This window comes from Gopherus flavomarginatus, chromosome 2 (genome assembly GCF_025201925.1).
Source record: "Gopherus flavomarginatus isolate rGopFla2 chromosome 2, rGopFla2.mat.asm, whole genome shotgun sequence".
In the NCBI taxonomy this organism is placed as follows: domain Eukaryota; kingdom Metazoa; phylum Chordata; order Testudines; family Testudinidae; genus Gopherus; species Gopherus flavomarginatus.
In genome coordinates, this window is record NC_066618.1 from 252335639 (window position 1) to 252912354 (window position 576716).

Below are 576716 nucleotides of genomic sequence, written 5' to 3' on the forward strand. Positions count from 1 at the left end.
AATATGGACTGATGTAAATAATTCATTGATGTAGATAGCTGTACTGAGAATTATTTTTTGCATACAGTTTCCCAGTTGTCCCTGATCATGTGTCACTTTTATTATTTGAAACACACATTAGATGATGTGATGCAGTGATGGCAATACAATTTTTTAAAATAAAATAAAAACCTTTATTTTTAAATATTTGTTGGAAAGATACAATATTAACCATTGCTAGACAGGCCACCTGCCGTTAGCACACTACTGACATCAAAACCTTAAAAAAAATCCCCCAGAACAAAGTGCATGTACATGTGCAAAAAGTGAAACCATTTACAAGATAGAACCCCCCGACTGTTATGAGTCCCCTGGCCCCATTCCCCTTGTCCTTCCTTCCATGTTTGCCACCCACTTGGGGCCAGGGAAGGGGAGTGCAGGTGTCCAGAGGGGAAGAGTGCAGCCTGGAGGACTTCATGGGGGCACATTTGCCCTGAGCAGCCACTGATGGGACCTGGTTGCATGGGCCATGCAGTCATGGAGTTGTCCAAGCTGTTCCTGGCCTGCTGGACAGGGTATTGCACAAAGGATGCTGGCCACAGGACAGACGCAGCAGGAACCTGCAGTCTTGAGGACATTAGAGATAGCATCTGCCCAAACAGTTCTTTCTGCTAAGCTTTCTCATCCTCCCTTAGCCACCGTTCCTGTTCCAGGAACTGCAAAACAAATGTCTGCTCCAACTCTGTGCTCCAACTGTGAAGCCAGCCTGAGCCTTTCCTGTTGCCTCTCAGCATGTTTTTCCTCTTGCCAAAAGTCCCTCTGTCTTACGTACTGGACCTGGTTGTTGGTCTTGTCCAGAACTTCAATCATAAATTCAACATGGAAACGCTTCCTCTTGGAATGATCCAGGAAGGTATGGTGTGGGCAAGCTGAGGAGGTATTGTAGCCAGTCGAGGTTGATGGGCCTGGAATAGGACAAGACAGAGTGAATTATTGTCTCAAGTTGCTCAGTGCAGGAGCACAGAAAATAAAATCTGTTTTGAAATTTCAAAGACTTAAAATGTTACTTTTTAATACTGAACTACAATATATAGAAAGGGGGATGCCTCAGACCACAGACTCCCTGGACACAGCCTGGTTATTGCAGTGAAAGAGGTGCAGAGAACATGTTAAGTTAAAAAAAATTATAACTGCTTTTTTCCCTAACAATTGCAGACCACGTGGGCTTTGGGGGGAGGTCAGTGGCCGAGACATGCTACATAAACCTTCTCTGATGTTTCAGGCATTCCACATTTTGGAGGACATAATGAATTTTGTGGTGTCTGATTGGCAGAGAGGCGTTATTCCAAGCTGCCAGTAGGAAACCAGCTGTGCATGCCCTTGAAGTATTTAAGCGGATGGTGACCAAACAGCACATTTACACATGGAGTGTGCTGGTCAGCTATTGAGATGGACCTGAAAAATATGCCCTTTCCCAAAATATGACTACCTATCTGGAGTTCCTGCTAAGGGAAAGTTTGCAGCTGTCATCACCCAAAAATTTTTAAAATAATTGGAGATATACCTATCTCCTAGAACTGGAAGGGACCTTGAAAGATCATCAAGTCCAGCCCCCTGCCTTCACTAGCAGGACCAAGTACTGATTTTTTCCCCAGATCCCTAAGTGGCCCCCTCAAGGATTGAACTTACAACCCAACCCTGTGTTTAGCAGGCTAATGCTCAAACCACTGAGCTATCCCTCCCTAGCCTCAGGATTGGGTCACAATTCATGAAGGAATCAACAAGATGTTGTGCTAACATCCACATGGGTTAGTGCCTCCCCACAGCTTCCAATACAGCCTGTTATGACTGCATGCAGACACACAGAAATCCACTACCATCCCTCTTCCCCCACCCATGGTCCCCCCCCCACCATTCCCCAGCATATTTCTGGACTGAATTCAAAACCTGTCATATTTGGGATGCATGATGTCATCACCCACGGACTGTATGCATTGCATTTAACAGAAATGGACTACATTTGAAAAACCTTTTCTAGCCAACTCCACCACAATTCACTGTTTTCATTTGGCTCGTTACACAGTTGAGTTGGTATGGAGTGGTGTATGTAGAGGGAAGGCACAGTAAGGTTCTTATTTTTAACAAACTGGAATGTTGTAGCAAAAAATGTGCACCTTCCCAGGAAAAAAATTCTTTAAAATCCTTCTTTTACTGTTTGTGTTTCCCAGTCTCCATTTTGGTTGGGGTGAGGGAATACCAAAGCACTAGCATGCCATCCAGATGCATGCTGCTACCCAGGGTTTGTAATAACTTTTGCATTGGTTCATAGAATGCATTCCTATGTTAATAAACATAAAAATGGAGCCAGAAACTTACCAGGCTCTGGGGTGCTTCTGTCTCTTCCATTTCTCCTGCAAGTTCCTTGCCAGCTTCTTCCTTATTTGCTGGTATGCATAGTCATTCTTGATACTCTTACTGAAATTAACTGTTTTGCTGGTTAGGCACTGGAGATTAACCAAAATCTGGCTGTACGCCCATGACCCTTAGGCAGGGCTCTTTGTAAAGGACTATTTCTGATTGGTGGCCATTGCAAATGCAGAAGGTTCTCTGAAAGTGTGTTTATAGCTCAGCAATCAGAATAAAATTGAAGGGTTAAATGCCAAGCTGCTGTGCTAAGATCGGGAGGGTTGCTCTGTTTCCTGGAGGTTGATTGACTGGCGACTTGTGGGATAAAGAGGACAAAAAACACTGGCCCATGGGATTGTGGGATAGTGAAGATGGCCTCCCAGGCTCTAAGTCTGGCATGGCTGCGTGCACATGGCAAAACAATACCGCTTGAACCCTGGGTCCTAGCTGGACTCAGGCTTGGATCCTCCACTCATGTAGGATTTTGCAACCTTGGGTCTGAGCCCAAGTCTAAGAGATTTATGTGTAGACAGATGGGGGGTTAAGGCTTGAGCCTGAGTCTGAGACAGGGCTTTCACTGCAGTGTAGACATAGCCCCATTGTTCTTAAAGCCATCATAGCTGGCTCTATGCAAGTCCCCAACATCAAGAGTAGGAGAAGAATATTTCAAGGAGTTGGGGTCAGAATGCTGCTTCTATAATAGCCCAGAGGGAGGGGTGGTATAAACTGGTGCTATTGAGAGGAATCCTTAGGGCAGCTCTAATGTGCTCCAGGGGCTGTTTCCTATCTCTCATCTGCACTGAGCTCTACTCTGGCCTGTGAGGATTTAGCCCTGAGGGTGTTTTCACTAGGAAAAAAAGTGTGTTCATGGTAAGTAACATGAGATAAAAACCTAGTGAAGACAAAGTAGTTTGTTGTTTTCACACCTGTTAGCAGGTTGAAGTAAAGACTGTGGGGGAATCCTAGGGTTTACCTTGACTTGATAACTCATGTTAAAATTGCACTGTCCTGTCTTCACTAGGATTTTACTTTGTGTTAGTTACCGCATATTAGCCAACATGAAGTAAAACCAGATCTTTTTTTCCTAAGGAAGATAAGGCCATAGCATGGTAGTTATAGTTGCTTCCATATATATAGCAGGAGGCCCAGTACATTTTTATTCAGTGGGAAGATAAAGTTGAAATGTCAGCTGAAACTCTTCAGAAATCTATTCAACTGAGGAAATAAATTATCTGATATTTAAATATGCTGGACACTCACATCCATTGAAATCAATAGCTTCAGCAAGAGCTGTGACTGCTCAGTACCTTTAAAAATCAGCTCAAAAGATGCTTAAATCTCTAAACTGGGATATTTTGACCTTGGAGAACTTAAAAGGCATTTCTTGATCCTCCATATTTTAATGTAATTCCATTATGGAAATGTTTCAGAGATTAAGTAAAACCTAAGGACTCTGAAAATCAAGCAGCCATGGTTCTTTTATAAAATTTACTTATAAAGTAGAAACCATTAAAACTGATCAAACACATTAAAACTGAGGTCAGCCTATGTTTTAGATGTATGAAAGCTTCCTCAATATATTGGTATTTTGTCAGCAGTTCACTGAAATAGGATGAAAAAGTTGTTGTAAAAGAATTGTCCTCACTTCAAAGATAAGATTTAATGTCATTCTAAGATGTTTAATATATTTCAAAACATCTGGAATAAATTCAAAGATGTTTTTGGGTGAACCTCCAAAGGTGAAAATTTGGGCAGCGGTTCGGATAAATATGCAGGTATTCAGGATGTTTATTTTAACTTCTTATGTGCAACTGGGCAATGCAGACATCTTTAGCCCTTTGCATGATGTGCAGCAGGCATGCCATCTCCCATGCAGCTAGGGCCTGCTCCAGCTCCCTTTGACTGCAGTGAGACTTGGAGTGGATCCGTCATCAGTTCATAAGGATGATGCAGGACAACTTCTTCAGCATCATCTGGGAGGGCTAGCATTGTGTATATTTGTGTAAGTCAGTGGTCTGAATGAGCTTTTTCCTGCCATCTATTGGAAAAGTGGGGAAAAAGACCTCAGGAGCAGAACGTATTTGTTTAGACACAGTTATTTGTCAAGGTGATCAAGAGACATAGGTGCTCTGCCAAAGCCATTTTCTTATTGCATGACTATAGCAGAACTTTACTTAATATGGCCTAATTGAGGGGCCACTCTAATGTGAACCTCAGTCACTAGGACCAGCTCTACACTACACAGTTAGGTTGACTCAAGGCAGCTTACATCCACCTATCTGTGGATGTGACTTCACCTAAATTTGGCTCCCACCGACATAAGTGACCTGCTATGCTGATTTAATAACACCACCTCCCTGAGAGAAATAGTCATGGTCGGTGTAGTTAGGAGTGTAGACACTGTTATTTATGTTGACCTCCAGCAGCCAGCCCACAATGCCCCAAACTGACTGCTCTGGTCACCATTGTGAACTCTGCTGCCCAAGGGTCAGGTAGACAGGAAGCCCCCACCCCCTTTAAAGCTTCACAAATTTTTAAAATTCCTTTTCCTGGTTGCCTGGCTTGGTGAGCACATCTAGCAGCTCTCCATTATTGAGTATAACTGCTCTTCTGATCATTCCAGCTACACACTTGAGACATGGTTCTGCTTGGAGAAGGCAGGAGATACTGAGTCTCCTGAGCCTGTGGGGAGAAGAGGCTGTGCAGGCACGGTTCCGAATCAGCTGTAGAAATCTGGACATCTAGGAGCAGATTGCTCGGGGCATGCAGGAGGATGACTACCACAGGGACTAGCAGCAGTGCTGCATGAAATCCAAGGAGCTGTGGCAGGTATACCAGAAAGCAAGGGAGTCCAATAATCAATCTAGTGCCAAGAAGAAGACCTGCAACTTTTACAAAGAGCTGCATGCCATCCTTGGCAGACACACTCCCCCCCGAGCACTGTGGATACTTCCAAGGAGCTTCTCAGACAACAAATGGATGCTGCGGACTCTGGTGGACCTGCAGGTTCAACAATCCTTTGCTCACCTCCATCTGCAGCCCATAGACAACGCAATACTGGGATCTCTTCATACCCCCCTCACCATTCTATGTGTCACCAGCAGCTGCTGCATGGCCCTTACCACCTGGGAGGACATTAAAGACAATCACAGTTTCACATGCCCTGACCTGTGAAAGCCACAGCTGATGTATGTGTAGCTGAAATGGAAATTACTCTTCTTTCCCCTTTATAAGTTCTGTTGTCTTAATTTATTAAGTTTTATATATATATATATATAAAATTTGCCAGCACTATTATGATGGGTCCTGCACTTTCTCCTCCTGTGGAGGTTCAAGGCACTGTTTCTCACCTCTGAACTGGGGTATCAACTGTCCCACTAATGTCCCAGAAAAGTGGAGTGGAGAGGGAGGGACCTGGGCCCACCCTCTACTCCAGGTCTCATCCCAGGGCCCTAGGGATAGCGGTGAATGACTTGAACTAGCAATTCCTTCCCCTGGGCTACTTCCCTCTCCGGCCCTTCAGTTTGTGGGGCTTCCTGCCCTCTCTCTGCTTGGGGCAAGTTTCTCCCAACCCCTTGTGTTTGTAGAATCCCTTTGCTCTGCACAAGCCAGGTTTCCCTTTACTTAGGGTCTTGGTCTTCTGGCCCATCACAGCACTTCTCCAGACAGCTCTCTGCTCCAACACCAAACCACTCTGCTTCAACTCCTACAACTGTTTGATTGAAGCAGGGGGGGTTTATCAGGTGACTGGCTTCAGGTGCTCTAATTGGATTAATTGGTTTCAGGTGCTCTAGTTAATCTGTAGCAACCTCCCTTCCCTCTAGAAGGAATAAGGCTCTCATGATCCTGGGGCTTACATATCTCCCATCGATCACTCTCCTGCTGCCCTCTAGCCATGCTATATCACAATATATATATATATATATATATATATTTTCAATTACCTGGTTCATGTTACAGAATAAAATTCTATTTTTTGGAACAAAATTCATCTTTATTAGTTCACAACAAATGCTGGCTGATGGTGAGTAGGTCTGACAGTGACCAATTTTCTGTTACTGCACTATGTCACAGAACCAATAACGTCATTCAGAAACAATATGAATAGCAGCACTGACAACATTATATTCCTACATACACAGCACTCACTACAAGTTTCATACTGAGCTACAGAAGAGCAAGGCCAGCTGGAGCATGCCAGAGCAATGCACATACTCTGGCTCACTATTAAAATGGTCTTTCAAAGCCTTCCTGAGCCATATAGTTCCATGCTGAGCTCTTCTTATAGCCCTTATAACTGGCTGTTCAAATTCAGCAGATAGCCGCTCCACCTCCACCCCTGAAGAAACGTTTCCCCCTTTGCTTCACAGATATTATGCAGGGACACAGAAGGCAGTTATAAGCATTGGGATATTTATCTCACTGAGGACCAATCTTGTAAATGAACAATGCCAGCGACCTTTCAAACAACCAAAGGCACATTCAACTGTTATACTGCACCTGCTGAGCCTATGTTGCAGTGCTTCTTGGTGCTGTCAAGGTGGCTGGTGTACAGCTTCATGAGCCAGCGGACCAAGGGGTAGGCTGGGTTGCCCAAGATCACTATTAGCATTTCAACATTCCCAATGGTAATCTTCTGGTCAGGGAAGTAAGTCTTTGATTGCAACTTTGTGTTCTTAAAGATATGAGCATCATGCACCTTCCCTGACCAGCCCACACTGATGTCGGTAAAGCATCCCTGATGATTCACCAGTGCTTGCATGACCATAGAAAAGTAACCCTTTCTGTTGATGTACTCGTGGAAAGGTGATCTAGTGCTAAAATAGGGATGTGCACCCCATCAATCACCCCACCACAGTTCAGGAACCCCATAGCTGCAAAACCATCCACTATGTCCTGCATATTTCCCAGAGTCACAGTCCTGTGTAGCAGGAAGTGATTAATGGCTCTGCATACTTGCATGACAATGGCCCCTGTGGTGGATTTTCCAACTCCAAACTGATTCCTGACTGACTGGTAGCAATCTGGTGTTGCAAGTTTCCCCAGTGCAATCACCACTTGCTTCTCAACTGTCACTGCAGTTCTCATTTTGGCGTCCCTGTGCTAGAGGGCTGGGGCAAGTTCAGCACACAAATCCATGAGTGTGGCCTTGCACATCTGAAAGTCCTGCAGTTACTGCTCATCATCTCAAACCTGCGTTACCATGTGACCCCCTCCAGTCAGTGATTGTTTCTTGGGCCAGAAGTGGTGCTCCACCATCTGCAGCTGCTCCATGGACGCCAACAACAACCTTGGATTGCTTCTTTTTATGTCTCACAGTAATCTAGCCTCCAAGGAATTGTTATGCTCCCTGCAGCTCCTCTTGCAACTCTGCAAATACTGCAGGATTGCTTGCAATGCTCGTGGCAATAGTGCAGAGCTGTGCAGGCTCCATGCTTCTGTCAGAGAGGGTGGACAGGAGGAGGGACTGTATGGGTTTGTGGGTTTTGAAAAGAAGGCACAAAAATAATGGCATGCAGATGAAATTATGAGCTGGACAACGCTGCATTATGGGAGGTTAATCCCATGCTCCCAGACTCATTTCGACCCCATCACGCATTGCAAGAACTTCCCAAAAAACTCTGAGCTAGATCATGGCAAGTTGCACAGTGGGATAGCTACCCATGGTGCACTGAACTGATGTAACTTAGGTCAGCATCATTTTGTAGTGTAGACATGGTCCAAGTGTGAGGTAGTGAAGTAAATCCAAATAAACATCAGATGGGGTGGGGACAGGTGTTCTTACTTAGTGGAGAGAACTTTGTTTAAAGAGTCCTAGCTGCCATTTGATCCTCCCTCTCTAGTATTTAAAGGCAAAACTAATTAGACTTAATTGAATGTCCTTGTCTCTTCTCATTGATCACCAGTATATTAGTCTAGGGACTGAGCCTTAGACCTGGTGTGGAGACAATAGTCCAGTGAAAGATCATACAGCGGAATGGTGGCAATGAGGTTCCCAACTACCCAGTGAAATCGCTAGAGGTGAACTCACTAAAAACCAGGCTAGGTGGTGGAACTTCAGAACATGGCATCGCGGCTAAAGGCAGTATAGTGAGGGATACAGCAGCAGCATCCAAGCACCTCCTACCCAGAAAATCCTAGAGATGTGATTGTGGGGCACTGTAAGACCCAGCTGGACCCAACCGGACTAAGGACACAGCAGAGCGGCAGAGATGGCAGCAACAGTGGTGGGCAGTGGCAGAGATAGCAGTAACAGCAGTGAGTAGCAGCAGAAGCATCACTCGCCCACCTCGTCCTGGGAGCTGCAGGTGAACCCACCTGAATGCATCCCTGGACTCTGTCACTTTGCTGACCTCAGACAACAAACTGTGAGTGGTGTGCAGTGGAGGCATGATAAAGGGACATCCATCCATAGGGTGTGCACTCCACAGGGTGGGAAACTGAGGTAAAGGTAAAACTGAGCCTAAGCTTCTGTGGGGGAAGCTGTTTTACTTATTGTTTGCATACGTCTGAGTTATTGTTGTGGTGTTTTTCAAAATTAATGCTGTGTTCCCTCTCCCCTTCATACAAGTTTTCTTTTTGTTATACACAGACTCAGTGCTTGGGAATGTATTGCACTGTATGGGTGCCCAGGGGAAGTATTTAGTTTTTTTCCAGATTTCTGGAACTGGTTTTGTAGTTTTTAGACGAGTCCCTGGATACTGAAGTTGACCCTTGTTGCTGCTCACACCATCTGGCAGAAGGGTTACGTTGTCAAATTAAAAAACACCTTTAATGACACAATTTTTCACTTCTCCTGGTCTTCTAATGCATTGCAAATTGCAGCAATCCAGTGGATGGGGTGCTGGAACTATTTGTATGGTGGGGGAGCTGAGAGCCATTTAACCAATCTGTGAATCTGGTATATAATGGAAACTACTTCTAGCCAGGGGATGTGGCAGCACCCCCAGCACCCCTAGTTCTAGCACCTATGCCAGTGGACAGCATAAAACAAGTTGATTTGTTTTACAAACATCATTGCACTTTTAGTTGTTTCCACGGTAGCAATGAACTCTTCCATTGTTTTCCTACCACCTTTATGTTAATGGATTACATTTTATTGATTTGTGAACTCTATATTTTTCAGTTGGAGCTTTTCTCCATTCCTTTCCTACCCTTCTGCCTGCATCTGCAGCCACTGTCACCTTTTCCTCGACACTGTAATAACCTTAGTCCCAGATCTGGACCTTAGCGTCCAAAATATGGGGGTTAGCATGAAAACCTCCAAGCTTAGCTACCAGCTTGGACCTGGTACTTGCTGCCACCACCCAAAAAATTAGAGTGTTTTGGGGCACTCTGGTCCCTCTGAAAAACCTTCCCTGGGGACCCCAAGACCCAAATCCCTTGAGTCTCACAACACAGGGAAATAATCCTTTTTCCCTTCCCCCCTCCAGGTGCTCCTGGAGAGATACACAGACACAAGCTCTGTGAAACTACACAGAGAGACTCCCCCTCTCTGTTCCCAATCCTGGAAACAAAAAGTACTTTCCTATTCCCCCAGAGGGAATGCAAAATTAGGCTAGCAATCCAACACACAGATCTCCCCGATTTCTTCCTCCCACCAATTCCCTGGTGAGTACAGACTCAATTTCCCTGAAGTAAAGAAAAACTCCAACAGGTCTTAAAAGAAAGCTTTATATAAAAAGAAAGAAAAATACATACAAATGTTCTCTCTGTATTTAGATGATACAACACAGGGTCAATTGCTTAAAAGAATATTGAATAAACAGCCTTATTCAAAAAGAATACAAATCAAAGCACTCCAGCACTTATATTCATGCAAATACCAAAGAAAAGAAACCATAGAACTTACTATCTGATCTCTTTGTCCTTACACTTAGAAACAGAAAATTAGAAAGTAGAGCTACTTCTCCAAAGCTCAGAGAGAGCAGGCAGGCAGACAAAAGACAAAAGACTCAGACACTCAATTCCCTCCACCCAAAGTTGAAAAAATCCGGTTTCCTGATTGGTCCTCTGGTCAGGTGCTTCAGGTGAAAGAGACATTAACCCTTAGCTATCTGTTTATGACACGCCCCCCAAATTGCAGACAGTGGGGAAGCTCACTGGCGGCGATTTCCTTCTAGAACTTGAAAATAAACAGATTAATACAACACATACACCTTTACCTATACTCCTAAGTATATAACTAACAGACTTCTACATTTTAAGAACACTTTTTAACTACTGAATTCTGGGAAACTCTCACGGGAGAGTGCATCAGCTACTTTGTTAGAAGCTCCTGTGATGTGTTGAATTTCAAAATCAAAATCTTGGAGAGCTAAACTCCAACGAAGAAGTTTCTTGTTGTTCCCCTTGGCAGTATGAAGCCACTTTAGTGCAGCATGGTCAGTTTGTAGTTGGAACCGCCGTCCCCAAACATATGGGCGTAGCTTTTCCAGGGCGTACACAATGGCATAGCATTCCTTTTCACTGACTGACCAGTGACTTTCCCTCTCAGACAGTTTCTTGCTGAGAAACACGACAGGATGGAAGTTGTGATCCGTTGCTTCCTGCATGAGCACCGCTCCTATACCACGCTCAGATGCATCTGTGGTTACTAGGAATGGCTTGTCAAAATCCGGGGCCCTGAGCACAGGGTCAGACATGAGCATCGCCTTAAGCTGGGTAAAGGCCTTTTGACACTCATCAGTCCACTTAACGGCATTTGGCTGGGTCTTTTTGGTCAGGTCGGTCAATGGGGCAGCGATTTGGCTGTAGTGTGGTACAAATCGCCTGTAGTATCCGGCCAAGCCTAAGAAGGATTGGACCTGCTTTTTTGACTTTGGGACAGGCCACTTTTGGATAGCATCCACCTTGGCCTGTAGGGGGTTTATGGTTCCTCGACCCACCTGGTGCCCCAGGTAAGTCACTCTGTTTTGGCCTATTTGACACTTTTTGGCCTTAACAGTTAGTCCGGCCTGCCTGATGCGCTCAAAGACCTTTTCCAGGTGTAGTAGGTGTTTGGGCCAGGAGTCTGAAAAAATGGCCACATCATCGAGGTAGGCAACTGCAAATTCTCCCAGTCCAGCTAGTAGACCATCTACCAGCCTCTGGAAGGTGGCGGGTGCATTTCGAAGGCCGAAAGGAAGGACATTGAATTCATACACCCCCGCATGGGTGACGAATGCTGACCTCTCCTTGGCAGGTTCATCTAGCGGTACTTGCCAGTACCCCTTGGTTAAGTCTATTGTAGAGATGAACTGGGCACGTCCCAACTTTTCCAATAGCTCATCGGTACGTGGCATTGGATAGTTGTCCGGATGAGTTACCGCATTTAGCTTACGGTAGTCCACGCAAAAGCGTATTTCCCCATCTGGTTTGGGTACCAGAACCACTGGAGATGCCCATGCACTGGTAGATGAGCGGATTATACCCATCTGTAGCATGTTCTGGATCTCCCGTTCTATAGCAGCTTGGGCATGAGGAGACACTCGGTAGGGTGGGGTTCTGATTGGGTGAGCATTACCTGTATCAATGGAGTGGTATGCCCGTTCAGTCCGTCCTGGGGTAGCTGAGAACAATGGGGCGAAGCTAGTGCACAGCTCCTTGATTTGTTGCCGCTGCAGACGTTCCAGGGTGGTTGAGAGGTTCACCTCTTCCACGCCACCGTCTTTTTTCCCGTCGTAGTAGACACCGTCAGGCCACTCAGCATCATCTCCCTGGACTGTAAACTGACAAACCTGTAAATCTCTGGAATAGAAAGGCTTGAGAGAATTAACATGGTACACTTTAGGCTTTAGTGAGGAATTGGGAAATGCTATGAGGTAGTTTACAGCTCCCAGGCGCTCTTGGACCGTGAATGGCCCTTCCCATGATGCTTCCATCTTATGGGCCTGTTGCGCCTTCAAGACCATAACCTGGTCTCCTACCTTGAAGGACTGATCTCTGGCATGTCTGTCATACCAGGCCTTTTGCTCTTCTTGAGCATCCTTTAGGTTCTCTTTAGCAAGGGCTAAAGAGTGTCGGAGGGTGCTTTGTAGGTTGCTTACAAAGTCCAGAATGTTAGTTCCTGGAGAAGGCGTAAACCCCTCCCATTGCTGCTTCACCAACTGTAATGGCCCCTTAACCTCGTGACCATACACCAGTTCAAATGGTGAAAACCCTAAACTGGGATGTGGTACAGCCCTGTAGGCAAACAGCAACTGCTGCAACACTAGGTCCCAATTATTGGAGAATTCGTTGATGAATTTTCGTATCATGGCCCCCAAAGTTCCATTGAACCTTTCCACCAGGCCATTGGTTTGATGGTGGTATGGGGTGGCAACCAAGTGATTCACCCCATGAGTTTCCCACAGTTTTTCCATGGTCCCTGCCAGGAAATTAGACCCTGAATCTGTAAGGATGTCAGAGGGCCAACCTACCCTGGCAAAGATGTCTGTTAGGGCCAGGCACACAGTGTTAGCCCTGGTGTTGCCTAGAGCGACTGCTTCTGGCCATCGGGTAGCAAAGTCCACTAAAGTCAGTACGTACTGCTTTCCTCTGGGCGTCTTTTTTGGGAAAGGGCCCAGAATATCCACAGCTACTCGCTGAAATGGGACCTCAATTATGGGGAGTGGCTGGAGAGGGGCCTTGACCTGGTCTTGAGGCTTTCCCACTCTTTGGCATACCTCACAAGACCGGACATACTTGGCAACGTCCTTGCCCATCCCCTCCCAGTGGAAGGACTTCCCCAACCGGTCCTTGGTTCTGTTCACCCCAGCATGGCCACTGGGATGATCATGGGCTAAGCTTAAGAGCTTCCCCCGGTACTTAGTTGGAACCACCAACTGTTTTTGCGGCTGCCATTCTTCCCGGTGTCCACCAGAAAGAATTTCCTTGTATAAAAGTCCTTGGTCTATAACAAACCGGGATCGATTAGAAGAGCTGAGAGGCGGTGGGGTGCTCCGTGCCGCCGCCCAAGCTTTCTGAAGGCTGTCATCCGCTTCCTGCTCAGCCTGGAACTGTTCCCTTGAGGCTGGGGTCACCAGTTCTTCCTCAGACTGTGGACTTGGGCTTGGTCTCTCTGGAAGCGATGTAGGTGATGGGGTTGTTTCCGTTGCTGGTGAACCGCTCTCCGCTGGTGCACCTGAGGGTATTTCAGGCTCTGGCTGAGCCTTTTGGGTATGGCTGTCTGTTGCTTCTGCCAGTTTTGGCTCGCTGGCACCCTCTGGCGTTGAGTTTGAAGATGTAGTTGCACTTGCTGGTGCTGGTTGCTGTTCCAGTTCCGGGCCTGGGACTGGAGGTGCTGTGGCTGTTTCAGTGGTAGGCATGGAATCCGGGTCCACTACCTCTGTCTGGGTCTCTGGTAACACAGACGGGGCCTCTGTGGACGGCTCAGGAACAGGAATGGGTCTGGAAGCTTGCCTGGTTTGGCTACGTGTAACCATTCCCACTCTCTTGGCCCGCCTCACCTGGTTGGCCAAGTCTTCCCCCAGTAGCATGGGGATAGGATAATTGTCATAGACTGCAAAAGTCCACATTCCTGACCAGCCTTTGTACTGGACAGGCAGTTGAGCTGTAGGCAAGTCTACAGCTTGTGACATGAAGGGGTAAATTGTAACTTTGGCCTTTGGGTTGATGAATTTGGGGTCAACGAAGGATTGGTGGATAGCTGACACTTGTGCCCCCGTGTCTCTCCACGCAGTAACCTTCTTTCCGCCCACTCTCAAATTTTCCCTTCGCTCCAAGGGTATTTGAGAGGCATCCGGGCCTGGGAATCTTTGGTGTGATGGTGGTGTAATGAATTGCACTCGCATGGTGTTCTTGGGACAGTTGGCCTTGATATGTCCCAGTTCATTACACTTAAAGCATCTTCCATCTGATGGGTCACTGGGCCGAGGTGAGTTACTGGAGACTGGTGAGGTTGAAGGGTAGGGTATCTGTGGCTTTACTTGGGTGGTATGTGGGGTCTTTGGCTGTCCTCGGTTGTAGGGTTTATGGTCTGTGTGCCCCCTGGGGTAATCGTTCCCCTTGACAGTAGCTTTCTTGCTTTCTGCCAGTTCCATCCATTTGGCTTCAATCTCCCCCGCCTCAACGATATCTTTGGGATTTCCATCTTGTATGTACCGTGTGATGTCTTCAGGAACACCATCCAAGAACTGCTCCATTAGTATGAGGAGGTTCAGTTCTTCCAAGGTTTGAATGTTGTTTCCTGTTATCCAGGCCTCATAGTTTTTTGCAATGTAGTAGGCGTGTTTGGGAAATGACACCTCGGGTTTCCACTTTTGGGTTCTGAAGCGCCGACGGGCATGATCTGGGGTTATCCCCATTCGGTATCTGGCCTTGGTTTGAAAAAGTTTATAGTCATTCATTTGCAGCTTAGGCATTTCAGCTGCCACCTCTGCTAAAGGTCCACTGAGCTGTGACCTCAATTCTACCATGTACTGGTCTTCGGGGATGTTGTACCCAAGACAGGCTCTTTCAAAATTTTCCAAGAAGGCCTCGGTGTCATCCCCTGCCTTGTAGGTGGGAAATTTCCTGTGCTGTGGAGCAATAATTGGCGCCGGGTTGTTAGGGTTGGCTGGAGTCTGTTGCTTAGCCTTTTCTAATTCCATGGCCTGTTGGTGGGCTTCCCTCTGGAGTTCTATTTGTCTTCTGTGGGCTGCCTCTTCTTCTGCTTGCTTCCTTCTATGGGCCACCTCTTCTTCTTCTTGCTTCCTTCTGTGGGCCAACTCTTCTTCTGCTTGCTTCCTTCGGTGGGCCACCTCTTCTTCTTCTATTTTTCTTTTGTGTGCTGCCTCTTTGATTTGTTCTTCTCTTTCTTTCATCTCCATTTGTCGCCTGTGTTCAGCTTCTTTGAATTGCTCTTCGGCCTTAATTTTTGCCTTAGAAGTCATGGTTCCTGTTTTCTTGTGTTGGGGTGCCCTCCGGTGTTTATCTTCTGAACTGCAGGTTCTGTTGCCTCCTGAAGTCTGCCTAGCAACAGTGCTTTTTTCCTTTTCTCTCTCTAGCTAATGTTCAATGAAAGGAAACCAGAAAAACCACTTTATTTGCATGCATATAAGTGCTGGTACTTGCCTCCTAATGGGAGGGCTATTGCATGACAAAAGACCCTCAACAGTCCCTTAATGGCTTCTCGCTTAACATGCAAGCCACAAACTGCCAGAGAGAGCAGAAAAAAAAATTTCTCTCTGGTTCCCTTTAAAAACCAAACTGTTTCTCTCTGCTAAAAAGCCCTTAGCAGAGAAAAGAAAAATATAATATTCCTACTGGCTTCTGGATTCTGTCTAGATCCTCCCACCACTGCCACTCATGACATAACCTTAGTCCCAGATCTGGACCTTAGCATCCAAAATATGGGGGTTAGCATGAAAACCTCCAAGCTTAGCTACCAGCTTGGACCTGGTACTTGCTGCCACCACCCAAAAAATTAGAGTGTTTTGGGGCACTCTGGTCCCTCTGAAAAACCTTCCCTGGGGACCCCAAGACCCAAATCCCTTGAGTCTCACAACACAGGGAAATAATCCTTTTTCCCTTCCCCCCTCCAGGTGCTCCTGGAGAGATACACAGACACAAGCTCTGTGAAACTACACAGAGAGACTCCCCCTCTCTGTTCCCAATCCTGGAAACAAAAAGTACTTTCCTATTCCCCCAGAGGGAATGCAAAATTAGGCTAGCAATCCAACACACAGATCTCCCCGATTTCTTCCTCCCACCAATTCCCTGGTGAGTACAGACTCAATTTCCCTGAAGTAAAGAAAAACTCCAACAGGTCTTAAAAGAAAGCTTTATATAAAAAGAAAGAAAAATACATACAAATGTTCTCTCTGTATTTAGATGATACAACACAGGGTCAATTGCTTAAAAGAATATTGAATAAACAGCCTTATTCAAAAAGAATACAAATCAAAGCACTCCAGCACTTATATTCATGCAAATACCAAAGAAAAGAAACCATAGAACTTACTATCTGATCTCTTTGTCCTTACACTTAGAAACAGAAAATTAGAAAGTAGAGCTACTTCTCCAAAGCTCAGAGAGAGCAGGCAGGCAGACAAAAGACAAAAGACTCAGACACTCAATTCCCTCCACCCAAAGTTGAAAAAATCCGGTTTCCTGATTGGTCCTCTGGTCAGGTGCTTCAGGTGAAAGAGACATTAACCCTTAGCTATCTGTTTATGACAGACACTTTGACCAGCACATTGGTTTCTAGCACAGGATGTCACAGCAATACAAGGCAGCAGCAGGGAGAGTCAGCAGGAGCAAGAAACTCATTTTGTAGATGACCATATTTCATAGGAGGTAATTGATATACCTGGGTTAGAAAATCTAAGTGGAAATGAAAATCACCTGGCTGGAGAAGTACTATTTAGCGACAGCAGTAAAGACAGATTTCCTTTTATTAATGTAACTGCTTATTATATGATACCTAAAGTGAATCCTCTGAGGTATATACATCAGTTTTCCAAAGGCAGCTATATAAACCAATATTTGATATGGAATTTCTTGTTGTTCAAAATATTGTTATGGTAGGAATCACCAGGTGGCACTGTTACACATAGTCTTCCAGTGCTTTTTCTCAGTATGTGAGGAATTTTTTCACTCTTCGAAAATTGCTTGTGTTGTCGACCGTTTTTGGTTACACATGTCTCTGGGTAGAGGGAACAAAAGTAGCTGTCCACCACTTTTACACCTCCCTGTTGCTGGGACCAGCTAAGGGCTCATTCAGCCTCCAGATCAACTTCGGACAGCCTTGAGGTTGCACCCAACTGCATTAATCTGTAAAGGGTTGTTCTGGCAGCTGAGGATAGTAGGAGAACTGCAGTATCCTGGCCATGTCCCTTTTTACTAACTGTTCTACTGACATGCCCCTTCTCCATGGGCCAAGAATGAGAGGTAGTTGGCTACGTTGGATCTATGTCACTGGAGGATTCTTCTTTACAAGGGGAAGCTTCAGTGGGGTATGTAAGACAGCTTTAGGTCTGCTTTGCACCACCATAACAGTGCAAAGCAAATTTAACTGCTGTTTGGGTTTCCAACCTTGGAGGGCAGTGGACAGATAGAGGGGGAAGAGGGAAGGGTTGTTCTATCAGTCTAAAATATGTGAGAGGCTCTTGAATACTCCAGTGATGTGAACCATATGTAAGCGGGGGAATGGTCCCGCTATTGTGGGGAACTTTCCTGGCTTCTGCACTAACCCGGTGAAGCGGGTTGGCGAAAGGATCTGAGTCCTCGCTCCCACTTCCTTTACCCAGAGGCCTCCCTGCCCTTGAGGACTCCCTTTCCACTCTTCTGTCTGGCAGAGTCCTCGTAACCCCAACAAGGTTGGGCCCAGGATTCCTGGGGAGCTCAACCCCCAACCCTGCTGTGGTCACCCAGGACAGGGGCTAGGGTGTCCCCACTCTGGGGTACTCTCTTTGCACTGCGCACCTCCCTGACTCACTGATCACATCATACAATTTAAAGCAAATATAAGTTATTTAATTAACTATTAATTTTAAAAAAGAATAAGGAAAAATGGGAAAGGTTAAAGGAAAACACATCACCCCGCTCTGTGGCAGGGACCATCACAAACAGTGTCTCTGGACATCAGGACACTTCACAGTCTGTTCCTTGTAGGTCCCAGGTCTCCTTCTCAGGCCCTGGCTGTGCTGCAGGGATGCTGCAGGTCAGATAGTTGCTCTGGTGGTGGCCACACTCTCTCAGGCTCTGGGTGGCAGGACCCTTCTCCCCAGTGTCACCCCTGCTCTGTCAGGGTTATGATCCCCCTCCAAGTCTGGCCTGCATGGCTCTTGGCTGAGACGTCTCCCTGTGCTGGGCCCACTGCCCAGGGTCCCCCTCGCTCTCCCCAGCTGCTCACGGCACCCAGCTCCGGACTGCTCCAGCCCCAGCTCCACACTGCCTCAGCACGGCTGCTGCTGCTGCTCTGCCTTCAGCTCCCTGGGCTGCTTCTCTGGCCTCCCTGGCTCCAGTTGCTACAGCTCTGCTCCCAGGGCAGGTCTGCTCTGCAGGCTGCTTCTGTGACTCTCTCTCAGCTCTCACCTGCTTCCTGGGCTGCTTGTCTGGCCCCTCTGGCTCTGGTTGCTGTAGCTTTGCTCCCAGGGCAGGTCTGCTCTCTCTGGGCTGTGCTCTGGCTTTTTGGGCTGCAGCTCTGCTCCCAGCAGCTTAGCTTGGGCCCCTACTTTCCCCTTAGCTCGGCCCCATTCTGTCTGACCCGGCAATTCCAGCTCACACGGAGGATGGGACCCACCCTGGCCTTCTGTCTTTTTGATTAGCCTGCCCGCCCAGTCAATCAGGCTGACCTGGAGCATTGGCCTCTCGCCATTGTTCCTGGGGACTGTCAGTCTCAGGATCCCGATTTGCCATTGATCCCTCCCCTTTTAGTGCTGGGAGCTAGCAACCAAACACCCCCACTGAATGTTAGTAAGGGGATAACAGTCCCATTACACATATAAGAAAAAGAAATAGAATGAAAACAAAGCCTGAAATATCAAACTCCTTTCAGGGAGGGGAAGTAATGTGGGAGAAGTGAGGGGTTTAGAAGGAAAAAACAATCATAGGTGTCATGCTTTTTGATAAAATATGTGGTTTTAGCAAAATTAGTTGCCATAATGAATCACAGAACACTGTAATTAAGAGAGGAAAGGGCTGAGTGAAGGAAGGTGATTCCAAGAGGACCACTGCCCGAAGGCCCCTTCTTGAGGGAAGGGAGGCCAAATTCTGATGCACTCTTAGAGGACATTCACCTCTATTTCTTATTAAGCTCAGTTCATTTGTGTGAATCTCCCTTGCTTTTTGTTCATGGACCACCCTGGAGGGGGAGAGACTTTAAGGTGACCTGGCCAAGCCACAGGAAGAGGCAGGGCACTGCAGAAGCAGAGCAGCCATTAGCAGGAACACCTAGCGGGGAGAGAACGGCTACGCCATGCCTGGCCACAAGGAGGCTCGAGTAGTGAGTCAATCCCTTCACAGAGGCATATATATTGCTGAACTTTGTCCTTACAAGACACAAAACTGATCACAGTGCCTAAGGAAGAGTAAGGTATGGATGTGAAAACCCTTCAAAAACAAAACCATTTGATAAAATGGACACACAATGTTAAGAGCATCTGGAGTTTGTATCAGTCACCCCTCCAGGTTAAGTCTGCTATGTTTTCTGTTTCCTAGAAACCCTAGAACAGGAATCCTGAGTGAACTGAACATTTATTGTGTATTTTGTAATCTTGCCACAATTTCTTCCATCACGTATCCCTGGGTTTGCCCTATCCATCTGCAGTGCAATTAAATGATTTTCTTCTTTTAGCCAGTATATCATGATAGATTTTCTGACTTCTGCACAAAGGATTTTAAACACATTTCCTTCTTGTTTTTACATTCTTCTGCTGTGTCTGCAAGTTTATAATAAATGGGCTTTATCTCAAATTGTATGTCAAAGGTTCCTCCGGTTTGCTTATGAGTCATAGGCCAGAATGAGTGTATTTTAGGTCACTCCCAATAAACATATGTGTGATTTTTCTCACTAGTTCACAATCTTTCCAACAGCAATTCAAGTTTCCTTTGGTGTTTGTGTGGGGTTTTGTCATGGGTGTATACCTTAGTGGAACCTTGTCACCCTTTGGCAAAAGTTTTCTCTCCCAGATGGCGATGATGCTATTCTGTATCTGTTTTCTGTTATATATTCCATACTTGTTGAGTGATTGATTTTTTTCCCCTCAGTCCTACTTTCCATTTCATTTTTATTGCCTCCTCCTCTCTACTGTCATCTCCTAATAAAATGGCATATGTTGGATTTGCTGTGGTTAGTACATAAGGAAGAGGCTGCTTGTGGAGAGTTGGCAATCTGGAGAGGGTGCATGACCTGCATGGGGCTATGCTTTAAAATCAACTTGTAAAATCAAGCTAGTGCAAATTGCAGTTGTCTCTCTTATTGCCACAAATATATGACACTAGGGCTTTTTTAGTTTAGACTGGCTGCCTGTTGGTTTCGGGATGGAGTTTAAAGTGTTAATCTTGATCTATAATATCCTAAGTGGTTTGGCATCTGCCTGTTTGAGAGACTGCATGGGATCTGTGCACTGATGACTGGAGTTTGTGGTTGAGGTGCTTTTCCCTTCCTCCTTCCTTACAGACTTTGGAGAGGCTGCTGGGTTTATTTTTGCTTATACTCCTATGTTTGCCCTTTTAGTATATGGCAAAACCCCCTACTGGCCTGAATAGGCTCTTTAAAAATATGGATCACATAAATATACACAAATAAATAAACAATAGTGGAACTCACATATAACAGCCAGCAGGAACAATAGACCATGTTCAGGATCAGAGTCCCATGCTAAGCTCAATCTCCTCTTTGAAAGAACTATATCCAAGAATATGAACTTGTCAGACACTACAGTAATAATATTTTCTGATTTGGATTTGCTACCTCCTCAGCATTTTAGGGCTATTTGGCTAGCGTATTTTAAATGTGATCTATTGAAAAGCTAATTCCTCATTTTGAGATCACCACAACATTCATTTTTATATAACAAACTGTAATTGCAAATTGTATTGATTTTCAAGTTGGGTCGTTCCTTGAATCATTGTAAGTGTGAAAGCTCTCTCATATCTTCTGGGGAAAAAATTGGCTCAGTAAATGATGTTGAATAGACCTGCAAGACTCAACAGGCAGGAGGTTCAGAGCAGAGCAGTTCTGAACCTCCAACATGTCCTCTGTTGAGCTTCTCTGCACCTCAGTGCTAGTCTCTTCCCCATGAAAGCAGCCACAGAGGAGCCTCTGCTGCTTCTCTCCTGGCCTCTGTGGAAGGATTCCTGGCCCTCCAGCTGAGTGCTGAGCTCTAGGATTTGCCTCTAAGCAGATGCACTTATTCTTTAAGCAGTTATCCCTGACCCTGACTTTTGTGCAACATTATATAGTTATCTACAGAATGGTTAGGCTTGCCACTTTGCACTGGTGTAAATGACTACACCTGGGCAAGGTAGTGGAAAATCAGGCCCACATTTATGTATATGTGTATACACATTGCTTGTTATTTGATTGTCTACACACTTGTCTGCCTGTTTTTCTTTATCTTACACTGTGTGCGATGTCTTGTCTGTTCAGTGAGTCAGATTATAATCACTCTTAAGTATTTTAATACTTCCTGTCATTATAAAAAATATGTAGAAACCTGCTATATACTTGGAAAAAAGGTCTAGGGCGAACGAAGTAGAGAAATAATGTCCTGATTGTGTTTATGTATTTAATAGCTATGAAGTAATCTGGCTCAGACATTTGTTTTTATTAAAATCTCTAACAAAACAGATCAGAAAACATATCGCCTATACGTACTACTGCTGCCTGAGAAAATCTACACATGCCACTGTCTGTAGTAGATACTTTGAACCTTGTTTTGGACTGAGCTTTACAAATGCACCCCATGTATCTGAAAATAAAATTCTGGATCTTGCCATAGGGGTAAACTATACTTTTGAGAAGCACTGCCATCGCATTTTATGTGCAAATAATTTGTAGTCTTCTACACAGTATGTTGAGCATCTAGTCTAAATTACCAATTTTCAGAAGGACATGACAACACATAGCTGTAAAACTACTCATAAAACGTTATAACATGGTTGAGGAAGCTTTTTTTATGACTGAGAAATTTATTTCTCAGTATCAGTAGAATATCAGTAAAGCGGTATATTCATGGGCCCTGTTTGGTTCATCTTGTGCTGCAGGAAAGCTGCCAAAACAGGTTAGTTGGGGATTCCCCATAGCCATGACTGGGGATCTTGACAGTCAGACATCCCTTTCCTTATCTCTAAGAGTCCAGAAACCTCTTGCTCTCTTCAGTGTGCCTGACAGGTCTCAAAAAGTTGTTATTAGTGAGGAATCAACACTGAATTTGGATGTTTCTAGTGGGGATCTGCAGGGCTCATTACTAGGGCCGACACTAGTCAACATTTTCATCAGTGATCTGGAAGTAAATATAAAACCACTGCTGATGACATTTGCAGACGGCACAAAGATTGGCAGAGTGGTAAATAAAAATGAGGACAGAGCGGTCATGCAGAGTGATCGGGATCATTTGATAAGCTGAGCCCATTCACACAAAATGTGTTTTAATACAGCCAAAAGCATCTCTCCTATAAGTACATTAGAGATTATGAGGTGCTCAGATATTAAGGCAATGGAGGCCATATAAGATAGATAGATATAGAAAACATAGTTGTGGCATAATCAAATTGTCCATTTCCTGCTGTGCAATGCTAAGAATGGCCCGAAGCTCTAGAGATAAAGCATAAAATGGTTTAGCTTTTATTACCAAAATCTTAATAGCCTGAGACTTTACAAATGCAAAGGCAAGTTTCCTTCAGAATTTCCAACATATAGACACATTTCATTTTCCAGCCTTGGAAACAAATTGGTGACATTTTAGATCCTGTGCCATTACAGAAGAACCTTAACTCAACTATTCTTCTCATTTGAGCTTTTGAAACATATTTATTGTTCATTTTTCCCCACTGCTATCATCTCTCCCTCTCCTTTTTTGTGGAACAGTATTTGAAATGTAGAAATGGTGATATCTGTCAATGATAGAAAAGGACAGGGACTTTTCTTGTACAGTACATGCACTCTGAAGTGATGACTGCATTCTCACCTTTTCTCTTGACAAGGGATGATAGAATTTTTATTTACATTGTATTCTGAAACTTATTTCATGCTTCACCAGACATTTTGAATTTAGATTGATGTTACTTTCATTCTACTATCCACTTTCTTAGTGATATAACTAATGTAAACATGATGATTAATAACATAATTAATAGAGAGTTAGTTGTTCTGATTATGTACATAATCAACACTATAAAAGCAACTCATGAGTACACTAAGTTTCATGAGGTACCATGCAAACTGAACCATCCATCACAATTTATGGTTACACTTTATTTTGGAACATTTATACAAGTAATACAGAGAGATGCTGTTGTCGGCATTAATCAAGTGATCTTGAAATAAAGTGCACAGATAGTTATCTTCCAGCCCTGTTTGTGTTTTCTTCATCAAGCGAGACAGCTAGGGAGGTGACAGATGTGACGTAAGCCATTGCCTACATGGAGTTATCCAGTGCCATTGAAATAAAAGTACAATTCTAGATAATGTCAAACTCCTAACTAACTATCTGAGTTGCATGAAATTCCTTCTGTTAAATTCAAAGATTTGCCACAGCAGTTTCTTTGAGAATCCTCTTAATCATTTAATCACAACAGGCTGTGAATCCTCTAATCTTCTTTAGAAAACTCTCTAAGGGGAAGTTAAGCTCAATACCGAGCACACAGAACTCAGGCACCAGATTAAAATGTGAATAAGACTTTATTTTAATTACTAATTTTGCAGCATGAATCATGTGAGAGAAAGTCGAAAGAACATATAAAGTATCAATTAACTATTTTTTTTAAAAAAACTTCCTTTAATGTCAGTGCAAAGAAGTTTAATTGCATTGAATATTTACTCTGATCTCATTTTAAATAAAGACTTAATCATTAAAAAAACTAATTACCAAAGAACAAGTACACCATCTTACGAGAAGCAGCAAGTTACAGGATTATCTCACTTAACTTATTCATACATCTGGTACTGTTGTGTCATGGGGGCTTTCCTATTCGTGAGTGATTAAGTCTGCTCTGTCTGAGGGAATCTTCAACTTACCTCAGGAATTATTAAAGAACAGGGCCTGAAACAGCTGAAACACTTATACTAATAAATTACTGTGTGTATAAGTAAATGGTTATGAGTACAGAATTTCCAGGAAATTGTATTCTCACCAGATTATAATTAGAATGTATGGTTCAGAGCCGGATAGAGTTGACTAGTATAGGAAGACTAATTCTTCTTTTGAATGTACATTTATCATTTTCTATTAACGTTCAGTTTGTGAATGATGTTCTTGATGAGGCGCCTCATTACTAATGATGCTTCTGCAGTGCAGGCTTCATGTTCTTTCTCGATGCTGCCCATGCTATTGATAACAGAGCTGAGGTAGGTGAAATATCAGACAAATTTGAGAGGGTGATCACCCACTCACATGCTAGAAGCCACTACATGTTCCAAATTGTCAACCAGAATAAATTTGTTTTTACCCCAATTAATTTTCAGGACAATTTTGGTTGCTGAGCTTTTGAGGGCTTTAAAAGCTGCAACAAGTTAGTTCATTAAGTTGATAACTAGCGCTATGTCATTGGCAAAATTGATGTCTTACTATTAAGGCGTATGCCTAAAATGCATTTACTTAGTGTCAAACACGTAGTCTATGATGGCATTGAAGAGCTCAGGGGTGGCAACACATTCTTGTTGAACACCTGACCTACTTCAGAAGAAGGTATTTTTTTCCATTTACAATAACGCAGCTTGAGGATCATCATATAAGAGATGGAACACCCTACAGAGCTTGTCAAGGAGGCCTGCAAGTTTCAAGATCAACCAAAGAGATTCACTGGCACCTGTGTCAAATGCAGTCTTGATATCCATGAATGCAAAGTGAACGGGGTGTGTGAATTCTCATGCCTTCTCAATAAAGATGACACAATGTGAAGATTTACTTTGCCATGGAATGGCTGAGAGTGTGGCCAGCTTGTTGTGGTCTTCTCTTTCTCTTTAAGATATCATTGGCGTGGGCCAACAAGACAGATGCCAAAACTTTCCCTGGGATAGATAAGTAATGCTGTGAGAGTTACAATAGTCTTGTTTGCTGCCTTTATGTTTCCAAAGTGGTTCTGGCTGCATTTTCTTAAGCTGGGAGAGAGAGGCATTGAGATAAAGGGGCCAGGTGGGAAGAGGGTTGGAACCTGGAATAGGGGGTCAGGCCTGGGTTTCCCTTCCCACTGCCCCCAAGCCACCAGCAAAGCGGTGTAAACCCTGAGAAGGGGGACAATGCTTGTTTGGAAGCCCAAGTGAAGGGCTGAATTTAAAGGGCCCAGAGCCTGGGGCTGAAGATCCTGGTGAGGGCAGATAAAGTTTTTTTGGACTCTTTGCTACCCCAGAAGGGGTTCGTTTTGATTGTCTGACCCAGCTGGAGGGCCAAACTACTGAAGACTCACCAAATGAGGTTGATAAACTACAGAGGGACTCCAGAAGCAGGAAAAGGACTGCAGTATGAGAAACAGCAGCATGAGGCTCTCAAGAGATGAATGCACCTTATTACGGCATCTGTGAGAAGTCTGGTGTAAGTGACTTTCCCAGCATCACACAGTAACTCTGTGGCAGAGGCAGAGAGATTCCAGGGCAGCATTCAACTGCCTAAACCCCTGCCATGTTCACCATGCACATTCCAAGTTCCACAACAAATGTGGTTGGAGTGCTAAAGACAACAGCCTCATTCATTACAGAGCCTTGATTCATCCCTAGAACAGATGCAGGCTTGGCACTGAATGAGGCAGTTCTCCCTGACCTCCTAGTCTCTCTGTTCCAGTGTCTCCCCATATCCCCAGCTCCTCTTTCCTAACTCCTCATCTCAGTTCCCTCCCCCAGTCTCCTCAGCCCAGCCTTTCCCATCTCTCTTCCTTCCATCCTGATTTTTTATCCCAGTCCCCAACCTGGTTCTTCATCCGTCTCCCTTTTCACATTCTAGTCAGATAGCTTCCTCCTTCTCCTCCTCACTGCCTGAGTGCCAGCATGGGGAGCACTGGAGAGGCAGTTTGCCTCCTCTCAGTTCCTGTGTTTGTTCCCATAGCATCCCTGGCTGCCAGGAAGGAACAACGGGAGGGAAAGTTCTGCTCAGGCCCTGCAGCCCTGGGCTACTACGTGCTTGGCGCAGGTGGAATCTTCAGAGTTTAGCTGCCAAATGCTAGCAACTTTCTTTATTTAAGCATATGTGAACTGAGATTTTTCAGAGGCTCATAACTTGGCCAGATTTGGGCAAGTTTTCATAAGGCTAGCCAAAGGCACTCATACACCCCGACACAAAGGCCACCCCGTCAAATTCCAAGTCCCTGCTAAAAAGTATAGAGGAACTAGATCTTCTCAACAAAATAATGAAAAGAATCTTAAAACCAATGTGGGCAAAACAATGCTGTTTTTTTTTTGTTAACTTTTTTCTGAGAAATGGCTCAAATGTTTTGCTGAAATTTTCCAAAATAATTCAGCCTGAGGTAGACAGCTGGCATAGAAACTTTCAGCCCAAATGGCTAAAGTTTGAAGCTGTAAGTATCTGAAAATAATATCCTATAATGAAAAGTGTCAGGTAATGTTAACTATAGGTGTGCTATATGCATTACTTATAATGGAATCATCAGTTTGCATTTAACTAATTTAAAATGAGCATTGTAAATAGATGTTTCTTGAGATTTAGCAAGAGTGTTGCATTGTATGAACTGAGTGACCTACATATTTTTGACATAACATCACTAACAAGGTTAAATCTTTTTGTTGGCGATTTTTTAAAACAAATAACCTGACAGATAAATAGAAGAATTGAATATTTTGGGCAAAGTTCATAATTCTTGTTTCACTAATGGTATCTTTCTTAGTTTTACTGTCCTTTATGTTGGTATCATGCAAAACGTTATATCAGTGACAGACTTTATACAGAATACTTATAATTAAAGAAGTAAATCAGCACCACAGTATGAGGAACTATAGGACTCCAGCTCTCTTACAAAGTCTAAAATAAGAATTATTAACCACTTATTTACCTAGATTATGTTTATGACTAAATCTTAGCATACAACAATACCAAGAAGTTAAAAAAGAATACAGCCTTTCACAGACTGTACAATTAAATGTTTGTGCTTTTACTGCATTTAGAGTCTTCACTGAAAATCTCTCTGTGTTACTCTTTTAATTGTAAGCTTGCCACCACCTTGTCCTGCAGGGTGAAATCCATTAAATAACATAGACTACTGCTTCCTGCAATACCAATGGGATTTTAAGGCTCTAGGTCTGTATGTCTCAGTTCTGACCCTTGTAGTTTAATCCATTTTGGAACAGATGGTGCATCAGTATTTTTCTATTTAATTTACAGCTACACAGTTTATCCACTGCAATAAATCATCTTTAGCAACTGAAAGTGACAGTCCCTGAAAGGTCTATGCAGGGAGAATATAAGTGATAAGAAAGATGTTTGGAATTTTTCCTTCCTCCTACATAAATGAAAAACATTGAACAGGAGCTGAAAACATATGCGAGGGCTTTCCTTTGTCTATGGCTGGATTACATCTTCTATGCTGTATCACTATCTCTCACTGAGCTGCTGGAGTGGGACCATTTCAACATGGTCTGGGCTTTCCATCTGCTCTGGAGCATTGCTACTTGGTAAGCCCTGCATTGGGATATATTAGGAATGCTGGAGGCAAGGGCTCCAGGCTCCATTTTGGCTTCTCATCAGATACCGTGAAGTAAATACAGTAGTATCTTTAGTTGTGCTGAGTTCTTATAGGTTCTTATACCACATCAGCACTATAGTGCAGATATCACACAAGTGCCTCCCAAAGCTAACAATAAACACAGTGACTAATATTGGTTAAGTCAGCTTTTCTCTCATGTTTAGATTTTTAATTATTTTTTAAAATACAATCTGCTGCTGCTGCTACTGTGTTGGGAAGGTGGGAAAGCCCCCTTGGTTACATAACACAGCAACCGCTCACTGTTGTTTATTGGATAAGACAGAGGAGAGAGAGGAAAGGTTTTGTGGAGGAGGCACACTATGTTTCTCTTCCAGCTTGAGCAATAGTTACAGCTGGGAGCCAAGGCTTTAAAAAACCATACTGAAGGGGCCACAGAGCATAGAAGACTAAAATTGCTACAGCAATTTAAATACTGAGGAGACTATGGATATAGGGGTGGGAAGCAGGGTTCTCTCTTCCTTTGGATTCAACAGGAACGGGAAGAAACACAAGGCCAATCTTCTATATTTTTATTTTTGGTTTTGTTTTTTAAACAAACATTGGAGGGGTGGGGAGAAGGTTTGGGCGTGGGATGTTCAACATAGCCAGGGAAAGGTGAAGCTGGGTGAAAACACAATTTTTCAATCTTTAAAGTTGCGTCTTACATTCTGATCAAGACACAAATAAGTTCAATATTCACATGAAAATTTGGAGCTAAACCCGCCTTTTCAGGTGTATTCATCAGAGCTGAATTACGAACTCAGTTATATCAAAAAATCATTAGTTCCTGATACCTCAACTTTTATATCCAGAATCAGCAACCCCAAGTTATCACAAATCATGAGTCAAGTCCCAAAAGCTCATGATCGCTTCAAAAATATGAGACTTTAAAATATAATATACTTTGGGTGCTTCTTGCCTGCTGTGTTTTTGAGATTGTTTAGTGCAGTCAGATCATATTTTACAGCCCTTTTTTTCTGCAACCACAAGGGCTAGATCCTTTCTTTAAAAAGAAAAAAAGCTAAGATTCCCTCCTAATCACCTAACATCAGGATCTAGACTAAAATGACCAAGTCATTACACCTAGACCACGGAACAGTTATCAGATGTTAATGACTTTCAGTTGATTTGCTCAATCAGTTAAAGATGAGGGTGCCAATCTCATTACCAACCACTTGAGACCTCAAATCCCCCATAATTAAGTAAACATGTTTTCATAAAGTCTATGTACCTAGGTAATACTAAATATGTATTAGTAGCTGAGAAGCTATCATATGATTGGGTTCAATCTATAAATCATGTACTGATTACATCTGCAAGTCTACATTTCAGCAATTGGCTATCAGTGTTTGGTGTTCTTTTCTGTCTCCTTTTTACTACTGAGTTGTCATTTTCAGCTCAGAGAGCCAGATCCACAAAAGAGTTAAGCATTCCAGTATCTAACTTTCAGGTGCCTATCAACTGAGTGGAAGCCTAGGTTAGGCACATAGAGTCCCCCTATACAATGCATGGAGAGACACAGGCACTCAAGAATGGGAACCACAAAATCTAGTATGCTAGGCGGGGAGCCTCCTAAGATAGCCAACAGCAGATGCTGGGGAGAGAAGAGTCCCAAATCCTATTCCCCTTTGGTAGTTGAAGAAAGAGACCTCCCTTACAACCTTTAGATTCCTGCTCCTCATCAGGCAGAATGTAAGTGCGTAACTACTGGACTAAAGGTTATAAGGGAGTCCTTCTCTCCAGGCCGTTCTGTGTGGAGGACCCTGCAAATGAGCTGGGTGGAGCACTGCCTATCTTCACCTAGTTTGAGGATTGTGCTAGGGCTTGGGCATGAGATAGAGGCAGCAGTGCTCATGCCCAGAGGCAGAATTTATGTACTTGGAGATCTTTAACAGTGAAAATGTAGGCATCAGGTGAATTTACGCACCTCCAGGATTAGGCAGCTGCTGAGCAGGGATTTTGAGGATCTCACTGGTGCCTAAACTTTGGATTTAGGTATCTAAAGTCCTATTGTGGACCTAGGTCTTAGTGATTGTGGAGGACAAAAATCAAATTCTCTCAGGAGGAAGCAATGGAATAAGGGAAACTCCTCTTGATAAGTTCCACATCCCTGTAAACTATACTCAGGTGAGTTGCAAAAAATAAACACATTTTCTTCCTGGTAAGCAATCCACATAACTTCTCAATCATGCAACTGACCAGTTAACTGATTTGAGAAAATCAAAGGGCTCATCTACACCAGAAACTTGCAGTGGCTTAATTTAAATCTGTTTAAAACTCCTTTTAGTTAAAGTGGGGCAAAGTTGCATGTAGATACTTTTACTTTGTAAACACATTTTTTAGCTTTAGTTGGTAAAGAATAGACTTCAGCTGAATCAATATAAAGCAAGCCACCCTTAAACTGAAATAAGTGTCTACACAGGGTGGTGCATCTATTTGGCTAAACTGAATTAGAACAACACATCTTTAGTTGAACCTGTGCAAGTTTGCATGTAGACCATGCTATCACCACTTCTGACATGTACTGATTATTAAAACTATCTCACTGACAGTTTGTTATGGGGGGGAGGGGATGTTCTAGCAGATTACTTGATTAAGTAGTATTTGAGTTAAAATTTTTCTGCATAACTCTGGACAAGTCATGTAACTTTGTGCCTCAGTTTCCCCATATGTATAATGAGACATTAGTAAAGTGCTGTCTGAATTTAAATGTTAAATATAGTCCTTGGAGAAATTGCTAGGACTACATCTCAGGGCTTTCTGGCTTTGGTTCTCTGCCAAATCCTCTAGATTATGTAGTTTTTAAGGGCTCTTGATATTCAATCTTTTTTCAAAATTCATTCTAACAGCTGTATCAAAAGCAACTTTTAATGCTTTGGAGTGTTTCAATGTGAATAATTTTCAGTCCCTGAAACTTCTCAGACAGATTCTTGAGAGGGTGAGAACATGAAAAATAAGTGTCAAATTTTGTGCGAGTTTTTGCATAAATATTTTCCTGATTTTTTTTCCCTTTTCCCCTCCTCTCCCAGCTGTAATCACATCCTTAATCAGATTTAAATAACCAAAGCCACACACACTTATTCAGTGTAACAGATTTTAAAAAAGCCCATTAAACTGTCATGACATGCTCATGTACTTCTTTTCCATTGATTTCTGCATAGTAGGGTTTCTGTGAACAAACCATGTTTTCTCTTTTAGACAGCCTCCATAACCTATTACAATAATTCATTATAGACAAAATCCACTATTGCCAACATACGTAAAGACATCAGTCGCTTTGATCAAAAAGTTGTGAAACTAACTGGAGTTGGGCTAAGGAGTGGTGAGACTTGCATTTGTAAAACCAGTTCTGTTGGGTTTTGGTTTGGCAAGCCAGTAATAACATGGAAACTGGTTCCAAACTATCTAAACCATCAAGGTTCTGGTTATGTCACATCTTGCATTAGAAAAATCAAGGCCCCTGTCCTGCAAGCTGCTCTGCATGGTCAGATCCTCCACCTGCATGGTGTCCCACTGGTGTCAATGGGGCTGCACATGAGCTAAGGGATCTGCCAGCATGGAATAGCTTGCAGGATTTGAGCCCAAGGTTTTTATAAAATGTTACTAGACAGATTTTGATTTTTGAAAAACCTGAATCATGGAAGGTGTGTTTAAAATTGCATTTCATTTTATCTGAAGAGTCTAGATTCAGGGGATGAGCTACCTGATGAGCTCATGTCCCTCTCTAGACATAAATGAACAATAGTAGGAAGCTACTAAAGAGAGCTTCTAAAGTTTTGTTTACACGTGTCTCTTTCATTCACCTGTCATGTACAGTCCAGCATGTAGATTGTGAGCTCTCTGGGGCAGGGACTATCTTATTTGTGTGTGTAGCACTTATGCCAATGACCCTTGACTGGAGTTTCTAAGGGCTCCTATTACACAAACAATAAACCTATAACAACTTATTATGCAAGAAAGTTGAGAAAGGAAATACACTAAGACTTTATCTAGGGTCTCCTTGCATTCTGCTCATACCCCTCCATTTCAGGGACTCCCTGCATCAACTCTCCCAACCCACTCCCTCAGGCCAGCGGCTCTGTGTGTCCTCTGTGACCTGCTCCCTTACAGTTCTCTCCACTGTGCCAGAGGCATATGTGGCCTTCCATTCCCCAATTTCCTCCATGCCAGTAGATTTGTTTTACCCCATTTTTAGAGCCTTACAAATCTGGGGATACTTGCTTTATATCTCTGGATGTCTGCGGATTGGATGTGGATGCAACTTTGGATTCGTGCAGGGCTCTACCCCCTTTCTCAGACCTGCGTGCCTCCCTCCTCCCATACCAGGATCCTGCATTTTCTCCTGCCCATGGCACATCTCTTTGCTCCCTCATTCCCCCTGCCCCCAGGTCCCTGTATGTCCTTCCCTCTTTCTGGGTCTTCCTTCTTCCCTCCTGAGGCCCTGCTTTCTCCTCCTCACCTCCACTCCAGGTCCCTGCTTCCATGCCCACCCATCCCAGTTTCCCTCTTAGATCCCAGCTTTTTCTTCCCCACCACCCCCAGGCTCCTGCTTTTTCTCTACTGCCAACTCTAGTCTCTACCCACACTCTTGCCCCCAACTCGGGGAAGCCCTTCCCCCCAGGTCCCCACTTTCCCCCTCTAGAAGCCTGAAGGGTTGCCCCCCTGTCTAGATTTTCTCAGAATCATCTATTTTTTCTAAGTTGGGCTCTCAGGAAATTACTAAGTCTCCCCAGGACACTAAAAGTCCTGGTTTTGGTAAATCCATTCCCATGCCCTCTGCCTGCTTCTCCCTCCAGGTTTCCCTTCCATACAAGGGGCTTCCCATGGTATGATCCCCTGCAGGCAGCACCCCACATGCTCTACTCTGAGGCAGGCTGTGCTTCCTCTGGCCCCCAGGGCACAAACTTTTGGGACCAAACCAAGAGTGGCCCCTTGTACAGAGGGGAAATCCCGAGGGAAAGGCAGGCTGAGGGCAAGGAAATGGGAGATACCAAACCCAGGACTTTTAATACCTTGGGAAGACTTAGTGATTTCCTGGGACACCAACTTAAAAAAAGTCCTGAAAAACCTGGACAGGTGGAAAAGGGCTTCTCCTTCGGCCTGGCTCAGTGTGTGGGGGGCTGTGGGGCCCATCGATGGCTTCATGAGGGAAAGCTGGGCCAGGTATGTGGGGCCCATAGGGGTGCTGGAACAATTTTAATAGCGGGCGTGCTGATGATGGAAACCATCTATTTGATGTTTGTTATTACAACTTCAAGCCAGAGAGTGTGGCAGCTGCCCCAGTTCCAGCACCACAGGGGGCCCATTGATGTTTTAGTGCTCTCTCCTCATGCTCCTTGGTGTGTCACCATTTTAAATGTTAGAAGGATGTGGAAGGAGTGAGTGGCACCAAGCCCCACCCTCTCATGGAGGCCCAGACAGTCCTTCCTCATGCCCTGGTTTTCTGTATCTCGGATTTTCTGGTGTTCCAATTTACACCAGTATCAGCAGTGTTGTGCCCATTGGTCCCTAGATCAGTCACTAAAATCTTGGCATAGATCAGATGCAGCATTCCAAAGTTAATGCATTACAAACAAAAATATCACTGAGTGTTAGACCTTGTTTTGCTCGGCCAGTTATAAGTTTTCTGCGGTGGTTGTGGTTTTTATAAATCATTTTAAGGTCCTTGTCACACATTGAAAAAGACAAGTTCTAAATTCAAGTTTAAAATTGCTAAAACCAAAATGCAACATTTTTACATAGAAAATATGAAAAGGAGCAAAGATTAGATGCAAACTTTGCTGTGTGTGTATGTAATATTTGGCAATTTGGTTTTATTACGTACGTAGTGTATATTCCATTTTAAAACTTCTCAGTGTGTCTATATACAGTAATCTTTAAATATTATTACAGCTGCAATTGTCTTGTTATTCCAAGACTTAACTGTCTTCTATTAGACTGCTGATAAGATTCGGAATGCTAGACTGTTCTCCCTGTCCCTGCTGTGAAGAGACTGCATATACTTAGCCCCTAAAAAGAGATTGCCATATCTCAGCAAAAAGTTATTCCTAGAAACAACCCATTGTTTTGTTATAGGTGGGGTGAGAAACACTGTATTAATAGACAAGCCAGACTGGTTCTGAATCCTTATCTGAATCATTAGGAAACAGACATTAAAAGTTTCAGTCACTGAGTCATCATTCAGCTACACAGTCATTCAAGTGTCTCTCTCCTTCTCAGGTATAATGCTTAGATGTTACTAAGGAAGCTATGTCTGCCTACTAAGGAAGCTATGTCTGCCTACTCTTTATTAATGTCCATCACAATTTATTTTTTTATATTTCAAAATCAGAGTGCTGACATGCATAGCCCCAAAATGGGTCATTTCTCTTGCTAATAGACAATCAGCATCCATGGAAATATCCAGGGGTGAATACTGTCACTGCTAGGAGCTAAGTGACTCATCCAACAGGATAATAAATTGATTTGTTCTTTCAGAAGAGATTCACAAAAAAGACAGGAAGTGCTGCATCATGAGTTAAAAGCTAATTTAATATAGATGAATTGGAAGATGTATACACTCATGACCCAATCCTGTAAATACTTACACTTGTGAGTAGTTCTGCTGGCTTCAGTGGGATTATGCCCATGATTTATGTCGCTCCTGTGTGTGTTTGCAGGACTGAGCCCTTAGACTGCAAGCTACTAGGGGAAAAAAATCTTCTGTGTCCCCCTCCCCAATTTTCATATAGTGTTGAATACACTGTCAGCGCTCTAACAATTTTAAAAAAAGCTAAACCATCTCTAATGCAGGCATTTATTGATACGTTATAACCATAACAGTGCAGCTTTTGTGATAGTGGATTGTCTGGGGTCATGTGTGCATCAGCCTTTACAAACACAACATGTAGCATCTGATTCATAATATGTCCATTCAGGACATTCCAACATGCATACTCATGACTTCTAATCCTCCAGAAGAGCAATCATCCCCTTATTATGCTTTGACTCTTAGTGGATAATAAATAGATATTCTATGAAAAACAAAATATAGCGGGTAAAACAGGGCATATATACAGGAGTTAAGAAAAATCTACTTCACAGGCTGACTTTTCTCTCTTGTTAATTAAGCAGCATATGCTTTTATTGTTTCACAAGCATATTGCAATTATGTTAACCATGGTTACACAACTCAAAATGGAGCAGTAAGCCCATAATAACATACAAAGCAATGGCACAATGAAGGCATTTTAGCTGGGTTTTCATTGTTGACCTGCTGATTCACATTTAAATTGTCAAGCTACTTATAAGATTTCCAGTCATTCTACTGGGAGTATTTGTGTCAAATATATTTTTTCTAGAGGAGTGTGCATTACCGTTTTGCTCATTTATTCCTGGTCATTGTCCTAAGAGCTCTCTTGGTGAAAAACAGGAAATAGTTAATCTTCTCTATAAATAGCAGGTCAGGGAATGGCTGTTTCTTTGTATTCTGGATAGTTATGAAGTGTGATGAGTAAATGTAAGCAGGAGAAATTTTCACCCAGCTCTGAGAGCATATGCATAATGGTTATAGTTCAAGCATACTCCTTTTCCAAGATTTGCATTTATTTTTAACTTAAAAATGGCAACAAAACATAAGTTGAAGCCTGAACTTTCTCCAAAGCTTGGTTGTTCCTAGAGGGGAAAACTCTATCCCTGCCCCTGTTTCTCTCTTCTCAGACAAGCACATCCCAACCCTTTATATGCTGTCTGGAATCAATGTCTATCTGTGAACATGATTCAGGAAAAAAACCCACCTTTACATCTCTATACAGGGTTCAAGCACCTGACATAAACAAATGATAAATGAGGAAAAGAGATGTGCATTTGGATTTCCAGACAAGTTATGTTACTGAAATGGGGTAATTCACTGGGGTTTTGTTAGCTGCTGAATCAGAATTCAAGCAGAGGTACTAAAGCAGGGGTTCTCAAACTGGGGGTCGGGACCCTTCCAGGGGTCATGAGGTTATTACATGGGGGGTGGGGTCACGAGCTGTCAACCTCCACACCAAACCCCACTTTGCCTCCAGCATTTATAATTGTGTTAAATATATAAAATGTGTTTTTAATTTATAAGGAGAAAATTGCTTTTATCAGTGCTTGAATTGAGGGTGAAGTGGGTGGGAATAGCTAGATTAGCATACTGAGTGCAGGTGCAGTTATCAAAAGTGCATGATACTGAGAAATTTCATTTGTGGTGGCGTGCTGATGGTTGTCATAGAATTACATGAGATAACAGTAATATATTCAGGTTCTTGTATTATGTCATTACCATGGTATCTGAGAGCCTAATAGAGAATTGTAATATAATAGGCTTGGAATGATTAGATTTTAACAGTAAACGTCAATTTCACTCTACACACACAAACCAACAAAAAATTTCCATTTATATTTGGAATTTACAGAGCAAAATTGCTGTTTGAAAGCTTAGTTTGATTTAAGATTATTTACTTTGTCAACATCACATTTTAAAATATACAAATCCATGTTATAAAGCCTTAATTCTTTTATATCTAAATGTCTACTGTCATTAAATAAATGACTGACCCCCCACATAGTTTCCCACAACTGTGAAATATAAATAAAAATAGGGAAAAAAAGCTTTAAAACCATACTTTTGTGCAATTGTGACAATTGAAATGGATAAAAATAAAAAATGCTTATAGAAACATCCAATCTATCAAAATTAAAATTAAAAATTAAATTCTGCCAAGCCTAAATAAAGGACACAGCAGTGCAAAGTTATTACCAGATGTCAAGAAGAAAAATCAATGATCTTTTATAGTAATTACTTACTTAGCATCATCATCTTTCCCACTGTTGGGCTTTTGACTCTGTTCCTGTATTATCCCAGTTGGTTCTGCTGGCTTTTCAGTCTTTAGGGAGACAAGTGACTTCGCTGGAGCTGTGTCTGCATCTGAAACAGACAGTAACATTTAAAGCACTATTTTAGAACAGCTAATGAAAAAGGGCATCTTAGATGCTATTGCTGCTTTTATGGACAACTCCACAAGTTACATATTTGGGAGCCTCAGTTTTCTGAAGAACTTCCTGCATAGATTTGATTGAATACCATTTACACCAAAAAGGATGGTGATGAGAGTATCCCGTGGAAGAGATGTATAATTGGGGTTTATCAGTATAGATTTGTTGGCTGCTATCAAAACAACAATGATCAGTTCAAACAACGAGGACTCATGCAGTGTTATAGGATGGTTGTGTATATATGACCATCAGATCATATAGCTTGAAAAATCCAGGATGGTAAAACAAAGAGAAGATTCCATGTGACTTCTTTGCTTTTGTATGGTTCACATTAGGGAAAATTCATATGAAAGCATTTTGTTCTTAATTTAATCTTCTCTGGCCTTAGTCTGCACAACAGACCTGCCTGTCTCCGAAATGTCACCTAAAAATGTATATATGTAGAGCTTTTTGGCTTGTAAAGAAAAACGGAATTTACAATTTGCTTAGTTTTAAACACAAATTGGAGCTAAAATTTGCTTTTATGTATGCATATTCTAAGTCCCCCTGACCTTTATCCTATGTCATTCCTTTCTCTAATTAGTCTTAGTTGATATTCTAATTTTCATACTGAAAAATCATCTGCCAATGGGCACAATCCCAACCTTAATAAATACTGTAACTGTAATATGACAGGGAAAAAGCCTGGCAGCTAGATCATAACAAATCTGGAGCCCTTCTTGTTTATATACTGTAGTTCAATTTTAAGATGCAAGGGAATTGAGAAAAAAAGTCAATCCACACATAACCTTTGAAAAATAAGATTAATTTTATGATTAATGTTAATCTCTGTGTACAAGAGTTGGTGTTCATCAGTATGGCTTTGCAGAGGTGCACAGTCATTCACTGCCTTGAACTGTTCAGTTGCCAAGTCACAAAGCCATTGTTTGCTATAGTATTTGAAAAGAAGCCCTAACCTAGGAAAGCAGGCCAGTTTGGTGACTCTAAAAACACAAACTGAACTAGATCACAATGTGACATAACTGGTCAGCAAACCTCATCTCAACAGGAGAGGAGACTGGGATACCACAGCTGTACACAGGGCAGCTTACTTTAATAGATACTTTTAAAACCTACATTCACAATTTAACAAGCAGGGAGAAAAACAATGCATGAATTCTAAACAAGATCAAAGAAGTTACTCTCTGAGCTGCTACCTATGGGTTCTCTTAGGCCCAGCTCCATAAAGGGATTTAGGTGTCTCAGTCTGTTTTATATACCACTGTGATCCACAACCCCCACACTCAGCTGCTGCCTCAGCCTGCAGACATCTAAATTCACTTGACACCTAAACTTTTGCTGTAAAAGCTCTGTAGGCACCTCAGTTTTTGGATCAGGGCATTCATGCATGCATGCTGCTGCCCCATTCTTGGCATCCAAATGCCTAAACCTCAGCGTGATCCCAAACCAGGGGAATAGAGGTGTTCCTCTGCCTTTCGTGTCTGCAGGGCCTGATCAGTAGGCATAGTCAGAGGCTGCCTAACTCCACACATAATCCCTGGAGAAGGGGATGACTCCCTTTATAATCGAATGGTTATTGCACTCACCCAGGCTCTGGAAGATCCTAGTTCAGTTCCTACTGGTATTTCCTACCTCTCAGGTAAGTCCCCTAACCTCTGGGGTAGTCTGATATAGGAATCTCTCAGTGTCTCTTGTTGAAGCTGTTCCTCTTCAATTGAGCCAGAGAGTGAGAATCAGTCTGTAATCTACTGGTTAGGACACTGATTAGAGAACTGGGAAACCCCTCTTCAAATTTCTTCTCCTCAGGCAGAGTGAAGAACTGAAGCGAGATCTCATGCATTCTGGGTAAGTCCACTAACCTGTGGGCTAAAGGCAGGTCCTCCTCCCTGTGGCTGTTTTGTGTGGAGTTAGGCTGGCACCTAACTTCTCACAAGAAATAATTTAGTCACCTAAACTTTTCCTCTCCAGGAGAAAGTTCCTGGCTGTGAATTACAAGCTGAAACAGGCACCTCCCTGCAGTCTGAATTTAGGAGCTGAACTCTGTGAACCCTCCTTTCTGCAGCGGTTAGCTCAGGCAGCACCCTACCTAGCATGTTTGCTTTTGTGGATGTTTTTAAGGGCCAGATTTTTAACGGTATTTAGGCACCTAGTGGAATTTTCAGAAGCACCTAGATGCCTACAACTCATTAATTTCAATGGGTGTTAGGTGCCTAGATGCCTTTGAAAATCCTACCAGGTGTCTAAATAATTTTTTAAAAATCTGGCCCTAGATGCCTATTTCTCCTCATGCATTGTATAGGGAGCTTAGGTGTCTAACTCAGGCTTTGTGGATCCCATTAGTGTTTCAGTGATTTTTCGAGGCACCTAAACATCCCTTTGTGATCTAGGCCTCAGTTTCAGGTCTTCCTGTGAATGCTGAAGAAGTGGCGGGCCAGGGAACTGAAGTGTATCTTCCCACCGGCAAAGGCACAACTTACATGCAACAAAGCTCACAAAAAGTAAGAAACAAATTGGAATAAGTCAAAGCTATCTAACTGAAATTCGTAGATTCCAAGGCCAGAAGGAACCATTGTGATCATCTAATCTTACCTCCTGTATAATACAGGTTATAGAACTTTCCCAAAATAATTCCCAGAGGAGATCTTTTAAAAAACATCCAATCAGGATTTAAAATTTGTCAGTGATGGAGAATCCACCATGACCCTTTGTAAATTGTTCCAAAGGTTAGTTACTGTCACTGTTAAAAACTTACACCTGTTTTCCAGTCTGAATTTCCCTTTCAGCAGACATCTAAATTCACTTGACACCTAAACTTTTGCTGTAAAAGCTCTGTAGGCACCTCAGTTTTTGGATCAGGGCATTCATGCATGCATGTTGCTGCCCCATTCTTGGCATCCAAATGCCTAAACCTCAGCGTGATCCCAAACCAGGGGAATAGAGGTGTTCCTCTGCCTTTCGTGTCTGCAGGGCCTGATCAGTAGGCATAGTCAGAGGCTGCCTAACTCCACACATAATCCCTGGAGAAGGGGATGACTCCCTTTATAATCCAACAGTTATTGCATTCACCCAGGCTCTGGAAGATCCTAGTTCAGTTCCTACTGGTATTTCCTACCTCTCAGGTAAGTCCCCTAACCACTGGGGTAGTCTGATTGGAATAAGTCAAAGTTATGTAACTGAAATTCATAGATTCCAAGGCCAGAAGGAACCATTGTGATCATCTAAGCTTACCTCCTGTATAATACAGGTTATAGAACTTTCCCAAAATAATTCCCAGAGGAGATCTTTTAAAAAACATCCAATCAGGATTTAAAATTTGTCAGTGATGGAGAATCCACCATGACACTTTGTAAATTGTTCCAAAGGTTAGTTACTGTCACTGTTAAAAACTTACACCTGTTTTCCAGTCTGAATTTCCCTTTCAGCCATTGGATTGTTATATCTTTCTCTGCTAGATTGGAGAGCCAGTTATTAAATATTCGTTCCCCAAGAAGGTAATAATAGACTATAACTAAGTCAACCCTTAGCATTCTCTTTGTTAAGCTAGATAGATATAGTGATTGAGCTCTTTGAATCTAAGGCAGGTTTTCTAACCCTTTAATAATTCTTGTGGCTCTTCCCTGAACCCTCTTCAACTTCTCAACATCCTTCTTAAACTGTGGGCACCAGAACTGGACACAGTGTTCTAGCAGCAGTTAGCCAGTTGTTAATCTCTTTAATGTGAGCATATTCTTGTGGGAACATGACAAACTCCATCGCCAGACTTCTATCACTGTGAGGTTCAAATTTCGGAGAATTTTTCAAAAATAAAACCCATCATACAAAATTTCTTCTGAACGTATTAAATACAATCCAAAGGATGTTTGTTTATTTTTATCATGGAGCTCACATGACTTCTGGGGACAACTCCCATTCATGCTAATGATACATATATTAAAATAGACCCAGCTACATAGCTGCTAGGGACTTTTCTGTCCAAGTTTAATTTAATTTAATGGAAAATATTTAATTTGTCAAAAAGAAAATTGACATTTCCCACAGAAATTTCCCTTAAAAAATCAAAACTCTGAACACTGTAGCCAGTTAACAAAATTCTGAAATTTTGATGAATACTTCCCATTCCCCCACTTTCACCTAAACTTTTTGTGTGAGGGGAAGGGGTGGGTAGGTTGAGCCGTGGGGAAATGGACATTTCCAAAACAACTCTACTCAATAGTTTTGGTTTAGTCTCCTAAAACGAAAAGAAAAACTGTTTGTATGGATTAATGTTTAGAATTTTTGCCTCTGGACATGAGCCCAAGTATTTCCAGAACAAGTGAACTTATGACATTAGGTTATAATGTCTATACTGTACTCCAGTTCAAGGGTTGTGTCTTGCACTATTAAAGGTGCTGTCGTTGGGACAATCTGTTAAACTAAGGTTCTTTCTGCTCATGTTTTGCGGAAATTCCAGACAGATACTAATAATCTCATGATACTTCTTGCAAGGAGGTAGAAATAACCCTTGTAACATAGTCACTATTCCTCCTTCCAATAAAACTTAACAAAACCAGCTGACTGATAAGCTATATGTTCATGCCTTTCCCAGCCCCTGGTGCTCAAGGCAGGCCAGGACTGAGTGCATTAGACTCTCTGTATTCCCGGTTCTCTTTTGGTAGAGTTGCTAGGTGTCCACTTTTTGACCGGGACGCTTGGTCGAAAAGGGACCCTGGCAGCTCTGGTCAGCACCGCTGACTGGACCATTAAAAGTCTGGTTGGCGTGGGACTGGCAGGCTCCCTACCTGGCTCCGTGCAGCTCCCTGGAGGTGGCAACATGTCCCTTAGCTCCTAGATGGAGGGATGGCCACGGGGTCTGACCAACTGTTGCAGGAACCAGCTAGAACAGCCAAAAGAACTCCCCACATAAGTGCAGCATGACAAGCTTCTTTGATATTACCCTGCTTCTCTTTCATACACTTTTCTAAAACATATTTTATTTTATTTTACATTTCACTGCTTTGGAAAGCAAACGAATGTCTACTTTGTCAGCCTTTCCCTTCCCTTTGATATATATATATTTTGGTCACCTTTGCAATATTGCCAGACACCAGCATTCAAAAACCATGTCTTAAAAATCATGAGTTTTTTAAAATGGTGCATTATAGATTCTTTTTATTTGCTTTCTGTTTTATGAGCCTTCAGGATTCATACTTTCCAGTTTTTTTTCCCTCTGCAACCAAAGGGGCTAAAAATGTAGGGTTTTTTTAAATGAAAGCTAAAATCTCACATAATGACATGTCTCCAGGAGCTGGGGCTTAAATAGAAGCACAAAATATTTGAGACTAGTCATAAAATTAAAAATTGGCAACACTTTGTCTTTAGTTTAAACTTTTCAGGTAAAGACTATTGTTACGTCTGCCTGGTACGTAGCACTCTAGGGCCCTGTTCCCGTTTAGCGCTCCTAGGCACTATCATAATACTATCAATAATAAGTCCCATTCTTGGGGTTCTGCTGCCACTGTTCTCAGTGGTGGTTTCAGACATAGGCAAACTCTTTAGGCGCTACGTTGTAAGAGGCATCATTGCTATCACAACCTCTTTTCTTAGGTATTCACTCCTGAATACAAACAATGGCTGGCAAATGGGGAGTGCTTCATCAAATGGTACTGCCCCTGAGTGGGGCATAGTTGTCTCACTTGAAGGCCTGGTCCCAGGCAATGGGAACAGGTTGAGTAGGAGCTTGTGTCCCTGGTCCTAAAAATCTTTGCACTAACTGGGTGCTCTGAGGGTAGCAGGAGGAGGGGGAAGAGTGAGGGCTGGGCCAGGCAGGCCAGCTGACCATGAATATTATCATGCTTATTTCATCCTCAGAGCACAGGGGGAGGTAGAAACAGCTGGAATTTGAGTTATAAGCAGGAAAAAAGGTCCAGATTCGCAAAGGTGCTGAGGTGTGGCGCCTTTCAGCCTTTCAGTCCCTATCCCTTAGGCACCAGCTGCCTAATGGAATCCTCAGCCCAAAGCTAGGTGCTCAGGTTCCCTATACCATGCATGGGGAGAGTTAGGTGCCCAAGCAAAGGATCCTTGGAAGTCAGCAAGTTGAGCAGCGGGCGGCCTAAGATAGCCAGGAATGAAATGCTGAGGGGCGAGATGAGGGGTTTAGGTGCTAAGCAGCTGACCTGGTATGCCTGGATTATGAGTAAGAGATAGACACTGCCTCCCTCCCACCCTGACCCCACTCAGGATTCTCAGCCATGAACCTTCTTGTGGAGTTAGGCACCTAAGCCAAATCAGCCACTCAGATAGCCTATGTCCTAGCAGCTGAAACAGGCTCATGCTCAGTACCTCTCTCCTGTTCACCTAATGTTTCCCTGTGCCCCAGGCTGTATTTTGTGCTGGTGTGGTGCTGCCCCCTCCGCCTGCTCCCAGTCCTCCTGCCACAGGATCTGATGGGTACATAAGAATGGCCATACTGGGTCAGACTAATGGTCCATCTAGTCCGTATCCTGGCTTCCAACTGTGGTCAATGCCTGATGCTTCAGAGGGAATGAACAGAACAGGCAATCATTGAGTGATTCCCTGTCATCCACTCCCAGCTTCTGGCAAACAGAGGCTAGGGACAGACAGAGTGCAGGGTTGCATCCCTGACCATCTTGGTAAAGAGCCATTGATGCACCTATCCTGATGGGTATCAGGTGTTAGGGTGTTCAGAACATGGGTACGGGATTGAGCCTAGCTGGAGAGATAAGCGTTCTGCTGCCTGGATTTGAGAATCTCACTTCAGGGAGTCTGAGGCTTGAGTTCAGCCTCATTAGCAGTAGGACAGCATCAAAGCTTAGGTGGTTGTGCAAATGCTGACTGGCAGAAGCTTAGGCACTTGCCGTGATAGGCAGCAGCTGGATCTGAAAATGTCAGTGATGCCTACAAAGGTGGGTAGAGGGAGACAGGCATGTGAATGCCTTTGAGGGTCTGGGCCAAAGCATCTGGATTTTTTTTAAACAGGCAAAAAATGCTTTTCTCTACCTTTGCAATCAGATAACTAAGGAATGGCTGGGTTTTTTTGTTTTTGTTTTGCTACTTTCCAAAAAACTCCAACAACTAGGCTGTAAGCTCTTCAGAGTAGGGACTGTCTTCCTATATGTTTGTACAGCACCTAGCACAGTGAGACCTCAATCCTGACTGAAGGCCTTTGGGCACCACTGCAACACAAATAATAAATAGTAATTCCGAGAAACTTCAGCCTGACAGGTAATGTTTTATGTGACTAAAAGCAGGGCGTTAGAATGAAAGTCAGATTGGGCCAGTTAGGCATGTCCCTGGGATGGATGGATTCTATTTCAAGAAGCACAGTGCCTCTTGGAGATACCCAGTGCTCAGAAGGACTCATACCCTGGAATGGTGCAACCTCTGCCCCCTATATGCCCAGCCAGTTCCACTGCACAGTGCAGGCAAGATTGGAGGTAAGACGTTCCTTGTCCTTTCTCCCACCCTTTGGAATGGTGTGTTCCTAGGGATGTGTGGACCCTCATAGGATCAACTCTGCTTAATTTACAACTATTCCTGGTCCTTGTGTGAAAGAACACAGCTGCACAGTTTAGACTCATATTGTCATAATGCGACATTTCATTTTGACTCAGCTGTATATTACATTTTACTGCCTAATTCTAATATGTCAGCCTGCCTGCTTATATTTTTTTCTTTGGTGGGGGAAAAAAGCTGCATCACAAAAAACAAGTACAGTAGGTGTTCCATGTTCATTAAATGTACAAAAATATGTTTTACCATCAGACTGCTACAGATTTTTTTTTAAATGAGCATTTTTAATCAACTTTGTTCTTATGCTTACAAAAGCACGTCACCCGCAAGGACATCTTACTAAATATACTAAACTCATGCAGTCTGCAAGTACCAAATTTCAAAACTTTATTACTAACATTAATGTTGGCAGTTTTTACTTAGGAACATTTGTTTTCTTCCAAATCTTCAGTATAAGAAATCTAATTGGACTGAACTGTCTTTCAACAATTGAGGGAAACATAGAAGAAAATGCGTAAGAGGGGAAAAGCCCCATATAAAATAAGATGCAAAGATATTTTGAATAGTTACTTCTTTGTTCAGTAAAACATAATTTTAATGGTTGCCTGGAAAACTAGTGTAGATTTATACCTGATAGTAAAGGATAAATCTGTTTTTAGTTCCTAGAAAGATTAAAATGTTGGCCAACTTAATGGTAATACTTTAAAAGCACAGTTTGAAGTGGAAACTAAATTGCATTGAGGTCAGAGCCTAGCTGCAGGAGGCTGAGTGTCAGCAGCTTGGGCAAACAGCTTTCTAAACAGCAATGTTTCCTTTAAACTATAGTTCAGAACACTCAAAGCCAGAGAATTTTTAGCATTCCCACTTTGTGCTAACTGCAGCGTATTTTGCCTAAATAAGATTTTAAAAATCTTGCCTTGGTATATGACATATAGAGCAGGTTCATAGCAGAGAGGGAGGAAGCATGATCTTGTGGTTAGGTACTAGAGTGGGACTCAGGAGATCTGAGCTCAATTTCCTTCTTTCCTATGGACTTCCTGTCTGAGCTGAGGCAAGTCACTTAATTGCTTTGTGTCTCAGTTTACATACCTCACTTGGGTCATGTGAGGATAAATCCATAAATTATTGGTAGATGTTTAGATAATACGGGGGTCATAAAACTGTCTAGATATTCTTATAAGTTTGAGGAAGAGGGAGCTAGCTATTAGAAACATTCTGAAACAGTCCTTTCTGGGCATGGTAACCTACACACTTGTATGACTTCCCTGGAGGGGAACTTTGATTCTATGAATGTTTGAACAAATAACCTAGGCAAAGAAGGCAAGTGGAGAAATTAATGTCGCTGAAGTGGAACAATCAGCAAATCAGACAGTCTTAAATGAAGATACAAATTCAATCCACATCCTTAGCAGCTATCACTGCTCAGAACAATGTTCCAATTAAAAATCAAGCCTGGTTCCACAATGTACACATACAAAAAGGGAAGGTTTCTTTTCTTAGCATTTAGCTTGCCACTGAGGTGAAAAAGAAGAGAGAAATTAAACAACATTTCATAGCAGCAGGAGTGAAGGCAAGTAGATTAAACATAGTCAAGCTCCAGGTAATCTTTAATGGCAAAACATACATTTTATGGGACCAGAAGGCTGCATTTTAACTGCTAGAAAAATTCAGTGAGGAGTGTAAAGGAAAAGAGGATCAGGAATTAGAATGATATTTAAAAGGCTCTGAGACCTTCTTCGCTGAGTTGTATCACATTAGCACTAAAATACTAAACTTGCTAAGTATTCATTAGAACATCATCCATATTTTTTAAACTCCTGGACTTTGATATTCTTTGGGGATACGTTTTTTGGATGTGCCCACATGAATTCGGAGGAGCTAAGTCCATTGTCAAAAGTGTCTAAGTCACATCAGAGCCAAGTCCTATTGGATGTTAATGGATCTTAAGCTCTTAGGTGATTTAGGAACATAAGTCCCATTTTCAAAAGCATCTAAATCAGTGAGGTGCTTTAAATTTTTTTTCCTGGGATTTGTGAGCAGAAAGTGTGACTAAAATAAAGGTAAATCCTTTCTGTTCTTCCTTTTCCTTTCTTCTTCAGGGAAGTGTAAGTGTTTTGTGAAAAGCAAGATTCTCTTTAGAAACTAATCACTTGTTGCTTGGAAAACATCAAATTACTGTGGTGGCAGTAAGGTACACAGATAGGAGAATGGACCTTGATTTTGGAAAAACAAGTGGAAGAGTCAAGGATGGTGTGCAAAGCAGGGAAGAGGGGAATGAGCATAGCTGAGAAACCACAGACCTAGATAGACTGGTTGGAAGGGTGGGGAGAAGGAGATGGAGTGATGTTGGAGACAAGGTGATGGTCAGAGACCGGGAACTCAGCAATATAAAGATCAGAAGGGGAGCAGTTCTCAGTGAAGAAAAGATTAAGTGAGTGGTCACTTCGGTGAATGTGAGAATTGATCCAAGGCTGAAGCACAAGTAAGGAGGCAAAGGCTGAAGGCAAAGGCTAATGGGTAGGTGGAATGTCATCATGGAAGTTGAGGTCACCAAAGATGAAGGTGGAAGATTGTGATGAATGGAATATGGAGCATCATGAGTGAAAATCAAAGACTCGTAGACTTTAAGGTCAGAAGGAACCATTATGATCATCTAGTCTGACCTCCTGTACAATGCAGGCCACAGAATCTCACCCACCCACTCCTGTAACAAACCCCTAACCTATGTCTGAGCTATTGAAGTCCTCAAATTGTGGTTTGAAGACCTCAAGCTGCAGAGAATCCTCCATCAAGTGACCTGAGCCCCATGCTGCAGAAGAAGGCGAAAAACCTCCAGGGCCTCTGCCAATCTGTCCTGGAGGAAAATTCCTTCCCGACCTCAAATATGGCGATCAGTTAAACCCTGAGCATGTGGGCAAGACTCACCAGCCAGCACCCAGGAAAGAATTCCCTGTAGTAACTCGGATCCCACCCCATCTAACATCTCATCACAGACCACTGGGCATACTTACCTGCTATTAATCAAAGATCAGTTGCCAAATTAATTGCCAAAATTAGGCTATCAAGCTTAGTATTAAAGCCAGCTATGTCTTTTGCCTCCACTACTCCCCTTGAAAAGCTGTTCCAGAATTTCACTCCTCTAATGGTTAGAAACTTTCGTCTAATTTCAAGTCTAAACTTCCTAATGTCCAGTTTATATCCATTTGTTCTTGTGTCCACATTGGTACTAAGCTTAAATAATTCCTCTCCCTCCCTAATATTTATCCCTCTGATATATTTATAAAGAGCAATCATATCCCCCCATAACCTTATTTTGGTTAGGCTAAACAAACCAAGCTCTTTGAGTAGAAGAAAGTGGAGAGGGCAGAATCAGGTGGATTGTGGATAACAGCATGGGACGGGGAGAAGACAGGAACTGGATGGAGTGTAGTTCAAAAATGGAGAAGTGAGGAGGGGCTGGAAAGAGAGGGAAAGGAGAAGCCCAATGCCCCCACAATATTCCTTTAGGATATTTGGGGTAGGCATGTGTAAGAGGTACACAATGAGCGACAGCTGGGAAGACAGCATTAGAGATAGGGATCCAGGTTTTAGTGAGTGCCAGGAGATGGAAGAAGCAAGAGACGATGATATTGGGTTTATCAAAGGTAGATGACTAATCTCATTTTTTTTTAATAAGAACTGTTGTTTTTAGACAGAGGAAACGCAGTACATCTAATCATTCTGGACTTCAGTAAAGCATTTAACACCATACCACATGGGAAATTATAAATTAAACTGGAGACGATGGGGATTAGTAAAAGAATTGTAAGGTAGGTAAGGAACTAGCTAACGGGGAGATGGCATCAATTGTTGCTGGGAGGAGAATTATCAGGTTGGATGTTGAAGTGGATTTCCTTATGGATTGAATCTTATTTAAAAATTTAATGACCTTGGCACAAAATGCAGAGTGTATTAATGAAATTTGCTGATGACATGAAGTTTTATTAATGGAGGCATCGTCAATACAGAGAAGAACTGGAATATTACACAGAAGATGTGCATGACCAACAGGAGTGGAGTTATAGAAATGTGTAAGGTCATCACATGTAACAAAAATTTCCCCCCATAAGTATGGGGCTCATCAGCAGGAAACAAAAGGAGGAGAAAGAACACATGCATTAGTTGATCACAGGAATTCTGTAAGCCACCAAAGTAATGCATCCATAAAAGAACCTCACTTAGAAGAGCATGGGTATCAGGTGAGATATCTGGGAAGGTATTTCCAGTAGAGATATGGAAGTAGTAATGCCACTGTACAGGGTTGTGGTAAGATCTCACTGTGTAATTGTGAAAGTGTTCTTGTGTTTTAAGACCTGAAGAGTGTAAGTAGTGACTAAAAAAGGACAAATGCAATAAGGTATTCAAATGTTTAACAAATGGGGTAAGGGGGGTGCCAAGGACGCTTCTCACCTGGGGTGCTATTTAGTTTAGGGCCAGCCCTGTTCCTAGCCATCAGAGGAGTGAGATTCTGGAACAGCCTGTCAATAGGAATAGTGGAGGCAAACAACTTAACTAGTTTTAATATGGCAACTACATTTATTAATGGGATTATATGATGGGGTAGCCTACAATAGCAGGGGACTGGACTTGATGACCCATAATGGACTGATAAGGTCCCTTCCAGTCTGAAGAAGTCGTGGATGGAGGCAATGTTTTAAGATATAGAATGGATATTCCAATAGGAGGAGAAGGAGGGAAGGTCAGAGCTTGGGAATGGGTATGAGGTGAAAGGGGAGGAAGGGTCAGCAGGATTAAGGTGTTGAAGGAGAAGAGTAGAGATGGAGGTAGGAACAGGGCTGGGGCGGAGGTCACTGGAAGAAGAGAGGGAGAAGGTGAGTGAGAGGCATACAAATTTGTAGATAGTTTTGTGGGAGAAATGGAGAAGAAGTGTGGGAGGAGGGAAGAAACTGAAACAGAATCTGAGTGGAGAGAATGACTAGCGGGTAGAGACTAGTCATCAATTATGCTGTGAAACAATCAAAGGTGCTATTGAATAATAGTTCAAAGAACCAGTGAAGCAGTAGTATGGTCAGTCAGTTATGGCAGGCAGTAAATATGCAAAGCAACAGCAATATGAATCAATAATGCAGAGAATCTGCAATTAGGTGACTCGGAATCAGTTAAGCAGATAAACAGATGTAAGGAATCAGTTAAGGAATGAATCAGTTATGGAGCAGATGAGTTACGCAGAGAATTAATTACAAAACGAGTCAAACAGGAAGAGAATTGGTTATGGATCAAAAATACAGAGAATTAATTACAGATCAAGTGAGTTATATAGAAGGTAATCAAAGGGATTAGGGTATGGTAATGGATAGTCAGTGAGGAAGCTGAATATACCAGGTGTTCTTGAGTGAGTGAGTAGCCAACTACTAATGAAAAAGGTTATAAATATGTATCCTGCTGAGTACTCAGCTGTGCTGCAATACTGCACTGTACCAGAAGGCAGGGAGGAGATGGTGGCTGGTCCTGGCTGCAGGCAGATGTGCCAATAGATGCAGGAGAGGTCCAGGTGAGTTGCCTGCAGCCATGCTGAGTCTCCAGAGCTCAGTCAAATTTGTGTACAAATCAGAAATCTCAGATACAGTTTTCTCTGCTTAACCTTTAACTTTTAGATCTGTTGAGCAGCGTGTACCCTGGCCCTATCATGGTGCTCATAACTCCCCATGAGTATCTAAATATTCAGTACAGACAAGTGTAAAATGCTAAGCATCTATCCTGTCATTACATGCTTCCCACAGACTTTCTACTCTGTCCAACAGCTGTTCCCAGTGACTATGGACCTATCCCAAATCCTGTTAGAATTAATAGGAGCCTTTCCATTGACTTCAGTGGGGATTGGATCAGGTCTAATAGCAGTTTACTACTTACAACTAATGGAGCTACTCCTTTACCTTATGTGGTAGGGGCATATGCTTGTGGTACTGAATTGCTCAGGTTTTCTATTTATGTACAGTTATGAGTTCATGACACACACAAAATCCCTATTTGCTGTACATATCAGGGATTGCACAACTAGACTACCTGTCTGGGGTAAAAATATGCATTTGCAAAACTAAAACATGGCTTGAGGCAGGCTGAAAATTTGTCCTTAAGCATCCTCCAGAACATTATTGGGGGCGGGGTAGGGAAGCAGCTGAATGTCAACACATTGGATGAAGATCTAGTTGCACTGCTGAGCTATGGCAACATGGATAGAACGCTTTTTATGTTGTAGTTCCCTTCTATGCTATCCCTTTATTTATTTTTGACAGGGAAATGGTAGCTCAGTACTGTAATGAATAGGGTCTTGCATAAATTAATCTGCAAATATAAGATCAGTTTTTGGATGGCAAAAGAGGCATTTGCCTGGATCAATATTTCATTTTTTCATGGGATAGCATCTGTGATTTAATGTTACTAAAGAGCCACATAACATGTTAGATTTTGTTTTTCAATTGTTTACTGCCACAGTCAATGTATGTCAGATTTTGTTTATTAATTCATGGCTTAGTTCTACAGCTATTTCAGAGCAGAATGGGAGCATGGAATGACTTGATTATTTTTTCCTTCAAATTAAAAAAAAAATCCATGAAAAGGAAGGAATTAGTAACAGTGTTTAAAATGACACAAAATGCAAATAGGGATTGTGCATCGTTCCATATTCTGTTCCTCCAGTGCTCCTCAATCCTTTCTGGCTTTATGCACCTACATTCCAGTCCTGGACATCTTTTGAATACAGTCTGCCAATAATACCAGACTGTGAGGTGGGTCTGTGATATGGATAAATATCCACAATGCACACCACTAACTTGATCTTTGTGTGTGCTCAACACATGATCTGAATTGTGCCATTAGCTTAGTTTTTAAATGAAACATGACCGTAAGTACATTTAAGGGATATGCAGAACTCCTTCTCAAGTTGAGAAACACAAATGCTTTAAAATGAAGCTACATTGTGCATAAAAGGAATGAGGCTGAAGCCAAGGAGAGAGATCTGGAGTGATGAGGTATATGTGAATCTTCACTGGGGAGGTGTTTATTAAATCCATATGAATAGCAGAGATCATCTAAAGATGGGGCATAAAGGAAGAAAAGGAGGGGGCTAGGAACACAAGGGGATTGGAGTGGAAGAATAGCTGCCAAAATCTTAAAGGCCAGGGAGATAAAAGGAAAGGAAAGAGAGGACAGTGTCAGTAAAGAATAGAATTTTGTAATGGATTGTTACCAGTTTGAGTCAATGGCAACTGAAGAGGCTTAACCCCTCACAGGAGGAGATCAGCACCTTGCAGTACTGGGCACTGTATGGGGAAAACACTCAATTTTTCAAAGGACCTTTGATACTCAAATGCACATTGTCTGCTGCTCTATACTATCTGAATGTTGTTCAGGTACAGTTCTGGTTCTGGTAAATGGAATGTTACTGACCTTGTTGCTTTGGTTCTGGTTGTGCAGTATTAGCAGTCTCGCCTTTCTGTGGCTCATTTTTGTTTTTATTTTCACCCTTAAGGAAGCAAACAGAAGAATTTAAGATGTATTTAAGGAAAAAATATGGTTCAGGCATAAAAAAATGTGAAAATTCATCACTTAACTGCATTTGTCTCTTTCAACAATCTTTACTCCTATAACATTTCTTTTCACTGTTGATGTTTGCATGATGTATGGGTATATATATGTATCACACACAGCCCCCCCATAGTAGAATGTATATTATATGCATACTTGAAGGTATATATTATATATAGAGAGAATGATCAAGTGGTTATGGCCCTACTATAGGACTAGGAAGACCCAGGTCCACTTCAGTACTCTGCTAGAGACTTCTTAGCTGAACTAGAGCAAGTCACTTAGAGTATGTCTGCACTAGAATTGTCAGCGAGAGGAGATGTGTTCTAATCAATCTAACATAATTAATATAGATGTAGTGGGAGTGGGACTAGCCACCCAAGTACAATCCTATCTGAAACTACAGGTGTGTACTTGGGGCTGCTTGTGCAGCTGCAATTCTATTTATAGCATAATAGCTCAATCAGAAATTACACCTTCCAGCTCTAGCGTAGACATGGCCACAATCTGTCTGTATCTCAGTTTCCCATCTGCAAAATGGGGATACTAGTACTTCCCTACTTCACGGAGGTGTTGTGAGGATAAATACATTAAAGACTGTGAGACACTCAGATATTTTGGTGACAGGGACCATATGAAATAGATTGTATCCTGGGATAAATATATTTAACACTGAAGTGTTTGTCCAAGGACAGTTATTATTCAGTTAACAGGAAGTATCTTCATTAACTATGTTGGGCTATTCTCCTGCAGTAGGGAAAGTTGGTGGCTGCCCAATGTTTCCTGCCCTGATCCATTTTTTTAAATATGAATCATTTAAGTTTCCTTGCAAGACATCACAAATGCTTACCACCCCAGGCACAAAGCTGACTTGTTTGCTATTTATCACAGTGATTGATGATGGAAAAAATTACTGATATTTTACTTGACCATCAAAAAATGCTCAATTTGGATGAGCAAGAGAGGAAAACTTAAACTGGCTCTAGGTAAGGACTCGGGCTTTTTTTTGGGAGGAGGGAGGCAAGAGGGGGGAGCAAAAAACTAGGCATCACAGGGCATATGAGAATGAAAAGGTTTGGTTTGGTTTGGTTTTGAAAAAGTTAACAACTTTTTACATTAATTTTGGGTTTGTTTTGAGTTTTCGATGAAAGGCTGGATTGGTTCTTATTTTACTCTGAGTGTTCGTTCTTCCCTAACTTTGATCGCAGGATCTTTGTATTCTGAGAGTTTGTTTCTGAGACCTTCGGAAAAAAACAAACATGAACAATTGCAATTCTAGAGAATCTGTGCATTCTCAGGGTAGTGTGGGTGTATAGCAGAACCTGGGAATATTTTGTTTGCTTCTCAGTTGCCAAGTTAAGCTATACAGTCTTTTGCCGTACAGATTGTTTATTCTGTTTCAGGCTTTTGCTCATGTGAGCCCCAAATACAGTCATGTTAGTTAATACTTGTGAAATGCTCTGAAGATGTAAAATATTACAGAACTATTATTCCCACATTCTATCTTCTTTTACTTTTTACATGGTTTTCCTTTATAGAATTTGCATGAACAGTATGCTTTGGTCTTTGATTCATCTATCAGCTTGCAACCTGGATCACTCAATGCATCTTTCCAGGTGGAGTTGGAGGTCCAGGTTGTGAATAGTACTAGGCAAAAGTGTGGACACATTGGAAAATACTTGGCCTGTGTGTAGGACTGGTTGTGTGTATAGAGTAATTTTGGGTCATTGGTGATAAGGGCTGTGTCACAGGGTGACACCAGCCCTTTAAGAGGCAGTGGGGTCCAAGTCACCTGTGACTCATCATCTGCTTCCTAGTTAGGCTTAAAAGAGGGCACATGGGCCTGAGAGGAGACGGAGATCTGGAGAGTTAGTTGACTGGGAGCACAGACTGAAGGAACAAAGACAATGGCAGTTGAGAGCTGCTAGGGAGAGACAGTCTGTAGAGAGCAGAGAACTTAGCCGGCCCACCCTGGCAAGAGGGAGGAATTGAGAGCTGATGGAGGGGCTGGCCTGCTGACCTTCCAGGGCTAGGGAGCCAGTGAAGGATAGCTGAAAAGGGCAAGCCTAGGAGGCCAACAGAGGGGCGAGCTTGCTGACCTTCCTAAGCTAGTGAGTCCACGTAGGGTGGCTGAAAAGGGCAGAGTCTGTGTACTGTGTTTTGAGCAGAAGAGTCATGAGACTGGGTACCCTCAGCTAGGTGGCTTGGCAAGCGGAGGATCCCTGGAACAAGGGCAGGAAGGAATTGCCAATTGAGTGCTGGTGGTCTTGTGGGTGGGTGACCTGGAAGTGATATCTCTGGACAGAGGAACTGAAGACTTCTCTACCTTTATTTGTATAGAGTATTGTGTGTGTAAATGAATAAACTATTCTCAGAGATGGGCCTTTGTATTGAACAGTGAAAGAGACTATGCTCTTTTTATGGCTGGACCCTGAGGAAACTGAGGCAGATGCACATAGTGTGTCTTGTTGAACGAGGGTGCTCCAGGTGGGTCCTCTTTACGAGAGGCCATTTAAGTGTGTAGCTAGAAAAAAATTATTTATACTAAGAACAGATGTGCCAGTTGTAATATGCCAGATTATGAGGAAATGAGCTGGTCACACTCAGTTTCTTATATGAAAAGTGATATAATTTATGTGAGTAAACGGAAGAGCAGAAAGTAAAACAAAAAACACACGGGCAATGCTCAAACTCACACATTTGCTATATACACACCTTCATTTTCTGCAGGTAGTTCTAAGTGTAGAAAGGCAGTAACTGGGTGCTTTCCTTCTTAGTACTCACTCTTAGTATGCATAGACTAGTTCTCTCACCACCAACATTTTACAATTTCTCATTACTTTTTAAAAAAAATAACTCCCTCTTTATTTGGTGTGGACTCTGGAATTTTCCCTCTAGCTCCTCCTTCTATCAACCCCAGAGCAGGGTAAGGCTGCCTGCTCTGTCTTTAGAGAAATAAGCCTGACCTGTATTGCTAGAAACAATCAAAGTCTTCCTGCAGTGGAAACCTTTCTCCAGGTAAGTTTCAGTCAGAAGAAACTTTCTAGACCTATTTATAAGAAATCTAGTGGCTACCAATACAGAAACAGACAAATGAAGGCACAAGACAAGCAACCTTGTTTGTCCAGTCTCCAGGTCAGTTAAAAGTACAGTAGCATCGCTCCTGAAAGCAAAATCAGCTCGGGGTGGGAGGACACAAAAAACAAATTCTAGAAGGCCAAACAATCCCTCGGGCAAATCTCAGTATAAAACACAAGACATTATTATCCACAGCTGCTGGTAATACATATAACTCGGCATGACCACTATCCCAGCAGGATATAAAATAATTGAGTTATCAGGATAATAATAGTGATGGATGCACCTCTACATTTTTATATAAAATTCCTAAAGTGTATTGCCTATCCAAATAGTATATGAATTGGTATGTATCACTCCGGGTCTCTATTCCTACCAGTTAAGCAGTTCCTGTGAGATCAGAGGGTGGACTATCTAAGAGACTTTGCAATATGTGATACACTCTACAATTTAGGTTCTATAGGGCCTTTTGTAACTGAACAGTAGAAAATCAGTGGATCAAAGTGGAGAGCTTATGTATTGTGGTACTGGTGGCACATTTGTTGCCAAAAGAGGACTTCCAGAGAGGTGGACTATTATCTTACCCCAAGAGGAAACCAAATGCCAGAATAGAGGAGCAGGCTGCCTCATCAATCCAGAAGATGAGACAAGATACTTGAGGGCTGAGGGCGGGGGGCGTCTAAGGCAGCTGGGCTGCAGAATATCCTGTGTACCAAATCAGAGTGTCACAGAATTCAGGTTTCTTGTCTCACAATTTATATCCAGGTTAAGTGGTATACGCAGGGCCTTGACTATGCTGTGTCTTGCCACTTTTGATCAAACACATCCCATTTGGGGGATATTTGAGCACAAGTGCAGAATGTATGCAGAGCTCTCTGAATGTGTATTTTTAGCATGTTATATCAGTTAGGGCCCAGGCCTGTTGTGCATCCCTGAAACAGAAAATTATTCCACTTCTTAACACGGTTGTGTTGATTGGAGGTAAGATAAAATACAGGTTGGGCTGATCAAAATTTGCCACTTTCCCCGATGGATACAATTTCAAGAACTTTAAATAAATGAACCTCATTTTCCAGATATCCTTCCGTCTTTGAACATTCCAGTTAATGTCCATTTTAGTCAAAATTATGAAGTTGTTAGGAGGCCTGCAGGTGCGTCCCCTATAGCAGTGCTACCAGAGGAGATGTCATAGGGATGGTTAACACTGGCAGAGGTGATGCTAACTGATTGGGGGCCGTAAACAAGAATATTTCCCCCCAAACACACACTAAAGAAGTGAATAGGGAACCCCCCATGAGCTGCTCAGGGCCCTAAGCAATTGATTAATCCGCTTATGCCTAGTGCTGGCTCTCAACACTGGCCAGGTTGTGACCTTGGAGGTGACACTGCACATCCTAGAGTGATAAATATTATTGTGGTTTGCCAGTGTTTGGTATACTTGGGCAGACATTTTTATTTGTGGGAGAAAATGAGTTCCCTGAATAGGATTCTTGATGTTAAACAGTCATTTAATTAACATAATAAAGGAAGAATTTCCTTTGCTCCCAAAGCAGCAATTAAGATTAAAGGCACTGGACTGATTGTAAACCATTTGTTTTGCTTTGGTTACCAATATCCTAATGACTTGCCCTGTGAAATTGAGTTATGGCAGGTTACAGCAAATTCTGGTTACTAAAAATCCTAATTTAAAAAAGCCAACTAAATGAATGCTTTTTGGCCTTACATAGCCTTGAGTTTTTAAATTTTCCATTAATGTACAGTGCACAAGTGAGTTAATACTTTAAACCAATATTTATTTTCTATAGATTTCAACTGAAACTATTTTTGTAAGACATAGCCAAATGATATATGAAGACTGTTACTAAGTTACTTTGTCTTTCCAAGAGCTTATATGGCCCAGTAATCATTCAGGATAGGCCCCTTTGTAAAGCAACTAACCCAGTGTGAGTGACAGTATGAAGAAAATATAAGGAAAACAAGGAGCAACCCAAAAGGCAGCTGTCATTTAGCACAGATGAGGCTATTCAATACAGTAAGCTTCTGGGAAAATCTAAGTTTTGGTTATTGCTACATCTAATTAAATCAGTGATTTCCAAGCACAAACATAATATTAATGGATCTGGGTAAGATTAAATACTCTACCTGCCCTGTGGGTCGTGGCTGTTGGGGTGATGGGTTAGGAGGGGCCTCTTCTTCCTTGAACTTCTCCTCCTCTGGTTTTTGCTTCACTTTGGTGAATCTTGCTTTCAGTTTATTAAACATCTTGCCCATGAGACTGTTTTGAAACCTCTGCTGCTCTTTTACTGTCAATAGGGACAGCCCATAGCTTTTCTTGCCATTACTGTTCAAGCCAATTAGACATTTAATCAGGGTTTAGTTCTGGTTAATGCCTTGAAGCAACTCCCTACGTGGACAGGCTGTTCCAGTGACTGCTTTTCTTGCCATTATTACTTTTGTTTTATATCCTAGAATAAGTGATGTCTAGCTTAATCGTTAAAAATTATGCAGAGACTTCAAGTTTCTACATAAATGTATATTTGGAGGAATAGTGCCTGTCTTCTGGCTGGGGCAAAGCAATGTCCTATGTTTTATATTACACCCAGAGTATTTAACATTAATTTATAATTTTGCATTTACAGTCAAAGTTCAGTCATAAAGGCATTTAGAGTCTAACTGGGAAATGAAAAAGGTTAATTGGCCAATCATCCTAGTGCTGCACCTTCTACACAGTGGATTACATGAGTTCTCCAGGATTAATTCCCTCTGCAATCCTGATGCATTCATCTAACAAGTGACATTAAACAGTGTAAGGTGTCCTTTGAACTCAGTGCTAATTTTTAGCAAGTTTATGCCTTTCAGCTAAAGAGAGCTGCATATTTCAGATTAATAAAGAAAGGTAAAAATATTTCCAAATGAAATCCCAACCAATACTATTTTATAGAAAAGCCTTTGGTGATAATTTTGAACAGATCAAGATTTTTGAGACAGTACTACCAATTTTAATAGATGGTGATTTTTAAATTGATGTTTGGACCTAATAGATTTTAAAAGAAAATTATATCCATATTATGAATTTTATAGCATGACTTAAAAACTCTATAAAAAGGATACCATTCTCTAAAAAATTAAATAGTTCCAGCAATTTCCATATAACCATATTAGACATCTTTAGAACCTCATTGGTTTAGTCCCTATTAAATTCTTCAGGAAGTTTCCATAAAGGAAATATATATATTTAAAATACTAGATCAAATATTGAAAAAGTAAATTTTATATAGATGAACACCCTTGTAAAGTATTTTGGGCATGAACCATCTCCTACTATATGTTTCTACAGTGCCTAGTATAATGGGCCATGATCATGGTTGGGGCCTCTAGATGTTACCATAATACAAATAATAGTAATGTTCATCAATCAATATACAGGCTTTGATCCTGCAGTGAGCCCCATTTGGTCAGGGCTCTGTGCCCATGTGGAGTTCCATCAGTCATATGTGCTCAGAAGTCCATTTATGTGACTCTCATTGTGAGATGGGAGCCATGGTTCTCAGATTTTCAATGAAGCTGAAATTTAGAAGTGCCCTCATTATTAACATGCATTTTCTGGTTTAACAAGTCAGATGGCTTTCCCTCTCCCTTACTCTAACTAAATCAAATAATTCTATCAGAGGCTTTAGACCACATTAACAATTAAATTAGAAATATATAAACCATTTTCACTGGATTAATTATACAATCTGGATTATAGTTTTAGCTTTTGCATCTCAGATTCTGGCCACATACATTTTCTTCTATTTGTCTAATAATGAGATATTTTAAGGAGGAAAAATCAATTGAAGAAGGCTATTTGTTCTTTTATTGGATTAAATTGGGGTTTGTTCAAGTCTTAATGGATTGCTACATGAGAATTACACCTGAAGACTGAACCTCTTGCAGAACTCCTGGTGCCTCATTATGAAATTGAAGTCCTCTTATTATTATTTTTTTGAACCTTTATAAAGGTCTGTTTTGATTGTTTTTCTTGTAGGTTTTTACCATCTGTAATATAATACAATTAAAATGTGTTAAATTCATTAAAGGGGGAAATAGGCACTCTGAAGCATTTCTGCAGACTTACATGCTTTTCTTTTTCACAAGTTTCAGTAAGTAGCAGTGCTTTAGCTCTTTCTGATTATAATATTTGTGCTGCTTTTAATTTATAATTAAAATGCACGCGAAAGGAATGTAATAGATACTATGAGGAAAATGCCTTTGAGAACCTGTTAGTAACTATTGACATCTGTGAATAATGAATGTTATATTGCTTTAGGCTGTGACTAGTGGAATAAATGTTTGGAAAAAAACCTCTATATGTTACCATTTCATAAACAGTAATCAGGTCATCATGAACCTGATACACTGGTACAAATGGGGCTACTTGTTCACCTCCTGCTCTTACCTATTGCTGACTCTGGATAGGTGATTAGCTTGCTCCAATATTTGGTTATTTTTATCATCTGTTGAACACACTAAAGGCACTTCAGCTAATTGAACATCATGATCTGCTGCTAAGTAAGAAGATTAATGGTGTGGCAGGCAAGGCAGATAAGCTAATTGGATACAGACTCTTAGCTATGTTGGCTTTCACCGATATTTACTATATGTTGTATTTATAGTCAAATCTAAAGGATTTAGGGATTTCTGAGCTGCCTTGTGCTTTCTTTTGATATAGGCGGAGTACATCCTAATGTATAATAATGTATCATCTGCAGTTACAAAGATTATTTCAAGAGCTGACAGCTTTACAATATATACTTTAACTCCTTGAGAAATGCCACAAGATACCCCTTCATTTATTTCAAAGAACACTTTTTTTCCTTCTATTGAAACTTTAGTTCCTTTACTATTTAAGTGAGTGGCATAGTTTCAGGGTTTCCATATTTTTGTAACCTTTTTGTAGAAGTATTACAACCTCAAAGCAGATTTTAAACTGCATGATCACACATGTAATAGTATGAATATAATTAAGTTCCAGAATTTGTGAAAGGGATTAATCTTTATATGAGGTATTCTTGGATCTTAAACAGGAAGCCCAATTAAAAATCTCTCAGAATACCAATTTGGCTAAATTTTGTGGCTGAGATTGTGTGCACATACATGTATTTAAATCCTAGCCATCATTAAATCTAACTTTGAATCCCCTGTGTTCCTTAATATAATTGTATACCGTGATGTGGCATTGACATGTTTTAATATAGGTTACAGAATTAATCCATTATGGCTAACAAACAAATCCCAAATTGTTTAATAGTTAAATTAAGGGGACTTAGAGATTAGAAACTAGAGTTAATGATGACCAAATGTTTATAATGGATAAATATTGTCTGATTTTTTTTCATTATTGCAAGTAATAATGTACCTAAAATCATCTCTTGGCTATGTTAGAAATGAGGAGAGACTTATCTGCTATACATTGGATCAAATTTCTATAGCTTTTACCTACTACAAGCATGACAATATATATTTCACTCCCATATAATAATTTTTCTCTTTTTGGTAAAGTTAAATGAAGTGCAATAAAACTTGTACAAATGCACATGGATGTTGAGAATGGAAAAAGAGGGAGTTTGAAGCAGGGATGTTACAACTAAGTTTTCCTCAAAGCAACATGTTTCTGTATTTTTTTTTAATGTACACACAGGCCAAAATACATGTCTTTAGACTAGACTAGGTGACTTATTAATAAAATATCTGTGAAAGAGAAACCATTGACTCACTAAATCAGTGTCTGAACTGAACACAAAATGGCAACCACTTTCAAACTCCTAAAAATTTTAAGTTGCAGTATGCAGGAAACAAAAGGGTAAATTACAGTGCTACATACATCACATTTGTCCTTCACATTTTACTAACTGTGATTGTAGATATGACTAGATTGGTGTAGGATGCTCGGTTTGGTTTTGTCAGGCCTGGCACTTACCTCACTATATGTGTGAGAATGTGAATAAGTCAACACTTTTTCCAAAAGGCATAATGTTCTGGGATTCCTTGGTCAGCTAAAATATATATGGCTGCAATAGTCAGTAGCTTGAGATCAATGGGAAATGTGTGGTACACTTGGGACCAGGTGCAATGACTGCATGGCTATCAGTATATTTAATGGACAAATCTGTGAGAATGCTGTTGCTTTGAATTTCAATAGAGGCTTTGAATTCCAATAGAGGCTTTGTCAATCTGTCTTGTTTGTGAATGTAGGTATATATCTATAGATAACTTTCCCAGTTTTTTTCTGTTTTCCATCAAACCAGATGTAGATTGTGTGGCAATGATCACACCCTGCATTTCCCCTCTATTCTGGTCTTCCCAGCATGCAAAACTGAACTTGAAAATCCATTACTTCTTAAGCATGCAACTTGAGTTTATACAACTTCTCTGTGGTGCAAGGATTTTACTAGATAAAGCAGCACAGCTTTCTTCAGAAGCCTATCACAATGAAACAAATTCTAAATGGAGTTTCTACTAAGTCTCTCTCTCTAGTTTTTCTTGAACACATTTTTAATTTGACAGTTGCTCCTAGTTTAAGAATACGTTAGTATTTTCTGTTGAAATTAATCTCCCTATCCAATTCACTCACCCTTGTTTTCATCCTCAACTGATAGTAATTCACAGGTGGAGTCACTGTTTCTCAGCTACAGTAAAGTGGGTATTGATTTTAGGAAATACCTGACTGATAGATCCCCCATCGTTGCAATGACCAGCCATGTGCAGACCCAGATCCACAAAATGCCTTAGGCACCGAACTCCCTACTTTAGGCACCACTGAGATCATCGAAACTCCTGCTCATCTGCCACCTAACACTGGAGGGGCCTCTAAACCATGGTATCTACATTTTGCTCTAAAAGTCACCTAGGCACCTACATTTCTGCCCCTGGAAAATGTTTCAGTCTGGGCACCTATCTCAAAACAGATGAAACTAGGTGTTGCCCCACCTATCTTGCCTGGAGGGCCAAATCTGGCAAGTGTCCTCATAGCATGCCTAACTCTACACAAAAAAAGTGGGGAGGGAAGGACTTCCTTATATGCTATTGCTTCTATCATTCTCATGAGATGTGGGAGATCCCCGTTCAATTCTCCCCTCTGTCTGATGAGGAGAAAGGTTTTTCCTACCTTTCAGGTGAGTGGCTTAACGACTAGACTAGAGAGTCATTCTCATGTTGTTGGTGGCCCGATGCATATTTCATTATTTATAGACAGTAGGACAGTTTCAACAGGAGACATTAAGAGACCCATCTGTCAGAATGTTCAGGGCATGGATCTCAGCCATGGGAAGCCTCTGTTCCAATCCTTGCTCTATATCAGGCAGAGAGGGGGAATTGAACTGGGGTTTCCTACATCTCAAGTCAGGGCCCTAACCATGGGGCTAAAGTTTATGAGGAAGGCTAGTGCCACCTCCCTTCCATCAGCTGTTTTTTGCAGAGTTAGGCATGCACTGTATACCTTCTTGCAGGAAATGTCCTAGTCACCTGACTCCAAGAGAGGGGTCCTGGCTCTGGATCACAAATGCATATAGGCACCTCTCTCCAGCCTGGAGTTAAGCACCTGAATCCCTGAGAGGGGCAAGGCTTACAATACACCATCTCCTTGGCATCTGCTCTTGGTTAGCTTAGGAGGCTCCCTGCCTAGCATGTTGGGCATTTGTGGATCCCATTCTTAGGAGCCTCCCTCCCCTGATGCATTGTGTACAAAGCCTAGGCACCAAACTCAGGGTTTCTGGATTCCACTGGGTTACTAGGCACCTAAAGTTGGACGTTGCAATGTCTAAGTCCTTTTGTGGATTTGGGCGGTGTTCCCTATATACTATTAATCAGTGACAAAGAATATACATACTGAATTCAGACATGATAGGGATAAGTATGCAGGATTTGGAAACTGAATGTGTCAGTCCATAGTTTAGGAAGTTATAATAACTCGTATAAGTATTCATTTGACTAAGTAGACACTGCATATTGATACTAGCATTTGGGACCCACAGGTCAGATGGCTGGCCACGGACCCTCTGGTCTGAAGGCTCTAAACAAGTAAAGGAGAATTTCAGCTTTTCTTTTTTAAGAAAGGAGGTTTCTAGACTTTTTCATTGCAAAGACAGCATTACGGTAAGCTAATGGAAACAATTGCTACAGTTGACAGGAACAAGCAGATGGGAATTATTTCTGCAGCAATAGATTGGAGTAGGGTGTGGGCTAAAATTCATTCCTTCTCTTCCATGTATTTTTTCCTGTAAAATCATTTCTCGGAACCTCTCCCAAATTCTTACGCTGGCCCCCTGCATGATGGTCTGATCACGGTGGGTAGGAATTAGTTGCATTAGGGATGTAGTGGGAGAAGCAACAGAACCTTGCTCCCAGGCCTGCCAATTGCTAAGGCTGACACTGCTTATTGATATTGGCATATTTTAAAGACCAGAATATAAGAAATATGAATCAGAGAGGTGGAGATCATTGAGGAAAAACAAAGAAGGGAAACCTGCCTTGCTGCTCTCTATTGGTCTGCAGGGTCAATGGAAGAGATCAATGACTGCTCTAAGTTAAGACAGTCAGAGTAAGGGGCAGGGAGACTTAGCCTCTCCACCTCACCACCATCAGTTCACTTTTACAACACTGGATAGCTTTGTGGCTCTTTATTATTATCCTTTATGGTCATAATTGTTCAATACCCAGGGCCTTTCGCCTCTGACACTGGCAGAGGTGACTCAGGTCAAATGATCAGAAGTCCCTCAACTTGAGTGGTACATGTACAAGGAGCCTCTCCCTCTTTGAGTGCCTTGTGTACCATTTACAAACTGCAGTCTCTGTACTCAAGATGATGAAGGAACTGCTGCCCCTCCTACAAGTGAGGCTTCTGCCCCACCACAAAGAGGAGGACATGAGACTTGGGGGAGCAGTCTGTACCAGGCAGTGTCCTCTCTGTACACTGGACTGTAAGGGAGAATTGTCCCACCTGAGCTCCCACTGGAATCAGTCTCACCTCAGATCATGGGCTAGCAGGCACACATTGGCACTGACAACATCTGGGTAGGGTAACAATATCTATTTCCAATGTGCCAGATTGTGTCAGGCATTGAACAATTTCAAGTTAAAGAATGCATGACTCCAGATCTTCCTAGCATAAGATACTTGGATAGTTAGGTGATACCATCCATTTATTTCTCCAGTTCTAACACATCAGCATGTACGAGACATAGGAACACATTCTATGTCTTATACTGTAGGCGGGAGAACTGCCCTCACACAGTCTGCTCATTCTAATGCTGTCAATACAGTCCCTTCTGTTGCACTAAAAGCCAGTACAGGCATGTGCTTTTTCAGGAAAATATGTAGGCCAAGTCATTGGAGCTTTGCAAAATGTTCAAGCCAAGCTGCTCATGAATTCAGAATGGCCTGTGTTTTAAATCTGACCTGTGTCAGCAGTCTTCAACCTAGGCTCTTAAAAGCCTGGTGAATGTGGACTGAGGTTGTTAACTCATCAGGGAATATGGCAACCCCGCCCCATGTTCCCCACTCCTGGAACTGTCTGATGAAGATAAATCAGGTGACAAGAGGGGACGGCTAGAGGGGTAGAAATAGATTTCCTGTAGGAAAGTCCTCTTAGACACTTAAGTCTGTAAACTTGAACTTCAAAGTGAACCTCCATGAGGTGATTTGACTTCCAACCTGTGTCAACCAAATTGACAAATTCAGTATGTGAACTCCTTCACAAATGGCTTGCACTGCTCTGATAGGCATGCACAGTTGAGAACAAATTGTCTTGGTGAAAATATTCTTCCCAGGATGCCGCTGGGATCAGTGAGATCTTTTCTGAAACACATACTGAAAGAATAGACTGCGTCATGTAAACCTGGCCAAGTGGCTAAGGATTTGTGGCAAAAACAAAATAATTTTTTTTCCTTTGTAAAATGGCAGTACCCCAACATTATGCTCCTTCCTCTGTATCCTTTTTAGAATATGAATATTTTTGTTACAAACTTTGATCCTAGCATTAGGCACAATCTTAGTAAATTCTCTGAAGTTGCATATCTGATCTATAACCATCTTAGGCCAATGTGACCTATGCAGCTGCATAAAACTCTGCTTTTCCTGAGGCCCCAGGCCACATTTCATCTGGAGTGCAATCACCATCTCCTTTCTGCAGTGCTATGTGATCCCAGCACCAGCAAATCATGAGAAATATTAAATTTCCTAATTACCCATTCCTGCTTCCTGAAAGGAGGGTTGTAGTTCCACTGCATCTCCTTGTTGTCTTATTCATTTAGGGAAGTCACCGGAACCCATGCAGTCTCCCAAACTGGTAGGGAGGAAATAGCATCAATGTGAGAAGGCTACAAGATGCAATTAGAGGGTTTATTCTACATAAATGACAGAAAGCAAGGGAGAGAGTAGATGGGTGGGGTGGAAATGGAACTTCTTTGTAAGTGAGGAGGAGAGAGGGGTCAGAACCCGTGCAAAGTTTGGAGAAGTTCAGATCTGGACCTATAGTAAGAGACTCTGGGCCCGCTAATATGAAGAGTGGAGCTGGTCAAAAGAGAAAAACATTTTTTTTCAGAAATTTTAAAAGTTTTGTTTCTGTACAAAAGTTTTCAACTCAAAACTTCATTTTGATGTGGGAATTCCCCACTCCTGCTCTCATCCACTGGAAAAAGGGGACGGAGGAAACAAAAATGTGGGCAAGTTAGAAAGGAAAAATACCTTTTTTTAAAAAAAAATATTTTTTCCATTTGGAAAAATAAGTGGAGGAGGAAGGAGTAGAAAAGGAATATAGCAAAGAATATTTTTTAGATACCTTACTTTTGGTTTGAATTTGTTCAGAAATAGGAAATGTGCAATAACATTTTGATTTCTTGAAGAGTTTTTCAACTTTTTACTTTTGGTCAAAACATTTTGACCATCCTAATTTGAATAATGAAGGAACCCTCACAACACATGGCAGGCAGTTGTGGTGAGAAGAGCTGTAGATAAATTGTTCATGGTGCCTGGTCTTCTGGGATCTCTTTTGTAAGCAAGTTATTATAAAAAAAAGTAAGAGAGACATGATAGTGTAGTTAGGGCTTTTCATGCCAATAGCTTTAAAACACATTTATCTGAGGGAATAGGAAATGAGAAAATAGATTGTAAGCTGAAACTCTTCTGGAAAACTGAAATGCATTGTGTTATCAAAAGAATGAAAGTGCTAAGATGTCGGTAATGTATTCCTCCCAACCTGTCACATTTTCTGTGTCCCTCTGCCTCCTGCCGTGACTCTGAGCCTGATGTTCTGTTAACATAAATATTTAAAGCATGTTGCGAACAGAAATAATCTCAGCTAGTAAACAAACAGCAAAACCTAAGAGCAAAGAGCTTTCTCAGCTAAAATAAGGGATGATTTAGAAAGAGAAAATTCTTTAACTGCTCAGAGTCAGTGTGGTACAGTAGATACAGCCTTGCACTGGGAATCAGGTGACCTTGGCTCTATTCCTGACTCTGTTGCTGAACCTCTGTGTTACTGTTTTTCCCTCCCACCATTTGTTGGTCTTATCTAATTAGAGCGTAAGCACTTTAGGGCAGGGACTTGCTCTCATGCCTTTGCTTAACACAATGGGGCCCTAATTTCAGTTAAGGCAGTGAGGCACTATGGTGTAATATGAATAACTCAACTATTATGAGGAAAATTTAATTTCTTACCGTACTACAAGGAGTTTTATCCAATTACATGCTACACACTGAAGAGTAAGGTTTTATTTTTAACCAGAACTATAATTCTTGAGGAGTGGTTGAGGAATGGCTATTGACTAGAATTCACATGTTTCTTTACTATATAAGGTGAAACTGAAGACTTTAATATGAATCCATCCTGTCAAAGGCTGTCACTCTAGCACTACTTATTATGCTTTTTAGTCTCTGATTCCATTCCACTCAGAGCAGCAATGATTAAGGGCCACATCTTCTCTCCTATCCAAAGAGTAAAGTACATCAGATACACCTAGGGTAAAATTCTCTCTCTGTTGAAGTCAATGGAAGTTTTGCCATGGACTTCAATAAGGTCTTGTTTTCACCACTCCTCTTGGTGAGTTGCTGCTTCATTCTTGCCTAGGCTCAAAGTGATCATGAATCCATGAGCAAATCTGGTTCCATCCTTTCCTTCTCTCTGGCCTTACTCTTCCTTTGACTGAATGATCACACATTGTTTCTGCTAATATGTGCACTCAACCTTAAGAGAAGGGAGGCCTGTGTGAGAGGTAGAAGATGTACATAAAAGTTAATATTTCAAGGAGCATCATTAACACCCACATATACTTCTGCTGGAAAAACAGCTAGGTTGTTAGGGAATCAAGTCTCATGGAATGGCTGTCCTCAGTGCTGCCCCAGGACCCCCCAACCATTTTGTATTCACATGAAGGGGCTTCAGTGGGGGCACGAGATGCTGTGAAGTCTTCATTTCCCCTTAATTACTTTGATTTTCAAGCCATCACAAGCAAATATGGGCCAAATGGTTCCTTTCCACTTGCAAATTTAATTGAAGCAAGTTGTACTTTACTTCAAAATAAGTCTATGAAAATTCCTCCCAAAGTACTAAACTCCAATTCAGGCTAACCTAACTCTACTCCTAAAATCCATTGTCTAGTGGAACGCCATTAATTTCAATCACATTTTCTAAGTCACCCTACAAATTAAATAATATAAAAAGATTTTTTTTACCACAGCTCTTTGTCCTCGTCAAGTACTACATTTCCCACTACACCCACTGAGAACAATCATGGTTGAAGATGCTAAGGACCATGCCCAGTGTGTGATATCAGAACAGGGAGTGATATCAGAACAATGTCAATGTGATGTCTAATATGGTAGGGCCTGCTCAGCTGAGACTGACTTCATCAAACATGAACAAAACACACCCAAGCCATATTTAATAGGATTACATAGCTCTGACAATAGTTTTATTTGAAGTTGTAGAAGAACACATTCTAAGAGGTAGATTATCCTAGCTATATATCGAGCAACTCCTCTTACTGCCAAATGGAAGATACAGTGGTCACTAGTGAAAAGCCAGCAGTTACCCACAGTTATCATACAGCAAGGTCCCAGTGCTACAAAGGGTATGTAAATGATTAACTGTAATCAGGCGAGTTATATTACAGAAAAAACAGTTTTAGTCTATTCTAAGGTGCTCCGATAACATGGTACGGAGTGTAGTATACACGCTTAGGTACAGTCTAACAACAGGAAAGAAGTATGGTAGCACAAATACCACTGAATGGTAACTGATAAAATTCCATTGTAATGGCAACCAGAGTACAGTCCTTGCGTCTCTAGAGAAAAGACTATTCAACTGTTTCAAATAGTCTGATTAAAATATCCCCCCCACCCATAAGACCTTTTAGAAAAGAATTTGCAAGTTTCCCAGTTTAAAGTGATTTCTGAAACAATGAAAGTTTTAGCAATGTAGGAGAAAAGACTTCTTTAGTATTTTAAAAACTCAGCGAGGGCTGTTAAAGCTGGAAAGAAGCTATTTTTCTTCTATTGCAGTCTTGACTTGGCTTGGTTATGGCTCTAAATGCTACATAATTGCCTTTAATGCTTGTGATAAAATGTGATTTTTTTTTCATAAACTCATTAATCAGGAGCATTACTAAGTTCCTGATTAAGCAGTTTATGAACAAATTTAAGTATTTATCAAGGAAGAGAAAAGATTTACATACCATTTAACATTATGGTTGTTCCAGGGTTTTAAAAACTACAGATAAGCCATTTTCCTTCAGATGCAATCCTGGAAAATTCATTCTTCATTCATGAAGATCCTGTTCTTTCTCTCACCCAGCTCCTAGCGTATAGCCCATTAAACCTGAGCCACTGTGAAAGCAAAAGCAGGAAGGGGGATATTTTCAAAGCCTTGTTGGGGCTTTGCATGACTTCCATTAATGCCAGTAGGCTAAAACTGTTCTACTATTTGATGAGAACTAAGGGCTTTGGCTCTGTGTACATTGAATTTACAACCAAGCTGGAGTACGGTATCCAGGACCCTTGGCTGGAGCCCCTCTGGTACTGTGGCAGGCCCCTCTTGGTGGTAACAGGAATCATTCACACAAAAGCTCCCTTCTGGGTTGGTAGCGGTCCTGCCATTGATTCCAGAAGGGTTGGCACCTTGCTTCTTTCTGGCTCACTGGGCCAGTCTTCAGGAAGGGAATCTTATCCTGCTGGGATCCCTCTCCTTCCCAGCCCATCACCCTCCTGTCTTTGGATTGTCTAGAGTCTAGTATGGAAGGATGAAGACCTCAGCTTCAGGTCATTGGTTACATCTCCCTAATTCCCAGCCCTGGCTACAGACTGCTGTAACTTGCACCAGCTGGTTGTAGTACACCCATGACTGTATGCCAGCTGGGGACAGCTGAACAGCAATGTGTTCTGGATACTCCTCTCTATCTCTGACCTATACCTTGTGCCAGAGATTGTGGGGAAAAAGGCACAGAAGCCAGCAATGCCAGCTCTATCTCCACTGGAGATTTATCTACTGTGCCAGGAGAATCCCCAGGAGGGAACTTGTGCCTGAGGAACTTGACACAGCAGGTGGAAAGAGACTCCTGAGCAACAATGAGTCAAGCCCTGATTCAAGCTGGGGCTATTCCTACTTCTGCATCATCATCAATAATAAAAGTACTTATGGCATCTTAGAGACTAACACATTTATTTCATCATAAGCTTTCATGGGCTACAGCTCACTTCTTCAGATGCATAGAATGGAACACACAGACAGAAGATATTTTTACATACAGAGAACATACATATGTATAAATATCTTCTGTCTATGTGTTCCATTCTATGCATCTGAAGAAGTGAGCTGTAGCCCATGAAAGCTTATGATGACATAAATTTGTTAGTCTCTAAGGTGCCACAAGTATTCCTGTTCTTTTTGCGGATACAGACTAACACAGCTGCTACTCTGAAACCAATAATAAAAATATTATGGTACAAACTCTGCCCTCATTGAGACTTGGGTGGCCCCATTGTCTTCAGTGACTTGCACAGGTTTAAGTAGGGTGACCAGATAGCAAGTGTGAACAATCAGGACAGAGATGGGGGGAATGGGGGAAGAAATAGGCACCCATATAAGAGAGAGCCCAAATATTAGGACTGTCCCTATAGAATCAGGACATCTGGTCAACCTAGTCATGTAGTTATCAAATAATCCAGTTGATGATGTACAAGAAGGAATGGACTCCATTTCACTGTGTCTCAGCTGCGCTATTCTGAAGGCCTAATGGGAGTAAAATGGTATAAACATATATTCTTGTTAAAGTGAGAAGATATGTCCCTGAATACACAGATGGAGCAAATCTGTTTAGTAAAATAGTGCCATTTCTCCATAGTTACTTTTAACACTTAAACTACAAATAATAACCTACTGTTTGTAAATAAAATGGATGAGTCACACTGAGCACACAAGCATTCTCATAAAAGATTTTTCTCGAAAGGTTTATTTTGTAGGCTAGGTAGACTGAAGCAGGAGAGTTTGTTGTACTGAATCTCAAGGCAAATACAAGACTAAGTGTAGCCTTTAGGATATAGGCTGTTCTCAGTGGTACCAGATGACAGAACAAGGAGTAATAGTCTCAAGTTGCAGTGTGGGAGGTTTAGGCTGGATATTAGAAAAAACTTTTTCACTAGGAGGGTGTGAAGCACTGGAATGGGTTACCTAGGGAGGTGGTGGAATCTCCTTCATTAGAGGTTTTTAAAGTCAGGCTCGACAAAGCCCTGGCTGGGATGATTTAGTTGGGGATTGGTCCTGCTTTGAGCAGGGGGTTGAACTAGATGATCTCCTGAGGTCCCTTCCAACTCTAATATTCTAAGAGAGACACAGAAGTTTGTGCATCCCCATCAGATTTAATAGTTTATGCAAACGGCAAACAGCTTTAGAACTATTTGCCTCACTGCCTGCAGAATCTGCCAAGAAGCCAGATGCCACTGATAGAACAATGCAATAACCTCAACAGCCTGACATGTTTGTCCTCTGATAAATGGCAAGATTCAAATCATTACACACTTTCCTGCAAACTCTCTGGGTCCTATTAATGGTATTTTAATCCTGCTGTGTATTTTATTTGCACTCCTTTGTATGGTGATTTAGTTTTGTCACACATCTGTCCACCAAATTTAAGAAGAATAGTTTGAGAAAGGATTTTTCTTGAGAATAAACAGTTCTCGGTGTGCTGCATAGTGAAACCATGGAATAACTTTTGGAACCCAATGAATTTTGTACCCGTGTGGTTTTGGAAGTCAGAGAAATTCTTTAAATAAGAAATTGTTTGGCTCTATGCTATGACAGAAATACCCCGGGGAGATATTTTGGCTTGAGAGATTTTTATATTTTTGAAATGAAAGCATGAGGAATGCAAATCACTATTTTCTGACTACTCCATTTGCCTTTAGGAGGAGATATAGCTCTTTAGGATCCCAATGCTGAAATAACTTTTGTAATTTACAGGTATTCTTTCTCTTTTGTTGTGCTGACAATGCCACTGTTCTGTGTGCAACATATTGTAGAAAATGATGTTTTGAATGGTAATAGTTAAAGAGCTGCTATATCATCTCATGGAAAAGTATGAAAAACATTTTTGTCTTGGAAGAAAATAAAGCTTATACTGTCTGTCATATTTTCTCACCTGAAGTCATTATCTTCCATTTTTGACTACATAATCACTTCCATGGCAATGAATCACAATGCCATGAGCAAATGAAATCTCAAGAAAAAAAGATTCCTTGTAGATGCAAATATTCTTAGTCATAAAGACCAAGGCAAGAGAATTAAAGGATATTATATTCCATGTAAATAAAATAGATTATATATTAATGGATTCAACAAGATATCCATGAAGTGTCATTATTTCTAGCAGATGTATCTATCCATCTCAGGTGCTGATAGTACTTTAGATATACCTTTTACCAAAGTAACTGAGCACCTCACAATCTTTATATTTATTCCCATGACATCCCTGTAAGGGAGGGAATTACTGTTATTCCCTTTTACGGAGCAGAACTGAGACACAAAGAAGCTAAGGTCACACAGCCTGTGGTGTAGCAGGGAATTAAACACAGGTATCTCAAGTCTTAGGCTTGTGCTCTAGCTACGAGAGTAAATTTCCTCTCTAAAATTGTAGATTAGATTATCTATGCATCAGAGCATAGGACACCAGGGCAGATACTGCAATATCCATGGATTTCAAAAGTTTCCATACCTATTGCATACCCAATGGGAGGTGGTGGGTGGTGGTGTGAAGTGCATGGCCACAGACCCATTAACCATGTCCTTGAAACCCATTACATGTTGTGGACTGTGACACTGTGGAGCACTGCTCTATAGTGCAGAATACCCCTTCCAGTCTTTGTGGCCTTTTTCCCTCTTGTATACAACCACAGTGATATTGCTGTTGATGGGACTTGTATATCTGTGCAAAAGAAATTCAGAGTGCAAGACTGGCACTTAGTATTTTTTCCCATTAGTTCTACTTTTCCTTGGGAAAGGAGGGGCAACTAGCAATAAGGACTTGAAGCAAGTTATGAGTTAATTACACTAACCAGTCATTCAAGGACAGCAATAGATTCATAGAGTTTAAGGCCAGAAGGGACAATTACATCATCTAGTCTGACCTTGTATATACCACAGGACCTTATACCCAGTTATCTCTGTGTTGAGCTCAACAACTGGTGTCAGACTGCAGCATATCTTCCAGAAAGGCAAACAGTCTCAATCTGAAGACATCAAGAGATGGAGAATCTGCCACTTTCTTTGGTAGTTTGTTCCTAGGGCTAATTTCCTCAATGTTAAAACTCTGTGCCTTATTTCTGATTTGAATTTGTCTGGCTTCAGTTCCCAGTCATTGGTTCTTGTTATGCCTTTCCCTGCTAGTTTAAGGAGTCCTTTAGTAATTGGTATCCACTCTCTCAGAAGGCACTTACACGCTCATCAAGTCCCCTCTCACCCCTCCTTTTGATAAACTAATCAGATTGAGCTCTTTAGCTCGCTCTCTCACTAGAAGGCATTTTCTGTAGCCCTTGAATCACTTTTGTGGCTCTTCTGCACCCTCTCCAATCTTTCAACATCCTTTTTAAAAAATGGACACCAGAAGAGAGGCAGTATTCTAGTATCAGTCTCAGTAATGCCATATACAAGGTAAAATCACCTCCTTACTCCTATTCCTACTCACTACTCCCCTCCTTACACATCCAAGGATCACATTACCTCTGTTTGCCCCACCATCACATTGGGAGCTTATGTTCAGTTACTTGTCTACTGTCACACCTACATCCCTTGGGATAAGAGGGAAGGTCCTCTCATGGATCTGTAACTGGTTAAAAGATAGGAAACAAAGGGTAGGACTAAATGGACAGTTTTCAGAATGGAGAGAGGTAAATAGTGTTGTCCCCCAATGGTCTGTACTGGGACCAGTCCTATCCAACGTATTCATAAATGATCTGGAAAATGTGGTAAACAGTGAGGTGGCAAAATTTGCAAATGGTACAAAACTACTCAAGATAGTTAAGTCCCAGGCAGACTGCAAAAGAGCTACAAAAGGATCTCTCAAAACTGAGGGACTGGGCAACAAAATGGTAGATGAAATTCATTGTTGATAAATGCAAAGTAGTGCACATTGGAAAACATAATCCCAACTATACATATAAAATAACGGGGTCTAAATTAGCTGTTATCACTCAAGAAAGATCTTGGAGTCATTGTGGATAGTTCCCTGAAAACATCTATCAATGTGCAGTGGCAGTCAAAAAAGCAAACAGAATGTTGGGCATCATTAAGAAAGGGATATATAATAAGAGAAAATATCATATTGCCTCTATATAAATCCATGGTACACCCGCATCTTGAATACTGCATGCAGATTTGGTCACCCCATCTAAAAAAAAAAGATATATTGGTCTTGGAAAAGGTTCAGAAAAGGGTAAACAAAAATGATTCAGGGTATGGAACGACTTCTGTATGAGGAGAGATTAATAAGACTGGGATTTTTCAGCTTGGAAAAGAGACGATTAAGGAGGGATATGATAGAGGTCTTTAAAATCATGACTGGTGTGGAGAAAGTAAATAAGGAAGTGTTATTTATTCCTCATAACACAAGAACTAGGGATCACCAAATGAAATTAATAGGCAGCAGATTTGAAAAACAAAAGGAAGTATTTCTTCACACAATGCACAGTCAACATGTGAAACTCTTTGCCAGAGAATGTTGTGAAGGCCAAGACTATAATAGGGTTCAAAAAAAGAACTAGATAAGTTCATGGAAAATAGGTCCATCAGTGCCTATTAGCCAGGATGGGAAGGGATGGTGTCCCTAGCCTCTGTTTGCCAGAAGCTGGGATTTGATGATGACTTGTTCTGTTCATTTCCTCTGGGGCACCTGGCATTAGCCACTGTTGGAAGACAGGATACTGGGCTAGAAGGCCATTCTTAGGTTCTTATGTTCAAAGTCAGTGCTTTCAAAGTCCCCCATTCTGTAGGTATAGCCTACATTCCTTGTTCCTAGTAGGGCCGGCTCTAGGTTTTTTGCCGTCCCAAGCAAAAAAATTTTGGAAGCCCCCCGTCCCAGCCCTGGGTTCCACCCTGCACCCCCTGCTGTCCCAGCCCTGGGTTCTCCCCCCCAACACCCCCTTGCGGCCCCAGCTCTGGGCTCACTTCTTCCTCCCCACCATTGCCGCCCCCCCACCTCCTGCCGCCCCAGCCCTGGGCTTCTCCCCCCCGGCACCCTCCTTCCGCCTCAGCCCTGGGTCACTGGTAACTTGCTCCCAGGGCAGGTCATTCAGCAGGAATTTTAGATGTGCACAGAACACAGACAGGATTGGGTCCCATATGGTTACAGAACTGCAGTACAGTGGAACAATTTTCGGCTTGTGTGACTGGAGGATATCTGGATGCATATTGTAAGACTGTCCTACATAAATGAGGAAAAGTTGAGGTGCCTTTATTATTTTTTTTCCACTCTTTTTTCTATAGGGAATTTGCCAATGCAATATTACTGTCTTCCAAACAAACAAAGGCCTTTGAAAATAGCAATTCCAGTGCTAATAACCACTGGGAGGCATTTCTTGCTCAATTTTATCCTACTTTTTCTACAGCAAGTTACGGTGGATCAGTATATTTGATTCAGGAGAAATGAAGTGACAGCTGCCCAAACTGAGCTTGAGCACTCCTGAGGTGTTCAAATCTGGAAGGCAGGTGCTGGGGCGTGGGGAGGGAGGCTGTGGGGAGGACGGCAGCATGTATGCAGCAGCATGTCTGGCACTGCACAGAGCCAGACACGCTGGTCTGAGTGGCATGGTAAGGGGGCTCAGGGCCTGGAGAAGAGGAAGGAGGTTTCAGGGGGCAGTCAAGGGACAGGGAGTGCGGGGGGGTGGATGGGGCAGAAGTTTGGGGGGGCAGTCGGGTAGGGAGAAGGGGGCTTAGATGGATCAGGGGTTCGGGGGGGAGTCAGGGGAGAGGCAGTGGTTGGATAGGCATGGGAGTCCCAGGGGTTTGTCAGGGGACAGGTAGGGGATGGGTCTTGGGGGAGGTCTCAGGAGGGGGCAGTTAAGGAGAAGGGAGGGTTAGATAGGGGGTGTGGTCCCAAGGGGAAATTAGGAGCAGGGGTCCCAGGAGGGGGCAATCAGGGGACAAGGACCAGCAGTGCTTAAATAGGGGGTGGAGTCCTGGGGGGCAGTTAGGGGCAGGGGTCCCAGGAGGGAGTGATCAGAGGACAGGGAGCAGGGGGAGTTGGATGGGTTGGGGTTTCTTTGGGGGCAGTCGGAGGCAGTGGATGGTGGCAGGGTGGGGTTTAAATGCTGGGCCAAGCCCTGCCGCCGGAGCTGCTGGCGGGATTTAAAGGGCTCCGTCGGGCTTTCCGCCATGTCAGGGAGCCCAGTGGAGCCCTTTAAGTGCCCCCCCCAGCCCCACCACTGGAGCAGCAGGCGGGATTTAAAGGGCTCCGCGGTGGGGAGCCCGGAGAAGCCCTTTAAATCCTGCCCGCAGCTTTGGCAGCTGGGCTGGGGCTGGCATTTAAAGGGCTCCACTGGGCTCCCTGCCATGGCAGGAAGCCCGGCAGAGCCCTTTAAATCCTGCCAGCAGCTCCGGGGCCAGCATTTAAAGGATCTGGAGCTCCACGGTGGCTGGAACCTTGGGCCCTTTAGTTCACCACAGGGGCTACCAGCCACCTCTGCAGCTGGGAGCCCCCTGGGTGATTTAAAGGCCCTGGGACTCCCAGCCACAGCTGGTGCCCCAGGACCTTTAAATCTTGAGGCCATGCCCCCCCGCTTGAGGCCACGCCCCCCACTCCGGCCATACGCGTAAAGTTGAAATCGCGCATGTTAAATGCACTTAAGTTGCGAGAGACCTGTACATCTAAGCAGTTACCTTTATCACCCAAACTTGTAATCTGCTCAACAAATGAAATCAGGTTTGACAAGTCCTATTTTCCATAAAATTCATGTGCTCTCAACAACGAACACAATTACTAGATAAGCCACATATAGAGAGTATAGGGACTAGAAGTCTTTTTCTTCATATCCCAAAATACAAGTATGACTTGAGCTAAAGAAGATCATCTCCTTTATTTGGTGGAAGCAATTATGTCGTTTCTGTGGGACAGGCATTAGAGGGCACTGCACGTGTCATTGCTTCCTAATATCAAAGACTGATGTAGCTGGTAATGCACTAAATGAAGGTACTAAGTTCTAACATGCTGGAAAACCATGAGATGCTGAACCCTGGAGTCCAATTCAGGATGCATATAATCCAAGACATGCTGTGCTCTTTGAGATGCACCAATATTTTTTTAGTGCCAGCAATATGCTTGTAAAGTAGACAGATTTAAAGTTGGTCCCTGTTATGTTTCACAGCATCCATACAGAGAAGTGAAATAAATATACAATATTCTTACTGGAAAGCTGCAACGTAACACTACTTTATTGGTTAGAATTCAGAATGATAACCCACAAGAACCTATAAATAAATAATAACTGGAGATATACCAATCTCCTAGAACTGGAAGGGACCTTGAAAGGTCATCAAGTCCAGCCCTCTACCTTCACTAGCAGGACCAATTTTTGCCCCAGATCCCTAGGTGGCCCCCTCAGGGATTGAACTCATAACCCTGGATTTAATAGGCCAATGCTCAAACCACTAAGCTATCCCTCCCCCTTAAACAGCAGGTTGCTCCCTAAAACAGAGGCACAGTTCACTCCACTTTACTTTATTCTGTTTGGCTGCGGAACTGACTAATCACACATTTCCCTACAGAGTCCCCTGACTGCAAGCAGGACCAGGAAAAATTCATAGAATCTAAGGTGATGGTTAACACTCTTAACACAATTTTCAGTACATCACCGTCCCACGGTCATGTAGAGTTTACAATCTAAAAGGTAGGCACAGAAAAGACAGGACACACCAGTAAATCCAGAAGTGTGTGTTTGTGTAAGTGTACATTTAGTCAGGTGTTTGGTTATACAATCACAATTGGAGAAGAAGTGGGGATTTAATTAGGGACTCGAATCAGATGGTTCTGGTTTGGTGAACTGGGATAGGCTGGGTATTCCATGCATAGTGAAACCATAGAAACATGAGTGAGACGAGGAAATAAACAAGGCATTGAGAATGGCATCACTGGTGGAATAAAGAGGTTGATTGTGGAGACAACAGAAGACTGAAGTTCAATGTGTTGGTGGGGAAGCATTGCAAAGAGATTTAAAGGCAAAACTGTGACGTTAAAACTGTATTGTATAGCATAGGAGTGTGAATGCAGTGGAATTTTTCATTTCCATTCAACAAGGTGACACGTTTCTGAAGTATCTGCACCAGGGGACTTTGCAGCCCTCTGCATGGCTAGGTGTTAGCATAAATAGTCAGGCATGGTCCATGGCCACAGACTTACTGGATCCATATGATCCAAACTTCCCCTGAGGAAAGAACAGCAGCATGTCTCCATCTTTCTCTCCATACCTAGCAGTACCTGGTCACAGGCATATTATAGAAGCATCTTGTTACAGCTGAGAATTGCTCCTCCAATCCTGCTGTGTTTGTGTTCCAGAGCAGTTTCAAGTCAACGACATCCCTTACTTGGGCTTTGCTTTTTTATTCAATATATTGATTTGGGGGCACGATATACTTTGTAAATACTATGCAATCCACAGCATCTGTGAAACCACTATACCTGGAGCCCAACTCCTTTCACATAGCTAACTCCATTCTCTGCAGTTCCTCTGCCGTCTTTCTTCATGGGGAAAAGCATGCATATTTAAGGGATTTTTTAAAATGCCCAGTAATCCCATAGGAGCTGTGAATCAGGAACCATACTGTCCCTGTGACCAGAGTCTGCATTCTTTATACTCCAATGGGCGCCTAATTCTCAGTCCCCTGATGATGATAATTTGCAAGAGAATTCTTCATACAATTTTATTCATATAAAATAAACAGGAGCTAGAAGACCCGCATCTGTATTCCTTTGCATAGATTTGAAGACTATTCATTAATCAAGGCACACAATTTTCAAGACGAATAAACTGCCAATAACCAGAGGAAAAAAATCACTGCATCTTTTAAAGAAAACTAGTGGAGCAGTTACCAAGCTATAAACAAAAAGACTAAAATATAACAGGTTTCTAACCAAAGCATATTTCAAAAATACTAAATCCAATTTTCAGCCAGCCAATCTATCATTCAAATTGTTTATAGGAAAAGAATCAAGTCCTGGTCTTGAAGAGCATGCAAGGTGAGTGATTTCAAAGAATAAATCCCAAAAGATTCATATCTCTGCAACGTTCAGTTCCTATTTCCACTACTCATTGGCTCTGGAACATTTTCAATACCCCTTCATTTATAAGAAGTTCATAAGAGATTAATGGATGTTTTCACTAGTGAAACCCATTTATGGATGGGTCAATTCTTATCCTCGATTCTTACACAGGATCATAGAAGTTAAGATAGAAAAGAGTTACCTGATCATTGTCTATCCTTGTCAAATCCTTTATTTATTCTTAAGGCCACCGCCCCATAAATAAGCCTTTTATTTGGCATTTCATTAGATACGCCACATATAGCATTAGTTAATATTTGTGTTGTGCTTTGTACCTGCAAAGCACTATAGATGTAAAGTGATAAGTCTTCTATGCCTAATTTAATATCTTTTTAAATATTAAAATCTGGATGGTGAAATATCCCTGCTCTGTTTCACACTGAACAGAGTTTCCACTAAGAAAACTCTCTAAAGTGGGTTGTGATTATAAAGTGTGTATATGACTTCCATACAGGAAGTTTGGGCTCTTTCATACAGTGTGGCAGAAATTTTCAGAGATGCACATCGTAACGTGCTTGCTCTTTTTTGCTTGTGTCTGTCTGAAGCATGCAGACATCTTGATGCACGTGAACAAGATGGGGTTGCACAAGCTGCTATAGGTATGAGTTCTTCACTAAACAGGGAGAAGCCTGTGGATTCTGGGAGAGAGTCGTTGAAGAAAACAGAGCTGCCTCCTCAGCGTGCTGCCCCACTGCCTCACAATCCCATGTGAGTGGGGAGATCAGTGCCAGCTGTGCTCTGCTAGATTTCTCCCCCATATCTGTAGTGCAGACAGTCAGAAGCATCTGGGCTGTCTAGGGACATGAGGGTTCAGGACAAAAGGCCTCTGTGAAATTGCCCCTTGCTTCAGCAGATCCACTGAATAGATCTTCTCTTTTAGGGGAATGGAAAAAATATTACAGAGATCTCTACCTGTAGGTTTATATAACTAGTGATTAATAGATAAAGAGCCAGTAGATGACAATCAAGAATATGTTCCTGGGTTTTGCTGGACCAATAAAATTTGTGCATTGCTAATGGCTGCCTCTGGCTGCCATTTACATCAGCTCTTAACAGAGCACAGCATTTAAGGACAGGAGAATGGGGCCTTCAGTTTTTACTCAGCCTTTTATGCAAAACACCCATTAGCCAGGAGTAAGTAAGGACCTTAGGAAAATATTGTCAGCATAGCACAGTGTTCAGGGTGTGTAGTTTGAAATGAAGGTGAATGTTGGGGTAGAAGAGGAGCAGGCCCACCAACAGCAGTTCTTGGCCCCAGGGCAATACGATCAGTGGGCCCCCTAGAAAGGGATGGCTGAGGTTTACGACACTACTTTTTCTCCTGTTGATAGCACATTAGAACTCACTATGTGTAAGTTGTGGCATTGCTTGATCTAGTTAACTTTTTCTTCCAGTTACAGCACCAGTATTAAATTGTGAGCCTAAATGGAAGATGTAGAATTTGTTATTTTGAATTATATATTTAAATTAAATAAACACATTATGGAATGAAATATATAAAACCCATTTAAAGAAGCACAAAGAAAGAAAACACCTAAAGTATCAAGTAGGCTAATTAAACGCCTAATCATGATTCATGTGTAATCTAAAGACAAGGAAGAAATTGATATACAAGATGTAACTGAATATGACCAACAAAGTTAAAATATACAATACAGTACTTGCACTGCTGGTGCTGTGGGACATCAACACCCAGAGCAACGAGGAGATGGCAGGCATGGTGAGCTACATCTACTGGAAGAGATGGCCGGGGGGGTGAAGGCAGAGGGAAATCCTGTGCCTCGTTCCCTGACTGAGAGGTGGAGGCAGCGCCTCATCCTGCGCTCGTGATAGCGGCTCATCAGCCACTGCTAGCAGCAGCACAGGGGGACTAGCCCTGGCTTCCTCTGAGCAAACCTAAGGCAGCTCAATTGGCTGGCTGAACTTGCTAGCTTGTGTTTGGTAAGGAGCTGCAACCCTGAGGGAAGGAAATCTGGTAGTGCAGGGGGAGCTTGTTACTCTGTAGAGTCTTCGTGTCCTCAGCCCTGCAGCTGGAAAGCCAGCACTGCAGGCACAGCGGCTCCCAGGCAGCTAGAAAAAAACAGCTCCGCAGTTCCCAGGCTACTGTTGCTGATGCTCTGCCAGACTGCCAGACCAGCAGGGTGCAGCAGTGCCTGGCAAACTATTACTGTCGCAATGAGGGATGGTGCTCTGTATAGAGCAGCAGTAGGAGGAAACTGGATTCATTTTCTAAATCTCAATTTTTATTAAAAATATATATTTATCCCATCTGCCCAGGCCCTTTTAACTCACCGGGACTCTAGGCAATTGCCTGAAGAGGAGTAAACACCCATTACAATTATTTAGGGTGTATTCTCACCTGGACAATGTTATTTTAAACTATTTGACTGTTGCTGCAAATGCTTTTTATGCACTCTAGGAGTAAAAACCATCTCTGTCAGGTCTGATTCAACAGTACCATAAAGGGGCTGAAATCCTTAAGAAACAGGGAAATTATCCCTGTTGTCTTGTCAGTTTGGTGGCAAAAGACCCCAATGAACCCTTTTCATCGTATAATTGAATTGATCAGGAAATTATCATAGAATCATAGAAGATTAGGTTTGGAAGAGACCTCAGGAGGTCATCTAGTTCAACTCCCTGCTCAAAGCAGGACCAACCTCAATTAAATCATCCCAGCCAGGGCTTTGTCAAGCCATTTCCGAAAAACCTCAAAGGATGGAGATTCCACCACCTCTCTCAGTAACCCATTCCAATGCTTCACCACCTCCCTAGTGAAATAGTGTTTCCTAATATCCAACCTAAACTTCCTCCACTGCAACTTGAGACTATTGCTCCTCGTTCAGTCATCTGCCACCACTGAAAACAGCCTAGCTCCATCCTCTTTGGAACCCCGCTTCAGGTAGTTGAAGGCTGCTATCAAATCCCCCCTCACTCTTCTCCTCTACAGACTAAATAAGGCTAGTTCCCTCAGCCTCTCCTCATAAGTCATGTGCCCCAGCCCCTTAATCATTTCCACTGCCCTCCGCTGGACTCTCTCCAATTTGTCCACATCCTTTCTGTAGAGGGGGGCCCAAAACTGGATGCAATACTCCAGGTGTGGTCTCACCAGTGCTGAATAGAGGAGAATAATCACTTCCCTCGATCGGCTGGCAATGCTCCTCTAATGCAGCCCAATGTGCCATTAGTCTTCTTGGCAACAAGGGCACACTGACTCATATCCAGCTTCTTGTTCACTGTAATCCCAAGGTCCTTTTCTGCAGAACAGCTGCTTAGCCAGTTGGCCCCCAGTCTGTAGCAGTGCATGGGATTCTTCTGTCTTATGTGCAGGACTCTGCACTTGGTTCTTGTTGAACCTCACCATATTTCTTTTGGCCCAATCCTCCAATTTGTCTAGGTCACTTTGGACCCTATCCCTACCCTCTAGTGCAGGGGTCGGCAACCTTTCAGAAGTGGTGTACTGAGTCTTCATTTATTCACTCTAATTTAAGGTTTCGCGTGCCAGTAATACATTTTAATGTTTTTAGAAGGTCTCTTTCTATAAGTCTATAATACATAACTAAACTATTGTTATATGTAAAGTAAATAAGGTTTTTTAAATGTTTAAGAAGCTTCATTTAAAAATAAATTAAAATGCAGTCCCCCTGGATCAGTGGCCAGGACCTAGGCAGTGTGAGTGCCACTGAAAATCAGCTCGCGTGCTGCCTTCGGCACACGTGCCACAGGTTGCCTACCTCTGCTCTAGTGTATCTACCTCTACACCCAGCTTAGTGTCATCTGCGAGCTTGCTGAGGGTGCAATCTATCCCATCATCCAAATCATTAATGGGAACTGGGGTAAAAATCTGGGGATTGGTCCTGCTTTGAGCAGGGGGTTGGACTAGATGACCTTCTGAGGTTCCTTCCAATCCTAATATTCTATGATTCTATGATTCTATGTTGAACAAAACCAGCCCTAGAACTGACCCAGGGGGCACTCCACTTCATACCGGCTGTCAACTAGACATGGAGTCATTGATCACTGTCCACTGAGCCTTACAACCTAGCCAGCTTTGTTTCCACTTTATAGTCCATTAAGCCAATCATACTTCTTTAACTTGCTGGCAAGAATACTGTGGAAGACCGTATCAAAAGCTTTGCTGAAGTCAAGGTATATCATGTCCACCACTTTTCTCATATCCACAGAGCCAGTTATCTCATCATAGAAGGCAATCAGGTTGGTCAGGCATTACTTGCCCTTGAATCCATGTTGACTGTTCCTGATCACCTGACTCTCCTCCAAGTGCTTCAAAATGGATTCCTTGAGGACCTGCTCTATGATTTTTCCAGGGTTTGAGGTGAAGCTGACCAGTCTGTAGTTCCCTAGATTCTCCTCCTCCTCTTTTTTAAAGATGGGCACTATATTTGCCTTTTTCCAATTGTTCGGGACCTTCCCCAGTCACCAGGAGTTTTCAAAGATAATGGCCAATGGCTCTGCAGTCATATCAGCCAACTGCCTCAGCACCCTTGGATGCATTGCATCTGGCCCCTGGACTTGTGAATGGCCAGCTTTTCTAACTAGTCCTTAACCTGTTCTTTCACCACTGAGGGCTACTCATCTCCTCCTCATATTGTGCTGCTCAGTTCAGCAGTCTGGGATCTGACATTATCTGTGAAGACAGAGGCAAGAAAAGTATTGAGTACTTCAGCTTTTTCTACATCTGTCAGTAGGTTGCCTTGCCCATTCAGTAAGGGTAAATACATACATTTCTGTAATGCATATGGTACAGCTGACAGTCAGAGACCTGAAACTAGATTACATGGACAATTGGTTTATTCTGGTAACACCCTTTGTTCCCCAAGTTTACAATTTCTGGATACTTTTTCCCCCAGTAAGGAACAATAGTGTTTTCTCTGCCAAAGGCTTCACTCACTGTGAAATTAAATAATAGTCCCACATTCACTTATTTAAAGATAAAGGCTCCAGCCCTTTCATCCATGACCCTCACTAATTTCTTGGAAAGACATTTCTCATTCTGCTTATCACAGGTTCAGTGATAGTCAATGTAGGCACAAAGAAGTCCAAGTTTAAACACACACACAAAAATCAAATTGAAATGAAGAGTATCCACACACCTCAGCTGACTTGTCCTAAGAGAGCAAATCTGTGAATTATTGGTGCTTCTTCCAGGACTTTATGCTCTCCATGGTTACAATAAATTCCAAATTGTTCATAGTCCAAATAAATAAGATAATATTCATTGTGCAGTATTCCTATCATTCTACTTTATTTTAAGGTCAAAGATGCAAGGAGTGGTGCATTAACATTTAGATTGCAGCATGCAGAACTAGAAGAAAAGAGGATCTTGGAACCTTAGGCACCAGACAGACAAATATCCTATGATTGGATTCATAGAATATTCTTGTTCAGGGGTCCTGTTGTTTGGTAGTGATTCAGACCGTGAAATACGAGTATGATTCAATCTGTGTATTAGGTTACCCCTACCTAGACAAAACCAACAATTTTACCTATTTTTACGCAACTGATGGCCAGCAGTATCCCCCAACTCTTGAGATTTTTATTAATAAATATAGTAGATTGCCAGCATCTGCATACAGTATTATTGTTGCATTGCAAATCGTGGCTTATTTCAAACTTTTGATTACTTTCTTGGGAGAGAGAAATAATTCTTTGAGGGCCTCATCCAAAACTCATTGACTTTCTATTAAAGTCACTGGGTTCTGGATCAGATCCGGGTCTCCAAAGCTCAAAATCGCACTCTAGCCACCTACAAAATCAAATTTCAACAATTTGCTTTTACTTGGAAGCCAGAAAGATAGCTGAGTGAGGCTAACAAGTGCATCTAACTTGTACCATATCCCCAATGCTCCAGTTCATTTTTCATTAATATAATTTGAATAATCCTCTCCAGTTGTTTTGCAACTTTGCCTTGATTGTCTTCTGTAATAGCTATTATAGCCCTAAAGAATTTATGCTGAGCATTAAGAGATCTCAAGCCAGGAAAAAGCAGGTTTTGGTCTGTGCTCATTTGGTTTCCCTAGAAGTAGGCTCAGAAAGCAGGAAAATGAAAGAAATTAGTAAAATTGGAGTAAGTAAAAAAATTCACTCTCAATCTACATAAACCACATAATTTTGATGGACATACTTTATGACTTTTTCTTCAGGAACCTGTTTTTCTTTTAAAAGAGACAAGAGCCAATAGTTTGTCTCAAGACACCTACTTTAATTTTTTTTAAATAATTTGCTGTGGATTAAAAGAACGCCAGTCCATAAATATTCAGGACCTGTTCCTCGTTTTCATACGGGGTCGATATGGAGTAACTCAACTGAAGTAAATGAGGTTACACCAGTGTAAATGGGGGATAAGTGAGAGGAGAATCAGCCTCTCTAGAGATGATATAATTTTACCTAAGGCAAATAGATATAATTATCTCAGTTTCTACAAGATTTCCCTCTGATATTCCCTCTTCTGGGAATACAATGAATACTGCAAATACTGAGGTTAGCTGACTGCAGATGTTAAGTTATTTCCAACAGTTAGGAGGTTTGAATATCTAATTTCCAAAAGATACATGGACAATAAAAGTAATTCATACAGAAGTATTCAACAGGTGACAGGAATCCTTGGCTAGAAGGTTTTGTCTAAATGCGAAGTAAGAGTTTCTTCAAACATTAGGTATTAAGCCCTCACAATACTCCTGCGAGGAAACAGGTAAACATTGCTATCCTCTGGTGTAGGGCCCTAGTGAAGTCATTTCCCGATGCCCTCTCACCTAAGGTCAATGAAAATACTCTCACGATGGATTGCATCCATAATGCTTTGCCCACCATTCTCCAGAAATTAGGGAATATTTGATTATAAATATAATTAGGAAGTTTTTTCATTGCTGTTCTTAAAACTTCACTTTAATTTTATAAAGTTAAAACAAGAGCTACAAAGTCCCATAAAACAACTGACTAAACAAACCAATTAATTAACCACAAATGGAAAATATAATAAACCAATATAAATAACACCTGACAAACACAGAAATGCCTACTCAGATAATAAGTAACATTCTTGGAGAGAAAGATATTCAAATTTGATTTCTACTGTATTTCAGTACAAACAAATCCAGAAAAGTTGGCTGTAATGGGGCAGGACTCACCACCACAGGGCCTCCTGTTGGCCATGCTAGGAATTAGCTCAGGGGTTGCCAGTGTACCCTCCTCAGGTGGTGTCTCACCCATTGTCTCATTTGTCTCCACCTCCAAGAGCCTCATTGTGTCCCCCTTCCAGGGGACTGACAGTCCTTAGTCCAACCACTTGCCTCACTGGCAAACTGCAGTCCCAATTCTAGCCATTCATTTCAGTGGCAAACTGCAGTCCATGAACTGGCCACTCCACTCAGTGGCAAGCAGGGGTGGGGGAAACCTAGGCCCACCTGCTACTCTAGGTCCCAACTCAGGGACCTTATAGCTGGCAGCCACGTACTGTCCCTCCTCCAACTCTGCCGTCTCCTGCCCTGGGCCTCTTCCCTACAGCCCTAGCACCTTCTCTGCCCTTGTATCAGGGCCTCAGTCTGGCAGCCATCAGCCTGGAGCTTACCTCCTACTTTGCTGACTCTTCCCAATACTGCGCTATCCATGTGCTATCTCTCTCAACCATCCTACAGGGCAGCCAGACCTCCTCCCTTGACCTCCAGGGAGAGAGCTTCTGTTCTGCTTAGCAGCCCCTTCTTATATGGGCCAGCCTGGCCCTGATTCACTGTTCCAGTAAAGCTTCTCCAGATTGGCTGGCATTACAAGTCTTTTCCTCATTGGCTGCCTCTCGGACAGCCTCCCCAGGGTGACTAACCGCATACCTACCAGTGAGGAGCAACCGCCTTATCACAGTTGCCAAATCTGGCTATGTAAATCCCAATGATCGCATAAATGTTCATCTAATGTATTGAAAAATAAGAGAGAAAACAGGAAGAGTTTTCATCCTAATACTGAGGACCAGCACAAGACCTATGCACCACTTATATTATAATTGCACTGCATTTTGTGGGTTTAAAAGAAACTTAATTGGTGCATAGTCTTTGTGTTGGCCATCTGCACAGGGTTGGGTTAGATTTTAACATATGTGCTCCTGCTCTTGCATCTACTGACGTCAGTGATGATACACCCAGTGACTGCAGTAGGAGCTGCAGCCGGACAACAGTTCTCCCAAAATGAGTCATTCCCAGCCCTGAGCAGAATGCCTAGGAAATTGCTGTGCTGGTCATGCAAGGGTATTTATCCATCCTTCCGTGTGTGTGTGTGTGTGTGTGTGTGTTTCTTAATTCTGCCTCTGGGATCTTTGATAGATTTTTTTTTAATAAAAAAAATAAAGTTGGACCCAAATTAAAACCTAAGATCCAGACACTCCTGAACTCTGCAGAAGTTTAGATCTAGGTCTGAATTTTTCATTTCAGCCTCATCTTTTAAAAAATCTTAACAAGTAACCCAGGGATTGAAACAGTATGTGTAGCAGACCAAGACAAAGCTTTCTACTAAAAGTCTGAATGCACATAGGTCTCCACGGGTTCAGCTTTTGCTGCAGCACTGCTAGATATAATTGTGAATACAAATCCACAATAGGACACCAGCAGGTAAGGAAACTGCATTTAAGCAGTATTTTTTTAACAGAGTATGAACCCAAGAAAACCTTACAGCCTGATTTACTGTCTATGCTTTACTTTCTCTCTTTAATGTGTCAGAAAATAAAACAGTGGAAAAATGAAATGCAGAGAGGGTTATGAATGGAGAAGATAAAAGAAGCTATCAAATGTAGGTTTTGAGATTAAATAAATGTTTCATCAACAAGGAAAGATGAACAGTATGTGCAAATCATTTGAGTTGGGATTTCCCTGACCTTGCACAAAGTTTCAGTGAAAATGTGTTCAGAGATGACATTATGAATTGGTTTCAGTTTGTGAAAGGGTGGCTTGTACCTTTAAGGCCCAGGAGACCTGGGGCTGGCTAGCCCATTTCAATTAGCTGCTCCCTGCCACACATGAGCATGGAGAGAGGCTTAAAAGGCAGAAAAGATAAATGCCCCTTGTAGAGGGCTGGCTCAGAGAGAGCCCCAGGGGAGGCTCTGTATTGGAAAGCCTGAGGGAAAACAGGTGTTGCTGGTAGGTCTCTTTTGGCAAGGGCTTTGGCCTTGAGAATTGAGCTTGGTGAGAGGATTAGGGTTTGCCTGGGACTATTGTGGTCCCCTGGAGCTAAGCGGGAGTGAAGAGGATTTTTCACAGAACTTAGTTAGAGGCCTATATAGAGCCCCAGGAGTCAAGAAGAGGAAGGAATGTGGTGTGCCCTGCTACCTGTAAGGAAGAAACATTATAGCTTTGACTGTAAAGCCTGTAGATATGGATGCAAGGGATGGGACTAAAGGTGACTTAGCTGGAGGGCTAAGCACTGAGGAGGTCGAGAAGGCATTGGTAGCTGGGTGAAGTTGGAGAAGCCCAAAGGGAAATTGAGGCAAAGCTGCCTTAAAGCCTCACCCACTATGCTGTGTGGGGATGCTCTGTGACAGTGAGTGTTGGAAAGCACAGTTTGTAAGAGAGTTAATATATTTACATTTATAAACAAGTAAATACAATATGATGTAAGTAAAGCCTTGGTCCTGCTCCCATTAAAGTCAATGGCAAAATTCCTATCAACTCCTATGGTGCAGCCTCAAGGCCCCACACTAGGAATCCTTCCCCAAGCCTGTGGAGCTGCAGTGAAGTTGCTTCCTGCAGCCTTAGCACATGGAAATAGCTACTACATCCCTCTGTATACTCTAAGTCTATAAGGAGGAAGGAAGAAGTGGCCAGTGGGTTCACTGGTTTGCACCTCTGTCCTTAAAATTCCCACGAGCAGCAGCATGAAAGGAGTGACAGCGGAGCACAGGATGGGAATTGCTTGTGTGTTTGTCCAGCATCCTATCTCTCCTGAATCGTGAAATAGTTCTGCTGCCTTCACAGCTAAGAGATTTGTTTCTCAGGGACACAAGTAATTTTTTAATTCCCATACAAAATCTACACTAGGACAGCATTCAGGTTCAGAGTATGTATGAATAACTGGGTGTAAAATGCACTGCAAGGATGCTGTAATTAGGCACAAACCATTACAAAGCCAGGACATTAAGAGCCAAGGTCAAATTTAAAAATTCAAATATGCTATGGTATGGAAATGCTCAGTTAGGTCACCCAGATGACCTTAACACTGACTATGTAGTGAACCCATGAGGGGAAAATATTAAAAAAAATTGATTATGTCTTTAAAAATCAGTTTAGGTTACTATGGATCCACAAAGACTAAAGTGCCTTCTTCATAATTGTATGTTTTTTGCATAATATCTCTACAGGAAAGTGTTCAGTTTTCTACAGGAGAAACTTTTAGTTAATATAATGGGGGGAAATTACCATAAATCCTATAAAATATGTATTTGCATGTAGCCTGTGCACAAGATTTTAGTGAGTTTTAACTGTGAGCAGTTTGAAGAGTCTGTGATGGGACAGAGTTAAGGTGGCCCTGGCTGTTTATTTCTATACCCATTTTAGCTTATCCTTAACTGCTAATTTTCTAGTTTGTGACTAATTACAGTCTAAATTACTGATATATAGACTCATCCATAACTCCATCATACTGTGCATTTTGTGTGTGTAAAATATATGTAATCTTTGTGCAGTGAGGTGGCTTTCCCTGTGGGCTTGAGACCCTGGGGCTAAGCCAACCCTGATTCCAGGATGGGCCCCACTGGAGAGTAATCAGGTGATTCCTGTATAAAAGGAGACTGCAGCTAGGTCTGTGGAGGCAGCAAGGAGTAAGAAGGCTCCTGCAGGCTCCCAAGTCAGCAGGGAAAAGCTCAGAGCAGGAAAGGAAAAGAGTGAGGAAGAAAAGCTTTCCAGGCAGGGAGGCCTGGGAGAGACCCTGAATAACCAAGGAAGTGGCTGGGGATATGTCTACACAAGGGATAAAAAAACCCTGTGTCTGACCCAGGTCAGGCTTGGGCTTACGCTGCAGGGCTATGCATAAACATTTGGGTTTGGGCTGGAGCCTGAGCTCTGAGGCCCTCCACCCTCATAGGGTCCCAGAGCTCAGGCTCCAGCCCAAGTCTGAACATCTACACAGCAATTTTTCAGTCCCAGCGCCTGAGCCAGCTGACCTCGGCCAGCTGTGGGTTTTTTATTCCCATCTAGACATACCCAGAGGGGAACTTGAAAATAGAGGTAGGAAGAGGCCCAGGGAAAACTGCAGCACAGATAAAGGAGCAAATCTGGCTGTTTGGTAGAGGGCGCTAGGCTGGAAACCAGAGTAGAGGGTGGGACTGTTCCCCTATCAGCCCAGGGAAGGCAGCGTACAAGCCCATTGTAAGAGCTGTTGAGCCCAGCAAGGGGGCAGCAGGCTGACTTGAAGACTGGCAGTGAGGAAGAGCCTAGAGAAGACGGAAGAATTTTTGTTGGGGACAACTGGGATACTGGAAGGAGTGGACTAAAGACAGTGGCCTGGCTGGAGGGATGAGTTACCAGGCAGAGAAACCACCACAGTACTGGCATAACCATCAGCAGGGGCTGCTAGCCCAGTGAGAGAGCTGCTATGCATGGCCACAAGAGGGAACCTAGCAGTGAGTGGCCATGGTTATACTTTGCAATGACTGGAACTTTTTCTATTAATATTAAACATTTTCCCCTTATTACCAGATTTGCCCTTTACTTTGGGGTATTCTCATCTATTCAGGGTACTTTTTGGGGGGGGAGGAATTCTGTAATTATATCAGTGTACTGCTTTGTGCCACTTGTGTTCTCATACAAAGCTCTGCTTCTCCCTTCAAGTTCCCTCCCAATGGAGCTGTCCTGCAGGACTAGGTTCCTCCAGCCCCAGAATCAGATGAACATACACACACTCATTAACAGAGCACTCCCAAGTTGACCCCTTCTATGTCCCTGAACTCAGCAGGCTGGGTCAAGCAGCATTTCTAAGGTGCCACCTTCATATGCCATGGGCACCGCAACAGAACAGAGTACGCCTGAGCAGGCTGGGTTGGGCAGCACTTTCAAGCTGCCACCATTATATGCTCTTGGACTCAGCAGGCTGGGTGAAGCAGTACTTCCAAGCTGCCACCCTCCTATGCCACAGGTTCAGCACGTCCCTATCCCCACTTTCATGTTACAATTGTTCAAGTAACCCACTTGATGAGCAAACCCCACAGGATTTTTGGGTGCTGCAGGGTTCTTTAGCTTAGGTAAGAGAAGCATTGCTGTAGTGCAAATGGGGAAGTCAAAAAACACCCATGAGGGGGAGAGAGAGAAGCAACCAGCTTAACCATGAAAGTTATTTATTGCCAGGTATTAACCATGCAAAGAGCCAAACAAACAAAACAGTTACAATACTAAATCTAGCTTTAAGTTGATTACAGAAGTCAAGCTTAGAAAACTATACCTGATCACACAAGTCAGGGTTAGAAAGCCATACCTAGAGTAGAAAAAAAAAAACAGAGAGAGAGAGAGAGTTGGGTTTTCACCACTCTATGAATCTTGAACCGGTCGGGGTTCCCAGGTGGTGGTGGTAGCTGTGGGTTCGGAGTGCTGGAGACAGGCAGAGCCTCCAGCATGATCAGTCAGGAGAAGATGAAGTCCTAAAGGAACTGATGCAGATTTGGATCCAGGCATCCAGCGGTGGTTCCAGGCACCAGCACTCCAAGTGTGTGCCTGAGGCGGCAAGCCGTGGAGGGCAGTCTGCCTGTCACTGTGAGGGCGGCAGTCAGGCTGCCTTCAGCGGCTTACCTGAGGGAGATCCTCTGGTCCCACGGATTCAGTGGCGATTCGGCAGTGGGTACACCGAATCCTCAGGACCGGGGGCCTCCCTTAGGCACGTCGCCGAAGGAAGCCTGCCTGCCGTGCTTGGGGCAGCAAAAAAGCTAGAGCTGCCCCTGCAGGCATCAGAACACTTACCTGAGTGTGAATAGGTTTTTTTTGTGTAGGAAAACAACAATGGTTCAAGGGAAAACACTAGATTTGTTTATGGGTAAACTGATGGCTCAAGGGAGTATATCCAAGTTATTTTGTTCAGGCTAGACGGTAGGAACTGATCATTCCTGGCTATGGGCAGTGTTCCTTCGAGGGTGCTCACAATGCAGTTAGGCAGCTTCAGTATTTTGGATACTGATAAACGATTTATTACTAGAATTGGTCTGATAAGTACTGAGCCGGGGGTGTGCAGGCCTGGGTTCACACATCACGCATCATGCAGTGCTTCCCTGCTTTTCTGGTCCGAGAGTTCCCTGCAGTTCTTGCCTTGGAATCACTGTTCTCCATTCTGTAGGCTAATGGAGATGCCTCCCTGTTCCATATTCAATGCAAATGAGGCTAGAGGAGTTGCCTTAATCCTGTCACCCTTGTCCGGAGGGGTTTAGGTGCGTCTCCCACTGCCTTTTCATTGCGTTTTGTAAGTCTTTCTTTTGGTCAGTTTTGGTTCAAGGAGAGACTGTGGCGAGTGGGGTGTCCTTCGTCAGGCAGGCAGGCTGGATACTGCACCCTGGTTCCCCAAGAACACAGAGCTGACAGGTATTACCCTGCCACCCTGTATCATTTGCGAAAGACAAGTGCACTTGGTAACAAAATTCCTGTGGCAATCCAGAGAGGTAAGAAGCAGAGTTTGCATGCAGAGAGATCTGTAATCAATACAGAAAACAAATTAAATGAAGGACCCTTCTGATTTTGTAGAACAGGTTCATAATTGTGACAGCAGGTACATCTAAAATTGTCTTATTATTACATTGGTAAATCATTTTTTGCCCTCTGGCAACCTCATTTCTCTTAAAATTGCTAATGTTGCAGGAGTATGCAAAATGTAATCCAAGAGTAATTAAAATTAACTTTTCAGATTTTGAAGCACTGAAGTTGAATGCTAATTAATTGTGGAATGGGTTGTGGGATTAAAAAACCTGATGGAAAAGTTAAATGTTTTCAATTTTTATATCAACTTGTGCATGATATAGCTCTGTATATATTGGGAAAAATTTTGAGAAGTGCCTAAGTAACTTAGGCCCTTATATTCCATCATCAAAAGCCAGGGTAAATGTAGCCTCTCAATTCGATGGGTGCACTTTACTAAACTGCCGAGGGGGCTATGACCACTTGCAGGATCACCCTCTGCCCTGGCACTGCAACTCTAATCCTGTCTGGTACAGAGGAGAGGCACTGGGGTGGGGTGAGCACTGAGAACAAGCCCACACCATACTCATCCCACAGTGGGAAAGGAGGCACTGCTATGTGATGAATCCAGAGTGGGCTGAGCCCCACTCCTCTGCCTGCCAACAACTCCAGGCCAGGAGAAGCATGTGTTTGCTTATTTCTGCACCTTTGGTTTCATGGTTTTTGTGGGTGCAAATTAATCCATAAACCCATGCCAAGGCCATCCCTGATCAAAGCTCTTAAACTCTATTGACTTTCAGTGGGACTGAGACTTATAAGGGCCTAAATTGCTTTTGAATATCAGACTTAGGAGCCTAAGTCTATCAGCTGCTTTTGAAAATTTTATCTGTTCTTGATAACACGGTTAGGTGTGGTAAAGCATCCCAATGTGGAAGAATTTTAAAGAAAGTCTTGAAAAATTAAACATAAAAAGTCACTTTACACTAATGAATATGGTACATCAGGATATCTCTTGCAGTAGAAGGACCCATTTGAGACCAGACTTTCCCCTATTGTTGCTGGCCAAACAAGGCTCCATGAGCTTTCTAAGACACACATTGTTGAAGGCTACTATTTATTCTGAAGAGCATAATAACCACTACCTCCAACTCTCATCTCTTCCTTCATCTTTCTACTTTTAACCAGGTTATTCACCTACTGCTCCATGATGACAAACTGACTAAATGGGGTAGGACACCTTTGTCTAGGCCACCTGACTAGATGGAGAGGGAGCAGTAGCTTCCAGAAACTCTATTCTCTTGGGTACCTCTGCAGAGTTCTCTTTTCTTTGAGAATATCTATGTGAAATTGCCCAGACAACAGGATCTCAATAAAAACAGAGATAAAATGGAGTTAAAACAAAATAAACAATTTTGCTTAACACTTAAAGTAGCTAAGGCATCCTTAGCTTAGGTACGGGGAGTGGGGGAAGAAGAGTGAGTGCACATTTTACAACCCTGGTGAGCTTCTCCTCCTGTCTGCTCATCTGGCTCGTGTACTGGACCCAAACCTTGGGTTGTGTGTGCTACTGACTTGCTGGGGCTTGGCAAAGTTAAGCCATGTTGCTCTGGTTCTCTGGGCACACACTCTGATGGTGGACCCCCTGTCCGACACTATTCTTGACAGTAAGGACCCCAGAGTCCAATTGCTTGGGCACTGAAATTAGTGCCCAAGCAACCCTCCCCTGTAGTTCTTGCATGTTCCCAGAGCCCCTCTGTTTTACACTTTAGGGTTATGTGATAGTGTAATCAAGTAACACATGGACTCTGCAAAGGAATTTCTAACCATACACTTTTCTCATAGAGAAAGCACAAGAGATATACAGACCTATAGAAAAATAGGAAACACCTGCATACAATAATCTACCTCAGTTTCCTCACCCCTTTTAAGAGTCCTTTGGATCTTAGTGTCTTAAAGTGGAGGGTAGGCTTGTTCTGTACCCCCTCTTCTGCTGCCCAGTCTTGTCTTCTGGTTCTGGTCTCGTTTGATTTGGGCACACACAGAAGCCCTCCTGCTTATGTGCGGTTTGTGTCACAAGTGCCAGTGTGAGACTTTATGCCCCAGCCATGCTGCAATCATGTATATCGCCTCCTGTGCCTCAAAAGGAGCAGTGGAGCTGATAAGACTAATTAGCCAGTCAGTAGTCCTCCATTATCCTGCTTCTTGATCACCATCATGGCAAGCCCCAAAAGGGATGTAGCCTCCTTGAAGCTTGAGTGCCACCCAGCTCAATCTCTAGCTAGGATCTTAAGAGAGTCTGGCTGGATATTGACCTACCTGGGCAAGTTCATTTAATTGTCAATGGTCCTTAATGTCTGTTCCATTTGTGAGCAGACTCCCAGCACATCCTTCGGCCCGTGCTGCTTCCTGCAGCTCCCATTGGCCTGGAGTGGCGAACTGCGGCCAGTGGAAGTCGCGATCTGCTAAATATACTGGCCCAGACCGCCAGGGGCTTTCCCTGAACAAGTGGTGGCCCGACTTTGAGAAGCACTGATCTAGACCATTCCTGACAGGTGTTTGTCTAAAAATCTGCTCTTAAAAATCTCCAAGGATGGAGATTTCACAACCTTCCTAGACAATTTATTCCAGTGCTTAACCACTCTGACAACTGGGAAGTTATTCCTAATGTTCAATCTAAACTGCCTTTGCTGCAATTTAAGCCCATTGCTTCTTGTCCTGTCCTCAGAGGTTAATCATTCCAGTACCTCTTCTTGTTTACTATGGAATGGAGAGAAGGTTCTGTATTTTTAAATTAGGCACAGGATTAGATGACTCTGTGAAATATCTAATATTAAAAAATATATGGCATTACTATGTCCCTTCAGCAGTGCCTCATTTGATTTCAGTGTGGTTTTGCCCCACATCTTTGAATGAGACAAAAAGAAACGCAGTAATGAAAATGTGTAATTCCAGCTTGCTTGCAGTGAGAATGTGGTGATAATCAGATTACACTGCTCTCCATCAGGCTGGCTAATTAATTTGCTTAGTGTCTAACTGTAACAGTTTATCCAAAATCTAAAACAAAAGAAGCAAAGTTAACCCTTCTTATCTTGAAGACACACTTACTAGTGCCACTAGAGTTAAGTGTCTGACAGCAGCTCAGTTATAAAGCTGTATTTGTATAATTAAGCAGAAAGCTTGGCAGGCATGTTTGATTTGAAGTTAAATAGAAATGAGAAATTATTATTATTTAGACCCAGTCCTGCAACTTGTTGCATATGGAAGGACTGATGAGCCTGTGTGGAGCTCACTGACTTCACTCAGGCTGTGTGTGAACAGAGGGCAGTCTGGCCATACACAGCGAGTTGCAAGGATTGGGGCTTTATTTGTTTGTGGTAGCACTCATAGGGTAATGGGCATTTTCCAGACATTGAAGAAGGGACAGTGCTGCCCTGAGGCACGATCAGTTTATGCACAGATTTAGTTGAGATTGATCCTGCTTTGAGCAGGGGTTAGACTAGATGACCTCCTGAGGTCTCTTCTAATCTTAATCTTCTGTGATTCTATAACAGGTAAATACAGGCTAAGGAAGGACAAAAAATAAAGATTTTTCTTTTATACAGGTAAATTAGTACTGGTTCAGGTGCTTTTTTCTTTTTAAAATCAGTTCCGTAGGCTGCTAATCTGTAATGTAACACAGGCTTTTATATCGTATTTTAAAAAAATATTTTAAGTGGCTGAGTCGAAAATTGGTTGTTCATCCATGGGTAGCTTTGGCCCCAAGCTACCACAGCACCTAAGCACATGCTAATTTTTTATGGACTTGCATGGGACTACTCACAATCTTACATTAAGCGTGTGCTTAAAGTGCTGGATCAGGGCCTTAGTTAGGATAATATGAAATAATCACATCTGTGGACTATATTATGCCATCAGTTTCCCAGGAGAACTCCCCCGATTCTCAAGGGCAGTTCTGCAGAAAAAATGATGGCACCTTATAGTCCCGTGTTACTGTAACAGCTCAATACCTCTGATTGTCACTGACTTTGTAATATGCATATTGGAAATTGTCTAAATACATAGTTACATGTATTCTTGTTGTTCTTCACTTTGAAGTTGTTCTTCACTTTGCTTAATTGAGAGGCAAGTTCTGACTTGTAATCAGAAACAAAGTAGTATTTATTTTTACTGAAAAGGGGAATGTCCAAGGGGAAGTAATCATACTGCCTGGCAAGACCCACTGGAGATGCTATAAATTGATATTTCCAACTCACGTTTTTAGACAAGGAAGCCGATTTGAATCTCAGCCCTTTTCTCAGACCAGACTGAATTGGAACCTTTTCCAAAGGTGATAAGCTAAGAACCACTCTGTAACTTCATAACAAGCCCTCTGACCACCTTTTCCCTTTTGATGAATCCATTACTGGGCCCAGTGGATTTCTGTTGCCTTTACTGAATCCTGGGTAATTTCTCCTTTCAAATCTCAGAATCTCTGGGTCTCCCTCATAAGTGGGCTATAATGTAGTTTGAAGCCCTGATATGAACACAAACAATGAAATATAGGCATCTTAATATAGTTAAATGAGTAGTCTGCAACTTTATTTAAAACTTGTTACCCAAATGCTGTAACCACTCCACACTGCCTGGCAGGGTTGTGCCAGTGCGGATTTGAACTGCTACAAATAGCCCCAGTGCACTATACATTTGAGGGTGAGTGTGAAGATCAGGTCCCCTCAATGTCCCATGGACCTTGACTGTAAGACCAGAGTCCTGAGCTGCTCCTCTTCTTCATGATGGGGGTAGGAGAGATGAGGGGAGACACAAGCTATGCAAAATACAGAGGCATAACCCCTCACTATGCACTGCTATGCCCAGGATCAATTCCCAGACAGCCTGCTGGATTACAGAGAACTCAAATCAGATCCTTTCTAGCCCCCCAGCTACCTGGAACCTGCCAGAAGTATGAAATTTGTAACCCAAACTCCACAGACCTGACCTCTCGGATGCCAGATAGAAGGTGAAAAATTCCACTCAGCCATTTGCCAGTTTTGACATATGGAGAAAATCCCTTGCAGACCCCTAAACTGGCAATCAGCCAAGCCCCTGCATTGCCAGGAATCCATCAACTAGGGTGGGGCTAAAATAGGAAGCTCCTCCCAATTGCTACCTCTGTTCGACTATACCTCCAACTGGCCAAGGTTTTGTGGGACTGTCCTGCTTTGACTCCCCAAGTCCCTTGTCCTGATTGAAGGGCAGTTTGCCCTGGGTCCCCTGTTTGAGAGGGCCCGCAAACTAAGTGATGGTGTGACCTAGTGCATGGGTTCTCAGTGCCACCTGTGTTTGGTTTGGCTGCTCTTCCGTCTCCATCTACAGAGGAACAGGTAGGCCAAACCTGAGTGGGGCTGCATTCCACTCTAGCCATTTGAAATGTTGGGAGCTATGGCTTGGGCAGCAAACGGTGTCAGCTTCCAAATGGGAGCCAGCCACCTGGCCCCAGCACCCTCCCCTGGCAAAGGCAGCAGCCATGGGTAGGACAGGCCCTGGAGAACAGGGCTAGCTGTAGCATGTGGCCCCACAGCATGAGGAAGGAAGGAGGAGTGGGAAGGGAGAAGAAAGAAGCCTCTTACACATACTGAAGGCAGGGATGAAGGAAAGACGAGGGGCACATGGATCACCTCCTTAGCTGCTCCCAGTTGAAATTCCCTCCCTCCTCCACACTCGGACTCCAAAGATGAGTCTACTGCACCCAGCCACATCAAAGCTGCACCCCAGCTGGTGGGGTGAACATTGCCCTGTATATTGGAAAAGTGGCTAATCATGGTATCCAAGGCTCAAAGCCAGAATAAATTAAAGGCACAATGGTTAAAGTCAATTATGTTCTATTATACCTTTAACAATCTCTTCCCCCCCCCCACTGAATGTGCTATTCCAATACATCCTATTATGTCCATAATCTGCATATTTAAAATTTTTAGCACACATTAACATGCTAGATAGGAACAGCTCAGAAAAAGAGGGTCTGTTAAGTTAAATCTGTTTTTATATGTACGAGGGGATCATCCCGTTAAAGTTGTTCATGTATAATTAGAGTTTCAATGCTCCAGTCATGCAGCTCCAGTCCAGGACTTTGAAGTTTGATATCCTGTCCGACCACTTGATTTTACAGATGAGATGCAGATAGCACATGTGGAAACACTCTAGTTGCTTCTAGGACCTGCTATAGCATGTCCATGTTTCACAGCTGTAGAAGAGAGTCCTTAACACAATTTCACAATAGACACTAATCTTGAAGTGAAGCCGAATGCCTGTCACATTCCACAAGTAATGAGGAAGTTGACTATTGGCAGAACTGGCTTTAGAGATGCTGTCATAAACAGATAGTAGGAGTTAATAGAACAAAAGTACTTTATATCTCTTTTGACTGTAAAGGGTTAACAAGTGCAGTGAGTCTGGCAGTCACCTGACCAGAGGACCAATCAGGGGACAGGATACTTTCAAATCTTGAGGGAGGGAAGTTTGTGTGTGTGCTGTTAGAGTTTGGTTGTTGTTCACTCTGGGGGCTCAGAGGGACCAGACGTGCAACCAAGTTTCTCTCCAATCTCTCTGATACAGTCTCTTATATGTCCAGAATAGTAAGTAATAGGTAAATAAGGCAAGTTAGGCTTATGTTTGTTTTCTTTATTTGCAAATGTGTATTTGGCTGGAAGGAGGTCAAATTTGTATTTTGCTGAAAGGATTTTAATTTGTACTTGTATACTTAGGCTGGGAGGGTATTCCCAGTGTCTATAGCTGAAAGACCCTGTAACATATTCCATCTTAAATTTACAAAGATAATTTTTACTGGTTTTTATTTCTTTAATTAAAAGCTTTTCTTGTTTAAAAACCTGATTTTTTTTTATTCCGGTGAGACCTCAGGAGACTGGATCTGGATCCACCAGGGAATTGGTGGGGAGAAAGGAGGGAAGGGGGAGAGAAAGGTTAATTTTCTCTCTGTGTTAGGATTACTTTCTCTCTCAGGGAGAGTTTGGGAGGGGGAGAGAGAAGGAGGGGGGAAGGTGAATTTTCCTCTCTGTTTTAAGATTCAAGGAGTTTGAATCACAGTGATCTTCCAGGGTAACCCAGGGAGGGGAAGCCTGGGAGAGGAAACGGTGAGGGAAAGGGTTTACTTTCCTTGTGTTAAGATCCAGAGGGACTGGGTCTTGGGGGACCCCGGGCAAGGTTTTGGGGGGGACCGGAGTGTACCAGGCACTGGAATTCCTGGTTGGTGGCAGCGCTACAAGTACTAAGCTGGTAATTGAGCTTAGAGGAATTCATGTTGGTACCCCATCTTTTGGATGCTAAGGTTCAGAGTGGGGAATTATACCATGACAGATGCCCTGCATGATTTCATTGTCGATCATGGCATAATTAGATAAAGTGCTGCCAGGATAGCAAAATTTTTCTGCCACACTGAGCAGTATGTCATCAATTGTGATTTTGGGGGCAGAATACATTTTTCCTGGAGCAGGCTGGCAAGGCACTTTGGTTTCCTTGGGGCTGATAAAGAGTTCAGATGTCTTTGCTGATCTAGAAAAGCAGTCGATTAGATGCTGCATGTCTTCAGCAATATGTGCTATGAGTTCACAGTCAACTGCAAAGAGCAACTCCCTGACGAGCAAGTCAATCTCTTTAGTGCAAGTACAAAGATACTGGATATTGAAGACGTTGCCATATGTGCAGAATTGTGTGTAAATCAGCCGGTTGTGGTCTTTGAAAGAATCTAGCACCAAAGAGAATGGTAAGTAGTGTAGGTGCGAAGACAAAGCCCTGCTTAATGCCATTCATGACAAAAAAATCTGTGATAAAGCACCATTTTCCAGCACTGTAGCCAGCATGCCGTTGTGGCCCAACCATCTGATGGTGATGAATTTTTACAGGCACCCAACTTTGTGCAAGATTCACTCAAGACCCTTATGACTAGTAGCATCAAAGGCCTTTGGCAAGTCTACAAATGCCATGTAGAACTTATGGTTTGGTTCCCGACACTTTTCCTGTATTTGGTGAGCAGCAAACATCATATCCACTGTTCTGCACTCTCTAATAATGGCTATTTGGAGCCATTACAGTTTTTGGTAAATAAAATCTTGTTTAAAAAAACTGTAATATTTCATGTATCAGAGGGGTAGCCGTGTTAGTCTGGATCTGTAAAAGCAGCAAAGAGTCCTGTGGCACCTTATAGACTAACAGACATTTTGGAGCATGAGCTTTCGTGGGTGAATACATCATGCATCTGACGAAGTGGGTATTCACCCATGAAAGCTCATGCTCCAAAACGTCTGTTAGTCTATAAGGTGCCACAGGACTCTTTGCTGCTTTTATAATATTTCATGTAATTACATGATATACTCTAAATTAGTCTTGACTTTAAAGCCTTTAAAATTCTTCATGGAAATATACATCTCTGTTTATAATTTATTATTTGTGTTGGGGTAATACCTAGAGGCCCCAGTCCCATTGTGCTAGGCACTGTACGAACAGAGAACAGACATCCCTGGTCTGAATAGCTTACAATGTAATTGCAAATTCTTCCAATGAATATTTTACAAATAGTCTATATAGATATTCTCAAGGGAGGTCATTATTAGAGCTGTGTGTATAAATGGGATTTCGGTTTGCTAGCTAAACTGAAGAACAAACAGTTTTTTAAAAAAATTTTCAGCAAACGAGAAAGTTGGGGAAAAAAACTTTCAGGTTGTCCAAAATGTTTTGTTTGAGTTTTTGAATTTAAAAAAATAAATTGAAGCAAAATTAGAAACAAATTACAGTAGTTTTAAATAAAAAAACCTGAAATGTTTAAAAACGTTGAAATGATTTGATTTTAATTTTTTTTATTGAAACAATTCAGTGAATTTGGCCCAAATTTGCAAAAGATTTTGCTTGACCCAAATCTGTATTTTATGGCAAAAAAGAAAAAAAGAGTTTCATCTGAAAATTCCCGCCCAGCTCTAGGCATTGTAGCTCTGAATGAACATTCACTATCTAAAAATTAAAGAAATTTAAAAATTGAGTCAAGTTGTAAGAATATAAGATTTATTATACTAGTTCACACTACTGATGTCTTCCCTCAACTTCATACATCCCTCTAGAGGGGACTGCTGAATTCTGAGTGCTTTTGCAGTCCTGGCCTTAAATGTAGGTGCTGAACAATGGAAAATCTGGCCCAAGCCTGCTAACAGCTGCAATTTTACAGAGAGCTGGTGAGTGCTTCTCTACCAGCAAGGAATTTGCATACCCCATTTTTAACTTAATCAAACACCTTATTTATTTTCAGTCAGTGTCACATGTTAGATGTTATTTTCATCAGAAGAAACTTAAAAAAACAAGCTGAAGGATTAAAAACCTCTGTCTCCTGAAAATAATAATACAGTATATTTTAACTGATTGCTTCAACAGATGGAACTGTGATGTTCAGTAGCGTAAATTACATTAACATGCTCCGAGACAGAGATGTAACATTTACTGCAGTGATTTACATTAACATGTGCCGAGACGCATTTTATTCCTTAAAAAAAGAAGCCTTTAAAAAAAAATCAGAAATAATTATATATCGTTTCATTTTTGTCTTGTTTGCTCTTCAGATGACTGTCAGTCTTACAAATGTGACATATTTTGAAAAGCAGCTACCTTGGTGAGCAGTGCAAGAATATTATTTAAACCTTACCATCTTTAGGGAATTTGATTTGTGAGACGATCAGCTATTGCTCACACAGTCAGTTACATTCTAAAGAAAAGAAATAGTCCCAATTACTGAAATAGAATGGTGGAAGATGTCTTAAATCTGCTTTAATGTAGTAGATTAACGTGGCACCATCTGGCTACACATTAACACCTGTACTGAGTTCCTGCCATTGCATTATGAGATCTTGTCTCTCCCTTTAGATAAACTGATCACAAATATATTGGAAAGAAATACACCTCTTCCTATTATGGGCTAGGCTGTGGATTCCTTTAGAGGGTTGCAGGGGGCAATGCCTACGTGGCATTTGTTTAATGTGTCCTGGAAGCAGAGTGCAGGGGGTCTGGGGAAGCACAGCCAGGAGTGGCATCTACTATACTCTTTTGAAAGAGTGCAATGCCTGCCATCCCTGGTGCAGGCATGCAGAACTATAGAGTATAAATATAGAATGGGGCCTGGCAGAGCCCATTTTGGGTGTGGAATACAGGTTGCTCAAGTACCAGCATTCTGGCTCTGCTGGGGATGATGATTTGTCTTCCGCATGGACTCAAGCTATCCATTTCCCACTTGCAAATTCTTGGAAGTGCTGTGTAGCTGCTTCTACGGAGAGAGGAAATTCTAGTAGCTAGCTTAAACTTTGGGAGACCTGCTTCAAGTCCCTATTCCACTACAGACTTCCTGTGTGACCTTGTGCAAGTCATTTAATTTCTCTGAGCCTCAGTTACCCATCTGTAAAATGGGAATAATAGCACTTTCCTGAACTGCATGAAATTTTTTATGGCAAATAGTTTATTGGATGAAAAATGCAGCGCCAGTCAACCCGAGACACATCAAGTGAAGTCACATCAAGTTTGTTGAACAGTTTTGACCAAACTGAGATATTAAAGTTTTGGTAATGTCAAAACAAAACACTTACATTTCAACATTATTGAAACTTTTCCATTTTTTGCTCTGGACTAACAAAACAGGAATAGGAAGATGAAGTGGTGACAGCCCCCTTCTTTATAACTTTTCGTCCAGAGGTTAGCACACTCAACTGAGATGTGGGAGAGCCAGGTTCAATTCTCTCCTCAGCCTCCTACAGAGACCGCATTTGAAGCTCTAACATTACAGAAGCACACCCTAGCCACTGTGCTATGGAATGGCTTACTATGAGCCTTTCTCACTATCTCTCCTGTTGAAGCTGTTCTGCTGTGTGTAAATAGGGATGTGACTTTGGGTCTCCACATGCCAGGTAAGGGCTCACTCTTTTTTCCTGGCCCAATGAATATTTATTTTCATTTATAGTTTCAGTAAACCAAAAAAATCAATTATTTGCTAGCTCTAATTTGAACATGCATCCTGCAGTGTAGTGAATACACACAATAATAATACTGGGCTAGTGCAGAGTGGGAACCAACAAGTGAACTAGATCAGGTTACAAATACAAACAAAAAGTGAAACTCACCAGTCTGTTTTCTCTGCCCAAGAGGAGTCAGATGCAAACTACAGCTCTAATTCTACAAGCTCAGGCCAAACCCATACACCCAACTGAAACCCCAATGAAATCAATCAGGTTCTGTCCAAACTCAGTGAGCATGCAGGTTACAGGACTAAAGAGCTTTTTCAATTTGGGTCGCTTCAAAATTGTGATTGTTTAACACTTTTAAAGGAGTTTCATAAAGCCTTGTGTAACCCACACATCTCCTGGGTGCAGTGTTCTGTCCCATCTAGTGGCACTGAGACCACTTAAAGAGAGAGATAAAATGGGTCTGCTTAACAAGCAGTTGGCTTTTAGCTCGTGTGATAGAGGCTCATTCACTAAGCTCCAGAGGGCTCAGAATCGATCCTACCTGCTGATGACTGGGGTCTGTCTGTGTTACACTTGCTCAATTTGTTAAGCTCTTGGGGAACTGTGAGGGTTAAGCTGACTTGATTTTATAATTATTCTGCACTTGCAGGTGAAGTCTGACAGAATGTCACAACTTACTTTCCATTTAATTTCTGCCGATTGCAAGCCTACAACCTCCTCTGAATTACCAGCCTGGAGACATTTAAATTTCACAGTCAAACTCACTTGCACATTTATTTCAACCTATTTTTTCGCCATGAAAACATTGTTATTATGACTGACGGAAATTATTTTGTGTTCATTTAAAAAAAATACTGGATAGCTGGTCTGAGAGATTTTTCCTCCTGATATAAAATATAAACCCAGACCCTGCAGGGACTTACGCCTTTGCTTAACTTTACACATGTTTAAGTCTTTGCAGAACTGGAGCAACAGTACATAATTATAAAGGGAAAATAACTTATGTACAATAAAAATTCTCATTGCACTTTGGGGGCTATTAGTGGATGGCAAAATGAGAATAAGCCTAAATCTTTCTCTTTTGATAGTCTGAAAAAGTTGAGTTCAATGTTCCACTCTATGTCTCTGATAGCAGGACTTCTTGGAAGTGGTAATCTGTGTGGGGTGTCTCAGCAGCTCATTGTCCTTTTGTAAAGCATTATATCATCTCTATAGGAAGCATCTGGGTAGTTCCACCACTCCCTCCAGCACTGAGCCTTCTTTTTAGGGGAGATCATTTAACCCATCTCCTGTAGGCCTTCTGGTCTCACAATCTTGTGAGATGGTTTCACAGAGTGATTAATATGTCCCACTGTACCAGTGAAGGGAAGCATGCCACCTAGGGTTGCCAGGTGTTCAGTTTTCGACCAGAACACCCAGTAGAAAAGGGACCCTGGTGGCTCCAGTCAGCAGCTGTTAAAAATCCAGTCAGTGGTGCAGCGAACCCAAATCAGGCTCCCTGTCTGGGCTCTGCATGGCTCCTGGAAGCAGCACAATGTCCCCTCTCCAGCTCCTAGGCATAGGAGTGGCCAGGGGGTGCACATGCTGCTCTCGCCCCAAGTGCTGGCTTTACAGCTCCTATTGGCTGGGAACTGTGGCCAATGGGATCTGCGAGGGAGGCGCCTGCCAATGGTGCAGTGTGCAGAGCCACCTGGCTGTGCCTTTGCATAGGAGAGCCAGAGGGAGGACATGCTGATGCTTCTGGGAGCTGCTTGAGATAAGTGCCACCCGGAGCTTGCACCCCTCACCCCCTTCCATGCCTCAACCTCCTGCACCAGCCCTGATCCCCCTCTGACCCTCCAAACCCCTCAATCCCAGCCCAGAGCACCCTCCTTCACCCCAAACCCCTCATCCTTGCCCCTCCCCCAGAGCCTGCACCCCCAGCCATATCCCTCACCACTACCCCTGCGTCCCAACCCCATGTCCCAGGCCTGATCCCCCTCCCGCCCTCTGAACCCCTCGATCCCAGCCCAGAGCTCCCTCTACACCTCAAACCCTTCATCCCTGGCCCCATCCGAGAGCCTGCACCCCCAGCCAGAGCCCTCATCCCCCCTGTGCCCCAGCCCTCTGCCTAAGCCCTGATCTCCCTCCTGCCCTCTGGACCCCTCTGCTCCAGCCTGGAGCCCCATACTGTATCCCAAAACCCTCATTCCCCCCGGATCATGCACCCCACAGCCTCAGCCCTCACCCCCCTGGCATAAACCAACCTCCTGAGTCATCCCAGTGAAAATGAGCAAGTGAGTGAAGGGGTGAGAGATGGAGTGAGGTGGGGGGAGGGACCTCAGAGAAGGAGTGGGACCTCAGAGGAGGGGCAGAGTAGAGGACAGAACAAGAGTGTTCAGTTTTGTCTGAATATGAAGTTGGCAACCCTAATGCCACCTGCCTGCCCCATAAAAAGAACCTGATGCTGGCAGAATGGTTGGGATGCTTGGCTGTCCTGTGACAGATGATCCACTGGAGGATCTGGGGAAAAGAGGTTACTTGGTTATACCTTGAGGAGTAAACCACTGGAGAGTGAGAAATGGGCCATTATCTCACTCCTGCAGAAGATAATACAGCAGGTACAGAGTAGCAGGAAGTCTCCTGAGGAATTTGTGTTGAGAAGCTCCAAAAAGGCTAGCTGGGGGAGTTACTAGACTGCCAAAAGAGCATATGAAGGATCAAATTGTGGCTCAGACCTAGTTTCCTCCTTGCTCCAGTGGGAGGAAGTGCACTGTGACAGATCCTTTCCTGATGCAGCTGACTTCCAGCTCCATGCTGGCTCAGCTGTGCTGCCTGGTGTGATGGTGATGGGGCTACAACTGCTCTGAACCCCGACTATCCATTCCCAACTCATATGGTCCAGAGAGGGAATTGTGGCCACACAGATGCTGGGGTCATCTCCTGCTTGCTCTTACATGCATTTGTTAATGTGTGTAAGAGAGTAAGTGGAATAAAATGCCCCCTTACTCCCTTATGCAGGCATCTGATCATGTTATGGCCCAAAATGTTTGTAGAATTTGGATGAGGTCTGGACCCCTCAATCTCAATTGCATGTACCATGAGTAAAACACTGCCCATTTGCAATGTTTGCAACAAGTCTACCAACCACAGATAGGCAACAAAATTAAAATACGAAACACTTTCACATAAATCATACTTGTTTTTATTCGAGAGGCTGTCATGTTACTCTGTCTTTCATGCCTGCTAGAGGGGGGCATGGATCAGTGTTTGCGTCGCACTCCCCATCAGTATCTGGCCTGGGCCAGGGAAGCTAATGACCCAGCCAACAGACCAAATTTGGTGATGAATCCTGGTCACATGCCACCTGAAGCACATTGTGCATATGGTAAGAAGAATGCCTGCTAGACCAGGCTGAGAGCTTCTTAATGAGGCTTTGATCCCTATTCCATTTATCATTCATTCATCCTTAAGCGGGGGCAGGGTCAGTCATGGAGAACAGGTGTTTAAACTACCAGCACCTGTTCAACCAGAGGAGCTAGTGAATGGGAACAGCAAACAGGGAAGTTTAGTTTAAAAAATTAATCACAATTAATTAATCACACTTTTAAAAAATAATAGAATACCATTTATTTAAATATTTTTGGATATTTTTTACATTTTCAAATATATTGATTTCAATTACAACACAGAATACAAAGTTTACAGTGCTCACTTTATATTTATTTTTATTACAAATATTTGCAGTGTAAAAAACAAATTAAAAAAATAGTATTTTTCAATTCACCTAATACAAATACTGTAGTGCAATGTCTTTATCATGGAAGTCAAACTTACAAATGTAGAATTATGCATGCAAAAAAAATAACAGCATTCAAAAATAAAACAATGTAAAACTTTAGAACCTACAAGTCCACTCAGTCCTACTTCTTGTTCAGCCAATTGCTCAGACAAATAAGTTTGTTTACATTTGCAGGAGATAATGCTGCCTGCTCCTTGCTTACAATATCACCTGAAAGTCTGAAGAGGAGTTCACATGGCACTCTTGTAGCAGGCATTGCAAGATATTTACATGTGAGATGCACTAAAGATTCATATATCTCTTCATGCTTCAACTACCATTTCAGAGGACATGCGTCCATGCTGATAATGGGTTCTGCTTAATAACCATCCAAAGCAATGCAAACTGATGCATGTTCATTTTCGTTATCTGAGTCAGATGCCACCAGCAGAAAGTTTGATTTTATTTTTTGGTGATTTGGGTTCTGTAGTTTCCACATCAGAGTGTTGCTCTTTTCAGACTTCAAAAAGCATGCTCTACACCTCATCCTTCTCAGATTTTGGAAAGCATTCAAATTCTTAAATCTTGGGTTGAGTGCTGTACCTAGAAATCTCACATTGGAACCTTCTGTGTGTTTTGTCAAATCAGCAGTGAAAGTGTTCTTAAAATGAACATGTGCTGGGTCATCGTCCGAAATTGCCATAACTTGAAATATATGGCAGAATCGAGTAAAACAGAGTAGGAGACATACAATTCTTCCCCAAGGAGTTCAGTCACACATTTAATTAATGCATTATTTTTTTAATGAGCATCATCAGCATGGAGACATGTCCTCTGGAATGGTGGCTGAAGCATGAAGGGGCATATGAATGTTTAGCATACCAACCACATAAATACCTTGCGATGCCAGTTACAAAAGTGCAATGTGAACACCTGTTCTCACTTTCAGGTGACCTTGTAAATAGGAAGCAGGCAGAATTATCTTCTGTAACTGTAAACAAACTTGTTTGTCTGAGCAATTGGCTGAACAAGAAGTAAGTCTGAGTGGACTTGTAGGCTATAAAGTTTTCAGGCCCGCCAACGGCAGGAGACAAAGAGGGCAATCGCCCGGAGAGGGCGCAGGGCTCCTACATGTGCACAGGGTAGTACTGGTGGTGGCAAAGGCAGCTGGGCGGGCATGTGGAAGCCCTGGCCGTGCCGGAAGAGCACACCCAGCAGTGCTGCTGGCAGCTCACTGGGCACCAGCAGCGCAGCCGACAGCAGGTCACTGAGCACCAGCCAGCGCAGGCGGAGCACTGCCCAAATGTCAGTTGGACCTCTTTAGGGGGCCCATTGACTGGTCTGCCCTGGGCAGAGCCATCCCGGCGGTATGGCGAATCAGGGAGACCACTCTGGGCCCTGTGCTTTGTGGGGCTGGTGGGATTGGCCAGCGTGGTTGGTTCCGGAAGTGACGGGTCAGTCCCGGAAGTGATGGATACATCACTTCCACCCTGGGCCCCACACCCTCCTAGGGACAGCCTTGGTCCTGGGGCCTGGAATTGCTGTCAGCGGGCCTGAAAGTTTTACATTGTTTTGTTTCTGAGTGCAGTTTTGTAACAAAAAACCCCCTACATTTATAAGTTGGACTTACATGATAAAGAGATTGCCCTACAGTATTTGTATGAGGTGAATTGAAAAATACTATTTCTTTTGTTTATCATTTTTACAGTGCAAATATTTGTATTAAAAATAATCATGTAAAGTGAACATGGTACACTTTGTATTCTGTGTTGTAATAGAAATCAATATATTTGAAAATATAGAAGAACATCCACAAATATTTAATATATTTCAATTGGTATTCTATTGTTTAACAGTGCAATTAAAACTGTGATTAATCATGATTAATTTTTTTATTGCGATTAATTTTTTAACAGGGATTAATCAAGATTCCTACTATGCACATTCTACAAAAGCCAAATTGCTAAGGAAATTTACTGCAAAACTAGTATTTTGAAGCTGATAATATTTTATGTTAAATTGTTAAAACATACATCAGAATAGTAGCTCTCACTCTTGAAGCCAATGCAAATCAAATGGGTTGAATGCTAAGGCAAGATCCGGCCATGTTATAAAAGCACTAGTCTCAGCCTCTTATTTATGGTTATGTTGAAAATGTACTTTAATGAGGCACTTAACCCATTAAGTTTTGTAAGAAAAATAGCAACATTTCCTTTTCAAACTCACATTACTGACTAAAGAAGACTATTTTTTGTGAAAGTCTCACATGATTACATAAAATAGCTTAAAAGTCATACTCATTTTTAAACGACCCATTTTATAATTTTCACTGCTTTTGTAACCTTTCTTTGGGTTCTCAGAGTTTAACATTGTTAATGCTTAAAAACTGTGAAATCACCTTGTATATAGGTATTGGTAAGCAGTATGTGGAATGTGTTGAAATCTTAACACAATAAAGAATGTGTATCTTTCACCAATCCTTTCTTTTACACTAGGGCATTTGACACCAAATGCATTTCATTATGAAGTACTGAGATTAGAATCTGTCTCTTAATCTGATTTTTCAACCTATTTCAAAATAACTTGTTTATTAATTACATTAAGCTATGTGAGTTCTTAAGTGTAATATCTCTGGAAAACTGTTGGATAAGGTTTTTTTTTTTTTGCCATATTACTATCTACTATATGTTAGAATGTGTTTTGCACCTTAGACTTTTCATAAGGTCAGAAAAAGCTAAAACTTTAGGTGAAGAGAACACATGAAATGCTTCAGTTTATTCTTAAAATAATGCTTAGACAGCTTTTTCCCATTTATTCACAGCCATTTCCATGTGTCATTCCTGATTGCTGTCTTTATTTGACACACAAAATCAGGAAAAAAACTGAGTCATAAATTTAGTTTTTCTTCCAGTCTAACACGTGTAAAAATTCACTGCCTGACAACTTTTTCTTTTCCATCATTTGTACCTATCTTCTTGTTTTCTGTTAAATTGCCACATATAGTTGAGTGGCAGAAAATTAAACAGCTTTGACAAGCAGCAGTCCCACATCTTACCTTACAAATACATGACCACGTACATTTTTCACCCTATTCTTACCCATCTTTTGCAGCTTGCCAAGAGCTCTAGCCCCTTGGGTCTGTCTAGTGATGGATGTCCAGATGGCTTATTCTCTTTCCTTATATCTTCCCAAACTCACTGTTTCGTTCCCAGACTCAGGATGACTGTATGCTGTTTTCCCTGCCTGTAGACTTCCACTCCCTGCTGATTTGTAGGCACATGGGGCTTCCATTGGTTTTGGTCACACCTTGATTGGAGACATAAGAATGGCCTACTAGGTCAGACCAAAGTCCATCTAGCCCAATATCCTGTCTTCCGACAGTGGCCAATGCCAGGTGCTTCAGAGGGAATGAACAGAACAGGTAGATACCTGTAGATCACTGCCTTCCCTTCTGTTTGGTCACAGACTTTAAAGCATAATATCAATGAGTATTCGTAATTCCTTGTATAGTGTTAATGCATGCTTTTCACAATGATATTAATCACCAGGGTGTCATCAGCTTTCATTAATAATTCTAGCTTATACCCATAACTCTTTGTACACAACTCATACATACATCACACAATAATATTAATGATCTGTGAGGTAATAGTTTTCCAAGGATATGTTATATGCCACCTTTTGGGTATATATCATGACAACAGTGTGTTAGGTGTCATGAGTATGTCAGGTCTGACAACTACAAATGGGTCTCTTTGTCACAAAAGGATATAAACAGTTTTCCATATGCTGGTGAAATGTAGAATTTGATCCAACAGAACATTCAGGCCCAGCTCTGCATTCTTTGTGTACCTAGACTGATGCCGTATTTCTGAACGACAAATGTTTTTTAACTGTAAGGGCCAGATTCTAAAGAGACTACATGGTGTAAGGCAATACTGAGTGTGAGGGATTGTGGCAGACTCTGGTCCTAAGCAAGCAACTAGGTTCTTGCTGGAAATTCAGAAATGAAGTGCTGTCAGTGTTTTAATTTTTTTACTCATTTTAAAAAAGCAGTTTATGCTCCTAGCTATCATTACATGCTTGGTATTAGCTTAGTGAAAGAAGGAAAAGAATTATGATTTCAATATTTTGGAATAGTAGTTGTTGGAAATTAATAATTATATTTATGGTTTCATATGGAAGTTATTTCAAAGGGAATAGCAAAGGCTGGGGATGTATTTCTTGGAATCTATTTCCTCATCAGTGTGTAGACAACAAACTTTTGCTCAATAGGTGTATCTATGCATCTTGCAATGAACTTCCTCCATTTGATCATGCAAATTACAGTGAAAATTGCACATATTCACACGTTATCTGGACCCATCATATTCCTCTCTTCTAATACACAGATAAGATTATATACAGAAAAATCTCAGTGAAGCCAGTGAGACTGGATTACAAGAAAATATACAACAAATATTTAATATTTGCAATATAAATCGGGGACTGATCTGTCAGTCTTTCTAACTTTTTTTAAACCCTGAAATGTATGCATTGGAGTGCACCCAAGAACCCTAAGGGAGGTGGTGATAATTTTGAATTATTTTTCTTTTTCTTCCCATCCTTAGAACTTGTTGCCATGGAGAAGAATTGTATTTGGCTGTGGTCAGTTAGTGCAATGTTTTCCAGAATGTGAGATGTGCCCTATTGGGAAGAAGTATGAAAAACTAGCATGAAGGAGTGGACAGGCTTCTTAATTTTTCTTCAGAGTCCCAGCTTTCATTTAAAAATAAAGTAAGCTTCTAGCTACTATGGTTGCAAACAAAATCTTGGAAACATGAACTGAGTATAACTTCTGCAAAGATCTCTGCCTGAATTTGCAGAGAGCCTGAAAAAACTAGTTCTGGATGTGATCTGGCTTAGTTATTTCAGTGGATGCTTCATCCAGTGATGCTGGTGATATTTGAAATGCCAACATAACCTGTTCATCCTGTAAGAAAGGAGAGGCGGTATCACGTTACAAAGATCTGCACAATTTTCTCTGAGTAATTTTAACAACAAATAGCAGGGCTGTTGGGGGCATGCTGCTGGCTTAAGAAGGGGCATATCTTTCAAAACTTTTGCTAATGCAGAATTAGTGTGTTTGTGAGCATCACAAAAGAAACAGTTTTTTAGAAGAAATTCTAATTAGGAGAAGGGGTTTCACTCACTGAGACTAGGAGGTTGTTCCATGCACAGCGGAAAACACAGAAGAAAACCCAAAACAAAAGTGAGAAGAAGTAAATGAGATTAGTAGATTCTAAGGCCAAAATGGACTATTATGATCACCTGGTTTGATCTCCTGTATAACACAGGCCACAGAACTTCTCCAAAATAATTCTTAGAGCATATCTTTTAGAAAAACATCCAATCTTGATTTAAATTGTCAGTGATGGAGAATCCACCATGACCCATGGTAAATTGTTTCCCAATCCGATAAATATGGCCTACATTCTTTGTTCCCAGATGTACATTTATATTTAGCTGTATTAAAATGAATATTGTTTTGCTTATGCCCTGATCTATTAAGTGACCCAGATTGCTGTGAATGAGTGACCTATCTTCTTCATGATTTACCAGTCCCCCCTTTTTGTGTCATCTACACATTCTATCAGTGATGATTTTAGGTTTTCTTCCAGGTTATTGATAAAAACGTTAAATAGCGTAGGGCCAAGAACCCATCCCTGTGGGTCCCCACTGAAAACAGACCGGCTTGATGATGATTCCCTGTTTACAGTTATATTTTGAGATCTATCAGTTAGCTAGTTTTAAATCCATTTAATGTGTGCCATATTAATTTTGTATTGTTCTTATTTTTTAATCAAGATGTTGTGTGGTACCAAGTCAAGAACCTTACAGATGTCTAAGGATACTATGTCAAACCCACTATTATCTTTATCAATCAAATTTATAATCTTATAAAAAAAGATATCAAGTTATTTTGATTGGATCTATTTTCCATATCCCCATGTTGATTAGCATGTATTATATTAACCACCTTTTAGTTTTTTATTAATCGAGTTTTGTATCAACTGCTCCATTATCTTGCCTAGGGACGACATCAGGTTGACAGGCCTATAATTACACAGGTCATTCCATTTACCCTTTTTACAACTTGGCACAACATTAACGTTTTTCCAGGTGAGGCTGGCTTCATTAGCAAAACACGGAAACAAGACATGACGTATATACTCTGGTGGAGTCATGCAGGAGCCTGAAGTCAACTGGCCTGATTCTGATCTCACACTGTTTTTATACTGGTGAAACTGTTGACTCCAATAGTTACTCCTTGTTTTCAGTGATGTAAGAAGGATCAGAATGAAGTTCACTTGTGTGAATAAGATTTACTCAGATGAGTAAGATTTACATGAGACTATTGTTTTATTAACAAAAGTACCTTTAAAGCTAAATGTCTTTATAATTGAGGATGCTTATTGGCTCTCTGGATCAGGCTACATAATACCATATTTTTTGACACTGCAGAGCTTGGTACTCATTTCCTTTCCCATCTCCGTTTGTGCAAGAACAGCAGAATATGTAAAGGGTTTTCATTCCCTTCTTTTGCCAAATAATATTTTAGAAGTTTTCTCCATTAGTGTTGTTTTCAGAAAAGTGTATGATTACTGCTCCTAGGGGGCTGTGTGGTGATGTGCTGAAAGGAACAACTTCAAGAATAGATATAAAAATTACATACAATGGAATGCTGATATGCCAATTACTCTGCAGAGTTTTCTGGGGGAAAATAGAGGGACCCAAGAGAGACAGCAAAGAAAATCATTTATATTTTCACAATAATATAACTGAGTTATTAGATAAGAAACAGAAGATAGCCTTTGTATACCAAAACCCCTTTAGCATTAAATTCTTCTTCCTTGCGTTCTGAACAGTATGCTATTGAAATATAGTGCAGTATTAAAATGTGTTTTATGCAGAAACCTTCACACTTTGTTCTTGCAGGGACATTTCCATTGCTTGCTTGTTAAAGAAAAAAATAGGAAATTCACAGCAATAATAGAATAGAAAAAATGCATTTAAAAGTTTATTTCCCCAGACATTGTGACAGAAAACCTACAGGTCTGTTTTACTATCTAGGCATTCTATTATTCCTGTTAGTGTCAATGAGGGTTGCACACTTGTATGGTGAGAATAGGCCCTTGTGTTCCGTGTTCTTTCCCTAGAGATTAAATTTCATATTGAACATATGTTCTATGTGCACAGCAGAGACAATGAAAAAAATCGGTGCCATCACAGTGATCTTTATTAAAATCTGGCCAGAAATAGAAGTGACTTGAATCTGTCATTCTGAAGCATCTTCCTTCTAACACTGGTTTAATGAAAAGGAATCTAAACAACCTTCCTTGTTACATTTCTTTGCTACTTTCTACATTTGAGATTTGAAATGTGTGTATTTTCCTTTACTGCTTCAGTACTCTAGGGCACTGTACTGTGTGTTTGGCTTTCTTTCTGAATTCTCTTTCATTGTAGAAATTGGAATTCATATTTGCTACAGCCTTGCTTTTGGAGGAATGTCTGCCAAGAATGCAAGCTTTTTGATCACAAGCATAGAATTGAAATAATAAATTGAAAGGCCTAATTTGTATTAAAAGTGATGTTCCTTTTCATAAATATACACATGTGGCTAAAATCTAGAAGCAATTCCAGGCAGATAGGAGAATGAACCAAAACCCAAGAAGGGCTTTGATCCCTTTTGAAGATTTAGCGAGAATGGCCATCACAACTTGGATTGTCACCCATGAACTCTTCATCATGACAGGATTTTTGACCTTGCATAGAGGCAAAATGTCAGCCTTTTTAATCTTAATAAGGAACCCTTTGAAATTCCGCTTATCCCAGCACTTCTGTTCTTTTCCTCTAAGTCTCAAATTTGAGTTTCTGGACTTTTTTCTTCAGGAAGCAATTTTCTATCCTCCCTAATAGATATATGATCAAATTCATCGGTGGTGCACCTCCACTGACTTAGCAGAGTTGCAACAGCAATAAATTTGGTCCATAAGGAAGTGCAGTGCAGGCAACCAACTAAACTATTACTCTGATGCAAGGAATATACACATACTGAAACGCAGCAAAGGGCTTCTATTCAGCAAGGCACATAAGTGCTTAAAGTGAGCATTCAAGTGCTGTGCTGAATGGGGATTGACTGCTAAACTGTGGTATTAATTTTGTATTATCTTGAATAGAAAAGATTTGTGCCAGAAGAAATGCTTTTAGCAATCTGAATAGAGATGGAAATAACATTTGCAAAAGTTAATTACCTGGTTATCAAATGATTTAGTATGATGAACAATAGCATGTATACTAGTAAGTGTTATAGGGACGTTGTCAAGTTTAAAATATCTTTACATTTAAATACCTGTCTGAAATTATTTTGCTATTATTACAGGTAACACAAAGATTACTGTAATTTCGGGGTTAAGAAAAAATGAGCTATTTCTCTGTTTGTGCATTTTATTGCACTTTCTGAATAGTCACTTCAGTGCTTCTTGATAGTCAGTTTTCCTGGTAGTTTATCTAAGTCTTTGAAATAGAAGCAGAAGTGAGAGAAATGTTTTAAAAGTAAGAAAATATGGCTGAAAAACTATAACAATTGGTGTGGGGACTTGGTAATAGGTGTAGCACCTGAAACTTCTGTAAGCTAATTTTTTGAAACTAAAGAAATGTCAAGTTCAGACTCCATGTACATTTCTTTTCTTTAATGCACCTGAAAAAAAAGGGTTATGTAGCTGTTGATCACATAAAGTATTTATTATTTAATCCATAGAGATATATTACTATATGTCTTGTATTATGCATAAATATAGTTTACATGGTGTGCTTTTTGTGAATTGCTAACATCTGATGTAAAACTAGCTTTGACAATCGGAGAGGACTATGAGCTGAGCTTCTTTGTTGCTAATACTTACAGAGCAACCCGAGCTGCACACCAGGCACTGCTGCTTGCATGTGCTGAAAATGCAGTGACCCACTCCTATCAACAGGGTGTACTTTTCCTATTCCCTTTGTGGCTATGGCTTTTTCCTGCTGCAGGGACACTGCTGTGGTCTCTTCTTCCACACTAGGGTCTCATTCTCTCTCCATTGCATGAGGCCCCCTATTGAGGTTCACTAGGTAAACTACCTGGCCACTAAAAAAGGAGATTTGGGCAGTTATGCAGGAGCTGTGGAAAGACATCAGGAGTCACCTGGGGAAACTGGAAGGCTTAACAGATTTGCATAGAATTTTCTTCCTTAATGAGAAATTGAGTCACCTGGATCAATGACTCTTCAAGCACTCTTGCTCAGTCACTCTGACCAACACACCAGTCAGAGGAGGATGCTTTTGCCAACTCTTGATTTTTATTGCAAGTCACACAATATTTAGTGGAATCATGTTTAGATGAGGGTCTCATCTTAGCATTCATTTAAAAATCTAGTAAGTTTCTAGTCCTCCTGTTGGAGAGAAAAACATTAAAACCTGGCCCTAAAACCTCAAGCCACTGGGAATAAAAAGAATCCTAAATTATTATATTTTTAAATCTCTTGATTTTCTCTTAAGCCAATCTCGTGATTTTGAATGCTTGGGTCTGGCAATACTGTAACACAACGACCCTGGGTGGGTCAGTGTCAGTCGGTATCTGTCTCTAAAATCATGAGCTTCAATTGCATGAGATAAAATATCTAGGTCTATTGAAATTAGGCTGTAGCAGGCTCCTCAATGTCTGGTAGTGGTGGAACAGTGGAACAGTTGTGCTCTAGAGGGGAACAGTGGTGCTCTGAATAATCATAGGTTGCTGGCTTGAATGTTGACAAGATAGCATGTGTCTTTATGACCTGGGAGAATCATGCTGGCTTTTTCTTTGTGACCTCACCTGAAGGAGGGGGTGAGAGGCAGGGGAGGGGGAGTTGGGATTCCAGTGAGGCTCCCTCAGAAAAGACCATGTTGCTGCCTCTTGCTGCTTCTGCTTCAGCTCCCAGCAAAGCACAAACTTGTGAGCGTGTAACTCTTTTTGCTGCTCCTGAAAAAACCTAATTGCTATAGGAGTATTGCTAAATCCCTGCTGTAATGGGACTAGTCATGGGTTTAACTTGATTTTTTTTTACAATCCAGTGGAACTAGTTTTCATGCTAAAATATTTAGATATGAATGTTTTTATTTCTTTGTCACTTATAAAATTTCTTAAGATCTAGATATTAGTGTATGAGATATTTGTATTTGTCTGCACAATACGGAGGACATTTAGGATGCTAGATAAATAATTTCCTTGAGGTTGTAAACTTTTTTCTCATTTGAAATTTTATTTTATGTTTTAAAAAAATATAGAATGTATATGAAAATAATTCAAATGTAACTATGAAGGCCCATTGGACAGGTACCACTAGCATGATATAAGGAAAATAAAAACCACCAAAACCCAATACGGTCTGGCATAGAGACTGTAAAGTATATAAGATATCACTGAAACCGCAAAGATTATAGAATGAAAATTAAACAGTCAAGGTAGCTTTTCAACATTATGACAGCCATGACTCTGGCTCTTTCTAGGAATGCAAAGAATGGAATATTTTTCTTATGAAGCTACTATTGTTTTTTTAAATTCTTTGTCTGGAGGAGGGTACTAGACAGACAGACCCTCTCCAAGCAAAACTTTCTCCTTTGTGTTATTTCTTTATATGGAATATCTTTCCTACGGTTATGCGGAGGGATAATGTTTTCTTTCTTCTAAATGAAAAATGTACATTAAGAGTGGAATTTTCAAAAGTGCTTGGGCCTTACCCTGCTTTCATCGAATCACCCAGATGGGAGTTTTCCCATTACCTTCAATGGCAGCAGAGCTGGGCGTTTCTGAGAATCCCATTAGGGGTGTCTGTTTCTTTGAAAACTGTTGCTGTTGTAGGCCAAGTGGGTGTTCAGAGTTTCTGTCATTTAAAAAAGAATAATAAATCAATTAGGTTTAAATACATTCAAGTATTTATCAGCCAGATATCAATTCTAGGGCTCCTGTCCCCAAATGTGTCCTTGTGGAGTCACTATGACAGCTCATGACATAAATGTCCTTTGGAATGGCCTTGGATTGTGGAGCACAAACTGTGATATGTTAAAATGGCTTTTCTGTCACCTCTTCACAGTGATCTTAGGTCAGAGAACTGATGCAATGAAAGAGAAGGAGAAAACAGCTTCCTTCTAGATCTGGGAAATGAGTGGAGGCTGTGTGTTTCATGCTCACTCTTTTGAAATTCTTTTGTATTCATGTTGCACTTAACTGCCTTTGGAAATTAGCCCTGTTTGCCCAGGGCCTGATCTGGATAGGGATGGAGCAGCTGCAGAGCTCCTCCACTGTTTTCCATAAGAGTGATGGGTACTCAATAGGGGTTCTGCATTTCTCAGGATGAGAATCTAACTGTGTCAAACAAACACCATGGGTGAGAAATTGGCCCTGCTGAAGTCAATGGCAAAATTCCTATTGACCCAGTGAGGCCAAGATTTCATCCTTAGGACAGCTAATCTTTTTGTGTGCTCTGAAATGATTGGCTCAATAAACTCAGAAAGGAGCAGCAATCTTCAGCTGGACAGTTATCTGGCTCATTCTTATTTGGAAACCCTATGAAAATCCCTGAACAGTAAAGAATGTGAGCTCCAAAACCGATAGTTTTCCATCTGTCACATAGACTTGCTAAGAAAGATGAAAAAATAAAACTAATTTGCTGGAATTAAAATGAATGAAGTAATAACTGTCAGTTGATTGGGCATAGAAACAGGAAATATTTCACTCTGAGAAGTAGAGAAATATTTTAACTTATTGTGTTTAAAAACGAGACTCATGCTTTAATAATATGTATATTCCTAGCTTTTAAGAAAGCTATTTTGGACCTTTTGTCTCCAGTTGAAGGGCCTATGACATTTACACCTTGAGTGAAACATGTTCCTGGCACTCATCCTATAACATTTAATTTGGCCTAATTATTTTCAGTGATGAGTCCGGGGCAGTTGAATGTGCTGCATACATCCAAAGGTTATACTAGCACTGCTTCATTAGGCACATGCTACATGCCCAAGGACCCTCACGGCAGTTAAGCATCTGTGCCAATTTAGACTTTCATGTTTTCAAAAACTTTTCTTGAAATATTTTACATTACCTTTTTTTCTCACCCTGGTCCCAGCAGCATACGGTCCTCTATAATTAAGTCCTATAGCACAGGATAACGTTATTCTGGTCACAGAATGGGGCACTTTGAATGGATGGTTACAAGTTGATTATAACACTTAAGGACTTGCAGTATTATTTTAAAAATACTTATGTCCATCCATGTGCAAAGCCCTTTTTGGTAAACTAAACATTTTGTCCAAAGGTAAAACATTATGGGCCAGAGTTGCAAATCTAGGGGACATGCAGTTGCTTTGCTGTATTTGTGTATGCTTGGACTATGCACACAGATACCAAATGTGTACACCAAGTTTATAGTTATATGTGACAGGTGGATGACTACCTGGCTACATACATGCTTTCTCAGGCTTTTGAGGAGAGCCAAGTTTGAGGCCTGGGTTTGGCTTGGACTATTTATTTGTGGTGTATGTTTGTATTGAGAAAGGAGTGAGGATGATATTCTTATTTACCTGTACGCTTTGTGACTTAAAAGTAATGCCAGGTTGCTCTGGATGTGACATATTATGTCTATTTATGTAAATAATGTATAAATATAAGATTTCTGTTCCAGAAAATGCAATATAAAATTAGTTCTATAGAATAAAGTGAACTAATAGGACTAGGGTATAAAGTATGAGTATATTGCCACAGGACTTTATAACTAGGGATGGTGGAGACAAAATGTGACTTAATTGTGTAATCAGTCATTTAAAGCATTTGTTAAAATTAAAATTATCGAAATTATGTGGATAGTAATCAGTTTTCATTATAGTTCTTTGCACATCTCAATTCTATAATTAGATGGTGGCATCTGTCATTGCTGATTAATTTGTAGACAGCTCTTTCCTCCCACCAAGAATTTGCTGTGTACCAAGTCAAACTTTTCATCATCTGGAAATGTGAAATAAAAGTGCCATTAATTTGGGGATGTCAGATTTTCATTCTGTAATTTTGGAGGGCAGGTGCTGCTGTTTAGAAAGATTGGTATATTTTTCCTAGTATTTTCTGAAGTGAAAGTCTAACAAGCTGTATGCAGTTCTGCTAGTACTGGGTAAAAAGAACTCTGGCAGTTGAAAGCTGACACTGGGATTGCAAATAGCAATCACACCTTTTTTAAAGCCTCTTGCTGCAAGGCATCTGCATGTTGGGTTCAGTAGTCCATGAAAATTTGTCCTGCCTATAGAAGTGGAAGAGCAGTCTGAAAACAACAAAAAGCTTCCATCCTAAACCAAGTAGGTTTTAAACATGCCGGCTGTCAGTGTGCCTCGGTGGGTCCTTGTATCACCACCAAAACCACTAGATGTAATGATGAGTGGTTATTTAAGACCAACTGAATCAAGCAAAAGAGTTCTTCTGATCCTAAAGGACCAGCCACTTACCCAAGTCAATATATAACTCAGATGTTACCCAATAATCACGCTGTTGCCAATCCTTTAGTATCTAATATCTAAAGGTTTATTTATAAAAAGAAAGGTGAGAGTTAAAACTGATTAAAGGAATTTAAATACATACACTAATTGCAAAATTCTTGGATCAGACTTGTAGCAGTGATAGAATAAACTGCTGGCTTGTAAGTCTCTGGTTGCTTCCAATTAATTGGAAGGTCCTCAGTCTCTTGTCCAGAGGTCTGAGCAGGAAAGAAGCAAAATGGAGATGCTTCCAGGGCCTTTTATAGCTTCTGCCATGTGGAGGGAAACCAGTTGTTTCAAACAAAGCCCTCCACACAGCTTGTGAAAAAATACAGGAAACAAGATGGAGTTTAGTGTCACATGGCCTCGTCACATGCCTTTGCATGCTTTGCTGAGTCATAGCAGGGGCCATCAACCATATTCTAGTTAGAACGTTCACATGAAAGTCCATTAAGTATAGATAGTTGTATTCCATGGTCCATTGTGCGTTAAGTGTTCTTTAATGGGCCATTCAACTTTAATAGTCCCTTCAGAATATGCTGGCTAAATACCTTGTGGATGTTATCACAGGAGCAAACATATTTGAAATATAGGTACATAGTCAATATTCATAACTTCAGGTACAAAATTGATACATGCATGCAAGTAGGATAATCATAGTAAGCAAACCATAACTTTTTCATAGACACCTTACATGACACACTTCGTACAAGATTTGTTGTGATTATATAACAGCATTGATAATAATGATCTACCTGATCATATTTTAATCATATAATGTCAGACTGAGTGAACTCCTGGCCCCATTATAGTCAACAGGAGTTTACCATTGACTTTAGTGGGGCCAGGATTTCACCTCCAGTCATTGCTGAACACCTTTTCTTAGCGGTTAGTCCTGGTAGGCCTGACACCATAAAGGAAATAAAGGCTGGCCACTTAGGCAATGAGATGGCAAAGAAACAGATTAACTGAATGTGGTGCAGGAAGGTGTAATTCTACACTTCTTTGTGCTGCAGGGTGTATTCAATGGAGGGCAGGCAGTGTTGCACTCGCCTGCCTGCCTGCTCATCTACCCTTCCTTGGGGTTTCTACTAGGGCTGTCAAGCGATTAAAACATTTAATCATGATTAATCACATTGTTAAACAATAATAGAATACAATTTATTTAAATATTTTTGGATATTTTCTACATTTTCAAATATATTGATTTCAATTACAACACAGGATACAAAGTGTACAGTGCTCACTTTATATTTTTTATTACAAATATTTGTATTGTAAAAACCAAAAGAAATAGTATTTTTCAATTCACCTAATACAAGTACTATAGTGTAATCTCTTTATCATGAAAGTTGAACTTACAAATGTAGAATTGGGAACAAAAAATAACTGCATTAAAAAATAAAACAGCGTAAAACTTTAAAGCTTACAAGTCCACTCAGTCTTACTTCTTGTTCAGCCAATTGCTAAGACAAACAAGTTTGTTTACATTTGCAGGAGATAATGCTGCCCGCTTCTTGTTTACAAAGCCACCTGACAGTGAGAACAGGTGTTTGCATGGTACTGTTGTAGCCAGCACTGCAAGATATTTACATGCCAGATTTGCTAAAATTTGTGAGTGCAGTTATGTAACAAAAAAAATCTACATTTGTAAATTGCACTTTCATGAGACAGAGATTGCACTACAGCATGAGGTGTATTGAACTGAAAAATACTATTTCTTTTGTTTATCATTTTATAGCCAAATATTTGTAATAAAAACAACAATATAAAGTGAGCAGTGTACACTTTGTATTCTGTTGATTCTAATAGAAATCAATATATTTGAAAAGGTAGAAAACATCCAAAGTATTTAATAAATTTCAATTGGTATTCTAATGCTTAACAGTGCATAAAACAGTGGTTAATCATGATTAATTTTTAAGATTGTGATTAATTTTTTGAGTTAATTGTGTGAGTTAACTGCGATTAATCGACAGCCCTCATTTCCACTCATTCTAGTTAACTTCAGACTCCACGAGGGCAGTATGGGAGTCCAGCCAATGGAGGCCGTTCAGTCAGCATGGCCCTTATATGTCCCATTTCAGGCCAAAACCCTACCCTATCTACATTCTGCAGGTCGCTCCATCCCCCATGGTACAGGATGGTTCACTGACATTGGCCCATAGGCTGAGAATCTACATTTCTACACTGTGAAGTCTGGAGCCAAAAAACACGTGTTCTTGCTGCAGGACTGTGCAGTGTGAAGCTTCTAGATGGCCCGCTCTCCTGATGAGCTGGCACTTAGCATAGAGGATAACGTTGTATCTGACTGTAACATGCAGCCTGCAAAGCATTATATAAGGATACATTAGAAAGAACTAGAAAACACTCTGTTATCAGGCCAATTATTTCAAGGAGCTCAGGTTGCATAACTATGAAAGGAAGATAGTTGTGGGGGTATATGGGGAGATTGTAAATGACTCATCCTTAGCTTATGCAGCTCAGTACTGGGATGTTTTTCTTTTGGTCCTTGCAAGCTGCAAGGTACTAAATGCCACTTGTTTATAGGCAACATTAAAATTACAGTGAGCAATTAACATGAACACACCAGGGATTTTGCCACAAACTGGTTCACGGACTCTATTAAATCTCAAATTCCTTTGCCCACATATTAATAAGTTGGCAGCTGAGATGAAGTGAACAAAGCCCACACTGGACAAGGGCAGAAAGGAGTTAATTATTTGTCCTGGCCCCACACCACGACACCTGTTACCAATATCCAACCTGGAGCAAGGCTTACTAGCTGGAAGGAGTCAAAAGGAAGAAAGCAGGCTTAAAAGCTGGGGTGCCCCATTGAAGAGATTTTTGGTTTTGAAGCATGGAGGACCTAGTGGAGGACTGAGCAACCTATACCAGGAGCAAGCCAGTGAAGGCTTGAATTAGAATTTCTGTTCATTTGCTTAATAAAGTCCAACCCCAGGAAGGGCTGCATGGTGCATGGATTGTGTCTTAAAGCAGTGTCAGAGCTGCTGTGATGCTATAATGAGTGTGCATCGCTTTAGATGTAAGACTTTCTGTAAATTTCCCTTACCGCTGTGGAACTTTGAAGATGGTATCATTAATATAGTCACTGTAAAAAGGTGTGTTGTTATCTCATGTTAGCTAACTTGGTAGCAATGAAGATAAGACAACTTGGTTTAGCAGCTCAAGTTCAAGCCTATAGCAGAAGAACCTGAGGTTGAAGTACAGTGACCAGATGTCCCGGTTTTATAGGGACAGTCCTGATTTTGGGGTCTTTTTCTTATATAGGCTCCTATTACCCCCCACCCCCTGTCCTGATTTTTCACATTTGCTGTCTGGTCACCCTAGATTGAAGTGAGCTGCTAATGTGAGCAAGAGTTGCCTAAAATACTTTTATTATTATATTTTGGGCTCTGTCTGTACATCTGCGTATCTCATAAAGTCTGGATTCATTCTAAAGATATCATCCATATGTTTTTATTTATTATTTGCAGATAAGAAGAAAACTTCTAAGACGATAAACTATGATCAGTTGGATGCATTGTGTAGCATCAGTGGGCTACAAAACAGGTAACTAACTCTAATGAATACATTTGCTTCTATTTGTAGCTTTGTTAGGAAAGGGCATTAGTAAAACAATTCTTAAAGTGTGGTTACAGTCTGAAAAGTCTGTGAAAGTTCAACCTTTTTACAGCACAGATCTGCTCCCTGTATGTGCTATAGTCTTTATTTAGTGATAAAAATAGATTTATATTCCTTTTTACTTCTTCTTTACCCCAGAGCCAGGACAGCTATGGGAGAGTGAAGTGTGTTATATTACAGCAGTAAACCACTCCAAGGTGTGCAGTGTTAGGCTATTAGTAAATGCCTTAAGTGTTTTTCAGTTATGCAGAAGGCGATCAGTAGATTGCTAATACACACCCTGGGGAAGGTATAGTGTTATAGCAAATGACATTCATTTGAAAAATTGGAGTGGAGAGGTGTGTGTTCTTGCAATATAATAAATGCTTCATATTAGAAGAACAAGAGAAATCAGGGGATTATAAACAGTTTTTCTCTACTGTTTTAAATGTATTTACTGTTCCTTGAACTCTAACTTTTCTCTTTTTAAACTTCTTTGGACTATGTTCAGGTCATACCCATGAACCCAGCTGTCCTTTCAGCAGCAATTCTTGGCCCATCAGCCACTTTCAACTTGTTTTTTAGTCAAACACAACCCCTCCTCCCACCTCTGCCTCCTCCCCCAATTTGGCAAATAGATCCATTCCTAGCTTAGGCCCCAATCCTGTAAATAATGTATGCACACATTGAACTTTAAATACTTGCGCAGTCCCATCAACTCCAATGGGATTCCTCATCAACTTAAAGTTTAAGCACAAGTGCAACTTCAGGATTGGGGCCTAAATTTGAAACACATCGATATTCCAAATTTAGCTTTTTATAGTAAGTGAATTAACAGTGGCTAGAATAGCAATCAATAAGCTTCTGCTGAAAGAAGAGCATCCATTTTATCCTCCAGCTTCCTCTTCCCTCTTCTTCCTGTCTTCACTCATCCATCTTGGATGCACAGAACTACATGCAGCATCAGGCCCTTGATTGCTAGGAATATCCCTTATACCCTTGAAAAACTATTTTTGTCTCTTAAAAGTATGTTAAATACTGTGCAACAGAAGCAAAGAGAGGACTCAGGTACCTTCTCCGATCCCATTCATAGTGTTCTGGTAAATAAGCTTTTTGAGACAGGGCCTCTCTTTATTCTGTGTTTATACAGTGCCCAGCACCATGGGGTCCTGGTCCATGACTGAGGTGTCCATGAACTACAAATACATATAAATACTGCACAACACAGTTTGACTCTGAAGATAATTTACTTTTATAAGGTTTCCCAATCTCCCACAATTACAAAAAACTTGCCATTAAAAAACCTTATTCCTGGCCATGCAAAATCTCAGCCACAATGCTGCATTAATGCAGCTTTCTCATGTATCTTAATAAAGTTCAGTTGTTTGTATGTGCAGTGAGTTGCTTCTCAGATTTTGGATGCGATAAATGTCATGCAAATCACATTTTTCTGTATGTATGCAGCCCTCCAAAACCTTAAATCAAAGATTTTGTTTTCTAATTAAAAAATAAGATTCCAGACATATTAATCAACAAGATTGCATTATGCAAATAAACTCAAGTCACCTGCACTGGGTAATGACTAGTTTATTTATTGCAGATGTTGCAATCCCACCACCTAATACTGAGCTGTTCATGGGGAGCAGCAAAAGGGAAGAGAGAAAAGGAAGGGAGGGAATGAGGGAAGTGGGGAAAGAAGGGGCAGAGCAGTTCTGAACATGTCTGTCCTGGTAAGGACTGTCAGAGGGGGAAGACAATGATAGAAAGGTAAAGGAGTAAAGGCAGGAGGATGGAGTAGTGTGAGAGCTGCAGTGACCATACGTGAGCATGTGTGCTTCCACTCCCACCCTTTCTCCCACACCATTCTCCTCAGAGAGAGATGTCTCCCGATATATAGTACACTCATCTCACTGTCCCTATGAGACACCCAGCCATCTCGCAGAACTTCCTCCTGTCAAAGTCCTGCCTCCCCTCAATGCACTTCACCTTCCTGGAGGGCAGAGACCCATGCTTCACTTGTTTCCATCCAAGGTAAGATGGATCTGAGTTTAAGCCTCCTTTTGGATTGAAATGCAGGTAAAATCCATCTTCCAAACTCTGATTTGATGAGTTTGTGTAACCCAAAATCCCTCTGTGGCCACCAGCCCAGATGATTGTACTTCTGTTTCTATTGTATTAAAGTGTATTTTCAGTCCAATATGAATCATACCTTTTAATAAACTTCTGATTTTAAGAAGGTTTTTGTGAAGACCTTTGTAAAATTAGGATTTTCTGCTAATAACTTTAAGAAAGTTTGTTGGAATCTTGGCATGAATAATAAAATAGTGATCTGGTTCCAATATTTAGAGTACGCACACATCAAGAAAATACAGTGGCTTTTAAATATTTTGTGAAGCCAGACAACTTTTTCTTGAAGGAACACCAAGGGGCAGATTCAAGATCACTATCAAAGTGAGCCTGAACAAATGGGGGATCTGTGCCTGGGCTTGCGGCCTAAGGAATCCTCTTTTTCTTCCAGTGCATAGCGCACTAGCACAACTGCACACCAGCAACTGGTACAGCCCATGGGCTGCAGTAACAGTGATTGCTCCCTCCCCTTCTCTACCTCCTCACAATGGGGATTTTCAATAGCGGTTCTGCATCATCGTGGAGCCACTGGCTCTGCTTTCCCTTTAGTCCTGGCTCTCTCCATGCCACATAGAGAGCATCCAAAGAGCACTGTTGCATGGTCAGCAACTGATGCAAATACCCTTCTGCAGCCTTCCCATAGCCTGTCCTCACCTTGTTTGGTGGAACATATAAGGGGTTAGGAAGCACGTCTGGCTCTAAGAAAGAGAAGACTGCTCAGTGTCTTATGGTGAAATCTTGGCTCAGTTTGAATCAAAGACAAAACTCCCATTGACTTCAACAGGGCCAAGATTTCACTTGAGTGTAAGTCACATTAGTGGAGATCATAACACAGAGTCTGTCCCTGCTAGTCATGTTAAAGCCAATTAATGGAAGAAGGAATTATTTCTACTTCACCATTGTGTTGCTAATAGGTTTTGTTACATGAATAGCTGGTTTTCTTCCTGAAAATAAGACCAATTATAAATTATACCCTTTACTAGAGAGGGCTACTCAGACATTTGTTTTAGGTGCTTTGTGAGTTGTTATTAATATACTATAGCCACCAGATTCCTTGTTGTTTTAATATACTATATAGTTCATCTGAAAAAAGCAGTAAGGAAAGAAAGGACTAGACATTTTAAGATCAATCAGAACAGGCAGTTTTGAACAGGATTGATGTAATGCCTCTCTTTAAAGAGTATGCAGCTTACTGCTTTGTGTTCTGACCGTGTTTCCCCCCTCAGGCAGCACACACAGGGACTGTCAGTTTAATTGGAATTTCTAGAGTCTAAGGAGCCAAGTAGCTGTTTTTCCTCAGTTCTTGTAAAAGGCAAAATGCGAAATAAAACAACATCATCATGAGAATTAGCTATTCATGGGCATTCATCCTGTTCACACTCTGAAGCTCCTATGTCAATGAGACTAGTTTTGATTATCATATCTTAGGGAAAATTGTCCTGTGCCTGTGTAGATTAAAATCACATTGGAACAGCTGCTATTGTCCAGATTCATGCAGGCTAAACTGATTGTTTGTATCAGTCTGATAGCTAACTGTTTGTTAGCATCCTTAAAAGAGAGGAGAGGCAGCTTAAGTTCTTGCAGTTACTTAGATGAGCAAGTGCTCATCCTACAGAATGTGCTTCTTTAAGGAGCTATTTTGGTGTATTACCATTTTTGAGCAGTAAACAAAATAAACAAAAACAGATTTTTTCAAAATTGCTATACCTCTTCCTTCCTTTCTAAGGATGGAGACTGGGTGGACAGAACTATGTTGAGATTTAGAAGTTTCATCTCACTTTGCTCTCAATCCTGTGAAGTGTTGAGGCACACACAGGGCATGTAGCACCAGACAACACTCTTACTCTGTAATCTGATTTGGGGATTCCACCTACTCATATAAAAAACGTAACAAAAAAGCATAGAAGTAAAGAGGAACATGTGGAAGGGCAACTGAGAAAAGAAAGCAGGATTGTAGATATGGGAATTAAAGTTGGCCCCATATTTGACAATTTAACCAAATATTTCTCTTTAATCAAGTTATTAAAAATCTGTGTTTACAACTTTGGTTACTGTAACTTGGTCATGACTGTTTGTGCTGAGGGTGGGGGAGAGAAAGTATCTTTGTGAAGCATCACAGGAGATTTCCCTCAAGTTACTCATGTTCCAGCCACTGGCTGGAGAGCACTAGATGGAGGCTTTTGGGAGAATAGCAAGGTTGCTTTTTAACAGACTCAGTCAGTGGTGGATGGGGGGCGGGAAATGGGGACATGTTACTTTCTTCCAGCCTTCTTCATTCTGAGCACCCTTTGGACTGAGAAATAAAAAGCTAGAGTCAGGAACCAAATATGATACCTCTAGGAAACAGGGCTGGCCTGGCTTTGCAGTTTTATGACTAAATCTTGCCCCTTAGCAGAAAAACAGGGATAATGGCCAAAAAGTGACATATTCACTCTCTTGTGGGCCTCCTACTGGATTTTTCAGTGACAGAGGTGCACAGTAAAGGCACATCTGCACATATGGATTTATTTTGGTACTTGGCTATCAAACTTGTAACATGCCCAACTGTGAGGCCAAATCATGCAGTCATCTCACACAGAGGAGATTGAGTATAGAACGTATAATGTGCCCTCTGGTCATAATTTTCTGTACCAGCTGAGGCAGAAAAGCTACAGTCATTGTGCAGTATTACAATTTACCCTTATATTATCAAAATATCTAGACCTTTACATCACATTTTTGCTTCAGCTGAGAAACGGAGAAAATACCCAAATGCCCTACTCAGTGGTTCTCAAATGTATTTGATCGTGCCCTCCTTCTTTGTGTCTGTAGTTGTTTACATCCCACCACCACCACACAAGTATATAAACCAATTATAAAAAAAAATCAACATGCAACTCTCACTAAATATTAGAAACAGTAAGGCATTCAAACAGAGCTATGGATCCATTTTAATAAGAGCAAAAGCAAAACTGCGATGGTGGTCAATGCTTGCAATTAAATGTGCATGCTGCCTTGTAGCAACCTGATTAACATACATATGGCAACGACTTTGTATAATGCATTATATAACCAGAAATCCGTCAAAATGCACAGTACCATCTAGAGTCAAATGCACAGTGCCATCTGAGGACCTGGTATGTCTAGAGGAATCAGCTTTGCTAGTTATTCATTGCTGTGGGTAAAATGTGTGCAGTATGTTTTTTCCCCCCTAAAGCTTCTCATCCCCCCTAACCCATACATTCCGGGCCCATTGGACATGCACACAGATGATGCATCCAGAACACTCCCATGGTCCTTCGCATGATGAATACCTCATTGTGCATTCTGTCTGGGGATGATTCTTAACATATACATGGTCACATCAGTTTCAGTTCTATGTTAATCAATATTTGCATGGTGTTAGGAGAAAATGAAATCTCCTTAGTGTAGCATTAAATTACACTTCATACCAAAATCTGCATTCTCACAATAGTGTCATATTGCTATTTGGCTTCATTGTGCCCTCTTCCTACACCTATTGTGTGGAGAGACCCTCCCCCACACAAAGCTCCTGTACACCTTCATGTCCAGCAATCTGGAGAGATCATGGTTCAGTTTACCATTGCTATATTTTTCAGTGCAAAACCAGAAGGTTGGATGGGTAACAATTATGATATACTTCCTACATATGAGATCTGCAGTCTGGATATAATGAGATGATTTCATCCCTAATGAAATTCAGTTCCAATACAGTATTTATTTCATGCAGAGCTTGCCTATTGACTTTTAGTCTTGAAGTACTTTGATGGTTTGCCAGGGGAGACTTAAAATGGTGGTGTTTAGGGAAATTATTACTTGATTAGCTTGACTAGAGAATCTTATATTTTCTTCTGTAATCGCAGCAGAACAATTAAAATAGGGCATAGATAACCTTTTATTTATGATGAAAGTTGATTGCAAAATATGATTTTGAACTTCAATTGTCTAGAGAGCAAAAAAAGCCCCAAACTCTCAAATCCACAAATTATGCCACAAACCTTAATATCGCCATACACTTGCAACAATGTCACAGGATTGTGCACCAAATTCAAGTTTGGCTTTAAATGGATGCAATCACATTGAAGTCAACATAGGTATCCCTTTACATCAGAGGTGAATTTGGACCAATGTCTTGAAAATGAGGAAGAGAATAACTTGAAAGGCAAAGGAGCTACTTTGGTTTATAAAGAACTGAGTGAATGGATAGCAGTAAATAGATATCTTAAAGCCCAGTATTTTAGAAAATCAAAAACAGTAAGGCAGAGTGAAATTTGAGCTGGAGAATCCGAGTGTGACACTGGCAGACCAGATCATGTCAGAGTATATTCAGGCCAATTCACTTGTGTATTAGTATAGATCAGAGGTTCTCAATCTGTGGCCTGAGCTCCATTCAGGTGGTCTGTGAATATTTTCCTCTAAGGTGTGTGCCTGGGTGGCTGAACACAAGAGAATGAAGGGCCACCCACCTAATCAGTGGAGCCACACAGGCATGGCTTCACTAATTAGGTGCCTGGACTCTGGAAAAGTCGCACATGTAAGGTGAGGTGGCCTTGGGGGTAATAGGAGAGAAAAGGGGGTGGGGCAAATTTAGGACATGCAGGGCTGCAGTGGCCAGAGAAGGAGGTGACTTTCCCCAGTTCGGTGGCTGCCATGGTGGGGGAAAGAGGGAGAGACAACCCTCCTTCCCAGCCCCAGCTCGGGGCCTGCTATGGTGGTGGAGATAGGGCACATCCATCGCATTAGAAAGGTAAGACTACTGATACTAAAATATGAGTTGTGTGCTTTTATTTGTAGAACAAAAAACTTTAATTATTATTAAGTTTTTTATACATTGTGCTTTTATCCAAAGCTCTTTACAATAATTAGCCAATGGTACAAACAACATTTGGAAAGATTATTAAGTGGTCTGCTGAGACCCACAGCAATTTTCAAGTGGTCTGCAAAAGAAAAAGTTTGAGAACCACTAGTATAGATCAAAGTGTTTGTTAAATGTGTAAGTGTTTTGGATGTTTAAATTTCACAAATAGGATGTCACGTGCACTGTTTTTACTTATCTGTGTCCTGTCATAATGTAATAACAAGCATTTACATTGTACGTACCCTGTAGCTAAATAACTCATCAGACATCAAAAAGCCTTGTGGAATAATAATGAGGGACTTTATCAGAAAAAAATGCTAATTACAAAGCAAATGGGCATTGTATGTGATGACCGGAGGTCAGAGACTCGAAGTGCATTCTTCACGCCCTGTCATCAAAGGAAAAGCCCATGTGGGTAAAAAGACTGTCAGCAGAAGATATAAATATGGATTCTAGGAAAGATCCTTCATCTCTGACCTGTTTGGACTCTTACAGGGAAGTCTACCAGATGCAAAGTGGAGATCCCCAGAGACAATCTGGGTACCCTGAAAAGACTTTTGGGAAACTGGCAGTTTATTACATCACTGTCATCATTTGGATTACAAACTGTGATTCACCTGTACATATTTTACCCGTTTTAACCTCTCAATAACTCATTTCCTTTTCTTACCTAATAAACCTTAAATTACTTTACTATAGAATAGCTGCCAGCATTGTCTTTGGTATAAGATCCAGAGTACCAATTGGTCTTTTGGGACTGAGAGAAACCTGATGAGGTGTGATTTTTGGTTTGAGTGACCATCATCACAAAATTCAGTTTGTCTGAGTGGCAAGATAGTCTGGAGAGTCTAAGGGGACTGTCTGTGACTCCATGGTAAGACTGTTATAGTGATCCAGGAGTTCACCTTTGTTACTGGCTTGGTATAATCTAATTATAGAACATACCACTAGTTTGGGGTGTCTGCCCTTGTTTTCTGTCAGTCTGTCCTGAGATAGGCACTCACAGCTGTGAGCCACTCCAGACAGCGTGACAGAGGGTCTGGATCATTTATTGATGGCAATAACCTTTTAAAAGCAGCAAAGAGTCCTGTGGCACCTTATAGACTAACAGACATTTTGGAGCATGAGCTTTCATAGGTGAATACCCACTTCGTTGGATGCATGCATTCACCCACGAAAGCTCATGCTCCAAAACGTCTGTTAGTCTATAAGGTGCCATAGTACTATTTGCTGCTTTTACAGATCCAGACTAACACGGTTACCCCTCTGATACTTAGTAACCTTTTAGTTCAGGACATTTCAAAAATGCATTTCTGAACAATTGCCGGCCAAGTTTCTTCAAGATAGCGCATAATTAAAGAAGGAAACTCAGTTGTGTGTATTGAGATGTTTCTGAAATTAAATGCATACCAGAAAGAATTTGCTGCCTCTTTCAATGTAAAAGGTAGAAATTTACATTTCTCTTGACTCTGAAGATAAGGTAAAGATATATAAATAAAGTAGATAAATATTGCCATGTCTAATAAACCTATGAAGTGAAATATCTTTCCAAGCTGCTTGTCATGGTCACTTCTACCACATACCTTCAAAACTAATGATGTTCTTAAACATCTAGCTGGAAATCTAGGGTCCACTGAAGTCAATGGGCAAAGTGACTTCAGTGGGGTCAGGATTTCACATAGTTCTGTATATCCAATGCTTTTTTACTGCAAAATTTATTAATTTTATGTAGAACCAGATTCTACCATCCTCACTCATGTTGAGTAGTACCTGCTATGAGAGTGCTCTGCAAAAGAAAAGTCTCTATATATGTAGGTAGATAATTGATAATGTTCCATCAGATGACAGTCAAGAATTTGCAGAATTGTTCATAGGCCTTCTGGTGTCAGTAAAAGTTGTGAATTGCAAATGGCTTCCAGAGTGCAGTACCACACTCCGTGACTAGTTCCAGTAACTTCAGTGAGACCATTCACGGAGTCATGTACTCTTCCACATGCATTAGAGAGGCAGAATGTGACTTACTAGTCACTTTGTCCAAAGCTCCTCTGGGTTAAGATTTGCTAGAGTGCTCGCCACTCATCAGCTCCCACTATTTTCAGTTGGTGCATTTTGATGCCTAAATGGGAGCTGAGCATTTTTGGCTCTTGATTCCTCAATGGCTTATTATGGCCCTTCATGAAAAGCCATTATAACATTCCCTTTTTAAATAAGTTGTCTCCATAGATTCCATGTTATAATCTATTTATTTTGATAGTTCTAAACAAGTGTGATATTATATAAACTGTAACAGTGAAGGTAGGGCTGCCCAGAGCAGTGGGGCGGGGGGACCAAGCAGAGCAATTTGCCCTGGGCCCCGCAATGAGAGTTTTTCGGGGCCCCTGGAGCAGGGTCCTTCACTCGCTCCGGGGCCCCCAGAAAACTCTCGCAAGGCCTGGGCCCCCGGAGCTTCTTCCACTCTGAGTCTTCGGTGGCAATTTGGCAGTGGGGGGTCCTTCCACTCCGGGACCCACCGCTGAAGTGCCCTGAAGACCTGCAGCAGGGGGTCCTTCCACCCCGGGACCCACCGCTGAAGTGCCAGGTCTTCGGCGGCAATTCAGTGGTGGGGGGAAGACCCCAGGCTCCCTGAATCCTCTGGGCGGCCCTGACTGAAGGCAGTGAGAAAGACCTTTTTTGTGTGAGTTTCATGGCTCACTTTGAGGATAGAATTTGATCTTGTGCTCCCTTAATGTTACAGGAACAAGAGATTAAATTCCCACTGCTGTTCCCATTGATGTCTTTGGGAATTTTTATGCAGATCCAGCTAACCAGCATGGTGCTTATCACCAGTCCCCTCTCCGTACTTAAGATAATATTTTTATCTCCTCCAGTAAAAGCAGAACTGGGTGCAAATAATACTAACATTATGTCTAAGGTTTAAAATTTCTAGAATTTGTTCTTTTTCATTTCTTTAGGAAGAATCCACACACCACTGAAGAAGCTCATCAAAAGTTTATGAAACTTTATCCCAAAATATTCTACCAAGAAAAGACTGTATTGCCAGAAATTCCTCCAACACACTCAAAGAGGTAATGGATCTCTGCTAGTTTTTGTTTTTTGTTTTGAGAGAAAGAAAAGCATACGATATTATCAGATCAAGCTTCACCACTGCATATCACAGAACAGCTGGAGAAGACAAAGATTAGTAGCTAGTGGCAAATTCATTTTCTGCATGAGCAGAAACATCTGTTCGTTGCTAAGAAGTACATTTGTCCAACCTTTCAAAAAAGTATTGGTTATACTTACCTCCCAGTTTGTTGTGTTTGTGAAAAAAGATTATCAGAGTGTGGCTGCTTTTATAATTTTTCCTGTCACTTTTGAAAAAAAGTGAGTGCCCCAGTGAGTAAATGGCTAATCATACAAGCAAATATATATATATAATTCAATGTTGAACATTTAAGTCCCCGATAGTCTTTCTTTCCTTTCCTGACTGCAAGTAGAAGCCTTGCCCAGGTACTCACCTACATCATAGCAGGGGGTAGACCTAGCTGGGGCAGCAGCAGCTGCCTGAAGTTAAGTGAGGTATTATTTTGCTACAGCTACTTCAGAGACCCTGAACCTTAAGAAACCTATGGAGGAGGAGAATACCTGTGTCCTGCAAAGGGTCTTCTGGGGGAGGGAGCAGAGAGGGAACTTCTCTTCCAAGTAAGAAGAGCAGGTAAAAAGCATCCCTGAAGATTCCTTAGCAAATATCCATGGCAGGCCCTGAGAACATGTGCCCCTTAAGAGACAACAGGGGCATTGGCAAAAAGTACCTGTATCCCCCATCCCAGCATGAGAAAAAACAGAGGTGCTCCATTGTGTCTTCCTTCTCTGGAGGGTGGAGGTTTACCCTCTGACCTTGCCCTGACTGCAACAGATGCTATGAAGGGCACAGGTATTTCTCCTCCCCAAACCCTTTATGATGGAGGGTCTTGAAGCAGGTGCAGCAGGAGCCCTTCAACTCATTTTTAGACAGCTGTTGCTGCCCTATCTGATGAAGGTGAATAGAACTGGTCAGAATCCCCCACCCAGGGAAATCTTTTTAATTTTTGTCAAAGCTTTCATACATATTTTCAGTGGATAATTTCAACTTTTCATTGAAAAACAGGTTTTTTGTTTGGTTTTTGGTAACTAAAACAAAACTGCCTTGGTTTTCTGACAGAAAAAAATGAAACGTTTTAATTATTTACAAATTCAATTTTCCATAGAAAAAATGTTGATGAAAAATTTTCAGCTATACCCTAATAGTGAGCCTACCTATGACTTCTACCTGCGATCAAGAAGAAAAAGTGACAGTTGGATGCGGTTTCTAAATATCCAAAATTCAGATAAAAATAATTAATTAATAAGAGAGAGACCAAGACTGACCAGCTATTAACTCTAATCTTCACTTTTTTCATAAGTGAAATTTTTTGGCTAAAACACTTTAAAACAATACATGTCTGTTAAGTATATCTAATACACACTGAAGCTAACACGAATGGCACACAGGAAAGTATTTCTCCATATGTTTTTAAATGTATCATGATCTAAAAATGACTGACACATCAGTGTTTCTACTAAAAGAGTCCCTGATCCTGCATTTGGAGATGCATGGTCAGACTCTTATACCCATATGGAGCCCCAGCAAAGCTAAAATAGAGCAACAATGTATTAAATCTAGCACATTGCTTGTATGTGGTATGTTGGGTTGCCCATTGTAAAGGGAAAAATTGTCTCAGTGGAGGGATTTGGAACATAATTTTATTCAAGTCTGGTTTATTTAGACCTGATGTTAAAAGAACTATTTTCAAGACATAACACTGTTTCTGAAAAGTATTTGTTGTAGATGGCTCCCTGTGACCTCAAATATTTAAACATACTTAAAGAGCAAAGTAACTTCTACAAGGATTACTCTCTGTAAATACTATTTCTTCACCAAAAGTTTCATTCTTAGTTATAAATATGCAATCTAATGTAAGTTTATGGTCTTGGTCAAATCTTTAGAATTTTAATAATTTTAGTACCTAAATTATGGAGTCTTATGTTTAGGCTGCTGTAGATAAAATTACCTTGGCAATTTCATGATAAAGGAGGGATTCTCAAACTTTTGTACCGGTGAACCCTTTCACATAGCAAGCCTCTGAGTGTGACCCCCCTTATACATTAAAAACACTTTTTTATATATTTAACACCATTATAGATGCTGGATGCAAAGCGGGGTTTGGGGTGGAGGCTGACAGCTCGCGACCCCCCATGTAATAACCTTGCGACCTCCTGAGGGGTCTTGACCCCCAGTTTGAGAACCCCTGTGATAAAGCCATATCCTGAGAGGTTAATAACTCAGCCACAAAAATTAAACCCAAATAGAAAATTTTACATTTTGCAGAAACCTTTATCTTCCAGGGCATGTAGCATGACATGAATTGCTTTGCTCCCTGCTCACATTTTTTGTAACTTATATTGTCTTATGCTTTTATAGATAGTGTTCTGAAAAATGAAGATTATCAGTATTATACAGTCATAGATGGGAAAATTACATTTCCAGGTTATTGATCAAATCGTTCTTTGATTTATAGTCTCCTAATCCTTCAAAAAGTGCTACAAATCTACCTGACTTCATATGTGAATCTCTTATTTATCTGTGAGGTGTATAAAAAACTCATGAAGCCAGCCGTCATTAGTTACACATCTGAGTAATCATTGTAATTTATCTGCACTATATTGTCTTCAGTGATATTTTTTAAGACAATGGAATGTGAATAATTTTCAGATTTTTTTGGAGGGGGGAGGAGAGCAGAGGGGAATCAGACTAGATGTGGGTAGAGAATTTGAACCCAAAGTGCTTTTATTTATTGCAGTTTCATATACTCTGTATTGATTTGTATGTGTGACTTCTGTTGACATCAGTGGGAACAACACAGGTGTATCCAAAGACAGAATTTCATCTGGTGGTTTTTGTATGCTTGCATCAGGTTCGATTGGAGAGTGCTGGGTAGGGATTAGTTCATAGTACTAGGCTAATACTGTAATTGCTAGATTAAATAAAAGACCACTGCAGTAACAACATTTAACACAGCAGCCTGGATTTTGCCTTTTTAGAATCTGTTTCTACTGTACTTCCTCATATGGCTTTGAGGAGATCTGCGATTGCCTTCTATGATTGTTTAAACCTAGACTGTAAGATCTTATCTATGTGCATCTGTACCCTGTTTATAGATAATAATTTGCTGCTGCTTATTTGAGTGATTTTTTTTTGTTGCGTATGAGTATGTTTGGTAACTAATTTTCCCTGTATTTTCTCTCTATTTTTTTAATTCCCAATTTGGATATATGTTCACCATTTTAATGTACTGTAATATTCTGACTTAATCCTGACCTCCAAGCACGTAGCTCTGTGCAGAGTGCAAAATCATTACTGTGTATGTGTGCACTAGCATAGTAGCTCGTTTGACAAGATATGCAATAATATAAGCAAAGGTTCTCAGCCCTTTAAGATCCATAACCACTTCCAGACTTGCAAAAAAAGCATAGAATCCTAAGAGTAGCATCCAGCTTTAAGGGAAAAGGCAAATTTTTAGGAGGGTGAAGGGGTGGGGAGAAAGCTGGATGGCTTAAGTGTCTATGGTTGGAGCTGCTGGAATACACTTTTTTCATAGAACTGCTGGTAGCTTTAGAATTGTGTGTTTATCTTAGGGTTTGTATTAGCACCCATCCCTATAATATAAGTGATTTCTGTGTAAGATTGAAAAAACAAAATCCCTAGTGAATGTTACCGGCTTTCCTCCCATATCTGGTGATGGGAGTCTCTTTCTGGGGTAGGAGTTTTCTTTTCCTTTCTTTTCTTTTGTGTGTGTGTGTGTGTGTATGTGAGAAAGAGAGAGGGAGAGAGGGCGAGGGTGGTTTTAAGTGTCATTCTGGTTATGATGGAAAAGCTTTTATCACAAAAAGAGCTCTTGCATTGTGACATCTACACTGCATTAAAAGACCTGTGACTGACCTGCATCGGCTGACTCAGGCTCCAGTTGCAGGGCTTTACAATTGCAGTGTAGATGTATGGGCTCGGGCTGGAAACTGGTTCTGAGATCCCGCAAGGGGATTGAATTTCAGAAGCCAGGCTCAAGCTCAAGCCTGAACTTCTACACTGCAATTTTTAGCCCTGCAACTTGAGTCAGCTGATGGGCTCGGGATTCGGTGCTGCTGGGTTTTTTTTATGGTGTAGACATACCCTAAGGGTGATCAGTCTGGATTTGTCTACTCTCTTCTGGAAGTTCATCCAAAAGCTGACCCTCCTCGATCCTTACTGCCTTACCTCTGTCTCTTGCACATTTTGTCCTGGGCTCTGTAATCTGCATTGTCATAGAACAACTGTTTTGGTGATTACTGAGTCTCCAATGTAGCTAGGACCTGGCTTTGTAAACAGGGACAAATGCTTTGAACTGCCAATTGCAGCTGTGAGATTAATAAAGGGAATGGCGTTTGTTCTTGAAATACAGTGTTTCAATAAGTAATTTCATGTTTAGAAGATCATTTTAAAAATACTTGATATTTGATATTATTAATACACTCTTTAATAAGACTTTTGCTCCTAGTTTTTCACATATTGTGGGTGCCAAGAAGTGACCTTATTTCCATGCACCTGCTACATTAATTGAGTCAAAAGGAATAATAATGCTTATATGACCCTTTTCACCTACAGATCTCAAAGTTCTTCACAATCTTTTAATGTATTTATCCTCATACCCTCCCCCCCCCAGGTAGGAAAGTGTTACCATTCCCATTTTATAGGTGGGGAACTGTGGCACAGAAAAGCAAAGCAGACTTGCCCAAATTCACACAGGAAGTCCATAGCAGAAGAGGGAATTGAACCCAGCTCGTCCATGTTCTAAGCCAGGGGACACTGGATCTACCAATTTGTTTTGGAGAGAGGAGACCTGTGTGATTGATTAACCTCTGGCAGTAACAACAGAGAAGAAAAATCTGTCAGACTGAATGCTGGTATTTCTAGCATTGTCAACAGCAGGTTGTGATGTATGCATCTGTGTAGTGTGAGAAACATCAAAGAGAAAATTACTTACCTTTAAACTCTGCTCTTTTGAAGATATCAGGCTAGATTCATGATTGCCCAGTGGCCTTTGTGCATCAGCCGCATTGGTGCATAGTGGCTATAGGATAGGCGCAAACTCCCCCTTGCATGCTAGAGAATATCACCCGTGTAGAGAGCCCATAGGCCATGTACAGAGACGCTACAGCAGCCACTGTGGCAGAACTACAGAGTTATTGAGACCACCAGGATATCTGTGCTCCTTTGAGACAAGGCACCTCATGAGAGCCAGGGTGAAATGTTTTCAGAAAAGTGACTTCAGCTCTAAAACAAACTTCTAGAAGAGGTTGGAGTAATCTAGAACCTTTGTCACCTTTGGAAGAATCTGCAAATTTTCCTCTTTGAAAGGGCTTTTGCTACTGGAACCATAAGAAGAAAAGAGAAGATGTGTATCTGAAACAGAATCTCCAGGGAAGGGAGAAGAGCAAAAGACTCATGAAGTCTGCTAGGGGCTCTGTTATGCAGATCTAATTTACCTGGGAAGCGCGTTGATGCTATGGTGGTGGGAGTTAAAGAAAACTCTAAGACAGAGAATGAGGTTCACCCCATTGGCAAATAAAAACAAATGGAAAAGACTAGACCTGCCTGGTGTGTGGAAGCACATATCAAGGTACCCAAAGCCATATAGATGCCCAGACGGTGCAGAGCCAGAACACCAGTGATGAGGTGCAGTGTGTGCAGCAAGCTCTCCTGCTGACTGCAATCATGAAGAAAGTGGCTAGAAGGTTCCATCGGTGGTAGGTAAGTTCCAGGGTGGGCCACAACCAGCAGTGAGGGTGGATGGAGACTGTCTTGCTCCCCTACCTTCTATCACTGCCTTTAGGGACCAAAGAACCTGGGGAGTTCTGCCTATTATTTGTTAAGTGTCAGAGGGGTAGCCGTGTTAGTCTGGATCTGTAAAAGCAGTAAAGAATCCTGTGGCACCTTATAGACTAACAGACCCACGAAAGCTCATGCTCCAAAACGTCTGTTAGTCTATAAGGTGCCACAGGATTCTTTACTGCTATTATTTGTTAGGGAGTGAAGCCCCAGGAGTTAAATGCCTCACAGGTGTTATTTTTAGAGATTTTTTTATCTGCATTCTTTGACAGTTTCTATGAGTTTCAGAGGTAATTCTATCAATCCCAGAGCAGCATACATATAGAGAATCTCTTTAACTGATTGAAACTGTCCAAAATGGTGGGGGAGAGGATTTTTTTAGTTTTGTCCACCATATCAGAGATTACAATCAAAGGTTAAGCTTGTAACTGGAACCAGCAAAAGCCATGAAAATTGCCATATGTCCTCCCAACAGCTTTTCCAAACTGTGTGTGACCTATATTGAGCAATATCAAACCTCTGAAGCATGAATTTAAAGAAAGAGTAGTTGCCTTAAGTCAGAATGTTCTGGGTGTTGCCAGTTAAAGTAATACAGAGTTTGTAAAGTTAATGTTTTTATGTGTTAAAATGCAATATATTAGCACATGGTAAAGAAACATAGTATTGTTGACTATTTTCACTTTCAACTCCTAGAGGGTACTCAGGCTATATTATATATTTATCAGCAATCACCTCAGTCAATATACTTTAGCAAACAGAAATCTCTTGGAGGAAAATGATTATATGACAGTATGACTTCTCTTTCATGGGAATTTATTATTTAAAATTTAATCTAGCCTAGTGTTTACAGTGACAGGAATTCTTGGCAGTCTTAGGCAGAAAGTCAATCTCTTTGCTTTCAGGGGGACATTCAATAAATTACAGAACTCAGGGTTTTTTTTCTTCTTAAAAGAAAAAAAAATTACAGATCAGCAAAGTGGCAGTTTTGTCCAACCTTCAAATGGAAGAAAAACATTTTTGCAGCAAAAGCTTTCATCTTTAAAACCTCATTTTAAAATTTATTTTGAATGGCCTATAAAAATATCCCTGTATATGCAGCGTAATTTTGCTGACAACTGAATTAAAGATGAATGCGGTCAGCTAATAAGATTATATACATATATTAACAGCAGAGTGTGAGGAATAGGGGAAGAGGCACACATACACATATGATTGAGTTTATTGCTTGATTCAGGATTGCTATTTGTCTGTTTTTTTCTGAAATTCCCTTTCCTTTTAGTTTTCTTGGAAGGGTATGTGTGCACTAAATGGAAAAGCTCTAGGAGACTACACTTTCTCCAAATAAAGTCTACTTAATCAAGCCAGACTCTTTTTCAAAGAGACTAAAGACGGAATATAGCCAATGCTCCATTAAGCTGCTCACACTGGGTGTCGGGAGGCTACCCTATTAGATCTAGAAGTAATAGTATCAAGAAGCCTTGAACTGCTTTGCAAGAGGTGAAAAGGTGCTTCAGCACTAGATAGAAAAAAAAAGAGTTTCAAACAATCCTTCAGTGTGATGCAGTTTTTTCTTAAGGATAATATGATTCTGTACAAGCACAAGGATTTGTTAAGAAATAAAGACAAGAGTATCAAGATTAATTTAGCAGACGACTCAGAGAAAGTGGATTCTGAGAACTGGGTTTTGACTCTGCAAAATTTCTTCTTGAGCTTTTGTCCCCTTTAGAATTTCAGACCCATTTACTTTCTTTCCAGTGAAAAGGGTCTCCATGAAAAAGCACCTTATGAACAGGGCTTGTTTCCTGCAATTCTGGTCCCAGGAATAGGATATTAAAGGTTGATTAATCAGAGCTGCTTTCTTCATCATGTATATAGAGTGTCAGACACATAGAAGCATGCAAGCTAGGTAGCAGTGCCAAAGGGACAAACTGTTAACTTGAGACTCATAAATTAAAGAATCATTCTTTCTGATAGTAGCATCAGAACCACTCTTACCACATACACTGGGCATCACAGCTTCCTTTTCTTATGATTATATCTCACTATAGTAGCAGTGCTAATGTAATATTGTGACATTCACAGTAGGCAAATATGCTTCCCTTTTCCATTGCAGTGTGAAAATGTTTAGAGGAATACACAGAAGTTTCCCATGGCAGATCATATATATTGAAAAATATATAAAACACAAGCTAAAGGTGATGTTTATTTGTGCTGCTGTAGTGTCTCAGGGCCCCAATCAGAGATCAGGTCCCATTAGGTGCTAGTGCAGTCCAAGCTAATATGTGTTGACTTGTCCTTTTTTGCCTTCTCTATTTCCTCATCACCTATGTATCAAATTATTTGAAATACGTTCTAGGGAAGCAGTATCCAGAAAGATGGCATTGTTTATATAGGACCACAAGGGGCAATTTTTTTTCTGTGGATTACATCATCATGGTATGTTAAGTTATTATTAATACTAAGTATCTCTCCACTTTATCTTCCTTGCCCATGTCCTTTTCTTTCCCTGTTACCAGGAGACATGTGCTCTGTCATGGAAGCAAGTGTTCATTCATTTTGAAGAAGGCCAACTTCTCTATATTGCCTGTGGATAGTAAATTATATGCATGAGTGATGCTTGGAGTGAACTCCTGGGACAATCAGGGACAACAGGGGGCAATGTCTACACTACAAACTTTGGTCAACACAAATTACATTGGCATAAAGTTGCTGCAGTTAATATACCACTCGTGTGTGCATACTTGGCTGCTTGCATTGGCACTGAGTGTACACACCAGGAGCGCTTGAGTCAATACATAGTGTGGTGCACCCAGTGTGCCACTTTTCTCTGTCTGGTGCACTGCCTTCTGGGAAATTTTTGTAATGCATTGTGAGGTAGAAACAAATCATTCAGGGATGACTGGGAGCAAAGGGCCAAGTTCCTGTCATGCAGCTTTCTCCATCCCATAGTTGTTTATATCCCATAATTTTCATGTTTTTTTTTCATCCCACAAAACTATGTGGAACTTTTTGTTGTCTACCATCACTGATAGAAGCATGGAGGCTACAGAACTCTGTGTTGTTCTCATGAACATTGCAAATACAGGGTGTATCATCCTTTTGTATTTGCAAGCCCATGGTCAGTACTGCAATCCTGGGGACATAATGATCCCTTTGAAGACAGTTTGCTAAGGAACGTAATGAAAAAAGTCAAGGTTATTGGTGGTGTTTATGGAGTAGTTGCAAATGGTGGAACACCACTTCTGGGCCTGAGAAATGAGCACTGTGGTGGGATTGCATCATAATGCAGGTTTGGGATGAGGAGCGGTGGTGCAGAACTTTAGGATGCTAAAGGTTACCTTCCTGGATCTGTGTGCCACGCTCACCCCAGTGCTCCAGAACAGGGACATCAAAAAGTGAGCTGCATTGATAGTAGAGATGCAAGTGGTGATTGCACCCGGGAAGCTTGCAATGCTGGATTGCTACCGGCCAGTGGTAAATCATTTTGGAGTTGGAAAATCCACAATTGTTATGCAAGTGTACAGAGCCATTAAAAGTCTCCCGCTGACGAAGTGGGTCTGACAAAGTGAGTATTCACCCATGAACGCTTATGCTCCAATACGCCTGTTAGTCTATAAGGCGCCACAGGACTCTTTGTTGCTCTTTACACAGGACTGTGACTCTCAGCAATGTGCAGGACATAGTGGATGAATCTGCAGCAATGGGGTTGGGAAAACGTAATGGGGCGATAGACAGCATGCACATCCCTATATTGGCATCAGCCCGTCTTGCTGTAGAGTGTATCAGTAGAAAGGGCTGCCATTCTATGGTTATGCAAACATTGGTGGATCACCAGGGTCACTTCATTAACGTCAGTGTGGTCTGGTCAGGAAAGTGCATGATGCACAGAACTTCAAGAATACAGGACTATTGAGAAAACTGTGAGCAGAGACATTCTTTCCCAGCTGGTGGATTACCATTGGCAGTATGGAAATGCCAGTAGTGATCCTGGGGGATCCAGCCTGCTTCTTGCTCCCCGAGCTCATGAAGCCATACACCAATTGCCTTGATAGCATCACAGATTCAATTACTGGCTCAACAGGTGCAGAATGACAGTTGAATATGCTTTTAATAGGTTGGAGGGATGCAGGTGGCGTTTACTCACAAAATTGGATCTCACTGTGAAAAATATACCATTTATAGCTGCCTGTTGTATCGTTCATAATATCTTTGAAGCAAAGGCAGAAAAGTGGAGGGCAAGCAGCTATCTGCTGACTTTGAACAGTCAGACACAAGAGCCATTAAAAGTGCTCAGTGCAGAGCTATGCAACTGGGAGGGGCCTTGAAAGATCAGCCACATTAATAGGGTGTGGTGAACTATGCTCTGGAGGCCCCTGAAGATTTGGAGGTTCTTAGGAATTGTGTAGTGGTTGTTGTACATTTATGAATATTACCTCGTGTGACGGGGTGGACTAGGCCCAGAGGCCCCTTGCTGGAGGCCTTAGGGTCCTGCCACACTCCTCCCAGGCAAGGCACAGTGGAGAGGTCCTCCAAGCAGGCTAGAGTGGCTGAAGGGAAAGGTAGAGGAGGTAGAGGAGTGCAGATGGTATGCCTGGCTGGCCAAAGGAACTTGCAGGATAGTGAATAGCTTAGTGCTAGTAGGGAACTGGGGAGTATGGAAGAGCTCCTGGCTGGCTGCTGGTCCTGAAATTAGAAGAGCTGTGAGATGAGGGTAAGGCATTGGTGAAGGCTGGGGCTGTGGGGAGGTGGCTCAGGGAACTGAAGGCAGTTTTGCTAAAGGGTCATGACAGTGTGTGGCTGCTATTCTTAGGGTCCTTGGGCTGGCACTTGGAGTAGTGGGTAGGTCCAGGCACTCCCCACAGGCCCTGAGGAAGGGCCTACAATTGGACAGCAGTAAGTCCCCCCAGAAGGGGACTGAGCTGCAAAGAGGCTCAGTTGGGGCTGGAACAGACCCAGAGGGTGAAACCATTGCCTTCAGGGAGAAAGCCCTGAGGGTATGGCCCAATACCAGGGCTGGAACTGTCTTAAAGACTGCAGACACTGCTGACCAGAAGGGGATGTGCATGAAAGGAGGGTGCCATGCTGTTATATGAATGTTTTTTTTAATTGAATGTATGAATTAGGTGGTGCTTGCTATATGTTTATAGTTATTCTTTGTGTTTCACTGAATATGAGTTTTGTAGTCCTATATAATTACAAGTAGTGGGTGCATTGAGTGGTGCTTGGCATTCTCCAGTATATACTGTGAAGTAATAAAGATAAATTCGTTTTCAAAAAATAAAAATGTATCATGTATCAAAAACAGCACAACAATAAGCAAATAAAAAAAGCAATACAATACACCCCCGCCCTTCTAAAATAAGTGAACAGAACTTTAAAATTAGAAAGGTAGAAAATATTCCTATCCCTTTTGGCTTAACATACACCAACTGTGGCTCTCACAGGTCAGTGTGCATGAAGCTGTGGTTGCTTTACAGTCTCCCTTCTACCTCCCCCACCCCTCTCCCCATGTGGACTGGTAGAGGTAGGGATGCAGCCCATGATGCTACGTGGAATGTTGTGGGGTTGTGACAAGCTGCTGGGGTACCCAGAGCTGTAAGGCACTGTGTACCCCGTCAGCCTCAGTATATGGGAGCTTTGCTGTAGCTGAGCTATGTGACAACTCCCTGACACACCAGCTTGTCTGCCTTACCGGGAAACTCCTCAGGGCTCTCCCAGGCCAAACCTTGCCTAGCAGGTAACAATCAATGCCAGCCCCTGAACTTAACAGAGGTGTGTGTCCGCAATATATAGCCTCTATCAATGTATATTCACGGACTATATTAAGTTTGCAGCCCTTTAAAGAGACAGAAACAACAACTTATATTGACTGGAGCTAACAATCACTTCAGTTCAATTAAAACACTGGGTTGGCTTAGATAAAAAGTAAAACTAGTTTAAGAATAGAGAGGCTTTAAGTGAGTTCAAGTATAAAGGATAAAGGCAGAAAGGGTTTCACACAAGTAAAAATATACTTTCTAATGGCTAAGACCTAACTTAACCAGTCTTTAGTGAAGAAAATATCTTGAACAATTTTCCATTTCCAGCAATGGCTGACTAGCTTTTAGTCAGGATCCCCAGGGAGTCATAAGCGTTGGTTTTCCTTGTGTCTTCAAGTGAAAGATAACTTAGGGGTGTGCTCCCCTTCTCTTTGTAGTCCAGTAACCCATTCCAATGTATTCTTCTGGAATGTATCCATGGATAAAGTTCCTTTTCCCTGCTGGATGTGGATGCCACACTGTCTGGTGTAGACTCCATCGTGTTTTCTCTGCTGATGATTTTTACAATGCAAATAATCTCTTCCTGCAACCTCTGTCACAAATGAATAACTGACTTTAGGCACACCTGGTCTGAAGGGCTGGTCTTTTTCCTTTGCTTGAAGAAAACTTCTTCAAAGAAGACATATTGGGGACTGGGGGTGGGGGTGCTGATAATAACACTTTAGTTAGGATTTCAGCACATCTGCATAATCCTTTGTGAGCTGACTGTACATATATTCCTCAAGAATATTAAAGATCAGTGAGTGACTAGTTTTCCAGTGACATTACATCAAAACTTTTAGATACAGATTATAACAATAGAGAGTTGGGGTACACTGAGTTGGTGAGACCAGCTGAAGCTCACTGCTAAGTACCTTTTGGCATAGGGATACTCTTAGGATCACAGTGGTGTAGGAAGCTGCGAAATTGGAGTTCTCCATTCACTGTAAAGGGAGGTGAACTCATGATTGTTGGATCTGTAGGTCAGTAAGAATCTGCAGCCTCTGTGATTGCTGTCTGAGAAGCCCCATTATGTTCTGGTGCATTTCCCAGGAGATCCAATACCTTCTGTCTACTCCAGGCCAGAATGTGTCTAGTGCTGGTGGGGTCAGTTGGGCAGTTGCACACAAGGGAGAGCTGCTAGGGTTTGCTTGCCAAACTAGGGAATCAGTAACAGACATTTCAGAAATATGTGGGAGGTTACAAAGAGGATCTGTGGCTTCTGGTCTCCATGACCCCTGGGCAGTGGAGTTCATAATTGTGACCAGAGTGGTCACTGGGCATTGTGGGATTGCTGCTGGCAGACTGTTAGCATTGACATAGCTCACACTGCATCTAGACTCATACTGCATCAACCTCAGTAGGTTGAGCATGGTTCAGTACTCTTAGGGGAGGTGATTCTACTGTGTGGACGTAATGGGATGCTTACAACCCAGAGACAAATTTGAGCCTAGACATATGCATAACTAGGTTCACGCAATGTGACTTATGTCGACCTAACTCTTTAGTGTAGACCAGGCCTAGGTCTTATAAAGCTGCATACACCTGAGTTGCCAGTACAGTAATAGTGTGCAGTAAAACTGTGTTCTGCACTGCAAGCTATTATTTGGCCAGCTCTGTGGCCCCAGTTTCAGCCTCCTGGAGCTGATTGCACCCTCAATTGCAGGCTGTTCTGTTGGGATACTAATCCAAAGCTGCCTCTTTTCTTCTGCTGCTGTACTTGAAGTGCAGTGAACCCAGCCTGGGGTATGGATCAAAGCCCTTTGTTCAATACACCTGACCAGCATGTCAGAAGTTTTTTTTACATAGGTTGTTACTCTTTCAGGCAGAAGGAAGAAACCCATGGTATTTTTAAATCTGGGGTCTATGTACATGGACAAAATATAATGTTCTGTGTTTTGGCAGAGAAAGAAGGAAAAGGTTTAAAGTACACAAATTAAATTATCTAGGATAGTTGTTTCTCTCTGATTCTCTGATTCTCGGGGACAGAATGCAAACAATTTAAAGTCCCAGTATGTTGTTGAGACATTACTTCTGAGTCAGCCAGTGATGGGATGGTAACAGGATCGTATGAATTACTAAACCAGTCATACTAGTTGTACAGCTAATCCCTAAAATCAGAAACACAAAGACTCACTTGCGGCATAACTTCAGTCCCATGGATTATTTATGAATTATGTTCATACCAAATAGTTCTGAATAATGTACCTGTTCTTAAAAATCTGTTCATGGACAGCTTACAGACAGAAAGGGCCAAATTCAGTTAATATATTCTTTGTTAGGAATACTCAGACACACCTGCTGACTTGTTTGATTTTTATTAGCGATAATTGCTGTTTTTGTTTAATTGCTGTGTCCTTCCCCACTGCTTTGGATTGAAGGCATAATGGTAGTGACTTTCAAAGCTGTGTAAGGGATTTAACCACACATCTTTGATTCATTTTAAACCCTTGTATATCTCAGCCAACAGAAATAAATGAAATATTAATGATTATCATTATTATCGTGGTATCACCTGGGAGCACCATTTATGGACCAGGACATTATTGTGTTAAGCATGGTAATAATAGGTGTTCTCAGGACTTGCCTGTATGGGGAAATTTACTGGAATAACTGTAGTGGTATAGTTATACTACTAATAGTGATGCAAAATAAGAGAATTTAAGAAAATTGCACCCAATTTACACCAACTCCAAATTTGGCCCCTGCTGTAGGTATTCTTTGTTCTGGAATAAGACTGCCTTTTATCTGTTTGGCTTATGTTGCTCTGGAAGTAGTGCAAGCTAAACCAGAAGGAGTGGTTGCATAGGTAGTTATAGTGGTATAATTACACTGCCGTAGTTATGCTGGTATATTTCCCCATGTAGACAAGCCCTAAGCTTCTCTGAGAGACATACATTCAGGGCGAAATTTGGTCCTGGTGTAACTTTCCTAAATTCAGTGAGTTTGCCCCAGAACTGAAGTAAGCCTATAATTTAAAAGAACAAGGTACATGTATCTGGGGCTGCTGTCATTTCCATTTGGGCTGGGTTTTTTTTTACTCCACTCTTTATTAATATGTACATCTTACTCTGTAATTTTTGCATCACTTGATGCAAATGTTATTTCAGAAATATAGGACATCATATTAAAGTGAAAAAATACCAATTATGTATATAGAATATTGTGCGAGTGGATTTGTTTCCGAAGTGACCCCAAATGTTCTAGCCCAGCTACACAGAGTTCAGACATAGCCTATAGCTAGAAAAGCTGTAGAATAAAACAAGGGGCATAAATAGTCAATAAAAAAAGAAGGGGTAGAGAGTCAACAATGAATATATTGATGCAGGATTTCACAGCAGGGCAATCACAAGAGAAAAATGAAATGGGCAAGCCTTCAAGTGTCACTCTTTCTGAGGGCTTGTTGGCATGGTGGAGTAACGCACACTACAGGGATGTGATTTCTAAAGCACACTAATGTGCTGTTAATCGGTCCATGCAGACCTTTCTGGTGTGCACTAAAATGTCTCTAGTGTGCTTTAATGCAGTGCTGTTTGAAACTACGCATTAAAGTGCACCAGCAGAGTGTGCATGGACCTATTAATGTGCAACATGATAGTGTGTTTCAGAAATCACACCACCATAGGGTGCATTACCTGACCATGTAGACAAGTCCTTAATCAGCTGATAGAAAACAGCAGGAGGTAGCGAAATAGACAATGTTGCAGGAGGTTAAATCAGATCTCCTAATTAAATCCAGACAGTTACCCTTTTGTCTCATTCATCTGCTTTATTTTTCATGCTAATTGACAGTGCCCCGGTCTTTTAATACACACTGAGCTATTCCAGAATGAATTTCTCTCTATCCCTGTACCTGAATATTTTAAATAGTCCCCCTTTGATCTATCTCTGAGTTTAATCATGAGGTCTGATTTAAACCCCCTCGCCCCCCATGTCTGTTGCTCTGATTTGCTAGTTCCCATGGGTTGGCAAAGAAACAGTGACTTTTAAATACTCCCTCTTTTTTTGAAAATTTTAATTCAATAAGAGTTGTTAATACAATAAAACTACAACTCTGGTGTTCTCGTTAGCTTTTAAGGTGTTGCTCAGAGTATTTTTAGTAATATAAAGTATGTAGTTTTAAAGTTAGATAGTGATCTAAAAATACACGAATCTGGGTAAAAAGGAGACTTCCGGGAACTATGTACTATCCTTTTGTTCTTTAGGATAATAGTAAAATGAGTTAACATATGTAAATAAGGGTCTTTTCAAGTGTATCTGTGAACCTGTGTTCCTATTGTCTATCAATTATACTTGAGAACAGAAAATGCACTCTAATGTATACATCAGTGGTTAGAATATGGGCCTCTCTCTTCCCAGTTCTAGCAAATTTTACACAATAAGCTCTTTGGGGTATGTAAAATGTGTTCTGATGTCATTTTATGCAGAGCAATTAATCTTGATTGAGCCCTTTGGCCACTGTTAGAACATAAATATTAAATAACAATAAATGGAAAGATGAAGGAGCACAAGCTCAACTTTGATTTGCATAGAGTCATAGCCAGAATCGAGATGTAAATGTAGAAAGAATAGAAATCTGAGGATTAAAACTCTTGTTTTCGAGCCTGTCATGTTTCCCAAACATGTTTTGAGTATGATACAACATATAGCCACCTGCATGTTAGAAAAGAGAGTTGTCACCAGGAAAGAGTTAATTCTAGAGTGGTCTGTATAAATACCAGGCCTGTTGATTGATTGCAATTAACTCACATGATTAACTAAAAAAAATAAATCACAATTAAAAACATTAATTGCGATTAATCAGAGCTTTAATCACACTTCTAAAGAATAGAATACCAATTGAAATGTATTAAGTATTTGTGGAGGTTTTTCTACTTTTTCAAATATATTGATTTCTATTACAACACAGCATACAAAGTGTACATTGCTCACTTTATATTTTTATTACAAATGTTTGCACTCTAAAAATGATTAAAGAAATAGTATTCATTTCACCTCATACAAGTACAGTAGTGCATTCTCTTTACAGTGAAAGTGCGACTTACAAATGTAGACTTTTTTGTTACAGAACTGTTTTCTTTTGGAGTACAATGTAAAACTTTAGAGCCTAGAAGTCATAGAATATTAGGGTTGGAAGGGACCTCAGGAGGTCATCTAGTCCAACCCCCTGCTCCAAGCAGGACCAATCCCCAGATTTTTACCCCAGTTCCCTTAATGGCCCCCTCAAGGATTGAACTCACAACCCTGGGTTTAGTAGGCCAATGCTCAAACCCCTGAGCTATCCCTCCCCCCCCATATTCAGCCAATCGCTAAGACAAACATGTTTGTTTACATTTACAGGAGATAAGAAGTGGGCAGCATTATTTACAATGTCACCTGAAAGTGAGAACAGGTGTTCGCATGGCACTTGTAGCCAGCACTGCAAAGTATTTCTATGCCAGATATACTAAACATTTATGTCCCTTCATGCCTCAGCCACCATTTCAGAGGACATGCTTCCGTGCTGATGACGCTCATTTAAAAAAATATGTTAATTAAATTTGTGACTGAACTCCTTGGGGGGAGAATTGTATGTCTCCTGCTCTGTTTTACACATATTCTGCTATATATTTCATGTTATAGCAGTCTTGGATGATGACCCAGCACATGTTGTTCTTTTTTAAGAACCTTTCACTGAAGATTTGACAAAATACAAAGAACTTACCAGTGTGAAATTTCTAAAGATACAGCACTTGACCCAAGGTTTAAGAATCTGAATTGCCTTCCAAAATCTGATCAGGACAGACTGTGGAGCATGCTTTCAGAAGAATTAAAAGAGCAACACTCTGATGTGGAAACTATAGAACCTGTACCACCAAAAAATAAAATCAACCTTTCTGCTGGTGGCATTTGACTCAGATGATGAAAATGAACACATGTCAGTTCATACTGCTTTGGATCGAGCAGAACCCATCATAAGTATGGACACGTGTCCTCTGAATGGTGGTTGAAGCCTGAAGGGTCATATGAATCTTTAGCACACCTGGCATGTAAATATCTTGCAGTGCTGGCTACAACAGTGCCATACAAATACCTGTTCTGACTTTCAGCTGATGTTGGAAAAAAGAAGTGGGCAGCATTATCTCCCGCATATGTGAACACACATGTTTCTCTAAGCAATTGGCTGAACAAGAAGTAGGACTGAGTGGACCTGTAGGCTCTAAAGTTGTACATTGTTTTGATTTTGAATGCAGTTATTTTTGTACATAATTCTACATTTGTAAATTCAACTCTTATGATAGAGATTGCACTACCATACTTGTAATGGGGGAATTGAAAAATACTACTTTTGGTTTTTACAGTGCAAACATTTGTAATAAAAAATAAAGTGAGCACTGTACACTTTGTATTGTGTTGTAATTGAAATCAATATATTTGAAAATGTAGAAAACATCCAAGATATTTAAATAATGGCATTGTTGTTTAACAGTGCAATTCATTGCAATTAACTTTTTCAATCGCTTGACAGCCCTAATAAACACTGGTTGGTAAAAAAGAATGAGGCCAGATTCTTCACTCTGGCAGCTTGTGTCATGAATTCCACCTGTGCAAAGTGGGTGTAAAATGTTTCTGCTCTGTTTTGGGAGCACTTCACACTCGGTTTGCACAGCTGTCAATGACAATACAAGGGAAAAGCAGTGGAGAATGAGGCCTATGCACCTGAACAATGCCTATGCACCTCCATATCCAAATACCATCAAATTTTGAAGCTTAGCATCCAAACTTCATGACTTTCCCCTCCGTGTACAGTGAGTTGAATCAGGGTCTGAACTTTTAAGGAAACTTGGATGCAGATCTGACTTTTGCAGCTCAGAGACATCTGTACAGCATGCATTATTAGGTGCTTACAGAGGTTTGATGTCGTAGCTGGTGACCTCCAGGATAACACAGGGCTGGACTTCCAGTTTTCCATAGGCTTTTCTCCCATAGGTCCTTGAACCAGGAAACTTAGCTAAATTTTAACAGATAAATTCATTCAAGGGCCTATGCCAGTGGTTCTCAACCTATTTGCCACTGTGGACTGCATCTAATACCTGTACCCTGAGGATGTCACATGGGCTGCAGCTCTGTGCTGATTGGGTGGCAGGTTGAGAACCACTGTTTTATGCTAACATCTACTGAGACAAACCCCCACTAGTAAAAAGGCTGTGGTGGGACAAGGCAGTCCATTCGTGGAATGCATGTGTAAGGAGCTAGTATATATACAAACTCAGTAGTGCTGGCTGGGGCCTGGTTGGGCCAGGGTAGCAAAAATATGTATTTAGGCCCCAGTCTTCCTCCCAGTAAATGAGTGTTTTAACACTGATTTAACTTTAATTACTACAGGATCAAGCCATTATTTAACACTGGAGCTAGACAGAGCAGAGACCATGGGAGCCTTGATTCCTCAGCAAGCCCATCAAGTAGGCTGCTTCAGAACCAGGGACCCTGGGAACTTCAAAGCTGTGGGAGTCCAAACTGCTGAGGAACTATGAGCTTGAGAGCCAAGACTCCAAGCTCCCAGCTCTCTATCAGTCTGCCAGGCAGGCTGGTGAGAATCTGGCTTGGCAAGCTGGCAGGAACTTGGGTTTCTCACAGAATTTTTTTGAGATCAACATGGTGCCATGGAGTAGTTAATTTTGATGAACCAGCAAATTCCAATGAGAGAATGTTTCATCAAAAATTTCCCAACCAGCTGTATTTAACACATCCCATCAGTATCTCCTATGTCAGGGTTCCTAATGACCTGCTGGCAGATTTTCAAGGTATCCTTACACACTGGAAATCAATCTTCAAAGCAAAGATTAGACTGGTGCAAGGGAGATGTAAATTTTACCTCTGTCACTTAATCTATCTCTAGAACACAAATGGAAACAGACAAGAAGCCATGCAAATAATTGCAAATATGGAAAATGTAAACCAATATATCCTCTAGCTTCAGTGGCCTGATGGGAATATTAACAAAACCGCTAATTAACACTTTCTAATAAATCAGTTAGTTTTAAATATGTAGCATAAGCTTTTTATTATGATTTTGTTAAGAGTTAATCTTAACACATTGCTGCACAGAATTCTTTCAACCCAATAAATAAGTCACTTTGTATTCTGAAGGCACAAACCTTGTGAGTTATAACTGCTTCCGCAATAGATCAAGGTTAATCTAGACAAGAGCAAAATGTGTTGGGCAATTAGATTGTCCCATTATATCTTTCATTAGATGGAGTAGTGTTCTGGCACTTATCCCAAATTGTTGTTGACTGTAATGCTGGTCAGCTGAGGAAGAAGCTGGAGGTGAAGTGATGGAAAGAAGCAGTGGTCCTTTTCCAGATGAGCTGTTCTTGTTGCCTTGTGGTGGTACTTCTCTTTTCTTACCAGTTTCTTTTTTGTAAAGAAGTATTTGGGAACACCCCTGCTCCCTGTTAGAAGCAAACACTGAAGAATATGGAAGACAGCCGTATTTTTATGACTATTATGTGTGCATCTATTATGCTGTTTGCTAAAGAACTAACATCCTGTGAGAGCTCACCTCACACCTCCTCAGGAAAGAACTACAATGACTGTAGACACCCAGCCATCTACCAAGATTTACAAGACAGTTCTCTTTGGTGACTTACCTCCAACCCATGGTATGCTCACCAGACAAGTCTGGCAAGGGAAGGAGGTCCTCGCTTGCGGTCATCGAAAACAAAGGGCCTACTTGGGTTTAAACAAACACTCCCTGAAGCTCGGGGAAGGCGGAGGTAGTGGAAGTATGCAGAGGTGGGGGTACTTTGGGTTAAATTGGTACTTGCATATATCTTAAGGAAAGCTAAATTTTAAGTGAGACCTATGCGTGTTGGCCTTCAAACTCTTCTCTCTAAATGCTATGTTCCTATGGAAAAATAAATAATACTTTGTTTTAAGAAGCTGTTCTCACTCACTTAATGTACCTACTCATCACAGTTTCTAGTTTCCTAATGGGGCAGCCTGTTTAATGTTTAGAGTATAAGACTTGGAGTAAGGGGAAGGTTATTTTTTTAGGCCTTTTTAAAAAATAAACATTTGAACTTTACAATATGTGAAATATTAGTGGTAAATTCAGGAGTCCTACATCTAGCCTAACTGAATGGGTCTCATGCAGCTTTGCTGCATAGGATCAGTATCCTTCCCCATGAGTTCCACAGACACCACTCAGGTTTCAGAGTGGCAGCTGTGTTTGTCTGTATCAGCAAAAACAAAGAGGAGTCCCTGTGGCACCTTAGAGACTAACACATTTATTTGGGCATAAGCTTTTGTGGGCTAGAACCCACTTCCTCAGCTGTAATGGGCCACTCTTACCACTTCAAAAGTTATTTTTCCTCCCTTGGTATCCTGCTGTTAATTGATTTATCTCATTAGACTGACCTCACACTTGGTAAAACAACCCCCATCCTTTCATGTATTTATACCTGCTCCTGTATTTTTCACTCCATGCATCTGAAGTGGGTTCTAGCCTGCAAAAACTTATACCCAAATAAATGTGTTAGTCTGTATGGTGCCACAAGGACTCCTCATTGTTTTTACAGACACTACTGTTGCCTATGGGCTGTAGTAGCAACCATGCCTGCTGGGGTCCCCATCCCCAAGCTTTGGCTTAAGCTATTGGATCTACATAGTTTTTTTGTTCCCTTTTCCAGTTGTGCTGGTTATTGGGTTTACTACAGCCTTAGAAGGCCACATTTCGGCTTGGTAGAGTAGAATCTGAATAAAATCTCCCAAATCTACTTATTACAGACTGATCAGACCTGTGATCAGTACCTGTCCATGGAAGGTACACGATATATCTGAGATTAACATTTGATTGTCTTTTAAGAGATTTAAAAGTAAAACTTCTGAAGTGTCTTTTGACGATGCATGTTGTATTCACTAGAAAAAGAAAGCTAGATAACATACCAGGGGTTGGCAACCTTTCAGAAGTGGTGTGTCGAATCTTCATTTACTCACTCTAATTTAAGGTTCTGCATGCCGGTAATACATTTTACTGTTTTTAGAAGGTCTCTTTCTAGAAGTCTGTAATATATAACTAAACTATTGTTGTATGTAAAGTAAATAAGGTTTTTTAAATATTTAAGAAGCTTAATTTAAAACTAAATTAAAATGCAAAGCCCCCTGGACCAGTGGCCAGGACCCAGGCAGTCTGAGTGCCTCTGAAAATCTGATTGTGTGCCACCTTTGGCACGCATGCCATAGATTGCTTACCCCTGTAACATACCATATCTGTTTTTTAGTAATGTGATTTCTACCAGTGGGGGTGGGGGTGAATCACAATGAAAATAGATGGCATTATATTGTACGTTGTATTTTCAGTGTCAGTCCTATAATGCAAATTTTTAATCTCATCAGATTAAACCCACTGATGACCATTCATACATGATTAAAACAATTAGAGTATAAAAAACCTACTCATCTAAACATTTTAGACCACCACAAAACACTACATAGCGGAGGGATGCAATCATGTCTCTGCTCTCCTAGTCAGGCAGGTTCCCCAAACGTTTGAGGGTAGCATCCCTCCCCAGGAGCAGGGACACAGCTGAGGGGGGGGGAGAGGGGAGAAGAGGGACACAGACAGGCAATGGAGAAGCAGCTGGGGCTGGGTTGGGGCTGTGTTCAGGGCTGTGGCCAGGGGCTGAAGCTCAGGGAATGGCCAGGAGTGGACTGCAGCTGAGCTGCAGTGGGGGCTGGCAGCCAGGCCCATGGCCAGGTGCAGCTCTACTCCCGACCTAACCCCTAGCCTCGGCCTGGGGCTGGGAATGGAGCCACGGCTAGTGGCTGAGGCTGGAGGGTGTTAGAATTGGAGCTGCACTGAGGCTGAGGACCGGGCCAGGCACAAGACTGGGAGCCGGGGACACAGCTGGGGATGGGAATGGAGCAGAGCTGGGGGCAGAGAGAGGTGGGTGGCACTCCCTCCCTGTCCCTCATGGGAGCTGGCCTGGGCCTCACCATGTCCCTCTGGCTGTTACTCCATGCACCCCTAGGGTGGCATGCCCCACAGTCTGCACTAAGGCATTCAACAACTTAGCATGTAAGTGTAATGTTCTAAATGGAGTGTACACTGTTGTGTTCCTATAGAACTGTATTTCCTATGTTTTAGGGTACTGTCCAGTGATTCAATGGATGGAAGTAAAGTAGACAAAACGTCTCACGATATAGGTATTTACATTAAAAAAATCAAAAATCCCAAGAAGGTGTGGCGTGAATCTCCTGAGTTCAAGGAGAAGATGAATATTCTAATAAGGATACTGAGAAAAATGTAAGTTTTATGATTAGTCTTTTTGCCTTTGTTTCAACTAGTTTAGGAACAGGACATCTTCAAAACATGGCTTTAATTATGAGAAAATATCAAATCTCTTGTTAGGATAATAAATTTGGAATAAATCTGACTTGCATTAAACTTCAGTGATCAGTGACACTGCTGTAAATAGATACTTCTCCTGTGTTTACACATTATCTGTTTAGATTGTAAGTTCTTTGGGGCCATGACCATAGTCGTACCTGTCATTAAAACAGCTAGCACACTCTCGCTATATAAATAATAATGAGGAGCTGAATATTGTTTTAGGTTTTAAGGGACTGGGGCGTAGGCAGTCTGGCCTAGTAGGCACAGCTGGGCTGGTGTCCACAAGTAAAGGATGGTCACAAGGCAGTAGTCAGTAAGCAGGGGATCAGAGTAATCTCTAGAGCCAGGATCAACAGATAAGGGTCAGGCTGGGGTCAGAGACCGCACATGAGAGGCAGTTACCAGGCTGGAATCAGGAAGCAAGGTCAGAGTCAGGCTGGGGTCAGAAGCTGGAGATCAATAAGCAAGATGAGGTCTGAAGTCACAGCAAGCCAGAGGTCAGCATGGTTACCAAGATAATTTCCTGGGGCACTCTCCATGGTTAAATAGTGAGCATGGGCCAATCAGAAGGCCAGAGGGTGCTGTTGCTCTGGATCCATTGAGTGGTAGTCCTGTGGCACCTAATCTCAACAGTGCTCCTTGGATGGAGTGCTGCATGGCCTCCTGGTGGCAATGTAGGAATGTCAGCTGTCCTGGGTTCTGCAGACCTGTGTTGTAGTCCCATGGATCCTTACCTGGGGTAGGGATGCATATTTTCTTGTAAATATGTAGTGGTTTCACTAAATGTATTGCATAGCTAGGGAAACTGAAAAATGTTAAGCTCTGATCCTGCAAAGAGTTTTTTTAATTAACATTATACATTTTGGACCTGATTATAAGGCCATTGAAATTCTTCCTGTTGAATACAGTGGGCTTTGGATCATCTCCTGTGAACAGTTCTATTGACTTAAATGAGACAACTCCTAGAGATCAAAGTTAAGCACATGAGTTAGTCTTTGTCAATTGGGGCATTAGTGATAAACTCTTCCTTTTTTCTCGACTTAATCCTGTGTTCCAATTACCAGAGGTATTAATGACATAATGGGCTAAGCAATTACCTGTCAGCTATGTAATTGGAATTACACCAAAGATGCATTTGACCCTGTAATTTCACTTGATGATATGTTAGCCAAACACCTAGTATCAGTATCGGTAGATTGTTTTATTTAAAGTTTCTGTTAATTCTAACATTTGAAACAGTTTTTCTTTTCATAAGATTTCTGCTTTAAATAACCCAATTATTCTTATTTTCGTGCTTGCTAGTCATATTGTGCTGTTAATTTCAAAATGTTAATTAAGCTGCCCTTGGAAATGTCAGAATCTGCTGCTGCCACCACCTCGGTCTGCCAATCTGTGTTTGTGCTAGTGGGGATGAGTGGGGAATGTGACATTGCTCCGTCAGTGCCTGTGCACATGTGTCTGTGCTAGGGTGACTAGACAGCAAGTGTGAAAAATTGGGATGAGGGTGGGGGGTAATAGGAGCCTATATAAGAAAAAGCCTCAAATATCATGACTGTCCCTATAAAATTGGGACATCTGGTCACCCTAGTCTGTGCTGTCAATCAGTCAGATGTTAGCACTAGAGTTACAACTTTTATGTTTCGGGGTTTGCCAAATGGTTGTTGCAGATTAGGCATAAGGTAAACACCAATGTATATTTTGATTATTTTTAAAAAAAAACCTCACCCCAATTGTCACAGCCTAACTGGTTCAAAATTATCACACCCTTGTCAGAGTCAACACCGTCTCAAGTGTGACTCATCCATCCCAGTATATCTGCCAGAAGTAAAAACTGGCTTCATTTTGTTAAATCATTTAAAATTCACACAGATGTGTTGTACATGTCAATATACGTATGTTTCAAATGAATTATTACAGAAGAACATAAGAATGGTCATCCTGTGTCAGACCCATGGTCCATCTAGCCCAGTATCCTGTCTTCCAAATCCTGCCAGATGCTTCAGAGGGAATGAACAGATCAGGTCAATTATTGAGTAATTCACCCCGTTGTCCAGTCCCAGCATCTGGCCATCAGACTGAGTGATACCCAGAGCATGCGATTGCATTCCTGACCATCTTGGGTAATAGCCACTGATGGATCTATCGTCCATGAACGTATCTAATTCTTTTTTGACTTCTGTTATACTTTTGGCCTTCACAACATCTCCTGGCAATGAGTTGCACAGGTTAACTGTGCATTGTGAGAAGTACTTCCTTCTGTTTGTTTTAAACCTGCTCCCTATTAATTTAATTGGGTGACCCCTGGTTCTTGTGTTATGTGAAGGGTTAAATAACAGTCCCTGTAGCGGGGTGGTCACCCGCTCCTGCCCTGAAGGGCTTGAAATCAGCCCTGGCAGAGGGCTGAGATAGCGAGAGGGCTGCTGCTACGAAAGCAGCAAGCCTTTGCGAATTGAGGAAACAGCCACAACTGGGAGCCACGCCCCAAACAGACCACATCCAACCCCCATAAAAAAGCTTTGAGTCAGGAGCACAGACAATTTCTCTTTGCCTTCAGAAAGAGGGGCCTGACTGTTCGGAAGCTCTGGGTGCCTAGAGTGAGGCAGGGCTGGGGAAAGGCCAGAAGGGCTGCGGAGCTCCAGGATGGCAACTCCTCAGGCTGCAGGGCCTTGTCCAAGGCCCCATAGAAGCACTGGGTTGCAAGAGAGCCAGCAGGTCCAGACCCAACCTTGCCTATGATGAGTGGCTGACACTGCAGTCTGCCCAGGGCACGGGGGCAAGTTGGTGACTGGCAGTAGCCTATGACTGAGGTGAGTTTGAGATAGGGGATGTGGGTTCCCCTGGGTGGGGAGACCCTGAAACTGCAGGGGTATTGCCAGGGGTCAGCACCTCAAACACAAGTGGCCCTGGGTCCTGGGAGGGACACGGGGGCCAGCAGCAGCCGGACACTAGCCTGCGAAGGGTGCTTCAGAGGCTGCTGGAATTCTTGGGACAACCAGCAGGAGGGGCCGCAGAGGTGAGTCATGCATCGCTACAGTCCCCTATTCATGTTCTCCATTCATGATTTTATAGACCTCTATCATACCTCCTATAGTCCTCTTTTCTTAGATGAACAGTCCTAGTCTCTTTAATCTCTCCTCATATAGAAGCTGTTCCATACTCCTTATCATTTTGTTCTTCTCTGTACCTTTTCCAATTCCAGTATATCTTTTTTTGAGATGGGCAACCAGATTTGCACACAGTAGTTAAGATGTGGGCATTCCATGGATTTATATAGAGGCAATCTGATATTTTCTGTCATATTATCTATCCCTTTCCTAATGGTTCCTAACACTCTGTTAGCTTTTTTTGACTGCTGCACATTGAGCAGATGTTTTCAGGGAACTATCCAAAATGACTCCAAGATCTCTTTCTTGAGAGGTGACAGCTAATTTAGACCTCATCATTTTGTTTAGTTAGGATTGTTTTCCCGTGTGCATGACTTTGCATTTATCAGCACTGGATTTCATCTGTCATTTTGTTATGCAATCAGCCTGTTTTGTGAGGTCCCTTTGTAACTCTTCAGTCAGCTTTGGACTGAACATTCTTGAGTAATTTTGTATCATCTGCTGTCATAAACAGATAGTTAAGGGTTAATGTCTCTTTCACCTGTAAAGGGTTAAGAAGCTCAGTAAACCTGACTGACACCTGACCAGAGGACCAATGAGGGGACAAGATACTTTCAAATCTTGGTGGAGGGAAGTGTTTGTTTGTGCTCTTTTGTTTTTGTGGTTGTTCACTCTCAGGACTGAGAGGGACGGGACATCAATCCAGGCTCTCCAAATCTTTCTGAATCAGTCTCTCATGTTTCAAACTTGTAAGTAATTAGCTAGGCAAGGCGTGTTAGTCTTATGTTTGTTTTCTCAACTTGTAAATGTTTCTTTTTGCTGGAAGGATTTTACCTCTGTTTGCTGTAACTTTGAACCTAAGGCTAAGCCGGGGGGGGGCCCTCTGGTCTATAGAAATCTGATTACCCTGTAAAGCATTTTCCATCCTGATTTTACAGAGATAATTTTTACCTTTTCTTTCTTTAATTAAAAGCTTTCTTTTTAAGAACTTGATTGATTTTTCCTTGTTTTAAGATCCAAGGGGATTGGATCTGGACTCACCAGGGACTGGTGGGGGGAAAGGAGGGGGTTGGTTAATTTCTCCTTGTTTTAAGATCCAAGGGGTTTGGATCTGGGTTCACCAGGGAATTGGTGAAGTCCCTCAAGGCAACCCAGGGAGGGGAAAATTTTGAGGGGACAGAAGGTGCCCCAGACACTGAAATTCTGGGTGGTGGCAGTGTTACCAGATCTAAGTTAGTAATTAGGCTTAGAAGTGTCCATGCAGGTCCCCACATTTGTACCCTAAAGTTCAAAGTGGGGGAAAAAAACCTTGACATCTGCTAACTTTGTCACTTCACTGTTTACCCCTTTTTCCAGATCATTTATGAATATGCTGAACAACACTATTTCCAGTGCAGATTATAGGGGGAACACTGCTATTTACCTTTCTTCACTGTGAAAATTGACCATTTATTCTTACCCTTTGTTTCCTATTTTTAACCAGTTACTAATTCATGAGGACCTTCCCTCTTACGTTATGACTGCTTACTTTGCATCAGAGCCTTTGTGAGAGACCTTGTCAAAGGCTTTCTGAAAGTCCAAGTACATTATATCCATTGGATCACCCTTGTCCAAATGTTTCTTGATGCCCTCAAAGAATTCTAATAGATTAGCGAGGCATGATTTCCCTTTACAAAAGCAATGTTAACTCTTCCCCACCAAACTGTGTTCATCTATGTGTATAATACTGTTCTTCAGTACCAGGCAAATTGGTTGAAACTATAGTGAAGTGTAGGCTTTCCAGCCTGTTATTGCCAGGATCGCCTCTGGAGCCTTTTAAAAATTTGGCATAACATTAGCTATCCTCAAGTCATTTGGTACAGAGGCTGATTTAAGTGATAGGTTACATTCCATAGTTAGTTCTGCAATTTCAAATTTGAGTTCCTTCAGAACTCTTGGGTGAATGCCATCTGGCCCTGGGGACTTATTACTGTTAAATTTATCAGTTTGTTCCAAAACCTCCTGTACTAACATCTCAACGTGGGACAGTTCCTCAGATTTGTCACCTAAAGAGAATGACTCAGGTGTGGGAATCTCCCTCATGTCCTCTGGAGTGAAGACCAATGCAAAGAATTCATTTAGCTCCTTTGCAATGGCTTTGTCTTCCTTGAGTGCTGTTTTAACATCTCAATTTGTCTAGTGCCCCCCCTTTTTGGGGGGAGGGGGAGGCTTCCTCTTTCTGATGTACTTACATTTTTTTTACAATTTTGTCTATTGCTAGTTGCTCTTCAAGTTGTTTTTTTGGCCTGCATAATTATACTTTTGCACTTCACTTGCCAGAGTTTATGTTCCTTTCTATTTTCCTCAGTATGACTTAACTTCCAGTTTTTAAAGGAAGCCTCTAACAGTCTCTTTTACTTAGTTATTTAGCCATGGTGGCATTTTTGGTCCTCTTTTTCCTTTTTGTATCCTATTGCTACAGTGTCCCCTTGATTATCATCATTCCACCAAGTTTCTGTGATGCTTGTTATATTAATATCTCATTTAATACCAGGCACTCAAGTTCACTCATCTTAGTATTGAGACTTCTTGTATTTGTATACAAGCACTTATCAAATTGTCATTTTTTAGTTGTCTGCCTTCATGTGATGTAAATGAATGGGACTCTTTTTTTTTCATTTGACTGTTTCTCTTCAGCTCCTACCTGTACTTTATCAAATTCTGTCCTCTCCTTTTTACTAGGGTGTAGAGAATCCCTGTTAATGGTTCCTCCCCTAAGTGATGTCTCTGCTGAAACCATATTCTCCTCCACAGCTGTCCGTTTCCCCCCAGCCCTTAGTCTAAAATCTCCTCAATGAGCTTTTTAATTTTACACACCAGCAATCTGGTTCTGTTTTGGTTTAGGTGGAGCCCATCCTTCTGTATAGGCTTTTCCTTTTCCCAAAATGTTCACCAGTCCCTAATAAACCTAAAACCCTCCTCTCTATACCATTGTCTCATCCATGCCTTGAGACCCTGCAGCTCTGTCTAACTGCCCTGCATATAGAACTGGGAACATTTCAGAGAATGCTACCAGAGAGATCCTGGACTTTTAATCTCTTATCTAGCAGGCTAAATTTGGCCTCTAGGACCTCTCTCCTACCTTTCCCTATGACATTGTTACATGTACCACAACCACTGGTTCCTCTCCAACACTGCATGTAAGTCTGTCTAGATGTCTTGAGATCTGCAGCCTTCGCACCCAGCAGGCAATTGACTATGCGTTTTTTCTGGTTACCACAAATTCAGCAACGTACATTTCTAATGATTGAATCCCTTATTACTATTACTTGTCTCTTCCTAATAAGAAGGGTCCTCTCTCATGCAGAGAGATCCTCGGTGTGAGATGATATCCAGACATCTGGAAGGAGGGTCCCAACTATGGGATTGTTTCCCTCCATCCCAGTTTGCTGTTTTCCTTCACGGAGACTTTCATCTCCCTCAACAGCACAGAGGCTGTCAGACTGAAGGTGAAATTGTTCTATTGTGTCCCAGAAAGTCTAATCTATGTACCTGACTCCCTCGGCACCTCCATTTCAGCCTTTTACTTTTGTAGCTTTTTTTGTGTGTGCAGAGGATGTTTGGCTAAAGTTTAGAGAATGTTTATTAGGTGTATCTGGCTCTCACTCCCTTTCTAAAGCTCCTCGGGTGATGTGAAAGCTGGCTTTTAACCCCCTCTTCTCCCTGGGTAGCCCTTCTCCCTGGCTAAGGGTTCCTAAAGGGATTAGGGATTAAAGCTCATTCAGAAGCTCTCAGCCTTGCCGAGCAGACTGCTAGGTTTAGCTCACAGCTCCACAAACAGATCACACTATTGATTACAGTCACATGACAAGCAGCAAAAAACAGACAAGAAATAAAGCAGGTAGTGAGACCAGGTTTACACTACAAACGTTTCTTGGCAAAGCTATGCTGGTCACGACTGTGTGTGCGGAGGGGAAAAACAGATTCCCCAGCTGACATAGCTATGTTGACAAAACCCACAGTGTAGATGCAGCTATGTGTCAGAAGAATACTCTTGCTGCTGGCTTTCAAGTCAGTGGCAAAACTCATTGACTTCAGTGCAAGCTGATAGTGTGAAATGTAAAGTATGAGTTAAGTTACTTTAATTTCCAGTTACAAACATCGAGCTTCTGTACATTTAGATTTATCCAGATCTCAAATGATGCTTTAATTCCAGCAATAGAAAGCAAGGGACAGTGTAAAAGAGGAACAAGAAGAGTGCCTGCGGAGGGAGGCATTCATGTTTGTAAGAGGCACATGGAGAAATCTTGGCTCCACTGAAGTCAATGGCAAAACTCTCATTGACTTCAGTGGGTCCAAGACTTTACCCATCATGTTTACTGGATGCTGAGGGGAATGCATTGGGCAGCTATGCTTACTTCAAGGTGTTGTCAAAGCAGTGGTGACCATGCTTACATCCTGCCTCTCTCAGACACATCCACCTTGGGATGATGTGCATTAGAGGCAGTATTTGCTTGATGTTTTCCTTGCTCCCTCAGAGTGCAAGAGGCTGAATTATGGTTGCATCCTGTGCAACTTTGTTGTAGAGTAAATAAGGAACTTCCTACAGCCTGCAGCCCTTTTGGTGCTCCTACACATAGGTAGTCATCATTTTTAGCCTTATATTGTTAATGGATGATTAAAATTAGGGTAATCCATTGGCTTCATATTGCAATATCTGAGTATCAATGGAAGGAATTTTTCCTGCATTATATCTGTGCTTCCAGATGATAGGATATAGAAATAGATCTTGTGATAAAGTAGAACATCTCAAGATGGAGACTGTAAAAAAATAAAATTAAATTAAAAAAGTAGCCATGAAAGAAATGCCTTTGTATTGCAAAAAAAGGCTTTGGTTTCCTCTTAATTGTTTGAATTATTTCTGAATAAATTGGTGTTACAGACTTTTCCCCTTTCTTTTTTAACGAACTCATAAACTAGCTGTGAAAATATCCAGCTTCAGCTTTCAGCACACCATGTGGCTACAAATTCTCTTGCCTTTTCCATCTGCCAGAGAGTTTGAGGCCCTCTGAAAGATGCCTGCAATATATTTTTTCTTTTACTTCCACCAACTAAAGATCCCCCCCACCCCCCCGAGAGGGTATGATGGATCTGAAGATCATTATCTTTCTATTGGACAATGATGCAAAGCTCTGACAGGGGAAGAGACTAAGGAATTACTCCCAAGTACATAAAGATTTTGCAGTTCAGATTCAGGGCCAAGTCCTTCCCAGGCCAGTGCAGCAATGAGTGAGGCATGTAGGGTGACCAATGACCCAATTTTATTGGGACAGGCCAGATATTTGGGGCTTTTTCTTACATAGGTGCCTATTACCCTCACCCCCGCCCCCACCCTCTCTCCTAATTTTTCACACTTGCTATCTGGTCACCCTAGAGGCACTGGCAGGTGCACCCTTTCGTATCAGGAATCCTGCCAGCCAAGTTAGGATTATATAGGGTGTTCTTTGGAGCAGTGTGTGGCTAGAGTGCGCTGATGACATCAGTATAAGCATTAGCCCGCTGGCTGTCTCCCCTAGCCAGCAGTTTTTAGTTGTGATGTGTGAGTGGATAAATTTGACTACCTTCAGTTTCTCCTAACAGTCTTGAATGTATGCAGAGGTGCGTATGTGGGAAAATGTGGAGAAAAGGCATCTGATGCAGGATTTAGTTCTTAAGCTGCCATATAACATACATTTTACAGAGTTTTTGAGGCTAGACCAGAGATCCTCTTCAACCTCAAAGGAAAGTTAGAGGTAGGTAAACAGTTGCCTGTTACAGAAAAGTGAAGACAGATTTTTCTCCCCTTCCCCTGCAACACCACAGCACAGATAACTCATCCAGGCAAAGTGTATAATTGTTAAGAGGCGGAGCTGCAGGATATCTCCAGTTGGTATCAAGGAGGAGTTGCCAATAATTGTTATTTCATCATGAATATTAACCAGGCGCCTTATTCAGGTGCCTAACTGTGATGTCTAAAATTGGACAACTAAATCCAAAGTATGAGAATGTTGAATCTTTGTCAATGCAACACATTCATTGTTTTGTTTGCAGGAACTCAACACAAGCTATTAAAGGTTCTGCTCATGACTGCAAAATTGGTGGTGTAGTGGGTAAGCTAACCTAAACTAAACCCCAGTTCTCCAAATAAGAAGGGGATAAACTCAGTTTACCCTCGACTACACTACTGTTTAAAGTGTTGTAAACTAATAACTCAATAAACTGGAGGCAAAACAGATTACACACCATCTGTAGTGCTAAATTTCTGGATTATTCACCGACGTTGTTTTTTAAATGATAGCTGTTAAATTGTAGTTAATATTTACATGGAACCATCTTTTAAAAAGATGTCTTATTCCATGAGTCTGACACTTTCAATATGCATCCTGTACAATTGTGCTGGTCAATTTCATAAGTTAATATAGTTATCTCAGTATATGCACAGTGAACTATGCTTCTTGTTCTTCCTTCTGTTTCACTTCAGACTAGAATAAGCAGGTTCCTGTAGCAAATATTTACCATAATCTTTTTATGGTTTAAAAAGGAAAATTCAGTGCTTTTTGTTGCCATCTTTCAGAAACTAATTCTATATTTTACACTGGGCTCTTGAGCCCTTCATCAGCAAGATACTTATGCAAATGCCTAACACTTAGCATGTGAGTAGTCCCATGGAAGTTCATGGCAATGGGATTTTCAAAAGTGGCCTAACTTGGTTCCTAAACTCCCACTGATTTCACTGGGAAACAAGTTATGTCAATGCTGAGCATTTTTGAAAATCTCTGCCTTAATATGATTTTAGGTGCCTAACTTGAGACATCAGCATTTACTTAAAAAAAATGCCCCTAAGGGTATGTCTACACTATGAAATTAGGTTGAATTTATAGAAGTCAGTTTTTTAGAAATCTTTTTTATACAGTCGATTGTGTGTTTCCCCACACAAAATGCTGTAAGTGCATTAAGTCAGTGGACTGCATCCGCAGTACTGAGGCTAGCATCGACTTCCGGAGCGTTGCACTGTGGGTATCTGTGAGTAGCTATCCCACAGTTCCTGCAGTCTCCGCTGCCCATTGGGATTCTGGGTTGAGATCCCAATGCCTGATGGGGCAAAAACAGTGCCGCAGGTGGTTCTGGGTACATATTGTCAGGCCCTGCCCTCCCTCCCTCTGTCCCTCCGTGAAAGCAACAGCAGACAATTGTTTCGCGCCTTTTTTTCTGGGTTACCTGAGCAGATGCCATACCATGGCAAGCATGGAGCCCGCTCAGCTCTCCATCACCATATGTCCCCTGAGTGCTGGCAGACATGGGACTGCATTGCTACACAGCAGCAGCTCATTGCCTTTTGGCAGCAGATAATGCATTACGTTTGGTAGCCATCGTCATATTCCTGGGTGCTTTTAGTCGACCTTGGTGAGAACGGTCAGGGGTGCCTGGGCAGACATGGGAGTGACTCAGCCAGGTCATTCCCATCTTCTGCGAAGCACCAGGAGATGACGATGGCTAGCACTCATACTGCACCATCTTCTGGCGAGCTTCCAGGAGATGATGATGGCTAGCAATCATAATGCAGCATCTTCTGTCAGGCACCCAGGAGATGATGATGGCTTGCAGTAGTACTGCACAACCTGCTGCCAGCCTAAGGTTTAAAAAATAGATGGATCAAAACAAAAAATTGACCCGATTTGTTTTGTGAAATCAATGGCCTGCTAAACCCAGGGTTTTGAGTTCAATCCTTGAAGGGGCCATTCTGAGTGACAGTTGTTTGTGTTTCTCCTTGATGCAAAGCCACCCTTTTTGTTGATTTCAATTCCCTGTAAGCCATGTCGTCAGTTGCCCTTCCCTCCGTCAGAGCAACAGCAGATAGTTGTTTCACGCAAAACCAGGCCAGGAGGCGACAGCAGCGCAGTGACAAGAGGGACATGGTCATAGACTCCTCACGAAGTACAGGCCGCGCAATGTGCCCCGGCCATGTGCACATCGTGATGATGAGCTCTGCACGAGCTCTGCAAACACCCTGGCCAACTAGGAAATGAAATTCAAAAGTTCGTGAACCTTTTCCTATCTACCTGGCCAGTGTATCTAAGTTGAGAGCGCTGTCCAGAGTGGTCACAATGGAGCACTCTGGGATAGCTCCTGGAGGCCAATACCATCAAATTGCGTCCACGCTATCCCAGATTTGACCAGGCAAGGCCAATTTCAGTGCTAATCCCCTCATCAGAGGTGGAGTAAAGAAATCGATTTAAAGAGCCCTTTCTTTGATCTGCCATATGGTGGTAGTTTTTTCCTTTTGGCTTCTGACTTCTTTTGATAAATGCACATAAGCATATCTTGTGTTTAAACTAAACACAACAAAAACTCCTGCAGTGGAACTGGCAGATAGTGGCTTTGTTTAGTTCCATTTTCCTTATCTGTCTCTATAATAGTCCTCTTGCCTTGGCTAATTATTTAAAATTAGGACTATTTCTAACGCCCACAATTCCAAACTGTCTTGGTACACTCAAGTACACAAGTTAGGGAAATACAATGTTAAAACACCTTTCCTTGGTCTCTCTAAAAAAAAAGGCCCTAATCTTGTCATGTTTCCAAGTGTTCTTATTTATTAAATCCACTAATTACACAACAGATAATTAGGACCATATAATAGCAGCATAGACCGTATATCTTAGTTCAAATTCACTTCAGAATAGCAACATAAATTGTACATCTCACTGCAAATTAGCTAATACCAGTAAAGAACTCAAACAGTGAAAAGCAGAATGTTTAAACATATGCTTCATTTACATTTTCTGGAAGGCAAAAAGTAACCATCTCCAATTTTGCTATCTGTTTGACACTTAAGCAAGGTATAGAGAAATGAGAATTGTTTTAGATTTTTTTAATATTGTAGGCCAAATTTTCAAAAGTAACTTCTAATTCTAGGTGAATTTCCAGTGAAAAATATTGTGGTTTTGATTGAGGGAGGACTGCTCCCATCCCAAGCTGCACTAAACCCACCTCTGGCATTACTCAAATCTTACCCTAATTGTCTAAAGTTGGACACTCAGAATTAGTCCAAGGCTGAAGATTTTTTCCCCAAATTACTTGAAATATATTTTTGTGAATGCTTTTTAGGGAGGAAACAGTAACATTAAAGTTGGTCACTTTTTTGCAAAAGAAAAATGGAAAACTCCCATAATGTGAAGGGCAAAATTATAGACCAGACCCAATGTCCATGTGCATCCAAATATCCCAGTGAAACTAGTGGGAATTTGAGTGGGCAAGGAATTCAGGAAACTGCCTGAAAGGAATATGGTTGACATACTACATATATACCCTGCACGTGATCCTGTGTGTGTAGCTCTTCTATGATAAAAAGGGGTTTCCCCATTTCTAAATGACAGATTTAGGACCAGGTGCTGTTTCCACTGAAGACAGTTGCCAAACTCCCATTGACTTTAATGGGGCTATGATCAGGTTCTTAATCTCTGTGTATGATTTATTTAGAACATAACCAATATGTTCATTACTAATGGGCCAAGTTTTTATATACAGGATTTCTGGCCTGAACAATAGTGTATTAGTTTCATTTTAAAACCTAGTACATTTTCAGTGCTTGGGTATTTTTAAGAGATTAGTTAATCAAATAGGTCTGTCTGGCATTATTTTACTGTCACCACTAGCCATACTTGTTCCAACACATCGTAAACCGACTTAAAATGTAAAATCCTATAAAAATAAACAATGTTTCTTGGCAAATATTGTGTTGAAACCAGAATTAATGTTTTCTGGATTATCGTAAATGCATTTGCATCAAAGATAAGAGAACCCCAACAATCAGCTTATTGTTGTTGTAAGATGACATCAATGTATGCTAGCCTCTAGGAGCCATGTTTTTTATTTACTCTCATAGTTCATCTAAATTGTGCTATCTTTCTTTATCTGATTTTAGCAAGTCTTTTTGGATTTAAGTGCTCTACATCTACAAGATTAGCTAATGAATTAATTTTGTGGAGGCAATGGGAAGATTGTCTGTATCAACATTTTTGAAAGTGTTTCTTCAGTAAATTATTGTAAAGTGCAGCCCTGGTCTATCCTGTATCTATCCTTCCAACTGTCATCTGCTAGTGACCGAAACTCATAACCTTTGCTTCTGAGACATACTAATACCATTGTTTAAGTCCTTCAGCAGCAAGTTATTTGAAAGCTTCTAATACTTGTCACTGGAGGATGCTGAAGTGAACATTTTATTAGCACTAAGGATTTCAGTTTGCTTAGAAAAATGACTCATTCTCAAACTTGTCACCTAGAATAATATAAAGCATGTTTGTAAATAAAACTTTTAAGCAATACAGGGCCAATAATTGTATTAATTAAAAGCCTGTTTAATGCCCCTCCCGGCGTGTCCATGTTCCATAGCCCTAGTCAGGTTTACCTCACTAGTAACTCCTGCATGTAATTTTTTCACCAAACCCATACATTTAGACCACTCTTTGGTTAAATTGCCAGGTCATTCTACTTCTTTCACACACTCAAAGCAGAAATCCTTTCTAGGAACACTTTTTTTTCCAGCCTCTGGTTTTCTCCTATTCCCCTGTAATCTTCCCCTTATCTCTCAGTTACTATGCATTTTCTGCCTCAATCTTAACTCATGGACACTCCTGAAGGGCGTGGGTACATACATGAGTACACTTCTCTCATGGCTCTCTACCCACCCAATCCGTGCCCCCCTGTCTACCGTGCTATTGTTAGCAGTGTAGTGTCCCACTGCTGGAGTCTTTCCCCGGAAAAGACTCTGGCAGCAGGGAAAGGCTTTGGCAGGGAATAGCTAGTGGGGTAAGACCCTGGCTGCTCCTCACTGCTGGAGCTCTTCCCTGCTACAGGGAAAGACCCTGGCAGCACCAAAAAGCCTGCAGAGCCTTTCTTCACTGCTGGAGTCTTTCCCTGTGTCTGGGAAAGGCTCTGGCAGTGGGAAAAAGTTCCAGTAACAGGGAGATGCTGAAGTCTTTCCCCTATGCCTCAGCCTTTCGTTGACATGTGTAGCTACACACCACATGTGGACATGGTATGCTCTTTACTGTGGCGTGCAGCTACATCTATACTACATGTGCCAAAAGTGATGTGTAGAGTAGACGTAGCCTTATGGGAATTGAAAGTTAGCCATCCAAATACTTTTGTAATCCACTTCAGTTTCTTCTATTTGAGTACCCTCACTGACCCCTACTAAGTTGATATTTCTTAATCAAAGCTGTTCTTCCAAGGATCAGTTCAGTTTGTCATGATTTTTCAGCCCTTTCAGTAATATTGTAACTAGCATTTGAAATGGGGGTTTAAATTCCACAATTGTGGGAGTGATGTGTATGGAAGTATCTACAATAGCCTCAGTTTTATTCCTAAGTGTCCTATTGTCACAATCCAAATATTCAAAATTTATATTTAATCCATGAAGCCACTGAGTCCTGGATCATACTAAGCTGCTGATATCTCCACAGTATTTGAAAGAGCAATGTTGGTAAATCAACAACCCATGTAACAGATGAGGTGACTAGAATACACAGAGTCCTGAATATTAGCTAGTAACATGGCTGAGATCATGGCTTCAAGACTATGAATGAAATATGAAATTGCAGAACTATTATCTGTAGTATGTAACCTATCACTAAAATCAGCTTCTGTACCAGATGACTGGAAGGTAGCTAATGTAACCCTGATTTTAAAAAAAAAGACTCCAGAGGAACTCTTGGTATTTACAGGCCAGTAACCCTAACTTAAGTCCTGGGCAAACTGGTAGAAACTATAATAAAGAACAGAATTATGAGACACATAGATCAAACAAGATGTGATGGGGAAGAGTCAATATGGCTTTTATAAAGGGAAGTCATGCCTCACCAATCTATTAGCATTCTTTGAGGGAGTCAACAAGCATGCGGATAAGGGTGATCAAGTTGATAAAGTATACTTGGATTTTTCAGAAATCCTTTGACAAGATACCTCACCATACGGTCTTAAGGAAACTAATTACCCATGGGATAAAAAGGAAGATCATCTCCTGGATCAATAACTGGTTGAAAGGTAGGAAACAAAGGGTAGGAATAAATGGCCAGTTTTCACAAAGAAGAGAGGTAAACAATGGGTTCCCCAAGAATCTGTACTGGGATCAATGCTGTTCAACAGACTCATAAGTGATCTGGAAAAAGGGGTGAACAGTGACAAAGTTTGCAGACAATATAAAATTATTCAAGATAGCTAAGTCCAAAGCAGACTGCTAGAAGTTATATAGGGAATCTCACTAAACTGGGTGACTGGGCAACAAAATGGCAGATGAAATTCATGTTGATAAGTGGAAAGTAAAGCACATGGGAAAAATAATCTCAAATATATGTATACAGTGATGGGATATAAATTAGCTGTTATCACTCAAGAAAGAGCTCTTAGTCACCAAGGTTAGTTCTCTGAAAACATCCACTCAATACACAGGAGCTGTCAAAAAATCAATAGTATGTTAGGAACTGTTAGGAAAGGGATTGAAAATATCACAATGCCACTATATAAATCCATAGTGCATCCACACCTTGAATGTGTGTCCAGTTCTGGTCAACTTCTCTCTAAAAGGATATTGTGGAACTGCAAAAGGTTCAGGAAAGAGCAACAAAGATGATCAATGGTATGGAACAGCTTCCCTACGAGGAGAGATTAAAAAGATTAGGGCTCTTCATCTTAGAAAAGAGATGACTAAAGGGGGAATGATAGAAGTTTATAAAATCATGAATGGTGAGGAAAAAGCTAATAGAGAAATGTTATTTACGTTTTTACACCATACAAAAACTAAGGGGGGAGTCACCTGATTGAATTAATAGGCAGCAAGTTTAATTCAAACAAGAGGAAGTACTGTTTCAAACAGCTTACAATTAACTTGTGGAACTCATTACCATGGAATGTTGTGATGGCCAAAAGTATAATTGGGACAAAAAATTAATTGGATAAGTTCATGGAGGATAGGTCCATCAATGACTATTAGCAAAGATGGTCAGGGATGCAACCCAATGCTTGGGGCACTCCTAATCCTTTGACTACCAGAGGCGGAGAGTGGAAAATTGCCCTGTTCTGTACACTTCCCCTGAAGCACTGGTATGGGCTACTGTTGAAGATAAGATATGGGCAAAATGGACCATGGTGTGTTCCGGTATGGCAGCTCTTATGTTCTTATGACCTTGACTTATTTCATGACATCCCAAAGACTTTTTGGTCCCATAATAATAGTAGGCTTAGATAGTGTTGAGAGAGCAGACTTCAGAAGGAGCCAAAATCCATTCATTGCATGGCACTATTCTGTAAATTAAAAATAAATGACATCCTAGCCTTCCCATATGGCCCTCTCTACTGATTCTGGATTTATTGTGTAATACAACAGGTATGACTGAGATACTCAAATGGAAAGAGATGTTTGAGACCAGGAGAAGAAATAAAAGCTTAATCAGTTTCAGATCCTTCTTCCCCTCATAACACTGACATTTTGCAGTCCATTATTCCGTAATGATAACTAAATCCTTTTGAATTGTTTTTAAATTTAATTGGCCAAGTTATTAAGCTGTGAAAATTTCCTACAAGCAATGGGACAAATGAAAGTAGTAACTCTGGCTCAAGCAGTTGAAGCCAGCTGGAGAGGAAGATTAGTGCCATTAGAATAATGGCTCCCTTGCTCTACAAAAACTGTAGCTGATCCCCTCTATGTCCCTTCTAAATACATCTGTCTGTCTAGCAAACTCAAAAACAAACTGCATGATACTATATATAAACAGGGGCAGCTCCAGGCACCAGCACACCAAGCGCGTGCCTGGGGCGGCAAGCCACGAGGGGCGCTCTGCCGGTTGCCGCAAGGGTGGCAGGCAGGTTGCCTTCGGCAGCATGCCTGTGGAGGGTCCGCTGGTCCCACAGCTTTGGCGGACCTCCCGCAGACGTGCTGCCGAATCCGCGGGACCGGGAACCTCCCTCAGGCAAGCCGCCGAAGGCAGCCTGCCTGCCGTTCTTGGGGCAACAAAATACCTAGAGCCGCCCCGTGTATAAACTGCTTTTCTCTCTCTGCATAACAGAACACATGCTATTTTGGAAGGGGATCCTCTACGGAGGGTTAGACCATAGTATAAGTAGCGTTATTATTTTTTATCTCATTGAGTTTTTTATTTTCATTTTTGTTTCATCTTTGAGGCTTCTGACAATTCTGGCAAATACTTTATAACTTCACATACTAATAATGCCAAGACATAACATGAATTGCATGCCAAACTAATCATAAAAATATTTTACAATATTTTTGTTTCTCTGATAGGCTGTTCATTTTTTGTATAAGGGTTGATGGTTCTAACTAGTCAGATCGTTCTAGACAGGGTGACTTGGAGAACTATAAATAAACTTGAGGGGAGCAATAACGTTTGATCCTTTTAGCACAGCAGCCGGCAAACAAACATACTCTGTTTACTAACATTTATTTCATTTTCTTTTTAAAGGCTGATTTGGGCCCTACCATTTTAGGTTGCCTTCCTGCATTTCCTGTATTACATTCCCTACCCTTCACATAGCACAGTGATAATTAACAGGAAAATAGGCTTCTACTGCATATGTTACAAGATGGTGTTAAAGAAAGTATTTGTGCCATATAGATAATCTAGTAGGGAAGAAAACACCAGCTCGTGAGTGTTATACTTTACTTCCTCCTTAACTGAACAAATTGCATGTATTTGAGCAAATTTATCAACAGTTTTCAGAGCTTATATACAAATCAGATATTGTATGGGCCAGATTCTCAGCTGGTGTGAATCTGAATACCTCTATTGACTTCCGTGGAACTCAGCCAATTTATACCAGCTAAGAATTAGGCCCTTTGTCTCTCTTCACAGTTCTCTACAAAATAAATATAGGTTTCTGAAGCCTAATTTTTGTATAACTATGCTAGTGTCAGGTTATAACATTTTACTATGCAAGTTTGGATCTGCAATATCTCCTCTCTCTGAAGTCTTTGAAGTATGTAGAATGAATTTGTTATTCATTGTAACAAAGGATCCATCCCTACTGCCATGGAAGTCATTGGGAGTTTTCTGCTACTTTGTAATCATGCACTAATTCACATCCCTTTTTTTAATATAACCTGTTATGTTTTTAAAATTTAGGATTAATGGTTAACATAGATGGGCTTGAATTGAAATGCCATATCTGAACATCCACCAAACCTTTGGGGTCCTAATAATTCAGATCCGAACTTTGATCTTATAAGCAGGGCCACGTGCATTCCATAGCTGGGGAATTAGGCATGGAATTCACCCTTGCTAGAAAAATATGTTCCAGAAATTAAACTTTTCTTTAAATTTCTAGCCTTCCTGGTTGTGAAGATAAACTTGGAAAAATATGAATCAACTGTCAACCAAAGCAAAGTTTGCAAATAGCCTGAAACAATAAGTCAAAGAGGTATGAATTGCCTCTATTTGCCTCATGAGTCTGTTGACTCTTAAACCAACAGATAACACAAATTTCAACCTGGTTTACTATTTCACCTCTGAACCCTTTAGCAGAAATGTCAAATTAATGTGCTTATGCCACATTGCAAACGGCCTTCCTTACCTTCCCAGGTGCCAAAAACGCCAACTGTCCCCTGTCTCACTGCCAACCTCCCCCAGCTTCTCCCGATGCCATTTATGAAGCAGTTAGACATTATTAGTACAAAACTTGAGGCCTCTCAAAGTTGAAAATGTGGGGACAACCTAAAGATAAACTGAATAAATAGTGTGTGTATGTGTGTGTGTATGACACTGACTGTATTATTGATGCTCAAGTTTAATTCCGGAAAAAGCCTATTTTCCTTAATTCATTTGAAGGTGCTACAGAATTCTTATCAGAATGCCAAAGAATCCAGAGACCTTGCTGCAGAATTTACGACATTTTGCCCCATAGTAAACAGACCAAACTGGAACCCTTGAACTTTGGGAATGTTACAAATCGGAATGTATATCTAGATCTAACATTGCTACTTGCTCCTGACTAAAGAAAAATTTGAACACATTTGCAAGGGCATAAAGAGGCAGACACGTATCTCAGTGCCTTATTTTTTATTGTAATAAGACTGTAAGCTTTGGGAGTTTCTATCAAACGAGCATGCTCATTTGATTTTTTCCAAGCAGTGGGAGCTGTAGTTTCCAGTCTCTGACTAAAAGAAATTTGGTTTTTATTTCTGACCAAGCAAAAATGTTTCTATCTTCCCAAGTATATTATCTAATTGCATGAAAAATAGCAAACATAGCAGTATTAGGTAGTTCTTGCTGTTTGAAATCGGCGTTTCATTTTACATTCTATACTCTGAAATTCTGTGATATTCAAATACCACTTTGAAATACATGAACTTTGGACATATGATGGCACTGTTGTGCCTAACCTAACTTGTATTTAGAGATCACATGGTCCTTGCCATCTGTAATTTTATTGTTCAGTGCTTGGAAAAGAACGCAACATAATACCAGAAACTAGTGTTAGCAAAATACACTTTACTTGCACACACCTGACAATGTTTTCCTTTTGTTGTTTATTGCTAGTATTTTCGAGCTTTTGCTGCCTTTTTTTCGGGTTTTTAGTTTCAAAATATCAACAGCTCAGTTGTTTCAGGCATTGCTTTTTCATTCTGCTGATCAAACACTGCATGTTACAGACATTTGCCAACAGGGTCTATTTGTTGAAAGTGTGGGATAAACTTTTATAAGGTATTTAGATTTACCTGAAACTTGTTTTAGTTGTTTACTACCAGCATAGCTTGTTCATAGAAAAGCAGGTGAGCTGATTCCAAAGCCAATATTGCCAGAAAACACTGAGCCTGGGGGTGTATGTGCACAGCTCCAGGAACCCGTTACAGTCCTTGGGTCCTTTAAAATTAGAAGCCACAGGGACGTGAATAGGTTTGTTTAAGTCTGTGACCTACAGGAAGCTAACAGTAGGGTGAGCTGACAGGAGAGATCCAGGGTCATGGCATCCCTGCTGTGAAGCGCTCCATATAAGCCAGTAGGAGCTACTAAAAGGAAAGAGAGTAGCTCTTTGTACATTTCTGGCCAGTGAATTTCTCCACTTATTTACAAGGTACAGTGACAATATGGATACAGACACTGAGGGCTCAGTCTTTGGTTCCTCCTGTAGGGCAGAGTGGAGCAGAGACCACTGCACCGGATCCCCAACTGGCATAATGTCTGCAGCCCTCTATTTCCCCTCCAGACTCCCAGGAGTGCCTTTCATTCTTTGTTTAGGTTTTTATAGAGGTATCCTAGGATCTTAGCACATCCTAAGGGTATGAACAATCATAGTATCATTTTTCTCTTCCCTTTGTCCTGTGTAAGTGCTGGTGTGTGAGCTATTGTTGGAAGGCTTCATCAACGGTGTGATTACCAAAGGGCGAAAACTGTTTCTGAAAAGATTGGGTGCAATCTTCTGACAAGGCAAAAGTGAATTTTTTATTTTTTTTACTGCCATGGTTTATGTGGTGTCCCAGTGCAAGGTGGTGAGATTCTCAAGGCTGCAGACCAGTTTAACAATATCAGGACAAGTTCCCCTCCATATTAACCCTGTCCATAGCAGCTACTTGCCTTGAGATTGTCACTCATGTCTGGGTTCAGTTTGAGACAACTGCTTTTCATCCCAGTGCTGACCCCAACCAGGCAATAACACAGCTTAGAGATGATGCTATTAAGGTTTGAGGTCAAAGAGATGGGAATCACAATAAAGCCTGCAAACTTGCTGTCACTTCCTCCTCTGTTGTCTCACCAGAAGTCCCAAAGGGGAGAGGAAGGATCCAGGAGGGCCTTGCTGGTGGAAGAACATCTACCCATAATAACCATTTGGATTCAGTCAGAAACTCCCTCCACTCACAGTTTCTTCCTCTTTCCCATCCTTCACTTCAGGAACTAATCCCAAATGTCTCATATCCTGCCCTCCCTAGTGCTCAGGACTCTTCTAATCCCCTAACCATCCTCCCCTAGTTCTCTTATCTCCATGAATGCCCACAAATCTCTTCTACCTTCCTCTCCAGTCAGCACCAGAAATTGCACCCCACAATCTCGCTCTCCTTTCTGATCGGGAACTTCTTTCTCTGTATCCCCTCAACCCCAATATTTTCTTCTCCTTCCCCTTCTTCAGCCTCCCCCAACTTCCAAATATGTCTCACTCCTTCAAATCTCTCTTTCTCTCTGACCTAAGAGTCCCTCACCTGAGTCCTGTCAATCTCTCCCTCCTCCCCTTTCACCCCAGTAGTTTGCCTGTGGTATATGCAGTAGTGCACCAGTGATTGCATGCATAATTGCTGCCACTGCAGGTGTGCATTTAGCTAGTTAGTTGACTACATAGCCAGTTTCGCCTGCAATCACCTGAACTGCACACCCAAGCACAGTAATAACATGTTCCTTTTTGTTTGTGGAACTCAAGCCTCAGTTTCTTTTACAAAATGTGGCCCTTTATCTTTTCAGTAGTTTGGAATGTCCATCTCATCATTTATTAAAGGAGCAATGCAACCTCTCAACTAGTGCAGAGGTTCACAGAGATTTTTAGTTGTTGGTATATTTCTGACTCAGTTATGAGTAGTTATTTTCTACTCTTAAGAGTCAACTGCTTTCTCTCACTGCACACCTGCTCCTTAGTTAAGCAGGTGCCTTCCTCGTGATTCTTTTTGTCATTTCTATTTTGCCCATTCTCACTCTGTGTTTGTTCAATTTCTTATGTGTACATCCTGTTCATGGACATTCCTTTATTTTCAGGCTTACATATTCATATATAACGTATGTAATGGACATGATGTACTGCATTTACTTCTCAGATATATGGGTTTTTTTAATGTTTCATCTGATTTTTCATCTCTAGTAGCTCTCTTGAGGGTGAGAGTTGAGCTTTGCTCTCTCCTTAGGTGGTATCTTTTCAATTTTTTCCTATTGATCTGAGCTATCTTTTCCAATTTGTTTCTGAACTTGATGACATTTCACTATGTGCAAAGAAAACATTTTCATCTTCATTTTCATAGCCTATATAGAGGAGCAATTTTAATTACCCAGTTGATTCAGTCCTTCCATCCTTGTACTTCACTTCAATTGACAATTCATCAAGTTATTCGTGCAATCACCTGAGCTTTGAGAGATACCCTCCATATCTGAGTAAGGACCTGATCCTGCAATCCTTACTTCAGTTAAAAAGCAAGTTGATGGTGTTGGAATAACAAAATTAGCTCAAATGACCTACAAGTGGGCTCCTTGCCCTTACCTACCTAGCTGTATCAGGTAAGAGCCCCACTGTACCATGTGTTGTTCTTTCTGCTGTAGGAAGTGCTTCCTTCCATTTGTTTTCTTTTGTTAAAGAATATTGCTACTGGGCCTGGTATTCCTGCAATACAGATAATTAATAATAACCATTATTTATGATGATGATCTAGGGATAACACTTTCAAAAATCACTAGTGATTTTTGGACGTCCAACTTGAGACATCTTAAAGGGCCCTGATTTTTTGAAAGGTCTGAGTACCTGCTCTCTGAAGATCAGGTCCCTTTAAAGTTTTTCAAATGGAGCACTCAAATATTGAGGCATTCATAATCCGTACTCACATCTGACAATCTTGGCCAATGTTTGTAGAATAGTTTCTATAGAAATATATAGATTTAATCCCCATCGCATTCTTCAGGCCTTTTCCGTAAAAGGAGCTCTCAGGTTTCCAGTCTGACTGGCAACCAGGCAAGAGTTTTCCCTAGCTTATTCTTAACCTTCTCCATTTGCACTGTTAACATCCTTACTCAATGAGATAGATAATCATTGTAGAAGTGAAGGCTGGATTTTAGATCTTATATTGGGGATCTATTCTGGCATTCCTTCAGTGGGAGTTTTGGGGCATATAAGAAATACAAAGTGTAGTTCTTTTTTTGTTTTTGGCTCACCTTTGCTCACTATGTCCAAATGATCCGACAATAAGATTTTTGAGTGGAATCATTCATCACAATCTTAGATCTTACATATTTTAAACTAGTTTTGCAAGTAAATTTTTATACTTCTAGCTTCAAACCAGTTTCTGGTGATTGTGCTCTATATTTCTAGGACTATTACGTCTGGCTATTAAGACTTCCTCCTAGAGAATATATAATAAATGTTCTAGGACAATTAGTGGTGGAGATTGCTCAATAATCTAGTTTCCAGTTATACTGGTTACTTTTTATACATTATATTTACAAATATTTCCTTAAATGTCATTTTCAACTTTTAAATTATGTGAATTAAGCAAAGATCTCATGCAGGTTGCAAATTTAAATTTCAGATATGGGTATTAGCAAGATCTTTTTTCATCATAAAACCCCAAAAGGATAAAACAAACAATGCCAGTCAGTTTTCTACATGTTGTAACTTTTGTTCCAGTAAAAGAATAAACAAGCTGTATGTTTTCAGTAAAGGCTAACCGGAGACTAAACAGTGTTAGAAAAATGGTTTAGATATTGGACAAAAGAAGTCATTGTCCATAGAGTAGTTCAGGCTTGAATAAGCAACAAGACTGATTGTAGCTAATGACAGCTGAGTAACATCTTGGTATTGTATATGACACTTGCACACAATTGTCTTTGAAGCATAATAATGTCACTGTACTAAATTAAATTCACGACACAGAGCAGATCTAGTCTGTGATTTGACAAGTTCATTGTGGTTTGGGGTTACAGTCTTTAGAGGATGACAACAAAGAAAGTATTATGAAATAAAACCTAAGTAGAATGAGCGACACTCTTAACTGTATATTAAGTAGAGCTACAGTATGGTGTTAAATCTCACTGCTTCACATGCAGTGTATGTGTAGTGGATTGGTGGTCATTCCTCCCCCTCAGGCTAGGAGGGAGGCCACTCCATCTCACTATGTCACAGCAGTCAAAGTCTGTGACCAGGGGAATTAGCACATCACCAATATATAGCTCTGGCCCTTTGGGCAGGGCCTAGCAACAATCAGTCTTTAGTTTAGCATCCTGACTAGGGCAGACAGCACATAGAGTCTGGTGCTCTGGCCCTCTGGGCAGGGCAGATCAAAGAGCAGTCTTGAGTCCAGCCTTCTGGCTAGGGAAGGCAGCAATCAACACAGTCAGGGCCCTGATCCTCTGGGCAGAACAGAGCAATAGGCAGTCTTCAGCCAAGCCCTCTGGCTGGGGCAGACAGCAGACAAATGAAGACTGGCCTATAGTGGGTAAGCTGCCATCCCGGGGTGGCATTGGAAGCAAGGGTAGGGGAACCCGGGCCGACCCTACTCCACCAGGTCCCAATCAGTGGAGGGGAATCCCGTCACTGGGGCAGCGAGGATCCAGCCGAAACAGGCTGACCCATGCTATGACAGCAAAACCGGACTAAAGTCTAGTTTCCCTGAGCTACTTCTTACCACAGTCCGGGGATAGGGCTCCGTAGTTCAAGGGTTCTCCCTCTCCTTGGGGTACTCTTCAGAGGGCAGTCCCAGCAGCTGCTCGGGGTCCTCCTCCAGGGGCAGGGATTGGTTCAGCTCCATCCCCACTCCAGGGCCAGCAAAGTAGAGGCATCTGACTCCCTTGCTAGCTCTCTCCCATCTGAGCTGGAGGCTCTGCCTCTTATGCTTCCTGTCCATCTCTCAATTTCCAGTGCGAAGGGTGGTCACAGCCTGGCTCCGCCCACCAGGTGTGGCTAGTGGGCCCTCCCTTGGAAGCTTGGAGGCAGGCCACTTTGCCTGAGTATGATATGGTACAATACTTTATTTCTGAGTGTCAGGGAAACCATGGATGTTGCCCCTTTAAGCTAACTGTGTTCAGACTCTTAAGGCACATTAATTTATCAGCCAGGAAATGAAGGTTTCCCCTCCTGTGTAGATCTCTCTGCTTTTAGTTTGTTTACATTGTTTGTTAAATATATGACTGGACATTATTTACATTAGTCTTCAGCTTTCAGACCTTTGTGTGATGTAGAACTCCCCTGTTCCAGAAATTCGCACAAATTGATTTGTTTAGTTACATAAAATCAATCAAAATATTATTCGCCCATCTTTTCAAAAAATAAACCACAGGACAAAATTTGCCTCTCAAATCTGCTTAAATAATCTCCAGAGGTTAGTGTTTTCTGAATTATGTAACTTTTCTAGAGAGAGAACAGTAATCCAGCCAAGGACAGATATGAATATATAGGTTTCAGTAGAAATCAAATTTTGGTTAAGGGAAATGAAATGTATACAAAAAAGTGTAGGTCCTTCAGCCTCTGTACTTTTCATATTTTTTAAAGGATATCACCAGAAAAATAAATCCACTGGCTTGCTTTTTAAATGTTGGAAATGCTAAAGGCTGAAATACACTTTTTTTTATTAAAAGAAAATTTAGAAATAGTGCCTTAGTAATGGCACCAGAAACTTAATTTTCTATCCACAAAATGGATAGCTCTTGTGCAGCATGCCTCCATATACATACTGGACAAGAGAGCAACGCCATCAGCAGCTAATACAAGCATCCGCCACAGCAGGACCAGAGAGCTTTGATCAAGCAGTGGCCCCCCATCCCTGTCAGGCTTACAAAAGATGAGACCTGACAATGAGCCCAAACCTTTGAGCGAGTGGCCATGGACAGCCTCTAAAACAATGTGCTGTTTTGCTGGCCCCATACCTAACTGCAGTGGTAGAAACTGCATATTGTGATTTAGACCCAATTGTGGCCCAAGGGTATGTGCAGGTCAAAGCGGCCATTCTCAAAGCCTTAGACATCTTGAAAGAGAAATGCTTCTGGCATGAGTGGTACCCTTCAGGAGCAAGGCACCACCTGGTCATCCAGAAGCTATGAGATTCGTGCTGGAGATGGCACAGACCAAAGATGAAGACTAAAGCACAGGTGGCAGAACTAGTTTTACTTGAAAAGTTCACCCAGACATTGCCCCCTGATGACTGAGTGTTACGTCATGGTCTTGAGACCATGACTGATTCCATTCATCTCATGGAAAACTATCTGATAGCAGAGGTCCCTACAATCATGCTTTGTGAGGGACCCACTGTGACCAACAGCCCAGTAAAACCAAATGAGAAAGCTGGCCATTGAAGGATATATCTTGAGGGGCTTCAGTATGCTCCCCCCTTCAGGAGATCCTAGGGCTTAAAAGGCCCATGGAACAAAAGTCTGGAGCCCTCAACCTGGGGCCCAGTTCAAGAGTCCACTGATCCACTGGATCTTGGGAAGGGAATATCTAATTAAAAAACTTCAAGTTACAGAGAATCCACTATTTACTCTACTTCAAACAAGCAAGTGACCTTTCCCCACACTGCAGAGGAAGGCAAAAACCCACCAGGTCCTCTGCCAATTTCATCTGGTGGAAAATTCCTTCTTCTCAAATATGGTGATCATTTAGAAGCTGAGCATGTGTGCAAGACCCACTAGCCAGACACCTTGGGTCCTCTCTTGCTGGTAAGCATACCCTTTGAGTGCATTGGAATAGTCCATAGCTGGTCCCCTTGAAAAGAGCACCACAGGCTAGTGGTTCATTTTAGTAGTGATGGACTATGTGACCTGGTACCCGGACGCTATACTACTATACTTTGTGAATGCCAAAATGGTTGCTGCAGAACTTATGAAGATCTTTGCCTGAGTTGGGGTACCAGCTAAAATTATAATAGACTGGGGAACAAACTTTTACCCAGATAATGAGGTAATTATATTGGTTGCTGGACATTCAAAGAGTCTTTATTTTCATTCTCTATCCCTAAACAGAGGGACTGGTGGAACAATTCAACAGAACATTAAAGATTATGCTAAGGAGCTTCATTGCTATGGATACCCAATACTGGGACTAATTGCTCCCTCCCTTCCTGTTTGCCATATGAAAGGTACTACTGTCCTCCACTGGCTTCTCGCCATTCAAGTTATTGTATGAGAGATAACAACAAGGGACTTTGGATCTCATTTTACAAATGTGGGAAGAACAGTCATTTCAAGTTGATAATGTGGTACAATACATCTTTAATCAGTGAGAGAAGCTGGAAGCTTTAGTCTCATTCGCTCAAGAGAGTCCCTTACATTTCCAGAGCACCCAAGAAGCAGCCTATAATAAAAAGGCCTGCCTTTCATGTTTCAACCCAGAGTTTGGGTTCTCTTACTATTGCCTAGTACAGAATTAAAGTTCCTAGCCAGCTGGCAAGGACAGGTATGTAGTGATACGAAATGTAAGGCTAGTGAATTATGAAATTTGACAATCAGACAAGCGAAAACTCCAGCAAATCTATGTGAATTCTTTAAAGCCATGGAAGGCCTAAGAAAGCTTGTTTTTTCAGGCCTACGGGACAGAACCCAAATTATGCCCACAGGCCACCAAAACTTTGAAGCCAAGAATGGTTAAAATCGAGAGCAACCTTCTCCAGAAAAAAGAGCCCATACCCTGCAATTGGTCACTGCTTTCTCCACAGTATTCTCTACCCAACCTGGGTGATCCCATTTAATTGCCCATAATATGCAGACCAAATCTGAATTTAGGGTCAGAGAAAACCCACAACTTCTTCCCCAGAAATTGAGGTTAAACTGTGAAGCAAGAGCTCCAATCAGTGCTAGAGCTAGGAGTAATTGAAGAGTCTTTTTAAAATTGGAGAAATCCAATAGAACTGGTCCCTAAACCCAATGTGACTACCCATTTTTGCATAAATTAAAGGAAACTCAAGATCATATCAAAATGTGATGCATACCCTATGCCACACATTACGTAATGAATTACTTGACTGACTAGTGAGATGGAGTACATTACCACTTGAATCTGATCAAGGGGTATTGGCAGAACCTCCTCACACATCAATTCAGAGAAAAAGCTGCCTTTTCTACTGCCCCTTTGGTATCTTCTGGTAATAGTGTTCAGGTTATGGGGACCTTCCAAGATCCAGTAACTGATGGACCAGGTCCTCTAGCCCACAGCAGCTATCACACCATATACCAGGACAACATAATAATTTACAGTCAAAACTAGAAAGACCATGTAGAACATGTAACTGCTGGATTATAATCCTTCAGGGCAGTGTTTCCCAAAATTGGGATGTCCCTTGTGTAGGGAAAGCCCCCAGTGGGCTGAGCCAGTTTGTTTACCTGCCCTGTCCGCAGGTTTGGCCAATCGCGGCTCCTAGTGGTTGCAGTTTGCCTCTCCAGGCCAATGGGAGCTGCTGGAAGCCGTGGCCAATATGTCCCTTGGCCTGCTCCGCTTCCAGCAGCTCCCATTGGCCTGGAGCAGTGAACTGCAGCCAGTGGGAGCCGTGATCAGCTGAACCTGTGGACGGGACAGGTAAACAAAGCGGCCTGACCCACCAGGGGCTTTCCCTACACAAGCGGCATCCTAAATTTGGGAAACAGTGCCTCAGAGGAGCCATTCTGACAGTAAACTCTACTTACTTTCACCTGGGCAATGATGAGACTATCTATCTCAGATATACTCTGTGGAAACGCATGGTGTAACCCTGGGTGAATAAGATCCAAGCCCTCCAGATGTCCCCCATACCCTGCTCAAAGGAAAAGTATGCTGTTTTTTAGGACTGGCAAGATACTACCAATGGATTATTCCTGGGTTCTTGACCATTGTGGCTCCTATTACAGATTACCCAATAAAAAGTAGCCCCAAGAAGATCTGGTGGACCAAGGCTTGTGAAGAAGCCTTTCAAACTCTTAAGGCCCATCTCAGCTGAGAACCAGTCTTCTATAGCCAAGGAACTCCTGCATCTGATTTGGGATTAGAGGCTGTTTTATCCCAGGTTCTGGAAGGCAATGAGCACTCCATCCTCTACCTTAGCCGGAAGTTGTTCCCCAGAGACTGGGTTTATTCTATAATCGAAAAAGAGGCCTTGGCAAAGAAGTGGGCTATGAATTCATTCCAACACTACCTACAGGGGAGTCACTTCACCATAGTCACTGACTATGCCTGTCTGTGTTGGCTCCATACCATGCAGGACATTAATCCACTAATTATGAGGTGGTACCTGTCCTCCAGCCCTCCTTCCACATCCAACACCAGGCTGTAAGAGCCCACTGGAATGTCAATTTCTTTTTGTGAGATGGGGGAGAGCTAGTGCGGGAAGGATATACCCCAAATGGGGTTACAAGGGGGAGGGATATGTGATGGAGCAGAGAAATTCCACACCAGCAGAAAAGGGGTTAAAGAGAGTCTATGGGCCCTGTTAGCCCCCCCTTTCTATATCTGCTGCCAGATCTGGTCGGGGAAGAAAAGGAGAGAACATGGCTTAGTTCAGGGCTGACTGGCGAAGAGCAGGATGCAGCTCTGCCTCTCTGCATGAATGGAGCTTTACTATAAGCCTGACAGCTGGGACAAGCACTAAGCCCTTGACCAAGAGAGACTGTTGAGGAGCCTGGGGAACATCCATTAGTGAGTGGACTTTACTATTTACTTTAAGGACATTGTGGGACCAATCCCTTCCAGCCTTCTATGGCTCAGAAAGGGGTGAAGGTTATAGAATTGCTCAGCAAACACAAGGGATAGAGACTTCTCCCACTTTCACCTGAGAGACCTGTGGCTGCAGCAGGATACCCAAAATATCCACAAATTGGTACTGCTCCAGGCCAGCCTTTACAGGAAGCGCTGACAATTTCCATCAACAGAGTCTTGGTTCTTCCATGCTGGTCTTTACTAACCACACAGGACACATGTTGAAAGCACAAGCTGTGGCACAAAGCAGTCTGAACCTTTAATACCCCAGTGGGTGTCTGTGGCCTAAATTAAGTCAGAGAAGATTTAGCATTTGTACCTTTCAGGAATTGCTTCAACCAAATCAGTGAAGAACCAGAGCCAGAGACTTTACAGTGTAGTGCTGTGATTCGTACAGTAGTACCAAGGCCATCTAAATTTTGTCTTGGGATTTACGTATGCGATGGATGGACTATATTCAGTCCCCTTTTGGAGTAGAAGACTACCTATTGTACTGTCAGCTTTGGTAACCTTTGAGAGCTTGTACAGTTGGGATTTTTCCCCTATGATTAATGCAGTGTAACCTGAGTGTCCAGATCTCAGTTATCCAAAGGTCATTGCTATGCTAAAATGGTCATATCCCTCGGTGTCTTATAAATACATTGAGAATTTCCTTGACATCCAAAAACTCCATTATCTGAAGTTATTTGAAATTCTTGCTCATAGTTGGATAATGATAATATCCAGGTTTTACTTTTCCTAGTTTTCTGTGGAACTTTATGGGATTTCTGCATTTGCATTCCATTTCATTTAGTCTGTGCATCATACATTTAGCAAGCAATGAATAGTTTTTGTTTGACTTACATTTTCAATTTTTTTTTTTTACCAAAAGGAAGCACTTAACCCAAAAGAAAAATGCTTGCCTTCTTAGGAAATATATTGTGCTTCTTTTGTAAACAAGGCATCTCATTGTATTTCAAAGGAACTAAAGAAACTAGAATTCAAAATAAATTTTGGCTTTGTCTGTTAAGGGGGAAAATTTCCCCCGCCCATTGTGTACACAAACTGAATTAATGGGTTTTTGCAGGGAATTAAGCCTCAATTTGCCTGCCTAACTTTAAGTATGTGAATAGTCCCATTGAAGTTAATGGGACAGGTGATTGTGCTTAAAGTTAAGCATTTGCTGAAGTACCTTTCTGGATTTGGACTTTGAGGAGGGCAGAGTTCCTTTGCACATCCAAATGCCAGGTGTAGGTGATACAGTTAGCCCTGTCCAGCTGCTGTTCCTGGTGGCAGGCAGAAGTAGCATCTGTTCCACGTCCCTCAGCCCACAAGTATCTGCAGAATTTCTATACTCTTGAAGGTGTTTTGTTGGCTTTTCAAATTTGGATGAATTTCACCCATATAGAAACAATATTTTTCTAATAACATGATGATAGTAATTTTGTGACTTAACTGATTTTTTCTGTTGATTTCATTTGCTTAATTTGGGGCTATTTTAGAATGATTTGATTGTCACATATCAAAATAGCATTTTGCTCTTTGACATGTTCACAAATTCCATATAATTAAGACTTCTAACTACTTATTTATGCAAATACAGTAATCAAAAGTAAACTTTGTTAGTCAAATTTTAGTTCAAGAATCAAATTACCATTTTAACCATCTTTTATTGCATTCAAGAATAACAGTTTTAATCATACAGTAAATTGAAATTCATAACTACTGTATTCATTAGCAAACATATTTTGTTAATGTTGGTCGATATCTTATACTTGGAAAAAATCAAAAGTAAATGTGTTTGATATTCCCTTTTAGTTGTTTCTGTCTCCTCCAAGCTTGCTAGTTCTATTCTTAGATTCAATCAAAGTAACGACTGTGCAAAAGTAGAAGTCAATATTCTTTGTCAGATGGCTGTGGTCAACCTCTCAGTGTCCTCCCCTACAATAGAGTAACCATAACACTGGTCTACAATTTTTGAGAAGTCGTCTGCTTCAGAGATAAAATGTGATATTTATTATGTATTTTGATGTGCTGAATTCAAATATGACAATTAAAACAACTGATTGGCTACTGTTTCTAAGATATTTAAGTTTTTACATTTTATTTCTATGTATATTGTGTAGATAGTAGAGTTTTAATCATAAATTGTAAACCTAGGTCTTTTCATATGTTTATGGTTGCTTTACATGATAATATTTCACCTGTCCTGTTTATGTAACACTTTAAAAATCAGCAAAAGGGTTATATAAATAAAATGTATTATGAAACAAAAGGCAAAAAACTATTATGTACATAGTTTAGTCCTATTCAGTGTCTACTCGGCGCTTCTTGGCTTGTCTCTCGTATTCATTAAATGGAGCATCTCTTGTCACTGTCCAGCAATAGTCTGCAGGCATTGATGGGCTCCATTTGCCCTGATAGCTTGCCAGGAGATTCCACTGCTGTAGTCTGGAGCCCAACAGCTCTGCCTTACTCTTGGGTAGTTCCAAATCCCTGACAAGGTCATTCAGTTCACCTTGTGTTATGAGGTGTGGTTCAGAGGAGGAGGATGGGAGAAAATGTGAGTCCTGTGACATTGATGGTTCAGGACCAGAAGTTTCATCCTCTTCCTCTTCCTCGTCTAACTCAAGTGAGAATGATTCTGATGCATCAGGAACCGGCAGTCCTTCTCCGTGGGGTACTGGATGTATAGCTGATGGAATGTTTGGATAATGCACAGTCCACTTTTTCTTCTTTGACACACCTTTCCCAACTGGAGGAAGTAGCAATTGTTGGTATGATCTGTTGTCTCTCTCCAAATCATTGGCACTGCAAAAGGCATAGATTTCATTTTCCTGTTCAACCACTGGTGAAGATTTGTTGCACAAGTGTTGCAGCATATGTGTGGGGCCCACCTCTTGTCCTGATCTCCAATTTTGCAGCCAAAATAAAGGTGATAGGCTTTCTTAACCAGAGTGGTTATACTGCGCTTTTGTGATGCAAAAGTCACTTCACCACAAACATAGCAGAAGTTATCTGCACTGTTCACACAAGTACGAGGCATCTCTGCTCACTTTGGCTAAACAGAAATGTGTCCCTTTGCAAAATCAAACACTGACAAATAAGAGAGCACAACTCTGTATGATTTCTAGAGCTGATATAGGGCAATTTGTTCAGCAGAGTGATGTAAGCTTCGTTATGATTGCATCATCCATGACTTCTAGGAATAACATGATGCAATTCATATCATGTATGATGCAATACCAGCCTCAGATTGCATCATTCATTGTTTTGCCTCAAAAGCAAGTACTGTCCAAACCCAGTCATAGATTTATTCATAGATCCAGTCAAAGGTGTATTTTAGTCATTTCTGGTTTAAATTGAGATCTCTTCCCTTTATAACTCACTTATCCTCCGCCATTCCCAAGTCAAGGGTCGTATATACTGACCCAATAGCATATCTTGAAAACTAGAGCCAATCAACAATTTTAAGCATCATTTTTGTTCTCAGTGACTCAGAATTAGTAAAGTTGGACTACATTTATTTCAGAAGCATTTTGGCTGTAGAGCAGTGAATTAAGACCAGTGCAATTGCCTCTTTCTTGGCGCAAGCTCTTGTGAGAATACAAGCAAAAGGGAACTTTGCAGACAATGTGCTTATTTACAGTGAAGGAAAAGGGTAATTTTTATTGCCCAGATCTTTGTTTTTCACATTTTTTGTTCTGTAACTTGGAAAGGGGCTGTAATTATAGTCAGAATGAAATTTATCCCTGTGGAGAGGGGAACCACAAGGCCTATGTAACATTTAAGTCCCGCTGAAGTCTTATTATGAGAGCTTAAGTGGGACATAAGTAGTGCATTGGCTTTGTTCTGGCCCTTTACACAGAGGTACATTTCATCCAGACTGTACAATTACAGCCCCTTCCCAAGTCATAGAACAGAAAAAAACAAAATAAAAAGATTCCATGGATAGCTTTTCACTGACAACTTTTTCTTTTTTTTGCCTACTCTCTAAGCACTGTGTGTCATGGTTACAGGGCGAGCTGCACTTTCAACCTGTTTAGTTCCTCAGAAGTGCATCTCTTTGGGGAAAGGTTTTCACTAGCTCTCTGGGTGGAACCACATGGTCTGATCACACTATGACTGGATTTTTGGGCTGCAGCTCTGCTGTTTCCGCACCATGTTAACCCAACAGGTTCAACTGTGTTTGGCACCTTAAAGCCCTTTTTCTCCAGGAGCCTGTGACAGCAGCTGATTAAAAAAACTCTAAAACAGCTTCTTCAAAACAAAGAATTATATCCCCAAAGGTACACAGCATGCAGAGAAAAGCATTACAACAATAAAGAACTATATGAACAAGTGTTACCTACACTGTAATTATAAGTAGTAGTTGCATCTAGGAGCCCTAGCAATGGATTAGGACCCCAATGTGCTAGGAGCTGTACAAGCACAGAACTGAATATTTCCTTGCAAGGTTTAGTAAGTTCCCTTCACTTACAGGTTGGGGGAGACTGCCTGTTTGCTGTACCTTTTGTCTCTCTTTCTTAGCATGTCTGTCAGTGCCTCCCCTCAGGGCAGCGGCTGACAGCCCACACTGCTCCAGTCTGAATTTGTCTAGCTTCAACTTCTAGCCATTGGATCATGTTATACCTTTTTCTGATAGAGTGAAGAGCCCATTAGTAAATATTTGTTTCCCATGTAGCTACTTACAGATTGTAATCAAGTAACCCCTTAATCTTCTCTTTGTGAAGCTAAATAGATTGATCTTCTTGAGTCTATCACTATAACACATGTTTTCCAATCCTTTAATTATTTTTGTGGCTCTTCTCTGAATCATCTCCATTTTATCAACATCCTTCTTGAATTGCGGGCATCAGAACTGGACACTATCTTCCAGCAGCTGTCGCACCAGTGCCAAACACTGAGGTTATTTAATCTCTCTTTTCCTACTTGAGATTTCTCTGTTTATGCATCCCAGGATTGCATTAGCTCTTTTGGCCACAACATTGCATTGGGAGTGAATATTCAGCTGATCATCCACCACAACCCCTAAATCTTTTTCAAAGTCACTGCTTCCCAGGATAGAGTCCCCCATCCTGTAAGTATGGCCTACGTTCTTTGTACATTTACAGTTAGCCATATTAAAACACATATTGTTTGCTTGTGCCAAGTATACCAAGTGATCCTCTTCGTGATTTACCAGTTCCCCATTGCTGTGTCATCTGCAAACTTTAGCAGTGATGATTTTATATTTTCTTCCAGATTATTGTTAAAAATGTTAAAACCGATCCCTGTGAGACCCCACTGGAAACAGACTTGAGTGATGACAATGCTCCATTTCCAGTTACTAACCTACCAGTTAGTCAATTTTAATGCGTTTAATCTGTGCCATGTTAATTTTATATGTTCTAGTTTTTTGCTCAAGATGTTGTGTGGTGCCAAGTCAAACATCTTACAGAAGTCTAAGTAAATTACATCAACACTGCCATCTTTATCAACCAAACTTGTAATCTCATCAAAAAAAGTTATCAAGTTAGTTTAACAGGATCCATTTTCCATAAATTCATATTGTTTTGCATGAATTACATTATTTTCCTTTAATTCTTTATTAATTGAGTCCCATCTATCAACCACTCCATTGTCTTGCCCAGGATCAGTGTCAGGCAAACCAGCCTATAATTACCTTCATCATCCTGTTTACCCCTTTTAAAAATTGGCACAAGTTGGAACAGTTTCTTCGTAGAAAAGATGTGCTTCAGAAGAAATTACAGCAATAAGATGTCCACCCCAACTCCTCCATCACATGATTTTCAGAAATAGCATTCAGACATTGTGGGAAAAGGACCGTCTTCTGTTAGTAATATGAATATTTGGAAAGGGAACAGCTCCCAAGGGTGCTACAAAGTGAAAACAGTGTGGGGTGAGTGATGATCCACTCACAAATGAGAGAGCCTTTTGGGAATCCCTTGGAGCTGTATGTTTTTATTCTCAAACCAGAATTACAAATACAAATTAAAACTTTTGTAACTATATTATACTCTCTTGAAAAAAGATACTGTGGATGGGGGCAATTTAATAATTTGCAAACAGTAAAACAAGAAAATACTCATAATGTTTTCTAAAAGCAGTAGGACTCCAGAAAGTATCCATTAGCATCTGCTAATCAGACTTACTGGTCCATTAAACAAGCTCTGTTATGCCTTTGGCTACTTACAGTATAACTGCCAAACTTTGTCAAGTGCAAGATGAAAGTGCTTGATTTTTGTGTATTTCAGTTATTGTTCAAACAAGAATACATGAAAATATATATTCCTCCAGGTAATTTCTTCTTTAGCAATAACGCATGGCACAAGATAAACCTAATAATGCATTAAGCAATATATTATTATTAACCATGTCTTATGCTTAGTTTAAAACTTTCAGAATAATGAATTATGTTGTACAAAGTTTGTGTTTGGTCTTGCAATATTTTGGAAGTCACTCCATAAAAACACAGAGACAAATTTGACAATGATTTATACTCTGACCCTATTAAAGTCAGTTGGGATTTTACAAAGAGAAAGGCCTGAAACCCCGTGTTTATTTTCGTCCGAAAAATATTATTTACACATAGTCGATCTACTTTCCATAACCAGCAGAATTGTTTAATACTTAGCTCAGGCATGCAGCCATGTCATGAAGATAACCAAATATTTAGAGCTAGATCCAGCCTTTACTTATACTGAGTAGTGCTTTACTCCACAACTAGTCTATCTAGTGTTTTGTGTGGTCTCTTCAAACTAGGCCAGATGATCTCCATTCACACAGTCATACAGCTACCTATTCAGACAAGCATCCAGAGAAAAAGAGTTATCCACATGCAATTCATTTTATTTTATCCCATAATGCAGCAATAAGCTATAGAGTGCACCTAGCAGGATGAGTGCCCAAAAGTTGGGTGCCTTCAGCCACCTTAGAAGTCCATCAATAGTCTATTAATGCACAACCTGAAGTGTTTTTTTACTATTAGAGCATGACTTCACATTTTGGAAAAAAAATATTAAAAAGAGATTAAAGGGAGGGGATCTTCTGCAAACATCCTTCCAGTGTGAAAAAGTAGTTTCTAGTGTAATGATGAGACAATAATAAGGAAAGAGTTATAAATACCTTTTTTTCTACTCTTTTGAATATTCTGCTGTTTGTTTATTTTCTTAATCCTCTTTTCCTATTCCTCTTTCCCTGTTCTTCCAGGGACTATTTAGAACCTTCTTTCTACTCCTTGAAACCCAGCTTCCCTTTCAGTAGCAGTTTGCCACCCAGCACCCAATTTTAACTCACTTTGTACTAATTGCAAATTGAAATATTGAACAATTTAGCTTGTGCAGTAGGAGTTAAAAGTAGCTTAAAGATCCAGACATTTTGGGCTAGGAGAGAGTTGAAAACTGACTATTTCTCCTTCAACTTCCCACTCCCCTCCCCCACATCTGCCTCTCATCACCCATCTCCACAGGGTGCTGCTTATTATCATAAAAATTACAAAAGACAGTTTGAAGAATTAAGAACATTTCATTTAAATAGTGTTGTCCATGCCCTGGAGTCTCTTCCATACTTTTGCTAACGAAAATATCAAAGACAATTTGTGGGAGATACGCAATATGATGCATTTGCTTGGGAGTTAAAAGATTCTTTCCGGTCTTCTGAGGGTTTGCTTTTGCCTTTCCCATGTTGCTGGGAAAGGCAAAAGCACTCAAGGAAGGAACTCAAGACTTTGAATGCACTAACAGGCTTAATGACCAAACAGGCAGTGAGTACCGCTTGCAAAATCTACAAGTGGAGGAGGAGCTTCCTCAGCCCTTCACTTATGACTGAAAAGGGGGTGCTTTCTTGTCAGAAAAAATGCTATTTGAAAGAAAGGCACTATTCTCTCAAAATGTAAGAGTAATGTGACCTCACTCACCACTTTGGTTTTTTGTGAAGGGCAATTCCTCTTCATCTACTAGGAAATGATGTGACCCTAAAACCCTTAGTTCTGACTGTAAATATTTTATTTCATCTAATCCCACCATCCCTGCACCCAAAATTTCATAGAATTGTGAGAGTTTTCATGGTGGTTCAGTTCGTGAGACAACTTGGCAGCAGGAGAGTAAAAGAAGAAAAAACAGCCCGGGGAAAGGCAGAGTGGAAGAGGTACATAGGGAGCGGAAAGGCAGGTAACAGATTTAACTGCCTTCGCAGCTTTAAAAAAAGATGGGAATACTGGTAGAGGGTGCATTTGAAATAAATATTGTTATAAGTTGTATGAAACCTTTTTATGAATGCGTTAAAACCTTGTTCAATCTGAATTGGGAATGCACCGTTCATCTAAGATAGTCGTAAGAAACACTTAAGGGGCCAGTCCTAAAACAAGGCCTAATGGAATCTTCCCAGACACTAGCACCACGTGCACAGGGAGTTCTACAGGGAGTTGTGACCAAATGTATAGTGTTAGGGTGTGTGAGAGAACAGACAGAAACTGAGAACAGACTAGAATGAAGTGAGAGCCAGAAGTTAAAAAAAAAAGAAGCCAAGCAGTAGCCTGGGAGGACAGTGTGACTCTGGGAAAAGCTAGAGACAGCTCTTGTGTCTGTTGGCTAAAGAGGCTTGGAGCCAAGCTAAGAAACTGTTCCTTTAGTGTTTTATTTCATCTGCATTTGGAGTAGCAGGAATTTTACAGTCCCTGTAAATAACCAAGAGTCCATTAAAGAAAATACCAGATGCATCAGTTACTACTTCCAACTGGAACATCCCCAGGACCCCAAAATTTGACTAGACACTCAGATTGAAAAAGGGCAACACTAGTGTTACAAGTGGGGTCCAGTTAAAAAAACAGAGATTATGAGACAGTATTCCTGTTGAACCAGGGTGGAATAAATAGTGGACGGGCTTGCAGAAATCAAAAGTGGTCCGTGTATTTAAAACAGGATCTGAATAGTTTGCAAAAGGATTTACAACAAGAGCTAAAACTGGAACTGGAGACTCTGCAAAAGGATTTAGAGAAAGACCTGAAATAGGAGCTGTAGACTTCACAAAAGGGATTAAATCTGGAGGTTTGCCAGAAAGGGCTTGGAGATGACTTGTAGGTAGAGGTGAAATCTGTGTTGCAACAACAACTGCAAAGTGTCCAGACAGATTAGGAAGCCTAGTGGAATACATCCAGGCTGGAATGGTGAAAAAGATTGATGATGTCACCAGCCATCTGACTGCTATGGACCAGAAGGTTTTCCATGAAAGAGGTGGAGTCGAAGGAAGCTTTAGTAAATCTGGAATTTCCAGTCATGAGGAGCTGCAGCAAAGAGTGATGGAGCTAAAAATTTATCTACAGAAAGAAATCAAAGGGTCATAGACCACAGTGGAAGGCAGCCACCTGGATGAGAAATTGAGCCAGCCAGAGGGCTTGAGTAAAACTGGGCATTTACAACAGTTTGCTACCTTGTTTATAATCCACAGAGGCCTAGAGGGGAGAGGTTACGCTGTTCCAGCTCAAATAATGCAAAATCTCACTCACTATCTTTGAGGGAAAAGTTCCCTGGGAAGCATATTTGGCCTCAGTTCCACAAAAGCTCAAATGAATGGAGGAGGGACAGAAGGGGGGTTACTAGCAGCCAGCTTTGGTGACCCTGCTATGATTGTGCTGCAGAAGTTAGCCCTGGAAAGAAGACTGAGTTATTTGGATCTGACCCTTGACATGTGTTTAGGAGCTAGCTATCAATCTGAGCTGGCCAAACACAGCAAAGAATTAGAAGGAGGTGGGAGGGGGAAAGAAACCCCACTTGGCAGAGGACCTGCAGAGACTTGTGTTCCTGGGATGCAGAGACACCACTGTGGCCTTCCAGGATAAACTGGCAATTGGCCAATTTACAGATGCCCAGCTGGACTTGCAGATCAACATCAGAAAAAGGAGGCCAAAGACTCTCTGGGAGGGGATGGAATTTGCCACAGAATTTTAATCTTTCTTTGCACCAGTTCACCAGAAGAGGAAGCAACCACTGGTGAAGAAGATGGAAGCTGATTGTTATGAGTCTTGTAAATACAGCCCTGTGTTTGATATGTATGATGAAACGGGATTCTAATCTTGTTAATGACCTTGTTGAACAATTAGAAAAAACTGATACATTTGGCTTGTAAAAGAAGGAAAATTGGCAATAATGTGAAAATTAAGGGAAACAGTTCAGTTAAATGCTGCTAGTGTGACAATTTTGGGCACAAAAAGGAGGATTGCTATAAATGTAAGACCGGCCAAGACAGACTTTCTCAAGTGTCTATTGAAAACCTCTCTCCCAGTTTGAGAAACAGGGGCACCAGGCTGAAGGGGCAAAGCTTGATGAAGGTCCAAGATTAAGCCCCCAGAGTTTTTGTTTAGATCTGGGCAGTTAAACAACAGTAACGGAAATTAGGCTAGTGAGTGTGCAATAAGATCCATAGAAAATCATTGACAGTGATTGATATGGGCTCAAACATAACTGTTATTAAAGCAGACATGCTAAAAAGTCTAAAGAATTGGCAGTCGAGAAGAGAGCCACCTAACTGGTCTCAAAAGGAAACAGTTATGGGAAGAGAGCACCCCTCAGAAAACTGAGTTTGAAGATTGGACCTCTGGAGTTTGAGAAAGAAGGTTGGATGGCAGAAATAGTGGATATCATTATGGCTGACAACTGTGTAATTAGCTCCAGGAAAGGTATCTTATAAGTTCCAGGTGTCAGGAAATTCCTTTTAAAGATATGGCCCAGGTGAGACAAATGGTTTGTAGGCAATTGCATTGCAGTGAATGAATTGTCCTGCCTCCAAGGGCAGAAACCATTATAACAGCTACTTGCTGTGGTAGCTTTCCAGCAAGAGGAAGATGAGGAGTAGTTGAAATCTATTTTGAGACCCAAGGTCTTGAGGAAGCAGCAAAGAATCCTGTGGCACCTTATAGACTAACAGACGTTTTGGAGCATGAGCTTTCGTGGGTGAATACCCACTTCCTCAGATGCATGTAGTGGAAATTTCCAGGGGCAGGTATATATATGTTAGCAAGCAAGCTAGAGATAACGAGGTCAGTTCAATCGGGGAGGATGAGGCCCTGTTCTAGCAGTTGAGGTGTGAAAACCAAGAGAGGAGAAACTGGTTCTGTAGTTGGCAAGCCATTCACAGTCTTTGTTCAATCCTGAGCTGATGGTGTCAAATTTGCAGATGAACTGAAGCTCAGCAGTTTCTCTTTGAAGTCTGGTCCTGAAGTTCTTTTGCTGCAGGATGGCCACCTTAAGGTCTGCTATAGTGTGGCCAGGGAGGTTGAAGTGCTGTCCTACAGGTTTTTGTATATTGCCATTCCTAATGTCTGATTTGTGTCCAGTTTGGCCGATGTACATAGCAGAGGGGCATTGCTGGCATATGATGGCATACGATGCAAATTTGACACCATCAGCTCAGGACTGCTGCTTTTACAGATCCAGACTAACACGGCTACCCCTCTGATACTTGACACCATGCAAGGTCTTGAGGGAATCTTAGCTGTTACAGATCTTATGGATCTGAAACAAGAACTGATCCCTGTTCATTTGCCGAATGTTTCTGACAAGCAGCAAATAGTAAGAGAACAATTTTGTAAGCAGGATGTGAGTTAGCATTTTTAGAGTTGAAAAAAGCCCTCTCAGGACAGCTTCTGTCTTGGCCTATCCATGTTTCAAAACCCCTTTCATGTTGTTCACAGAATCTAGTGCTTATGGTGTGGGGGACAGAATTGCAGCTTGGCTGCCCAGTCCCCATCCCCATCTGATAATGTAGCTGTGGAAGTTGAGACTGGAAAAGTTGCTATGAATGTGAGTCCTCCATTTAAATAAAATGGGCAGGGTCTGCCTCAGCCATCAAAGTCCATTGAAACAATGGGTATTCCTCAGCAGCTGATTGAAAGAGGCCTTTCCGTGATGGTGAAGTCCATTAGGGAGTGAAAAATGGCAAGGGGATTTGGGTGAGAGTAAAAACCAGTTTGGACTGGTGATGTGGAAACATCTTGACAGAAAGACAATGGGCATGTGTAAATAGTTAATCTTGTATAATTTTTAATTTGTTGAATTGATTGTTTTCTTTGGGATAGGTCATACAGGGCATCACTATTTTGGGCCTCATTGTGATGAGGAGTGAAGCAAAGATGGGGGGTGTTATGAGTTTGATTGAGTTAAAACCCTGTTCAAACTCAATTGTGAACACACTCTTCACCTAAAACAGTTGAAAGAAACACGTAAGGGGCCACACCTAAAACAAGGCCTAATAGAATCTGCCCAGAAACTAGCACTATGTGGACAGGGGGTTCCACTGGGTAGTGTGACCAGGCATGTGTGTGTGAGAGAACACACAGTAACTGAGAACAGACAAGAATGGAGTGAGAGGCAGAGGTTAAAAAAAAAGCAGGAGAGTCAAGCAGCAGGCTGTGAGCGCAATGTGACCCTCGGAAAAGCTAGAGAGAGCTTTTGTGTGTGTTGGCTAAAGGGGCTTGGGGCCAAGCTAAGAAAGTGCTGCTTTAATTTTTGGTTTCACCTGCATTTGGAGAAGCTGGACTTTGTATAGGCCAGGGAATGGCAACCTTTGGCATGTGGCTCGCCAGGTTAAGCCCCCTGGTGGGCCAGGCCAGTTTGTTTACCTGCCGTGTCTGCAGGTTCGGCTCATCATGGCTCCCACTGGCCATGGTTCACCGCTCCAGGCCAATGGGGGCTGCGGGAAGCGGCGGACAGTGCATCCCTCGGCCCGCACCGCTTCCCACAGCCCCCATTGGCCTGGATGGTGAGCCGCGTTCCAAAGGTTGCCAATCCCCGGTATAGGCATTATAAATAACAGTATTCCATCAAAGAAAATACCAGATCCATCAATTTTTGCTTCCAACTGGATCATCCCCAGGGACCAGAAATTTGACCAAATGTTCGGGTAGTAAAAGGGCAGCAATATTTTCCTTCTGTTGTTCCCTTGTTATCACACATAAACATAACATAGATGTGTATGTAATTTTTTTATTTTTGAATTATGAGCTTACATTTATGTACTATTGAGAGCTTGTGCAAAATTGAGACACTATCCAAAGTGATCAACCAAACAAACAAGCAAAATACAGCTTTGGACACTCATTGTGCCCAGCCATATAAAACTTTGGTGGCACACAAGTGTGGTCAGAGGGATAAAAGAGAGAACATGCAGTTGTTGGTCAGACGGATGTTGCATAGATGTGTTCACTAATGTTTGTGAAGCACTCTGATACTTTGGTAAATATACCTTGGAAAAACCCATGAAGAAATCAATAATTCTGTATTCAGTGCAAGGTTTGGATGGTATGCTATAAATAATTAGTCATGCCACACGTTGAATGAGGAGGATAAAATGAAATATTGAATAGCTGCTTATTAACTGAGCACCATCCATCCTTTGTACTGAATGAGGCAGGGATTCTGTGGGGAAAAAAATAAAATGTGATTGAATAATTAAAGACTATCATAATGCATATGCACAAGGGAGGCAAATTAAGGTTCCACAGGCAACCTTAATTCTGGCACTTGCTAACTGTTGAGTGCTTGACTTTGCTATATTCATAATTTTCTTGGATTGTAGTTTTGAGTGTGTGTGTGTGATGTTCATGAGGGTGTAATTCTATTTAATGTTGCCTACATGTGCATAGACAAACATGAGATATTTTGCTAAAAAAAAAAAATTAAGAATGCAGCGTTCTTCAGAAATGGCCTGAATATACTGTAAGCGAATACATGTATTTAATAAGTGTAAAAAGTTGAATTTATATGCTGGGATCAGTGTTAAGGTTGCAGCATATATTTTGATTTCCTAGTTAGACGTGTACATGAGTGTATTTATTGAAATATGGAATATAAATGAGGATGATGCCTGAAGATTGTGAAGGAACTTTGACTCATGTCTTCATCTGCTTTTAGAGTTTTCATTATTTAGAATTGGTGTCAGTAACCATAGTTCCATACTAAAAATGGATGCTGGTTTTGGTATTTATTTTATTTTATTTTATTTTATTTTGAATGTATGACTAGAGCTGGACAGAAAAAGGTTTTGCCTCCTCTGGAAAAACTTGAAATATTTGGGGGGAAAAGTCCCAATTTTCTGTTTTAGAAGAACTAAAATGGACTTTTTTGTCTTGCTCCTGGCTACTTGACTCCCCGGGCAGCTGCTTCCTTGAGCTATTGGACTCACCAGGGTGCTGGAAGCTTGGGGAATCAGGCAGTTACAGGAAGCAGGCTCCCAGGCGGTCAGAGAACCAGCTCCCTGAGCAGTTGCCTTCTTGTGCTGTCCAGCTCTCCAGGAAACAGGCAGTTCTGGTGAGGCAGCTGCCCAGGGAATCACAGCCGTGGAACATAGCTGGCAGAAACCAGCCTGCCTGCCTGGTTTCTATCAAAGCTTTCAACAAAATCAGCACATTCCTACATAATGTTTTGATTCCGTTGAATCAGCATTTTCCGACAGGAAAATGTTCGTTGGGGAATCTGGATCATCTCCTAAATAAGGTTTAGTTTAAAAAATAGTCTTTTGGGCTAAGACTATGAAAAGTTAGCGCCTGAAGTGCAATTTTACTGCTGAGTTGTGAAAAGGAGCTAGAGCAAAAATAATTTAACTAGCGCATCAGCAGAAACATCTGCAATTATTATATCCGGTGGTGTATAATGCCAGCACAGCGGAGGAAATGAGATGATCAGGGGTATGCTGGGTTATTTTTTAGTGTAAGATAGTTCTATTAAGGTAGTCGTTTGTTCACTGGCAAAAGCTAGTAAGATTACAGCAGCAAAGTGGGATTTGGACTTACATTACTGCAAAATCAATACTGTACTATAAAATCAAAATGCAGTAGATTGAGACTGGAGTAATCACTCAGTTTTTAGCCATTTCCTATAATAATCATTTTGGCTGAGGGGAGTTTTGACTATATATAAACCTACTGATATACTACTCCTGGCTGTATGAAATTAGTTTTGACATACTGTGTAGTATCACTGTAATACTGTTTGATACAGCTCAAATCTATCTTTGCTAAAAGGCTACACTTATATTCTTGTTCAACGATACAAATTACTACATTTCAGTTGTGGGTGATGTAACTGCAAGTTTAAGACCCTATACTCAATTGAATCCATGTGGGTAGAGCCTGGGGCCAATTGCCAGCCCCACTCCAGCAAGGATCTGATTGCAGGATTGGGGCCATGGATTCTAAAGTCTTTTACAAACTTTTGGGAGGAAAGGCAGTACAGAACTGCAAAATATTCATTTATCATTCTCTATTTTCACTCCTTTTATAGCTATACTTTAAAATATCAGTTCATTTGAATCACTGTCCGGAGCCAGATCATAATCTATGGAACATATTTTCTTATGTGAGATTTACCATCTAATCAGAGCACTACAATGTTGGAAATTGAGTATGCTTTCAGATAGGAAAAAAAAATCAGATTTATGGTGTTTAATATAATGAGGCTATCAGATGATCTTATTTGATTAGAGTTGGAATCTTAAACATTTCTACATCTGTTGGTCATTTGTGTATACAAAGCCTTTTATTCTGTTATGGAAAGTAGCCACCATATCGTCCTACATTGGGTTTTTTTGGCTGAATGAACCTGAAATATGTATTACTATGGGAAAAAGTTTTAAGGTTTCACTCCAAAGATATACCTAACAGGCCGCCTTATAGCTAATTATAAAGCTCCTTCTCGCAAAGATCATGACCCTATGACGGTTTTATTCTAAAGCACTATAGCTGAATGGCCTAGCTTTTCCACTGACAATAGATACGAGATGCTGTATTGGGATTATCATAATTTATAATTCGCTCACAGTAATTTCCCTGTGTAGGAAAGTGTAACTTTGCTGATTTTAGGGAGAATCTTCAAAAAAACATCTTTATGAAATACTGTTATTCTCTACAATCCAAATCTTGTGGTCTAGTAAAGTGTTCTAGAAGGCTCAGATTGTAACAAAACCTGTCTCATTCCTCTAAACTGAAGGTAAGAGAGGAGAAGCAAAATGTAGAGACTTTGAGTCGAGGGTGTTGACAATAGACATATTTTTTTCTGATTGTGCCCTTCCAGTCCTGCATATATAGTCAAAAATCTTAATGACCTATCAGTTTAAGCATGTCTGTGTTCACCTTCCTACTATACATGCCCCGTGAACATTGCACCAAGAACATTGCAGATGGACTTAGATTTAGTGGCCAGGCCCCAGTTTTTGTAGTGATCCAAGTAAGTCAGACTGGAAATTTTGTGACAACATTATTTAAATGAGAATGGAGAGTTTTATTGACTTAAATATGAAAATGAATGACACAATCAGTACAATGGTTTCTGTGCAGTGCTTAATTTGTGTTGAAAGAGGTGCTGGTACTCAAGCAATTAGGTGCCAGGGCTCAAGCAGTTTTTTTACATTCATAATGGATTCAGCAAGGGGCAGAGAGGTGCCTGGGCTATGAACTGCCAGGCCTAGAGGTGTCGGGGCTCAGCTCTGGCATAAATTAAGCACTGCTTGTGTGCTATTTATTTTGATACTAAATTTCTTTTACACTATCCCCACACTTTGTTTTCATTAGGACACACAGCCTTGTATTGACACCACCTAACTGTATTCTGCTAATTGTCAGAAGGGAAACTGGAGGTTTTAATACATGACAGAGCTTAGTTGGGGCTTTGGCGACCTAATGGCATGGGAATTAGGGTGACCAGGTGTCCAGTTTTCAATCAGAACACCTGGTCAAAAAGGGACCCTGGCGGCTCTGATCTGCACCGCCGAGCAGGCCGTGAGAAGTCCAATTGGTGGTGCTGCGGAGCTAAGGCAGGTAGCCCCTACCTATCCTGGCTCTGTGCTGCACCCCAGAAGTGGCCAGCAGGTCCAGCTCCCAGTGGGGGGGTTCATAGGGTTCCGTGCACTGCCCCAGGCACTGGCTCCACACTCCCATTGTCCGGGAACCACGGCCTATGGGAGCTGGGGGGGCAGTGCCTGCGGGTGAGAGCAGCGCGCAGAGCCATTTGCCGCGCCTCTGCCTAGGAGCCAGATCTGCTAGCTGCTTCCAGGGTGCAGCTCAGAGACAAGACAGGCAGGAAACACGCCTTAGCCCCACCACTGCCCCAACCCCAAGAACCAAGAGCCCCTGGAGGTAAGCCCGAGCCCCAACCCCTACCCCATCCCTTATCCCCCTCAAACCTGGAGCCCCCTCCTGCATGCCAAACCTGTCATCCCTGGCCCCACCCCAGAGCCTTCACTCCCCCTGCACCCCAACCCCTATCTCAGAGCCCTTTCCTACACCCTGAACCCCTCTGCCCCAGCCTAGAGTCCCCTCCTGCACCCCAAACCCCACATTCCCAGCCCCATCCCAGAGCCCGCACCCCCATATGGAGCGTTCACCCCCTCCTTCACCTGAAACTCCTACCCCAGCCCAGAGCCCCCTCCCACACCCTGAACTCCTCTGCCCCACCCCCCAGCCTGGAGCCCCCTCCTGCACCTCAAACCCCTCATCCCTGGCCCCACTGAAGAGCCCTCACCCCCAGACAGAGCCCTCACCCCCTCCCAAACTCCAACCCCCTGCCCCAGCCTGGAGCCCCCTCATGCACCCTGAATCCCTCATTTCTGGCCCCAACTCAGAGCCCACACCCCAGCCCAGTGAAAGTGAGTGAGGGTGGAGGAGAGTGAGCCATCAAGGGAGAGGGAATGTAGTGAGCGGAGGCACGGCCTTGGGGAAGGGGCGGGGCTAGGGTGTTCGGATTTGTGCGATTAGGAAGTTGGCAACCCTACATGGGATATGCATGTTAGGGGTAAGCACATTATCTAGGTGGGTGTGTTAAAAGGCTGAAAACTTGATAGGACTAGAGGAGGACGACAGACTGAGAAAAGAGGCGGTGGCAGGGGAAGCATCGGAGGAATGCTGAGGTGGCCTCCCCTCCATTTGCCCTCTGCTTGCCATTAGCAAGCTAGAGAGAGAGGGAGTTGACTGGCTCTTTATTCCCTCTCCCCGCCACCGCCCACTAATTTAAACTTTGCTTGGGGTTTTTGTATCCTCTCAGTTTAGTTGCCTCACCGTCCCTCTCTACAACTGTAATTTAGGAGCTGGATTTTTAGGAAGCTGCAGATTCAACCAATTGCCTGTTTTGGGGTCAAGTAGAAGTTTTTCCTGTTGAGACCAAATTGACAGTGGCCTGGTGGCGGGGTTGGGTTCACCTTCCTCACAGAATTCTCTAGGAGCTGCTAGGTTACATAGGAGTAGGACTTAAAAATGGCCAGTGTCCAATTCAGATAAAAGGCTAAAAGAAACATCTTCCTAAGTAAGGTATGAGAATTTGCTGGTAGATCTTGGCCCTGTGGGAAAAGGAGGGACCTGAAGTCCTCACAGACCAAGGTCCATCCTTTGGTGTCTTCAGTCATCTTCATGGGGAGAAGGAGCTCTGAGCTGTATGATAGGAGCTCTGTAACCACACACTGGACCCACGTAAATGCCTGGTACGAGGAAGACAGTGTTAAGTCAAAGTTGTGACCTGGTGCTTAAATCTATCCCCATGTCCGTCTTCATTTTCCTGCATGTCCTGATGAATGATCAGCATAAAGTGTCATCTTTAGGTTTCATAGTTAATTCCCCACTGAAGTGAATAGGATGGTTCAGATCTCTCTCTCTCAGCGCTATCTGTTTTCAGGCTGTTTGCAGACTCCAGAAACATTGTTTAGACTGGGCTTTTTCACCTCAGTTTTTCCAACATTGCAGTAGATGCGAGCATTGGTGTAGACAAGGTGACTGCAGCCTCTCGTGTCTTAAGCACAATGTATTATAGACCAGCTCTGAGCAGGTAGCTGAGAAGGTTCTTAAAACTATGGCTGCCACCTTGAAACACTGTCTGCGCTAGGACTTCCATAATTTCCACCACTAGCGGAGCTGAGTTGGTGATAGCAGCACTCTAAGACATTGGGCAAAATAGTGTAGACAACCAAAGGAAGGCAACAACAAGGTATCAGTTTCCATTTGGGTCGCATTGTTGATGGGTTTTTGCAGCCATGTGGCCTAGAAACAATATTTTTTAAAGTCAAAGGTTAGATTCTGGGACACAATTCTGGAACAAGAGTGGGGGATTCTATGGCAGATTGCAGAAGATGCTGGGGCTCCCTTGTCACATGTAGAGGTACCTCTCTGTATATTAGCTATCTGTATCTTTTGAGAGTTGTTTCCTCTAACCGACCAGTAAAAGCTATTCACCTGGAAGTCACATACAATTTCATAAGTGTCATGCAAAGTATAAATTGGATATCCAGAAACAGATGTTCCACCACAGAAAGCTGTGAGCATGTAGAAACGGGATTATCATGTTAACTGTTTTGCAACCACTCTTCTAGAAATACATGCAAGCTGTAACAATCAAGCATCAGAATCTTGCATAATAAATTACAGCAGAATTTTCTCTTTAAATTGTGAGCCTGATCTGTGCAGTGATGCAAAAGAGTAAGAGGTTGAAGGCACCCCTGTTACTGCCTTCTGCCAGATGCCAGGATCATGGATAGCGGCACAGGGAGGAGAGCACACTCTGCAGGGCTACTCTTTCACTCCACAAAAATGGGCAGGTAGTGGCCAGAGCCTGGGCTCCACTGCCAATGTTTCCACTAGCTTAGCTATGTTAGTGTTCAAGGGAAAGTACGTTAAAACAGGTATAGCCATGGCAGAAAGAGATCTAGGGGTCATAGTGGACCACAAGCTTAATATGAGTCAACAGTGTGATACTGTTGCAAAAAAAGCAAACATGATTCTGGGATGTATTAACAGGTGTGTTGTAAACAAGACACGAGAAGTCATTCTTCCGCTTTACTCTGCGCTGGTTAGGCCTCAACTGGAGTATTGTGTCCAGTTCTGGGCACCGCATTTCAAGAAAGATGTGGAGAAATTGGAGAGGGTCCAGAGAAGAGCAACAAGAATGATTAAAGGTCTTGAGAACATGACCTATGAAGGAAGGCTGAAGGAATTGGGTTTGTTTAGTTTGGAAAAGAGAAGACTGAGAGGGGACATGATAGCAGTTTTCAGGTATCTAAAAGGGTGTCATCAGGAGGAGGGAGAAAACTTGTTCACCTTAGCCTCCAATGATAGAACAAGAAGCAATGGGCTTAAACTGCAGCAGGGGAGATTTAGATTGGACATTAGGAAAAAGTTCCTAACTGTCAGGGTGGTTAAACACTGGAATAGATTGCCTAGGGAAGTTGTGGAATCTCCATCTCTGGAGATATTTAAGAGTAGGTTAGATAAATGTCTATTAGGGATGGTCTATACAGTATTTGGTCCTGCCATGAGGGCAGGGGACTGGACTCGATGACCTCTCGAGGTCCCTTCCAGTCCTAGAGTCTATGATTCTATGATTAGGAATTTTCCCCTGAAGAGCGGAGGGAAATCCAGAGACAAACTGTGACTCTGAGTCACAATCTGCCTTCCAGCCTGTTCCAGGGCTGGAGCAACAGCGGGTTATCCCTTGCATTGAGATCAGGGCAAATCCACAGCTGAGCCTTGTGTGTTTTAGTTGTTAATCATTGATTGCAGTACTCTTCTAAATGCTTGCTCAGATGTAGTGGCTTTTGTATTTAAGGGTGGAGTTTGGGGGGATTAGTGGGAGATGTTTATGAGTGAATATTGGTGGATTTTAGTGCTTCTATCTCTTGTACACAGCACGCAACACTGTGGTATCTGAGCACCTAAAAGAGTGAAGTATCAGAGAGGTAACTGTGTTAGTCTGGATCTGTAAAAGCAGCAGAGAGTCCTTGTATTGGAGCATGAGCTTTTCGACGAAGTGGGTATTAAATCCACTTCATGCATCCGACAAAGTGTGTATTCACCCACGAAAACTTGTGCTCCAATACGTCTGTTAGTCTATAAGGTGCCACAGAACTCTTTGCTGCTTTTAAAACAGGGCCGCCGGGGGGGGGGTAAGTGGGGCAATTTGCCCCAGGCTCTGGGCTCCGCAGGGACCCCCACGAGAGTTTTTCAGGGCCCCTGGAGTGGGGTCCTTCACTCACTCCAGGGGCCCCGGAAAACTGTCATGGGGCCGGGCCCCCTGGGGCTTCTTCCGCTCCGGGTCTTCGGTGTCAATTCTGTGGTGGGGGTCCTTCTGAGGGATCCTCGCTGCCGAATTTCCCCCGAAGACCCGGCACTTCAGCGGTGGGTCCCGCTTCGGCTGTAATTCGGCGGCGGGGGGGGGTCCCGCCGCAGGTCTTTGGGGCACTTCAGCTGTGGTCCCGGAGAGGAAGGAGCCCCTGCCGCTGAATTACCACCAAAGCGGAGGCCCCCCACCGCCGAAGACCCAGGCCCCCTGAATCCTCTGGGCGACCCTGTTCTAAAAGAGTGAAGGATCAAATGTGATCTGGTCAGTGTTCAGCTTAGCTACAAAGACCCACTTGGACACTCCTACTTAGACCTGTAACTTACTTTCTGTGGAAGACTGGTTCTCCTCAGTGGAGGTTGTCAGTTGTATGGAAATGTGTTCTGTTTTTTTGTTTTAATGGCACTAAGCTCCTTTCTCCTGTAATAACTAAAGTCAGCTGAATCAAGCCCTTCTGGAAGGCTGATGAGTTAATGCATGCCACCACCCTTATACACAAATATGCGTTTGCCAGAAAGCTAGTACATTTAAAGCTTACATAATAGACGGTTAAAATAAATGCTATTTTAAGTATAATTCTGACAAACGATACCTAGAAAGTATATTGTAAAGAGGTGTCTTTACTAGCTTATGAATACAGGAACATGATTAATCTTTTGTCACCATTTGCTCAGCCCATAGTAGGACCAGCCTGTTTTTATTTGATTTTCACTTGATCAACCTTTGTATCCAAATAAAGGAATTGTGAAATTGACCCTTAGTATTTCTGTTGCATAAACATCCAGGTTTTGTACATTTAAAAGATCATGTAACTCGGCCTGAATATTGGCAAAAGGAGTATCAATGATTACTACATTATAAGTTAGTCAGCGGACCTCACCACCCCACATGCAACTTGATGGTATAATTAGAATATGAAATGAGGCATAAACTCTAGAGTATTAAAAGATAAAAATGTAATACAACGCAAAACAGAAAAGCAAAAATATTAAGAAATCTTTTCAGAAATGACTTATTCATGTTTTTTCTATCCATTTACATATGGAAAAGATAATTCTTAGGAAACATGACTGCTCAGGTAAGAGACCTTTTCTCCCCTCATTTCAAAAGTGGGATCATTCCTTCAAGTTTAGCGATGTGCCATACCAGTAATAATGATGTAAATAAAATCATTTTATACTTCATTTTACACTGATGTTGCAAAATAAGGGAGCCTGAGAACTTTGGAGGATCCAGTATTGTGCAACCTAAACATCCAAAAATCATGAGATTCTCTAAAAAATTATGAGATTAAAAATGAGGGAGATATTTTTATTTGTCTCGAGGGTGCACTCAGGTCAGATTTTGCAAGTTTTGCACTGTAGCCATAAGGGCTAGAAGCTTAGGGATAGTGTGTGTGTGTTTTAAAAGCCAACTGAGATTCCTGTGTAATCATTTGTCTCCATAAAATGGGGGGTTAAGTAAAACATCAAATACGATGAAGCTCATGTCGGCAACATGGGTATCTTGGCTGTTAATTCTATATACTAACGTAACCATGTATATAGGTATGTTTGTGTATGGGCTGATCCTACTTCTATTGAAATGAATGAGGTAGGATCAAGCTAATTGCCATGATAATGAAGTCATGGCTCTGACATAAGACTGAAACATTAGAATTAAAGTTCAGCGTAGTCTGTGAAATGCAGACGCAATATATGGTTCTTCATACTAAGTCTTTGATTAGGGTGGCCAGTTTAGCTTTTCTTCTCTGGACATTGAGGCTTTTCCATAGGGAAGACCTGGCTTGATCCAGTGCCCACTGAAATCAATGGAAGTCTTTCTGTTGAGTTTAATGGTCTTCAGATAACATCTAATGTGAATGTCCAGGTGAAGAAATGATAGCAGAACCAAGATGCCAGATTAATAAAGTTCACTATTTTTCACTGCATATGAACATTTAAAAATGTCAATACTGTTCTTGATACAAGCTTTTCAGAAGAATAGGGAATGCTACAAATTTCACCTATTGTCTTTAAAACCTTTTAGATGCTATTCAAGCAGGATATGTTGCTTTCTATGCGATTAACTAGACAGAGGATGAATGGTTTGAATTGGCAGGAAAACAGTCTGGCAAGAATGTTCTCCCTCTGCCCTCCAAAGATAAAAGACAGATGATATGTCCCCATTGTGTCTAGTTTTCACTCATTTCCAGGAATAAGAGTCTAAAGGTCACAATTTCCTACCTAAGGTATTACAAAGTTATTTAGTGATTTTCATATTTTAAATTAAGTTTGCTTATCTTCAAAGCAGACAGGAAAGGCATGGCTTCCTATTGCTCAAATAACTGTAAGAGAATTACTTGCTTACATAAGTGCCATTAGGCTTGTACACCACCTATTTATTCCCTTTGAGCCCTTTTCACCCTGGGTGCCCAGCATACATAGCCATAGTGCTACTAAACAGCACTGTCTTATCTCAGTTGTTCTCTTAATAAATATAATAATGGTAGGAGATACACCTATCTCCTAGAACTGGAAGGTACCTTGAAAGGTCATGGAGTCTGGCCTCTTGCCTTCACTAGCAGGAGCAAATGCTGATTTTGCCCCAGATCCCCAAGTGGCCTTCTCAAGGACTGAGCTCACAACCTTGGATTTAGCAGACCAATGCTCAAGCCACTGAGCTATCCTTCCCCCACCCCCTTATCTCCTGATTCATGTTCTTGATTTTATTTTCCTGCTATTTCATCTTCAGTCATAGGTGAGCCAGAAATTACAAAATTATGTCCGCAATTCTAATCAAGTAATTAAGTTTTCAGTAGTGAATAAGAGTCAGGTGCACCATTATAGTCTCTGAAAGTCAGGTAAAATCTTAGGAATTCTAATAATTTCTGAAAGAGAAATAAGTGCAGATGTTCCATTTATTATCTTCAAGTCAATGAGAAAAGAGATCTGAATCAAGTTTTGAAAGGCTGTTTGCAAATGACTTGCTGAGAAGCATCTTCTAATGCAGTGTGGTGCTTTTGTAGTGTTGCGTACTCTAAACATGTTTAAAAGAAAAAAGTCTGATTCTTAGGATTCAATAGATGGCACTGGAACATATTTACAAACGCAGAAATTTTCTGCAGAAAGTAAATACTCTTTTTCTCCTCTCAAAACAATTTTTAGTTGAAGCCTCTACTTTTTATTCAAAAACATTTTTGGCAGAAAATCTTCAACCAGCCCTAACAACAATATAGCAGCCATAGGCCAAATATAGGAATGCCTCCCTCTTGGCCCTTCAGCTTCTATATTAGACTGCAGAATCCCTGAGAAATGTAGAGTACAGAAACCAAATATATTGTGTTGAACTAGACCCAAAATAGTGAGTTTCTAGTTTTTGCAATTTAGTCCCAGTACTATCCCTTATACATTTTTGACAGTGTGAGGTTTGTCAATTTCTTTTTATATATTGACCTGTAACTCTACTTAGCTGCATACTCAGGTATCGAAAATTGAAATCTATAGTGCTTCCAGACATTAATGTTTGAGAGTATGCCAAAGTACTGTGGGGTGAAGAGTGTATGTTAAAGTTGACAGAAGTAAGGAGACATGGAAGTGTCCTTTACAGAAGAGACTTCCTTTGCAGACATATGTTTGCCTAAGATTAAGGCTTTTTAGAATATACCAGCAAACTACTGGAGGGTGATTAATTGGATTATCAGATAGTAGAGGATGTGCTTTGTTGACGTTTTGTTTTTCTCCAGATAAAAAATACAAAGTAACTTTGAGGATAGGAAGCACTGATGTAGGCACCAAAGCTTATATTTGTTTAAGAAAGGAATGTTAAATGGGATTCAATGAACGACTCATGTAGATCCCTAGTGTTACTGGAAGCATTTTCTTTAGTAATTTATTGTTGTGGACACAGCAGCAAAATGAGGACAGACATATGCATGGAATTAAGCAGTAGGCCATAAATTTTATTCAACTTTAACAAAGGGAGTGGGTGCTACCCACCCATCACCCATACTCTCCTATACCTGGCAATTAATTGGTTCCAGTGTGGGGGTTACAGGCTCTTTACCATATAACCCATAACAAGGGTTAGGCTTTCTTCAGTCTACTCAGGACTCAGTTCTCTTTGAGTCCTAGCACCCTTCCCCGCTACCCTCTGCCCACCACAAAGGGGAAGAGAGTGCAGAAGGGTGGGGAATTTGGTCCACAAAGGCCACAAGGTCAGACCTTGTCCTGCAAAGGCAACAAAGTCTCACTCTATCACATGAGCCCAAGGCCCATCATCAAAATTCAAAGTCTTTTATCTCTGGGAACTGTTCACTTTATTCTCTTAATCGCACTGGAAACTGGCCACAAGTTGTGATGAATAAACAACTCCACCCCAATATTTCAGTTAGGTACTAAGAATGTTCCTATGTACCCCACTGTGGGTTGAAGGTGCTGTGAGGAAGGCAAAAAACTCTTCCAATTGGCCTCTGGGAGACAAAATTCCTTCCTGACCCCCTAAACAGGTGATTGATTAGACCTACAGTATCTGTTAGGCTGGGTTCCCATTCCTAGTTCAGGTAGGTAGGGTGGGCTGCTGGAACAAAGGCAAAAGAGGCTCCACATGGCCCCTTCACTGGGTTAAATCTGGGAGCTGGGGAATTCTGTCCAATCAACACTCCTCTGTCCCCAGCTGGCCAATGTATGAGAGTCTCCTAGGGGGAGGAGCTGTCCGTATTCTCTTGGTGAGTGTCTCTCTCCCTTGCTGCTGGGACTATCCCTCTTTCACTGTCTGCCCCATCAAGTTCCTCCACCCATTGATGAGGGTGGGTGGCATGTCTCCTACTCTCATACTTACTTCAGTCCATGGAGTTTAGATTGTAACCAAGCATAATAAATTAAACCTGAAACATAACCATGTTTTTATGAATCAGGTTTTGCATTTTGACTTAAGTATTTTGGCTAATGTTTAGGTTTTTTTAAACATAAACTTACTGGACAGTAGGGGCTGAATTTATCTCTGCCCCAGAGCAGAATTCCATTTGGGGGTGGGGGAAGGTTGCTTTGTACCCTCTCAGTCCTGAGACTTCTGTCTGGCTCCAGGCAATCAGGAGGGCTGCTGTCATAAACAGATAGTTAAGGGTTAATGTCTCTCTTATCTGTAAAGGGTTAACAAACAGTGAACCGGACACCTGACCAGAGGGCCAATCAGGAAACAAGTTTCTTTCAAATCTTGGTGGAGGGAAGCCTTTGTTTGTGTTTTTTGGGTTTTGCTTTGTTCTCTCTGTGTCCTGGAAGGGACTAGACGTGCAACCAGGTTTCTTGCCAATCTCCCTGCTACAGTCTCTTATATATTCAGAATAGTGAGTATTTAGTAAGAAAGGCGGTTATAGTCTTTTGATTGTTTTCTGTATTTGCAAATGTGTAGTTTGCTGGAAGTATTTTAAATTGTATTTTTGCTGGGGGGGAGGCTTCTTTCTAGTGTCTATAAGCTGACAGACCCTGTAACTTTTACCATCTAAATTGCAGAGATAACTTTTACTTTTTTTCTTTCTTTTTATTAAAAGTTTTGCTTTTAAGACCTGTCTGATTTTTCCCCTTGTTGAGGCTCAAGGGAATTGAGTCTGTACTTAACAGGGAAGGGGAAGGGAGGGGAGAAGGGTGGAATCCCTTTGGTTTAGATTCACGGAGCGTGAATCTGTCTATCTCTCCGGAGCCCTGGGGGGGGACACCTGGAGGGGAAGAGAAGGGAGGGGAAGTCTGAGAGAGGCAACAGTGAGGAAAGGGATTTACTTTCCTTGTGTTAAGATCCAGGGGGTCTGGGTCTTGGGGGGTCCCCAGGGAAGGTACTGGAATTCCTGATTGGTGGCAGCTTATCAGATCTAAACAGGTAATTAAGCTTAGAGGAATTCATGCTGGTACCCCAACTTTTGGACTCTAAGGTTCAGATTGGGGAGAGATACTATTACTATGACAGCTGGTCTCACTTGCGTGCCTGACAGTAGCTGGAAAATAGCCGTGTTTCAAACCAACTGCAGGCATAATCCAGAATGCCACATACCTGCCCCTGACATAGTCCTGTGTTCGGGATATTCCTGGGGGTGAGGCAGATGCAACTCTATACCAGGACCCTAGATTCTCTGGGTCACTGAGGAAAAACAGAAAAACAGAAAATCCACATTCACTGAAATACACACTTAAAAATTTTGTAATTGCTGCATGACGAAGAGGAAGAAATTGGGGAGAGTAATCTCTCTAGAGGTCACATAGTCTAGAAGGGGTGGGAGAGAACAGAGGTGGGATACCAAAACTTCTGAGTTATGTTGCCCAAGAGTTAAAGCACATTTCCTCCTGCTATGCTAAAAGTAGAGGAAGGGGTCCCTCTTGGCTAATGTGGTGAGAACTCACTATTCCACTTCTACCTACTTTAAACACTGCTCATTCCCATTTCTGCTACTGTCTAGCTTTAGTAATATTTTGCATTTATAAAGCACTTTCCAAATATTTATTTTTCTTGGTCTCACAACATGCCAGTGAAGTAGGTAAATTGCCTCAATGTTATAGCTGGGCACACTGACGATGCTTATGTGTTGTGTCATGCACAAGGTCACAGAGCAAGTCAGGCAGTGTTTCCTCACTAAGCTATATCCTCTCTCAGAGCCTCAGTGTTTCCATCTGTAAGAGTGTAGCAATTTTGTTTTCAGTGGGTGGAAAATTAATCAGGAATTGAAATATCTGCAGTCCAGATAGGTAAATTGTTGGCCAAGGTGAGAATAAAAATCAAGTGTTCTGGATTCCCATCTTTATGCTCATTCCTCTAGGGAACATGGGCTCAGTAGATGCGTTTAGTTTAATTTGATCAAATATTGCTTGCATATACTGTATACCAGTGTACATCAATTGAAGATCTGTCCCCAAGCCTCTTGAAAGATACATAGTGGTTTTTGAGTTATATTATCCGGAATGACTTCTGGTTCTCTCTGCTTCCCTCTGCCCTTCTGTTTAAAAATTGATGTTTTGTACAATGTTTTTTATCAATAACATTAAGATATTCTGCGGTTGTATATTGATCTGTTCTGAAAGGATTGGAAGGTCCTTAGTAGCGTAAGTTTTTCATGTTAATTTCCATATTTATGTTTAATTTTCTCTTCTCCTCCTGTTCCCAATACCTTTCTTTTTCACCTCTGCCATTTTCCTTGTTTGTTGGAAGTTTTAGCACTCTTCATAACATATCAATAGAATATATATTGATATACATTCTGATTTCTGCTTGTATGGCTTTTCTGGGCAGAACCTATGAGACAGTCAGGTTTCCGCTTATATTCTCTGGTTCTGAAGTGGGTGTTTTGAGATAAGTAGTAGCAATTCTTTCATCTTCATGCATTATTTGCTAAGTAGAACTATCAATAAACTCTGCTATATATAGTACTACACAAGGTAGGACTCTGAGTTTACACTCATTTCTAGGATCTAGTCTATCTTTTGATGGCACCTATCACCTTGATGTTCTGTGGCAGCAGAATTATGATGAAGTACCAGAGAATACAACAAAGTGGTTTTGTTTCTCACGGGATCTCTCTAAGCGGAGATGTGTGAATTTACGTTTGGTTGATACATGTGGTGGTGGTGCTGCTGTTTATAGATGTCATTCCTGGGGAAAATTTTCAAAAGGGTGTGAACTTCTGAACCTAAACACAGTCAGATTTTTCCTTAATCAGATGTCTTCAGGCCTGGATTCCCACAGCTATCCATACTACTGCATGAAGAGCCATATGCCCTCAGTACCTGAAGATCTAAACCTGATTCTCTCCAACTGCATTGCCACAGTATAGCATAGCTGTTTTGCAGAGTCCTGTGGGGTGAACTGGTCTCCGAGGGTATGTCTACACTGCACTAAACGACCTATGGCATGGCCATGGCTGGCCTGCGTCAGCTGACTTGAGCTTGCAGAGCTTTGGCTACAGGGCTAAAAATTGTAGTATAGATGTTCCCACTTGGGCTGGAATCTGGGATCTGAGATCTTCCCCCTTGCAAGGGTTCCAGAGCCTGGGTTCCAGAGCCCAGGCTCCAGCCCAAGCCCAAAGTCTACACTTTGACTGTTAGCCCCACAGCCCAGCCTGTTGACCCATGCTCTGAGACCCAGTGCCTTTTTTTTTTTAATTTCAGTCTAGACTTACAGTGGGGTAGCTGGGTTCCACCCCATTAATATTTTGGTGTATTAAGAACAGGGATTAGAGTTCTGTTCTAAACAAAATGACAAGCTGGTGAGGTTGGTGAAGCATTAGTGTGATATACAGATGTAGGCCTGTGTTGCATTTGGTGCATAGTGCTGCATCTTTTTACAAACTTCATCCTTTTTGTAGCATTTGGGTTCAGCTCCAGGTTGAAAGGATTGGGAATGGTTTAATCTGGAGGGGACAGAGGGATCACAGCAGGGCCGTCCTTAGGATTTATGGTGCCCTACTCAGTATTATTAAACTGGTGCCCCTATGCCCAGCTTGCTCTTAGCAAAACAAACATAAGCTGGAAACATATTGGAAAACTTGCCACATGCACTTTATTAAATACAGTTTAAACAAATTAAGTGCACTATAATGCTGATGGACACTACTTGCACTAAAGAAGTAGCACTATAGAAAAAATTCTGATTTATTGACAGAATGATGCAGAAAGTCACAGTTCCCCACAGAGACCCGACCCCCATACCCTCTCCCTCACTCAGAATGTGCCATTCTGGAGCATTTGGCTCTGTGAATATGGCCTTTGCCTTCTGCTTAGTAAGGAGACTGCAGTGCACGCTGGGTGTGCGGGAGTCGACCTGCTCTTACCTGCTGTCCCAGTCATAGGTGCGGACTCCGTGGGTGGGTGCTCTGGGCTGGAGCATCCACAGGGAAAATTTAGTGGGTGCAGAGCACTCACCTGTGCCAAGCTCCCCCACTCTGCCTGCCTCCTCCCGTGCCTCTCGCGCTCCAGCAGTCCGCTCCTTTCCTTCCCTCCAAGTGCTTCCAGAGTGTCATGAACAGCTGATTCATGGCATTCAAGCTCTGAGAGATAGGAGGAGGAGCAGGGATGGGGTGTGCTCGGGGGAGGAGGCAGGGGTGGAACAGGGGCAGGAAGAGGCGGGATTGGGGTTTGGAGAAAGGGGTGGAGCGGGTCCTGGAGCAAACTGGGATACATCGAGCACCTCATGGCAAGATGAGAAGTTGGCACTTATGGTCTTGATGGTGCCCCAAATTTGCGGGTGCCCTATGCAGCTCCATATGCTGCATATGCCTAAGGATGGCCCTGGATCACAGTAGCTAGGTCATTGTCTGAGAAGAGGTGGCAACAGTTTTATGGACAATTGAAAATGCAAAACTATACAGTGGATGCAAAACTAACCCAAATCAAACTTTTCCACTCTCATGAGTGACAGCATTTTACATGCACTTGATTCAGGTTTTAACGACCACACGAAGTATGAGGCCTTGGGCTCACGCTACTAACAAAGTACTTTTTAAGAGTCTAAATGCTTGATTTCAGTTTGCTTTTTCACAGCCAATATATTAGTAGTGGCTTAACGTAGTATTCTGTCATGAAATTTCCACTTTACAAAACCTATGTCAGTGTTAGCAGGGTTTCTTTGACCTACTGAAAGAGTCCCATTACAATGTTCTTCCTGTTCTCATTTATTCTTGCCCCAGAGATTTTAAAATAGCAACGCCTCATCAAACTTGGAGAGACTGGCTGGTTTTAAAGTTTGACAAATCAAGACACATATCTTGTTGGGCATATGCCTTTTCATGGCAACGAGTGATAGTCAATTACTATTTAAGCTCCATACATTTTCAGGCTTAACCGTCAAGTGAAACAATAATCTCATGGAGACTGGATTCATGTGCGGATTGAATCCAATTTGGAATATTTGTCACATCCCTGCCTCCAAGACAACATTTTCAAAAAGTATATGTCACTTGCATACTGGAGAGAGGAGAGGCCTGCAAATGAGATTTGTCTATAGATTTTTTTTTCAGACTCTAATGTTCTCTCTTCAGAGAGCATTAGTTTCTCTTAAATGAGTACCTGATGGGCATTTATTTAAATTACAAAGCTGCGAGGGCCCTTACTGATAACAGTGCAGTATTCACCCACAACCTGTGGAGAGTAGGACATTCTTGGAAAGATGATAATGAAACTGGAAGGATCTTTTTCTAAAACCATTCTGAATTTATAAGTAATGGGCAGCTGTCTTTGATAGCTCTTTTATAGTTGGATGCAGATGGGTGCAAACCAGCCACAAAAGGAATCTAATTTTGCTTATCATTAAAGATGATTTTAACAGACAACTTCTGGGTAAAATAGAGCCTTGTTCCTTTGTCTCTGTAGAATCTGCTCTGAATATATTCAGTTAATGAACTGATTAAGTTCTTAATTCCTTTTTTTTCTCAGAAGTTTTTTTCATTATCTCAGAAACTTTCAAGCCTAAAACAAAGACAATCTCTCTCTCTCGCTCTCACTCACGCACACACCTCACCCCATATCTATATGTATATCAGGCAAATACAAATGTGAACTCAATGGGTTGCCAAAAAATATTTTAAATAGTGTTATTCTACTTCGTTATTAAGTAGTATGGAAAACACTGGGTTGTTCTGAGTGTAGTGAGAGAATACAAGACAGTAGATGTGAAATGTGTAATATTTTCACGAACTGGAAGTAATCTCACCAGCGGTTTATGATAGGTCATCCCATTGTGAGATAACAGTGTTCAGCTTGGTGCCATAACATTGGAAGAACTTTCAATAGGACACATCTAAGGTTTGCTTGCGCACTATTGGATCTTGAGTGAGTTGAAGGCTGGAAGGTATGCTGAAAGTTGTTTGACTGTCCAATAGTGTTTTTTTCCTTACAGCATGTTCTGTTGGATCGTATTTTAGCCTCTGTCCAATAATTTTCTTGCATCCTGTAAATGTTATACTTGTCTGTATTTTTGTTCATGATGAATAAGCTTATTTTCATCATTTTTCCCTTCCCTTTTGTCAGGTGTTGAATAGCCTAAGAAAGAGCAATTAAATATTGAGGGAATAAGTGAACCCCTGAAACATGCTAACAGATCATAGCAGGATAAAGGAGACAAATCGTAGCCCTGAGATCAGACACATGGAAAATAAAGATTAGTTTAGTGGCAGCATATTCAAATGTTCATTTTCAATCTAATAGTGAAATTCTACATTCCATTGTTATGGTTTGCTTTTGGCCCAGCAAGTGCCAGCAAAGGTACTATACGCTGTGTACAGTTATCGGTAATATTATTTGACTTGTTTGATTTACATTTTGGAAACATTGAAAAACGTTTAAGAGTTTGGGGTGGGGGAAAGGTCTGGGCCAGGGGTCGGCAACCTCTGGCGCCCGGCTTGCTAGGGTAAGCACCCTGGCGGGCCGGGCCAGTTTGCTTACCTGCCGCGTCGGCAGGTTCGGCTGCCGTGGCTCCAACGGTTCAACTGCTAGAAGAGGGTCTCATTCTGCCTGATTGAACTAACCTCATTACCTCTAGTCTGATTCTTGCTTGCATATATATACCTGCCCCTGGAAATTTTCACTACATGCATCCGATGAAGTGGGTATTGACCCATAAAAGCTCATGCTCCAATACATCTGTTAGTCTATAAGGTGACACAGGACTCTGCTGTTTTTATTTTGTTCATATGCATATTTATTTCAGATTTTGTATTGAAAGCTCAAGGCTAAGATTTTTATTCATGGTTTTTGGGAAAAAAATGTTCTTCCCCCTTCAAAATATGGGGAAAATATGTCATTAGGGGATAATTAATCTAAATGTGATTTTTTTCAATAACTCAAGAGTAATTTGCCATGATTCACTATTACAATGCTAAATAATGTAATGAGATTGAAAATGCATTTAAGTGCAAGTTAGAAATGAAAACAAAAGAATCTCTAAGCTGTCAAATGAACTAATATCTCTTTAGTTAATATAGTGTCTGTAATTTCCAAACTGGTGAATTCCTGTGTGTTGGATGTCCGCTTCTGAGGAAAGTAAGCAATTACTAGTGGTATTGTCAGAGAAAAGCAATAGTGCTTTGCTAATTTCCCCGTACTGCTCTGTTGTATTATGCTTTTATAATACCACAAATATCCGCTTGGGGCTAGAATGAGACCTCCACATTTATTGTCAATTAAGACATTTGAACCCAGGTTTCAGCTGGTAAAAGAATGATCCATTAACTCCATAGCTTTCAAAAATGATGCATCACCTACCAGATCTCTCACAATTCAAAATTTCAAAGCATTTTTTTAAAAAGTTTATTCAATGACAGTTCTCCTCAAGTGTTAAAGAAGAAGTGTTTCCCTTTTTAAATGTTCCTCCACACGTCTCTCTTTTGGAACCATATTAACAATTGAAAGCAAACCTTGTTGCCCAAGGTTATGCACCTTGACTCTTTGCTATAGCACAGGGAGAGACATTTTTAGTCCTCAGTTCCTGTTTTTGCTACTTGATGTGGATTCACTCTCCAGAGTTAATATTTCTTTGCATGCCTCCCAGTGGGAGTTAGGGTTAGTAACTGTGAGTTGGCATTGTGGTGTGTCACGGGGTTCATTCATCAGAGCTGTGCCTTCTGCTGGCCTTTTTGGGGTTAGCTCTCTCAGCTGGTGTGCCCTCCCCTGGTGCATCTCCCACTGCCTTCTCTGCCTGCAGACTCACCTCAATCCAGGAACCACAGTCTCCTGTTCATGACTCAGACCTCCAACCATGTCACTATCTATGTTTTCACCCCTTCCAGGATGGGCAGAGTAACTATCTCAGTCTAACTTCTGCCACTTCCCCAGTGGTGAGTGGAGCGGACCTGGGCTCACTCACTTCTCTGGGTTCCAGCCTAAGGACCCTGTGGATAGCAGCTTCCTGCTGCACCTAATATTCCTCTCGCTGCTGCGATGTCTCCCTGGACCACTTCCCCAGGGCCCCAGCACCTTCTTTGCACTTCCCCAGGGCTTGCAACTACTCAGTCCTGGCAGCCAGCCAGGAGCTCCTCTTCCTCCTTTGGTCTTTGCCAGCAGTTGCTCTGTCCAAGGTGCCACAGGTCTCTCAGCCTGTTAGAGAGACAATGCTTACTCCTTGAGCTCCCAGCACCAACTGACCTTGCTCTGCCCCGCAGCTCCTTTGTATGTGAACCCACTGAACCCTGACTGGATTCCTAAACCTCCCTCTGTTTAGCTGCTTCCTGTGCAGCCTCCCTAAGGCTCTAATAATCCCTTCCCTGCCAGTGTGGTGGCTTGAGAATTTTGAAAAATGTTAGTAAAGAAAAAAGTTTCTCAGCTGTGCCTGAATTTTTAACCCCAGATATTGAGGGTTTTTTTGTGAGAGCTACTCAGGGATCAGCATTCAATATGGCTGTTGTATTTGAAACTGGGCTGTTTTAATTGAGGATGTGGACTTTGTTGCCTCCTTATCCTTTAAATGAGAGACAGGTGCCCTAAACTCCTTCTGCTGAAAAGTGTTTTAACACTGTTGCCTTTTGTAATCAGTGCGAGCTCCTTTTGTGAGTTCCAGTTTGGACTTTGCGTGCAATTGTTATAACAGGGTTGCTTGAGATGGTAAGGGGCAGGGCTCTACAGCCGGCTCATTTCAGCTTTTATGTCTTCTGTTCCTAAAGTACACGCTTCAGGGTTTCAGTTGCCCACTAGCAGTGGTGAGGAAAGGATTCTCCCCAGTGTATTCTGGGAGAGCTTTGTTTTATCTCCTTCCCTTGGCGCATCGGGGATGTCCATTGCTGGAGATGGGACATTGGATGAATTGGCCAGGGTGTGAGGTAGCACCGAGCTTTCTGTCTCTCAGATGCTTGCCTGGTTGGTTCTTGCTCACATGCTCAGTGTCTAATTGATTGCCACATATGCAGGGGTGTCTCCAGGCACCAGCACACCAAGCATGTGCCTGGGGCGGCAAGCCACGGGGGGCGCTCTGCCGGTCGCCGCAAGGGTGGCAGGCAGGTTGCCTTTGGCGGCATGCCTGCGGAGGGTCCACTGGTCCCGCAGCTTCGGCAGACCTCCCCCAGGCGTGCCGCCGAATCCGCGGGACCAGGGACCTCCCGCAGGCAAGCCGTCAAAGGCAGCCTGCCTGCCGTGCTTGGGGCGGCAAAATACCTAGAGCCACCCCTGCACATATGGGGTTAGGAAGAAATTTCCCCCCAAGTGAGATTTGCAGTGACCTTGAATTTTTTTTTCCTTTCTCTGCAGTGTGTGGGTGCTGGTCACTTGCCAGGATTATCTGGGTACATTTAATTTAGTCACTTCCCTGCCATTGCAGGGGCCTTGAGGACTGGTGCACCTCAGCCTCTCCTGCTCTCTGCCTGTGGCACATAATAATCTAGTCTCCTGTGGGCTGTAAAACTTTGGTCTCATTTCAATTTGTTGGGTTTAGTATGAGAGTGCTGGGTGGTGTTGGTGGCCTGTGATTCATGGGAGATCAGGCTAGATAATCTAGTGGTTTCTTCTGACCTTCAATATTATGACTCTATGACTTTTGTAAGTTGCTCTACCTGGGTTTGGTTGCAATGGCTACAAAAAAGGGTGGAGCTTGGACAGCATGAAGAGTATGCCTCATCAGCCACAAAGGTTGATGCAAACATATCACATGTGATTTGTAAACTCAGACCTAGATTAACCAATATGCATTCAATCCACTTGTACAGGGCCCTCATCCCAAGGGGGCCCCCAGCCACCAGATATGGGGTATTGGCTTCATGACAGGCCAGACCTGAGTGATTCTGTGACCCTGCACAGAATTGCAATGTATCTCCCTCAAATTTGGCCTAGCTGCCCCCTGCATGATGGAGGGGTGACCAGGCCAAATTTGGGTGAGTGGCATTGCAACCTGACTCATGAGGTTGCAGCACTACTCAGATTTGGCCTGGCTGCCCCTCCATCATGACGGAGTTGTGGTGGAGGCAGTCAGGCCAAATTTCAGTGAAGGAGTGTGTTTGTGTGTGTGTGTGTGTGTGTGTTTGTGTGTATGTGTGTTTTGGGGGACAGTTGTCACAACCCAATGGCTCCCTCCCTTTAAACTGGTACAAAAAGCACAAAAAACAAAGTCCCTAAACAAAATGTCTCCCCCACCCAAAACCTAGGACTTAAAAACACTCCAAAAAGCTAAAGCAAGTAAAAAATCAACAGTGGACCCTAAACATCCCATGCACGGGACAAGAACTCCCATCTACCCTTTCCCCTCTTCTTCTTACGTTACACCCGGGCTTGGCCAGCCTCATGTTGTGCGTGTGTGAGTATGAAAGTGGGTAAGGGCTTGGGGCACTAACGCTTTCTTCCTTCCTCTAAGCAGCACTTTTTGCTGTTATTTTATTATTTCATTAATAAAGTTTTAAAATTTAGTTACTTGGTGTGCTTCCTCCATCTCCTCCCCTAAAAATCCTGTGGCCTCAGCCTGATCACCTGATGCCCTGGGCAGACTGGTAACATAAATCTGTCACACAATTTCCGTATTGCACAGAACCTCAAAATTCTTTAATCTGGCACTGTGTGAATTCCACTGGTTCTCCATTCACTTCAGACCAGACTTCAAAGTCCTGGTCCTAATGTACAAGGCACTATAGGTGAGATTTCAAATATTCAGCATCCAGCATCAGTGTCAGATATGCAAAAGTGCTCAATTCCTACTGAGACAACAAAATAAGTGGTTAGATTCTCAGAAGAACTCACCAGGTTGAGCTCTTGAAGGACTGACCATAAGTGTTAAAACAGAAGCTGCGGGGTGCTGAGCATTTCTGAAAATCTGGCCCTTATTTAGGTGCCTATAGAGTAGCTGACCTCTTTTGAAAATCTGCCTCACGTTGTGAGTGCTGAGCACATAGAAATCTGGCCCTGAACTATTTAGACGATTTTCTTTACATGGACTGAAACTTAGGATAGCCACTACCATAGCTTCTGTATTATCCAATTTCTAAATTTTTCAGCCCCCCCCACTCCCAACAATTTTTCATTTGATCCTAAAACCAAAAAATAATTCGAAAAAATAAATTGAAAAATCCATTATCATCTGTTCAACAGATTTGTATCCTTGGAAAGGTGCTCCCACTCTGAGCTACGAAAGGAAATGTTTGTTCCTATAAATCACTGCCTGTAGCATAATGTTATATAATCAAACTCCTCCTCACTGCAATTGAAACCCTTTCTGCCTTGAGTATTAACATACCTATATATATATATATTATTTAGCTGACAGTTTAATTCTAAAACTGTACAAACAAAATGGAAAGTGCCCCCACAGTTTGCCATTAAAATCTGCAAATGAATGATCACAACCTGAGATCAACCCCTAGTCCTAATTCTATGTAAGATCATTCTTATTCTAGGTAAAAATGTGCATTTGAAAATGGCATATGTATCAACATTCCTCCACACATGTCTGCATATTTATTCTTGCCCTAATTTTGCAGTTTTGATATGCTTATCTGGAAAGCACAGTTTTAAATATTTAGCTGTGATAGATCTGCTAAGCAAGGGACCACATCATTCCCTGCTTTACAGCACATCCTCTTCTTTCTGGCCAGGTAGGGGGAAAGGTCCTGAATTAGGAAGGGTGTGGCTCTGTGGTGAAGTGGTGGCCGTATGGCTACCCAGTAGCTGACTTCCCAGGAACTATGCATGGAACAGGCTGTGACTGCCGGACTTTACAGTTGGGCACAGGTCTCTATGTGACTTATAGGTGAGCAGCAGTGGCTGGGCAAGTATCCACTGAGAATCATAGAATATCAGGGTTGGAAGGGACCACAGAAGATCTAATCCAACCCCCTGCTCAAAGCAGGACTAATCCCCAGCCAGATTTTTGCACCAGATCCCCTAAATGGCCCCCTTAAGGACTGAACTCACAAACTTGGATTTGGTAGACCCATGCTCAAACCACTGAGCTATCCCTCCTAACTGAGCTTGGCCTGGAAACCTGCAAGCCTCTTTTTGCTTGGTGCTCTGGAGAGGGCCTCACATGCACTAGTCTCGAAGAGCCTTGACTCTTGATTAGACTGCCCCAGGGGCCCAAACAGGAACCACTATAAGCCTCTGTACCTATGCTATTTGCAACCTTCCTTCTCCTGCCAGCCCTAGTAAAATGTCTGTTCACTTAGCCATGTGTCTACATAGTTATTGGGATCCATAAAGGCTGGCACCTACAAGGCCTAGCTGCTGAAACTCCTTTAGTCTCTACCTTCAGGTTGTGGTACGCTGCCATGCTAATGACACCCTAGGGGTTTGGTGTATTGAGCAGCCACAATAATTACACATGATACAGGTTATATACTGGTTGTCATTCTCTGCATTCAGCTCCCACTGATGGCGATGAGGAATTCACTTTGTTCTCTCCAATAAACCAGATCATTGCTGGACATTGGGCAGGTAATGACAATAAAAGCAATGGCAGAAGAGGAAAACGTTTGAAATAGCTGATCAAAAACATGGATAAATTTGGCCCCAGTCATACAAGTTGTTGTGCATGAACAGACCCCTGTGCATGGGCAACGCTTCATTGAAGTCAATGGGGCTCTGGGCATGTGCAGGGATCCATGGGCACACAACAACTCGCAGGGTCAGGGTTTTCACTTTTAGAGAACAATAGGCTTACTTAATATTTAGTTATTCTAAAAAATGCTTTGAAAGCAATGGCCAAAAGAGAAAGAAACACTTTTATCAATTGCTAAACAGTACAGGGAAAATAAAAACATGCATAAAAATGTTGAACTAATAATTAAAAGAAATTACCAGAGTGTACCAGAGAAGCCACACAATCTAAAAATGCTGCCCAGGACAAATTAAAAACAATCATTGACTGGCTGAAAGCAGATAGAGTTTATTAACTACATTTCTATGCTAGGAGATAATCTGACTACACTCCTACTTACACTCTCTCTTCAGGAGCTAGTAGTCAGCTACTACATAAAGTACAATGTTGTAAAATTTCATCATCCGTTGCCTTTTTCCAAACCCCTCCTGGACAATAACTTCAAAATGAATTGAATTTAAATTGCTTTCTAACTGATCTAGTTAGAGTGGCTCACTCAGGTTTCCCTGCACCCGCCAGCGTTAAAAGAGCCTGATGTCCCTTTTAACAAGGGACGGACTGTCATAGTCTGTGTCTCTTGCTACCTCTTAGTGTGAATGAGGTTCAACTAAGGCTAGGTCTACACTAGGAATTTATGTCACTATAACTACGTCACTCACGGGTGTGGAAAATCCACACCCCTTCAGGGGCATTGGAACAATTTGTATATTTGTATATATAAATCCAGGGGGCGTGGTAGCATTCCCAGCATCCCTAGTCCCAGCACCTATGCACCCCTGGGTGATGTAGTTATACAACCAAACTTCCAGTGTAGACAGAGCTATGGTGATGGGAGGGCTTCTCCCATCCACATAGCTACTGCCTCTTGGGGAGGTGGAATACCTTCGCTGGTGGAAAAAGCCCTCTTGTCATTATAGGTAGCATTTTCACTGAAGATCTACAGCAGCAGAACTATATCGGTGCAGATGTGCCGCTGGAGCATTTTAAGTGTAGACAAGCCCTAAATGATACTGGATCTCAGTCAGGCTTGCTGACAACTAATGCTAAATCATGTGAATAAAGTGAAGCCAATCCTTGGTTTAGGATCTTATCCATTAAACATGTTTTCTAGGTCTGGTCTTTCACAAATAAGGGATGAAACTGGAGAAAGAATTTAGTTAGAACTATTTAAAAATTTGTGAGGCATGATTAGAGAAGAAACATGATTTTAGAAGAAATAGCAGCATGCCTAAAATCTGTCCTTTGTGTTAAAGTAAAGTCAAACAATTTATAGTTATTGAAAGCTCTCCTAATAATGATTGGAAGAAATAGACATTAACCAGAATGGAAGATCAATATAAAGAAAATCCTCTGAAGAACAGAGTCCAAAACCCAGGTTTAATTGTTTACGATGTAAACTATAGAAAAATTGGCATAGATTTTGAGGCTTTCCTATAGTGATGGAAATCACAAAAGAGACAATGTGTTGATGTCTAATAAGGATAATAAACTCTTAGTTCAGTGGTTCCTAAAGTGTGGTACATGTATTAAAATAAGAACCTGTGATAACTACACTGGTTAAAATTACAAAGCTGATGTGCCATGTACTTCTGAGTTTTATATGTATGGTATACTAGGTCTCAAATTCTGAGCACCTGTTACCTGATTATAAATCTATAATACTAAAAAGATTTTAAGTATTATTTGAAAAACACCACATTTCACAGGTGGTAGGGGGTGAGTGTTGTTCTCACTCTGAGAATAGTTTAACTGCAGGACAACCCATCTGGGGTAGGAGGAATCCTATATATACACCTTGGGATCCCAAATCTAAAGTGTAGACTGCAGGAAGAGGCTAGCTAGTCATGTGTTGCCAGTGTAGTCCAGTGGTTAGTACACTGCGAGAGTCTTGAAATCTGGGTTCTTTTTCCAGATCTACCACTAAAATCTGCTTTGTGATCTTGGGAAAAATCACTTAACTTTTCAGTGCCTCTTTTCCCATCTATAAATGACCTTTGTTAAGAGCTCTGAGATTTACAGAAAAAAGTACTACTTAAGTGTTATCTATGGCTGTTATAAGGCAATTTTCCTGTCCTAATCAGAGGGAGGTGGAAAAAGAGAGACTAGTGTGGGGAGTGTTAGGAGCTTTTAGTTTAGATTATGGATCAATGGGATATCAAATATCTAAGATCAATCGGGTTTTTTTAAGTAAAAATAGATCAACATGATACAGAAAGGGTTAATACCTTACCCAAGCTATTTATAATTTCATATATTTGTATACAGTAGTTGTTTACGTCTTTCTACAGTTCCTGATTAACTGCACATTTAGTATCATCCAGTCACCAGCAAATGCCAACCTTGCAATGAGCAGTCTAGACAACTAATATTAAGTCCTGGGTTCTATTATGCTGTTAATACACTCTATGTTTCCAGCTTGACATACCCACAAATGATCATGGTAGTTTGGCTTGTTTAACAACAAAACTCATCATGGTTGTGTGGTTAGCTGCATAACACTTCTTAAACAATCATTTCATATTATCCTTTGTGGCTGGTTACATACTAGCATTATCCAATCATACATCAGTGTCACATAGGTGATTAACATTTCCTATACACCTGCAAGATGAATCATGTTCCCTCATATGTTTTCATTCTATATGCAATACAAAGCTTATTTGTGAGGAATTTTTCATTATTTCTATGCCAAGCTTCATGTTAATATCTCAGTTCCTCCAAACATGTCTACCTATTTATTCCTTTCTTGTGGTTTGGGTTACAGTTTCATAACTTGTTCCTAATGTAGCAGAACCTGTCACATTTACATCACAAACTACCTTATGTGGCATATCCTCCATAAGCTCAAAGCCAAATGTACCTTTTAGTTCCCTTAACATAACCGTGAGGGATGTTGGGAGCACTAAACCTGCATGGCAACAGAAGAAAAAGAGATGCAGGGAATGGTGGAAAAAATGGGGTAAGAAACCAAGAATCTGCATTGTCTCTCAAGGGTTGGGACCAAAAAGAATTCTATCTGTAGATTGAGATTTTTCAAAGCCATCTATCACATTTTGATGTCCAATTCCTATTGATTTTAGTGGGAATTAGGTATCCAAATTTCTTACATAGCTTTGAAATTCTTAGCTACTGAATGTCAGAGAAGTAGCCGTGTTAGTCTGTATCCACAAAAACAATGAGGAGTCAGGTGGCACCTTAAAGACTAACAGATTTATTTGGGCATAAGCTTCATAAGATTTCAACAAACCCACATCTGCATGCATCTGAAGAAGTGAGTTTTTTACCCATGAAAGCTTATGCCCAAATAAATCTGTTAGTCTTTAAGGTGCCACCAGTTTCCTCGTTGTTAGCTACTGTAATGCGTGGCTATACTGTACAAATCAGCACTGGTTTCTGCTCCTTGCGCACTGCAACTCCCTATTCTGGAACCCATCTGTGATGTTAACTCTGGTTGATACTCTGGAATGTTTGCCCCCATGGTAAGCAGGAATTCTGGCACGGAATGCATCTTTTTGGTTGACCAAGTCTGTCGGGGGCTGAAAGGTGCCTTGGTTAGAGGTGGCTTCCCCAGGCTCATACAAGTTGATCTAGAATGTACCTTGCAAAAAGACTGGTTGCTCAGACACATGGGCTGAATAGCTGGATGTAAAGGAGAAATAGAGTATAGATTTGCTATGAGAAGGCTATGGAGAATGGTACCAAGATCAAAATGTCAAGAAAACGTATTTTGCCTCTGGTTTATGCTGCAACTGAACTTCGGAGTTTGCAGTTATTTCTAATTGCTGTAAGCTTTTGTTGAAATAGTAGGCAGTTCCTCAGTGCAAAGTCACTGGAAAACTGGCTGATCCAGCTCCCTGGAAATTCTCCCAGGGCAAATTCTCAAGTGGTTCAGAACTATTGTAGCTATCTCTTTCCTCTTCCCAGGGCCCCTCGCACCCCCTATGATATTGAGTGTGGCCAGACAAAGGGCATACGGCCAAAGCACAACTGCATTCTTAAAATCCCTAGTTGCTGGAATGACGACATGAGCAGCAGCTAGACATAATTTAGAGCAGCCTCAGGGTTGTTTTAAGTTATCTGAGGAGCCAGACTGTCCCCTGGCTATCCCCACAGCTCTTTGTCTCTCTGTCTGTCTCTCTCTCTCACATGTACACATATGTATCTCAGCCACTGCCGAAGATATAACTCATACTATTAGTACATTACAGAGGCATTCTGAACAATATTCATCTACTAGCTTTTGCTGTGATTGCAGGTTACTTCAGTATGCAATACCTGGGCTGCCAGTGGGAAAACACACAGGCTCATTAATATAACATAAAAATAACCAGTACAAAACTTCAGTGAGAATTCTCCTTTAGAATTTGATCCAAAGTCCACTGAAATCAATGGGAATCTTTCCATTGACCTCAGCGGGCTTTGGATTGGACACAGTTTTCCTATAGGACCAATTTTTTGCCATGTATGTATACATGTTGTCAAGATTGATTCCCCACTCTGGCACTTTGAGTGCAGAAAGGTGGGGATTCGCAAGGATTCTAAAAATTAATACTGGCCACGCCAGGCTTGTATTAAACTCCCAAGGTTACAGCTTTTCTCTGACCTTGGATGGGTAGATTATGCCACCACCCAAGTACAAAAACCACTTTGAGAACCTAGGAAGGCGCACTTGGAAATTCCTTCTCTTGGGGTACCCTTAAGCCCTCACCACCCACGGGGAAGAGCTGAGAAAGAAAACCAAGGAAATCAGCTGTTGCCACCAGCTAATTAAACAACATGTGCACAAACGCCTTATGACACAAAATCCAATCCTCTTCTTAAAAAGAAAGAAAATTGTGGTATCTCATGCGGAGCGAAGAAAATTCACACAGTCAACACAGCTGCAAACAAGTCAGGAATCTCCTTTATTCTTTTCTACTACCCCCTTATATAGTTAAGTCTGGTTACATAAGAACCAATCATGCAGGCTAACATCATACATGCTAGCAATCTAATTGGACAAAAAGAAAAATCACGCGCTTACCATGCCTCTAATCACCCGATTGGCCAACCGCAACGACGCCATCCCCAACCACACAAAGAACGATCTACAGCCTCTTCCCCTCTCTTCTCCCGAACCAATCGCTCTGTGTGAGACACAGAAAACAAGCGGATCCGAGGCGCGAGCTGCAGCCCGGACCGGCCCCCCCAGCGCCCCCCGCCACAGCCACAGGGCTCCGGCCGAGGAGGCAACGGGCACTCATTCGTGGCAGCTGCCGCCCACCTCTGCCTGCGGAGCGCCCCGCGCAGAGACCCACACATACCTGAGACCAGAGTGGGAGCGGCGCTGAGCCCGGCCACCTGGGTTCCCTGCGCTGCCTGGCCGGGGCCCCAGCAGCGCCCGGTGCCCGAGTGTATGAGAGGGAGCGAGGAGCGGGGGCCGCGGCCCGAGCCACTCGCCTCCTCTCCCGGACGGCGGCAGCAGAGAGACTGGCCCGGGGGGAAGCAAGGGGGCAGCGAGGAGGCGGCAGCTCCACGCGAAGAGCCCGGACACAACCCCGGTCCAGCGCCGCACCCCATCCACCTAGATCAGTGTAGGGAGGATAAGTCCCCACAGAAAATACATTTAAAACTCAGGCTATTGCTAGATTTAAAAAACCCTCTTACAAAAAATTAGCATCAAGAATAACCTTCTTAAGGTCCATCTTAAAGGTTACAAGCAAAGCAAAAGCATTGTTGTCATAACCTATTCCCAGATTTGGACTTTAGCGTCCAAAATATGGGGGTTAGCATGAAAACCTCCAAGCTTAGTTAACAGCTTGGACCTGGTAAAGCTGCCACCACCCAAAAAATTACAGTGTTTTGGGGCACTCTGGTCCCCCCAAAAACCTTCTCTGGGGACCCCAAGACCCAAATTCCTTGAGTCTCACAACAAAGGGGAATAAACCATTTCCCTTCCCTTCTCCTTTCCAGGTGCTCCCTCCCTGGGTTCCTGGAGAGATACACAGAAGCAAGCTCCGTGAATCTAAACAGAGGGATGCCACCCTCCCTGTTTCCAGTCCTGGAAACACAAGTACTTCCCTCTTCACCCAGAGGGAATGCAAAGTCAGGCTAGTAAATCTAACACACACAGATTTCCCCCTGACTTCTTCCTCCCACCAATTCCCTGGTGAGCTACAGACTCAATTCCCTGGAGTTTCCCACCAAAGAAAAACTCCAACAGGTCTTAAAAGAAAGCTTTATATAAAAAGAAAGAAAAAATACATAAAAATGGTCTCTCTGTATTAAGGTGACAAATACAGGGTCAATTGCTTAAAAGAAATATGAATAAACAGCCTTATCCACAAAGAATACAATTTAACACATTCCAGCAACTACACACATGTAAATACAAAAAAACCCCAAACCTATCTTTGTACTTACAACTTGGAAACAGAAGATTAGAAAAGCAGGAGACAGAAATCCTCTCATAGCTGAGAGAGAGTACAGGCAGAAGACAAAGGACTCAGACACAAACTTCCCTCCACCCAGATTTGAAAAAGTCTTGTTTCCTGATTGGTCCTCTGGTCAGGTGTTTCAGGTTACTCCTTTCCAGGTGAAAGAGACATTAACCCTTAGCTATCTGTTTATGACAATTGTAACTTGTCCTTTAAATTGGCTTCAGTACCCAATGACTGGAAGTTAGCTAATGTAACACCAATATTTAAAAAGGGCTCTAGAGGTGATCCCGGCAATTACAGACTGGTAAGTCGAACGTCGGTACCGGGCAAATTAGTCAAAACAATAGTTAAGAATAAAATTGTCAGACACATAGAAAAACATAAACTGTTGAGCAATAGTCAACATGGTTTCTGTAAAGGGAAGTCATGTCTTACTAATCTATTAGAGTTCTTTGAAGGGGTCAACAAACATGTGGACAAGGGGGATCTAGTCGACATAGTATATTTAGATTTCCAGAAAGCCTTTGACAAGGTCCCTAACCAAAGGCTGTTACATAAATTAAGCTGTCATGGGATAAAAGGGAAGGTCCTTTCATGGATTGAGAACTGGTTAAAAGATAGGGAACAAAGGGTAGGAATTAATGGTAAATTCTCAGAATGGAGAGGAGTAACTAGTGGTGTTCCCCAAGGGTCAGTCCTAGGACCAATCCTATTCAATTTATTCATAAATGATCTAGAGAAAGGGGTAAACAGTGAGGTGGCAAAGTTTGCAGATGATACTAAACTGCTCAAGATGGTTAAGACCAAAGCAGACTTGAAGAACCTCAAAAAGATCTCACAAAACTAAGTTATTGGGCAACAAAATGGCAAATGAAATTTAATGTGGATAAATGTAAAGTAATGCACACTGGAAAAAATAACCCCAACTATACATACAATATGATAGAGGCTAATTTAGCTACAACGAGTCAGGAAAAAGATCTTAGAGTCATCATGGACAGTTCTCTGAAGATGTCCACGCAGTATGCAGAGGCGGTCAAAAAAGCAAACAGGATGTTAGGAATCATTAAAAAGGGGATAGAGAATAAGACTGAGAATATATTATTGCCCTTATATAAATCCATGGTATGCCCACATCTCAAATACTGTGTACAGATGTGGTCTCCTTACCTCAAAAAAGATATACTGGCACTAGAAAAGATTCAGAAAAGGGCAACTAAAATGATTAGGGGTTTGGAGAGGGTCCCATATGAGAAAAGATTAGAGAGGCTAGGACTCTTCAGCATGGAAAAGAGGAGACTAAGGGAGGGTATGATAGAGGTATATAAAATCATGAGCGACGTGGAGAAAGTGGATAAGAAAAAGTTATTTACTTATTCCCATAATACAAGAACTAGGGGTCATCAAATGAAATTAATAGGCAGCAGGTTTAAAACAAATAAAAGGAAGTTCTTCACGCAGCGCACAGTCAGCATGTGGAACTTCTTACCTGAGGAGGTTGTGAAGGCTAGGACTATAACAGCATTTAAAAGAGAACTGGATAAATTCATGGTGGTTAAGTCCATAAATGGCTATTAGCCAGGATGGGTAAGGAATAGTGTCCCTAGCCTCTTTTTGTCAGAGGATGGAGATGGATGGCAGGAGAGAGATCACTTGATCATTGCCTGTTAGGTTCACTCCCTCTGGCATTGGCCACTGTCGGTAGACAGATACTGAGCTAGATGGACCTTTGGTCTGACCCGGTACGGCCGTTCTTATGTTCTTATGTTCTTATTGGGGGTTAGCACAGACGGATCCACAAGCCATAAAGAAATAAAAGAAATAAACCTAATTGTGTCTTCCTAGACATTTCCTGATCTACTTACATATTTGGGGTTTTAAATGAGTAGTTTCTAGGTATGATTTCATGATATTTCATACTTGGTCCAATGCTTTTTACAGCATCACTGCTCTGTCCCCTTATCTCTGGAGAACAATACAGACAAAGGGGATGCTTTTTCCCAATTTTAAAAAGTTCTAGCCTTTCCATTGGCTCTTTTGGTCAGGTGCCCACACCCTTCCTTTTACCTATGCAGGGAGACTTTTTAACCCTTTACAGGTAAAGCAATTAGTGAACAGCTATTAAGAGAGACTTTACAGCTATCTGACTGGCTGGGTCCATAAAGGGAGCTACTCCCCTCCCTTTTTCATTTATCACATATGTATATCTCCTTTCGAAGCCAGTGGCAGTGGTGTGCACATATTATCTGAGGTGAGACTTTGGTCTTTCTTTTCTTTTCTTTTCTTTTCTTTTCTTTTCTTTTCTTTTCTTTTCCCATTTAGCTTCTAGCTGGTTGCCCTTTTTTATTTTTCTCCTGCTAAATTGCTTAATGCAGATCATTTCTCCCTTTGAAACGGGATCATATTGCCGCTATCCCCAAGCGCACCATTCCACTCTGTAGCTGTCAAAAGATGGCCTTAAAGTTAATGTCTCAGGCACAGCAGGATCCAAAAATGTTGCTAACAGTAATTTTCTGTCTTAATTCCAAGCCATGTTGGAAGATATTGTCTGATATTATCTAGTGCAATTTGAGAGATTGATTTATGGGGTGAGCAGGTCACATCATGCCTCGGTAATCAAGAGTAGCTAATCCTTAGTGAGATTTAATTGACCATATAAGGTAGGATTAGAGTATTTTTTTCTAGGTACTGGAAAAAACAATGGAATTATCTATTGCATGAATACAGGTCCTCTGACAGGATGATGAAGCCAGAGAGAATACTGCTTTAAAGTTTATTCCTACATATATACTGATGGATGGAATCAAAGTCTATAAATTGACCTCAAACAATTACATTGATAAAATGAAACTTTCTGAGCTGAAAAATACTTTTATATAGCTACTGAAGCTGGTCCTATTTACCATGGTCTAGATTGTGACTGGACTACATGCCTATGCAGGGAGGCAAGAAGAATTCCCCGAAGCCCCAAATCTTGTGTCCAGATGCATAACAATGTCTGCTTGCCCCTCTTCACCCACACACACCAGAGCAGAGCATGGAGTCTTGGTTTTGCTTGACCAGTGTAGGCTAGCTGCAAATTATGGTGATGACTGGTGCGTGTTGCCTTCCTGCTTGTGGTGATGGTGCACTGCAGTTACAACCTGTTCTTTCTCTATGAGCAACAGACAGAAACAGGGAAGGAAGGTGATCTCTGAGTTACACAGCGACACAGGGTTACTCTTAGGTGGTCTAGTTTGCACACCACTCGTTGCCTAAAATCACAATCTAGCATGAAGAAATACATGGTAAAGTACAGTAAAAACCATGTACTTAGATTACTTAAGAAAGATCTAGTTTAGATTTTTCCTCCTTATGTATGTTAATGTCAATGAGAATTGCACATGCATAAGGAAAGAAGAATATACACTGCTTAGTCCTCAGGTCTTTTCTTTTCGTGCTCCCTGAAATCTATGGTATAGTCTCTGGATCAAATCTTGAGAGGTGCTAAGCACCTAAAATGCCTCTTGAAGTCAATGGAAGTCACAGATACCCAGTATCTTTTGGTACTTGATCTTAAATGATAGTTTCTGCCAATTCAGGTAATGTGATATATGGAAAAAATGAGAATGAATGACTTGTTTATTGTATAGACCACATCTCATATGGTGTCTATTAATAGTCAAAAATTATCTGTCCGTACATATAGAGAAACCTAAAAATTTCCTTGCATTAGATGTTTGCTGTATTTCCTAAGGCATTCATGGTCTTGATTTAAAGTCTCTCTTTTGGCTCCCTTATACTATATTATGGACAGCCAAATGATGTCATCATCATGGTCATATACTTTTTGAATTACAGTTGGCATATTGCAGCTCTGCACAACTTTATTATTAAAGCTTTTTGTCTATTAAATGGTACACGTGTAACTCAAAATGCATTTTCTGTCCCAATCAGATACATACATATTTTAATCTTTATTATACATTTTTCTCATGTGCCAGGATTTGAGTGGATTAAAATTCCAACATACTGTATTGATTTTTTTTACTTTGCTACTGCCCTGTACATTAAGTTTGCATGTATTTTCATGGAGTATGTACAAAACAGTTATAGTCTCCCTTTCACACTCCTAAGGTAAATAAAACTGCTGTTTCCCACATTACTAAGGGCTAGATACTTGCCCCCTTACTTCATCAGAAGGGAGGTACAACTCAGCATGAGGATCAAGGAGATTAGAACCTGGGTTTGCAATGTCTGAAGTAGATGATGTTCCCACAGCTCTCTCAGGAAGCTATGCAAGCTTAGCTCAAAGGAGCACTGTGGAGATTAAGCACTGCTGGTGGTACCATTCAAAGGGGTCAGAGTGACAGCACCCTGCAGCCTGCTGATTGGCCCACACTTACTATTTAACCCAGGAAGGTGCCTCAGGACATTGTCTGGGCAACTATGCAGGTTTCTGGTTTGCTGCACTGCCTCACTTCAGACTGCATAGCTACCCCTGATCCTCTGTCTCTGATTGCAGACTGACCTTGATTGCTGCTTCCTGATGCTAGCCTGATAGCTACACCTGATCCTTGGTCTCCAGTCCTATCCTGACTGATTTCTGCTCTTGCTGCCCTCTCTGGCTCCCTGATTTTACCCTATAACCTCATCTTGTCCCTGTTTTTCATTAATTGTCTCCTGACCTAATTTGAGCCCTGGGCTCAGTGGCTCTTCCCAGGAGCAGAGCCATGGTTTTTGCTGCCCTAGGAGAGAGTGAAAGACCCGCCGCCGAATTTCCGCCGAAGACTCGGAGCGGAAGGACCCCCCCTACCGAATTTTCGCCGAGGGTGGCAAAATGCTGCCTCCTAAATCCTGCTGCCCTAGACATTCAAGGGGCATTTTAGGGTCACCTAGTGGAAGCACCGGCCCTGGCTCTTCCCGTTAGGCTGGGAGAGGGGCCTTTACATGTAGGCAGGCTTGTGCCCAGCCACCCGCCAGGAACTCAATAGGTACTCTGATCCCTGCTTGCCAATCATCACCTCCTGCAGTAACCACTAGGCAAGACTGTCTATGTCCTGGTTACAGAAAGGAAGGCAAAATCTGTTCATAAAACAACCTATTCAATGTCTATTGGACAGCAGAGCAGGTGGCATTGCATGGGTCTTTATAGGTCCAGATTCTGTCCCCTTGCTCATCCTTATTATTTCCAGATCCACAGAAGAAACTTTAGATCTGTTAGACTATCCATTTTTTGATAATTAGCCCATTGAGGAGGAGACTGTATCATCTCTGTGCCTATACAACACCTCACAGGTTGTGGGTGCTACCAAAATACAAATGACAAATAATAACCAACCGGCAAATGCAACTGTGTTCCCTATAGTATATTTTCTAGTGATTTGTCCAGCTGGCTGTTATGTATGGTGTTTCCAATAATATAATTTAGGAGACTACCAGGAGGCAGTGTGGCCAAGTGGGACTCAGGAGACCTGAGTTCTAATCTCAGCTATGCCAATGGCCTACTGGTATGTGGGTACTTCATTTCCACATCTGTAAAATGGAGATGGTCACTTTTGTGCAGCACTCTGAGATCTCCTAAGAAACTGCTATGTAAGAACTAGGTATTATTATTACAGCTGCTAGTTCTCTCTGCTGGAAGCTTTTTCTGGTTATTAAGTCTAAATTTTCCCTTTTTAAATTTCATCCCATTTCTAATTACCCATTAAACACAGTATATAATTCCTATCTCTCTGTATTGTCAGCCTTCAAATATTTGTAGCTCTGCACTCAGATGCTATAAAGAGGAGACCACATAAATAGATCTTGTCCCCCTTAGTCATATAACAAAGCTATATGTGTATTTCTTCTTCAGTCTATTCTCATAAATCAATTTATTCAATCCCTGGTCACTCTTTTTTTGCTCCTCTCTGAACCTCCCTCCAATTTCTCTGTGCATTTTTAAGACTATATTTAAGGTGTGATTGCACAAGAGCAGCATTTCTCAAACTTTTTGGTACCAGGGATTGGCTTGCTCCCTTCCTAAACTATGTCAGGGAGATCTCAGGGATCAGCGCCGATCCATGGACCAGTCATTGAGAAACATTGCAGTTTATAAATTGGGACTATTCTCTTCTGATCTGTGGTGTGTGGACTTTGCGGAGGATGTTTCTAGCCATTTCACATTGCAAATTCATGTCTAAATTGATAATATCAATGCTAGAGTTCATTCAGCACTATTTATCATTTATGAGGACTACTCATGCAGGGCTCTTACTGTGTATAAATATCACACACCCCGATCAGCATGACCTAGATAACTTTGTGTAGTGGTGAAGCATAGGACTGGAAGTCAGAGATACATAAGTGCTATTCCTTGATCATCTTCAGATTTGCCAAGTGTGCTTGAGCAAGTCACCTCATCTCTCTGTTCCTCCATTTCTCTAGCTCATGTGGGCATTGCAGTTTAATGCATTAATCTAATGCATTGAGTCTACAGTAGATTTAAGTACTGTGTAAGTGTTGAAGTTCATTTTCCTTACCAGATGCAGATTTAAAAAAAAGTCTTTTTAAAGCATGGGAGAAAATATATGTGGATGATGATAGATGTTGTCATAAAATGTGTACATTGTGATGGATCATTGGAGAGACATGCTGTTTGAGATGTTTTACGTACTTCAATGATTAGCAGTACCTACCTGCACTGAGCTTCAATAACCAAAGATTTTTTTTTAAATTGTCAAATATGGTTATTAAAAAAGTGGGAAGTCTGGTAACTTGTTTGATGACCTAATGTAACCCATACATGGCTCTGTTTTATTCTACTGCTCAGGAGTTATGTGACTTTCTCTGATTTCTCCTTCTAGATATCATATGCACTTAATAATGCAGAAACCTTTTTCCCTGCTCCATTACGGCCTCTGATGTTCATATCAATTATGTTAGAGATCTAAGCCATTATCCAAATCAATAACATGTTATTTAATCATGTTTCTTCTGCTTGTACATTCTGTTTTTCATTGCCAGACTCTAGTGCCTGTTCAATAGAAGATGAACATTTCTTTTAAGGAAATTGTTCTGGTTTTGTTTTACAGTGTAACTTTACGTGGGGGTTGGGCTATTGCCATCGCTTACCAATTAGCAAATCTAGGGGTCCCCAGTAGTCCCTAGGCTAGTTCTAATACTCAGAGAAAACCAAGATCCACTGTTGACACACACTAGAGATATTCTGAGGTATGTACAAGTAAAGTGGCCAATGATTCCTTGAAAGCCACCTACTTCGCATTGTGGCATCTCATGTGAGCTGCTTGTTTAGTCAGCTAAAGACTGCAGAATGACACAGCAGCCTTCAACTGAAGTTTCTCTTCTCTGCGGAACTCAGTTTGGCTTTGGGCAGTGTCAAGGTTCCTTCCCCACTCTGAATTTTGGATCTTAAAACAAGAAGAAATTAACCATCCCCCCTCCTTTCTCCCACCAACTCCTGGTGGATCCAGATCCAAACCCCTGGGATCTAAAAACAAGGAAAAATCAATCAGGTATTAAGACAAAGGCTTTTAATTAAAGAAAAGCAAGGTAAAAGAAAACCCTCTGGGAGAGATTAGCATGTCAGCTACTCTCACAGACAACAGATTTAAAACACAGAGGATGTTCCCCTGGGCACAAATTTGGTTACACAAAAAAATACCCAAATACCCAATTTGATTCTACCTCTAATTGCATAAGACAGGTTACAAAGAAATAAACATAAACCTATTTATTCCTTTCTAAAACTTACTACTCTGATAAGAGGCTAGTTCCTTGATCTTTTTCACTCCAGCTGAAACTGAAACTCTCGAACAAAGGAAAAACTTCTCTCCTTCCTTTTGAAACATCTTGTTCCCCCATTGGTTCTTCAGGTCAGGTGTTAGCTAGGCTAGGTGAACTTTTTAACCCTTTACAGGTAAAAGAGGCATTAACCCTTAACCATCTCTTTATGACAGGCAGGGAGATCAGAGTTGCCAGAGAAGAAGGGGGCAGGGAAATAAGAACAGACAGAAAAGGGAAGCGATAGAGAGAAAATGGACAGATGAAAGGACGAACAGCAGCCACTGTGTCAGGACATGATACAAGAGGCGGAGGGGGATGCCCATTTGCCAATCCAAACCAGGAAGAGGCACCAACAGTTGCTAGTTGCATCACTTAGTGCGCTATATGAAGGTGCTCAGATGACATGTTGATTGAGTGCAATATAAAAATGTGAACAGAGCAGAAAAGCTTGGGAACCACTGTTTGATTGTTAGCCATACCTTTTTACAAGCTTCAGAATATTTACCCTGCTGATTTTTGCTCATGACCATTTGGGAAAGGTTGATTTTTTTAATGACACTGCAACAAACATGGCTGTGTTAAAGTTTGTTCAGGAGGAAAAATACTTCCTCTCAGAATGGCACCTCATCAACATTCATATAGGTTTTTTCAATATTTGCATGTCTTTTTATTTCTATTTTGCCCTGAGTATAGTGTTTATGAAAGGTCTAGCTTTATTTTATCATATATATATTTCCAAGACATCTGTCAGTGTAGTATCTACCTGTAAGCGCCAATCAGGCCCCAGACTGGCAATGATGAAGAATGAAGGCTTCTGTTTGTATCTTGAAAAGGAGTGGCATAAGTAGTGGCAGTTCTTGCTTCCCCATGCTGCCCTGCCAAGTGTCTTAGCTATATTCTGAAAGGACCCACTCAAGAGAGGGAGAGAGTGGGTCAGCCTGTGTGCCCTCTTCATCCTTTCCCCTCAGCTGCAACTGCCAAAGTAAGCACCAATTTTACTGCTTTTGTGGCCACTTGTTTACAAAGATCTGGAAGGAGACCTCTTTTATTTCACATAAGACACTAAATATGCCCTCTGTTGATAACAGTACTGATCTGGGCTGGATTTGACCCATTGCAGTTTCCTGAAGGACAATTCTAAAAATTGGAATTCTTCTCTGGTAAAATAGCAGATTGATGTGGACACATATATGATAATATGGTGAATTTACTTAAAACATTTACATAACTGGGGTAACCAGTTCAAACTCCCCAGTAGGGTTATTATTTTTATTATTTGCATTACTGTAGGCAATGCCTAGGAGTTCAAGGGTTGTCCCATTGTAGATGTGAGTGGGCCTGAGGGACTGTATATCTGCGGGTGAGTGTGAAGGTCTCCTCTAGGTCCTCAGGACTGCCAAAGAGCCTTGGCAAGAAGCCAGAGTCCCAGCCTGCTCCCCTCCTCCACACCGGAAGCAGGAGAGAGAAGATGAGAGGAGCCACAAGGTGCACTTGACATTAAGTCACACCCTGTCCTCATGTGCTGTCATGCCTAGGCAACCCAGTGGGTCACAGGGACCTCATTCAGACACTGTGTAACCCTCAATTGCACACCAAAGTTGAGACAGTTGTAATTTAAACCCAAGAACATCCTGGATGCAAGATGAAAATGAAAAATCTCACAAAGCAGCTTGCTAATTTTGACATGTGGGAAAACCCCAAATTGGTATTCAAACAAGCCCTCAGCATCACCAGAACAATAGCAATCAGGTTAAGGGAGAGAAAGGTGGGGCTGAAACGGCTACGCTGCCATCATGGCTATGCTGCCTAGACCCCTAACTGTATTAACCCTTTTGATGCTCCTCACCCCATCAAATTGCAACCAATCACCCAGGCCCAGCACCATCTCTGCTGCCCAATGGCAGTTGCAAAGGGTGGGACAGGCCCTGGAGTCCTGGCACAGATGCAGCATATGACGCTCCTACCTTTTCTATGCCCTGAGCATGAGGAAGGAAGGAGGAAGGGAAAGAAAAAGTAGCAGCCCTCACATACCTGAAGCAAAGAGGAGGAGAAGAAGGAAAAAAGAGAGGTCCACCTGGAACACTGCCTCAGCTTGCCCAGTTGAGATCTCTTTCGCCTCTCCCCTCCAAAAATCTCTCCATTGCTCCCAGCCCCAGACAAACAAGCTGCCATAAATATTTTGGTTCAGGAAGGTGTAATGTACCTAATTAATCGGAAGAAGTTGTGTTCTGTTAAACAGGTGCTTCACTTTAAATGAAACCACAGCCTTTGTGTTATCTGAAAAACGGGGATAATAATACTTCCCTCCATCCATAAGGATGCTGTGAGGATAAATTCATTAATAAAGGACTCAGATACTGTGGTAATGAGTTCCATATAAGTTCCTAGATAAAATGTTTGTAAAGTGCTGTGGGATTTTCTTGTGAAAGGTGCCATAGAAGTTCTAAAATGATTAAAGTTTTAAGGAAGAACAAATTTTCCATCTAAAACTCTTGTCAGCCTAAGAAAGTAGCCAGGCTTCTTTGTGACATCAGAACTGTTTGCTGTGGAGATGTTTATGGTGTCCGAAGTAAAGGATTTGCAGCTTCTGGCAGGGAATAAATTTAGTGGCAAGAACTGCTGAACTCTTCAGAAACCAATATCTTAGCTTCATGAATTGTCCTTAGCAATAAAATCAAGGAAAGAAAATAAACTGAAAATATGGTCCTTCAGCATAATTGTCTCAATGGTTCCCATAAGGCACGAGGAGCTCTGAGGTAGTTTGGCTGTCTCATAACTTTCAAATAGGACATTTGTTTTCTGTGGGCCGTATTGTGCCATCCATGTTTAAGCAGAACTCCCCACTGATTTCAAAGAGGACTTCTGTTTAACAGCTGCTGGCAGGCTTTGGATCTATATTAAGTGAATTTGAGACAACTTCCATATAAATCTTGATTGATTTATTAAAACTATTGATTTGATGATTTGCAACAAAAAGATGCATGAGACTCACATTCAGGCTGATTGTTGTGTTCACTGGCAGACTAGTTAAATAACTAACTGAGAAAAGATTGCTGCATGTTTCAGTCAGCGTGGGTGATCATGAGGGGCCAAGGGGACTAGGCTCTACCAATAATGCCACAGGTCTGTAATGTAGCTGATGTGCTCCAGGATGCAGAGCCACCTTCTGCCACTAGGACTCCTGGAGGTGTTGAGGCTCCTTCAGCTCCTAGAAGCTACAGGACATCTGGCTTTCAGCTGGGACTTTTGGCACTGCAGATGGCTGAGGGAGGAGGCACAGAGCAGGGAATATAGGCTTTGGTTCGGTGTCCATAGAGTCAGCATATAGGACTCTCTGTACCTGTTCTCTGCAGAATCCAGGCTATGGAGTCTCTGCAGCACAAGGAGGAGGCACAGAGCATGGATTGTGGGTGTTTCAGGTCATATGTGCATACTCTCTACTGGCTCTGCTCCTGCTTTTCCAAAGCAAGTGACAGTAGGGTTTGTGAGCTGGAATAAAAGGGGTGCTTCTGAGCCTGCAGGTGGATGACAGGCTGTGGTCGGAGCTTGGGGATAGGCTTTCTGAGCTTGGAGAGTTATCTGTGTGGTGGTGGTTCTAGACCTGAATGCTGAATAAAAGATGATTAAGAGCTGAGGCAGTGTTTTTTCACTGTAGAGAGGTTAAGTAATAAAAGAAGTTCTCTCTAAGAAGGAGTTGGGATGTTCTGGGCTGGGACTGGGGACTGGTGCGCTGGCACTAGAGCTGCTTGAAAAATTGCATCCAAGAGTTTTAAAAGACCTGGCTGAGGAATTCACTGGAACATTAATATTGATTTTTAATAAGTCGTAGAGCACTGGGGAAATTCCAGAAGACTGAAAGAAAGTTAATGTTGTGCAATTTAAAAAAGGATATATTGGATGACCGGGTAAATATGTGCCTGTCAGCCTGACATTGTTCCTAGGCAAGATAATGAAGTGGCTGACATGGACTGCAATTAATAATGAACTAAAGGAGGGTAATGTAATTGATGCAAATTAACTTTGGTTTATAGAAAATAGATCCTGTCAAACTAACTTGATTTTTTTAATGAGATTACAAGTTTGGTTGATGTCACATGCTTATACTCCTGTAAGGCATTTGAATTGGTACTGCTCAACATTTTGATTAAAAAACTAGGACAACATAAAATTAACATGGCACACATTAAGTGGATTAAAAACTGGCTAGCATATAGGTCTCAAAATGGATCTGTAAATGGGAAATCATCATTGAGTGGGTCTGTAGAGATAGTGTAGGACCAATAAACCTATTTAACATCTTTATCAATGTCCAGTTCTGGTGCCCACAACTCAAAAAAGATGTTACTAAATTGGAGAGGATTCAGAGAAGAGGCACAAAAACAATTAAAAGATTAGAAAACCTGCCTTATAGTGTTAGACTGAAGGAGCTCAATCTATTAAGGGGTGACTTGATTACAGTGTATAAGTACCTACATGAGGAACAAATATTTAATAATGCTCTTCAATCTAGCAGAGAAACATATAACACAATCCAACAGCTGGAAATTGAACTAGCCAAATTCAGACTGGAAATAAAAAATTAAATTTTTAACAGTGAGGGTAATTAATCATTGCAGCAATTTACCAATGGTCACGGTGGATTCTCCATCACTGCCAATGTTTAAATTAAGATTGGATATGTTTTCAAAAGATATGCTCTAGGAATTATTTTGGGGGAAGTTCTATGGCCTGTGCTCTTCAGGTCAGACTAGATAATTACAGTGGTCCCTTCTGGCCTTAAAACTTATAAATCTAGAAGAAAGAGGAAAAGTCACAAATTATTTTCCACATATTTTTCCTAATTTCAATAAATGTTTATTTGGCTGACAGGATGAGTGCAGGGATGGAATTAAGTCAATGGGTAAATGAAATTGCACATGAAACTGAGTGTGTTGGGGTGGAGAGATAGCAGGGAAAGATAAATAGGGAGAAGGGGAGAATACTCTTTTCTTCCATGCTGCCCTTTCCTGTCAAGTGTCCCAGTTTCTCATTCTGTAAAGAGGAAGGCATGGGAGAGCGCAAAGAGCACTACTTCTTCACACTTCTGCATTAACCATTTGCTGTCAAAATGCTTCCCTATGGCTCCCAGTGATCCACCTTTTCATTTTGAAAGTATGGGTCACTTACTGGGGGTCTCAATGGCAATGCAGATCGTTGCCTGCACCATCACATCTTATTTTAGGCCTTGACCTTCATTGACTTCAGGAGAGTTTATTTTTTAAAAAATGTATAATGGAGATCTTCTGGTTAATATTTCAGCCATTTTTTCTTAAAACAAGTTCTAACATGTATTGGACATCCCACCAATCTTAACTAAAGGACTGAGAAACATCTGGTTTTTATTTTACTGATTACTGATTTTACTACATTACTAATTTTACAGAAACCCATGGCTGGACATTTTAATGATCATGCACCCATTTGCTAGCTTCTCATGCAAGTATCTCTGTACCTACTTCCAGTCTGCCCCCTGTACATGATATACCCAATTAAGCTAATCAGCAAGACCTGTATCTTGACCAAATTCATATTGCTCCTGAAGACTCATGTGTGTTGCAACATATGTGGCATAAATAGCTGATATATACTGATGAGTTTGAGGACTTGTGGGGAATGGTATATCCTAGTTGGAGAAGGGAAAAGCACACAATACATTTCTGATATTTCTGAGTCATGCAGAACTGTAAAAGAAGGATCAAACTTGAAATTTCTAATATTACTAAGCGACAAAACGAACAGTACCACACTCAACTTTTTAAACTATTGCTGAGGGCCTGAAAGTAAATTAAAACCAGACAGATCCTTTCTTCCTAGCCCCATTTTTGCAGGTCACTTTTTAAAAACAACATTTAACATGATCAAATGAATTAGAAGGGTAAGAGTCAGAGATAGTAGAGGCAGTACGGCAGACTTTTTAAAACAAAATTATAAAGCTTTAGAATGAATAAAATTGGCAAGCTGTGATATTAGTGACTAACTTTGAGTGGTTTGAGTATTAGCCTGCTAAACCCAGGGTTGTGAGTTCAATCCTTGAGGGGGTCATTTAGGGATCTGGGGCAAAAATCTGTCTGAGACTTGGTCCTGGTTTAAGCAGGGGTTGGGCTAGATGACTTCAGAGGTCCCTTCCAACCCTGATATTCTATGACCTTTCAGCAAGTTTGGAAAGGCCTACCTTTCCTTTTCTGATGAAGAACCCTCAGTCTAAAGTCAACAGCTTCTACGTGCTTTTTGATATAATACTTCTAAAGCAAGTTTGGAGTCCCATCATCAGACTAGGTATTTGAACTCACCAACAATCTCAAATGAAACTTTATCAAGCAGGAACAGCCTTTAAAAGTTACATAATGCTACCAATCTTCCAAGACAAGTCATAAAAAACTTGTCTTCTGTGCTAAACTCAGTGAGACAAGGAAAAATATAAGGGCCAACGAAGGAACACTATTTCTGGTAACAAAGAAAGTTAGTGCTCCAACCAGTGTAAATTAAATAATTTCAGTAGAATTTTGTAGCAAGAAAAGTGGAGGTCAACTTTCATTAGAAAGTTTGCAGCCACATGGATCTACCAGGCTTTTTTATTAAATCATTTCTTTATAATTATACACAAGAGTGATGTTAAAAACATATGAAAAGACCCATTTGAGCTCTAAGGGTTATAAAAGAAAAAGAGGAATATTTTATATGCCAAAAACATTAACGTTAACCTAGACTCTTCCATGCATAAGGTCAGGTGGAAACCAGGTATGACAGGATATCAGCTTCATTGCAGTATCTTTGTAAATTGTTCCTAATTCAATTTATACTTAAAATAATACTACCTCTGCTTCTCTTCATTGCAATAATGTCTTTTTGTAAGCACTGTATAATGAAACATAGACATTTTAAAGCAAATATATTGTCATGCAGTGATAACTATGGTATTCCATAAAATGGTGGGAGATTATTATCTGGATTTTTTGTCTACTTAGTATACGTTCTTGAAACACTTTTTTAAAACAAAACCATCAGATGTAGAGATGCATGTTAAAATTATTTCAGTTGGGATTTTCAAATAGGTCTAAGGAATTACAGCCAGCTCTCAATGGAACAATGAAAATCACAGTCTTCATACTCTGGAATTATGGAGGAAAGATTGGAGTCTGTCAGAAATGTGGCCATGGTCCCGCAGATAAATGGAGAAATGGTCTGAGGTAAACAGGATGAAGTTTAACAAAGACAAATGCAAAGTGCTCCACTTAGGAAGGAAAAATCAGTTTTACACATACAAAATGGGAAGAGACTGTCTAGGAAGGAGTATGGCAGAAAGAGATCTAGGGGTTATAGTTGATCACACGCTAAATATGAGTCAACAGTGTGATGCTGTTGCAAAAAAAAGCAAATGTGATTCTGGGATGCATTAACAAGTGTGTTGTGAGCAAGACACGAGAAGTCATTCTTCTGCTGTACTCTGCGCTGGTTGGGCCTCAACTGGAGTACTGAGTGCAGTTCTGGGCACCACATTGGAGAAGGTCCAGAGATGAGCAACAAGAATGATTCAAGGTCTTGAGAACATGACCTATGAAGGAAAGCTGAAATAATCGAATTTGTTTAGTTTGGAAAAGAGAAGACTGAGAGGGGACATGATAGCAGTTTTCAGGTATCTAAAAGGGTGTCATAAGGAGGAGGGAGAAAACTTGTTCACCTTAACCTGGAAGGATAGAACAAGAAGTAATAGGCTTAAACTGCAGCAAGGGAGGTTTAGGATGGACATTAGGAAAAAGTTCCTAACTGTCAGGGTGGTTAAACACTGGAATAAATTGCCTAGGGAGACTGTGGAATCTCCATCTCTGGAGATATTTAAGAGTAGGTTAGATAAATGTCTATCAGGGATGGTCTAGACAGTATTTGGTCCTGCCATGAGGGCAGGGGACTGGACTTGATGACCTCTCAAGGTCCCTTCCAATCTTAGAATCTATAAGGCACTGGCCTGGGTTCTAGTCCTGTCTGTGCCTTTGACCTGCCTTATGAATTTTAGAAACTCACTTCACCTTGATGTGCCTCTGTTTTTCCTCTCACCCTTCGTCTGTCTTATCTATTTAAATTATAAGCAATTTGGGGGTGGCAGTGGGTCTCTTAGGATGTATTTGTACAATGGCATCTTGATCTCAGTTGGGATCTCTGTGCACTATTGTAATATAAATAATAATAACACAGGGCCAGAATTGTAAGGAAAACATTCTAAATAAACACACACCTCTGGAAAGTACTGGAGATTGACTGAGGGCATCTGTGTTGGCATGCTGATGCTATGCCTTATAGACTATCCTGTACCCATAAGTGGCTCAAAACCCAACACTGTAGCTAGGCAGTTGCCATGGCCAGCATGCCCTTTCACTGAAGACTCCCACGAATGCTTTGTGATCTGTCAGAATTGTACAAGGCTTCCCATACAGGTATTGATGGATTTTTTTGATTCCAAAAATAATAGGTAGACATTCTTTCTCTAAATGATAGCTCTATTCAGCTTTATGACCTGGAGACATAACCTACTGGCTGTTGTCCAACAACCCTCATGTTCTGTGACAAAATTGCCCCTACCCAATATGATGAAGTGTCACATGGCAGAATTAATTCTTTGCCCAGGTCAAAATGAACAAGGAGTTCTAAGGATTTCAGTAGCTTTTTAGAATCTGGAAAGTTCTCTCTTGTCTCTTTCCTCAATACCAGCAGGTCTCCTTCCTCATTAGTTGATGCAAGGGTTCTGTAAGCACTGCAACATTTGGGAGAAATCTGTGATAAATAAATAAATGTACCTCAGTACGCTCAAAAATCAGTTTTGTTCTAAGGGACGGGGGCCTGTTCAATTGCTGTGACCTTATCTGCCATAGGGTAAATCCCTGTGTATCCCACAGAATATGTATGCCATAGGGTAAATCCTCCCTTGTCTGTCCTGTTTCCTGAGAACACCACTTGTGGTCTCACTAAAAAGCATTTACTTTGTTCTAAGTGAAGTCTCACTGCCTCCAATCTTTGAAGGCCCTTCTCCAGTATTGACAGATGTTCAGCATCACTTCTGTCTGTGGTGGTGAGGATGTCATCAATCCTTGATACAACACGTGAGATATCTTTCAGCACATTTTTCTTGAGTCACTGGAAAATTCCAGCTGATGATGATATTCCGTATGGTATAAGCCCTTGTGTGAGTTTATAATGGTACATTACTTACAGTCCTCCCCCAGCCTCATCTGCTGATATGCCTGCAACATATCCATCTTACTAAATGTTGACACCCCACCACACCTAACACTGCATCTGTGGAATAGGGAAGTCTCTAACTTGGAGATCTGCTTCGCCATGACTTTATAATCCCCACAGAGGGAGATAGTTTTCTCTGGTTAACCATGGGCACTATAAGTGTGGCCCATTCAGAAAAGTGCCCTGATGAAATGATGCCATCCTTTTCCAGCCTGCCTAACTTATTTTCAGTCTCTTCTCTGAGGGCATAAGGAACTACTTTAACATATTTTGCTTTTATTAAATTATATTATATTAAAGTCTTGCTTTAAAGTATTTTGTCTTGACCCCATCCTGGATAGAAATCCTAGCCGTAACAAACCCTCCAAGGGCTCTCATGCTTCTTTAAAACTGGCTCGGTGATCATCCAAGACTTCCTGGAATGCTGGTGCCTTGCTAGGGTCTAATTTGAAAATTTCCTCCTAGTTCAGTTTTTAGTTCTTGTAACTATCTCTGTCTAGTAGATTTTGCCTTTGTACCTGGACAAATCTGGTAACTTTTCCTTTTGGCTTTTAAATTTTACAGGCACAAGCACAGACCCTACCACTTGGACAGATTCTCTAATGTAGGTATGGAGGGACACTCCTCTGAGCTCAGTTCTGCTTTTGCCCTCCTGAGATGTATATTCACTGATCACAGTAGCTGAAGTCTGGTTTCTGTTTCCCTTTGCACTGAATGGTTGTTTAACTGTATCATTACCTTCATAAGGTCCCACTTTCTTCCCTTTTAGACAGCACGTGGTGTTTACTTCATCCTATGTGTCTTCCTCCCCCTCAAGGTAAAAAAAAATCCTGCTTTTCCTTTGGTCCTTTCGGGTCTATCCTCATAGGCTGATAGTCACCTTTGCATTTTTCTGGCTGTGTCCAATCTTTAAGCATTTATGGCACTGGGCTGTTTTAAATTTCCAACTAATTCAAAATGAGCTCCTCCAAGTGGAAACACCCCTCAGGAGCTTGAGTCTCTTTCTGCTTGTTTTGCATTTTGTTTATTGAGTCTGTTTGATTTGCTCTGCATTCTATGTGCATCTCTTTTTTAAAGCTTTTCACTGCTGCTTCCATTTCTGTTGCTAATACTGGTTTGGGCCAGATTAAGTTCCGCTCTGCCAGCAATTCTTTTTGAATTCTCTCATTATTACTAGTACAACAAATAAATCTGTCTTGCAGCATCTCCTCTAAAGGGACCACTCAGTGCACAAGAAACACTCTTTACTTAGAGTGTGGCAGGCTCAGAGCATGTTACTTTATTCAAATATACATAGAGTGGGGGAAAACATTAACTAATAGAGGAAATAATAAAGGGGAGGGGGGGGAGCATGGCTCCAACCCATAATACTCTGAGTAACCCAGTTAACCTGTTGATGACCACCTGACTCATTTTTTCCGTGTTCAACAATAACAATGAAAATAGGGAAATGTTTTTTGTTTTTTTTCAAAGGCGACACAAAGGTACATACAGAACAAACAAGCTGGACATTTTTTTTACAGCTGCACAATTGCTGAGCATTCTGAAAAACGAAAAAAATCCATACTTTCCTCCCATTTTGGCAAGATTTCCAAAAGGGCCTGATCTGCGGAGGGTGGGTGCCCAGTTCTTTCCGAAAATAAGGCCCCTTTCAGATGGCACTCCCAATTGCTAACGAATTAAAAATCTTGGCCTTCGTCATTGCAATTTCATAGCATTCTTTAATTGTCCATGCAAAATACAGTATTAGTATATTGCATTCTGGGGGAAATTTTCAAAGGACAATTAGGTGCCCTACTTCCATGGAAAGTCAGTGGGAGCTGGGATCTTCACACCAATTTTTGCCTTTGGAAATCTCCCACTTTGTGTTTAGGTAGCAAGACACTGTAGGATGTGAAGCAGGGTTATATTAAGTTACACCTTGTCTGTTATTAGGCATAAGGAGACATTAAATCACTCATTGTTTGCAGACTGTCTTATAATTCAATTCGTCATAAATCACACAAAGCATTTTTATAACCCTATTAAAGTTTCCCAGTGGAAAATTTCTTCAACTGTTGCAGAGGATTCAGCAGAAATACAAAATGGACTTAGCAACTCTTTTCAGGAGGAAATACTGGTTGTTAATTTTTATTAGTTTTATATCATTTTTCAAGCAATGACTAACTTGCAAGATTTGGGGGGCAGGGAAGACCTTTAATGATTGAAAGGCTGCTGTAGATATCATGATATAATTCCACGTTCTTACAATACTTTGCGACACTGGGCATGATGTTCACCATTTGATGGATGCCTGGCAGTTTTCTAACACTGGAGCATAGGGTGCTTGATACAGTGTTTTCCAACTGGATTTATTTACTGTTAAAGAGAAAATGACCTGGAGGTCTTGTTGTGCTCCTCAAGTGGATGAAATGAAGTCCGGGGGAAAGGTAGAATGAGGGTGGCTCATTGTGACATTTATATAAATATGGAGGCAAGGAAGAGAAGAGGGAGGTAATTGATTTTATGACTCTCACTGTGGAATCACTGAGTTGGGGTTCATGCCTGCATCCCTTACTCATGTATGTAGTCCACAGAGTTTCTCACAGAACAGGAGAATGGTAATCCACCACTAAGAGAAACTAGTATATTCTCTTCCTTGTCTCAGGAAACAGTACTTGCGGCTTGTCTGCATGTGGGCTTTTTGTAGTTGTGTAGTTGCACTGATGAGCCTGCTTGTCATAAACAGATAGTTAAGGGTTAATGTCTCTTTTACCTGTAAAGGGTTAACAAACAGGGAACCAAACACATGACCAGGGGACCAATCAGGAGACAAGATACTTTCAAATCTCGGTGGAGGGAAGCCTTTGTTTGTGTTTTTTGGGTTTTGTTTTGTTCTCTCTGGGTCCTGGAAGGGACTGGATGTGCAACCAGGTTTCTTGCCAATCTCCCTGCTACAGTCTCTTATATATTCAGAATAGTGAGTAATTTAGTAAGAAAGGTGGTTATAGTCTTTTGATTGTTTCTGTATTTGCAAATGTGTAGTTTGCTGGAAGTATTTTAATTGTATCTTGCTGGGGGGGAGGCTTCTTTCTAGTTTCTATAAGCTGACAGACCCTGTAACTTTTTACCATCTAAATTGCAGAGATAAACTTTTACCTTTTTTTTCCTTTCTTTTTATTAAAAGTTTTGCTTTTAAGACCTGTCTGATTTTTCCCCCTTGTTGAGGCTCAATGGAATTGAGTCTGTACTTAACAGGGAGGGAGGGGAGAAGGGGGAATCCCTTTGTTTTTGATTCACGGAGCTTGAATCTGTTTTGCCTCTGGGTGAGGGAGAAAGGGGAGGGGGGGGAAGGGACATCCCTCCCTGTTTTAAGATTCAAGGAGTGTGAATCACGGTAATCTTCCAGGATAACCCAGGAAGGAAAATCCTAGGAAAGGCAACGGTGAGGAAAGGGGTTTACTTTCCTTGTGTTAAGATCCAGGGGGTCTGGGTCTTGGGGGTCCCCAGGGAAGGTTTTGGGGGGACTAGAGTGTATCAGGCACTAAAATTCCTAATTGGTGGCAGCTTATCAGATCTAAGCTGGTAATTAAGCTTAGGGGAATTCATACTAGTACCCATATTTTGGACGCTAAGGTTCAGAATTGGGAATTATATTATGACACTGCTCCAGGGCATCTACAAGGGTATGTCTATATGGTAGTCGCAGAGTGCAATTACACTTGAGTAGACATACCTGAGCTAGCTTGGTTTCCTGAAGCAGTCAAGCCACAGCAGTGCAAGCTTCAGTATGGACTAGCTCCACAAATAATTTCCCAGGATACTGGATGGATTTATTCATTCTTCACTGAAGCTCATGTTGCTATGGCTTCACTGCTCTGGAAATAAGCTAATCACACCCTGTGATTACAGTATCAATATACCCCAGGTGTAGATGTGCTGTACCAGCATAAAAAGCGATCTGCACCCTAGCCACTGTTGCAGTGTCCACACTAGGGGTTTGCACCGAAGCAGCACGGGTGCATTCATCTCCAGTGTAGACAAAGCCCTTATTCAAAGTCTAGCAAGTGGTTACTTTTATTTCCATGACTTTGTAAATGTATTTTTGGCAACTAGCATTTCATTAATAAATGCTAAATTGGTATTTTATTTTTGGAGTGTTTTATAGCATCTGCCAGAGAAATGTAGCCCTTATAGAAAATAAATGCATAGACTGCACAAGTGGTTAAACTAAAGTGCTAAATAAACATATAGAAGTTACTGTTAGTCCAGAATGAACCTTAAAACGTTCTGAAGCCCATTCAGCATTATCCAAAGCTTGTTGGTTTGATAGTTTGGTTGGAAATCTTACAAGGGCAAACTGTTGGGATTTCCAGTCTTTCCTGGTTTTGACTGGGTCTGAAATACTGTGAGAATAACCTTTCTTCTCAAATGCTGCGTTTTTGTTTTTGGCCAGAGCCAGAAGGGCAGAGGCAGAATTTTAAAATAAAATAACAACTGTCAGACAAACTCTTTTGAATAATAGTAAAGGTGTTGGTTCACTGTGAGCTCAGAGTTGTAAAGGTACAGGTCAGTTCCTGTTTTCAGGGTCAGCTTGCCTGTCTCTGCAATGGTTTATTTAAATCAAGCAACATACCATTGTAAAAATGCACTTGGAGTCTTGTGCTTACAAGCGCTAGAGAATTTAGATTAAAAAGGCTCAGACCATTCCCTACAACTGAAAAACCTCTGAGTGGAGCCGGTGGGAGCAAGATACTGCCACAGGGGACTCCCCCACTTCATCTCTTGTGGGAGGGTCAGGTTTGGTTCCCTGTGGGAAAGGCCACAGGGCTCACCCTTAAATCTGGTGGCTGTGAGGGCTGTCTGCTCAGAACCTGGTGCTTCTGCATTGACTCTGGCTCCTAGCAAGGCCTTGCTAGTTCCCAGAAATTGGGGCTCTGTTTGTGCTGTGCTTATACAAACTCCTTCAGACTTGGCTGTCCCCTGAAATCTCCAAGGAAGACTATGCAGAAAGAACACAGCTCCAGGCTGCATTATCTGTTCTGATGAATATTCTCAGGGCTTAATGCAGGACAACACACTTCCCCTCCGTGTCACCATCTCAGCAAACACCAGGAACTTCACTGAGAAGCCTCGGCAGGGGCAGAAAGGTAGTGCCACGGAGAGACACCTTTCTGAATAGTAAGTGAGGAGTTGTGCATGAAAAGGGGATCAAGGAGGCATAATTTCGTAATTTAGAGTCTCATTCTGGGCTTAATTCTGATCTCAGTTACTCCAGTGTAAGTCCAGAGTTATTTAATAAAGTCAATAAGGGCAGGTCTACACTACCACATAATTCAATCCAATTTATATCACTCAGAGGTGTGAAAATGACACCCTCTGAGCTACACAAGTTACAGTGACCTAAGCATTGTCCACATCGGCGCTCTGTCTGTGAGAGATGTTCTCCTGCTGACATAGCTTCTGCCTCTCACAGAGGTGGAGTAATTATGCTGATGGGAGAGCGCTCTTGTGTCGGCACAGTGCGTCTTCACCAGATGTAATGCAGCTCTGCCAATCTAGCTCTTCTAGTGTAGATCCGCCCTAAATTACTTGTTACATTGGTGCAACTCAGTTTGGAACCTGTCCTATGGACTTTTACTAATACAATACCAAGTTTCACACACTGATCCATCTGTGCAACTCCTGTGGGAGTTGATGACGTGAAAACTGGACAGGCAAAACTGATGTGTTTGTATCAGCAGGTATGATTCACAGCAGTAGATTGCAATGTTGTATCTGATTCAAAGGATGGTATTTAAATATACCTGTCTTTTCTGAGGAGCCCCTCCTGCACAGTCCTGATATCAATGTGAGTTACACACAGAGTGAAATTCAGTGCTGTCTTCAGGGCCCGGGGCCGGGGCTAAGCACCACTAAAGCCATTGACATGGGGTTTAAATGGGACTGATGTGTGTACAAGAGCTATGATCAGAAGTGAATTTCACCAATAGAGAGTATAAAATGATTGGATCTTCTGTACTGTCCAGTTTGATGGGTTGTGGTATTGTAAGCAAACAGACCTTTCTCCCTATGTTCTGGAACTGCTGAATTTCTACAGTCTTTTTGTAAATAATTTGTCACTTTCCATTTTTTTTTAATTTATAGAATACATCATGTTTCACTTTGGCTCTTTCCCTTAGTTTTCCAAATCATTCCTTGTTTGTCATATTGATATAGATCTTTCTTTCCTTAACTCCTAGGGGCTTGTCTGCATGGCAAGTTATTGCATAGCAAGCCAGAGTGTGAATCTTCAGGGCACTGGCTCGCTGTGTAGTAACATCCCATATGGACACTGCTACACTGTGTCATAACATCCCATATACTACACTGCTACCATATGGGTACTGAAATCCCAGCGTGTGGCTTGCAGGGCTGGCTTCAGGCACCAGCATTCCAAGCTGGTGCTTGGGGCAGCATTCTGCAAGGGGCGGCAGTCCCTGTTTTGCAGCTAAGCAGCGCGCCGAATTGCCACCCCAGGCAGCTGAGGCAGTCTGTGTGCCCCTAGGGCTGCAGGCGCATTTCAGCAGCAATTCAGCAGCAGCTTCTATGTTTAGATGTCCGGGGAGGCTTCAGCTAAACATAGAAGTTGCCGCCGAATTGCTGCCGCCGTGGAAATGCACCTGCTGCCGTAAGGGTGCAGGGACTGCCCCCGCCGCCAGCTGCGGCAATTCGGCGCGCTGCTTGGGGCGGCGAAAACTGTAGAGCCGGCCCTGGTGGCTTGATGTACTGCACTGCCAAGAAGTAGTATGTCAAGGTGCACTGCAGGACTTCCAGTATGCTGTAGAAGAGTCAGGGGCAGCTCTAGCTTTTTTGCTGCCCCAAGCATGGCAGGAAGGCTGCCTTTGGTGGCTTGCCTGCAGGAGGTCCCTGGTCTTGTGAATTCGGTCGCTGAATCCACAGGACCTCCTGCAGGCAGCCTGACAGCCACTCTCATAGGAACCAGCTGGGCGCCCCCCATTGCTTGCCACTGAGAACAGTGGTTCTCAAACTATGGCCACTGCTTAAATAATAATAATAATAGAGATATACCTATCTCCTAGAACTGAAACGGACCCTGAAGGGTCATTGAGTCCAGCCTCCTGGTTTCATTAGAAGGACCAAGTACTGATTTTGCCCTAGATCCTTAAGTGTCTCCCTCAAGGATTGAGCTCATAACCCTAAGTTTAGCAGGCCAGTGCTCAAACCACTGAGCTATCCTTCCTCTTGTCTTGCTTGTTTAGGGAAAGCCACTAGTGGGTCAGGCCCATTTGTTTACCTGCTGCATCCACAGGTTCCACCGATTGTGGCTCCCACTGGCCACAGTTCGCCACTCCAGGCCAATGGAGACTGCAGGAAGTGTCATGGGCTGAGGGACATGCTGGCTGCCACTTCCCGCTGCCCCCATTGGGCTGGAGCGGCGAACCACGGCCAGTGGGAGCTGTGATGGGCCGAACCTGCGGACACGGCAGGTAAACAAACAGGTCCGGCCCGCCAGGGGCTTTACCTGAACAAGCGGCAGACTGGCTTTGAGGACCACTGCTGTAGAAGAGTCCACACTGGACATTACTGTGTCAAGCTGGTGAAATGTGGAGTCTCACTTTGGCTTGCCACATAGTAATTTGTCACGAAAACAGGCCTTAAGAGATATACATGTCCCCATGCAGGTATCTAACAGTTAGTGTATGAATCAACTGCCTCAGAACATTTCCTGTGACACTCTATTCTGTCCTTACTCTCTTCAATTTGTTTTTGCAATTTATACCTTTCTATTCAGGGAGATAAAAATCGCACACCAATTTTTCACGTATTTGAGATGACAAGGTTTTTTATTCTTCCTTAAATGCTATGGAGAAGTTCTCCAAATTTGAAGAGCGATTTTCACATGCAGATTTTTGGCTCCATGAACATGGGCGGCGAGTATTGCAGGCCAGGGGAGGCTAAGCCTCCACTAACTCAGACCTTTGGCCTCACCCTCGCTCTGCCCCAAGGCCATGCCCTCGCTCCCCCTCTCTCCTGAAGCTGGCAGGGGCTCTGCTCCAACCATCAGCCAGCGGTTGAGGTGGCCCAGTGCTCAAGTGGGCGGCTGCAGGCTCAGGGCAGCTGGGGCAGGTGGGCCAGAGCTTCTCTGGCTGTGAGGTTGCTCAGGTCTCCATTGGCCATGGGGCACGGGAGCTTGGGACTCTGGTGGGTGGAGGGTGGGGTCTTGGGCAGAAGAGGCAGGGCTGGGGACTAGCATCCCCGAAGGGGGGGTTCACCCATGTCCATGCAAATTTTCTTGCACTAAAACCTGTTAAGACTCTGTCGCACATTTTCTGGTTGACCTCTGAATAATGCCAGGGCCCAATCCCTTGCCTTCTTACCAATCAGATGTTTTAGAAATCTTTTGAAGAACTGAATAAATTTCACTCAAAGATTTTTCTACTTGTTTACAAACAAATGTTTTGATTTTACAGAATCATGACTGGATTAATAATCTGATTGTTTTTTAAATATCAGAACTTTAGGGAGATGTGGTGGTGGTCTTGTAGGCATGTAAATTATTATATTTCTGTTTTTGAAAGTGAGATACATAAATCAGCCATAAAAATGATGAACAATTTAAGGATCTGCAAAGGTCTAGATTGATTTTAAACTTCCAGTTAAAATATACCAGTTTTATACTACTTTCCACATTTTCTTACTGTCATTGTCATAAGAGAAGACTGTTACTGAGTAATGTTATCGGACTTTATGTGTAAATTACTATAGTGGAAGACTGTACTTCCAAAGTGCCTTCTTTTAAAAATTGTTTTGGTGAATTTAATGCTTATTAAGCTGAACAAATCAAAGCACAAGCTTGATGCAGGCAGATTCTGTGTAAGTTTTCCCCCACGTCACAGCCTTTTTGTTATACAGGATGTAAACAACAAATGTGGATTTTTTTCTTTAAGAAAAACCTGAATCAGACACAACTTCAAAAAATGACAACTTACATAATGGTAAGGAGACTGTATTCCTCTAAAATTTCAGCACAATTGTCTCCTTTAAGGCTTTTACCCTGACAATATCCCCAGAGAAAGTAGTAGTGCTAAACAATGTCCTGTAAATAAAACACTTGATAGAAGTGAGAGAATTGTATGAACTTGGTGTCCACAACTTTTGTCAAAAGAATGGTGTCTCACAACATTAATGTCTGTTCTAGTCTATAAAATATAGTGGTGTGGCATTCCACTTTCACCTTTTCACATTTTATATTTGACTGGTTAGCAATTTAATTCCACTTCTTCTTGTTGATGGCTCCACTAATTCGAGGGAAAAGGTGTAGTTGCTAGTCAAAAGTTAAAATGCTGAAAGGTTAAGGCAGTAATGCACATTGCTATATTTCATGGAAGAGAAAATTACTTACCTTTAAGTGTTGTTCAGTGAAGAAATGCAGCAGTCATTTCAAAATGGTTTTCCTGGTTACCTAGTGACCTGAGGTCTCAGTGTCAGATGAAACAAAACACTGGGCAGATTTTCTAAAGGCTTTTGTTTTCCATGCTTAACCCAAAAGACATTATTAAGTCTAGTCTGTGAAAGACAGACTTGTCAGGATGCACAGGATGGTGCAAGGGAAATAATGGAGTTGAGCCAATGGTAAAGAGGGAAAGGAATGTAGTATGAGTATTCAACCCCATGTTATTTATTTATTAATCCTTATAACATCTAAGTTTTAATTTTTCCAGGTACAGCGTGGATATAGAGAGGGGAGTACAGTGGAAGAATACATTTCCTTTCACAGGGAGATAGAGGTTCAGTGTGCTGGAGTGTGCTCCCCAAACTCATCCTGAAGGGGTTAACATGGGCTAGATGAGCCAATTAATCTATCAGGCTGCAAACTGGGGGACAGTTAGGCAGAGAGGAAAGCCTTATTTAAAGGATGATCTCTTATTTAGAAATAGGCAAGGCTTCTATATAATCAGGGAGTTGGTAGCAGAGAGGTTGCCATCACTCTCCTTGAGACATGGGAGAGAAAGGGATTTGGACTTTAAGAGGAAGGGTTTGTCTAGCAGACCCAGGAGATAGGAGTTTAACTAGAAGTGTAGAGAATGCAAACCTGGGACAAGCAAGGTAGGAAGTAGTCCAGTGGAATGGCAGGGAGGTTCATGGTAGTACCAACCTTAGCTGCTGGAGACAAGGCCCCTGGGCTGCAACCCACTGGGAGGCCAGGCCTGGGTTTCCCTACCATCCGCTGAATGAGTGGCACTATCTGGACAGTGAAATTAAGATTGTCCAGAACCATTCATTCAGCCAGGGCAGAGGACTTAAGGACTGTCTATGACAGTGTGGAAGACTCTGATAGTGCCCAGAAGGGGAGGACTATTGTGACTTGGCTGAAGGGCTAAGCCATGAAGACAAGGCACATCACCTTCTGAAGAGCAAGAGGGAGGGCTGCAGAATGGGAGAGTGAGATGATGGGCTAAGGAACCGTGAGAAGAGGGAATCAAGTCAGCAGAGCAAACCGGTGGTAGTAGAGGTCTGCGTGGCATTCAGACATTCTGACCTCTCCCTGCATTCTCTTGCAGCTCACTTGGCCCATTCTCTTATGTGGGTGCTAAGTCTGCTGGGAGAGGAGGAAGGAATGGCAGCAGCAGTGGCCTGGGATCATCCTGGAGTCAGAAAATGCTGTCAGACAACAGATTATACGCTATCCCCAACAAGTGATCTCTGATCTTTTGGAGGCAATCTTGTGAGCCCAGGACATTGTTTGTTTGGAAGATGGTCTTGTGTTTCCATTTCCTTCCCCTCTATTCCCTCAGTAAAATCCTCTCACCAGCTATCTGACACACTGGGGCAAAGAGTCAGATTCTGCCTCATTGTGGTACAACAGGATTTAGATACTTTTTACTGGCTCCAGGTGCTTCTGGTCCTTTGTAATGTAAAGTGCCTTTGTTCATGTCTGAATAATGGTGACATCATAGCAGAATTTTTGGATGCATTCTCAACCCATCACTAATTTTGCATACTCAGCAGCTGGCTTCCTATTGATCCACCGCACATCATCTGTCTATCTTCTCATTGGTTGTCCCCTACCATGATGACCTGCCAGCATTCCTCCCATGATAACTTTCTCAAGGTTATTTCTATCTCTATATCTGATGTGACCAAAGTACCTAAGTTTGTGCCTGCTGGTTTCCGACAACAGAGTCCACTTCTCTCCAATAATATTTCTAACATCATCTTTTCAGTCCAGGAGATATGTAAGAGTCTTCACCAGCACCACATCTCAAAAACTTCAATTTTCCTCCTGTCAGCAGCATTAGTTTCCCAAGATTCACATCCATAAGTCACTATGACAAAAATTAATCTTGTCACCAGTTGAAATGTCATACATTTCAAGATACCACAGTTTGTCCACACTTTAAGGGAGGACAGGGCTGAACGACGATTCCTAGTCATCTTCCAATTTCTTTGGAGCAGCCTCCTTTGTTGGATATTTATGATCCCAGATAATTAAATTTGTCTACTGCCTCTAAAGCTTGATCATTGATTGTGATGTTCAGTTCCATCCTGTTGCATTTTATTTTTGCCACATTCAAGGATAGCTCATATTCCTCACTAACTGTTTCATTGAATGGATGGTTACAGCAAAGATCATCATATCAGCTGAGATCAGTTAAAAGGTGTCCACAAATGAAATCCCAGCTCCTTCCACTTATCAAAACCTTCCAGTTGTTATCTCATAATAAATTCTGAGTACATGTTGAAAAAAACTTGGAGACAGAATCCACCCTTGTCTCATACCATGCCCAGTGGAAAACCACTCCCTGTTGCTCGTTGCTGTTTGCACTGTGATCTGTTGTTGACTGTAGAGACTTGTGATGGGTTCAGTGAGATGCTTTGGAATTCCCATGTCTGCCAGTATCCTCCAAAGATGGCCATGTTGGATTGTATCAAATGCTTTGGAGTAGACAATGAAAACATAATCAGTGGGTAATTATACTCCCAGCATTTTTGAACGATATTCACAATTTGATCACATGTGCCTCTTCCCTCTCTGAAACCAGCTTGTTGTGGTGGTAGTTTTGCTTCTGTCATTCACTTCTGTCATTCATGATCTTGAATTATGTACAGCAGCAATTTACTTGCATGCAAGATCAGGGAAATGATATAATAGTTACTGCACTATTATTTCCACTTTCTTTGTCCAGCCAATTTCTAGTCATCCACACACTGCTGTACGTTTTCCACACTATATCAATAATGAGGTCACCAAACACTTAGCATTCTGCTGGTACATTATCTACTTCTGGGACATGGACTTGAGGCTATAAATTGGTGAATGTGACATCATTCATCCCCTTGCCTCTTTCCTGCTCCACATCTCTGGATTATCTTTTCTAACAAAGAAGAGCTTTGAAAAATGGACTGAGAATCCAATATTTGGGATGAACCAGAGAGACTTACAAATTGGAAGTTTTAACATCACTGCTGTTGTCCTGATCTACAGCTCTGAAATAAATTGTAATGTATATGATTCATTTTAACCTCTTAATAACTCGCTTCCCTTTTTTATGTTAATAAACCTTTAGTGTTTAGTTACTAAAGGATTGGCTACCAGCACGGTTTTGGGGTAAGATCTGAAGTATATTTTCACCTCAAACCCATTCTGGAGAGAAATCATGTAATTTTTTTTTATTCTGATCCTTCAGAAATTAGCATTCTAGTGCTATTACCCCCTCAGTGTTCAGTGGGTTGTTCTGAACTCCCTGATGTCACATGAGAATGGGGATTACGGAAATCCTTTGTTATAGTATAAAGTATAAATCCTAGAGATTGTGTAAATCTAGTACATGAAACTCCATGATGTGTGATTAAAGGGTATGTGGTTCTGTGTTAGGATCTTATTGGATTTGGGGTGGGCATACAAAAAGCTATGTAATGTTAGTGGTAGATTTAATCCTTTTGGTGCAGAGAGTATAGGCACATATAATGGAAAAATCAGCTGTTCTGTGCAGAGAATAGGAGAGGAATAGGTGAGAGTTCTGAGAAGTTAACTTTCTGAGCTACATCAGTGCAGCCTGCCATGTGTCAGCTGGCAGGACTGACCCACAGACAGACTTTATTACCACAATCTGGAGAAGGCACATGGCTCTTTATTTTATCCTCTGGTTAGTAGTGACCCCTTCCTTTTGCAGCCTATGCAGTGCCAAACCACCCGTCTGAGAGCAGAACTGGAGCATATCATTTTATTTGTCTCACTCCAGTGGTTGTTTATTCAAATTGGAATCTAAGAGGCTAGTATTGACTTTCAAAGTAGGCTCTGTTAGTGCCAGCTGTAATCCTTGCTGGTGCCCAATCCTTCAGTTTGTATACTGTAAGTACCAGTTTAGCTTGTGGCCTGCAGTGACATGCTGTGGAAGTGGATGTGCATATTTTACGTGTGCCTTATAATTGTACAGCTCTTTGGTGTTATCATTTAGGACAGGACTTATCATTTTGGAATGACAAAACGTGTATCTGGTAGCCAGGAACTGTACAAATAATTCCTGTATGCAGTGTTGCTATAGCCATATTGGTCCTAGGATACAAGAGAGACAAGGTGGGTGAGGTAATATCTTTTATTGGACCAATTTCTGTTGGTGAGTGAGACAAGCTTTTGAGTTTACACAGAGCTGAAGAAGAGTGGGGTTCCAAGCTGCAAAATTTAGATCCAGATATGTTCATGCTCAACGTTTAGAGGTGTTAATATCTGGGGGATTTAGTTTAGGTCTCTCTCTAATTTGTATTCTTTACTTGTTTAAATCTCTGACAGAGAGTCCTGTTTCCAGCCCTACATTAGTTAGTGGTCATTTCAATTTAACCAGTAATCCTTATCTATGTTAATATGTTTGACAACCTGTCCATTTCTAGTGACATCTTTTAAGAACCTGGGGCAAATGGTCAGAGCAGCAGCACCATTATGGTTATTTTAACATGCAATAGATATTGGGAAATCTGCAGAACTGTTGTTTAATTTTTTTAAAATTAGTAAAGATTGAAAGGAAAACTGAGAGAACACAGGACTACAGCAGTGGTGAGATTACAGGGAGAGTCTGGGAACTACATACAGAAAGCAAAGAAACCACATACCAAAATAACACTGCATGCAAAGAGGTTGAAGCAGTGGCAGACATCACATGCAAGATCACAAAGGGTCTGTAGACAGTCATATTTTGATACTTGCCACATTGAATAGCAGTACAATAGTTGGCCCCAGGGAGTGAGAGGTCAGAGGTTCAAAATAACAGTAGTAACAATACCAATGAAACCACCAGGACTGGTGAGACAAAATATTCTCATGCCACAGCAGAAGGTAAAGGAGGCAGTAAAACAGAGCCCAGCTCACTGGAGGGAGAAAAACGAGAATTTGAGTGCTGGTAGCATAACGTGTCGCAAAAGTGGTAAAGATATGAAACACATATGTTGATTATTATATATGAGATGTGAAACCTGAATCTTTCACAGCTTGATTGAGATTATTTCCAGACGTGTCTCTAACTTCTGTGATTCCACGAATCTGAGCCCCATCCAGGCATTAAATAAAAGCCTGAGAAATGCAGGTGAAACCAATCTATCCATGTACAAACTGAAAAAAAACTTCCTGCTAAGCAGATCTCAACCTTTTACATGCTAGAAGGGCTAGTAGAGTGGCAGTAAGAGAAACGAAAACTCAGTCATCCTGGTGCTGGTGCAGAATTGGAGTAGACTATGGGAAGGCCTGGGGCTGGTTTTGTTCAGCGTCTTTATTAATGATCTGGATGATGGGATTAACTGCACCCTCAGCAAGTTTGCAGATGACACTAAGCTGGGGGGAGAGGTAGATATGATAGAGGGTAGGGATAGGGTCCAGAGTGACCTAGAGAAATTGGAGGTTTGGGCCAAAAGAAATCTGATGAGGTTCAGCAAGGACAAGTGCAGAGTCCTGCACTAAGAAAGGAAGAATCCCATGCACAGCTATAGGCTGGGGACAGACTGTCTAAGCTTCAGTTCTGCAGAAAATAACCTGGGGATTACAGTGGACGAGAAGCTGGATATTAGTCAACAGTGTGCCCTTGATGCCAAGAAGGCTAATGGCATATTGGGCTGTATTAGTAGGAGCATTGCCAGCAGATTGAGAGAAGTAATTATTGCATCCAGTTTTGTTCCCCCCACTACAGAAGAGATGTGGACAAATTGGAGAGAGTCCAGCAAAGGGCAACATGGGGGCTGGGGCACATGACTTTCAAGGAGCGGCTGAGGGAACTGGGTTACTTAGTCTGCAGAAGAGAAGAGTGAAGGGAGATTCATAGCAGTCTTCAGTTATCTGAAGGGGGTCTTCAAAGAGGATGGAGCTTGGCTGTTCTCAGTGGTGGCAGATGACAGAACAAGAAGCAATGGTCTCAAGTTGCAGTGGGAGAGGTCTAGGTTGGATATTAGGAAACACTATTTCACTAGGAGGTGCTGAAGCACTGGAATGGGTTACCTAGGGAGGTGGTGGAATCTCCATCCTTAGAGGTTCTTCAGGCCCGGCTTGACAAAGCTCTGGCTGGGATGATTTAGTTGGTGTTGGTCCTGCTTTGAGCAGGGGGTTGGACTAGATGACCTCCTGGAGGTCTCTTCCAACCCTAATATTCTATAATTCTATGATTCTAAGGACATACAACCCCAGAGAAGTCTGGTTGGTGAGCAGTGGTTATAGCGGTTGGCCCACCAGAAAAGTTAGAAGGTAGCTCCCTAATCTGATTGTTAGATGATTATGTAAATAATAATAAAAATTAGCCATGGGAAAAGACCTCTTTGCTTTCTAGTTTTAGAGACACTCCCTTCCCCTCCGCCCCCAAAAAGAGACACATCTTATCTGTAATAACTGTTATCAAGCCTTTAAAGTGTTTTCCTTTCACTGCAGCTGTCAGAGTTGCTGCTAATTGACAAGCAAGTCTAAATATAGAATGATTGACATTCTTGAAGGTAAACATGAAGACTTATTATTCAGAAGATGCTGTCTAGAGATGATGACATAACATCTGACGCCGATAGGTGGTGTGTGCTATCCATTAATGACCTGCCACAAATATTACTAAAAACAAGGAATCATCTCAACAGGAACATGAATGTAACTGTTGCACTATATAAAAGCTTTGACTTTCTTCGCAGCGAGCTGACTGGCATGACTTTGTTTTATTGCCAAACTTAGTATGAGCAAACAGATGGAATAAATGAATTGGGGAGAAGGGGAAGGGAGGAGAATTTGTGAGAGAATGAGAGGGCGGAAAGCAGGTTTTAATATATTTAATAAAGCTGTCAGTATGTATAATTTTTGAAGTACTCAGTTTATCTGTGGTAAACAACTCTTGCCACCTGTTGTATACCTCCCTTAAGCCTTTAACTTTGATCATTTTATATTATTTGAGGACTAAAGAAAATTACCTGCTTAAATACATGCAAAGCATCAATTAACAAAAAAACCCACCAAACCCTCTAAAGACAACACATGAGCAAATGCACATTGAGATTGGGGCTTGATCAGTTGTTACCACCTTGAAAGTATTCTTTTACTTTGCTTTTTGCGAACACAGCTGTGAGGCACTGACAATGTCCTGCACTTGATTTTAGTGTGAAGGTCTCATGTCAGCACAACCATGTTTGTAAAGTCAGTTTTGATCCTTAATGATGTTTCTTTTTTATACAAACTAAAACAAAATATATCTCACCTCTGCAGCAAATACTACGTGACCATGGGCAAATGATAAGTGATTTAATCACTCTGTGCCTCTGTTCCTCATTTATAAAATGGGGATACTACTACTATGTCTCTCTCGCCTTCAGATCAGGAACTGTCTCTTCATATATATAATATGTATATAATACACACGTGCACACACAGAGACAGTGCCTAGCACAATGGGATGCCCATCACAGTTTGTGCTTCTAGGCATTTTTATAATACAAATGATATTGTACTGAGACCAGCATTTTGGATCTTGAGATGGATTCCTCGTTCCCTGTGATGGCGGCAGTTGGATGCATTGTGGTGGCAGCATATTAAGAGTATGTCTACACAGCAAAAGAAGTGCATGGGTAAGTCAACTCGAGCTAGTTTGAATCCTGCCAGTGCAGGTAACAATAGCAGTGAAGATTGTGCAGCACAGGCTAGTGAGCCACGTATATCCCCAAGGTCTGTGCTGCCCTGTCTTCACTGCTGTTGTTACCCATGCTAGCTGGATTTAAGCTAGCTCAGGCAGGCTAACCTCTGTGTAGAAATACCCTTAGGCCTTGTTTACACTCCAGGGAAAAGTCAGTCTGAGCTACACAATTTGAGTTACGTGAATAGTGTAACTCAAGTTGACATAGCTTAGATCTACTTATTGTGGGACCCACACTATGTGACCATCGACTCCCCTTACGCTTCTCAAACCAGTGGAGTACAGGAGTCGACAGAAGAGCAATCTGCGGTCGATTTAGTGGGTCTTCACTAGATCCGCTAAATTAACTGCCAATGCATCAGTCACCACACATTGATTCCCCGGTAAGTGTAGACGAACCCTTAGTCTCTGGCGGAAGGGACTGCCTAGTACAGCTGCATGCTGACAGCAGGAACAGCGGTGATGAGACATAGCACTCCCCAGGTGGAAGAAGCTTTGCTGTGACATGGCTTCAGTGAGGATGGCCTGGGAGAAGCAAAGACGGGGGAGAATGATTATTTATTACTTATATTATGATGGTGCCTCAGGGCCCCAGTCTGAGATTGTGACCCAGATATGTTAGGCACTGTACACACAGGGAATAAGAGATGGTCCTAGTCCTGAAGACCTTACAATTTAAACAACAAAACAGGCAATGGATTGGAGGAAGGGATATAACGTATCATCAGAGTGAACAAAGGGATGGTCAGCAAACAGCATGTTAGTAGCGTGAATTTATTTTTTTATTTGTGTTTTAAAATGTTTTGGGTGAATTTTTGAGTTATGAGCTAGAAGAGACAAAGGGAAGTAGCGGAGTCACTGAAAGATGAGGTGTCACAAGCTATCTGGCCTTTTATGGGCTTAACCACCCACACCTGAGCTAGATTAGCTACTCAACCCCCTGAAGATGGTCCTGATTAGCTGGGTGATTTCTGTAAAGGGACAGAGAAAACTGTTTGAGGGGGGAGCCATAAGGAGCAAGTTAGGCTTCTGTGGAAGGCTGTGAAGGAAGGTCTGGAAGGATTCCAGGAAAGGAGCCAGAGTCAGGATTCTTTTCCAGAGCTAGAAACTAAAAGTTAGCCTGTCATAGTATCTTTCCCCAATCTGAACCTTAGAGTCCAAAAGTTGGGGTACTAGCATGAATTCCTCTAAGCTTAATTACCTGCTTAGATCTGATAAGCTGCCACCAATCAGGAATTCCAGTGCCTGATACACTCTGGTCCCCCAAAAACCTTCCCTGGGGACCCCAAGACCCAAATTCCTTGAGTCTTACAACACAGGGGAATAAACCATTTCCCTCCCCTTCTCCTCCCCTCCAGGTGTTCCCTCCTTGGGCTCCTGGAGAGATATACAGATTCAAGCTCCGTGAATCTAAAACAAAGGGATTCCACCCTTCTCCCTCCCTGTTAAGTACAGACTCAATTCCCTTGAGCATCAACAAGGGGAAAAAATCAGACAGGTCTTAAAAGCAAAACTTTTAATAAAAGAAAAAAAGAATAAAGAAAATCACTGTAAATTCAAGATGGAATATTACAGGGTCTGTCAGCTTCTAGAAACTGGAGAAAAAGCCTCCTCCAGCAGAAATTCAATTTAAAATACTTCCAGCCAAATACACACTTGCAAATACAGAAAACAATCAAAAGACTATAACCGCCTTTCTTACTAAAATACTCACTATTCTGAATATATAAGAGACTGTAGCAGGGAGATTGGCAAGAAACCTGGTTGCACGTCTAGTTCCTTCCAGGACCCAGAGAGAACAAAGCCAAACCCCAAAAACACAAACAAAGGCTTCCCTCCACCGAGATTTGAAAGTATCTTGTCTCCTGATTGATCCCCTGGTCAGGTGTTTGGTTCCCTGTTTGTTAACCTTTACAGGTAAAAGAGACATTAACCCTTAACTATCTGTTTATGACATAGCCCAGAAGGATTTAGACTGCGAGGAAACTCCAGGGAAAGAGCCTGTGGGTCAGAGCCAGAGACCCTGAAAAGTGACCTAGGAGGGGGCTGGGAACTGAGCCTGAAGGGTGGGCTGAAGAAAAGCCCACATGCGGCAGAAGAACCTTTTATTTTGGGATTTTGGTTGGACTTTTGTATGAATAGTGAATTTTCCTACCTTGCTTATTCACTCCATCTTCCAAATTGTTATTAAATACGTTTGACAATATTGACAATATTGATCCCTGGATCACCCCCGTACTCTTTTCCCATCCTGAGAGTCCCTATTATTAAGAAATCAGTGGTGCTTCTCATGAAGCAAAGAACTTCTCAGTGTAAGAGTATCAGAATCTAGCCCTTATTTACTTCCATTGTTTTCTTATTTCATATCTCTAATCTGAACCATGACAGGACTTTACAGTACTACTCAACCTGTCGTTATCTAGTTTCCTCAATAGCCTTGTACGAGCTTTAAAAATGTGTGAATGACCACCAATTCTGCAAGTTTTGCTTTATCCATTATAATGTTAACTCTTAAGTTACCCATCCATTAGGGACAGGGCTAAGGCCCCAGTTTGTTTCATGTAGGCCAGACACTAAACAGTTGTCATATGATGACTGTTTTAGGTCACTCACTACTAGTATAGGTGGTATTTGGACCACTCAGTTAAAAGTGCAAGGCGGCTGATTACTAGGCCCTCTGAGTTATCCACTCTCTTGCACTATAGTATTGCCATATTTGCAAGAACAGTGTGCTTTGTTAACATGAATAATTGCCTGATTGCTAGCCAGGACAGGATCTATGTATGGATAAGCATATTCCTTAGATATGGAACACTGAACAATAGCTGAAGGCTGATTATGGGCTACTCTTGGCTTTTCCTGTTATAACAATATCTGGAAATAAATGCAGAATTCCTCACAAAACACATCAAGTTACAGTAAGCTTAATTTAAGAATTAGGCCCTAGGCGAGCAACTACTGTACTGATCAAAAGAATAGTTTGGTTAAATTGCCATTTTGTTACCCACGTGTCTCCAAATATTTAATGCAATCTCCCCAAGATTATTTTGTTAGGTTACTTATAATGGCATTGTGAGCTTGCTAGTAATCATATTATTGTTTAAATTCAGTCTGTTACATACAGTCAAATCTGTTGCCGAACCAAAGCCAAGGTAAGCTTGTTTTTTATTCCAGTTATTACTGAGGCAGTCTGTGTCCCAGCTGTGTGTAGTCCAAAACTACAATTATGCATGTCTTTCCTTTTTCCGTATCCTGTTATTAACTCATTCAGTGCTTAATGGCTGAACCGGCATACAGTAGTCCAGCTGCATAAATGATGGAAATGTGCAGTAGACTACATTTTTTAAAAGATGCACCTGAGCTGTTCATGCAAGCTGTGCATGACATGTATCAGTACCTACAATACTGGCAGGTGATGCTTTGGTGCACAAAACTGATTTGCATCTAAATGAGAGAGCAAAGGCAAGTGAACAAGGCTGGAACTATGCCACCTATTTAAGCATGCTAGAGCACTTTCAGCATAGTGGGCCAGATTTTCATCCCTGATTAAGGCTGCTTGAATTTAGCTGTGTACAGCAGCTAACTAAAGACACAGCGTCTTAAAGATGTAACCGTATTTCCCCTGACAGAAGAGTCCTTGGGTAGCACAAGAACCATCATAGCATAGGGGATCCTCTGGTTCCACACCAGCGAGCAAAATTTACAGCAGGTCTTAGTCTTCTCTAAATTATGCCAAGGCCAAAATGGACTTTGCTGATCCTGGGGTGGGGAGCAGAAAGGTTGCTTAAAATCATGTTTCCTCCTGCTTTCCTCAGCTGCACCAAATCCAAGCTTGATACTGGATCAAAAGTAGTGCTGTATTCTCAGTAGTGTGGCAGGGTGCCGTCCCATAGTATGCTCCCTCATGGCACAGTGTGGTTCTGCAGGCAACCTGCCCTTGGTTCCCTCCAGGTTCTCCCAGTAACTTTATTCACAGCACCAAGTGCTTAAAATAACACTCTCCTTCCTGGGACCAAATTTATTAATTTTTTCTAAAATACAGTCTCCTTTGGCCCTCCGGGACCAAACTATTCCCTCTTGGGACTTTCAATTCACCCCTCAAAGCTTTGAGTTCCCAGTTTCTCTGAGCCAGAAGCTCTGCCAGTCCCTCTGCAGCTCCTGGCCTCTCTGGAGAGTCTATCCCACTGGTTTGCTCCTGCTTTGGGCCCTTAACTCACAACTTCTTGATCCCTTTGCTAAGGGATTCAGCAGCCCTCTTTCATGGGGCTGTGCTGTGCTGTGCTGTGATTCAGGCAGGCTTCCCCAGATCACCAGTCCCCCCCTCTGGTTCTAGTTCCTATCCCAAGGAGCCTCTCTTCTGATTCAGTGCTCCCCTGCAGTTCTCCTCTCCGGGCTGTTTGCCCTCTTTCTTCTCCAAGTCACCCACAATTGGGTTTTATCATATTCAGAAGGTAGCTACCTGATTAACACCTGGGCAGCCCCATTCCCCAGCTAGTCTGCTGCTGTTTTGATCACCTCTTCCACAACAGGGGATAGCTGTCCCGGGACCCATTACCTCGCTTGTGATAATTAGGCCTACATATCTACTCTAATTGTGATCTCAATATAAAAAAGTATGTGAAAGTTCATAAGATGTCACAATAACCTATAATAGCAACTACTGATGGAAAAGGTACTCAAGGCAGACAGAGTGAATTAGTCCAAACACAAGGCCTACTGATATAACTCAAGGACTGTGTTAAGATCGTGCTTGGGTAAACAGGGAAAGTGTGGGACAAGAAATCAGCGAATCAGAATTGGTGTGTCAAAAACTAGGCTTAATTGGTGGACAAAATACAGGATGGACTGTTGCGCCCTTTTGGAGTCCTTTTTAAAAAAGAGACTCTGAGGAAAAAACTGGCTACTGGAGCAGGCTTCACCATCATGGCTGCCACCCCCAGAGCCTTTGTCATCCTGATCCTGAGAGATATCCTGACTAGAGCAGTCAGAGAGAAGGACCCAGATGACATGGTCACTACTACTGACTCAATGTGAATCTCAAACACCACCTTGGATGAAATGAGATCAGACTTTTAACAACAGCTCCACCCCATCTCACTTAATGTTTCTTTCATTTCCCCAAAAGGACAGTTTTTACCATCTTTGATACCTAAGAGATGTCAGACAAGGGTGGTTTTTCTTCTAAAAACTCTCTTCAGCTAAAGGGGAAGGGAACACCTGATGCTTTTAAAATCGAAGCCCTATTAAATACTTTGCATTTCAAATGCTGTAACTGTTTTCCTTGTCTTTATCTTTAATAAAAGGTTAAAAGGATTTTAATGGTGTGGTTGCCATGGTTTTAAGCAGACTCAGATCTCTGTATACCAAACCCCAGACCTTGTTTAACACTGTTTAATGTTGGACAGTGACTGGGTTATGTTAGCACCTTTGACCCATTTATTCTATATAAATTAGTACAACACCCCTTCAAGTGGACAAGTCACCTTCTCACATATAAACAATACATTTTCACCTTTTAAGAACTATAAATTATTGAAAAGACGTCTTTGTAATTCTTTGCTTTCTCTTTCCTACAGATCAGCTTCTTACAATGATCATGCTTTTTGCAGCTGCTGTAGAGAAGCTGAGGTTGCAAAACAATTTCTGTTAAAACCCCATTGACTTTCCCTACTCTAGGCTTTGTGAAAAATTTACCTTTCAGGCTGCAATTTTCCACGCTTGGTGTCTACTTAAGGAAGAATTAGTTTGGAATGCTTGAACAAAATCCCTTAAGCCACTTTAAAGTGACAAGAAGGAAAAAAATATAATAGTCCCACTTCAAAACAATTCTGACCATCTTTTTTCTATATGGATAATTTTACATATTACTAAAAATGGCTAAACTTTAAAACATACTAAATTTTAAAAACTCCATGGATAATATTATAAGCAATTGAAATAATATTTCTGAACATGTTCTATGGCATCTGATATGATTTTCAACTGAACAAATACCTTGGCTCCCACTTGTGACATCACAATGCTACTTTTAATTCTCCAGATGCCTAGCAGGCACTGTGGATACCCCTGGGACAACATGCATTAGGGGTAGGTGTGTCAAACTCATTCTGTGCAGAGGATAGAATTATATTTTTAGTTACTTTGAGTTACAAAGTTTGAGTAGCATACTGTTCCTTATCCACTGATAGTGGGCTCCTTATGTGTACAATTACTCAATCTCCATTCATTGCTGCATATTTCAAGAAGGGTTGTGGGAAGCAGCGACTGCAGGGACATGCTGGTCGCCACTTCCCACAGCTCCTGTTGGCCAGTGACAGAGAACTGCAGCCACTGGGAGCTGCACAGGGTGGTGCCTGCGGACGGTCAATGTCCACAAAATGTCTTGTGGCCCGCAATCAGATTACCCTGATGAGCTGCAGGTTGCTCACCACTGCTCTAGGGGGGCCTAACCAAGGGACTGCAACTGTAATGGCTAGCAGATCCCTCTAACACCGCTTCCCAGCATACTTGGAGTCAGGGGCGGAACAGAATGGACTAGAAACTTCGGATTAGGCCAATAGAGAGACTTCTGCATAGGTTGACAGGGACAAGCAGTTTTATGGGCCAATAATGAGCCAGGGCTGCTCGCCCCCTCAGTGGGAGGGGACAGCCTGACTCACAAACAAAGGAACTAGGTTTAGATTCAGGAATTTTTGAGTGTTGATGAGAGAGAAGCAGAACAGCTCAAGAACTCTCTGATTAACTCCCCCTCCCCCAAACGGAGTCTTTGAACTTCTGTGGGACTGAGCACAAGGATCAGACAGTTCCAGCCCTGCAGAGACCAGTGTCGAGAGTATCAGAAGTCTGACCTGGCACTGGCTACCAAGAGCACGCCAGAACTCCAGACCAGGGAGCCAAGAGAAGTATCTGTCCCACGAAGAGGCAAAGACACCGTAAGAAGACACTTTTCATTAAGCTGGCCACCATTCACAACAATGAAGCACTCGTCTCTGGACTCATCCTCAACATACCATCTGCCTGGGAAAGTGCCAGAGAGGGAGCTGGGGTTGGGATAAACACTGAGTGTTCAGAGGCGGCAGATTTGCTGAGTGGTTAATGTTCAATATTTATTTATTAACCCTAACCCTTTCTTTCCCCAGTGTCTATTTTCTTGCTTTCGATAAAGCTCCCCTTTGGTATATTGTTGTTTCTGAGTGCATCATTTCTTTGTTTTTTGTGAACTGGGTTTTATGCTCCTTGCCAGCAGGGGTAGCATTATTCATTTTCCCAAGGGACAGGACCACTTGTGTCCCAGGGACAATGGGTGGAGGCACCAGGCACCACAAAAAAGAATGTAGAACCCATCCCATGTGGGACAGGGGAGAAGCCACTGCAAGGAGCAAGCATCAGGGAGGAAGTGAGCTGCAAATACGAGCGCAAAGTTGGATTGACTTTATAATCTGTTTTGGCTGAGCAAATAGTTTATAGCTACAGGTATGAGAAGGTATAGATAATATTTGCATCAAGTTAAAAGGGATTTGAAGAATTCTCTTCCATATTTTAAATTAACTAACGCTTTGATCTGAGCATCACTGAACATAAACCTTTCACTTGCTTCTATTTACCTTTAGGTCACAATACAAAAACTATCTTTTTAAAAAGAGAAAAAGTATAACGAGCAGTTGGGAGCAACAGAGTAAACTAGAGTACAGATAGGAGGGGAAGTGTTTATTAATGAGCAAGGGGATATTAATTGGTGAGCATAAAACCACTCTATTTTAATTTCTGTTTCCTAGATTTAAGATTAGTAATGAAATATTGAACAAGTCCATAAATTGGTTCAATATCTGGAAGCATGAAATTTAATACCTGTGAGATTAAATATTCCCCTTCCTCTGTAAAGTGTGCTTTCTCACAGTAGAGATTTAACTGTTCACTTTTGAGGCCTGATCCAAAGCTCTTAAAATTCAGTGGAAAAACTGAGTCATTTCAGTATGCTTTGAATCAAGCCCTTGATTCCTTTTTCTGCAGCGCACTCTTTTCCCCCACCAAAAGGCTGATCTTCCTTTTGAACATAATTAAATAGGCACAATAGTGTTCCACTTTACATAGTGTACATTATTTAACTTTCTCAGTCTGAATATTTAAAACTAAACATTACTTTTATTTGGTTCATTTATTGTAAGAGGAACTATCTATAGGGGAGAAGTTTGGCACACAGCAAGATGGGAAGAAATGTTCAGTTTCACAGTGCTGAGTATCAGTGTGTAAAATTTCTTTAACTGAGAGCATTACAAAAGCTAAACCCAACAGAGCCAATAATGAATGGGATTACTGCTAAGTCAGTACTGTAGTAATGATACATGATTTATACTTCTGTGATGGAACTACTTTTAATACCCTGTGACTTTCAGATACTTTCATTACTGCACTAAGTAAATAAGCTGTAATTCTTATGTAGCCTCCTGAATTTATACAGGAAGTTAATTAATGTTATGTTTGTAAAATGAATAATTATTGCACATATGTTTCTGACAAGATCTCAAAATGTTATATGGTGACATAATATTCTTATGGCCCAAGGCCATAAATTTACAATGTAGAGCATCAGAGGGTAGCCGTGTTAGTCTGGATCTGTAAAAGCAGCAAAGAATCCTGTGGCACCTTATAGACTAACAGAAATCTACAACCCATCCTGGACAATGATCCCACACTTTCACAGGCCTTGGGTGGCAGGCCAATCCTTGCCCACAGACAACCTGCCAACCTGAAACATATTCTCACCAGTAACTGCACACCACACCATAATAACTCTAGCTCAGGAACCAATCCATGCAACAAACCTCGATGCCAGCTCTGCCCACATATCTACACCAGCGACACCATCACAGGACCTAACCAGATCAGCCACACCATCACTGGTTCATTCACCTGCACATCCACCAATGTAATATACGCCATCATATGCCAGCAATGCCCCTCTGCTATGTACATCGGCCAAACTGGACAGTCTCTACGGAAAAGGATAAATGGACACAAATCAGACATTAGGAATGGCAATATACAAAAACCTGTAGGAGAGCACTTCAACCTCCCTGGCCACACTATAGCAGACCTTAAGGTGGCCATCCTGCAGCAAAAAAACTTCAGGACCAGACTTCAAAGAGAAACTGCTGAGCTTCAGTTCATCTGCAAATTTGACACCATCAGCTCAGGATTGAACAAAGACTGTGAATGGCTTGCCAATTACAGAACCAGTTTCTCCTCTCTTGGTTTTCACACCTCAACTGCTAGAACAGGGCCTCATCCTCCCTGATTGAACTGACCTCGTTATCTCTAGCTTGCTTGCTAGCACACATATATATACCTGCCCCTGGATATTTCCATTACATGCATCTGAGGAAGTGGGTATTCACCCACGAAAGCTCATGCTCCAAAACCTCTGTTAGTCTATAAGGTGCCACAGGATTCTTTGCTGCTAATGTAGAGCATCTCAGTTAAGTAGTAGTTGAAATGGAATTGGTTATGCCTAATGTAAAGAAAAGTGTGATGAACTGGAAAACAGTATTGTGTTCACTATAGTTAAATCAATGCTAGCTAAGGCACAGTGGACCTCTGTAGCAGAAGTGATGTCTAATATTCAAACGTATCTGCAAACAAAACAATAAATGATTTTGACTAGATAGCAAATTATATAGATCGAATCTCCCAAATGCATTACATCCTGATGTATATTAATAAATTATTTTGCAGCCCCATTCTAAGATCTGTCAAAGAACATAACACAGTGTATGAGATGATGAAGCTCATTCCTGACATCAGGGCTCAGCTTTCTGATGAAGAACTGAAGGAACTCAGCATGTGTACCATCAAGGAATACTGGGCAAAAGGAAGCACAGGTAGCAATGGATCTGTCATGATGATTTTCTTATCTGGTTATAAAATACAAATAGATTGCTCTTCCAGGTGCTGAAACATATATTCTGTATCTTTGCATATATCGCAATCTGTTAGGGATATGCTTCTGGGATGAGACACATTCTTGTCGTTCAAAAAGACTGTGAAGGTGTTGTCAAGGGTAGATTAGTTATGCTTTGAGAGGAAAATAAATTTCCACATTAAAAAATTCTGGGAAAAGGTAGGTTTTATTTTTTTTCATTTTTAGAGTGAATTTTAGGCACGTTTAAAAGTTCTAGTCATACTAGAAACCTACAAGGGTGTTTGTTGTATCCTTCTGCAAGAAATCTGCTTCTAGCAGGACCTGCAGATTCTGAACAGTACTCAGTAACTACAAATCAGAAATACTAGCCAAAATTTTAAACAGAGATTAGTGATATTAGGTGCCTTAATTTTTGGATGCCCAACCTGACCCCTTTCTAATCCTGCCCTATATTAGGGAGCTGTTTGTACTCCTATAACTATATTGTAGTGAGAAATGTCATTCCTACTAATGATTCTCTCCAATCCTTGAGAAGTAGAAATTCAGAAAGACATATTGTAATTTATATAATGGGAGATATAATATAAAAGCCTTGCAGATTAGACTTTTAAAAGTTCATGAAGTTTTTCTTTTCGAAAACTTCTAATAGCTTCTTCCAAATTAGACCAACCTTGTGTTATAGCCATGTCATCAAGGCATGCTGTTTTGTATTGTACATCATCAGAATACCATTGCTTTGATGTATAACATTAAGTGCCATTGCTTTTATGATGGATATAACCAAGCGCCATTGCTGTGGTGATGGATAATACAAAGTGCCGTTGCTCTTATGATATATTCTAGTGAGGGGACAGTCTTGCTGTAAAATACATTCTGAAAGCAAATCACTCTGAGTTATCTATCGTCAGAGCAATGATGCTTAATGTTGTATAGCCTTATTGTGGCATTAGTCTGATAATACATAAAATAAAGTATGATCTCTTGGTTTGTACTCATTCCACGAAACAAGAGTGGGAGGAGAAAGTTTAATTTAAAAGAAAAATTGAGAGGTCCCTTTTGGGAGTGAGTAGAGGTGTGAAAATTAGAAGTAATTGGCTAATAAATACGTTTGTTTAGCAGTCCTAAAATAAAGTAGCGATATATATATATATATATATATATATATATATATATATATATATAAAGCATACTGTCTTTGGCTAGGTTAACTCTTTTGGCACATGTGTTCATCAGACTACACACTGTACCAAAAAAAAAAAAAAAAAAGAGAGAGAGAACAGTTAAAACTCATATCCTCCTGTAAAACTGTCTGGTATATCAGAGGTTAGCAATAGGATTATATCAGTACAGGTCTAAGAGTAGGCCTCGTTTGATCCAACGGATCCATTTATTCTTAATCATTGCATTCCAATCATCATTCCAGTCTTCCTTTAAATGTTTGAAACAATATATCTAAAGTGAATATGGAAATCAAAGCACGGAACTCAGAACCAAGCAGCTTACATTACAGCATTGCTGTGTAATTAACAGGCAGATTGAACTAGAATGTGAGCAGGCAGGAACTACATTTGCATAATGAAGTAGAGATAATAAATAGGACAAATTTAAAGTCAAAGCTAGTGACTCAAATGATAGTCATGAAAATTGGCATCTTGATTCACTATATACATTTGAAAGAATCAAGGACTCCACTGTGAATTACTGTACATATCTTGGTCACTGGGACATTCATGTTACTTTAGATTGGGTGCTCTATTGATTTTGCAACAGTTAATTCAAAATCACAATGTGGTGTAAAATGGTGGCTAAAATTGCTTATCACCAAGCTGTGTATGAGATAAAAGCTAATCTTAATGACTCAGCCTGTCACATACTGCCTTAAAGACAAAGCTGCTTTGCATCAATTGTGCAATCTTTTCCAGTTCTTTGAACATGGCTAAGCAACATTTTCAATCTAATTCAGTGCTATGACCCAAAAATAAACACTAAAATGATTTTATACTAAGTAAAACAGACTCGATACAATTAATACATGCCAGACATGTTTTTAATCTCAGAAGATTATCTTTCAGAGAACAGTTCAGGAAAACCATGCTTTTTTCTTACACAGTCTAACAAATTCTATAACAAGGGATTCTACACTAATTTGCTTTCCCGGTATCTCTTTGGAAGTACTAAAGGTGTAACATTTTTTGATTTCTATCAGAGAACTTTGACATATATCAAGGGACCTGTCCTGCATACATTAAATCAATGAAACATTTCCCGTTGGCATCAGTGGGTGCTGTATAAAGCCCAAAAGGCTTGCTAACTTTCTAAGGGTTCACAACTATTGTGTTTTAATTGACTATTTTATTATACTTTTTTGTAATATCTCATCTTCTGTTCTGCATTAACCATACATATAAAAATATAGCAGTTGTGAGGTTATATGCCACTTATATGGGCAAAAGAAAATAATGACCCCTAAAAGATTACCTTTTATTTTAACATTTGGTAATTCTATGTATTTAAAGGAATATAGATATTGTTTTTCTAATCTGAGTGTGTGCTTTGCACATACAAGAAGAGAGATCTCTCAATGGCTTTTTCACCAAAGGGTTTGCTGTTGTTACTTTGTGATTAAGGTTTACCTTGGTTTCAGTGGGACTACTTGTGGAGTTAGGCTCTGATCCTGGATAGACTCATGCATATACATGACTTTAAGCAGGTGAGTAGTCCCAGTGAGTTCAACATAAAGGTGGCAGAATCTGGCCTTATATTTGCAGATACAAAATTAAGAGGTGTTAGAGGCACTAATCAAGAGAAGAAGTAATAGAAAAGGTCTTTGAGAATTTAGAAATGTATAACAAAATAAGGTTTGGCACTAGAAAATAGCATATTAGCACCTCTCGTCAAAAATACTCCAAAACAAAGATATTCATACAGGACGGAGACACTGGAAAAGCAGTAATGCCAAAAGAGACTTATGAGGTGGTAGTGGTCAATTAATTGAACATGAGCTTGCAGCAGGATATAGTAATACAATTTTGGACTGTTAATTCAGTCACTTCATGTCTCAGGATAGGGTGTTGCCTTTCAGGCATTACCTAAAATACTGCATAGAAATGTGGGCATCTTAATGTCACAGAGAGGCTTATAAATGAAAGGGAATTTGGAGAAAAACAACAGAAATGATTATGAGTTTGTGGGATTGACTTATGAGGAAAGATTAAATGAACTGAATCATCTAAAAATATTTTAAGAATGTCAACACCAAAGAGGGTGAAAAATTGTGATGCATGGGGGTTGAATTAGTGTGATGGATGGAACTGAATAAAGGGTATTTAGGACTGATTGAAATACACATTTCTTGACAATGAGTGCTGGTGGGACTAATCTACTTTACAGCTACAACTATGATGACCTATCCAAAGAGGCACAGTCAGCTTAATTGGTTACAAGTAACACAGCGTGGTTTGTGTTTACACAGCAGCTTTTCTGCCATCAGTCATATTTTCTCTCTGAACTTAGCAAATTGGTTATCTGTGTTTTAGTGAGTGCCTTCTGGGACATGCTGCTCAGCTATTCCATAGAGTGTTGACAGTGGCTAAGGACTATGGGAATTTTTAAAGAGCACTGTGCTCCAACACAGACCCAGGATCTGAACCATGTGCCCAAAAGCTGCAGACCTAACTGAACGCAACTTACAGAAGTGTTCCTGTTTTTAACACACAGATGCCCAACTCCCTGTGGGGTCCAAACCCCAAATAAATCTGTTTTACCCTGTATAAAGTTTATACAGGGTAAACTCATGAATTGTTCACCCTCTATTATACTGATAGAGAGGTGTGCACAGCTGTTTGCCCCCCGCCCCCGGGTATTAATACATATTCTGGGTTAATAAGTAAAAAGTGATTTTATTAAATACAGAAAGTAGGATGTAAGTGGTTCCAAGTAGCAGCAGACAGAACAAAGTGAATTACCAAGTAAAGTAAAATAGAACACCCAAGTCTATGTCTAAGAAAACTGAATACAGATAATACCTCACCAGTTCTAATAAGCTTCCTTTTACAGACTAGTCTCCTTCTAGTCTGGATCCAGCAATCACTCACACCTCCTGTGGTTACTGTCCTTTGTTCCAGTCTCTTTCAGATATCCTTGGGGGTGAAGAGGCTATCTTGCTAGCCCTCTGTTCCATTTTAGATTTTCAAATTCTTGTTGAAAAAACTAAAAGTCCTCTGTCTCATGGGTCATAGTGCCCATTTTCAGCCAGACGGGTCTTTCTGTTTCTTTATGTTACTGCATCCTTCAACTTCTGTAATTTGGTGCTTGACCTGGTCAAAATGTAGAGTAACAGCTCTCTGAGGTTAGATACAGAGGCATTTTTTTTTCATTTGCATTTCCATGAGGAGGACAGACTACAAGGCAAGAAAAGCTTTTTCCTCTGGTGGGACAACTTTGTGGTTCTCTGAACTGGCAGCAAGTGGCAGGGTCATCTGTGGCTGACTTAGCTCCCTCTTTACTTTCTTGCCCCACAAAACTACTCAGATGAGAGCTGCTCCACCTGTGGATAAGAGTAAGCAAAGTTCATGATGCAAGAAAATTAAACTAAAGAATTACAGCTTGTACAAGAAGAGGCAGGTGGGAAAGGAACACTACTGTCTCAACCCAACAGGGACACTATTGGTGTTTCTCTACCAACTATGATTAATGGGGACCTAACCTACTCTTTTCTGCATTGGCTGATAAAGCCGTTCACAAACTATGGTGCTGGCAAACAATGCTTCATCTTCTGCTTCAGTGGTCCCAAAATGATTGTTATGTGTGCTTTTGGGGGTACAGAAGTAGAAATGGAGAAGCCTAGAAGTGAAATGGCACAACCTAAATGCCTGTGAAACCTTAAAGTCATTGCAGCTTTTTGTGTACTCCATAACATCTATGAACATCTTCATTTAGTCCTTCAAACTGGTACACAGGCATTTAAAATAAGTATTTAGACATCCAGCTGCTGATAGGAATCCCCAAATGTGAGAACTGGGTGTCTACCATAGCTTTATGCTTTGACTCAACTGGAGTCCTTTAACTTACCTTGGACTAAATTGAGATTGTTTAGTTGTTTAAAGTATCATTTGTACCTGGACTTACAAAAGTCTGATAGGTGCATTTTCTAAATTTACAAATTATAATAAATTACATTTAAAATACTTTTGATTTAATATTTTTGTGTAAAGTGTTAAATATTCTAAATATTTGAGCCCCAAAGTTTTTGCTCTTAGATTGCATTAAGAGAGACTGCTTGTCAGTGCAATGAAACACTTAGTTTATAACCTCAATAAAAACAAGCATTAAACATAATCAGATTAAAATTATATATCTGTGCAATGATTCTCAGCATTATGATGCAGAGCTGCTACCTGACTTAAATAAGAATGTCAGTCCTTAAATAAGAAGTAGCCCTATTGCTTGATTAGAATGTCCTACTGTCTAGGATGCTGTGACTATCTGTCAAAAACAGAGGGACCAGTTATTCTTTGATAGCTGTGAAATAGCAGTGGCACAGTACAATACTGTGTAGGTTTCTTGACTTTTCCCTCATAGACCCCTCTATGCACTTCACTTCTTTTTGTTTGATTTTTTTTATTTGGTTTGTTTTTTAAATGAGAGAATATTAGTTCTTTTGTAAACCACACACAGGTTATGGATATTCCTAGTGTAGATATTTTTCTAAATTTGAAGTATTTTTCTTTGTATGTTTTTGTAAGTAATGTCTAGGAACTTTATTATTATTGCAAACAACACAAAGATCATGTTAAAATGAAGGGAGCCCAGTACATGTGTTAAACAATCTATAATAGACTGAGATATGAAAGTCTTGTTTTGTTTTTAATTTCAGTTGTTGGAAATCAAGGTTTCTATGCCATATTGAAAGGCTCTGCTAAGCCTCAAGCAAGGTGTTACAAAAGAATGCTTGGAGAAGACTTTGATTCATCATGTGTAGCAATGCCAACTCCTAGTCAAGCTACTATGTTTGGTTTTTCAGGCCGAACAATGGTAAGCTATGATAGAGATACTCTATTGAAATAATGAACAGTATAGAGAAACCTAATTAGGATGTTTATATTGATTCAAGAAGGAATTTTGTCAGTTCTACAGGTACATAAAATAGCTCCTCCCCTTTGTGATCCTTTGATGCACTCTGCTCAACTTACCTTTAAGCTCTTTTCTTTGGGGCTAGGAGTGGTCTTTTTAATTGTCTATAAAGTGCCATGAATTTTATATAAGTGAATATTATGTAACACTATAATTATATATGTAGATATACACATACAAAGAGAGAGTTCAGCACAGCCTTAAATACATAAACATCACATATATAAATTCTCATTTACCTAAATTTATCTGAATCAGTTTCATGTCCTTATCTGTTTCAAATAACAGCGTGCTTTCAGACAAGCAAGCTTCAGATCTCTAAAGACTGCTGGTCAGCTTTCCCAAAGCAGATAAATCCAGCAGAACACAGTAAGACAAGGGCTCTTTGACTACTGTACTCTGCTGAGCCTATTGGACCCAGGGAAGCTGGCTGGATAATGTATATTCACAGAAAATCTTAGTCTCTTATAAGTTTCAGTGCATCAAGACTCTCTAAAGAAAGGTGTGTGCCCTGAACCTCATAAACGCCTAAGGGTTTCAGCACAGCAAATTTTCCCTATGTGTAAAAAAGCCCCAAACACAACAAAAAACCCCTTGCCCTACAAAAATAAAGCAAAACATACACACCTGCATTTAAACCCATAGACTTACTCTTTGCCTTGAGGAAGCCAGACAGTACTCTGTTGGATCCTGAAGCATAGATTGCAAAGTCTGTGGAGCAGTAAACCCCTGGTTGTCCAGATGTTGAGTACCCAAAGGAATAGGCTGTCCCCTTAGCTCATTGGATAAACAAGGTTGCGCCATACATAGGATGGTACACAGACACGCGCTAGCAAATATACACTTATAAACACTTCTGGAATTAATTCAGAAGTTACTGAGAGTACCAATATTATCCAATATTTTGAAAGATCTTTTTCTATTGAAGATAGGTCACTAATTTCCAATCGCTGACCGATGATTTCTGTTTTATAAATAGTCATTTCTTTGCCATCAGCAAAGCACACAAAACTCATTTATTTTACTTTGTTGCTTATAATGTCATGGTGAATAGACAAATCTCCAAGAATAAAGCAATTAGGGTTCAGTGGTGGATCTAAGACTACAGTTGTGTTATTCCAGATGATGCAATTTCTGTCAAACTATTTAAACTTAAGACATTCCCAAGCAGGAGAGTTCCTTAGTATAACAATGGCATCATGTATCGCTAGCTGCAACATCAGAGTATTTTTGACAAGGGCTCCAGTATACTATCTATTACGTACAAAAAATACCAGATAATAAAATTTTTTAGGTTTGAAAATCAAACCCTTGAAGTTATAAAGTGCCAGATTTTAGTTTGCCTGTGCAAACCTTAATTCTGCCTTGTTGTTCATAACCATTCTGAGACCATCTTTAATTACATGATCACACAATATTTTTTTCCATAGGACACCTGCCTCATTTAGTGCATAGAATCTTTTATCATGGAAAATATTAGGCAAGTTGTCTGTTGCCCCCCTTTATAATAATCCAATTTAGTTTGTGTTAAATAAACTGAGTGCATCACACCTTTAAGTAGGGAGGGGAGGAGAATTTGGCTGGCTGGCCAAATAACGGGATGCTTTATGGCTGGGGGTGGGGTGGAGAAGAGGAAAACTGCTGCAAAACATGATAAGGGACCAGTGTGGTAAAGCTGACTCATCCCTTGGAAGGATGGAAGGATTTAAAAGGCGCTGCCCTCTGCATGAAGCCCCCTTTTTGCACAGAGCAGGCTGAGGCATCATCTACCTTCCCTCCCCTTTAGTTGTTAAAATAATAGGCTTGGTCAAGTCCTGCTGTGGGCAGTCCGCTAGCTGCCTCTTTTTAGGAGAGGCTGGGAAAGAATTTTTCCCTCACCACCTAATTGGCCTAGATGGAGTTGGGTTTTTTGCCTTCTCCACAATGGGTTCAGGAAGGACTTTCATGCATGGCAAGGTAGGCTGTATGTTGCAACTCATTATATAAGTGTGAGGCAGCTGTCTGGTGAAGGTACTCAATAGGAAAGGTATACAGTGACCAGATAAATGGCTTGGAAAAGGACTTAACAAGAGGTGTTCATTAAAGGAATGAAACAGGGTGGGGTTAGGGATCCTATGATAGGTGCAGTAGGGAGCCAACCCCTGTTTCTCATAGCCTACCTTCACCCTCCAATGTGGGGGTAGATGAGAATGTCCCAGCAATACATTGGCTGGGGGGGACCTGGATGGAAAAGCAGGGGGAGCTGGTGGAAGCCCTCCAGTTAATTATGGAATGAAGATGGGGTTACCTACACTGATAGGTAGTCCCATACATCTAATAAAAAAGTTGTGGCCTGATTAATACCACATCAAATGTCTCCTGTCCTTCTTTCAGTATAGTTGGACAATGAATATTTACGTGAGTGGCAGAATTTTTGATGTTTGAACATATCTTATTCTATACATCAGGTGATATTCACAACTCAGTTTCAGATGGTTCTGTGCTCTGTCAAAGTGGCCATGTCATAGAATCATAAAATATTAGGGTTGGAAGAGACCTCAGGAGGTCATCTAGTCCAATCCCCTGCTCAAAGCAGGACCTCCACCAACTAAATCATCCTCAGCCTCTCCTCATAAGTGATGCCTCAGCCCCCTAAACATTTTAATTGCCCTCCACTGGACACCAATTTGTCCACATCCTTTCTGTAGTGTGGGGACCAAAACTGGACATAATACTCTAGGTGTGGCCTCACTAGTGCCTAATAGAGGTGCATAATCACTTCTCTTAATAGGGAAGTGATTATTAGGTGGTCATTAGTTGCTAAGGGCATCATTTTCAGAGGTATTGAGCACTGACACATCAGTTTAAGTCATTGAAAGCTGTGGGTGCTCAGCATGTTTGAGGCCCCAGCTATACATGCACAGTGTATTGGCAGGTGCTCCATTTGAAGAATTTGTATTGAAGATTTTTTTGAGACAGCTGACAATTCAAGCAATTCATTTTGATTACAGGTTGTAGCTGGTAAATGTATCTCTTTTTGTATGTCTTGTGGCATAGTCTTTCTTTTTCTTTAAAATATAATTTTGAGATAAGATGTTTTTCTATTTGTTTCTCAAAGTAACAAAATTGTTTAATCTTCCACATCATACACTGAGGAGAACATTTTCAAAAGTGCTTTAAGAACTTAGATGTCTAAGTCCCATTGATTTTCAAGGAGATTTAGGGGCTTTTGAAATTTTTACCCTAAATTTCTGCACAATTCCCCTTTTAATGAATTATTTGTTACTCCAAATTATATAAACCATGCAATTACATGTGAAAGTTTAACCTCTCTTTTCTACCTATTTCCCAAAAAGGAGCTAACTGGTTTAGAGCAAATTTGTCTTATAAAATGTTCTTCCCAAGTGACCAGTTGACAAGATTACCTACCAGTTGTTCAGTACGCTTGTATGTGAGTTACTACAATGAGGTATTTAAATGTTCAAATCTAGAGGTTTGGTTAAGAAAAAGGTGATAGAGCTTTTAATACAGCAGCATTTGGTATTGCTATAATTTTAGGCATGACCATGGAAGGTAAACGGAGTTAATCCTACTGCAGTTATACTGTCAATGTTGTGGGAATAATGTGAAAATTATTTCTGAGAAAATTGGAATCTCCTGTCCTTCTTGCTGTATAGGTTGAATCATTCAGATTGGCACTTAGAGGTTTGGGGAAGTTATTTGATTTTTTGTGGATGGTCTTGTCACTTACAAACTACAAGAAGTTTACATCAGCCTGCTGTGATTGAGGCGGTTAGGTTTACCTTTCAAGTATTTTAAGTATATTGTCTCTCATATTGCTTGTCTCATCAAAACAAACAATGAATAAATTACAAATGCCTTCAGGATCTAGAGCTGATGCTTTGCAAAAAGGGGTCATTCAGAATTCCTTATGCCATCCCACTAGAATAAAACAACTGACCTTGAGCAGAATGGCAGGGAGGCAAGATCAATTCTCCCTTATTCTGTCCGCTCTAAATTGAATCTTTCTGACAGATTGCCACAGGTGTGCCAACTATTTACTCAGAATATTAGGAAAAGACCCCTTTAATGTGTTTGGTGACAGTCCTGGCCTTTGTGTCACTGTAGGTAAAGTATCATGCCACTCACCCAATCCAACAATTGTACTTTGTTAATTATTTAAATGAGAATCATTGCTTATCCTTTAGGCAGTGCATTTTATGCATGGACCCTCAGGATTGTCACTGTTTACTAACAAGAAACTTCATTTGGCTATTGTCAAGTGGATCAGAAACGTATATAATGTCCCAATATAAATCTGAAACAAGTGTGACGTGGACCATGGAGAATGTGATAGCTTCCCACTGATTATGATAGGCGTGTTTGTTCTCAGTCTGTTTTGTCACAGGTCTTTCCATTTCAGTGTATTTTCTCTCAGAGTAACTTATCAAGAAGAAAGAAATATTTAGCACCCTACTCATTAGTATGGCCATTTGACTTCTGAGTAAAGGAACTGTTGCTGTCAGGAGTTTATGAACAACAGGAGAGAGACCATTTGTTCTAAAGTTCCCTTATTCATAAGCTAGACTCCCAGATTTATGGCTCACAAAACCAACATATTTATGTATAAAAATGGTTTGATTGTCAAGCCTCTATTAAATAAAACCATTGCTTCTGGTAACTACTTTGCTGAACTAATTTTAGAGCACTAGTTTCAATGTGTAGTGCAACGGACTTTATCTAGTATGTGCTTTCCTTGCTACAGATTCAGGGCCGGATTAACTTTTTGTGGGCCTGGCGCCAAACATCTTTGTGGGCCCCCATGAAGGCAATGGAACATGGCGGGGGGAGGTCAGTCCCTGGAGTGAGGAGCAATGGAGCATTGCATGGCAGGGGCGTCCTCGCTCTGCCCAATGCGAGGGCACTATTTACAAACCGGCAGTTGCCAGTTGCATAGTGCCTGCCCAGTCCTGTACTGCCAGCATACCCCTTCCCCTCAGGGGTAGGCCCATGCCACACCATACAGCCCTCCCCCCCACCGCCCAACACTCCCTATGGGCAGAGGCCCCCCAGACCCACTATCCTAGCACTCCCTCCGACCCACCCACAAATGCACAGTGCCCTGCACAACACCACCCCTGCCCACAGCCCCACCACAACTGCCCAGCACCCCCCACACAGAACCCCCACACCCTAGTGCCCCAACACACATAGATCCTCCCTGCCCCTTCACATACCAGCACCCCCCCATACTGCCACAGACCCATTCCCCTAACCCCTGCCTCCAGCCTTGCTTACCGGCCATGCTGGGAGGTGACTGTGTCTGCCAGGATGAGCTAGCAGGTCAGCCAGGTCTGGTCCCAGGGCCGGGAATCACTCCATCCCCTAGGGAGTGGCGCGATTAGCCAGGCCAGGACCTGCCCCGGCCAGGGTCCCTCAAGATGCACTTGCCTGGAGGGCCCCAGTCAAGCCCTCCACACTGTCTTCCCCCACAAACACACACACCTGGCTGAGATTGGCCAGGCTTCTGCACCAGTCCAAGGCGGCTCAGCTTCGGGGAGACAGGTGGGTCCCCACAGGTGGTGGAAAGCAGAGACTCCTCAGAGCTGGAGGGTGCACTGGGGTCTGGACAGGGGACTGAGAGGAGCAGTGGGATAAGGGCAGGGGGAAGAGAGGAGCCTTCGGCCAGCTGGCACGCAGGCCAAGAGGAGCAAGTGGTGGGCAGGGGGAGCCAGCAGGGTCTCGGGGCACAGTGCAAGCAGAACAGGCCCTTCTGAGTATGGGCCCAGCTCCGTGAAGCCACTGGAGTTACTGTAAACCTGTCACTGTGAGATTTATGTTTGCAAGATGCATCCTTTTAAAGTAGGACATCATAAATTTATGAAAGTTATAAAGAAGCTTATCTCCTCTTAGAAACCTTCTGATATACACTTAATGCCTGTCTGTGCTTTTCAAGGTACTAACTGATTTTCTCTGTCAGTCAGCTTCAAAAATGTTGGAGATGGCTGTCATGGAAGATTGTTTTTCTTAGCTGTAACTTAAGCATCCAGCTACAGTTTGTTATGCAGTATATTAAATCACAGATGAGATATTCTTTCCCAACTTTTAATGCATATCAACTGATGCTACAAAACATGGCCCTAATGCTTAACAAAGATATTAAAACATTTGATGATAATTTTTGCCTTTATATGCCATCATATGCCAGCAATGCCCCTCTGCTATGTACATCGGCCAAACTGGATAGTCTCTACGGAAAAGGATAAATGGGCACAAATCAGATATTAGGAATGGCAATATACAAAAACTTGTAGGAGAACACTTCAACCTCCCTGGCCACACAATAACAGATATTAAGGTGGCCATCCTGCAGCAAAAAAACTTCAGGACCAGACTTCAAAGAGAAACTGCTGAGCTTCAGTTCATCTGTAAATTTGGCACATCAGCTCAGGATTAAACAAAGACTGTGAATGGCTTGCCAACTACAAAACCAGTTTCTCCTCCCTTGGTTTTCACACCTCAACTGCTAGAACAGGGCTTCATCCTCCCTGATTGAACTAACCTCGTTATCTCTAGCTTGCTTCTTGCTTGCATATATATACCTGCCCCTGGAAATTTCCACTACATGCATCCGACGAAGTGGGTATTCACCCACGAAAGCTCATGCTCCAAAATATCTGTTAGTCTGTAACGTGCCACAGGATTCTTTGTTGTTTTTGCCTCTATAGCACCTTTCACCATAGCAGGGCTGGCTCCAGGTTTCTTGCTGCCTCAAGCAAAAAAAAAAAAAGAAAAGGGAGGGGGCAGAGTGCCTCCGCCAAAGCAAAGACAACAAAAAACGGAATTCTGCCACTGATGGGGAAAAAAACACAACAAAAACCTGGAGTGTCGCCCCCAAAGGGCCAGAGTGCTGCCCCTTGAAAAGTGCAGCCCTAGCACATGCTTGGAGTGCTGGTGGCTAGAGCCGGCCCCGCACCATAGGAATGTGAAGCCTTTTCATGTTTTAATGAAATTAGTCTCACAACATTCTTGTGAGGTATGTATTCCCTCCATTTTACAGATTGAGAAATGGAGACACACATAGGTTCTGGTCCAAAGTAGACTCTAGTTTTGATTATACTGAATTTTGGGTGTCCAAACTTAGGGTATGGCTACACTGGAGCTGGAAGGTGTGAATTCTAGCTCAAAGAGATATATCCACTCTAATTGCGATCGAGTTAACATACTAAAAATAGAAGCATAACTGTGGTGCCATGATTGGTGGGAGGGGTTAGTGACTTCATGTACTTACCTATAGTCTCAGATAAGATTGTACTGGGGCTCCTTGCACCACTGTGACTAGACTTCTATTTTTAGCACACTAGCTAAATCAGAGGTACCACAGGTACGTCTCCTCAAGCTGGAGTTTACACCTCCCAGCTCCAATGGAGAAGTACATGAAACATGGGTGGCCCAACTTTCAGAGAGGGGGATGGGCTCCTGACCAAACTCTCATGTCAGGACTCCCTCCCCCAGAGTCCAATGGCTGTTTCCTTTGTCTTCTCAGGTGCAAAGAATGAGATGGATGAGAGAGGGGTAGGAAGTCTCGAGGTGTTTGCCACTACTTTTTATAGCTTTAGTCCCTCTTTGAAAAACGCATTTTCAGTTGAGAACTGAGACAGGGTTTGGTGGGGGAAGGAGACCTCATGCTGTTTGCTAAAACAGATCTCTTTGTCCCTGCCCCCCTTTCTTGCTAAGAATGGCCACTTGATAGGTGATGGCCCATCAGCTTTATTGATACCTGGCTGGGACATCAGCTTGCCCTTTGTCTTTGAGAAACTGGTTTAGCCATTCCCCAGATTTATATGGGAAATCCACTCCAGTCATGAATCATATATGGGTATGTCTACATCTACAATTTTGCAGCACTGGTTGTTACAGCTGTATTAGTACAGCTGTATAGGGCCAGCGCTGCAGAGTGGCCACACTTACAGCAACCAGCGCTGCAAGTGGTGTTAGATGTGGCCACACTGCAGCGCTGTTGGGCGGCTTGCAGGGGGGTTCGGGGAACGCGAGAGCAAACCGCGGGGAAGGAGACCTGCTTGCAGGGGGGTTCGGGGAACACGAGAGCAAACCGCGTGGAAGCAGGTCTCCTTCCCCGCGGTGTGCTCTCGTGTTCCCCGAACCCCCCCCGCAAGCAGGTCTCCTTCCCCGCGGTTTGCTCTCGCGTTCCCCGAACCCCCCTGCAAGCAGGTCTCCTTCCCCGCTGTTTGCTCTCGCGTTCCCCGAACCCCCCCGCAAGCAGGTCTCCTTCCCCGCGGTTTGCTCTCGCGTTCCCCGAACCCCCCCGCAAGCAGGTCTCCTTCCCCGCGGTTTGCTCTCGCGTTCCCCGAACCCCCCTGCAAGCAGGTCTCCTTCCCCGCGGTTTGCTCTCGCGTTCCCCGAACCCCCCTGCAAGCAGGTCTCCTTCCCCGCGGTTTGCTCTCGCGTTCCCCGAACCCCCCTGCAAGCAGGTCTCCTTCCCTGCGGTTTGCTCCGGTGTTCCCCGAACCCACCCGCAAGCAGGTCTCCTTCCCCGCGGTTTGCTCTCGCGTTCCCCGAACCCGCCTGCAAGCAGGTCTCCTTCCCCGCGGTTTGCTCTCGTGTTCCCCGAACCCCCCTGCAAACCGCGGGGAAGGGATCTCAGGAGCTCATCTAGTTCAATCCCCTGCTTAAAGCAGGACCAATCCCCAACTGAATCATCCCAGCCAGGGCTTTCAGCTTAGGTTCATAACTTTACACATAATGTTGCTACCTGCATTTTACCATGATATTATTAATGTGCAGGTTACAGGTTTTCAAATGATACTTTGCAAGGCTTGCCTTGTATAAAGATTATTATAATAGTGTGCAGGGTGTAAATACAGGTTTGCATTCCATCACCCCTACCCCAGCGCACCCCACACAGAGGCCAAGAAGCATAGTGATTCCTAGTTCCTTTTGTTTGGACTTTTTATTCCCATCCTACCATGTGCTCTGAGCTACAAACTCAGCTGATGGGAGTCCACCTGCATGACTCATCTTCTTGGGGAGGAGAGCAGAACAACAACAAGAGTCTTTCATTTTTTTGCTGACCATTTCTCAGCCCAGATGTAGGGAGTTCCCAGTTGTAAGATCCACCCACATCCTGTATCATGGGGCTTCTCCTTGGGAAGGAGTGTAATGATTTCTGTGGAAGAATTTCTCTTCATGCTAATTAATGTCCCTCTCCTGTATGGCCTTTCATACAGTCACAATAAAACTGCTTAAATATTACACTGTAATATGGGACACAGATAAGTAAGATTAATTCATGCAGTAACTCATAAGCATTCAATAGCGTCTAAACACTAACCACTTTCTTATCATTCTAATGTCTATTTTATCAATATTAACCCACAAGTAAGCCAGACAGATTCCAGCTGTGTACCTGTTAGTGTCGGTTTGAGACATGGGAACCTTGGCATGAGCTGGTGCCCGGTCTGCTAGTGTCACAGAGGCATCCTTCATATAGAAGGTTTCAGGTAGAGTATCTTTAATACCCAGTATATTTAGAAATGTTAATTCCTCTATCCTCTAATGTGGATAAATGTAAAGTAATGCACATTGGAAAAAATAACCCCACCTATACATACAGTATGATGGGGGCTAATTTAGCTACAACTAATCAGGAAAAAGATCTTAGTGTCCTCATGGACAGTTCTCTGAAGAGGTCCACGCAGTGTGCAGAGGCGGTCAAAAAAGCAAACAGGATGTTGGGAATCATTAAAAAGGGGATAGAGAATAAGACTGAGAATATATTATTGCCCTTATATAAATCCATGGTACGCCCACATCTTGAATACTGTGTACAGATGTGGTCTCCTTACCTCAAAAAAGATATACTGGCACTAGAAAAGGTTCAGAAAAGGGCAACTAAAATGATTAGGGGTTTGGAGAGGGTCCCATATGAGGAAAGATTAAAGAAGCTAGGACTCTTCAGCTTGGAAAAGAGGAGACTAAGGGGGGATATGATAGAGGTATGTAAAATCATGAGTGATGTGGAGAAAGTGGATAAGGAAAAGTTATTTACTTATTCCCATAATACAAGAACTAGAGGTCATCACATGAAATTAATAGGCAGCAGGTTTAAAACAAATAAAAGGAAGTTCTTCACACAGCGCAGTCAACTTGTGGAACTTCTTACCTGAGGAGGTTGTCAAGGCTAGGACTATAACAGCATTTAAAAGAGAACTGGATAAATTCATGGTGGTTGAGTCCATAAATGGCTATTAGCCAGGATGGGTAAGGAATGGTGTTCCTAGCCTCTGTTTGTCAGAGGGTGGAGATGGATGGCAGGAGAGAGATCACTTGATCATTGCCTGTTAGGTTCACTCCCTCTGGGGCACCTGGCATTGGCCACTGTCGGTAGACAGATACTGGGCTAGATGGACCCTTGGTCTGACCCGGTACGGCTGTTCTTATGTTCTTATGTTCTATGCATTTCTAAGGGGTGTCGGATCTGTGAGAAGAATGAAATATCCTGCAGATATTTAAAACGATGCAAAAGAAATTTCTTGAGTTTTGCTCAAAAGCAAAACTGGGCCAAGCCAGTGAGTTCATTGTTAATTTATTTATATTACAATAGCACTCGAGACCACAAATTAGTTTGGGGTCATATTGTGCTAGGTGCTGTACAAACACAGGGTGAGGCAGCCCCTACCCTGATCAACTTACAATCTATATAGATGAGACAGACAAAAGGTGGGAAGAAGGATGAATTGTTATATCCAATTCTGAGAACTGAGGCAGAGAAAGAATGCATGATTTGCCCAAATACTCAATAGCAGAGCCTGGATTTGAACCTTGATCTTGTGAGGTGCAGTCTAGTACCTTAACCACAAGATCATCCCTCCTCTCTTATGAATTTTTCATGTTTTCTATTTACAATAAAGAAACATAAATCCCTCTGCAGCACGGATGGTGAGAAAGGCTTTGCAAGCTAAACCTGACCCAGGTTTGCATGGTGAAACTTTCAGTGAAACTTTCAGTGAAGCCTGGGCTGAGTTTTAGAATCGTTACGAATTAAAAAAAAAGATATTTGGTTTTATTATTCAAGGTTTTGCATAGTTTTACTCTCTATAGTTATAGCAGTCCCTATTAACTGAGGGCATGCAAATTCTAAGTTGAAGAAAAGCAACAGAACTAGAATATGGAGTCCAAAACTGATGAGTTTCTGTTTCTTCACAGTCCTTCTTATAGCTTAAAAAGAGCAGAATGTTTGTTTCTGGTGCTTTTAATATTAAGGGGGGGGAAGTCCCTGCATTGGGAATATCGTGAATTTCAGCATGAACAAAATACTTCCAACCAAGTTATGACCTCCTGAAAATACATGTTTATAATAGAAATGCTAATAGAGCATTTATGCAGAAATACACTTGAAAGAAGAGAATATTTATACAAAAAATTTCTTTGCCTTGTCATTTTCAGTGTTCCTTTAGCTATTATTTAAGACATTCATGTCTGAATAAGAACTCTTTCCCTCCCAGCCTCCTGATCCTGCAGAGAAATGGGAGTTCTGTGTCAAAATCTGTCATAAAAATGAGCATGAAATCACCAACTTGGCATTATTACTTTGCTGAAAGTTTAAGATCTGATCCTGTGGGCTGTTGAATGCCTCAGTTCCTATTGACTTTACATATCAAATGGGAGTTATGTTCCCACATTGCTGGTAGTTGAGGGCACTCTAAATCTCAGTGGGTTGGGTCCTTGCTTCAGTAGGAAAAGAAGATGAACTGGGAAAAAGCAAACCCATCTTTGAACAAAAACACCATCAATAATGAAAATGTGACTAGAAAACCACTGTGGAAAAGCAACTGAAATGTAAATAGGTTTATGAAGAATAAAAATAATAAAATATACCATATGGAAGTCACTCTGACTACACAACAGCGTGTATATTGTAAGCCATAATCACTTTCAGTTGCTTTTGTCTTATGAACAGATATGAACAAGTGCCGTGATTAATAATAGGCCCTATTTATATAGAAATATCATTCATAAATAAGAAAGCTCCACATTTTGCTATTTTATCTGCAAAAATGCAAGCTGATAATGAAATGCTGATTGTTCTTGGGATTCTGTCTGTTTAAACCACAAGTTTTTGTTATTGCCCATATGGCACAATTTTTAAATAGTGTCAAAAGCACTGCTTCATATTCAAATGCAACATGCATCAAATAATTAGAAATATGTAAATTGATCTTATCTCATTGACACTTTGCATCAGTATTTTGGGATAAAAAGCTTGAACCATACTTAACTAATACTTGAAATTTTCTGTTTGAAACTGACATTGTTAATAAAGTTCATTTCCAGTTGTGAGTTTTTAAAATCAGGGTACCGATTTTTACAGGCAACAAAGTAAATTTCACACTCCTGAAGTCACAAGGGGAAGCGCGTTATTGAACAGCTAGAGTTTTACATTTTTAATGTTCAACATTTCTGATAGTGCCAAGTAAGGACAGACCTTTGGCCTGTTCTTTCCTGTAATGTTAGAAAATGATGCCACAACGTCTGAACTTCCATATGTCTCTGTTAAAATGGATATATCTTTTAAGATCTTCAATCTAAGCAGGTTGTAAGCTTCAAGCAAAATTATTGCGGAATCCTGCCGTTAATTTCTTCTTTCTGATATCTGCACACTCAGCACTAGTAACTCACATATATATCATGGATAGATTTCTAATTTCAGCAACACATTATAGGCTTACCATCAACTTGAATAAAATTAAAGTGACTGAGGAGCCATTGAGGACATAATTTTAATACATCAGCCAAGATAAACAGTAAATTGAAGCCCCATCTGTGTTATGGCATTGGGCCAAATATCATGTTTGCACCTGCTGAGTAACTGGAAAACTGTTTCCATATCATAGGGGGCACATTCATCCTAATTTAAAAGATTCACACAAGACAGCACAATCAAACCTCCAGTTTGGCTCTCTGCATAGGTTCTGGATGGAGTTGCTATGAATGGGTCCCTTTGTCTGCTTTGTTCCACATACTATGGAGGGACAATTAGTACCATCTCTGATGTGGCTGCAATGGATGGAGCCATTGGAAGTGAGCCACAGATGCATTCAGTAGCTAAGGAGCCCACATAGGTGGCTTGGAGGCACTCTGAACAGGTATTCTAGCCTGAAGTCTGACAGCAACTATGGAGGGTCAGAAATATAGCTCGACAGCCAGCCTCTGGGATGGGCAGATTGGTTTCTGCCCCTCAGAACCCTCAGAGTTCCCTTCACAGAACCTAACTACTCAGGGTTTATGTAAAGGTAGGGGGTACTCCTCACCTACAGTGATTTGGAAGGAGGAGTGTGTGTACATGTGTAGGTATATACTGTGTGTATGTGTATGTATATACTCCATGTCTCTGTGTATGTGTATGTATATGTACTTTCTATACATGGTGGCAGCACTGCTTCTAGTAGTCTGAAGAAGTGATTCCAGCTCTTCTCAGTGTTTGAGATGAGAGTAATGATACAATAACACTTATGTTAAAGAATTCTCCAATTTCTGTTTGTGAAATTTTGTGCTCTATTATGCACATTAATTAAATGATGGACAGATTCTCCAGCTACATGGTGTGGAAATGTGCATGTTATAAGATAAAGGCACATTAGGAAGAAAGGGGAGGAAAATAATTTCCAGGAAGCACTGTAAATCTGTTTGCCACAGGCAATATTGAATACAACACTGAAACCTGACAACAAATCCATTAACTGGAGGAGAGCAGATCTTAGAACATTAAATTATTGAGTGGTTCTGCCTTTGGATAAGCTCTAATAATTTTAAAAGTTTATAACTTGTTGTGCATTCTAAACCATTAAAAAATATACAAATTTGCTCATGCCTGTATTTGGAAATAGCATATCTTAGTCATTATTTTTCTTTTAAATTAAAGGTATGTCTATACGTGCAGTGCTGCAGAGATGCAGCTGTACCAATACAGCTGGGCCTATGCAGCACATCTAGAAAAGATGCTCTATGCCGATGGGAGAGAGCTCTTCTGTTGACATAAAAAATATACCTCTGCAAGTGGCATAAGCGATGTCTGTGGGAGAAGCATTCCCGCTGACATGGCGCTGTGTTCATGGATGCTGATGTCACTCAGAGGGGTGAAATATTCACCCCCTGAGTGATATACATGTTGCCAACATAGGCTGTAGTGTAGACATAATCTTAGTTTGTTTTTAGATTCCACCAAATGGGTATAGGAGTGATCAGTTTGCTATTGTACACTTGGGAACAAATTCTGCCCTCTCTTCTGCTGGTATGGAGGTCCTCTGTAGACAGTAAAACTGGTGGAATTCTGCATGCTCGGGAGCAGAATGCAAGGAACCCTGTGTCCTATCATGGTATGAGGGGGTCTACTCCTGCACTGCTGGGGAAGGAGACCTGGGCAAGCTAAGTGGAGGTGGATAAGGGAAGGAGTAGGAATGAGGTTGATGGATCTGCAACCATGTGGATATGTAACACTATCAGACCTTGGTCATCAGCAGGCAGGATTGAACCTGGGGCCTCTGGAGCTTAGTACATGAGCCTCTACTGCATGAGCAAACTCTTAGCTAAGACTATAGAGCAGACTCATTTTATCTCTCTTTCTAAATGGTCTCAGTGCCACTAAGTGGGACAGAACACCACACCCAGAAGGTGTGTGGGTTACACATACAGCAGCCAAATCCTTCCAGCAGATGTGAAGTGCAATGACCATAGGGGCAGCTGCATCGCTAGGGTTATGGGAATGGCTATAGAGCAGCCTGTAGGAGAGGATTTTTCCTTCAGGGGCATTCCCTGAGCCAAGTCTATGTACTCCAGGTTGGTGTGGGGAGAAAAAGAGGGCCCTTGGACCCCAGTTCAGCAACCAACATGCCTGGGGTGGAGTTTGCAGAAATGTGTTCTTAGGACTCCATTTGAAAATGAGGCATGCATCACCAAGTATCTTGAAAAAATCCTTGCAGTTTTTTTCCTACTTACATGGTGAAGCATGCCAATGGAAATGAATTTGGAAATAAGCCTTTAGCATATTTACTGCTGTTTACAATTTTAAAAAAAATGAAATTGTTGGTGTACATTTAATCTTTTTACTACAGTTCCATTATAAACATCATAACAAGGGGGAAATTTATTGGTGTATATTAAAGCTATTTACTGATGTTCCTTTAATAAAGATATTATAAAAATAAAAGGGGAGAACATCACTGACAAATATTCAATAACTTTTACTGATAGTTTAGAAAAAAAAGAATCAAAACAAGAGGCAGAATTCATGACCATTGTGCTACATCTGTTTGATCATTTCCCAAACCTGTCCACTATCCAAAGAAGAAATCTGTCCTTTTCCTGTTTTTAAGCAAATTCATTACAAATGTAAATGTCTTGTTTAATTACTGCTTCTTGTATATTGTATTTGTTTATCCCTATTTTAAAATATAAAAAGTAGAGAATATATAAAATGTATTAGTGGATAAAAAGTAAGGATTTAAAATATGCATATGTAAAAATAGCAGTGGGTGTCTGTTAATTAAAAATTGTGGTTCTTCTTCGAGTGATTGCTCACATCCATTCCAGTTAGGTGTGCGCGCCGCGCGTGCACGTTCGTCAGAAACTTTTTTACCCTAGCAACTCCAGTGGGCCGGCAGGTCGCCCCCTGGAGTGGCGCCGCCATGGCGCTCAATATATATCTCTGCCGGCCCACCCGCTCCTCAGTTCCTTCTTACCGCCGTGTCGGTCGTTGGAACTGTGGAGCGCGGCATAGCTGTCCTCCACGTCCCTAGCTCTCCTTGTTATCTCTCGTTATCTCTCGTATTGTTATAGTTGTTAGTTAGATTGTTAAGTATAGATAGTAGTAATTAACTGTAAATAGATTGTAAATAGTTGTTCGCCGGGGGCTTAACCCTTCCCGGCACCCGGCACCGGGCTCATGCCTGGTTCGCCGGGCTTCAAGCAGTGTGCGGCCTGCAAGAAGCCTATGCCCACCAGCGACCCCCACGACGCGTGCCTGAAGTGCCTGGGGGAATCGCACAGATCGGACAAGTGCCGCATCTGCAAGGCTTTTAAGCCAAGAACAAAAAAGGAGAGGGATCAAAGACTCCGGACTCTCCTTATGGAGGCGGCACTTGACCCGGCGGCTTCGCAGGCCGTGATCTCGGCGCCGGCACCGGATCGCACCGGCACCGAAAAGACTCCCCGGCACCGACCTTCTCCGGCACCGGGGACAGAACCAAGACCGTCGAAGTCTGCTACTCCAGCCAGGCAGACCCGACTGGAGCACCCGGCCTCAACATCGGCCGCGGCGCCGCAGGCACCGTCGACTCCGGGCCCGGCGGGTCCGTCGAGTCCGGTGCCGCCAAGCTCCCCCTTGAGATCTGGGGTCGAGATATTGGTCCCATCCATGCCGGAGACCTTCGCCTCGGCTCGGAACCTCATTGCCTTAACTGAGCCTACTCAGCTGCCACCCCCGGTACCTCCGGTGCGGGTCGCGTCTAGAGGCAAGCCAATGATGTCGGCACCGTCTAGGGACTCGCGCTCACGGTCCAGGTCCCGACGTCACGGCAGATCGAGATCTCGTCGCCGCTCGCAGTCCCGGCACCGCTCTCCTCGGCGGTACCGGTCGCACTCGCGGCACCGGTCGACCTCAAGGCGGTCCCGGTCGGACTCCAGCCGCCGATACCGGCACCGTGACTCCAGGAGCCAGTCCCGCCGTCACTCGCCGCACCGGTCGACCTCCCGGCACTGTGCTGGTGGCAGGTCCCGGTCCCGGTCGACCTCCCGGCACCGAGCTGGTGGCAGGTCCCGGTCCCGATCCCGGCACCGAAGCGGCGGCCGGTACCGGTCCAGATCCCGGCACCGAGACAGAACCCGGTCCCGGTCCCGATCCCGGCACCGTTTTGACTCCCAGTACCGGTCCCCGGCACCGAGACGTTCGTCCATGCCGACCCGCGCAGACCCTTACCAACCAGGGTCAGCCCCGCCGTGGCCTTCTAGACAGCCGTCGGTCTCCTCCCAAACGGACAGCGGGTATGCGCTGGGCACCGACCGGCAGGCGGCGCTATTTAACGATCCGCCACAACACGACCAAGGCCCGCAGCAATGGGGGTTTTGGACACCCTGGGCATACCATCAAGCCCAGGGGCCCCAACAGCTCCCTGCTAGGCCTGCGACGGTGGAGCACAGGGCGCCGGAAGCCTCATTGTCTCGCCCCCCTCCCTCCCCGGATGGGGAGGAAGGGTCCAAGCAGCAAGACTCCGCTCTGGCTCCTGAGGCAGAGGCGAGGGCCGAGGGAGACCCTCCATTAGACACTCTCTTGCCGGGGGTCTCCTCATCTTCCTCCCCTGATGAAGCGGTGGCTGGTACCTCCTCCAGTAGCCCCCCCCCCCCCCCGCTGGATCTCAGGGCGCACCAAGACCTCCTCAGGCGAGTAGCTCAGAATCTGAGTCTACAAGCCGAGGAGGTCTCGGAAATAGAGGATCCGATCGTTACCATCCTCTCATCGGATGCTCCCACCAGGGTCGCCCTGCCCTTCATAAGGACCATCCAGGCCAACGCCAATACCATCTGGCAGTCTCCGGCCTCCATCCCCCCTACGGCGAGGGGCGTCGAGAGGAAGTACATGGCCCCTTCTAAAGGCTATGAGTACCTCCATATACACCCGACACCGTGTTCCCTGGTGGTACAATCAGTGAATGACAAAGAGCGTCATGGGCAGGAAGCTCCAGCCCCCAAATCCAGAGAGGCCAGGCGAATGGACCTCCTCGGCCGTAAAGTATACTCGGCTGGGGCGCTGCAGCTCAGGGTTTCGAACCAGCAAGCCCTGCTAAGCAGATACGCCTTCAACTCCTGGGTGGCAGCAGACAAATTTAAGGAGCTGCTGCCGCAAGACGCTCGCCAGGAATTGCAGCAAAGAATCCTGTGGCACCTTATAGACTAACAGACGTTTTGGAGCATGAGCTTTCGTGGGTGAATACCCACTTCCTCAGATGCATGTAATGGAAATATCCAGGGGCAGGTATATATATGTGAGCTAGCAAGCAAGCTAGAGATAACGAGGTCAGTTCAATCAGGGAGGATGAGGCCCTGTTCTAGCAGTTGAGGTGTGAAAACCAAGAGAGGAGAAACTGGTTCTGTAATTGGCAAGCCATTCACAGTCTTTGTTCAATCCTGAGCTGATGGTGTCAAATTTGCAGATGAACTGAAGCTCAGCAGTTTCTCTTTGAAGTCTGGTCCTGAAAGAGAAACTGCTGAGCTTCAGTTCATCTGCAAATTTGACACCATCAGCTCAGGATTGAACAAAGACTGTGAATGGCTTGCCAATTACAGAACCAGTTTCTCCTCTCTTGGTTTTCACACCTCAACTGCTAGAACAGGGCCTCATCCTCCCTGATTGAACTGACCTCGTTATCTCTAGCTTGCTTGCTAGCTCACATATATATACCTGCCCCTGGATATTTCCATTACATGCATCTGAGGAAGTGGGTATTCACCCACGAAAGCTCATGCTCCAAAACGTCTGTTAGTCTATAAGGTGCCACAGGATTCTTTGCTGCTTTTACAGATCCAGACTAACACGGCTACCCTCTGATACTCGCCAGGAATTTGCAGCCATCTTAGATGAGGGCAAGAAGGTTGCACGCACGTCCTTGCAAGCTTCTTTGGACGCTGCAGACTCGGCTGCCCGTACCCTCACGTCGGGAGTAACGATGCGCCGCATTTCCTGGCTGCAGGTTTCTGGCCTTCCGCCGGAGCTCCAGCATACCATCCAGGACCTCCCTTTCGAAGGCCAGGGCCTGTTTTCTGAAAAGACAGACCCCAGACTCAAGAGTCTGAAGGACAATCGGGTCATTATGCGGTCCCTCGGGATGCACACACCGGGAACGCAACGCAGACCCTTCCGGCCACAGCAACAACAGCAGCGCAGGCCGTATTCCCAGTTCCGCCAGCGGCAGGACCTTAACAGGCGCCGCGGCAGGAATGGAAGGCGCAGGCATTCGGGGAACCAAGGGGGGCAGAACCAAGGCTCCTCTAAGCCCCCGCCTGGACCCAAGCCTTCATTTTGAAGGTGCGCCCGAGGGCGCAGTAACAGTTTCCCCCATGGATCCTTCCCCCCCGTTTTCCAACCGCCTTTCGTTTTTCCTCCCGGGGTGGACCCGAATAACATCGGACCGCTGGGTCTTACGCACGGTGCAGACGGGATACCGCCTGCAGTTTGTATCATTTCCTCCTTCCCGCCCCCCTTCCTCGTCCCTCTTCAGGGACCCCTCTCACGAGCAATTCCTTCGACAGGAGGTACAGACGCTCCTCAGCAAAGGAGCTATAGAGGCGGTTCTGGAAAACGAGAAAGGCAAGAGGTTTTATTCCCGTTATTTTCTGATCCCCAAGGCCAAGGGAGGCCTCAGGCCTATCCTCGACCTGCGAGAGCTCAACAAATACCTGGTGAAGTTGAAGTTCCGCATGGTATCCCTGGGGACCATTATCCCATCCCTGGATCCGGGAGACTGGTACGCCGCCCTCGACATGCAGGACGCGTATTTTCACATTGCCATTTGGCCACACCACAGACGTTTCCTTCGCTTCGTGGTGGGCCCCCTTCATTACCAATTTGCAGTCCTCCCATTTGGCCTTTCCACGGCCCCGAGGGTGTTTACAAAATGCATGGCAGTTGTTGTGGCGCATCTTCGACGCAGTCGTATCCACGTGTTCCCTTATCTAGACGATTGGTTGATTCGGGGCACGTCGGAACAGCAAGTCTGCAGCCATGTCCGCGTGATCACCGGCATGTTTGCTACTTTGGGCCTCTTGATAAACACGGACAAGTCCACCCTGATTCCCACGCAGAGGGTGGAATTCATCGGGGCCGTCCTGGACGCCACTGTGGCCAGGGCCTTACTGCCATTGCAGAGGTTCCAGGCATTGTCGGCGATCGTTCAACGACTGCGGGCAGCCCCCTTGACATCAGTGCGGACATGTCTAGCCCTGTTAGGCCACATGGCGGCTTGCACCTTTGTGACCGGTTACGCTCGGCTCCGCATGAGGCCCCTCCAGTTGTGGCTCATCGATCATTACCGGCCGGCAAGACAGCCGCTAGACATGCTGATCACAATCCCCCAAAGGGTGTTAGATTCTCTCGGCTGGTGGCTAGACCAGTCCGTGCTATGTGCGGGGCTCCCTTTCCACCCACTTCAGCCCTCGGTGTCCCTGACAACGGATGCCTCAGATCTAGGCTGGGGGGCCCACCTGGGGACCCTGAGAACGCAGGGCCTGTGGTCCCAGAAGGAGGTGGGGTTGCACATCAACATGCGGGAGTTGAGAGCGGTCCGCCTTGCTTGTCAAACGTTCTGCCATCAGCTTCAGGGTCGTTGTGTCGCGGTGTTCACCGACAACACGACGACCATGTACTATATCAACAAGCAAGGCGGCACCAGATCCTCCCCCCTGTGTCACGAGGCGATGCGACTCTGGGACTTTTGTGTAGCCCACTCCATTCACCTCACGGCTTCCTTCCTCCCCGGAGTACGGAACACGCTGGCGGATCGCTTGAGCAGGTCCTTCCTGTCGCACGAGTGGTCCCTTCGCCCGGACGTCGCCCTCTCCATCTTCCGGAGGTGGGGTTATCCCCGAGTGGACCTCTTCGCGTCCAGGGGGAACAAGAAGTGCCAAGCGTTCTGCTCCTTTCAGGGCAGGGAGCCCGGGTCGATAGTGGATGCCTTCCTTATTCAGTGGTCGACGCACTTGTACTACGCGTTTCCCCCGTTCCCTCTGGTCCACAGGGTCCTTCTGAAGGTGCGCAGGGACAGGGCTCACGTGATCATGGTAGCCCCGGCATGGCCCAGGCAACACTGGTACCCCATGCTGCTGGACCTGACCATAGCCGACCCAGTTCCCCTGCCCCTTCACCCGGACCTGATTACCCAGGAGCACGGGACCCTCTGTCACCCGGACCTGCAGTCGCTGCACCTAGCGGCGTGGCTCCTGCGTGGCTGACCGGTTCTGAGCTGCGCTGCTCCACACCGGTGAGGGAGGTGCTTTTGGGCAGCAGGAAGCCTTCCACGAGAGCGACATATTCGGCCAAGTGGAAGCGTTTCTCCTGTTGGTGCGTGGAGAGAAATCTCCGCCCTATGGAAGTTTCGGTGGCCGACATCTTAGACTACGTTTGGTCCCTCAAACAGCAAGGTCTGGCCATATCGTCGTTGCGAGTCCACCTGGCAGCTATCTCCACCTTTCACCCGGGTGCGGATGGTCGCTCTGTTTTTTCTCACCCGACGGTGTCTAGATTCCTTAAGGGGTTGGAACGTTTATACCCTAACGTCCGTCTCCCTGCTCCAACCTGGGATCTTAACCTGGTGTTGTCCCGGCTCATGGGACCCCCCTTTGAACCGTTAGCTACTTGCTCCCTGCTTTACCTCTCTTGGAAGACTGCCTTTTTAGTAGCTATCACCTCAGCTAGGCGGGTGTCGGAACTCCGGGCTCTTGTGGTAGACCCCCCATATACAGTCTTCCACAAAGATAAGGTGCAGCTGAGACCGCACCCTGCCTTTCTTCCCAAGGTAGTCTCGTCCTTCCACATCAGCCAAGAGATATTCCTTCCGGTTTTTTTCCCGAAACCTCACTCCTCAGGCAGGGAGCAGCACCTCCACTCGCTTGATGTCCGTAGGGCTCTCGCGTTCTACGTGGAGAGGACCAAGCCCTTCCGCAGATCCCCCCAGCTTTTCGTGGCGGTAGCGGACCGCATGAAAGGGCTTCCTATCTCCTCCCAGAGGTTATCCTCTTGGGTAACGTCCTGTATCAGGACCTGCTATGACTTGGCCCACGTCCCTACGGGCCGTGTGACTGCGCATTCTACCAGGGCGCAGGCGTCGTCGCTGGCTTTCCTCGCCCATGTGCCCATCCAGGAAATCTGTCGGGCAGCGACCTGGTCATCGGTCCACACCTTTGCTTCCCACTACGCCCTGGTCCAGCAGTCGAGAGAGGATGCGGCCTTCGGATCTGCAGTGCTCCATGCCGCGACTTCTCACTCCGACCCCACCGCCTAGGTATGGCTTGGGATTCACCTAACTGGAATGGATGTGAGCAATCACTCGAAGAAGAAAAGACGGTTACTCACCTTTGTAACTGTTGTTCTTCGAGATGTGTTGCTCACATCCATTCCACACCCGCCCTCCTTCCCCACTGTCGGAGTAGCCGGCAAGAAGGAACTGAGGAGCGGGTGGGCCGGCAGGGATATATATTGAGCGCCATGGCGGCGCCACTCCAGGGGGCGACCTGCCGGCCCACTGGAGTTGCTAGGGTAAAAAAGTTTCTGACGAACGTGCACGCGCGGCGCGCACACCTAACTGGAATGGATGTGAGCAACACATCTCGAAGAACAACAGTTACAAAGGTGAGTAACCGTCTTTTTTCTTTAAGTTTTCAGTGGTAAGTAATGAGTGCTTCATTTTCTTCAAACATATTTTGTTAAATCTTTGAGGGCTTTGAATCAAATTCCTCTGCCATAGATGTTAGATTATTTTATTTGAGGTTTGTATTTAATTACTATTTGATGGTATTTTTATTTATAAATGGTATACTTGATAACAAATATGACAATTTTTCCCTTCTCATAATTACTACTTAGAAAGATAATGCTGTCATGGAGCAATAGGGATGTGCCCTGCTTTAGACTTTTGAGGAAAGCACTGTAATTTTTTTTAAGAAGTCACCCCAGTAGCAGATGTTTTAGTGTGATTATGCTGAGGAAGAAGAGGCAAAAGGCTCCAGAGAACCTCCAACCAAATAAATTAATTATGGTATGTTGTAGCTAGTACTACTCTCATTGATGCCAGTGGAGCTCATCTCTTGCTTGAAATGGGAATAGGATCAGAATCATAATGTACTTGCCTAAAATGTTTTGGTTTGTCTGTGAAATTCTTCAACAGTAGAATATTGCAGACCAAAGTGTAATACAGTGTATTTTCCCTAGGATTCCCTTTGGGAGTTCGTGGGATATGCAAGCTTCTCCCAGAGGGGAATAGTATTTTTCAGGAATATTGACTGTAAAGCCTAGCATGCCAGTGAAGGATGACATTCAGTAGAGTGGTCAAAAATGAAAAAATATGTATATAAATAACAATTTTTGAAAGTTTCTGAAATGTTAATGTTTTGAAGTTTTTGAACAGAACAGATTTTGAACATTTTCATGGATTTATTTTTACCAAAAAAATCAGTTGAAAAAATTTCACTTTTTTCACATCCCCTCCTCCCCCTCCTTTCCATGGTGGTACTAGTGAAGGACGAGGTCAGAAGGAGAAAACAACAAACAATAAGATGTGAAACTTTTTTGGTTTTCAGAAAACAGACAAAAACACAATTTCAGAATATTAAAAATGTTTATGTAATTTTTGCTCCTGAAACAGGTCATTTTCTGAAGGAACATTTGTTCAAAAATGTTTGACCAGCTCTAATAGGCCTTGACCCTTCTCTGTGGAAGGCAATGGAAGCAGGATCAAACCCACACTCAGGATGTGAAACCAGGACTGTCAGTTAACTACTTCAGATGTGGAGCATTATATAACGTTCCTCTTCCATACATGCAAGAGAAATAAAATGAAAAGAGATCAGATTGACTAACCTTTATTATTCCTATAAAAAAGCTCATTTTCCTGATGAAGTGAAAAGATCCTTCCAGCTTTTTACTGTGAAGTTTTAGCCTACCTAAGTTTCTTTGCAGACTGCATCATGTATGTGTGATGTTGAACAGTATATGTTTTATGGAAATATGCTTATGAGTGTGAATATGATGTAACTGGAATATGTTTTAAGCAAAAGGTCTCTTGTAAGGTATCATAACAAAGGGTATAACCTACTGAATATATTCCTTCTTTGTATGCATGTATCATTCTTGTATCTGAAGCTAGAAATATGAAGTATAACTCTGAGGTCCTGTTGTAATTATGCAATGTGTGGGCCTTTAACGGTGGTTTAGAATCTTGATGACTCCCATTGACTAGAACAATTGGTTGTAAATGGTTTATTTACCTGCAAACCTTCCTGTGTACATGTGGGCCAACCCAGGAAAAATGGAGACTAGGGGTTTTACAGTGAAATGTGACCGTGTCACATGATACTGGAATCCATCTTAATCCTTTTACTTTTCCATTGATGAGGCAGGGGTGGGGACAAGCACAGACAAAAGATTCCCACTTTGTGCCAAAGCTATAAAAGGGTGTGGAGCAGGACAAAAGGGCTGCCAGTCATGAGAAAACCCCTACTTACCACCTGAGTTTTGTTGGAACTAACAAGGACTGTACCAGGGGAAAGGATTGGGCCCAGACTAGGAAGGAGTCTAGTCTGTGAAAGAAGCTTATTGGAACATCTTTGAGGGTGAGATATTATCTGTAATCAGTTTCTTAATATATTAGGCTTAGACTTGCATGTTCTTGTTTTATTTTGTTTGGTGACTTACTATGTTCTGTCTGTTATTACTTGAAACCGCTTAAATCCTACTTTTTATACTTCATAACATCACTTTTGTTAATAAACCCAGAGTAAATTATTAATACCTGAGGGAGCAAACAGCTGTGCATCTCTCTCTAGCAGTGTTATAGAGGATGGATAATTCATGAATTTACCCTGTATAAGCTTTATACAGAGTAAACTGGATCCCATTGGGAACTGGCTCTCTGGGTGCTGGAGTTAGGTAATCTGCTAAACTGTTTTCAGTTTAATCTGCAGTTTAGGGGGCGTGGACCAAACCCTGGGTCTGTGTTGCAGCAGGCTAGCATGTCTGGCTCAACAAGGCAAGGTTCTGGAAGTCCCAAGCTGGCAGGGAAAATGGGCTCATCAGCACATCAGGTGACAGCACATCAGGTGACAGTCCCAAGGGGATCTTTGTGACCGAATCCATCACAGTATGGTCCTTTCCAAAATATTCATTTGGAAACCTGTTCTCATGGTCAAAACATTGGCTGTTCCTCATATACAGCAGCTCATTTGCCCCCTCACGATTATTGAAAGCAATAAATCAAAATAAAGGGCCTAATCCTAATTAGGGAACAACCAGGAACATGAACATGAGGAAATCTTAATTTGTCCATATGTAAATGTTTCTGATGAATACAGCAATTCTGCCACACTTTAAGAACTGGTAAACGGGGACCAAAGGGGGCCCTACCCTCACCCTTATCAGAGAATCATGCCAAGTGCCATGGCTCTGCTCCATGAGGGAGAAGTCATAGAGTGGCCATACAGGGGGGCATTCACAACTTCCACATGTTCTAGTTGCAATTTTCTCTGCAGCAGCTCAGAGGCATGGTGTAGGAGAAGGAGTTGGGGAATTGGAGGATGGCCTGGTGCTTAGCCTGGAAAACAGGAGACCAGGTTCAGTTCCATGCTCCACTACAGACTTCTTGTATGGCTTGGGGTAAGTCACTTGTGCCCAGATCCTCAAAGGTATTTATGTATTTGAAATCAATGGAAATTGTGCCTTTGAGAATCTGTGTCGAGCTCTCCCTTTGGGGATAACAGTTTTTCCCTACTTCTAGAGAGGTTGTGAGGATAAATACATTAAAGATTGAGGTGCTCACATACTATGGTAATGGGTCACATAAGTACCTCTGCTAGACAGATGACCAGTGGGTCAGTGACCGTGTGGATTGTGTACATGCATGACCACTGTTCCAGCCAACACCCAAACGCATTAGTGCTTTACCCCCTGAAAGGGAGGGAATGTGCCAAACCCCAGGAAAAGGGAGTATTTTAGTAAGAATCAAGTATAAGTAAATGACTTTTTTGTACTGAAATATTAATAATTTGTGGTTGGCTCATATGAGGTGCCAAACACGCTAATCTTCCATTACTTCGTTGGGATTTAGGATGTTCAGGCATAGAGCCCCAAATCTTGGGAGGCAGGCACATAAAAACCTTTGAAGGGCTTGGCCTCAATGTCTTGAGGAGATGCTCGCCGCCTTATAAGGATCAGACCATGATTACTTATGTGTTAAACATACAAGTGAAGCTTGAGTCATTTAATAGGTGTGTGACAATAGAAAATAAATCTTAACATGCTAAACAGAAGCTGAAACTGCATCCTTGAATTAGCAAGTTAGTCTATGATAAGTGTCAGTAGCTGGATGTTTACAACCTCTTCGCAGGTCACAATTTAGCTATGATTATGAGAGTGACAATATACATTCATTAAGCACTTCAGATGGTCAAACAAACATTTAATTAACCTCTGAGTTGATGCTGTCAAATTTTGGTACATAAAAGACCACTTTTACTTATCCCAGGTGTTTCTCTCAGTCTTTTTTCTGGGGGTCTCGGGTTTTTTAGCAAGAAAATGTCAGCTGATAACAGGGTTATTGAGAACAGCAGATAGATTCCGCATTATTTTCAGGAGTTGATGCAGTTTTTCTCCTTTTGGTCATGGACATGAGGAATTTTTCACATTTGAAAGGTCTCTGAATCTTCAGGATTTCTGACTTTGAACAAAACTGAGGAAATTAAAATTTTTTTATGGAAAATGGTAATATTGTCAGGAGATTCTAGAATCTGAATGATTGATATACTACTCTGGAAAAAAGTTCAATATACAATTCTCTGCTTTGAAGCCTTGACTTTTGGAAGTCAGACAAAAGTTGCAAAGTACAGGATAGTGAGCCATAAGTAAAATAGTTAAGTGAAGCTACAGAAAAATAGCTGCTACCCATATATCCAAGGTTACAATGATCTATCATGATTTTGTGTCATTCTTTTGAAGGACTACTTAGGTAATGAATATGGGTTTGTATCATAGTGCCAGAATTTGAGTGCTTTTATTTCTGCAATGTAATTCTAACAGTTTGAAGACTAGAAGTTCTGTGATATGAAAATGTCAGGTAGAAAGAAGGGCAGGTAACAAAGTGTTAGAACTGAATAAATAATTTCCTACTAAGAATTTAGTCCATTAATTTAGCTTCTTTCTTTACTCATTAGCAGATTGTGAATCCCAAGTTGTTGGTTTTTTTTTTGTGTGTGAGTAGTTTAGACTTTGGTTTGGTTGCATTCCATTTATTGTGAGCATTTGATACTCATATTCAAACTTACATTGTATAGGTTTAGAGGGGTAGCCATGTTAGTCTTTATCAGCAAAAACAATGAGGAAACCTTGTAGCACCTTTGAGACTAACAATAGCATCAGCTAAGAGGTTAACTAAAGGTTGTTTTGACCATCTGAAGTGCTTAATGAAGTGCTTAATGAGTGTATATTGTTACTCTCCTAACCATAGCTAAATTGAGACCTGAAAAGGGGTTATAAACATCCAGCTACTGACCTTTATCATAGGCTAACTAAATGTATCTGATGAAGTGGGTTATAGCCCATGAAAGCTTATGCTCAAATAAATTTGTTAATCTCTAAGGTGCCACGAGGACTCCTCGTTGTTTTTGCTGTAAAGGTTAGTTTTGATTGGTCCCATAAGTCACATGTAACTGAGGACAGGGATTGAAGAAACCACTGGAGATTTTAATCTCTTCAGAGGAAATACAGTAGAAATTTAGGGAGAGGTAAACAGAAGTAGGGAATTTTAAAAATTGTTGAGACCTTTTCCTTTCTGGCTCACCAATGCATCAGTGTTAGAAAAAAGTATTGATTTTTCAATTACGAAAGATTTATTGAGTAGAAATTACGTTTTCTTTCATAACACCCATACAAAGTTAGCGTGTGTGCGTTAACAGTCCTGGCTGCAAACAGACCAGTCACATCATTGTTTAGGTCACTTAGAGCCTGATTCTGAAACATTTAAGTCAATGAGAGTTTTGCTATTGACTTGAATGGGGAGCAGGATTGCTTTGAATGTGAGCCTTAATTTCCTTTATGGCAGGGGTTCTGGAGAGGAGTTTGTTAACCATGGCTAAGTCTGTGAGTCTGTCATGGAAGTCACAGATTCCGTGACTTTCGGTGACCTCTGATATCTGCAGTGGCCAGTGCTGGCTCAGGGGCTGCACCGGTGGGAGTCCTGGGCTGCATGCTGCTGCCCCTTCCCTCCCTGCACCAGTGGGGGCCTGGGCCATCTCCCCCAGCACCCATGGCACCCCTGCACACCCCCCCAGAGCATCCACCGCCCCCTGCCCAAGTTTTAGTTAAGGGTATACAGTAAAAGTCATGGACAGGTCATGGGCTGTGAATTTTTGTTTACTGCCCATGACTTGTCCATGACTTTTATTAAAAATACCCGTGACTAAAATGTAGTCTTAACTGTGGCCCTCAGCTACCTGAACAAGCAGCATCCCATCCCATATAAAATGTGCCTGTTCTGGGACAAATATTCGAACATGCCAGTTTGAAATTTGCTTTTCACAAGGTAAAGTGCTGTGACATTTGTGGGAATCAAACACAAAAGGGATGTAAGCAGGTCAGAATGAGCTAATATTTATATTCAAGTGAATGCACTGAGGAATTTGTTTCTCAATATTCTCCCAGCTCTGGTGGACATGGATCCTAATGTTTATAAGCTTCTAAGTCTATAAGCCTCAACATATATATGGTTGAAGGAATATTAAGGTGTTGCAGTTTAGTGTGAACATAGCACTGAAAGTAGAGAAGGCAGTGATGAGAATATTGTTTACTAAAACCATTTGTTGCCGAAGCATTATTGTTGAACTATAAAGACAGCAAATAGAATAGAAGATTGTGAATAATACCATCTATATTTCTGAGGCCATTTTATCTATTTCACAGCATTGCAATAACACTGACAGTACTTAAATTCCCAGTTTGCTGTAATTATGGATGTTTGATGACCTAGTACCCGGTTTAATTAACACTTCAAAGCAAGTCCCTTTGAAGACTATTGTACAAACATGTAAAGAAAAGTTATCTTTGTTATATTATAATGTTACAACCATTGTTTGCAAAAGCAAAGCTTACTAAGATTTAAAAAGGATTATCTATGACAGGCTGTCTTGCAGGGAAAAATACATTATCTGTCTTATCTAATAAAGATAGATGAAGGCTTTTTTACTTATTGGTGCTGAGCTTCTGCAAGGTTCTGAGCACCCTCTTCTCCAGCAGAGCTCAGAGTTGTGGATGCAGAATCAGGTACTGTCTGTGGATTCAAATCAATTTCTACATTTCCCTTTTCGATCATTTCAAAATACATGCTAGTGTTACACCGAGGAAATACAGGGTTATGTTAGTGCTAAGTGTCATTCAGGCACTAGACAGAATTGGCCTCTTGCAATGGGTTTAGAAATTCCCGTGATGTTGCTCTGCTTATTTGCTGATCTGCTAATTACTAAATCTTCACCTACTTTAGCATAAATTATCACACTGGAGAACTTGAACAGATATTTATTGTTGACTATTTTATCACTTAAATGGTAATGGAGCTTTCATCTCAGTTCAACTACACCACAAATACAGCGGGAAACATCCTCAACTCGTGTACAAGGGCACAGTTATGCTGATTTACATCATCTGAGGGTTCGGCCCATTAACTCTAGTCCATCTTTCCTAGGCAGTCTCTCACATTCTTCCCCGAGCTGACTTCTTGGAGCAGAAGGCATATTCATAAGGCAGGACAGTTGAGCCGTAGGAATAATGCTTCTTTTTCACAAGAGGTGTTTACAAAAAACACTGAATCAAATTGAACTTCATTACCATACTATTCTGCTGTACTATCGCTTTCTCTAACTGCCACATGATTGCATGTTTAATGCATAATGTATCAGTTGGTGCCAAAGACTGTATCTTGGCTATGCTTTCAGACAGTAATATGAAGCAAGACTGAGACACATTAGGAGTGACTAAATCAGAAATAGTTAGAGGTATAAAAAATATTCAAAATTAAGTGGTTGCACATAAATTAACCTTTAAATTTCATTTTTACCCCCGTTTTACTGATACAGTGAGAAAATTAAGTCTGATACTTTTGCCTTTCTTTTTTAAGCTTATGAGAGGAAGTTGTTTTGGGACTTTGGAAACAGCCCCACCAAAACTGCCGTACATCCTGCTGTCCATCATTACAGAAGAAAACTGCGAAATTCTTAAAATTTCTTCCACAGATTATTTAAGAATAAAAGAGGTAAAACTGTGATACTATTAGAGTCTTAAAACCCTTCTAAGGCAATAGTTTGAACATTCTTGTCTTCAGTGTTCTATAATTAAGTACGATCTATTTAATTTAACCATTTGATTAACTTGAAAATGCTCTAACATAAATATGTTTTCAGGTTTTTGAGTATTTGCACACAGAGGGCTCAATTTTACACCTTCTAAGGTTGAGAAGTGGTGGACAGAGGGGTCAGCTACACTACCTCATCTGCCATGTCAGGAGGCCTCTACTTTTAGCGCTTGTCTTCAGAAGCAAGCAATTTTCCTCTGCTCTTCAGCCCCAAGTGGGAGGACCAGATCTGTCAGTCTCAGGGAGGAAGCATGGCTACCACTTCTGTAATGAAATAAACACTCTCAAACAGAGGCGGCTCTAGGCATTTTGCCACCCCAAGCACGGCAGGCAGGCATCCTTTGGCGGCTTGCCTATGGAAGGTCCGCTGTGGGACCAACGGACCCTCCGCAGGCAAGTCGCTGAAGGCAACCTGCCGGCAGAGCACCCCCAGTGGCTTGCCGCCCTAAGCACGCGCTTGGTGTGCTGGAGCCTGGAGCTGCCCCTGCTCTCAAAATCATTCATCCTCCTGACCGCTTCAACAAGGGCCTCCAACACAACAAAAAGCACAGCAGCAGATGATAATATAATAGGAGCCACGTAGATCAAATATTGTAAGCATAATCCATTGTGGTCATCTGAGAAGCATCAGATCAGAGGAATCCTGTTCTTGCCAAGCATGGACACTGCCATTAAAGATAAGGTATCCAGTTGTGAAATCTGCTATAAATATGGGAAAGACAATACAAAAGAACAGCTAAAACCACAAAAGACTAATGATATGTGTTGAATTATTTGAATTAAACAGGAAGAATTACCTCTTATTAGTGGAAGCAGCAAAGAATCCTGTGGCACCTTATAGACTAACAGACGTTTTGGAGCATGAGCTTTCGTGGGTGAATACCCACTTCATCAGATGCAAGTGGGCTACTATTCACATGTTTATGAAACTTGAGTTGTTCTACAACACATTATTAGTGGGCTACTATTCACATGTTTATGAAAGCTAAGTTGTTCTACAATACATCAAGTAATAATGCAATAGCATATTGAAAATCTGGTTTGCTCACCATGGATACCAGATGAGTTAAGAGCCAGCAGTTACTAAAGTTCATGTGTGGTTCACGTGGAAAATTCTCTTTTATAACTATTTACAGTTTACCCTTTCCACGCATAATCAAATAGATTAATAGAAAAGTCTGTAAAAACAGCAAAAGGTCCCTCAAGATACATATAGTCCTCCCAAGGTTTCTCATCAACCAGATTGTGCAAGAAGAACCAATCAAGAGACTGATAGAACAGATAGGGGGCAGAAAATCCAGAACCAACTTCTCCAAGCAGTGTCTTGCTACTATTTCTGCAGGAACAATACCTGATTCCTCCTCTGTCTGTCCAAGGAGCTAGGACCTTTATCTCCCTCCTTTACTGTCAATCTGGTGTATTGCTACCTATTGGGACTGATTGGCCATTTGCATGGTACTGTGTGGGTCATCATCAAAGTGCTCCAGCAAATTTATACTTTGATTAATCTCCTCCTGTGACCGTTACCACTGTACAGTTTGATGTGACAGGTAAGCTCTTCCAACAAATAATTTGGTATCTGCGATGAAGATCTTTTTGTCTTTTTCTCTGATCAAGAGTCCTTTTTTGAAATGGTCTGTGGCTGACCTCCACACTGGAGGTTAGTTGACATTTTAAGGGACCGTCTTGTAGTGCAGGTCGTAGATGCTCTATATCTATGTACATCTACACATATGCTTGGAGATAGGATCATTAGAAACTGTTGGAGGAGCTGCATTTCAAGTCTAGCTCAAGTTAGCAGATCCATGCAGGACACCAGCAACCCAAGGAGGGTTGAAAGCACTTTGACTGATGAGGGGCCTTGAATCTCTCTGCTTGATTAGTTCCCTGAGTCTCATCTGAGAGAAAAGCTGTGTGCACTGATGAGGGGGAGGAAGGTGGAACAATTGTACCAGGCCCCTGAGCTCAGGTGGGCCGCCAAAATGTCTCTCTCTGTGTAAATAAAGTGAAATGGTAGGGGTGAGGCCCCAGGAAACACAATGGGGTTGGGCCCCAAATTTCTCTCGTTGGGTCTACTGTGTCTACTGTGAGTTCCCTATTCCTGCCCCCAGTTGCTGGATGGTCTGAACTGGGATAAACTGGCTTTTCTGGGAGGTTACTTGAAAATTGTGGGAATAAAAACATTGAACTCCAAATATGGTAGCCCTAATTCTCAGGTCCATTCAAGCTATGCTTAGTGAACAAGCTAAGGGTAGAGACAAAGGCAACTTTATGCCATTCTTACACTCCCTTTTCTTTTGTATCTCACTGATGCCCTCAGATTCTGGGGCCAGCTGGTGATTAGTCTGGCCCACAATATAACTTAGAGCAGTCACAGGGCTGCTGTAAATTGTGACTGGCTATAACAGTATGGCAAGGCCATAGTGGCAGCCAGGGATCACTGAAACACAGCAGCACTATAGCCATGTCCCTTCCACCTGGCACTGGCCACTATCGGAAGACAGGATACTGGGTTAGGTGGATCTTTGGTCTGACCCAGAATGGCCGTTCTTATGTTCCCCAGGACATGCCCCAACATGTCATCTGTATCGAGGCTGTGATGGGCGCGGCCTCGACATAGCTACATAAGTTATACACCACCTAGGGACTCCCTCAACCTGGTAGAATTTTCTTATGACCATATAAACCAGTATTATGCCATATTTTTCTCCCTGGAGTAGTAAAAGATGATGGAGCAGGCCCAAAGATCTGGCCTGTTGTCTTGTTCTACTTTTAGTCTTGAGGTTGCTCAAATCATGATGTCATCCAGCAAGTAACAGATGTGAATACCTCTTTGTCTAACAGCTGGAAACATGACCACTACAACCTCTGTGAATACCCTTTCTGGTGTGATTAAGCCCAACTTTAGAATGTTTCTGTATGTCAGAGATCCTGGATGATGTTCTGTGCTAAGGCCTTATAAAGAGGTTCAGTTAAGCTTCTCTAAAGTCAGAAGAAGTCAGGAAATCAACCCCAGGAGCTGGTTACTGGTAAGCTTCAGGAGTCTTATCTTAAATTTTTTGCTCCATTTGTTTACACTCTTCAGGTTGAGGAGTACTCTTATCCCTAAAAAAGAACAGGAGTACAGACTAACATGGCTGCTACTCTGAATATTATCCCTAAAAATAGAGGAAGACTAGAAAAAAGATGGAATAGACTCCTCGGGGATTATTACTATTAATAATACATAAATGGTGATATTCTGACATTGGGACTGAATAGATACCTTCAGTAGCCAGTAAGTGTAATTGGAGCAAACTGTGATCATTTGGAGGAACGGCTCTGGAACTCTCTCTGTAGCTATTATTTTCTTTATCTAAACAAGGAAACAGCATATTGCACACAAGTAGTGGCTGAACTTCTATTATATCAGGCAGGCAAGGTACTAACAAACTTCAACAGGACTTTATTTTTAAAGTGGAAACCTCTTTATCGAGCTACTGCTGCACCCTCTGTAACTCTCACTCAGCCTCCCTAACTCTTCCCCTCTCCTTCCTGTTTCCTATCCGTTCAGACTCCCAACAGCCAGTGCTCCCAGTTCTAATAATTACAAGCAACATCTAAACACCACATTCCCTCCTCCCTTAAGAAACTCTCCCAATTAAAATAAACGTTCTAACCACAGGAACAAATAGAAAACAAGACACTATACTATTGGCAGCAATATTACGCTGAAAACACTGTAGATATTACATAACATAGTTTCTAGTCCAGACAGGTGGTCATCTGGGTCTGACAGGCCATCTCTCAAGCCCCAGTTCTAATGCAATGTCCTGTTGTGTTGATACTATGGTGAAGTCATCAAATGCAGACTGGGTGTTGGCATAATCTCCTCTTAGTGCATAGGTAGGTGCAAGATAAGAAGCATTCCATACTTGCTCATCAGAAAGTCGATAGGTGTAAGGTCCCTTCTTCGCTATGATTTTAAGAGGAGCTGTGAATTTATGGTCCCCTTTGCGTAAAATTCTAGGTTTTCGTATTCTAACGAAGGAACCACTCTCAAACTTTGGTTCCTTAGCACCCCGCCACTTCTCTTTGAAAGCCTTATACTTTGCTTGGTTCTGTTCAACTGTTTTTCTCACATCATCCTCAGTTGGGGCCTCAGCTTGTGCCTTTAACAATCCAGCAATGTTCAGTTTAGTATTCATCTGTTTCCCATGCAGTAACTCTGCGGGTGATCTTTGCATTGTGGCATGTCATGTAACCCGATATGCTTGCAAGAAATCAGTAGTGAAGGGTATCCACAATCACCCTTCCAGTTTAGCCATTTGCAAACTCCCTTTCAAACTTCTGTTAAACCGTTCGATTTCCCCATTGGCTTGAGGGTAATATAGGGATGATCTTCTGTGTAAAATGTTCCTCTTTGCTAGAAAAGTTTCAAATCTAGGGAAGTAAATTGACTACTATTATCTGAAACCAGTTCTTTGGGGTTACCTTCCCTGCTAAAAACTGAAGAGAGGAACTTAATTACTGTAGCAGAAGAGATTTGTGATGTAAACGCTACCTCAGGCCATTTACTGAAATCATCTATTAAAGTGATGGCATAACGACAGTCAATTGGAGTAGTATTAATGAGTCCTACAATGTTAATCACCACTTTTTCCCATGCAGATTCAGGAAGAGGAACAGGCTGTAATGGAGGGGTACATGTCACTGCTGTCTTATCATGCATTTGACAAGTGACACAGGATTTTATGAGTGCTTCAGTTTGAGAGTCCATCTCTGGCCACTAATACAGATCCAGTAGTTGTTGTTTGGTTCTGACAATTCCTGATGAGTATTGTGTGCCAGGTATATGAGTTTTGACTGTACTTCTTCTGGCACAAGTAGCCGATGTGTACTTTGTTGCACACAGCCATCGAGCAAAGAAGGTTCATCCCGAACTCTAAAATAAGGCAGCAAAACTGGGTCAAGAGTCTTAGAGTTACTGGGCCATCTCTTTGTCAGAAATTCCCATAATTTTTGTTGAATTGCACACACTGAACAAGCAACTTCAAATTGTTCTCTTGTAACTGCAGTAAGAGTGCTTGTAATAAGCGCAACTCCTACATCCTCATCCTGTGGTGGACCATCTGGTGAAGGCAAAGGCAGGTGAGAAAGGCAATCAGCTACCATATTTTTGTTTCCGGGCTTATATTCCAGTTCCTAATTGAAAGAGAGTAGTCTTGCAGATCATCTAGCAATCTGATGTCCTGCTCTTCCCAGTCGTTCCATGGCGAGCAACGTTGTCAAAGGGCTGTGGTCTGTGCACAACTTGAATGTGTGGCCCCACAGGTAAGTTCTCCATTTTTCAGTAGCCCAGACACAAGCAAGTGCTTCTTTTTCCACTGTAGAATATTTTCTCTCAGCATTACTTAGTGTCCTTGAAGCAAATGCAACAGTCCTCTCTGTGTTGTCCTCATGAAGTTGTATGAGGACAGCTCCAAGTCCATAATCAGAAGCATCAGTAGTTACAATTGTGGGCAATGCAGGACTGAATAGTGCAAGTACTGGACTACGTACAATCAAGTCTTTCACCAATTCGAAACTAGCTTGTGCATCCATTGTCCACACTAAGGTTGAACTTCTCTGTAGTAATTCTCATAACACTTCAATGACAGAAGCATAATTGGGAATGAATTTTGCATACCAGGAGTGTAAGACTCAAGAAGGAAAGTAAAGTTTGCAAATCTGTTGGAGGAGAAGTATTTGAAATTGCCAGGATATGATCTGGATCGGGTTTTAGTCCAGCCTGTGATATTATATGCTCCAAAAGATGAGTTCAGTTAGTCTAAATTTGCATTTGGACATATTGAGCTTGAGGCCTGCTTTGCTGATGCAGTTTAGTACAGACTGCAGGTTAGTGTCACACTCCTCAGTAGTATTTCCAAACACGATAATATCATCCAAATAGCACTGAATTCCATGTTGATTCTTCAGAATCAATTACATCATTTTTTGGAAGGCACTTGGGGCTAATGCGAGACCATATGGAACATGTTTAAAACGAAATAGTCCCTCATGTGTAATAAATGCTGTGAGGTCTTTGCTATCTTCATGCAACATAACCTGGTGGTATGTGCTCTGCAAATCAAGAGTAGAAAACATCTTTGGTCTGTGGAGTTCTTCAAATACTTCTTCTATGTGAGGAAGAGGATGGTTGTCAATCACAATAGCTTTATTTGGCTCCCTTAACTCCACACAAAGGCGAATGCCTCCACCCTTCTTCTGCATCACTACTATAGGCAAAACCAATTCCGAGGAGTTAATCTCTTCAATAATGACCTTTTGAACAAGTTTTCTAAGTTCCTCTGAAACCACTTCCTTGACTGAAAATGGTAAGCGCCGTAATTTCTGTTGTAAAGGCATCACATTATTCCGCATTTTAACTTTATGCAGAAACCCATAAGCACAGCTGAGGTTCTCCTCAACCTGGTGTTGGATCCCAGCTGAAACAGTGCTTTGCTGTGAAAGATCTATTCGTCCATTAACTACCCTGAGATTTAAAGTAGACAATAAATCTCTGCCAAGGACAGGAGTGCCTTTGTGGACAATGTAGAACTCTGCAGTTACGCAGCAATCACCAAAAGTAATTATTGCTGGCAGGCAGCCATGTATTGGAATACGGTTTTTCAAATAGCACACCAACTGAAGTTTGGATTCAGTAAGAGGCACATCTTTAAAGTAATGCAAATAGATGGAATCAGGTAGTATAGATACTGCTGAGACAGTGACCAACATTAGCTGAATAGAGTGTGATTTGCCTGAGGGTATGGTGGAAATGTTTACAGTGCAAGTTATCCGTTCTGGAATATGTGCAATAGTGGTTTTGTCCACGCTCAGCACAGTAACATCTGGCATTGTAACTGCATGCACCTGTTGATTGAACTGGCTACTGTGACATACTTTAGCAAAATGCCCAATCTTTTTGCAATGATTGCACTGAGCTACTTTTGCTGGACTTTTGCTTGCAAGATGTTGTGGGCATCCACAGTGAAAGCATGCTTTTACCATATTTTGAATTTGTTGATTCAGTGGCTTTTCATTACTTTTCTTCCTGCAATTGTTTGTCTGCAGTGATAGTGAACTTTTCTGCAAAGGAGTCATAGCCTGGACTCTGCCTCCTGTATCCCTGCTCATTATTTTGGCTTCAGCTGTAGCTGACTCAATCTGAGGGTACGTCTACACTACGGGATAATTCCGATTTTACATAAACCGGTTTTATAAAACAGATTGTATAAAGTCGAGTGCACGCGGCCACACTAAGCACATTAATTCGGCGGTGTGCATCCATAGTCCGAGGCTAGTGTCGATTTCCTGAGCGTTGCACTGTGGGTAGCTATTCTGTAGCTATCCCATAGTTCCCGCAGTCTCCCCCGCCCCTTAGAATTCTGGGTTGAGAGCCCAGTGGCTGATGGGGCAAAAATCGTTGTCGCGGGTGGTTCTGGGTAAATGTCATCAGTCATTCCTTCCTCTGGGAAAGCAATGGCAGACAATCATTTTGCCCCCTTTTTCCCTGGATTGCCCTGGCAGACGCCATAGCACGGCAACCATGGAGCCTGTTCAGCTTTTTTTTTTTACAGTCACCGTATGTGTACTGGATGCCGTGGACAGAGGCGATACTCCAGCGCTACACAGCAGCATTCATTTGCTTTTGCATGATAGCAGAGACGGTTATCAATCATTCTGTACCGTCTGCTGCCGGTGTAAATTGGCAATGAGATGACGGTTATCTGTCCTTCTGTGCTGTCTGCTGCTATCATGGGTGCCCCTGGCTGAGATCGGCCGGGGGTGCAAAAGCAAAACTGGGAATGACTCCCCGAGTCAATCCCTCCTTTATGGTTTCTAAAAATAGAGTCAGTCCTGCCTAGAATATGGGGCAAGTGTACTAGAGAACCAATGTATCAGAGAGCACAGCTGCTCCGTGTCAGATCCTGCAGAAATGATGAGCTACATGCCATTCACAGGGGGTACCCCTGCAACAATTCCACCCGTTGCTTCCCTCCTCCTCCAACCTTCCTGGGCTACAGTGGCAGTGTCCCCCCATTTGTGTCATGAAGTTATAAAGAATGCAGGAATAACAAACAGTGACTTGTTAGTGAGATAAAATGAGGGGGAGGCAGCCTCCCGGTGCTATGACAGTCCAGGCAGGACATTAAGCGGTGTGGAGGAGAGGAGCCCAGCATGCCGCTGCTATGATAGTCCAGGCAGTACAGAATCTTTTGTTTACACAGGAAAGGGAGGGGGCTGATGGAGCTCAGCCCCCAGTTGCTATGATGAGGACGGTTACCAGCCGTTCTGTCCCATCTAGTGGGAATGACCAGGAATCATTCCTATTTTTACCCAGGCAGAGGTATTCAGCAGTTATCAAGCATGTTGTACTGTCTGCCACCGGGGAGGGAAGAGGAGCAGATACTGCTCTTTACTGCCGCAGCATCGCGTCTACCAGCAGCATTCAATAGACATAGGGTGACATTAAACAACGTCAAGAAACAATTTTTTTCCCTTTTCTTTCACGTGGTGGGGGGAGGGGGTACAATGATGAGCTATTCCCTGAACCACGCCGGACAATGTGTTTGAACCTACAGGCATTGGGAGCTCAGCCAAGAATGCAAATACTTTTTGGAGACTGCTGGGAACTGTGGGATAGCTGGAGTCCTCAGTACCACCTCCCTCCCTCCATGAGTGTCCATTTGAGTCTCTGGCCTCCCGTTATGCTTGTCACGCAGCACTGTGTAGCCTGTAGATTTTTTTTTTCAAACGCTTTGGCATTTCGTCTTCTGTAACGGAGCTCTGATAGAACAGATTTGTTTCCCCATACAGCGATCAGATCCAGTATCTCCCGTACGGTCCATGCTAGAGCTCTTTTTGGATTTGGGACTGCATTGCCACCCGTGCTGATCAGAGCTCCACGCTGGGCAAACAGGAAATTAAAATCAAAATTTCGTGGGGCTTTTCCTGTTTACCTGGCCACTGCATCCGAGTTGAGATTGCTGTCCAAAGCGGTCACAGTGGTGCACTGTGGGATACCTCCCGGAGGCCAATACCATCGATTTGCTGCCACACTAACCCTGATCCAATATGGTAATACCGATTTTAGCACTACTCCTCTCGTCGGGGAGGAGTATAGAAACCGATTTAAAGAGCCCTTTATATCGATACAAAGGGCCTCGTAGCATGGACGGGTACAGCGTTACATCGGTTTAACACTGCTAAAATCGGTTTAAATGCGTAGTGTAGACCAGGCCTGAGTAGCAATGGTTATTGCTTTTTCTAATGTAAGTTGTGGTTCTAGAAGTAAGCGTTCTCTTACATGAAGCCTGGTTGTTTTCTCAATGAGCTGGTCTCTAATCATCTCATCTGCCATATTCTCAGTCACAAGTTACAACTCCTCAGGGAAGCAATATACTGCATTATAGTCTCCCCTGGTTTCTGCTCATGCTGGCAAAATCTATAGTAATTAGCTACTACATTCACTTTTGGCACAAAAAAGATCTTTAATGCAGTGAGTGCCGTCTCATATTTATCATCTGCAAGGGGAAAAGTGTAAAATATACGCTGCCCATCTGCTCCCAGGCCATGGATTACCAGAGCACGCTTTCTTACTTCGGAAATCTCTGTAGCACTGATTGCAAGCTGATAAGTCTCAAACATATGGATCCAGGCAGTAAAAGCAATTGGAGGCTCACCTGGGCTTTGCAGAAAGGGTGCACGTGGGTTCAGAGGCAGAAGATCCATCCTTGTCACCAAAATGTTGTATCAACCAGGCATGGTACTAACAAACTTCAACAGGACTTTATTTTTAAAGTGGAAACCTCTTTACCAAGCTGCTGCTGTACCCTCTGTAACTCTCACTCAGCCTCCTCAACTCCTCCCCCCGTCCTTCCTGTTTCCTGTCCTTTCAGACTCCCAACAGCCAGTGCTCCCAGTTCTAATAATTACAAGCAACATCTAAACACTACAACTTCCAAGATACAGGGGATACATTTTTAAATTGAAGAGGAGTATCAAGCTGTTCCACGGAGTATGTTGGCTGCCTTTATTTTTCATCCAGGTTATCTGTAATTTTTATTCAGTTCCTTTTCTGACAAACAAGAAAAAGTTACCTGCTAAAATGTAGAGTGAATAATGGAGAGATCTGAAAAGATAAATTCCATACATTATGCAATTCTTCCTGTAATATAATAATGTGTGTTTTGTGCCCATCCTCCTCTTAGATTGTATAATCTTTGGAATGCTAGATGGAGCCCGGGAAGTAATGGGTGTAACTCTAGGGTGTTGTAAATAACAAAAAGTCATGTTTACAAGATCTGGGTGTTAAGCTATGTTAATTAAGTGTGCTTAAATATTGTAGAAAGAGAACACGAGCATATTGTGAATTGGGCCCAAGTCTAGTACAACTCAAAGTGGAAACACATTTTTAAGGCATCCTTTTTGTTGCTTCACAAATCAGCTGTTTTTGATTTTCTAAGGAGCAGCTTTATACTTCAAAGAATCAGTGCCTCTGTGTTGAGATTGACAAAACTGACTTCTGCAGCAGAGACAGCATCTTAGAGTAAGGTTTTCCCCTCCCATTAAAAAAAATTACAAGTGTGTTTCATCATTTTCTAAAGAAGTTCACAATTAGGAAAAAGAAATTCTAATCACTATTTCTCAAGTTATACTATAGATTAGTATTTTGGCTGTATTGTCACAAAACCTACCTAAAATAAGCCTCATGCTTCTCAAAATTAGCTTTACTTTATGGATTTTTAATATGCAAATGGTGTTTTTTTTCTTTGCTGCCTTTTTCATTTTAGGTTTTTTCTTTTACATATTTTATCATTACTGTTGAACGTGTATCTGTCTTTCAGGATATAGCTAAGCGTGAACGAATTGCCAAGGAAGAATTAATTCATGGCTGTCCATATTATCGCGACTGGCCTATGCTTTACGTATTTCAGTTAATGTCTCATTTGAAATGGAGGCAATTTCCTGCAGGCTATGGTTAGTTTCAGTCTATTTTTATTCACATGTAAATTCACAATACGAAGTTATTTTTTGGGCTAATACAGCAAAGTCATAAATTACACATAATTAAGGAAGATTCCTATAAGTGTTTGTTTCCTTAAACTATTTTTCAGTCATTTCTCAGACTGAAGCTATTTAAAGCTTCATCTAGACATAATTTAGTAGGATCATCCTTTATTCATATTAAAACTGAATGATAAAATCTTTTAACCAGCCAGTTAATACTGGAGTGAATTATATCTATAATCTGCATTAAAATGAAAAATTAATGACTATCAGAAGCTTTTGATTAATTAGTTGGTAAAGGTTGCTTATGATCCCACTCATTGCATTGAGTGGTGCCCAGTATGATGGATCAGAATCTATTACAGAATGTGCGTTCAGATTCAGTTGTATTAGATGATCCAGGATGATTATAAAAAGGAGTAAAATCCATATATTATATGCAATATAATTTCATTAGAAATCTTTTTTTTTCCATTTGACTTATACAATTACTTTTTTGACTGATCCCATTGAGATAATGGTTTTGGAAGACTTGTATAAATTCTTAGAACATGCAATTGCATGAATAAACAATTATAGTTCAGATAAGTATTACAGATATTACTAATCGGTGTCATTGGTCACGCAGGACTTGTTTGGAGTAAAGATGTTCCTTTGTTGGTATTATTTAAAATCTATTTTTTTGTTTATACAGCACAGTAGGGGCTCTCTGCAAAGGATGCCATTGGCAATTTGCCAGGAGCAGTGCGCCTAGTATGTTTGTGCAGTTGCATGGCTTTTTGAGGCTGTCAGTCCCAGCATATCACACTCCAGCTTGACCCTGTGGCCTCCACCTGTGTTAACACTGTATACCGTGGCATACCAAGGGCTACATTGAAGATGGAGGTAGCTGAAAGCTGTATCATTGAGTTCCATGGCTTGTGTTTGACCAACAGGTTGCACTTTGATCACTCCAGAAAGTGGCATGTTAAGAAGAAAATGTTCATTTATTTGGACATTTGATTTACTAGAACATAATATTATTACTTTCAGATTAGGTGACAACCTTGATCTTCATAGTCATGTTACTGTCAGAAGCTTGATATTCTACTGGTGAAGATGCATAATTACAAAACATGAAACTCTAGGACCAGAAGAAGTTTGTCCAGCCATGTCTACCATAATGAAGGAATGAATTAATGAGTTATTTTAAAGGAAAATGGAAACACCCTTGTGACTATGCTACAAGTAAAATAATAGTTTGGCTTCATTTATAAAAATCAAGTTTTTCTTTTTCCATTCTCAGGTCAAAATCTCCACTTCATTAATAAATCTTTTTGTATCCCTTTCTTACCATCTTCAAAGGTGTGTATCACAGCAAACATCCTCCAGCCAAGCATGGCTGGCTGTAATTCCCTTCAGAACCCTTTAATGTTGTTTCAGGTGTTCCCCCAAGGTTGCCATTTGACATCAGTGTAAGATGTAAGCATAGTGCCTATGCAGCATACACACCCTCAGTAGGCCCACCTAGCTGTGCTTGGGGATTTGCACACAAAATCAGTATCTTTGTTTTCTGTTAAAATGTACACTGTAAAATGATTGCAAGGGGCTCATAATCACAGCACTTAATCTTTGATTTTAGATGATTCATATAAAGTCACAATGGGATATATTTTCAGTTGTAAGCACAATGGGCATGCCTCTAAAATTGGTTTTGCACACCTTGTGCACACAAAGCCCAACACTTGTACATGCAAAGTGAGTGATATCTTGTGAAAATGGGCCACTGCTCAATTGTCATGTGCAAATGGAGGGTTTTCTGCAAGGGTTATATGTATGATTTTTTTTTATGTGCTCCATTATACCAGAATGTGTGGTCCAATATATTAATTATTAGTTAAATATAAACTTGTTGTCATGATTTAACAAAAACTGGAGCATAGACCAGCACAATTTAAATATGTTTTTATTTGGGCTACAGAGTTCTACCTTCATCTTGCTCTGTTTCCTTACTAACCTAATTTCCATCCCCTTCCTGCTGTCTTTGTACATCTGCCTTGTAATTTAGCCTCACACCTGCAGTGACTTCTTGGTTAACAATTTCTTTAGATAAAATGGTAAGTACAGATATTTGATTTATTTTACTATATAAAATATATTTTCTATAATTAAGTCACTTTACAGTGGTGGCTGGCATTATGATCCCATTTTACAGAGGCACAGAGAACTTAAATGATTTGTGTAAGGACACACACCAAATCTGCATCAGACCTAAGACTAAAATCTAGGTTTCGGGACAGTTAGTCTTACTGTCCATGCTTACTGTCTTCCTCTAAGCCTGATGGGAAAATCCCAGGGGATACACACTAAAAAACATGGGGGAGGGTGGATTTTTGACAAGAGAGAAGGTGAGAAAAGGAACACAGATTACAGCCAGAATTGCCTTGGGCACTTCTGGAGAAGTCTAAGCAACAGATTTAAAATATTTAGTCTGCCTTGAAACTCAGGCTCAGATCTAGGCAGGTTTGTCTTTGCTTTTCACCCTCAAGATAAATAAAGTGCATTCTAAGCTGTTTGATCTGTACATCTTTCAGACAAGAACTTAAAAATTTGAGGGTAAAAATGTGGCTCCATTGACGTAAATGGGAGCTTTGCCATCAATTTCAGCGGGGCCAGGATTTCACTTTGAACCTCTACCTGCTATCACATTTTTTAAGATGAGGAGTTCACTTCTGTATCACTGTATAAAATGTCCCTCTTCCCACTGTGGTGCAGTGCACAGTTTGACAGCTGTCTGCTGCCCACATCCACAGAGTCCTGCTGCAAAGTAGTATTGATCTATCTGTCTAATAGGTACAGTGCTTTGGTACAAAAGGTGCTATATAAATGTAAAATATTATTGCAGTGCACTTGACTTAACTGGGACAGCTGCTTTATTGGAAACCTCCCAGATGAACCAAGCCTAATGATAGCAGATTTGTAATGACTGCTTCTTAATTGGCACATATGAGCATATATACTGCATAATGGATATATAGCTAGTGCCAAGTAGTTAAATAGTGTTGAAAAAGGTGAATATTAAAGATATGGGGTGAAATCCTGGCCCCACTCAAGTAAAAGGCAAAATTCCCATTTACTTCTATAGGGCCAGGATTTCATCCACTGTCTTTTAAAAGAAAGATCTGTCACATTAAATGGCAAAGGTGGCTGGTTTCTGGAGGCATCCAGCCAAACATAATGGAACTCACAAGTTCCATTGGTATCTCTGCTCTCCTTTATGGCCCATCATTAATGCAGTTTTAAGATAAAGATGTTAAGCACTCCCTATTTCAGCTTCATATTGACCCCATCCCTTCCACTCCACTAATGTTCCCACCCTGGTCATCTTCTACCCACTAGTTGCCTCTGTGCTCACTTCCACATTCATGCCCTCTGTGCATGATACATCTTCCCTGAGCTCAGTTGCAGGGCTCTTAATCTGCCTCTTAAAGACCCACTTCTGTCGTCCAATTGGCTTATGTAAATATACCTTATTTCTAACCCCTTAAATTCTGTCTACATCCTGTCTGTCCTTGGTATGTTAGTTCCTCACAGTGAAGACTGTCCCTTCTGAATGTGTGGAAAAACATCTACCACATTCAGAGGGCAGGTCTACACTACAGCGAGGATCGATGCTCCGAGATCGATCCACTGAGAGTTGATTTAGTGGGTCTAGTAAAGACTCGCCAAATGGACTGCAGGTCGCTCTGTACTCTACCCCGTACTCTGCCCCCGACGAGAAGAGTAAGGTAAGTCAATGGGAGATTTTCTCCCATCAACCCCCTGTGGTGTAGACCCCATGGTAACTCAACCTAAGGTATGTCAACTCCAGCTACTTTATTCATGTATCTGGAGTTGCATAGCGTAGGTCAATTTATCGCAGTAGTGTAGACATAACCTGAGTGTTGCCATAAATAGACAGGGATAGATTTTTTCAGAAGTACTCAGCTCCCAGCAGCTCTCACTGTAAGCCTCAATTTGTATGAGGATGGGGAACTGTTTAGTGCTTAACACTTCTGAAAATGTGACCATTTATTTAAGTGCCTTAGTGGGAGCTATTGGATCTGAGCTCTTTTTAAAATCTGACCCATAATAAATAAATAAATAAATAAATAAATAAATAATGCACAAAAAGCAGGAATACATATGTAATATTGAAAGTTTGTTAATTTTTGTCTTCTTGTTCTGATGCAAAAAAAATGGTCTCTCTTTATATCATTATGAATTATATGCTAATTAAACTAATGAATAATACAATACAAAGAGGAATTCCTTATCCAGTCCTACATATAGAGAAAAAAAATTTTTTTTGTAGTGCTCGTTAGGATCTACTATGCAAAGATTGAAAAAAGTCGGGTCAATGGTTCTATACTTCTGATCAGTTTAAATTCAATGGGTCAGAGTTGGAGATGATCTCCAGTGTGAAATGATTCCCCAGCTGGGATGAAATTTAAGTAACCACTCAGAAGACTGACAATAATAGGCTGCTTAATGAAAATGGACTTCTAACAAATGTAGAGCAGAACTATATTCATTACACAAGGGATACTTTGTACAGCCTCTTGTACAGGTTTTCCTGCACATACATTTCTTTGGCAGATTGGGCCACTTCAGACAAGAATTTGGGTATGAATATGTTGCATATCTTTAGTATGCATTAGCTACTGTTTAAATATCTACCACCCTGGATTAATACAATCCTCAATCCTGTAAAAGAAGCATGGAACCTTACTTCCCATGGGGTACAATTAAAGTTAAAGTTTATCCAAAGATATCTGCTTAAAGAAAAAACAAATTATCATCAGTGGGTCTTAAACCTGTTAAATCCCCAGTGATCAATCGTGTGTGTGTGTGTGTGTGTGTGTATTATATAATGTAAAATATATTTTAGAAGCCAAAAAAAAAGATTTAATAAAACCACAGGATATAAGCAATATTGAAACTGTGAATTTCTGTAGGACCTCAAACAATGACTGATCTTCAGATTAAATTTGACTATCATCTCTGTTCAATATTGGTTATGACTTGATTTTCCCAAGGCTTTCTCTTACTGTCAAGAAATCATATTTTCAGTGCCAGTGATAGTTGCCCTATGTCTCAATAGAAAAGATGTGATTGCCTTTCTTACATCTCTGAAAATATTAAATTATCATCTTTGTGTAAAAAGAATAAGTTGATCCATTTTTTTTGTTTTGTTTTTTGTTCTTCTGCATTCGCCTAGTTTTCGTTCTCCTTTTTTTTTTCATCCTTCCTTTCCTCTATGGACAACTTTGCCATTGTTTCAGTTTTATGCACTGAGTTTATCCCTAGAGGGGCATCTATAATGTGACCTACTGTGCTTTCCAGTTTGTTCCGGCACCTATTGACAACTTTTGAAAAAATATGTTTTTGATCATTTCAGACTCAGCTCTAGCAGCCTGGGAGATTATTATTGTCACTGTTTTTATTGACAGGATCATTGTTTTTTTTTTTTTTAACTTTCTCTTTTCTAGGTCAAAGACTCTATGCCATCAGAATTGTCTGACTTAAGGTGTATTAGTACCTTCTGAGCAGAAAATACTGGGTACAAAAGAGCTTTTCAATCTAGCGGAGAAAGGCATAACAAGAACCAATGGCTAAACATTAAAGCCAGACAAATTATAATTAGAAATAAAGCACATATTTTTAACAGTGAGTGTGATTAACCATTGCAAGAAAGTACCAAGGGAAGTGGTAGATTCTCCATCACTTGAAGTGTTCAGATCAAGACTGGATGCCTTTCTGGAAGATAAGCTTTAGTTAAACCCAAGTTATTGCCTTAATACAGGAGTGACTGAATGAAGGTCTATTGCCTTTGTTGTACAGGAGGTCAGACTAGGGGATCTAATGGTCCCTTTTGACCTTAAATTCTATGGATTTATGACTAAACCAGCCATGAACAACAATCACTGGTCTTAAAGTGTTAGGAAAATCCTGATCTGAGACATGTACGGATCAGAAAAGGCAGATCATTCAATAAGTATTGCAAAGGCAGTTAGACAAGTACATTGCAAAAATTACATAACTGCAGGGAATCTTCGGCACTAGAGGAGCATGAGAGCCAGTGCCACAAAAGAATCCTAGGCTTCGGGGCAAGAGGGCACCAGAAAGCTGGAGGCAGCCATTTGTGCAAGGAAATTCACTGTATGTACCTCGTTCAAAGATTAGGAGTGACTGATTCCATTGCTTCTGTGACACTCTACCCCATACTACTATATGGGAATATGGCATAACTGGAATATGATTTACTGAATCTGTCTATGCTACATATGCTATGTAACATATCTATGTAAAGGTTATGATCTACTGAATCTGTTAATCCTATCTGCATGCATGTATCATTTTTGTATTTGAAGTTATGAATATTGGCTGTGTATTGGCTTGATTTCTAAATAACCTTAGTTGAGCATTTGGTCAGTTCCTGGAAAAAGGAATGCTGAAATTAAGTACCTAATCAAGAAACACTTAAAGGACAATGGATCTTGGAATGCTCCAATCCACATAAGAAGTCTACTTGAGGACGTTCAAGGTAGCATGGCTGCTACCTGGTAAGAAACTGTGAGTTATGCATGGACATGTGACTTGCCCAGGTGACTCCAGAACTCCATCTTGGAGCTGGACTTTGCATAGGAGAGAGGAGTGGGGTCTCATAGACTCATAGACTCTAGGACTGGAAGGGACCTCGAGAGGTCATCGAGTCCAGTCCCTTGCCCTCATGGCAGGACCAAATACTGTCTAGACCATCCCTGATAGACATTTATCTAACCTACTCTTAAATATCTCCAGAGATGGAGATTCCACAACTTCCCTAGGCAATCTATTCCAGTGTTTAACTACCCTGACAGTTAGGAACTTTTTCCTAATGTCCAACCTAAATCTCCCTTGCTGCAGTTTGTTCTCCACCCACAAGAGAAAGTCTATTTAAACCCCTGGGAGACCCCTCCATTTTGTCTTCACCTGGCTAAAGAGAGAGCCTCTCCACCCCCCAGGATACCTGAAAGAAACTGAAACAAAGGACAGTGACTGCAAGGGTGTGAGTGATTGCTGGACCCAGGGTAAAAGGAGATTAGTCTGTAAAAGGGAGTGTTCTGGAACTGGTGAGGATCTTATTTGTATTCAGTTTGATTAGACATAGATTTGCGTGTTTTATTTTATTTTGCTTGGTGGCTTACTTTGTTCTGTCTGTTATTGCTTGGAACCACTTTAATCCTACTTTCTGTATTTAATAAAATCACTTTTTACTTATGAATTAACTCAGAGCATGTTAATACCTGGGGTAGGCAAACAGCTGTGCATATCTATCTATCAGTGTTATAGAGGGCAAACAATTTCTGAATTTACCTTGTATAAGCTTTATACAGGGTAAAACGGATTTATTTGGGTTTAGACCCCATTGGGAGTTGGGCATCTGAGCATTAAAGACAGGAACACTTCTGTTAGCTGCTTTCAGTCAGGCCTGCAGCTTTGGGGCAAGTAATTCAGACCCTGGTTCTTTGTTGGAGCAGACGGGTGTGTCTGGCTCAGGAAGACAGGGTGCTGGGGTCCCATGCTGGCAGGGAAAGCAGGGGCAGAAGTAGTCTCGGCACATCAGGTGGCAGCTCCCGGGAGGGTTCTGTGATCCAACCCGTCACAGCTTCCTTTGGTGAAATGATTGCATTAAAATATTTTGCCCCACTGGCATTTATAGTGACAACCCCTGTGCATATGTGCATGTGCACGCACATACAGTTTATATAGTTACAATGGCCTCATATATGACTGTACATCTTAACTTGATGAACACGGAGCATTGTTGAGAGGTTATGAGAATGCTCTTAATAAAACTGCATACCCGTGTGGAAGATCAGGATTCTGTTTTGACCCCAAATGTCCCAAAATTCAAGCTCTTTGATTCTGTATGTCGTTTTCCTAGTCATTATTGCCAGTTTTCTTTCTGTCGTTCTTATATATAATCCCATATATCCGTTTGGCCCATAAGTGTTATTTTATTTCCAGGTTAGAATGAATTCTATCACTTTCTTATAGTATTGCCTTTCATGAGCATGACATCTATCTCATCTCTAATAGACTCTTCTCTCTGTAATATTGTCCGTGCTTACTGCAGCAGCTTAGCTTGGATTGTTGTAGCATTTTTTGCTGTGCCCCAGTTGATGTTTGTCATTGAGTCATTGTCATTTCAGCATGCCTTTACTGTGCCCAGTCAGCACCAATCAACAGCAGCCTAGCCTGTCTCCAAAGCCTCACTTTTATAGGAAGCTTAGTGTATTAACTTTTCTTCAGGTAAGAGCTTTTCAAAACTGAGATGTGTAATAAATGCTTCCCTGTCTGTTCCACTGGGGACAGGGATAGATCTGCATGTAGGGCCAAATTTACAAAGCTATTTAGGCATAACGTTGTAGGTGGGTGCCTGGGAGAATCTACAACATTCCAAAGCAGCTTAGGTGTCTAACTCACATTGATTTTCATGTGACTTAAACACTTTTGTTAACTTAAATTTATATTTTAATATCTAAATAAAATTGGAATCAGTTGTAGCAGTCTCTTGAATTTAGGCCACTTATTTAAGTGGCTAAGTTTGGTCACTAACTTCAACTACCCGAGTTTGAAAATGTTGGCCACATTTAGTAAAGAACCTCCAATAGATTATAAATTAAATGCTAGTATAATAAAAATTCTGCTGGGCTCCAAAGTATATTATTTGAAGAAGAGTTTTTTTATTATAATGGATTTTATCATGCAAATATTTCATTTTAAGGCAATGTTATACAGTACAACACCACGCCATAATCTAAAATGCAAACAGATAATCTCCATACTGAGGGTATGGCTACACTTGCAGCTGTACAGCGCTGGGAGTTACAGCTGTCTTCATACAGCTGTGTAGGGAAAGCGCTGCAGTGTGGCCACACTGACAGCTGCCAGCGCTGCAGTGTGGCCACGTTTGCAGCATTTGCAGCGCTGTTAGGAGTGGCTGAACAGGCATTCTGGGATACCTCCGAATACCTCTGGAGGCCAATTACAGCGCTTTTGGTGGCCACACTGGCGGAGCAGCGCTGCATCACCAGCGCTGCAATCGTTATACCCCAGGCAGAGCAGGAGTACAGCCAACGCTGCAGACAGGGAGATGCAGCACTGTATGTGCCTTGCAAATGTGGACAGTGAGTAAGTTGCAGCACTGTAAACCCACCACCAGCGCTGCAACTCTCCAGTGTAGCCAAGCCCTGAGACAGGCTACATGGGTATGACTGTTGCTATTGGAAAAGTATTTTGGTAGAATACTCCGTAAGGAAAATTTGCCATCTTTCTGCTCTTTTTATATCTCTTCTTTGGAAAGTTGAGTGGATTCTCTAGTTCTATGGCTTCTATTATCCTTCTCAATCAATATGTACCATACTACCCCTCACTTCTCTGCAAGACTGTGTATGACCAGGGAACAAATGATCCTCTTGTTCCTAGTAAAATATATTCTTCTGATTCTGTTTGACTTCCTTTAAGATCAGAGCATTTCTGAGGATGGCCGCTAGAAATGGCAGATGCTTCTTCTATTTCATCACAGCAATGCTTGGAATATTTGTAATGTAACCAGATGCCTCTCCTTCTTTCTTAAAAAGTATAAAGAATATTTTACCAATTCCTATTCTTCTCTGCCTTTCTGATTTTATGAACAGAATTTTCCTTTAAGTGCCTGTCTTTCTTTGATAATCTAGTAGGTCACCTTGTTATATTAATAATTACAGAATGCATAACATCCCTTTTAAAAAAGAAATCACTGGTATATATAGTACGTGACATGGAAGCTGTACCATCTATGTGTCTCATAAAAGTTAGAATAATTTCCCTTGGCGTCTTTTATCATGTAAGTGTCATCACAATATAATGTTTTCATTAAGATTGTGCTCAATGATTTTTCCTTTTTTTATTTTATTTGGCTATTAAGTGCCTTACAAGATGTATAATATATAATGCTTAGGAGTGTGTGGGGATTGTGTGTAAATCCTCATAAATCCAGATGAGGTTTTCCTACCTATTATTTTATTTTAGATTTCTCATAAAGAAAACTGAGATTATATTCTGATTAGTTTTAAATCAACTAAATTGCTGGCTGCTCAGATCATATATCAATAATAGCATATAGTAAGCTGTGTCTTAGAGCCAAACAGGGCCTAATTCTGTGGTTCTTAATTGAGAAAAACTCCTATAGATTTCAGTGCTCTTTGCACCCATTTACTGCAGGACTGAATTTGGTCCCCACATAACACCAAATCTGTGGCATACTCACTGAGTACCAGATGGGTGCAAGTCACACTACTTTGCCATTTCTGTGTTCTGACCTCTTAATGCAGCAGATAGCTTGCATCATCATTTATGTTGCTGCTGAATTTGGGCCTCAGTTAGTGCTGGCTGGAGAACTTTTTCCTACAGTTTTCGATGAAAGGTACAAACAATTTTTCACAATGCTTTTTGCTAATTTTTCACTTGGTTTTGTTTTTACTCCCACTCCTTTTAATCTTTGTCCAAAAGAAAATGGCAGAAGGCAATAGAAGATATGTTACAGAATTCTCAACAGTCTGGGTCAAATCCATGCCAGTGAAGCTCCACTGATTTCAATGGAGTTGTATCAGGGAGGAACCTGGCGCTGTCCGTCTACTATCTCTGGGTGAGAGATGAGTTTTATTGGTAATGCAAGGCAGCAGATAGTTCACACTAAGGACCCGATCCTGTAATGATCTCCATGTGGGCAGTTCCTTCACCTGCATGGAATCTTGCTGACTTCCTGAGGTTCTTCATAGGAGCTGGAGTCTGCTCTTGTTGAGCCATTTGCAGGATCTGAGCCCAAGCTAGTTTGTTCTTCAAATAAGCAAGAGACTTCAGCCCAGGGTAAGCTCTGGGTTTTATCTTTAGGTTGATAAACATTCATGAGAAAATATTAACCAAAATGTTTGCATCATATGCTAGTTTCCTATATTTAATAGATTTTAGGGCCTATAAAAACCACTGTGATCGTCTAACCCCAATTCCTATGTAGCACAGGCCATATATTTTCACCCAGAATGTCCTGCATCAAGCCCAATAATAGAGCCGGGCAAACAACTGATTTTTCAGTTTATTGGCAGTTCCAAAAAAATGGTTCTGGGTTGAAACAATGTTGAAAATTGTCAGAATTTCATTTTGGGTCAAGTAAATTTTTCATTTGGTTCAAAACAAAATGTTCCATTTTGGGTATTTTTTAGCAAAAGAGAATGAAATAAAGGGGCTAGACTGACAAAACACAGCTGGAGGATGAAGTGCTAGTGTCCCCTTATAACCTTTAGCTCAGTGGTTAGGCCAGTCACCTGGCACATAGAAGACTAGGTTTGATCCCTCTTCTGTTTTGACATTTCTGGCAGGTTTTTTTTTTTAACCAAAACAATTTTCCCAAAATTACACAAATTGGTTTCAGTTAACTCAAATCTGCATTTTTTAGTAAAAAAAAGTTTCAGAAGCTCTACCCAATAACCTATGGTTAAACTAAAGCAAACTTTTTAGAAATAATTCTAATTTTAATTTAAAAGTTTCAAGTCTTGGAGAATTCAGCACATTAGTTGGTGAGTTTTTTCGAATGATTGATTAACCTCACCGTTAAAAATTTGCACCTTCCTTTCCGTTTAAATTTATCTTGTTCTAACTTCCAACCATTGAATCATGTTATGCTGTCATCTGCTAGATTAAAGATCCCTCTCCTCCACAAAAGTTTGTGACTATCTTCATTTCCATTGGCTTGAAACAGAATTTTTAAATAGTTTCAGGGAGGGTAGTGAAGAATAGACATAGTATATTGTGAACTACTGTTAATACATCAATTTGTGGTTCTCGTGGAAGGCAAATAAATGAGAAGATAGGTCTCAGTCTGTTGTCACAAAACAGAAAAAATGGCCAGTATCACAGTTTTGCCACCTCACTGTCCTAGGATCTTTTAAAAAATTATCTAATGATCTAATATGTTGCTATTTTTGTCAAATCTGATTAATGATGTCGTCTAAAAAAATAACCTCAGCTCAGAGGAACAAAATGCAATCTTATTTTCTTTTTTGTTCTACTAACATATGGGTGTTGGTCCACAGAAAAAAAAATATTTTATCTTACAAATGTATTTGCTACAATGATTTTTGGAAATCAGTGACACCTACATAACCAATGATGGTTTCTCTAGTTTACGGAACACTTGGAGTCATTCAGTTTGAGAGCGATTAATGAGTATTTATTAAAATTGTACATTTAACAAAAAGAGAAACATTTTTGCTTTTTCCCCTAAAAAAGATGATCTCAGCATTATTTTGATTTTCATTCTCTCATTAGCTCCTTCCCCTTGATTAATGTGAGTGTTCTGGTGTACTGTCTAATGAGATGTACTGAAGTGTACTGTGGGCTTGAAATGGTACCGCCATGGTCTCCAGTTATCCATGTACAGGCTTTCCCATTCTGCTCACCCACTGTGCCTTAGCAGTGAATTCAGTGTTTGGCTTCTTTGCAGAGGCTGCTAAGAAGGGTGCAAGAAATTGAAGAGAAACCATCAAACTAATTTTCACATAGGCCACCATCAAACAGCCAGTAGAGGAAGTACCATCTTTAACCGGAAAATGTACATTTGTGTGACCAGGGCAGGCCTTTCAAAATAGTCTTATTTTTAGTGCTATAATTTCAATAGTTTAAAATGTAACATGATGAAAAGAGAGGTTTTTATAGGAAAGGCATTAGCCTGACATGGTAGACTAGTATATTGAATAAATATGCACGTAGGCAATTTTTAAACGTTCCAAACTCAGATTTACTTCATGTTACAGGATATCACATAAAGATATATTTAGACAACTGTTAGCCTCTTATTTACTTGATAGGCTGCAATGACTTCTTTTAATAAATATATATCCTCTGCTTTGAAGCAACTGTGACTCTTAGTCCTCTAGTAATTGCAGTGTTGCCTAGTTCCTTTAGTATTCATACATGGTAATAGTCTGCCCATTGAGTCCTTTGATGCCTGGGAACAGGGCCGGTGCAACCATTTAGGCGAACTAAGTGGTTGCCTAGGGCGCCAAGATTTGAGGGCGCCAAAAAGCGGTGCCCCCAAAAAATTTTCTAAATGGTTGCAGCCACTGCTGCTGGAGAGGCAGTCTGATCTGCCCACGGCAGCAGCTACCTACAGCCGGCAGCCCAGGGCGCCCCCGGGGTCAGCGCACAGCTGCGGCAGCGCGGGGCGCCCCCGGGGTCAGCGTGCCGCCACGCAACAGCCCAGCAGCCCGGGGCGTCCCCCAGGTCAGCGCGCCGCTGCACGGCAGCCCAGCAGCCCCGGGGCACCCCCAGGGTCAGCGCGCTGCTGCGCGGCAGCCCGGCAGCCCAGCAGCCCAGCAGCCCGGGGCGCCCCCGGGGTCAGCGTGCCGCCGCGCAACAGCCCAGCAGCCCGGGGTGCCCCCGGGGTCAGGAAGCCGCTGCTGCAGCCCGGCAGCCCAGGGCGCCCCCCAGGTCAGCGCGCCGCCGCACGGCAGCCCAGCAGCCCGGGGTGCCCCCAGGGTCAGCGTGCCGCCGCGCAACAGCCCAGCAGCCCGGGGCGCCCCTGGGGTCAGGGAGCCACTGCGGCAGCCCGGCAGCCCAGGGCGCCCCCGGGGTCAGGGAGCCTCCAAGGCAGCCCAGAGGTTCGGGCTGACGGCGGCTGCGCTGACCCAGGGGAATCCCTGAGCTGCAGGCAGAGGCTCAGAATCCCTCTCCCTCCCAGGGCAGGGGCTCCAGCCTCTGCAATCTTTCTCGTTGCCCGGCGGGGGCGCCGGTGGCTGGGCAGAGCTGCGCAGCTCTGCTTAGGGCACGTGGCAGGGGCCCTGCAACAGCAGCGCAACACCAGGGCTTCGCTTCTGGAGGAAAGCTGCGGCTGCCCCCTGGCTCAGCCTCCACGTCAGCCCCAGGGAGGGGCACGGAGAAGAAAACAGCCTCAGCAGTGGTCTGGTGGAGCGGAGGAAGAGAGAGGACCCTAGCGCTCATGCATTGGGCAAGGTAAGCAAGTGCCTCCCCACAGGTCGGCCTCAGGTGCCCGTGCTCCTGCCCCCTTGGTCCTTAGCTGGTCCCTGCTCCTGCTCCCCTTGTGCCTGGATGGCTGGAGAGAACAGCAGCCTGCAGAGCTGAGCTGCCCCAGTGCCCCGAGGCACCCTCCTGACCCCCCCCCCCCACAGCCCTGACCCCCCAGCTCCGAGTCTAGTCCTTCTGATCTGGAAACCCCCTCGACCTCATCCCCCCCAAAGCCCTTACCCCTAGCTCCGAGCCCAGTCCCTCTGAGCTGGAAACCCCCTCGACGCCATCCCCCCCACAGCCCTCACCCCCAGCTCCGAGCCCAGTCCCTCTGAGCTGGAAACCCCCTGACCCCATCCCCCCAACAGCCCTGACCCCCAGCTGTGAGCCCAGCCACTCTGAGCTGGACACCCCCCTGACCCTATCTCCCCACATCCCTGAGCCCAGCCCCTGTGAGCTGGGCACCCCTGAACCCAGAGCCCAGCTCCCCACCCAGCCGTGGGCAACAACAGCACCACCCCCAGGCAACGACAGCCCATTGGTACCAACTATCACAATCACCCAGCAACTGCCCATTATGTAATTGCAAATGTATACATGCCATTATAGCTTTTAATGTTTTTAAATAATGTATTTAGTTTATTTTCAAATTATTACAAATTAATTTTTGAATGTATTTCACTAGTTATTTTTTACATTTCCTAATACATGTTACTATAGTATTGCAAATGTTTTATGGAAGTGGCCCCTGATTTTGCTTTGCCCAAGGCCCCCTGAGTCCTCTGGGTGGCCCTGTCTGAGTTTTAAGCCCTGCTGCTGTGTTTTGCCTGCAACAGACAGGCCAAAGCCTGTGAGTGACCCCCATAGCAGCTGCCTGAAGAAGTGCTTGGGGGAATCATGCAGAAGGAGCGTGATATTTGTTTGAGTTCTCTCCTCATGGAGGCTGTGCTCCACTTGGTGCAGGACAGCAGTCTCAGCAGGACTCTAGGCCCAGCACCTTGCCTCAGTTTGTAGATTTGTAGTGCACCCATCACCGGGCTCAGTCTGGCACCGCTACCCTTCACCAGTGCCCAAGAAGCAGTCAAAAAAGTTGGATGGACTGGTTAGGTTAGTTGTCATGCTGTTGCTTGGCCAGTGTAGAGACCACTGAATGCATAGTATTCCTCTATGATGTTCTGTCCTGAGCAAAATTGGCATGTTATGAGGTAGTGCCTGTGAGGGACAGGTGTCTGTTTATGTATCCAGCCATCATGTCTTAGGTCGTCTCCATCCTGCTTTCATTGGTGACATCTGTGATGCTCTGGTAGACATCTATGAAGACAATACTCTGACAGGATCATCTGGCAATACATCACGAGTTGATGCAAAAAGGCTCTTACAAAAGCCATTTCTAGTTTCAAATTTCTTGTTTCTCTTGTTTTGTGGTTTGACATATTGTTTGAGATCAACATAACTAGCAAACAACTTCAGGCAAAAGAATTTGATATATGTGATGCCATTAATCAACTTGGAGAAACCAAGAAGTTTCTTGTGGGCTGCAGAAGTGACGCAGCCTTTGAGAAAACATTGGTAGATGCAGGTGAACTTGCGGAGGAGTTGGATGTACCGGCACTTTTTGAACCAGATCCAATCCGTATTAGAAAGAAGAGGAAGCAGTTCACATATGAAGCAGATGACGAACCTATTTATGATCCGAAAGAAAAATTCAAAGTGAACTTTTACTTTGCAGTCATTGACATAGCAATACATTCGGTTGAAGAAAGATTCACATTGATGCAGCAAATTAGTTCAGTATTTGGCTTCATATATGATCTTTACAGTTTGCAAAATAAAACACCAAAGCAAATTATGGAACATTGCTTGAATCTGGAGAAAGCTTTGCAACATGGTGAATCCAAAGACATTGATGCCTTTGACTTGTGCAGTGAATTGCAAGCCATTGCAAGACGAGTCCAAAGGAGTTCATCACCGCAAGATGTATTGAACTTCATATGGGAAAATAAGCTGACAGATAGTGTCCCTAACACAGTTATTGCTCTTCGCATCCTGTTGACTCTCCCAGTTTCTGTGGCCAGTGGTGAGCAAAGCTTCTCAAAGCTCAAGTTGATAAAAACATATATGCGAACATCAATGTTGCAACAAAGACTTGTTGGGCTATCTACCTTGTCAATAGAACATGACATTGCTCACAGCATTGACTTGGAGGAACTTGTTTCTAAATTTGCTAAACTTAAAGCGCGGAAACATAAATTCTAAATTATAGCATGTTACTCTGTGACCGTGTATTGTGTATAATGTATGTGATTTGGGGGGGGAGGGGGGCGCAAGGTGGAAGTTTCGCCTAGGGCACAAAATATCCTTGCACCGGCCCTGCCTAGGAAACATATGAACAAACCAGGGATTCACAGGGGATGAAATTCATCCTCCTTCAGAGGGCCAGCATGTCTGCATGAGTACTTTGTGCTTAGCACTTCCTAAGAATGTGTATTTTTGCAATATTAACCCTGTTCTTGCCAGATTCTGTGAGCAGGTCCTGCCTCATACCAGGCGTCTAATACAGTACACGGGCTTATGTCTCAGGCTGTCTTCCTACTACACTAGTTTCCTTACAAATATGAATGTGTGCCCTTGCTTAATGCATTTATAGCACAGTAGAAAATCATTTGATGTCATTCTCTGTGGGGGAGAAATTTGATATTCAGATTAAATGAAGTTCAAAGTTTTCTTCAACTTGTTCAAAATGGAATGTCAGTGGAAGAAACAAAGTTCCTTGAGCTCTTGATTGCAGCTAATATTTCCAATAGTGAAAGAGTTTGGTAAAGTGAGGCTTCCATTGGTACGAGAATCAAAAGATTTTTTCTGTACAGTATTTCCCACTTAAACACAAAGGCCCTCATATTCAGACATGCTAGACACCCTCAGCACCCATTGGTGTGTGCTCAGCACTCCTGAAAAATCAAGACTTTAATGTTCAAAAGTGACTAGTCATTTTTAGTGCCTCAATTTTTGGCTACCAAAATTAATAACTTAAATCGCCTATGAGCATCCGTGAGGATAGGTACTCAATACTTTGAAAATGGGGCTGTTCTGAGATGTCTCGGGTTGGGCACTCAAAAACTGAGGCTCCAAATCACTGAGGGTATATCTACACTTCAGCTGAGTGCAAGCCTCCAAGTCCACATAGACAGACATGCACTAGTGTGCTAAAAATAGCCATGTGGACGTTATGACTGTGGCAGAGGCTTGGGCTAGCCACCCACACTCAAACCTAAGGGGTAAGGTGGGTTTGAACTCGGGTGGCTGGCCTGAGTCTCTGCCAGTGCTGCAACATCCACACAGCTGTTTTTAGCATGCTAGCTTGAATGGAGCTGGCACAAATCTCTCTACCTGGGCTGGGATGCTTGCTTCCAGCTGAAGTGTAGACATACAGCATAGGCCTGGGCCTATTACAGTATCTGTTAATATGAATAATAGTTTGTGTCCAAAACAAAGAAAACATTAAATAATGCAGAAGTATCAAGAATATATCCTCAGGGAATAAACCCATTAAAAAGAGTAAATTCTCTCTGCACAAAAAAAGGCAAAATACATTAGAAATGTGATCTGACTAAATAAAATAGATCTAGTCCATGAATCAATTAATTACCTGTGTATCAGACTGAGATATATTTCATAAAACTGCTGAGCCCTCCTCAGCAAATAGTAGCTAAATGAACAGTCATTAAAAGAACAGTATTTTGGTTCAACAAGTTATCCATTTCACAATTTTTTACTATATGTATTTAATAGTGTTTTAGTTTGTTCCAAACAGGATATGTACAGAAATAATAATACATAACATTTTCACCTTCCAGATATTTCCCCCCCGCTCCTCGTGGCAGTAAGTCTGCCTACAATAGTAATATTTCTATTCATGCTGTTCCCTAACATTGGCATTTCTCAGGAATTCAAAATCTTAGAGAGTTAAGTGCTCATCTGGCAGCTGTACAGAAGGTGCTGCTGAAGTGGCATTTTAGAAACTAGCTGCACTACGGTATATGCCAATTCACAGGCTTTTACAAAAAGAATCCCAGCATAACACTGGTTTGTATAAATACTTTGAGTGAAAATTTAAAAAAAAAAATTATTCTAGGAAATAACTGTTGTTTATTAGCCTCTACATACTCCTCTCTGTGTACTTCTCCCTTCTGGTGTTTCTGACAGTGCACAAGATTCTTTTGAGAAGGATCTAGAATATACTTACAGTCCATTTCAGACTAGTTATTGATGCAGAAGGGCTCAACAAAACTTGAAGCAATGATGTACTGGTTTAAGAAAGGGATATATTTTTAGTATTACCAGTGGGCATGTAAATAAATAGTGAAGCAATTCTAAAAAAAAAAAGTTGATATAAAGCATCCCACAAAAGAGAACAAAATGTAAATTTTGTTATCAGTAATCTGTTACTCATTTTCAATTAAACACAAGTTGTAGTAGGTGGACTTCCAAGATAGTTATAGTCTTTTTGTGATCTGTTCTAAAATCTGTGTATAGCAACCCTCATCCTGGTTAACAGCAGAACTTGAACTCTGGACCTTCAGCACTAAAGGACAAACAGCTATCATTTAACCTGTGAAATAAAGTCCTCTATAATTTGGAAAGAATGTTAATTATGTCAGTTGAAATTGTATCAGGCCCTATATCTATTATCTGGGAGAAACAGCTGGCAGCTATCCTCTGTTGATCAGTCACAAAAGGGAATGTATACGCAGGCTAAACAGTTATGTGTATTCTATGCAGTGTCTGTACTCATACCAGAAGTGTATTTTGTCGTTCAGCTAATAGTGTATTCTGAGAGAGGGCATTTGAAATAATCTTTGGCTAAATAATGTTTACATATCTTTCAGAGTGATCCAAAGCCCATTGAAATAAATGAAAACCCACTTACTGACTTCAGTGAGTTTTGAATCAGACTGTAAACAAGTTCACTGACTGCTAGGTGCATCCTCATGGCCAGGTGTGATGTAGCAGCTGCCTTGCTTTTCTTGTGCCCCTGTTGATGGTCACTTTGGCACTGTGGTGATTTTTCTTCTAGTGACTTTGTCCTCTGGATGGGTCATTGTCACTGTGTTATGTCCACACTTTCTAGGGTCACAATTGTCCAGCTGAAAGTCGCAAAATGTCTTTAATACAAACAAAGTTCTTCTGTCCTCTGTGGGCATGATTCTCATGGCACTTGCTTCAAACGTAGGTTTTCTCTGCTGATACATGATTCTCAGATTGATGCCCATTAGCAAAGTAGAGCACAAACAGACCTGAGCAAGAATCCTGTATTTCCCTTCAGGGTCAAGGCAGCCTCAGACATTTGTACCAATATATCAGTGATCTCACTGAGCATGTTAATTTCATTCAGTATTACATAATCAGTGTTAGTGGTAAAATAATGGTGCATTTTAAGTAATGCTGAATTACAGTGGAAATCCTTTACTCATTACATCTACATTAAAACCAGATGAGCTTATTGTATTATTAAAATAAATGCTGAAGATGTTAATGGAGCAATGATAAAACCGCTATTTTAAAGTGTTACCATATTAGCTATGTTCCATACAGCTATGTTCCATTGCTTTACCTATATGATATAACATCCCTTCACCATTAGTAAGCTTGGTGGGAAATGAAGATCCTCCCATTCACCAACCCAGACAAATATTGTATATAAAAATGGTCAGTTACATTGGTAGTTACAGCCATCCTGTTAATTCCTCTCCAGACCCTCAGGCCAGCCTTATGCATAGTGCTATATTCATGGGGCAAAGGAGTCTGTTACTTTTTGATAGGGAGAAGCATGACATTTCTGAGGATGTGCTGACGGCGTGAACCTCCCATTGAAGGCAAGATTGGGGGCAATTTTTGCCTCTGAAAGCCCCGCCTTCCCTTTTATAGGGATTTACTACCAGTAGAGACCCTGTAGAAGCCTGGGTAAATTTGTCGGGGGTGTGGAGCCAAAAACTGTGTAGAAGTCCGGGGTAAGCCTGCACACACCCACAGTGCATCACATTTCAAAGAAGACCTGGTGTCAGATATTTTGGCAGAATGTTAGTATTTGTAGTTGCACTCATGTAAACATTTTTAGAGTCAGGAACCTCTCCTTCTTAACGGCTCATTCTTCAGATACCTGCAGATGTTAAAATATTAATGTGATAGCCTCCATTTCACAGCGGAAGAGACAGGCAAAGTGGTGAAATAGTGTGAGAGATTTAAGAACCAGCAATAGTCCTAAAACCACTTTCCTATCCAGTTTCTTGTACAGCAATCAGGCTGGCTCTCTTCCTGACTCATCTCCTACCATACATAGGATTTATTGTGGCAATTCTTGACTTTGAGATCAATGATAGAAGATTATTACGAAGTGTTTTGTTTAAAAAGTTTACTATTCTCATTTCACCTGTAATTTAAAAAACCCTCTTCACACAGCTAAATCAAAGCCAATTCACTAGCACACTGAAAGGTACCTTGAGTGCCATCTTGCTGCCAGGTTCAACTTTCTATTCCCAGCTGTGTCAGCACTAGAGCTGTTCACAATTAAATGTATGGTGGGGAGAAGTGGTATTTTCCTCTCCACTGAATTCCTTCTGAAAATTGGCTGAACCACTTTTACCTCCATTTTTAAAAAAAAATCACTCTTCAACAGAGAGTAGGCCTTGAAATTTCAACTCAGAGTGAAAGATTTAGGAAGACATAAGCAACTGAAGAAAGATTAGGACCAAATCTCTTAGGCAACCTTAATTATAACTGTAGCCAGTAGTACGAGTACAATGTGTATGGGCCAGATTTTCTAAAGCCAGGGCCCATTATCCCAGAGACACCTCCTTCCCCCACAGAAAACCCCCGGGGCAAGGATACCGCAGTCCCCTGAACCCAGAGTCTAACTAGAGCTGTCTGAATAATCAGTTTTCAGTTCTCTAGCAATACTGGAAGTTTGGGGGAATTTTCAGCAAATTGAAAAGTTGAAAAAATGGTGTTTTGGGTTGAATCAATGTTTTAATCCAATCCTAAATCCAATATTTTGTTTAATTTTGACTATTTGTAAAGGGTTTTTTATTTTTTAAATAAAATTGAAGGAAATTTTGAAACAAAAAGTTGTTCTGAACTGAAAAAGATGAAACGTTTCATTCTGAAAATGTAGAAATAAAATATTCTGACTATTCAAAAAAATTGGCTGGTAAGCAGCTTTATGAAACTGACAGAAATTTGCAAAACATTTAGGTGTCGCTGGATGCCCATTTTTACTGAAAAAGTTTTGTAAAAATTTTTGGCCAGCCCTACCTTTAACCTCATCCACAAATACTCAGCCCCTTCCTCCCATCTTTGATTTCCTCTGTCACTCCCCATGCCGATAGCTTCAAAGAAGCTACATCATCCCCATGGCTGAATTAGCTTCAGTGCCCTGCATGGGGGACAAAGAGCAGGTAGTAGGGGATCTCGACCGAGTTGTGGCTTAGCAGCAGGTGCATGTAATCTAATATGTCAACGTGGCAGTCTGCAGTGACAGCTGGTACAAAGAAGACAATTCTGGGGGATAAGTTTCTATATTTCACCTATATTCTTTTTTTGCTTTACTCTAAATATACTGAAACATCAGACATACTCTGCAGATGTTTCTCTGGTTTTGGCCACAGGCTTATGTGACCTTATCTCAATCAACTGATGTCCACTCAATAATTTAAAACATTATTGACTTGCCAGTATCATTTATAATGCAAAAATTTTGGGTCACCCAACCCTGTCTCAGCCAACTGGACAGTATTTGTCAAGCCAAGGATTCAGTCAATGATATAAAATGAATGGCAATGAGAGTTTCATAGTACCCTGATCCATCACTTTTTTGTTTATACTACTTACTGATTTTACTTTTTCTATTTCTTTTATAGTCGTCCTTCCCCTTCCCCATTTTAAAGCATATTGGTCATTATTGAAACATTTGCCATTGGCATGGGTTGAGCTTAGTCACAGTTACATGAGCAGAATAAGGTCGGCTTATGTAATAGTTGAACATTTGTACAAAGGTTTGGGAAATATAAGAGTTTTTATGATGGCTATACCTCTGTGTGTTTGCACATATACATAGATATACACAATTCATGGTGATGTGGTATAAAGATTTTATCGGCATGAGTTTGTAATGGCCCTATTACTTGAGTTTCAGAAACTTATGAGTGAGTTATACAGGTCATCCCAAAAGAGAATCCTTAAAAACCTTTACAGCACATCAAACTGATGTGGGTTCTGTAAATGTCATATATTTTGCAGAAAATCCATATGAGAACTGTATCAGAGACTTTAAAAAAATACTGGGCCTGTATTGACTGTAAAGAATTAGAGGATTTGACACATAGGCCCTTTTATACCCCAAAGAGATGCCCCCAAATGGACACTTATGCCTGTGCAGGTGTTAGACTCACAAACCAGGGTGTTTATCCAGGAAAACTTTGTTAATGTTAATGTACATTTGTAAGAATCATAGATGATACAGGCCACTGCTGGAGTGTTGCAAGGAGCTTAAAACTCCTCAGCAAATACACCCTGTTCACCAGAGATCTGCTGCAGACTATTGCAAGATAGACTATTTATTTGTATTATGGCAGTGCCTTTGAACTCCAGTCAGAGATCAGGACCCCATTGTGATAGGTACTGTAGAAACACAGAATGAAAAGAACTTCCAGTCCAAATTTAAAGAGACAGAGCGGTGGAAATACAGCTGTATTATTTTTGCTCAGTTCTGTGTAAAAAAAACACTTGGGGAGGGGTGAAGGAAACTAATAGGCTGTATTTATACTAAAATGTACATAATCACTTTTGAGCACTACCAGGCATTCTATTAATTTCGGCTGAGCTCTTTTCAGGAACATATCTTTGCAAGCTTGCAGTCAAGCAAATGGCAAGTTGGTAAAGAACTAGCTTTTTCATGGTCTTCCAATTTTGTGGGTACTGTATCTATTGCCTTGCTTATTCCTTCTATAATGCCCTGAAACAGGAAATGTTTTTCACCAGGATTTTCGTGTAGCATCAAATTTCCCATCATCTAAGTCTTGTTTCTGTGCTTTGGCATGAACTGACTAGGTTGATTTTTTTTTTATTTACCAAATAATGGCATATCCTCAATCTTTTCTGATATTTCTGTTCTAAGGTGACTGCTAGATGAAGTGCTAAATGAGAAGTTTAGACGTTCAGATCTAATTTTCCCTCTGCCTATTCCCCATAATGCTCCTTGAGCCTGGAATAGTATAAATGACGGCAGTAAGACTATTCAATTTGAATGTATTCTGGTTAGAATTTTGTGACCATATTTATGGCAGGGATTGTATCTTGATACATGTTTGTTACACACCAAGGATAAATTTCACACCTGTGTTCCTCTTACAAACTTAAGTGAGACTTAACTGAAGCTTAAGCCTGGTGTGAAGGCCTTGTGAAGATCCCCACATTGAACTTCTGGGGTAACAGGCATGATATATAATAACATTGTGATAACAGAGGAGCAATTGCTCATTTTAAATGAGCACAAATTAAGTAAATTAAGCCAATCATGAATGAAATTTTGGAAGGTTGCTTCACTATAAAAAGGACCTCATATTGGGTCTGCCCTTAATGAAAAAGCAAAATTGAGGAAGATCTGGCTTCGAATAAACCATGTAAAATTTCATTAAATGAGTAAAAAAGATAGAAAAACAATATATTGATCCCTAATGCAATTAAGAAAAATTGCACTGCTTGAATTCAGAATACAAGCACACATTGCATCATGTGTTTAACAGTAAGTCCATGTTTCAGAGACAGTTACATGGGGTCAAATCTTATTCCTTGTGTTTGGCCCAAGTAAATTGCTCATGAGTAGAAGGCTTCCACTGAGGCTGTGGAATGGGGATGGAATTTTCCATGCAGGCCACAAGCTGCAGGGAAGAAATGTCAACGCTGCAGTAGCCTATGCTGTGGCTGTGGATTCATGACTGTCGTGATCTACCTCCCACTGACCCCAGCTGTCGTCATCCCAGCTCCAGGGCTTTCCTGCCTGCTAGGTGGGATGGAAATATCTATGAAGATAGACCCATGATGCATGGGAGTGAAGACTTCTTGCACAGGCTCTCCACCACACAGTCAAAATGCTGTCCTTCTGCACCAGTTGTGAGGATTCCCTCAAAAGATCAGATACAGATAAATATAAATTGTGTAAATGCAGATAGGCATATTTAAGATTTCATTAAAAATCTGTCCTTGACTACAGACTGGCTAAATGCCTAGGCAGATGGTGACGTATAAAATTACACCATGAACAGCTACAGATGAAAATGTTTTTTTTCCTAAGTAACTATAAATGTGAACATGAAGATAAATGCAATAAACAAGAATATTTAATCAGAGATCTACAAAATCTCCCCTAGCTTTAATTGAAAAATGTGTGCTGTTATTTTTCTGCCAGTCTTTTTAACAGAAAGCCGGTAACTGTGTTTTACCAAACTTCACCCAAGATTGTAGTCTTATTGTTCCATCTCAAGTCAGGCAAAAACTAAGAGATTGTCGGGTTCCATTTGGAATTAATGAGTGGGATTTGCAGAAGTACCTCAGTGATTTAGGAGCAGCATGACTTAAGGATGTTATGTATCTACTTAGCACACAGCAGTTGCACTTAAATTGTTCGTTCTAATGATAAGGACTCATTTCTGGTTTGAGAGAGATCTAATGGGAAATAAACCAGGACACATTTAATTGCCTTAATAGCATATGAGATTTGAATTGATAATACTGGGAATCTTTGCTCATGGTTGGCCTTGATGAATGATAGATGGGCAGGGATCCAACAGAACATCCCAGGCTTCCCTCTCAATTGAGTTTTCTCTCAGGTGTTGTGGTGAGGTCAATTTTTTTTCTTCCATTAATTTGGCTCTTGAGTCACAAAGGTTGGTCATCAGATACTGCACCAGCCAGTCTCTCAGATATGAGTGGTTGGTTGGTCCCGTACCAGAAAAATCTTATCTCTGCCTCTTCAGGAATTAAGAAACTCGGTCTCTAGGTATATTTAAATTCTCTTTTGCTCTGAACAGTTCTGGAGTGAGCTTAGGAAACTTACTAGCTATCCTCTCAGCTAATGAGTTCTGTAATCAATAAATCACAGACTGGTTGTTTTCTGTCTCATTTGCATGGCTTTTCTTCAAAACTTCTAAAATGCAGGCCCAATTCTTATTGTTGTTGCAGACTTTCTCTTTCTTTTAATTTGTACATTATGGCATTTTACAGATTTTTTCTTCTGCTTCTTTCTTGCTTGCTTTGAGTCTTTTCTGTCTGATTACATTTTCCTGTCTCTTTTCTGGGTTTTCTCTTGATGTCTCTTGTGACACTTGCTTTCTCTGCTGATTACATGAGTTGTTGTCTCCACACTGTTTGTCGCAGCATCTTTCAGATCCTTAGTGGAAATTATGGGCAGGATTTTCAGAAGTGCTGCGCATTGGCCTAACTCCCATTGAGCTCAGTGGGAACAGAGTAAGGACAATGCTGAGTGTTTTTGAAAATCACACTCTACAAATGACTTCGGCACTTCTAGAAATATCCTTCAGTTTCCCCCAAGTCATTTTCAGAAAAGGTGCCATTGAAGTATTTCTGGTCCTCAGCTTGATTCCACTGAGGAGCCAGGCAGCAGTTTCTTCTTTAATATTATTGGAGCCTTTGGGACATGTTTGCCAGTACACTTCAGCCACTCTGCTAATGTAGAGCAGCCATAAACCTGGCATAATGGGCTGCTTGCATTGGGTTTACAGCTGCTTTGCATCACCAAGCAGCACAAGGGAAAAGGAACATATTGGCCATACATTTTGAAATCATATGTCTAATTTTGTTACTGTTTTTATTTCTTCTAGCCATGAGAAAATGTGGATGCTGAGTGAAACTTAGAGGGCCAGCTGGTGTAAATTAGTGCAGCTTCAGTGACTTAATTGGGCAGCTTCAGTGACTTAATTGGAACTCTGCCCATTTACACTAGTTTAAGATCTGGTCCAGACTGACTTGTCTGTGACAATGTAATCCCAGGGAACCTCTCCTTTCAACAGCTGTTCAATCTGTCTGCATCATGTGCCTCCTTCACCACAGTTTCATTAGTATTGTAGTCATCAACATTGTAGTGCTGGTGTCATTGTTTTCATTAATATAAAATGTCAAGGAAGAATTCTTGCAGAACAGCAAATTTATTTAATTAATTCTTCTCCCAAAAGCAAAAACATAGCTCCTTCCTTCCTACAGAATCATAGAATGTCATCCAAAGTCAAGGGGAAAAGAGAGAGAAAACACCTATTAAAAGGGAATTTAGGAAAGTCTTGCCCCTCACCAGCCCCTGTCCTCAGCTGGTGTAATAAGACATAGTTCCATTAACTTCAGTGGTACTATGCCAATTTACGTCAGCTGAGGATCTGGCCCATTGTTCTTAGATAAGATGGTCTTTGGTAAAGATGCTTGTCTGAGGAGTTGAGTGGCAACTGCTGAGTTTCGCCCATGTCATTGTGCGTCATGTGTAGCATGGTGTGAAATATAGGAAATGCAAAAATGGCAGAATTCAAGATTTTCACATTCTAGTTTAAATGGTCTGATTTCAAGGGGAAAAAAGCTACTACATGTGTTGATGTAGATATTTTGTTTTGTTGAAAAACATCACCATTTTTGTGGGACCATGGGTTTCCCTTTACTCAGATATGCTCCTGTTTTTGACTAAAAGCCTCAACTAAAACTCAGAATATGACTGTACTCTTTTTTTGGGGGATGGGGTATGTCATTGCCACAGTCTATTGCTATATTAATTCTATACATAATTACTGCAAGTTAAGGTCCCAGTACTGCAATCGACAATGTGTTGATGGATTGCTGTACCCAGGCAAAGCCCCATTAACTTCCATAGGGCTACACATATGTGCAGCAGTCTGCCTGTACATTGTAAATTTCGGGACTGGCGCCTGATATTGGAATAATGAACCATGTAATTTCTGAATATCACATAATAGACTGAATTAAAATTCATTCTTGCAATATGCTGAATTTTTCAATATTATAAATGTTCTTTTACCAGCAACTGTTGAGAGAATTTTTGGTTGTTGCTTTTCTTGTTGCAGTGCTTTTAAAAGGAGGAGAAATCAGTACATTTGTAGGATTTATTAAATCTGGATACTGTAATGTTTACAGAGAAACTGAGGCACTTGTGAAACTACCATTGGGGAAAATGGTAAGCTCATTTATGTCTTGGAAATAAGCATTTCACTTGTTTCTTAGGGTCTGCTTCTGTAAACCTTACTCTTGTTGACAGGGAATTTCTAGTACGGTCCCCAAAGGAATCTGTTCTTGGCCTACAGTTTTTGAGTATCTTTATCAATGGTCTGGAAGAAAATGCAAAAGCATTGCTGGTAAAATTTATAGATGACAAAAAAACCAGTAGAGAGGGAAGTTATGTTGTGGACAGGTCAGTTGTATAGACTAATCTGGATCTCTTGGTAACATGGGCTTATTTGAATGTATGTTTTAACACAGCCAAATGCAAGGTCATACATCTAGGAACAAAGAATATAGATTACACTTATGTGTTGGAGCACTGCACCCTAGAATGCTGTGACTCTTAAAAAGTCTTATGAATCATGGTAGATAACCAATTGAACATGACCTTCCAGTGCAGTATTATAGCTAAGAGGGTGAATGTGATCCTTGGATCCAGGGAATACTGAGTAGGAGAAGGGAGGTGATATTACCTACGTATATGGCATTTGATCATTACTGGAGTCCAGTTTTGGTGTCTAGACTTCAAAAAGGATGTTGACAAAATGAAAAGAGTTCAGAAAAGAGCTGCAAGAATGATTTGAAGTCTGGAAAACATACCTTCTAGTGAGGGGATAAAGATGCTTGATCTATTTAATCTAAGAGATGGTTAAGAAGTTGCTTGTTCACTGTCTACAAGTACAATGTGGGGAAGAGATTTCTGATAGTTGATGGCTCTGTAATCAAACAGAAAAAGGCAGAACAAGATCTAATGGTTGGAAGTTGAAGTTAGACAAATACAGAATAGAAGTAAGACAGGAATTACTTATCTGGGGTTTGGGGGGACTCGCTATTACTTGAAGTCTTTAAATCAAGATTGGATATCTTTATAAAGGATATAGTATAGCTCAACCAGCAGATGTGGGCTTGCTGCAGAAATTACTGGGTGAAGTTCTTTGCTCTGTGTTAGATAGAAGGTCAGACTAGATGATCATAGTGATCCCTTCTGGATCTAAAATCTGTGAATCTGAGCACTTGCTCAGTGGGACTATGTACATGAGTAAGAACAATCAACATAGGGTTGCAGAATCAGACTGTTAATTGTTTGGGTTTTAAACACTACTATAAATAGAAAGCAATAAATTAGTTCTTGCTGAAAGATGATGTTGTCAGTAATACAGCTTTTTGGTATTTGGCGTACAAAGTAAGGTGCTTTGGATCCAAAAGGAGTAAGGTAGAAGCTGCAGCTACCAAAAGAGGAAGGAGCTACTCAACATGAGTAAGGATATTGCAATCTGGCTAAAAAGCAAAACTAGCAAGATTTTAATTGGTGACCGTTTGTATTCTACTTTGAGCAGGTCATATGATTAAATTTTAGAGGAAAAATAAGAAAATAGCTTACTTTCACTTATGATTTGAAATTTGGAACAAAATCAGCTTTTTGCATTTTCTCATGCTCTGATGCAGAAAAATAACTAGACTCCTACATTTTTGTAGAAAAGCATCATTGTGGGTAGGCACAATCATTTTAAATGAAACAGCCGAAGTTTCCACAAGCGATCATAAAATTAATATTCACGACTGCTCTTGTCATTTGGGTAAACTGCAAATTCCATTTTAAATTGCCAGTTTACTGAAATGAAATATAGTTTATATACGTTTTCAGAGTGTAGTAGCTGTGTTGGTCCCAGGATATTAGAAACAAAGTGGGTGAGGTAATATCTTTTGTTGGACCACCTCTGTGGGTGAAAGAGACAAATTTTTTAACTTATACACATTTCCCTTTTGGATGACCTGAAGAAGAGCCCTGTGTAGCTTGAAATCTTGTCTCTTTTACCCACAGAAGTTGGTCCAATAAATCTATTACCTCACCCACCTTGTCTCTCCTATATTTTATATTAAAAATGCTTATAAAATGTATTAGTTCAGCTATGCTGTAATGTTATGTGGTATATTGAACATATTTTTGTTTCCCAACCAGGTTAAACAAACCAAACAGGTTCTTGTGGGTCAGCTCCATGAGAAACAGTCCTTTGGAGAAGTGAGCATTCTTCTTCAGACCCCTTTCACATGCAGAGTCGTAACAGCGACAGATGTTAAATTGGGCATAATTGATGCCAGTGCTATACTAGGTAAGTATTAAGGCATCCTTTGGTTTTTTTGGCATTTTATTATCATTAATCAATGAGTCAAGCAATAATGGGTGAACCTCAAAAAGATTTGAATGTCTTTCAGTTCAGATATTAACATCCAAAATGTGGGTGCCCATCCAAACCTTAAGCAAACCATTTAATTGAATTCCGCCTCACTCCCTGCTTTGCCAAGTTTTTTTGGTGACTGTCAACAGGCCATGCAAATCATGCAATAGGGCTCCAAGCCTCTCACACTCAAAAAGTGCTCCTGGTTTCTTTCTTCTCCCCACAAATAACCCCCTTAATTTCTGTCTTAGGGTTGGTCGGACTATATGACATCATATTCTTATCACATGACATCATAGGCAGTGGTTCTTTATGGAATGTGAGACCAGTAATTTGGAGAATGCACTAAGACCAATAGTCCATTCTCAAATTCTGTGATCCAAAAAAAGCCTTGAAACTCTTGTTTTCAACAAAAGATGATATTTTACACTGGAGATGCTGTAACTGTTTCTACTCACGAGATTATTTTAAAAGTGGGCCCAATTCTTCTTTCACTTACGCGCATTTACAACAGTGTAACTACACCATCTTCAACAGAGTCCATTCTAGTTTACTTCTGTAAAACTGGGAGAAAAATCAGACCCATCGTGCTTAGTTTTTAAGTGTTAGGAACAAATCTTGCATTCGAACATGCATGACTTTACTGGGAAGTCTGTGTGTGCATCTGAGAATGCCACATGACCCTACAATTTTATTGGTTGTTGGGGTTCTCTGCTTTGCTTCTCTCCTGTGACCTTCCTACCAATTTTCCCCATCTCTGTTCCTTTTTCTGGCCTGGCTTAGACATAGCAAAATGTGTAAGGGAAAATCTACAGGATGTTACTGGGCTCTGGGACCCTTCCCTTTTGTAGCATCCCACAACTTGAGCTTCAGCCCAAGCCCAAATATCTATACTGCAATTTTATTGCCCCTCAACCTGAGTCTTGCAATCCCAAATCAGCTGATCCAGGCCAGCCATGGCTGTTTCCTTTCAGTGAAGACATACTCTTAGGCATCTAAAGTTGTATTAATAGTGCCTATCTTTCAACAGTCATGTTTGATAATGTTGCTCTCTCTGCCTGCCTCCTTTTTATATACATTTTCTCTGATTATCAAATACCTCCTGTTTATATCCATCACTTTCAATTTTCAGGTCCCACTATTTATCAAATAATGCATGGGCAAACTTGTTTGTTAATTGTTCATAGTTGTATTCTCTCATTTAGTTATTCATTTAAAATGGACCCATGTTCTATTGCTAACCTGGTGAACATTCAGATGTGTAAATAGCTGATATCGGAAAGCAAGAAACTGTGTAAGGATGAACATGCATGACCATCACCCCTTGTCATTCTACATTATGGGAGTAAGGAATCTATATTTAAACTTGTCATCACATATGACTGATATTTTAAACAGGTTGTTTTGCATCCTAATTTCAGGACTCTAAACAGATCAGCTCAAAATCATTGTGTTCTTCACATTAATAATGTATGAACCTCAAGAGGCTTGGTTCACACAAACAGCTGTAGCAATTGTTCTATAATCTCACTGGATCTCACAAGTTATGTATGATTTGAGTCAAGGGTTTGGTTCTTGGATGGGAGACTCAAGGAACTTGTATTTGCTGCAAGAAGCGTTGTTCCTAATTTGATGGATGGCACTGTTCCTTTGGAATCTGTATTGAACAAGTGTGTCAACAAAAAGCTGTGAATAACTGTGCAGCTGGAGGTACCATCTCATTACATCAAATAAGATGTATCACCAAACTCCTGACCGCTTGTGATTAGTAGAGATCCCAAGATAATTTTTGTAAGATGATGGTTGTTAACCCAGCGACCCTGCCAAATTCCAATGCAGATAATTACATTCTGCCTGCTTAAATTCCCCTAGCAGATTCAATTGGAAGCAGTTTTCTTTCTTTACCTCTTTTCCTAAATTACTGTTGTAAATCTCAGAGGATGTTATATTTCAGTGATAGGTGAAGATAACCCTACAAATCCTTTATTTGTCCCTGTGGGTGCCATGTAAGGATACTAAATAAATGTATAAATTAGTATGGCAACTACCTCAGAATTCAAAGCAAAAAAAATTAGCAAACTACTGTAGAAGTTGAAAGCATTATTATTATCAACTATTATTCGATGTGTTTATGATGAATCCATCAATATGGAATAGGAACACCTGGATCCTTTATCTGAATTTATCTGTATCTCTTCAGTCAGGAAATCATGTGAAATCTTGTTAGAACAGTTTCTGGCAAGGTTTCCAGTATTTCCTAGGTTCAACAAGGACATACATACCCCAAGAATAGCCTTAACTACAATAGTTGGTTTCATCCATTCTGGCCAAAGTCCAGCAAATACAAAAGTACATTGAACAAAATATTAAAAATATTAATGAACATTTTCAAGGCTCAGTAAAGTTTCAGTTTGAAGTTTCTGCAAAGATTTGGGTCGCTTCTAACTTTCTCTGAGATAATTCATCCATATGAGTTTTCTTTTCTTTCAATGGAAATCTCAGTCTGCCAGCAAGGGTGACTTTTTAGATACTTCCTAAACAATACCTACTCCTTCCCACATCCCATGCAAATTCATGTTTTGGTAAGTAGAAATATTTGAGGATTTTAATAACAATATAATAAGAGATAAAAAGGAAAATGTTCTCCAACTTGTCATCACTGTAGCATCATCTAAATATCTATGGCCAGTTAGGCCATCAAGTTTGAGAATGTAGCTGTTGTAGATCCTTATAGAAGGTATGTCTAGCCGCAAGTGCGGTGTACTGTATTGTAGTGTAGCCTGAGTTAGCTGACTTGGGCTCACGGGGCTCAGGATATGGGGCTAAAATTTGCAGTGTAGATGTTTGGGCTTAGGCAGGAGCCTGGGCTCTGGGACCCTTCTCCTTTTCAGGGTCCCACAGCTTGATCTTCAGCCCAAGCCCAAATGTCTATACTGCAATTTTATTGCCCCTCAGCCTGAGCCTTGCAATGCCAAGTCAGCTGACCCAGGCCAGCTGCGGCTGTTTCCTTTCAGTGTAGACGTACCCTTAGGCATCTAAAGTCGTATTAATAGTGCCTGCCTTTCAGCAATCATGTTTGACAATGTTGATCTCTCTGCCTGCCTCCTTTTTATATATATTTTCTCTGATTATCTAATATCTCCTGTTTATATCCATCACTTTCAGTTATCTGATCCTGCTATTTATCAAATAATGCATAGACAAACTCTTGTTTGTTAATTGTTCATAGTTGTATGCTCTCATTTAATTATTCATTTAAAATGGACCCATGTTCTACTGCTAACCTGGTGAAAATTCAGATGTGTAAATAACTGATATCGGAAAACAAGAAACTGTGTAAGGATGAACATGCATGACCATAACCCCTTGTCATTCTACATTATGGGAATAAGGAATCTATATTTAAACTTGTCATCACTTTTAAATTTCAGACTTTGTAGTTTCATGGCATGCCCCTTTAATATAATGTGTGCATATTGCTATATTAGTGGAAACAGTGCTGAATTTAAAGGATTGGAAAGTTACCATAACTGGAACAGTGTCTGAAATATGCAGGCAATATACAAACTGAAGGATATCGTGTAGTTAAGATGGTGACAATTGCAAGGGGAGTCAAAGTAAGACACTTTCATCATGGCCTGTAATGAAGAAAACTCCTTTGGATCCTTTGCACATCCCTGAAGTGGCACATAACCCCCAAAAAAATTAGAGATGAAGTAGAGCCATAGCCCAGTCTCCTCTTGTGGAGCAAGTTGGGTGCTCTTGGGAGAGCAGGATGCACCAGCATACATCAACAACTCTGTGCACCGGAGAGCAGGCAGGATTGTGGTTCTCTAAAATATAGTCTCTCTCTAAGTCTTCCTGAGGCAGTATGACAGCCCCAACTCAGGACTATGTCTGAAGGGCATATTTTGTTTTGCAGTTTATGGAACTAGATCAAAAGCTGAATGGTTGTTAGCTCTATGGTTGACCAGGGTATCAGAGCCGGTCCTCCTGACAACTAGTGAGTCCCGGGGAAGTGAAAATCCTAAATCCTATGAGTTCCTCTTATCAGGGAATACTAAATCCTAGATTAACACTAATTCTGTTTTCTTCTACACTGTCATAATGGGTGTATCCATTCTTGCAGTAGGGCCTGATTCTTTTCCCATTTAAATGGATGGGATTTTTGGCCTTGACTTCACTCAGAAGTGGGATCAGATCCCTAACGGGTACCTTGAAAATTATATGAATAGAAGCAGTTGATAATCTCCTTTTGTGATGATTACAGGTTCCTGCAAGCCAGTCAGCTCAATACAATATGGTCTTGGATTAAATCTCACATAGAAAATTCAAATCTAGACATGGCCAGACTTGCAGGTCGCTCTATCAGAGGATTATTAGCTTCTGCAGCAAGTTAGCAAGGAATAGGATGTTGCTGTGATCCTTTCTTAGGTGTGCTGACCTCGAGACAGAAGGTGAAGTCCCGGCCCCATTGAAGTCAGTGGAAGTTTTGCCATTGGCTTCAGTGGGGCAATATGTCACTCAGAATCCTCAGCAGACACTACTGAAGAGCATGATAGGTACCAGAATGGTTGAATTCTCATTTGTAAAAAATAACATGTCTTTAGAGAAGCAGGTTATGTTGAATTAAATAGTAGCCCTACCCACTTGGTGTAATGTAAAGAGCTAAACTGTATATGTTAAAAATGAGTGTTTATTTGTCTAAAATAAAAAGAACGATCTTTTCTTACATCAAAAGTAACCAATTTTTTTCTAGTTCTCATGTGTAATTTACAGAGCACTGAATGACAACTTTACAATCAATTCAATTTGTCTAATTATTACCAAAGGTCCCAATGAAGTAATAAACAGGAAGCCTTTCCTTATGCTAATTTGCACGCTCCAGAAACTTCCAAGTTATGTGGTTTTATTTTAGTATATAGTTATTGCTGCTTGGAGAGAATAAAAAGACCTGATTCAAAGTAATAAAAGTATGGTATAAGAAACATTTATTCTAATGGAATACGGATGCATTATTTTTATATATAGGGCTCACCTTCCCCGAGTTGTGGTAAATTATGTCAGATTAATGGCTTGGTATTTTTTATAATGAAAAGAATTACCAACTCTTCAAATAAAAATAATCTGTGTTTATTCTGCAGAAAATAATGACCCATTATTTTTACTTATGGGGATACTTGTGCAAGTTGGGGAGAACCATGTGTAGTAATAAGGGACTATTATTTCCTTCATAAAAAACTAAATTACCAATTCTTAAATCAAAGTTAATCTGTTTTTTCTCCAGCATGTAATAAAAGAACTTTAACTCAGCGTGGGCAAAAATATATTTTCAACCTCTACTAGCAGAGAAACTGTCAGATTTTGCTTGACTGGATCCATGTGATAACATTAAACAGGTTATTCTTGTGTTATTAAAAAAAATTGATTTAATGTATTACCACTTTAGAGAACACTGACATTAGCTCTGACTATTTATAAAGTGTCAAAATGTTGCTTAGAAGTCTGCACTGCTATGTGATAAGTGCCCTTAATTTTATTAGATTGTTGCAGTTCCCATGAGAGAAATGTTTTGTGTGTTCCAAGATTGGGTGAAGGTTACATGGGGAAGAAAAGAAAAACTGATTTTAAATTAAAAGTGCAATCAATATACAATATATTGAGGTTGCAGCTTAATTGTCTAAAAATATACCCAATAAAGTTCCAAATGTTTGATTTTTTTTTCTTTATAGACTCATAGACTTTAAGGTCAGAAGGGACCATTATGATCATCTAGTCTGACCTCCTGCGCAATGCAGGCCATGGAATCTCACTCACCCACTCCTTTGACCTGGTGACTGTCTCTAATGTAGATTTCTCTACCTAGAGAGTTTTAAGATTGCTTTCTAGTGTCTTTTTGAGAGGATTCCTGAGATCTCCTCTTCAATGCTCTAGGGAAGCTCTGTGCCAAGGAGGTCAAAGCAGTCGACTTGCTCGGAAACCATTATACAGGGGGTACCCCAGCTGGGTTCAGACTTTACTATTTTCCTGTTTATCTTGCTCGCTGGCTTAATTGTAGAATTAACTATTTTGAGTTTACAGTTATGCTACAGTTGAAATAATGAAAAGGAAAAAGTCTGTAACAGCAAAAGCTTTATATTAGGTTAAATATTTAACATTGCAGCACGTTAAATGCAGTGCATTCTACGTACATAAAGCCTGAACAATCAGGTTCTAAGCGGGTGTAATATGTAGGGTTTGGTGTGGGAAATGCGGACAGCTAGATCAATGAGAAGGACTGAGGCACTGCTCTTCAATAAAAGCTATTCCAGGGTATGGGCCACAAGAGCAACCACAACCCCTCCACACCATTTATGTGGGGTGTTAATGCCAAAGGCACAACATGAATTCAGATCTCATGGCTTCTTCCATGGCCATAACCTTTCATGGCCTTTTATGCAAGCATAAGGCTACTGCTGAGCCCCTTTCCATGATTCATAGAGGGAATGCAGGTACCCAATGTGCTCTACCCATATTCCCACTTGGCTACCTCTTTGTTTAAATCATACGGATTGCATTGCAATGGCCTGCCACTCTGCAAGTTAATTTCACCCTTAGATACTATGGTGATGCATGCTAAAGAGAGCCCTTAAAAAAACAAGCCCAGCTCAAATATCCACTGAAATCAATGGTTGCTATGGCTGTCCTATTGAGATAAAATAAGCAGACCTTGCATTGTTATATTGACTGTGATAAGGTGTACCAGACCCTCTGGAGGCCCCTGCAGTCTTACCACACCCTGTGCCTCAAAAAGGCAGTATAGTGGGGTCCTCAAAGTAGCCTAGAGAGGCTGTAGGGGAGGCAGCCAATCAGGGCCGAGTAGGCTAGTATAAAAAGAGGTGCAGGGCCAGAGCAAGTTCAGTTTCTTGCTGGAGCTGGAGGAGCATGGATGGTGTGCTTGGCTGGCTGAGAGAGCTACAGGACCTCAGACAGAGCAGTGCTGGCAGAGACCAGAGGGATTGAGAAGGAGTTCCTTTCTGGCTGCTGGAGCTCAACCAGGAAAAGCCCCTGAGGTAAGGGTGAAGAATGTGCTGAGGCTGTGGGGAGGTGGCCCAAGGAGTCATAGCAACAACACAGCATAGCTAAAGGGGTAGAGTGGATGCCTGGTGTCTGTAGGATCCCTGGGCTGGGACCTGGGGTAGTGAGTGGGTCTGAGTCTCCCCTATTGGCTGCTGGGGAAGTGACTGGGAATTTGATACATCCCAGAAGGGGAACTGAATTATTCTAGTTGCCCAGCAGGAGAGCTGGGGCCAGAAAGACCTAGAGAGGGTGAGGACATTGTTTCCAGGGCAGCCTGGAGTATGGCTCAATACAAGGGATGAGACTATTTAAAGATGATGAGGCTAATTAACGACCTGAGTCCAAGGAGGGCTACAGGGAGAGAAAGGTCAGGCACATGCACTCTATCAAGGGATCTCCAAAGAAGTATGCCACCCCTCTACACTGACCTTGGGTTGCTAAGATTAAAAACAGACTAATTATATTGGCTAAAATGTTATAGTACAGTTTGGTCCTTTGGTTCTGTAGTGTGGTGTATGTGTGTGTATAATATATTAGTGGCGCTGAGATGGAGAAATGTGCCTTTTGTACATTTCACATCCTTTGAATGTCATCTTACAATGACACACTTAATAGGAAAGATTATACTGTATATTTCCACAGATGAGAACCATTCCATTCCCAGGAGCTCTTCAGGAACACAGAATGTGATTTAGCATTGCTGCCTTAGCCAATGACAAATTGAGGAGTTTTGCTTGTTGTAATAGAAATTTTATGTGGCCTTAGGCATTTGCTGGAAAATGAAGAAACGTTACATTATGCCTAAGGAATCTGAATAACCCTTTACAGCTGCAAATCCCAGAGTTCCCTCACAGTTTCTATGGGAAGATAGCTAGGAGACCATATATTTTTGAAATGAGCACTTTCCAATTGCATTTAGTGGGTCTGTCTAACTTCATTTGTGGCAAAAAGACAGAATTAGCCATATATTTGTTTTTATAGACTTTAGTGTATAAATAATGCCTTTAGAATATATTTTGAAATCCAGCTATATAATGTAAAATAGAGAATTTACATTTTCATATCATGAAAGGTTGTGTTTGTCCACTAATTTTGGATGTCAGTACATGGAAATAAAATCTGCATGATTTATTAATATATTCTGTTTAATGCTCATGGTTCTATTTTTTGAGTGTGCAGATTTTTTTACCTATTTTTCTAGTAACGGAGTGAAATTTACTAGATTATAATTACCAGAATGTTCCTCCTTCAGCTCCTTTCCCAGACCTAAAGAAGAACTCTGTGTAGCTCAAAAGCTTCTCTTCCACCAACAAAAGTTGGTCCAATAAAAGATATTATCTCATCCACCTTGCTTTCTTCAGCACCATATTTGCCACTCTAATCCTTTGGTTTTGCAGGCTTCCATTAGCAGTTTTGGACTTAATACCCCAGTGACTTGTATCTAGTATATTCATTTATACTTGTACAAAGTGGTTGTAACAGGCTACCATACTTCTTTAGTAGTGTTTTAGATCCACTTTGCACTCCATTTGCACAAGTGTAAATGACGGCACAAAGAGCAAAGCAAAAAAGAATCATGTCTCTTTGTTTTCCCCCTCGTATTTTAGTGTGATTGAAATTATACTTAATGAATGAATGGTAACTGTCACAATTCTTTTTCCTTTGGTCTATCTGTTATTTTTAAAGATGGCTTTCACTGGTAATGGTCAGATCTCAAAAGCAGCGCCCAGCAGTTCCTGAATCTGGCCATTTAATTTCCAGGTTACTAAATGGGAGCTATGCTCTTCTGAAAAAAACAGCCACAAATTTCAGAGAGCGTCTTTGTCTATACTTAACTGATTGTTGAAATGGTGCTTTATCAGAAATCAGTTCAGCTGAAGTGATGCAGGGTTAAATGAACAGGTACTGACTTTAGGTTGTCCTTGTCTACACTTACAGACAAAGCATTGGTTCAGTTAAACTGATTACCAAAATGATTGCTGAACTGGTGCTATTTCTAACTGCAGAAAAATCCACAGGCAGGATACTCCTTTCTGCTCTCAATCTAACTCCTCAGTTTTCCATAACCTTTCAAAAATAACTGAATAATGAACCACTGAACATTATTTGGCTAATTCACTTAAAGCCCTCAGTCTATATTCTCATTTCTAATATCATTTATAGTCACTTCTCCCTTGTGCCAAGTATTCTCTCGTCTGTTTCTAGGAACTGCTAGGTAGCCAAGATCTTCATTACTTTGAAGAAAATCATTTCCTTCTGCACAAAAAAGCAGATGATGAAATGGAAAAAAACTCCACCTTGGATCAACTGGTGCCATATCCAACACATGGTGCCTCAGTGAGTGGATTTAGCAGCCACATGGAGGGGACTGGCTTTGCCAGCATGTCGATCAAAATCCATGGAAATCCTCATAGTCCTGAATATCTTAAAGTATCTGTACAGAATGCCTGGTCCAAAGCCCATTGAAGTCATTGGAAGACTTTTCATTGACTTCAGTGGGCTTTGGTAATGACCCAGAGTGCATACCCTTCCAGATGCTGTCCTGGATTTCCTTTTCATGTCTGTCCAGATACCCACTGCAGTTTGTTGTATTCAGTGTTTCACTTTCACCCCCAGCATTATGAATTCTCTTTTTTTATATATATATATACTCTATTTTTGACATCTTGTCATCAAGTCTGCCTCTAAACCTGGACAATGTTGTGTAGTCACATTTTGTGCTGCAGTCTCTCTTCTTTTCCCCTCTATCTACAATTGTGACTTTACTTACCCATTGAACTGCAAATACAGGTTTTGTCAGACATTATAGACTGGGCGTTAGAGGAGACGGGAAATCCAGAAACATGGGTTCTTCTTTTGTCTGTGCTGCTGACCTTCTATGTCACTTTGGACAAACCATTTAACTTCTTTGTGCCTTACTTTCTCTCATTTATAAAATTAGTATAATAACAAACCACTTAAAGTTGTAGTATGTAATCCAAATAGACTGCAGAAGTCTGAAATGAGAATCTCTCATGTAAAGGGCTCAGAACAAACACTAGCGCAGACATCTCCACTCTTCTTGGAGACATTACAGCAAATATTAATTAATTTAGAAAAGCTTAACCAGTGTGCTGAATTCTAGGTGCATTGTGATCTAGTGATTGCTTTCTAGTCATTCAGGCTTCTGTATTGCATCCATCATGTAACAGTAGCATGGTGACTTGGGCCGTCAGCAGTCCTACAACAGCTTTGGGCCTCCAACTCCAGTCTTTGTCAGTTTAATCTCTGGATGAGATTTTAGCTGGATTGGTCTTGTTAGTGGTAACTCCCAGCTCTAGCCTCTTTAGGGGCCAGGAGTCATAGCTCTGGGGTGTGTGGTGAGACCCAGGACCTCCCTCTCCACCAGGTCCCATCCCAGGACCCTGAAAGTGAAGCAGCATGCACCTGCCCTGTGTCTGGCTGGATCACTCGCCCATCTTTCCCTGGGCCACTTCCTACAGCCCTTGCATCTCAGTTTGGGGCATGGTCATCATGGATTTAGTCTTCACTTCAAACCCCCATTCTCTGGGGCCTTCTTGAGCCTCTGCCTCTGCCAACTGTTCTTACTCCCTCTTTTTTGGGGGGGTATGTGTAGGAGCAGAGGAAAGAGCACAGCAAGGTCCCCTCAGTAGAAACTTCCTCTCCTGTTACAACTCTGCAGTACTTCCCCAGGAACTGGCCTCTCTTCCCCTCCACGCCACGCCCTTGACTGAGGCTGCCAAGGCTCCCTTTATTCTGGTCTTCTCCCCAGAAACAGGCTTGTCGGGGGCCTCCCTGCTCCACCCCATCCCCTGTGTCTGCCTTAGTGTGAGGTTTATAAACCTCATCACAGTAATCTAAACAATTTATCTCCAGCAATGCTACTGACTTACCATGTGTCCTTGAGCAGGTCATTTAACATCCCTACTTCAGTTTACAAGTAAACAGAATCTTTTCTGACTTCCAGCCTTGAAAACCTAAGGCCACGTCTACACTACAGCATAAAATCGAAATTATTAAAACCGGTTTTATAAAACTGGTTTTATAAAATCGATTTTACGTGTCCACACTAGGGCACATTAATTCGGCGGTGTGCGTCCATGGTCCTAGGCTACCATCGATTTCTGGAGCGGTGCACTCTGGGTAGCTCAGTAAAATAATGAGACCAATAACTTCGATTTCCGTCCACACTAACCCTAAATCGATATAGTAATATCGATTTTAGGGTTATTCCTCTCGTTGGGGAGGAGTACAGAAATCGATTTTAAGAGCCCTTAAAATCGATGTAAAGTGCCTTGTAGTGTGGACGGGTACAGCGTTAAATCGATTTAACGCTGTTTAAATCGATTTAACGCTGTAGTGTGGACCAGGCCTGAGTTTCTAGGATCTGAGAATTAAGCTGAGTCCTTTCCTTCTCACATCACTACCAGTAAAGTTCTGCATTAGGATTCCATTACAGTTGTAAACTAGAGCTTGTCAGAAACTTTTTGATGATTTTGTTGTTGTTGTTGTTGTTTTGCTGGAAAATGCCAGTTTGTCAAAACTAATATTTTGTCAAAAACAACCCTTTCCTGAAAAAAGTTCCTGTTTTTTGAGAAGTTTCAAAATTGTCAATATCCCGTTTCAACATTTTCAGAACAAAAGGTTGTTTTTCAGTTCAAAATGACATTTCATTAAAAAATGTAAATGAATTTATAGTAAAGTAGAAAAAAGGTCAAAATCAAACCAAAACATTTTGAAAAATGATCCAAACAATGTTTTGGTTGACCTGATGTGAATTTCTTTCCAGGTTTTTGATTGACAAAAATTTGAGATTATGATTTTTTTTGTCACATTTCCAAGACAGAATAAATTCTGAAATCTTGAAAATTGTCATGCGATGGGCAAACCATTTCCTATTTAACTCTTCTGAAACTCACTGGCTTCAGGTTATGCCCTAAGACACTGAAAGCAAAGAGATTGCACAGATGTAATTGATGAGAACATGGTAAGAAATGCTAAAGGCATTAAATAAAGAACAGAGTCTAGTTTGCTTTCTCCTAGCAGTATTGGCTTTGGAGGTCTAACAGGAGTATAAAGAAATAAAAACTTTGTATCTACACTCAAGTCCATAAATATGTCTCTGAATACACCTAAGGAACAGCCATGTTTACATAGTTGACCAAATATCAGATCATCCAATTTAATTTTTTAAGATCATGTTTTTCACTTGGGAATTGTTTTCCATGTTATCCATTCTGTGCAGCTGCAGCATTTTAATATAAAATGATGACATGTTCAGCTAAAGTATTTCTAGATCAGTGAGTCAAATCTAAACATTCTGGGTTTTCTTTCGGAGAAATCCATTTTATTAGTGATCATAACGATTCCTGAAATGAACTGAGTATTTCATGAAGCAGACCTATATATTTAGTGATCTCTAATTTAAAGTCTGAGATATTGCACGAGTCAAAGGACACTTCTTGGCCTTCAAAATATATCTGTCTTAAATGTTGTCATGCATTAAATTATCGCCATATTTCAGGATTGTAAACAATTCCTCTAAAACTAAGAGCTGTCCACAAGCAAAACATGATAAATAAAACATATTACAACAAAACATTCAGTAATATGAAGCTGAAAAACAATTCCATGACTTATCTATAGCTTGTCCCTTTGTACCCCTGTAGTCCGTTAATTTACATACAGATCCTGGCAGCTTATTCTGGCTAAAGAGTCTTTTAGATGTTGTTCTTGCCCAAGGGCTTCATGACAATTGGCTATTGATCAGTCAAATACATTCTGCAGACATCACAGAAAAAACATATTTAAAAGACTTTTTAGTGGTGCCAGAAAATACACTGTTTCTTTCTTACTGTGAATTTTCCTTTCCCCACTGCTATTTGGTAATGCCTATTTGTGCTGTACAGCAGAGGCCACAAAATTGGTACTTGCAAGTCTTTCAACAAGGAAAAAGGATGAGTGGCAGGAAAGAAAATCTCTTACTTTGGAAAAAGTATTGATTTAATACAGAGCTCTCTGATATGAAGGTCCTAGTGATATCTGTGCTTCATTTACAATCTATTTATAGGGGTATACATAGCCCCACCAATACATCAAGTCAGATTCTTCCAAGAAGTGTCCTCATCATGAGATTATCTTTTCTTCTTCCTTGAATTCGCACATCGTATTTTTAGAGTGTTGCAGATTGCTTGGCTGATATAATCTTTGACAGAATGCAGCTGGTGATGCTAGTATTAGTGTATTGAAAAGTGCAGCCAGCCTTCCCTGATGATCCAGTAAATTTTTTTTTCTATGCTATTTTCTATCCTCTGGCACTAGCAATGATTGAAGCAATTGACTGACTGAGCCAATGCTTCAGGACATAAAATAACAAAGGGGAAAAAATCAAAAAAGGGGGCAATGGCTAGCTATTATAGTGTACAGAAAACAACCATATGGGTTAGCAGTGACTAGGTTTGATTATCCCATAGCATAATTGATGAAAATGTGGAATCCAAGGCAAATGCCCAGATGCACTGAGAATTTTCCGGTTAACTGAATACACTGATAGGCTGCTGTTATAGTCACATACAAATTACAGGCCTAATCCAGCAAGGGCCTGAACCTCTCCCATGCATTAAGATATGCTGAGCATTCTCAGGTTCAAATGAAGCTGGGGGTGCTTGATGCCCTGCAGGGTCAGGTTTGAAAAGAGATTCTAAAATTAGGGGTATATCTTTTAAAGGCTGTCAGAGCTGGTCAAGTTATTTATACATAACAATATCAGAGCATTATTGGCATGATTAAAAATATCAAAACTCAAGCTCTCAAACTATATTCCTAAAGCTCAAGCTTGCAAGATGATAAGGAATACTGTCTGATCATACTAAGCCTTTAAAGAATGAAAGATCTGCCTTCTGGAGAAAAGGCTTAGCTGTAGTCAGGAATTGGTAGAACACGAAGGAAAGCAAAGCCCAAAACAGGGAATACATTGTGGTTTAAGGGGCACTGTCATAATGTGAGGTAATGGGTACACTAAAAAAAAGTTCATTCCGATTTCAGAAATATTACCATTTCAATGATGTTTTCTATATCTAAAATGGGAATAACTGTAGAACTGGGTAATATCTTTAGAACTAGAATGAACTTTTAAAATGAAACCAGTGTATATTTACATAAAATATCAAAACCCACACATGTTTGCAGAGTCCAATAATATTATTCATGTTTTCATCTAAAAATGTTTCAGTAAATAATTGTGTTTGCAAGAGGTAAAGGAACAGATCATCCCTATTATGAATCCAATTTCTAGCTTTGAGATGTTACTATAGTTAATGGTGAGGAAGAAACCATTGGTTCTGTTCCTATAAGTGACACTGGTCTAGCTTCACAAGGGGGACTTAAGCAGCTAGCTGCCCCTTTAGATGCCTAAGTCCAACATCTAGGTGTCACTGGCATTCACAAAACCTCTGCTGAGCTGTCACTTAACCCTGTAGGCACTAAGGACTTAAGTTTCTGCTGGTAAAGTCCCTTGTTCACATACATGTGTGTTGGTGGATATGTAAAAATCCACCTAACCCCTGGTGGGATTCAGATTAGATGATCCCTTGCCTATCTCGCACCTGTGAGGTCAGATCCCACAGGTGTGCTTAGAATATATCTTAACCCCCCCACAAACAACAGCACAGGAGGAGATGCTGTCCTCCTTATACCCAACAGCCTAGTGGTTGGAGTTCTTCTCAGGAATGGGAAAGATCCAGGTTCTGATCCCTACTCCTTCTGATTTGGGGAAGGAACTTGAACCTAAGTTTCCCACCTGCCAAAGGAGTGCCCTATAAAGATTCTGAGGTGGGTCTTTCTCATTCTCCTATTGAAGCTGTTCCTCTTTGCATAACAATTAAATATTAATTGGGCCAGAGATCTTGAGAATGACCCTATAGCACACTTATTAAGGCACTCACTTGGAAGGGTGGAGACTTGGGTAAAAGTCCTGCCTATAGATCAGGCAGACTCTGGATTTGAACCTGCATTAACCACATTCCAAAGGAGCAAAGAGTCCTGTGGCACCTTATAGACTAACAGATGTATTGGAGCATGAGCTTTCATGGGTGAATACCCACTTTGTCAGATGCATGTAGTGGAAATTTCCAGAGGCAGGTATATATATATATATATATATATATATATATATATATATATATATATATATATATATATATATATATATGCAAGCAAGAATCAGGCTGGAGATAACGAGGTTAGTTCAATCAGGGAGGATGAGGCCCTGTTCTAGCAGTTGAGGTGTGAACACCCAGGGAGGAGAAACTACTTTTGTAGTTGGCTAGCCATTCACAGTCTCTGTTAAATCCTGAGCTGATAGTGTCAAATTTGCAGATGAACTGAAGCTCAGCAGTTTCTCTTTGAAGTCTGGTCCTGAAGGTTTTTTGCTGCAGGATGGCTACCTTTAAATCTGCTATTGTATGTCCAGAGAGATTGAAGTGTTCTCCTACATGTTTTTGTATATTGCCATTCCTAATATCTGATTTGTGTCCATTTATCCTTTTACGTAGGGACTGTCCAGTTTGGCCGATGTATGTAGCAGAGGGGCATTGCTGGCATATGATGGCGTATATTACATTGATGGATGTGCAGATGAATGAACCGGTGATGGTGTGGCTGATTTGGTTAAGTCCTGTGATGGTGTCGCTGGTGTAGATATGTGGGCAGAATTGGCATTGAGGTTTGTTTCATGGATTGGTTCCTGAGTTAGAGTTACTATGGTGTGGTGTGTAGTTACTGGTGAGAATATGCTTCAGGTTGGCGGGTTGTCTGGGCGAGGACTGGCCTGCCACTTAAGGTCTGTGAAAATGAGGGATCATTGTCCAGGATGGGTTGTAGATCCCTGATGATGCATTGGAGGGGTTTTAGCTGGAGACTATATGTGATGGCCAGTGGAGTTCTGTTGGTCTCTTTCCTGGGCTTGTCTTGCAGTAGGAGGCTTCTGGGTACACGTCTGGCTCTGTTGATCTGTTTCCTTATTTCCTCGTGTGAGTTTCATAGTTTTGAGAATGCTTGGTGAAGATATTGTAGGTGTTAGTCTCTGTTTGAGGGGTTGGAGCAGATGCGGTTGTACCTCAGTGCTTGGCTGTAGATAATGGATCGTGTGGTGTGTCTGGGATGAAAGCTGGAGGCATGAAGGTAGGCATAACGGTTGGTGGGGTTTCGGTATAGGGTGGTATTAATGTGACAATCACTTATTTGCACCGTGGTTTCTAGGAAGTGGACCTCCCATGTAGATTGGTCCAGGCTGAGGTTGATGGTAGGGTGGAGGCTGTTGAACTCGTGGTGGAATTTTTCCAGAGTCTCCTTTCCATGGGTCCAGATGATGAAGACGTCATCAGTGTAGTGGAGGTAGAGAAGGGGCGTGAGTGGACGAGAGCTGAGGAAGCGTTGTTCCAGGTCAGGCATAAAAATGTTGGCATATTGTGGGGCCATGCGGGTGTCATATTGTGGGTGCCACTGATCTGGAGATATATATTGTCATCAAATTTGAAATAGTTGTGTGTGAGGATAAAGTCACAGAGCTCAGCAACCAGTTGTGCTGTGGCATCATCAGGCATACTGTTCCTGACAACTTGTGTTCCATCTGTGTGTGGGATGTTTGTGTGGAGAGCCTCTACATCCAAGGTGGCTAGGATGGTGTTTTCTGGAAGGTCACCAATGCATTGTAGTTTTCTCAGGAAATCAGTGGTGTTGCGGAGATAGCTGGGAGTGCTGGTGGCATAGGGTCTGAGTAGAGAGTCCACATATCCAGACAGTCCTTCAGTGAGAGTGCTAATGCCCGAGATGATGGGTCGTCCAGGATTTCCGGGTATGTGGATCTTGGGTAGTAGATAGAATAACTCTTGTTAGGGCTCTAAGGGTATGTAGATTTGTTCCAGTGTTAGTGTAGGGAGTGTCTTGAGTAGATGGTGCAGTTTCTTAGTGTATTCCTCAGTGGGATCTGAGGGATCTGGCCTGTAGAATTTGGTATTGGAGAGTTGTCTGGCACTCTCCTTTTGGTAGTCAGACCTGTTCATAATGACAACAGCACCTCCTTTAACAGCCTCTTTGATTGTAATGTCAGGGTTGTTTCTGAGGCTGTAGATGGCATTGCATTCTGCACGACTTAGGTTATGAGGCAAGTGATGTTGTTGTTTTTCCACAATTTCTGCCTGTGCACGTCGGAAGAAGCAGTCTATGTATAGGTCCAAACTGTCATTTCGACCCTCAAGAGGAGTCCATGTGGAGTTCTTCTTCTTCTTCTTGTGCTGTTGGTGGGAGGGTATCTATGTATCAATGCACTGTGTGCTAACCATTGGATTATTGGATATGAGGTGCAGAGGAGGGGGTAGTTTCACAAAGGGCTGAACTAGCTTAGGTATACAATTCCAGGAGAAGATTCCGTTCCCTGCAACCCAGAGTTACGTGCCTAACTCCCATTGAGGGGTGGGACTTAAACTTGTATCAACTAGATGAAAAAATGGGCCTAAAGAGTCAAAGATGTGAACATGACCCTGTCACTACTTAAAATTGCAACATGAACAAGTTTAGGGGTTTGGAATGCAGAGGTCTCTGCCTCTTTAGTGCCATGGCAAACATACTATTACAAATCCTTTAACCCTTTTATTAAAGATACAGAAAAAGAAGGAAAAACAGTTAAAGCATTTGGAAAGTAAAGTATTAAGGCGTTCAATATAACAAAATTCCTTGTTCCCTTTCCCATTAGCTGGAGAGAGTCTTTAGAAAGAACGTCCCCCTCCTCCTCCACCTTTGTTTGACAGTCTCTTAGATAGTAATAACTGGCCTTTTGGGGAAAGAAAAAAGGAGTTATTTGAGATGGGCTAGAGCTGTCATGGTGGCAGCTGTTAAAGTCTAATCCAATTTTCTAGAAGGCAGAACAAGACAAGCACACACAAAAGGGCAGAAAAAAACAGTAATGATAGAAAATGCAGCTTCTATCTCTGGTATTGACTCTCCCTTGCAACCTCACTGTTGGAAAAACACAGGCACAGCACAGTCTTATCACCCACTCTGAGACTTGAAAACTTACCCTAGCTAGCCTGACGCTAGTCTATTATTACATTTAGCTGCCTTTTTGGTAACAGGCTTACAGCAGTGTTGCAAAACATACAGTTTTGGCTGACTAAGCCAGGCTCTTATTAGACACAAGGAAAAAGGAGAGAGATAGGAAAAAGAAGAAATAACGTATGGAAGGAAAAGAACACATGGGTGGAGGGAGGAGAGACAAAGGCTTACATCCCAGATGGTGTTTGGGATTTAACTGGAACCAGTGGAGACAGTTGTCATGTGAGTCCTTCTCTCTGGCCTGACTTTGTCAGAACATCTCTCAGGATTAGGATGAAGTTCTGGGGTCTCAGGAGATGGTGAGCATGGCAGCCATAATGGTGCAGCTTGCTTCCTTATCTTTAAATTACCCAGCATCTGTGTTCATCTGTCTGTTCATCTTTTCTCCCAAAAGTCTCTTTCTGAGGACCCCAAAAGGGAGTGATGGTTGAAATATTATTTTATTTACCAATTAGATCCGTTTTGTGACACATCAGTTTTGATTTATTGATTTATTTCAGGCCCATACTACTTTTGTTTACTAGGCATGATCTTAACACTGTCCTTGAGTTATGTTAGTAAGCCTTTTTGTTTTGACTAATTCAATCTTTGTCTCCTTTTCTTACCTTTTCTCATCAACACTTGTTCCTGTGATATTTTTATGAACTTTCACTCGCTGTTCACAATTAAGATAATAGGGGAAATATGTAGGGCCAAACAGGCCAGACACCACTCCACAGCATTTCCTTCTGGCTAGTTTAGGCAGTTCCTTGCTCAGTGTGCTGGCTTCTGTCAATACCTTTCTTAGGCCTGGTCTACACTATGCGTTTAAACTGATTTTAGCAGTGTTAAACTGATTTAACGCTGCACCCGTCCATACAACGAGGCCCTTTATAACAATATAAAGGGCTCTTTAAACTGGTTTCTGTACTCCTCCCCGACGAGAAGAGTAGCACTGAAATCGGTATTACCGTATCAGATTAGGGTTAGTGTGGCCTCAAATCAACGATATTGGCCTCCGGGCAGTATCCCACAGTGCATCACTGTGACCTCTCTGGAAAGCAATCTGAACTCGGATGCACTGGCCAGGTAGACAGGAAAAGCCCCGCGAACTTTTGAATTTCATTTCCTGTTTGCCCAGCGTGGAGCACTGATCAGCACGGGTGGCCATGCAGTCCCAAATCCAAAAAGAGCTCCAGCATGGACCGTGCGGGAGATACTGGATCTGACTGCTGTATGGGGAGACAAATCTGTTCTATCAGAGCTCCGTTACAGAAGATGAAATGCCAAAGCATTTGAAAAAAATCTCCAGGCTATGATACAGAGTCCACAGCACAGTGCTGCGTGACAAGCATAACGGAAAGCCAAGGAATCAAATGGATGCTGAGGGAGGGAGGGAGGGGGTACTGAGGACTCCAGCTATCCCACAGTCCCCAGCAGTCTCTGAAAAGTATTTGCATTCTTGGCTGAGCTCCCAATGCCTGTAGGGTCAAACACATTTTCTGGGGTGGTTCAGGGTATAGCTCCTTAATTTACCCCCTCCCCCCTGTGAAAGAAAAACGGGGAAAAAATTGTTTCTTTACTTTTTTCAATGTCACCGTATGTCTACTGCATGCTGCTGGTAGACACGGTGCAGCGGCAGTGAACAGCAGCATCCTCTCCCTTCCCTTCCCCGGTGGCAGACGGTACTATACAAAAGGACTGATAGCCATCCTTGTCATCATCCCATGAGTGCTCCTGGCTGGCCTCAGGTGAGGTCGGCCGGGGGCACCTGGGTAAAAATAGGAATGACTCCCAGTCATTCCCAGTAGATGGTACAGAATGGCTGGTAACCGTCTTCATCATAGCAACTGGGGGCTGAGCTCCATCAGCCCCCTCCCTTTCATGTGTAAAGAAAAGATTCTGTACTGCCTGGACTATCATAGCAGCTGGAGGCTTCCTCTCCATCATTTTATCTCACTAACAAGTCAGTGTTTCTTATTCCTGCATTCTTTATTACTTCATCACACAAATGGGGGGACATTGCAATGATAGCCCAGGAGGGTTTGGGGAGCAGGGAAGCAATGGGTGGGGTTGTTGCAGGAGCACCCCCTAGAATGGCATATAGCTCATCATTTCTGTGGGATCTGACATGGAGCAGCTGTGCTCTCTGGTTCTCTGGTACACTGGTTCTGTAGTACACTTGCACCATATTCTAGGCAGGACTGACTCTATTTTTAGATACCATAAAGGAGGGTTTGACTCAGAGAGTCATTCACATTTTTGTCTTTGCGCCCCCGGCCGACCTCAGCCAGGGGCATCCGTGACAGCAGCAGACGGTACAGAATGACTGACTGATAACCGTCATCTCATCACCAATTTACAATGGCATGACAGGCGGAACAGAACAACTGATAACCGTCTCTGCTGTATTGCAAAAGCAAATTAATGCTGCTGTGTAGCGCTGAAGTACCGCGTCTGTTAGCAACATCCAGTAGGCATACGGTGACAATAAAAAAAGCTGAACAGGTTAAGTGGTTGCCGTGGTATGGCATCTCCCAGGGCAATGCATGGAAAAAGGGAGCGAAATGATTGTCTGCTGTTGCTTTCACGGAGGAAGGAATGAGTGACGACATTTACCCAGAATCACCTGCGACACTGTTTTTGCACCATCATGCATTGGGGTCTCAACCCAGAATTCCAATGGGCGGGGGAGACTGCGGGAACTATGGGATAGCTACCCACAGTGCAACGCTCCAGAAATCGATGCTTGCCTCGGACCATGGACACACACCACCGAATTAATGTGCTTAGTGTGGCTGCGTGCACTCAACTTTGTATTTTATGTAAAATCGGAATAATCCCATAGTGTAGACATACTCTTATACACCAAACTCTACCACTGCATTGTGTCAGGAGCCTGGCTGCCTCAGTTCAGTGTTGTGAAGTCCACTAGGTGGCAGTGTACCTAAAAATAAGGTGCTGCAATGCCCAAGGCCGCCTTGTGAATTTAGCCCATTCTTACTAAAATTATGACACATCCTTTAACAGTGCACTCTTTACCTATTGCAGATTTAATCCCATTGAAATGGACTTGGCTATGCTGGCTAGCACATGTACAGATACGAAAAGTTTAGTATATTGGCAAAGATTAAAAACATAGCTGGGCATATCAATAATATAAATTAAACTCTAACTGTGTCTGACAAAATGTTCAGCAAGAGTTGATAGGAAGTAACCAAGAAGCATTTATAAATAAGGTTGAGTAAATCTGCTGAAAATAGTCCACAACTGGCTATTATAAAAGGCATAATGTAAATTACTAATTGTATCTGTAAACTGTTTTTGTAGAATACTGACTACTGGAGACCGGCATTACATTCAGGCAGTTCTAGGAGCAGTTCCAAAGTTCTAGATGAAGTGAGCCACATATACTGAGTTGCTCAAGTTTAAACATTTTCCAAGTTTGTTTGTTCATTCATTCTGTTTGCTTGACCTTTATTGTCCTTTTCTGTATAGAGATATAAAGAGAGCTTGATAGGGCTTGCTGCTGCAATATGGAAGGCATATAAAACATGAACCTGAGGTCATCCTACTAACTCTTTTTAAAGTTTTGTAACTTTTGTGTGCTTTAAAAGCATTATTGAAGTCATTCTGGAAGGGTGTTCTGGCATTATGGAATTTACTATAATAACTGCAAATCACTTTATAAGATGAAGGCCCAACAGATTGGTATTGTTTGCCTGGTTTTTCAACCCAAGGAAAAAGTATTTAAGAGATTTGTGGATCTTGGAGAAAAAAACTGAAATCTGTACAACAGAGGTTAAATAGCCTCTTTGGGCTCTATTTTCAAAAGTTTGTGCTGTTTAGGACTGTGTTTGAAAACAGAACCAAAGGGCAGAAATTGATCCTGAACAGCACACCCTACATAGGATTAGGCACATGTAGGATCTTCTATAAACTAGTGAGAGTATGTGAGGCTATTTCTGCACTCTGCAGAAATTAGAAGTCAAAAAATGTAGAACTCTAACTGGTTGAGCTTATATTTTACAGTATGGTGCAGGGGTTGGCAACCTTTCAGAAGTGGTGTGCTGAGTCTTCATTTATTCACTCTAATTTAAGGTTTTGCATGCCAGTAATACATTTTAATGTTTTTAGAAGGTCTTTCTATAAATCTATAATATATAATTAAACTATTGTTGTATGTAAAGTAAATAAGGTTTTTAAAATGTTTAAGAAGCTTCATTTAAAATTAAATTAAAATGCAGAACCCCCCAGACCGGTGGGCAGGACCGGGACAGTGTGAGTGCCACTGAAAATCAGCTTGCGTGCTGCCTTTGGCACGCGTGCCATAGGTTGCCTACCCCTGGTATAATGGATGACCCTATTGAAGTCAATGGAAGTTTTATCATTGACTTCAAAAGGGCCAAGTTTATACCTGCTGTCTCTGTATATCAGAATTAATTTTGATATGATAGCACAAGTCAAAATTTTCCATCAAAAATTTGATGTAATTTAAATTTCTATTCAACATTTTCTGTTTTTAATGAGGTGCGGAGAGAGGAAAAATATATTTTTCTTTCATAAGTGATGAACCCAGGGCTGCAAAACCTTGTGTAGGTCATTCTTTTGTTAGTAATCCAGCTATCTTCAGGGGAATTACTTGTACTGAGCAAGGTTTATGCAGAAAAGTAAGGGTCTCTAGCACTGGCTCTAAGTTTTAAGTAAGGTGAGATACCCATGGGAAAGGGTGTATAAAGCATATATTTATAGTCACTGAGGACTGCAAAACAACAGACTTTAAAGTTGTGGTATGTTCATGTGAAAAAAAGCTATTACTGGTGCAGAGCGGTATCTGACCCTTCCTGGAATTTGGGAGGTGTAATTTTGTGGAGGGAAATTTCCATATTCAAGTGGAGAAAGAGACTGATATATATTTTTTTAAAGTGTCTGAGAGTGACCAGGAGTTTAGAATATTCTAATAAGTCCCGGGTAATAGATTAATGTTCTAAAGAGCAGGTGATGAGCCCAGAAGTATATGATGAATTCCTCTATCACTGTATGTACACACCAGATATGTAGTAGTGATTACCCATGTGATAAATTGATTGACAAGCCATCTGAATAATAAAATCATCATGCTAATAGACAATAGTGAAACCACCATATAAAATTACAGGATTAGCATATGGAAGCATACTGAAACATGCATGGAAATGTATATGGGAATACTATATATTAATAACTTCAAAAATTCATAATGGGTATGTCCACATGGGGCAGGGAAGTGTGTTAACTTGGGTTCAAATAGCAGTGAAGACACAGCAGCTCTGCTTTTAACTCAGGTTAGCAGCTGGAATTCAAGTCTATAAGGGAGCCTGCATTGGCATTTGAGCTGCTAATCTGACCTATTGCCAGGGAAAGATTGGTGCCAGGGAAAGATTTTTATTCCTGCAGAAATATTTAAGGAGAACATTGACTGGTGGGCACCTGATCTTGATATAAATAATGCACAGATTTTCCACTCAGGTTAGGCTACTGCTATTATCAATCCACTTCACAAAAAAGGGGATAGGAGAAACCTGGGGAATTATTCCCCGATCAGTTTATTGAACATTGCTTTAAAAATTTTCACCAGATATCTTTTGGGAACGTTAGAGGATTGGGCAGAAAAAATAAATTCTTTGCTCAGGAACCAGCTGGTTTCTGAAATGGCCACTCAATTACAGATAATTGTGTTATTCATTATTTAATCTACAAATATGTGCCTCCTAAGGATGAGGGGGAACTGTATGTGGCTTTTATTGATCTAAAATCATCCTTTGATTCTATTGAAAGGGACCATCTGTGGGGCGAATTGGGAATACCTGGAATAGATCTGCAGTTTTTTTTTTGTTTTTGTTTTTAAGAGCTCTTTGCAGACAAACAGTGGCCAAGATTAGAATAGGTCTGAGTGGGCAATTAACAGATTCCATCTCATTTACAAAGGTGGTTTGGCAGAACTTCTTCTCAGCCCTTTTCTTTTTAACTTTTATATCAATTATGTTTTAGCATTAAAAGGGGATTAGTATTTCCCCTGTAAAATCCATGAATCTCCCTATCTTTCTTATTATATGTGGAAGATATGGTTCTATTATCACAACCACTAGTGGGATTAAAGCATTTATTAAATTCATTTGGTTTATGCTGCCAATGGGAGAGCCTCTAAATTATTTAAATTCCAAAGTAATTGTCTTTAGTCAGAGCCAGAGGTTGCATAGAGGATCAATTGGCAATATATTGAACAAGTTAGCTCTTTCCCGTACCTGAGTGTCTATTTCTTACAGAATGGTTTGTGGGTTGAACACATTCAGGGAACAAAAGACAAGGCCACAAATTCTGTGCAAACTGTGTTACATTTTATTTCAACTCATGGGAGCAACTTCATTGCATCATCCTATAGTGTTTGAGGCTCAAATTCAAATCTTGTTTGGTGCAGAAATGTGGGGATGGAATGAACCCATGGAATTTGAAATGATTCAAAACAAATTTCTTAGGAAGATTCTTGGTCTCCCAATAATACTCTGGTCGCTCTTCTTAAAGTGAAGACAGGAATTAATTCTGTTTTGTCCAAAGCACAATATTATTTTTGCTTCGTATTCCTAGTATGTACCCACAGCATTTGCCAACTTGGCTATACTTAGAGGAACAGCTCAGTGAGACTGTCTCTCATAAATTTCCTTGGTTAGAGCATATTCAAAATTCTTTGCATTCTCTAAATTTCTCAGAATTGGAAATTATTAGATTTAAGTTTAAAAATATGAAATCCCTAATTAAATTGAGGGCAGCAGATTCTAATAAGCGTCTGGATATGACAGTTGTTTCCGTTACAAAGATATCACCTTGGTTCCCTCTTGTTAAAAAGGTTCATGGGTATGCCAGATTTAGACAATTTGTGCAATAATACATTCAGGAGGGCCTTGACAGGTGTCAGAAAATAGAATATTTGTTAGTAACTGACAACGTATCTGTGATCCGAGCAGTTTCCCTATATGCATGGTCAGCCACTAAAACAAGGAAAAGGAAGTGACCTGGTGATATCTGGTTTATATCCCTTTTTACTTTTTTATTTATATGCATTGCAGTATTTTATAACTTTGGATTTAGTTTAAAGTTCTGCTGCAATACTTTTTTGTTCCTTGGCCTAAGACTAAGCTGTTAATAAATTGTTGTTGTTACTATTTAAACCCTCCTATAAAATGAGTCTCTACCATTAAAGACTGTGGGTGAATTCTTGCTCATCTTACTCACATGAGCAGGCCTGTCACTCCCCAAGGACCCCTCCACCAGGGAGTCCCGTGGGAAGGCAGATCAGCATTGTATAATGCTAACGTTGTTGCAAGCATTGCAAAGCATTTCGGGGAGGGTCAAAGGTGTGTGAGTTGGGAGTGGAAGTTTCCTTTGCAGGTACAAGAGGCAGAGCGGGGAGGAAGGAAAAGAGCAGAGAATGGGTTAACTCAACACTTCAGCTCGCTCAGTCTCAGGTCGAAGATAAGATGCTGGCCCGTCACCCAAGGACACTGCTCACAGCCAAGACTTGGCTGACAGCTGAGAAAGACATGGGCTTGAATGTGCTCGAGCAGCTATGAGAAAGAAAAATCCAGCTGTACAGACCTGCAAGGCCAGTGAAGAAGAAAACAAAGTCCAGGGCTGCAGAGATTGAAAACACAGAAAAGATGACAAGCGGAGGGGCAAAGCCTTGAGTCCCAGGAGCTGGGGTGTTTTGGGAAAGCTAAAGAAGCCACAGAAAGCCAGTTTGGACTGGCACAGAGGGCACCAGGAGAAGAGGTGTCCAAATGGAGCACCCCTCCCCAAAGAGCCAGGACTTAAATCCCTCCTGAGAGCTGGAGCAATATGGAGAGCAACAGCAGACCTGGATGGCCTGGGCCCAGGACGACACTCTTGTCCATCCTTCTCCCCCTTTCCCCCCAACCCCCCTTTTTGCTGATGTTACACCCAGGCCTGGTCAGTCTTGGGTAGTGCATGCGTGAGTATAAAAGTGGGTTAGGCCTTGGGGTGCTAACGCTTTTCTTTCTTCCTTCAAGTGACGTGGGAGCATTCCCAGCACTCGCTGCTGTTTTATTTTATTATTAGAACTTTAAAATTTAGATGCTGGATGTGTTCTGTCATCTCCTCCCCAAAAAATCCTGTGGCTTCAGCCTGATCACCTGATGCCTTAGGCAGATTGGTAACAGAAATCTGTCACAGGTCTACTGAAGTCATTGGAGCTGATCACATGTGCAAGGTGAGCAGGATTTGGCTCTTGTGAATAAATAATTGTTTTGATTCCTCAGAGTAACATGCAATCATGTTCACTCCTGTTCAAAGAGAAACCTCCATAAGTGTTTGCAGCACTGTTGAACAAGAGTAATCGGGAACCTTTGGAGCAGGCTTTCCTTCCAAACCTGGATTGGAGAGAGAACATTGTCTATATACTGAGGCAAAAGCATTTGTCTTACTCAAATAGGTCATTCAGGTCAGTGGGTTTGCTTGTGTGAGTTAGACAAACAAGAATATGCCCTCTTTAAGAGTCTAATAAAAAACCCTGTGAAGTGAATAGAAAGATTCCCATTGGCTTCCTTGGGCTTTGGGTTAGCCCCTAACTAGTGACATCATTCACTGTAGCTATAATCAGTTAAGAATATTTCACCCACTCACTTTTCTGCTGCTTCTGTCATTTGTATTAAGTTTTAAAATTTTGAGTAATTTCTTCCACTCTTTGGTTTTAGATTTGGACGTGGTGATTCAAATGCTTCTCCTCCAAACAGCTGAGCCAACATTTAATAATATCACGCAAGTAAGTTTAAAAGCTCAAGATGTGATATGTTTAGAATGAAGGGGCAGATCTTCAGTTAAAGTCAATAGAGCTATGATAGTTTACATCAGTTGATGCCCTGGACTGCTCAAAAGGAATTAGACCTGAACAAGGTTGTGATGACTTGGCTCACTGCATGCTAACACGTTAACTAGAAAAAACAGGTAGGATACAAATGTCTGTAGAAATTAGTATTTTTACATTTGTCTGGGAAAAAAATGCAAAGTGAAGCAGAAAGTGAGTGAAAGCTGTTGTCAGTTCATCCACCTGCTAATGTATGTTGGTATTGCTTGCAGCTATATTTTGTGACAGCACAAGAATTTACAATAGTCTCCCAGTCACAACAAAGATACTTGCTTTTGCTTTTTTTGGCATGCAAACACATTGTTAGAGGCCTGTTAAAAAGCTGCACAGAGTCCTTCAAAAATACATTTCCCTGAATCGCTCAGCATACATGCTCTTTTTTAGCATCACAGGGATCTGTGTAGGCTGCATATAAGGGGCCAAATTCTATGCTTAACTTTCAGAAGTTACAGCTCAGACACTGTCCAGACAGAGTGAGGTATAAGGTGACTTTAAGATCTATTTGTGCCATTCGGATTCTGCATTGTTCCAGGGGCTAGTGCACCCTTGCCTACTTTCAAATAAGCTGTTACACGGTCTGTAATAGCAAGAGCACTGTGGATACTCCTCTTTATTCCTCCAGCCATGGCCCCAGCATGCCTCTATACAGCGGCTGAAAGAGAATTGGACTCTAAGCTTAACTTTGCTTCTGTCCTGGGGGAATACCCCTGGGAAACCTTATGGACCACTTACAACACAAAAGTGGTGTAAATAAGCTACAGGAGGGGCAGGTATCTGGCCTAGATACTGTTGAAGTTCAAGCAAGATTTAAAATAAAGCTTGGACAAAGTGAAATATTTCAGCACATGAATAAATCAGTTGGTCTTACCTCTCTGGAAATTAATGTTGTATTCAGTACAAAGCCCTGGAAGGAATTAGATTGATTTGTCTTGTCAATGAACAACAGCTCTGTGTGTATGTGTGAGACATACACATGTACACAGAACCACAGCCAATACTGTGATATCATATCAGAGCAGATCTTCAATTGATGAATATACACCTCTTAACCCAGTGATATATGCAAATCTGAGAAGGGACAAGTGTTATTAGCAGTAAAATGGCAGGAAGCTTGACCCTGGCCAAACTTTACTTAGCAAAAAAGAGAGAACTCAATTTTCAAGTTCTGATTATCTATTAGTCTGCACAGGAACAATTATTTATTCAGCAAACCTAAAATAAAAGAGCTACGAGTAATCTTGGTGTCTGTATAAAGGGAGAAGCAGACATACTGGGAGGAATTAGATCCTATTTTCTTGTCACCAAACATGCAACTGACTCAGTGCAGTGATGCTGTATTTATACTAGCTTCACAGAGAACAGAATCTAGCTCCTTCTTTCAAAATTGCATCAATTACAGCTGCTGACAAGGGCTCTGATTCAGCAAGGTTTTTCAGCCTGGAGTGGCTAGAGGCATTCTCTATGCTCCATCACACCAAATCCTGAGCATAAAGTCATCTGACATTGTGCAAAACATCACAATCTCACAAAGATCTGGCCTTCCTTTAGTCGCTCATCATACTCAAAAGTGGCATTGCATGCTTTACAACCTTGTCACCAGGATGGACAGAAATGCCTCAGCATACCAACCTCTCAAATTCTCCATCAAAGGGAGTACATGGTAACCCTACCTGGCATTGTCTCTAGGGCTGCCCCAGAAATGTATGGATTTTCAGGATTGAGCCAGATCTGAGAACTTCACTACATGATATCTGGGGCCATCAACTGTGGTCATTTTGGGTGGAGCAATGGTCCTCATTAGACTGTGCATATTTGTAAAGTCGTTAAGTCAGTGTTTCTCAAACTGGGGGTCACAAGGATATTGTGGGGGGGGGGTTGCCAACCTTTCTCTTGCCCTGCCTTCACAGCTGGGTGTCTGGAGAGTGGTGGCTGCTGGCCAAGTGCCCAGTTCTAAAGGCAGCACCACCGCCAGAAGCAGCACAGAAGTAGGGGTGGCAATACCACAACTGATCCTACACTAGTCAGATTTCACAGGGGAGACCAGATTTTACAGTCTGTGACACACATTTCCTGGCTCTGAATTTGGTAGGGCCCTAAAGATAACTTAACAGCTAAAACTAGAATTGTGTACGTGAAAGTGAGAACCAGTTGGGGCACTGGGAAACTGAGTCAAGTAGGTAGAAAAATGACTCAGTTTAATATTAGTATTCTTGGAGTGAGCAAACTGAGATGGACTGGAGGTAGAAGACTTCATTCAGACAAGCTGATATTCATACTCTTTAACAAAAAGGCAACTCAGGTGCTACAGGAATGGAAACTAGTTGACTTACAAAATTCATAAGAGAATATTGTTACAAATCATGCTAAAGTAACTATTAACCAGTGTTACACACCTAAACAGGTCATGATAAACAGGTAAAAGACACTTTCCATATTAGGTTGAAAGATGTACTAAACCAGATCCATGCTTATGTCATTCTGGTTATGGGTGATATGAAAGTCCAAGTTGATAATGACAGCCCTAGATGTGAACATTGCATGGGTAATCATAGAACTGAGGGACAAATAGACAATGGCAAAAGATTAATTAAGCAGTGCAGTATGTATAACCTGTGTATTGGGGGAGGGGAACTCTTCAGTATCAGGAATCAAAAACTAACATGGAAGTCAAATGATGGAATTACTGAGAAACAATTGGATCACATACAGAAAAGAGCAGGCCAAGAGATAACATAAGAAAACCATGGAGAAATATGTTGCTGTCTTGGAAACAGACTATAACAGAGCAAGAACAGGCATTTAACAGCTGGAGGTTGAAAGACTGGGTTACCATGTGTCACAAAGCACAAGAACATCTAATAATAGTAACAGTGAAGCATGTGCTTGATTACCTTTCTGGATTGGGGGTCATAAAACCTAAATCTGCTAATGAGTTGAACTTCAAGACCCCTTTTTCCCATTAGTGTGAAATACTCATTTCCCACAGACAGTAAACAACATTTGGGGAGAGCCCCCTCCCCAATGTACCCTGTGAAAGGTTCCCCCCAGGATGCCACCTGGAAGTGTGGTACCACTGAGCTCTCTCATTCACGAGCCTGGGCTTCCTCTCAGCACTGTGCTGCTCTGATAAGTTATGACTGGTCCCAGACCTACACTTCCACCAGAATTCACACAGGCAGGAACACACCCAGTTGCAGTTACATGCAAGCTTTGGCCAGCCAGTGCATGAACCAACAATAGAGAGGCTACAGCCAAAATATCGCCCAGCCCAGGTCCTAAGAACTGAACCATCCTGCTCTGATAGAAACCCTGACCAGAACGAATTTATTACTCAGTTTGCCTCTCCTTCAATGTGGAGAGGAATATGCACAATACACGTGTGTTAAACCAAGCTGAGATTTTCCCCAGACACTTCAGTCGAAGGTACACTGGTTTAGATTAAAACACAACACAGGTTTATTAACTGAAACAAGATAGATTTTAAGTGATGGCAAACAGATCAGAGCAGATTACCCAGCAAACAAACAAAACTGCAAACTAAGCCTAAAATATTAGATAGATTGGATATGAATTAGCAAACTCTCACCCTGGCTGATGATACTAGCAGTTCACCAGGTTTCCGTACATAGGCTAGAAATCCTTTTAGCCTGGGACTGACCCTTTTCCAAGTCCAATCTTTGTTCCTCAGATGTTTCCAGGAGCTCTCTTGTGTGAGGAGTGAGGCCCCTTGATGATGTCACACCCCACCTTATACAACTTTAACATATGGCAGGAACCCTCTGTTCCAAAATCAGTTCCCTGCCCAGTTTGTGGAAAAATACAGGTACTCAAAATGGAGATCAGTGTTTTGTGGTCTGGTCACATGTCCTTGCATGTCCTGCTGAGTCATAGCAGTCATTACTCATAGGCTGTCTGGAGCATTCTCAGAAAGGCTCACCAGGTGGGTGATAAGCTTATCCTAAGGCCTATTGTTTTTCCTAATGGCCCATTACCCGAATATGCCCTTCACAACCAGCTGTCTAGGCTGGAAGCATTTTGCCTAGGAGGGGTCGCACAAGTGTAACCACATCTGAAACACAGATACATCATCAATATTTATAACTTCAGATACAAAAACGATAGATGCATACAAATAGGATAATCATATTAATCAAATCATAATTTTTCCAATGACACCTTACATGACTCATCTTGTACAAATTGCATCATTATGTCATAATTATATCAATCATACAACCATAAAGAATATGGGGTGCAGTGTCACAATAAAACCTAAATCTGTTAATGAGTTGACCTTCAAGACCCCTTTTTCCTATTAGTGTGAAATACTCATTTCTCACAGACAGTAAAAAAACATTCGTGGGGCACCCTCCCCCAATGTACACAATTTAATAAATTATTTAAAATGAAATCACAAAGTAGTTCCTACTTAGATACTAAAAACATTTTGATTGATTACACAACTGTTATGGCATCAAATAGTCATAGTGCATTTTATTATTCAGTCTGGTTACTATATAATGTTTAAGCAATCACATTTATTTTACTCTAATAAATATCATACAACCTTAGCATTACTAACAAAAACAGTAGTTCTACTCTAACATTTTCTCCTTTTCTAAAGTCACATTGTTTGGTCCTCAGGGTGCATGGAGGTGCGTTGTTTGGTCCTCTGAGGTCAGTGAACTCAACTTCTGAGATAGGAAAGCATTTTCTCTTTGGTTGCTCCATTGGAACTGGTAGTGGGTGGAGTCAGTGCACTCATGTCCAAGTGTGGGATATCTATTGGGTCAAGTGGTTACAGCACAGCACCACAACTGAGGATATCTGAGTTGTCCCTTGCTCTGCCACAGACTGGTAAGGTGACTTTGGCAAACTATTGAACTGCTTTGTGCTTCGGTTTTCTAACCTGTAAATTAAGGATAATAATACAATCCGTAAAATAATACAATCCATAAAGAGCAACAAAGAGTCCTGTGGCACCTTAAAGACTAACAGAGATATTGGAGCATGAGCTTTCATGGGTGTAAACATGAAGCTGAGGAAGTGGGTGTGACGATGCAGTTCTGGAGGGACCCAACTGAGAGTGCCAGTTCAGGACCAATTGCTTAAACAGGGCAGTTACAGACCAAGGCTGGGGTTTTTCCACCTCTAAGGCAAACCAAACCAGCCAGACAAAAAGGACTTTGGTTTCACCCCACTGGCTAACCACAAATCACACAAGCAATTTCCTTAGACACTCCAATCTCCCAGTATCACCACCAGTGCCACCCGTCCTGGGGATGAATGGTTATGAAAACCAACACCCCAGTAAAAGAAAAAGGTTCTCTCGATCCCAAAGGACCAAGCCCCAGACCCAAGTCAATATACACATCAGATCTTACCCACAAATCACGCTGTTGCCAGTCCTTTAGAATCTAAAATCTAAAGGTTTATTCATAAAAGGAAAAAGATAGAGATGAGAGCTAGAATTGGTTAAAAGGAATCAATTACATACAGTAATGGCAAAGTTCTTAGTTCAGGCTTGTAGCGGTGATGGAGTAAACTGCAGGTTCAAATCAAGTCTCTGGAGCACATCCCCCACTGGGATGGGTCATCAGTCCTTTGTGTAGAGCTTCAGTTTGTAGCAAAGTCCCTCCAGAGGTAGGAAGCAGGATTGAAGACAAGATGGAGATGAGGTATCAGCCTTATATAGGCACTTCCAGGTGTAAGAACACTTCTTTGTTCTTACTGTGGAAAATTACAGCAAAATGGAGTTTGGAGTCACATGGGCAAGTCCCTGCATACTTTGCTGAGTCACAAGGTGTATCTGCCTCCTCTCAAAGGATCAATTGTGTAGCTGATGGTCCTTAATGGGCCATCAAGCAGGCTAAGCAGAGCTAACACCAACTTGTCTGGGGTGTCACCCAGAACTACAGCACCAATTTGAAATACAGACAGTATACAGACAATACTTATTAACTTCAACTACAAAATGATACAGACATACAGACAGCATAATCATAACCAGTAACCCATAACCTGGTCCTAGACACCTTATATGACCCCCTCTACACAAGATTTGGTGCCTCTACAGGACCTTGGTTGCAAACTATGTTCTATATGGTTCCAGTTTATACCAATAACGTCATCACAGTGGGTATTCATCCATGAAAGCTTATGCTCCAATACGTCTGTTAGTCTTTAAAGTGCCACAGGGCTCTTAATCTGGGTCGGTAAAAATCAACAAACACGGCTACTCCTGTGATACTTAATACAATCCATATGTACCTCACAGAGGTGTTGTGAGGCTTAATCAGGTAGGACTAGATTATTATGAGCTCTAATATTGCCACAAAGGGCAGTTGAGGGGGTAAGGCCACTCTCAGCAGCCCACACTACAGTAACTCCCCACTTAACATCCTCTCGTTTAACATTGTTTCGATCTTACCTCCCTGCTCAATTACAGAATGTGCTCCATTTAAAGTTGTGCAATGTTCCTCTATAGCGTCATTTGGCTGCCTGCTTTGTCCACAGCTGGCAGCCCCCCTATCAGCTTCCCTATGTCCCCCCCCACAGTGCCTCCCACCCGCCAGCAGACCCTGTGATCAGCGCTTTCCCCCACCTCCCCCTGTCTCCTGCCCGTGACAATCAGCTGGCTTCCCCTCCAGCCCCTGCCTCCCGAATGCCACAAACCAGCTGATTGCTGTGAGCAGGAGGTGGGGGAGGGAAAGGGGAGCCTGCACGCTAAGTCCTTGCTTCTCCCCCGTCCCTCCTGCCCCCTGAACATCACAAACCAGCTAATTGCTACAGGGAGGGTGGAGAGCGAGGACGCGGTGCACCTCCCCTGCCTCCTGCCCACAGCAATCAGCTGGCTTGCAGTGTTCAGGAGGCAGGAGAGGGAGGGGGAGCCTGCACACCGTGTCCTCTCCCTCCCTCCTGAATGCTGCAAGCCAGCTGATTGCCATGGGCAGGAGGCAGGAGAGGGATGGAGGAGGAGTGAGGACGTGGTGTGCCGAGTAAAGAGGGAGAAGGAGGAGGAGGGGGAAGAAGAGGCAGATTAAGGGTGGGGGCTTGGGGAAAGGGATGGGGTGTGGTGGCGTGGGCAGGTCGAGGGTTGAGCCCCACGTCCCCGGTGCTTACAGAGTAGGGGAAGCTGCCCCTGCTGCTGCGCAACATGCTTCTCCTAGCCTATAGCACCTTCAGCCTCTTTGCCTGCCTTATTGTCTCCAGTGCCAGTGGGCTGTGCCTGTGTGGAGTAAGGTGAGGGCACCTCCCAATTATAGTACTGTACTCTATGGCAAAAAAAAAAAATTCCCTGGGACCTAGCCCCCCCATTTACATTCATTCTGATGGGGAAATTGGATTTGCTTAACATCGTTTCACTTAAAGTTGCATCTTTCAGGAACATAACTACAACGTTAATTGAGGAGTTACTGTATCTGGAACGTGGTTCAGGGATCCCTGCTACTGCTTCCTTCTGTTGCACAGACAGGAACAGGGCATGAACACAGCCATTGCTCTGCTCATCCAGCACACCAGCCAATGAAACTGGATGGGTGCAAAGGAAGAAGTAAACTATGCCCTCTTCAGGATTGCAGGAAACTTTTTTCTACCATCAGAGCAAGAGGGGAACAGAGAAGGAATTGTGAATAAGTCACAATTTCATTCTTGGTGCTCCTTCTGCAGCAATGCAGCTGTACATCTCACCACATTTAGGGCAGAGCCTAAACTCAGTCTGGCATTTTGTTTATGATGGGCTTTAACATTCGCAGATGAAAGAAGTTAGATGAGGACTACTTTGTGCAATCCTTATGCTGGGTGAGCACTTACTTACTCCAGTGGTTCAGTTGACTTCAACAGGACAACTTATGTGAGTAAGCATGCCCACTAACGTCAGTAAAGGTAGCGCAATCAAGCCTTGTGCAATAAGTGCTTTCCTCTCTCTATTCAGCCTAGGTCAGATTCTAGAATTCCCTCTCAAACTGAGTAGTCCCTTACTCCACTGACTCCAGTGAAATACTCATTAAGTAAATTACAACTCAACATAAATAAGAGTGGTGGAACATTGCCACCTGTTAGCTGCAGGGGCTGGGACTACAGAGAAGTCCTCTTAGCTGCTAGAGGAAGGGAGTGTTTCCTATTCTTATTTCCAAATGCAGGGGGCAGAAGTGGAAGGCGGCAAGGGAGGAAAAATGTGTCACTCAGATAACTCACCCTCCCAACTAGCACTCTGAAGTGCTGACAGGGACCTATATCAAGATCTCCCCAGCTAAAGAGGAGTACTACAGTGTGTGTGTCCTTCATTCTGTAGTAATGCCCCCACGAATATTGTTTCTTAAAAATATAATTTACTTTCTTAGTAAATAGTAAAACTTCTGTCTGTAGTATTAGAGCATTTGCTTAAAAATATTAAGAATTCATCCTCTGAACTTGGAATGTAATACTGCCATTTGGCTTTCATTTTCCCTAATGTTTCATATTACTGTTGATGGGGAAAACTAACTGTGGGAAAAGAATATCACGTCTTTGTTTTCCATTTGAAACCTTGGAAGTACTACAGCAATCTGATATTATTTTGACTACTGCAATGCCAACATTGAAAAAATATGGTTGTTGTTAATCCATACATTTTACTCCTTACTTGGTCTAAAACTTGTAGTGTTACTTTCAAGTAACAAATTTGTAGAGAGCAAGAATTTAACAGAGTTGAAGGAGAATTTGCAGGGACATAAGAGAAAATGTCCCATTAAGAGGCATCGTGCTCTAGTGGTTTAAGCTATTGGGAGTAGGGAGACCTGGGTCCTACTGCAGATTGTGTGGCTTCAAGAGAGTCACTTCCTCTCTGCCTCAGTTTCCCTGTCTATAAAGAAAGACCCTTACCTCCTTCCCTTCATCACCAGGATGTTGTGAGGATCAGTTAATTAATGTTTGCAATGTGCTTGGAGCAGGAAGGCACTATTTAAGTGACAAGAATTGTTAACAAAAGGTGGAGGGGACTGATGGTAGGATTCCATCTCAATGTGAAGGAAGTTGGAAGAGGGCTGATGGGTAATGTGATGATATGTGAGAATTGCCAGTGAGGTAATATAGGTCAGAGGATGAGCTTGTGCCTTGCATATGTGCATGTGCTCAGCTTCTCTGCAAATCAGACTGTATGAGAGTATTTGGATGAGGAAATGGAACAGAGCCCTGGTGACTGTGGCTACAGTGGGATATAAGGTAGGTTAATGACTGCTGGCAGATGGGTGTAAGAGGAGAAGAGACTGACATGTGTATGCTTGTAGGGAGGGGAAAATGGTTAATTTAAATACTGAAAAGAATAAAAACTAAGGAATGCATACTAAAGGCTTTTTAAAAGAAGTCTTATTAATGCTCAGAATGATACACAACAATACATAACTCAGCTACTCATTTTCACATTTCGGAAGTTTTGCCACACCTGCTTCTAGCTTTGCAAAAATGAAACCTGCTCATGAGCTTTACAAAACCAAAATCAATCCCATTTTGCCCCTTTGCACCATGAAGTAACAGAATATCAACAATGCTGTCTTATAATGTTGGGTAATGCAAAATCTGGTAATACAAACTGGTGAAAGAGAAACTTATGCCATGTGTCAAGTATCAGAGGGGTAGCTGTGTTAGTCTGGATCTGTAAAAGCAGCAAAGAATCCTGTGGCACCTTATAGACTAACAGACGCTTTGGAGCATGAGCTTTCGTGGGTGAATACCCACTTCCTCAGATGCATGTAGTGGAAATTTCCAGGGGCAGGTATATATATGCTAGCAAGCAAGCTAGAGATAACGAGGTCAATTCAATCAGGGAGGATGAGGCCCTGTTCTAGCAGTTGAGGTGTGAAAACCAAGAGAGGAGAAACTGGTTCTGTAGTTGGCAAGCCATTCACAGACATTAGGAATGGCAATATACAAAAACCTGTAGGAGAGCACTTCAACCTCCCTGGCCACACTATAGCAGACCTTAAGGTAGCCATCCTGCAGCAAAAAAACTTCAGGACCAGACTTCAAAGAGAAACTGCTGAGCTTCAGTTCATCTGCAAATTTGACACCATCAGCTCAGGATTGAACAAAGACTGTGAATGGCTTGCCAACTACAGAACCAGTTTCTCCTCTCTTGGTTTTCACACCTCAACTGCTAGAACAGGGCCTCATCCTCCCTGATTGAACTGACCTCGCTATCTCTAGCTTGCTTGCTAGCATATATATACCTGCCCCTGGAAATTTCCACTACATGCATCTGAGGAAGTGGATATTCACCCACAAAAGCTCATGCTCCAAAACGTCTGTTAGTCTATAAGGTGCCACAGGATTCTTTGCTGCTTATGCCATGTGTGTCCCTGGAATCAATTAGGTTGGACCACAGCTGAAGTTACCCCATATTAGTCTTTCCAAGTCTATAATATGTCTTTTTAGTCAAGGCATTTAGTATTATCTTATTTTGGAAAATAGGGTGAATATTTTGCTGGGCATAATGAAAGGGCATTTGTGGAGACATAAAGCATAGAATGTAGTGCATAGTTTGGTAGAGTGGAGAATTAAAGATCTTAATTTGCTTTTGCCCAGTGGAAAGGTGACAATCTTGTTTTTCAGTTTTCCCCCTACTGTGCCAACTCACCCACACTTAATGATACTTTGACTGATGAAGGTGAATGATAATTGTTGCTGCATTTACATCAATATAATAGGACTAATAAATCCTCTTGTCAGCTAAATATTGAAATACAGTGCACTCCACTTAATTGGGATATATTAATTTGGATATCTGCTTAATTGGGATCTTTTCCAGGAATGACTGCTCCTTAATTAGGATAGTAATTCTGCTTCTTTTTACTTTGTTTTGGCTAGAGAAGTGGTGCTAATTTACTATGGCCTAGATTCCATCACACTTACTCATGCTGAATAGTTCCTCACTTTGCGAGTAGCCATGTTGAAACTATTGGGACTACTTGTAGGCTGTGTTACCACTCAACATGAGTAATATTGGCAGGATCCAGCCCTACATGAGATATTTGATTCTAGATGAAGCACAGGATTTCAACTGTGCAAAACAAAATCTTGTCAGGTGATCTGAACTGCCAGACACAGATGGCCTCCATATTTTTTCTACCGACAATAAGGGACCCTTACTGAAGCTGTCTGTTGACAGAGATAAATGTTCCAAGAAGAATCTCCATGAGGACTTGCTCTGTGGTAGATTTTATGTCTGAGCTTACTCCTTCCTTATTCTACTTCCATTTACTTTCTAATTCCTGCCTTTTCTCTGCATGAATTCTCTGCTCTGTGTCCTCAGAGCAGAGTGTTAAATTTGGAAACCTACAACAGTATAAATAGCAGGTGCAAGAGAGAATTTCAATTAAGTTTGGTTTTAAAAACAAAACCTTTAAACTTGGTTGGCTACTTAATCCAGAAGATTCATCAAAGTGTACCCCAGTTAAGAAGATTCTATTATATTGTTTAAAGTATTTAAATAGTACTATCTCCGGCTGCAGCAGGGGTAGGCAACCTATGGCACTCATGCCAAAGGCAGCACGTGAGCTGATTTTCAGTGGCACTCACGCTGCCCAGGTCCTCGCCACCGGTCCGGGGGGCTCTGCATTTTAATTGAATTTTAAATGAAGCTTCTTAAACATTTTAAAAACCTTATTTACTTTACATACAACAATAGTTTAGTTATATATTATAGACTTATAGAAAGAGATCTTCTAAAAACATTAAAATGTATTACTGGCATGCAAAACCTTAAATTAGAGTGAATAAATGAAGACTCGGCGCACCACTTCTGAAAGGTTCCCGACCCCTGGGCTAGAGTAAGGGTACAATCCAACCATAATTATCAAAACCAGTATTCTCCTTATAGTACATGCCAATGCTTATGCAGAATAGATTACCAAATGGTAAATCATTACAGTTCTTAGAATAACGTAGGTCTACATTAAGGTAAGAGATTTCAGAGCTTTTCCCCCAACTCTTCTGTAATGAAATCTCTTCTCAAAAATTCCAATCCTGTGGAAGATAATAAAATAAAAAAGATTTGTACTACTTCAGTAGTTAATCATACAAAAAAGATTGTGAGTGCTACAAATTAGTAGCATTAATTGCTGTCTAATACCAATAATGGTTTGAGGATGAATAGAAATTAATGGAGAATTTCAGTAGAGTTGTAGTATCAGAGGGGTAGCCGTGTTAGTCTGGATCTGTAAAAAGTGACCAAGAGTCCTGTGGCACCTTATAGACTAACAGAAGTATTGGAGCATGAGCTTTCATGGGTGAATACCCACTTTGTCAGACGCATGTGAGTAGAATTATAGTTTGTGTGCCCCCCCCACTGAAAAGTAATAGAAGATAGGAAAACTACTCAGAGCTATAACCATGCACTTCGTAAGAATTGTTGTCACTAGCTTCTTGTCAGCAGAAAACTTTGTGTGTGGAGTGTGTGTATGTGTGTGTGTGTGTGTGTTTGTGTGGGCAGGTGGAAGGGGGATTGGGTTTTGGTTTGTGAATTTAGAGGTCATGGAAGATGCTTGATTGACGGCTCTAGGCACTGAAGTCTACAGATGGATGAGCTCACTTAAACATTATTGGTTTTGTGTTCTACTTATGAGAAAGTGTGAAAAAAGAGCAGAGAGGTAGAAATATTAAAGTGAAATCAAATATAATTTTTGATTTCACTTTAATATAGATATAATACACAGTGAGAGAGAGAGACCCAGCTCCTGCACTACTCTGGAGACGTACAGGGGATTTAAATAGTCCTCTCGGAACACCCGTGTCATGAGGAGAGAGATACTCCAATTAATATAGATTGAGTGTGATGGTTCTATGTCAGTTCCCTTCCCTGCTCTCAGGATTAGGGATATGTTGGATATGTCCCAGGGGCAGGATGGGATGTGGCTGGAGCACACTGCACTCTGTAAGTATTTTCTGGTGGGATAATGGCCTGTAGAGGGATGGAAGAAGCTGGTATAATTAAAGTAGTTCAGGGGCACTGAACTGAATATATTCATAGATTACAAGGCTGGAAGGAACCATTGTGATCATGTAGTCTGACCTCCTGCATAACGCATGCCATAGCATGTCCCTGAATTAACTCCTGTTTGAACCAGAGCATGTCTTTTAGAAAGACAGACAATCTTGGGAAAACTATCACAACCCTTAGTAAATTGTTCTAACAGTTAATTACCCGCACAGTTAAAAAATTGCACCTTTAAATAGATTTATTTTAACATGATAAATCAAATTTAAGCTAAATTGATTTTAACCACTCTTAACTGTTGTAAGAGTATCCACAGAGGTTGGAACTGATTCAGATAGATCAATTTTGAAACCAGCTCAGTCAAATCACTGTAATTTCTGTGTGTAGACCAGCCCATGAGGCAGAGTGGGTAGGCTACTTTTAAAATGTTAATACCGGTATTTGAATATAAGATACATTTTTAAAAGTTACACTGCAGCCCACCTATAGAAACTGCTGTGATAGAGGCACTTTCTATGTTTAAAAAAGAAAGCATTTTGCCTTGTGTGGATGGTTGAGGTCTTTCCTTGTCCTTTGACTCCACAACTTTTAATAGCATCATGTTTCCTACATAATAATGTTGATTAGGAGTTTTCAACACTCAAACTGACTTAGGCATTTTCTTTAAATGTCTTCAGGATAATGTGACATGATGCCAGGAGCTGCAGACTGTGGGCCTGGTCCTGTAACCCAGTCCACTAACATGCACCCCATCCCCTTCTACAGAGAAGCCCCAGTGATTTCCCCATGGGGGCTTTTAACAGGAGAAATCATTTTTTCAGTCTGAGGAGCAACCAATTCCTCTATGAACTGAAAACTCCAGTTGATCAATTTTTTTTAATACAAAATATTTAAGACTTAAGGGGGTCAGCTGTTCCCACTCCCACACACATTACAATAGTGATGAGTGGTAATAATTTTACTATCTTGTAAAAACAAAATTCTGTAGTAGTGGATTTAGAAATGTGCTGGGAGGGGTGGGGTCATCATAAGATTGCTGTGGTGAAATCTAACCTTGAAACACATTGGAAATCAACAGTAAAAGGGATCCATTCACCAGTCTGTAATTAGAAACTTACTTCCAATAATTGTTGTTTCTTTGGGACTTTTGCATGGCAAATCATCAAATGTTTTTAAACTAAAAGAACAAGCTGTTGTAAGAGGCTTTAATTCAGTCTCTTTCCAAACTTTATTTTTTTTAATATATTTGTCTTAATTTTAACTTGATCCTTCGTATTAAAAATGTACTTTGTGGACATTTTGTGAGTGTAATTGAATTCATTCAGCCTGTGCTTCCTATCATATACACGTGCTGGTTTGTTCTGGAATTTATCAGGCTTTGTTATTTAGTGTCTGCCGACAGTTCTGTAAGATCTCTTCAAAGAGCTAGGCAAAGAGAAAACAATGCTGATACTGTATTTTCCATCTTGGTTTTCATTTTTTTCCTTTCTGTATAGAAAAAGTCTCTAGAAAACCACTGTAAGCATCTGTGATCAGCTTTGCATGATGCTATCCAATAAAATCAAGTTTCCTTTCCAACACCCCAATCCTGGCAAGAGATCGATATGGGAAGAGTTTACCCCTATGCAGTGTCCAGTTAAACTCAGCAGGACTCCATGCGGTTGTGAAAGTCCACACTTCTAGATCTCTTTGAAGGATCAGGGCCCAAGAATACAAATTTAATTGTGGCAACATTTTGATCTGAAATTATTAAAAAACACTATATTCTTGATACAAAACTTCCATTCTTTTAATTGTCAACTAAATATAGTATTGTGAGCGTAGTACAGTGCTTTACTGTATTGTATGAAATTAATATTTTCCCAAATAGCTGTGTACATTCATAAAAATAAACTTTATTAGTGTTAGATATAGTTCTAGTAACTTTCATAAGGGTGGAATCAATATTTTGCAGTCTTCTAATGTTAATCTGAAAATTTTTTAATAAAGGTTAAAAAATATTAGTGCTTGTTGAATTCAACATTTTGGGAGAAAAAACTTTGAAGAAATATAAAATAAAATATTGTACTGTAACTAGAAAGCAGTAAACATTTACTGTTCCCCTTTGACAACAATTCAAAACAAATCTTTCCAAACTCTCAAGACAACAATGGTACCAAATACTGTAGTATTTCCATGGGATAGGGGGTTGAACACTCATTATATTTAGAATAATGACAACACTGTTGGGAGTTTCAAGTTAGAGGAATAAGTTCATATCTGTCCCACGCCACGGCTAGTTATGATGATGTTCTACTGAGCCAAGTAATAATTTCCCCTCATCTGTGAAGCTGTAGAAAATTGACTCATTAATGCTTCTTTGTCTCAGTGTTTTCACTTCTTGTTCTTTTCAATATTAAGAATAATTACTTTCCCACAAACCTGGACTGTTTTGATGGAGACTACTGTTTTCCATATGTCATTGATGTGCCAAAAATGGCCTTATTTATAAGTTGAAGATCATTGCACAGCTGGGAACACATTGTGAAAAATTGCCAATTTGGCAGTCACAACTCTAAACCAAAGATTGACTTCTAAATGTTTTTCCATCCATATTTAAGTTTTTTGCAGGCGTTTACATTATTTATTTTGTCTCAATTGCCATTTAAAAACCATGTAAAATATACAGCATAGATAAATAAGTATAACAATAATAACCACCTCTGATAACGTCTCATATTTACCATTAGCCATCATGCTCATTTGAATGATCATTTGGAACACCTGCAACTTGAGAATGACTGTCTTTGTGGTGAATGATATGAGTTAGCTATCGTGGTAGTTAGATGATAGTGTCACTATACTCACATGTTCATAGCTTATTTTACTTTGGACCAGATTCTGTTATGTTTCTTCATGTTGAACATCACCTTACTTTTCTAGTGTTCTCATTAATTTTATTAAAAGTGCTCATGAAGTAAGGTGTTACTCAACACAAGAAAGAAGAACACAAGAAAGAATGTTCCTTTGTTTCTTTAGATTGATGTTTCCAGATGTTGCAAATCTTATGTAGAATAATACCTTACACTCTTAAGTATCCCAGTAGATTGCAACATGGCTCTTAGGTGAACAAGACACTATAAATGATCAATAAGTGTAAGAATTGGGCCTATACAATGTTAGGAAATTCTGACCAGCAATATAGACTTTTCTAAGTAACACTGCTACTTCTGTGGTGTTCATACTCTCTTTGACTATAGTATGTAATGGTTACATTTTTCCAACAGTTGTAGCTGAGATTACTACAGTTATTTTTTAAAAGCTAATGATAGCAATTAATGATGACAGTGTTTAACATTTAGGTGATGAAGCAGGACTTCGTGGGAAAAAATTTCAAAAACATCTTAAGTGATTTAGGAGACTAAATCCGATTTTAAAAAGTGACTTAGGCCCCTAGGGAGACAAGGTGGGTGAGGTAATAACTTTTATTGGCCCAGCTTCCATTGGTGAGAGAGACAAACTTTCGAGCTTACACAAAGCTCTTCTTTAGGTCTGGGAAATGCATTGAGAGCTTCACAGCTAAACACAAGATTGAACAGATAGTTTAGCCTAAGTAGTTAGCACATATTCGAAGGGGTCATTAAAGGTGAAGTGTCCCATTAACACCTCTACAGTCATAGGACAAAAGTGTGTGTGTATGTGTGTGTGTTTGTGGGGTGAGGGGGCAGGTTAGTGGGTAACAGATTATTATTATAATCCATAAATATGGTGTCTTTATTAGAACCATGATTTTTAGTGTCTAGCAAAATTGTGACTCTAAGATCCCAGGATTGTCTTTTGAAGGTGTTGTGCAGGTTTCCTTTGAGGATGAGGATTGAGACACCAGATATATTGATCAGTTTGTGAGAAGTGTTCATGCATGGGTGATATGATGATTTTGTCTTTTATCATTTTTCTGTGAGAGTTTATTTGAGATGTTATAGATTGTCTGGTTTCACTCACATAGTTGTTGTTGGGACATTTAATTGCTCAGGATGAGGTGGTGATAGGCATGTGTAGGACTCATGGATCTTGAAAAGAGGGTTCTGGGGAGTGTCGATCATTGTAGTAGTGGAGATGTGTCTGCAGGTTTTGCTTCTGTTGTTCTGGCAGGGGCTGGTGCCGCTTTCAGTTGTGGGGGGTCTTGGTCTGTGAGGAGCTTGCTTCTGATGATGAGGTTGGGGGGTTTTTTGAAGGCCAGAGGAGGGGGTTTGGGAAAGATTTCTTTCAGGATATGGTCTCCATCAAGTATAAGTTGTAATTGTTTAATGATATCATGTTTGGGTTCCAATATAGGGTGGTAAGCGACAAACAGGTGTAAAGTCAGAGGGTTATTTTTCTATATTGAAGCAGGTTCTTTTGGAGTATTTGAGTGGCCTGTTCAATGGTGCAATTCACTTCTCTGGTGGAATGTCCTTGTTTGGTGAAGATGGTTTTAAGCATGGTAAGGTGTATATCCTGGACTTTCTTCTTGGAGCATATTCTGTAATATCTGAGGGCCTGGCTGTACGTAACAGATGTCTTGGTTTGTTTGGGGTGTAAAGGTATGTGTGGTTGTGACGTTATCTGATTAAAATATGACCATATAGATCATTGTTGAAACCACTGTTATATATTTGCAGCAAATATTATACAAAGGTTGTCGAGGAAGATGCCTGTGAAAAGGCTATGATTTGCTGGTTATGATTATGCTATCTGTATGCATGTATCATTTTTGTATTTAAGGTTGTAAGTATTGGCTCCATACCTGGATTTCAAATGTTTGCTTTTGGGTAATGCCTATGAAGTAATCAGCCATGTAAAATATCTGCAATAATGTCATTTGCCAGATATTATAATCTTATTTATATGTTTGTATCACCTTTGTATTATGAGTTACAGATTTGCATGTCTGTATTTCAAACTTGTGCTATGCTTCTGGGTGACACCCCCAGACAATTTGGCATCAGCACTGCCTAGCCTGCTTGATGGCCCATTAAGGACCATCAGCAATACAGCTGACCCATTGAGAGAAGGCAAATACACCTTATGACTCAGCAAAGCATGCAGGGAAATGCCTATGGAGAAAACTCTAAGGCTTTCAAGCCATATGCTGAGCAGCTTGTGTTTGAAACAAAGGAAGCACAGGCCACATGGCAAGAGACTATAAAAGGCACCTGCTTCTCCATTTGTTCTTCAATCCTGCTTCTTACCTCTGGAGGAACTTTGCTACAAACTGAAGCTCTGAACAATGGACTGAATGACCTATGCAGGCTGTGGATGTACTCCAGAGACTTGACTTAATCCAGCAATTTATTCCATCATTGCTACAAGCCAGAGCCAAGAACTTTGCCATTACTGTATGTAATCAATTCCTTTAACCAACTTTAACTTTCTTTCTTTCTTTCTTCTTTCAACCTTTAGATTTTAATTAGTGAGAACGGGCTGTAGTGTGTATTTGGGTAAGATCGGAAACATTCATTAACTTGGGAGGTAATGTGTCTGATCCTTTGGGATTGACCTTTCCTTTTCTTTTAAATGATGAAGTAAGATATACAGAAATCATCATATTTGATGTGGATACCTGGATGGAGGCCTGAGGGTGGATCACTTTAAGGGAACTGTGTTGTTTGGACTTCTGAGTAACCAGTAAACTAATAAAGAAGCTGTTTTATGTTGGCTTGGTGAATTTAAGTATTGGAATATCCACCAGCTTTTGGGGGTTTGGCTACTCCATTCTTTGCAGCTCACTCTAATTGAGTGACCACATCTGGCTCTCCACATAGGCCCCAGTCACAGTGGTAATCTGTGGATTTCTTGTATTTGCTGGTCTTCAGAGGTCCATTGTTGAAGCTGATTGTGGTGTCCATGAAGTTGATGCTGGTTTGGGAGTATTCTAGAGAGAGTTAGATGGATAGGTTTTATTTGTTGAAGTTGCGGTGAAAAATCTGTGAAGGAGTTTAGGTCATCTGTCCAGATGATGAAAATGTCATAGATGTATCTCAAGTATTTCATTGGTTTCATGGTACATTTGTCCAGAAATTCTTCCTCAAGGTGGCCCATGAAGAGGTTGGCATAATGGGGAGCCATCCTATACCCATGACTATTCCCACGGTTTGGGCAAAGTATTTGACATTGAATGTAAAATTGTTATAGGGGAGGAGGAAATGGATGAGTATGGCAGTGTTTGGGGTGGATATCTTTGTGTTGTCTATTGTCTTGTAGATGTTTGAGGCAGACAGTGATGCTGTCATTGTAAGTGGGTTTGGTGCTTAGGGAGGTGACATCTATGGCAGCAAGGCCCTCAGAAAGATTTTCAAAGGTATTTAGGCACCTAAAGATGCAGATAGGCACCTAAATACCTTTAAAATCTGGCCTTTAGGAGCCTAATGAAAGTCAATGGGACTTAAAAGCCTAATATACTGAGGGACTTTTAAACGTTTAACCCTACATCTCTTAGACATCCTTCTGCATTTCCTCCGGAGGCTGGTGAACCTGTGCTACCCTTTAAACATTAGTCAGATATGCTTGAAATCTATACCCTTAATAGTAATGGGGATATGCAGGACACTTGTTTTGCTAAGATTGTATGGATGTTGAAGGCAACACAAATATTTTATGCATTTTTCCTTCTTAATAACTGGGTATGCAATTGCAGTTTCAGCTTTAACCAACTTACAGTGAAAGTACCAGTGGTAGTAGACACATCCTCATTTTGCCAGCGTACGTAGATATCTACTGATATATTTATGGGAACTTATGTGTAAAGTATTATATCCAGTGAGATAATACACCTTCAGATGGTAAAGGAAACAGGCATGTCATGCATATATAAATGATTTCTTCTGCCATCAGAACTAACTTTACAGAAAGCTGAGCTTCTTGCTGATCAAATGGAGTCTGTTTATGGCAGAGGTAAAATAATTGCTCTAGGGATTATAGAGCATGTTCAAACATTTAATTAATTAGTTGTGCAATCACTAGACAAGCATGTCAGACAACATAGTGGTAAATGGAACATAGTTCTTACATCTGTGAAGATCCATGCATCTCAGCATTGTCCAATACATCGAAAAAAAAAGTCATGTTTTCATTCTGGATCTTTGGCAGTATGCAGCCAACTACAGAGGCTACCCTATAATAGGGGTCCAATCTTGCCCTCATTGACTTGTATGGGAGTTGTACTATTGACTTCAATGGTATAGAATCTGGCCTAGGATACACAATGTGGACATTTAGGGAAGGTAGATCATGTAGGTAATATATTCCACTATTCTTATTCCATAAAACAGGAATATTAACTTACTGTCCTTAATGTAGATAATTGCAGTTTAGCTAAACTTGTTCATATAAACTTCTTTGCCATATGGATATTTCCACCCATCGAGGAAAACTACACTCTGGTGAGCAGATGATATATTAATTCAGCTGTGTCAGTCTTGACTGAATCTGCTGGCCTCCAGTGTTTTCAATGCTCGGCTCACAGATCCTAAACTAAGTCTGGTAACTTACTTGAGGAAACAAAGCCCTGTGCTTGGTTGCCTTAATGCACTGATGACACATAACACTGGTAATATAATTCTGGAGTTCTGTGTTGTAAAATATCATCCCAGTTCTCGGAATAGACCTTTTGCTACTTTAAACTTACAATGTGTAAATGTATGCATTTCTTCCATACCTTCGCAGAATGACCCTGCTTTTTAAGCCCCTGTCTCCATGGTGACAGACTACACTGAGTGATACACTGAACAGTGCAGTTGCATTTGCATGCAAAGTAAAACTGAGAAGAAATGTTGCCTCCATAAAACAGAAACTCAGACATTTCCGTTTGTCTGTGAGGAAACTGCATCCAAGGAACTGTAAAAGAGAGTATATAATAGCAACATGAAAAGAATGGTGAGACCCTTCAGAACGGATGCCTTCAGCTGGTGTTTTTTATATATTTATGGATCAACATGAGCCTTCTAAGGAAGCTGTAAATGACAGCAACACATGAGCATTTGTTGAGGAAGTCTACTTGGAGCATTTGTTGAGGAAGCAATTCGCTATTCACTACCTTTGATTTGCAGGGCACATATAATCAGCTATACAATTGAAGTTACGACTCTGTCACAGAGGTCATGGATTCCATGATTTTATAAGACCCCCTTGACTTCTTGAAAATCCCAATAATTCAACCCTGGACAGCAGGTCTCAGACTTCTCAATAAATCCATGATTTATTGTTTATTGCCCGCATCCTATCCATGACTTTTAATTAAAATACTCATAGCAAAAACATAACCTTTGGTATAATACTGAAATAGCCAGTATCCTTCAAGCTGCAGAACCCATGGGGGTCTCTGGTTTTGCTGCATGTCTTCTAGACTTGTATCATCACCAAATGCTTTCCAGAAGGTCATGTCATTGATTTTTGCAAGGTCAGTTTGGATTTACACTCTAGGATAAGGACACCAGCATAGAATGAAAAAATTTCAGAGCTCTGTTTGAATGTTAAGTTAAATGTAGTTTGAAATTGAATCTTTCCATGTGCTATATTAATCAGATAATTTTTTTTCTCTCTGGTCATATGATCTCAGAAAGAGGCATAAAATCCTGATTTAGACCACTTTGCAGCAATCTCTAGCAGATTTTTTTTCTGAGATTTACATCATGATGTTACAATTTATTCAGTTGTGGATCATCTATGTGGTATTAATGTGGTATTTTTTTTTCCATCTAAGCATGCCTCAGGGGTACTTTGCTGTACCACTAGGAACTGCAAAAACTATCTAGGACAGGTGTCTGACGGGATTACGTTGAAGGATCTTCACAAAGGGATCCTTATTGATATTTTATTCCCCATCTTTCAAGTTGTTCCACCAAGAGAATGAATTGGGCCTCTAATCTCACTGGTATATATCAAAAACAACTTGACTGAAGTCAATAAAGTTACACCAGTGTAAATCTTATCTAAGTGAGGTCAGAATTAGGCCAACTCTATGATTGGTCCTTAAAGTTTCAGCCCAGGTTTACTCAGCTTGTTCATGAAACTCATCATAGATTTATTCAAGTCAAATCAAAACTTACAGGTCTCTGTTGGTGGCCAAGAAAGGACTCACAAATTGAGTGGTCTAAGACCATGTTACTTCCCAGGGACCTGATGTAATGGCCACTGAAAGTCATTGGAGTTTTCCACTGACTTCAACATGCTTCAGGTCAGGCACTGTATGTATATTAAAATAGGTCTAACACACACAGTGCTGTCACAACCAGTTCCCTCACCTGATTCTTAATGGCAAAATATTGTATTGATACAGTGGGGCATTTGGAAACAACAGCAGAACAACCTGCTATGCTGATCTATTTACTATTTCTGCAACTAGTCAGAATTAGCCTTAATGTTACTTTCACAACAGGAATCAAGTTCCTGTTAACAACCTTCAGTCTTAATGAAATCTGAAATAACCAGTCACTGACAATGGACGTCAGTTTTCTTGCATGTAATATGAAGAATTTCTATAGGAGAGAAATATTAAATACAGATGTTCTTTCATTCATTATCCTTAGGCCAGTGGGGAAATAAAGCATTTTAATTGAATTTGAAAGACTGTTTGCAAACTGCTGACCTAGAAGAAAAGCCCTGGAAATCATTTGTTCTACGGTTTCTTACAGAACTACTAAGTAAACGCAAACTGTCATGCAACAGCCCAGTTCTAGCCCGCAAAACATAGGTAGAGTTTGCAGACCAAGTTAAATGTTAATATTCTCCAAACGGTTCAAGTCTGACAACAAGATACAATAGAGTGTACGAGACACAGTTGGATGCTAGAAAAATAAAATAAATTGTACACAGCTACATTCTGTAACATTAATATCCAGATTTCCAATCAGCTTTCATGGTGTGAGGTATGTTTAAAAAAAATAATTAACCTCTCCTAGCTTTCCTGAGGTACTTAAGAGCGTGGAATAGAAATGCCCTTGTACATATAATTAATCATATGGAAAAATACTGGCTGCTGTTCCTCACACGCATACATCAGGATTAGGAAATCTATGTTTCTGATTCTCTTGATGGACAGATTCAACTCTTAAGTTTGTTTTATGCCTTAAGGAATTCCCTTGCAAATTCAGGGGTGCTGTTATGGACATGAAGGGTGCCTTTCTGGACTAAAGGTTCTGTTACATGGCAAGAGATTAAATGCACGTGGACTTTGTAATGGCTTTATTGCATTCATGGTGTTCGTTGTAGTATGATGATTAAATATAAGAAACTGCTCTTTTGAATAATTTACAACTATACTTATGACTTTGACACCTATAAACAATATAATGGGTTTACAGATTTGGTATTGATCTCTCATAATTACAGCATATAAAAGTCTCTTTACTAGTGCAGTATGATATGACAGTTAAGGAAAAATGGAGATCACCTTTCAGATTACTTCACCGCATAGTGCATAGATTATTATACAGGCACTGGAGTATCAGATTTAGCAGCTAATTAATATTTACTTGTTGTATTTCTTGGGGGTAATACTGTTGTCATAAACAGATAGCTAAGGGTTAATGTCTCTTTCACCTGAAGCACCTGACCAGAGGACCAATCAGAAAACCGGATTTTTTCAACTCTGGGTGGAGGGAAGTTTGTGTCTAAGTCTTTTGTCTGTCTGCCTGCTTTCTCTGAGCTTTGGAGAAGTAGTTTCTGCTTTCTAGTCTTCTGTTTCTAAGTGTAAGAACAAAGAGAACAGATAGTAAGTTATATGGTTTCTTTTCTTTGGTATTTGCATGAATATAAGTGCTGGAGTGCTTTGATTTGTATTCTTTTTGAATAAGGCTGTTTATTCAATATTCTTTTAAGTAATCGACCCTGTATTTTGTCACCTTAATACAGAGAGACCATTTGTATGTATTTTTCCTTTCTTTTTTTTATATAAAGCTTTCTTTTAAGACCTGTTGGAGTTTTTCTTTACTTCAGGAAAATTGGGTCTGTACTCACCAGGGAATTGGTGGGAGGAAGAAATCAGGGGAGATCTGTGTGTTGGATTTGCCAGCCTAATTTTGCATTCCCTCTGGGGGAATAGGAAAGTGCTTTTGGTTTCCAGGACTGGGAACGGAGAGGGGGAGTCACTCTGTTTGGATTCACAGAGCTTGTGTCTGTGTATCTCTCCAGGAGCACCTGGAGGGGGGAAGGGAAAAAGGATTATTTCCCTTGGTTGTGAGACTCAAGGGATTTGGGTCTTGGGGTCCCCAGGGAAGGTTTTTCAGGGGGACCAGAGTGCCCCAAAACACTCTAATTTTTTGGGTGGTGGCAGCAAGTACCAGGTCCAAGCTGGTAACTAAGCTTGGAGGTTTTCATGCTAACCCCCATATTTTGGACGCTAAGGTCCAAATCTGGGACTAAGGTTATGATATGGTGTGCAGTGGTGGGATATAGACAGAATCCAGAAGCCAGCAGGAATATTATATTTTTCTTTTCTCTGCTAAGGGCTTTTTAGCAGAGAGAAACAGTTTGGTTTTAAAAGGGAACCAAAGAGAATTTTTTTTTTCTGCTCTCTCTGGCAGTTTGTGGCTTGCATGTTAAGCAAGAAGCCATTACCAGACTGTTAAGGGTCTTTTGTCATGCAATAGCCCTCCCATTAGGAGGCAAGTACCAGCACTATATGCATGCAAATAAAGTGGTTTTTCAGGTTTACTTAACATTGAAGATTAGCTAAAGGCACTGTTGCTAGGCAGACTTCAGGAGGCAACAGAGAACCTACAGTTCAGAAGATAAACACCGGAGGGCACCCCAACACAAGAAAACAGGAATCATGACTTCTAATGCAAAAATTGAGGCCGAAAAACAAATCAAAGAAGCTGAACACAGGCGACAACTGGAAATAAAACAAAAAGAGATGGAGATGAAAGAAAGAGAAGAACAAATCAAACTGGCAGCCTTCCAAAGAGAACAGGCAGCCAAAGAGGCAGCACACAAAAGAAAACTAGAAGAAGAAGAGGTGGCCCACCGAAGGAAACAAGCAGAAGAAGAGTTGGCCCACCGCCGAGAAATGGAAAAACAACAAAAAGAAAATGAAGAGAAGGAAAAACAGAGAAAACATGAACTGGACTTGGCAAAAGCTGGGCTGCATGTGCCAGCCAACCCTAACAACCCAGCGCCAATTATTGCTCCACAGCACAGGAAATTTCCCACCTACAAGGCAGGTGATGACACCGAGGCCTTCTTGGAAAATTTTGAAAGAGCCTGTCTTGGGTACAGCATCCCCGAAGACCAGTACATGGTAGAATTAAGGTCACAGCTCAGTGGACCTTTAGCAGAGGTGGCAGCTGAAATGCCTAAGCAGCAACTGAATGACTATAAACTTTTTCAAACCAAGGCCAGATACCGAATGGGGATAACCCCAGATCATGCCCGTCGGCGCTTCAGAACCCAAAAGTGGAAACCAGAGGTGTCATTTCCCAAACACGCCTACTACATTGCAAAAAACTATGAGGCCTGGATAACAGGAAACAACGTTCAAACCTTGGAAGAACTGCACCTCCTCATACAAATGGAGCAGTTCTTGGATGGTGTTCCTGAAGACATCACACGGTACATACAAGATGGAAAACCCAAAGATCTCGCTGAGGCGGGGGAGATTGGAGCCAAATGGATGGAACTGGCAGAAAGCAAGAAAGCTACTGTCAAGGGGAACGATTACCCCAGGGGGCACACAGACCATAAACCCTACAACCGAGGACAGCCAAAGACCCCACATACCACCCAAGTAAAGCCACAGACACCCTACCCTTCCACCTCACCAGTCTCCAGTAACTCACCTCGGCCCAGTGACCCATCAGATGGAAGATGCTTTAAGTGTAATGAACTGGGACATATCAAGGCCAACTGTCCAAAGAACACCATGCGAGTGCAATTCATTACACCACCATCACACCAAAGATCCCCAGGCCCGGATGCCTCTCAAATACCCTTGGAGCGAAGGGAAAATTTGAGAGTGGGCGGAAAGAAGGTTACTGCGTGGAGAGACACGGGGGCACAAGTGTCAGCTATCCACCAATCCTTCGTTGACCCCAAATTCATCAACCCAAAGGCCAAAGTTACAATTTACCCCTTCATGTCACAAGCTGTAGACTTGCCTACAGCTCAACTGCCTGTCCAGTACAAAGGCTGGTCAGGAATGTGGACTTTTGCAGTCTATGACAATTATCCTATCCCCATGCTACTGGGGGAAGACTTGGCCAACCAGGTGAGGCGGGCCAAGAGAGTGGGAATGGTTACATGTAGCCAAACCAGGCAAGCTTCCAGACCCATTCCTGTTCCTGAGCCGTCCACAGAGGCCCCGTCTGTGTTACCAGAGACCCAGACAGAAGTAGTGGACCCGGATTCCATGCCAACCACTGAAACAGCCACAACACCTCCAGTCCCAGTCCCGAAACTGGAACAGCAACCAGCACCAGCAAGTGCAACCACATCTTCAAACTCAAAGCCAGAGGGCGCCAGCGAGCCAAAACTGGCAGAAGCAAAGGACAGCCATACCCAAAAGACTCAGCCAGAGCCTGAAATAACCTCAGGTGCACCAGCGGAGAGCGATGCACCAGCAACGGAAACAACTCCATCACCTACATTGCTTCCAGAGGGACCAAGCCCAAGTCCACAGTCTGAGGAAGAACTGGTGACTCCAGCCTCAAGGGAACAGTTCCAGACTGAGCAGGAAGCAGATGACAGCCTTCAGAAAGCGTGGGCGGCGGCACGGAGCACCCCACCGCCTCTCAGCTCTTCTAATCGATCCCGGTTTGTTATAGACCAAGGACTTTTATACAAGGAAATTCTTTCTGGTGGACACCGGGAAGAATGGCAGCCGCAAAAACAGTTGGTGGTTCCTACTAAGTACCGGGGGAAGCTCTTAAGCTTAGCCCATGATCATCCCAGTGGCCATGCTGGGGTGAACAGAACCAAAGACCGGTTGGGGAAGTCCTTCCACTGGGAGGGGATGGGCAAGGACGTTGCCAAGTAAGTCCGGTCTTGTGAGGTATGCCAAAGAGTGGGAAAGCCTCAAGACCAGGTCAAGGCCCCTCTCCAGCCACTCCCCATAATTGAGGTCCCATTTCAGCGAGTAGCTGTGGATATTCTGGGCCCTTTCCCAAAAAAGACGCCCAGAGGAAAGCAGTACGTACTGACTTTAGTGGACTTTGCTACCCGATGGCCGGAAGCAGTAGCTCTAGGCAACACCAGGGCTAACACTGTGTGCCTGGCCTTAACAGACATCTTTGCCAGGGTAGGTTGGCCCTCCGACATCCTTACAGATTCAGGGTCTAATTTCCTGGCAGGGACCATGGAAAAACTGTGGGAAACTCATGGGGTGAATCACTTGGTTGCCACCCCGTACCACCATCAAACCAGTGGCCTGGTGGAAAGGTTCAATGGAACTTTGGGGGCCATGATACGAAAATTCATCAACGAATTCTCCAATAATTGGGACCTAGTGTTGCAGCAGTTGCTGTTTGCCTACAGGGCTGTACCACATCCCAGTTTAGGGTTTTCACCATTTGAACTTGTGTATGGTCACGAGGTTAAGGGACCATTACAGTTGGTGAAGCAGCAATGGGAGGGGTTTACGCCTTCTCCAGGAAATAACATTCTGGACTTTGTAAGCAACCTACAAAGCACCCTCCGACACTCTTTAGCCCTTGCTAGAGAGAACCTAAAGGATGCTCAGGAAGAGCAAAAGGCCTGGTATAACAGACATGCCAGAGAACGTTCTTTCAAGGTAGGAGACCAGGTTATGGTCTTAAAGGCGCAACAGGCCCATAAGATGGAAGCATCATGGGAAGGGCCATTCACGGTCCAAGAGCGCCTGGAAACTGTAAACTATCTCATAGCATTTCCCAATTCCTCACTAAAGCCTAAAGTGTACCATGTTAATTCTCTCAAGCCTTTCTATTCCAGAGACTTACAGGTTTGTCAGTTTACAGTCCAGGGAGATGATGCTGAGTGGCCTAACGGTGTCTACTACGACGGGAAAAAAGACGGTGGCGTGGAAGAGGTGAACCTCTCAACCACCCTGGAACGTCTGCAGCGGCAACAAATCAAGAAGCTGTGCACTAGCTTCGCCCCATTGTTCTCAGCCACCCCAGGACGGACTGAACGGGCATACCACTCCATTGATACAGGTAATGCTCACCCAATCAGAACCCCACCCTACCGGGTGTCTCCTCATGCCCAAGCTGCTATAGAACGGGAGATCCAGAACATGCTACAGATGGGTATACTCCGCCCATCTACCAGTGCATGGGCATCTCCAGTGGTTCTGGTACCCAAACCAGATGGGGAAATACGCTTTTGCGTGGACTACCGTAAGCTAAATGCTGTAACTCGTCCGGACAACTATCCAATGCCACGTACCGATGAGCTATTGAAAAAGTTGGGACGTGCCCAGTTCATCTCTACAATAGACTTAACCAAGGGGTACTGGCAAGTACCGCTAGATGAACCTGCCAAGGAGAGGTCAGCATTCGTCACCCATGCGGGGGTGTATGAATTCAATGTCCTTCCTTTCGGCCTTCGAAATGCACCTGCCACCTTCCAGAGGCTGGTAAATGGTCTACTAACTGGAATGGAAGAATTTGCAGTTGCCTACCTCGATGATGTGGCCATTTTTTCAGACTCCTGGCCCGAACACCTACTACACCTGGAAAAGGTCTTTGAGCGCATCAGGCAGGCTGGACTAACTGTTAAGGCCAAAAAGTGTCAAATAGGCCAAAACAGAGTGACTTATCTGGGGCACCAGGTGGGTCGAGGAACCATAAACCCCCTACAGGCCAAGGTGGATGCTATCCAAAAGTGGCCTGTCCCACGGTCCAAGAAGCAGGTCCAATCCTTCTTAGGCTTGGCCGGATACTACAGGCGATTTGTACCACACTACAGCCAAATCGCTGCCCCATTGACCGACCTGACCAAAAAGACCCAGCCAAATGCCGTTAAGTGAACTGATAAGTGTCAAAAGGCCTTTACCCAGCTTAAGGCAACGCTCATGTCTGACCCTGTACTCAGGGCCCCGGACTTTGACAAGCCATTCCTAGTAACCACAGATGCATCTGAGCGTGGTATAGGAGCAGTGCTCATGCAGAAAGCAACAGATCACAACTTCCATCCTGTCGTGTTTCTCAGTAAGAAACTGTCTGAGAGGGAAAGTCACTGGTCAGTCAGTGAAAAGGAATGCTATGCCATTGTGTACGCCCTGGAAAAGCTACGCCCATATGTTTGGGAACGGCGGTTCCAACTACAAACTGACCATGCTGCACTAAAGTGGCTTCATACTGCCAAGGGGAACAACAAGAAACTTCTTTGTTGGAGTTTAGCTCTCCAAGATTTTGATTTTAAAATTCAACACATCACAGGAGCTTAAAAAGTGTTCTTAAAATGTACAAGTCTGTTAGTTATATACTTAGTAGTATATGTAAAGGTGCATGTGTTGTAGTAATCTGTTTATTTTAAAGTTCTAAAAGGAAATCGCCGCCAGTGAGCTTCCCCACTGTCTGCAATTTGGGGGGCGTGTCATAAACAGATAGCTAAGGGTTAATGTCTCTTTCACCTGAAGCACCTGACCAGAGGACCAATCAGAAAACCGGATTTTTTCAACTCTGGGTGGAGGGAAGTTTGTGTCTCAGTCTTTTGTCTGTCTGCCTGCTTTCTCTGAGCTTTGGAGAAGTAGTTTCTGCTTTCTAGTCTTCTGTTTCTAAGTGTAAGGACAAAGAGATCAGATAGTAAGTTATATGGTTTCTTTTCTTTGGTATTTGCATGAATATAAGTGCTGGAGTGCTTTCATTTGTATTCTTTTTCAATAAGGCTGTTTATTCAATATTCTTTTAAGTAATTGACCCTGTATTTTGTCACCTTAATACAGAGAGACCATTTGTATGTATTTTTCCTTTCTTTTTTTATATAAAGCTTTCTTTTAAGACCTGTTGGAGTTTTTCTTTACTTCAGGGAAATTGGGTCTGTACTCACCAGGGAATTGGTGGGAGGAAGAAATCAGGGGAGATCTGTGTGTCGGATTTGCCAGCCTAATTTTGCATTCCCTCTGGGGAAATAGGAAAGTGCTTTTGGTTTCCAGGACTGGGAACGGAGAGGGGGAGTCACTCTGTTTGGATTCACAGAGCTTGTGTCTGTGTATCTCTCCAGGAGCACCTGGAGGGGGGAAGGGAAAAAGGATTATTTCCCTTGGTTGTGAGACTCAAGGGATTTGGGTCTTGGGGTCCCCAGGGAAGGTTTTTCAGGGGGACCTGAGTGCCCCAAAACACTCTAATTTTTTGGGTGGTGGCAGCAAGTACCAGGTCCAAGTTGGTAACTAAGCTTGGAGGTTTTCATGCTAACCCCCATATTTTGGACGCTAAGGTCCAAATTTGGGACTAAGGTTATGATAACTGTTGTCTACACTACTGAAAGCAGAAGTACTATTTTCTCAACATCACATAAGGGAAAAGTAAAATGTCAGTTGTTAACATTGATAAGACTAAATTGTGCTCAGAGCCACAATGTGTATTTCCAGAGTTTGTGGAAAGGGCTTAGTGGGCTGGCAGGAGCCTGTTCACATAAATAAATCTTCTGTAATTCTGCCATCCCCTGAAATGCATGGATTTTCTGATCAAACTGTCTTCCATGATCATGATTCTGGATCCCCTTAAAGAGGTGGCAATACACTGAATTCCATGTATGGCTCTCTCCTTAGATGGACTTGGATCCAATTCAGTGTGTGTCTATTACCATTGACAATGGAAGAAATAATGTACGTCTGAGCCTTTTTAGATGTGTAGCCAATAGGAATCTCTCTGGCTAGGGATCTGTACAATATTTTGAAAGTCTTGCTACCTTTAATCCTGGAGTGGGGAAATTGATTATCAAGATGTAGCATAAGTGAATGTCATGGATTCATTTATGACAGGGCTATGTTTATTTTGGGCTCCAAATGGACACCAATATGATAAGGAAAAATATAACAAACTTTCTAGAATATCAGATAGTTCCTGGAGAGAGAGATGTTGGGTCAAAAGAGTTTCTAGGGAAATGTAGATCAAATGAACATTTATTTTTGGCTGTATTTGAATAAAAATCAGCTGTCTCATTCTGAGCTGAGAAGCTGAAGTTCAGCTCCCCAGTGAAGTCAATCGGACGGCAGAATTATGTACTAAACCTTTTGAATTTCATTCTGCTACTATTATTATTGGTATTGTAGTAGCTCTGAAAGGCCCTAGTCAGAACTGAGACCCTATTGTGCTACATGATGTATAAACATTTAGCAAGACATAATCCTTGACCCAAACATCTTTCAATCCAATTGTAACAGAAGAAGGAAAGGAAAGAAGGGAGGACATGGGTAACACTGCAAGGGGTCTGTCATTTATTTTAAAATGAAGTGTAAATAAGGAAATAATATGTGCCAGCAATTGATGCTGACCAAATAACTATAGACATATTGGCTAATTGACGATTGTTAAGTGGGAGCCTATTGTCTCACCTGCAATCAGTCAAATTACTAATGATGGATAGCTTGAGCTGAAGAATACTCCTTTATGATTTAGTGGGATTGCAGATGTAAATGGCACTTAGCAGCTGGTGCCAGAGCATAAAATTAACAGAGCGAAATGGAATGCGTCCCCAAAGAACGTCAACTCTGAAGTTCTAAATCCTAAACCCTAAACCACATTCATTTGATTTTTAAAAAGCTCCTTACACAATAGTTATACTAAATCTGTCAAGATTTAAAGCAGATAACATTTCCATAAGCTTTAAATCTTTTTTTTTCTCATTGAATTATTGTGATTTAGAATTCTCTCTTTTCATAATGGCATTTCAGCAAAACGTTGATTCTTTTCATGGCCAATGCAATTCATAATTGGTGAGATGGACTAAATTGTACTAGGACAAGTAGATTAAAAAATCAGGATGGCTCATCCCAAATTGTAGGCTACTAAGAGGCACAGTGGAAGAATTAAAAAAGTGAAAGAGCCACATAAAAATTGGGGGCCCAGTCCTGCTTCTATTCACATCATTGGCAAAACTCCCAATGACTTCAGCAGGAGCAGGCCTGAATCATCGACTAGTATCTTTGGGCTGAAACTAATCTGTTTGTTTTTATCTAGTCTTTCCCCTTCGCAGCAGGGTTTTCTTGTGTGCTATACTCTCAAATGTGTTTAATCTCGCCTATTCTGGAACGCTGCTGATAAAGGGGCCCGGGACACTTCCATCAGTAATTTATTCCATTGTCTAACTGTCCACACTGTTAAAAACCTTTTCCCTGATGTCTAATCTAAATTTGCCTTTTTAAAATTCCAAGTCATTGCTCTGTGGTTTACAACTCTAAGTCTCTGAGCAATTCTCCCTCTTTGTAAGCCTCAAGAGTATGTGCACAGCTGTCATCTATGGGGAGAGTGAACCAGGCCTCCTTGGGCACTGTAGTTACCAGGGTCGCAGCAACCTTTCCCATTGAACTTGAGCATGTGAGGCTGGAGCAATACCAGAATCATAGCATACCAAAACCTACACTTCTCCCCAGGGGTGGCTCTATGTATTTTGCCGCCCCAGCCATGGCAGTCAGGCGGCTTTCAGTGGCATGCCTGCGGGAGGTCCTCTGGTAATGCGGATTCAGTGGCATGCCTGCAGGAGGTCTGCTGGTAACGCGGATTTGGCAGCATGTCTGCGGGAGGTCCATCAGTCCCGTGCCTTTGGCGTTCCCGCTGCTGAATTACTACCGAAACCGCGGGACCGGCGGACCTCCCGCAGGCATGCTGCCGAAGGCAGCCTGACTGCCATCCCCCATGGCTTGCCGCCTCAGGCATGCATTTAGTGTGCTGGTGCCTGGAGCCGCCCCTGCCTCTCCCAGGATACAGGACAAGGCACCAGTGGCTTCTTAATAAGGGACACACTGCCTTGAGTTCCCTCTGGCATCAATAACACCAGCCTGAATGTGGGGAAGGGGCTTTGAAAGTCGAGTGGGAGGTGTCAGGAATGGATAGGGGTTATATTGTGGGACATGTCAAGGAAAGGGGGAAAACTATGTCTGGCAGGGATTGCTTATAGCAGCGGTCCCCAACGCAGTGCCCACGGGCACCAAGGCGCCCGCCGGGACATCTAAGTGCGCCCGCGTACTAGCCAGAGGATGAGAACCCACCGAAATGCTGTTGGATTTCGGTGGTGACACCTCTGGATGATGCCGCTTGTTGGTGGCATTTCAGCAGATGCTCGTCCGCCGCCATGGTCCTCCATGGCTCGTCGTCTGGCGCCTGCCAGACGAAAAAGGTTGGGGACCACTGGCCTATAGGAAAGGGTTAAAACAACTAATCAACATAGATTGGAAGAAGGAATGTGTGGGAAAGATGGGGTGAGATGAGGTTGAGTTTAAAAAATATTGTTAATGGAAAAATCAAAGGATAAAGTAGAATATATGACGTAAGGCTGGCATAGGTTAAATAAGCAGAAGGAAAATAGGCTGTGTGTTTTGGACCAAAGAAAGGAATATCTGATGGGGAAAAAAGTAATACAAACAATATTGTGCTGCTTCCTTCCACCTTTCCCATGTCCTTCTGTTCTCAGTCCTGCAAACAAGTGGACTGATGACACTTGTACACCCACGTTGAGTCCCACTGAAGGCAAAGAGATTCAGCATAGGTATAAGAGTCCATATTTGCACAGCAGTGTGCAAGGTAAAGGCTTTAGATTGTAAGCACTATGGATTAGGGATTTATCTTATCCTATGGGCCTGATTCTCAGAGAGAATATAAATCAGTGGAGTTACACCATCATAAATTCTATGTAACATTGTGGAGAAAGATTCTAGCACATTTTTTAGCTCTTTTTAATAATAGAGATGATAATGCCCCAGATCTTAGTTACTGTCTTCAGAACTGGTTGATATCTCCTGAGACACAATCCCCCAGTACTTTTACCATTTTTGTCTGTTGAAGATTTGTTGTTCCTTTCTTAATATTGATATCCTTATTTATTCCACTGTTTTACACTGTATAGGATTAGTCTAAATGCTTTAGAATTACTCGATTAAACCCTTTTACCCTTCCTGTTGACTGGCACAATACTTGCTTTCTTCCTGTCTGCTGGCACCTCGCCTGTTTTTCTTAATTTTAAGAAATGACTGCTAGTGGCAGTTCTGTTGTCTCTGGTAGTTCCCTTAGGAACATTGGTAATTAATACTTGAGATATTTAATTGATCCAAGCACTCTTTAATTTTTCTCTTAACAGCACTTTTAGTGGAAATTAATATTTTCACTTGAAATTAATATTCCCCTCCCTACATTCCCCACTCATCAATTTTTTTTAATTAATGCCAGAGGAAAAGTAGTGTTGATTAATCATGGATCATTTTAGTTTAGGTAGCAACATATGCGGAGATGGAATCTCATCCATAGTCAGATCTGCCACTGTAGATCTTCTGAAATTCAAGAGCAGAAATATTCTGCCTTATGCACTTTGTAATGTGGAGACACTGATGATAATTTTATGCAAAGGACTACAGGTTGTATAGCCATCAGTCCAAGTGCAGAACTCTTGTTCTTGTAAAGGTTAGAACCAGGTCCTGAATGGTTTTTAAATGTTTCTAAATTGCATATAGAGCCTGATCCAAAGCCTACTGAAGTCAATGGGAGTCTTTTTTCATTGACTTCATGGGTTCTCAGTCTGGCCCTTCATGAATTAGAATGAAGAGATGGCTGAGCTCAGTCTCAAGGCTCTGTCTTTCATGAGCCATTCAGTCTTTCTTCTCAAATTTTATAATTTCAGCAAACCACGCGTGTGAGTTACTTCCACATATTCACATTCAACTGTATACTAAAAATAGTTTAACTCTAGAATAAGTGACAGTGGATTGTGTATGGGCCTGTAGCCAGGAACTCCAGAATTCTAATCCTAACTTTCACACTCTTTCCCTGTAGCCTTTGGCAAGCTCCTTGGGCTCTATTTGTGTGTTTCTCAATTTTGGAGTGCCTAGGATCTAAGGTTCTGGGTAGGCCAACCTTATCATTTTTGCTGGGATTGCAAAACCTTTCACCTTCACTGCCCGAGGACCATCCCCCCATCACTGACTCTTATCCCCTCTCTCTCCTCATACCGTCTCTTACCCACTATGATCACCACCCTACTTTGCATTACTATGAGCAATGCAAGTTAAGTTTTTAATAAATAAACAAGGTAAACATGTCTGCTCGTTAACCAGAAATACTCCCCCGTTTCAGGGCCTGATAGCTTTACAGAAAACAGTCTTGTCCTTGTTTTTATAAAGACCACCGGAATGGCTACCTGAAGGAACCACTGGCTATATGAGCCAGTGAAACTGACAGCAGGTTTCTGAGATGTATACACCTCAGAGATCATTCCCAGGTCTATTTGACGGTGATGTTACCTGCCTATCTCCTCCATAAAACCGCTCAGGGAACTTCCCCTCAGGTCATGTGAACTTGAGATTCCGGCATTGCTGCAAGTGGTGAGCTTCTCTGTCAGTTCCTACTCATCAAAGTCAGACTGATTATTTGTTTTGTCTGTTAGTATTTCTTTCAGGGCTCCAAAGCAGAGCCAGTCTCAGTACTGTATTGTGGGCATGCATGCAATAGATAAATAAAAAGTGCCACAGATCTATCAGGATATCATCACTATCCACAAGGATGTAGGGGCAAGTTAGCTAGATGACTGTTTGGCCTAACTCCAAACTGAAGTGACTCATTTTTTGTGTAGAAGGCACTTTTAGGTTCTGTCCTCCTCTAGATTTCTGCAGTAAGAGAAGAAGATTCCAGCTTCTTGAACTGGGTTCTGTGTGAAGTTACCAGTGTTTTAAAAAAAAAAATGTTGTGGGAGAAAATTGTCTTAATGAGCTGGGATTCTTGAGTCAGCCTGTGTCTCCCTGGGAGAGGAACATTCGTATTCTTATTAGAGAACAGTTATTCAATACTCCTGTTTCTGCAACTAAGAATATTTATTTTCATATTGTTTGCACTGATGTATTCTGTGTAGGAGTATGTAAATTAAATCATACAGTCTTGAGGGGGTTATAAAATTAGGTAGTTATTGAAAATAGGCCACAAAAGACTAAATAATTGAAAAAACATTGACTTAGCTAATCAGCATTGTTCTGTTTTCATGCAGGATGAGATCAACTTTGAATATATAAATAAAGAGAAACACAAAGAATGGCAGAGTGTCAAGGTACTACAATATATAAACTATAACATTGGAGAGCTCTTACTTAGCATCTTTCCATCCATATGAAATGGCCTGTATAATGAGTAGTTTCATGAAGCCTTAGAAAAATCCATTTTAATATAATTAAAATATGAATAGAAATTTTAATAACTAAAGAATTTCAGATACATCTTTTTGTAGTTGTGGTGGAATTAAAGGGGCACTGTCTTGGTTAGATGAAAATTTGAGCTACTTTAAAGTGAATATAATTTGGGGAGAAATATTCTTCGGATTTAAAAAAACAAACTTTTTTTTAAAAGGCATGAATTCATTTCCAAGTAATAATACAAATACCCAAGGTAATTAAAAAAAAACCCAGACAATCAGTACAGTATGCAGTGATCAATTTAAGAATATTCATGTTCTTCTAATTGTGTACTGATATGCAGATGTGGTTTAGGTAGCTATAGAAATAAGATAAAGAATCTCCAATTTTGTTTGTGCAGCAATTAGCCAGCTCCTTAATCAGTTAAATTTATATGGATCCTTATTGGACTGTAGTTTGTGGTTGCCAAAATGCAGTCACCCCTGTCCTACAACCTTCTCCAACTTGCAGATGAACATCACCTCTTCACAGCTCCAGGATGCTTTTGCTTTCCTCCAGTCCTGTCCCTAAACCATTTTTTTTTTTATAAAATCTGCAGCTAAATGAGAAGGTAAATGAAATTTCAGTAGAGTACAACATATTATTGAAAAAACACTACATAATGTGTTTAATCTGTTAGCAGGTATTATCACTGCTCTGCATTAAAGTGTTCAGATGTCCTTAGTGATCAAGACAGTGCTAGATTTTTAACAGATGTCCTGCTGGTGATTGTAGGGCATTTTTGAGATACTGAAAATGCTATATTTTCTTTTTCTTTCTTCAAAAAACAAAACAGAACTATACTGGCTCTTACCTTCTTGTTAGCAATCAATCCTAAAAAGTTTTCCCTGCATGTAATATGAAGATCAAAGGCAGATGCATTATAAAAAACTAAATTAGTTTAATAGTAAAAAGTGATAAAGTTTAGGTAGTATAGTGTTTAGACAGCATAGCAATATGTGCTGTTGAAATACCAATAATAAATAGATAGTCGTCTTTTTTCCAGTTGAATAATTCAATCACACTTTCACAATATTCTATGTTTTAGCTGCCTGCTACAAGACTCAGAAAGAAAGGACACAACTCACTGTGGTTCATTATTCACCAAACTTCAGAGTTTCACTTCTAATCAGAATTTACAGTACATACCATATATATTATTTAACATTCTGATTAAATACCGATACAATGACAGCAAACAAACTTCAATATGTTTAGCAGAATATTCATGTTTCTGTCTTTGTCCCATATGGAAATATCTCTTAGAGATGTTTTTGTTAATTAAATGGAAGCAATCTGTTTTCTAGTTCTTTGTAAATAGCAACAAACCGTAAGATGGCTCCAAACTCCCCAAACTTACAGGGAGAATTCAGGTCTGGATCTGATCTTCACAGCTGGGTCCCAGGGCTTGGCCTCCAACCTGAGCCCAAACATCTATTCAGCAATTTTACAGCCCTGAAGCTCAAGCCCTGCTAGCCTGAGGTTATGTCTACACTACAGCATAAAATCGAAATTACTAAAACCGGTTTTATAAAACCGATATAAAATCAATTTTATGCGTCCACACTAGGGTACATTAATTCGGTGGTGTGCGTCCATGGTCCTAGGCTACCATCGATTTCCGGAGCGGTGCACTCTGGGTAGCTACATTAAAGGAATGAGACCAATAACTTCGATTTCCGTCCACACTAACCCTAAATCAATATAGTAATATCGATTTTAGGGTTACTCCTCTCGTTGGGGAGGAGTACAGAAATCGATTTTAAGAGCCCTTAAAATCGATTTAAAGTGCTTTGTAGTGTGGACGGGTACAGAGTTAAATAGATTTAACACTGTTTAAATCGATTTAACTGTGTAGTGTGGACCAGGCCTGAATCAGCTGACCCAGGCCAGCCACAGATGTTTAATTATGTCGATGCACTCTTTGTGATCTCTAATACAGACCTGTAGATTATGGACCAGATTCCCCACTCAATTACATCTATACAGTCTCATTGAAATCAAATAAAAGCCCCTGGGGCTCCACTCACATTCACTGGCTTTATACCGGTGTAACTCGGTGTGTTTCAAAAGGATTACTGCCAGGAGAATCAGGCCACCAGGCTTCATATACACTGAAGTTAATGAGGTTAATTGGCTGTAATGGATCAGAATTTGCATTGTGTTGAGGCTACATATTAAATGGTATCCCCTCTTTTAAGCTTGTGTATAGTTACTTTTCCATTCTCTTTAATACATTATTTTTCTCTTGTCAGAACAAGGTGGTGCAGGATATATTGTTTCACAATGAAATTATCCCTGGTTTGGGGAAATGGACACATGAGTGGAGTCATCCTGCCAAGAGGGGGGGAAAATCGACAGAACAAGCATCGTTGAGTTGCTGTCTGAGTGACAGCAGTGTATGAGAGGCTGGGGACTTCGGTGTAAGCCAACAGTCATTTCATCAATCCTCTCCCTCTGAGCTCTTCCAGCAGCCTTCCTAGATTAAATCCTTCGCCCACCCTGTTTGTTTCTGTACACCAGCATGCAGCTGTTAATTATTTTGGCTTGGCAAACCTTCCTTCTCCCTACTCGCCTGTTTCCTGCACTATGACCCATTTAATCTTTTTTTGATGGAAGAAATAAAACAAGCAAGTACATCTTTTTCTTAACATTGAGTTACCCTGAGGACAGTTTTAAAAGGTTACTACAAACTCCAGGAATAAGAAGATTCTGGCTTCCTAACAAAGCACATTTAATTAGCCTAGTTTTTCCTCATTGAAAACAATAGTAAAGAAAAAGGGTATGGTTCCCTGCTTAGAAGAACATATTTGTACATGGTTGTACAGATACTGAATTGTGCTATTTGTAGCTCTCTTTTGGAGCAAAAGACTTTTGTGTGATATTCCAAGCATAAGGTATTTTTGTCCATCCACAGCTTCCCTGCAGTCTCACCTTACTTCTTCCAACTGCCTTCTATGCCTCTAGCTTCCTGAGACTTCCATGTCCCTCCCTTTCTCCCTGCGATCCTAGTGAAGAACTCAGTTTTGTTCTGTCAAACACTGGAACATCCCATGAGGAGCAACTCAGTGTAGTGTGTATACAATATTGGAAAAGACTTGTGCCAGTACCCAGCGCAGATGTAGAAATGTGCCTGAGAAGAGACATGTCTGCCCACCAGGGGATCCTCTGAGATAGGATGACTTTATCAGAAAGCATACAGGATAGGAAAAAGAGCCATCAACATCAAGAAAGGTGATGAAAGGGATAGGGAGTTGAGAACCAACCTATTTCTTGGCCAGCCCTGCAACACAAACATTAACCCCTAACCTTGAAGTCCCCAAAGATGTTAATTCTACCCTTACTTTTGCCTCAGACATCAACTGTTTCACACCCTTCCCTCACTACTTTATAAATGAAGATTCAAGTATGGCTCTTTTGAATCTTTATGCCAAAAGAATAATTTATATTCAGTGGATTGTGAACAACTTGCAGCATGCTTGAGGGATTTTCCCTGGCCTTTGTAGTATTGCTGTAATCAAAAACTGGAATTTGATTATTCACTGGATCAGTGAGTAGCTATTATCTTTATTAATAGTTTGAAAGTAGCATTCCTGCCTCTGTGGTAGTTCTGCATACTGACAGCATTGGGATGCTAGACTGGATAGTGCCTGTTCATCTGGGATCTACAACTGCAAAGTTTGAAATGATGGCAAAGGGGGTACAGAAATACCCTCTCCTCCCAACGATTTTCATTTGCCATGTGCTTGCTAGAGGTACAATGAAAACAAATGCAGAGGGGCTGCATTACCACTGTGGTTCCCAGGAGGAATTCTGGATGAGTTAGCCAGGGTTCCTTCTGGCAGTTCCTAGGGTTTGAATGCTGGAGTGGTGGATTTCACATCCCTAATGAGGGTACACCTGATTGGGTGATTGCCTGCAACTGCCTCAGCATCTACATTGGTGATAGCAAGTATTAAGAACTGCTGTCCCCAGCAGGATTCTTGCCAGCCCCTGTGCAGAAGCATACAAGTGCATGCCATCCCTGTCTTGCCTGTGCAGAAACCAGCCAGAATCTGGCCCATAGAGAGTGAGACAGTGAGCTAAATGGCTTTTCAGTAGAGCAGTTGTTCAGTATGGGAGTTACAGTAATCAAAATCTCAGATGCCTTTAAAATTAGCTATCAGAAAAGATAAGTTATGAGGTTCTCCTGCTTATAGTTTGCATGACATTTTACCTGATTCAGTTTATATTTGGAATAATATTTGATGCACTTAGGTCCTTCAAAGACATTCAGTTTTGGGGAAATTGCTGCCAGTGGTTATGTTACCTGTAAGAAGTTTTGCTTGAATAGGAAATTGTTTGGATCTCAGATTTTTTTACTCAGTGGCCCTAATTTTAAAAGAGTCTCCCAACTCATCGTCAGATAGTAGGCATATTTCCTTGCCTGCAAGAAATGTCTGCAAATTTGCACATGCATTTGATTGAACGTGCAGTTCATACTACATAGATATTTATTAGATTTCTGCTCAAAATCAGGTGATTAGACTTCTAATTCTGTTAAGTGAGTCCATAATTAAATGCAACTGCAAAATTGTAGACACAGCTGAAAGCAGCCTCTCAAATGGAGGCCCTATTTACACTTTTATTCCACCGTATGTAATGGGAGTTCTGCCTGAATAACAGCTTTGGGGAGTGGTACAAAATTATTCCTATTTGGCTTATAAATTAAGGTTTTGTGCACACTATCACCTGTGTACAATCATAAAAGCCTATTTTAAGAGTACAATTTAGATGTAAGTTTTGAAAATTTGATTATTACAGTAACACCACCCTTTCTGGTATAACCACACAGGTTTCAGCCTTTTATCCACCTTCCTACCCTTGAAGTGACAGAAAATATCAGTAGACATGATACCATTTTGTAGTCTGTTGAAACATTAACTCCATAACTACTGGTTGGAAAGAACCTCTTCATTTCAAGCCTACTCTGCCTTCTCTACTGCAAAGACATATTTCTAAAAAGTATTAATCTGCCAAATTTAAATATGTTTTCATTGAAAATGTTATCAAAAACATTTTAACACTTTTACTCATTACACAATGTAACCGTATATAACACATAAATTGATGCTGCCTGACAGACAGTGCAACTAAAAATGGCATCAGATATAAAAATGTATCAATATTAACATAACAAATAGTGATCTGAATGAAAATAACATGCTTACAATCTATGCAGGTTACAAGCCTCATTCGTTTCCCACTATGAAGTAAAGGAACACAGAATGTAGAGTAGGTATTTGACAATCTTCTGGAGTACATAGTATAGTCAGATTTGCAATAGAATAATACAGTTCACGAGTTATCATACCTATTAACTGTCCCTCATTTTGAGATACGTCACTTATTTCAGTCCCAAAGGTACCAACATTCCACACACAATTGGTGGCCCCTCATTTTCATCTTTGAAAATCATTTACATCTGAAATAAAGAACTGTGAAACTGTGGTTTATAGAAAGAGTCACTGACATTAAGGGCAAGAATCACACCGTGTTATAAGACTACTGCATGTCTTTTGTGTGTGTGTGTGTGTGTGTCCCTCATTTTGGGATCTTTGTCACATGTTGCTTCCAACATGATGTAGGTCTTCGCAGATGGAGAGATATTGCTGCTACTATTTTTATTAAATGTAAAAAGATGTAGTTAAAACAGATCTGGGGGTCTCACTGTGTTTCTTGGCTAGCAGTACAGCTTTTCATTTTATCTTCTCCTTTCTCAGATGCCAGGCTATGAGACCATTGCAGTATACTTGACAGCATTTCTGTTTCTTTGATTATAGATCTATTCATGTTTTGCTTAATGTACCTGCAGGAACAGAAATCCATATACAGATTATTTTTATTACTATTTTTAATTTAGATTGCAGAAATTTCAGTTTTTACTTTATCCCCACGGGGGCTAAGATTTGATCCTTAGTAATTTGGCAGCCCAGTGAAGTGAGATACAATCAAAGTCAGAATGTTAGATTAGAAAGTTTGTATGACTTGATAATGCCACATAAACAAATCTAATTCCTTCATGGTCACATTAACGCAAATATAATGCTCTGGTTTACACTTCATTATGAACAACGGAAATGATGTGAAACACATTCACGGAAACAGATTATATTGTATTTCAGAGATGAGCAAAGTGTAACATCCAAGGTAATGAAACCCAGCAAGAGTTCCATTTTGTAATAGGTATGGCACTAGCAAGATTGAATGCCCAATTTCCACAAAGGTATTTGTTCCAAGAGGAGATTTATTGTACATTTCTATAAATACCAGACCATCGCAAATTGTTAAAAACAGGGAAATCCAAATAATGTTTTATGGGGCCTTGGAACATAAGACCTTCCAACAGAGTTCAATCAATTAAGTATTTGTCTGTATGAAAACCAAGCTAAAAAAGTGAATTTGAAGGGGAAAATAACCCTCCAATAACATCAGAAGGCATAGGCATGATGCTTCTGACCACTCTATACTATTTTTATCATGTTAGTTCAAGAAGTGAGATTGACTCATATGGAAAATAATCTGTTACAAACAGGAAAGGATAAAGGAGTGTATCAGTGCTCCATCATTCTTAATACAGCATTCAGTCATGACATTTTAATTTAACTTTCTTTTAAGATCATAACTTGTAAGATGGAGGGCTCCTAATCCTTAATGTTGGATCCTCTAATGTCCCAGGGCCAGATATATGCACCAACAGGGGCGAAAGAGGAACTAAAACTTTCCCTCCACCCCTGCACTGACTGCCTGGACCTTGAGTCTCAGTGTGGAGGGGTAACTAAATGCTGTCTGCCTGCTACATCCGCCACCCGCGCAGTTGGGTGACAAAGAGACAGTGAGTTGGTAGAGCCTTGGTTTTAACCTCCTAGCACAGTGGTCAGTGCAGCAAACTGGCAGTGGGTAAATTCATGGTAAAATGCCATCCCAAACCATCATTTTGTAAAACTATTAATTATATCTAGAGGTGGTCCAAACTTTTTTGACAAAATGGGATTTCAAGGCAAAATGCTGGTTTGTTGAAGCCAGGTATTTAGTGGAGATGATCAGCTTCAAGGATTGTTCTAGGGGATGGTATGCAAGGTCCTCAGCTCTCTAGATATTTTTGGAGAGAGAGAGAGACCCAAATCAAAAACTTTTAGTTTATTGATCCAAAACCAGCCATTTTGACACAATTTCAGCAAAATGAATTTGTTGTCCATCAGACAGATCTAATTATGTCTAAGATGTGAGTTGGAGATCTTCCATTGAAGACACACAAAGGCTAAAGCCAGTAGCTTTTCAAATGGTGTAACTTTTTGCAGCCTGCCTGCTTTAACACCTTAAGACATCTAACTCCAGGTGGAAGGGCTTGAATCATACTCCCAAGAACTGTATTCTCTGCATATCCCTGGTAACTCTAGAAAGTTGATATATCATGAGAATTCTTGGCCATCATTCTCTAATAATCCTTTGTTCATTTCCCTCTCAAAGTTCACATTACTCACTACATGTCTATGTATTTTATTTATTTCTGCAGGTGTTCACATACCAGTTAAGTCAAGATTCAGGAGAGAGGTGAAAAAGGAAACCATTCCTTCTTTTTCGCATATTTTATAAACTGTATAAGCAAGGCAGCTTCATAAATAGAACATGAAGTCCAACTCTTATCCAACAAAATCTGTTGAGCACAAGTTTCTGACATTGGTCTGGAAGTCCAGACTAACTATTAATATAACATAAAACATTTACTTGCAGTTGATCTGGAAAAAGAACACAAGCAAGGTCATCTTCTTACTAAAATAACATTTCTGGTTAAAAGTATTCTATGTGGCACATGAGTTTATCCCAGTGTTTTAGGAGCTTAAGAACAGTTGCTGTTTCCTAATACCTATCATGCTTTGAAGGTCAGTTGTGTCTTAGTACATAATACATCAACCTGAAGAAAACATTGTGTCTTCTAATTGCTTATTTTAAAACCCACTTTGAAAAAACACAGATTAAACATATTGTCAGAGAGGAGGAAATTGATGTGTTGCTTGGCAAACCGGGATAGCTATAGCCTGAGTGTAAAATCTCCCACAGGGTATGTCATTTAATATCCCTGATAAGTCATTTATCTCATTTGCCAATGGATACCATGATGTGCTGCAATGGAATGTCAGGGAGTTTGATATTTAATTTGAATGAACTGCTATTTTAAAAGGAAAGTTATTGTGATGAATCATTAACTGGTGTTATTAGCATAGGGGTTTATAAACTATATAGTGAATAATAGAACCTTGATAATTGGTCCACAACTTAATGCATCAGCTGAAAACTTTTTTATTTTTTTGGTCCACACATTCTAGATCAAAATTATTACGCAAGCCAATTTTTTGCCAATAGAAGCCACTTATTTTAAATCAAAGTTATTATGGAAGTCAGTTGTAGTATTCATAATTTTTCATAACTAAGTGGGTTGTTATCTGTCCAAGCAATGAATCTACAGCTCTTTTACCAATGTCTTTGGCTTTTTTAATTCAAATGGCCTGTTTTCAAAGCAAACATTTAGTAACTATTTAGTAACTGTACATCGAGCATATCAAATGTGCATTTGAATTAATGCTAGAAGATGAGCATGTATTTACGTTCCCCCTGCAATCTCTGATAGAATTGCCCTAACCTACTTAAGAATACAGACAAAGACAGACTGAATGACTTTTTATAACCAATAGGTGCTGGAATGACTTATGGGATATCATATTCCTTTACCAGATAAGGCTACAGAGCTTGCTTCTGAACAAGATACACACCAGATATGTTCATCATAAGAGCCTTTAATGCTCTCCCAAGTATGGCAGAGGTTAGCTTAAATAGAGTATTTTACACCTCATAGCTGAACAGCAAAATACGGATTAGCATTCCATTACATCTCCCCCTTTAAATTCTACATTCCTGCCATTTACAATATTTACACTATTATGGTGTCTTGGAAGTTCAGTACGTATCAGTCTACTAGGTGTCTCTGAATTGTACTGATTTTCTAATTACATAATCTAAAAGCATAATAACTTGGTCATCTTGCGGTCCATTAGTTGCAACAACTGGCTGTGGTTGGCCCAGAATCCTTGAGTCATTGTCGTCTTGTTCTGCATCTGCCATTTGTAGAGTTTTCTGCTTTGATTGCTTTTTCTGAGTGTAAGCAGAGTCAGGATGAGCTCTACCCTGACATCTGGTGGTGAATTATGGGGAGTGTGGAAAGGAATTTCAGGTATTTGCATTGGCACACCCACCCCACCTAGCATAGTCCATGGCAGCCTGGGATGGTTATTTTGACAGCTCTGGGATCCCCAATTTCTTTGTTATTGGGGCAGGAAAAAAAAGGTGTTGTCACTCTGATTATGTGAATGAGGAACTATCAGACTGCTTTATGACAGAAATGACTCAACCTCATTTAAGTAGTACTTGCTAGACAAGGGACATGGGTTCCAAAACCCAGTGAATTGAGAGAGGTTGGGGACTAGTGTGTGTACCTGATGGTATGGGCCCCTTTTGAGGGCCTGGAACACCAATTGCACATCCTCCTCTCTCCACTGTTAAAGAGTAGAGCTAATGTTGATTCCATTAGGAGTCCATCTAAAGGCTGCTGAGCTGAATTCATGTTGGGCCAATGGTGCACCAGTACCGGGGCTCCCCTACTACAAGCTGAAATTGCTAAGAGCTGAAATCACTGAGTGCTGTGTTAACTGGTGGGGGAGCCTGAAGACCTATCGCTAAGCGGCTGGCAGAGCGGAGCAGTTTACAGGGATGGTTGGAGTGGCTCACGGGTCAGCTGGAGGAGTGGCACAGCTGGTGTAGTGGAGCTGGTTGTGGTGAAGGCTGCAGCAGAACTCCACGGAGAGGCGGAGCAGTTGGTCCTGACCCACATAAGGTGCCCCTTAACACCCTGTGTTGGCTCCCTGCCCCCATTTCCACCCAGGCTAGGGGGGTTAAACTCTGCAGATAAACTTTTGAAGTCTGGGGTGGCACTGACCAGAGACTTTCAGGTTGTTGTACTTTGGGGTGATTGGACTTAAGACCCTAAGGGGGAAAGGACATTGCCAAACGTACTTGGAGGTGGGTTTTTTGCTTATGGTTTGTGTTATAATCCTGTTTGTGGTATTTCTCCAATGTGATGCCTCATTGTTTCCCTCCTTTATTAAAAGGATTTTGCTACACTCAGACTCCGTGCTTGTGAGAGGGGAAGTATTGCCTCCTAGCGGCACCCGGGGGAGTGGTATATAAGTGTCCCAGGTCACTGGGTGGGGGCTCGAGCCGGTTATGCATTGTGTTATTGAAATGGAACCCCTGGATACTGAACCCGGCCCTTGTTGCTGCCAATTCAGAGGGGCAGAAGGGTTACATGAGGAATAAACAGTAACTGTTCACGATTTCTGCTGAGCTCTTCACTGTTGGTCTCAACCATACGTGGTCTGGGCACTAAGGTTTTTTTGTTGTTGGTTGTTTTTTTTTTTTGACAGCTGTAGTTATTCATCCAGTTTGATAGACCTGGTAGTCTCTGAGTGACGTCTGTTGTAAAAGTGTTCATAAGCTCGTTTAGGCTTTTTATCCAGTTTAATTACTCTCCACATATCTGACCACATTGGAGATGGATTCTTTTCTGAAGTTGGACCAGTGGTTCTGAATTGTCTTCCCATCAGGAGTTGTGTTGGACTATATCCAGTAGCTGCAACTGTGGTGATCTGTAACTCAGAAGAGCAAAGAATGGATCTTCCTGCTGTAGGGTTTTCTTGGCTGAGTGTCAGTCTCTCCATTCGCTTGTTGGTAATGTGGGGTGCTAGTAGTATGATCAAAATATTTCATTTGGAATTACTTAAATTATGCTGCGGTAATTGTGGCCTGTTGTCTGTCACTAGTTGTTCTAGAATACCAAAATGAATAAAAATGCACTTCAGTCTCTCAGTAACACTGCAACTTGTTATGTCTTTCAAATACATTATTTCTATATACCTGGTAAAATAGACACCAGGAATATAGTTTAGCTGGGCCTCAACTTTATTTAAGTAGTATATCTGGGAACTATCAAGCAATAACTCATCCAGTGCAGCTCATCCACTGTAATGTGTTCCATCTGGTGGAGCGCTGCTATCAGCCCCTGACCGCTCAGTTCCATTTGAAGAAGTGCTGCAATCAATTCCCTATCCATTAATCTGATCCCAGATGTATGGCAGGGACCTCATTACCTTCTCCTTGTATGAGGTTAAGGGTACAGGAAAGAGGAGATTGTCTCCAGGCTGCATGAAACATTAAGAACCACAAACCCATTCCCCATCTTTTTTAGAAGATGCTTTCTCCTAACCCACTTTCAGGGAACCAGACATCTTAACTACTCCCCCCTGCCGCCCCCTGGCAAACCACTACTTCTGAGGCTGGATGGGAGGGGGCAATGGTGGTGCTATTCTGCCATGGCTGTGGGGGTTGGAGGGGAACACTGAAAGTGAGTCCCTCTGTGGCTACATCTACACTGCGCGCTGTGTGTGTGATTCCCCTGCTTGTGTACACATGCGTGTGCTAGCTTGAAAAAGCAGTGTAGGCACTGTAGCACTGCTAGTAGCAGCGAAGGCATGGCTTGGCCAAGTACATACCCACCGGTTTCAAGTAGGTTTGTACTTTACACAGCTCAGTTGTGCCTCTGCTGCCGCTACCAGTAATACCACAGTGACACTGCTATTTATACTCATGCTAGCTTGATGAGAACTAGCATGAGCACACATGCGGGGGAATCATACCTTACCATGTATTGTAGACTTGGCCTATGTTACTAGTTGAGTTTCACGTGCTTGGAAGCTGAGATACTGCCCGATCATTGCTTTCCATTTTATTATTTGACTCTGTCTTGCAGTTTGGGTGGGAGAGAATGAATAGACTATGTGACTTTGAATTTTTTTCCATTTCATTTATTTCCCCGATATGTTTTTGAATGGAAAGTGAGCATATGGGGAAAGCTGATTCAATATTAGCACAGAGCAATAAAATATTCTCTACATTCAAAATGAGTGGTTGACAAAATCCTATTCAGTTGTGTCAGATGCATCCAACTGTGACCCTGCTGTATTACTGACTTATTATGGTTTTATGCTGACTGTTCTTGTGGGCATATTCTGTCTCAGCTGCATGAAACTTTTGCCATCTTCACTTCTGTTACTCTAGTTAAAAATATATATGTGCTTACAAATGAATTTTAGATCTAAATTTGGAAATGGAAACTGCATTTGCCTTACAGCACTGAGTTAAATACATCTCAGCAAGAGAAAGAATTTAGCATCAAAGTTGGCATGCAGCATATTGTGGATCACTGATCCTCACAATGATAGGTTTGGAAATAGTGTCAAGAAAACTCTTGGCTTTCATTTTTCAGAAAAAGTTACTTCCTTACTGTAGTCCACGGATCGGCAACCTTTGGCATGCGACTCACCAGGATAAGCACCCTGGCAGGCCAGGCCTGTTTGTTAACCTGCTGCATCTGCAGGTTTGGCCGATCGCGGCTCCCACTGATCACGGTTCACCACTCCAGACCAATGGGGTGGGTGGGAAGCAGTGTCCAGCACATCCCTCTGCCCGTGCCGCTTCCTGCAGCCCTTGCAAAAATAGGTTTGAAAATATAACTGCTCACTAGGTTTGAAAGTTTGTCACTCTGATTGTTCCTAAAGGTCAGGAGTTATTTCTGTGATGCACTATAACCAACCAAACACTGGCCCTGAGGCAGTGATTTTGTGAGAGACCCCAAATGAATTTGTGGCTGAGGGGTGGGGGAAATAACAGGTTTATGCTGATGAGGCTGGCTCCTGCTAATTCCCTTCCAGCTGGCTGCCTACAGCTAAGTCAGCTTCTCCGCTGAGCAACCAATAAAACTTCTGGCCACAAGTGAGTAAAGCAGCTCTGTAATGCAAGACACAGCCTGGCTTAGTGGACTATGCTCAGGAATGAGACCAAAGAACTCTTGCTCTGGACTCTTGGTTCTAATACTGACTCCTCAGTTACCTTAGTGTAATCATTTGGGCTCAGATTTTTAAAAGACATTTAAGCATTTTTTTGCTCAATGTTGCAACACCTAACTGACTTACGAGACTAAGGCTCCTTTTCAAAAGTGATTTAGTCCCAGATCCCCAAAGTTACTGAGGTATCTAACTCCGACTGAATTCAATGATTGCAATGGGCATTTACTGCCTGAATACTTTGGAGGATCTGGGCCCAAGTGTGTAAGTCATGTTTGAAAGAGACATAGGCTTGTGTAAGTGGGGGAATGGTCCCACTATTGTGGGGAACTTTCCTGGCTTATACACTACCCCGGTGAAGTGAGCTAGTGAAAGGATCCGAGTCCTCACTCCCACTTCCTTTACCCAGAGGCCTGCCTGACCTCAAGAGCTCCCCTTCCACTCTCCTGTGCGGCAGAGTCCTTGTAACCCCAACAAGGCTGAGCCCAGGATTCCTCGGGGCTTAACCCCCAACCTTGTCATGCTCACTTAGGGCAGGGGCTAGGGTGTCCCCACTCTGGGGTGCTCTCTCTGCACTGGATGCTTCCCTGACCCATTGATCATTACCACAGTTCAAAGACAATACAATTTATTAAACAGCAATAAATTAAAAAAAAATTAAGAAAAAAATGGGAAAGGTTGAAAGAAAACCCATCACACCGCTCTGTGGCACGGGGTCATCACAGCCAGCATCTCTGGAATGTAAGGGCAGTTCAGTCTGTTCCTCACATTCCCAGGCCTCCTCAGGCCCTGGCTGTGCTGCAGGGATCCTGCGAGTCAGACACTTGCTTTGGCAGTGGCCACAACTCTGAGGCTTTAGGTGGCAGAACTCTTCTTCCCAGCGTCGCCCCCGCCCTGTCGGGGTTACAATCTCCCTCCAAGTGTGGTCTGCCAGGCATCTTGGCTGGGAACATCTCCCTGTGCTGGGCCCACTACTCAGGGCCCCCCTCACTCTTTCCAGCTGCTCACCACACCCAGCTCCGGACTGCTCCAGCTCCACTCTGCCTCAGCTGCAGCTCCACTCTGCCTTGGCATGGCCGCTGCTGCTGCTGCTGCTCTGCCTCCAGTTCCTTGCGCTGCTTCTCTGGCCCCTCTGGCTCTGGTTGCTGCATCTCTCCTCCCAGCACAGGTCTGCTCTCTGGGCTACTTCTGTGACTCTGCTCCCAGCCCTGACCTGCTTTCTGAGCTGCTTTTCTGGCTTCTCTGGGTGGCACAGCTCTGCTCCCCAGCTCAGTTTGGGCCCCTGCTCTCTCCTTAGCTCAGCCCCGCTCTGTCTGACCCGGGCAATTCCAGCTCACATGGAGGACGGGATCCCCTGGCCTCCTGACTCTCTGATTAGCCTGCCTGCCTTGTCAATCAGGCTGACCTGGAGTACTGGCCTCTCCACATTGTTCCTGGGGACTGTCAGTCTCAGGCTCCTGATTTCCCATTGACCCTTCCCCTTTCTTTTGTTACTGGGAGCGAGCCACCCAAAACACCTCCACTGAGTTTTAGTCCCCTTACACTTGCAACCCTGAATTGAGCATTATCTAAATATCTTTAAAAATCTGAGCCCTAATCATTTTTCAATACAGGACTTAGGCTCCTAAGTCACTTAGGTGCTTCTGAAAATTATAGCCTTAAACTTCCCCTGTTCATTTCATGAAATGGAATAGGACCCATTAGAAGGAAGTTTGCAATGGCTGCAGAAACGGTCAATTTTCACTGGGATAATTAAATACTTAATGTTGTAGAGCACCTCACAAGTATTCAGAATCCATAATCTGCACAAAAACCTTCTAGACACCCCCCCACACTGCCCCTTGTAAAGCTTGTTTAGAGTGATAGCGTCTGTACACAATCCCAACCCAAGCAACCCATTTCTCTTCCAGCAATGAGCTGATAGTTGCTTAGAGCTGACCTCCTGCACCCTTCCTTTTATGCAGAATGAGCACGTAAGTCCAAAAGAATCCCACAGATCACAGCAGACAGGACAGAGTTGCTTATGTTTAGCAGGTCACCAGAAATTTTGCAGGTACTCAACTAACGTAGTGATAGTGATACCTTAGATGGAAAAATAGATCCACCCCAGGGTGCCAAGGCAGGGTCTGATCAAACATGTACTCAGTGCAGTGTGCCAGATCCAGGTTCAGTCATGCATTAACTTAACAAGCTTGTAGCCTGTACCAAAAGTAATGTGTTTACCAGGAGGATCCCCACCCTCATCCCCCACCCCATGCTATTGAATTGCTGAGTTCCAGTTTGATCTTTCAAACAATCCAAGTGACATCAGGGCCGGTGCAACCATTTAGGCGAACTAGGCGGTTGCCTAGGGCTCCAAGATTTGAGGGCGCCAAAAAGCGGCGCCCTCAAAAAAATTTTTAAATGGTTGCAGCCGCTGCTGCTGGAGAGGCAGTCTGAGCTGCCCGCGGCAGCAGCTGCCTGCAGCGGGCAGCCCAGGGTGCCCCCGGGGTCAGCGCGCAGCCGCTGCAGCCCGGCAGCCCAGGGAGCCTCAGTCAGGGAGCCGCCGTGGCAGCCCGGCAGCCCAGGGCACCCCCGGGACCAGCGCGCTGCCGCGGCAGCCCAAGGCGCCCCCGGGATCGGGGCGCCCCCGGGGTCAGGGTGGCAGCCCGGCAGCCCAGGGTGCCCCCAGGGTCAGCGCGCCGCTGCGCGGCAGCCCGGCAGCTCAGGGCACCCCCGTCAGGGAGCCACCGCGGCAGCCCGGCAGCCCAGGGCGCCCCCGGGGTCAGGACGCAGCTGCAGCAGCCCAGGGCACCCCCGGGGTCAGGACGCAGCCGCGGCAGCCCAGGGCGTCCTCCGGGGTCAGGGCGCCGGCGCGGCAGCCCAGGGCGCCCCCTAGGTCAGGACGCAGCCGCGGCAGCCCGGCACGGCCCCGGGATCAGTGCGCCACCGCGGCAGCCCGGCAGCCCAGGGCGCCCCCGTCAGGGAGCCGCCGCAGCAGCCTGGCAGCCCAGGGCGCCCCCGGGGTCAGGACGCAGCCGCGCGGCAGCCCAGCAGCCCAGCAGCCCAGGGCGACCCTGGGCTCAGAGTGCCGCCTCGGCAGCCCAGAGGTTCAGGCTGACGGTGGCTGCACTGACCTAGGGGAATCCCTGAGCTGCAGGCAGAGGCTCAGAATCCCTCTCCCTCCCAGGGCAGGGGCTCCAGCTTCTGCAATTTTTCTCGTTGCCCGGCGGGGGCGCCGGCGGCTGGGCAGAGCTGCGCAGCTCTGCTTAGGGCACGTGGCAGGGGCCCTGCGACAGGGGCGCAACACCAGGGCTTCGCTTCTGGAGGAAAGCCGCAGCTGCCCCCTGGCTCAGCCTCCACGTCAGCCCCAGGGAGGGGCACGGAGAAGAAAAAAGCCTCAGTAGTGGTCTGGTGGAGCGGAGGGAGAAAGAGGACCCTAGCGCTCATGCATTGGGCAAGGTAAGCAAGTGCCTTCCCATGGGTCAGCCTCAGGTGCCTGTGCTCCTGCCCCTTTGGTCCTTGGCTGATCCCTGCTCCTGCTCCCCTTGTGCCTGGACGGCTGGAGAGAACAGCAGCCTGCAGAGCTGAGCTGACCCTAGGCACCTCCCTGACCCCATCCCCCCCACAGCCCTGACCCCCAGCTCCGAGCCTAGTCCTTCTGAGCTGGAAACCCCCTCGACCTCATCCCCCCACAGCCCTTACACCTAGCTCCAAGCCCAGTCCCTCTGAGCTGGAACCCCCCTCAACCCCATCCCCCCCACAGCCCTGACCCCAGCCCCTCTGAGCTGGCATTTGGGGGGAGGGGGCGCAAGATGGAATTTTCGCCTAGGGCACAAAATATCCTTGCACCGGCCCTGAGTGACATATCCTAGTACAGAATGCTGACCATCCACTGGAAGGAAAAATAGTTTTTCCTCATTGTCAGGTCAATCCTCTCTATCCAGATAGCTAATGCAATAGTTAGGTTACTTTTGTGAATTTGTTCAGTAACATTTCTTTGCTAGGAGTCTTTAATAGCAATAATGTTAATTCAGTGGGTCTTAAGATCATTAGTTAACACACACTCATACATTGCTGATGAATCTCACATCTATCTCTAGCTTCTCTCTGCCTTATGTAGGCTCACCTCTCTTTCTGTTTTCCCAGTATCTCTTCCTAGATGCCCTGCCATGTCATCATATTAAACATAGCTAAAAATGAGCTCCTTACATTTCCTACTAAACACCCTGTGCTTTACTGTTGTTTGATGATGATGATAATACCATAACCATCCCTGTCACTGCACAGGCTTGGGTTCATTTTGGCTTTTCCATTTCTCTTCCCTACACATCCAGGCTGTCCTCAAACCCTGCTGCATATAAAAAGTCTGCTCATTTCTCGCTAAGCCTTCAGCCAAAGTATTTGTTTAAGCTTTGGTTATCGCTCATCTTCATGACTGTGCCCTCCTCCTCTGTGGCCTCCCTGTTTCTCATTTCCATCCGTTACATACCCATGCCTAGATCTGGGCACCCTCCTTGCAGTAAGAAGCAATGTTTTATTAATTTCACTAATACATTTGCCTGAGAGTTTGCAGTAGTACCATTAACAGTATCGCAGGAGCATCTCCAGGAAAAGTCTGCACTAAAGGAAAATCTCTGTTAGCTGTTAACAGTATAGGTTCTATTACATTCAATTAACCCGTTCTTTCTAATTTCATTCAGCAGAGATCAGTGATGCACATATACCATAGCTACTTCATTACAAAATTAGTTTTCCCTCTAAAAAAAAAATCAACATTATGTTTACAGTTGTTTGATTTTATTTGTTTAGGGTACAGAAAGGGAGGGAAAAGTATAATGCAATCATAGATTAGATTTAAACCAGCTGTTTGTTAATATGTATGTAAAACATGTATATGTGTGTCTGTCTGTGTTCATATATGTGCACGTATGTATCTCAGTGTGTATATAAAATCAGTTTTAAGACTTTGAGCTGTGTCATTGAACAACGGTGGCAGATTTATATATAAAAATGATCTTTATTAAAAAAAAGATTTAAAAAGAAATGTTTAGCAAAATATATTAGAATACAAATTGCCACAGCTGGAATTAATGAATTCTCTATTATCTGAATTATAAATGAGCAGAAATGCTTATAATCCAAAATCATAGCCAGTCTTTGCCTGCTTCTGTAGTTCCTCCAGTTGTACCATGTTTCTATTCCTGTTCAATACAGACCATTTTCTATGCAAAGGTTATGCAAAGTTCCTCACCCAAAAGAGTTAAAGCTGCTTCTTCATTCATAAAGGTAAACAATCAAACAATTAACCTCATACCAAACCATAACAAAGCATTTACTGATATGTGATACAGCTTGAGTAGAAAACCCTTCTATTCACTTGCGTGAATAAAAGTAATTATTAAGACACATTTTTTCATCTAAGCAATTACAAACAAAAACTAAATAGCCACTTGACTTCTCACCTGCATTTCCAAGAAAATAGCGGGCCAAGGTTCACATACCATTCCCAGCCACAAAAGCTCCAGTGGCTGAGAATGCAGCTATTATTAGGAGCTTCCACTGCAAGGAAAATAGCCAGCTTGGGCAATGATGTTTTCTCTCTCACTGGCACTCCTGTGACACAATCAAACATATAATCAGCTTAAATTAGAGTACACTAAAATACCTTTATGATATTATCAATATGTTGTTTGTATTACCCAGTACAATAAATATTATTCACCTAAATACTTGCTTTTCCTAACTGATCCCCATAAATAACTGCACTGATAATTAAACTTCTCCCCATAGGAGCACAGACACAAAAGTAGAATGAAAGCAGAGGCGCAGAGAGAGGAAGTGATGGAACTACGGTCATAGAGCGGGTCAGTAGCAGAGCCAGAGAGAGAACTGAGTCCTGCCCATCCCACTGTTCTATCCAATGAACCATGCTGGCTGCCACAGGGCAAAAACAGGGGTGGGGAAGAATAAAACAATAGAAGCCCATTCATATACATACATCAAGTATTAGTAATAATCTGTTTACCATTTCTCTCTTCCACTTGATCTAAGACCCTATTGGTCTCCATAACTACAGCAAGCCCTTCAAGCCCAATAAATACTACCCTGCTAGCTAACAAGATATTTCCAGGCCTCTTACCAATACATTAAATCCTTTACCTAAAACTAAAAATGCTGGTTAAAGACAAGCTTTGGAAACACTAAATAGGATTCTAAAGCATTACCGGGGAGTTTAGCTGTTTGACCCCTTGTAGTGTTAGTCATACAGCCTCAATCAACTGCAGCACTTTCCAAATGGATTGCTAATTGTGTCTTTTAACTGGAGAGAAGTTAGCAATGCATTTGAACTCATCAGTATACAAGGAATTATGTCACAAGCATGGGAATGTGACACCAATGCGTGACCCAAGAAAAAGGGGGAAGTTGTTTTCATGAACAAACGCTTCTAGTTATGTGCAAATACCTTGTAAGTAGTATGAAGGAGAAAGGAAATGGATCATTAAAGCACAGTTCCTGGCAGTTTTAATGAGGTCTTGGTAACTCTCTTTTAAAAAAATGTTCTTGATTGTTTACAGAGGTCATTTGGCTACCCAAAAGCACTTAAAAATGAAGAGCAAATAGATCCAACATTAATCTTTGTAATGCACATTTACCAGTTAGTCAACTGGTGTTAACTAAACAGGTAATCCTGTCCAGGTAATGCTGACATTTTGAAAAATGCAGTGTGTGTGATGAGGAACTTGCTGGGACCTTTTGCATGTATATTGGTAACACTTCTGGACTGGAAATACTTTTTTTTTCTTAGCTGGAGGGACAGTCAGACAGTTGGTGGATACTCCATCTGGTAGTGGGTATCTGTCTGAGCCTGAACCTGCAAGGTGCTGAGTGCACTGGCCTAAAAGTACAGAAAAGTACAAGCATGTGCTTAACTTTCAGCATGTGAGTGCTTCCATTGATGTCTATGGAAGTGACCTGCATGTTACATCAGCTGAAATTTAAACTAGGATACCTGTGCTCTGTAGGCAGCAGCTGGACAGGCAAACCAAAAGCTGAGCAGAGAGGGAATGCCCCATCATAGGTGAATGTTCTAATTAGGGGGCTAGACATTATTCAGGGGTGTGGTGGTTCCTCCAACTCAATTTCTGTGATAAAAGGCTTTGGCCTGTAACTCCAGGAGAGGGTCCATGGCTGTGACTCCCAAGTGGAGTTAGGCACCGCCCACTAACCAGACTTAAGTACCCAAGTCCCTTTAAGTTTTACCTCTCTTGTCATTTCCTATTGGCTAGCTTAGGCAGATTCCTGTTCAGTGAGTTGGCTTTTGTGGATACCATTCTTAGGCCTTGGCTACACTGGCGCTTTACAGCGCTGCAACTTTCTCGCTCAGGGGTGTGAAAAAACACACCCTTGAGCACAGCAAGTTACAGCGCTGAAAAGAGCCAGTGTAAACAGTGCTGCAGCACTGGGAGCGTGGCTCCCAGCGCTGTAAGCTAATCCCCATGGGGAGGTGGAGTACCTGCAGAGCTCTCCCATCCCAGCGCTGGTGCCGCGACCACACTCGCACTTCAGAGCACTGCCGCGGGAGCACTCCCACTGCAGCACTTTGGAGTTTCTAGTGTAGCCAAGCCCTTAGGAGCCTAATTTTTCTCTTGCATTGTATAGGGAGCTTGAGTGCTTAACTAAGGGTTGTGAATTACACTGCATAACAAGGTAATTGAAAATTAGCCACTGTCCCCTTTGTAGATCTAGCCCTTGGTGTCTAATCCACCATTGGTGTCTTTGAAAATCTACGTCAGAATTTTTAAGTATATGGAATCTCCCTGCCTATCTGCTGGGTGATGGAGAATGGAGATAGTGTGCTGGGAGGTGATTGAAGATGGCGGCGATTGCGGAGTGAGTCTCAAATGCAGCACTCTCTGATGGAGACAGGTTGTTCTGTTGTTTGTATGGGGTCCCACCCCGCAAACCACACATTATCTCTGTGTGTGAGAAAACATACCCATTCCTAATTACCTGGATCTCAGCATGGCACCTGTGGTGGATAATAAGAATCTATACATCTTTGGGATATTTCTTTCTACTCTGTAAAAAGACTCTCATCACTGCTAGGAGATGGAAAGATTAGGGCTATCTGTAGAATAGAAAATGGCTATTTTGCGTTGACCTAATCTTTAGTTTCCCTGAAAAAAAATATCAGAAGTATGAGGCATCTTTATTATGACTGATTGAATGGTAAATATGTGCATCATGATCTCTTAAGCGGTTGTATTCTATTTATTCATGTCCATAGCTATTTTCTAGGGGTGTGGTTTTCCAGTTTTTGTTGTTGTTTTTTTTTTGTCTCTTTGCTTCAGTGGCTTAATGCTTTTCTTTTGATTCTGTGTAATTTTCTAAGTAACACTTTTACATTCTAATTTGCTGAATATAAGATATTTTCTGTAATGTTTTATGGAGACGAGAATATTTGTAAACCCCCATTTTCTTTCTTTAAATTTAAATGTAAAAGTTCATTATAGTATTTTGTCTCGGAAATGCAAAATAAAAGGAGAGGGATGGAGAATAATTTCACTTAATGTAAAACTATGTATTTCTGATTAAATTTACACACTGGCTACTACATGTGGTTTCTGTTCTAGGATGTGTTTGCTACACTGCTGTTTTCTGTAATGTACACCACATGCTGTCTGTTGTCTTGTATTTAGGAAAAGCATTTTATATACTATAGACTAGATAAAATAAAACCACATAATATTTACTTTTCAAAATACCAGGAGCATCACTTCTGAGATGGGCACAAACCTTGGCATTGCTCATGTCTGTGTCGATAGGTGGCTCAGTGAATAGCTAAATATGTGTGTCTACTTGTGCACTTCTGAGCCATCTTGTATAAGTTGTAATGCACCTTGGGTTTGCCAAGACAAAGTATTTCTATCACAGTGCAATTTGAACATATCTTTTCAAAGTTACAGAAGTAATTACTTCTAGTCTTATAAGAGAAGATCAACATGAAAACTGAGCTCTTGATCATAATAAGCACTTATCTTCTCTTTCAAGGCCCTTCCTGGCTTATCCCCACCTTTCCTATCACTTCTCATCCACTATTGAGATGTGGACTCTTGCATGCCATGATGCTAGCCCACATTGACCACTTGTTAAATTTTCAAATAAGCACCTTTGTGCTTTCTCCAGTGCTGTCCCTCATGATTGAGAGGAGCTTCCCATAAACCTCCACAAACCTACCTCATTATCCACCTTCAAAACCCTCTTCAAAACTCTCCTTTGCTCTGATGCCTACAAAACACTTGACAAGAGTTAGGCTGCTGAGGTGCTGAGACCACTGCCTATCATACTGATGAACATTGTCCCACTGTTTCCTTGTACTCCCCCAGTGTCTGCATCTGTCTTTTGCCTCTTGATTTATGCTTTGATGGTAAGCTTTTTGGGCTTTGGCTGACTTTCTTATCTGTGTTTGCACAGTGCCTAGCATAAGAGGAATAGCGTAATAATGCACTCTGAGGCACTACAGTAATACTAACAATAAAACATCATAATTGATCTTTCTCTCTTCTCTTAAATATTATGTGGTTTTATTTGGATACCACCACCAGTCACTAGGCTTATAATTTGGTCATTACCTTCACTCTTGGCCTATACATTCAAACTATGTCCAAGTCTGACAATTTCTATCTACATAACATCAAAAAGATTCAGTCTTTTCTGAAATACTAAGAGTCTTGTTCTGGCCTTCGTCTTATGCTTCAGCTATTGTTACCTCCTTCTCTCTGGCCTTGATGCCTACCACATTGTCTCCCTCAAGTCCATTTTAAGTGCTGCTGCTAGGATTGTCTTCCTGGCCACATCACCCCTAGTCTCGCATCCATCCACTGTTTCCCTTATCACCCTTTTGTTCTTTCCTATCTATCAGATTAACTAATTTATTGGGCCATTAACTCTTGCCTTTGCACTGCCAAAAACAACAGTTTTAATTGCCTGTGTATCTGCTTCTCATTTAAACATCTCTGTGCTTTGTCTGTGCCACCCCTCATGTGTGGGGGAAAAAATCCCCATCACTGTCTGGAAAGCTACTACTTTAGCCTCTTAAAACCTACCTATGCCATGATGCCTACAAAGCTGGAATTGGTTAGGCAAATGGAGAGCAGAGATCTCTGCTTTTCTGCTATAAATCTGTTCTATTGTGACCTAATCCTTCCAAGCTACTCCCACCCTGTTTGTTTGCTTTGTCCATTTGTTGTGTCCAGCCCGATTTGCAGATAGTTTACAACCTGGGGCAGGGCTTGTCTTCTTTGTCTGTTAAATGCCTAGCACAACAGGATGTTGATCCTTAGCTAATGTCCTTAGGAAGTACTATAAAATAAAGATTGTCAATCTGAGGTAAAATCTACCTTACCTAGGTGTGGGTTAAAATATGGAGTAGAAAAACTGGATATGGTATCTTCCTTAAACTTTTCTTAAGAATCAAATTTTGCACTTCATGCACAGGCAATTATTTGTTTCTGAATTTCATTTTCCCTTCATTATTGTTCATTTTCTTTCATTGTGTTTTATTCTTCTAGGTATTTATGTGATACTTTTTGAATGTGTTGGCAGTAGGAGAAGGGACTCTGAGGGAGACAGACACCCCAATCCATAGTCACAAATAGACTTTCACTACAGTGCAAGCAAATACCTTTGTGTGTGTCTTAATTCTTAATTTGTCATTAGTAGTGTAGTTGCACCTACAGGTCCAGTAAGGGCCCTGTTGCGTTAGGTACCATATATATAACCAGAGCTGGTCAAAATGTGAAAATATTTCACAGTTCTTTTGTGAAAAAATTCATCTTTTTTTTTTTCAGATGAAAAATTTAAATTTTCCAAATCTTGGCCAGCTCTCTCTATAATAAAAAAAAATGGTCTCTGTTCCAAGATCTTGTTCGCTAGGTATACAAGAAGAGACAACAGGTTGTATAACAGAAAGGGATGGCACATAAATCTATAGTGATGCACAGGTGTAAATACAGGCAGAATACATTCCCAAAATGTTCTCACTCTATTTATCCACGTTATATTGGGGACTTGCTCATTTGTTATGGATTGGCCCAATAACATAAAGAATAGCTTTTAAAGAACTAGGATTTGAACTAGGATTTAGGTTTCTGTCTCCCCTCCAACAGTTTTATTTAAACACATGGAGCACAGATGTTGTTGCCAGCCCTACCATAACCTCTTTATGATTGTGTGCTTTCTGACATTAAATTGCCAGGGCAAGCTAATCCCATAGAGCTAGCTCAGTGAATTGCATCAAATGATACACTTCCATTTGCTTCTCATTTCCTTCCAATAATTACTTTCACGTGTGCTTGCTGAAGATGTTCCAGTGCCCCCATTTATTATTCTCTTGAGTTGGAAACAGCTTCTTTATTTCACTGGTCTTTATGGAAAAGTCCTGTAGAACTTCATTTAGAATGAAATTAATTAGATTCTATAAAAATTACTGTAAAAACCTTTAGAATGTAATACCGAATTGTGTTCCCTCTATAAGATTTTGGACTACGCTACAGAATTCTTTAGTGGGAATGTAATTCTTTATTAAATTCTACAGGACATTTCAAAATAGCATTTTCTCGTGTGTTCTGTAGGACTTTTCCTACATATAGACTCAAATGTGTGTAATGAGACACTGAAAGAGGGTCAATTAAGGAACCAGATCTTAGGGTCTGGACAACTGCATCCAGCATGGTGTGCATGGTGCAAAATTCATCTTTGTACTACTCTGAGCCTGGGACACCAGTGTGCCGGGCTGGTCCCTCCATATAACTTAGAGCTGCCAAAGTGTCATATCTGCTGGAGGGACTGGTATAACGAGACTGTTCCAATCATGCCCTCTATGTGACAAGCACACAGGGGATGTCCTTGGAGTATTTGACTAATGATTTCAGTAATATTATATATGGAATCATTAACACATCCTTACTTCTCTTTCTATTCTCCCATTTATGCATCCAAGGTTCTAGAGTAGCTATGTTACCTGTCTACTTTAGATATTTTACCATGTGTGTCTAATATTTTGAACATAAGAATGGCCATACTGGGTCAGACCAATGAACCATCTAGCCCAGGATCCTGTGTCTTCAGTCAGTGGCCAGTGCCAGATGCTTCAGAGAGAATGAACAGAGAACAGGGAAATTCTGAGTGATCCATCTCCTGTTGTCCAGTCCCAACTATAGTCGGTTGGAGGTTTAAAGACACCAGAAGCCTGGGGTTACATCCTTGACCATCTTGTCAAATAGTCATTGATGGACCTATCCACTTTTTTGAGTCCAGTTATACTTTTGTAGCCTCTGCAAATTTTGTCACTTCACTATCAAGCCCCTTTTCCAGATCATTTATGAATATGTTGAACAGCACTGGCCTCAGATCAGATCCATGAGGGACCTGGCTATTTATCTCTTTCCTTTACTTGGGGAAATAGATTCAATGTGTGTAATGGCTCAGCCATTCCCAGTCTCTATTCACACATTCTCAGTCTTCTATTCTGAGCCATTACACACATTGAATCTATTTCCCCATGTTAAGTATCCTCACACCTTCTTGTCAAACCATCTGAAAAGGGCCATCTTGATTATCACTACAAAAGATTTTTTTCTCTTCCTGATAATAGCTCATCTTAATTAATTAGCCTCTTAGAGTTGGTAGGGCAACTCCCACCTTTTCATGTTCTCTGTATGTGTATATATATCTCCTTACTGTATGTTCCATTCTATGCATCCGAAGAAATGAGCTGTAGCCCACGAAAGCTTATGCTCAAACAAATTTGTTAGTCTTAAAGTGCCACAAGTACTCCTGTTATTTTTGCGGATACAGACTAACATGGCTGCTACTCTGAAACTTGGGTGAATACTATCTGGTCTGGAAAAAAGCATAAGAATCCATGTCTATTCCTAGGCTTTCAGGGGTTTGTAAATAATATATTCAGGAATTAGTAATTTTTTCAATTTATTTTCAGGTATTGTTCCTGGTAAAAGCCTTTATTGAAGGTTGTATCTTGCTACTTTGGTCTGGGCACAGTTGAGTGTAAGGAGTTCCATAGCCGGGGCCTGTTACTCAGAACATTACTTCTGTAGAACCCTGTGTTTATAATGACTTGGAGGCGAGGGTAGGGAGGGAAAACAGAAAAGCACTGAAAAGATTGAATTGGTGGGTGGTGTAACTGGGAGAAATACAACAACCTGCAGTGAGGATAAAGGACACATGAGTAATCATAGATTAATCAAAGGTTTGTAAATCAGTATTTTATTGTGTCTATAATTTGGTTTAAATAGAAAGTCTCTGAATGATCATTTAGGATCCTGAAATATGTGTGCGCCCATGCTCACCGTGCTGTGGAATAAGGAAAACAACGGAGTTACTCCCGCTTGAAATACACTTTGAGTATTTATGTGCTTTACACTGCCACCTATAGAATTTTGGTCTAAACTGAACTACTTGTTAATTCAAAACATGTCTTTTGTCCTCCAAGGGAAGAATAAAGTACATAGACCATATATGGTACAGTTCTCTTGCATGAATAGTTTTACTTAGGCACAGAGTGAGGTTTATCCACATGCTTTATTTAGATAATCATTTTGTTTCCAAAGGTTTATTTCCCTGTTATTTTTTGCACAAGATGCCTTACCACAGCAACTTTGAGTAACTTGAAACCATTACCACAAAAATAACCAGAAACTTAACTCCAAAGATACTGAAAAGGCAAATCTATGTTATCTCATGGGAATTGGAAAATTAACATGCATCCCCACTACAGAAATGATAAACCTGGCTATGAGAACAGGACTTCTGTATAATTGATTGTAATTCTGTTGCTTTGCTAAAAATATGGTGTTAAAAGCCTGCCGCAATCAAGTTAATCCAAATGTTAGTGAGTGCAAATCCTCCAACCCCTCCTATCCTGTACAGCCATGAAACAGGGAGGGGCTGGAAGAGCATTCTGAGAAATGGCATGCAAATGAGCACCCAAAACTGTCCACCCTCACTCCCCAAATCACTGTATGGAGTGTATGCATTGTATGCTTAAAGTGAAGTGAGATTTGTCTGTACAAATATTCAACCGGGGCACTTGGCCCCATTAATCCTTAGAGCTCTCAGAATGGCTATACTGGTCCTGATGGTTTGAACTGAGATACAAGTGTCATGTAAACTGAATTTTTGTTTCTCAATTCTTCTTCCTTTCTGTAGAAGGAACACTACATCTCTCCTATTCTAACACCTGTCCCTGAAAAATGATGTATACCCTTCTCAACTCCCCAATCTGACCTTGGTCCCCCAATATGTGTGTAAGAGGGCACGCTCCATCCCCATCTTCAGATGCCCTAGGAACCTCTCAGACTCTCCTGAGTAGCAACTTGGTGTGATTTATTTACATTCCGATCACCGACACCAATGCTGTCCCGTGCAGAAAGTTTGTTTATAGTGCTTCTCTACCTTTAGCTCTTTCCCACAGGATCCCTGGAGAAGATGAAATCGAATTAAAACAATTGTAAACATAGCAAAGCTAAGAGGTTTTTTTTCCCCATTTCTGTGGGCTTAGTGAGAATTGGACAGGAACAGAACCAGATACATAGAGCTTAGTACTTTCTAGTGACTGGGGAGAGATGTCCAAACAGGTTTATACATCACAGAATTAGTAGAAAGTTTGGAACAAAGTTCATGTTGCAGATTCAAAAAAACCTACCTATAACTAGTACCATTCTTCATATTTCTTAATGAAAACAATCTTAACTTATTGTTTTTACACTATTTCTCAAAATCTGGCTAAATACTCCATACAAAAAATATAATTGCTGATCCATCAATGAGTCAGAGGACACATCTACACTGCTCCCCAGTTTGAACTAACAGACTGTGAATAGCAACAAACACCAAAGTGCTGTACTGTCACTCCCTGTGGGGATGCTGCTGTGCCATTATGTGTCACAGCATCCACATGGGGAGTTATAGCCCAGTTCATTGCTATTCACAGCCTGTTAATCTGGATGGCGGGGCAGTGTAGACATGCCCTTTGACTCAATGAAGGATCAGCAAGTCATATATGAGAGCTAAACTTGAAATATCTGGATGTCCCTTTGCAGTAAATTGACTTTTTGCATGGAGCATCTAGTCAACATTTGAGAAATAGTGTAAAAATACTTCTCAGGATCCCAGGTCTTTTGCTAACTCTGGCTGCATAAAAATATCTTCAAATACTGTACTAGTTGCGGAGCTGATTACAATCCGCAGAGAAGCTGTTTGTGATTTGACACAGATTGCTGGAGGAATTGAATGATATTGAAAGGATGTGGCCAGAGGTCCCTTTTAATTTTTGGAGACTTAATCTAAACACTCTCCTGGCTACTTGTAATACAATAAATACTAAAAGCAGCAAAGAGTCCTATGGCACCTTATAGACTAACAGACGTTTTGGAGCATGAGCTTTCGTGGGTGAATACTCACTTTGTCAGATGCATGCCGGTATTCACCCATGAAAGCTCATGCTCCAAAACGTCTGTTAGTCTGTAAGGTGCCACAGGATTCTTTGCTGCTTTTACAGATTACCCCTCTGATAATAAATACTAAACTGCTTAGGCCTTTTATTTACATCAAAACAATTCAAAAGCTTTTGTTCCCTTTGTAGAATCATAGGAGACGTAGAAGAGCTAAGAACCATCCAGTCCCTTTTCCTGTCCAGTCTGCGTTTAAAAGTCCAGTGTGATGAGGCTTCATCAATGATCTTTGTCAATTCTGGTTAAGAGCATTTTAGATAAATCCTGTTCTGTTCTGTCCTCATTCTCCCACTGTCCATTGTAATCAGTCAGCCTAAAATGCCAGTAAATTAGAGATGAGTGCAAACTGGAACATCAGATCTAAGGTTCCTTCTGAAATCTGGGGCAGTGGTCCCCAACCTTTTTCGTCTGGCGGGCGCCAGACGAAGGACCATGGCAGCGGTTGAAATCTGCTCTGGGGAAATCTGGATTCAGACCCAGATTAATATCTGAGTTTAGTGACTCAGACCAGACTGGTCTTTCCTTGCTTTTTAATGTCATTTGCTTTCCTGAGTAACAATTTATTCTCAGTCTTTGTTTTGGTTTTTGATGGAGTAAACTTGTTTGATTCCAATATTAAAGTCGTGGATGATACTTCTTATTCCACGTTCTGACCCACTACATCAGAAATACCTAATGCACGTATTGCTCCAGTGGTGTATACTTTGTGTTTATTTTTAATTATATGACACATCAACAGTATTGCCAATCCCAAAATCTGGAGTCAGGCTTCAAAATCACAAGTGCTTTAAAAAGAATGAGATGTATTATTAAAACAAACAATTTTAGAATCTCTGTCTTTGCCTTTTGGTTTTGAGCCCTTACTGTACAGTTGGGTCATATTTTCAAGCTGTTCTCCAAAATCATGAGGGCTAGAAATTTTTGTTTAAAAAATTAAAGCTGAAATTCTCATGTTATCACAAGACTATAGGAGCTAGAGCTTTAAGAAAAACACCAAATATTGTGATACTTGGAATAAAATCACAAGAGTTGGCACCACTGCCTCAAATGCTATACCAGATGATTAAATTCAAGGGTTGTAAATTTCAAAAGAGCTTAGTATATACTTTTTATAGCAGTTTTTGTAGGGGCTTGTACAACTAAAGAGATGGCTGAATTTTTTATTTAACGGGACACATTCTTATGATTTACTGACTATTCATATTAGAAATCTGAACATTAATATGTTTTATTAAAGTCTTGCTTTTTAAATAATATACAAATGGTCTCCCATACATTATGCATTCAGTTGAAATGGCTCCATTAATTAAACTATGTATAGTGAAAATCTATGGCTAGACAAAATAAACAGTAGTGTGCATTAATAATTTGAAGTTGCATTTTTTTCATTACATTTGAGTTAATGTTTTCTTGATGACTTAATTAGGAACCCACAGTGTCAGGAATCTTTTTTATTCCTTATCTTAGACTGATATTTACAACAAGATATACATTTTCCTGATTGTCTTTGTGAATTTTTACAAGAACATGTGCAAAGCATTGTTTTCAAGGTAATGGCTCAAAGGGAAATGTGCTTGGCCAAGGCACAGATGCAGTTTTCCCCTCTTGCGGTGTTATTATCCTCCAGACATAGTACACTGAAATCTTAGTGAAGTTAGGAAAAACGTTTCCACTATCATTGACCCTTCTTTACATACAATGTTGAAGCTGCTCCCACCGCTTGTAATACTCATTTATAGAACGCAAAGGACTTATTGGAACACTTCAAGTAACAACTCCAGCAGGACTCAGAATTCCTGCCAAAACCTCTCGAATCAGATACAATAACATAACAACATGCAAGACAACAAATTAACATGAAGATTCAGCACCATCTATTAGCAGAGTTGTGGTCTGCACTGCTCATTATAATACAATAGAACTTCTATTTTTATGAACACCAATCTTAGGAATGGCCAATTATTTTTCATGACAGGGAAATAATATCACATCAGGAAAATGAAGTTGATGAAGAACAAGTCAACATTTCTTCATACTCTAGTGCCTTCAGTGCATTGGAAGTCACTTTTCAGTGATTTGAAGGACAAGAAGAAAGCAACACAGTGCACCATACTTGAAACTTATGGACCATGTCTACTGTAATTTTGAGATGTTCAGTTTAGTGAACGCTTCAATTCCCAATTAGCCCATAATATAGAGGTTGTTCTGTACTAAGAACACAGTGTACTACTGTATGGTCATAGTAAGATCAGGTTCAAAATTAGTTCATTTCTTAGAGGCCACAACCTGATTGTAAAGTGTAAGGTAAGTAAACATAAACACAAATATGCCTATGCATGCCTATGGAGGTGATAAAAACTCTGCTTAACATTTAAAATCACTAATTGAATGTGTAGACATAAATGTTAAAAAACATTAAAACAAACTATTGGAAACAAAGTTCCCTGTTCCCTTAACTGTGTAATCTGGAATTTTGGATTCCATCAGTTAGTGAATCACAAATTAGAGACAGGCAAGATGATAAGGTAAAAATTAAGGGTATGGCTACACTTACAGTTGTACAGCACTGGGAGTTACAGCTGTCTTCGTATAGCTTGTAGGGAAAGCGCTGCAGTGTGGCCACACTGACAGCTACCAGCGCTGCAGTGTGGCCACATTTGCAGCATTTGCAGCGCTGTTGGGAGTGGTGTATTGTGGGCAGCTATCCCAGCGTTCAAGTGGCTGCAACGTGCTTTTCAAAAGAGGGGTGTGAGGGAGAACGTGGGGGAGAGAGAGAGAGAGTGGATTTTTGGATCTGTCAGCTCCCTGCCTTGCAAGTTCTAAGGACTGAAACGTACACATCACCAACCTGCAATCAATTTAAAAGTTTTGAGCCCTTCCCCCACCCCTCTCTTATTCACTAAATGCAAATTATGCACTCCTAAATAGCCTTCAGACCACATAAGCAGCTGCTCAACATGGACTTCCCCCTCTCCCTCTGCCGTGTGACTTCTCTCTTCAAGCAAACAGCTGTGAACCTTCCAAAGCAATTCCCTTGCCTGCCTCTGCTTGATCGAGCAAACAGGAGCTGTGTTTGTTTTTTAGATAAGCAGCTCGGGGGAGCTCAGAGTTCAGCCATTCTTCCGGTTTGTTGTGAGCAGGCATTCTGGGATACCTCCTAATACCCTGGAGGCCAACAACAGCGCTTTTGGTGGCCACACCTGCGGAGCAGCGCTGCATCACCAGCGCTGCCATCGTTACACCCCAAGCAGACCAGGTGTACAGCCAGCATTGCAGCCAGGGAGTTGCAGTGCTGGATGTGCCTTGCAGGTGTGGACAGTTACTAAGTTGCAGCGCTGTAAACCCACCACCAGCGCTGCAATGCTCCAGTGTAGCCAAGCCCTAACTGAAATCTTTGTCCAGCTTTTGAATTAAACTTTTATTTGAGCCTTGGAAAAGTTTGGTTAAATTTTTTTCTCTTTATTTTGGTTTCCAGCACTCTCTTGCACTGGCTAAAAAACCAGGAGAGAGGCACTTCTCATTGCATGGTATTTCTGAATCAGCCAAAACCACAAGATGATGGAAACCTTGCAAGATAGCCTTTTCTTGCAAAAAATTGTGCCTGATTGCCTGCAGTGTTTTATTTAGCCTGTCATTTTGAGAAAAGGGTGGGAGTGGGGTGGTTACTCCCTGGGTACTGTGTGGGTAGTCATCAGCCTTACAGCAGCTTACAGCTGGACCACTTAACTAACTGAAACAGGAATCAGACAACCCGAAGAGTAGAAGAAGGAGAAAATATGTTTTTTAAAGAAACAGCAACAATATCTGCTTAAGATGCAGCAAGTATAGCAAGTACACAGCCTGCACAATATGCCATATCTTAATTGTTTTACTTTCTTATCTTCTGTGTTGCAAATCCTCTTTTAGAATTAGCTCTGATTGGGAGCCAAAGGGCTAATAAGGCCCCACCTGATTACTGCTCCCCAAGCAAGTCTGTGAACACTAGTATATTTTAATGTTGGAATATTTTTTTAAAAACTTCTTTTTTCATGAATATCAAATTACTCTAATTTTTCTTAGGCTTATGCTCTTCTCCCATGCTCCTAGTTCACTAGTATAGACAGAGAGTATATGTGTGCAGAATAGAGTGAGTGGGAGAACTTATACATGGCAATAAAAGAGAGCTGGCTGCCAGTGGTCAAGTTAGAGCAGCTTGAGAGAACTGAGGCCCAGATCCACAAAAACACTTAGGTCTTGCAATGCTGAGCATGGCAACACCTAACTGGAATCCATAAAACCTAGGCTGCCTATACAGCATATGGGGAAAGATATGTGCCAGAGAATGGGATCCACAAAAGCCAGCAGGCTAGATAGGGAGCTGCCTAAGTTAGATAATAGGAAATGCCAACAAGAGGGATGTACCTATACCCAACCCCTGTCACAGAGATAGCCACCTCTGTCTGGGATGCAGGGAGGTGAACATCACTATATGGGAGCCACAACCAGAATCCCTTCTCCTGGACTCAACATTTTTTCCCCAAGAAACAACAGAAGCAGAAGTGCTGACTTTCTAGTGCTCAACCTCCACTCCACCCCAGGCCATGCCCCCACTCTATCCTTTCCCCCAAGGCCCCACCACAGCCCTGCCTCTTCCTGCCCCATTGTGCCCCCTCCCCTGAGTGCATCCCATCCTCTCTCAACCCTCTTCCCTCAGCACCTCCTAAACAGCTGATCAGTGGTGGGTGGGAGGTGCAGGATTTGATCGGTGGGGCCACAGGTGGGTGCTGAGCACCCATTATTTTTTCCCATGGGTGCTCCAGGCCTGGAGCACCCACGTTCAGTGCCTATGATCAGAAGAGGATGTGATGGTGGTTGTGCTGCCTTCCTTCTAACATCAGGCTAGTGGTTAGACATCCAGGTTCAGTTCTTCCCTCTGCCTGATAGGGGAGAGGATTTGAACAGGGTGTCTCTCATGAGAGTGCCCTAACCATGGGTCTGTGTGGTATTCTGGTGTGTTCTTCTCTTAATCTCTCCCACTGCAGCTCTTCCACTTTGGGATTTCCTGCACTGGAGCAGGGTCTGGATTAACCTGCAGTAACTTGAGTTAATCTGGTGTGACAATGCCTCTGTTCACATGATGCAATTCTTTAGAGCCCACTAACTGTATTTATTGAAAACTCTGGAGTCCTCTTTCAAAGGGGCCATAATGAGCTGGGGAGGGAGTGGATAATACCCCAGATCAAGGTGATGGAAGCTGGAAGTGAACAGGCTTAAATGTGTGTACAGAGATTACTGACTTGCTACCATCATCCACAAAGTTTTGTTCACCCACTTAAGCAATCAGTTTCTACAGACTCTGTCATTGGGGAATAAATGAAAACTGAAATCTGTGAGGTGTCACAGAGCAGTTGGAAGTGGGTTGGAGGAGGAAATTTTATCCTCTTGTTTATCTGAACAAGCTTAGCCAGACAAAACTGGAACAAAGACTTAGAAATCATCAGCAAAAGGCACAGTAGCATCTTTGTCTGACCCCACCTTCAGTGCCTTGTTTTAGAACATATGACATTAATACAGAACTCTTTTAAAATTCCTCACATTCTAAACAGTAGCAGAACCCTCCTCAACCTAATGTTAATGTGGAGGGCAAGGAAAAATGTGAAAAGATTGCTTATGAGTATGAACCATGGATAATCGGGCATGCAGTAATGCTGGGGAAAGGAACGTCTTATGGTTACTCCCAAAATCAATCCAGCAAATGTAAGCACCAGCACCTCCTAGTGAGAGAATAACAAAAGCCAAAATTTCAGAATCCAAATCTCTTCTTAGTTCTGGTTCACTCTGCCACAGAAAAGCTCAGCACTGTCTGTGTCCATTTATTTTTGTTGAAAGCATTCTGATAGAGTTGAGAGATGCCAGTTAGGTGCCCCATTATCTGAAGCAGTTGCCAAAAGTGTGTAGTCTTATTGAATGAGATAGATGAAGAATTCGAAGAGAAACAGGCCCAGCAAGGTGAAGTGAGTTGTCCAAGGTTGCCCAATGCATTCATGGCAGAGCAAGGAATAGCAGTCAGGTTTCCTGATTCCCAGCCCAGTGCCCTCCCTGCAGCACCATGTTGCTTCTCCATACCAAATTATGAGGTGCAGGTCCAAATTTAGGGCTGCAGTACATCATGTTCACTGCATTCCCTCCTCTTTTATTTCTCGAGTTATCAGTACTTTATTTATACAGATGTTGCGGAGATCCCAGGTGCCTTCAGTAATTCATCATCTGAGAGCTCTTTCTAATGACATTCAGCAGCGGTTAAGGACAGAATTGGAAGTGAGGTGGTCTGGGTAGGATCCTTAGCTCTGCCCATATCTGACTCTGGTCTTGACTAGTTTAGCTAGAAATACTTGTTTTTCAAATGAAAAAAGTTTTGTGTTTAACTGTAAGTATACAGAGCTATAATTTTAAAGCACTAACTAAAATCTCAGTCATTTTGGCCAAAAAGGCATGAAATATATTTTCATGTAGTTTACCCATAGTACTCTGAAGCTTAAATTGTTAGCTTAGTCTCACTCCGTTCTGCCATACTGGAAGTTTAAATGGAGAAATGATAAAGATATAATTAAAATCTTGCAAGTTATGTACATTGCATGAATTATTAATATCTCGCTCCTTCAAATCCTACTAAAATTATTCCGCTCTACTCAAGTTTCTGTAATTACCCTTCACAGGGTCAGACTGGCACCTAAAGGGTCCATCTGCAAACCTGAGATATGGGCCTGTGGCTCACTCAAGCAGCTGTTCCGTGGGTGAGGGGAAAGGAGGCTGGTGCCTTGGGGTTCCATGCATGTCTAATAATGGAGCATTCTAGAGTACCTCATGGTAATTTATTGGGGAACAGATGGATTTTCTTACTCAGTTTTAGTACATGGACCTGCATTTTTATCAAACTCGGCAGACTGCAACTTTCCTTAGAAACGTTTGATGACAGCGTTGGAACTTGGTCGCCTTCATTAACCTTCTTGGTCCTTGTTTGTCTTCAAATTCACTCTCCTGTAAAGGTGACTTGTGCACTCCTAATTGTCACAAACCTGTTATGCAGAAATATCTTTAATCAAGCTCATTGGTGTCTTATGCTGCTTTTTGTAGAAATTTGTGCTTTCTGTAGAAATTTCATGTTTTATTTATTTCATTCAAGAAAGGCCCATGTGGAAATTTCCAGGGAGGCAGGCAGCCCAGACCAGTAGATGCCTCAAACTGCCTGGGTGTAGTCAGGTGCTTCATTGGAAACAGCAGTGTGACCAGTTGAAGCCAACAATATGGAGCAGCAGACCTGGCATGTGAAATGCACAATTTTGTCAGTCCAGCTGCTAGTGTAATTATCAGGAATGGGGACATGGAGTGAGACCTAAGAAGAGAAAATACAGAAATTCTAGAATAAGTGTAGAGGATAAAATTAACTCTAAAGATGTGTTAACTGGAGAGTTTCCATTGAAGAGGGAGAGGAAAAATATTATTTGCCTAGTGCACCAGTATACGAAGGGCACAAATCTTCTACATATACACAGACCACAGATAGGGTGAGGAGTCAACAGTATGGTTTTGCAAAACCCTTGCAGCCAGATTTCATCCCTTTCATATCCAAATTCTATTTTATTAAACTATCAGAGTGCTCGGTAAGGTGGTATAGGATTCAGCTAAAAGCTGCTGGGTTTGTCCCATCGCTTTATTGGGCAAACCTGTTTAGTTTTGATTTTACAAACCCTCTGTGAGTCTAGTTCTAATTTGTGTAAACCCCAAAATATTAAATACATGTTAAAACTTTAAAACGGTGCTCAAACTCAACTGTTCCTCACTGAAATCACTGGGAGAGGGATGCTCTCCTTCTCACTGTAACCTTTTCATAGCACATGCCTGCGTCTGTGGAATGAGTATGTTTTAACCTTTTGCTTTACGTACATTACTAGGCACTGATCCTGGAAACACCTTCATGCTGAATGTTAAGCACATGTGTAATCCCATTGTGTTCAATAGGGCTAATTACTCAACTATAAATAAGCCCAAATTTAAGTTTGTACAGTATTGGGACCAAGTAATTCACACAGGATAAAGGTTAAAACATGCTCATTCCATGGAGGCAGACGTACCTTAATATTTAGATTGTGCATTTAAACATGCACCTGTTTGAGGAAGAAAGAGGGAGTAAGAAATCCACTTTGAATCCTTGCAAGGCCTACCTGGACTTTGGATCCACATGTGTAGGAATAAGTAGTCACTGCATGCCCACTTAATTCTGTATGCAAACCATGTTTGCACATATAAATTCTCTTTGCAAACACAATTGATAATGCACAGTTGATTGGGTGTGTAAATAATATGAAAAAAAATAGAAGCCATATTTTGAAAATGGTGACCCTACAGATTCAGTGCTAATCATACTTGGTGAAATAAACTCTGGAAAGAACAATAAACAATATACAAAAATTAAAAAATAAACTGTCAAAGGGAATCTCAAATTTGGGCCCTGAATCTTTTGAACTGTGTATGCGGATGATCTCGGAGTTATGTAATACATTCCAGTGGAATATACATGCATTCATTTCCTTAATCCGCTCTGACACGAAGGTACAGAGTCTTTTGTTCAGTGTCTCATTTTACGATTTCTTGCTACTGAAAGTGCTACTCCCTTAAATTTACTTTGATGTCTATTTAATATAACTGGTAAATTATTTAAAATACCAAACATCTGGACTACATAAACCAAACCCAGCCAGAAAATCTTTGTGTATACAGCGCTTGATAACCTTTGACAAAAATGTTGCAGTTGGTGTACATTTTCAAGTCTTAAACAAAAATGTCCCGGCCTGGTTTACATTTAGGAAGCAGATCTGAAAGGGAAAGACATCATATTAACAATTACTGAAATGACATATAATCTGGGTTGAAAATTTCATATTATCCCATGTTTAGTATTTTTTATTTAAATGTAACTTGTTCTTTCTTACTAATCTCCAGCCTCCACCTGAATAATCTGTATGTAATTCTGAATTTCACCTTTCTATTGCCTCTTTACATATTTCCAATAGCTGCAAAAATTTCAAAAATGTATTTTTGATTAATAAAAACATTTAGCTTTGATAAAATCACTAATGTTTCATCTGGATTTTGACTTTAATATCATATTACATGCATAAGATAAAACAATATAAATTTTGAACCAAACCAATTTTGAAATGAAAAATCAAAATGGAACATTTTAACATTATCAAAGTGCTTTATTGCAATATTTTTCCAAATACATTTCTGGTCAAATCAGCACAATTCCCTGGAAAGTTTCCATTTGAAGAAATGGCATTTTCTGATTGGAAAAATTTTCAGCTGGAAATTTTTTGATCAGCTGGAATTTTGAAGTCCTCTTGTTTTGTACATGAAATGTTCTTCCTTTCTAAATATAGTATTTAAAGGGTACCTAAAGTCTAAGCTCCATAATGGGATATTTATTTTCTTTATCTTGCAAACTGACACACTGCATTTCTCAAGTGGCTTGTCCTGACTTGATCAGAGCACAAGTTTACCAGGAGCCAGTCAAATTGAATGTAGCTATAAAAGAATAAAATACTGTTTAGGACTTAAACATTTTAGCAATTAGCCCTTTTCAACATTTGTCAATTTAAACCAGTACAAGTTTCCACAGAGATGGGTGAGTGGAAAATTATATTTTTAGTGCATCCATTCATCTCCCTATTTTTGAGAAGAGTTTTTTGACAACCTTTCATTGATTCAACCTCCTTTACTTCTTCTAAAGAGCAGGTTAAGGGCATGAATGCATGTAATCCACTGCAATGTATTACATACAATCTTGGAGGCACTATCAGTGGCCCACTGCCCAACTGTCAATTGTAGAGGAGACCTTCATGACCCAACCCCTCTCATTCATTCTGTATCAACGTGGGTCAGAGTCCAGCAATTCAACTCTCAATAATTTTGCTGACAACAGTGAATTGAAAGTGCTCTGTGCTAAGGGATATACCTTGCATGGGAAGCTTATTGTCACAATTACAGGGCTGGCTGCACCAATGTACTCTTTCTGCGGTCTTTGAGAGCACCCCCGCAGGTGATCAGTCTTTTACCCTTGCATTTCTTGGGATAGAATCGGACAATTCTTCCACTCTTTGATCAGAAGCTGAGTACCCTACCCTGTCTATACTAGTTGTTTGTCACCCTACAGGTCTGACTGGATTTCAGTCACCTGCATTTCTTCCCTTCATGAACATGTGATCATTTATATTGATTCACAGCCTTCTTAAAACAAAATATTTTTATTTGGCAGTTGGAACAAAGCATTAGAGAAAGAAAAACAGTAAAGAACAGAATTATCACACACATAGAAGAACACAACGAGTTGGGAAAGAGTCAACATGGCTTTTGTAAAGGGCAATCATGCCACACCAATCTATTAGAATTCTTTGAGGGAGTCTGCAAATATGTGGACAAGGGGGATCCAGTGGATATAGTGGAAGGGAAGGTTCTCTCATAAATGATCTGGAAAAAGGGGTAGACAATGAAGTGGAAAAAAATGTGGAAGATACAAAATGACTCAGTCCAAAGCAGACTGTGAAGATTTACAAAGGGACCTCAGAAAACTGGGTGATTGGGCAACAAAATGGCAGATGAAATTTAATATTGATAGATGCCAAGTAGTGCATATTGGAAAACATAATCCCAGCTATGCACACAAAATGATGAGGTCCAATTTAGCTGTTACCACTCAAGAAAGAGATCTTGGAGTGATCACAGAGTCATTAGGAAAAACTTTTTCACTAGGAGGGTGGTGAAGCACTGGAATGGGTTACCTAGGGAGGTGGTGGAATCTTCATTAGCGGTTTTTAAGGTCAGGCTTGACAAAGCCCTGGCTGGGATGATTTAGTTGGGAATTGGTCCTGCTTTGAGCAGGAGATTGGACTAGATGACCTCCTGAGGTCCCTTCCGACCCTGATATTCTATGATTCTATGGATAGTTCTCTGAAAATATATGATCAATGTGCAGTGACAGTCAAAAAAGCTAGCAGAATGTTAGGAACCATTAGGAAAGAGATAGGTACTAAATTAGTAAATATCATGATGTCACTGTATAAATCCATGTTATGCCCACACATTAAATACTGTGTGCAGCTCTAGTCAGTCTATCTCAAAAAGGATATATTAGATTTGGAAAAGGTACAGAGAAAGGTAACAAAAATGATTAGGGGTATGGAACAGCTTCCGTATGAGGAGAGATTTAAAAGACTGGGACTATTCAGCATGGAAAAGAGATGACAAAGGAGGATGTAGTGAGGAGGCATGGCATCCATCAGAGATTGACAGGGAGAGAATACAACATGCTCCTAGTGTGCAGAACCAGGAAAGCCATGCCTGCCCCACTGGAAGCTGAGGGGCAGGACAGGAAGTGGAAGTACAAAAGGCAGGTCCAGCAGCTCAGTTGGGCTGGAACTGCCAAGGGAGACAGATGCAACCTGGCTGATGCTGGAACCTGCAGAGGAACCTTGCCATGCTGAGGACTGGCCAAATCTCCCCAGGCTGCTGGCTGACAGAGATGCTGAGAAGCTGCTGGGGCTACTGCCAGAGGACTGGCCAGAACTCCCCAAGAAGATAGAAGATCCCCATATTACAGAGCTACCAAACCATGGGGATGTAGGAAGTAGCTCAGGGGAACTAGATGACTGTCTGGTTAAGTGTTGGCCTGATCCTAGGTTAGCATGTTGTGATTGGATCCCTGCTGACCCAGTGGCAGACCACTCTGCCACTGTTATGGCTCTGGGCTGGAATGTGGTGGAGTCAGGTGGGCCTGCATCCTCCTACCATCTGCCACCCCACCCGAGGCCTGGAGGCCTGTGTTGGTCTGCTGTCTGCTGAGCTAGGATGCTAGCCTGCCTGTGTTGGCCCACTCCTGCCTGAGCCGCTGAATGTTTGGTGCCCTGCTCTGCTTGGGGCCTAGACTCTGTGACTGCTTAACTGCTCTGCCCTGACTGCAGACCAAAACTGTCTTTTTGCTGCCTGCCCTGACTGAGGGCCCACATCTCATAGACTGCCTTACTGCTCTGCCTGGCCGGAGGGCCTGAATACTAGGGGCTACTAATTCCCACTTTTGAGATCACCTTCACAGGTGCATGACAGTGAGGAGGTGTGGCCTCCCTCAGAGATTGACAGGGAGAGATGGCCATGCAGTCTTACAAGGGGATATGATTCAGGTCTATAAAATCATGCATGGTGTGGAGAAAGTGAATAAGGAAATGTTGTTTACCCTTTTTATGTCACAAGAACCAGGAGTCACTGAATGAAATTAATAAGCAGCAAGTTAAAAGCAAACAAAAGGAAGTACTTCCTCACACAATACACAGGGATCCTGTGAAACTCATTGTAGGGGATGTTGTGAAGGACAAACTATAACTGGGTTAAAAAAATAATTAGATAATTTCATGGAGGCTAGGTCCATCAATGATTATTAGCCAAGATGATCATGGATGCAATCCCATGATTTGGATGTCCCTAAACCTCTGACTCCCAGGTGGTGAGACTGGATGACAGGGGAGGGAATCACTTAATAATTAGCCAGATCTGTTCATTCCCTCTGAAGCATCTGGCATTGGCCATGTCAGAAGAGAGCATATTTGTCTGGATGAACCACTGTTCTGACCCAGTATGGCCATTCTTACGTTACAAGAGAGAGGATTTAAAACGGCCTACATACATATTTAATGTAATCAAAACTTACGATTCACCCCAAGCTAAGTTGAATGGGCTTCCCTCTTCAAGAACTCGCACTGCTTACATTCTCTTCCTAGACAGCCTACATCCTCCTGTGTGACTTTCAATCTGCATCTTGGTCTGATCTACCCTGTACAAACTGGTTTCACTGCCCCTGTGAGAGCAGGCTAGAGCTATTAAGGCTACTCGCTGTAACATTGTCTGTTAATGACCCTTGTATGTAAGGTATTAGATGGCTGTTAGAAAGGATGTCCTCTCTCTTTCTCTGGGTGGGTGTGGGTGTTGAAACTGTTTGATACCAGAAATCCAGAAATGTGATTTATGTGCTGGACACAGATCAATCTATGCAATTAATACAGATATTTATGGTCTGTTTGTTACATCCATGCTAATGAAATGCAGATTACACTATGTAGCATTTCTTCTCAATTCATAATCGTACTCCTGAACAGGAGTAAATAACTCCTCTAGCTACAATTAGACGATGCAGGTCACTCTGAGGGCACACTTTGTACACTCTTTCCCATATAGGACTTCTAATGAACCTCAAGTCGTCTTTAAACCGCTCTTTGCTGTTGTATTACTGGCCATTTTTCTGAACAGCTACTGCCACATGTGGTAAAATGTGCCAAATTGAACAGGTCTGGGAGTGGGGGTGAAGTGTTAGAGAAAGCGGAGTCTGAGCACTATGTGGTTTTAATATTTAATCCTTTAATTCAAACTATTTTTAACAACTTTTGTCATTTCTGTGTCTAATTAATTGACTGCTTTATTTCTTCTGCATATATTTAGTCTGTTTCCCTGTAGTCCCCTTGGCTGCTATGTGCACTGTCAAATGGTAGCACCAAAAAAGAGAGGATCATGTTGTTGCATTAATCCTCATCCAAACTTGGCTAGCTACTTGAGGAAGGCAATACTGTTATGAAATTCAGCTTTACTTGTCTGATCCTGTGTATAAGTGTATGGACACCAAAGGAGAATATTTATGTGCTTATGCACATACACACTTCCAGAAAAGGTGAATAGATGATAGCGTGATATTGGAAAGATTTCATTGGCATGAGTTTCCACTGGCTGCATTATTCACAATTTTTAGTTATGCTCATGTCATCCCCAACTAATTTTTATTAAAACCTTTACATCAGTGGTTCTCAAACTTCTTTTTTCCGGACCACTTGAAAATTGCTGAGAGTCTCAGCAGAACACTTAATGATCTTTCCAAATGTTGCTTGTACCGTTAGCTAACTATTGTAAAACCCTTTGGATAAAAGCACTATATAAAAAAAAACTTTATAATAATTAACATTTTTTTTGTTCTACAAATGAAAGCACACAACGCATATTTTAATATCAGTAGTCTTACCTTTCTAATGCGATGAAAGTGCCCTGTCTCCCCTGCCGTGGCAGCCCCCAAGCTGGGGCTGGGAAGGAAGGGGGTCTCTCCCCTCCACAGTGGCCACAGGCCTGAGTCTGGGAAGGATGGCCATCTCTCCCTGGCAGCTGTAGCCCTGGAGCTGTGGAAAGTTGCCTCTTTCTCTGGCTGCTGTAGCCTTGCACATCCCAAATTCCGCCCACCCCCTCTTCTCACCCTACTGCCCCCTCCCACCTATCCCCTATCTCTCCCTAGGCCACCACCTCACCTTATGTGTGCATCTTCTCCAGGGTCCAGGCACCTAATTAGTGGAACCACTCCTAAGTGGCTCCACTAAATAGGTGGGTGGCACTTCATTCTCCCATGTGTGGCCATCCAGGTGTGCACCTTAGAGGAAACTATCCGCGGACCACCTGAATTGAGTTCGGTCCTCGGACCACAGTTTGAGAACCTCTGCTTAACATCACACCATGCCCTCACGTAGTGTACATCTGCACTCAGTCTTCCTGAGTTGTGGGATTGAAGGCCTTAAACTGGTGGCCAGGATTGAATATTGCCTGTTTTAAGACTCAGACCAATGCAATTTGTGGGGGGAATTCCACAAGAATGAAATGTTTCTCCTGCACATTAATTTTGTTTGAAGTTTGTTTGGAGTGTTAGAGAGCATACAGGTTAGTGAACAGTGCATCAGGTAAGACAGTCAAAGGCATGTTATATTTTAATTGCAATTTATAAATTGCCACATGCTCTGGGTTTAATCACATATGACTATTGCCACCCTGTAACATGTGATACACAAGTCTTCAAAAATAATCTTAATTCAGTTACACATTCATCTTGACATTTTGAATTTGAGCGTACAACTTAATTCAAATGATTTTTTTCAAGCAGTAAGTGCTATAGATGGAAAGCATAAATATGAAAATGGATGAAATATTCTGTGTGTCCTTGGCTGATAAATTTCTTTCACAGAGGTGTGATATTCAAGCATTTTAAGAAAAAAATCCACACATTTAAAACTTATTTCATGTTTGAACTCCATATTCTATGCATAAATTCAGTATTCCCAGACAAAGACTGTTATAGCATGCAAACAAACATTTGACACTTGTGTAGATGTAATATGATTCAAAGCAAGTGTCATGAGGCACTTGGATTCTTTAGTGGTGATGAACTCAAAAGAAATGCCTATAAGTAAATTCATTTCTATTTTATCAGCTTCATGTTTTACTAGGTTTTAAAAAAAGAGTGTGGTGTGTTGAAAGCTATATTAAAATTACAGCTATCACTTTAAAATATAAGAGTTTCCTGATTCTGCTTGCTTGCAAGAGGGCTTTGAGGGAAGCCATGTGCTCTCAGTCCTCAATAGAAAGTCTGCAAAAGAGCCAGTATGGAGTAAGGTGAATTGACTTATGCCTTCCTGCTATTTCTTTCTCTCTCTCTTTGGTTGTTGTGTGTTAGATTTCTGGATTCTAAGGAATAAAGCAGTGTTATGTTGCAGCCTTCCAAGAAGAGAATTTATTTTGTTTCTAAAGCTCTGTGGATTTGCCATGAACATAACAAAGACAAACTAGCGTACTCTAGCTCTGAAGGGCAGCTGGAGAAAGCCTAAGCTGGTGTACTGTACAATAAGACTGAGTTGCAATACAGTCTCGGGAGAAAGCTGTGAAATTATTCTTGAGGAAACTGGAAAAACTTATTAAACAGCAAAAACAATGAGGAGGCTGGTGGCACCTTAAAGGCTAACAGATTTATTTGAGCATAAGCTTTTGTGAGTAAAAAACCCAATCTGAAGAAGTTGGTTTTTTACTCATGAAAGCTTATGCCCAAATAAAACTGTTAGTCTTTAAGGTGCCACCAGCCTTCTCATTGTTTTTGTGGATACAGACTAACACAGCTACCCCTCTGATACTTATTAAGCAGCAGTGGCAAACACTAGTAAAGTATTGATCGATATTTCTGAAGTTAGTGTTCACGGTAGAATAAATTCAGAGCTGATGTATGCAGGAGCAACTCCACTGACTTTAATAAAGCACGTTTGAATATTCTCCTGTTTTTAGTTCACCTGTATTTAAAAATTGAAGGTCTGTTCTCTCTGTATTTTTGTGGTCAGACTGGTAGAGAAACTTAAACTACATCCAGTTGCTTAACTTACTTTTTGTGGACATACTTCACATTGCTACAGCCAAGATGCAAAATGGGACCCCTCCATAGTAGAGCTGGGCAAAAAATGTTTGTAACAATATTTACTTAGTTTCAGGTTTTCATACAATCCCTGCATTGGGCTATGTTCACTGAAAAGCTTTCAAACCTGGGCTGATCCATGTTTGAGGTGGTGATCATGTGAAACTCACAGGTTTTGACCCCAGGAAACAGGAAACATGGAGGATTTTACTTAGTTTCACTGAAGGTTTTGGGTTCAAAGATGAACTTTGCTGTGAAATTCAAAGTATACAATTGTACAGTATGTGAAGCACAGTGTTCTCTAGTATGGCTGGGATTTTCAAAAGCACCTGCAAGAGTTGGGTCCTAAATCCCATTGAAGGCAATGGGAGTTTGTTAGAGAGCTTATTCCTTCACTCTCCCACTTCCCTGGTCCTTCTCGCATGAACAGAGAGCAACAATACCCGAAGTCCGAAGGTGCAAACAATTCGATGTTTATTGGGTGAACTTCCAGCAAGCTTAAATTCAAGTTCCTTTTTCCTTATTTTCGAATCCCAACTTACTTCCTGTTTGTCCCTAATTTATATAGTAATATTCTTAGCTATACTTTAACCAATCATTCTACTAAAATTTACCTAACCAATCCTAACGTATTGTAACATGATTAGCTAACCAATTATATCCCACCACCTTAATTGGTTTACACCTAGCAAAATTAATTATACAGCTGACAGAAACAATCACAGAACCTGACAGAGACCATGCAAATAAACCTACAAAACAATACAGAAGTGAGGATTTCACAACAACTACATCTATACAGACATAAGGGTTTTCCAACTACATCTATACAGACATAAGGGTTCTCCAGCTGTGTCTATTGATAAGTGAGTTCTTACCAGATGGAAAACTATCAAACTAAATTTCCTTTTACATATTTGAGGCTCTTCACTTTCTCTGGAGATGATAGATTGAATTATCAGCCCCAGATTGCCTTATTTCAATATGACTAGTTTGGAATGTGAGGATGTGACCATACATTTCCCAGTTTATGGCTGGCCTCTCCTGCTTAGCTGCAGAACCAGGCCTTAGCCTGTCACAGTAAGAGAAGGCCATTACACAGACAGACAGTGATTATTTATTCTTTCTGTTATACCTCTATAACTAGCTAAGTGATAAGAATACACCTAAATTCCTAAAGTATAGGCCTTTGCAGACAGGCCTGAATATCTATATCCTAACACAGTTGTGCACTTTACTTCCTTAGGGCCCTATGCAAATCACAGACTGTATCCACTTGTTTACCTAGGCAGAGTGACTTAGCTATAACGGAAGCTTTCACTTTGAATTTCTTTCCTTTTCCCAGTTAACTAATACTGGCGATTGGTTTCCCTGCTATATTTCTTTTGTGCTCCCTAGTTCCTTCATTATGGTCAATGTAGGGTTCTTCCATTTCAAAAGTAACAAAATGTGACCAAATCTTAGTGCACCCTAAGGGGCTTTGGTATGTCTTCAAAATGTTGTATTGTGGATTTCTGACATGATGCATCAGGCATAAGGACATTATTATGCAGATTTGCTGCATGATGTACTTGTAATAATCCCCAAAGCCATTATATTATGTTTGGCAATCCACAGCAGTATGAAGATTCTGTTAAACAAATAACATCAAGTCATGCACTTGAATTTGGGAATCATTCTCAGGGTATGTCTACATCTACAATTTTGCAGCGCTGGTTGTTACAGCTGTATTAGTACAGCTGTATAGGGCCAGCGCTGCAGAGTGGCCACACTTACAGCAACCAGCGCTGCAAGTGGTGTTAGATGTGGCCACACTGCAGCGCTGTTGGGCGGCTTCAAGGGGGGTTCGGGGAACGCGAGAGCAAACCGCGGGGAAGCAGGTCTCCTTCCCCGGTTTGCTCCAGTGTTCCCCGAACCCCCGAGCAAGCAGGTCTCCTTCCCCGCGGTTTGCTCTCGCGTTCCCCGAACCCCCCTGCAAACCGCGGGGAAGGAGACCTGCTGGCTCGGGGGCTCGGGGAACGCGAGAGCAAACTGGGGAAGGAGACCTGCTTCCCCGCGGTTTGCTCTCGCGTTCCCCGAAACCCCCTGCAAACCGCGGGGAAGGAGACCTGCTTGCTCGGGGGTTCAGGGAACGCGAGAGCAAACCGGGGAAGGAGACCTGCTTCCCCGTGGTTTGCTCTCGCGTTTCCCGAACCCCCCTGCAAACCGCGGGGAAGGAGACCCGCTTGGGGGGGGGGGGATTCGGAGAACACCGGAGCAAACCGCGGGGAAGGAGACCTGCTTGATTACCAGAGAGGCTTCCTCAGGTATGCTGGGATACCTGCTTATTCCACGGAGGTCAAGAAAAGCGCTGGTAAGTGTCTACACTTGATTACCAGCGCTGGATCACCAGCGCTGGATCCTCTACACCCGAGACAAAACGGGTGTACGGCCAGGGATGCAAACAGGGAGTTGCAGCGCTGGTGATGCCCTGCAGATGTGTACACCTCCTAAGTTGCAGCGCTGTAACCCCCTCACCAGCGCAGCAACTTTGTGATGTAGACAAGCCCTCAGTAGTATATGTATACCACCTATGATGTAGTCTGCCAATGCACACGGAACATATAAGGCACTGCATATTATATACCAATCAAAAGACTAGTTTCAGTGGGTCAAATCATGGAGTAAGATATTACTCATTGTAAAGGGATGGGGGAAGTATCTGGCTCTCAGCTTAAACAGTCCATGAGAAAGGATGATAAATATTAGTGGGCAGATACTGCCAGCCTTACTCACATGGAGTAGTTTGAGTAGTTCCAGTGAAATCAATGGCAGAATCTGGCCCTAAGTGAGAGGAAGCGGAAGAAAGTGGCGGGGGGGGGGTACAGTAATAAGATCATAAGTTGCATCAGTTAATAATGCAGGTATCTTGAAAGTTTCTGTTGTTCACAGGCATCAAGGAAGAACTGTTTTAAGGAAGATTTGAAAGAGGAGACAGTGCAGACTTGACAAAACAGATCGAGAAGGGCCTTTTAGGTGTAGGAAGCAGCATGGAAAAAGGCATAGAAACTAGACCGGGGGAAGAGAGAATTGCTCTGAGTGTTGTTGGATGCACGAGATTCTAAGGACCACATTCTGCCACTCTTGTCCTCATTGAGTGCCTCATATCACAAATAGCCCAGTCAAAATCAGTGGAACTTCTTGCAAAACAAGGCTGTTAGAATCAGGCCCTATGTATGTGGTTTGCTTTCTCACTGCTAGTATTTTTTTTTCTTTTTTCTGGCATGTATAAGTTTATGAAAAAATACCCATAGTTAATATTGAAGAAAATACTTTAGTGTGTAATCTATTGAAGACATCAAATACAGTATAGATGGCCTTTAATGGAGCCAATCCTGAAGTGGAAAGAGCTACATAACATGAGCAGTACTGAGAGCTTAGTCTGTAAATTGTGTAGTACAGGGCGCATCTTATATTTTTGCTCTGCACCATGCACATTTATAGCCCTGCACTAATCATGCACACGGCTGTGTATGCTGCTTGGATTTCATTTCATATTTATATTTATATCGTTGCCATTTTCAATGAGGCAGAATGCTGCCAGTGCTCCCCCTCGAGTATTACAATGTGCAATGACTAAATTATCCATAATTAGTTATACTGCTGTTGTGATAGAAGGCTAAAAGGCTTCATAGGTTTGTGCTAAAAGACTATGGCTTGATCCTTCCATCAGTTTGCAACTACAATAGCACCCTACTGACTTCAGTGGCACCTCTGTGCATAGTATGGTGTCAGGAGCATGCGTTTAGCTACCACAACTTACTGGGTCTTGCTCTTACAAACAAACTAGCCAGGTTTGGAGGAATTTCTATGTAATTTTAGTAAAGCGTATTTCTCTGATTAACAAGAGACTTTCAAGTGAACAAAACCCCAATCCAGAGGTTAATTTATATTTTTTTTTAAAATGTCTGACTTGATTGATCATTTTATAGGTTATAAATCTATATGCTGTCTTCATTATGAACAAATAATCTAGACCAGGTCTCAGATAAAAAGAGGCTGGCTCCTGCATCATCACTTTAAAATCTATTTGGCTGGGAATGTACATTGTCAATGTTTTCCAGGATGTGTAAAACCATAAACATAAGTCATTCAAGTGTTCCTGTGGAAGTGATAGTCACTGTTAATACCTTGCATAAAGCTATAAATTGCCCAAGGTAACACTGCAGCCCTCCTAAATTCTGTTCACAAACTGAAACTATCATTTAAAAAGATTTCAGTTCACCTGCTTCCTTACAAAAATAGCTTAAAAATCAACCCACAGTTTATAGATCAATTGCTCAGGAAGTTGGCATCTGTATCTGGTAGATCTATAAATGTGCTGCCTTGATAAAAGCTAATTAAGCATTGGGTAGATTAGTACTCCAAGTGAATTGATTTAGCAAAGCCATTTAACAATTGCTCAAATGGATGAATAAAAGTAGACTAGTGTCTCACTACTAGTTCATTTTGTAGTCTTCGAAGCCAATAACACTCCTTGTTAAAGACTCTCACAATGTGTTTAAAGTTGAAATACAGATCTAAGCAGTGTCTGTTAAGAATTTGGAGTCCTGAGTTTCAGAGGCATAGCTTTTGTGCACTAATATTAAAATCATGATTCTTACAGAAAGACATCGACTTGGCCTAAACATATCTCTTCTATTTTCTAGTCTAGTTCTTAGTAGCCAGCCAATGCCTTTGTCTCATTCAAGTTTTACACTGCAGTAATTCCATTGATTTACACAAACATAAGATCATAATGAGGACCATGATCTGCAGTGTGGTACTTTTTCAATATTCATGACAAAGGAAAGTCAGGGCGGTAATTTATCTGAGTGAATTATTACTTTATGGTAAATAAACCTGCTGAAATGACTCAGATTCTGAAACTGCATTTCTGAGGGAAGGAGGTACTATCATTTTTAAAGCAGAAGTCCAGAGTATGTGTTTGAAAATGAATTGGTGATTTTTTTTTATTTTTTACTGTTGGAATATTAATGTATACAGATGAATTTCTCCTTTTTTGCTTCAGAAGCACAAAGGAAAACTCTTAGATACAATTACCTAATTGAGGTTAATTTTCTATGTGTATTTAGAGCATATCAGTTTAATATATAAACAAATGGTATGTTGAGGCTTGTACCCCTGGTAGAGTGGAGTGGTGTTATGATAAGAGATTAGGGCCTTGATTGCAAGGACAAGAAAGGAGCTTGAAGTGGAATCCAGTGGAGGGATTCAAAGAGAGGGGTTGATATGAGTTGGAACCCGAAGCAAGGAGCATGATCTTAGGGCATGTCTATATGGCAGATGATAGCGTGCTTCCTAGCACAGGTAGACAGACACGTGCTACCTCTGCTTGTGCAAGCATGCTAAAAATAGCAGCATGGCCACAGCAACATGGATGGTGGTTCAAACTAGCCACCTGAGTACACACCCGCGCGATCCCCAGGGTACATACTTTGGTGGCTAGACCGAGGCAGAACCACACTGCTCTTTTTAGTTGATAGCTCAAGCGGAGCTAGTGCCTGTGTGTCTATCCATGTTCCCAGCTGCGGTGTAAACATAACCTTTCTAGCAGACATGCCAAACCTGCAGAAAAACCCCTGCAGAAATTGGACTTGTTTTTGGCTTAATTGGCTTGTGAAATGCTTGTTGGCTAGTGTTTGGCTTGTTGGCTAGTGTTTGGCTTGTAGCTTGATGCTTATTGTAGCTTGTTGCTTTTTTTTTTCTTTTTTTTTGATTGGCTCCCGGTAAGGAGGGGCAAGCAGGGAAAAAGGAGGTGAGAGTCAGGGGTGCACAGTGGGGCCCACCACAATCTCAGACAGCATGCTGAGGGGGATCTAGTCACATAGAGTGTTGGAGTTCTTAAGGGTTGGCTTGTTTTGACCTTGTTTTAAAATGGGATTAGTTTGATTTTTGGCTTATTGTGAAAGTCAGGGTGCTTATTTATTGTGTGAAAGTTGGCAACTGTGCTTTGTATCTGCATACTCTAGGGATGGAGGGGTGTGTGTGTGTGTGGGGGGGTGCTGCAGGTATCAAGGTGCCAGACAGGAGGTATTAACAACAATCAAGATAAGAGATAAAGGTCTGGACAGAAATTTTAGCAGTCAGAATAGGGAGAAAATGTTGACTCTCTGAGATAATATGGAGGAAGCAGCTGCAAGATATGGATGCGACCTGGATGCGAGGAGTAAGGAGTAGCTGCCCCCTATCACCCAACCTAGATTATGGGCTTGAGTGACAAGAAGAATGGTGAAGTGTTCGAGAGAGAGAGAGACAGACAGATGATTTCAGAAAGAAAACAAGATGACTGCTTGATTCTTCTTTCACTGGTGTACCTTGGGGTAACTATGCTGAAGGTAGTGAAGTTACATGAGTGTAACTTTGATGGTGAGAGCAGACTTAGATCCAATGAGTTTTATTTTTGGCATGTTAATTTGAAGCTGATGACAAAACATCATGAAAGAGATATCAGAGACAGGCTGACCTATGAGATAGGGAACGTCAAGAGTGAAGAAGTAGCTAAAACTATTGTGGGTGGATCATGCCACCAAGACAGAAGATTTTAAGAGAGAAAAAGAAGAGGCCAAAAATTGAGTCATGTGGAACCATCATGAAAAGAAGAGGAACTGCTGACAAAAAATACCCTGGCCAGAGAGTAGAAGGAGGACAGAAAGGACAGTGTTATGAAAGGCACTTTGGATATTGCAAGCTGAAGGGAATTATGTTTTCAGAAGTTCTCAGACTAATTTCTTCTCTGAGGAAATGCCATACTGTAAAAACGTAAAGAAGTAAGTTCTAGGGAACTTGAAACTTTCCCAGAACACACAAAATAATTTTAAATGACTGACTTCATACATGTCTGGCCAAGTTCTAGTTCCTAGCTCTTCCCACTGGATAAAAAAGCTACACTGGGAAGCCTAAGGGAGACTTAAGTTGCTTTGCAGTGGGAAATAGTCCAGTCCTGGGATATAGTTGCATTAACACCTGCTGCCCTAATGACAACCATCATGGCATCTGTGATTAGCAAAGTTAAGATATTGTCTGTCCCATAATATAATCTGAAGAGGACAGGAGGTGGGGGTCTTCTTTAGTGATGCTTGAGGGTTATACCAGAGTATATCTATGAAGTCCTTTTGGATGGAGCTAAAGATATTTTGTTTCCTTTTCAGTTATGTGATGATATTTCTTGGGTGAGGGAACTGAAGTTATTCTTCCCTGCTTGTAGGTTATCTCAGCACATGACAACCTTTTAGTTTGCAATATTTCTTATGGGACCCATCAAAGCTTCTCCACAAGCCCCATGTATGGAGCAGAATGTGCTGCCTCACAGTTCTGTTCCTGGTTTCTTCCTGCTCTGGTGGGGCCAACAGTGCACTTGGTGTGGTGTATGTCATAGAAGAATTGGGTTGGAAGGGACCTCAGAAGGACATCTAGTTCAACCTGTTGCTCAAAGCAGGACCAGTCCCCAGACAGATTTTTACCCCAGTGCCCTAAATGGCCCCCCCAAGGATTGAACTCACAACCCTGGGTTTAGCAAGCCAATGCTCAAACCACTGCGCTATCCCTCCCCCCTGAGCTAGTCAGCAAGCTCGGAAGATGAAAATTGAGCCAATGTTCCCCCATCTTCTGCCCTTTCACACTCAATCACATGCTTTGGGGGCAGTGGAAGTACTGGCCTCATGATGACGGCTCTCCCCTTATTCTCTCTGGAATACAGATGTACTTTACACTCCTGACTTAGCTGTAAGGTGTGCAGGAGAGGTCACAATCTATTTCATGTCTTATATTGCATTAGGTTCCCAGAGACTTTGAGATTAGTGATCAATATGGTCCCTTAGTAGAGATGTTTATTAGAGATGTTCCCCTAGTGCTTCAATACCCCCCTTAAGTTTAGTTCTCAGAATACAGGATTGTGGTAGAAGTGCATATACAGGTTGTTTGACCTCTTGGCTGAGGAAATGGGTGGAGCTTATGTTTTTTGTCTGTCAGGTATTTATTAAACATTCATGAGCAATGGTTCTGAAGTTAATCAGGCTGAACAAGCCACTAGGAAAGAATTTGTTCAAGGAGAAAAATGTCATTACAAAAAAATGATTTAAAAGAGAAGACTGCAGAACAATAAAATGCGTTGGTGTCTGCATACGACTGGTTAATCACAAGATGCCTGGTTATATGAGGGAAAATATCTTCCCTTTATTTCTTGAACAGTCTTAGCCTCCAAATGTCACCCAAAAGTAATTTGTAGAATTGTTTTTTGAATAAATGTCATGTTGGTAAGACAAAAACCTAATAGATTTTGTGAACTCTGAAGCCTTGTTCTCAGTAAAATATACAATCAACTTTTATGAGCCTTGTTGATAGGTTAATAGGCAGACCTTAGTCAGGAGGTCAACATCATAAATTGAATAGCTACTTCATGTTATGGCCTGTAATCCCTTAAAAGCAGGCTTTGGATATAAGGACTAAAGTGTGAATACAATTTTAATTTATGAAAACAAAAGGGGTGAGTGTATCACTTATATGGCTGTTGTAGTTCAATGGCTGACTCTTGGACACAAGAAGTAGCAACATCAGTACATATCAAATGTGTAAACATATGCATATTAAGTAACAACTTTTGTAAAAATGCAAATTCAAGGCCACCTGATGAGTCCAAAGAATTAGCACTGGGATATAGAAATTTTCACTCTTTTTGAATTGCCATCATGGTGAGTAATAACCACAAATCTTTGAGAGCTGATGCTCCACTTAGTGGTTGGTATATAACTGGGTTGGTGAGCTAGAAACTATGAAGTAATCAGCTGATGATAGTGCATATATTTAAATAAATTGTTTAAGTTGTGAGTGCATGTTAGCTCTCCAGAAGAGGATTCTGGTGATATTTCATAGTTAAAAGCAGCAAGCTAATAACAATATATTCAAAATACATTTCAGCAACATTAACCTTTGTCTTTCTTAGGAAACAGCTAGTATCTTCCACTTCTTCCCTTGCACTGTCACTTCAATTAATATGCACTGTTGTTGAAGCCATTTCAGCCCCTGGATGTTAGAGAGACAAGATGAGTAAGGTAATATCTTTTATTGGAACAACTTCTGTTGGTGAGAGAGACAAGCTTCAGATTTTCCACTAGTTGGTGATGTTATTTCAAAAAGCAATAAAACAGACTATACTCCAAGAGCATGTCATATCAGAATGTATGCTATGCTGGTGAAAGAACTGGTCCTCTGGTGAGTTTTGGTTCAGAGTTCAGTTCTTAAGTTGCTCTTAGATTTGGTTATTTATTGCTACCTTTCTTACCATCATCACTGTTATGCATAATTATAGCAATAGTGTATGTAGTAACCGGCATGGAACCTGGAATGAGGAACACAGGTTGCAGGAAGGAGGAGTTTGGAGGAGACACCAGAAAGCCAGACTGTGTGCCCATGGCTGGAATCTAAGCTGTAGTTGCAGCACATCTGTAAATAGTTCTGTTAACAAATAGTCAGTTTAGTTTTAGAAACTTCCTCTCATGTTCTTATTCAGCATGCGGTACAGGAAAGTCAGATTCTAAATTTGGTCAATAAATTGCAGCTCTTTTATATTTATGTTGTAAATCATTAGTCTGTAACAATTTTCAAACTAGTGAACTGTAGGGTGAAATTTCTTCACCCATATGAAACTATACTATACTATTTCTTTATGCAGATGAAATACATAGAGGTCTGAGGAGCATAATCCATACCCAGATACCCCAACCAGTTGCTGCATTGTACCACTGGTTCTGTTGTGGCCACTGGATCTGCATAGTTGCACTGAAATCATTGGGAGCTTTGTCAAAGAAAGAACTAACAGAATCAGGCTCTTCATGGATAAATGGTTTCTTTTTCTATTTTAGAATAATTATTTTATTTTTTATGAGAGAAATATTTGCCAACTAGTTCAAGCATCGATCATAAATAATTATGTAATTAACTATATATAAAATATATACGCTACATTACCAACTACATCAAAACTAGAGAGAAGGAAATGCAAACAGAGCATAGATGAAGAACTGAAGCAGAGGAAATACTGGTAATGGTGGTGACGAACAAACACTTTCAGTACCAAATTCTGGAGTTATTACTCATTTTTGTATGTAAATCAATGGTAGTTTTGATTGACTAAAGTTGAGAAAAAATAAGTAAGAATTTGTGTGATTAACTTCAATGGCTCTTACAGAGGGTCAGCAGCACCTTTCCAGATTCAGGCCCTATAATAGATTGTTAGTGCTCATTTGAGCTCAGAATATAATCATTATTAGTGACTTATGACTGGTATCTTATACTGTCAGGGGCAAGACATATACTTTTTGAACTATTATTCAGTGTAGGGATCTAGACAGGGCTTCTTTATTTGACCATATACATTCAACTTACTGGGTCTAGAAAAGAGAGGTTTTCCTGCTTAACTCTGGCCAGTAGCAAGTTAATCCACTGAGGCATGTTAGAAATCTTATTAGTATTCAATTGTATTAATATTAGCTTCCTGGCTGCCAAATGAGCTCTAATGATAAACTACTTTTTGACAGCCTGAAGCATCTAATTAATCTGCTCTCTAAACCAATCAGAGAACAGCTAGTCAATAATGTTACAGTGATATACTGACATTCTATTGCACCACTCTCTATCAGATAATATAATTACAGCAGTGTCAATCATTTGAGACAATATAAATAGTCATTGTAATGAAACAGTGTCACAAGATCAATGTTTCAGCTTCATGTCAACATTTATTTTTGACAGATGGCTTGCCATGTGTCTAGCAGTAGGATACCCTTATGCCAGGGAAGTGTTCACTTACGCTGATGTCATGTTTTAGAATACATCATTTCTAGAGATTCCCAATATACAGATATTAATCCATTTTTAACGGACAGAGGAAAAAGAGATCTGAAAGAGTTAGTAAGCAACCCATGAGGGTATGGTAGCTCTTGCTTGTAATGTACTTTCTAATATACTATGGGATGACAGCAATACAATTAAGTTAAACCTGCTCATTTTAATGTACTGTCATGACAATGGAAGCCTGATCTAACTATGAGAGAGAGTATAACAGGTTTTAGACCAATAGAATAAGCAATTGTTACTCTGGAGCTTACTTACAAAAGAGCCTGTTATGCTTCAGCTATAGTTATATCAAGAAAAAAGTACTGGGCATGTTTGTTTCAAGAACTGGGCTCTGCTGGAGACCTCCGGAGGTCCCTTCCAACCCTGATATTCTACGATAAACCCAATTTCTATGATATATTCTGAGACTATGTCAAGGTCTCTCTCTGTCTCTCTTTGCTTTCGTTCTAAAATATATGTTCAGCCACAAGTTGCTTGATTCAAGAGTTGCTTGGTGAAATTCTATGGCTTGTGTTATGCAGGTCAAATTAAGTAGTAGTCCCTTTTGGCCTTTACATCGATGAACCTGTGTAAAACTGTTTTTAACTCAAACATTACTGGAAAATTCTAGAAGGGCTATCATTACATCCTGGGTAGTTTCCATTAAAGTAGAAGAATAAAACCCAGAATAATTCAGAAGGGGGGATTTCTGTTTGTTTTGCTTTATTTTCTGTGTCTGTCCTCTGCTTTTCATTCTTTTCCATTTCAAGATATAGGTCTAATTTGTGTCAATCATCCATCTATCATCAAACCATAAAAAGATCACCTATATTTCCTCCATGTCTTCACCTCTATTCACTTTTTAATATCTGTTTGAAGATATTGACTCAACTGAAGTAACAGCTTTGTGACTTTATTACATTGATAAAGATGAGATTATTTTGTTTGCAACCCACTTGAAATTTCCATCATGTAACGAAGAGTTAAAAGAAACTGGTTTAATAACTCTTTAAACTTTTGCTGCATGTTGGTGTTAATAAACAGGAGGTTTACCTCATGTAAATGATTATTGATTTAAACCATAGACCGTGAAAAGGTCTTAATTTTGTTCTTGTGGGATTCATCTATATAATCCATATTACCATGAAACTACACTAATATATGAGTACCTCATTTCTTCAGAGTCTCCCTTCTTTAACGTCTTCTCTTATCCCTGTCTTTATTCTAAAGCTCACTGAGGGGAAAAAAGCTATTAACAATTATTTAAAGTCAGGAGATTTCAGTTTTCAGTATGACTCTAATTATAGTTTCATTCAAACTTCTATACGTTAGGGTTTCTATCCATACGCTGTAAATGTTCCAAACAGCTTAAAAATGCAAAAATATAATGTAGCCATACAAATCAATACAACCTGCTACCAGCAAACCAGGCAACTCAAAGCTCAAATCCCCCTCCTCCTTTAACAATTCTTCCACTCTTCCAGTTTTCACATGCTCTGGAGAAAAATATACTTTGTCCTGGTGGTCATTGGATTCAGGCTATTTCAGACCCCGGGGGGATGTGTGTGTGTGTGTGTGTGTATTCTGAAGCTGTTCGGCCCTCACAGAGAACCTCATTCTATCAACACCTTCTCATGCTTCAACTTAGGCTACGTCTTCACTACCCGCCGTATTGGTGGGTAGCAATCGGTTTCTCGGGGATCGATATATCGCATCTCATCTAGATGTGTTATATCGATTCCCAAATGAGCTCCTGTCGACTCCGGAACTCCACCAATGCGAACGGCGGTAGCGGAGTCGACCGGGGGAGCCGCGGACGTCGATCCCGCGCCGTGAGGATGGTAGGTAAGTCGATCTAAGATATTTCGACTTCAGCTACGCTATTCACGTAGCTGGAGTTGCATATCTTAGATTGATTTCCCCCCCTAGTGTAGACCAGTCCTTAAGCTCCTCTGTTGATCTAAATTGTGATGTTTATGGCACAGGGAGAGTGGAAGTCTCTCGATTCGATAGGTCCTAAGTTGTTTAGAGTTTTATAGGACAAAGCCAACATCTTAAGCATCACCTGCAAACATACATACTGCAAGCTTAAATCTTGGAGCACAGGATGAATGTGCCGATGGTAGGATACTGTATTTGCCAAGCAGGTCACTGTATTCTGCACCAGCTTCAGTCTCTGGCTGGATAGTTTTAAAATGTACTGTATGACGGTGCCTTTAATTATGGTTCCCAGGGATTTCACTGCTCCTTGTAAGGAAGTGCATGTTATTGTGATATGTACTGGAGCTTTTCTTCATTCAAAGACTAACTTCAATGCAATAGTATTCTAATCATTATATCTAATGGAAAAGTAAGATTAACCACTACAAGTACTTAAAAGTGCCTTAAATTGAATTTAGAAAATAATAATTAATGCTTAGAAAATAGGAATTTGTTATTTTGACAATCTGATCATGAGGAGTAGGACTTGGAAAATACAGATCCCAACTGAACGCATGACAGACTTTCAATTATAGTTATAGGGTATGTTGCTTTAAGTTTTTAACCCATTCAGGGTTAACATAACTAATCATCATTAAGAACAGCCATACTGGGTCAGACCAAAGATCCATTTAGCCCAGTATCCTGTCTTCCGACAGTGGCCAATGTCAGGTACCCCAATATTTAACAAATATTGAAAATATTAACAGCATCTTTGAAATCTGAAAACAATTTACTCAGCCTTCCACCAACTTTTTATTTGTATTTAACTAGCCATATTTTTTTCCCATTGAAATAATTAAATGACATAATTCACCAGAATATATTACTTTTGCCCTGTTAAAGAGAATCAGTGTTCTCTTTTCAGTTGGGTAGCCTTTCCATTACCATTTCAGACTGTGCAGGTTACTAACTGCCGATTAGTTTTCATACTAGAATAAGAAAAGCACCAGTGTTGCAATGTTAATATTCCTATTCTTTATAGAATTGACCATAGGAGTAAACTGATTACTACTGTAAAACTCTATTCCCATTATGTCAAACACACATCTGTAAATCTTTGAAGGAAAGACTATGTACAAATAGCGAGTTTGCTTTTTTGGCATTGAAGGGACAGCTATTGTCAGTGGATATTTGTAATGGAATGGTAAGATGTATAACCTATTCAACTTATTCACTAGTGTACTATGCAATCTTTTCTTTTGAAGGCAGTACATTTCTGAATGATCCTTTACAATTCTTTTGAGCTGTCCAGTCCCCCTCTATTTTGATATTCAGTAAAATTTGAACTGTGAACACTTGAACCAACGATGAAATAAATTTATCATTCTCTAAATATAGATTACATAAAATCTGCAATTATGTCAGTAGGACTGGTGAAAAACATTCCAACAGAACAATTATTGGTTGGAAATTACAGGTTTGTTGAAATCAAAACATTTTGCAGGAACATGTCAATCTCAATGAAATTTTTGATAGTATCAAAATGAGAAGTATTTACTTTTTCCTATGAAAACATTGTTTTGATTTATATATTATATACAGTATTTTATATTACAATGTTTTTATATAGTCACAATGAAATTTTACCTTACTCTGACAGGGTTCACTTACTGCTAGTGGCAACTCCCCCTGGCCATCCTGCGGATTAGCTCTCATCAGGCATAGCAGCCTCCTCTGGTGGTATCTCTCCCATCATCCTCTTGCCCTGCAGATCCCTCTTGCTCCAGGAACTGCAGCCTCCTCTCTGTGACTCGGCTCCATGTCACTCCATGGTTCCCCCTTTCAGGGAGTATGGGGGCTGAGGGATATGTAGAAAAGTCTTTCCAGAACAAATCAGGCAGTCCGTTGTCCTCTACCTGATTGGTGCCACATCCCCAGTGGCTGGTAGGGCAACCCAGGTCCGCATTCTACTCCAGGTTCTAGCTCAGGGGCCCTCCAGTCAGCAGTCAAGCCCTGCACTGTCCTCCCTTGCTGCTTTCCCCATGAGCCTTTCCTATCTTCCTGACTTCCTCCCTCTCTGAGTTTGCCTGTCTTCTAATTCCCTCCTCTCAGGGAGTAACCATGGACTACCTCTATAGTCCTGAGCACATCTCCTTCCTCTCAGGCAGTGACTGCAGCCTACTTCCCTGCAGCCCCCTTCTGCTCTCAGCTCCTGGGCTTTATACAACCCCTTCACCCCCACCCCCGTTCTTGCCCCACTGAGACTCATTTAATCAATTCCCTGCTCCATGGCTCTTTCTCCAGTGAACCCTGGGCAGTTATTTGGTTTACATGGTCACCTTAACTCTTTCCAGGGCTTGTGTGGGGTGGATACCTCATCACACTAACTGAAACTAAATATATTGACATTATCAAAACAAAATATTCAACACTGTCAAAACAGAATATTGTGATGGTTCCAAATTAATTGGGATGGGGGATTTTTCATTTCATGGGAAATTTCAAGTTTTCTGCTTTTTTTGTTCTGACCTATAATGAGAACAAATTTTGAAATGTCACAGCTCCCATGAAATAACCATTCTATTCTCTAGCCAGCTCTAGTGTTCAGTGCTGTTAAACTAGATGTTTTTCAAAAAGATCTGCTCTAGCAATTAATTTGGGGAAGTCCTATGGCATCTGTTATACAGGAGTTCAGATTAGATTAGAATCACAATGGTCCCTTCTAGCGTTCAAAGCTATAATTCTTTGAAAACCCAGCCACATATTAATATGTATTGTACATATCCATCCCATGCTCCTAGTAGATAAAGAAATGTTGATTAAAAGTGTAACTACTGTACATGTTTGTAAGGTAATTACTTTGCATGATAGGAGAAAGGTTGCAGAAATTGCCCTAGCAATCAGCAAATCTCAAGAACAAAAAAATAGCTGTATTTTGTAATTATACTAATTTTAGTTCAATAATTTGACTTACAAACTAATCACTTGTGTGTTGTTGCAAAAATCCATGAATAAAAGACATTCAGTAGCATTTGATATAAAAATATAGGTTTAAGAATAATAATTCATGAAAGAAGAACATCTTGACTGTTACACCACATAAAATAACAAAACAATGCAATGGAGTTGTGATCAATTTACTACTGAATGCCTACTATCTGCTCTCAAAGGATCTCTCAAAACTGGGTGACTGGGCAAGAAAATGGCAGATGAAATTCAATGTTTATAAATGTAAAGTATTGCACATTGGAAAACATAATCCCAACTATACATGTAAAATGAGGGGGTCTAAATTAGTTGTTACAACTCAAGAAATATCTTGGAGTCATTCATAGAATCATAGATGAGTAGGGTTGGAAGAGACCTCGGGATAGTGGATAGTTTGAGGACAAAGCAAAGGCTTAGTTATCTTTAGTAAAGCAAGTAATAAAACAAGAAAGCTCCAAGCCACCATAAACAAATAGCAGTAATCCAGTATTAGGGATATCTTTGTCATCCCCTGCCTATACTTATATACGCACACCCTTTCTGGGAACCTGGTGGTGAGAGACAAAGGACCAGCCCTGTCCCTGGCATGCCGATTGAGTTTGATGATCCAGGTTTCCCAATGCCCAGAGATTAGTGGTAGATAATGATGAAGATCTGTAGGGTCAATGATGGAAAGTTTGCTACCTCACTAAATAATGGTGGCTTGGCCTATTATAGGGCCTGGACACTATAATGAATATTCATTCTGATGCCCAGCCTTCCATGTCCAAATCTAATTTCCTCATTAGGATGAGGAAATTAGATTCACTTATCCTATAGGTGAACATATTAATAGCAGTTAGCTTATTATCATATACCCCACCTTTGCTCAAGCAAGATTGTGGTTAGATTTCTGCCAACGATTCTATCCTAAAATATTCAAACCTTGTATCAGTATCGGTTGACTGGTATCGTTATGTACCAACTCCCCTCTTGAGCAAGCTATTCCCAGTGCACCAAAATCTAGGGCAACTGAATGCGCCATTTTATGTAAGCTAAGTGTCGTAGGCCTGCTTTACTTATGCTAATTTGTGTAAGACAATGTCTTACAGGACACATGCCTGTAGGTTCCTTTTATTACTGCTAAGTAAAATAAAAGGCTAAATTAGCTCTATAGGCTACATAGTGGAATTTGCTGTGTGCAGTTTTGCTACTATTTGCCAATTCTGATCAAGATACACAAGGCATACGTATATTTTGTGAATTGTATCAATCATTTTTAAAAAGGGAGGAAAAAACTCAATGTCACAAATTTCTCTTTTAGGAAGAAATTGACCTGCTGCACAGCCCCATAATCTGATGCAATTCTGCAAAGGCACAACAATAGTAGTAGTAACATATCTCTAATAATTAGGGCCCAACGAAATTCTTGGTCCATTTTGATCAATTTCACAGTCATAGGATTTTAAAAATCGTAAATGTCATGATTTTAGCTATTTAAATCTGATATTAGGAGTGGCAATATACAAAAACCTGTAGGAGTACACTTCAACCTCCCTGGCTACACTATAGCAGACCTTAAGGTGGCCATCCTGCAGCAAAAAGACTTCAGGACCAGACTTCAAAGAGAAACTGTTGAGCTTCAGTTCATCTGCAAATTTGACACCATCAGCTCAGGATTAAATAAAGACTGTGAATGGCTTGCCAACTACAAAACCAGTTTCTCCTCCCTTGGTTTTCACACCTCAACTGCTAGAACAGGGCCTCATCCTCCCTGATTGAACCAACCTCATTATCTCTAGCTTGCCTGCATATATATACCTGCCCCTGGAAATTTCCACTACATGCATCTGAGGAAGTGGGTATTCACCCACGAAAGCTCATGCTCCAAAACGTCTGTTAGTCTATAAGGTGCCACAGGATTCTTTGCTGCTTTTACAGATCCAGACTAACATGGCTACCCCTCTGATACTTAAATCTGAATTGGAATTGTAGGGGCCCTGACCCAAAAAGGAGTTGTGAGGGGTTCGCAAGGTTGGTGGGGGTGGGGGTTGCGGTACTGCTACCCTTACCTTTACTTCTGCACTACTGCTGCTGGTGGCAGTGGTGCTGGGAAGCTGAAGAGCAGAGGCTGCTGGCTGGGGCCCAGCTCTGAAGGCAGTACCACCATCAGCAGCAGTGCAGAAGTAAGGATGGTCTGGTATTGCCACCCTTATTTCTGCACTGCTGCTGGCAGGGCGCTGCTTTCAGAGCTAGATGCCTGTCCAACAGCCACTACTTTCCAGCCACTCAGCTCTTAAGGCGGTGCAGAAGTTAGGGTGGCAATACCACAACCCCCCTAAAATAACCTTGTGACCCCCCCTGCAACTTCTTTTGCGTCAGGACCCCCAATTTGAGAAACGCTGGACTCCCCCATGAAATATGTATAATATAGGGTAAAAAGCACACAAAAGAAAAATTTCACTGGGGGAGACCAGATTTCACAGTCCGTGACATGTTTTTCATGGCCGTGAATTTGGTAGGGCCCTACTAATTGCTTAGTGTTGTTGTCTATTCATCATTTGTGATTTTATATTTCTATGTAACATTATGGTATTGCTAAGGACTGGTTGTTTGGTTTAGCTTGGAAAGAACAGCGTTTGGCATTGTTTGCAGAAAGTAAGGTCATTCAGCTATGTTTTGCAGGTTTTCTATTGTGCAATATAGCTCTTGAGAGAGTGGTTTCTGCCTATTCCAAATTTTAGGAGTCTAAGATACTGTATTTGCTGTAAAAATATTTCTCTCGTCTCAACTTTTATATAATCACTTCACTGAGATCCCAAATGAAAAGCACAACATTAATATTAAACAGTAATATTGTTTTTCAAAGATCTGACATTAAAAAAAGATTGTAGCTCAAAAAAGGTAGTCTGAATCCTGATGAAAAATCCTTCCTACAAAATGACCTTTGAATAATCTACCAGTCTACAATTGATCTCTTCTGTTGACAAGTCCTCAAGGGCTTTCCTTGATAGGAATCCACTTCAAAGCAAGCGGTTTGAGTTGCAAACAAAGAGAGTTCACGCTCTTTTAGCTTACCATGCAAGCAAGTTTTAAATTGCTCTGCTCTGTATTGAACGTTTACTAAATTTCTGCTCTAGTTACTTCAAGCACAGCAGTCATCACCTCATAGTTCTGAAAAACACTAACCAATGTAGTGTATCAAATACATTGCAGGCAGTTATTGCAGAACAGTGGTTAATTAGGCACTCTGCCAATCAAATAGGTGTAAATACTGCATCAAATAGGAATATAAATTAGCCAGGATAAACAGTCTAAATATTCACTTTCTTTTTAAAAAAGATGGCTCCTAAGACACGAATCTTGCCTGCTGGTAATTGAGTAGATTCCTTTCATTAATTGTTTATAACCTCTTACTATCATAGTTTCCACTTAAAAAAATGTTTTAAAAGAGAAAGATAATATAATATCAAATGCAAGGAGCCTTACAAAACACAGAAAGAGTTTAAACAGGTGATATTCCCATGTCAGTAGTGTAAATCTCCCTGAAACATAGCATTTCAGATATCTTGAATCTGACTCGCATTGAAAACAATCTTGCCTGCATATTTACACCTGCCTCTGGAAATTTCCACTACATGCTTCTGATGAAGTGGGTATTCACCCACAAAAGCTTATGCTCTAATACTTCTTTTAGTCTAAAAGGTGCCACAAGACTCTTTGTTGCACTGAAAACAGTGAGAATCCCTAGACCGTGACTGGTAATTTCCAAATGCTAGTTGTTTCTGGAGTGTTGTGATTTGGGAAGGTGAGTTTCATTCTTAATTTTTTTCTTTAGCTATATGTTCCAGAGTTGTGCTTAACAGTACAGTCCCAAACACTCTCTTTTAGCAATCTCGAAGGATCTCACAGCAATACTTTGGACGGGGAAGAAGGGGAGGGCAGAAAGGGAAAATAAATCAGATAAACTCAAGGTTTCAAAAAATTGTTCAAAGAAGTGGTTAGAGGGAACTTGAGGCTGTCACTACAATAATATTTAAAAGGCTTCCCATTAGGCATATCAGAAGAGGCCAGGATTGAATCTTTTGAAGTGAACTTTAGACCTGTGAGCAATCAACTTCTTGTGAGAGCATCTGTTGGAATTATGATGTGTGTATGAATGATGTTTCTATCAATACAGTAAACCACCTTGGTACCAAGCACTGGAAGACAAAATCTCTCAGGAGGTTTAAAAAATGATTTCAAAGCTTTAAATTTAAGAAACAAACAAATACTGGCTTTGTTTTGTTTAAATGAACCTAACAAGTAAATTGCATTCATACTGCATTGTGTTATTCCTATTAACATTTTAAAACTCTTCACAGTTGAAGTTTATCAGATGGTTGTTATAGAAGATGAAATTAGTGAATGTAGTCCTGTAAATATCTTTTAATTTCATTATAATATTCACAGTCTTCATTAATCTTCATAGGTTAGGAATACTTGACTGAAAGCCTTCTGACCTGCATTGTAAGAAAGTCCAAAAAGTTCTTTAGAAATTCACCATTGAGCCCCTTAAACGTAATGGGTATGTATCCCCTCAACTGAACCAAAATACTTAGAGAGAAATATTGGACCCTGCTTAAAGCACTTCAACAAAGCTGAGGTCCTCTTTCTCCAAAAGTGTCATTCAATTATTTCTCTTTGAGCTACTCAGCCATCCTTTGAGTGTGAGGATGAAGTCAGTTAACACTGTATACTTCCCCCCCTACAGTTTAGAAAGCCTAAATCTCAGGGTCTTCCAATTTGAAGAGTTATGTAAATATATTGGTGTTGGTGGGTGACTTCACACCTGTCTTATTTTTCTAAAGTCTACTTTTATTTATTTATTTTGGGGTTACCAACCAAGTTCTGCTTTCAGCTTCACAAGTGTAAGTTCAGAGCAGCTCTACTGAACTCAAGAGTTACTCCAGATTTATACTGACCAGAAAAAAATTATTAATCAAAAGTTAAATTAGAATAAATATCTTTTCTTCTTGCTTCTCAGACACTAGAAAATAGTTTGTTTAAAAACCATCCAATTTATCAAAACATGTTTTCCAATAATTGACATCTGTTTTGAATTATTAATTTGCAATTTATTTTATGGCAACTGATTTAATTAAATCACCTGTGAAGATTGATACCTGTTTTATGTTTACTTACATCTTATAATGATAAAAATAATTAAGATCCTAATTCAGGAAACTATCCCTGTTCAGCAAAGCCATTAAGCAGGTGCTTAATTTTAAGCAAGTGCTTAAGTCATATAGACTTTACTTTAAACTCCAATTTAAGGGCTATGCTGAATAGGGATGGATATAATCATGTGCCAGCCCTGACCATAGAATGAACTCCCACATGAACGAACTTAAATTTACAGTCTTCTGTGCCTACTGACACATGAGACAACCCATTTTCCCCATTGCTGTCTATTTAGAGCAAGATGTTTTATGCCATCATAAGTTGTCTTCATGATGGCAGCATCCTTTTCGAACATCCTGTGATAGGTCATTCTTTGTCCTCCGGGCCTTCTCTTCCCTTCAGCTGGAATCCAATCTAAGTAGTAGCTTGTGCTTCTGCCACAGCATAGCCTGATGACTTGGCCAAACCACCATAACTGTTTCTGTCTAATTATTGAATCCGCAATCTACTGACCTGTGTTGTACAACACATCCACATCATATTCAGAACAGATTTTCACCTTGAGAAGACTTTTTGGGAAAGACTTAGAATACCAGCAGAAGGTGGTTTTTAATGTCCTCAATTTAATTAAAGCATTTGATAGGGTCTGCAGAAAAGCCTATACGGTTTCTCCAATGAATTTCCAAGATTCTTCCTAAACAATGCTGGTGGAATGCATTCAGCTTCCTGTTGTGTATTTTCACCATGGGTTACATTACAATAGTGGTGGAAGGACAAAAATGTAGCACAATATCATTTTAGTGTGTCGATGTATTTTCTTACTCTTCCAGATGTTTGACAAATGGGAGATTGATCCACTGCTTCTACCAGTTCTTGCCTTCGTTTATTTAGTGAGCTGGCCATTAGCAAAAATTGTACTTCCAAGATAGATAAAGTCATCAACTCTTGCATACTTTTCTCTGTCAATCACACATCAGCCAGTGTTGATAGCTTTTTCTCCTGTCTCCATGGTCTTGGTCTTCTGCATACTTATCTGAAGTTCCACTTGAGCTGCTTCTGCTTTATGCTCATAAACAGTATTTTCATTACATCCAAATTGGTATAAAATATGACCATATAATCTGCAAAATTTAAATCTCACAGATTATCTCTTATCCAAACAGTATCACTGTCCTTAGCAGCAGCCATCACTGTTCTCATCACATGACAGTGCAGAAGAGAAGTGAGAATATTACACAACCCTGTCTTACATCAGTAACCATCTTATCCTATTCCGTGTCTGCTCTGTCCTGCCACTGCATGTCTGCTCTCTATCCTGATACTGCATGCAGACTCATCATTTAAAGCTTTTATCAAATTAACAATCTTTGCTGGAATTCCATAAATGTCTAAGGATCTTCTAGAGGGCTTTTCTGCAGACCCTATCAAATGCTTTAATTAAATCGAGGACATTAAAAACCACCTTCTGCTGGTATTCTAAGTATTTCCCAAAAAGTCTTCTCAAGGTGAAAATCTGTTCTGAATATGATTGATCAGATCAAAATCCAACATGTTCCTCCTTGAGTACTTTAGGAACAGCAGTCTTCATTCCCATTTAAAATGATAATGCAAACCCTTTTTCAGGCAGAGATAGCTGGAGAGGGTTGACACTCCTATCACAAATAAATTGCTCCCTGTTTTTAGGGTTTTACAGATGACACCTCTTCTCCAATCTTTAGGACAGGTCTCCGTTTCCCAAACCATTCTCTCCAACTTGCACATTTGTTTACAGTGTTGTAGCCATGTTTGTCTCAGGATATTAGAAAGACAAGGTGGGTGAGGTAATATTTGTACATGTAATTCACCATCACTTCTTTTTCAGCTTTTAACATTCCAGCATCTGTCCTATCATAGCCTGGCACTTTTCAACTCTTCAGTTGGTTTGTGGCCTCAGTTACTTCCTCAAAGATGATTACGTCTGGTGATATCGGTAAATCTATTTCTTTACATCTCTCAGTGTGTTAGTGGTTCTAGCTGGTTGAGCACAACCTGTGAATGTTCCATCCCATGGGCTCTCTGTCCTTTCTCTGTGATTAACATTGTGCCATCTTGAGCCTTCCCAATGCCACAATGATGTAAAGAAAGCTGTTAAGAATCCCATCGCCTGTTCACCTTTTCAGATTCTTGTTTTATTTTCCATCCATTCTATCTTATCTCCTTTGTCTGATCTTTTAACTTCCTCGTCTTTGTCTGCATATTCTTGTAGCAGAATAGGTCTTTCGCTCCAGTCTCATTCTTGTTGGATTCCCTGTAATTCTTTTCTGTCTTCAACAAGCCTCTGTATTTGGTTGGATCCATTTTTCTTTCTTAGATCATCTCACCTCCACTGTAGTCTACCTGCATCCACACTTGTTTTTTTGAACAACTGCCATTGTTCTTTTATGTCCTCCATCATTGTCTTTAACTTTTCAGACCTATTGGTAAGCTGCAGCTTGAAATAAGCCCTCAGTGCTAGATTTACTAACTATCTAACATCATTCATATCCTCTACCTTGTGAAGTATTCCCTGCTGTAGTTTTTTTAATCCCAATAACTATATGGTGGTCACTTCTCACACCAACCCTTGTGTACATCCAGGCATCAAACAATGATCTTCTCCAGTGCCTACTAATGACAACATGTTTTTGACTGAAGCCATCATTTGATCACTGTCATTTTATTTCTTTCCTTGTGTGGAAATTGTGTACACTCAATGCAAAGATTGCTTAGGTTGCACAGTTCAACAAAACATTCCCGTCTATCCTAGGATGTCATGTTTGCCCATAATGTGTTCATCTAGTGTTTATCATCACCAACCTGTGCATTTAGATCTCCCATGAAGATAGCAATGTTATATTTATTGAACTAAGGACCATCACAAATGTCATCACTTTCTGTTCTAAGTGCAAGGCATATTTTTCTGACCTTGCCTTCTCTAACAAAAATGCATAGCAATGTCTGTGTCTGTATCTGTCTGTGAATTCCAAAACAAAAAGTCTACTGCATACACTTCTCTCCCTCAAAAGAGGTTTGAGAAGCTGAACACAAGACAGATGTTAATCACATTGCTTAATGCATGAGTGAAAGTGCTTGGATACTACAGTGGTAAGTGTGGTATAACACCATATATAGAAGAGAATAAAATAGAAGTTGGCCACATACCTGGTCTGTATAACCATGTGCTGCTGCTACCTGTTATCCTTGTCTCTCCTTTCCCCATCTCATTTTTTTTCTATAAATCTGCTTGTTGCATTTTTGTCTCAGATTAGACTGAAGCTCTTCAGGACAGGGACTATACCTTTGTGTGTGTTTGTACGGTATCTAGTACAGTGGCTCCCAGTCAGGGCCCCATTGTAACATAATAATAAAATCATATTAGTTTCATTGTCAAAGAGCTAAATTAACTATTACATTTCAGTAGGTATCCTGAACTGTTGTTAATAGCTGATATCAGTTAAATACTGAACAATTTAATCAAGTTTGTTTATAGAGTATTTCTGAAGTTAAATATGGAAAACATATAAAGTAAATACTATTCTAAATGCACTAGAACTGGCTTGGATCTGCTGGATTTTTATTTTAAGGCAAAGCATGTACTTTGGCCAGATTGGCAAAAGGGCTCAGTACTGAAGAACTCCCATTTAAGCACCTTAATAACCAACCAGATTTTCAGAATGCCTCACTGAAAGCAACGGGAGATGCTGAGCACTTTGGAAGATGTCGCTACTTCATTTAGGTGCAAAAACTGGGAGATGAGTTCTCTTAAAATGCTGCCCCTGTGTTTCCATGGAGGAAGTGTCATAGGACAAAGCAGGGCTCTTCAGATACAAAGGATACCGAAAATTGTGCTGCATAGGTTTCTGTAGACTATTTCCCTGACTCTATAGTGGCATTATGCCAGAGCCACTGTGTTTAGGGCACTTCTCACCTATAGAGTTGGAGGACAAGGTCCGGATTTCTGACTTGCAAGCCTTACACTTCCTCCCTTAATCAAAATGTTCCAGATCATTTGCTGCTGCTAAGCTTGCTAAGCTTTAAAAGTTGCTGCACAGTCAGCCTTGGCTCGTCTGGGGGAAAAATGCTGTTGCTTGCCTTTCTGGAAAAGTCTCAAAGGTCAGACCTGGTCTCTCCATGCCTCAGATTAAAGCACTAACAGGCAACATAGCCAAAGTGAGGCTGAGCTGGTCTGTGCTGCTTTTAATCTCCATCCCACGCATTTCTCCCAAAACACAACTTGAGTGACTAGCTTTAGCTAGGCCTTTTCCCTTCCCTTCTGCCTGACAGCTAAGTTCTGTTGCTCAGCTCAGCCCTTTCTCCCCATTGCCTGGATCCGCTCCCCTTCAGCTGGTCTGGCTCCCCTGCTCTCTGACAGCTCAGTGTTGCAGTAAGCCAATTCCAGTCTCTCCTGTTGCACTTGTCTGCTGTTCAGAAAAAGCTGATGCTTAGTTTTCCAGGTTCTGTTTGCTCTGGATTTCTGGGCAATAGGATTTTTTCCCCAGCCTGAAACAGCATCTTAATTGTCTATTTATTCTTTACTGAGCACCTGAAATTGTATTGATCTTTTGGATCAGTATCTGCTCTAGTTTATCTAGGTTTGGACATAAGGATTTTCTGGAATTTGCAGAGGGGATGTCTAAATTCTGCAATGGATTTTATCCTTTGTGTAATTTATACAAACTTATTGTAATCACTTTCTTACAAAAAGGATTTTATTTCAAAAGCAAACTAAAAAATACACCAACCAATATCTTGAACTAAAACTTTTTATTGAGCAGTGAAGATGTTCCGAACACCACTGGCTTTCCTCCTCAGATCCAAAATGCTACTTAGAAATAATTCCATACTTCTGATTTGCTATAAAGCCAAATATTATAGCAAAGGAGTAATTAAGGGAAGATAAAAGGATTAAAAAATAGAGCAAACTTACCTATGTGTCAGAATTTGCAACATTAAATACATTTCTTCCTCAACAAATAGCCTTTTGAGCTATAGCTGGCTTTTTATTTTATTGGATTCATTTAATTATTTGCCAAGGTTCCTAACTCCCTCCATTGCCTCACTCCCTGGAGGGAAAAAAAAATAAACCATCCCTGCTGGCTTTCCTATTTCCTATGTTGCTTCTGTTCCTTGGAAATAACAGTCTGTCAGGTTCCCTATTCCCTCTGTTTTCACTTTCTGGACAAAGCACTCCAGGATTTCCTGTAGTGAGTTGATTTGGAGATCCAAGAAAAGGTTTCAGAGTGAGCCTTTACTAATTACTCAAGAATGATATTTTTTGAACAGAAAAACCATTACATTTGATATCTCATGTTAATTCCAAGTTCAGACTAGTATCTAAGGCACCTCTGAGTAAACACTTTAGGTCACTAGATTTCAGAAGTCATTGTTGCTCGACATAACCCCAGATGAAATAGCCTTTCTGTTTCCATTGGCAGTAAAACAAAATTGCATCCCACAAAGAACAATATGCACATAATTGGATCTACAGATGTGTGAACCTTTTGGAAACATAACTTGGACTGGTTAGAACTAAGTGTCTCTGAGACTTTTCTGAACTGGCTTGGAACCATATCCAAGGTTTGCAGCACTTAGTAAATGTCTTTTGTTTCTCCCTTCCATTCACCTCATTGTCATATGATGTCAATTTAATTAATTTAACAGTGCCAGGTCAACTCTCTGTGGCAGTACAGACTTCCCCATATTGCTCCTCAACAGGTCTTAGTCTTGTTTTGGAGGAATCCCCACTAAAGGTGAGAAAGTAGTTTAAGTTCCATGCACATTTAGTCTGTTTTATATTGAGAACACCAGCAATGGTCCTAATAGAGTGTAAACTTGACTGAGATCACCAGCTGATTTTGCATAGGCCACTGAATGGCCATTTGATGATGATGACTTAATGGCCATTATTGACCTAATTTGGGTCCCAGAAGTGAGTCTCAGTGTTGCTTCTTCAGTCCCCTTAGATATACATGCCCACTACCTTTGTAGCAAATATTGTCCCTAGCCCTATGTTTGTTAATTAATCAGTCTGGTCCCATCCTGTCCTCACAGCATTGATGTCAATTCTTTATTCCCCCCTTAGGTTTCTCTGCAACTATATTAGATTTTTATCTGCCTTTAAAATTGAACTCCTGTCATAGTATAATCCCCCACTCTGAACCTTAGCGTCCAAAAGATGGGGTACCAGCATGAATTCCTCTAAGCTCAATTACCACCTTAGTACTTGTAGCCCTGCCACCAACCAGGAATTCCAGTGCCTGGTACACTCTGGTCCCCCAAAAACCTTGCCCGGGGACCCCCAAGACCCAGACCCTCTGTATCTTAGCACAAGGAAAGTAAACCCTTTCCTCCACCATTGCCTCTCCCAGGCTTCCCCTCCCTGGGTTACCCTGGAAGATCACTGTGATTCAAACTCCTTGAATCTTAACACAGAGAGGAAAATTCACCTTCCTCCCCCTCCTTCTCTCTCTCCCTCCCAGACTCTCCCTGACAGAGAAAGTAATCCTAACACAGAGAGAAAATTAACCTTTCTCTCCCCCTTCCCTCCTTTCTCCCCACCAATTCCCTGGTGGATCCAGACCCAGTTCCCTGGGGTCTCATCAGAATAAAAACCAATCAGGTTCTTAAACAAGAAAAGCTTTTAATTAAAGAAAAAAAAAACAGTAAAAATTATCTTTGTAAATTTAAAATGGAATAGGTACAGGGTCTTTTAGCTATAGACACTGGGAATACCCTCCCAGCCTAAGTATACAAGTACAAATTAAAATCCTTTCAGCCAAATACAAATTTGAACTCCTTCCAGCCAAATACACATTTGAACTCCTCCCAGCCAAATACACATTTGCAAATAAAGAAAACAAACATAAGCCTAACTCGCCTTGTCACCTAGTACTTACTATTTTGAATCTATAAGAACCTGTATCAGGGAGATTGGAGAGAAACCTGGTTGCACGTCTGGTCACTCTCAGAACCCAGAGACAACAACCAAAATTTAACAGCACACATAAAAACTTCCCTCCCTCAAGATTTGAAAGTATCCTATCCCCTGACTGGTCTTCTGGTCAGGTGACAGCCAGGCTCACTGATCTTGTTAACCCTTTACAGGCAAAAAAGATATGAAGTACTTCTGTAATATTAACTCTTACTTATCTGCTTATGACAATTCCTCAAAGACTTTTTATAGTGCACTTTTTTTAGAGCTGATACTGCATCTTAAAAGGGATTTGATATCGACTCTGTAGATTGGGGCAAGGCTAGACTGGTGATGATGATAGATATTTCACATGGCATCTAGAAAAATTAAAGAGAAAACAAACAGAAGCTGTGTGCATATCCCAAAAGTAACAGTAAGCCCTAATATGCAAGGATTTCTTTTAATGGGAGAGGACACAAGGTCACTTGTCCATTCTGTAAACACAAGAACCACAGTCCAGATCTCTATTATGGGATAGAAGGAGAAATAAGATTTGTGACAGACCCAGGCCACTGTGGTACAGGAGTCTGGTAGAGGGCAAATATACTAGTCACTGGCTGAGTAGTTTTTTGTTTCCTGAGTGACTAGAGCAGGGGCTGCACTGGAGTAATCAGGAACCTGCTAGAACCAATTAAGGCAGACAGGCTGATTAGAACACCTGCAGCCAATCAAGGCAGGCTAATCAGGGCACCTGGGTTTAAAAAGGAGCTCACTCCAGTCAGGGAGGGAGGAGCTAGAGGAGAGGAAGTGCGTGTGAGGAGCTGGGAGTAAGAAGCACAGGGAGCTGAGACTGAGAGGCTATGCTGCTGGAAGACTACGGAGTACAAGTGTTATCAGATACCAGGAGGAAGGTCCTGTGGTGAAGATAAAGAAGGTGTTTGGAGGAGGCCATGGGGAAGTAGCCCAGGGAGTTGTAACTGTCATGCAGCTGTTACAAGAAGCACTATAGACAGCTACAATCCACAGGGCCCCTAGGCTGGAACCCGGAGTAGAGGGCGGGCCTGGGTTCCCCCCAAAACCTCCCAACTCCTGATCAGACACAGGAGGAATTGATCCAGACTGTGGGGAAGATCACTGAGGTGAGCAAATCTGCCAATAAGCGCAGGACCCACCAAAGTAGAGGAGGAACTTTGTCACAGGTTCTATCCCTGATTTAGAGCCCAAGCTTCTACCGAAGTGGAATCTCAATTTTATATTTGGTATGGATGACACAGGTGCCTTGGAAAGAACCCTTGAAAGTTCAGGGTGATGAATATTTGAAAATCAGGGGAGAAAATGAAACAGAATATCCATATTTCCATTAATTTCAGACTGCATCTGGTGTGCTTTTCAGTCTATATAAAATACCTTGTCTTAAGTATTACACTTTTTATAATTTGTGTGTTCATAATAGACTTGAAAGTATCCACTGAGAGCTTTAGTACATTTTTTAGACACCTGCCATGAGCATCTGTCAGGGAACAAAATCTGTCACATTGCTTTCCTTTAATGAAAATTAAACAAATGTAAGCAATGAAAAGGAGTTTATCACCAAATTACCTAATGTTTCTGATGGCATTACTTGTTAACAGGGGGGCTCAGTTTTCCTGGGAAACAGAAAAATCTTTATTTACATGAGCAACGAGGACCCTGCCTGGGAAGATCTCCCTGTGGGAGGTGAGGGACACCAAAGAAGGGAAGTGCTGACGGGTAACTTGTCAGCTCTTCTTGAGGGTTTGTAAAAACCCCTTCACTGGAGATTCTTATGACTTTGGGGGTTGGAGTGCTAGCAGAAGGAGCCATTGTTCACAGAATTTTCCTCTGCTTATGTAGCAGGTATCCAAGTGGCTGTCCATGCCCAAGTTTAAAGCTGTTCCCAACCTCCCCTGTGTAGAGGAGCATGAACACACACCCCAGAGTCACTTGCTCCATGTCTAGGACACTCATCTTACAGAAATGATCTGTTTCTGCAACCTTCGAGATCTTCTTTGGCCTGTTTGCAGACAATAGGATTTGCCCCTGCATCAAATAGGATAAATTTTATGTCTGTTTTAGGAAGTTATGTAAATTATTTGGGGTACAGAGCCACTAGCCAGTATGTTCAGTGTGTGTATATACACATCTCTGGAAATTGGGCTGGACGTGGCCAATATTGGGACTATGAATGGGGTAGAGTATAAAGTGATGTATCTGGCCCAGAATGGTGCTATAGATGAGGCAGCCTTGTGTAGATCATATAAAATGTTGTGGGGTTTGGCCAAAACTTTTAGGCAAGAAAGGTCTGTTCACCAGCTTCTGTTAATGTGTTGACAGATTATGAATAGTTTGCTGTTTATAGATAGATATAAAAGGCTTTCATATAAGACCTTGATTATAAACTAGATAATTATTTCTCCACGATTACAAAAGGGTTTTACCTAGAGGGTTTTAGAGAATCAGGAATCATTTGTGCCTGGCACTGTACATACACATACTAAGAGATAGTCCTTGCCTCAAAGAGCTTACAGTCAAAATAAACTGGGAGAAAGGCCGTAAAGATGCAGTTCTTATAAAGAATGAGGGATTGATTCTGTGCTGTACCTCTAAGTGACTCAGCACAGACTCACAGCCCAGAAGGACAGAAGGCTATGGTGACTTTAAGCCAACTTTGTAGTCTCCAAATTCTGGGCTGCTTCTAAGGCTGGAGTGGCCCCCTCATAATTTTAGGGAGCCTCAGGAGACTAACTTTTGGAAGCCTCCCCAGTCTGCCCTATGGGTGGCAAAGCTGCCCAAAATCTCAACAGTACTATGTACTGTAGCCCTGCACTTGAAATGCACATCTTGCCCCACCCATGTCACCAGTATGTCCCCTACACTGGATCTTGAGGGAAGGTGGGAGGTCCACAGAGGACATCCTGTGGCTGTTCTCAGTTCCTTCACTGGAGGTCTTCTCCCTCAGCCAGAAGCAAGACTTTTAAAGCCCTGTCATGCTGCTCTGGCCCCTTTACCTTGAATAAAATGGTATTAAAAATTAGCCCAGATAAACAATCTAAAAATTACCTTGAATAAAGGGGCCAGAGCAGGAGTGAGAATCTCACCCTTTTTGCCTCTTGTCTTTGATTGTAAACTCTTTAGGACAGTGTCTGTCTCCTGGTCTGTGCCTGTTGTATGCCAATCACAATGGAACCATTCCTGATTGGGATCTGGGCACTACTTTAATATAAATAAGTGTTTTACCATAGGATCTCTGAGTTCTTATTCTAACTACTGGCAATGTTTCTGCAGTGATGCTATCTCAGAAGCATAAAATTACAGCAGTCAGAGATGGAAAATAAAGATGGGGAATGCATATTAGATCATCCAGTCCACCTCCATGTCAGTGCAAGATTGTTTCCTATGTTACATTGCCTAGTACTGTGCCCAGTCTCAAACAATTGAGTTTTCACCATTTTTCCAGGCAGACTAACCTACAGACAAATACAAATGAAAGTAAATATTGATTATTTTACTTTTGTGGTGGGTTTTTTTAATCTAGAATTGATTCCTAATTTTTCTGGTAGATGTTTGCTTATAGTACAATGTCTTGAATTCCTGTATCAAGTTTAGCCATGACAAAGTTTTTTATTTTTTTCCCCCTCAGTACTGACATGGGGCACTGTTCCAAAAGATGACTCATCTATTGCAGTCCTTGCATCATCAATTTAGATTTCTGTGAGTGCATTTACATTATTTGCTTTGATTATTTTTGCAGAATGCCTCTGTATTTCAGTTTCTGCAGACTTTGCCATATGTAGGACACTTCTTTCTGGGATGCTGAATGCCACAATTCCCACAGCCCTTCTCTGTCTTAGTTTACTGCTCACTGGTCCTGGTAATTTTTTGTCAAACACTCTTACAAAGAGCTTCTTTTCCATCCTTTTTTGTAATGACAACCACACCATCTGCCTCTTCATTTTCTTCATGGTTTTTATTTGTGATTTAGTAACTTCTGCAGAAGTGCTGATATTTCACTGCTTTAGTTAATGTTAAAACTGTTTCAAACAGGAATTATTAATAACACAACCAACCATGGCCTTTATCAGGGGATTTGTCAGTTCTCAAAATTCACAAATTTTACTTTAGTTTTAGTAGATTTATGCTACTTATTAAATCTTTGGCCATCAAAAGGCACCAGCATCTTTCCTATGCATGGTCTCCAGCATGAACGCATGGCCTTCCTCTTTTTGCTACCGCTCCCCAATAGGTCTTCTGCCTTTATTTCCATCACAGGATAACTACTTCAGAAGGTTTTCTGTTGAACAATGGATCATCTGCTCCACTCAAATCAAACACACACTCTGGGCCTTCACAGGGCAGAATGCATTCCCTGGCACCTCTGGCAGGGGAAATGCTCATGGATACCATATTTGAATGTAACAGACAGCTTAGTAAATAACAGAGAATACCAGATCTGCTAGATCAATTCATGACATTATCTTAATTACTCATGATATGGAGGTGATGTGGAGAGGAAAGGAAGAGGTAGATGTTGGGAGGTCAGAGCACATAGGATGAGAGAAAAGGAAATGAAGCTATATTGGCTAGAGAGAGGAAGACTGGGATTGAAGGAAAATATTCTACAAGGACCTGGGTATATTGAAAGAGGAAAGGAAGAGGATTGTGGTCAGGGTAAAGGGGACAGCAGGTCCCCCTTGAATGAAGGATCAAACTGATGGGCCCAATCATTTATCCCATAGCTTAGCAACAGATAAGGACAGGGAGTTTTCATTATAGATGCTTAAATGACCAAGACTCACGTGCAGCCAGTTGGTGCAAGAATGATCCTCTGCTAGACAAGGCTGTAACCATGTGCAATTGACTATTTAAATGATAAAATAAAGATCTGGGAAAATCAAGCCTGGCTAACAATCACACGAAGCAGTTATCTGTGAGCCGTTCCTACAGAAGTCACCAGGGAAGGTTTATGCTGCATGCATAAATTACATCGAAGTTTGGAAATGAGTAATACAAGAAACAATATACAAGAAACAAAGGGTTTAAATGGCAGAAGCAGAAGAAGAAAAAATATAAATGTTAGGTGAAACTAACTGGGGGGAAAGTCAAGAACTTAGGTTTCTTCACTATTGACAAAAGATTACACATCAAGTGCAATCATGAGCTTCTGACTTACAATAATATAAAGCCAGGACTTTTTGAGGCTGTGATTGATGTAGAGAAGATAAATATCTTGACTATGTGGATTAGATAGGAGTTATCCAATATCATGAACTCAAATATCTGCAAGCAAAATCACCGTGACCATCTTTTGTAATGTTGAGAACGTTATCTTGATTGAATTAGTCACCTATAACTTCTATTACAAAGGTCTAGCATGGTGGGTGACCTTCTGCATGAACTGGAATAATCTATCAAAGAGAAGGTCTGAGATAAATTTTAAAGTGCTGTATTGTCTCTGTATAATCACACTCAAATCTATGAACCAATATCATTTACAGAGGCACCTCTTAGGTTGCCTTAGACATGACCTTCTTTGACAATTTTCCCATATTGGCCAATCTGACCTTCCTTAAGGATTTCAACTTTAAAAAAAAAAAGTGTACTGCAGCAAAAGCAACAGAAAACTTGTTCTCTATTGAAAACTCTTGGATGTATGAAGCTATAGTAAGAGATAGCGCCTGGGCACCACGTTGTTTATGAATGTGAATCTTCAAGGTGCTTTCACACCCGCAAATGAGCCATTTTGAGTAGGGGTTTTAGTTCAGATATTTCAGGCATTTTAAAAGTTTACCTGTGATGCCAGCAAACCACATGCCCATTCATGACAAGGCCCCCATGTCTCAACTGAAAACTGACAAATACATAGCTGGAATTAGTCGGGCTCACCTGTTCTTAGTATTCTTAAGATAGGTATTACAGCTATAAAAATGTGCTTAGTGTTTAGACTTTATTGAATATTTGTAATTTGCTAGAGGCATTTAGTAGGTTCTCAAGTACTAAACAACACCATTGTTTTTAACTTCATAGAATTGTGCATTGCTCACATGAAATACAAGTTTTAGTGCATCTTTCAACTTTTTCATGTAGCAGAAATTGTTATCAACTGAAATGTCTGTGTTTTGAAAAGGGCCTAGAATCCCATAATAAAAACTTCCAGATCAACTTTCTAAACTAAAGTATTGTTCCTTTCTTGGAGTCTGCCAAAGCAATTCTTCAACTTTTGAACAATGATTTCTTCTTTGCATAAAAAGACAGCATTATTCAATTATCTCCAGTAATTGAAAAGAGAGAATACATGAGTTGCAAGAAGTCCAGGGAAAAGTTTATTTGAGTTCATATGATCTTACTTATCTTATAAATACCATGTGTGTGGGCTTTTTTGACAATAGCTTTTGTTGGGTTAGTATGAATAGCAGCTTGTCATACTGTCTAGTGTGCAAAAATCTATAATTTGATAAATTGAAGAACACTGCTTTTTTCTTGTTGGTTTTTTAAATATTATATTATTGCTTGCATGCTACATTTATTACCAATTAAATGAATACAGTTTTATTATTCCAAGTAATTAACATTAATATAAGTATTTACATAGCAGAGGGAGTACCATAGAATGTTAATTAAATGAAAACAGCTATTACAGTAATGAAATGGACCTCAACATGGAGAACTATTGATCACTATTCTCTTTATAACAGCCCTTAACATATCCAAAGACTGTTATCCGGTCCCTTCTCAGTTGTCTTTTCTCAACACTAAACATGCCCAGTTTTTTCACCTTTCCTCATAAGTCACTTTTTCTAAATCTCTCCTCTTTTTTTCTTTTGCTTTCCTCTGGACTCTCCAATTTATTCACCTTTTCCCTAAAGTATGGCACCATAACTGGACACACTATTCCAGTTGAAGCCTCACTGGTGCTGACTAAAGTGGAACAATTACCTTCTGTGTCTTACATACAACACTCCTATTAATATAGTGATTTTAGCAATTTTCACAACTGCATCACACTGATTCATATTCAGTTTGTATTCCACTAAAATCCCAGATCCTTTGCAGCAGTACTACCACCAAGCCCAGTATTCCTCATTTTATAGTCATGCTTTCAATTTTTCCTTTCTAAGCACAGTACTTTGCACTTGTCTTGATTAAATTTCACCTTAAAGAATAGGTCTGAAATCTGCAATTTGTCAGGTCATTTTTAATTTTAATCCCGTCTTTCAAGTGCTAGCCATCACTCACAGCTTGGTGTCATCAGCAAATTTTATAAACATACCCTCCACTCCATTATCCAGTCATTAATGAAAATATTGAATAGTATTGGGCCCAGGATGGACCCCCATGGAACCTCAGTAGATATACCCTCCCAATGTGACAGTGAAATATTGACAACTACTCTTTGAGTACAGCCTTTTAACCTGTTGTGCATTTACTTGTTTGTCTCAGTGATTGGCTGAACAAGAAGTGGGACTGAGTGGACTTGTAGGCTCAAAAGTTTTTAAAATTTTTTTCACATAATTCTACGTTTGGAAATTCAACTTTCATTATAAAGTCATTGCATTACAGTACTTGTATTAGGTGAATTGAAAAATACTATTGTTTTTACCGTGCAAATATTTATAATAAAAAATAAATATAAAGTGAGCACTGTACATTTTGTATTCTGTGTTTGTAACTGAAATATATTTGAAAATGTAGAAAACATCCACAAATATTTAAATAAATGGCATTCTCTTATTGTTTAACAGTGCAATTAAGCATGGAATTAATTTTTTAATCGCTTGACAGCCCTACTTTTTAGCAAAGAATAAAGCATAAGACATTAAGCAGGTTTTCTTGATGTCATCAGTTATTAGCGCTCCTTCCCAGCTAAGTGGAGGACCTACTCTTTCTCCTAATGTATTTAAAGAACACCTTCATATTGACTTTTATGTCTCTCGCTAGGTGTAACTGATTTTGTGCCTTAGCCTCTCTGGTTTTGTCCATATATGCTTATATCATTGGCTTCTTCCTATTGTTCCCTTTGCATCAGGATAGTTTGCAGTTGTGCCTTTAATATTGTCGCCTTGAGAAACTGCCAACTCTCCTGAACTCCTTTATCCCTTAGATTTCTTTTGTTTACTACAATTCAGCCAGGTTTCCATCCATCTCAAACTGCCCATAGGCAAACCAATTAGAATTTTTTAAAGATTTTCTGAGACACTGATGAAATGTGGATGGGCCTGAGCTGCTAAGGTCAGATCAAGATCTGACTACTCCCTGAGTTCAAGAGTCTTTTATAGCACTAGTCCTTACAATAGAGTTTGTAGGGAGTTCTTCTGTCTAGTTTTAGAGCCTACAGGTAGGATTTTCAAAAGTATTCTCCATTGTCCTAACTCTGCTCCCACTGAAGTCAATGAGTGTTTTACCACTGACTTAATGGGAGCATCATTAGGTGAAAACTGAGTGCTTGCTCCTGTAGTTATATATACAACTGTAAATGCTCAGAGGGGTAACTAATAGCTGTTTCACAGACACAATTTTGTATAGGTATCTTTCCAAATGATAGTAGTCTCCTTGACTTTCTCCTGCCTTTATGCTTGAGGAATAAAAGCACCTGAATTTTAAGCATATATAAACTATGCAAACAGGAAAGCCAGATGTCAACCTGACTGAAGCTTTATTCATATGTATTTGCTGCAGCTAAGGGCTTGTCTGTCTGGTATTAACATGAAAAATAGATGTCCTGGTTTGGATACAATAAACAACCTTTCCTCCTCCTCACAAGACAATGAGTGAATTAAGTGACTGAACCTCACAAGCTGAGTTTTACTTGGCCTAACAAACTCCTGAAGACACTGAATTTCCTCTTAAATTTGACTGTTTGTGGCTGATAACTATTACAGAAAGCAGCTTCTCTTGCTAACTGCAAATTGCGTTCTGGATTTTAAATCAATATATTTTCATTGGTTCTCTGACAATCTGGGTGTATAAGCATTCAATACTGAAGGACTGGAAGAAATCCATTGGAGCTCATTTAAGTCAATAAATGTAGCTTCCTAGAGAAATCATTTATTGTACTATTTTAGACATTTTAAGGCATGTAATGATTAGTTCTACTACAGCTTTATCTTGCATCAGCAGATATTGTTTTTATGTGTCCATGTTAGAAAATGGGATAAAAAAAGTACTTCCTCCAAGCATCGTTACCTAGCACTGCACTCATAAAAGCTCACTGTAATTCTTCCTTGAAGAATTTTTTCAGATGAAATATAGTTAACGCATTTAATTGCAGAAAGCAAAAATTTTGAACAAATAGCCAACTACATTTTAAAATTTCTGGGATTATCCAGTCTGCAGACCAAATTTGTAAAAGCCACCTTGACTTTTTGCACCCACAAATTGTGGGTGCAAATAACTGAAAGGTGCAGTTAATGTAATTTGAGGACTACAAAGCCGGATATTATTTGCCCTTTTATTCTTTGCACTTACAATTTTTCAGGTATAAAAGAGGTGGCCAGGTTGAGACAGATGTCCAATTCAGGCCATGATGGGTATATCTACACCATGCTCTGGAGCCCACATGAGTGAGCCTCCCAGCCTGAGTCACAAAGAAAATACAACTTTATTTTCTTTATTTTGTTTATTTTCTCACCAAAAGACCAGTAAATTCATACAAAAGATATTCCGGGATCACAGCTTTTCAAATTCGTGCTAACACTTTTTTAAAATTAAACATAGTAAATGTAGCAAAATGCATTTTAAAATAGCACAGGTAAAGCCCATCTTCCAGATTAGAGCTGGCTGAAAAATTGGGCTATTTTTCACAATTCTTGTGGGTGAAAAATTTTTCAGTTTTTTTTATTAAATTCCAAATTTTAATAATTCCCAGTGAGCTTTATGATGGAACCTTCTACTGGCAGTGAGTAAGTGTGGGCCACTGCAGAGAACCCTCCTGTTGCTCAGCGTGGCTGAGAATTACAGGCCTATGATCAGTGTCTCGCTGATTGGGAGCCCTGGCCATCACAGCAAATCCAGAGACTATTATTCAGAGATGTCAATGCCCGTTACCAAAGAATCAATGAAGGAGAGGCAGTGGATACAGATATCTTCTCTGTGTCATTGGTAGTAAGTTACTCCTCTGGCCCTACTGCTAGTCTTGCTATTAAGAATTCTTCCTTCTCTCTTCACCATACAGTCCATAGGAATGCAGTAGAGCCCCATACAGAAAATTATTTATAATTTAAGGAAGCCAGAGTAGTATGTATAGTGGGTAGTGAGACTGAAGTCAGGGGCTTTCTGATTGCTGTGGATATTGCTATTAAGGTGTTGCAGCAGATAAGCCAGCCTACTTCATGTTAGGATCCAGCAGTGTAAGCGAATCATTATAGATCCTTGCAACTTGCCCGCTAAGACTACAATGGAAATAAAATACAAATATGCAAATCCAAGCATTAATACAGCAAAACTACAGTATATGCAAAAGCTTGGTGTATATAGCTCATTATAGCTAGAACTGGTTACATATTTTAAAAAAATCTATACAAGATTTTGAAATTTAGAAGCTGCTCCCATTTTACAGAATCTGAATGGAGTGAGGGCAGAGATTTCAAAAAAATGTTCTTAATTTTTTATAGATATTTATGTTTGTTTATTTACTAAAAACCAAATTTGTGGTAAGTGAAATATTTTGATAAAATTTTCCAGTTAAAACATGGAAAATATTTTTTTCAAAAAGTGCATTTTTTCAGTTTAAAAAAAAGCAATATTTTTCAACAACAAAAATTATGGTAAAAAAAAGCAACCGGCTATAATTGTAGTCTTAGTGGTTGTAAATCTGATGAATGGAATCCCTCTCTTTATCTGAACTATGTGAACTTTTCACCACCCCCTCACAGTTCATGTGGCACTCTGCCCCAAGACGATCCTTCCAGGCCTATATGTCATCTTCTCAAGGAAGAACTTTTGGCCTACTAATTTTCTGTGGTGAATGGAATGCTCTTCCAACTACTTTCTTTGAAGTGAAAAAACAAAGTTACTTTTTTAATATTCTAGAAAAGCTTTCATAGGGAAGGAGATGATATATGACCGGGAGCCCTGGTCATGTGTATGGCCAGTGAGCTGTACAGTGTCTCTCCCAAGGGCCATTTTTTCCCCTAGTTGGTTCAAGGAGATCACACAGATTGTGGCTTTTCCTCCTGAGGAAATGAATCAAAATAGTTTCAGACAGCCCCCTGCATACATGGTCTAGGCTCAGCCAGGCCAGAAATAAGAAGCAGGACTATGTGATTTAGGTAATCAGTTACAACTGACTCAGCTGAAAATTGGGCTGAAATTAATGTGTCAAATTTTCAGTCATCATAAGATTAAAAAAAGCTGAACTTGTAGATTTTTTTTGGGAGAAGGGGTAAAATTCCCTTCCTTTTTTCATTTATTTAAAAACATTTTGAATTAAACAAATCTCTCATTTTGTGTATTTCACTCAATGATCCTGACAAGCAATGAAAGAAAATTTGTGAGAGAATTGGAATTCAATTGGCAACTTTCATCAGTTTGGCAATGGATGTTTGTTTGGCTCTCAGTATTTCTCAATGCTTGCCCATATGCTCAAAGGTCATACCCTGCTTTCTTTCAATAAAGTATAATGCAGTTGAAAACTACCTTTCCCTTATATCTAAGGCAGATATTTTTAAAGATGCCTAAAGGGTGCTTAGTCATGGGTGTCCAAATCAGAGATTCACAGATTTTTAAGGCCATATCACCTAAAGTCTGGCCTGCAGAACACAGGCCAAAGAACTTTACCCAGTAATTCCTGCATCACGTGCATGCTTTCTGTTTGAATTATAGCATATCTTTTAGAAACCATCCAGTCTTGACTTAAAGACTTCAAGTAATGGAGACTTATCACCTCCCTAGGTAAGTTGTTCCAATGCTTAATTACTCTTGCTGTTAACAATCTGAGCCTTATTTCAGGCATTCCCCAAGGCCTCTTTGTATATCATTAATCATCAGAAGGTACCAAATCCTTGGTACGAAATTATTTTAGGTGCCCTTGAAAACTCTAGTCTACCAGAGGCATGAAAAATGCTAAGGCAGTATGATTGCATTTGCCTTGTGAAATATAAGCTTTGATCTTTTCTGTGCTGTCCTCCAAAGTATTTTCTGCCCTGGAATTAGATAGAAAAAGCATCAACAGCACTATACGATTTTCCTGTTATTTTAAAATGTTTTTAATGTTTGTAGTATTCAAGGAGCAAACTCAGTAACCACGTTGAGATCATCCTTCACTTCTCTTAACACACTTAGTTCTTCAGTTTTTTGCACAGTGGAGCTGCTACTGTGATCCACTTCCCCACTTCAGGAATAAAAAAGAACTGTGATCTTCAAGGTCTGAAGTGTGGAACATTGAAGCTTCACACCAGCTGTTTCACCTGCTATCCACAGGCTCTGAAGGGATACACAGTATCCCTTCTTACCATGGTGGTGGTCTTTAAGGTACTATATCAGTGTAGTATTGGTTTCATTGCAGGGCGAACCTAAATCCCTTTTTACAGTAGTAATATGTAATTTACATTTTTTAAAATAAAAATATCCAAAACATGTGCAAGAAAATAAAGATAACGAGCCTTTAGCTTTTTTCCCATGCTTGCCTTCTAAAACGGCATTATCGATTATAAAGGCTGAATGTACTGGAAGTGCTTCTGTCATACTTCAGCCACAGCTGGGCTTATATTATTAACATTCATAGCTTCTGAATCCTTGTACTTTGCTTTGATATTCCCCAGCATACCTCATTCTTCTTTCAGACAACAGGTATTTTATAAGCAGGCAAGTCATTTAAAACTATAGATGGACTCCCAAAACACTCTGAATAAAAACAACCCCAAATCTTGGATGTGCACATTTAAAAGCCAAATTTTGCAAATGGCCTCTATCTTCATAATGGTATATACCAAAATCCCAGTTAGAAACATCATATCTGTTTAAAAACTTAGATTAAAAATGTGTATTTTACACCATTTCTGTTTTAAAATACATAAATAAAAGTGCTGATCTTCATGTTAAGATTTTAAACTCAGTGCTAAAATTATTGGTAACAGCTTCATTACCTCCACAATTAAGAAGAGTTTGAAAGCTCTCAGTGGAAACAGACACTGAACTTCCCACCAGGAGCTTCAGACTAATAATGTACAAAGAGGGCCTTGAAGATTACAAGTGAATGTCTGGGAAAGCAGGGACTTTCAAAGGTTAAAAAAATGGCTATAGCCCTGATTCTGCATCATTGTCATCACCGGGAATTGCTGCTGGCATCAATGGGGGCAGATTCAAACCCACTTTGAAGGTGCGTGTGTCATCGGATTTTTTCACCTCAGCGATAATACATTTGATATTTGGAAGCGGAGGAATTTAACAACCCTGCATCAAAGAAAACACCAGGGTGGGTTTATAAGTGAGAAAACAGCCAATGTAACATGCACTTTCAAATTAACATATATTGCTGCTGCAAAGCAGTGTTTAGTCTGACTCAGTACTGGAGCTAAATTCCTGTGATCAAGGTGCCCAAAGATCTCTACTAAGATTTTATACTGAATTATTTATAGAAGGAAGGAGACTAGCCTCACTGGGGAGTTGTGGTTGTGCTGTTGGAACATTACTTCCCCTGGGACTTTAGAGACCTTCTAAGATTTCGTCCTTTGTGATTTACTGAACATTTGGTCCACGATTTTCAAAACTGGGTGTCAATAGTTAGGCTCCTAAATCCACATTTAAACACATAAATAAGTGGCCTTACAGTCAAAAGTGCTGAGTGCCTATTTTGTTTAAATATAAATATTAAAGCCTAGCTTTCAGCACATATTTTTGAAAATCTTTGATGCATACTTTAAAACAGCCTCTGCTGTCTTTTAAAATTAATTCTAGACCTGATTATGTCACCTTTACACACATTGAGCAGTTTCTGGCTCTGCAGACAGTCTCACCGACTCCTATCAGACAGGACTACTCACAGAGTAAAGGACTGCTCAGTGTGATTATGGGTAGCAGAATAAGCCCTTCATAGCTATCTGCACAGTCTAGGATTATATTTATATTTTCAGAATACATAGTGTACATTCATGGTTGCTTGTATTTCTTTTTCTAGACATAATAAAGACATAGCTAAATAGCATATTGTGGAAGATTATTGTCGGAAGATTTCTATTTATTTTTAGTAGTGTGTATGGTGATTTAATGCATCTCACACAGAAATGCCTTAGGAAAGTAATTGGGGAATCTCTAAAATTGCCTCTTCGTAGTATACACTTATACTCTTTTTCCAGGTCATTAGGCTTCACCAGACACATATAAGAAAACAGGGCACTATTACTTCATATCTAAGTGAAATGTTTTTATCTTTTAAAACCATTTTTCTTTCCTCTTCATTTTCAATATTTATTGCATCACTATGTTCACCAATTCAGTTGTCCTGGTTATTATTTTCTCATTCTTCCACTTCTACATAAATCCATTCTGGGATTTCAGACAAAGACAGACTGCTACAAGACAAACGCTCAAAGCTGGAATATGGCTAGAGGCGGTTCATCTACATTTTTCTGATACTATAAATCCCTATTTAGATCAAATGAAGAAAGGTCGGCGGAGCTGCTAATGAAGTCTGCCTCACTGCAGTCACTACTCATTGAAGACACAGCTAGAACAGCTATCTGTCTTCTGCATAACTTACTTGAGCAAGTTGGCTGGCAGCTAATATTTTCAATGATAAAGAAGGTGGAAAGGAAACTTTTTTCACTAGGTATGTGCCTTTATTTTTAAATTCATCTTTTCAGTTTCATGTTTCAGTTGTCTTTACTTACTCATTATTTTTTATTTTTCTATTTTTCACCTTGTTTTGTGTCTTTCACCTCAAAGTAGCTGTATTTGTTCAATGGTCCTGACACATGAATAAGTAATTGCTTTCAATAGTAATCATCTATCAAAAGAGAAACATGTCATGTATGACTGAGAGCTAGTCACTCTAGCAGTGTGTCTTCAGAAGTGACAAGTATTACAGTTAAAATGTTCCTAACGGGTTGACTATATTTGGCATGCTCCTAAAAAGACTTGCTTTTATTTAAGCATTGTGCATTATTTATGCAGAAAAAAGCATGGAGTGAACTTTTCTAGAGTAAATTGTTCTTTGTGCTTTATTAACCCACTTTTTCCATCCTACAAATGAATAAATCTCACACTTAGAGGTCATGAAACTCCTAAGGGGAGAAAGGGTAGCTGGGTGATAGAAACTCCTAAGGGGAGAAAGGGTAGCTGGGTGATAGAGTGCCTTATTGGACACATTTGAAGGTGGCTAAAATCTTCTCTCCATGACTGTATGTATGCACCTTACGTCCTTGTTGTGAAAAATAAATTCAAACTAAATTCATTCTTACCAGGCAGAAAAGCTACCAGCTGAGCATAAATGGAGATGTTCCTTTGGATCATGTAGAAAAGCATCTCTCAACCTGAATGATACTGATGGGGGACAAGGGACCAGAATTTCAAAGGTATTTTTAGATGTTGAAAGATGCAGATGGACACCTTGTGGGAATTTAAACAACCCCTAAATAGGTTAGGAACCTAACCCACATTGAAATCTTTCTCATGCAACATTTAGGTTAACTTAATCTCAGTCAGGTTGTGTTAAATTTCGCACACATAAAATCTTTGGGTACACTAGAACCGATGGATTGCACATATCTCTAGTAATTTGAGACCTGGATCACTGAAGTCAATGGGAACTTTTCTTGAGTCTGCCACCCTTCCCTACATTGGGTAGTACATTCCTCCATGAGTAGCACCAGAGAGACAGCTTTAGTTGTTCTGAATGAGGATGAAACAATATTTGCAGAATTATTTTCAGGTAGATTGTGTATGAAAACCTGTCTCAATGTGTAGTGTGATTAGTTTAGTGTGATTAGTTGAGGGATGATACAGGAAGCATTTTATTTTTTACATAGGTGTACAGTGGGGAACTTCTACCCAGCCCATCTCTAATGCAAGTTAAATTTCCCATTTAACCAACAGTCCATGAACTCTGCTCCCATGCAAGTCAATGAAAGCTGTGCATATGAATTTTGGGTTCCTTAATATGAAATCCAGGAAAAGCGTACTAGCAGAGAACAATGGCTGTCAAGTATCCTCGACACTGTAGAACATTTTTTTAAATAAGATAAATATGTTTGCAGTATCTGGTATTTTCACTGACATTTGCTGAAATGAACTAAATATTTGGACTAAAATATTTGGTTTTAGAAAAGCAGATATATGTAGCTTTTTTTTATGCAGTCTTTTGTCTGTCTGTCTTCAGAAAACACATTTAGCCAGCACTATAGGTGAAGAATCTCCAGTCTGTTAGTCTCCAATCAATCCATTATAAATTACACAAACAAGGAACAGTATTGTCTTTTTCCATTTCATTAATGGCCGAAACTAGAATGTACTCTTAAATTTAGATATCATGGAAGGAATTGCAACTTTTAAAAACTGTTCCTTCCATTGTCAATTATAGTTTATAATACATTCTAAATGCACTAGGAAGGATAATATAACTATAATGCACAACTTGAATAGCTAAAGGAGCGTAAAGTAATTAAAAAATCCTTTCTGCACATTTTGTTCATTTTCCAATTTTTTCCATATTAAAAATATTAATGTAAACATTTATATATGATAATTTATAAACTATCTTTAGAAAAGGTTTTTATAGTCCAAAACATCCTAAAATGTGTTTTTAATTACCATGTATTTCTTTTAAAATGCTTAAATACCCTGGTAGGACTTTATTTAAGGTTTTATAGGTATATTTGGACCTCTAAACTGTCCTGTATTATGAAAGGACTCAATTACTAAAGAGTAACCTCACACAGAGAATATCATTAGCAAGTATTTGCAACAGAAATACAGAGATACCAATTACTGAATTTTGCAATGAAGCCAACAACAACAATGATCCAAATATGAAGGTAGAGTTCCAGCTCTGATCACTAATGCTACATACTTTCATCATTGAGACAATAGACCCTTTTGCTTTTAGGGCTAGTAGTGGTAGATGTTGAGAACATTTAAATGAGAGACCTGCTCCTGTCCCCTTGGAATTAAATGGAAGTTGGATTGGGCATACAATCACTTTATGTAAAAAGTGCTTTGATGCCTTCCCACCCACTTTCCTGTCATTAGCTCTCAATCCTCTGAAGAATTAACAAAGCTGAGAAGAATGTGTCTAATCTAGCTTCTGCCTACCAGAGCATGGCACTTACTGGTAAAAGAGGGTGGAGGACAGGAACATAAAAACGGCCATACTGGGTTACACTAAAGGTTTATCTATCCCACTATCCTGTCTTCCCACAGTGGCCAATGCCAATTAACAGCCAAAAAGTTCAGCCATTCCTGTTCCTCGGGCTTCTAAAAGTAGCTAGTTCACACTAGCTATTAGTGGGTGAAATCGTGGCTCCAAAGAAGTCTATGGGAATTTTGCTAATATTTCAATGGGACCAGGATTTCATGCCTATGTCCCTGTAGTGCTCATCACCATAGTGTGTGAGCATTGAACAGATATAGTAGATCTGCATGATAATGCACAATGGACTTAGAAGAGACGTCTGCTCTTTGCCCTTCCTAGGTTTTGGAAGGCTGTCACATTCTGGGGTGCAATCTAGGCCAGGGACATAACCTGCCCTGTATCCCTGAGTGCCTCAAAGTGCTCTGCTGCTGTGATTCCCTTGTCTGGACACTTCCAGCCAGTAGACAAGCATGCAATATTCTGAGTGTGTGTTCTATGCAGCCCTGGTTCAGCACTCTGACCCCAACAGCCTGCTTGTAACACAACAGTCCCACAGCAGTCTCTATCACCCAGTTACTTTGTGCAGGGATGACCCCCAATGCACACCCAGTTCTGAGTTTTCCCCAAACCACATGCTGTGCAATGTCCAGCCATCTCCTGGACCATTCAGAGGGGTCTTAAGGTTGGTTTGTTTCTTTAAAGATGCAAATCCAAAAGCTTGCCACATTAATTGGAGTTAACATTCACTTTAAAACAAACATAGCACTGGGTTGGTTTAGGTTAAAAGTAAAACAAGTGTATTAACAAAAGGAGGTAAGATTTGAAGTGAGTTCAAGTATAAAGGATAGCATTAGAAATGGTTACAAGCAAAAAAAAGTGAAAAACATTTTCTAGAAGCTAAGATTTGACAAAACAAGCCATAACCTTTGTTCAAGGTAGTTTGCTTACCAATCTACTGTCCAGCAAGATGGTTGACCATCCTTCTCATCAGGATCTCCCACAAAGTCCAAAATGCATGGTTCCTTTGTCATCTAAGGTGAAAGATAAATTGGGGTTCTCTGCCCCTCTTCATAATCCAGTCAAACTTTGAAATGGATTCTTCTGAAGGTTACGCGCAAAGTAAATTCATTCAAGCTGTGAGGAAGGCAACATGGAGTCTCCTGGTGACGGAAGTTTCAGGCTGGTTTCTCCCCCCATTGGTGCTTGCTAAAATGCCAGTTGAACTGCACTCTCCTCCCTCTGTTGTGATGATCCTGTTTATCTCCCTGTAATTGCATTCCCATTGTCTCCATGGGGAGAACCACATCATGCCTGGCAGACATACTTTGATAACATAATTTCCCATGTGATTGTAATTTTGAATTTGTCCTCTATACATACACCACAAAATAATATTAAAGATCAGGGTGTTATTAGCTTTCTATAAATACCTGACATGTCATATCTGCCTGTCTTTAATGTTGGTGGCCAAAACCATTGTGGTGTGTGTAACTAATATGACTCACATTTAAAGCACCATTCCTCTCCCTGCTTCCCAGGAAACCACTTTTCAACACATTTTCTTTACCTATTTTTTCTTAATATTTTCTTTGGCATCAAAGTGAAATTTAATCAAATAGACTGGATGAAGTGAGGTAATATTGAACACTGACCCAGTTCTACTGTATGTATTTTCTTAAATGAGAAGCATTTAACAGGAAAAATATTAAAAGTATTGTAGGACCAATGTACAATTTCCTCATGGAAAACTGCATAAAGAACTCCTTTAAATTGAAAATTGAATAAGTTTTCTACTCCTGTGTGCCACCATATGGGCTTTCTGAATGGGAAAGTTCTCTTAATGAAGCCATTTGCTTGATGACCATCTGTCTGCATATATGATAGTTTATAAACAGCACAACTTTTTTGCAACCGAGATTTAATTTTCATATTTACTCTTGTTAATAGTTAAGAAGTGGATCCAGATAAGGTCTCTGGTTCAGGAATACTTTGAAAAATGTATTTAAAAAATGTGGATGCATTACCAATAGAAGAAAACAAATGTTGGGCTTTTTGATAACAGGAATATATTAAAATGACATTTGAATAGTAACATAATAAAATGAAAACTGTTATTTATATTAAATCAAACAGTAGCACAGGTTTAGCTTGACTTCTTGCATGCAGTGAAACCAGTGGTTCAGTGATTTATCTGTGTACTACTAAACTATAGTTATAGCTATAAGAGTATCTCCCTTTGGGTCTTAGGTAAAATGTCATTTTAGGTATAGGAAGACAAAGGGAAATATGGAGCCTTTGAGACATGCATGAAGCTTCTCTTGGTAACAACTAGTGTAATGAATGCAAAAAAAAAAGGCTATATATGTTGCAGAATGAGATAATTTATTTTGATTGGAATAGCAGTCTTGCCTTCTAAAGACCAGTTTCTGATACTCTTACTCACTGAGTAATTCCTATTGGTAGATTAAGGTGTTGTTAGTGTAAGTAAGGCTGGTAGAATTTGGTCTTTTTTTTTTTTCAAACTTGAAACACTTATATTAGATTCCTACATCCTACATCGAAGTGAAGTTCTAATGGTCCTGAGCACTTGCAGCTTCCACTAAGTTCAATAAAATGTCTGGGTAACTAAATAGGTGTCTAAATAGGAATTTAGGAGTCTCACATTAGGTCTGCTTTGTTTAAAAACTTGGCCATGAAATATATTCAGAAATAGTTTGTTTTAAAGTTCTTAACTCCTGTAAGAATCTGAGGTTTTTCTCACATGTAAGTTACTAGCTTTTTTGTTTAGTATAAACAAAAAGAAAAATAGCTGCTTGTATTTCCGGACATTAAATAATGCTCTGTCAACTTGAATTCTCAATAAAAAAAAATCTTTTTGATGGCTTTGTAGATAAGACCCTTGTGCTTTAACTCAAGAAACTGAATAATCAATTGTTTCAATGGGCCTGCTGCTCACATTTGTCTTTTCCAGGGAAAAAGTGATTAGACTTATTTTTCACTCAGAGACAACAAAATGGATTTCACTGTATGGAGCTGTGCAGGCTGTTGACTTTCCTTTGTAGAAAGATCTTTGACAAGATAGTAGGAAGAAGAAAAGTGTGATTTAATTTTTCTTTTAATAAAAATGTCAAGTTTGGCCGTCTTATCAATGCTTTGTATGGGTTGAGGCTAAATTGCCCAACATAAGGTGACTGTTTTCATGCTCTTTTAATTTGTGGTTATGATCAACATTGGGGAAAGGGCATTTTTTAATGTCACTTCTAGAAGTATTGACTCCAAATAAACTCCCACAAGGGATGTCGTAGCATCAACCAAACAATTTTTCAACGGTGCTGTGATAATCTTCCTTTGTGGTAATAGTTCTAGGAGGAATATAGTTCAGGATGGTGGAAACATTGCTCTAAAGGTAGCATCATTGAATACAATTTCTGCCCTAGTCGCTAACCCCATTGCTCAAGCATATCTGGAGTTACCCAATCTAGTCTGCTATGGTGTGAAATGCTGACATTTCCGTGAATCCTGGCTATTGTGAAAATGAGGCTGAAGGGGGGCAGTTACATAAAAGTGGACTTAGTTTAATTGTCACCGTTTGGACAGACAACCCAGGGCACAAGCTTACAAGAAACATGAACTAAAAACCCAAGAAGTTTGCAAAATAACCATCAGGCTACAAACAAGTGTCTGTGGAGACCTCTTGGCGGGCTTCTCTCTCTCATTCATAACTCAGGCTGCAGGGAGAAGGGTCCTAGAAAGACTTCTCTGTGCCAGAGTGGAAAGGACCTTAAAGACACAGTGGTTATACCAGCATATTGAGATTGCATATACTATCCCTCAGAAATACAGTCGCTAACAATAATCTAAAAACCGCTCCTAAAATGTTTCACTCATTATCATGATTCAGAATAAGCTTTCTTTCCACATATAATTAACAGTGATACTGTTCACTTTGGGGCATTCATTAAACAGAGGTCTTTCTTGAATCACTGTGTTCCTGAATGCTACACTTTACAGATGCAGTTTTCATGACAAAGGAGAAGACAAGTAAAACATAATTCCTAGCACTAACATGTCCCCAAATTGCAAGTTATATGTTTAGCAATCACCATGTGTTTCTGGAGGCTTTTTGTTTTTCTTTACCTGATACATGTGGCTTTTCACAAGTTTGTCTTTGACAAGCCAAGAGGGACAGGCAGGTGGGAGGAAGGGGGGAGGAGAACACCTTGACACTACCAGGTTAACAAGTGTGTGTGTGGGGGGGAATTATTTTCACATTTAAACTTAAAAGTCACACTTCTGATTGAAATTTTTGCAACTACTACTGCTTTGTTATCCAAGATTATCAATGAAAGAGAGAAGAAAAAATATTTTTGCTCCACATTCCCCAGTTTGTTTCCTTTGCATATTTGATAACATTTGATTTTTCATGAAAATGATCCTTATGCAGAGGAGCTAGCCCAAAGCCTACAAACCACTTAGGCAGACCAATAATAACTACCTTTAAAATGCCTGCTGATGGTATGAATTTACGTTAATCCTGAGGTTTGTTCTTGTTATTTATGAATGTTTGCAATCAGATTGTATATAAATATTACAGTATTCCATAGAAATAACCTTAAGCCAGGAGGTGTGGCAAAGCCATTTTCTACTGCTGGAAGGTCCCTTAGATAACCTTCCTCCAGTGAAATATTACTAGCTTAAATTTAGCTTTACAGGTCTGTCGTATCTTACGCGCATTTAACATGCACGATTTCAGCTTTACACAGTTGGCAAAAACAAAACAAAACACAACAAAAAAAGAGAAAAATAACAATTTTAATACTGTACTTGTAGTGCAGACGATTCTGCCCGCCATTCAACTCAATGTAATTTTGACTATACGTGGTTTTTGCTTTACACGCTAATCGCAGAACAGAGCCCCCAAGTAAGATGAGACTCGCCTGTAACTAGTGCTGGGGCTCGGCAGCTGAGAATCAGAGACCTATAATCAGCTTCCTGTCAGCTCATGCCTACATTTAAATTTAATTTGTGGGCATTTTTTCTTGACAGTGTCCCTAGAAGATTCAAATTCCGTTCAGACTTTCCTGTTTGTATCCTTCCTGCTTGGCACAAACAACTAAATGCTTTCTCCCGGGGCGAGTGAGAAGAAGCCAGGGTTGTGATTACTTAAATACTGGGTGTGCATTCAGAAATGCTAGTCTTTAACTTAGTTTATTTTTATATCTCTTGCAAATGTCATATTTGGAAGGGATACCCACAGAAACCACATACAGAGTTCATGATCTGAAACCATAATTGTCTCCTCCTGTAAATGGTTTTATGTGCTTACACTGAGAGGAGCTGAACTGAATGAATTCCAAACAGGTCTCTGGACATTTTCTGAATAATAACCTCTGTTCTACAGGTCTAAAAGTAATAAATGACAAAACTATGCAGAATGTGTGAAAGTCATTCAAGTTGGGAAGGCCAGTACCAAGCTGTTTGCCCTACCTGTGGGCTATTTGGGAGGAGGAGGAGATGAACCTGGAGAGAAGCAACCAAGTGGGGTGCTTTGTAGCCCAGCAAGCAACCCACAGTGTTCATTGATGAGTCTTAAAAGATGAACCTGCTGCTGGGGATTTGCTGAAGACAGGCAAGGATATTGGGTTCAACACTCCAATAGCCATACTGCTCACCGAAGGGCTTGGAGCAGCTATAGAACGGTGGTGTTGCACTTCCATAATTGCAAGTGAATTCCCAGCACAAAGTTCAGTTTTTCATGCTTCTGAATGGTGGGTTCTGGGCAGTGAGTGTGACGGGTTCCCCCGGGCTGCCACCTGGAACTGGGGTACCACTGAGCCCACCTGACCAGACTCCCGTTACACTGTACTGCTGTGATAGGCCTTCAAGCCCCCTCCAGCAGACATACAGGTAGGAACACACCCAGCAGCAGCTACATACAGATGCTAAGATCAGCTCTGCATGGAAAGGCTTTAGCTAAGGAACTGCCTAGTTACTCAAGTGCACATACCCCTCTGCAGGGTAAACCCAAAATTAGACCATCTTGCAATACACAGGGAACTGTTCAGCCTAAGCTCATGAATTTTTCCCCCTCCCTCAATGTGGAGAGGAATATACACAGCTTTCTGCCCCAAGTTATGACTCCCATACACAATGGTTTTAGACAAAGCAAAAATAAATTTATTAACGACAAAAGATAGATTTTAAATGGTTATAAGGGATAGCAAACTGATCAAAGCAGGTCATCTAGCAAATAAATAAAAATGCAATATAAGCTTAATATACTAAAGAGGTTGGATATGAGAAATATTCCTTCTAATTTTTTATATCTTTGAGCAGAATGAATTTTTTTATGTGCAACAATACAGAGGTGATGTGTGACTCATCACTTTCATATTGGTGCACATAGCAAAATTCATGTAGTGGGGGTGGGGCCAAGGGGTTCTGAGTGTGGGAGGGGTTCAGGGCTGGGAAAGAGGGTTGGGGTCAAGTGAGGGTGAGGACTCTGTCTGGGGGTGCACGCTCTAGGGTGGGGTTGGGGATGAAGGGTTCAAAGTGTGGGAGGGGGCTCAAGGCTGGGGCAGAGGGTTGGGTGCAGGGGGTGAGGACTCTAGCTAGGGTGCAGACTCTAGGGTGGGGCCAGGGATGAGGCTTTTGGGGTGCAAGCTGCCCTGAGGCTGTGGTTGGGAGAGAGGACTCCTCCCAGCCCTCTCTTCCAGTGGCAGCTTGGGGTTAGGGGAGAGGCAGCTCTGGCAGGGCTGAGCTGGGCCGAGGGAGGGGATCCTCTTCCCGGCAGCTCTGGTGGACCTAGGCCGGAGGAGCAGTTCTTCCCCAGCCACGGCAAGTCCAAGGCTAGTCTGTGCTGAGGCCAGTGAGGAGGGGCACCTTTCCCTGCTGCAGCAGGTCCACTCTGGGAGAGAGGCATTTTTCCCTGCTGCAGCCCTGAGCCCCTGCACAGGGTTTAATAGGCATCTGTGCAGCTTAGAGGGAACTTAAGATATGAGTAGAAAATTCTCACCCTAAATGATGATTTAAGCCAGTTGTAGGCTCTTAAGAGGCAAGCTGCACTTGACTGCAGCTTACAACCCTGGGTATTCCTTTCCCTGGCTAGAAAGCCCTTTTGCCTGGGTCCAGCACTTCCCCCCAGTTCAGTACTTGTTCCTCGAGTGTGTCCAAGAGTTTCCTTTGGGAGGGGAGTCAGTGAAGAATCATAATGATGTCACTCCCCTGTCTTAAATAGCTTTTGCATATGGAAGGAATCCTTTGTCTCCAAGCTTGGTTCCCACTCATTTCAGTGGAAAAATACTGGTATTCCAAGATGGACCAGGTGATCTGGTCACATTACCCCACAGTACCATAGCAGCCATGAGTCAGAGGCTGTTTGTTGCATCCTCAGGAAGGCTCCCTGGTGAGAGATTAGCTTCTTCTAAGATGTATTTTTCTCCCTAATGGCCCTTCCCAGCCAGCCATCTAGACTGATGGTCTTTTGCCTAGTGGGCATTCCCCAGATGTAAACACATTTGTAATAAATACATAGACAATATTCCTAACTTCAGATACCAAAATGATACATGCATACAAGTAGGATAATCATAATCAGTAAGTCATAACCTTTTCAATGATATCTCACATGCCTGAGCTTGCACAAAATACATCATAATTATGCCATACTCATATCATAACCATATTACTATGAAGAAAATGGGACATAGTGTCACAGTGAGTTCTACCTAATATGAATCTCTTCTCAGCAAAATAAAGGTATGTCTTTACCAAATCTGTAAGAAGAATTGTGTGGCCTACTGTGGTGTTTTGGTGAATGTGTAGCATAAGTTAGGGTTGAACTGTGTTTATAACCGATAACTTAAGTATTTGATTTGTTCTCCATTTGTGGATCCTCATTTGGGATCATTAGAATGATCTGCAACAATCTTCTCACAAACTACTTGGAATGATTATCTGTGTCTGCAGCTTTGTGATGCAAAGACATAGGATGGTTGAGCTCCTTTTTAGGAATAAAGTCAGGATCTCTTATTGATCTACCAGAAATCTGCTCTCCGAGGCTCAGTGAGTGAGTGCAGTACTGATATCAGTACTGAATTACTCCTTCTGTCTATGGTGCTCTTTTCATGAGAAACGGAAGGAACCACATCTGTGAACTCTGTGCTACTAAACCTGAGAGTCAGCTTTTATGGAATTAATATATTAAAGGGTGTAGAAGATCACAGCCTAACTTCACATTGGAGAATAGTGATTCAGACATGCGTACGCTATTACCTTATGAGATCTGAACAAAATCACAGATAAAAATTTAAATATGAAGTCTCTCAACAGCTGAAACCAATACTTCAATATGTGTGTGCCCTTGCCAAGCCTAATTAGTCTGTAAAACATCTCAGAGAGTGGATCAACTGAGTAATTAATAACTTACTAGCTTCAGGCAGAATACTTTGTCCCCAGTAATCCAACCAAACAGGTGAGGGCCATCAAGAAGTTTGAAAAATATGTCTAAACTAGTCACTTTATCAGCAGATTCATCAATAAAAGAATAACCTTATACAGTTCAGTTATACACAGCAAAGGAATCTGTACTCTTTTCATTTACTCCCTTCTTCTTGGCTGAGGCTTGTCGCTATCAGTCAGGCTTTGCTGTTGCTAGAAGGGAGCCTGATTATTCCTTTGCTTTGTTAGGAGAGAATATTAGAGACAGATGATGAAAAATACCACAAAATTTCATGAACTGAAGAAGCAGATGAACATCATGTTGGTGCTTCCCCATGGAAATGCTGATATTTAGCGAGCTTTCAGTGTAATAAATGTAGGAAAGAAGAAAATCCCTTAGTAAGACACCAAAATGCTTAAAACTGAAAAATAAACAACTGTGGCTGATCACATGAGGGATGGGGTTTGTTACCCACAAGCAAGAGTTACTGAGTCAGCGGAAAAAACTGAGAGAGCATGAAAAGACAGAGCTCTTTCTGTGCATCTCAGAGGAAGCCAGAAGACAGCCCTTCTGTGACCCTGGTTTGCTGAAGTAGCTACTAGTGTGTGAAAGATATTGCTCACTTAACATTAATGTACAGCTTACTCCTTGCCATTGGCATGGTTCACAATTGCATGTTTAGTTGCGTTTGAGAAGTCAACATTCATTCATAGTCACCACACAGTGGTAACTGAGATACTGCTATTGTATTAATTTAGATGGACCAAGAGTGTGAATATAACCCAGTCACTGTCCATTATTGAACAGTGTTAAACAAAGTCTGGGGGTTGGTATACCTCAGCCTGCTTAGTACCATGGCAAACACATCATTAAAAATCTCTTTAACCTCTTATTAAAGATAAAGGAAAAGAAGGTGGAATATAAAGTATTTATTTAATATAAATATAAAGTATTTATTAAGGTTTGAATTGTAACGTCCCCTTTTCCTTGCCCTTTAGCTGGAGAAAACTTTTGGAAGGTTTTAACAGTTTTTGGAAGGTATTAAGCATACTAATAGCTGTCTTTTTAGGGGAAAAGAGAAGAAGTTAGTGGAGATGGGCTGGAGCTGTTGTTATTAAAATCCAGTCTCATTTCCTAGATGACCAAACAACACACACACACACACACACACACACACACACACACACACACACACACACACACACACACACACACACACACACACACACACACACACACACACACACACACAGAAAAGGGGATAGAAAAGATCAGCAAAGATAGAAAATTCAGCTTCTGTCTCTGGTGTTGATTCTAATTTTCAACCACAGGTGCAGCACATGGTCTTCTCAGCCACCCAGAGACCTGGCAAACTTGTGTCAGCATCAGGCTGTTTAGGGCATTGCTTTGAGCTGCGCTCTCTGATCACAGGCTTATAGCAGTGTTGCAAAATATATAGTCTTGGCCATTTGAGCCAGACTTACTGGAGACAAGGATGAAGAAGAGAGATAAAAAGGAAATAAGATAGGAAAGGAAAAGGATATTTTGGGGGAGGGGAGGAGGGAAAACAAAGTATCACTTTCCAGGTGGTGTTTGGGAGCAGCAGCCATGATGGTGAAGCTCGCTTCAATAGCCAATTTTTTTCCCAAAGTTTCTTTCTTTAAGGAACCAAAAAAGGAGCGATGGGTGGAATAGTCCATCCTCTCATTATTTTGTCTACCAATTGGGCCTAGATTTGACACACCAAATTTGGTTTACTGATCTCTGGTTCCACCCTGGTTTACCAAGCAAGTCCTTGACACAGTCCTTGAGTTATATCAGTGGTCTTTTTGTTCAGTATCTGTATCCTTTCATAACTTTTCCCATCACCATTTCTTATTGTAGGTAACTGTAACAGTTGAGCTCACAATTAGGGTAAATGTGTAAGCCCAATTATCACAAGACCACAGTTTTTCCTTGTTGACAGAATAATTAACTAGTTTTTCTAGTATTTTTGAATCAAACTTGACTTCTAATGGTGAGTTGTGTTTGTCCATTTATGTGTGATTCATCCTGTCTTGTGTCTTATCTCTAACCATCTGTTCAATGGATTTGGTCCTAATTTACACTTTTTTGTTTTCCTGCCCATCTGGCTGCAGAGTCTTTTGTGTTACTATTTTATTTTCCTTTGTATTACATTGTTTGTTTTGCTTTGGTTATTTTGCTTACATTATTAGAATATGAGATTAGGTCATAAGGATAATACATCAACTTTAAATATATATCTTTAAATATAAATATAAATGCCTTTAAATATATTAGGGCACTCTCTCTCTCTCTGTGTTTGCTACCTTTATTTTTTCTTAATATAATTAGAAAAACATGCATTATTTTAAAAAGCCAAAAGAAAGAGAGTGCTCATTGGCTCTTGTCCAATGTCAAAAACTTCTTGTTGATATAAAAGTATCCTCACTGCTTGGATAGAATACTGCCATGAGGTCATCGTATGTATTCCTGTAAGACTCCAAACTGTTCTGCTAATGCTATTGCTACCCAACTGGGATCTGACAAGCCAGCTAGTAAAACTTCATCCTGTTAGTGTTCTTCCTAATTATTTCTTCTGACAGGAATGTGCCTCCCAGTCAGATTTGCTTTAACACAGTTTGGACCTGATGCTGATCACACAAGGTACATCAAGGTAACTTCATTGACTTCAGATAATGTGATTTTAGAAATTCCTAAATCTGGTCATATTTGTTTGAATAAATATAATTCCAGTAGCAACACTGGTAGGAGGTCAGATCCCTGAGATTTAGGATGGTGATGATGATATTTGGGAAATTAATATAATCTCCTGAAGCTTTTAAACATTATTGTCACCGTATGGATGTCTGATACTGGGCCTGGATGTAACTCATTCAGTGGTAAGCAACAATTTCTAATTGTCACCAAAAGTCAAAGATTCTTGGAAGTCCGATACCTGGTGATCTAATCCATAGAGAGGCTTCTAAAAAGTTATATTGTAAATATATATCAAATAGAGGACAATAGAACAGCAGGCTCTCAGTCTATGAATCATGGATTGGTTTAAAATCTTCACTGCTTGCCTTAGGAATAATACATAATAACACATAATTAAGTTTTCAATGTGGAAACTGCAGAAAATGTCTCTGAAAATCCAGATGGTTGACTGGAAAAGAAAGCTTTACAGAACACACCTGAAAATGGCTGCTCAGCCCAACCCACAAGACTATCAAGTGTACCCTCAGAGAGAGCTCCAACTATCCAAATAACACTGATGGTCTTTGTCAGGCATCCTATATTAAGAAGAGTGAAAAGATCATTCTGTCAGGCAGAGAAAAGGATTGTGTGCTGCCTTCCTGGAACCATGACACAAAATGTGACTGCAAGACTTGAATAGGCTTCTGAACTGAGTTGTCCCGGCTTTCTGGTGATGATGCATATTGGCACTAATAACATTGCTTCATGTTATAGCTCATAGTTTATAGATAGAATAATATAACTGTAGGACTGAAAGGACCTCGAGAGGGGATCTAGTCGAGTCCCCTGCATTCCTGGCAGGAAATGGTGATGATTTAATAGAACTCAGAAGGGTATTGAAGGAAAGAAATGTCTTCTCTGAGATACTTCCTGTCCTATGAGTGAAATAAGACAGAAGATTCTGGAAGTGAACCACTGGCTAGCTAAGGGGTGTAAGGTAGAGGAGTTTGGTTTGTGAACACTCATCCACCTTCAGTGGGGAGAGGGGATGCATAGAGACAACAAAAGGGGAGGATGAAAATGCGGAACAGATAAATACATTCATTTAGCACAAAACCAAGATGTCAAGAACAAAATTAAACAAAACACAAAGAGAAGTGAAGAGAAAATATTCTTTAACTATCTATAAAATAATGCTAGGAGTCTGTAATAAACAAGAGGAATTGTTCATTTATGAATATAAATTAGACAATTTACTGACACCTGCTGGGAAGATTAAAATCATTGATGATAACCTATTTAGGAAGGATCGAGTAGGTAAAATGCAAGGGAGAGTGGTGCTTATGGCTCATTCTGCCAATACTAAAAGATCTTTGGGATTTAAAAAAAATATATATCACAGTTTCCTAACTGAAAAAATGTTGCATTTATCACAGGAAGAATTCTATATATTATCTGATCTTGCCAGATAAAGGGGAATTGATTAGAGAAGTAAAAGCTAGTGGTTGCTTAGGTGCAAGTGATCATGACTTGATTACATTTTTTATGTGAAGATAAAAACCCAACCAGTAAAATATATACTTGGTGCTTTCCAGAGCCAGTTTCACAAAGGTGAAAATAATTGTGAGTCAAATCAGCTGGAAGAAAGAATTTAAACAGAAAAATATTAATGATAATTGGAAGCTATTTAAGAACATTTTACTAGATGCCCCTAAAGCCACAATCTCACAATTATAAAATAAGGCTATACTGGATAAAAAAATAAAGCCTGATTGAGAGGGGTAGGGAAAGCAGCCATTAAAAATACATACAACAAATGGGGAAAAGGTGACGTTCATAGTAAGATCTTGTTTTTTGTTTTATCTCCTTCCTCTGAAGCATCAAGTATGGCCACAGCTGGAGATGGAATTTTGAATGGGGTGGGCCAGGACCCTGAGATGGCACCAAGCATTCTTTCTCTCAGGTACTTGGCTGACTGGTTTTGCTCACGTGTTCAGTGTCTAATTGATTGCCACACGTGGAGTCAGGAAAGAATCTTCCCCCAGATTAGATTGGCAGTGATTTTGGGGTGGGTTTTTTCTTGCCTTCCTCTGCAGAGTGTTTGTGTGGGTGACTTGCAAGGATTATCTAGATATATCTTACTTAATCAATTCCCTGCCATTGCAGGGGCCTCAAGCACTGGCGCACCTTGGCCCCTCCTAGTCGCTGCCTGTGGCACACAATTGTCTAATCTCCTGGGGTTATACTACTTGGGTCCAATTTCTGTTGTTGGGTTTAGTATGCAAGTGCTAGGTGGTGTTGGTGGCCTGTGATATACAGGAGGTCAGACTAGATGAGCCAGTGGTCCTTTCTGACCTTAAAGTTTATGGCTGTACATGAGCAACAAAAGACTGTAGAAACTTTATAAGGGAAACAAAAAACAGAGGAGAGATGTATAGTTATCCTAGTTGTAGGACAATAAGAAGAATTTAAGTATATCAGTAACAAAATAAACCCTAACAATGGCATTTAGTCCATAACTTCATGAAAATGGTAGAATTACCAATAATATCGCAGAAAAATACAGAAGTTTTCAATAAATATTTCTGTTCTTTATTTGGGAAAAAGCCAGATGACGTATTCATATCATGCAATTCACTATGCATTTGTGCACGCGGTTACCCATAGCAGTCCCGCTAGCTTGAAGGTATAAATTGTCTCCAAATCTGAAATAGTTGTGGATGAGAACAAAGTTACAAAGTTCAGCCACTGGGTTTGCCGTGATGGTATCGGGGATACTGTTCCTAATGGCTTGTAGTCCATCTTTGTGTGGAATGTTTGTGTAGAGAGCTTCTACATCCATAGTGGCTAGGATGGTGTTTTCTAGAAGATCACCAAAGGATTGTAATTTCCTCAGGAAGTCAGTGGTTCTCAAAGATAGGTGGGAGTGCTGGTAGGGTAAGGCCTGAGGAAAGAGTCTACATAGCCAGATAATCCTGCTGTCAGGGTGCCAATGCCTGAGATGATGGGGCATCCAGGATTCCCAGGTTTATGGATTTTGGGTAACAGATAGAATACCCCTGGTCAGGGCTCTAGGGGTGTGTCAAGGTAGATTTGTTCCTATGCTTCTTTAGGGACTTTCTTAAGCAGATGATGTAGTTTCTTTTGATAATCCTCAGTGGGGTCAGAGGGTAATGACCTGTAGAATATGGTGTCAGAGAGCTGTCTAGCAGCCTCTTGTTCATATTCTAACCTATTCATGATGATTACAGCACCTTCTTTGTCAGCCTTTTTTATTATGATGTCAGAGTTGTTTCTGAGGCTGTGGATCACGTTGTGTTCTGCACGGAAGTTGTTAAATATCTGTAAATCAGCAGGTCCAGATAACTTGTATCCAAGCATTCTAAAAGAGCTGGCTGAGTAGCTCTCTAGACCATTAATGTTGATTTCCTGTATAATAAGTCATGGAACGCTGGGGAAGATCCAGAGCACTGGACCAAAGTTAATATTGTGCTGATATATAGAAAGGATGAGATAGCCCTAGTAGTTATAGGTCTGTCAGCTGATATGGGTAGATGATTTTTGGTTATCTGAAAGTTCTGAAAAAAAATGGAAAAAAATTGATTTGACCTGAACCAAACCTTTTTTTATGGGGGTGGCGGGGAATTTTCAATGAAGTGAAAAAGTCAATAAACTTCAATTGGGGTCAGTTGAAATGTTTTATTTGATCTGAAACGAAACATTTAGTTTCCAGTATCAGAGGGTAGCCGTGTTAGTCTGGATCTGTAAAAGCAGCAAAGAATCCTGTGGCACCTTATAGACTAACAGAGGTTTTGGAGCATGAGCTTTCGTGGGTGAATACCCACTTCCTCATGCATGCATCTGAGGAAGTGGGTATTCACCCACGAAAGCTCATGCTCCAAAACCTCTGTTAGTCTATAAGGTGCCACAGGATTCTTTGCTGCTTTATTTAGTTTCCAGGCATTTTTAACCTTATCTATATAAAAAAGCACAGGAAATGAAGGTCTAGAATCACAAAAGTCCTGAAACAGGAGGTGCCCTCCACCCCATTCCAATACCTCATAGACTAAGGGTGAAAGCACTCATCTGGGAGACCTACCTTCAAATGTTTGTTCTGGAGTAGGGACTTGAACCCCCATAGGCATACTCCCAGGTAAGGGCACAAGCCACCAGGCCGTAGGGTGGGAGTGTGCTCAATTGCTCCTGTTGAAGTCTTCCATTTTGTATAAAAAATATTTGAAGTCATTGGGCCACAAAGAGCACAAGGGCATGACTATATGGCTTGGTGTTCAGAGCACTCACCAAGGCAATAAAAAACCCAAATTCATGTTCTTGCTCCAATGAATATCTAGAAGATTAAGGTATAACTAGAAGTTGAAGCTAGACAATTCAGTCTAGAAATAAGGTACACCTTTTAACAGTGAAGGTAATTAATCACTGAAACAACTTACCAGGACTTGTGATAGGTTCTCCATCAATGGAAATTTTGAAATCGAGATTGGATGTTTTTCTAAAAGATACAATCTAATTCTACCATACGATTGGACTTGAAGCAGGAATTAATTCAGTGAAGTCCTATGGCCTGTATTATGAAGCAGGTCACACTAGATGATCATAGAGCTCCCTCCTGACCATAAAATGAGTTAAACTCTGAATGAAGCTATTAATCTATTTCATTAGATGAATGTCAGCGGAAATGAAAGGAAGCTCATTATATACAAGTATTGTCTTTTCCAAGTTTGAACAGAAAAAATAGTGCCAGATATTCAGGAAATTGCATGTATCCTCTAATAGCAGAATATTTAATTATACACAGATCTTTAATTATACCATAAGAGTCTAGCAGTGGGGGCAACTATGTAATCCCATAAAACTACACATCTATATTTCAACACCAAGGGTCTTAGACTAGTGAACTAGCTGCTAGTGTACTGGAGGTGAGTGAAAGATACCAGTTGTACTATTTCAGGTTATAAAGGTTTTATCAAGGCTTTGGTCATGCATACCACTGGATGTTCAGATGTGATCTCAAGGTTTTGAGCCAAGGTATTCACTATTGTCAATATATTATATATAGAAGTTTAATAAATCCTGCTAAACATAAGGCCATCTCTTATAAAATGGCAGTTTTCCAATCACATAGATTACTACTGAAGATATTATAAGCTTTTTAGTAAATTGGTTGCAAATCATTTTGATTTTTAAGTGCTGAATATCTGGACAGTGATGTGTACTAAAGAGACAGAAACTGGTGTGATAGCATCTGTAGCCATGGAAAAGATCTCAGTAAGGAATGGTCCAATATTGTAATATAAAATGCACATTTGGGACTCTTTCAACCTGTTCATTGAGACCTAGCAAACAGAGAGGTGAAATCCATTGGAAAAGTTATTCAGTATGAAACATATATGCAATTCTATTTTGAAAGTATTCCAAGGTACGTCATCAACCAAGCAACAAAAACATTTTGAAACTAAAATCCTTAAGCAATGGAGAAGCAAAAAAAAAAATATTGTGAAGAGTAGAAAATTCCTATTGAACACCTGCAATGGTTGGGTAAAGGAGGAAGCACTCAAAGGCAGTTCATTTCTCTCCTCCCATCTTCCCTGCATCAGTGAAGCAAGACTGCAATCTCATCCTAATGAGAGCACTTGGTTGGTAGACTGGTAACTCCCATGTCTGGTGCATCAGGGGACAGTTTATTAGTGTGAGACCCACAGCACAAATGCATAGTGAATTGTGTGGTAGACTCTAAGCAGGGCACACACTTCACCTTTTAGAAAACAGCAATACCATGCATCACAGTCTGCATTCCCCATGGGCTCTCCCACTCTTCTCAACAGTGGTTCTGGGAACCAACACACATCTAGCACCATTGTGGTTCCTCCTACTCCCACAACTCCCAGTAGTAAAGGAAAGATTTCACCCTAGATGCTAGAAAAATAAAAGTTAAGAGTCCAGCAGAAAGAAACACAAACATAACACAGAATTGCCAGGTAAACACAAAAAAGAGTGAAATCTGTGAATCTTGAAAGTAGTACTCATACAAGCCACAAAGTAGATCCTAGGTTAGTATTTTTCACTGTCATCAATGGAAATTTCCTGTAAATTGTAAACAGATTTGAAGTTGGGTGCATTATCCAATTAGCTAATAAAAGAGTAATTTGCAGCCTATAATGCACATTCATACTTCATAGCATCCACACAAATAAGATGATGTATTTTTTAAATGTTTGTGTTCTTTGAAAGAAGTTGAGTGATGGTAACCAGCAATGATTTTTATAATTACATAAATGTTATTTTAACAAGAAAAGAAACATATTTGTTTAATGCTTCATACAATTTTTACAAACTTTACTAATAATTATGACTGTCTCCCGTAATCTCTAGCACAATCTAACATTCTAGGAAGATGCAGAAACTATGGGGACTGGCAATTTTAAACATCAAAAAGACATAGAAAGCTAATTTTATGCTCACAGATTCCTCCAAACCCACAGTAGTAATCTCTCCAATTTCAAGTATATACTTGATTGAGAGAGAGAAATTTAAAGGGAATCTTGTCATTTTAAAAGAAAAAATCAGCAATGATTAATCTTGTATGTACAAAATTAAATATTGATAATAATCAAATAATATTTATGTTTGCTGGTCTCAGCTTAGGTACCAGGGAACAGATATTTATATCCCAAAACCCACCCCACCAACATAATTGGGACTAAATGAAAATCTTTTGAACCGTTTCTGCAGAGGCCAAAGACTGAATAAAAAGAGAGGTTGAATGCCCCTCCTGATCATAAAAATATTCTCTTGAGTCAGAGTGCAGGCAGCTTGTAGAAGATCAGATTGCTTATACTATACATATTCTGAGGACACAGGTCACCGCTGTCTGAGGCTGCCATTCTGGAACCTTTCAGCTGCATATGTCAGGACCCTAGTATTAAATGCCAGTCAGCTAGGTCACTAGAGGGTGTCCCTAGCCTCCACACCACAACAGTACACTGAACCATTGCCCCGACCCACAGCCTTCATACTAAAAGCCTACAACCTCACAATAGATACTCCCTAGGTTCCTGATTGGCTGGACAGACAGCATTTTTATTGGGTACCTGGACTATATAAAGATCACAACAGAAAGAGGAAGCTGTCTGAGCAAGAGGCCATTTGCCACTGGTTGCTGTCTAGACCCTACCTTGCTGCTCTGCTTTCTCACCTGAACATACCTTGCCACTTAATCTAACCTCAAGTCCCTATAACACCAATCTGGGCCCTGGGATTGCATTTTCTGGCTACCAACCCTTGCAAGAACTCTGACCACTTCCCCAGACTGCCTCTAATATCGATTGACCTCACAACTAACCAGTCACACACATGCACTTGACCACTGCTACAGTCTGTCCATAGCCCTCCTTGGCCATAGGGCATTACAGTTTGCTCAGACCATTTTAGTCTCCTGCTAGGTCATCCTACCCCAACAGGGTATGGAACCCACAGATACAGCATCACAGGCGCCCCAAGGTGTGCTGAGCCTCCAGGAGCATATCATCCACCTACAGGCAGAAATCAAAGCCTCACAAGTCATAATCCACCAGCTTCATGTGGATAACTACAGCCTTCAGGAGCAGATCACAGACCTACAAGTGGGAATGTTTTCCTCATATCACCTTCTGGACCCAAGCCCATGGTACCTTTATCAAACTTCTAGGACAGGACCTCTAGTAGGTTTTGTGAACCAGTGAAGGCTGTTTCTTGCTATGTATCAACACCTGCCAGACAGACCAAGCAAAGGGTCATCAGCCTTTTAACGGGTGAGGCCCTGGACTGGGTGTTCCTTCTGCTAGAGCAGGATTGTCCCATACAGGCCAGATGGGACACCTTCCCAAGGGCCTTTGTGACAATTTTAAGTGACCATTATCAGGCTTGCACAGCAGAGGCAGCCCTACAGAGACTCTGCCAGGCCTTGGGGTCAGCTGCAATGTATGCAGTCCATTTCTGATGCCTTGGAATCAGCCAGACCAGCTACATCAATTCCATCTTGGTCTCAGCAAGGAAATAAAAGATGAGCTTGCTCACATGGATCCTCCTGTGGGTCTTGATGCGTTTATTGAGCTTTGCATCTGAATTTACATCCAACTTAGCAGTGATTTAAGAGGAGAGGGATTCCACTCTGTGTCCAGGCAGCACCTGCAACCCCTGCAAAAGCTCCTTCACCACAGCTTATCCAGGTGGACTTGGTACAAACTCAAATGGACCATTTTGAACTGTAACACCACCAGCGAGAGAACTTGTGCTCTTGGTGTGGTGACAGCAGCCATGTGGTGTCCATCTGTCCTGCCAAGTCCCCTCCAGGAGATGACTGTGCCCAGGCTTAATAAGGAGTTCGAATCTGGGAAAAACCAGAAAAAACCCACAGAGTCCCCTCCAGCAACCCATTCTGGGCACCTGGCCCAACACCTGAAAATGTCCCCACACCTACATCTCCTGTTGGAACTCGGATTTCGGGATTCCAGACAGGTACTTCTGCCTCAGAAGGCTGATTGACACTGGGGCAGGCAATAACTTCATGGATGCTACCCTCGCTAAAGTATTTGACCTACTAGTTCAGCCTAAGGCCACCCCTGATTTAGTCAAGATGGTCAACAGATTTCTGCTCAGTCTGCTCTGCTGACTGGCCCTGTCAGTCAAGAAATTACAGTTTTGGAGGTGATGGTTGGGGAGCACCAGGAGCTCCTCCAATAGATCCTGGTCTGTTCTCTTTTTCCCTTTGATATTCAGAATCTCCTGGTTTGTGAACCATGACCTGCATATTTCCTGGTATCAAAACACTGTGACATTTAACATTTGCCAGGCTGTCTCCTGTTTTCCAAGCTTGAGCCCCCAGAACCTCAAGTTGGACTCCTTGCACAGGCTTCAGTGAGAGATGCTCAGGCAACAGAGGATTTCTTGCTTGTAGGATCAGGCAACACACTCCACCCAAAGTACCAAGAGTTTTCAGATACATTCGAAAAACAGAATGCAGATGCACTGCCCCCACAATGGGAACAATGATGTCCAATTGACTTACAGCCTGGAGCCAAGGTTTCATTCAGGTGAACATCATACTGGAACCCAAGTTAGCCGCCCTGAAGGACTACATCCTTGAGAATTTGGAGAAAGGTTTTATCCAGAAATCCACATCCACTTCTAGGGTTCCCATCCTCTTTGTGAAAAAGAAAGATGGCTCCCTAAGACTGAGTGTGGGCTATTTTACCCTAATAAAATTGTGTGAAATTGATACTCACTACCTTTGATCCCAGAGCTTCTGGATTGGGTAAGAACAACCTGGGAATTCCCCAAGTTAGACCTTAGAGGTATGTACAACCTACTCAGAATCTGATCAGGGGATGAATGGAAAATCACTTTTTGAACTTGGTATGGCTACTTTGACTATCTAGTGATGCCTTTCACACTTACTAACACGCCCGCAACCTTTCAGCATCTAATCAATGATTGCCTGCTCCCTAGACCCTGCTTCATTGCTTTGCCTGACCCTATCTTGCTGCCTCACCTCCCTATCTCACTGACCTGCCCTTTTGGATTGTATATTCCAGCTACTGGCCCCTGAAGGAATTCCAACCACTGCCCTGGACTGATTGACCTCCCAGTTACTTGACCGCCAGTGTGCTCTTGACCACTGCTCTGGACTGCCCCTAGCTCATCTCGGCTCAACTTGGCATTACAGCATCAATTGATTGCCAGTGACAATGTTTAGCGGTCGTTGGCAAATAAGAAGGTAGATAAGCAAAAAAGAAAGCGACCTTTAAAAATTCTTGTTTTGCTTTTTGGAATTTGTACCAAAGTTAATTGAGGTGCTAATTTAATATGTTCAGAACAAAGAAGCTTTGTTCATCCATTGAAAAATGGCACCGAAGCTTTTATTCACCTGCCTTTGAACCATTGTTCCATTCAGGCCTACCCTCTGCTTGTTGCAGCACAATATAATGTTATTATGAAAATGTTTAAAATAATGACAACTAAATTAAGAACACATAACTATGGAATAACAAAACGATTTTTCTCTCTTTAGGGAAAAAATCTAATTGAATTATAAAGGTCATATATTCTGGTCAAGTGTTAGTTGGCTTCACTCTGAAAATTAGCTAATAGATCCACAAATAGAGATAATCACAAAGAAAGATTAAAAAGAATAGGACATTTCACTAACCTGAATCCTGTTCCCCACTTCTACACACTCTTCTAGGAACCAGTTTGGCAGGGTGCTGAGCACAATGGCCCTCATCCAGGAAAACACTTTCACGCACACTTAATTGTAATCCCAAAATCTTTAATGAAGTCAATGGGAGTTACATATGATTAAATTAAACACATGCTTATGTGCATTTATTCACAGACAAATATAAATAAAACAAAGAAGCAAAAACCAAACAAACCGCCAAACAAACAACACCCCCACAAAGATACTCCAGGATTTTCATTGAAACAATTTGTTAGTTTGTTGTTATATTCAACAGGTATGAACTTTTATTATAATGAGATTCTCTCTCGATAGCATATAATAAATAATCCAGACAGTTTTTAAAAAATTAAACAAAATAGGGGAGTAATTTGAAAAAAAACCACTTTTATCCATTTTTTTTCCCACCAGAAATTTCCTGAGGACTTCTAGTCATATTACATATTATGTAATGTATTCCAGTGCCCTAGTGCTCTAAAATGTGACTCAAGGCACAAACAAACCCATCTCACACAACATAATAAGAGTCTTTAATGTAAAAATCAATCTGTTTGAATAGGAGGTACTAGCTGTGTACTTCCTAAATTGAAAAAAAGCCTATTCTCTCATTGCGATGTGGAAGACATATGTTTATAATTCCCTTTAGGGATGGGTGAAAAGATATTCCTGAGCTGAAAGTGTCGCTGCAGTGTGGCCTAGTGAACTAAAAGGGGGCTGAGCTCCATGAAGCCATTGACTCATTGTGTGGTCTTGGGGCACTTATTTGGAATCTATGCCCCAGGTTTCCCATCTATAAAACATGGATAATAATCCCCACTTATCCTACAGGTTTGGTGGGAGGATTCACTAATTAATGCCTGTACAACACTTGAAACTTGTAAAACACTATTGGCTCAATCATGACTTTACCATGAGCAGACTGGGAGGCAGACCGTGATTCCATGGGGAGCGATTGGGAAAGTACACTACACCAGGCATATATTTTGCACAGCATCCATTCCCTGGCAGACTTATGGCCATATATTGGCTGGTGCTTTGTGGGGGTGGAGCCAAGACATAATTTCATTCCCCATCCTTTCCCACTCACATGTACAAGGGGAACATAGCAGGCCTAGGACCATAGAATCATAGACTATAGGGGTTGGAAAGGACCTCAGAAGGTCATATAGTCCAACCCCCTGCTGAAAGCAAGACCAATCCCCAACTAAATCATCCCAGCCAAGGCTTTGTCAAGCCTGACTTTAAAAACCTCTAAGGGAGGAGATTCCACCACTCCCTAGGTAACCCATTCCAGTGCTTCACCACCCTCCTAATGAAAAAGTTTTTCCTAATAACCAGCCTAAACCTCCCCCACTGCAACTTGAGACCATTACTCCTTGTTCTGACATCAGGTACCACTGAGAACAGTCTAGATCTATCCTCTTTAGAACCCCCTTTCAGGTAGTTGAAGCAGCTATCAAATCCCTTCTCATTCTTCTCTTCTGCAGACTAAACAATCCCAGTTCCCTCAGCCTCTCCTCATAAGTCATATGCTCCAGCTCCCTAATCATTTTTGTTGCCCTCTGCTGGACTCTTTCCAATTTTTCCACATCCTTCTTGTAGTGTGGGGCCCAAAACTGGACATAGTACTCCAGATGAAGCCTCACCAATGCTGAATAAAGGGAAATGATCACATTTGTCGATCTGCTGGCAATGGTCCTACTTATACAGCCCAAAATGCCGCTAGCCTTCTTGGCAACAGGGGCACACTGTTGATTCATAGCCAGCTTCTCATCCACTGTCACCCCTAGGTCCTTTTCTGCAGAACTGCTGCCTAGCCAGTTGGTCCCTAGTCTGTAGCAGTGCATAGGATTCTGCACTTGTCCTCTTTGAACCTCATCAAATTTCTTTTGGCCCAATCCTCTAATTTGTCTAGGTCCCTCTGTATCCTATCCCTACCCTCTAGTGTATCTACCACTCCTCCCAGTTTAGTGTCATATGCAAACTTGCTGAGGGTGCAATCCACGCCATCCTCCAGATCATTAATGAAAATATTGAACAAAACTGGCCCTAGGACTGACTCTTGGGGCACTCTGTTTGATACCAGCTGCCAACTAGACATGGAACCATTGATCACTACCCATTGAGCCCAATGATCTAGCCAGCTTTCTATCCACCTTATAGTCCTTTAAACTAGTCCATACTGCTTTAACTTGCTGGCAAAAATATAATGGGAGACCATATCAAAAGCTTTGCTAAAGTCAAGGAATAACACGTCCACTGCTTTCCCCTCATCCACAGAGACAGTTATCTCCTCACAGAAGGCAATTAGGTTACTCAGGCATGACTTGCCCTTGGTGAATCCATGTTGACTGTTTCTGATCACTTTGCTCTCCTCTAAGTGCTTCAGAATTGACTTCTTGAGGACCTGCATCATGATTTTTCCAGGGACTGAGGTGAGTCTGAGTGGCCTGTAGTTCCTCGGATCCTCCTTCTTCCCTTTTTTAAAGATGGGCACTACGTTAGCATTTTTCCAGACAACTGGGACCTCCCCCGATCGCCATGAGTTTCCAAACATAATGGCCACAGTCACATAAGTCAACTTCTTTAGCACCCTTGGACGCAGTGCATCCAGCCATATGGAATTGTGCTCATCTAGCTTTTCAAAATAGTTCTGAACCACTTTTTTCTCCACAGAGGGCTGGTCACCTCCTCCCCATGCTGTGCTGCCCAGTGCAGCAGTCTGGGAGCTGACCTTGTTCATGAAGACAGAGGCAAAAAAAAGCATTGAGTACAATAGCTTTTTCCACATCGTCTGTCACTAGTTTGCCTCCCCTATTCAGTAAGGGGCCCACACTTTCCTTGACCTTCTTCTTGTTGCTAACATACCTGAAGAAACCCTTCTTGTTACTCTTAACATCCCTTGCTAGCTGCAACTCCAACTGTGATTTGGCCTTCCTGACTTCACTCCTGCATGCCTAAGCAATATTTTTATACTCCTCCCTGATCATTTGTCCAATCTTCCACTTCTTGTAAGCTTCTCTTTTTGCTCTGCAGCAGCTGTTCTGCCCCTGCTGCAGTTATTCACAGTATGTGCAGCCCATGCAGGGAAATAGGAGGGCATAAGGTTACTCTTTATTCCCCTGTCTGAGCTACAGTGGGTGTACAACCTTGGCCAAAATCTGGCCCTTATATATTCACTTCTATAGCACAACTCAAAATCCTGGGAGATTTTTGTGCCTCTTTCACTAGAGAGCAGGTTCAATAGGTCTAAAACCTCATTCTGAAACAAAAGCACTGAATTTAATTTGCAATTATTTTATTTGTTATGATGTAAATTTTCAAAACTGACTCAGGCACTTAGGACCCGCCCGCCCCAAGGATGAAAACCTGACCACAATGATGTCAATTGGCATTTTACCATTGACTTCAGTGGGGCCAGAATTTCTAAGTCGTTTGAAAATGATACTCAGGTTCCTAAATGACTTGAATTATTTTTGAAGTCTGAGCCTACATCTTTAGATATATTATTGTTCAAGAATATTCCTTTCCCTCATTTTTCAGCAGCAAAAAAAGACACTCAAGTGCAAAGCTGACAATCTGTCCCAATAAAAATGAAGGCAAAACTGAATCTTAGGATCAGAGTACAGACACACTTATCAGCATGTAAATAACATGTCACTATATAGGCCAGATCAATATTCTTGATATAAACCAGTGGCCATGAAATTCTGCCCCCTCCCACACTCCCTCCCAAATGCACCTACTCTGTTTCCCTCCCTACAACATTTTAGAATTTGAAATTAAAAGCATAAATCATATGTTGTAGCTTGGAGCTAACAAATGATTCAGCCTCTGAATGTTCTTTCAGAACTACAGCCAGGCAAAACTAATTCAGCACAGTTTCGCTGAAGTGCTTGGAGCAGTCTGCCTAAACAGCATAGACTTTCTTAATTTACAGAATGCTCACGTTGCCTCCAATGAGGATGAAAGTGACGGTGCCATTGAAGGTAGAGAGTAACTTGACTCTCTCAAGCAGCAGTCAGTTCTGTTTGAAAACAACAAATCTCAGTCCTATAGAGTTAGGTCAGCTTAGATACCTTTGACCTCTTTAACCTGACAAAACATCATCAACAGCAAGAATTCTTCCCTGTTTGTATAGCTATTGAATTTCATACACTGACCTTGCCCTTGCGGAGATCTGGTTTCTATTACAGATCAAAGTTACAGTTAATGTTGGTAGGTCTAACTACCGTAGTCAGTTTCATGCCACTTTCATGCATGACCCAGTACTCATAGTATCCTAGGGAGCTGCTGTATCAGATCAGACCAGTGATCTATCTAATCCACCATCCTCTCTCCAACAAAGGGTATTGCCAGCTGCTTTGTAGGAAAGTGCAAGAAAACTTGCAGCGGGCAGTCATGGAATAACCTGCCCACCGGGAAAGGTGCTTCCTAACCCCTATTAGAAATTTGGCTTATATCTTCCATCATAAAAACTTACTTTTGTACTAGGCACACAGTCATGATTTTTTTTTCTCATAGAAAAATGCCAGATATGACCTATAAGTGGGATTTTTTTTTCAAATTTTGTTTCAAACTTTGTAGAAATTGAAAGGTATAAATAAAATTAAACTAAAAGCAGGAAGGGTAAAATAAAAGATTTCATAAAATAATGTTGACAGTATTTTGTCAGAAATATTAAAAGAAAGAAGGTGAACAACATATAATACAGATCAACAGATATAGTTCCAATGTCTGCAAATACCATATTCTCGCTATATATATGTTCTTTGGCTGCTTCTAGGATATTGACTTCATGGTAGAGTTTGTTGAAAATACCCTATCAAAATATTTTTCAATGGAAAATATCTTTTTGGTAAAATGGAAATTTTCACAAACCAATCTGTTCTCATAAAATAATTTCAAGTTTCATCAAAAAAGTTGAAAAAAATTTGGATTTTGGTTATCAAAATCTGGGGAAAAAAATCAGTTTTCACTTTTTCAATGGAAGCCTGAAAAAAAATCAAAGAGAAATATTAGTAAAAATTAGACCAAAATTTCATTTTAGCCGAAATTTTTCATGGGAGTTTTAAAAAAAGACATTTTCTCCCCAGTTCTACTGCACTGTGGAAAGATCACTGAAGCCCACTCCCTAATCCTTTGTGGTTAGTTATTCGGGAGCTTTTCTAGTTAAATGGACATTCTATGCATGTAACTTGAAAAAAAAATCCAGATATTCATCTCCTCTTTAGGCTGAACCATGATAAGCATAGCAGTCTAAACAACAAAGGCAACTGTAGATTGCAACAAATGGAATCAGAACAGAGCTAAAAGCAAAATAAATTAGTTGCTGCTGTGTGTTGTCAAACAGGGTCCAGGCAGTCACCTGAATCAAGCATATCTTTCTTTTTTTTGAATATTAGCACTAAGGTCACTTCACTAAGTTCTTGCTAGGTGGTGGTGTTTGTTCCTCTTGTTGTTCTGTGCCCATATCTTGGATGGATTTGCTCACATGTTAATATTTTTCAGTTTGTTAAACCATTAACTGACAGACTGGAATATGGATGGTAACACTGCCTATTACTAAGGTTGTGCGACACTTTCATCGCAAGACCCTGTTTCAGTTGCTTATAATTTTGCTCAACTTTACCATGTGGGCTGAAATTTTACAAGCTCATTGTCTGCCTCAAATTGAATGTTTTTGTAAAATTTCAGCCTAAATGAGGCAGCCATTTTCAAGAATGAGGCTAGGGGAAAATATTGTTAGCCCATATTAAAAAAATCTTGAGATCTTTTCTCTGAACAGCTCTAACACCCCCATACTTTGGATCAAGGACTCAAAATTTGGCAGGATGTGGACTTCGTGTCAAGAATGTGCCTTTTGCCATCCCTGTGAAGATCCACTCAAATGTGGCCATGTTATGAGCCTTTGAAAAAATGCAGTTTGCATATCCTCAGTGGAGGCGTGCTACACTAAGTAGCTAAAATCTCTGAAGATTCCATCCTCACTGAACATGCTTGAACCGCTCACAGCTGCTACATGTTGCTGGAATGCACATGTGCCATCTCCACAGAACAACTGAGCATTCCTTATCCTCTCACAATTCATAGTGCTGACCAAACTGCTAATGCACGTTCCTCACAGAGTGACTGAGCATACTCCATGTCAGGGCTACACGGGCAAAGCTGAACATTCCTTGTGATGGCTGCTTCCAGAAGCTCTGGACTAGGGTGGGGCTGGACACTGGATCCGAGAGCAGGGAGGCTGTCTCTCCTGTGCTCTCAATCCACTCTCCCAGGCTGGTACACAAGCAGAGTGGACAAGAAAGCTGTCTGATTCAAATGCAGAGGGGACAAGAGCCAGACCAAGACGGAGGGAAAGTGGTTGATTGGGATAAGGATTCTGGGTGAGACTGATTAACTATGTGGATGTCAATATAAAATCATATAAGTGGCATTTTTGGTTGGTTTTTTTTTGTTTTTGTTTTCTTTTTGTTTGTTTAAAACCTAGGGAATTATACACAACATATCTAGGTTAAAATAACATTATTTAGATTATAATAAAAGATTTTCATAATGCATACGCAGTAGGGATTTGTATTAAGGTTGCATAGGCAACCTTAAATCTGGCATTTTCAAACTTTTGAATGCTTGACTTTGCAACCTTAATTAAGTTCTTTTAGTGTAGTTGCTTATGTATGAGATCTACATAGCGTGCTTTTGACCTGGAATGCAAAAATGACTATGCAGCATTATTTTATGAATGCTCTGTAAAGAAATTTGTCATGAACTACAATTTCCAATCTTATATTTCCATCTGTCTGATTAATGATTACTAGAGCCACTGGAATATAAGAACCAAAGTTGGCTATTTTGGTTTTCAGTTATGCCTCTTCTCCAGCAAAATTCACTTGACCTGACCCAAACTGAATAATACAGAGGTGCATGAAAATGAAAACTTATTGGAGAGGAAAAACTTACTAACACTTTTTCTGCATCTCCTGAAAGATTTGGTATAAGTAAGATGCAAAGGGTTCATGTTGGTTATTATTTGATATGAACTGTTTTTTCCCCATCTCTAGTTTTAATTTTATTTAATTTTATTTTATTTGAAAGAAATAGGTGAATTTCAGAGATCACAGTATTTAAAATGAATCAAAATTAATGTGAAATTTTGTTTTGCTCATAAATCTTCTCTTGAATGAGATACCTTTCTAGAATATAGGTAGGTTTAAGGATAAAGCTTGGGCAAATTGGGGGCTTTATTTTGTTTTGTGGCATGTGAGTTTTTCTCCTTTTTTTTTCATATACTGATAGGGTGACCAGATGTCCTGATTTTATAGGGACAGTCCCGATTTTTGGGTCTTTTTTTATATAGGGTCCTATTACCACCCACCTCCATCCCGAATTTTCATATTTGTTGTCTGGTTACCCTATATGCTGAAAATAATTAAGTCAATCGCATTGGTCTGCCAGAGTAGTTTCACAAAACTGGTGTTTTAGAGTAATGATAATGCATAAAAACAATGAGGGATAATTATCTCAGATCCGTTAGGAATGGCTATGTACTTAGAGAGAGATTTTGTGAACAGGCATCCCTATCTTTATCAGATGCTCATATGATTTCTACTCCTTTTATATGATCTCATTGAAGGATTAAGTTGGAATGAAAATGGGGGTAGGGGGAAATGTAATTTAAGCCTATACAAGGGAATCAATTTAAAATATGGAAAGTTCATGAATCAATAGTATTAAAACAGTTATTAGATTTAAATATTAATAGGATGGGAGGAATTGATGGACTGGAACCAAAGCTACTTAAAAGTGGAGCACATAGCTAAACCATTAGCTTGAAATAAGAAATCTAATATTCTTACAACTAATATATCTACAAATTGGAAATAAGATGTTGTGACTGCAATCCATAAAAGCTGAGACTAACATCGCTCTTCTGTTATATTTAACTCAGTGAGTGCCACATAAAATTCACATTCAGAGACCACACCTCTTCCTAGGTCCTTTTTGTGCCTTGGTAAGCTTCAGCAGAAGAAAGAAAAGATCTTTTGAATGACTATCCATAAAGTATTTATAGATACATCACTTCCCACCCTCACACTGCTGTCTGTGGGCCTGGATCTGTATTACAGAAGTCAACCTTTGCCATAGACCTCACAAATGGAGCAAAAATGTATTTAAAAGATAGACTGTAAAAGTTCCAAAGAAGTCAATGCAGCAAGTAAAAATCATGCATTCTCGAAAACACTCAAATAAAATGTATAGATACTTTGCTAGTTCAGAATCAACTAGCAAAGAGTCCTGTGGCACCTTATAGACTAACAGATGTATTGGAGCATGAGCTTTCGTGGGTGAATACCCACTTTGTCAGATGCATGTAGTGGAAATTTCCAGAGGCAGGTATATATATATGGCAGCAAGAATCAGGCTGAAGATAATGAAGTTAGTTCAGTCAGGGAGGATGAGGCCCTGTTCTAGCAGTTGAGGTGTGAACACCGAGGGAGGAGAAACTGCTTTTGTAGTTGGCTAGCCATTCACAGTCTTTGTTTAATCCTGAGCTGATATCAAATTTGCAGATGAACTGAAGCTCAGTAGTTTCTCTTTGAAGTCTGGTCCTGAAGTTTTTTTGCTGCAGGATGGCTATCTTTAAATCTGCTATTAGATCAACTGTACATTTGAAAATAATCAATACATGTTTACATAACTATCTTTACTATTTGTCTGGTGTTCCTTGTTGACTCCAATCATTCTTAATTAGGGATTTTATGTTTATAAAAGAGCTCAGTTAAATATTAATATTAAACTCCATAAAATACACAAAAATGAACACCCAAAAATTATGGTAAGCTTTAGGAAATGCTGAATATAGTTAAAGCCATATATTCGAGATTCACCCTCATGTTCCACCACATGGAAACAAAAAACATTCATAAAAACATTTGATGAAGTTACCTGCATTGCTCTCAAACTTTTTGTAACACTTGCACCTCTGCATTAAGATAACTATAATCAAATCTCATGCTTCAGAGCTTCAGCTGGTCACTTGCAAGGATCATGAAGGACTATTTTTCTGCAATGCACAATTGACTAGATAGTTTATAGGTCCTTCCCTTCCCCCACCTTCTTCTGAATCATCAGGGGTTGACCATAGCTGAAGACAGGAAACCAGATGAGGGTGGACCAGTGCTCCGAGGTCATATAGAGAATCATTTTTCTAGATACCTGGCTGGTGTGTCTTGCTCATGTGCTCAGGGTCATACTGATCACCAGATTTGGATTCTGAAATGAATTTTCCCCATCAAGGGACATTGGCCTATGTATGAGGGTTGGTCACTTTCCTGTGTGGCATGGGGAATGGTTTGCCTGCTGGAATCATCTAGGCATATCTCACCAAATCAAAATTCCCTGCCATTGCAGGAACCCCAAGCACTGGTGGCAGTTTGGTCTCTCCTTTTCTCTGCCTGAGCCACACAACTCTTAAATCTCCGGATGACTGAAATGCTTTTGTCTAACTCACGTCTTTGGGCTTAATATAGGCGTATCTGGGTGAAATTTAATGGACTGCGATATGCTGGGGGTGAGACTAGATGGTCTGGTGGGCTCTTGAGGCTTTAAACACTATGAAATTACATTAGGAAAAAATGTGACCCATTACATCTTTGCAGTAGTGTTTCAAAGATCTCATGTTGTTGTGTAGTGTTACAATAAATACTGGCAGCAAAGAATCCTGTGGCACCTTATAGACAAACAGACGTTTTGGAGCATGAGCTTTCGTGGGTGAATACCCACTTCGTCAGATGCATCCAAAACGTCTGTTAGTCTATAAGGTGCCACAGGATTCTTTGCTGCTTTTACAGATCCAGACTAACACGGCTACCCCTCTGATACTTGACAATAAATACTGTGAGTGTTACAATATGGGATGTGCTAGAAACAGATGGTTATCAGGCACCATGGTGAAGGCTGTAGTAGTAAGAATCTGAACAGAAGTGAATCCCATGGATGTTTTCCTTGGGGTTTATTGCAAGGGTTTGCACCCCGGAATTTTGTTTCAATTTTGGAATTGAAATGATGCCAAAATAAAAAAAAATACAGACACTGTTTCATGTTGAAATCATAAACTTCACCATGAAATGGTCCTACATCACAAAAGAGACCTACCTGCCATTGAAGGTCCAATGTTTCAGACTGAACCTATTACAAGAGCTGTGTTGCCAAAGTGATCAATTTTGGCTGGTGTTGGGTTACAAATCACTTTAGAATTTAATGCAGGGGTAATAAATTATTTTTATTATTATATGGTTAAGGACAGCAGGACTGTATTTAGTCTGTCCTGACTGAGGGGGTACCCGTCACTGAACTGAACTCGTTAAGCAGGGGGCTTGGATGCAAGACACGTGTGAAAAGTAAGAGTGGATGGGGACAGGTGTTCCTGCCTGGAAGTGTGGGCTCAGCCTAGGTGTCCTAGGTCTCGTTTAACCTGCCCTCCCCACTGTTCAAAGATATGGAGTCTTTTGTTTTGTTAAGCGATTGCTTGAGCTGAAATCATTTGCTGTGGGACAGTGTTTCTGCCCAGCCTGCTTCAGCACTGAGCTCCCCCCACTAAGAGCTGAAAATTACTGAGAGCTGGGTAGAACCTCAAGAGACTGACCCACAGAGGTGAAAGTAGAGAGGCAGCCGACCAGCACAGTGTAGTAGGGAGAGGCCGGCAGGGTGGTCAGCAGAGCAGAGCAGAGCAGAGCAGTGAGTGGCCAGTGGAACGGAGCAGCAAGCAGCCAGCAAGCCAGTTGGTGGACAGGAGCAGCGTGGCCAGTAGGGCAACTGGTGGAGCAGCAAGTGATCAGCAAGGCAGCTGATGCCAGAGAGCCTGGATGGTCAAGTAGGTAAGGTGCCTTCCCCCTGACCCCTTCCACTGTCATGATGAGAGGTGAATTCATGCAGATGCACCTCTGCTGAACTCTGGATCTTCATTGATCAAGGACAACGGTTGTGAATGGGGTGTGGTGGAGAGAGAAGGGGAGCACGTTAAAAGAAGTTTGGATTTGGATTCAAGAACATGAGGCAAAACACACTGCCCAGCATACTCTGGAGTGGGTGTTTGCTCATGGTTTTATGTTTATGAATCTTGCTTGCGATGTTTTCCCAGATTAATGCCAGGTGACTTCTTTTATTAGAAAGTTTCTTTTCTACATTCACACTCTGTGCTTGCGAGAGGAGAAGTATTGCCTCTTAGAGACACCAAACAGTGATGTGTAATTGTCCCAGGTTACTGGGCTGGGGCTTGAACCAGTTCTGTTGTATTGTTAAAAAGGAACCCCCAGATACTGAACCCAGCCTGGTCATTGCCAGCTCCACCTGGCAAAAGGGTTACATATATAAGAACATACAAATGTCAAGCAAGTAGCACAGAGATACTACAGCCATGATTAACATTATAATGAGCAGTAGGTCTAACATTACTGACTTAAATGTCAGAAAAAAATTCAATTTAATATGTAACCTTTTCTTCTTCTTTTTCATTTTCTTCTTATGCACTTTGCTGTTTGTCTCCCTTTGCTGTTTGTTATTAGAAGATATAATCTCTTCGGAACGTCGAAGATCTCAGCCCTTGAAATTGTTGAAAGTTGCTCACTTTAGCATAGCAAAAGAAGGCTGGATTTTCCTAACCTATGTGTTTGATTTTTGCATTATGTTTGGAGATCCTTTTTGTAATCTCCTTATTGATTATTATGGCTGCATATTTGATATATGAATTTTGACATAAGGGGGGACGGGAAGAAAAATGTATGAAACAATAAATACTAACACTAAACCATGGCAAACAAAAATTAGAATAAATCTTCAGAAAATTTCACTATAAAACAAAATAACAGACAATGTAATATTAATTGGCTTAAATCCAGAGCAGCACATTGTCATAAATAACTCATTTCCAAAGACAACTACAGTGAAACGCACACCCTGTGATGGATTTATCCCCTGCAGGAAACTGGAACAGCAAAAGAAATATTCTCAGAAAGTCAGAATAAAGAAGATGGTGTCCCTAGCCTGTGTTTGCCAGAAGCTGGGAATGGGTGACAGAGGATGGATCACTGGGTTCTGTTCATTCCCTCTGAAGCACCTGTCACTGGACAGTGTTGGAAGGCAGGATATTGGACTAGATGGACCTTTGGTCTGACTCAATATGGCCTGTTCTTATGTAAGATGGAAACCTGCAGCTGAGATAGAAGAAAGTTTATTGTTGTGCAATGGTCCATGTAGAAAGAAAGAAAGAAGCAAAGAAAGAAAGAAAGAAAGACCCAGTTTTTTTTTTAAATCTGTTACTGTTGCGCCAAATCTGAAATACCAGCCTTGCACTCTACCTGTGGCTCATGGAAAAATAGCATGAGCTCTCATTTCTAAAGGCTTCATTTTAAAGGAGTTCTTTTTATAATGGCTATCAGGGATGGGATCCCAAAATTGAGCTTTAAGGGCCCAGAACCTCAGATGTTATAATCGACATCACTTCAGTAGAGCTATGCTGATTCACACCAGCTGAGATCTGGCCTATTGTCTTTAAGAGATAATAAGAGATGTGAAAGCACGACAGGGCACACATATGAGCAGTAATAAATGGCAATTTTAGCTGCTGGTTTTAGTAGAAATGAGAATGACAAAAAGGAGAGAAGGGCAGGATCAAAAACAGAAAAGAAAAACGGATGGGGGGAGGAGGGATATGGCTGAGTAGATGAAAGGGGTGTGTACGTATTTTTTTCCTAGATGTCTCTGATTGTATACATTAGATCTTTTATGTCTATGTATGGGATGAATTCCATAAACTCCAGATGCTTGTTTGTTCTATTTAACAAGCCCTGTGAAATTTTGTTGTTTTTACTCCATGGGGAACACACATGGGTTGGAAGCCTCATAACTCGAGGGTGGATTCTACAAAAGGCATGTCTTTTTTAAAAAGGAAGAGTGTCACTTAAGGATGGAGACTACAATAACCTCTTGTTATCCAGCTATGTCAGTCAAGAAAAAAAAATACTTACATACTATGCCTTGGTCTCAATTAAGGTTTTGTATTTAGCATTTCAGCTATAAATGTGTCTTCTAAGGCTAACATACTGTGGGAAGAGGGAGCCTGGACATTTATATTTTACAAGGTTGGCAATAATTTAAGACTTAAATATCAAAGGACAGATCAATGAAAAGCAAAGGATAAACACTAGAACTGAAACTTGCTGCAACTGTCTGGGATGAACAAGAACAGGATAGCTCTGAAAGGATAGTGAGTGACTCTCTCCAAATAACAAATAGGGGAAATGTACCGTAACTGTGGTTGTAGCTGTTGGGATTTGCGATTAAAGACACATACATCAGTGTATTGCTGGCCCTGACCAGCATTTTAGCATTACACTCACCCTATTCATGCAAGTGATCAATGTGGGGCCACATGTTAAGTGGGTGTTACATGTCTCTTTGTGCCTGATCCACAGAGGATAAGAGGCTGCTACAGGTGCCTGCAAGGAGACGTAGGCTCAGATCCTCTATGGGAGTTAGCTGCCTAAATACTTTTGAGGGCACTAATCCTTTTGCTTGAGTTGTAGAAGCTCTTGCTAGCTCTGGAGGTCCTGGGTTCAACACAGGTGACAGCCAAGATGGCAGTCTTTACAGGAATTACATAATTGCACTAGAGAATCTAGAATAAGCTCTGTTGATCTTTTTTGATTGGTCGACTGCTCAGTGATTAGTGACATTAGGGTAAGATTGTGTTTCCAAAACACAGTTAATATTATTTTGCCAGTTGTGGGGTTTCTTTTTTTAACCTTAACACCCTAGTAGCATCTCAGCATGTCAGTGGTCATGTGCAGTGATGAAGAAGGGTAGCAAAGAGCTGGAAAGGAGGAAGGATTTCATGACAAAATCAGTATTACAGAAAACCAGATGAGGTAAAGGGTAGACAATTCAGTCTTGCTTATCTAGTTTAGTTTATTGATTATTTACAATGAGAGAGACAAAAACCACCGTCAGTGAAAGCCAGCTGAATATGGAAATGGTTATTTATCATGATAACAATGAATGCTTTTATTTACTCAGGTTTCCTTTATTATGTCAACTTTCCTTTTTATTTATAAGAGGCTGAAGCTGTCTGCAGTGCAGCATAATTGGTTCTGGCAGCTAGCCATCTGACAAAGTTAATTATTGATTGTCTGTGCATTGGTCCTGTGAGAGAATCCACTGTCTATACAAATTAGTTTGAGGCAACTCTCTCATACAATACTCAGAATAAATCCTTTATGCTTTCCTATACAGAAATGTGAACAAAATATTGTTTTTAGAGAAAGGGCATAGTATAATACTGGCTTCTATTCCTGAATGTTAAGGATTTTCTTTCCAATCTGTTCTGATGAGCCCATTCTCTAAAACCAAAGAGGGACATTTTACATATAAATTTAGAACTATGCCAGAGAGATCCACATTAACTATTTGCAGACCTGTCTTTCTTTAAGTGATTTACTGTTCTGAGCAGAAATATTATTGTCAATTTTGAAGAACTGGTGCATTTTATTCCTGGTAGTTCCATTCAAAATTCACATTTCAACTTAAATTTTGAAATTAAAATCATAGGGCCAAACTGTGTCTTCCATATCATGCAACCCACTGAGGTCAATTAGCCCATTTACTACAGGGAGTTTCAAATGGCAGAATCCTTACACTACATTTGGGAAGAGCAAGTTAGAAATTAGAGATAAGCTTGAGATGTATAGTTCATCTCAGTCCAGATGAAATTTTCTTCAAAGTGTTCTCAGATCAATGATTTTGGTTCAGTGCATTAGAGATGAACCAGCCACAAGTACAGATCCACATATACAGATCTGGATTCTTGTTTTAGGGCAATCTTTAGTCAATCCCATTTGAAAATAGTACTTACCTCTGTATTAACTTGCCAGTGCTGAAGAGTAATGCATAATAAGGGCTAACCCAGAGCCCAGTACCGGCTCAAGTAGCTAGACTAGGTGGAGCAGAACTCTTCAAAGAGATGAGAAAATTCTTCTCTACTAATGCTCTATGGCTGTTTCATAGAATTAGTGTAGTCCAGTGCCTGGGTGCTTATGCAACTCTCATCCCCTCACACCACAATGCATCCACTCCAAAAAAAGAGAGGGTAGGTGAGAACAGAATGATGTGCACAGCAGCAGATCCCTTGACCCTACCCCTCCACAGCTACACATCAACTCTTGCAAGACCCCCAAATCATGCCCCCTCCCCTCTGCAGAGTTAGATTTTCCTGTGCAGCAGTCCCTCCACAGATAGAGAGCCAGGGACAGGATTTATCACTATACACTTGGGAAAATATTTTCTATATAATGAATCAGTTAATGGCGAACTAAAGACAATAACAGTGGTGGGAACTTTTGTGATTTTACCCCATGTGTTACAATAATTTGTTTTTCAGCTTTAAGAAAAAAAGAAAGTTTCTAGCCCTCATGATTGCAGATAAAAGCTTGAATGCATGGCACAAGTATACCCCAAAGTAGTGGCTGGCAACCTGCAGCCCGCGGGCTGCACACGGCCCATCAGGGTAATCTGCTGGTGGGCCACCAGACGGTCTGTTTACATTTGCAGGGTCACCAGCAGCTCCCAGCAGCCACAGTTAGCAATTTCTGGCCAATTGGAACTGTGGGAAGTGGTGGCCAGCAAGTCCCTGTGGCCTGTGCCACTTTCCGTAGCTCCCATTGGCCGGGAATGGTTGCGCACCACTGCCTTAAAGGCTCAAAAACCAGAAGAGAAAGGGAAAGGACTACAAATGTATTGTTTAAAATCTCGTAATTTTGAGTGGATGGGCTGATTCATGATTTCTCAATGCCTGGGGTTCACAATACTGAAATAATCAGTTTGCCCTAATGTGAGTAATTTTATCTCCCTACAGTTTGCAGACCTAGATTCCAAACAAGGGAAATTCTTAAAATTGACTCTACATTGAATAGTTAGAATTTCTCTCACCGAATGAAGCACAGGTTCTGAGTCTTCTCTTTCACTCATGTTAATCAGGAACATTTCTACTGAAGACAGTGGAGTTAAACCTAGGTCAAACCAGTCTGAGTGAGAGGTGAAATAGATGCACAAAGTAAATGTAAAAAGAACAGGAGTACTTGTGGCATCTTACTCCTGTTCTTTTGCGGATACAGATTAACACAGCTGCTACTCTGAAAAATAAATGTAATAAAGCATGATGCATGCAGAGAGTGAAAGCAGTTACCAGCTGGTGGGAGGCAGGGTTAGGCCTAGGTAGGTTTGTGGTGTCACATTGGGTTAGTGTAGTAAATACTGAATAGGGTTCAACATATCAGCTTAGGTGACCCATATAAACATGAAATTTCTTTATTTCTCCATACTGTAAATCTCCACCCAGCTTTTTTTTCACATTATGAACTGAACTTCCTGCTAAAATCTCAGCTGAGTGTGATATTAAGTTTAAAAAATAATCTGGTCCATATTTTTATTGCCATTTTTACTTTGTTTGGTTCTATCTGCTCAGACTCTCTGTTCTTTGTGTGATGGGGGATTAGTTACTGTTACTAACCAGTTGGAGGTATGATCTTTCTACAGCTTCCCCCCTACCTCGGTTTTGTCCAGGTAATTCTCTTGTAGTTAATCCCCTACTTCCTGTTTGTCTTCACCTTCCTTCATAAAGGATACTTATGCAAAACACTTCCCTTTTATATAGCCACTATGTTATTCTGACACTTGAAATAGTGTCAGCAAAATGTCTTGGTTGACCATGACTCAATCAAGTTTGTCAGCTGTCAGCAAATTTACTGACAGAGAGAAAATTTTAAAAATTAACTGCCAGTAAAAAAAAAAAATAGTATGTCAGTATAGGCTCACAATGTGTGGGCCTGATTCTGGTCTCATATTGATTTCACAATTGTCTAATTCCACTGAAGTTACTATTTCTTTTCACCAGTGTAAGTGAGATTAGAATCTAATGTTTAGCAAAAAAGCCAGGTGAAACTTTTTTGCTTTGTTTCAGGTTTCTTTGGAAATTCTAAACTTCTCTAGGTTGGTCAAGAGGTTTTCCTTGCTTCCTGAACTTTTCTACAAGCCATCAGGATGAGGGTGAGGGATGAAGTAGGGGGAAGGAATCACATGTTTGCAGGCAGCTAAGACTTCAAATGTTGTCATCTGAAAGGAAAACATCATTGTCCAAACTCTTAAATAAATTAAAATGAAATATTATGGCTGCTGTGATTGTCTAAAGATATCTAAAGGTGCCAGACATAGACTGGGTTAGAACAAAGAGCTTCCTACAAAGGGGTGTTGTGTACTGCAATTAGTTAAATCATTTTATGTGGCAAGGGCTGTTTACTTATTGCAAGATTCCCACAGGTTTTCCATTAACGAATGAGTCAACCCTGTTTTGTTTTGAACACCCTTGCTGCCCAGTCCCTTCTTCTTGCAAGGTGACAATGCCCCCATGGCCTATTAAAAAGAGCCTGCTGCTGTGAAGTCATTAGTGACCTAGCATCCATCTAAGAGGATCAATGTGCATTCTTGACAGCCTTCGAGGTGAAGAAAAGAATAAGGTGATTCTTCTTTCCAATGAGCTGAGGAACTATGCCAGCAAGCACTGGCACTTTATCTTTGCTCATTACTTTTACTGTTTGAGGATTAGATCTGTAACTGTTACAGAACTGTCACTGGGATGCTAGAATACAGACAAAAAAAACCATGGTTTAGGTTGGAATCTAAATCTCAACTAAGCCTAGCCAAATGAAGGAAACTTTAACACTGAAATATACCTTGTTTATAACATTGCTTTTCAGTTCCTGTTTTCCAAATGTATTTACTGTGATAGACATGGGCCTGATCCACCAAATTCAAAATGTTTCTAAGGTTTGAGATTTTCTGTGACCCAGCAGCCGTCTCTCTCCCACTATCCCCATCTACAAAAGATGCCAATTACCAAGTTTGGATCCAGGATTTTGGATAAGTTTCATCTCTTTATTTCTAAACTTTCAAAGTCACCACATTATTCTTGTTTGGAGCCTGAAATTAAATCCAGGTTTCACAACACTTTGCATTGCCAATAAAATGTAATTATCTCTGAATACTAAACGCCAGTGTGAATATGTTTTGCTCAAGGTTTAAATGAATATACAATTGTGAGCTATATTCATCCCTAGTAGCCATTTATGATTTACACTGATGTAACTGATAGCAGAATTAGACCCACTAAAAGTTCTCGATGAGAAGAGAAAGGAAAGGAAACATAGAGATGAGGTCCATGAAACAGGATAGATCACACATATGAACCATTTAAAAAAGTTTTGCGACTGAAAGTCAAGTAGAATCTTTCCTATCTGTTAAAATTCAGCCCTTTTGGAATGTGATCTTATGGTTCCATCTCCAATCAGTGGTTCATAGAGACTTAACTGTCCTCACAAATTCTTACCCTTGTAATTTTTTAAAATAAACAGTCAGTGTAGTCTAGTTTCTATAAACAAACTTATTCCCTGCTTCCCTATGGTCAGATAAGTCCCTTTGAACTAGAAGCCTATTGGAAGAAGTTGCACTGGAACTTTTAGATTCAAATAGCACAGCAATTTCTCATTCAGAATAAATTATTTGCCTTTTGCAATGATTATCTTGGAAATTATGCCCATACCCTATACTTCAAATACAAAATATCTCATATAAGAAGACATTTTCTCATAGCAATGGTCTTCACTAGCTGCAGGCTATACTGACCTCGCTAAATATTGGCAGTCAATAAGTACCCTCACCTTCAGTTTGGGGCCAAACAATTCCCATCTAGGTCATTACATGGTCCAGTAGAGAGTGAAGTGAGTTGAACTATTGTTCACATAGTTCTTGAACATCATGAGTTATCATTAATTTTATGGGGTTTATTGCTTTCTTGAAAGCTTGGTGAACTTTTCATCAGTTTGATGCAGATACTTTGTTTTTACTGCAGCTGAGCAAAATGAATCTTCTCACTGAGCCGTGAACACCAAGGCGTACTTAGTTTTACAAGAGGTCATTAGCAGATCTAAACCGGGGATATTAGCTTATTTGACTTTACAAAATTTAGTGCTGGCAAACTGAAGCAAATTATAAAGTGAAGGAATTATCACTATGTTAAATTCATTTTCAAACAGACATTAATGTTTTGATAACTGTAAAGAATATGTAAGGTGTCTGTGGTAAAAGTGTGTAACCACAAAAGCCACATAATTCAGTATATCCTATAAACCGTAATTATCGAATTGAAAATCACAAAGCAGGGCTATCTATTCTGTGCTGAAATATATTTCTTAACCCAACTCTGCTTTACCTCTTGAATGCCACATGTGTGCTAATAAGCTGTTTGAAAGGCCAGACTCTTTATGACCCTTTACAGAAGAACAATTCATAATAATTATCATAGTAATTAAAACATTAAATTTCCAAGATAAAGCTCTATAATGAATGGATAAGGATCATTTAAACTTTGCTGTTATTGTGAGTATTTTGTTATTGAGAGACAGTTAATTTTGTCTGAGTGCTGGTCAATGAGAATTCTTCTTAATAGTCTTTATGAATTAATTGGGCATTAAAATAGGTTCAGAAATAGTTCTGTAATTTCAGGTTCTGATTTCCATAGTTTATTTTTATATGCAAATAGATATTCATACCTACATTCATATTTACAAGGAAACGTAAAGGTACATCATCTCCTAAACTAACAATCAATTTATCCTATTAATTTTAGCTTAAGAAAGTATTTTTGTCTGATAATAATAATATAAATTTGTTAATGCAAATGAGTATAGTTTTAAAAGTTGCTTTTGATTTGCAAATACCTTTTTTGTCAGGAAATGTGAGTGCCCATGTCTAGGCAATTAAAAGTTGAAAGGAGTTAGCTATCACTATTGAATTAAAAAAGGAATAGATTGACCTTTCACCTTTGTGTTCAGACAGATCACTCATGGTTGTCTCAACTAGCTAACAACTTCAAAGAGATCTGTGAAGTGAGTTTGTCCCTATCATACAGGAGGAATGATCAAGGTGTTGATAACAGGAATATTTGTTAAGCTGAAAAGATATTTCATATACTTTATTAGGCTAAGCCATGTGAGGTCATGCAGTATAGCAGCTAAAGATATGGGGCAATATTCATAAGCAAAGATCCCCACAATAAACAAGAGTGTGGAAGGGAAGGTGAGAAGAAAGGAAGCTAGAAGTTAGAATATTTGGATCTGATTCTCCATCCACTGCAGGCCCAGGGAGTTTTGCAATTAACTTAATAGGAGCAGACTCTTGCCTGGAAGAGGAAGAAATATTTTTGTCACATATGAAAATAGGCTGCTGCTACAGCTCTTTGGGAATAAATTTATCAACACAATGGATAGTAATTCTAGTTAGTATCAGAGGGGTAGCCGTGTTAGTCTGGATCTGTAAAAGCAGCAAAGAGTCCTGTGGCACCTTATAGACTAACAGACATGCATCCGATGCAGTGAGTATTCACCCATGAAAGCTCATGCTCCAATACATCGGTTAGTCTATAAGGTGCCACAAGACTCTCTGCTGCTTCTAGTTAGTATCTGTATTTTAAATACAACTGGTTCAACTGGGATTTTCAAAGGCATGTAAGTGAGTTGGGTCCAAGACTCCCACTGAAGTTCAGTGGAAGTCTGGCAACTAATGTCCTTAGGCTCCTTTGAAAATACCACCCTATATTCTTTCCATAACTGCTTCACATAACTATAAGTAAAGGACCTGGGCAATGACACATTACTGTACCAAAAATAGCTCTGGAAATACCACCAAATGGAAATGAAGACCATCTGGTTAAATAAAATACAAGATATTCTTTTAATGGAGAATATCCATACTATATTGCTAGTTAGGTGGCGTTCATTACTTTTACAGAGTCGAATATATATACCTCAGAAGTAGAAAGTTTATAATCTTTTGATCCCTATTAAGAATAAACAGCATTTCTAATTGTTTGACTGATATTCACCTGGTGAGGAGGGCCATCACAAGACCTATCTCCCACATAAATTCTCAAAATACTGATTAAATTAAACTTATATAGTGCATGGGACTTGTGCTGGCTCTTTACACAGGGGTGCGTCACCATATATGAATAATTTATTGTATACCATTTTCTTTATATTTCATTTTAATTTTTAGATCAGTATGTTATCATCCAAAAATAATAATAATAAAAAACATCAAACCATTCAGTAAGTTTGAAAGGGGATTTTTCAATCTAAGATATTTTGACTAATCTAAGAGAACCACTTTGGAACCATCTTATTGCAATAAACCTGACCCTGCAATAATTACTAATGATTATTATTACTAATCTTTAGCTGTCATAACATTTTTTCCCAGATCTGGACCTTAGCGTCCAAAATATGGGTGTTGAATGAAAACCTCCAAGCTTAGTTACCAGCTTGGACCTGATAACGCTGCCACCAGCCAGGGATTTATACAGTGCCTAGCTCACTGTGGTCTCCTCAAAACCTTCCCTGGGGGACCCCCAGACTCAGATGCCTTGAGTCTTACAACAAAGGGAAATAACCCCCTCCCCTTGTTTCCTGGTTACTTCCTCCCAGGCTCCCCTCCCTGGATGACCCTAGGAGATTCCCTGCTTCCAGTCCTGGAAACACAAGTACCGAGAGAGCTAATCTCTCTTCCCCCTTACCCAGAGGGTATGCAAAGTCAGGCTTAGTAAATCTAACACAAAGAGATTTTTAAGCGAACAGGAGCTGCTAACAGGGAGTTTTGCAAGGGAGTTCTCCAGGTGAAGGAGGAGCACAGACAGCATCTGTGGGGTAAGTGACTGTCTGCAGTGTTTGGGTTTGTGTGTGTGTTTGGGGGTTACTTGCTGTGTGCTGAGCTTGTGTTTGTCAGTCTGTTTGGTTTGTTTGTTGGAAGGACCGTGTGCTGTAGCTGGCAGTTGGAGGTGGAGCTACTAGGAAGGTTTGAAAGCTAGAAGCCTCTGGTAATTGGCTGAGCCTTAACCAGTGGGCGGGGCATTCACTCAGGCCAGGGCTTTATAAAGCTGCGCACAAGTGACCAGGGAGCTGCTAACAGGGAGTTTTGCAAGGGAGTTTGGAAGGGGAGTAGGAAGGGAGGGGGGTCCCTTGTCGGTCTCATCTGTGACCCATTGGTCCCTTGAACCCATAACCTGAGCCACATCGAAAACCTTTCTGTTCACAGCAAAGAGGAGCGGACAGAGAGCTGTAGACAGGAATTTGAGACTTTGACAGAGGGAGGCTAAAAATGGTGAGGAGGACCCGTAACACCTGTGCCAGCACTGCTTCTGTCTCCTCCACCTCCACCTGCGCCTGTAGCCAGACAGAGCACCAAAGCATGGATGCTTTTACCCAGATTCTGGTGTGGGCTTGCAAAGACTGTAATTTGCAATTTCCACTTACTGATATCCAGGCTGGGGGTGGCATCCAATGTGAAAGGTGCCTACTGGTGGAATCTCTCAGGCAGCAGGTGGGAGAGCTACAGGAGGAGGTGGCCTGGCTGAGGAACATCTATGTCCATGAGCAATTCCTGGACAGTATCCATGTGGAGACAGCTGATGGTGCTGTCCCAGTTGACGGGACTACTGACACTGCAGTGGAAGAGGAGATGCCTCAGGGTGTACCTGACACACCAGTGGAGGAGGAGGCTCAGGGTGGACACAGCCAGCTGATTACTTCTAGCAGCGGGCAGTGCTCCACCACTGCTGCGAACCCTCCTGTTGTGGTAAAAGATACAGGAGAGAAGAAATCACCCCCAACAGTTAAGGGGGTGAAGCCTCGTACCCCTAAGGCTGGGAGGTCTGCTGCCACCACTGATAAGAAACGTAGGGTAGTGGTGGTTGGAGACTCTCTGCTGAGGGGGACGGAGACACCCATCTGTCGCCCTGACCGTTCATCCCGGGAGGTATGCTGCCTGCCAGGGGCCCGTATCCGAGACGTTACAGAGGCTTTGTCGAGGATTATCCGGCCTTCTGACTACTATCCCATGCTACTCATCCATGTGGGCACAAATGATACTGCGAGGTGTGATGCTGAGCAGATCAAGAGTGACTACAGGGCTCTGGGAGTACGGGTCAAGGAGTTTGGAGCGCAGGTGGTATTCTCTTCGATTCTTCCTGTTGAAGGTAGGGGTCCGGGCAGAGACAGATGCATTGTGGAGGTGAATGCCTGGCTGCGAAGATGGTGTCGCCAGGAGGGCTTTGGCTTCCTCGACCACGGGATGCTACTTGAGGAAGGACTGCTAGGAACAGATGGCGTTCACCTTTCGAAGAGAGGAAAGGCCTTATTCGCGCACAGACTGGCTAACCTGGTAAGGAGGGCTTTAAACTAGGTTCGACGGGGACAGGTGAGCAAAGCCCACAGGAAAGTGGGGAACAAGACCTGGGAGATGGGTTGGAAGCAGGAGGGAGCACAGGCTATAATGGCAGAGAGGAAGGAGGGTCAGGGCAAAGCTGGGAGGCAAAATCAAACCAGTATCTTAGATGCCTTTATACAAATGCAAGAAGTATGGGTAATAAGCAGGAAGAACTGGAAGTGCTAATAAACAAATACAACTATGACATTATTGGCATTACTGAAACTTGGTGGGATAATACACACGACTGGAATGTTGGTGTGGATGGGTATAGTTTGCTCAGGAAGGATAGACAGGGGAAAAAGGGAGGAGGTGTTGCCTTATATATTAAAAATGTACACACTTGGACTGAGGTGGAGATGGACATAGGAGACGGAAGGGTGGAGAGTCTCTGGGTTAGGCTAAAAGGGGTAAAAAACACAGGTGATGTCGTGCTGGGAGTCTACTACAGGCCACCTAATCAGGCGGAAGAGGTGGATGAGGCTTTTTTCAAACAACTAACAAAATCATCCAAAGCCCAAGATTTGGTGGTGATGGGGGACTTCAACTATCCAGATATATGTTGGGACAATAACACCGCGGGGCACAGACTATCCAATAAGTTCCTGGACTGCATTGCAGACAACTTTTTATTTCAGAAAGTTGAAAAAGCTACTAGGGGGGAAGTTGTTCTAGACTTGATTTTAACAAATAGGGAGGAACTTGTTGAGAATTTGAAAGTAGAAGGAAGCTTGGGTGAAAGTGATCATGAAATCATAGAATTTGCAATTCTAAGTAAGGGTAGAAGGGAGTACAGCAGAATAGAGACAATGGATTTCAGGAAGGCGGATTTTGGTAAGCTCAGAGAGCTGATAGGCAAGGTCCCATGGGAATTAAGACTGAGGGGAAAAACAACTGAGGAAAGTTGGCAGTTTTTCAAAGGGACGCTATTAAGGGCCCAAAACCAAGTTATTCCAATGGTTAGGAAAGATAGAAAATGTGGCAAAAGACCACCTTGGCTTACCCTTGAGATCTTGCGTGACCTACAAAATAAAAAGGCGTCATATAAAAAATGGAAACTAGGGCAGATCACGAAGGATGAATATAGGCAAATAACACAGGAATGCAGAGGCAAGATTAGAAAAGCAAAGGCACAAAATGAACTCAAACTAGCTATGGGAATAAAGGGAAACAAGAAGACTTTTTATCAATACATTCGAAGCAAGAGGAAGACTAAGGACAGGGTAGGCCCACTGCTCAATGAGGAGGGGGTAACAGTAACGGGAGACTTGGAAATGGCAGAGATGCTTAATGACTTCTTTGTTTCGGTCTTCACTGAGAAGTCTGAAGGAATGTCTAGTATAGTGAATGCTTACGGGAAGAGGGTAGATTTAGAAGAGAAAATAAGCAAAGAGCAAGTAAAAAATCACTTAGAAAAGTTAGATGCCTGCAAGTCACCAGGGCCTGATGAAATGCATCCTAGAATACTGAAGGAGTTAATAGAAGAGGTATCTGAGCCTCTAGCTATTATCTTTGGGAAATCATGGGAGACGGGGGAGATTCCAGAAGACTGGAAGGGGGCAAATATAGTGCCCATCTATAAAAAGGGAAATAAAAACAACCCAGGAAACTACAGACCAGTTAGTTTAACTTCTGTGCCAGGGAAGATAATGGAGCAGGTAATCAAAGAAATCATCTGCAAACACTTGGAAGGTGGTAAGGTGATAGGGAATAGCCAGCATGGATTTGTAAAGAACAAATCATGTCAAACTAATCTGATAACATTCTTTGATAGGATAACGAGCCTTGTGGATAAGGGAGAAGCGGTGGATGTGATATATCTAGACTTCAGTAAGGCATTTGATACAGTCTCGCATGATATTCTTATAGATAAGCTAGGAAAGTACAATTTAGATGGGGCTACTATAAGGTGGGTGCATAACTGGCTGGATAACCGTACTCAGAGAGTAGTTGTTAATGGCTCCCAATCCTGCTGGAAAGGTATAACAAGTGGGGTTCCACAGGGTTCTGTTTTGGGACCGGTTCTGTTCAATATCTTCATCAACGATTTAGATGTTGGCATAGAAAGTACGCTTATTAAGTTTGCAGATGATACCAAACTGGGAGGGATTGCAACTGCTTTGGAGGACAGGGTCAAAATTCAAAATGATCTGGACAAGTTGGAGAAATGGTCTGAGGTAAACAGGATGAAGTTAAATAAAGATAAATGCAAAGTGCTCCACTTAGGAAGGAACAATCAGTTTCACACATACAGAATGGGAGGAGACTGTCTAGGAAGGAGTATGGCAGAAAGAGATCTAGGGGTCATAGTGGACCACAAGCTTAATATGAGTCAACAGTGTGATACTGTTGCAAAAAAAGCAAACGTGATTCTGGGATGCATTAACAGGTGTGTTGTAAACAAGACACGAGAAGTCATTCTTCCGCTTTACTCTGCGCTGGTTAGGCCCCAACTGGAGTATTGTGTCCAGTTCTGGGCACCGCATTTCAAGAAAGATGTGGAGAATTTGGAGAGGGTCCAGAGAAGAGCAACAAGAATGATTAAAGGTCTTGAGAACATGACCTATGAAGGAAGGCTGAAGGAATTGGGTTTGTTTAGTTTGGAAAAGAGAAGACTGAGAGGGGACATGATAGCAGTTTTCAGGTATCTAAAAGGGTGTCATCAGGAGGAGGGAGAAAACTTGTTCACCTTAGCCTCCAATGATAGAACAAGAAGCAATGGGCTTAAACTGCAGCAAGGGAGATTTAGGTTGGACATTAGGAAAAAGTTCCTAACTGTCAGGGTAGTTAAACACTGGAATAGATTGCCTAGGGAAGTTGTGGAATCTCCATCTCTGGAGATATTTAAGAGTAGGTTAGATAAATGTCTATCAGGGATGGTCTAGACAGTATTTGGTCCTGCCATGAGGGCAGGGGACTGGACTCGATGACCTCTCGAGGTCCCTTCCAGTCCTAGAGTCTATGAGTCTATGAGATTTTCCCCCTGACTTCTTCCTCCCACCAATTCCCTGGTGAGCTGCAGACTCAATTCCCTGGAGTCCCCACTAAAGAAAAACTCCAACACATCTTAAAAAGAAAGCTTTATAAAAAGAAAGAAAAATACATTAAAAATAGTCTCTGTATAAGATGAAAATATACAGGGTCAATTGCTTAAGAAAAAAAGTGAATAAATAGCCTTATCCAAAAAGAATACAATTCAAAACACTCCAGCAACTACACACATGTAAATACAAAAAAACAATATAAACCTATTGTCTTACTATCTTTGTGCTTACAACTTGGAAACAGAAGATTAGAAAGCCTGGAGGTAGGAAAATCACTCTCAGAGCCGAGAGGGTCAGACACAAGACAAAGAACAAAGAACTCACACCCCAAAACTTTCCTCCACCCAGATTTGAAAAAGTCTTGTTTTCAGATTGGTCAGGTGTTTCAGGTTACTCCTTTCCAGGTGAAAGAGACATTAACCCTTAGCTATCTGTTTATGACATTAGCAGAGTAGTCACTTTGTTGAACTGAATGTTGCTAAAGCAGCAAAGAGTCCTGTGGCACCTTATAGACTAATAGATGTATTGGAGCATGAGCTTTCGTGGGTGAATACCCACTTTGTCAGATGCATGTAGTGGAAATTTCCAGGGGCAGGTATATATATGCAAGCAAGAATCAGGCTAGAGATAATGATGTTAGTTCAATCAGGGAGAATAAGGCCCTCTTCTAGCAGTTGAGGTGTGAACACTAAGGGAGGAGAAACTGCTTTTGTAGTTGGCTAGCCATTCACAGTCTTTGTTTAATCCTGAGCTGATGGTGTCAAATTTGCAGATGAACTAAACCTCAGCGGTTTCTCTTTGAAGTCTGGTCCCGAAGTTTTTTTGGATGGCTACCTTAAAAAAAAAAAACTTCAGTTCATCCTCCCTGATTGAACTAACATCGTTATCTCTATCCTGCTTCTTGCCCGCATATTTATACCTGCCCCTGGAAATTTCCACTACATACATCCGACGAAGTGGCTGTTCACCCACAAAAGCTCACACTCCAATACGTCTGTTAGTCTATAAGGTGCCACAGGACTCTTTTCTGCTTTTACAGATCCAGACTAACATGGCTATCCCTCTGATACTTGAATGTTGCAAATCACTTTTGTAAGGACTAATGGCTTGAAAGAGGTTTGCAAGATTGGTCCCAGTATTTGCACTTGTCAGGAAGGTTTATATCTTCATGTTGTTCTTTAGGACTGTGTGAGATATTACATTTTAACTATTAATTCGATAAACACAAAGCATTTTAACATTAAAATGAAACAGGAACAAATTTCATCAAATGGTTCTCTGGCTGTAGGAGTAAGCATCTTTTGACATCACTAAAATATTGTTGTATGATAAGACCCTGGAAAAACATGAATGCCTGGAATCCATTTTATGCATCAATTTTAGGATATTAGCTGCCAATCCCAGATTTGGTACTATAGGACTCACAGAGGTTCAGGTATAGTTTATGTGTATTCTGTCTCCCTTGATGCTGGGGGAAAGCTGAAGACTGAAAACATACATTCTGCACAAACAGAATTCTTCTCTGCCAATTGTAAAAGGAAAAAGGCAAAAACCCGCATTTTAAACTGTCAAGTTCCAAATCAGAAAAAAACCTAACTAGATGTGGGATGGAACAGCCTTGGCAAACATTCAAGTCTAAATATAAATTCTTCAAGAATGAACCCCCCCAAAAAGTGCTCTTTAGGGGCTCATGCTACCATCCCTGTCTTTTTCGTCCTCTTAATGATGGCCAATTAAAAAGGGTTTTATGAATGGTCAGTCTACACTGTTTCTCTTTTCTCATATTCTCTTAAAACTCTCAGGGCTAGAAACCAGTTGAAATATTCTTTAAGAGCTCAGTCCATCCCACGCTTCTTTCTTTCTCCTCAGTATCAATGTAGTAGTCAAGCCTTAGTAAACAGCAGAGCTGGATGAACAGTAAAACAACTGGTTTGCTAATATTTTCATGAATAAAAGCACTAGTTTGGTCGTGGATTCACATTCATTGCTATTCATAAGCATTTGGAAAACCACTGGTATTTGTGAAAAGGTTTGCAAATCCTGAAAGTTTTGTGAATTTAAGATGAAAAAATGTGTTCTTTTGAAAATTCATATTGGAAGTGTATTGTTCTCTATTCTTTTGTTTTAAAAGTCTCAGTTATCCAACCATGGAGCATAAATAATACCATGCACTAGATGTGGGGAAGGGATAGCTCAGTGGTTTGAGCATTGGCCTGCTAAACCTGGGGTTGTGAGCTCAATCCTTGAGGAGACCATTGGGGGATTGGTCCTGCTTTGAGCAAGGGGTTGGGCCTAGATGATCTCCTGAGGTCCCTTCCAACTCTAATAATCTATGATTATATGTTTAAAGATATTTAAGCCCCTGAAGTGAGTGCCTCCCAGAAAGTTCAAAAGTGCCTAACACCCATTGCTTTTTTTGAAAGTCCCACTACATGCCTAACTGCATCTTTAAGGTGATAGATTTCACAGTGCAAAAAACCAATAGCACAAGGGAACAGTTCCTGATAATTACGGGTACTCAGTATGTCTGAAATTTAGGCCAATTTTATTTTGGAGTCACCCTTCTCCAGCCACCTCTTCCATAGTATCTGCTTCAGCTGAAAGAGGAAAAGGAGGTGAGAGAATTTCTAGAATGCAGAAAAGGCAATCTGCCAGGCTGTTGTGAAGTCATACATTTCAAGGAGATTAGCACACCAGATTGAAACCTAACTCTTTTCAGGGTGAAGATCTAATAAAATACATTGAAGCAATTTGTGATTTCTACTACAGTTTACTATAAAGGGAGCTTTGCTGTATCCAGGTTTAATATAAGTAGATTTCACTGTATTTTCCCTACTCCCTTAAACTCTTAGGCTCCACCTTGTCTATTCCTTTGTGTTTATTACCATTGTCCTAATAAGATGCTAAATGAGACGGTATACGGTTTTATTAGACCTTTCAAATGCTCCACAATCCACCAACTGCAGCTGATACAGGACTTCAGTGAGTTGTAGTAGCTCCACACGTCTAAGGGTCAGGCCTAAGGAAAGAAGCAAGCTACCTGTAGCAAGAGAAACTGAGGCTCTGAGTGGGGAGGAGACCAGGTAAAGCTCAGAGTAAAGGGCAGCCACTTGCTAGTCTGGACATAAAAAAGACGAAAGATTAGAAGGAAAGTTTGGAATTGCTACAACAGGAATAAGTAAACTATTTTCTTAGCAGTGTTGGGAAAAAAATGCCAAACTGACAGACCTGAAAACTAATACTCTCTGCATCTACAGGCCCAACACACACCTATACACCACTTAAGTCTTGTTTGGAGGATTCAAGTGGAAATTAAGTGGTGCATGAGCCTTGTGCTGGCCCCTCTGCACAGGGAGGGAATTTTACTCCACCCACAAAATAAGTATAACACAGACAGTGGAAATGAAAGCTTTCCCGTGCAATAGGATTGCCAAATTTCTAGTCAGACAAAAAGAAACACCCTTACCCTGCCCCTTCTCCAAGGCCCTGTCCCCCTGCCTGCTCTGTTCCCCCTCCTTCTGTTGTTTGCTCTCCCCTACCCTCAGTCACTTTCACCCAGCCGGGGTGTGGGAGCAGGGTGAGGGCTCTGGCTGGGAGTGAGGGCTTTGGGGTGGGGCTGGGGATCAGGGGCTTGGGGTGCAAGAGGGAGGTCCAGGCTGGGGCAGGTGGTTGGGGTGTGGGAGGGGGGTTGAAGACTCTGGCTGGGGGTGTGGGCTCTGGGGTGCAGCTGGGGAAGATGGGTTTGGGGTGCAGGAGGGGGCTCCGGGATGGAGCCCAGGGGATCTCAGTGTGTGCAGGGGTTTGGGATCAGGCTGGGGGTGTGGGCTCTGGAGTGAGGCCAGGGATGAGGGGTTTGCGGTGCAGATCAGGATCAGGGCTAGGGCAGAGAGTTAGGGGTGGGGGAGTTGTGGGATGTGGTCTCTGGGAGGGAGTTTGGGTGCAGGAGGGGACTCCAGGCTGGGGCAGGGGGTTGAAATGTAGGAGAGGGTGCAGGGTTCCAGCGGCGCTTACCATGGCTCCCAGGAAGTGGCTTCCAGGTCCCGGAAGCCCCTAGGCACATGGACAGCCAGGAAGGCTCCATGCACTGCCCTCTCGCCTGCAGGCACCCACACCCACAGCTCCCATGGTCACGGTTCCCGGCCAATGGGAGCTGCAGAACCGGCACTCGGGCCAGGGCAGCATGCTATGGCCACCCATACACTTAGGGGCCACAGGGACCTGGCAGCCACTTCCGGGAGCTGTGTGGAACTAGGGCAGATAGGGAGCTCCCTGGGACCCACAGCGCTGCCAACCAGACTTTTAACCATGTGGTCAGCACCACCAGGGTCCCTTTTTGAGCGGGTGTTCAGGTTGAAAACCGGATGTCTGCCAACCCTACACATACAACCTCAGTGTATGTGTTTCAGTTGTAACATAGGGCTAGAGGGTATTTCATTTCTCCCTGACAATTCAGTCCTTGGCCAGAGACAGCCAGAAAGGGTACTAATTGGTGACAATGATGTAGGCACATGTTCAGTCAGAGCTGTAGACCACCCACCCATGGTGTGCACCTTACATAAACCACTGAGCACCTGTCCGAACTGAGTGCTAGATGATAACAATTGTCTGCTGTGGGTGCTCTGAGTTAAACTGGAAGCAGTGAATGAAAGGTGAAAGGCTCCATCTCCTATTAACTTGACCCATACTTTATTGTAGCTAAACTGAGTGAGTCAAATCCTGCAGGCCTTATTCACTCCTTACATAGGTGAGATTTCATCCTAGTTCAGCGTTTTACCTGAGCAAGGAAGGTGGGGTTTGAACCTATATGATTTGATTACAAAGGGATTGCTTTTGTTTTTAAGTGGCATCCTTTTCAGGTAAAAGCACTATTCGCCTATAGAGCTCCATGTGCTTCACTAATAAGGTGAGTTAATTAATACCCTCATTATACAGATGTGATAACTGTGGCATGTAGAAGATAAGGCCAAAATTTTTGAACATGGATGCCTAAAGTATGGCAATCAAATTCATATTTAGCACCTAAAAAATTGGCCTACTCTTCTGAGTACCTGAAGCTCCTATTGGCATGATGAAATTCAGGTTTTTCATTTAGGTTTTACATTCATGGGTACATCCCAGGAAAATTAATCTAAATTAACTAAAGTTGTGAATCTGAAGTGGATTGTTAAATTGCATTTAACTCCCGTGTGAACACTCTCATTCTGAACTAAAGTGGCTTGAATTCAGTTTTCCATAATTCACAGTTTTAGGCACTTGGGTTTGAATAAGCTGATTTAAGGAACTTGTTTGAGGTCACAATGAGTTCGTGGCGGAATAGGGATTAGATTTCAGGTCTCTTGGCTCTCAGCTTCACTTCTTAAAGCCTAAGCCCACAACTGACAACACAATTGTCCCACTGGTGATTGATCTGCTCGGCAACAGAATTAAACAGCAAAGGGGAAAGTCCATTAAACTGTAAAAGTCCTACTGGCATATCCCATTTTTTAATCTTTCTTTCCCCACTCCTCCCTACCACTTTAAGTTTATTTCAGTTAGTAAGAGAACAGGATATAGTTCAATCAGATAAGGAAATGTGTTCGGTAAAAGGTGAGGGTCCAGCTGGAATCTGAATCAAGTGATGCTGAAATTCCACTAAAAGACTGATCAATGCTGTAATGTCTGAAGCGGAACAAAGAAGCTCAAGCCAAGCCATTAGGCAAATGTAATCCATTACGTGAGCAGACACTCTAGTGCTTCAGGGAAGTCTTTGCCTTCTTGGTTCCTCTCCATCCTGCTGTTTTAATTTTGCTCTGTAACCAGCTATCTACAATTTAAAACTTGTTGTTGTTCGGACCAAATCTTCTCCTCCAGGCTCCTTTTCCTCATTACAGAAACTTCAGTAACTGTTCCTCTCAGCTTCTTTTGCACTGATTTCTCTCTGATACATTGTCTCTAATTTTAATCATTCTCTGAGTGACATTAAGTAAAATAGCAGCATCGCAAAACAACCCCCCACTAAAACATAGCGATCTCTTTCATTTTTATAGGTACCATTATTCTATGGGCAGCTCTGATTGTTTTCAGAGGGCAATGACAAAAAATGGAAGACAGTTTTACTAGTTATAACAAAGGCTCTTAATTAACTGTGATATTACAACAAATTCTACAGCAGGGCCGCCCAGTGGATTCAGGGGGCCTGAGGCAAAGCAATTTCAGGGGCCCCTTCCATAAAAAAATTACAATACTATATTCTCGTTGGGGCCCCTACGGGGCCTGGGCAAATTGCCCCACTTGTTCCCCTCCACAGGCGGCCCTGGGAAAAATAAACCTTCTGCATCTCGGCACAAACCCAGTTTTGAGAAAACTTCTTTACAAGGTATCACTGGTTCTCAGAATCAGCTAGTGCTAAAAGGCACTAAAGCTCATTAAAAGAGTTGGGCAAATATTTTCCATGAAAACTTTTTTTGGATTGAAAACTAGGGTTTTTTAAAAAGCAGAAAAAAAATCACAGACAATCTCTGCTTTCCTACAAAATTTGTTGTGGTTTTTTTAATTGAAAAGCTGAAATTAGTCTGCCAAAACCTGAATATGGTTTGGTGTTTCAGAAGTGTGTGGTCAGATATTTGCTGCTTGCTGTGTTTGATTGTTTAAAGAAACAATAATAAATTCGGCTTAAAAAAAATCCAAAACTTTTGAACCACCTCAGCTTGTGACCAAACGCCTGAGCCCGTCCAGTCAGAGATTTTTCCAGGTTTCTGATACTCTGCTGGCTTCCTTGACTCATGCCTGTCTCCATAACTTTAGGTTCATTTAGGTTAGAACATAAGAACAGCCATACTGGGTCAAACCAAAGGTCCATCCAGCCCAGTATCCTGTCTACGAAAAATGGCCAATGCCAAGTGCCCCAGAGGGAGTGAACCTAACAGGTAATGATCAAGTGATCTCTCCCCTTCCATCCATCTCCACCCTCTGACAAACAGAGGCTAGGGACACCATACGTTACCCATCCTGGCTAATAGCCATTCATGGACTTAACCTCCATGCATTTATCTGTTTCCTAGAGACTGACTCCTTGGGATCCCTCACAAACTGGAGATGGTTACTGTGGGTTTGTCTTTAGTATAACTTATGTACATACTCCGCAAACTGAGCATTTGAGCTTGTTCTAGAATCTGGGAGGAGCATGTGAAAACTGACATGCTCAAAATAGCACATGCATGTGAATGGACACAGGGTGCTAAAATTAAATTAACCCAGGGGATCTCAAACTGAGGGTCAGGACCCCTCAGGGGGGTCACAAGGTTATTACTGGGGGTCACAAGCTGTCAGCCTCCACCTCAAACCCTGCTTTGCCTCCAGCATTTATAATAGTGTTACATATATTAAAAAGTGTTTTCAATTTATAGGGGGGGTCACACGCAGAGGTTTGTTATGTGAAAGGGGTCACCAGGACAAATGTTTGAGAACCACTGAATTAACCCCTCTGAAGCCTCAGTAAATGCAGGGGGCAGGGGTCTCCCTTGGTAGGGTTGGGAAGGAGGTAGGTGGTGTAGGATATTGCTCTTGTCATGTGATCCCTCCCCCAGTGACTAATTTTAAATGAAGCTACCCTCTCTTGACATGAATAACCCTATGGCACTGAAATTAAATATAGACTATAATTTGGCATTTGAGAAATGAAAGGGATGGTAGCCCTAATGGAAAAGCTAACAGCTTGGCTCTTCTGCAAGCCTCAAACTGCTGAACGAGTTTTAGGGTAGGGAAGGCTGTGCCTCCCAAACAGCCTAGCCCTGCCCCCATCTAACCCCCACCCACTTCCTGCCCCCCAACTGCCCACCCCCCTCAGAATCCCCGACCCATCCTGCTCCTTGCCCCCTCACCGTCCCCTAGAAACCCCCATCACCACCACCCCGGGACCCCCACCCCTGCTCCCTGTCCCCTGACTGCCCCAACCCCTATCTACCCCCACACACACTGAGTCCTGACAGATCCCGGAACACCCATGATCCAACACCCCCCCATTCCCTGTCCCCTGACTGCCCCCCCAACTCTGCCCCCTAACTGTCCCGGGACTCCCTGTCCCTTATCCAACCCTCCCCCCCCGGCCCCAGCCTCTTACCCCTGGCTCCCCCCTCACCCAGCGCCTCAGTGCATCGTATCCAGGAGCTTCCCTGAACCGCAGTGCAGTGTGGCTCCAGTGGGGCTCCTTAGCTCCTTCCCGCTCAAAGCCTCGTGGAAAGGGGTGGGGCTGTGAGCTCCAGTGGGGCCTGAGCTCCCAGCCCCACCCCCTTACCACGCAGCTCTGAGCGGGGCAGAGCTCAGGGGCACCGCCAGAGGTACGAGGCTGCACGGCTGTTCAGGGAAGCTCCTGGATGCAGTGAGGCTCCGGGTGAGGGGGCGAGGGCGAAGGCAGAGGCGCGGTCAGGCTGGGGCGGGAGCCTCACCCATTCTCTTGGGGGCCCCTGCGGAGCCTAGGGCCTAGGGCAAAATGCCCCACTTGCACCCTCACCTCCCAGGCAGCCCTGTTCTACAGAATCCAAGGCATAGCCATACAACTAACCATCACTGTTTCTATGGCTGCTTTGCTCCACTATGCTGGTTAAAATTTGTCAATATGCATCTTCAGAACAACAACAAAAATTTGAATAAAGAAGTGGAAAAGAGGAGTAAAAAGATTAGATGTGTTTAAAAAATATATATTAAAAAAAGGTCCATCCCTCCAGCCCAAAGAAACAAGCAACAGAGAGACTTCTATATATATTTTCCCATGCAAGTTTAATTGGGAAGTTGCAAAGTTCCAAACAAACTCTTTAAATTAAAAGCTATTAAACCCCTCACCCAGCTCCAGAGGTGTGAAAGTAATATTCCAACCATGTATTGACACTACAGTAGTGAAACAATGATTGACTCATTGATTTTAATACATGGTGGCTGTGAATACTCCATACTCTATATATATTTTTGGCATATTTTTATTGACAGGGTACCATTAAATAGTAAGCTGTATATAACAATATTAGACAACAAATTTGTGTTTGTAGTATAGGTTAAATTAAAAACATAACACTTACAGCCAACACCACGTAGTTTTTGTAAAGTGGTATTTCTAGTTCAGTGTTTCTCATACTGGGGTCGCCGCTTATGTAGGTGTAAGGTTCTTGGGAGGCTACAGGCCTACCCAGGGTGCTCTGCAAGAACGAGGCCCACACACACTGTGAGTTATTGGCTTTAATGAAGGTAAAGTGACACACCCGCAACGGGGACTCCTGGCGTTGCTGTCAAGGAGGCGGGGAACCCAGCGCACCGAAGCTTGGCCTGGTATGGAGTCCAAGGGCAGGACCGGGACCATGCAGCTATATATACAAAATACAAACACAGCTCATGCATAAGCAAATAGGGGCTTTCCACAGGCTGTGTCTGCCCCTTGGCCAAAGGCCAGGGACTTTCCACAGGCGGCGTTCGCCCTTTGGCCGAGGGCCATTCAAACTGGTCCTAACCAGTTAAAAGCAAGTTATAACTGGCGTGCCGTGTCCTACAGTGACCGGCCGCCAAGAAAGCAGAACTACCCTAGCTAGGCCATAACACAGTCTTCCGCAGTTCCTTACAGTAGGGAAAGCCCCTGGTGGGCCGGGCCAGTTTGTTTACCCACCCTGTCCACAGGTCAGGCAGATCGCGACTCCCACTGGCCGTGGTTTGCTGCTCCGGGCCAATGGGAGCTGCTGGAAGTGGCGTGGGCTGAGGGACATACTGGCCGCCACTTCCAGCAGCTCCCATTGGCCTGCAGTGGTGAACTGCGGCCAGCGGGATCCTCGATCTGCTGGACCTGCGGATGGGGCAGGTAAACAAACCGGCCCGACCAGCATGGGGTTTTCCCTATACAAGCGGTGATCCCATTCTGAGAAACCCTGTTCTAGTTATTTTAGGTATCAGAGGTAGTGAATGGTTAATTTTAGTGATATCCCACTGAAAATTGGGCAAGCAGAATGATGTCCTAATTTACACTAGAACCAATGTCATTTCCTTCAAATGATGTCTTCACTAACATATGGACAAATCCTATTGTCTTCATTGGGTTTACACAGGTGTGATTGTTTAGAACTTCAGTATGCAAGCTATTAATCATGCACAAAGTGGAACAGAATCCATTTCCAAGTCTCCGCTGTTGTTGTCCATAAAGTAAGAATCCATAAGTCATGATTCAGATCATAGTTTCACTTAAGTCAGTTGAGTTACTCTGGATACAAATAAGATTGGAATCTGGCCCATTGGCAGTAAAATCAGCAGACTTAATTCAGAAGGCTGAAATACAGTAGATGAAAACATCCCACCATAGAAACCCAGCGCAATGCCTCAAGGAGCTTCAGTGGGACTTCAGTGGTGCATAACCCTGGTGCTCACTCTCTGTGCAGGGGAGATTTTTCTCCAGGAATCACGTCTATCAAATAATTTTTAATATAATTGCTTTCCAGATTAGAACTGCACTGTGAGGGCCAGATTCTGTTCGCATTAAATCAGCTGAAGTTTTTTTCACTGACTTCAGCGGGTGTACTGTCAGGATCTATAGCAGCAGCAATGTATGTTCCAGCCCCATGTCTCCCCAGCCCCACCTGCACCACCCTTCCTACCTCTCCTCATCCCAGTATGTGACTTTTAGATCTTACACCATAAAATATAGCAGCAATTATCTGTAAAGGGCAAGTCTTAAATCAAAATATAAAAACACCTTATTCTGGAGTTCCACCAGATGATTTTGAAAGTCTAATGCACAGGAGCAGTGTGATGACGACTGAAGAAAAATGGTATCTTTCACAAGCTGTTTAGTCACTGGCTTGTTTCAAATGATACATTTTATAGGTACCATTCTAAGGAGAACTAGTTAATAGTTGTTTTCCTTTTAATATACAACTGCAATAGTTATCACTGCATGACATTTATTAAATCTTAACAGTTTTCCTCTGGTCTATAATACTATAGATTTTTCATAAAACTATCTGGGTGAAAATATATATATCTAATACACAAACACATACATATATATATGTACAGAGGCACACATGCCCAGGACGTATTTGACCCTTGCTCCACCCCCAAGCCCTGTTCCCACTCCATCCCTTCCTGGAAACTCCCACCCCGACTCACCTCTTTCTGTCCCCTTTCTGCCCCCATCCCACCTCTGCCTCCTTTCCGCCCTGTTCCTCCCCTCTCCCACCTTTTCCTGCCCCCTGCTCCTCCCTCTCCTCCCCAGCACCTCCTGCACACTGCTGAACAGCTGATCGTGGCAGGCAGGAGATGCTGGGAGTGAAGGGGAGGAGCTAATTGGCAGGCCTGCCAATGGGCTGGAAGGCTGGGGAGAAGGGGTATAAGCTGATCCTGGGGGCTGCTGGTGGGTGCTGAGCACCCACAATTTTTTCCTGTGGGTGCAGCCCCAGAGCACCCATGGAGTCAGCACCTATATTATAAATATAGATATAAATTAAGAAAAACACTCTAACTATAAGAATAGTTATATACTAGAATAGGTTGTCACGGGAGGTTGTGCAATCCCCATCACTGGAGGTTTTTAAGACCATTTTAGACAGGGATGGTCTAGGCATAGCTGATGAGAGTGGAAGATAGGGGGGACAATTGGACTGGCATCCTGAGATCAGATAACCCCCAAATGTCTTAAACTGGGGTGAAATGGGAGAGGATGGGGCCTCAGGGAATGTTATGCACCAGGGCCCCAAAGTTATCTTAAGAGGCCTGGGTCTTGGTATGGTTGGTCCTGCATCAGCAAGGGTGAATGGACTAGTTGACCTTTTTAGATAACTTCGGGTCCTACATTTAAGTGACTGAATTAGTTTAGGTGCCTTTTTTCAGTGCTGCTGGTGAAGGAAAAGATGTTATAAAGATGGGAGGGGGGGGGTGGGCTTCACAACATCCTCTGGCAAGGAATTCCACAGGTTGACTGTTTGTGTATGTGTTTTGTCTCTCTTGGAGGAAACTCCCTGACTTTACCAAAGTTCATAGGACAAGTCTTGAAGAGCAGGTTCTGTGGAAAACTTACACAAGGGGGTTTTGCACCCCTGTAGAGGCAAAATATCTGGCATCCGTGCAATGACATATTGGAAACAGATCAGGGAATGCTTGGAGAAGGGCTATAGAGTGGCATGTGGATTTGTGGGCTGTAGTATTGGCTGAGGAGTAGCAGTGTTGGTGTTTTACAGCCTGGGAGAGGTTTCCATCTATTAACTTCCTTGTGCAAAGCTTATTTTCCAACACATCCTACAGGGTGATCTGTGACTTAAGCTGTTCAATAAAAGGCACATGTGTTAATCTGTTTTGTAAAAGTGCCATGTGTCACTGTAGCGCTATTGAAATAATTAGTAATAGGGTGCAAGAAACTGTATATTACTTTAATTATTAAGCCTCTTAGAAAGAGGACTGCAAAAGAGGTGCTTGGCCGCTTTACAAATTCTCAGTATACACCTATTTCTTTCTTTGCAAAGGTGGCTAGTAGTTTTCTGGTACTTCCTGTTCAGAGTTAAACTGTAAAGCCCAAGTACAGACTGTCATGGTATCATATTTCAACACAGTAAGGCCTTGTCTACACTAAAGAGAAAAGTCAATCTAAGGCCACGTCCAGACTAGGAATTAAAATCGATTTTAGATACGCAACTTCAGCTACGTGAATAACGTAGCTGAAGTCGAATTTCTAAAATCGAGGTACTCACCAGTCTGGACGGCGCGGCATCGATGTCCGCGGCTCTCCGCGTCGATTCCGGAACTCCGTTCGGATTGATGGAGTTCCGGAATCGATGTAAGCGCGCTCGGGGATCGATACACCGCGTCCAGACTAGACGCGATATATCGATCCCCGAGCAATCGATTTTAACCCGCCGATGCCGCGGGTTAGTCTGGACGAGGGCTCAGCTACGCAATTTGAGTTAGTCAATAGCATAACTCAAATCAACATAGCTTAGATCTACTTAACACAGGATCTATACTACGTGACATCAACGAGAGACACTCTCCCAACAACTCCCCTTACTCTTCTCGATCAGGTGGATTACAGGAGTTGATGGGAGAGCGATCGGTGGTCCATTTAGCAGGTCTTCACTAAACCCACTAAATCAACCACCAATGCATTGATCGCCGCAGAGTTGATCCTCCGACAAGCCCTCAGTTCAGAAAAGTTAACTCACATTTGTAAACCTCAAAGCAGGTTCATTTTCAGTGTTTAATTTATCCAGATACTCCACCACTACTTTTACAAATTCCTGTTAATGAAGGTGTTTCCTTGCTATATGCTATATACAATATCTACAATGGTAACTATACAAGTATGGCTAAATACATATCTCATCTATTTAAATTGTAATTGCAGGATCATGTAACAATTCTGAGTTTCCTACACTGATATTTTTTGTCTGCTTTCCTTATTTGATCTCTGACTTTGTCCTACATGTGAATACTGATATGCTGTGGTGGGGTGGGAAGGGGTGTTTGAACACCATTAAAACGTGGAATGTCAAAATCTCCACCAGGGAAGTATGGGCTTTGAGGTATTTTTGTTACCTACATAGATCTGTTTTACAAATGGCTTTGTTTCCAATGGAGAGCTACTTCACAGAATATGTTTATTCTATAATATGTTTTTCCATGAATTGCTAATTGAACCAATTAGAAATACATTACTTCCCTTTACTTTTGTTTTACCTTCAAATATTACAGAAGAGACTAGCTACTTTTGTTTACACTATGCATCATAGAAAAATGTGACCACAAGGGAAATTCTAATTATGGAAGGTGAGCGTTCAGCTGCTGTAACCTGCACAGGTTATCCCATGTTTGTCTTTCTTCCACAGGACAGAAGTGACTTTGTGTGTATAAAGTGCAAGCTGGTCTCCATATTGGAAGAGAAGTTTCAAGGTCTGGAGCAACAAGTATCAACCCTGCATTGCATAAGAGAAAATGAAGATTTCCTGGACAGATGTCAGGATATGCTTCTATGGGCACAACGTCCTGAGGAATTGGAGCAGGCTGTGCAGAGGGGAGAGAGGTTTGGTGAAGAAATTTGGCAGCATGTGACCTCCAGAAGAAGAAAGATGAGCGTCTATGTACCAGCAATTGAGATACAGGTGAGCAACCGTTTTCATGTTCTTTCCGCAGGTACTAATGCGGAGAGTGGACTAGATGATACATCTGAGAGAAGGCAGCAGAAGGAGACTCCACCGATTGGAAGGCATGAGATGCACTATCCTAGGGATGAGGGTTCCACAACCACCACTCCCAAGAGGAGGAGGAGGGTAGTGGTGGTTGGGGACTCCCTCCTCAGGGGGACTGAGTCATCTATCTGCCGCCCTGACCGAGAAAACCGAGAGGTCTGCTGCTTACCAGGAGCTAGGATTCATGATGTGAAGGAGAGACTGCCGAGACTCATCAAGCCCTCAGATCACTACCCCTTCCTGCTTCTCCACGTGGGCACCAATGATACTGCCAAGAATGAGCTTGAGTGTATCACTGCAGACTACGTGGCTCTGGGAAGAAGGATAAAGGAGTTTGAGGCGCAAGTGGTGTTCTCGTCGATCCTCCCCGTGCAGAGAAAAGGCCTTGGTAGGGTTCGTCGAATTATGGAAGTCATTGAATGGCTACGCAGGTGGTGTTGGAGAGAAGGCTTTGGATTCTTTGACCATGGGATGGTGTTCCAAGAAGGAGGCGTGCTAGGCAGAGACGGGCTCCACCTAATGAAGAGAGGGAAGAGCATCTTCGCAAGCAGGCTGGCTAACCTAGTGAGGAGGGCTTTAAACTAGGTTCACCGGGAGAAGGAGACCAAAGCCCTGAGGTAAGTGGGGAAATGCGATACCTGGAGGAAGCACGAGCAGGAGAGCGCAAGAGCAGAGGACTCCTGTGTCAGACCGAGAAAGCGGGACAATCAGCGAGTTATCTTAAGTGCCTATACCCAAATGTAAGAAGCATGGGAAACAAGCAGGGTGAACTGGAAGTCCTGGCAATGTCAAGGAACTATGATGTGATTGGAATAACGGAAACTTGATGGGATAACTCACATGACTGGAGTACTGTCATGGATGGATATAAACTGTTCAGGAAGGACAGGCAGGGCCAAAAAGGTGGGGGAGTTGCATTGTATGTAAGAGAGCAATATGACTGCTCAGAGCTCTGGTATGAAACTGCAGAAAAACCTGAGAGTCTCTGGATTGTGTTTAGAAGTGTGAGCAACAAGAGTGATGTCGTGGTGGGAATCTACTATAGGCCACCAGACCAGGGGGATGAGGTGGACGAGGCTTTCTTCTGGCAACTAGCAGAAGTTACTAGATCGCAGGCCCTGGTTCTCATGGGAGATTTTAATCTCCCTGATATCTGCTGGGAGAGCAATACAGCGGTGCACAGACAATCTAGGAAGTTTTTGGAAAGTGTAGGGGACAATTTCCTGGTGCAAGTGCTGGAGGAACCAACTAGAGGCAGAGCTCTTCTTGACCTGCTGCTCACAAACAGAGAAAAGTTAGTAGGGGAAGCAAAAGTGGATGGGAACCTGGGAGGCAGTGACCATGAGATAGTCGAGTTCAGGATCCTGACACAAGGAAAAAAGGAGAGCAGCAGAATACAAACCCTGGACTTCAGAAAAGCAGACTTTGACTCCCACGAGGAACTGATGGGCAGGATCCCCTGGGAAAATAACATGAGGGGGAAAGGAGTCCGGGAGACCTGCCTGTATTTTAAAGAATCTTTATTGAGGTTGCAGGAACAAACCATCCCGACGTGTAGAAAGAATAGTAAATATGGCAGGCGACCAGGTTGGCTTAACAGTGAAATCCTTGCTGATCTTAAAAGCAAAAAAGAAGCTTACAAGAAGTGGAAGATTGGACAAATGACCAGGGAGGAGTATAAAAATATTGCTCAGGTATGCAGGAGTGAAATCAGGAAGGCCAAATCACACTTGGAGTTGCAGCTAGCAAGAGATGTTAAGAGTAACAAGAAGGGTTTCTTCAGATACGTTAGCAACAAGAAGAAAGTCAAGGAAAGTGGGCCTCTTACTGAATGAGGGATGCAACCTAGTGACAGAGAATGTAGAAAAAGCTAATGTACTCAATGATTTTTTTGCCTCTGTCTTCACAAACAAGGTCAGCTCCCAGACTGCTGCACTGGACAGCACAGTATGGGGAGAAGGTGACCAGCCCTCTGTGGAGAAAGAAGTGGTTCGGGACTATTTAGACAAACTGGACGAGCACAAGTCCATGGGGCCGGATGTGCTGCATCCGAGGGTGCTAAAGGAGTTGGCGGAAGTGATTGCAGAGCCGTTGGCCATTATCTTTGAAAACTCATGGCAAACGGAGGAGGTCCTGGATGACTGGAAAAAGGCTACAGTAGTGCCCATCTTTAAAAAAGGGAAGAAGAAGGATCCGGGGAACTACAGGCCAGTCAGCCTCACCTCAGTCCCTGGAAAAATCATGGAGCAGATCCTCAAGGAATCAATTCTGAAGCACTTAGAGGAGAGGAAAGTGATCAGGAACAGTCAGCATGGATTCACCAAGGGCAAGTCATGGCTGACTAAACTAATTGCCTTCTATGAGGAGATAAGTGGGTCTGTGGACGAGGGGAAAGCAGTGGATGTGTTATTCCTTGACTTTAGCAAAGCTTTTGATACAGTCTCCCACAGTATTCTTGCCAGCAAGTTAAGGAATTATGGGCTAGATGATTGGACTATAAGATGGATAGAAAGCTGACTAGATTGTCAGGCTCAGCGAGTAGTGATCAATGGCTCCATGTCTAGTTGGCAGCCGGTTTCAAGAGGAGTGCCCCAAGGGTCAGTCCTGGGGCTGGTTTTGTTCAATATCTTCATTAATGATCTGGAGGATGGTGTGAACTGCACTCTCAGCAAATTTGCAGATGACACTAAACTGAGAGGAGTGGTAGATATGCTGGAGGGTAGGGATAGGATACAGAGGGACCCAGACAAATTAGAGGACTGGGCCAAAAGAACCTGATGAGGTTCAACAAGGACAAGTGCAGAGTCCTGCACTTAGGACGGAAGAATCCCATTCACTGTTACAGACTAGGGACCGAATGGCTAGGAAGCAGTTCTGCAGAAAAGGACCTAGGGGTTACAGTGGACGAGAAGCTGGATATGAGTAAACGTGCCCCTGTTGCCAAGAAGGCTAACAGCATTTTGGACTGTATAAGTAGGGGCATCGCAAGCAGATCAAGGGATGTGATCATTCCCCTCTATTCGACATTGGTGAGGCCTCATCTGAAGTAATGTGTCCAGTTTTGGGCCCCACACTACAAGAAGGATGTGGAAAAATTGGAAAGAGTCCAGCGGAGGGCAACAAAAATGATTAGGGGGCTGGAGTACACGATTTATGAGGAGAGGCTGACAGAACTGGGATTGTTTAGTCTGCGGAAGAGAAGAATGATGGGGGATTTGATAGCTGCTTTCAACTACCTGAAAGGGGGTTCCAAAGAGGATGGATCTAGACTGTTCTCAGTGGTAGCAGATGACAGAACAAGGAGTAATGGTCTCAAGTTGCAGTGGGGGAGGTTTAAGTTGGATATTAGGAAAAACTTTTTCACTCAGAGAGTGGTGAAGCACTGGAATGGGTTACCTAGGTAGGTGATGGAATCGCCTTCCTTAGAGGATTTTAAGGTCAGGCTTGACAAAGCCCTGGCTGGGATGATTTAGTTGGGAATTAGTCCTGCTTTGAGCAGGGGGTTGGACTAGATGACCTCCTGAGGTCCCTTCCAACCTTGATATTCTATGATTCTATGATCTGAGCTCAGTTAACTTAAATACCTACTAGAAGCTGAAAACCTTTGCTTTTACATTGGTGTGGCAGTTAGGCCAAGTAATCCACAATCTACGCAGTCTCCCTCATGCAACCAATGAAATTGTTCCATGAAAATTAGCTGCATAGTAAGATAGTGATTGTTTCAGTTACCTCTGATTTCACAATGGTCTAGGGTGCGTGGCATGGCATGGATGCATGCCTTACTGTAACTGTACATTACATGAGTGTAATTTGTAAAGTCAAAATGGCTGAAAACATAAAAGTTGGATGATAACATACTGTGAATCCCAGTGATTCTAAACTTCTTTTAAACAAAAAGAGCCCTCAGCCATGCTTGTGGCTCTTTCCATTGTTTCATACTGACTCAACAGACATGCTAGGCTTCAGAGTGACGCACAGACAGCGTGACAATCCTGGCATCTTAGGGCTGGTCTACACTGGGGGGGCAGGATTGATCTAAGATACACAACTTCAGCTACGCTATTCAAGTAGCTGAAGTTGAAGTATCTTAGTTCAACTTACTCGGCTGTTCTCATGGCAGCGAGTCAACTGTTGCGGCTTCCTTGTTGACGCTGCTTACTCCTCCTGCTGAGGTGGAGTACGGGCGTTGATTCGCGGATTGATTTATCGCATCTAGATGAGACACGATAAATCAATCCCCGATAGATCGATTACTACTCACCGATCCGGCGGGTAGTATAGGCGCACCCTTATTATGTAGATATGTCTGATCCAGCAAAGTGATCCATACAAGCAGTCCCTTCCGAGTCCAGCTTTGCAGGATTGGGACATAAATGAGGAACGTAGTAACTGAATACCCCTTGTCAGAAAGCAAGTCTAAGATAATATAACAATGGTATATTATGTTATTGTTTATGTTTCCCCTGTCCTCATTAACTAGACAGGAGTTATGAGAAATGAAGCTCTCTAAATAAGGATATTACATAACCTTGAACTGCAGAGAGCCACTTCCACAAAGCAAGCAATTAAAACTACATAACAAAGAGATGGGAAGAAGTAGATCCATTTAATGAATCTCAAAAAACTTCAGAACTTTTTGAAGTCTGCATAAGTTTTCCTAAAATGCATGTCAGGAAAAATATAATCATCAAAAACCAGACATGTTTTCCCAAACTAAATAAATGTATTTATATGCTGACATAAAACAGTAGAGCATTAAACTAACAACATCTCTCATGTTCAGGGCGGTGATAAGATGAATTTTTAAAGATTTTTTAGGGGTCTGGGAAAGTTCTGATTGACCGCAAGCTGAAATCTGGCTATATTGACAGTCTCCTGGATCTCTCCTGTAGAATGTCAGCATTTATGCAACAACCTCTCCCATTACCTAGCTCAAGCGTTTCATGCTGTGTCCTTGTCTGTGACTCCCTTTGACAGAAAAGGAAGGAATGTGACAGAATAGTTAATCTATGCACGAGTCATATGTGATAGACCACAATTAATGCTAAGAATAAATTATAATAATTATATAAGCCTTGCATCTTTAAAAGCAGACTAAGCAAGACAATCAGCATTCAAAAGCATGGTCATTAAGGCCAGCACAAAGGGCAGATGGTATTGGAGTGGGAGATGCTTGCTTGATAAGATCTGAATTTGAAAAAAGAAAGCTGGTACTGAAACTGCTTATTGACAGCAGTGAATACAAACCCGAGAACAAACAATAGACAAGGCATTACAAACCCTTGAAAATACCCAGGCCCCAGCTAGACTAGGATATCAGATCATGTTTAAAAATGTGGTAGCATATATTTTAAAAAACATTTTTTTTAAGTTATAGTATAGACAGGACACCTTTAAAACTTGTTAACTGGTTACTGTGGTATTGGGAACTGTACATTTAAGTGGTTTCCAGACAGGAAGTCTAGGAGAAGAGAACTGCAGAAGCTTATTTTCTGTTATGTAGAGGCAATTAGGAGCTTCATGACTGAATAAAGAACTTAAGAAGGGCCATAATGGGTCAGATCAAAGGTCCATCTAGCCCAGTATCCTATCTTCGACAATGTAATGCCAGGTGCTTCAGAGGCAGTGAATAGAATAGTTAATCATCAAGTGATCCATCCTCTATCTCCTACTCCCAGGTTCTGGCAAACGCAGGCTAGGGACACCATCCCTGCCCAACCTGGCTAATAGCCATTGATGGACCTATCCTCCATGAATTTATCTTGTTCTTTTTTGAACCTTGTAATAGTCCTGGATTTCACAACATCCTCTGGCAAAGAGTTCGACAGGTCAGCTGTGAATTGTGTGAAGAAATACTTCCTTTTGTTTGCTTTAAAGCTACTGCCTATTAATTTCGTTTGGTGATTTCTAGTTCTTGTGTTATTTCCTTATTTACTTTCTCCACACCAGTCATGATTTTACAGACCTTTATCATATCCCCCCTTTGCCATCTCTTTTCCAAGCTGAAAAGTCCCAGATTTATTAATCTCTCCTCATATGGAAGCTGTTCCATACCCCTAATCATTTTTGTTGCTCTTTTCTGTATCTTTTCCAATTCCAGTATATCTTTTTTGAGATGAGAAATCCAGATCTGCACACAGTATTCAAGATGTGGGTGTACCATGGATTTATATGGCGGCAATATGATATTCTCTGTCTTATTAGCTATCCCTTTCCTAATGATTTCCAACATTCTGTTAGTTTTTTTGACTGCCACTGCCCATTGAGTGGATTTTTCAAAGAACTATCCATAATGAGTCCAAGATCTCTTTCTTGCGTGGTTACAGCTAAGTTACACCTCATCATTTTATATGTATAGTTGGGATTATGTTTTTCAGTGTGCCTTACTTTGCATTTATCAACATTGAATTTCATCTGCCATTTTGTTGCCCAATCACCAAGTTTGCAGACGTCCCTTTGTAACTCTTTGCAGTCTTCTTTGGACTTACCAGTATCATCTGCACATTTTGCCATCTCACTGTTTACCCCTTTTTCCAAATCATTTATGAGTATGTTGAACAGTATTGGTCCCAGTACAGCCCCTTGGGAGACACGACTACTTACCTTTCTCCATTGTGAAAACTGATCGTTTATTCCAACCCTTTGTTTCCTGATCCATGAGAGGACCTTCCCTCTTTTCCCATGACAGCTTACTTTGCTTAAGAGCCTTTGGTGAGGGAACTTGTCAAAGGTTTTCTGAAAATCTAAGTACACTAAATCCACTAGATCACCCTTGTACACATGCTTGTTGACCCCCACAAAGAATTCTAGTAGATTGGTGGTGCATGATTTCCCTTTACGAAAAACATGTTGGCTCTTCCCCAACAAATCATGTTCATCTATGTGTCTAATAATTCTGTTTTTTAATAGAGGAGCTCTTTCAACCACCTTGGGCTCCAAGTGATTACTGAATACCATACTTGCATCCAACTCTTCTCTTTGCTGATGTTTAAAAATGTGTTAGCTAAAATATTTTAATACATGTTTAAAATATATTAGCTAACATATTTTGGAACATGACTTATTTTCCTAGACCAGACAGGACCCAAATATTTTACAGGGTTTGAAGAGGGAAATGACATGCAAGACACCTGAAAGCAAAAACAATGTGTTGCTGAGTGGCTAGATAGGAGGAAGAACTCTGTAGAAATATAATGTTACTTTACTGTCACTAAATATAAAGTGTTTGTGTAACAGATATAATAATATCCTGGACAGACCTTATTTAATTAAGTTAAACCTTCTTGAGTTAAGTATTTTGGCAGTCCATTGTATTGAAAATGCAAATATCTATGTACTGGGATGGCATGGAACTTCAAGAGATGATTATTGCATTCAACTACAAAGGAATTTTTGGGATAATATATGTGAAGTGGATCTCACAGAAAATACTTGAAGGGGAAAGAAATGCAGATGACCTACCTCAAATCCATCCTTTTGAAGAGGCACTTTGAGCAGAGACCCACTGTTTGGCTGATTATCTATTCATGATCGGTTCAAAGAGCCAAACTGGATAAATGAGTGACTCAAAGAGTCATGGATTATTCTTGTTCTAAGCAAAGAGTTTGGGTGGGTGGCGCAACTCATTACATATTACAGTACGCTGAATCCCATAATCCTTCAAAATTCACAGTGAGTGCTCTGTATGCCTTTTCCTCTTTTGGAAGTCTAAGTTCTGACTTTCTAGACCTTTGAGATTGTTAATGTATTGTGTTAGTGGCTGTTAGTTACGAACTTCCCTCTATGCTTTTCCTGTATTTTATAACTTCCTGGCCAGCATCTCACCGATGATGGGATCATACTCACATTCTAAAGAAGAGTCTATTTTCAGTGAAATGTAAGACACTTAATTTCCTGTTTATGCGGCAAAGGGATGACAGAAGACAGATAGTTTCTCATGCAGATAGAGTAGCCTGTGCTGAGTCACTATCCTTTGGTGTGTGACAGACTTCCTACAAAAAGGTTAGAGAAATCTCTCTCTCTCTCTCTTTCTGTGTGTGTTAAAGAGTGGCAAGACCCCCTCCACCCTATTAAATCACACTAGATGTCAATTGGAAATCTAAAGTAACTCTTTAGTGCTCTGTATTTAGTCAGTTCTGAACACATTGTTCTTGGAATTAGGCATGGTGTTAGGCCTATTTTTCCATGTATAATTAACAGCTAAGCTGCTTATAAAAAGTTCAGTCTAAATACAAAATCATTTTGTTCAGAATATGCCTTTATATAATGTTTACTTGGCATTTTCTAGATGAGCCCTCTAAATAATCTAGTTCTAGGGCTAGCTTAATCAAAAGGTCACCTATTTCTGAAAAAGACATAATAATTTCCGACATACATTTCCTCTTTCTTCTTTCATGTTTAGATTGTTGGTGTGTAAGGCCCCTGGAAGGTATTACTTACCTGCTATATGCCCCTTGGAGTCTCCTCTGCTAAGAAGGTTGAATACTGGAGTTGTTATTTACTGGCAGAAAGTATGTCAGAAAAACTGTATAGTCATGCATCAGTGACAGTGGGTATCTCTACATTCTGATTGGCTGAGACAATTCCATTGCAGTCAAGTCAGGTAATGTGGGAATCGTCCCTGTTTCTCAGGCATTA

The 576716-nt window shown here is 41.4% G+C and overlaps 2 protein-coding genes and 1 long non-coding RNA gene across 3 annotated transcripts in view; 1 reads left to right on the forward strand and 2 right to left on the reverse strand.

Moving 5' to 3' along the window:
* Positions 1 to 57138, reverse strand: part of CNGB3 (cyclic nucleotide gated channel subunit beta 3) — a 110423-nt gene extending 53285 nt beyond the window's left edge. Inside the window, exons 1-3 of the mRNA XM_050940872.1 lie at positions 57019 to 57138; positions 51661 to 51736; positions 36517 to 36637 (exon numbers count right to left, since the gene is read on the reverse strand). Coding sequence (XP_050796829.1) covers positions 36517 to 36637; positions 51661 to 51736; positions 57019 to 57138 — 317 coding nt within the window. The remainder of the gene's footprint in view (positions 1 to 36516; positions 36638 to 51660; positions 51737 to 57018) is intronic.
* A 59914-nt stretch (positions 57139 to 117052) lies between these two features.
* CNBD1 (cyclic nucleotide binding domain containing 1) lies at positions 117053 to 418566 on the forward strand. Its single transcript, XM_050941062.1, has 13 exons — positions 117053 to 117104; positions 124165 to 124240; positions 134228 to 134341; positions 157126 to 157284; positions 275793 to 275938; positions 281855 to 282012; positions 312030 to 312164; positions 323135 to 323267; positions 350495 to 350604; positions 352609 to 352759; positions 379720 to 379787; positions 415981 to 416040; positions 418417 to 418566. The coding sequence occupies exons 1-13, from the start codon at positions 117053 to 117055 to the stop codon at positions 418564 to 418566; spliced, it is 1512 nt and encodes a 503-aa protein (XP_050797019.1).
* On the reverse strand, positions 230363 to 231060 carry LOC127045450 (uncharacterized). Its single transcript, XR_007772722.1, has 2 exons — positions 230785 to 231060; positions 230363 to 230607 (listed from the first exon to the last, which is right to left on the reverse strand). It is a non-coding gene; the product is annotated as an uncharacterized LOC127045450 (long non-coding RNA).
* Positions 418567 to 576716: the final 158150 nt, after the last annotated feature.

Excerpts from the sequence above, each read along its gene's own strand:
- CNBD1 (XM_050941062.1), top strand. The coding sequence starts at position 117,053 with ATGTTGCTGCCTCTTGCTGCTTCTGCTTCAGCTCCCAGCAAAGCACAA. Across the intron at positions 282,013-312,029 it reads GTTTTTCAGGCCGAACAATG|CTTATGAGAGGAAGTTGTTT; the intron begins GTAAGCTATGAT and ends TTCTTTTTTAAG. Across the intron at positions 323,268-350,494 it reads GCAATTTCCTGCAGGCTATG|TGCTTTTAAAAGGAGGAGAA; the intron begins GTTAGTTTCAGT and ends TTCTTGTTGCAG.